At 36.2% G+C, this 412,681-nt stretch overlaps 24 protein-coding genes, 2 long non-coding RNA genes, 1 other non-coding gene and 2 pseudogenes across 50 annotated transcripts; 11 read left to right on the top strand and 18 right to left on the bottom strand.

Annotated features, from left to right (window-relative positions):
• The first annotated feature begins 4,362 nt into the window (after positions 1-4,362).
• LOC109073991 (carbohydrate sulfotransferase 8-like) lies at positions 4,363-54,852 on the top strand. 2 transcript variants are annotated; one of them, XM_042753098.1, is made up of 4 exons: positions 4,363-4,730; positions 23,941-24,149; positions 50,385-50,425; positions 53,508-54,852. In XM_042753098.1, exons 2-4 carry the CDS (start codon positions 23,975-23,977, stop codon positions 54,585-54,587), a joined length of 1,296 nt encoding a protein of 431 aa, XP_042609032.1. In that variant the 5' UTR covers positions 4,363-4,730; positions 23,941-23,974; the 3' UTR covers positions 54,588-54,852. The 2 variants fall into 2 exon arrangements, with proteins under 2 accessions (XP_042609032.1, XP_042609031.1); XM_042753097.1 differs by lacking the exon at positions 4,363-4,730 and adding an exon at positions 18,103-18,340.
• Positions 54,853-56,736: 1,884 nt separating this feature from the next.
• LOC109073990 (potassium channel tetramerization domain containing 15a) lies at positions 56,737-71,918 on the top strand. 6 transcript variants are annotated; one of them, XM_042752980.1, is made up of 5 exons: positions 56,737-56,855; positions 61,536-61,711; positions 62,746-62,890; positions 67,351-67,656; positions 71,683-71,918. In XM_042752980.1, the coding sequence occupies exons 2-5, from the start codon at positions 61,548-61,550 to the stop codon at positions 71,839-71,841; spliced, it is 774 nt and encodes a 257-aa protein (XP_042608914.1). In that variant the 5' UTR covers positions 56,737-56,855; positions 61,536-61,547; the 3' UTR covers positions 71,842-71,918. The 6 variants fall into 6 exon arrangements, with proteins under 6 accessions (XP_042608914.1, XP_042608915.1, XP_042608912.1 ...); XM_042752981.1 differs by lacking the exon at positions 56,737-56,855 and adding an exon at positions 57,896-57,917; XM_042752978.1 differs by lacking the exon at positions 56,737-56,855 and adding an exon at positions 58,473-59,252 and having other exon boundaries at positions 61,452-61,711.
• Positions 71,919-74,377: 2,459 nt separating this feature from the next.
• LOC109052256 (transcription initiation factor TFIID subunit 4-like) lies at positions 74,378-113,722 on the bottom strand. Of its 2 annotated transcripts, none has more exons than XM_042752556.1 (14): positions 112,528-113,722; positions 111,999-112,159; positions 111,072-111,248; positions 110,851-110,973; positions 109,626-109,715; positions 109,017-109,202; positions 108,668-108,734; positions 108,425-108,530; positions 107,624-107,793; positions 104,844-104,974; positions 103,320-103,445; positions 100,818-100,874; positions 95,262-95,381; positions 74,378-75,995 (listed from the first exon to the last, which is right to left on the bottom strand). In XM_042752556.1, the coding sequence occupies exons 1-14, from the start codon at positions 113,654-113,656 to the stop codon at positions 75,822-75,824; spliced, it is 2,817 nt and encodes a 938-aa protein (XP_042608490.1). In that variant the 5' UTR covers positions 113,657-113,722; the 3' UTR covers positions 74,378-75,821. The 2 variants fall into 2 exon arrangements, with proteins under 2 accessions (XP_042608490.1, XP_042608489.1); XM_042752555.1 differs by having other exon boundaries at positions 111,072-111,245; positions 112,528-113,712.
• An 898-nt stretch (positions 113,723-114,620) lies between these two features.
• Positions 114,621-118,633, top strand: LOC109052268 (dnaJ homolog subfamily B member 9). Its single transcript, XM_042753126.1, has 3 exons — positions 114,621-114,718; positions 115,322-115,546; positions 116,156-118,633. Exons 2-3 carry the CDS (start codon positions 115,330-115,332, stop codon positions 116,590-116,592), a joined length of 654 nt encoding a protein of 217 aa, XP_042609060.1. The 5' UTR covers positions 114,621-114,718; positions 115,322-115,329; the 3' UTR covers positions 116,593-118,633.
• A 570-nt stretch (positions 118,634-119,203) lies between these two features.
• On the top strand, positions 119,204-130,875 carry LOC109087298 (dynamin-1-like protein). Of its 4 annotated transcripts, XM_042752741.1 has the most exons (20): positions 119,204-119,446; positions 120,793-120,937; positions 121,320-121,355; positions 121,887-121,933; positions 123,591-123,662; positions 124,266-124,352; positions 124,442-124,604; positions 124,777-124,897; positions 125,127-125,258; positions 125,355-125,561; positions 125,915-126,035; positions 126,310-126,465; positions 126,974-127,063; positions 127,143-127,235; positions 127,327-127,380; positions 127,589-127,660; positions 128,029-128,187; positions 128,315-128,424; positions 128,499-128,658; positions 130,518-130,875. In XM_042752741.1, the coding sequence occupies exons 1-20, from the start codon at positions 119,345-119,347 to the stop codon at positions 130,572-130,574; spliced, it is 2,184 nt and encodes a 727-aa protein (XP_042608675.1). In that variant the 5' UTR covers positions 119,204-119,344; the 3' UTR covers positions 130,575-130,875. The 4 variants fall into 4 exon arrangements, with proteins under 4 accessions (XP_042608675.1, XP_042608676.1, XP_042608677.1 ...); XM_042752742.1 differs by lacking the exon at positions 121,320-121,355; XM_042752743.1 differs by lacking the exon at positions 127,589-127,660.
• A 2,170-nt stretch (positions 130,876-133,045) lies between these two features.
• LOC109087343 (troponin T, cardiac muscle isoforms-like) lies at positions 133,046-135,904 on the bottom strand. Its single transcript, XM_042753342.1, has 9 exons — positions 135,867-135,904; positions 135,314-135,452; positions 135,107-135,223; positions 134,798-134,875; positions 134,380-134,493; positions 134,176-134,288; positions 133,594-133,684; positions 133,354-133,391; positions 133,046-133,252 (listed from the first exon to the last, which is right to left on the bottom strand). The coding sequence occupies exons 1-9, from the start codon at positions 135,902-135,904 to the stop codon at positions 133,207-133,209; spliced, it is 774 nt and encodes a 257-aa protein (XP_042609276.1). The 3' UTR covers positions 133,046-133,206.
• A 2,152-nt stretch (positions 135,905-138,056) lies between these two features.
• Positions 138,057-163,029, bottom strand: cald1b (caldesmon 1b). Of its 4 annotated transcripts, none has more exons than XM_042752929.1 (17): positions 162,875-163,029; positions 152,666-152,773; positions 145,619-145,738; positions 144,406-144,841; positions 144,242-144,286; positions 143,611-144,159; positions 143,061-143,102; positions 142,880-142,953; positions 142,521-142,779; positions 142,240-142,371; positions 142,083-142,126; positions 141,924-141,999; positions 141,707-141,850; positions 141,469-141,591; positions 139,835-139,903; positions 139,312-139,345; positions 138,057-138,303 (listed from the first exon to the last, which is right to left on the bottom strand). In XM_042752929.1, the coding sequence occupies exons 2-17, from the start codon at positions 152,743-152,745 to the stop codon at positions 138,290-138,292; spliced, it is 2,241 nt and encodes a 746-aa protein (XP_042608863.1). In that variant the 5' UTR covers positions 152,746-152,773; positions 162,875-163,029; the 3' UTR covers positions 138,057-138,289. The 4 variants fall into 4 exon arrangements, with proteins under 4 accessions (XP_042608863.1, XP_042608864.1, XP_042608866.1 ...); XM_042752930.1 differs by having other exon boundaries at positions 141,707-141,847; XM_042752932.1 differs by lacking the exon at positions 143,611-144,159.
• Positions 163,030-165,434: 2,405 nt separating this feature from the next.
• Positions 165,435-169,068, bottom strand: LOC122142439 (bisphosphoglycerate mutase-like). The gene is made up of 3 exons (XM_042753140.1): positions 168,941-169,068; positions 167,768-168,390; positions 165,435-167,070 (listed from the first exon to the last, which is right to left on the bottom strand). The coding sequence occupies exons 2-3, from the start codon at positions 168,366-168,368 to the stop codon at positions 166,892-166,894; spliced, it is 780 nt and encodes a 259-aa protein (XP_042609074.1). The 5' UTR covers positions 168,369-168,390; positions 168,941-169,068; the 3' UTR covers positions 165,435-166,891.
• Positions 169,069-169,360: 292 nt separating this feature from the next.
• LOC109087346 (troponin I, slow skeletal muscle-like) lies at positions 169,361-171,899 on the bottom strand. Its single transcript, XM_019101557.2, has 8 exons — positions 171,869-171,899; positions 171,589-171,629; positions 171,469-171,472; positions 171,293-171,334; positions 170,999-171,130; positions 170,835-170,924; positions 170,595-170,768; positions 169,361-169,821 (listed from the first exon to the last, which is right to left on the bottom strand). The coding sequence occupies exons 2-8, from the start codon at positions 171,600-171,602 to the stop codon at positions 169,732-169,734; spliced, it is 546 nt and encodes a 181-aa protein (XP_018957102.1). The 5' UTR covers positions 171,603-171,629; positions 171,869-171,899; the 3' UTR covers positions 169,361-169,731.
• A 448-nt stretch (positions 171,900-172,347) lies between these two features.
• On the bottom strand, positions 172,348-177,496 carry LOC109087353 (troponin I, slow skeletal muscle-like). 2 transcript variants are annotated; one of them, XM_042753274.1, is made up of 9 exons: positions 177,348-177,496; positions 176,096-176,127; positions 175,937-175,991; positions 175,667-175,798; positions 174,369-174,458; positions 174,099-174,272; positions 173,887-173,976; positions 173,639-173,675; positions 172,348-172,450 (listed from the first exon to the last, which is right to left on the bottom strand). In XM_042753274.1, exons 2-7 carry the CDS (start codon positions 176,104-176,106, stop codon positions 173,890-173,892), a joined length of 549 nt encoding a protein of 182 aa, XP_042609208.1. In that variant the 5' UTR covers positions 176,107-176,127; positions 177,348-177,496; the 3' UTR covers positions 172,348-172,450; positions 173,639-173,675; positions 173,887-173,889. The 2 variants fall into 2 exon arrangements, with proteins under 2 accessions (XP_042609208.1, XP_042609207.1); XM_042753273.1 differs by lacking the exon at positions 172,348-172,450 and having other exon boundaries at positions 173,325-173,675.
• Positions 177,497-179,568: 2,072 nt separating this feature from the next.
• tnni4b.2 (troponin I4b, tandem duplicate 2) lies at positions 179,569-182,082 on the bottom strand. Its single transcript, XM_042753110.1, has 9 exons — positions 181,934-182,082; positions 181,461-181,530; positions 181,347-181,350; positions 181,211-181,255; positions 180,993-181,124; positions 180,393-180,482; positions 180,134-180,307; positions 179,914-180,024; positions 179,569-179,821 (listed from the first exon to the last, which is right to left on the bottom strand). The coding sequence occupies exons 2-8, from the start codon at positions 181,469-181,471 to the stop codon at positions 179,938-179,940; spliced, it is 543 nt and encodes a 180-aa protein (XP_042609044.1). The 5' UTR covers positions 181,472-181,530; positions 181,934-182,082; the 3' UTR covers positions 179,569-179,821; positions 179,914-179,937.
• A 465-nt stretch (positions 182,083-182,547) lies between these two features.
• Positions 182,548-186,878, bottom strand: tnni4b.1 (troponin I4b, tandem duplicate 1). The gene is made up of 8 exons (XM_019101558.2): positions 186,713-186,878; positions 185,352-185,383; positions 185,219-185,222; positions 185,092-185,133; positions 184,215-184,346; positions 184,032-184,121; positions 183,189-183,362; positions 182,548-183,081 (listed from the first exon to the last, which is right to left on the bottom strand). The coding sequence occupies exons 2-8, from the start codon at positions 185,360-185,362 to the stop codon at positions 182,995-182,997; spliced, it is 540 nt and encodes a 179-aa protein (XP_018957103.1). The 5' UTR covers positions 185,363-185,383; positions 186,713-186,878; the 3' UTR covers positions 182,548-182,994.
• A 2,672-nt stretch (positions 186,879-189,550) lies between these two features.
• LOC109087294 (interleukin-17 receptor A-like) lies at positions 189,551-194,045 on the top strand. The gene is made up of 10 exons (XM_042753341.1): positions 189,551-189,846; positions 189,937-189,961; positions 190,052-190,195; positions 190,357-190,481; positions 190,737-190,857; positions 190,999-191,181; positions 191,305-191,378; positions 191,500-191,569; positions 191,722-191,847; positions 192,643-194,045. Exons 1-10 carry the CDS (start codon positions 189,682-189,684, stop codon positions 193,671-193,673), a joined length of 2,064 nt encoding a protein of 687 aa, XP_042609275.1. The 5' UTR covers positions 189,551-189,681; the 3' UTR covers positions 193,674-194,045.
• Positions 194,046-194,318: 273 nt separating this feature from the next.
• LOC109087342 (pseudouridine-metabolizing bifunctional protein C1861.05-like) lies at positions 194,319-203,739 on the top strand. The gene is given in 19 exon segments (XM_042753066.1): positions 194,319-194,789; positions 195,233-195,347; positions 195,586-195,760; positions 195,842-195,953; positions 196,029-196,135; positions 196,672-196,737; positions 196,739-196,784; positions 196,979-197,099; positions 197,190-197,275; positions 197,431-197,573; positions 197,965-198,024; positions 198,108-198,171; positions 198,245-198,339; positions 198,419-198,547; positions 199,425-199,539; positions 199,639-199,776; positions 199,882-200,048; positions 202,947-203,029; positions 203,103-203,739. Coding segments are annotated over 19 exon segments (2,088 nt in total). The 5' UTR covers positions 194,319-194,722; the 3' UTR covers positions 203,302-203,739.
• A 606-nt stretch (positions 203,740-204,345) lies between these two features.
• Positions 204,346-214,836, top strand: LOC109087359 (CCR4-NOT transcription complex subunit 4-like). Its single transcript, XM_042752621.1, has 13 exons — positions 204,346-204,608; positions 205,862-206,084; positions 207,987-208,184; positions 209,180-209,266; positions 209,435-209,536; positions 209,684-209,809; positions 209,927-210,048; positions 210,724-210,933; positions 211,059-211,116; positions 211,199-211,454; positions 211,544-211,972; positions 213,121-213,354; positions 213,442-214,836. The coding sequence occupies exons 2-13, from the start codon at positions 205,911-205,913 to the stop codon at positions 213,759-213,761; spliced, it is 2,316 nt and encodes a 771-aa protein (XP_042608555.1). The 5' UTR covers positions 204,346-204,608; positions 205,862-205,910; the 3' UTR covers positions 213,762-214,836.
• On the bottom strand, positions 207,700-207,863 carry LOC122142523. Its single transcript, XR_006158654.1, has one exon. It is a non-coding gene; the product is annotated as a U1 spliceosomal RNA (small nuclear RNA).
• A 107-nt stretch (positions 214,837-214,943) lies between the features above and the next one.
• Positions 214,944-217,714, bottom strand: LOC109087358 (transmembrane protein 178B-like). The gene is made up of 4 exons (XM_019101568.2): positions 216,895-217,714; positions 216,113-216,229; positions 215,629-215,766; positions 214,944-215,539 (listed from the first exon to the last, which is right to left on the bottom strand). The coding sequence occupies exons 1-4, from the start codon at positions 217,274-217,276 to the stop codon at positions 215,316-215,318; spliced, it is 861 nt and encodes a 286-aa protein (XP_018957113.2). The 5' UTR covers positions 217,277-217,714; the 3' UTR covers positions 214,944-215,315.
• A 10,872-nt stretch (positions 217,715-228,586) lies between these two features.
• LOC109087286 (potassium voltage-gated channel subfamily A member 1-like) lies at positions 228,587-235,500 on the bottom strand. The gene is made up of 3 exons (XM_019101495.2): positions 235,296-235,500; positions 234,871-235,056; positions 228,587-234,548 (listed from the first exon to the last, which is right to left on the bottom strand). Exon 3 carries the CDS (start codon positions 234,321-234,323, stop codon positions 232,848-232,850), a length of 1,476 nt encoding a protein of 491 aa, XP_018957040.2. The 5' UTR covers positions 234,324-234,548; positions 234,871-235,056; positions 235,296-235,500; the 3' UTR covers positions 228,587-232,847.
• Positions 235,501-239,611: 4,111 nt separating this feature from the next.
• Positions 239,612-244,018, bottom strand: LOC122142436 (shaker-related potassium channel tsha2-like). Its single transcript, XM_042753118.1, has 2 exons — positions 242,181-244,018; positions 239,612-240,138 (listed from the first exon to the last, which is right to left on the bottom strand). Exon 1 carries the CDS (start codon positions 243,654-243,656, stop codon positions 242,226-242,228), a length of 1,431 nt encoding a protein of 476 aa, XP_042609052.1. The 5' UTR covers positions 243,657-244,018; the 3' UTR covers positions 239,612-240,138; positions 242,181-242,225.
• On the top strand, positions 243,621-246,204 carry LOC122142437. Its single transcript, XR_006158603.1, has 2 exons — positions 243,621-243,747; positions 244,214-246,204. It is a non-coding gene; the product is annotated as an uncharacterized LOC122142437 (long non-coding RNA).
• A 2,973-nt stretch (positions 246,205-249,177) lies between these two features.
• LOC109087362 (GRAM domain-containing protein 4-like) lies at positions 249,178-271,064 on the bottom strand. 7 transcript variants are annotated; one of them, XM_042752559.1, is made up of 20 exons: positions 270,769-271,064; positions 267,404-267,611; positions 265,645-265,762; positions 260,789-260,909; positions 260,602-260,660; positions 259,366-259,501; positions 258,647-258,672; positions 258,385-258,476; positions 257,672-257,762; positions 257,319-257,368; positions 257,156-257,227; positions 257,001-257,044; positions 256,649-256,758; positions 256,381-256,535; positions 255,874-255,891; positions 253,771-253,921; positions 253,588-253,681; positions 253,251-253,341; positions 253,096-253,164; positions 249,178-252,151 (listed from the first exon to the last, which is right to left on the bottom strand). In XM_042752559.1, exons 1-20 carry the CDS (start codon positions 270,795-270,797, stop codon positions 252,035-252,037), a joined length of 1,851 nt encoding a protein of 616 aa, XP_042608493.1. In that variant the 5' UTR covers positions 270,798-271,064; the 3' UTR covers positions 249,178-252,034. The 7 variants fall into 7 exon arrangements, with proteins under 7 accessions (XP_042608493.1, XP_042608496.1, XP_042608500.1 ...); XM_042752562.1 differs by having other exon boundaries at positions 253,771-253,918; XM_042752566.1 differs by having other exon boundaries at positions 271,032-271,051.
• A 1,337-nt stretch (positions 271,065-272,401) lies between these two features.
• Positions 272,402-322,946, bottom strand: LOC109087284 (cadherin EGF LAG seven-pass G-type receptor 1-like). Of its 2 annotated transcripts, none has more exons than XM_042752727.1 (35): positions 319,276-322,946; positions 306,296-306,934; positions 302,073-302,295; positions 300,677-300,792; positions 299,567-299,655; positions 294,819-294,976; positions 291,183-291,346; positions 290,781-290,906; positions 288,585-288,751; positions 288,294-288,479; positions 287,896-288,009; positions 287,636-287,810; positions 286,782-286,923; positions 285,383-285,503; positions 284,373-284,556; positions 283,918-284,019; positions 282,771-282,865; positions 282,421-282,630; positions 281,785-281,968; positions 281,562-281,693; positions 281,248-281,443; positions 279,988-280,155; positions 279,751-279,877; positions 279,456-279,656; positions 279,168-279,342; positions 277,657-277,769; positions 277,461-277,537; positions 277,246-277,372; positions 276,376-276,501; positions 276,115-276,251; positions 275,261-275,355; positions 275,020-275,163; positions 274,715-274,927; positions 273,630-273,900; positions 272,402-273,546 (listed from the first exon to the last, which is right to left on the bottom strand). In XM_042752727.1, exons 1-35 carry the CDS (start codon positions 322,742-322,744, stop codon positions 273,522-273,524), a joined length of 8,991 nt encoding a protein of 2,996 aa, XP_042608661.1. In that variant the 5' UTR covers positions 322,745-322,946; the 3' UTR covers positions 272,402-273,521. The 2 variants fall into 2 exon arrangements, with proteins under 2 accessions (XP_042608661.1, XP_042608660.1); XM_042752726.1 differs by having other exon boundaries at positions 281,248-281,458; positions 319,276-322,945.
• Positions 322,947-324,933: 1,987 nt separating this feature from the next.
• On the bottom strand, positions 324,934-329,562 carry LOC109051046 (E3 ubiquitin-protein ligase Hakai-like). 3 transcript variants are annotated; one of them, XM_042753219.1, is made up of 6 exons: positions 329,421-329,562; positions 328,589-328,747; positions 328,023-328,123; positions 327,798-327,881; positions 327,635-327,708; positions 324,934-326,188 (listed from the first exon to the last, which is right to left on the bottom strand). In XM_042753219.1, exons 1-6 carry the CDS (start codon positions 329,515-329,517, stop codon positions 325,219-325,221), a joined length of 1,485 nt encoding a protein of 494 aa, XP_042609153.1. In that variant the 5' UTR covers positions 329,518-329,562; the 3' UTR covers positions 324,934-325,218. The 3 variants fall into 3 exon arrangements, with proteins under 3 accessions (XP_042609153.1, XP_042609152.1, XP_042609151.1); XM_042753218.1 differs by having other exon boundaries at positions 324,934-326,173; positions 329,343-329,546; XM_042753217.1 differs by having other exon boundaries at positions 329,343-329,545.
• A 319-nt stretch (positions 329,563-329,881) lies between these two features.
• Positions 329,882-341,442, bottom strand: LOC109051226 (annotated as a pseudogene).
• Positions 335,642-337,170, top strand: LOC109051324 (ladderlectin-like). Its single transcript, XM_019068877.2, has 6 exons — positions 335,642-335,687; positions 335,801-335,868; positions 335,940-336,025; positions 336,198-336,320; positions 336,454-336,565; positions 336,719-337,170. The coding sequence occupies exons 2-6, from the start codon at positions 335,808-335,810 to the stop codon at positions 336,820-336,822; spliced, it is 486 nt and encodes a 161-aa protein (XP_018924422.1). The 5' UTR covers positions 335,642-335,687; positions 335,801-335,807; the 3' UTR covers positions 336,823-337,170.
• Positions 341,443-353,940: 12,498 nt separating the features above from the next.
• On the top strand, positions 353,941-355,947 carry LOC109077610 (galactose-specific lectin nattectin-like). The gene is made up of 6 exons (XM_042753122.1): positions 353,941-354,028; positions 354,154-354,222; positions 354,637-354,722; positions 355,107-355,229; positions 355,406-355,517; positions 355,714-355,947. Exons 2-6 carry the CDS (start codon positions 354,162-354,164, stop codon positions 355,779-355,781), a joined length of 450 nt encoding a protein of 149 aa, XP_042609056.1. The 5' UTR covers positions 353,941-354,028; positions 354,154-354,161; the 3' UTR covers positions 355,782-355,947.
• Positions 355,948-364,928: 8,981 nt separating this feature from the next.
• LOC122142481 lies at positions 364,929-366,278 on the top strand. The gene is made up of 3 exons (XR_006158632.1): positions 364,929-365,658; positions 365,779-365,938; positions 366,113-366,278. It is a non-coding gene; the product is annotated as an uncharacterized LOC122142481 (long non-coding RNA).
• Positions 366,279-367,288: 1,010 nt separating this feature from the next.
• LOC109104949 lies at positions 367,289-368,676 on the bottom strand (annotated as a pseudogene).
• Positions 368,677-386,994: 18,318 nt separating this feature from the next.
• LOC109045422 (interferon-induced GTP-binding protein Mx3-like) lies at positions 386,995-396,480 on the bottom strand. Its single transcript, XM_019063299.2, has 14 exons — positions 396,231-396,480; positions 392,954-393,150; positions 392,202-392,318; positions 391,983-392,093; positions 391,186-391,340; positions 390,961-391,099; positions 390,663-390,861; positions 390,150-390,228; positions 389,922-390,044; positions 389,089-389,221; positions 388,853-388,996; positions 388,638-388,714; positions 388,328-388,537; positions 386,995-388,249 (listed from the first exon to the last, which is right to left on the bottom strand). Exons 1-14 carry the CDS (start codon positions 396,329-396,331, stop codon positions 388,025-388,027), a joined length of 2,010 nt encoding a protein of 669 aa, XP_018918844.2. The 5' UTR covers positions 396,332-396,480; the 3' UTR covers positions 386,995-388,024.
• Positions 396,481-412,681: the final 16,201 nt, after the last annotated feature.

The raw sequence follows: 412,681 nt of genomic DNA, 5'->3' as shown, positions 1-412,681 counted from the left end.
GTATAGCATGGGAAGACATATATTTACATGCTCATTTGTGATGATATGAACAGTTTCTGAATCACACGATTTTGTATGTTGTTAAACAATAGTACAGTTAAACACACCATACTTCTATCCCTCACAGCATCATTTTAATTCCTGCCAGAAATTAAATATTGCACTGACCTGACTAAAGTAGGCTAACTAAATAGTTAGGATTTCAGACATGTTTGATATTTTGAGCCGATTTTAGAAGACAAATGTTTTCATTTGTCATGTATCTCCTAGCAAAAAGCCCTGTGTTTCTACTTGAGTATGTTGCCTTCAAAACAACTTCAAAGTCTGGAAGTGTGTGATCCTCAGCTATTTAGCCAGTTTTTCCTCTGTAACTATTTACAAAGTCGGCAAGGGTATGACTATGACACCTAGTGTTGTACAATCTGTTCAGAAGTCGTGTAGCGTATTCCAGCCTTTAGTGAAATGACACGCACTGGGTTGATGCACTGTGCCAGTGTTGTGCAGTGGTCCATTGAACCAGCAGAGAGCAGTCATGTGAGCTGAGACAAGGCTGACTGTACTGCCTCCACCCCAGTGTGCCTCAGAGAGCTGCCTCTGAAGCTGCTACCTCCGAGCCTGTGGGCCAGGTGCTCTCACACTGACTAAAATCCGGTGAGGTTACAGTTTCTTTTTCACTCTCCAATAAATCACCATTAATATTGGCTTTCTGTGGGCTGACTCACTTTCTTCATCTAAATTTAGAAGACAGAGGCAGCCATCTAAATCCAGTTAGAGGACAGAAAGTGCCATTCTTTAAGAAAGAACTATTCATTTTGGCTTTTGTGTTATAAATAAGTCTGTCTGAAGCACCTGGTGGACGTTTTATCTTGTTTTAGAAGTTTAGTTTTCTGACACGTCTCCTGAGAGGGTCGGATTTGTGTCTCGCCCTCTGAGATAAGCAGGTCACATGCGATAACAAAGTGTGATTTCCATAAATAGCCAATTCTCCTGAGTTTTATTAGTTTTGGTTCATCTGATGCAGTTATTGACTACTCACTTGAAAGGTATGTGCATGATGGTCACACTTGAACAGCATCAGTTACTTTATTGTTTGTTTGTGCACTGAATTTCAGGCTTGAGGTTTGGTCTTGCAATCATACCGGCGGGGCTGTATGACATCATCACCTCTTTTATCCGCAAACCTCATCATTGACCGAACTGCTATTTGATCTCCTGGTAAGAGCTCCATTAGTGAGCTAAAAGAAGCTTCTAGCACTACACATGAACTAATTATGTATTGGTTGGAGATCCATACATGGAAGAAGTGCAGCAAATGATTGAGTCCAGGAGCAGCTCAGTCATTGATAGATTTGCCACCCTAAAACTAGACAGAAAAATCTTATTAACAATGACATCATAAATCAGAGTAGATGTCAAAAGCTAATAATCTGAAACATCAATAAGGACTCTTCAGTAATTGCGTTAAATTCAGTATGAGCCAGCATTCCCATCTAGATGTACTGTACTGTCTAATGTATTTGCAAGTGAAAATGTAGGTTGTAAATTCCTATCAAACAAAAATATGATGGGATGAAAAATTATACATTCTTTTGCAAATCTTTTTTGTTACCCCCCCAAAAAAACTTTGTGTTTACTTACAAAACTTGAGAACTTCTTATATGAAAACATTTGAGAACTTTTGAGAAGTTTCTCGGGGTTTTGTGAGTGAACGCAACATTACTTGAGGGAGTGCAATACTTTTGCAAGAAAAAAACAGGAACACTTTAGTAATTTTAATAATAAAGCTAATTTTCCTTTTTGGGCGAACTAACCCTTTAAGGGCTCTTTACATACCAGAATGGAGCCGGTTGTGTTTTTAGCCAAATATGAAAGTCATTTTAAAGATGAAGTAAGTAGTAGTGAAGACAAACTTTTTCTTTTCATATAAATTGCATTGATGAATTGTGCACAATACGACAGGAACATGCATTGAAGTTATACTTCACCCAACAATGAAAATTATGTCATCAGTTACTCATCATCATGTCAATCCAAACCTGTATATTTTAATGAAACCTAAGGTGCCTGTCCCTCCACTGAAAGACCAAAGGCGTTGTAAAACGAATCCATATGAAACAAGTGGTTTAATTTAAGTCTTGTGAATAGATATGAATGATGAACAGATTTAATTTAGGCTTTTATTTACATCTAAACAATGATCGACAAACATACATAGAGCACATCATATATGGTAAACATGGATGCTCAGTAAATAAGTCTTATCTCCTCACAAGTCTTGGATTAAACAACTCAATTCATATGGATTCATTTTACGACATCTTTATGACTTTATTGGATCTGTTATAAAGATCTGTTATGACAACTCTCAGAGGGATTTGCATGGTGTTAATGTATTTGGTCTTGGCAGAATAGATCTGCTACTCTGCTGCTGCTGCTGCTTATGCAAGTACAGTGATTTGCTACTGCCAATTCATCCACAACATGCAGCTGTGAGCATGTAAGAAATACTGCTGCTGCACATATAACATATATGAATAACCCCCATAGCATACATGATTACCCCATAGCAGATCTATACCAGTGGAGCTGAGGAAGGTGGAGGGTTTCTGAAGTGCGCTGCTACTGCTAAAGCAAACACTAGCCAAGTATTTGAATATTGACGCAGCGAGCTCATTGGCTACCGATACAGGAGAGAACCAGTCAGCTGTGACAATATGATGATGTCATTATATCAGTTAGATCTAAGTAAGACACAATTAGACAGTCGAACCTGCTGAGACATCATCTTGGACAGCTACGTCAATGGTTACGCTCAAGTAATGGACCTTGAAGAAAATGTCCCATATTGGCTTACATTTTGGACTGGAGAAGAGATTTCAGGGCTGTGGGGATTGAGCAACAAGAAGACCTGAATCATATAGATCAATATTCTTTTGTCTATTTCTGCAGTGAATAAAAAACAATTGGTTATCTTGTGGGCAGCGAGGTGAAATGTATTGCTGTAAGGAAAAGCGAGCACTACCTCGTGGTGACAGTGAAGAAATGAAATGATGTAAACTGACAGTAATTTATTATAAAGCAATCAATATGTGCCTTCAGGATAGAGTAGCACAACAGCCTCCGGTACATCATTTAATCCATTTGGCGGTAGAAGTCTAGTGTTTTGGAGTTGCTCAAGTTGATAGACAAAATAATATCATAAGTAAAGTTTGACCAACAAGAGAATGGTTAATCAGCGCTGTGTTATAGACTTAAATTTTTCATGCAACCAGAAAAACACTGAATGGGCTTGCTATGTATTCTCTTACCTTGGTAAAATAGGGCAGTGCTGCACAATGAAATCATTCTCAGTTTTATAAATTCACAATGTTCCTTTAATCAGTCAGTCCCCAGAGTCTGAATTTATTTATGGACTGTATATTTATTTATAGACTCCTGTCCAGCATCATCCAGTAAATAAGCATAAAAGAGTGTAGTGTTATTTTAGTATAACTGAGATACTATTATAGTTTTTGTTAATATTTTGCCATGAAACATGCCCATATTTATTTATTTTTAAATAGTGTAGCTGGATACAAGATGGTTGAAATTGTAACTAATTTACAGGTAATACAAATACAGGTAATGATATTTATTACAGGTAATAAATAGCCTATATCATTCTTCACATATCATGCGTTCAAATAATTTTTTAATGAAACTGATGTTTATATTTGAATGTATTTAAGATGACGTGTTATACAGTACTTCACTGTATTGTATTGGTCATGCAGAACAGTTTTAGCTAAAAATGAAATAGAAAAATATAAATTAAATGCAAAATGATCAAACGCTCTGATCAAGCTTGGGCCTTTGAAATGTATTCATTTACTTGTAACATTAAATTATGAATTTCTAAAAATGTGAAATAACTTTAATAATGTGATCAATATGACTGGATTGATTAGGTTATATGATAACTGTATTAGGCTATGTATGGCAAGAAAATTAAGAAGATGGAAAGTAATATTCAATCAACGTTCAATATTTTGTAACATTGTGGCTCTTTTTTTCATTTTAGAAGGTGCATGGCAAAAACATTGACATGTTACAATTGTGAATGTGATAAAAGAAAACTAAAATGATTTCCATTCTTAAAAGTGTGAGTTTAATGTTGTTTCCAGTATATTAAAACATGCATAATGGGGACATGAAAGCATAAGCAATATCCCATTTAATGTCTGTTAATGATATTTATGAAAGTTACTAACATTGCACCAAATTGGGACATATGATGGCCTCACTAAATTAGAGCGATCCTGCCTATATGAAAGTGACAAAAAAAAAAATGCCAATGCATCCGATCCGAAATGAATTCTATCGGCTGTTACAAAACATGCCAAACTTGAGCTTCGTCAGACTTTGATGGGTTATTACAGAAGCTGTTGCTTGGCAATATCAGCAGCAGCATCGGTGTCCCTAGAGAGCGCGCGAGAATAGAAGCACAGGATGCGCACGCCCAAGACACACGAGCGCCGCGCGAGCGCTCACATCTCTCCAAACACCGCCGCCAGCCTCTTTAAAGTTACACTCCGACCGCACATAGGCGTTTTATCGCGGGCTACGTTTTATTTACGTGCCATGCTGCAATTACTAACTCGCTGCTGAAATCTGAACCGCTGAATTCAGCTACAGCCCAAACGAAGTGGAGCGCCTACAGCGGCACATTTGAGCCTATGAAGATTGTTGAGGTAAGTGGCGCGTGAGCTAACGGTTTTTTCCATCTTTATTCCTACAGGAATGAGTAGAAATAGATCCTCCAGGCCAGAGATGTGAGCTTCAAAGAGGTAAGAAAGTACAAATGTCCGAGTCTGGACTGCGGTGTTGAGGAGAAGTGAGTGAGGAGACAGAAATTGTGAGAAGAAGTGGAAACGCAGTCAGTATCGTTAGTTTGGGTGGCAGTTAACGTACTGTTGGAAATTATGTTTAAATATTGTTGCGTATTTATGTATTTAAGTAACGTTAATGTTGTTCTATTCGATGGGTTGTTCAAGTGGAAATGATAAATGTTACTTTAATGAGTTGAACAAGTCGGGTTTCTCAGCATCTGTTGGACTGAAGTCTGACTCGTTCTTCTAACCGTTAGACTGAGTGTCAGCAAGTCAGTGTTTTAAACGATGCTTTTGTATTTATTTTCAATTGGATTAAAGGGGTAGCGTTCCTAAATTATGTCTCTGTTTATTTTATTTACATTTATTTAACCAGGAATCTCATTGAGATTAAAATCTCTTTTACAAGAGAGACCTGGCCAAGGTAACGTTAGCAGCCATACAGTAAGACAACATTTTAAAATACAGCTAATATACATTAAAACTATATTTAAACATAATATCCTCTCAACAAAAACAATCACTGGCTTCAGTTACCAATCTCTTTATAACGCCTTTAAATTCACCAATAGACACAAATGTATAAAATTTTAGATCTTTTTGCAAATTATTCCATGCTCAGGGTGCATAATACGAAAATGCATTTTTTCCCAGTTCTGTACAAACTCGAGGTACGTTAAAAATCAAACACTTGGAATAGCGTAGCTGGTAACTGCCAGAACTAAGACAAAGGAAGATAAGGTGGAAGGTGGTCTGCATAAGAACTTAAAAAAAAAAGCATCAGTCATTCACCATTTAATCCCCCCCCCCCCAAACACTTGGAATAGCGTAGTGAATGGTGACTGCAAAGAAAATCTTTTAGAAAGACAGAGTTGTCATTTTTGTGTGGACTGTCCCTTTAAGAGAATTTAGTTCTTATTCTAGCATGCATTTAAATTCACTTTTGAATGTTCTTTTGGAAGAAGAGCTTCAATTTTTTATTGCCCGTCACAGTTGGAAACAAGCATGTGTGCTGTTCTGTCTGTCCAACAGATGCCACATCCATCACTGTGATGTTCATGATATAACTCACACCTTTTCAGAGGTGTGCTTCACTGTCTCATACAGATGGCTTTTGAGGCAGAAAGAGACATTCCCCTTTTTCATTCCGCGTAGGACTCTGAAAGGGAAGATTTAAGAGATCTTCACTCTGATTCCTTTGAATTATTTCTCGGCAGGCTATAAATAGGATGGTGACATGTCCCCACCAGCTTCTAGTTAAGAAATAGATGTGCTCAGAGGACAAGACCTTCTAGCACATGTTCTGTGTTTTCCACACGATAATGATAAATGAAGGAGTGGTTGATATTGAAACAATTTGACCAGCCACTGTCTCATGTGCATTGTCATAAATCATCCTGGAAATCTTTCAAAAAAAAAAAAATAATAATAATAATTTGATGGAATTAAATAAGTGCTTAGTTTTTTAAAATGCCTTCTGATTTTTATTTACTCTTTTCTTTCAAATAAATAAATAAAATATGTCACTATATATATGAATAGCTTGTCACTAAAACAAATAGTGCAAGCATACTTGGCAATAAAGCTCTTTCTGATTCTGAAAATATAAAATAAATAAATAAAGTATTAATTGAAAAATATTGAATGGGGCCCTTTTTGGAGGATATAAAAGCATAAATATGAAGCTTACTGTAAAAAAAAAGTTGAAGTTGTGAATTTGAAGTTTTTTGTAGTATGTTTTTTGGAGTATGTTTTATATTTAATTTTTTTTTCTTTATTTTGAATGTTTACTTAAATGTGTTACTTTTTTGCATTTATTTGTAAAATTTACTAGCAATTTCTGGGTGAAATTGGTTTAAAAGGAAATCCTACATCATTTATTTTACAGTGTCATTTTATAAAACACTTAAATACTTTAAAATGTTAATTCTGTTAAAACTTATGTAGTAGGCTATTTGAGCTGGAAATTTGTTTAAACTATTTTTATAGTCATTTTGGGGTTGCAGCATTACATTTTACAATTTAATATACAAATGACTTTAAACAAATGTTAGTAAACAGTTGTTTTTCATGTTAAAATATTGTCAGCACATATTTTGTTAAATCTAGTGACTAGTGGCTGTACTATTGAAACAGTGAGTATTTTACTATTATGCATAGGATCCATTCACTTTAATTGCTGACGATTAAGCTTAATTTGTACTGAACCCAAAATATTTCTTTAAAGTCACTTTATATGGCACATCTACCAAATGCATGTCTCTTTTAACAATTTAAAAAGACATTTAAGTTTAATCTTTAATCTGGGTTATCAACTATTCACCCAGTGAGTGAGTTATGAATGTCGGAGATCTTCTTTTCCCCCACAAGGGTATTGATTTGATTGGCTGCCCAACATTTGGTCATTATCGGATCACTTTGTCTATTGTATTTCACCCTGGTCTATACAGAGGGTTATTTTTACTTTCACTGCCATAGAAATTGCCTATATTATAGCCTCCTGAATTCTGTGGAAATAATACTTGTTGGACAACTCATGCATTTTTTAGCATTATACTAATGGATGTTTGCTGTTTGCGGAGGCCGCAAAGAGTCGTAACATTTTAAAACAACCACTTAAGAACAGAAATCACTTTGGTTTCTGTTTTGGCTGTACAGTCGGTGCGTTTAAGATGAAGGGATCCTAGTTGTTTTCCATCATACATTGTAAATATGTTTGTGATGCATACTTTTTGAGTTGCCATTATCTTTTGCTGCTTAGTGTTTATTTGTAGACCAAACACATTAACAACAGTAGTAGTCAACTTGCATATTATTTTAATCTGATGTTGACTTGGGTTCAGTTTGGTGTCATTGCCATTGTTTATTAAAACTAATGAGCTGCACAATTAACTGGAAGAAGGACAAAACTGGAAAAATTGTTTCAGTTTGTTGTCTTTGTAATAAATAATATAATAATAATTATTTTTATTTTTATTTTTATTTGTAGTATTATTATTTTATATCCATATTGATGTATAATCACAAGATTTTGGCCAAATTGTGCATCCCAAACACACCAAACCTACATTTTTTAAATGAGAAATGTAAAATTTAAACCTGAATTTTGTTTTTAGCAGAAAAATCACAATTACTTTTTTCCCCCAAATCAGGGAGCCCTTCTACAGAGCCCTTCTTAGTCTGTTATGTTGTGTTCATCTGTAACTATGAGGTTATAAATTGTTATTAAAACCTCAAAGGGCTCTATGGACTGGTGCAAGTTATTGACTTCTAGTGCTACAGTAATTGAATGACTTCACAGACATTTCTTTCTATGATGCATGTTGTATTCAAAAGTGGACTAGTAACTCAACAATATAATATCAGTTTATTTTCTCAGAGCCCTGCAGTAATTACTCAGACAGCAGTTCAGCCCTGCTTGACGGAGTATCACTTTAATGTTTTGTAATAGCTGCCAGAGAATCCAAACTGGAATTACACACACACATTCCCACACTAACACAAGTCTTCATCAGCTCTTCAGCCCCACACACCTCGCACCCACACAGTATTCCTCTGTGAGCCTCATGACAGACTCTGCTGTCTGAATGTCAAGGACAAAATCAGAAAGCTCCGAGAGAAGGTAAAAAGACAAGTTCTCACTCTTTATGATTAGTCAGGCCCTGAGAGGATGAGGGGTTTGACATTCAAAAGATCTGCTCGTCACACTGTCTGAATGGAATATAGGCTGGTGACATAGGCGATGCAGGGTAAAGCTATGAAGACTGCTATGTGTAGATCTTCCAATGCATATCTTATATTTTTATTCTTAAATAATTCATTTCAATATGCTCTCCATGAGCAGGGAATAAAATGGGCCTGGTGTGTTTGTGTGTGTGAGAGAATAGTTTAGCTTGATGAAGTTAATATTAAGTCAACACAACAATTTGTGTCCAAATTTCACTTTCACTTGTCATTCCGTAATGCTGTAGAAGGGTCAAGATGATGTTGCTTCTCAGATGTCACAAACGTAAGGAATATTACATTGGATTATGAATTATATAAAAATTATGCATTTGAACTGACCTATCGGTAAGCCCCGCCCCCTTAGTTACTATTGCTCTACTATTGAACAATGAACAAACAAATGCAGTTGCTTACTGTCTTACAATGACAGCTGTCACTGTGAAAACCTTGTCCCAAGAAGATCAATTTTGGACACAGAAGGACTTCCTCTCATCGAGGAGCATTCAGGTGGGACTTAAATATGCTATGGAGGGATATATAAAAGTTTTTACAGAAAAAATCTGTGTTTACAGATCACAATGCATGCGGGAGAATGTTAGGCTGATGATACATGGGGCAACTTTTTTGAGCAATGCTACTTGGGCATTTTTACATGGAGAATGGGTAACAAATTTTCTGGATACTTTAAATCAGTCGAGGGTCCTCCTGTGTCTCACCTGGTTGCCCGTTGACGGCAACATTGCTCAAAAACTTGCCCCGTGTGTCATCAGCCTTTTGGTCGTCATGATCACTGATGACAAGAGTTAGAGTAAATTCATTTACATTTAACTAGTTTAATATGGAGAGGCACTTAAATGTAGACCTTAAATGTATTTTGACCTACACTGTACATGATCTGAGAACAGTTGGCTATTTAGGTTTGTACATTAGCATGGACTCACCAATTTTAACGTTTGCTACTTTTAGCCAGATATAGCCTTGTTGAAGCACATGACATTGTTTCTGCTTGAGCAGATGAAAATTTCAACTTAAAGTATGACGATCAGAAAATGAAGTGAAAGTGAAAGTGAAAGTGACGTGACATACAGCCAAGTATGGTGACCCATACTCGGAATTCGTGCTATGCTTTAAACCCATCCAAAGTGCACACACACAGAAGTGAACACACACCGTGAACACACACCCGGAGCAGTGGGCAGCCATTTATGTTGCGGCACCCGGGGAGCAGTTGAGGGTTCGGTGCCTTGCTCAAGGGCACCTCAGTTGTGGTATTGAAGGTGGAAAGAGCGGTGTACATTCACTCCCCCCACCCACAATTCCTGCCGGCCCGAGACTCGAACTCACAACCCTTGGACTGTGAGTCCGACTCTCTAACCATTAGGCCACGACTTCCCCCGGCCTGCCTACGCCCAGCTCTATGGCGCCACTTGCTGGAGGCTGCTGCGGATATATTTTATTATAATGTTGAATAATAAAATAAATTCCAAATTCCATTGCATATCCTCTCAGGATACCTGTTTTACAGGTTCCCCAGGTACATCGTTTTGCCGATTTTGTAGCATAAACACCATCCAACCGATGAGAGCTTCAGATCTTCCAATGTTTCTCTATAACACGGAAACCTAAAGATGTCTGATTTCCAGTCCCCATGCAATTGATACTCAACTGCCACTGGTTTATCTGCCTTCAAGGGGAGGGGCAATTGCTCTGTGGTGGGACAGACCAAAATTCCCATTTTAGGTAGGAATGTTTTCTGTGTTAATGAAGTTTAGTCAATTTTATTTTTATTGCACTTTCCACAATACACATTGTTTTAAAACAGCTTGAAACAATTAGATGTTAAACTGGATACTTTTCATGCAAGCTTAATTTTATGTTAGATAACAGTCCTTTGTACAAAGAAATGTGGAATTTGTGTCTCTAATGCATTAATAAAGTCATAGGACACCAAAGTGTGCGTCATTAGTGGAATGCATCTAAAATAGATTTCCTGCCATTTAGAACCATACATTTAAATGGCTGCATATAGCAGTACTCACATTGCTTTTGCTAATTAATGAAGCAACTTAAGATCAAGCATAATGTAATGTGTTTTCCACTGTCATGGCAACCCACATAAAGGATAAATACAAAACCCTGTCCTACCTACCAAAGCAAAATGTGTTAATGCGTTAATCCGCAAATTGCACTCCTTTTGTTTATTTAAAATTTGCTTTCATTTGTAAAATTATTTCAGCTCAGTTTTTCCTTTCTCACTAGTTATTAGGGTTTAGATTAGAGGTGAGGAAACTGACGTAGACCAGCAGTTACAGCAATATTCATGGTCAGGGGACAGTAAGCTTTGACCAGCATTAAGGAAAGGGGAAGATGTGAAAGGTCTGGAGCTGTTTAAAGATCATCCCAAGTAAACATCTGTCTTTTGGAGAAGCGTGCCACTGCACAGTAATATTAGTGTGTAATTTATTTCCCTCCAGGGCCAGAGCACCTCATGTGAAAGGGAGGTCAACATATGGTGCTGAGCCGCGTGTGTGTGTGTGTGCATCTGCGTGTGTGAGAGGGAAAGAACTCGAGTTGTTAAAACACAGTCGGTATTACGTAGTGAGCAAGCAGAGTGTATTTCGTGTGTGTATCGGATGAGTGCACGAGCGTGTGTTCGCCCCAGTGCAGTGACTGATGTAATTTACACTGTCACAACATGAGGCCGGTCACAAGATGACAGGGGAGAGAGGGAGAGCAAGGCATAGTGATGACTGACCTGTCAGCACTGATCATTTTATGTGTCATGTGCAGCTTAGTAAGAGACGAGAACCTGTAGTGCTCGAACAGGACCTGGATGAAAGTTTCCGCTGGGTGATGGTCATATGTGTTGACCATGATTTGGCCAAGCAGGACATGTATTTGGATCAACATCAAACAAAAATGGTAAATATTAAAAGAATAGTTCACACATAAATGAAAATTTGCTGAAGATTTTCTCAGCCTCAGCCCATCTAACATGTAGATGTGTTTCTTCTTTGGAACAGATTTGTAGAAATTTAGCGTAATATCACTTACTCACCAATGGATTCTCTTGCAATGAATGGGTGCCGTCAGAATGAGTTGAAACAGCTAATAAAAACATCACAATAATCCACATACTCCAGTCCATCAATTAACATCTTGTGAGGTGAAAAGCTGCATGTTTGTAATGAACAAATCCATCAAGATGTTACTAACTACTGTATAAACTGTTTCTTGCACTTAAAATACAAGTCTTCTATCCATAATATTTGTCTCTAGTGAAAAAGTTGTATTTACTGAATCAGGAGAGAAATATGCACAGTAAGCACATTGTACAAGTGATAAAACCATCCAAAACTGTTGTAAACAAATAATGTTGGTGGATTTTTGGTATGAGCGGACAACAGGGGATGGATTTTTTTCACTGGAGGAAGCATTGTTATGAATTATGTGGACTTGTATGAATTATATTATACTGTGTATTTTAGCCAGAAGCAACATTTCAAAGTTGAGATGTTTTATATTTTATTTTTTATTTTGGATTTTATCAAGATTTCATATTTGATATTTTTTTGTTTTTGTTTTGTTTTTTGAATTTATTTATGTTTTCATTTTTTCACTACAGAGGATCTACTGGTGATCAAGTGATGTAATGCTAAATTTCTCTACATCTGTTCCAATGAAGAAACCATTTCTTTAACCACCCTTATATTTAGAGGAATATGATAACTAAAACCATGATTTTGTTCTAGGACCAACAAGAATGTGAAAATGTCTTGCCTGAAAAAAATCACGATAAGGTCAATGGGTAGTAGAAGGATAAAAGAACCTGAGTGAGAGCAGTGGCAGACAGTAGCATCTGGAGACTTGCATGGGGCCGGTTACTATGGCAGTGAATCTCTTAGGACATTAGGGAATATATACTCAGCAGGTTGCATCTTAGTCGAATTAGACGCCATACTTAATTTGATTCAAATGAAAAAAGGACTGTTAAAGATTCATGGTTTCAATAATTTTTTTTTAAGGATATGATATATGTAGCCTTCAAATGGAGAATTATCGTATTTGCAAGAAATCGTATATTTTTATTAAAATTGCAATTTCAGATGATGCTCAAATTGCCAGTGTCTGTGTTGAGCAGGGCAACAAACAAGTCTGTGGTAAATGTTAATGAATCATTTTGAATTTTTTTTTTCATTTTCGTATTTAAATAATGTTAATGCCTTATGTTCACATGGACAACAATTGTAAAATTTCCTTTATGCAAAAAAAAAAAAAAAGTTAAATACCATGCACAAATTATAGAAATGAAAATGATATAAAAGTAAACATAAAAAGTAAAAGAAATACTTTTTTTTTTTCAGAAATGCATGGCATTTTGTAATAATAAATTACTGAATAATGAATGCTAAAGGTTCCCACATAATGCATAATCTGTATTGGTGATTCACACCACACAACACTCTAATGACTGATGAAAGATCGTCTGTACCTCATGACAAGGTGTTTTGTAATAAACAGATAAACACCCTAAATCCCAGTTTAACAATCACGTGGTGCAAGTAATTACTGATGGGTGACAGCTATGGATTATAAGATATAGCCTACAATGAACTGTCTGCAAATACAGTGCCAATGTGTTTGATTTATGAAACCAAAATGGGTGGGCATAGATTTTAGAGACGAGATGAGATGAAAAAGAAATTGAGGAGATTTTTGAGATTCATGCCTTTTTTACGGATTATTCAGTATATCCATGCGGAAGGCAGCTGATGGATGAGGGTTCTGTGTACACATAGGACCAGTTTTAAACTCCCTCTCTGTCCTTCCTTTGATCCCCAAGTAATCACAGCCCTTCCGCCATCATGATCTAGCAGCAGTTTACTTAATGAAAAAATGCTGTGATCTGTAAATGAAAAGGCTTTGGTGCGTCTCTAATCATTAATCCACACAGGTTAATATCACACATGCCTGGGAATCAATATGGTTCTTCCCAAGCAGAGGAAGATTGGGCAAAACTTCTTATTCAGATTATTATTATTTTTTTTACTGAATATCCAGAATATAGTGCTTTCCAAGCTTTTTTTTTTATATATTACATAACCCCATAGGTCACTAGTGACACTCAGACCAAAAATGCGCTCCTTTTAATCTTGAACAGTATATCTATTATTATATAATTTATACTAATCAAATATTCTTAGTAGCTAATCAAACAGTAACTAATCAAATATTACTACATTACATATGTAAAACATTTCTACATTTTTAAAGTGTGGCTCAGGTGTCCATATACTGGTCATCCACACAAATAGGTATATTTTCTGCTTAAAAAGTGACTTAAATTGTTAATTAATCAATTAATTACAAAAAAGTAATTGTTATTGTTGTTAAAGATAATTTGTATAATTTGTTTATTTATTATATTTGATCAAATAATACAGTCACTACTACTACAACTACTAATAATAATAATAATTATTGTTTTGTAAATATGACACAAAGGTAAGCTTTTATGGTCTTCAAAATAGTAATATATTTTATTTTACATTAACAGATATATAAACATTAAATATATAGAAATATTATTAAGAACAGTAAAAACAGCAATAATTATTAACATTAATATTAATTATATATCTGTTTATTCGTTTTATATTAAAGTCGCTTTTTTCTTTTTTATAGGTTTAATGATACCCCCCTGGTGTACATATACTGCTGGTTGGGAATCACTATCCTAAAACCCTGTATGATTGGAAAGCATGAGCCGTGCATGCCGCAGTATCATTTTTATTCAGTGTGAGAGAATCACTATAATGAGACATCTTTCATTCACTCCAGTAATACCTAAGGAAGTGGGCTGGAGAATATTTCAAGGATAAGCTATTTTCTCCTTTGATGTAACGTATAGAAGATAAATCCACAAGTGGGCATGAAAGCAGATTTTTGATAATCAAGTTTATAATGCAAAGGAGTCCCATATCTCATTTATATGAAGATCAATTGATTTCTGTCTGTGTGGCGAGAATGATTTATTTCACCATTTCGATATGATTAGGGAGGAAAAGTTATTGTAAAATCAAGTCATTTGGGTAAGCGTACTGTGGAGATTCTTTTCATTTACATTCACATTATATTTCAGTAGAAAAGGTTAGGCTTTTTTGTTATGCTTTTTTTTGTTAAGATCCGGTTGTTGTAGAATTTTTTTTTTTTTTTTTTTTCAGATCTGCTATTGTTATGATTCAGACTGTACATTTAGCCACACTTGTTGATGTTCGAGTTCAAGTTAATAACCTAAATGCTCAGTAGATACCATAATCCACTAATCCAAAGGTTCTGACATGTGTTTGAAAGTACATTTTTTCGATTATTGGTGCTTCTATAGGCTCACTCTCGCGCACCTGTGTGGTTTAAAACACCAAATAGTTATGCTATGACAAGTACTGAGAGTCTCTCTCTTGCCCCACCCATGCACGATAATATCATGTATTGTCGATCTCATGGACTGACGATATGATGATTTGAAAAATGACCATATTGCCCAACACTACTGAGGACAGAGAATCATCAAATGATTTTACCTTGGAAAGGGAATTATTATTCAAAAAAGCTTGTGGAGATAAACGCTGCTTTTTTAATAAGATTACACTGAGATTATGTTGACAAATCAATGCAATATGGTTGCAGTGTTTGAATGTTGTAAACTGGATCAATGGTTTTAATCATTTCTAATTTCAGAGAACTGATTCAGCGGGGTAATAATTGCAAAAGTGAAGTATAATATTCAGAGCAATGATGAATGTGTGTTCGGCAAAGGAAGGACGTGGAGTGGGAGTGGGGGAGAGAGACGGTGGGGAGCTTACAGTGGTATTGATTTGCGAGTATGTCCTCCATCTGTCACTGTAATGAATGTTAATGTGACACTACACAGCGTACAGAAGCTTGGATACACCAGTAGTTTAAGAGTCAATGCTCTTTTTACCTTACCTTTACTAGGAACTAATCTTTTGCAGAACTCAATTTGCAGTCCATGTTACATCTACACAACCTTGCATCTTTTGTAATTAACAGCTGTCCAGACAAGTGAGACAAATTTGATGCTGTCTGTTTATGTAAATACACAGATTTAATTTATGATGGGTAATTGCACACATCTGGTCTTTGCGAGTCTGTGATATGGTTACAACTTCCAAATTTCCACCAAACTGCAATCAAACATGCTTGAAACCAGCCACTGTGCTGTACCTGAATTACTATACACAGTTATTAGCATTATCATATGACTTCAGACTTGACAGAAAAATCCAAATGGATCTTATTTACTTTCTTTATACATGCTCCTGGTCTAATTGCATCATAGGTGCATGTTAAGAGAAATGTTTGATTTGTGATCTTTCATCAGAATGTAATAACTTGCTCTGCTTCTGAAATGACTTTTCTTTTTGACTCACTTTAATTAGAAGATTTCAAACTTTTTGATGTGGTGAACACCCCCAAATGATCCCTCTATGATAAAAAAATATACTTGTGTATAAAATATAATTTGGAACAATATTTATATTATATTGAGGTTGTTTTTTTTCATTGCTACTTTAGATGTGAGCTCAAAATAATTGTGAATAATCTCTGATAGATTAACTAGTCTTTACAAGGCAAAAAATTAAAAGTATTTTATTTTATTATTTCTCTCTGAACTGAGCTTAAAATCCCTTGTTTTTTGGTCACATGGCAATTAGAATAAAATTTATTTAAAGTGACTTCTTTAAAGAATAACTTTAAAATGTAATTTCCATATTTCGCATGAAAATTAGAGTCTGACTAATGGGCAAATACAACAGTTGAATAAGAGATCTTGCTTAATAAAAGAAATAATTATAAAAACTGTCAAAGTGGAAAAAATGTAGCCCTTTTGACCTGGGTTTGAATTAGAAGTATAATCACAAGTGGATGTCAAATCTAAGAACTTAAAAGGCAGGGTAGCATCTGGTGAGAGAGCTGCTTTCATTAAAAGAAGATCCTCTGGCTCTAGTAAGGAGAGCAGCTCTAGATTACATCCAGGGGTTTCCTTGTGCTACTCAAGACCTTTTTAAATCCCGCTACCATACAGGTCAGGGATCAGCAGTATTCTGGAACTGGGGTAATGGGGGAAGTGGGGCAATCCAGGGAAAAGCAATCAAGCCCAGATAAAAGGAAAGGGGGATTCGATGAAGGAGCAGGTGCATGGGGTGTTTTTTTACTCAAAGCTGTTGTTAAAGAAATGTTAACCCCCATCACCTCAGCCATGATTGCCTGCAAAGATACGACTGTACACATCAAGCTGCAATTTTGGTGTTTTGATGTGGGAAGATGATAAGGCCGGTTTCCATCTGGCCAAGGCTTGATGTTCGGTTTTACAGTGGAAAACGTGGCACTTACATTTAAATGCTGAATGGAAAGTACTTTCAAGCAAATTAAAATGTCTTTGCAAAGCAAATGAAGCTACATTTACAATGCTTAAAATAATTTCTGTAATTGCTAGGCTTTGATTTATTCTGATGACATGGGACCAGTTAAAATTTTTGTCCAATTTCAGAGGTCCTCACTTACATATACACACACATATATATACATATATATATATATATATATATATATATATATATATATATATATGATCTATATATAGATATATATATATATATGTATATACACATACATCCATACATATATAACATATATATACATACATATATATACATATATATACATACACATATATACATATATATATATCATATACACATATACAACATATATACATATAATATACACATATATATACATATATATATATATATATATATACACATATATACATATATATATATATACACATATATACATATATACTTACACATATATACACATATATACATAGATACATACACATATATACACATATATACATATATAACAAACCTTATATTCATATAAAAAGAATGGAAAATAAAATACCTCATGTAAAATTTAGCTTGACCTCCTGCACTGATCTATAACAGAGTTAGATCTAGAACAGTGGTTCCCAACCCTGCCCTGCACCTTTTGTATGTCTCCCTAATCAGACACACCCAATTTTGTTCTTGCAGTCTCTACTAACGAGCTGATGAATGGAATCAGGTGTGTTAGATAAGGGAGACATACAAAAGGTGCATGGCAAGGGTGCCTAAAGGACAGGTTTAGGAAGCACTGCCATAGAAGAACCGGTTTGTCTAAATGTTTCATAAAGAACCTTTAGCATCTGAAGAAGCTTTCTGTTTCACAAAAGGTTCTTTGTGGCGAAAGAAGATTCTTCAGATAAGAAAAAGATGGTTCTTTAAAGAACCTTTGACTGAATGGTTCTTTGTGGAACCAAAAATGGTTCTTCTATGGCACTGGTTCTGAAAAAACCTCTCCATGAAGTACCCCCAGCATTGCACATTTTATATATCTCCCTATTTTTGGCACACCCACTTCATGTCTTGCATTCTCTACTAATGAACTGATGAGTTGAATCAGGTGTCATAGGCTGCATTTACACTTGGCATTAACATGTGATCACAGTGTTCTGATCAAGCAGATTGGCTCATCAGTCAATCAGAACACGTGCATTTACACTTGGTAACATCAACTGACTTTTCTATCTGGATAACCGATCGGATCTGTCTGTCTTTGCGCAATATTTAAATAATTCTGCAGAGAATGGCCTGGTGCAAAGTCAACCTGAAGAGGTGGGTTTTCTTTTGAAAAGCATTTTCAGTCGTGGGACATTTTACAAATCCAAGATAAGTGTAGGAGTTAGGGATGTGTGGGTCTAGTCGACTAAACGGTACAGTTCCTACTAGTCGCCACTGAAAACAATAGTCGATTACACGACAGAAAAAAAATACATGATTATCATTAAAATTACCATCATTTTATGTTACTAGCCAAAAGCCAGCTAATGTCAATTACTACAGGCCGCCGCCACTGCGATCCCGTCCGCTCCGTCTATTCCTCGAAGACCCACTTTGGTGGTGCTGCGTGATGTCCAGGCGCTTTCCGAAATTCTGTTGGCTTGCTTTTTGTTATCTCTACATTTTTTCAAGTGCAGGAATATGTTTTCATCACCCTTGTTTTAATGCACATTTTGAAGTATTGAATGAGAAACGAGTGATGGAAATGCCAAATTTTGAATAAAAATCCCTTAATTCGCAAAAGTTTTTACGCTCGCTTGAGGTGGTTTTTGACTTTTTGCGAAAAAGGATTAATGTGAATAATAGATGGAAATGCATTTTGAGAATAAATTCCTCTAAGTGCATATAAAAAAATTTTGACTTCGCGCTATGAGGCGGGATAACTTGACAAGCAGCGGACTGCATGATCTCGTTCCACAGCATCTGAAATGCCTGAGAAAAGTCTGTCATCTAAGTATTTCTGTATAATGTCTTACACGACTGCGTTCCCAAACAGCAGCATGCATCTGCCTCCGAAAGCAATGACATTATTTATTGTTTCGTCTGTTCACGAGGTGCAAGTAATTTATCATATGAAAATTATATTCAGTTCTCCTAATTTTCTTATTGATATTTGGTGCCAGTTTAACAGGAAGTGAAGATTTTGTCTTTGATGCGTTGGATGGAAACAGTGCTTGTTCGCAAATGTTTTATGTGATATCCCAATTTTGTGCATAAGTTAAATTCGCCACTTTGGATGGAAACCCTAATTGGCTCAGGTCCTGTCTTTCTTTTTGGTTGTTTTGTTTTTAGATAATATAGCCTACATGACGAAGTATGTTTTTAGAAGCCGTTTCCATGCAATTCCATGATAAAATTCCCTATTGTTTTTGTCTTGTGTTTTAATATGTTGGCTAACGTTATATGAAGAATTCTGTCAGGCTATTGATTTTTTTTTTTTTTTTTTTTTTTTTTTTTTCTCATTGTTTTGCATTTACCCAGCTGATTTTAATAAACATTGGCTGATGTTGAGTGTTCTTTTCAGATTTCTTTTTTTTTCTTTTTAACGACCGCCTAAAATTAGCGAAATGATGATAAAGCGAGGCAAGATTACGGCATAATTGTGACTTATTTTTAGCGGAATTCATTGAGGAATTTGTCAGTGTGATTCATAGATTAAGTATTTCAAATTTTTTACCATCTTTTGGGGGTTTCTTGCTTTTAGACTAGTCGGATACAAAACTTTCATTTAAACGACAGTCAAATTAGTCATCGAGCACACCCCTAGTAGGAGTCTCACTAGTCTCCACATGGGTGTTCTCTGTCTTTTTTTTTTTTTTTTTTCTAGTGGTGCACGATAAATATCAGCCAATAATTAATGCACATCTCGTTAGTAAAGCTGGTTCTCTAATCAGTGGTAAATTCCATCAGGTGCGTGATTTCACAGAGCAGCTGTTACTACACAGAGCCGTTGTTAACTGACAAGCTGCGCAAATCCACGTTCATTATCTGCGTGGATTTGTGCAGGTTGTCAGTTAACAATGGCTCTGTGAAATCACACACTGGCTTTACTGATGAGATGCGCATTAATTATCGGCCGATATTTATCATGCACCCCTATTTTTTTTTGGACTGTGCGAGAGAGGGGGCAGCGTTTTGCGTGATGTCGACCTGCAAATGCAGACACGATGGCTGGATTGAGTTTAAATTGCACAGATCTGGTCACAATGTATCCTCGACTACCTCTGGACCAGGACACGCTGATCGGATAACATTCCGATCAGAAGTGTGTTTACACTTGTCTTTTCAATGTGTATGTGGACAACATCCGGATACAGGTCGCATGTTAATGCCAAGTGTAAACGCAGCCATAGATGAGGGAGACACATAAAATGTGCAGGGCTGGGGGTACTCCAGGACAGGTTTGAGAAACACTGTTCTATGGCATCGCTGTGAAGAACAAAGTGCTCATTCTGAAATCTGAATAAAGATTTATGCTTTGTATACCTTCATTCACCTTGTAACTTTAGTTATTCATTGTTTATTTAACTTTGTTAGTGTTTTTATTTGCACAGTAGGCTAACTGCAAATGTTTCAACAATGATTTCGTTAACCGCATTTATTTTGAAGCAGGCAATGATTTCAATAGTGGTTAAATTATTAATTTAACACCTATATATAACATTTTACATGGAAACGGTAATGCTAGTAAAACACCATGTTTGCGCGAACTTGGAGAGTCTGAAATAGATGTTGCTCAATTAGAACATTAAAAATACAAAACTTATTCAGAGAAATAACTGACTACATATAGTACACACTTAAAAACAAGAAGCTTTATTTCCAAGATGATGCATGGTAAGCTTTTCATTTTGGTACAGAATAAAGCAATATAGCAACAGAGGCTTGTATTGTATATTCATATCAATTTCTGATACTAATACGTTCGTGTTTAATAATTCCTAAATAATTACGTACATAAAGAAATAGGCTTTATTTTGTGTTGAATCAGTTAATATTAACCTGTGTCGGCAGTGCGCAGCAGACACACCCACCTTAACGATTTGAATATAAAGCTTATCCTGCCCAAAAAGACCATAAACTTTGCAGATAACATCTGAAGTAAAAATGAATTTACATACTGTACACATGACAAAAAAACTAATCCTGTGTGACTGATTTGCTTCAAATCGGGTGATGTTAGGTCAGCGGTTTGGCTGTGATTCAATGGTGCTCTCTGCCGGTACGCAGAGGTGTAAAAAGTACTCAAAAATTTACTCAAGTGAAAGTACAAGTACTCAGTGAAAGTTTTACTCAATTAAAAGTACAAGTATCTGGTCAAAAACATACTTGAGTAAAAGTAAAGTACAACTTTAAATTGTACTCAAGTATTTAAAAAGTAGTACTTTTTTTTTTTTTTTTTTTTTTTTTTTTTTTTTTTTTTCTGACAGACATACAGAAGAATGGTTAAAGGAAGAGAACGAAAAAATGCAATGGCACAGGTCAAACATGTATATTTAGTTCAACATCAATTAAAATGAAACACAGTGGAACACCAAAAAGAAAAATACAGGGAAAGGGATTAAAAGGAAACTCCATCCTTTTCACCCTCATGCCATCCTATATGAATTTCATTTATCAGATGAACACAAACTAAGTTTTAGAAAAAAAAATCATTTCTCTTTATATAATTTAAGTCTATGGGACATCCAAAAATGATACTTCAAAAACTATACACAAAGTGAAAGTAACTCATGCAACCCCTGTTAATGAATTACTGTCTTAAGTGAAAGGATAGGCATATGTAAGAAATACAAATACCAATATTTTAATTTTGACCGTCAAGTTCACTTTATGTGGTTTCTGAAGTGGTCCTGTCCCTTTGCATTATATGGACTAAAAATCTTTGCTTGTGTTCATGTGAAGAAAGAAAGTCAAACATCTGGGATGACAGAGGTTCAGTAAAGGGTGAGAGAATTTTAATTTTTGGGTAAACTATCCCTTTGAAGAGCAAGATCTGATGGAGAGGCTAGAAATTCCAGATTGATACAAGAATGTGTTGAATTAATGAGAGTCATACAATTAAAACATACAACGTTTAACGTTTTTAAAGGCCACTTTATTTGTGTTGTCTATTCAACATCACTGTCTAAAAGGACAATTAATCTTTTAAATGTTTATTTGGGGCATTTAGAGTTTTTTTTTTTTTTTTTTTAGCAAATATTGATAAATAATTATTTGTGACTAATTAGATTAATTAATGAGAAAAGCATGTCATTTTTAAGATTCAAAAAATATTCACTGACAGTCCTAATTCCTACAGTACTTAATGTTTCATATAATGACATATTGTAAATACAACTTATCCACCACCTGGTAAGAACATCACTAAACATGAATTACAATTAATTTAGCATACAATGTTTATTTAAACACTTTTTTTTTTGGGGGGGGGGGGGGTTTAACATTTTAACAAACAAAAAAAAAATCCCCCAAAAATAATAATTGTATTTAAATTCTCATCACTGATTTTATTTGCACTCAATTTTGTGCATTCAGCTAATATATTGCATAGCTAATGGCTCTATCAAAACAGAACAAATAATGAATAAACTTTTTTTGGGGGGGACGCAACTTTGCTACCTCAATATGCTTCCTCAGATTTGATGGTGAACTTTGGAACCCAGACATTTACCTGATGAAAGTCATAATTGAAGTAGAAATGTGTGTGTTTGATGCATGAAAACAATGATCATTAGTTCTCACGTCAGGCACACACGTTTGAGCTTCTGTTTACCATATTTAATGTGAATGTAAAATGTAAAAGTACAAGTAGTCAGTTTAAATTGTTCTTGAGTAAAGTACAAATCCCCCAAAATATTACTTAAGTACAGTAATCAAGTAAAATTACTCAAGTATTTTACACCTCTGCCGGTAGGGAATAGTAAGATGGCGGCTCGAACACTTCCGGGGCAGTTTAGAAGGTTATGAGCGATCCAGTAATTATATATAGATCAGTGGTTTCTGGCCCTATTTTGCAGTCTATTTGCGAAAAATGCCATTTAATGTTGTTGTTATTATGCACAGTCCTATTAATAATGTTAATAGCAAATTAATTCACATCAGTCTATAATTTCTTCCTCAGTGGACCAGATTTGTTTGGTGTTAAGCTCCGCGAGGCACATTCTATGATAAATGTTTGTAATAAGAATTTATGTTTGTGTGGGTCGATTGAGTCAGGCAGTCTAATCTCACAGAGTGTAGAAGATATACATGTGAAACAGGCAGGGCAAGATGTTTTGTGTAGGTTTCAGGTCCCTATAGGCTCGGAGCACATGATTCTTTATGCTGTTCTCACCTGCTGAGAACAGCAAACCTGGCACACACTCGACACACAACTGTGCTTCCCTTTCTCTTTATTGTTCTCTGCCTGCATCCTCTCTTGTGGGAAATGGGACCTTGCAGTCAGCAGAATATTCATCAGATAAATCTGCGAAAACACAACACTCTATTTATATAAATGCATGCGCATTGTAATACGCGAGATACAAAAATAAAAATTCACAAATGCAGACAGCCCATTGTCCTTTTTAAATTTTTAAGTGACTGAAACTAAGTTTTCAACAGTTCCAAACAGCAGAATTAACTGGATTTTTTTCATTTTCTGAGAAAATGTGAGCCCTGCTTGCGCATAGAAAACTTAGCACTGTAGTTTTCTGGGTGTTGCAAGGTGTTCAAAAAGTACCCTAAAAATTCTAGTTGCTGACCCTAAGACCACCAGTTTGGTGTCTAGCTCATCTTGCAGAAGTAAAGTAGTAACGACTGCCTCTGTTGCTAAGGCACTGTGTTTTTTCCTTTTTTCTTTTTTTTCTGTGTGTGTGCGTGTGGATGTGTAGGTCCCACCGTCAGGGCCGTGCGTCACAGGCCGTGATGTGGGTAGAGTGTAAGGTGCTGGAGGCCGGCTGTGGAGGCAGAAGGAGGTCCCTGCGATCAACGGTCATGAGACTTCCCTGCTCCTTTTGGTTCCTGCTGCTGTTAGGCGCTGGAGGTCTTCTTCTGCTGCACCTACAGGACCTCACAGAGACACTCCAGCAACAAAACCAAGGTCTGTCTAACATCTGACTAATTTCTGAGGAAAGTGTTCACACTGTTAAAATGATCTGATCTTTATGACTGTCAAAATATGTTTCATGTGATAGCCTCAAAATTAAGTGCTTTTATTAATGTAAAAATAGAATTTAATGACTAAATACAACTTTCTGCTCACAAAGTTCAACAGAGATAAATCACAGGAATCCAATAATACAAACAATTTCCCTACAATAATTTTGATTTTCATTTTAATTTTGAATTCCAGTGACATGATTACGTACACTGTTTGACAACATTGTAGAATGTCACCACATGAATTAATAAACAACAGACAGGATGATCTCTTTTTGATATTATTTTTTTATTCTCTTTAAACACATCGTTCTGTTACATGTTCTTACAACATTTCAGTCGAATATTAATTAAAAATGTTAATTAGATGTGTTCATTTCCTGTCTAGCGATGCTCCCTAGTTTTTGAGGTGCATTGTGGGATTTTTCATGGAGCGAACGTTCCAGTGCACTAGAAGGATTTCGCAAATGAGACATCCCTTAAAATGGCTGACTCCCTGATCAGTGCCCTGACTACTGAACAAGGGAGCTGACTGAGATGTAAGTTATGGGGTTTCGTTGACAGTTTGAGGATCCAATGGTGTTACAAGCTTTAGTGACAAGCTCTTTTTAATGCTTTTCATTGGAAGAACAATGGTAGACCATAAGGAAGACCAATAGCACTTATTTAAAATAATAAGTAGTATGAAGTTTGGATAATTTTTCATGGCACATCTGACTGAACTAGAGTATGGCAACTGCCATCTGCCATATACGGAAACACCGCCCCTGCCCATACCGAATTTTTCGGTACGAATACGTGTACCGTTACACCCCTATTGATAAATTATCCTATATGTAAGACATGGTGAAATCCCAGTGTACACCTCTGCAAGAGCTAATGCTGTGTTTGATTACTGCCATTTTTCGGTTTATTTGAAGTACTAGCATGTGGTGAAGTGGGCTTTAAAACTCACTGTGTCTTCCCTGCAGAGCCATCAAAGCTGCTAATATTGTCTGTTTCCATCTTGTGACAGGGAACAATTGTTAGTTGAGTGCGGAAGCTCATGAGAATGATATTATACTGATTGCGAGAGACGCGGGGGAGATATTGTGATGTTGTCTCTCGGAAATGTGGGTCAATGAAAAACTCTACAGAAGGTCTTAAAAGAAATTTGCCTGTCAACCTCACTGCTGTTTGTTGATGCAGTATTTAACCTTTTCATTTTAAATCAAATGGATTTGCTGGGAAATGATTTTAAAATGCGTTTATGGCGACACATACATTTTCAAAAAAAATAATTTTAATACATATAAAACCGTCTTTTACAGTAAACTGTTCATGAGTTTTCATTCCTGACATAGCATTCCCTACGCATCCTGAGTAACTGAACATTTAAATGAACCTCGAGCTTAAATGCTTGACCAGACACAAACAATTTACGTAGAACTTCCCTAAATGCATTACATTTGAGACATATGTTGGCAAAAAATAGAACACTTTAGCGCATTATAATCTAATTAGGGAATGACTAACCTGAGATGATTGAATCTTACATTACTATTGACTGAGAGATTGTGTAAGCAGTCATTGGTGGGGAAGCTAAATAACAGTTCAATAGTGCCCTGGAAAGGGAGTCTCTTCAGTTTCATCTCTCCTGTGCTGATTGATCTGTCTCTCCATACCCTCTGATCTAACCCGCCCAGTCAATGACAGCTGTCTCTGTGGACCCTGAATCATTGGCAGTGAAACTGCGGCTCAAACTAAGTTCTGGCACAGAGGTGTTTCAATCTGTTGAGGGCTTGTGGGGTTTTTCCATTTTAGAAGAGGAGAATTTTTATTTTTTTTTTTATATATTTTTACTTGGCTATATTTGTTAAAAATTATATTGGGGACAAGCAGATACTTGACAGAATACATTGTAAAATACAATAAAATACATTACTGATTGCTGAACTCTTTCCCCCGGCAAACACATAATTTTCCAGGTTTCCACGTTCTCACTGTTATACATTAAAGTGCACTGTTAAGCATCTCCTGAATGAGTCCCGATTTAAAAAAAAAAAAAAAAAAAAAAAAAAACAGTCGAGGAAGATGCAGAAATGAGTGATCTCATTTGTAAGCTGATGCATATGAAAAATAATGCGATCATCAACAATAAACAGCATATAAATGAAACTGCCTAAAGTTCCTGAGTGAAGTGTCGATCCAGGAAGTGGCAAAGGACTGTGCAAGCTTTAGGGGGGCTGATGGAAGCAATCTACTGCATCTTTGCTTTTGATCATCGCACCAAAAATGATCCAGATGCAGTATTTGATAAACATTTTCTACGTTTTTTGCTCAGAATGTTGCTGTTTGGAATGAATCTTACCTACATTCAAGTGTTTAAAAAAAAAAGAATGCTTGAAGATAGAATAAAACTGTTTAAAAGTGGAGGCTCTGTTCTTTATTTTGATGTATTTCATGTTCAGATATGCATGCAACAAAATATTCTGGGGGTAGTGAAATTTTGGTGAAAATGATCAAAAATGCTGGCAGTGACTGGCATTTTTTAGATAATAGTGACTTTATATAAAAATAAAAAACTTTTTTTAACCATATTGAAATGTTTTTTTGGAGAAGAAATGAATACTTTTATTTAGCAAGGATGCATTGAATTGATCAAAAATACGTTTAGGATGTGATTATGATGTGACAAAATATTTATATTTCAAATAAATGCTGTTCTTTTGTATTTTCTATTCATTAGAGAATTCTGAAAAATAATTAATTGTATAAATACTCACTTGTTCACTTTCATTTGCCGTTGCTCTAAAGAAATAAATTAATTAAATATTATTTACAATTCTATTATAATAAATTAGTGTAACTTTTGCCAAAAATAAGCATTTTAAATTGAGATGTATTTGTGTACTTATTTGTTTTTCCCCAGAAAGTCATATTGCGTTTTTTTTTTTTTTTTTTTTTTTTTTTTTTTTTTTTTTTTTCTTTCTTCTGTTCAAATGCATTGACCCCCTAGCAGCCCTCTGGAGTTTGAAACCACTTGGTTCATGTTGTCTGTCCTCAGTGTAATCTGATTTTAACTTGCAGAAGTAGAATTTTGATGATTGGCTCTTTGTGAACATGACTTCCTTGTGGAAGGTTTTGGTGGGCAACTGGGCATCAGCATGACTCCATTAGTCCCCTCTGCTACTGTAGATACTCTCTAAATTATCTAGCCTTAAAAAGCATAATTCAACATTCACGGCTATTCAAAAGAAGCAGTAGATGGACTGTCTGTGGTTCTATTAGCTTTCATATGACTCTTCAGTCCTGCTGTATAATTCTAGCATTTATTTCAGAGCAGTTACAGTTAGCGGTTATTATACACTTGCCAGTACAATGATCAATTGTTTTCATTCAAACACATCAGCAGCGATGCATTAAACAACACTTTCAGCAATGAGACGGTTGGTGAAAAAAAAACTAGTGGAGAATTGTGAGTGTTGGAATATGGGCCAGCAGAAATCGAAAGAAATGTTACGGGCCCTGGAGAGGGCATATCGCTGTTCATTAAGACTGACTTCTTGTGCATGAAAGAGAATGAATCACATAAGACTTCGGTCTTATTTATCCAATTACAGCTGTGCCTCTTTCAACACTTGTCTAAGTGATGTCTTGCTAAAATGCACAGTTCTTACATTGTTTCCTTAGACTTTGTTGATGTTTAACGAGACATAGAGAAATTAAAATGCACCAGGGGTTTTCTAACATAGATGGGGACATGGTGTTTTATGTAGAGAAGCAATCTTTTTTTTTTTTTTTTTTTTTTTAATACTGTGCTTTAGGAAGTCCAGTCTGAACCTTTTAGCCCTCTTCACAATTATCAAGTCCGTGATAGAGTCCGTGATAGATTATGAGTTTTTTGGTTATTAGTTAAGGGTTTAAGATTGAAATTTGCATGGTGAATGGTTAAGTGTTCTACCAAATAAAAGGATGTGGTATGTGATAGGTCAATGGATTATATTGCTTTCAGACGGTCTATTGCAGTCAATGGGATTATAAAGAACTACATCATAGCACATGCATTTCCGACCGTTCTCCTCACCTAATTTGATTGCCGTTGAGCTCACTTTGCACACCACTTAAACAAGATCAATAGTCATTATAGCCCTGCTAGATTTACAAGGCAATTTGGAGCAATTATTCAAGTCAATTTTAACCCCACCTCTGCAGAACATTAATAAACTCCACTTCCCATTTAGGGTATCATTATTGTCAATAATTTTATGAGTGCTTAACTTTTGACCCATAAGCATCAGCCTGAAGTGTGTCATAAGTGAATACCTAATGTTACTGAGAAGAACGTTGAGAACATTGTATTATGTATTGCATATAGTTAACTACCATTTTCTATAAATATTTACATAATGTAAAGTGTTTTTTTTTTTTGGAAAGATTGAACACTTCTATTCAGCAAGGATGCATTAAATTGATTCAAAGATGAATCATCAAAATACCTTTTGTTTTTGAAAATACTTACAATTTGAAATACTTTTATTCAGCAAGGAATCAAGGATTGATCAAAACTGACTGTAAAGATGTTTTTTTTGTTTGCTATCACAGAAATAAATTATATTGGGAAATATATTAAAATAGAATACATTATTTAAAAATGGAAAAAAGTTATTTTAACTTGTAATTTTTCGCAATATTAGTGCTTTACTGAATTTTTGATCTAATAAGTACAGCTTTGCTATGCGTAAGAGTGCACACCAATATATTAATAAAGGTGATTTATTTATATTATTTATTTAATTTTTTTATATATTAAAAGATTGTTTATTTATAGAAAATGGTATTGTGTTGTTTGACTTGGCTCTTGTAGTTCCAAACCTTTGAATTTCTTTGTACAAAAGGAGATATAATGTTGTCTTAAAGTCCTTTAACTTATGAGTTTAGAAGCATAATGACATAATGTGAAGTTCTTGATACTTGCTAAACCAGCTAAATGAGTTTCACTATGTTTCTTTCAGCGTTCTTTAATTGATACGCCCCAGCAGTTCTGGATTGTAAGAAATGTTTCTCAGTGGAAAATCACTTGAAAGTCTTTTCATAAATGCTCTCATTCCAATGTGACTTGACAATATCTGAGGAGACAAACTTTTGTTTAAAGCTATACATGTTTGAAACAACACGTGTTATTAAATGATGACACAATTTTCATTTTTGGTTGAACCATCCCTTTCTGCCAATATGAAACTGTGAGACATATCATGTGACTTGATAGCATTTTCCTCCTTTCAGATGTGTGAGGCTGTAGATTACATTCTTTCCCCAAGGTTCAAAACTCAGAGGTGAGAGGTGTGTGAAAATCTCCAGCATCCCGGATCAACACACAAACATGTTTCTGCATGGGAAGGTCTCACCGGAGAGTCTTAGTTTAATTAGAGTTCATGCAGAGTGAACCACTCCACAGTCAGGTTTCAAAAGAGTCCCTGGCCTGAGAATATGAATATATACTTGCATTAGGCTCCTCCGGTGCTTTGAAGCAACTGTCTCTCAGATTTACCCATGGCTCACATCCTCACAATTCTGGTAACGTTACGAGATTATATCTAGATAAACCTTATTATGAGATTCCAAATCCAATTGTTTGTGTGTATATTTATTTATTTATTTATATATATATATATATATATATATATATATATATATATTTTATAATTCATGAGTTAATTCAGTGTGAGAGAGAAAATGTTTTAAGGTAAGTGCATGCTGCAATCTATTTATTTTCATTAAAATAATAATAATTTAAATAAAATAAATTTAGTTGACTAACATTCAACATTTGTTTTTTAATTTAGCTAAAATAAATTGTTTGCAAACATTTACCTTTTTAATTATACTTTTAAAGTCCGCCAAAACCTCGTACTTACCTCGTACTTCAGCTTCTCTTCAAATCTTCTGACCAATCAAATGCTCTCTAGAATCTGAAGCATCCGCCCCTACACTATAAATGGATGCTGAAGTGCTGGCTGAGATCGGTCACTTGTTCACAGTGTAGTATTTCCTGTACAGTGAATGGCACTTAGTGCACAATGTAGGCGATAGGGAACAATTCAGACAGTGTAAATATGCTTTCGATCTGGGTAAATGAGGTCTGGTTTCATGTGAACCCTGGCAGCGCGCACAGTCTGATCCGGACTTTGGCTCCGGTCCAGAGATGCGATCGCACAGAGTGGATCATATGTGCGAGTCGGCATATATTAAACACTTTCAAAACTACACAGCCTCAGCATGATTATGATCACTATTTTGTTTTACTGAGAGTTTCATATTGAATCTAGGGGGTAATCTACACTGTGGCTGTCAAATGTGGCTTTACTGAGTTCAATGGCTCTACGGCGTGCAGAGCTGCGTGTGGTTTTGATTTGTTGATTTAATTGGTTCTATGGCTTTAAGGGGTGCTGTTCTTATTTTTTTGGACGTAGTTCAGTTATGTATCTATTTTTTGGTTTATTTGAAGTTGTTAGTTGAGTGAGTTAGTGCTGTGTTTTTGATGGAAATATTAATCACCTGCATTAACTATATTTTTTTTAAAGCATTTTTTTTATAATAATATTAAATGATACACACATACGCAAACATTTGGACTCTGTTTGATGCATTTGTTAGCTCATTTGCCATGGGGATCTGTGGGTCTTTGAGGGCCGAATAGTCCAAGGCCAGCCTAGCTGCATCTGTCTCCAAAGTTTTTTTTTTTTTTTTTTTTTTTTTTGCATTTCACAAACTGCAACCAATGCTTTCATTATCTCCAGAGGTGAAGCATTTTTTTTTTTTCAAGGAGATCTCAAAATTGTACATGGCCTGTATTTATTTATTTCTCAACAAAATATCTGCAGTCTGGAATCTGAATAAAACCAGCTCAACGCAACTCTCCTACATACAATCACTGCCTCTCACATGTACTTTTAACCTCAAGAAAAGACTCAATGAAGAAATGAGGAAAAGCACAAACTGTGGAAAAGCAAGCAAAGATAGACTGTTTATGGTTTTGTGAAGCGTTCTATCAAACCCACTCAAAGCAGTGGGCAAGGAGGTCATCACATTTGAAAGATGTTTTTCAGTGTTGAGTATACACAGCTATTTAACATTCTGTCATACTGCTCGGTAAGTGTGTTTAGGCACATGACACGAAGGTCAATTAGTATCACATTCACTGTGCAATTACGGTTCTTGCAGGTTGGTAATTTTTAAAAGTGCACATACTGTGGCTCTTGTCCATTTTAACTACGTGACACCTATAACAATATAAGATAGGAGTGATATTCTCTTCATATAGCACTGAGTTAATGGAGGTGAATTACCAGACAGCTTTGATTAAGGCCACACGCTTTTACCCAGCCTCATTCTTCACCTTGCTTCATGCATAAATTGCACTCTTAAATCAAATGGGTTCGATACTCTACTTCATGCGGCAAAAATGCAATTTCAATCTCTTTATTTATAGAAATCCTGATATTCGACCCCCTCCCGTGGCCCAGTGAGGGTGCTGTGCTGTGTAGGTGCAGCGGTTTGTGGCCGGGGTATTTATAGATGAAAGATGACAGAAAGACTCTCACACTTTCTATTGGCCAGGCATGACTTGTGGTATCTGAGCACAAGGCTATTGCTTTCCTTTTTGGGAGGGTATGAATTTTGGTATCTGATAGTATTTGATCCCTGTTCAAACACACAGTAGCTGCTCCTTGCACCCGATGTAGAGTCCTGTGAAAGCAGAGAGTCTTGACACAATTAGGCCACTGGCTGCTGTCCATACAGCAGGTGTTTCCTTAATTAAGATGAGAAATGAGAGAATACACAGTTGTTATTTTTTGTTAGACTAGCCATAATGAAGTGGCTTCACAAACTATTTTGTCACAGTATGCTTAAGCTTGTGTTTATATAATGCGGGTATAAATATATATGTGTGTGTATGTATGTATATATTTGTGTGTGTGTAATATTGATCAAAAGTGACAGTATACATTGTTGCTACAAATATATTTCTTTCAAAGAAATACTGTTAATTCTTGGAAAACAATCATGGTCTTCACAAAAAATATTAAGCAGCACAACTGTTTTCATTGATAATTTAATTACATTTTCTTTGATGAAAAGAAAGCATATTATAATGATTTCTGCAGATCATGTACTGGAGTAATAATAGAAATGAATTACATTTTTAAATATGTTAAAATTTCAAATTGTAACAATATTTCACAATATTATTGTTTCTACTGCATTTTTAATCAATTAAATGCAGCTTTGGTGAGCATATTTTTGAGTAACTTGCATTTTAGACACAATATTGCTGGTAATTTGTCTGTTTCTTGAACACAGAAGTGACATTACCTTCCTAAATGAATCAGCATTCAAAACTAATTGGTTTGATAAACTATTTAATGACTCACAAAGACAGTCACTTCCTGAATGAATCAGTGTTTCTAAACAAATTGATTGTGTGAATGATTCCTTTACTTAGTTGTTACTATTGCAATATTAAAAAGACTGTTTCTGTGAGACTCACCAAATGAGAATATAAATGCTTGTGGGTATTTATCACTTTTAAGACATTTGTTTTGATAGAAATGACTGTCTCTGGCAGTGTAATTTTAAGCTTAGTGCTTTTTCATTTTTTGCCTAAATTAACTCGGGGCTATCCTTCAAGGCCTGAAATATGCTGATGCTGTACAAGTGAATCTCAGGCATGTGGATGAAGTATTTATTCATGTTAGGAGAAGCTTCAGGCTTCTATATTAGAAACTAGCTGCATTGCATGTAAATATCAGTGTCAGATAATGAACAAAACACCTTGTGTTGACAATATCTCCTCCCGCAATAACTTTCCCATAAGCCTTAACAGACAAAATAACAATCTCTGCAAGGTTGTGATTAAATCAAAGTGATAGGGTTGTCAAGCATATGCTGATTATGTGTTCATCTGAAATGCAGCATCAAAACAACAGGTTATGATGCCTAAATTAACACAAAGATGCATCAAAACAACAGGTTATGATGCCTAAAAATTCTGTCATCATTTATTCACACTTGTGTTATTCAGAATGAACGAGCTACATATTTTCAATGGAACACACAAGGTGGAATTTGCCAATTTACCAATAACAATAAAACAAAGCTTTCAAGCTTCAAACAGAATGCAAATGCACCATAAAAGTATCTTAAAAGTAATCCATACGAATCATACAGTAGATTTGCATAAGAAACAGACTTATATTTGTGTGAATAATCACACGTAAGTCTTTTTCTCACAATACACAAATCCTTCACTAAAGGAACGAGTATGGTTCAGCGGGTTTAGAGGGTCAGGGAGATCATAATGGACAGGAGGAAGGCGCTCAGCTGTAAGTCTTTTATCTGATCTGTCTTGGGGATTCTGCATCATCAGAACAGAAAGCATCGCTCAACACGTAGTTCAGGCAGAGTTCAGGGGCACGGGTGTTTTTCTCCCAGAGATTGCCTCTATGTGAACTCTAAATTGGCTCTTTGATCTTTGGAGGCAGCAGAACTCTGTACTAGCAAAGGATCAAACATGTATTAATTTTGTTGAACATATGTTTCAAGTTTTCTATAGGGGTACTTTTATAGACATCTTATGAACAAGCTGTCATATACAAATAATTGTTTTTTTTTTCTCCCACAGTTGTGCCAAAATTTGGGTGAAGCATTTCAGTACAAAAACCTGTATCTTATTGACTGATCCCACAATTCAGTTTGAACATTTTTAAATTAATTGATTGTTGCTTTTCTCAGAGTGCACCCAATTATTACTCTCTTGTCATTTTTTTTGAAATCTTAACTTAGAATTCCATTAATTTTTTTCTTTCTTTTTTTTTAAAAAAAAAAACTTAAATACTACATTAATTGAAAAATAGTATGTGTTTTTTAATTATTTAAAATATTTTATATAGAAAGAAATGTTTTTTAATTCATAATTTAGATATGAATATTGTTTAGTAACACGAATGCCCTCAAAATAACAAATATAAAAAATAAAAAAAAAACATTGAAATGAGAGATGCATTCATTTCATAAAAATATGTTTTATTAATATGTTTTCACTGAAAAGAAAGATAATGCTACTTTAGGGAATCTGTGCTAAAACTGGGCAGACAGCATGTGCAATAATGTGTGAAATTGGTAAATTTCCACTGGAAGTGCTGTCAGTGTATGATCTTTGGTTTTATGTCACTGGCAACTCTTTGAAAATTCAACATGTATTCTAAATGTGTGAAATCCTGTCATATTGTCCCCAACCGTTAATTAATTTGTTGCATGCAGCCTTGCTTAAGACTCAGCAGCCAGAAATAAATGTCAGCTAAATGTCATATTTTAAATTACTGTGGATAAATGGATCCAGCAGAAGAGTGTTGCAGTCAATGATTTCACTAATTAAATTGAAGAAGAAAAAAGATATGGATGCTCTCATTTGATGGTAAACACGTGACCAAATCATATTTTCCCCCCACATCATTATTGAGGCTTCTGACTCCCTAAAGACTGTAATCTTTCAAATAGGACAGTAAACTTTCATAAAAGTTGTGACAATTTGGTGTCATTTCTCAATAACTAATGGTCGATACTCTAATTAGATGAAAGCAGCATCCTTGCACATCACTTGTCTTGTCTCACTAAATAAAGGAAAATTATTTTAAGAAGTAAGCAAAGGACTCTGTCATATCTTCCTGAAAGAATTATGAAGATGCCTCTAAATGGCTGTCTTTGCCACTTTAAACTCTTAAAATAGCTCTGAAAGGTCATGATTTTTTTTATTTATGCCAGATTTGTTGGAGCTATAAAGCAATGGCCTGGTCTGAATCTCATTGTTAGCCCAGCTAGAATTTCAGTTCAGTGACAGTACAAAGACTCATAAATGTGATGTATCTCAACCTTTTAATCTGTAATCATGCCATTTTATAGATATGCATTACAGTAAAAAGATTCATAAAGCAGTCAGCTCTTTTTGTCTTCTTAACTGCATTACAACATAATGGCAATATCTCAGCCTTTTTTATTTAAAGAAAATAACCCCAATGCTGTAATTTTGTACTGCAAATAGAATTTTAATAATTAGTATTTTGATTTATGTTTTAGAAAAATGTCTAATTATGCTTAAAACAACAAATTTAGCTTGTCTATAACATTAAAGCTTGTTTTCAGAGAATACACACCCCCGTTCAAAATTTTGGGGTCAATCCTGAAAAAAATGTATCACGTTCTCCTCAAAAACATTAAGTAGCACAACCGTTTCCACATTTATAATAGTAAGAAATGTTTCTTGAACAGCAAATTAGCATTAGAACGATTTCTGAAAGATTATGTGAGACTGAGGACTGGAGTAATGATGCTGAAAATTCAGCTTTGCATCACAGAAATAAATAACATTTTAATATATTAAAGACAAGATTTCACAATATTACAGTTTTACTGTATTTTTGATAAAAGAAATGCATCCTTAAGAATAAGAGACTTACAAAAAATACACAAAAAATCTTGTTTTAAATTATATGTAATGAATAAACAAGGTTTCTGCTTAAAATAAGGAATTTTGCCACTGGAGTAACTTAAAGATCTATTCTTACCCTGTATATTTTTAATCTTAAAAATATTTGATTTAATATTTATACTTAAAAGAAGATATTTTGACATACTTGATGCAACTGAATACTCTGCAAACAAGAAAGTTTTGCTTCTCAAGTAAATATATCTTGTTTTAAGGTTTAGTTTTAACATGATGCTGGACAAAAATACAGATTTTTTTTTTTATACAGTGGGAAGGGAATAATGCGTCTTTTTGTCAGATGTGGAAACATATATTAAACAGAGGCTGCTGTGTTGCAGGTGTTCAGTTTCATACAGTGTATGTGTGATCATTTTATCTCTGTCTGTTCATGTGCATTGGTGCGTATATTTGTGTTTGTCCATGCGCAAGTGCAGTTGTGTTTGTGTCTCTGCGTGTCTGAGTCTATCCCCTTGTGTTCAGAGCTGCACAGTCCATCTCCCTATGAGAAGTTTGTGCACTGAAGCTGTTTACAGATTCCTAGCAGACGGTGGTGTGATGTACAGCAATGAGGCGTCGCCGGGTAAAATTGATAAATGGATATGGGTGGGTGACCATAATGGCAACAGTAAGAAATTGGATACTTGGCATTTCCAGATTTAATTTACTGTAGGCCCAGTGTTAGAGTGGTATGCCACAACCCACTTCCTCGTGACAAGCACTTAATTATTTTCACCCATCCAAGTGTAGACCCTGTTTCAGCCGTGGCTAGGAAAACAGCTGCCCCACAATGGAGCTGGAGATTGCTGGGATAGAGGAATATGTGAAAAGTAATCATGCTTCTGATGATGTCACTGCCAAAATCATTAAAGAACAAGTATTATTTTAAAAACTTTCCGTCTGTCTAAATTATATTTTATTTTTAAATGTAGATTTTTTTTTTTTTGGTTCTTTCTAAGATTACTGCATGATGTCTCAGACTCATGATTTCATAATATTGAATATGTAATAATGTGATGGAACAATCAAATTGTTCTCTGCTTGCACTGCGGCAATTTTATGCATGATTCGTCCTTTCGGTCCCCTTGAGTCCAGCAGGATGTGTTCAGCCTTCCTCTATTCTCTTTTCTCTCTATCCCCTTACTGGGAATTCATTGTCGTTCATTCCCTTAGGATTTCTAATCTTTGTGTGGGCAACATGTGCTCTGAATTTCAGCTTAGATCTGCGCAAGGCCTCGGGTTACAGAGGCGACAGTCAGAGGTCAAGCAATTTCTGAAATCGGTGGCATCCACATTTCATTTCCAATCAGAGTGACCAGTGCATCAGTTCAGCAAAAGTCAGGTGCAGATGACTTCATCCTGTCTTAACTGTAGCCTGAAATGTTTGAATGGGTGCCGTCAGAATGAGAATCCAAACAGCTGATAAAAACATCACAATAATCCACAAGTAATTCACAGGAATCCAGTCAATCAATTAACAAGTGATATTCTTCATGTTTTTTACACCAATAACTCCAGTGAAAAAGTCCATCTCCTGTTCATCAAAATCCATCAACATATTTGTGTAGGACTGTTTTCACTTGTAAACAGTGCTTGATATGTGCATATTTCTCTTCTGATTCAGACAAGATGACTTTTTCACTAGAGAAAGCAATATTATTGATAGACGACTTGTATTTTAGCTGGAAGCAACAGTTTGAAGTTAAAAACAAACATTTACATCTTGGCTGGCCTGAGCGTAAGCACATTATTAAGCAAAGTTTCATTTTTTGGCTGAACTATTCCTTTAAAAATGTCTCACGAATACTTCTAATGATGCAGAAAATAATCTGTCATAGCCCGTTCAGCTGATGTGGAAGAATAAGGACAAGTCTTACCATTAGAATGTAATTTTTTTTATTTATTTTTTTTTCATTTTTTTAAATCTCTTAAATTAGTAATTAAGTTAAGTTAATTAATTAGTTTTTTTTTTAGTTAGGTTTTTTTTTAATTGATTGAATGTGTGTGAATATAAATTTGTACGCAACAGTGTACCGAATTTATGCATTTGTGCACTTTTTTAACATCTTATGAGGTCAGGTATCTTTTTTTTGGTTGTTTGTGTGATTTATGTCGAATTTGTTATTGTGTTGATACAATCTTGTCTTAAAATAGCCACAAAATGTTGGTGCTTCTTTCATTGCTTTTCAGCTTTCAAAAAGTTCTCAATTATGCAAAAGGTGTGAATGGGGCACTGGGTGTTATATAACTTTCTTTAATAAATTAATGAAGGATGTGTCATGATGCATCACTTTTATGTATTTATAGGCTTTGTGTGAAGATCTGCCAACATTCAGTGTAAAAATAGCCAAAAGGACAAAAAAATCAGATGGATGAAAACACACTATTATCATTTTGATACCTTTTGGGTGATGATCTTCATGTTGTTCAGATATTTTCTATAACATATCAAATTGTCATAGCCTATACTGCACAACATCCAGCATAACATGTATTAAACTATGTATATGTGTGAAGTCAAATTATGTACAGTAGCCTATAGACTTGCGCTAAAAAAAGGATCTTTTAATGATCAGTTAAGTCTGTGATTTAAATCTGTTCTGTCAGTTGAATATGCTATTTACAGCTTGAACACACCCTGACATTGACATTACTGAATTCCCCTAAACTCTAAAAATGAGGTTAATTTATTCATTTATCAATGGGCTGCTACTCCTTAAAATACTCTCGTTTAACACATAAATCATTTTTACTAATATCATAAACTCACGAGCCGAAGGCCGAATTCACACACATGCACATGTACGGGGGTGTTTTATGAGACGGTGTCACAGGACTGATGTCTGATTTATGAAAAGTGTCTCTGTGAGGACAACAGTAGGCAGGTCATTAGTGTTGGGTTACGACTTCATCTCTCTCACTTTTGTACAATACTGAGATGTTTGACAACCAGCGTCTCTCTTTCTGTTTGAAATATCTGAAGACGCAGATTATTCCCAATTATTCTGGCTTTCTGGCTATTATTTCTTCTTAGATCACTTATTGTTTTTTTTTTGTTTTTTTACATGAATAAAAGGGGAGATCTTTTGGAACAGACATATATCCTGCAGCTGCACATTTTTATTATGTTTAGGAAGAAAGTTTAGGCAGGCATTTTCCATATTTCCAGATAATACACAACATGAGGGCTTCGAAATGATAAAGATACATAAAGTGTTTCCTAAAACCAAATTATATATGACCGGTCAGCAGTTGGTAGCAGTGTTGTCAGCAAAGTTCTGCTTAAATGCACAGACTGAATTGCACCCCGCTGAATAGGTCTGTTATAGCCAAAATAAAGGCTTCATTTACTGCATAAAGATTTCACTCTATTGCATCTCTTCCCAGTGACTATTCAGTTTTTTGTGCCATAATCTAATACCCCATTTGGATCAATCTTGCAAGGTCTTAATTAACTGTAAAAACCATAAATGAATAAGGACCCAAGTTGGATTGACCTTCCACTGAACCGGTTTTAAATGCTGAATCAGTCTTCTATTGAAAAACTGGAAAATGTAAAACTATTATTTTAGGTCTGTCAGCTGATTAAAAATGATATGCTGATTAGTTAATCAAATTAATCGCATATGTTAATATTTGCTGATTAAAAAACCCAGATGAAGATATTTTAAGACAATACATTATACAATAGATGAGTAAAGCATTGGGAAAAAATAACAAGAAAACAAGATACAAATGATCAATATTTTGTTTGATTTATTTCCATATTGTCCTGCAGTCCAAAGTAATACATTTTGCTGTGTATAATTTTAATGCTTATTTTTATTAACAATCCTAAATTGACGTTATATAATTCATAGTTAAAAAGACTGAATGTTGTTTTTTTTTTGTTTGTTTTTTTCAGCATTAAGGTTTCCCAGCAGTGTTCAGAGGACAGTAGCAGATGCTATTGTTTGTTTTTCAGACAAGTTTGCTTGACAGGAGATTTTTCAGGTCTATATTATTTTGGTCTTATGTTTTGGGAAAAACAAGAACTTTGGAGCCTTGATATTCAGCTCACTGTGATTTACAGCAAACATCCTCTGCAGACCTCGCTACACAATATTCCTTGTGTCTCTGCATGCAGCAATATCCTGTGCAATATCATTACAAGAGAGAGAAGGAAGTTGCTTAAGATTAAATTTTACTGCTGTGACATTTATTGGGAAGGCAAAGGATTTTGGCTTTAATATAGAATAGCTTTGCAATGCTGCAGCCCAGATTTCACTGTTTCCTTATGAAACGCCTCAAGGTCAGTAGAAACCAGCCCCTTTCTCAGCCATAGAAATGCAGTTCTCTCATCCTGGCCAAGAGTAGTCTTCTTTTTGGTATTTTTAAAGTCATGATGTGGATTTCACTCATGGAATAATCCATTTTCATTACTTATTAAAATTGATCCATGCAAACAAAAGGTGGTGCGGAGATGTCGTCCTCTGGGAACAATTGTAGCTCTCAAGACTCATAAAATCAAAAGCTAGGGGTTATATGTGGAGGTTGATGTGTATTGGGTTTTAAAGGACTCGGTTATGGTCGTACACACTGACCATCCAGTTTCCAAATGAGAAAATCGACCATTTGCCTAAATGTTAAAAAAAATAAATATTATTAATTATTTATTTTACTGGTTCCATGTTTCATTTTTGTGTTATTTGTTATTAACACCTTTTCTGTTGGAGATGTGGATTTATTTTGAACACATATCTTGGTCGGGGTCATGGTCTGTATGCTGGACTTGGAGGTCTCGACTCTAGCAGAATTCATGTTGTGTTTCAGAGTGCTGACTGGCTCCTCCTTCATGTGACTCCACTGTGAATTATACATGCTGTATTTGTGTTTGTTTGTGTTAAGATATAAATTGAAGTGGAAGTGAGAATGTGCAGTATAGTATTTGTAATGAGGGGAAAGCAGTTTTATATCTAGTGGCCACATTAGTGTAAATAAAAATGGGGCATTTTATGGAAAAAGTAACAAGAGTAAAGATATGGCCTATAACCCTACAGCTGTTGTTCGTAAACAAATTTGAGTGTAAATAATGCACAGCCTGGTAAATAAAATATTGCAGCGAGTGAGTTTTTCACTGTAGTCAACCTATGGGAAGAAACAAGAAGACAAAATGGTCAGGAGAGGTCATGGGGAGGGCTGAAGTTTGCCTGCCTGTTAAGGATTCGAAAACCACAGGTTTGTCAGAGGTTTTTTACTGGCATCCCTGTAGCTTCCTAAAAAGTAGTTCACCATGAAAACTGAATGTAACAAAGTTCTTAGACCGGGAAGGATGAGGCGGGAATAGGCAATCATTTAAACAAAAACTTTAATAATAAAATAAACACAAAAGAGTGCGACAGCCCCTCACGGACGACTGTCGTGCACAAACAGAACCAAAACACTTTATACACTTTAGTAATGTTAATATATGGTATTTAGCTGTCGTCACTCCTCCTTTTATCCTTCTGGAGCTCCTCCGTGGGACTTGAGACCGATGAGTGGCGCAGGTGTCAGGCATTAGCATTTACTCCACCGGCCTCGCTCCGTTCCCACGGCTCTCGGCCCCGCCCCTCTCGTCACACTGAAATTTTACTCCAGACTTGTATGAATTTCTTTTGTGGAGCACAAAAAGCAGTTTAGCAGAATGTCCAAGATTATTTTTTTTTGACACAATGGAGAGAAATTCTGTCAATCTTGTAAAAATGACATAAAACACCATAAAAGTGTCATTTGACAAAAATGTTACTTTTACTGTACTTGTATTCTAGCTTCCAACTGTTCTGAAGCCAAATGATACCTTAATGTGAGAACCAGATTGAAAATTTGTGAAATAATGGCAAAGAAACTCATCTTATTATTGAGCTGTCTCCATGGTATGCAGTAATATAGAGTGTGAACAAACAAACTCTTTTGAACCAGTTCTTTTTAGTGAATCAAAAACAGTATAGGTCAATTCACGAACAAATGACTCTTATGAGTCTTTTTTTTAATTAATTATTTTAAAATTTGAATCAGTATGATGGATCCTTTTACTAAATCAATATCAAGTTATCATTACTTTAAGTTATCAAATAAGTTATTTAAATACTTTTATAATTCTACAATACCTGTCAAAAGTTTGGAATAAATTTTTTTTTAAATGTTTTTAAAAATAAGTAATTGAAGTAAGTGAAATATTATTACAATTTAAAATAAGTTATTTTTTTAATATATATTAAAATATACATTAACAAGCTGAATTTTCATCCGCCATTACTCCAGTCTTCACATGATCCTTCAGAAATCATTCTAATGTGCTGATTTGATGCCCGAGAAACATTTCTTAATTTAATCAATGTTGAAAATGTTGAACTCTCTATATATAATGTGATACTTTCTTTTTTCAGGATTCTTTGATGAATAAAGTTAAAAAAAAACAGCTTTTATTTGAAATAGAAATCTTTTATAACATTATAGATGTCTTTACTGTCACTTTTGATCAACTGCATGCATCCTTGCTGAATATATTGAAGTATGTTTTAAATTCTTAAAAAAAAAATCCTTACTGACCCGAAACCTTTGAATGATAGTGCATATGTATCAAATTGAGAGTTTGAGATTCAAAATCAAATCAGGAAATTTGATACTCATCCCTTTATTATTGTAAATGTCCAGTAAATTTGTATTAAAGTACACATTAGCTTGAAGTGGGCAGAAAGACAGTACCAATGTCAAGATAAACTCCCAGCGCTCAGGTCTAGGGGGTGTGTAAGTTAGTTAAGAAGTCGGTGGCTGACAGCAAGAGGTGAAGGAAGGTGGGACATGAATGTTAATCAAGCTAATGAAGTTCTGGAGAGAGTGCAGGCTCATGCAGAGAGAGCCAGATATCACACACACATACACACAGCATAGCATCTAACAACAGACGGCTGTGCCACCAGGGGGCCTGCTGGTACACAACAGGAGTAAACAAGTAAACAGCTTACAATAAATGAGTCTCTTTACACATTTCCAAAATGTCCGGGTTAGTCAAGGACAACAGCTTCGATGAAAAGACTACATATATTAAAAAAAGAGGCTATTTGTAAATAAACGTGCAAGTGTGTGTGTGTGTGTCACTCTGGGACGATAATTGGATGTAGAGTCGGCAGAAGTCGGCAGAAGGACACTTGACTGGAAATGGGCCGGATTTGAGCAGGAAATGGGCAGACACAAATTGCAAACTACATTCTTAACAACCATATCCATCAGGTCACCCATCCTTATAGCCATCTAACCGTTCCTCTGTCCAATCAATCATGAAATCTATCACCCCATCACTCACTAAATCCCTCCATCTCACTGTGATTTGCTCATTTTCCCTCCCTCTCATGCAGTTCATTCATTCGCCCCCTTCTTGACGGTGGCAGCTAGAGGTGTTTACTCCTCCTGTGACTGCCAGGTATAAATATTGATGTGTGGATGGTCCGATTAAATGTCACAGTCCGTTCAGATAGTGAGAGAAAGAGAGAAAGACATTGTTGTGATCCTTTATGGACTTTAGAGTTCCATAAACAATCAACTTGAAGTGTCCGTTCCAGACACTCGCTTGAAGATTTTTCAGACAGACGTCCATGACACTTCATATTAACAAAGAAACTCATGGAAGTATTAAAGGGATAGTTCACCAAAAAAAGAAAATTCTGTCATTAATTACTCGCCCTCAAGTCGTTCCAAACCCGTAAGATCTTCCTTCGTCTTCGAAACACAAATAAAGGTATTTTTGATGAAATCCACGAGCTTTTTGACCCTGCATAGACAGCAATGAAACTGACACATTCAAGGCTCAGAAAAGTGGTTAAGAGATTGTTTAAATAGTCCATGCGACATCAGTTATTTACCTGTAATTTTATGAAGCTACAAGAATACGCAAAGATAAAAGAAAACTCTTGAAAACAAAGAAAACTCTTGCATTCATGAGAGTACCACAATGTATGCGTGAACGCACGTTGAAAACTGACATGGAAGAGAAGAAATTGTTGAATGGCTGAAAGACATTTTTGTTTCCTTTGTGCACAAAAAGTATTCTCGTATAAATTAAGGTTGAAGCACTGATGTCGCATGTCCTTACCACCTTTCTGGGTCTTGAACGTGGTAGTTGCATTGCTGTCTATGCAGGCCAGGGTCAGAAAGCTCTATGATTTTATCAATAATATCTTCATTTGTGTTTTGAAGATGAACGAAGGTTTTATGGGTTTTGAATGACATGAGGATGAGTAATTAATGACAGAATTTTCATTTTTGGGTAAACTATCCCTTTAAGTATCTTCTTTATTTTCCATTATAACTTTATTTATTTATTTAAATTCATTTAAAATGTATTTAAAATCTGTCTGGAAAGATATATACACTGCTGTATATTTTGGAGTCAGTAAATTTTTTTAAATTGATTAAATTGATTTTTTAAATTGATTAATTAAAATGTTTTAAATTGATCTTAAGTGACAGTAAAGACTTTTACATTGTTACAAAATAAATGTAAATAAAAGCTGTGCTTTTTAACATTCTATTCATTCAAGAATCCTTAAAAAAGAAAGGATAACATTTTCCACAAAAATATTAAGCAGAACAGCATTTGTATTATTGATAATAAGAAATATTTATTGAGCAACAAAACATCATACTAAAATGATTTCTGAAGGATCTTGTGAGAATTAAAACTGAAAACTTTCCATGAACACATTTAAAACGGTTATTTTAAATTAATAACATTTCACAGTATTACTGTTTCCCCCCCCCCTGCATTTTTAATCAAATAAATGCAGTATTGGTGAACATAAGACTTTATAAATCATAAAATAATTTCAAAAAGCATAAAAAAAATATATATATTGACCCCAAACTATTGAATGGGAGTACAAGTGCTTCACAAAAATAAAAGATTCACATTTATGCTTTGATTGACATTCTGGTTTAAATATATTAATGAAAACACATTTTTTGTGAGTCACAGGTCAAAATATTTTTCTTTGTTAAAATGCATAAATATTAAAATATAAAAGTATAGTTTTCAACCTGCAACATTAAAGAGAATACCTTTTTATCTATTATTTTATATATTATTATATATTTATATATTTATATATTATTACTAACTTTTCGATTCATTTTCCTGCAGCCAGGAAACAAACACTTCCAAAGCAAGGTGAAATTCTTCTACTCGGTTCTGAGTTTTATGAAGCTATTTGAAAAACACAGATACACACTTATACGCCCACTCTCTGTCTGGCAAATACATCTTAACATGCGTACGGACACATACCTGCAGCCTTTTTTCATTCTTATAAACACACCTTGCCTTGATTCCTGATATAAGCTGTTTTCTTGCTACACCTTTGCTGATATAGACAGTTGAAACTGAGCATCCCATATGGCCTCGACATGAGCTTGTATTTCAAGGTAAATTTAACTAACCTCTAATGCACCAATTGGCTTCCTTTCCATCATTTATGGCAATACACTAAAGTCTTCCTGATTTAGTTGTTGCTGGAGTCTAACAAGGTTAGACAGGCATACAAATCAATTGTGTGAAAATGATGGGTGATTTTCACAGTGCATTAAGTCTTATGAAGAGGACTAATATTAGGAAACCACATATATACACACATATATATATATATATATATATATATATATATATATATAGGTCACCACAGCTCTAACATACTGTACAGTGTGCAAGTGAAGAAGTTGACAGTTGCGTATTGTACCGCTAAATTTAGCCTCATTATTGGTCTCAGTGGTTGGACACATGATATCTCGCTGCCCTCCAACTGCTAAACAACAGTCCAGTGTATTAGTGTCTGGAAAGTAAGGTATATAATGATAAAGTATCAGTAGTGGTGACACTTTGTTTGCGATTTTATTTTGTGGACTGTTTACTTGCAGGGACTAACTGGACCATGCTAACCAGCCAAACCTTGATCCCCTTGGCTGCTATTTGAGTGTAAACCGTGCTTCTCTGTCTCTGTCAAATAAGTAACATCTCATCCTGCTGGTGACTGTCGCCATGTTTATGACATATTGATTTGATTTTGTGGAAAGCTGCACTGTTGTAAACAAAGAGCTCTTGCATTAGATGTGACAGGAACTCTGCTTGCTTTTGTTCTCTGGCACTTCAGATGTCTGTTGTATAACTTTATATGTATACAGCTGCACTCAAGCATCAGTGAAGGAGTATCTTAATGCATATCAATTGCATGTGGCATAAAAGAACACAACAAGAGGGTATTTTGTTTCATACAATGGTTAGCTGCTTCTAGTGTTGAATCATAAAGTAATCATAAAGAAATGTTATTTTATTGCACTTCTCATTATTTTACATTTTATGAAACGTTGGGGTTCTTATTGTTAATTCATTTTAAAAAAGTGTTTTCATTATTTGAAATAAAGGTGAAATAAGATACACAGTAGTCTAAATTTAAAGATTAAAAACTTTTAAATCAAAATTAGAAGTTGCAAATGACAAGTGAGTTTTAATTTTAGTTTAGTAACTAAAGTTACTGAAAAATAAACAAATAAAAAAGAATGAAAATTGCAAAAGCAACTAACAAAATCACTAAATCAAACTAAAATTAAAATAAAAACTTAATATATATAAATATAAATGAAAAAATAATACATGCTTTAGTATTATGCTAATACGAAACACTGGTTTTGCATTACATTTGCACTGAACATTTGTGAATACATTTTTCTAATATAGTTAACAACATGCTCTTTTGTAAGACTACATTATTACTTTGTCAGATTCCTATTTTTATGATGTGTTTTGTTCTTAAAAAAAAGCTAACTAAAATGTCATCTAATTTTAGTAATCAAAAACATTTTAACTGATGAGAGTGCAAAATGACACCAAATATTCAAACATTTGAAAAATTTCTAAATTTTTCTAGAAAGCACACCACTGTATACACTGTAAAAGAAATTTTGTAATTCTGTAAAATGTATGTTAAAAAAAACTTGCAGCTGTGGTTGCCAGAATTTTACCATAAAAAATATGGTAACAAACTTTTAGGTTTTACAGATTGAACCTAAATTTACATTTAAAACAGTGTTTAATTAACTGAGATAATGTTAATATACCAACTTATTGAAGTACTGAAATCTGCTTGTGATAACCACCAAAAGCAGGTGGTGATGAGAAAGTCACATGATGAACCATTTTCTACAAGCTGAGGAGAAAAAACACTAACATATATAGAAGATGCATATGTGTTATTCACACAAACAGTAAACACCATCATTGTAACACACATGAAACTGAAATAATGCAATAAACATTTAACAACATTAGATGTAATAACCCTAATGAACACAACTGATAAGAGAAAAACTAAAGTTATTTCAACGAGAAAAAAAAAGTGAAATGTAATGCAGGGAGTTCTGGGAATGTCAATTTACGTTTTTTCACTTTCAATAACTGTATATTACCATACAATTACATGTAATGTCCAATACAGGTTTTTCACCGTATATAGTAGGAGAACTTACTGTTAACTAAGTAATAGATTTTTACTGTAGCATTTTTACAGTCTTTTACTGTTAAAATCACAGTCTCCAAAGTGTAATTTGTTTACATTACAAGTGGCGTGTTACAATGGCCCTCAACGCACTTTTTTTCAGTTTCTTTTATCAAAATATAACTTTGGTAAGGACATGTGAGTACTAGAGTGTTCTAGAAGATCAGACGGTGGTGGGACCAGTAAGAGTCCCTCGTTCCGTGTTCCTGCTCTCTTCCCGGGATTTGAGTTATTCATAAGCTGTGAAGTCATCGGGAGCGAGGCTGTCTGCAGTGCTCCATTACTGCCAGCTCCCACCGTGCAGCAGCATCGCTCTCCTGCTTCGCCTCATGTCATTTAAGTCGGCCGTCTCTGACGAGACTCTGATCTAATAGACCTGAGTGATCTACCGGTAGCAGCAGGAGGGAGGTGCACAGCGGCAAAGACATTAGCTGTTTACAGGGATCGTCTATTATCTTTCACACAATCTCTCCTGCCTTTGCCTTTCCTCCCTGTCTCACCTCCTCCCACTCAAGTGAGAGATCTTGCAGACCCATAGAGCGTGAGAGAATTGCTTGCAGTTGGGTCAACGCGCAAGTCTGTGCATCCGTGCGAGTGCATATCTTTTCATCTTATCTTTCATTTCGTGCTGCTTGATATTCATTTTATAACTTTACAATAGAACTTTGAGACCTCTGAATTGTAGCAGATTCATTTGTAAGTGCTCAGAATTGAGGGATAATAAGCTATGCCACTTTTTACTTAAGTTAAATGAGATGTCTGCAATGTCTATTAAACAGGGCTTTAGAAATATGACTTCTCAGAGAATTAATCATTGGGGAGTCTTTATACAATTTACATTTAAAAAAAAAATAATTTAATTAATGCACAAACCTATTTTGATCACTTTTTGTTGCACATTATTTGCATTTTCATAAACCCCACCACTGGCACAACTTACCCCGACCCACATCATTTTGGGATAAATGGTTTATTTAATAATTCATGATGGATTTTTAGCCAAATAATTGACATGGTTGATTCACCATATTTTTAGACTTAAATAATATATTATTTTTATCTGCAGTGGGGAAAATGCATTTTGACATGCAAAAAATACAGCATATAAAAAATTCTTATGTGCATCTCTCAATTATAGGCATGAATAGGTTTGGTTACATGACATAAATTATGCACAGTTTGCTAGATTAAAGGGGCAACGGTATGTGGTGATCCTTATGCTAGGATACACTAACGTACCACAGCACACAGTATTGCCGCCAGATTAAGTATAATGCATTATGACACAAATTGTGCTGGATAAAACAGGCTCACCAGCAGGATTCTATGAATTTATGAATAAAAGAGAAGAAACACCATGAATATTTTGCAAATTCTCTTTGAAATTCATACTTTCAGTTATCTGTGGGAAACTACAACCTACAGTATACCGCGTCCTCATTACAGGGAACTTCCACATCAGATTAGCTGTAGGTTTATGCACCAGTGCAATGAACTGTATTGTTTTCCAGAACTTTGTGGAGACAAGTTTTTGTCTTGTTATAATTCAATACACTAAACAGATTATATTAGCATTCGTTATGCATTAAAATATAGGGAAATATATGATGGCTTTTGATGAATCAGTCAAAAACTTAGCAACCCACTTTACTTTTGTAAAATCATGAATTTCCAAGTTCAACAGAACATCAAACAGGAGAAATGCAGATCAGGGCTTGATTTTAGCCATGACGAGTTGATTGATTTTTAATTACGTTTTCAATATCAAAGTCAATAATTAAACTAATATATCTAACTATTAAGGGTTGCAAATCAGCAGCAAATCAGGGAAACACAGATGTGACCAAACTGCAAATGAACACACAAAAAAAGACTGCATGGATTTTACATTATTGCATTTGGAGAATGTTTATTTTTTTGGTCATGTGACCAATTTGAGACAGATTTGCATTGCAGGCTTTTAATTGCAGGCTGGAGCCCTGAAATGTCATGAATTGAAAAGTTTCAGGGAAAGAATAAGTTTTTTTTTTATTTTTACTGTTTTTCTGCGTAAACGTGCTAAATTATATATGTTTTTTCTTTGTGCACCAATGAATCATTCACAATAAGAAATGCTTTACAAAAGTAAATAAAGTTTTTTTTCTTTTCTTTTTTTTTAATTCCTACCAAAATCAGTATTGTATCTGTTCGGTATAAAAAAAAAAAAAACATTTCCATTGCACAACAGTTTTTTTTTTTTTTTTTTTTTTTTTTTTTTTTTATAGTGGGAAAAGGTTCTTCAAATTGTTAAAACATTCTTCCCGCTTAGAAAAAAATGGTTGTTTTCAGTTTTGATTTAATGTACGAACAGATTACAGTAGAAAAAGCCTCTCTCAGAAAAACGGCATCTCCCCAACCTCTTCTCTTGGCCTGTAAATAACGTCCTCTAGCTCTCAAACCCGTGTCAGAGCAGTGCCTGCAATGAATCCTTTAACCAAAAGTGTCATAGCTTTGGCATCTAATCGATGCTAGTCTCTGCCCTTCCATAGGTCAGTGTCAAAGCATTGAGACATCTCTGCCAGAGCTGCAGAGCCTCTGATTCAGTATGACTCAGGCCATCTTCCAGTTTCGTTCCCTATTAAGAAGACATAGACTTCGTACTTTAGATTTTTCCCACAGTGAATACTTAACGAATATGTTTCTGAATATCTTTGGACACACACTTCTGTTCATACACAATAACCTTTGATGTCAAGATGATGTTTGTCAGGCTGCTGGGAGACCATCTGGAGCTGCTGCAAGCAGTGGCACATAAACATTAGCAGTCGTCCACAGGAGTCAACCTCCCTCCGTCCACCCGCCCTTTCTCTTCACTCCGTCTATGTAAGAGGTGGAAAACACAAGCAAGGACAATACTTCACTGAGCCATATGCTTCTTTATTTCAGCACATTAGTGCAGACTGAGGTTTTCAGTACTTCTCGTTGGTTGCATTTTGAATGTAAGCAGCTCAGTGAAATTTCCTGAACCCAGAAGTTCACTTTCATGGTACACTGGCTGTAAAAATGTAAAAGACTGAAATGTCATCCTAACGTTCCCTCTTTTTCTTTCCCTTAGGTGCAAAGGTCATATTTTCCCAAGTACATGCCATAAGAAAGGTAAGCCTATTTGTCTGAATGACCACAAGGTTTTACATAAGTGCTTCACGGTGTGTGCTATGGCTGCTGGAATTACTGTGCACTGGCACCACTTGGTGGCTGCCATTGGAGAGACAAGACTTTATAAAAAAAAAAAAAAAACCTTATAGAGCCCATTAAATAGTTATTTTGTGTGTTGACATTTAAAAAAAAAAAAAAACATTTTAGCCCTGTGGACTTTTTAAGAAATTAAACTCTCTTAAAATACACTTTCAAACTCTCACTTAATTTAATTTAGAATGATTTGCTTATTTAATTTGTCTGCTAACAATATCCAGCAGATAATACTGAATCAGTCATTCAAATTCCCACCACATATCAAATTATGTTTTTTTTTTATTTGACAAAACGTTGTGTGGAAATGATATTCTTAACTTTGCAATAAAATATGTAATTGTTATTGTAACAGTAAATAGGTAATGCCTTACTAATTTCATCATCTAGTATTTATGTATCTCAAACACACACAAATTATTTATATTTTTATTATCCACACTTTTTGCAAACAACCCCGGGACAGTTGTAATTTTTACACAATAAATATTAAATGCTTCATCATTGTTTCTCACATTGTTTAGATTATCAGAATCAAAATAATATTAATATTTTTATGATGGCTTTTTATAGTTTAATAATGAATGTCTGGGTCTGGGACAAGGGAAAAACAAAAATCTATTTGAAAAGAGTGAATGAATGATTAAATCCAAGTTGCTTTGAATAAAAATCAGCCCATTACATAAATACCTCTGTGAAAAAATAGTAAACTTTAGCATATTTTTAAGAAGAGTACTTATTTCATGAGTAAATTAATACTTTAAAAAAATATATTTAGGTACAAACTTAATGTAATGTTTTTGAACACTTAACTATGTTAATTGCAATTAATATTGATAAATGAAAATACAGTTTACATTTGTATATGCGATAAGATAAATTTTAGAGTTGTTTTGAGCATTTATTTTTCTTTAAAGCATGTAAAAAGCTTATTAAACATTGATTTAAATTGTTAAAACTTTTAATTTGCCATTACAAAGTGTACTTTTTAAAAGTGCACTTAAGTGTGTTAAGAAACAAGTAAATTTAAGTGGCCTTTTATTTAATTAATTGTAGTTTTTTTTTTATACACTATAGGATTTGAAGTAAACTACACTCTAAAAAATGCTGGGTTATAAACAACCCAACTTGGGTTATTTGACAACCCAGCGCATGGTAAATATTGGACAAATATTGGGTTAAATGTTGTTACTCAGCATGCTGCAAACAATATTATATTGCTGACTTACAGTGGGCTGGAAATTAAAAATCACACACAGAATTACTAGAGGCAAAAGCAATTATCAAAAGATAAACATTTATTATTAAGCAAGAACACCCATGGAAAAAAATCTAAAACTAATTTAATTTGTTTGGGTAAATACAGCATAGTTTACGATATTACATTTAAACTCGTTTATCAAGCATTTTAGAAAAAAATTTAACATTTAAAGTAGCAGTTTAATTTAGATGTATTCAACTGTTCTCTGTAATCACTTTTCACTGAAATAGTGCTAATTCTCGTGCCGGTGGGTTGCTGAAATTTGAGCCGGTGAAGGGCTGCTGTTCTTGGGGAACTGTGAACTTCAGATACCGGCCTCGCGTTTCACTCATAGCTAAAAGATGCCATGACTGACTCCATAACCTGCCCATTAACAGATAGTACTGAGATTAGAAAACACATTTTAACATCAAATTAAATTAAAGGTTCTATTATGCTTTTTCACTTTTTCAACTTTAGTTAGTCTGTAATGTTGCTGTTTGAGCATAAAAAGATCAGCAAAGTTACAAAGCTCAAAGTCCACTTCCAAAGGAGATATTTTATTTAACAGAACTACAACAAATGACTCGTTTGGACTACAACGCATGTTTTCCGGGATTTGTGATAACACAAAGATCGACAAATGGGACGAGACCTGGTTGAGCTGCACTAGAGAAGACGAGGAGTGTTATCACTATGTCGGAGACACGATAGCTTTCTCAAGGCAGACGAACTTAGAGTGGCTACAATCATCCGGGTTTAAATTGCACTCAAATTGATTTGATTTTGATGCAATATTTACACTGAAGCTCGCAGGCGGCTATGATAAGAAGCAGGACATTTCCCAACCAGGCTCTGAGTGCTGCCAATCTCAACACACACTGGCCTAGTTAACCAATCACAACACAGACTGGCCCAGGTAACCAATCACAGCACATTTCGTTTTTCAGAAGGCGGACCTTCATTTGACACAGGAACTATTCGAGCCGTTCATGCCAGACTGAGGAGAGAGGTGCTGTAATAATGTAAAATATGTGAAAAATAATGTGTTTTTCGAACAACCTAGAATGAGAGCCTGTTCTAGTACACATCCAAAACAAAATCAAGACTTTGTAAAAGAGCATAATGGGACCCCTTTAAATTCAGTATGATATCGAATAAAATCAGTAAATGTTATGCAAGGCAAAAGGCATTTCCACCATGCGAAACGACCACTGCTGACACATCTGACTGACTGACTCTCGTCCTTATGTTGTGTAGCGTAATATGATATAATTTACAGCACAGTAAAGACTTCATAAATTAAATAAAATGTACACAAACCTTGATTTCGCTGAAGAAGTGCACCAAATCGGCAGTGGCGGTGCTGAGAACCGCTTTCTCCTGTAGTGGACACACAAAGCCTGCGATCTGACTGTTACTCAGCAGCTGGGTTGTTTTGTTGGAGACAGGGTCAGCCCAGTGTCTGGGTAGAAAAAATAACCCAGCATTTTTTAAAAATTTGCACCAGCTTAGTTACAGAAAAACTACCCAGTACCTGGGTAAAAAAATATATAAAAAATAACCCAATAAAATGACCCATCAAGTTGAACCCAGCATTTAGGTTAAATAAATAAATAAATAAACTCAGCATTTTTTACTAGTGCACATTTAATACAATTGAGGACACTTCTTTTTCACACGGGTGTGCCTGAAATTGAAGAAACACTATTATTGTTGCTGACAGTACTTTTGTTCTCTAAATTACAGGAACCGTGTCCTTATTGTCCTGACAATAACAGACAGACAGATCCAACAGAAGACAACTTTCCTAGATCTGCACAACCGGTGCAGCTTCCAGTCTTCCCATGGGTCCAGCGTTCCTCTCAAATCAACCCCAAAGACATCACTGCTGCCCATGTCACAAAGAGCCACCGTAAACTCCTCCTTAAAAGCGGCCTGCTTGTCCAGCAGCTCAACGCTGACCCTCCTGGCCAGATCAAGGAGAACCCAGAGCAACTGTCTCAAGTGCAGCTGTCCCGTCAGAGGCTGATGAGGGAGGTCTGTGCCAAATACACAAGCGGATCCACCAAACAGACTATAACCCGCATGCATGTGTCCCGTATCTTTGTGGAGGACAAGCACAAACTCCTCTACTGTGAGGTGCCCAAGGCAGGCTGCTCCAACTGGAAGAGGGTGCTCATGGTGCTTCAAGGTCTCGCTTCTTCCACTGGAGAGATCCAACATGACGAGGTGCATTATGGGAATCATCTCAAGCGACTTGACTCGTTCGATCAAAATGGCATCATTCATCGTCTGAAGACCTACACCAAAGTCCTCTTCCTGAGGGAACCTTTCGAAAGGCTAGTGTCTGCTTTTCGGGACAAGTTCGAAAGTCCAAACTCGTACTACCACCCCGTGTTCGGGAAGCCCATCATATCAAAATACCGCAGCAATGCGACGCAGTACGCCTTGCGCACGGGAGCCGGCGTGACCTTCAAGGAATTCATCCAGTATCTGTTAGATGTGCATCGGCCGGTTGGCATGGACATCCACTGGGAGCCCGTAGGACATCTTTGCAGCCCCTGCTTGCTGGACTATGATTTCATTGGGAAATTTGAGACTCTGGAGGAAGAAGCCAATTTCCTTTTGAGAAGTATCGGAGCTCCTAGCAATTTAACATTCCCTAGTTTTAAAGACAGGAACCCTAATGCAGAAAGGACATCTTTGGAAATCACAAGGAGATATTTTGCACAACTAAATGTGACGGAGAGACAAAGGGCGTATGACTTTTACTACATGGACTACCTGATGTTCAACTACACCAAACCGTTTAAAGATTTATACTGAGGCTTTTACAGTAGCCTAATGAACTTTCTGTTGGCTTGATGTTCACATTTTGTCCTAGTGAGGTTATTTTATTACTGTCAAATGTCGTTGTTTATTTGATAGCAAATTTCAATGTGAAATATTACTAACATTCTGTACTTATCTCTGCAGGCTGGTCCTTGCGTTTATCTTGTTATTTACAAAACATTCAATTCTATTCAGTAAGAAACCTCTTAATGGGATAATCTGCCCCAAAAAAATAAAAATTGGACATCATTTACTCACTCTTCATGTCATTTCAAACCTGTGTGAACAAATAACAGATTATTTTGAAGAATGTTTCAGCTGTTTTTGTAAAAACAAAGGTGGACAAAATATCAGAATTTTAATTTTTGGGCAAACTGTCCCTTTGTGTGTGATTTTGTTCAGACTGTCTCAGACTGCCTAGAATGAATAGACTGTACTAAGAGTGTACTAGAAGTTATAATGTTATTTATATTAGTGTTGAAGGAAAGTGTCCAGCTATGAGTATCACTGTTGGATATAACATTGCGAAACATTTTCAACAACGAGACTGGATTTAGTGTGGTACATCTGATAATGGTAAAATATTTTTTTTTTTTTTTTTTTTTTTTTTGTGAATGTATAAAAAACTGTTTGTCTACAGTGTGTCATGTATTAGAGCATGACCTGCTACACCTTTGCCTTTCACATTTCTCATATTATGACGTTTTCTGTATATTAATAAATGTAAGCACAATATTTTAATGTTAGTTAGATGACATCTCTGCGCGATTACCTTCTTTATTGTTATGATGACGTATCATAATTCCAGTCATTTCTAGGCCTGTCAGTAGTAGAGGTGTACAGTAAACTCATCACATCCTCACATCTTTCACCCTTTGTTGGAAGGTTAGTAACATTTTTAATTGTTATCCAACTTATTTTTCAATGCGGAAGTAAACTATTTCCTGTTAATCTGCAAGACTTTTGATTCATTAGCCGCTAATGATAAGTAACCAGAAGAATAACAAAGTGCATTAAACGGTAAAAGTATTTACGCAACAAACCAATGTATTTATAATTATGATAAATTAAAAATAATAAGAATTAGCTTACCAGCTTGTAAAATCAAGCAGCATAATGGACTTGTTTTTGCCGCTAAAATAACTGGAAGTTGATGTCACCAGAAGCCTCGCATATTCAAGTTAAGAATGACCGTTCCCGCTTATTTTAAAAATAAATAGGAAGTAATGTATCAAATTACTATAGGGCGCTCAGGAATGCTTACTTCTGATTGGTCAGTTGCGCCATTAGGCTACCTGCTAGACTGAAGCAAACTAGAATACTTTTTGTACATGAAGAAAACAAAAATAATGAATTTATTCAACAATTCCTCTCCTCTGTCTCTCCAAATCAGCATAGCACCATTTTCAGAATTTTAATTCTGAGCTGTACGCAGGCGGCGTACGCTCTTCTGTGTCAGCCGCGCTGCGGCGATGTGTTGTTTGCTTCCAAACCAAAGCGTAAATACACGTAAAAAATGTATCCTTGTGGCGCGGCTGATACAGAAGAGCGTACGCCATCTGCATAATGCTCAGATTTGGAGAGAAACAGAGGAGAGGAATTGTTGAATAAAATCGTTATTTTTGTTTTCTTTGTGTACCAAAAGTATTCTCATCGCTTCATAACATTACAGTTGAATCACTGATGGCAGATGGACTATTCTGACGATGCTTTCCCTGTCTTCTTCCAAAATATCTTAAATTGTGTTCCGAAGACAAACGAAGCTTTTACGGGTTTGGACATGGGGGTTGAATCACTGATGGCAGATGGACTTTTGTGTAGGTGATTAATGACAAAATTTTCATTTTGGGATGGAGTATCCCTTTAAGATTATACTTTTTTTTTTTCAAATCTGTATTACACACATATATATATATATATAGTGTTATTATTTTTCTGCTAATTCACCCCAGTTTTGGAAACAAAAACAGGTGTCTAATCCCCCCTTAAAGCGGTCAAAACTGGTGTTGATCTTTACATCTTGTCCTCCCACTCCAATAAGTCCTCTGCCGCCTGGAGCAACTGCGGCTTTTTTAGCTCCACCCCCTCGTTACCCCCTCCTTATCTCACAGGGCCTGGGGCTTTGACATCCTGTTCTCTCTCACAATCTACAGACTCAAAGGGCACATCAAATCAGCTACCATTTGTCACGTGGCTGACAGAACAAAGAAAATCCTCATTTTTCTTTCTTCAGCACCAAAATCATATTTAAAAAGGAGAAGGGTAAGAGAAAAATTATAGTCTTTCCGTATGATTGGGTTTTGGAATGGAAGGAGCTGGAGGCAAGAGAATAAGATCTGAAGTAACTTTTACATATTAAGTTATTACAAAAAGACTCTGGGAAATCTAATTACCAAAAGAAGTGTAGACAAAATGCAACAGCATCAAAAAAGTTGTTTCAGGTGAGAAGGTGAGATGTTTGACGTAGCCAGTCACGTCCAGCAGATGGCGCTGTGGTCTAATGAGGAACACAGGCATCATCTTAACGTATAATATATATGTTGTATGTGTAATTTTTTTTTTGTTTTTGTGTTTGTTGATGTTGTATTGGTGTTATTTCTCTTTTTGTATTGGAGTAGCTCATGCCTTCAAACGTGTAATAATTCATCATACTAGAAATGCATATACATAAAAAATGCATAATATCATTTAAATTTTAACACTATAATTTAAATACTACGAGTGATTATGAATTAACAAAGTTAATATTAATGTTAATAAAGTCCCACGGACCACTGAGACGAAATGAGTTCGTGTGAATTGTGAAAGTTTTAGCTTTAGCTGCTATATGATTACCAGGACGCTTTTGTTTTTCTGTCTTCAGGCTGTTTTATTTGCCTCGCTTGAATCTAAGCTCAACTGTAAGACCAGGGTTAGTAAGTGTTACTCAGATATATAGTTTTGTTGGCGTGATGCACATCATTTGGGATAACCATTACTCCCCTCATCTCTCTGTAAATTAAGGAAATGAAGTGCAGGCGCTCGAGGCAACATTCTAAGCTATTTAAATCTTTAAATTTACATCTTCCTCGCCAGCGTCAAGTAATTGAACTAACTCCGGGCTTGTTCCTTTAATTGAACAAAAATATCTTGTCTTCCTGCTGCTCGTCTGATGTGGGAAAACTAATTTCAGCCAAAGGCGAGAAAAATTCGGTTGTTAAGTCCAAATAGTTTGCAACATATTCCTGTATACAAACAGATTTGCTTTGCTGTGTTTTCACTCGAGAATGTGGGCTATTATGTCGAAGGTGATAACATTAGCTCTGTGCCAAAAGATTACTGAAGGTAATTGGAAAATAAATTTAAAAATTCAAATTTGTGACAAGAAAATGAAAGGGTTCTGTCTTTCCCCTTTGCATAACTAAAAACCGAGCTGACATGTGGCTTATTGCTTTATAGGCCTAATTATTTATTTATGGAAATCTTAATTCATAATGTGTTCTCTGTTCGTAGGTTGTTTGAAAAGCGTTTTAAGGAGAGGTCATAAGATGTGTTTTTGTAATGTTTCATTTAAATGTACAAATCACGTAATTTACCCAAAGCGTCGTTTTTACGTTTGGTATAAGCTGTTTATTTTCTTCATAAACATTCGTAGTATTGACGTCTGACTTTACAGCCTACTGGCGTTTGACAGCATATTTTCAGACTGTTACTAAACGTTCTATTTTAGCTACATTATTTTCAGCTGGCGTTCTCGTGCTAAGGAAACAGTTTGGAAATGTTGTAAATTCGTTTTTTATTCGCTTCGTTTAGTTTGGTCACTGGTTGGCGCCAGATGTCAAGGTACAGAACATTTTGAGGCGAATGGGAACATTATTGCAGTGGTCTAAAACGGTCAAGTATCTTTTTTGTAGAAATGTTTTCAGCACAATGAGACTGTCTTCCACCTGAAAGCTGTGTGCCATCAAGGCAGACATCTCTATCTAGCCGCGCGCAAAACATTGAAATGGCGCGTTTGGCTCGGGGCGGATGTGTGGGCGCCTTTTGCAGAGGCACAATGCATATCGATATATGTCATTTAGTTTTCATGGCCAGCAGAACATTATTAGAACGGTGAGAGAAACATATTAAACCAAATTAAGAAGATGCATACTTTTAAGCCTGTAAGAAATCTCTGGAAAAGACTGGGGAAAAAAAGAATTCTTAAATCATAATACAGTGTATGCAATGCCGTTTAAAACAAAAGATTGTTTCTCTTTTGCTCGCTGAAGGTTAATCAAAGACATGCACACAGGTAACCTAGTAAACCGTTATCCTGGCGCATGCACATATCTTTGTTCGGACGCATAAATGACGATAAATGCGATTAAAACACACATATATACGCATACTTCCAATTGTGAATAGCAAGATCAAATGTTGTTCTTGTAACTCGCCCCAGCTCAGGCAGGGTTGAGCTAATTGTAGCCTAATCCTGCCCCGGGGCGTTTGGAGAGCCTTGAGCAAGAATTCTTGTTCAGCTGTCCTCTGTTATTCGGGCTGGAACGCTGTGCCTTCAACGCACTCTCACGCTTCAACAAAAAAGGAGCAAGAAAGAAAAAAAGCGAGGCTAAGACACGCCACGATCGATCTCATGTTTTAAAGAGGGCTGAAGATACATTTACAGCTATGTCTTCCAAGGTAAGGACGCAGCCTTGACTGACTCCCCTGTGTAGCTTTTGTGGAAAGTGTCTATAGCAGTCTGTGTTTTAAGCGCGTTTTTAAAGCCACAGCGACCTATATAGCGCTTAGATTTCGCTGGATTCTGAACGGAATTGTCACCGGATTCTGTACGAGGAGCTCTTGGGAGTGCCGAGAAAATATTACCGAAAAGTTCTTTCTAAAGGACGAGCAACCTTCATCAGAGACAGTCTCCTAGAATCCTCCACAGATTGCGTCGGACATCCTAAAATGTTTGAAACGGTACGGTGGATTCTGTCAGATTCTCGTTATGTTTCTCAGGTGCATCTTTGCGTTCATTCTCAGTGTGTCGTGCTTTTGCAGTTTTTGATCAGGGAGGGCTGATTTGAGTATACAATGAGAGGTCAGAGCGCTACTGTATGCCCATTGCGTACAGGAAGTGCGGTACAGAGGGTTGTAGGGCTATTTTACGCACTCCAGGGACCTGGCGCAGTTTTTGACATCACAAACTATTATTTCTGACTTGGATGAGATCTAATTTTTCACTCACACTCTTAACATTTGCTTCCGACCTAGTGTGTGCAGGCTATATATGAAGAGTTCAGATGCAAAACACTCTTAAGTGCCGTCTGACATTTTTATCAGGCTCCTATATTCATGTTCAGTTATTTCACTTGAATTGCACAGGAAACGACATGCCATTAGAGTAAAATTACTGAAACTAAACATAGGAGCAATGCTCATTTTAGATGACAATTTCATATATATATATATATATATGAATATATGGGTAGGCTTTATATTTTACGGACGTTAAGTACAGGGCAATTTCGAGACGGACATCACTAAAACTAATGATAACTTGCACTTACTAATGTTGATTCATACCGCTTTGACGGATTCAGTGTTCATTCAGAGAAGAATCTGTCAGACTGATTCTAAGTTATGATTCTTTTTTAGTGATTCATTAAAAGAGTCATACGAGTCAATTGGTCGTTGTGGGACTATACTGGTGTAGTTGAATGTTTGCTTTTCGGATTTTACAAGAAATGTAGGCTATGATCCATTGACATTATTCACTGTTTTAAAATCATAAAACGAAATTTGCACACGAATTTATACTCTCAACTCCGGTAACACACACACACACACACACACACACATATATACACACATATATATTATATATATATATATATATATATATATATATATATATAGCCATGGATCTGTAGATTCACTGACTTATTTTTAATATTGTGAAAAGTGGGGCTCTTCTACCCAGGCCAGAAATCATGTGTGTGTATATATATATATATATATATATATATATATATATATATATATATATATATATATATATATATATATATATATACCCCTCATAATATTTCAGTTGTTTGTCTTTCGTAAAAAACATTGAAAACTTAACTATAGCAGACCAATTCCATTTTTTGAGATTTAATTTTAAATCTAAGGCTAAACACATGATACATCATTCTATACAGTACTATGTAAGTCTCTGATGTACACCATGGGCACACATTGCTCCAGGCGTAGTGCCTCTGGAAATGGGACTTTAACCATCTGTTTAGGCAGAATTGTTCGTTACTCCAAACAAAGGTTGATTCATACCACAGTAGCAGTCAAGCATCATGGTCCCTATGGTTTTAATTTAGAGCTGTGATTGCTCAGGAGAGGACAATGACTTCAAATATCTCAACGTTGCATGATTTAGAACCTTTTTCACTAACTGAAACTTTATTATGACGCAGCATCATTTCGATTTTTATATTTGACCTTGTGGGAGTTCAAGTCTTATTTACCCTCATTTTTGGCTTCAATTCAAAATGTTGATTCATTTGCTCTCAGAAACTTTTAAAGAACTGAAAAGCTGTTGGTGAAGAGGTGTTTTGCCTCTCACACATTCGCAGAAATATCTTTAATTAGGAGTTTACACTTTTTCCCTTTCTTTCCCTGGAGGTAGACACCTACAGTACTAGGATCCATCCCTCTCTCTCTCTCGCTCTCCTTCTCTCCCTTTCGTGCTCGCTAATAAGCATCACTCCATTTCTCCCCTCCGGTTCTATGAAAAAAGGAGGGGGAAAATAACGGCAGGCAAATTTTCTTAATTAGACTTGTGGTGCTAATTCTTAAGGTAAAAACGCAATGTAAAAGTGATCTCCCGTGTGCTTGCAGGCCAGAATCGCACCTTAGATCTCGGAGATTGAACGGGTGAGGGGAACCAGGAGCTGTTTATTTGATACTGTGCTGTTTGTACAGGAGGGAAGGAGCATGTCTCGGCTGTCTTTGACCCGGTCCCCAGTGTCTCCTCTGGCCACTCAGGGAATCCCACTGCCGGCTCAGCTGACTAAAGCAAACGCTCCAGTTCACATTGACGTAGGCGGGCACATGTACACCAGCAGTCTGGCCACCCTCACCAAATACCCAGACTCCAGGTAAGACCTGTTGTGATTTGATGCTAACCATTTTTTGGGGGGTTACTGGGACTGATGTTGACTTAAACTATGTGTCATTGTCATGTTGAGCTGTCGTGAGAAGTTATGTTGTAGTTCTGTGATCCAACTTTATTTTTGCCTTTGTAACAACCTAAATTTCCTTAATTTAGCAATGCATTTATCTATAGACAGAGTGATAGATTAAAGTGCTCTACTTTTAAATGACTTAAAAGCCACTTGTAGAGTCATGCAATTCCTACCTGCTGCATCCATCCCAACCGTAATCTATGGAGGTTTGCGAATAAAGTGAGGTAAAGGGACACCACCTGTTAGAGATGTTTGTGTGTGTGCAAGACGGGAAAAGTGTGAGAGCTTTGCCACATCTGTTCAGGTTAACAGAGAGCGTGGCTCGCTCTGATTTATTAATGGATATGGAGCGAGAGAGCAATGGGAAGGAGGGAGGAGAGGAAAATGGGGGGAGGGTGAAAAGCAGGCAGCATTTTAATTGCTTTTTGGAGAAAAAAAAAAAGAGAGGCTGAGATGAAAAACTAAGATTGCCTAAAGCTATATGGTGAAATTCTAACTGGGGGAACAGCAAGACCATATGAGAAAAGGACCACCCGAGGCACAAAAGGGGGAATTGGTTTTCTTATTAAGTGTTTTGCATCGGTTTCCAGAATGAGGGAGAGAAAGAAAGAACGGAAGAATGAAATAGGATGAGAGAATGAAATAAGAACATTTTGCAAAGATAAAGTCGATTCATCCGAAGAACAGAAATAGCGTACGACATAATTCCAAAAGCTTGACCCCATTTCAGCAATTAAATCAGGTTAAATAATCAGCTTGTACATTTGCCGTTAAACTTATTTCAAATGTAAAATGTGAAGTGAAAGCAGTTTTTTAGGGAATATATTTTACATTATTTCATGATAAGAGCAAAATCATTCTTAATGCAGTGTAGTGCTTGCATAAAACTTTAAAACAAAATACTTCTTTAAATTGAAAATCATTGATTTACATTTTTTCCCCTCCAGAATCAGTCGCCTGTTCAACGGCACAGAACCGATTGTTTTGGACAGTCTGAAGCAGCATTATTTTATCGACAGAGACGGAGAGATATTCCGCTATATTCTGAGCTACCTGAGAACCAGCAAACTGCTTCTTCCTGACGACTTCAAGGTAACGTTCAAAAACTTTTATTTAGTTCCTCTTTTAGCATCACATAAATAGCCTTGAGCAGAAAGAACCCAGACAGAACTGCATGGCAGTTTTATTCGATTTCCATGTGTTTGGAATTATCTTAAGCTTTGTGTCTCAGATATTCCTGGATCAATTTCCACCATTTTGAACATATTTATGTATCCTTGTTTTGGGACATTGCTTGCAAAGTTTCTGCAGTCTTCACTAAATCTACCTCAGATCGTCTTGAGATGAAGCTTCACAAACCTGAGCAATTGGATTTTTGTTGTATGACATTTTTCCTTAACCTTTTTGCTGGCAAAGATGGTAGGCAGGAAGTGAGACATCTTGGCATATTGATAAAAAAACTTTCCACATTGGGGAAGTACACATATAAATAAAATAAATGGCAATATAAATTTATCGCAAAATAAAATAAAAATAGAATAGAAAAAAGTCTAAGGAAATTCAGACTCAAAACAGTGTGAAGTACAATTTCTGATTTCAAACTTTCCAATTTGGCCTGCAAATGGCAAGCATATTTATAGCAAAAAAATAAAATTACATAAAAATAAAACCTAAATTCCAAGGTTTAAATTTGCAAACATTTATAGCAAAATGAATAAAATAAAAAACAGACAAGAAAAGAACCGTAAAGTCTAAGGTGAAGTTTAAAGCAGGATTCAAAATAGTGTGATATGCAATTTCTTTTCTTCAAGTCCAGCAGATAAATTGGTGAAGTATTATACCCGTCTCAGTCAAAAATCAGATGGGTAAAGGTATTTGTGTCAATGGGATTAATTAGGGTGAGACTAGTCATTTGCGCCTCAGGGCTCGTGGCTAGCTTTCCTCCACTGTGCGAGACCGTTTGATAACAGAACATAAAATATGTAGCTGCACAGAGGCACATCATTACATCCCATTATACTTAACTTTTCACACTTTTGGCCTATCAAACCTCACTGTGCCTTGCCCTGCGCAAGTGGGAAAACTCGACAACTATATGATCGCTGTTCAGCCACGGTTGAATTTGAGGCCTATAGGCCTTTCTTTTTCATCCAGAACCTAAAGACCCACTGAATAGTTTCAGATGAAGCTGTACATAAACGAATGATGCATGTTGTCAGATGAAGCAGCACCTCCTGTGAGAGGTGATGGGATACGTTTGGTCTCCTCCCAGATGTTTGTTACGTCTGTGAATTCATTAGACTCGACTTATTGGCTTAATTGACAACATTATGTTCTAGAAGAGTTTGCACTTGAAAACCGTGCAGCGCATCTAGCTTCATTTGTCCATATGGATATGGCCTAAAGACTAAATTCGCTCTTCTCTGGGCCTTTGCTTTTACATTCTCTTTCGCAAAAGTGAGTCACAGAAGGAGCCCTGTTAAAACGTACCCAGCCTTCGCTGCAGACCTGGGAAAGAAGCGCAGCTTGTTTTTCTTTGAATTAGCAAGAGCCCGAAGGCCTAAAGTCTCTGTATCCATGTTGTCAGCACCAGTATGGGCTAAAGAAAGGAACATAGGGAATAAAGAGGGAGAGAAAGAAGAGAGGCTGAGGGAGGGGTGTGGGTAAGAAAACAACTCCTTTTCTTGTGGTAATTGTAAAAGAGCGTTGTGTCTGAGATGGTCGGTGCTATTGTTCTCCGTGGCGTAGCCCGCAGTGGAATGAGTAGTCTTTCAGGGTGGGGATGAAGAGCCAGCGGGGTCGAGATCACAGCTATCTCTCACGGCCACCAGGCACCGAACCCAAGAGTTTGGAACAGAAATGGCTTTCAGGCTTCATGTTTGTGGTCTGAGAGACCCCAAGGCCCTTTTAACATCTCCAAAAACATTAACATTGAAGTATCAGGATAACGCTTCATGACTTTTCCTAATCTATTGCGAACTTGCAAAATTTGAGCTTGATAACATCCATCAAACATCCTGCACGAAAAAATGTACCTCACAAAATTACCTCACGTAATTTGAAACATTTTCAGATTTTTTTTTCCCCCTTGAAAATGTTTGCTTTAATAATATCAAACTATATGCTACTATTAATAAGCTTTCATTTTATTGGGCTTTAATTAGGTCAAAGGAACTTACTAAAAGAGTTTGTGTATTATTTGTATATATAATCTCATCATTTTCATCCCCACAAACTTATTTTTATTAAATAATGTATTATATATTATGATTTTTTTGTGTGTGTGTGTTTTGTCATATTTAATAGTTATATATGTTTTTATTCATTTTTAGTTTTGGTTATTTTAGTACCTCATAATGAGAAACATTGCCTTGTCAGCTAACTGTAATTGTTTATATTTTATTTTGTTTCAGTTAACACTTTTTTTCAAGTAACATAAATGTTTTTTATTGTTTTAGTTTTACTTTATTCAATAATATAGTTAGATTGAATTCAGGTAAAGTGGGACATTTTTTGGCATCGATATGACTGGGAAAACTGTCCAAGTTAATTGAATTAACCCTATATATAGGCTATAATTTTTATTTAAAAACAAAGCAAGTATCAACAGAACATGAGGGTTTTCTTTTTAGATGTTTTTCTTCAAATCAAACTTGTAATATTGGTAAAAATGAATATAAGAAAAGCTTGAATTGCTAAATAAAAACCGTGTTCATGCAGTATTACACAAGTGGTAACACCGCTAACTTTGGTTTATCATTAATTTTCCTCAGTATATGCCTATACCACCATGTTTACATGGAAAAATGGAAATATTTTCATTTTTGCAGTGTTAGTAATGGCAGGACTGAGGCATGTTGCCATCTGGCTTAGTGGTGAATGAAAGGCCAGTGTAAGTGGGGTAAATGTGCTGGAGGGTGAAGGACGCCTCAGGCAGAGGCAGCAATCTGTGCTGTCCGACCAGAGAGTCTGTGAGTGAGGGGAGAGCCAGGGGGCTTAAAGCCCCCCCACCCCTCGTCCTGTCCTGGCTAAAGACGGGTCAGATGGGCACAATTGCTCCATGTGTTGGTCTGGGTTTGTGCTCAATGCTAAACATGTGCTTTGAAACATGCAATATTCAATCATCATGTGGTAATTTTTGTTTGTTTCTATTTTTTCTCTTGGTGGTTTCTCGCTCGGTCATTCCTTTGGTTAATGGGTTGTTTGTGCATTTGTTTCTTTATTTGTAATGACATGGTTTGTTTGTTTGCTCATTCGTTCACTCACTTGATGGTTTGTTTATTTCCTTATTCATTTGCTCACTTAATGGTTTGTTTGTTTGGTCATTCGTTTGCTCACTTGATGGTTTGTTTGCTCATTTGTTTGCTCACTTAATGGTTTGTTTGTTTGGTCATTCGTTTGCTCACTTGGTTTGTTTGTATGCTCATTCATTCACTCACTTGATGGTTTGTTTGCTCATTCATTCGCTCACTTGATGGTTTGTTTGCTCACTTGATGGTTTGTTTGTTTGCTCATTCATTCACTCACTTGATGGTTTGTTTGCTCATTCATTCGCTCACTTGATGGTTTGTTTGCTCACTTGATTTTTTTTTTTTTTTCTTTTTTTTTCTCTCTTTATGGTTTGTTTGCTCATTCATTCGCTCACTTGATGGTTTGTTTGCTCATTCATTCGCTCACTTGATGGTTTGTTTGCTCACTTGGTGGTTTGTTTGTTTGCTCATTCATTCGCTCACTTAATGGTTTGTTTGTTCGTTTGCTCATTCGTTCTCTCACTTTGTGGTGTTGCTCACTTGTTTACTCACTTAGTGGTTTGTTTGCTCATTTGTTCACCCACTTGGTGGTTTGTTTTATTGCTCATCCATTCACTCACTTAGTAGTTTGTTTGTTTGCCCATTCATTCGCTATCTTGGTGGTGTTTGCACATTTGTTGGCTCACTTGGTTGTTTGTTTGCTCATTTGTTCACTCACTTTGTGGTTTGTTTGCTTGCTCATTCGTTCACTCACTTGGTGGTTTGTTTATTTGCTCACTTGGTTTGTTTGCTCATTCATTCTCTCACTTGGTTTGTTTGCTCATTCATTCTCTCACTTGGTGGTGTTTGCTCATTCGTTCACTCGGTGGTTTGTTTATTTGCTCACTTGGTTTGTTTGCTCATTCATCACTCACTTGGTGGTTTGTTTGCTCATTCATTCTCTCACTTGGTGGTTTGTCTGCTTATTCATTTGCTTACTTGGTGGTTTGTTTATATTCTTGGGACATTTGCTCAGTGGGTTGTTTTTCAGTCGTTTGTTTGTTTGAGCATTTTTGGTCTGCTTTTTCATTCATTCATTCAATAGCTGGTTCATTTCCCCTGTTTGTTCAGTCATTACTTTGTACATTTGTTTACCCATTTGTTTGTTCATTTGCTCAGTGAGTTCTCATATTGTTAGCTCATGCATTCATGTGTTTGTACATTTTGTTTCTCTGCTCATTCAATCATTTGCTGGTTGGATTATTTATTTGTTTGTTTCTTTCTTTCTGTGCATACATTCACTTCCATGTGTTGTTCCTGCAGGAGTTCCAGCTGCTGTATGAGGAGGCTCGGTATTACCAGCTGACGCCCATGGTGAAAGAGCTGGATCGCTGGAAACAGGACCGGGAGCAGCGGCGGGCGGCTCAGCCCTGTGAGTGCCTGGTGGTGCGGGTGACCCCTGACCTGGGCGAGAGGATTGCCATCAGTGGGGATAAGGCCCTCATAGAGGAAATTTTCCCAGAGACAGGGGACGTCATGTGCAATTCAGTCAACGCCGGCTGGAACCAGGATCCAACCCACGTTATTCGCTTTCCACTGAATGGCTACTGCAGGCTCAACTCTGTGCAGGTACAGCATTGTCATTGAGTAATACTTAAACAGTATTTGATGGTCATCACTGAGTAATACACTACCGTTCAAAAGTTGGGGGTCAGTAAGATTTGTTTAAATGTTTTTGAAAGAAGTCTCACCATGGCTGCATTTATTTGATCAAAAATACTCTAAAACACAGTCAAATATTATTACAATTTAAACTAACTTTTCTAGTTGATTAATTTTAAAAATGTAATGTACTCCTGTGATGGCAAAGCCTAATTTTCGGCATCATTGCTCCAGTCTTCAGTGTCACATGATACTTCAGAAATCATTCTAATATGCTGAATTGTTGCTCAAAAAACATTTCTTATTATCATATTTTGTAACAATGTCTTTACTGTCACTCATGATGAAGTTAATGTATCCTTGCTAAATATTAGTTCTTTCAAACCAAAAAAACTTAATGACCCAAACTTTTAAATGGCAGTGTATACTTATACTAAAAAAAAAATGTGATTAATTAATGTCACAATAAATTTTTTTTTAACTAAAAATATTTTTTCACTACAACACACGAGTTGGAAATGCTCGTTTGAACCTGGAATGCAACATCGCGATCCCCAAAATTTAATAATTAAATTTAAATAATGAAATTACATTTTTATATTAAATAATACTGTCAACCACTTCTTTTGCCATATTTGCTGGACTTGAAAGTTTTTACTTCTACTTTGGTTGATTGCTGGGATATTAAGCATGCTTTGCTGATGTGTCTTGGAGGCAGCTTCCTGTTGCTTGCCAACCAGAAGAGATGTGCGAGGGTGCAAGATGTAGCAGGCAGGTGTGGATGAAGGTGTGGCTCCACAGCTGCAGAGGTGCAGTTATGCCCCATGTTACCTTCTCACATACGCCACGATTTGGCTGTTTGAAAGGTGCTAAAACAAACACAGATCCCGGCGTGCACACAGACATATCCACATCCACATACATACGTTTTATAATGACCGGTACCTTGAATCCTGGAGGCGATGCTAATGTGGGGAATATGTAGTCATGAAACCGAGAGGAGAAGAGAGGGAAATGATATGCATAATTTATTTTTAACTCGTCCTTAAGACAAATCTCTCTGTTTGAAAAAGTGCTCTAACATTTCTGTGCCTGAAGCATTTTAAACACACATGCTACATTTTTAATACTGTACTTTGGTTTCTTTGAACAACCTTAACTGGTTTACACTACTTTTTTATACATGCCTGATTGACTTACTGTATAACTAATTAGTCTAAAACACTTATTTTTTGCACACTTAAATGATTGAATCATGCGGTGGATTTTTTTTAAAGTGCGTCTTTGTCACATCTCGGGTGTTCACGAAAACCCACCTATGAAATATGAGAAGACAGATCAGAGAGGAAAGACGGAGGACGAGAGATATGGAAAAAGACAGAGAGAGCCAGTTTGTTGCCAAGAAATTGTAGCCGTTTACTGTAAGAAAGTTAGTAAGTGATGCAACCATCAGCGCAGTGAGTGTAATGTCAAAATCATAAGCCTTCAGATATCGATGCCTGAATACTTGAGAGACTTGTGACACTCTATATATGTTCATTGCGTATTTAGTAAGAGCTCTAGATATGGATGTACTTTATTAAATGAATGGATAAAATACAAATTAAAGGTATATTTCATCCCGATTTCACTCAGCAAACACAGGCATTTTTCAAAATCATCTTTTTTTCATGAGGGTGAGTAAATCGTGATACAAATTAAATATTACGGTGGACTAGCCCTTTAAGACAAATTTTTTAAAATCCACTGGAAAAAGTTTGAAAATCGCACAAAAAGAAGGCACTTCAAAGTCAAACGTTTTGCTTCTGTAACACTGATGCAACCGAAACCTTACACGAGCCTTAATGTTGATATATGTTCTCGAAAAGATGCTTCAAAACGCAATCTTTCTTTATGCACGGTAGGCTGTTGAATCATCTGCTTATGTCTTTCATACCTCATCTGTGCATAAGTCGTAAGAAGCGTTCATTTCCTCTACAAGTTTCTCCGCAGCCTCAACTTCCAAAGTGAGGATAAGGGTGGACATTTTTTCTCAGGCCCTGTGCAGTTCAACTGATTCCTTCGTCTTCGTCTTCTTTTTTTTATTTTTTTTGCGGAGGGACTTTTATCTGGCTCTGTAGCCCCGAGCCAGAACTTTCATTTTCATGTGAAGCACACTTGAAAGAAGTGCAGGAGTAAGTGAATACTCAAGGCTGCATGTATTGAATTTCAAAAAAATCTACAAGCACTCCAACAGATAAAACATTTCGTTGGCTTTTTGCGGCGGCGGGAATGACAGCGACAGCCCAGAGACGGCTCTCAGTGAGGGATCTCTGACAGTAGCCGAGATTGTGTGTATTGGGTTTGTAATGAAAGAGCCGGGCGGCTTCAGTGTGGGCTGTCAGTGGGGGAGCCTATTCTCATTTGACTCCGCATCAAACCCCTGTAAACAGCCCAGGGGATGTCTGCTCGCTCCTTCTCATCCCGGGTGGATGGTCTGGAGTGAGAAACGTCTGAGGGTAATGCAAGCGTGAAGTTGTTGATAGCACTGTTACTGAGATTGCACATTTTAAATGCGTCTTGATGCAACTATGTGAAGTGCTGATAGAGTGGCATAAATAGGAGTTTACCTCCGAAAAACTCATACTAAGTTTCTCATATTCAACGGAGAACTTGAACTCAAAATACTGACAAAAATTTCTGTTAGGTCCTAGAGAAACTGTTGCAGGTGACGTCTAAATGCAATTATCTGAAGTGCTGATGGAGTAGCATGAATGGGAGTTTATTTTATGGAAATGAAAATCTCTGAATAAAACGCCACTGGTTTCTATTAGGTCCTGGAGAAATGGTGCCAGAATGGGTTGCCATCTTGATGCAATTATGTGAAGCATAAATTGTTTACTCCAAAAACTCAATACTGAGTTTCTCAAATTGAACAAAGAACTTCTCAAGATACTAACGGAGAAGCTCCGGAAAGTTTCAACATGGCATTTGTCTTGATGCAACTATATGAAGCACTGATAGAGAGGCATAAATAGAGTTTGATTTGAAAAACTTCATCTAAGAATATTGATAATTCTTCCTGGTTTCTTCCAGGTCCTGTAGAGACTGTTGCAGATGGGTTCAGTCTGGTGCCGTCTTAATACATTTATGCGAAGGGATGATACCTTTGCATGAATAGGAGATTACTTCGTTAAATTTATGGAAAACATCTCAAAACACTAAAAACGCCGCTGGTTTCTCTTAGGTCCTGGAGAGACTGAATCCAGAATTGGTTGCTATCTTGATGCAGTTATGCAAAGAGTAAATTATTTACTCCAAAACTCTAAAGTTTCTCAGATTTAACAAAGAACTTCTCTAAATAATAAAAATGCCCCTGGCTTCTTGTGAGTTCTGGAGCAAACCGTTCCAGAAAGTTTCAAAATGGAATTTGTTGTGATGCAACTATGAAAAAACTCATAGAGAATTTCCCATAATCAGTAAAGCTGAAAATACTGAGAATACTTGGTTTCTCTTAGGTCCTAGAGAGACTGTTGCAGAAGGTTTTGTCTTGCTGCAATTATTTGAAGCGCTGATACGAGGAGCACATGAGTTTATTTTATGGAAAGCATAATCTCAAAGTACTAAAAAAAAAAAAAAAAAAAAAAAGGGTTCATCTAGGTCCTGTAGAGACTATTTGCAAATGGTTTCAGTCTGGAGCCATCTTGATACATTTTTGTGAAGTGATGATACCATTCATTTATTTCACCCTTCACTTTTTTCAAAAAAAAAAAAAGTTACTGGTTTAGTTTAGACCCTGAAGAGACTTTTTCTAAAAGGGTTCAGCATTGCATCTATGATTTGTTTATTGAAGAGCAAACATTTTCAAAATTCACTGTCTCTGGTTTTTCCTGGGTGCTGTAGTGTTTGTTATGGTGGTGTATTGTCGCATTTAGGTGTAGTACTGATACAGAGGTTCTCATATTGTGTGGAAAACTCCTCAAAATACTCAAAAATGTCCTTGGTTTCTCCTAGGTCCTGGAGAGACTGTTCCAGAAAGGATTCAGCATGGTGGCATCATGCGGCGGGGGTGTGGACTCCTCCCAGTTCAGTGAATACATCCTGAGTCGGGAAGACAGACGGTGTCAGACCAGCCACACGCCCATCAGGATAAAACAGGAGCCTCTGGACTAGCCAGCTCTTGTGTCAACCATGAACACCTCAGTCTGCTTTCGAAAAAAAAACAAAAAAAAAATGCCAGCGGACAAATAGAAGACTTAATTTGCAAGAAGAGTTTGCTTCAACTCTTTGGATTTCAAGAGGACTGAAATCTTAGTAAATGTATTTCATCAACAACCCCAAATCTACTCCAAAAAATGCTTTACAAAGCCAAGCGAGCCACAGGATGGCTTTTCATCTGCTGACCTCCAGTTGAACTTTTTAGCCGTTTCTTTGGCTCGAATCATGAAAAATGCATTCATAGATCTATATTTCCACAGTACAGATCCATAAGTTTGCCGTTGTATGTGCATAAAAGAGTGAAAAGAGGAACTCTACAAGGAAGTTGTGTTCATGGCGAGCGCACCTTCTGGCTAGAACAATTTCAAATGATGCAGCAGTCTGATCTCAAAGCTCCCGGGCGAAATTAACCACAAAATACAAAGTCTGTCCTCTGATCCATTTTTAATCTAGATATCTAATGTTCTCATTTTCCAGTCTCATCTATGTAAATCAGTTCTTTTATGACCTACAGGTTTATTGCTGTTGTCTCACTACATGAAGGATACGAGAGCAGTTCTCAGAAGTCATTTGGTTGTAAGTGCGGTCTGGATTCGGCCGCACTGATGCTTTGACTTGAGGCTACGTGGCCGCTAAAGCAGACGGTCTGGTAATGCATTCAGCGCTGGGCAGAAAGGCTTTTTGTTTGAGCATGTCTAAAGGGAAACCTGGACTCATGTGGGAGAGCTTTTCTGATGGCATCGCTAAATCCTCTACTTTTTTTCCGGATTCCCATTTTCTTCAAAACTAGCCCTGAACTAGTCGCTAGTTAATTATACATAATTGCTTTGAGTAAACGGTTAAAAAGTAAATATCTTTTGTAGATACAGTGTCCAAAACATCATCTTGTTGAATGAAGGCACCTTTTGGATAAATGAGATTAGTCAGATTGTTAATGAATGCAGCACTTTCAGGGGGCGATACTAGGACCGTTTGAGAAGAGGGGAATTACTGTGCCCCTCAAGGCTTGGAGACGGAGGGGCTATGGGTCAGACTTCTCTCCAGGAGTTAAGGTCACTTTCCCACAATCCCTTTTACTCACTCTCCCTTAGCAAAACAGCGCAATCAGAGCCACTCGGAGAGAGACTGAGGGAGAATAAACTTAAAAGGTTAACTTGGTGGCTGGTAAACAGACTGAATTGCATAATGTGTTGTAAAAAGGCACATTTAATAAGAGTTCTTTGCCTCGCAATTTCAAACAGAAGGGTCACTGAAATGTCAGATATGTTGTTATGCTAAGTGTTGTCTTAACTGACCAGCTTTTCTTTCCAGATTTTCTTGATTTGTTGTACATAAAGGCTCACGAACGCTTTGTAGGCCCCCTGAATGCAACTTATCTCGCTGCATCGCAACTGCCATTTGGCTTTCAATTTTAAGGACGAGAACATTAAAAATATGATTATCGGAAAAGCTGCGTTGGACGTTACATAAATCTTAATTTAAATACTGCTCTAATGGATGTTGTGTCAAGATGTATATTGCAGTATGGTCCAAATGTATATTATTTAAATAAAACATTTTTTGTAATGGATTATTATTGATATGAATCCTAGTGGTATGTCAGGCATGTGTTTATTTGAAGTGTAACTTTTTTTTTTTGTAATCGGTGTTGAAAAAAAAAAAAACTTTTAATAAATTGTTGGAGTTCTTTCCCTATTTTAAACCACTGGCAGCATGCATGTGAATGTGTTGGAAAAACTTGAGATACAAATGAAATTGAACATAGTAAGGGGTAGTCAAAACCCTCGCTATGAAACAGAAGATCTTTTAGAATGTGAACTTGCAGTCTATTGTAAGAAAGGGGTGGAGTTTCAGCAGACTAAATGATTGGAGAAGTATGGCACATATCAGCAGAGAGAAGTCTGTTGATTAAAATTTTGTTCACCCAAAAATGTAAATTCTGTCATTAATTACTCAGCCTCATGTCGTTCCAAACCATAAGAGTTTCTGTTCATTTTCGGAACACAAATTAAGATATTTTTGATGAGTCAGAAAGCTCTCGGATTTCATCAAAAATATCTTATTTTGTGTTCCGAAGATAAACGACGGTCTTGCAGGTTTGGAACGACATGAGGATGAGTAATTAATGACAGAATTTTCATTTTGGGGTGAACCGTTTAAACAAGACTGACATTTTGATTAAAAATGCCAAATTTTTTAAGGACACATGGATGAACAGTTCCCAATAAGATCAATAACAGCATTAATTGTCTGAACAAAATATTCAAATACAAAAAAATGTAGGGAAGGACTTGACGTTTTTAATCAGAAATTGACAATCATGAAATGTGGGCAGTAAATACCAGAATAGAGCCTCGCCTGATCGAGTTTTCAGAAAAAAAAATGTCCCAGAAATCAGGCCACATTTATTTTATCCTTTACTTTCTGGTTATACTGCTGACATGTTTGACACATTAAATGTAAAACAACATTAAAGAAAGTCTTGGCAGAATTATAATTAGGAACTTTATTCTTTTACAAAAGTACAAATTTAATAGAGATGAGCACTTTTTTCCAAACCAACCAAACATTCAAAAATTGTTACATTTAGCAAAAATAGAAATTCTAATAGATATGTTTTTTAGACAAAAGACAATCCCTTGATCAACAATACTGTTTGTCTAAACGCCAGCACAAACAATACCAGTTAAAAGCAATCTGAGAGATGGAAAAAGATTTTGCCTCAGATCTCAAAGGAATCATTGCACACGACATGAACGCTGACTGTCTCCCAACATACATCTGTACAGCTCCAAAATGTCAATGTTGAACACGTCATTTCTTCTCCTACTCCATGGCATAAAGGGCAATATACAAATATTCAGTACTTGAGACATAAAATAATGCCCAATGACAGATACCAAATTTATAATGAACTTGATTTTAAACACAAAAGTACATGATCCAAAATGTGACATTAGTATTTTAAAATCATTACTGCGGTCAGTCAAATCCACCTCATTTTGAACGGATTTAAAAAAATGGTCAAATGAAAAATATGAACAACCTGCCATTTCTCCACAAATAAGTTACAAGAGATCCTGCTCTAGAATCGTTGGTGAAGCGATGCATATTAGTATTAGCATATTAGATAATTCCATGCCGTGGATCTGATTAAAAACAATGGTGCCCCAGGAGGGCCACGTAAGGCACCATTTCACAGTATACTTAATGCAGACACTAGTGAAACCGTACTCATCTATAACCCCACACTGAGTGTGCGAGACAAAACTGTCACTTAATTTCAAAAGACCATCCAATAGGATGAAAGACAGTGTTTTACAACACAGAGTTTCTTCATTTTGCATAAATCAGTAACAAAAAACCCCAAAAACATCCACGCGGATCTTCAGAGACTTAAAGATGCGCTACTTATAAGTTACTAAAAATACTCCAGACTCGTTAGACCTCTAAAACCAGGAACTTTGCATTCACGTTTCCAGTGTCTCTATTGCAAATGAGGCTTTAGGTTAAAAACAAGTCCAGCCGCTATTAATATAAAACAAATCTCAATCTCTATCCTGAAACGTAAAACCGGTCCGAGTCCAAGTTAATGAATAAAAAGGTCAGCACTGCTTAAAACCATGGCTCATTAATCCAAAACAAAGGGGAAATAAAACCATAAAAGGGTGACCCAAAAGGGGGGAAAAAATACATGGTGTCCACAGCCGCCGCCGGATTTTCCAGAACCTTCTCATCTCCAGAATGCCTACGTTTGGAAGATTTACAGCAACGTTGCTCGTTATGACACAAAGAGTACATGCCCCAGGTGAGTCTGAAGGCACAGACCGGAGATGAATGCGGAGAAGGAGAGGAAGACTTGAACATATTACTGAGAGTCAAGCAGGTGGAGTACCATTAGCGTGGATGATCTCATCCATCTCGCTGGATCACTGCTACTTCAGAAGGGCCTTGTAGAGTAGCATGGACCTGGCTGTGGTTCGCTCCTGCTCCAAGCAGAAGATCAAGTCCCTGAGGTTGACCCGGGTAATGCGCTGACGGGTCTGCCGGACTGAGGATGTGGAGGATGAGGTAGAACTGGTCGCTGATCCGGAGGAGCCCACAGGAAACTGAAAGGGAATAAGGAATGAACTGATTAGGTCATTGTCTCATTTTTTATATATGTGACCCTGGAGCACAAAAGCAGTCTTAAGTCACTGGGGTATATTTATAGCAATAGCCTAAAATATACATTGTATGGGTCAAAATTATAGATTTTTTTATGGCAAAAATCATTAGGATTTTAAGTAAAGATCATGTTCCATGAAGATATTAAGTAAATTTCCTACTGTAAATATATCAAAACTTAATTTTTGATTAGTAATATGCATTGCTAAGAACTTCATTTGGACAACTTTAAAGGCGATTTTCTCAGTATTTAGATTTTTTTGCACCCTCAGATTACAGATTTTCAAACAGTTGTATCTCGAGCAAATATTGTCCTATCCTAACAAACCATACATCAATGGAAAGCTTATTTCTTTAGATGATGTATAAATCTAATTTTTGAAAAATTGACACTTAAGACTGGTTTTGTGGTCCAGGGTCACATATATATACATACATATACATACATACATATACATATATATGTATATATATATATATATATACACATATACATACACACACACATATATATATATACATATATATACATATATCTCAAACATTGGATTAATTCACATTATTTTGTGCTTGTGTTTAAAGAAAGAAAGAAAGAAAGAAAGAAAAAGAAAGAAAGAAAGAAAGAAAAAAACTTATTTTCAAAGAACGTATTACGCCAGACTGTTTTTTTATTCAATTTAAAACAGTAGAAAATTATGGAAGCCCATCTCGCAAATCAGAATTTTTATCGAGTTAATCATTTATCTTTTTCCCCTCAGAACTGGACTTTTGCGAGTTTATGTAATGCAATTCTGAGAAAAAAAAGTCAGAATTACCAGTTTATCTCTCACAATTCTGAAAAAAATATATGTAACTTTAATTCTCAAAGATTCAATTAGGTGTTTTGTGTTAAATTTAAAATTGTAACGATTATCATCATTATTATTTTCTAACTTAGAATTAGGTCAGTTTTTTTTGTGTAAATTTACAATAGTAAAAGGCTAATTTTCAGACAAAAATTAGATTGGCTCACATGTTTTTAGCTTTATTTAAAAGTCAAAAATTCAAATCACCCAAAATTAAAGCAAGTCTTTGTGCTACTTAAATCTGAGAAAAACCAGCCCAGCCTTGCTTTGATTCCATAATGCGAGCATTTTTGCAATAAAGCCCTAGCAGTCATCAAAGATCCTCTGGTTTTTGTGCTTTTGTGTGTTTGTCAGCACACCTGCACAACATGTGATCATCTGTTCTCAGCTGGAGGCTAGAGAGCCACACCTCACGCCCCGGGCAGCAGACTTTTGATCTCAACTACAGTATCTCAAAGCACTTCATCTTCAGACTCCACACAACAAATGAGTGCGAAAGAGTGAGATCAAACCGAAAGCCTTATGAAAAACAATAAAGACCATTCAAATAAAATCTACGCTTAGTCAAGACATCGAAACGGAAGGCTTGAGACCAGCCGTCGCCACATTAAGATTATTTACACAGTCCACCTCGAGGAAAAAAAGCCCTTCCATCTAATTTCTAGGAGGAGGGAGGAAGATGGCATGTGTATTGTATTCATCAGTAGTACAGGGGGTCTATAACGTGACATCAGTCGGCAGGAATGAGGTTAGGGTCTCCAGCCTTCACTGAATACTAAGTACATGTGAGAAGGTGTAAGACGGCCTCCGGGCACAAAACACACACCACACCCTACAGAAACAACCTGCAGCATTGTGGGATCTATATCACCCTCATACATGCTCTTACACACCCTGAATGATTCCCACTCTCACACACACCCAGGGCTGGCAGAGCTCACGACATGTTTACGCGGGCAGGTCCGTGCGCGGTCTTGTACATTGTTAATGTTAGGTCATTATTTGAAAATTGTCAGGAGCACTTTTAGGGAAGAATGACATGCAAAACTGAAATTAGAGATTAATGCCAAAATTTTCACTCATAGCCACACCCAGAAGAGACTGTTCCAGGAAGTTTAGTACAAGCGATCAAGTGATAGTAAGTCTCTGGTTACATATTGCACACACTTAAATAAACCTGAAATCAATGCTGAGAAATGGATGCCGTATGTGTGTGCGGAGACAACAACATAAGCTAGTGATTTCACATCCGATGCAATGCCACGCAATAGTCAACAAACCAAATCAACAAACACTTCTTAAAAACAGACCCGCTATATTTAGCTATTTCAAATAAATGGGTCAATGACAAGATACACATATTTTGGATATTACAATTTCTTCAAAATGTAATTAATATACGCAATGACTCGAATACATCTCATCTACATTTTTTTTTTATTCTTAATTAAAATTCATTTGATATTTTTGGTCGTAAAACTACAAAAAAAAAAAAATTAAATTAATGTTAGTTGCCATGGAAACATTTCTCATTTTTGTTTTTAAGTACCAAACTGACTAAAACTGAAATAAAACCAAATACATAAACAAAAACTAAGAATTAAAAACACACTAAAGAAAATGTAAAAAAAATCTTTTAACTAAAATAAACTGAAAGTTTAAAAATAAAAGCTAATATTTGATAATTTTATGACAAGTATAAATCAGATTGTAAAATGTTGTGATGTGACTCCCCAAAAACCCAAAAAATTATATTTATAAATTGATAATTCATGACATTTACAATACATACTTTTTATCTTTAAAACACTTAAATGAAAAAATTAATAAGATAATTGTGTAAATCCACATGTACTTTTTACACGACGGTTACACCACATGACATTATGAATCATTAAACTGAAACTATAATGAATACAGAGCACATTTCTAAAAACTTGCAACCTGCTTTGAAAACTACAAGTTTATGAAGTTTTTATTTATGTATTTTTATATCATGGACACTTATTACTGACCCATAATAAAAAAACAATTAGCAAAACAGACATTATCAGGAAAATAATTCATTTTTTAAAATTAAAATCCAATATATAACCACCTAAACTCTAGCCTTTAATAAGAGACGGTTGTACTTGCTCAACTCGACATTGCAGTACAGGAAGACAGCGTTTCACAGTTAGCATGTGTGGGTGAACACGCTCAGGGCATTTTGCCACTATCCTAGTGGTGCGTTAGAGATGGAGCTTGTTAAGCCTGCATAAATGTGTAAAGATATGGATGAATATATTACAGATGTGAGCATTAACGTGCCCCAGGCACTGAGAGAAATGTATTTTTTTAAACCACATTAGCTTTGGAGTGGAATGTGTAGGGTGCACAAGCTATCTTTTCGAGTGTCATTAGGGTTAAAGTGTGTTGTAAACCCTTGAGTTGTGTTTGTGTGTGTTCACTGTGTGTAGGACAGCAAACACCTCCAGAGGAACTGACTCCAAACCCTGAAGAGATGAGGCAGCTTACACTTGTAGGTTTCTGAAAGCCATGAATTGAGCAGAACGGCATGAAACCTTCAACCAGACGTAAAGGTCTTAAAATCTTCAAAAAAAGCACAAGCAGCGTTGCTCCAAAGCTACCCTAGAATTGAGAAGCCCTTCAACTCAAAGTGACCAGACCTCCACAAAGAAAACCCTCTCCAGACAAAATGGAGAGGGAAAAAAACCTTATTACTCCACCTTATTCCTCCAAACGACTGTGAGCACTTCTGGCCTCTAAAGGTTAGAGAGTGCCTGAGGGTGCTGTGTGTCTCCAGCGTTTGGGGAAATGACTCGCCTTGCCTCTGCACGAACACAGCCCAGTCTCTGCAGAACTGCTGCCCGGGGCTACGCAACCCTGCTCTACTTCGAGTTAACCCTATACTAGCCAGCTTTTTGATGGCGGCCTTTTACTTTGATGCAGGACCATCTAACCTTGTGCAATTATAAAACTATGAAAGACATGGCTGGGTTTCGAAACAGGCCACTTCAACCACAACGTCTTCATGAGTTAGGGTCGCATATACTGTTAAAAATAAAATTCTTTATTGGCATCAATGGTTCCATGAAGAACCTTTAACATCCATGGAACTTTTCAATGGTTCTTTAGAGTGAATAAAGGTTCTTTAGATAATTAAAGTCCCCTTTACACAAAGAAAAAAAACAGTTCTTTTAAGAACTGTTCACTGAAAGTTTCTTTGGGGAAGCCAAAATAGTTCTAATATGCTTATTGCTGCAAAACGTATAAGATGGTGCTACGAAAGGTACTGTCTAAAAGGACAGCACAAGAGTATAAGGCTCTGGTCATTTTTCCAGCCCATTTAAGACACAATCCCAGTTTGTGGTTTGGTATGTATTAACCATGGATTAACTCCGTAAACTAGTTGACACTACACATAATTAAAAAGTCTTGCTTTGGGGAAGGGGATTTTCTAATTAGAGAAATGGTGGCAAAGCTGCAGTTCCTTTACCTCCAGTAGAGTTGAAGAGCTGAGGGGCAGAGCTGGGATAAAATCCAGGCCTGCGGCCCCAACCAAAACACAAGGCTTTGTGGTGTTCCATCATTACCTCACCACATAATTAACTACAGACACAACAAAATGTAGCATAATGTATACATGCTAGCCCAACTGGTGAAGATACTACCACAAACCCTTAATCAACCCTGAACCCAAAACGCTAACAAATACATTCAGATGGGTTGTTTTCTTCAACCTTCAGTAAAAGAATCAAACTGATATCTTCAAACAATGATGAATCTAAAAAGCAGATAAAACTAGATGCTGTGAAGACAACTGAAATTCTGGAACTTTCTTGGGTATTTTGAATGGTTTTACCATGTTGCCATGCAGTTTCTAGGTTGTTCTGGATCCAAATAACCATAGAAATACCTTAGAAATTACATAACTAAATGCTAAAATTACCCAGAATACTACTAACAACCATATAAAATGTGTAAGGCATTCTAGGTGTTTATTTGTTTGCTAGTTTTAATTTCTTGGTGTACTTGGTGGTAGCTTACCACATTTTCAGTTTAAAAAAAAAAATCTACTTCAAGTCTCCAGTACCCAAAATACAGCATGTTTTAGTCAATGGACCAAGCATCTATCATTGGCATTTATCAATGCAAGTTCTCAAACTTGCCATAATCATTGCTAATAACCATAGAATATATGACGAATGCCAATTCAGACTAAATCAGCCTCAGAAACCACTGGGAAAATCTTGAAAGCAATGCAAAAGTGTGGCATGTGTAGGGTCTTGGGTCAGAGGATGTCAGAAGATGCTACATACTGTGATTCATCTGTGCTGTAGGAGCTGACATCTCCTCCAGACCTCTCCAGCGGTTTTTTTTTTTTTCAGTTTTAAGCTTAATTTAAGTGTCTAATTTGACACCCTGCAACGTATGTCTTTCAAATTTGTGTGGTAAATATCCACGCTGCAGATTCACAACTATTCTGCACACATTTTAGAAACAGCATATCCCTTTCTTGCCCTCTTTCACTCTCTCAACACAAAGAACCGGGATGCTTCAGGCAGCACTTGCGGGAGAACCAACATTCTGCCTACATCTGCCTGCAATTCAAACAGCTCTCCCACATTGTGTTGCCTGTACAAAAAAAAAAAAAAAAAAAAAAAGCACTTGTCAACAGCTTACATGACTACAAGGTACACATTAAGCTCGAGGGCGATGCTATACAAACACATGAAGTAGCTCAACAAAGATTGCACCACAATAGTCTTTAAAATACTCTCTTAGTTTAGAGTACAAAAAATGTTCTATTTAAAGTAGACAGGGTGGTGAATGTCTGCACTAATGCAGTTTTTATGTCTTGCATAACCTTCAAAATAAGTTGATATGACATTTTGTTTATCATCGGAATGGATTTAATATACACAATCTTGCCATTACGTTACGAAAAGCAAAATCCATGCCTACTATGTTATAATAAACACAATGTATAAATGGCAATAGTATGAGCTGTAATGGTAGCTGAACAGCTTGAGGGAATCAGGAGGGTAAGCAGAGATGGTGCCAATACGCCTCTGGCTTCTACATACACATAGGGTCATTGCGGTAATATGAAGCAGATTATTTACACAACCAACCAGAGATCTCTGGGAGTGGGGGAAAAAGAAAAAAGAAAAAAAAAAAAAAAAAAAAAAAAACCCAGGAAATCCTAGACTACAATGTATATAACCATTAAGATCCACAGCTGTTTTTACTCTTTAAGCTATCAACAGATCTGCACTCTTTTTCCTTAAATGCAATTTAATACAAATATAAATAGCATATGAAGTAATTTACAACCATAATGTACAAAGAATAATAATCAGCACTTACAATTGTGCTACATAGTGTACAACCCTAACAAAAACAACTCTGGAAATTCCACAATTTACGAACGCTACTGAGTGATTTGCGACTGTGTTCTGGTTGATGAACTCCAGTAAGATTTACATTTTAGGTTTAGATGCTAATGCTTAAAACACAGATAGAGATCAGCCTGTGTGACTTATGTGAGGTTTTAACTTGTTCCAACTGATGAAATGGAGTGCGAATAAACTAAATGCAAGGAAGGACACGGAGAAATGGGAAGTAAAGCGATAGAAAGAGAACGAGAACGAGAGAGAGAGAGAGAGAGAGAGAGAGAGAGAAAGGAGAGAAGTGGTAGAGTACGACTTGAATTTAATATTTCATGATTGCCTGAAGGATTTTTCACAGATCAATGTGACTCTGTACCCAAGCCAGTGTCAGCCAGAGAGCGTCAGGAGAAAGCAAAATAGCGAGAGAGAGAGAAAGAGAAAACAGTTGAAAGTAAGAGATATATGGAGTGAAAGACAAAGAAAAGAGTTAAAGAAGAACAAGCAGAAAAAAATTGACAAAAAAAAAAACAAAAAAAAACAGAGAAAGAAATATTTGGCTCATCGGTCCAGGAGACTGTTAGTCTTCTAAACACCAGTGTGTGTTTGCTCCATGAGAGATACACCCTCCACTGCCTCCGTACCCACAGGCTTCGCCAGAGGCACACATTACCTCTGTTAATGGGTTTCCATTTGAGCAGCAGAAAGGAAGCCAATAACCTATCCACACTAATGGATTAGTCTACATGTAGGCAACCTCTGCAGCTAATCTTGGACCAACTGTTTCCTTTCTTCACAAAACAAACAGAAGAAACAAAGGATGTCACCATATGTGAGAAAAAAAGTGAAGTTATTGAGGTAGAAACAGCTATATCAGGCCAATGTATTCAAAAGAACCTTCTTGTTCTGTTTGGCGTCACTCAAGCCAACTTTCTTAAATCTCCTGCAGTTGGAGGGAACTTGGTGAGTGTTGTCCTTCCACGGCCATCATGAACCTATAAACTTACCATTTTAATTAGTGAAGATTAACAAGGGAGGTAATTAATTTCTGAGATGGGCATCTTAAAAGCGCCACAGGCTTGACTTTGTTGACGGAGACGAATGCTTTTTCATTGATGTGGGCAAAATAGAGGGGCATCATTATAAGCTAGCGAAAAGCATGCACTTGCATTCTAAAAGAGTCGATGGCTGGAAACGTTCCTCTTTGAGGGCTATTGTGATGTTATTATTGGAACTAAATGTAGAGCACCTTATTTGTCTCACCAAACACCCCACAGAATCTTCATTAGCTGTTAACAGGTACATAAAGACGAAAGGGTGCTATGTTAGGAGCATCTATGCAAACAAGACAACAACAACAAAAAACGGCATGTCTCAGGCAAGCTGAACATGAACAGGTCATGAAAACTGAAACATATGGTAGGGCTGCCATTCGGTAAGTGCAAAAGTGCAACAAAAGATACTTAAACTGGAGCAAGAACAACACAGAAACCCCAGAGCAATGGAGGAAAAAAAAATGTTCTGGCGAGCCGTGTTTCTTTTCTTCTACATCCAGACAGGTATACAGTAAGATGTTACGTTTGAAGCCAAGATAAGGTCAAATGCATTTATAGTCTGCCCAAGTTGGCAATCTGAGCATCACTGAACCATCATGTAAAGTTCTCAAACACACAGTAGGAATAGCAAATTCCATCTCCTTCATCCTTCAAGGCACTTTTCCTCATGGAGAATGATGCAATATTCCACTCCTCACACTACAAGAGTTTTCTAACAGTATTCCAAGAAGAACTGAAAATGTTCTGGAGGCTCTGCTCTTCATGTGATCATAGCTACATACTGCAAGGGATTTTCCATTTTGTCAACTCCCTGTACAATCTACAGTAAGTCCATCGCGTTTTCATTGACTTCAAAGCTTTCTATTATGTGTTGTAGGTCAAAACGGATTGATGATGTTTACAACAAAAGTTAGCATTACATTTATTTATCACAACGAAACATAATATTCAGATCTACAAAGAAATATTTAATGGTTTTAAAATCACTATAAAATCCATAATACAATAAGAATAACATTCCAATATCTGGCTCCAATAAAGGATAATATTTCTGACATATCTTCAGTCGAGTTTTACCTGAAAACAAGACTGTAAATAGCCCTCCAATTTAAAATACTTTTCAGTCTGACACTAGGATTTATCTGGGTTGAACAAATAAACCCAATTTAACCTCCCTTAATATATTGGATGAAAAAATGCCTGTCAAAGCAGGAGTTGATCAATATAAAATTAAGGAAAACAGAACACATCATCACTCTTACAAAGCCCTAACCACTAACAAAGACCTTCCTCTACTTGCAATGCTAGCCTGAGGTCAGAAAGAGGCAATTTTTGGCATTACGTTATTCCACGCAACCCTACAAACTGATAACAGACTCTTCATGCTCCTTCTTATCATGTCAAAACACATGCAGATAACCCACAGATAGCACACACAAGACTCATCACATCACCGCACATGAAAAAACACTGGAGCTCCAATCAACCGGCAAAATCTGCCACAGGAAACAAGAGAATCTGTGTGAATTTTATATTAATGATATAACTTTACACTTTAACGGTAGCAAACCACAAAGATAAAGCATGATGTGTACGCCAAGGTGAAGGCATGTAGAGACTGAAAAATGGGAGCCTACTAGGAACCTGCAGAACAGACATCTAAAGCAATAAGATATTTATTAGATTTATGTTAATAAAATTACATTCTGACAAATTACTTAACCGAATAGAACAAGGGTGCAAAAAAGATTTGAGAACAAAGACTTTCAGCACAACAATTTCAGTCTTTTCCCTGATAAAAAAAAAAAAAGCTATAGTATGGCTTAAGACTAATTAAAATAAGTTGAACAGTGCCATTCCGTTATGAAAAAGAGCTCTGGACATTGTACAAATAGGGATGCACTGATATTACAATTCTAGTACTATTTTAGAGAGAAAAAAAAATTGTTTTGAATACTACAAGTGAATTCAGGATTTTTTTTTTTTTTTTATTTGCACAAATTTTGCAACATACATCTGAGCAAAAGATTAGGGACACGGTTCTACCGAACAGTTGTTGAACTGGAGGAGGCTGATCTGAATGAGAGTTAGAAGAAGTTGATCATAAGAAAGGGCAGAGTTTAAGCAGACGAAAAGTCCGGCATTAGCCACCAAAGAGAATTTTATTCCCTAGTTTCACCAAAAGTTATATTATGATAAAAAAAAAAAAAAAAAAAACAAGATAAATAAAAATAGACCAGGTGAAACTTAATTTCACACCATGCACGTGCGTATTAGATGACAGCAAAGGTAACCTAAATGTAAAAATTAGGAAAATAAGCTGAAATAAGAAAAATTTCCAACAATATCAATTGATACCATTAATAAGTAAATAAAGTACTTGATCTACTGTGTGTCCCTATCTGCAATTTGTCTTTGAGGTTCAGAAAAGAAAGTCATACAGGTTTAGAACAACATGAAGGTAAGCAAATGATGACAGGATGTTCATTTTTGGGTGAACAGCCCCTTTAACGATACATACTTAACAAGAGCACACTCTAATTTCAATGACTGGTAATGTTTAAACGCCATGCCACTGCTGCAAAAACTGAGCTTTGGTAGTGCTCATTACTGGCTACACATTTCAATCTGCCTTTGGTATTCCATATCTGCCCCCACTTCCCCCTCCCTCCCCCCATTCAGTCTCTGCCCTCTGGCCGATCTGGCAGAGGGGGAGATTTTAATTGTGGCTATAGAACTCTGCACGGTTCTTTGCCTGTGAGCGAGCCCTCACTTCAGTGAATGAGAGCTTGCTTTAGTGATATTGGGTCCAGTCCATCCCTTCAGGCTGCTTTTAATGGCCCTCTCCTCTCTTTCATAGCCGGGGCTGAGATTGTTTTCCATGTGATGCCTGTTAATTCTGCTGCAGGGAAGGGCAACCGTATATCAGTCCTTTTTTTTGTACGAGAGATACATTTCTTCTTGCTTTCAGTCTCCATTTTTCCTTCTCACAATACTCACTTTTCTCGACTTGAGCTTAAAGTTAAGGCCAACATGTTATACTTATGGAATGTATGCAGACTGAGAAGGTCCTCGTGGTTTGGTTGGCGTCAAGAATCACTATAATTCTTCCTATTTTAGGAAGCATCCATACCAACACACACTAACATTGTTTATTATAAGCACATGGTTAAAGGGATAGTTCACCCCAAAATTATAATTACCCCTTGATTTACTACCCCTCAAGACATCCTAGGTGTAGGAAAACCATGTGAAGAAGTGAAATGTTTTCGATATACTCTACATTTTATTAGTCTTAAGATGACAGCATGACAATTATGGATGTTTTTTACACAAACGTATTGCTTCGCTTCAGGAGCACCCGGAGCCATGTGGAGTACTTTTTATGATGGATGGATACACTTTTTTTGGGCTTAAAAATCTTGATCCCCCATTCACTGCCATAATAAAGCTTGGAAGAGCCAGGACATTTTTTTAATATAACTTAATAAGAAAGTCATATACACCTAGGATGGCTTGAGGGTGAGTAATTCATGGGGTAATTTAAATTTTTGGGCAAAATATCCCTTTAAGTTTTGCCATCTGCCACTTTAAATGCTCTTTTCAAAGCAGGATGAGTTCTGATTGGCCGGGGATGGGGGGGGGGAGGGGGGGTTGTGTCCCCCTCAGTAGAAATCATGGTCCGGGGGCACATAGAGTGTGCAATTAAAGGGGCAGGGGCTCGAGCACCCCCCCCCCCCCCCCCACAACCACCAACCCAACCCTAACCCTAACCCTCATTGTTCATTGGCGCCAAGAATCATGGTGACCTTCAAGAACTATAACAGTAATAATACAAGAAGTGCACCAGACACAATACAAAAACATCTTCTCTTCCTCTTTTTCCACATGGATTGTTTCTCAATCCGTCGTCCTCTCCATCCCCCTGGCCTCAGGACTAGGATGAACATGTTAATATGGGCTGCCCATGTTAGGACAGCTCAACTCTGAACCCTCATGTGTGATCTGCCTGTAGGCTCAGTCTGGTATGCAGGCCCACAGGAACTCAGCTGCCTTTATTACAGTGTGCCCTTCAACTCGCCCTTCAGAAACGTCCTCATCACCTGCTCTTGTGACTAATCTACCCTTGAACAGGTCCTGCAGGGCTGCCCTCTGGCCTAAATGCTTCATCAACCCAAAGACAGACGGAATAGCCTTCAAACAACAAACCACCTCGAGGGCGTCGAGGCCAGACAAAGAGCAAGCAGAAAATGCCACCCTTTCCTCAACCACTGTAAACAAGAATTTGTGCATTTTATCCCAATGAAGATCCCTGCAGAATGACACCGCAGGAAGCTTTTATTTAGAAGTGAACGGGGAGCAAGGACGAGGTATTTTGCTGTCAGGACGTGGGGGTGGGTGAAGAATGAGTGGAGCCATTATGACATGGCTGCCTCCCCCTTCGGGCCATGCTGCCCTTCAGGCACATTGCTGTGGAGATGAAATCTCTGACTGGACCCTTCAGAGCAGGCCCAGCCACAGACCCCTGGGCGAGGACCGACCCCTTTAGAAAAGTCATATTCACTTTGCTGCACATTGAGGGGGTGTGTGTGAGCTTCTGCGCACGAGTTGGGAGGGGTCACCGCCGAGGGCAACGTTGAGTTGGATGTGAAAGACAGAAATGATGGGCTGAAAATGAAGAGGGAAGACGTCTCTTTGCCTACATTCTGGACGTGTGAGATGCAAATGTTCCTACCTGTGATACCAAAAATTCATCTGCGAAAGCATCAGGTTTGCTGATCTGTTTTGCTTATGTTTTGTGTGGGTGGATGAAGGTAATCCATAATGAAAGAGGTCGGCAGAGCATTCACAGAGCAGAAATAATGCTTTTATTTGGTTATTTATGCTCTCCATAAAGGGACATTTAGTGCCCTTCACAGCAGCAGATTGCTGCAATGCTAGTAAAGAGAAGATCTAAGCCATGTGGTGGGTCATTAGAACACAGCCCCTACTGTCATTGTTGATAATGGTACTGATCGTTTATGTGCAATATCATCTGACACGTCTCTTATTGATAATATCCCATGGGCAGCAGCATGTGAAGACAGTATTTACACAGACCTTAAATGACAATGGCTTGATTTACTAAATTAGCAAAAATAAGCTTTGCTCAAGCAAAAAATGTAGTGAGCATGTGACTGGTTGGGGCATTTGTTATGGCCATACATTTTCATCTTATTACCATGAGTTGAGAAGAAATAATGTAATAGACGGGAACACGATGCCAAATTCATTTTTGTGCATGTGTTTATATAAAAAATATTTATTTCATATTTATTAGCTGACTTCCAGATGAAAAACAAGACTAATCATACATCCTGACAAGAAAGATCCATCAATTAGGAACTTCAAGCAAACAAATCAGGGACAACTAGACAACAAAAATCAGGACCATTCCCATGAAGCACTTTAAATGATGTAATCAAATTCTTCTTCTTACACTGCTGTCAACCTTTTTATTAGGGATGTACTGATAGGATTTTTTTATGGCTGATACTGATTTTAACAAACAACTATTGGCCGATCCCGATACTGATAGGTCAATTGCATAAAGCAGGGCTTAAAAACGAGAGAAAAATAAAGAAAAAAGATTGATTCACCCCGAGCAGAATCGGTATTGGAACATTTCTGTTCCTGCAGTCCTCTGTGAAACCAGTTTGAGTAGAAAACATCCCTGTTAATAATGTTATTTTTTTTTACTTTTTCTTTATCAATAATAATAATAATAATAATAATAATAATAATAATAATAATAAAGTACAGCTTTAATTTACTCAAAAAGAAAAAAAAATCACGAAGACAGTCTTGAATAATCTCTCTTAGTCATAGGCAATACAGTATCATTTTTTCTAGATTTACCAAAGACTAAGTGTATAAAAAAAAAAAAAAGTCAATGCAATAAAAACATTTAAGAATGTTTCAGCATGGATAAAAAGAAAGAAAAAAAAAAAACGCTACTCCTATAAGCGTTTTGTGAGGGGGGAAAACAGCCTAAGTTAGTAGGCTGTACATTGCATTTTATTATTACATTCAGAAATAGGCTAAAATAATGGTAAATAAAAGCTAAATTACAAACATAATTGGGCTATTTTAGTTCCTTTCTCTCCACAACAAATCTTCTAAAGTTGTACTTAGGCTAAATATAAGCGTCAAGCCAAAGCAAATTAATTTAAAAACAAAACTGAATCCTCTCTCATTCCGCACAAATCCAAATGTTTTCATATTCATGAAGTATCTGGATGCTAACCTATTATTTATTATGTCAACTATAGGCTTTTGTTCTTCACTTGCATTATCAACGTAAAACATCATCCTTCACGTATAGGCTATATCAGCAGTGATGCGCTGGTCACGCAGAATGGCACAGACTGTACTATGGACTATTAAAATTGAGCAGTGCAACTTTTTATGTTTCTTTAACTGTATTTTACTTTGATAATGAACAGGCTGTGATGTCAAGTTAGCAAAAATTTGTTGCCCAGTGCCACCCACTAATATTGGCATCCTTGGTAAATATGAGCAAAGGCGGTTATGAAAATAAATCTGCATCATTTATCTTTTTTATCTTTCATTCAAAAAATTGACAAAATTGTAAACTTTCTGAAGTGAAACAATTGAAAGTGGGGGGGAAACTCACATTATGAAATAAATGTTTTTCTCCAATGCATGTTGGCAACCATTATTGGCAGCCCCAGAAATTCTTATGAGTAAAATATCTCTGAAATATATTCCTATTCATATTTAAAAAAAATTTAGCACACCAGGGTGATTATGAACATGAAATTGTCCAGCCATGACTTCCTGTTCAATATAATTATAAATGAGGAACACAAAGGCAAAATTCCCTTAATCATCCTTCACAAGGTGTAAAACCAAAGAATATAGTTCTGATGTACAGAACAAGATTGTTGAGCTACACAAAATAGAAAGTGGCTGTAAGAAAATAGCTAAAGCATTGAAAAACCTAATTTCCACCATTAGGGCAATAATTAAGAAGTTTCAATGAACTAAAGTTGTTACAACTCTGCCTGGAAGAGGACGTGTCTATATCATCCTAATGCACGGTGAGGAGGAGAGTTTGAGTGGCCAAAGACTTTTCAAGGATCACAGCTGGAGAATTGCAGAGATTAGTTGAGTCTTGGGGTCAGAAAGCCTAAAAAAAAAAAAAAATCAAACAGCCCCTACATCACCACATGTTGTTCAAATGGGTTCCAAGGAAAAAACTCCTGGCTCATCCAAAAACAAACTCCAGCTTATTCAGTTGTCAGACTGGAACTTCAAATGGCACCAGCTTTTATGGTCAGATGAAACATAAAAAAGAGCTTTTTGGCAGCAAAGCCACCAGATGGGTTTGGTGCAAACAGGGATAAAAGTACCCCATGTCCACGGTTAAATATATTGCTGGATCTTTAATGTTATGGGCCTATTTTTCTGCTGGAGGTCCTGAACATTTTGTTCAGAAACATGGCATCATGGATTCTATCAAATACCAACAGCTCCAACATGAAGCTGGTATTCTGAAGGATCTGGAGAGATTCTGGATGAAGGAATGGTCTCTGAACTCTTGTCAAGTGTTCTCCAAACTCATCAGGCATTATAGGAGAAAACTTAGAACTGTTATCTTGAGAATAGGACGTTGCAATATTTGGGTCCCAGTAACTGTGGACCCCAACGTGAACTAGAGAAAAACATTTATTTAATATTGTGAGTTTCCCCCATTTTCCATTGTTTTACTTCAATGAAAGGTTAGAATTTTGTAATTGTTTTGAATGAAAGATCAAAAGGATAAACAATGCAGATTTATTTTCACAGCCACCTTTGCTCATATTTACCAAGGATGCCAATATTAGTGGGCGGCACTGTATGTGCGTGTGAGGCATTGACACGATTACTGCATTGTTTTCTCAAATGTTACTCCATAATTTATGGTCATACCAATGCCGGTTTGTCATACAGATAGAAGCAAAACATCCTTCAAAACTGTAAAGCTTTTGTAAAATAAAGAAAACTGCTTTCTGCCATCTATGGAGCGCGTTACAATTACAAGAAACTCAGCACAATTTTTTTCTTTCGTTTTGTTCTGTTAATGATTTAAGCAAAATATATTTTGTGTATAGCCCTATGTATTACTTTTTATTTAGCCTATAGTTTTATTCTGTTTTCTCCGTTCACAGGAACACTGCAGGTGCGTGATGTGACCTTGTGTGAATCTGTGTTCTACACTGGTTTCAAACAAAAAGCTGCATATTACTTGCCATTTATTTTCACTTAAATGTAGGCATAATGCTTGGTGGTTCGTGACATATCCTTGAGCGCGGGCATTTCACTCGTTGGATGCATCAATGTCATGTTTGCATAGGCCGTACAATACTGTTTGACAAACTATATTTTGTACAAATTTTATTTTGTTTTGGCAAGTATTTAATTATTTTGCCCAGAGAAAAAGGTAGGATTATACAACAGACATGCAACTCCTTGTCTCCATGCAGTTAATTAATAAACCATCGTTATCGGTTCTTTTAATGCTATCAAAAGAAAAGGCAGATAAATATCGGCGGCTGATACATCGGTGCATCCCTTCTTTTTATATTTTATAAACTTATTATAGGGTCATAACATTTTGAAATTTTTTGGAACAAGTCTCTTGTGCACACCAAGGCAGCATTCATTTTTATGAAAACAGTAAAAACAGTAATATGGTGAAATAATATTAAAATTTTAAATATAACCTATAACATAAAATGCTGATTTAGTTGTCAAGAAAATGTTTTTATTGTCAATATCGTTGGTTATCATTTTGTGGAAATGATGATAGATTATTTTTAGGATTAATTAATGAATAGAAAATTCAAAAGAACAGCATTTATTTAAAACAGAAATCTTGTAACATTATAAATGTCTTCACTGTTATGTTACTTTTTTTGGTAACCCTTTAGGGACCAATTTTTACTATTAACTAGTTGTTTACTAGCATGCATATTAATAGCATATTGGCTGTTTATTAGTACTAATAAAGCACATATTAATTCTGCATAACCATATTTTAGATCACTTAATCCTACCCGATAACTGAACATAAGAACCTTACGAACTATTAATAACCAACAAATTGGATGTTTGAAGCAAACGTCGTAGCTAATAGTTAATAGTGAGACTTGGTCCCCAAATTGAAGTGTGACTCCATTTTTTGGTGAACTGTTACCCTTACTTTCCAAAAAATTAATGGATCCTTGTAGAATAAAAGTATTAATTTCTTAAAAAAAAAAAAGGAACTGACACCATTTATATTTTATTATACCAAAAGATTTACCATAGTTTTTGACAACATTTGAAATTCTTTGTAATTCATTCTCACACAAAAGTACAGTCTTTATTCCATTTCTTGTTTCTATTTTATGTTTACAATGTGAACCATCTTAGATTTTGCTATTTGGTTTATGGCTTTGAAGTCTTTGTCTTAAAGAATGACAGGGCTCCAGACTGCGACCAAATGGTCGCATTTTGCGACCAAAATTTGAGAGTGTGCGAATGAATTTTACATCCAGTCGCACATGTGTGACCAGTAAATTTGCCTCCCCCACCCTCCGTATTTTTTTTATACATTAAACGTGGAAGGGGCACGTCAATGATCAATGAAATGAGCAATGAAATAATCAATGAGACGCGAGCACACACTCTGTGAGGCGGCCAATGCGTGTGAGAAGGGAATGGCCACTGTAAGTGGCTAAAATGTGTGGAGGGGGAGGGGCCTAGAGATAATCGAGCGCGCGCTAAACATCGGTGGGAAGGAAACGAGAGGACAAATATCATCACAACCTGATATGTGCGTGCGTCTGAGCTATGAGCAAGCGTTCGTTCTTCCGACCTGCGGGTAGTGTACCAGTGTCAGAGTCTACAGTGTCACCGTCGGATGATGATGCAGAGTCAGAGGTTGGTGTGGCGAAAAAAGCCCGCACTCACCATTTTCGAGGATAGTGGCTGAAAAAAATCAGCTGGCTAAGGTACTATAAACAATCGAACTATATGAATTGCGAGTACTGCAGCAGCTACTCCAGACAGGGTCGCCCCCAAGAGATGGCCAGGGGTGGCCACGGCCACCACCGTATAAACTGTGGCCACCCCAGGATGATTTGCAGTGGGTACTATAAATTTAAATGAAGAATATAAATTCACAATAGTTGAAGTGGGGAAAGAAAAATAATTGGATATATAATTGCATATAGACTAGTTACTATAACACGAGGAGTGACGTTTTTCTCCAAAAGTCAGCATAATTACAAATGTGATATTGATTTTATACAACAGTTCAATAAACAAGAAGTTAATATCAAGAGACTTATGTTTTAGAAAACATATTCCCTGATTTTGCTCTATTTCTAAAAACAAAAATCATTCCAAAAACAGCCACAGTTTTGCGTCTCTGAGCAACATGATAGTGTTTCGTTCCTGAATGAATCAACCGTTTAAATGATTCGGTTCAATCGCAATGACTCACTTATTAACAATGACTCTCTGCCACCTACTGGCAGTTGCAATTTCACATTTAAGGTACCTTTTCATTTTTTTTATAATTTCAAACATCAGTTTTCAATGTTTTATGTTAAAATAACTAAACATTATTTATTAATTTGTAACTGCAGGTTAAAGTATTCCATGTCCCACAGAGCAGCATTAAACAGTGTGTAAAAACATCTAAATGCCACTTCAAATGCAGCTTCTATTTTCTCTGCATTGCAAAGATCAATTTTGTTGATACTGATTGCATTTGCTTGGTAACAGCCCAAATGCAAGTATTTGACCTAAAAGATGGTGCACACTTTTAGAAAAAACGGCGTAAAGGTTAAAAATAAAAAAAAATTAGGAGTCAGCTGTCAGCACAATTAGAAATAAGATATCAGCACAATAACACACTCAGCAAAATATTGTCTATTTATCGTTATCGATAAAATCCCAGAAATATAATTTTTTGTCAATATTGCAAACTCTTTTTTTCTTTTATTTTGGTGTGCCACCCCAAGATTTACTGTGGCCTCATCTGGCCACCCCTATTAAAAATTTTCTGGGGGCGCCACTGACCCCAGAACTGCGGGGAACATAAAGTTTGCCGCAGTTTAAACACAATTCACTGATTAAACACAATCTCAGTGTAAAGCATCGAGTATACTGTGACATGTTTATAAATCAAAAAGTAACGCCACTGCCAGTTGCTTTTATAAGACAAATGACTGTAAATCAGAGCGCAGATGAGGCAGAGATGATGTTGAAACTTTAACACGGCCTACTTCGTTGCCGAAGAGGAACTACCCTTCACCAAATACAAAAGCCAGCTCGACCTTCAAAGGAAGAATGGCTTAAAACTTGCAGAAAGTGCAGAATAAAATGTGACACTGAATTTGAAACAGCACATTGTAATTTCTGCATCTATTATTAAAGTATTTATTAGTTATACAGTGTAAATTAGTAGATTTGGTTAGCATGTTGATTTACGGTGTGCGCCCCTAAATTTTCTGGTTGTGCCCCTAAAATTTTCAGTTGGGGGCCACTGTGCTCCTAGTGAAAAAAGTTAGTCTGGAGCCCTGAATGATGAAGAAGAAAAAAATATAAAAGCACCTAAACTGGATAGTCACTGCTGTACTATTTTAAACTTATGAAGCAAATGCTTAAAATCTTGTAAATGATGACGACAATTTTCTATCCTTAAGATTTGCTTTTGTTGTCAATTTTGAATATTCGCTGGATTTGAAAAATCCCTTTCTTGAGACTTTGAGAGGGAAACATCTTACACTTCAGGAGCTGACATGCTTTAATCTACTTGGTGTTGGCTCACATGAACCTTAGTATGGAGGTCCATATAAATAAGGGCCTGAGGGTCTTACCTCTGCACCTGCCGAGGCCCCAGGAGAGTCAAGCTTGCGTTTCTTGCGGGGTCCGATGGCGGCAAGGGCTGTGAGGTTGGCATCCCGCTGTCTCATCTGGGCGAGTTCCTGCTGCTGCATCTGAATGGCAAGAACATTCAATCAATATTAACTGCATGAACGCTATATCAAAGCCATTCATGCGAAACAGACAATTTATACATTGTGTAGGTCTGTGAATAACAAGTTCCCAAATAAGCATTACTGTGTATCACATTCCCTTACTTGAATTATCATTTTCAAATATTTGTATGCTGTGTGTTTTACATTCATTCCAAACTGCCCCGAAGAGCTCTATAGAGCAAATGAAGCTCCGAACATCACGCACAGCTTCAATGCAGCAAATAACTCAGAGCTTTTGCCGTATCTGGGTGCTTAATTCAATTTCTTTCCATGAGGGAACGAGGGAGAAAGTGAGTGAGTGTTTGAGAATGAGAGAGTGAGCGATTTTCAAAAAGCACAGCCCGCAGGTAAAGTCATCTCACCCTAGCAGGCAGTGACAGAGCCAGCCACGCCGGGAGGGGTGGATGAGGAGGGGGCTGCGCGTCCTCTGTTCCTCCACTCGGAGTGAGCGCTGCCGGGCACAGAATGCAGAGAGTCCTCACCTCTCCTCACCCTGACACTTACACCACTGTGGCCATGAACTCACAAAAAAAACCCACTAGCAGCAAAAACGGCTTTGTGTGTCATCGAAGGCCCCATTAGAAAGTGCGTTTACCAAGCTACCAAGGAGTTATGAAGTGAAGTGGGGGAAATGTGGGACCAAAACATTAGAGGAGGCATCCAGGACAGATGATGTTCCAGAAAGAAATCCCTAGCCAGGAGGACCTGGAAATAGTTTAATTTTGCTTTCACAATCTAAAATATTAGGGCTGTCAAAAAAGCTAATTGTGATCAATCTTATGTTATTTTTTTATTTTTTATTTTGTTTTGTTTATATATATTATAACCACCGTCCACTACAGAGACACGCAGCTATATACACACACACACACACACACACACACACACACACACACACACACACACACACTATATGAACAAAAGTATAGGGACACCATCTTCTAATTAACAGGTTTGACTACTTTAGAAATTTCCATGAGTACAAATCTTAATGTTTGGGCATATAATAATATTCTAGGGAATTGTGTTTTTACTAAATTACTAAAGTAGTCAAACCTATTCATTAGAAGATGGTGTCCCTATACTTTTGTCCATATAGTATAGTGTAATAGTAATTACTGATATCTAGTATACTGTGATTTAATATGAACAAATTTCTGTTTTTGTGTCTACTGATAAAAGGGTCTTACAGATGGATCTATGGGGGAACACAAGTCAAAAACGATTTTAACACACTGTTCTCCTTTTGCAGGAATGATATAAATCGGTCGCAGAGTAAAACATTTCCACTGTGTATGTAGATTACTTTTAATTGACTGAATTTGTCACTTGTGCTGCTAGAAACAATTTGTCCAAATAATTGCGCCGCCTGCCCCTCCTTTTACAAATACAAACTAAATAACATAATGAAGAGGGGGAAATTGACAAACCGCTAATTCAAGGCAACGTTTACATGCTAATTAAGTCAGGGTTATGCTAATCGGAAGGGAAGTGGTGCACACGGCATGCACACGCATGGATGCCCCAGAGAGAGCGAGCCGACACGTAAACACGGCCAGCACCACCGCTGCATGTCAGTGATCTGGTGCACTGAACTTTCACCTGACCCTGACAGCTACGGTGAATTTGCCCATGGGCACATAAAAGAGACGACAGTGGGGTGTGCGTGAATCTGTTTGAAGTAATGCGAGGTAAGGAGGCGCTGTACGGACACAATGCAGCGACTCCCAGTGTTTAACGGAAGGTTCTAGGAGGACAGGGACTGTTTGGTGTCGCGGCTGATCTTCTCTCACCGCCTGCAGCTAGAGCGCTGACTTGCGATCATATTCGATTATTTGATGAGGAGTGAAAGGGGAACCTAGTTATGCCATCTGTAATCCAGAGCTCTGTAGTTCCACATAATCACTGTTTAATGACTGACCTCAATCACAAAACCTGCTGCTCAACTTTAACACGGTTGTTCACCACTGTGAATACTGATTGGAGAACCTCCACTCACTTCCTTAAAATCAGAAGCGTGCAACACTACGGCTGTGTTCAGAATGAAATAGTAGCATACTACTTGCTGCACATTACATACTGTAAACCAGTATGTATTCAATATAGTATGCAATAACAATGAATGCTTTACATTTATTTCAAACAGAGTCCAGTTATCACCTCAGAAATGAAAGCTAAAGTGTGTAATTTCTTTTCGATGTTATAAATATTATAATATAAAAAATAATGTTTCTTAACCAGTTGTGCTACTTTGGGGCAGGACTATTTGTTTGGATGACTAATGGTCGAACTGAACTATTTCAGTCATAAATTATACACTTGACCTTAAAATGCATTGTTCTTTAGGTTTTTTTTTAAAATCATAACTAGTATCAATTAAAATCATAATTATAATCATCTTGAGACTGCATATAGATTCCAAAGCAGCAACAAACGGTTAGTAGCAACTTCCCAGCATGCATCGCTCTCCCTTGAAGTTTCACTCCTTAAGATACGAGTGAAACTTCAAGTTGATAATCTATATGGAATCTATATGCAGTCATTATATTATATTAATAGATGATGAAAATCCTGTTTACACATTTTTAGAATATGAATATATATAGAGAGAGAAAGAGAGAGAGAGAGAGTTCACAATTTAAAGAGTTGATGTCTATTTTAATGTTTTAAAATATAATTTATTCCTGTGATGCCAAGCTGAATTCAGCATCATTACTCCAGTTTTCAGTGTCACATGATGCTTCAGAAATAATGATTTGCTGTTCAAGAAACATTATTAATAAAGTTGAAAATATTATATTATGCTTTTTTTAAATGCATATTTTAAAATGCATATTTTAAAAAAAATTAGGTCTATGTACAGAGCCCAAACATTTGAACAGAAATGTAATTATATATAAAATAAATTAAAAAAATATATATATTTTGTATATTGCTATATTACTTTGAGGTGATGCTGATGTGGACTTGCGCAAACGGCTGCGTTTAGAAACTACTAGTTTTGATGAAATGTCATTTTCTCTCAGTTGCCTACCTGTGTACTTGTGAGACAGAGAGACAGGAGGCGGTGAAGAAAGAAATGCTCGTAGTCTATAATCATTTAAAAAGGTCAGGCACAAGAGAGAAAGGCAGAAAGAGTGAGCCTGCCAGCACTGCTCTCCATCTCTCTTGATCCTTATCTGCAGTCCGGCCCACCAGAATTACTCGCCTGAGAGAAACACCTTAATAACCGCACAGGTTGATGCCGAGTGTAGCGGTTCAATTAGGGTGCTGGATGAAGTCAAGGACGTGAGAAAACACGAAACACTATTCCTGATCCTAATTCTAGCACAATTCTGGGAGTCTTTGATATGCTGAATATCAGCTGCTGAGCTCTCTCTGCGAGTGAGTGGCAGTTTTGAGCTCTGGGGTGTTCGGAGGATCTATCACCTTCCAGAACTCCTTATTAACAAGGTGAAGCACAAGGCGTAAACCCTTGATAATGAGCCAATGTAACAATCCAAGAAAACAAGACAGCAGACCAAGTTTCCAAAAACTCTTTTCACATCCCACTAGTATCAGAATATGTGTACAACACGTGCAGTTATGAAAATCTTGGGCGCTAAATGAAGATGTTGATTGGTTTGTTTTGTTGACTGAATCAACAAACAATCTGTACGGTTAAAATACAATAAAAAAATAACACCTCCACGGGTGTTTAACACTTTACAATTCGAAAATATACTATAGCTATATAAATAAAAGTGATTGTTGAAAACATTAAGCAAAAGCTTTTTTTTTATGACGTTCAAATTTATATATACTGTAAGTGTGTGTGTATGGGCTTACAGCTGTATAATTTAAAATTCAAATTAAGCAAACAAAATATATACACTTTTATATATTATAAAATTATAAATATTTGCATATGATGTCCAAGTATATTTAAATTTTTTGCATTTATATTTAATTTGTAGAATATTTAATGAAAAATCTAAATAAATATATAAGCAAAAAATATATATATTAAAATTATATAATTTTTTAGATTATATATAAAATTACACACACACATTGCTGCCTGGGTAAAATAAAAAACTACTGCCAGCTTATATTTTCTGAATCCCTAAAAATCTCCTATATAAAAAAGGACATGACCCTTTTAACATGTTCCACTCCAACTTCTTGTTTCAGTAAGAGCAAGGTAAGAAATCAGAGACAGAGATTCAGAGGCAGCTGTCTAGGCTTTAAGACAGGTTTTCAACAAAGAAGAGGAGCTGCCATTTTGCTTTGAGGTGAACCATGTAAATAAATACACAGAACTGTGTTGTTCAGCGTTTCTCTTTACTAGTCTAGTTAGCAATACTGTGATCTGAAAAAAGGAGATGCAGCAAGACCAAAGAAGCTTCAAGAAGTGCTTCTCTCTTTCTCCATAACGATATGCCCTCAGGTAAGAAAAACAACAGAGTGCTGAAACAAACAATATATCCACAGCAACAGAGAGACAATGGGCTCTGCGGCTCTAGATTTGAATAAAACATGCTTCAAATGATCGTTGGGGTTCAGAAAAGATCCTCTTTGACAGATGAGATCTAACAGTGGTTGTCAGTACAAACAGAGACATATGGTGACATAGCGACATATGGTGTGTAAACTGCTTATTTACAGAACGGAGGGGAAATGTGAGAAAACAAATGTGTTTTTTTCCTTTCTAAAAACTGGCCAATTTCTGTATCCAAAATTGTTAGTTCCTGTTTGGCATTCAATGAAAATTACAGCCTCAAAGCTGTTCACTGTGCTAATGAGGACTTTTTTTTGCCCAACTAATCCAAGTTCAAAGGTCACTTCAAAAAAAAAAAAAAAAAAGTATATGCAAAGTCACACAAGGAATTTTTTTTCTAGTTACACTTGATCACGCAAAAACAACGATTGTGGACTGGAGCTTTCAGGCTTCAGAAACACAAAGCTATAGCACATATATATGAATCATTTTTGGTACTTATAGTGCTTTGGTATCTTGTTTGAAAATTGACAGCACCAGTCCCCATTCATTCTTCCTGAATAGAAAACAGCAACTATTCTTCAAAATACCTGCTTTTTCTTCCACGAAATGAAGTCATTTTGCTTTCATTGCTATTAAACCTGATGAAAAATCTCTAGTGCTCAGACATGTCATGCCCCCCACAAGCCAAAGATTAGCCCATATTAGACTCATGATGACAGCAGGGCGGTGTGACATCTGAGCAAAATGATGACTTCCCCCCCATGCGGTAATAAACTTGTTAGGAAACGTATGAGACCATTTGTCTCAATGTCAGTCTAAATGATGTCAAAGTCATAGCAATGGCATAATCATGAAAAATGTATGTCGAGCACTTTTATTAGTACTATTAAATAGTCTTCCATAAAGCTCACCTCTTTAGCTTTCTGTTTAAGCCGAGCCTGTTCGGGATCTTCCTGCCTCGAGCGACTCTGCAAGCAAAGAGAAACATTGGAACTAAACTAGATACACAATTTAGATGAACAAAATTAGAGCAAAAAGTAACAAACATAAAGAAACAGTTCATCCAAAAATTAATATACTGTCATTATTTACTCATATGCTATGCCAAACTGATTTTATGTTTTTTTTTTGCTGTAAATATTCTTAAAATTTTTGTTTCACAGGAAAAATGTCAGCATACAAATATGAAGCAACACTATTACCAGAGAATAATGACAAAAAATACCACCCCTTTACCTAAAATTTTGCTGTACATTAAGAAAACATTAAGCGCGTGTGACAATAATTCTACCATGATGACAAACAAAATGTAAATGGGTCAAGTCTATTCCCAAACAGTATTTATGTGAGACCGGCAACAGAAAACAAGAACAATTATCTTCTGGTAGACATCTCAATTAGCCGACTGCATTAATTAGAATTGGGACGGTGGTGCACTGGGAGTCACTCTGGAGCGGGACATCGTCGGCGTCATCATCAGCTTTTGTCGTTTAAGTCAACTAATTACCTCTGCTTTCATGTTGCCATGTCCTATTCCTGTGGGGAACTGTCACATCCCCACCTTATCTTAAGGAGTGAAACTTCAAGGGAGAGCAATGCATGCTGGGAGGTTGCTACTAGCCGTTTGTTGCTGCTTTGGAATCTATATGCAGTCTCAAGTGCCATTGCACAAATGAAACAGTTAGGAACTGATATGTGAGTATTACGCAATTCCATTTCTGAACAGATTTATATAGAGAGAGAGATGGGATTTAATTGGTTTTGGTTAACTCAAATCACAGTAAAAGAAATAAATAAAATAATAATAATTTAAAAACCCTGAATGTTCTGGTTTCAATTCAAGTATCGTGCCACAAAATTGTGTACATTAAGTATCGGCCGATATTACAGATATTATTTGTAAAAAATTTGAGAAATGATTTGAATTGAGTGGTAGCGACCAATTTTGGATATTAATTATTTTGGACATTGTTTATTCTCAGTTCCTCCTTCATATTTTTACATTTAGATCTAGGTCTAGATCATCATCTTATACCCCCTGAAGTTAATGTAATAATTTCTAATTAACTAACATCACTGTAAAATGTAATATTAGCGTAAATCTTGAAATTAATATACATTTTTGATACTGTACAATATAATGTTGCAATGTCTCACCTTTAGCATGCAAAACAATGCATTTTTTATATATAATTTTAATATCTGACAATTATTGGTTATTTGCCGGAACATGAAAATAATTATTGGCTTATATAAACCAGAATTTTAATATCAAGTAATATGTACTTCCTGAACAGACTGAGAGAGATGGGATTTGTTCAGTACAAATTGTATTGGCAGTATCTGTGATATAGTTCATTACCACAGAAAATAACATTGATTATCCTCTCAAAAATTGACTTTACATTTATTATAAGCTGATATTACAATTTGTCCTTTATTCGTATTGGGTATTTAATTATTCATGCTAATTTTCTTTGTTATAACTTTTGAATCTTATCCTTTTATCCTCCAAGTTAATTTTTTTTCTCCCAATTCTCAAAACGAATATTGATTTTTTTCATAATGTACATTATAAGATTGACACCTAAATTCACTTGCAGTATCTAAAATGTCTAAGTTTAGTTTTTTGTATTTGTTTTATATATATATATATTATAAGTGAAGATTTTATTTCCAGCTTTTTTTTTTTTATAACTTATTTAACTAGTACAGAATTTTGGTATCATCCATTTATCAGTTATATAATTTTAAAATAATTACTGTCTTATCTGTATAAGCCAGAACTTTAATATTGGTGAATCCTTACATCTAAAATATACAAATTTAGTGTCAAAAACCACCTACCAGTCCATCCCTGCCAATATGGCTTAAAACCCAGAACTAAACCTCATGTCTACCTATATAGCAGTTTTTAAAAAAGCCATGTAGTCTTGATTAATTTATAAGCAGCGTTCACTTGATTGGTGCCAAAAAGGTAGTGATGCCTTAAGGTTCATCCATTACATATAACATTATATTTTTCCCCCAACAAATTCAGTGAGTGAGGTAGTGTCACTTCCTTAGAAAGAAAGCAACTTCAAGGCAAATTTAAAACATCCTCTCTCGCTCCCTAAAAGAAGACTCATTTCCTTTCCCCTGATGTACTCCAGTCCAGGCAACAGTACAATCAAATCAACTCGAGACTGGATAAATCCCTCTGGCTTTGCCATTACTGCAATTTGCTACAGTATGAAGCAGACCAAGTGCAATCTTGTGTCTTAATAACACTGCCTTTTCTCTCCGAGGCTTAAAAGCACAACCGGTTTCTTTTAAACAGTGGCCAAACACGTGCGGGAAAAGCCAGCGTTCACTGGCAAGGCGCTGATGGGCAGACTGGCGCCAACGGCCACTCCCGCATCACTCAAACCTACTTTTGCGGCTTTCATTAGCAGCTCCCGTTCTTCGTCATCTTTCCTCTGCTTCTCAATCTTCTCCAGCTGCTCAAAGAACTTCAGCTGGGTCCGCACATCCGACGTCTGCTCGCACAGCTCCTCATCCTGCGGAAAGAAAAAACAAAACTCCTCATCAACATGTTCATCACCTTTATGTTGTTGTAAGAGTGAACTAACTTTTTCTCAAGCTCGCCTAAAGTTTCACTCTTTTCCCTTTTGAGCGTAAATGAAAGTTAAGTTAGTAGGTCACCCAGAACTAATGTAATAATTGTGTGTTTCGCAGTGTTTCTGCGAGGCAACCCCAGACTCTTTTTCCTGCGATGGTTGTTCTAGCATTGCAGGTAAAAGAGCAGCATGAGGCGCAGCGGAGGACCAAAGCAGAGTGACGCACACACACACAAAGGAACCCACACATTTTAATGCACTTCTGAGGCTATAGCCTATTAGCAGCGGGAACGGCACTGCTCTTCTCATCTCTTCTCGCGCGCTTTCTTTTGCACTGAGGCTGTGCCTCACTCGCTGGGCCAACTTTTCCCGTCTCTATTCAAGTTTGGCTTGTTTTTCGCTGATGTCAACAGGCTGACTTCATAAACCCATGCCAGTTACTCATTTTGAACAGTTTGTTGCAAAATCAGAATGGAACAAATTGCAACATGACACCGTATTCTCTTTGCGTCATTTTTCTTCTTCTTAGTACAAAATAAAAGTCTAGATTTCCACAATTTTTTTTCCTCAAGCTCCATTCCTTTCAGTCTTCTATGATAAGAATTTTAGCAAAACCAGAATCATTTAAGATACGATAATTAAATAATGAATAATATAAAATCTGTCATTTTTACTTACCAATAAACACAGGAAGCTTTGGTGCTCTACATTAACAATTACAACCTATTACAATCAATACCAATTTGGTTTCTGAATTATTTTAGGATTGACGCATCTCTTATGGTTTCCACAAAAATATTAAACACAACTGTTTTGTTTCTTGACTGCCAAATTAGCATATTAGAAAGATTTCTGAAGGATCATGTGACACTGAAGTCCGGAATAATGGCTGCTGAAAATTTTACTTTATCATTACAGAAATAAATCACATTTTAAAATATATTCCATTATTTTTGAATTACTAATATTTCACAATTATTATATTTCAGTCCATAATTCTAAGTTATGTCATCAACACCAAAGTACATCTTTAATCATGTCAGAACAACTGATTAATTAAAAAAAACTAATTATGATTGATTTTTGCTTTGGAGTTATAATAGGAATTATAAGTAGTTCGTATGATGCTGTACAACAAAAGTCTTACCCTTTTACGTCTTACTAGTGTGGTCTACTCTTATTAGTGCATCTTCCACGATCAAGACTCAGGTTAGGGTTAACATTAACACTTGCATTTTCAGCATAAAGGATGTATAATGAGAAATGTTCGGCGGGAAAAGTCAGTTTGTGGTTTCTCTTTGAAGTTCTGGAGGGAGCGGCTCAAGTATTGGTTCTTACTTTGCAGGAGTCGACGCGGTGTTGCGCAACAGCCGAGACTTTCTCCAGCATGGAGCGCAGCCTGGACTGAGCGGCGTGAGAAATGAGAGTGACCGTCTCCATTGACACCTCAGTCACGCCGAACTTCTTGGCTGAAACGACACAAAGTTTGGTGTTAAAGGTGCTCGGGAAGGTAGAGGAAAAGTTAAGAAAAGTGATTCTTTGAGCCTGGAGCACCAAACCAATTAAAAGACAAGTATTATTGTTTTGCTTCTCAAACCTACCTCATGATATGACCTAATTTAACTGGTAAACACTTCACTGCCACACTTTGCATCTGTCACACCCACACACTCATTTCCCCATCACTCTCTCCACATCATATCCAGCAGGTGGCGCAACACACCTCCTCCCCGCACCCTCCTCCAGCCATCAAGCTGAAATCATCTCTCACACACACACACACACACACACACACACACACACACACACACACACACAGAACTCCCCCGGAGGAAGATTTACATTTTTAACACACTCTACCCCCCTGGCGACAGCATAACAACCACAGCCGGGCTCCATGTAATAGCACATATCCGCAGGCACTCATTGGTATGCACTGTGTGCTAAATCAAGCACACAGGGGGAGAAAGAGTTTGCTTAAATACAATAATGGAAGGCGCTTTTTTGGATGAGAGGGATCCAAAGACCTGCCTCACGTCTATACGACAGTCTCCTGATTCTTCGTGCTCTTTAAGACATCTTTAAAGTGATTTATGCAAAGGTTAACTAATCATTATTAATGAGATGCTGGTGCAGTAAGTTTGCAGATTGCATGTATAGAATTTGGGCGTCTGGTCTAGATCTCCGGACCCTATTTTGTGTTGTATACACCTTTTCCTATTTAGTAATGGAGAAAAGACAGCTGACTTCCACTAGTCTTTATTTCCAAGGAATTATGGGTAATATTTAGCTTGTATAGTAAGTACACATCAGTAATATTGTGAAATGTCACAAAAATATTAAAGGGATAGTTCACCCTAAAAATGAAATTTTGGTTATTAATTACTCACACTCATGTCGTTCCAAACCCCTAAGACCTTAATTCATTTTCATAACAGAAAATAATATATTTTTGATGAAATCTGAGAGCTTTCTGACCCTCCATTGACATAAATGCAACTGACACGTACAAGGCCCAGAAAGGTAGTAAGGAAATCGTTAAAATAGTCTGTGTGACATCAGTGGTTCAACTCGTGAAGGCGTGTCAAAGACTGACACGGAAGAGAAGAAATTGTTGAATAAAATCATTATTTTTGTTTCCTTTGTGCACAAAAAAGTATTCTCCTGGCTTCATAAAATTACAGTTGAACCACTGATGTCACATGGACTATTTTAACGATTTCCTTACCAACTTTCTGGGCCTTAAACATGTCAGTTGCGTTTCTGTCATTTAAGAGTCACAAAGCTCTTGGATTTCATCAAAAATATCTTAATTTCCATTCCGAAGATGAACGAAGGTCTTACAGGTTTGGAACGACATGAGGGCGAGCAATTAATGACAGAATTTTCATTTTTGGGTGAACTATCCCTTTAATTAAGCAGCACAACTGTTTTATCATTGATAATAAGAAACATTTCTTGCAAGCATACTCACATTTTCTCTGAAATGCAGAAATTCCTATTTGTTTACATGTAGCATCTATACGTATACAGATTCGAAGGCATCTAGTCCTTGAAATGTGCATTGTTTGTTTAGCCAGGGACATTCAGAGTGCATGCAAGTGACCTTGTCAGGGAAGATGCCCGAGGCAACCTCACATTTCAGCACACAGCAAACTAACAGAGAGCCATCAGAAGACGGCCTATAAACTATTCATACGCAGCCCGAGGAGGCCTCAAGCTCGGACACAGGACATTCATTAGCCTGACTTAGCAAGTGAGTGACCAGTGGAAGTGCACTAGAGGGTGCCCTAGTCTTAGGTGGAGATAAAGGAGAGAAGACTGGAACGTCACCAATCACTGAATCTCTGCTTTTTAAGTTGAGGGTGGGTCACTCTATATATACAAATATGAATAAATACTATAATAGTAAATACTATAAAATAATTACAAAAATAACAGTTAGCTAGGCATCTAAAAAAAACAATTAAATTACCCAGAATGCTTTGCCTACTTTGTTATTTTGTACATTTATAAATATATAGGAATTAACAGCAATAGCAATAATGCCAAGAGCAAAACTGCATATAGCATAAATATATATAATTTGATTTGGCAAAAAAGCTATTTACATTAATATTTCTTAATCTAGCCTAATTATACAGTGCTTCTTTATGACTGATAACTCTAAGTTTTTAGGCTACTGATTGGCTGGTTGATTTTAAATTCATGTAGTACAAAGTATTAGTGTTCCGATCCCTTGTATACTTTATTCATATGCCTGACTGTAAATCTGGCCAAAAATATCATCTGTACAGCTTTCTCTCTGTGTGGCATTTAAATCAAGCAGCCGAATCATAAAGCTTAGAAAAGAGTGACACATCTTTCCTGTCTCATCGGGCCAGCTTTCATCAGCTTTTTGTTTAAATCCATTCATAATCCCACACCCATTTAAAGATCCGCCCTCAAACAACGTCAGTCAACACTGATACAGTAATTAGACAGAATATTAACTGCCCACACAGTGGCGGTACAGCCTAAACCTCTTTCTGACTGTAAACCTGCCAGGAGAAACTGATCCTGACAAGCACATTGCCAGACTGCCGATGAGAGTATTGCAGTGGCGGGTTATTGCGTACCAGTCTCCAGGAGACGTTTGTGGAGCAGGCTGGGAGGAAGGAAGGCCTCGTCCTTACAGGAACGGATCTGGGTGCCCACCAGCTCCGAACCCGTGGCCAAGATACGGGCGTTCTCCTCATTTAGGTTCACACCAGCCATGGATGCCACGTCATTGATGTCGTCATCATCCCTGCAGACACAAACGGAGGAGATACAAGAAGAATTTCACCATGCATGAAACAGGTATATTATAATGTGTATATATATATACTTGCACATTCACAAGTATATAAAACAAATTACATATAACTTGTATATGTGTGTGTGTGCATGTGTGTAATCATAAAAAGAAAACAACCAGACACCCCCCACAAAGGTTTACTTAGATTTTCAGTTTAGTTGTGATGTTATTAATATATAATATTATGTAATAAATACTTAAATAATATTAGTATATATAATATTAAATAATTATTATATTATTATAATGATGTATTAATTTATTTATACAGGACTATAATTACTGTGAAATTACTGTAATTACTGTCAAAATAAATGCATGTAAAATACGCAGTACTATAAATACTGTAAGTATAGTTGCCAGTGTTTATTTACTAAAGAAAAGCTCACTGGAGAATGGGTTTGATACAAAACCTATTTTATATCTTTTAAAAATGATTTATTTTTTCTTCGCTGTATTAATAAATAGTCATGAACATTCCATCACACCCATTCTCAAATTCTGTCATGCCCCATTGCCATTAAAAGAACTAACAATTCTAGAGAAACGCTGCCTCCTACTGGACTCTTAGAAAACCAACCTGAAAGTCCCACCCCCAGGGTCATTCAGCTTCTGTTTCTGATTGGCTGACGCATGAACAGCCACACCCATGGGGCTCCTCACTTGCAAGGGTGTCCCAACAGCACCTGCAATAAAACTTGTAATTATACTGGGGAAGGGCCATTGGACTCTTGCATGAGAAAAGGAACACTTAAGCCTCAATAACTTTCCTTTAGTGGGTTTAAAATGGACTCTAAGCTCATTAAGTCTCTCAATAGCTTACCTTGAGCACGAACCGTCTGTGTAATCACCACCGGCATCCGTGTCGGAGTAGCCTGAACCCCAGGCCTTAACAGCCCGAGGAGAACAAAATCACAGAGGATATGAAAATTCAAACATTTTTTGCTACTGAAGTTTGAATTAGAGACACTAAAGTGTCTAACTGAGCCTAAGATCATAAAATTTATCTAATAACACCAGCTGAGTAAACTTAATGGCCAAATAAACAGATGCATTAAAATAATTCCAATTTTCATAATCATTTCAGTGGCAGAACACTGTATAGATTTTGTGAATATTCAAACATAATATATTGACCAAGCCTACAATAGACCGTAGGAAAGCAGGAGTACCATGGTGGTAGTGGGAGCCAGGGCAGCAGCCGGTCGGATGGTAGATACGGTGGTGGGCAGTGTGCTCGGCGCTGGAGCTTTAATGGTGTTCACCGTCAGTGGGGTGGATGTAGTAGAGGTCTGAGACAGCTGAGTTAAAGACTGCTGGGAGTTCAGAAGAGTCAGACGCAGAGCAGGCAGGCTTTTCTGTACAAAGAGAAGGAGAAAAAGATTTCAGGTTTAAAAAACACAAAAGAAAAATGCTGTCCCTTTAAAGGATAGTCTACCCAAAAATTATAATTCTGTCATCATTTGGTCACCCTCATTTTGTCCAAATCTGTATTATTCTATGACTTCTGCTGAACACAAAATAGATATTTTGAAGAATGTTGATAACCAAACAGTTTCGGTCTCCATTGTCTTTCATTGCATTTTTTGTCCATACAATGGAAGTCAATGGGAATTGAAACAATTAACTAACATTTTTAAAGTATCTTCTTTTGTGTCTCACAAAGTCATACAGTTTTGGGATCACATGAGGGTGAATAATAGAATTTTCATTTTTTGAAACTCTCTCTTTAAGCTTTTTTAATTAAGAACAATAAGCACAACTGCTTTTTTGAGTCCTACCTTCAAAAAAGGGATCAGGTACGGTTGAGGAGATGATTTCAACTCCGTCTGCAGGCGATTTGTAAACTCCTCAGGCTCGATTTTTGCATCCTTTGCAGATTTTAGAAGGAAAAAATACACATCAGTTATCTCAACTAAAATTACACATGCTTTATGAAAAGATGATTTAATGTTCTTATTAATTCTATTCTTTAAGATAAAAACTTGCCCTCTATTAATTTACTAACTGCTTGATTTCCTTAAAAAAGAAAAAAAAACTAATAATAGCTTCTCTATTCTTTTTGTATTCTATTGGTTTTCTTTTTATTTATTATACAATTAACAAAATACAAAAAAGGCCTCTAATACTAGCTTGCTCTATTCTTTTTGTATTCTATCTGTTTTCTTATTTATTATATAATTAAAAACCCTTGCTGTGTGTACTGTGTTAAGCTAGCTGAGACTTGTCTTAGCACTTGCATATCATTGCATCCATTGTCCTCATTTGTAAGTCGCTTTGGATAAAAGCATCTGCTAAATGACTAAATGTAAATGTTAAGTACTACAATTTTCAATAACCAGCTCAAGTTTAAAGAAAACAATTGAGGGCTCTGAAATAAAACTTAAATATTCATGATTGTATGATGTATTAAACATTGTTGTGAATTTGGCAGATGTAAAAATCAACAAATTTACAGAGCTGGAGGTTTTTCAAGAATTAATTTATCCTTTTTTTCCTACAAATAATTTTCTACAAAGCTATGAAGTCACACTTAACACATTGGAAATTAAGCGTGAATTCATATCTTTCTAGCCAATTATTTGAAGAAAACTTTTGTAACAAAAAAAAACAAAGTCGATTAAAAGATAAAAAATATATCTAAAAAGCCTGTAAAAATACTGGCAGGACAAATAAAAACTCAATCATGCCAAATTTCCACAGTAAAGGTGGCACAGAAGCGCTTCTGCAGTGGCATATAATGCATGTACACACTAATTATAACTATACTTTGAAAGGCAATTTTCTCTGGAATTTCAAAACTGGCAAAAATGTGTGTTTTTTTTTTTTGTTGTTTGTTTTTTTGAGTCCTGCAGTTGCTGACATCTACAGTTCAGCATGAGAATATCACTAGAGGAAATACTATCAATTTAACTGTCACAATGAACTACTATATTAAATCTTTTACTGACAATGAAGCAATTCTGAAGTGTCTCAATCATAACATACTAAACAGCTCAAACTTACCAGCAGATCCTGCACTAGTGCCTTCACATTCCGAGATGTTTCCGGCGAGGGGGAATTATGGGATGCCAGTTTGATGAGCGTTGCTAGGAAGTTCTTGCACTTCTTTACATTCTCTTGCATTTCCTATATGAAAAATTACAGTATTTGACAACAGATAATGAATTAGAATCCATGTCCACCAATAGTCATTTACATTATGAACGAACAGAGTGGAGCACTACCTGAGAGAGGACAGGGGCTCTGTTAGCTGGGGCAGCAGCAGAGGTGCTGATGGGACTCTGAGGGGTCACAGAGGGCTTAAGAACTGTCTGTGGCGCGGGCTGCACACGGGCCCCTGCTGTAATGACTGTGGTGGTGGGCTTCTGAGCCGAGGTAATCGTTACCACTGCTGTCTTCTGCTACAAAAATAAAAGCCAAATGTTTTGTGCACCACAACAAAAAAATGTTTTGCCCAAGCTGAAAGCTTGAAATAATATAATAAACACCACATGAAACACCCCAAAATGAATTTTACATCATTCCAAACCCACATGTTGTCATTTTTTTAAAGCAGAACAGACAAAACAATAATTTTTCAAGAATCTTCGCATAGACAAAGAATCTTTTTATTCAATGGAAGTTCTTCTAGACTTTAAAAAGGACAAAAAAAGCATTTTAAAAAGCAGAAAATACTTGATTTAAGTGCTAGTTACCAAATCTGAAGATTTGAAGATTTGATCTGAAGCAAATCAAATGAGATATTTGGTTACAAGCCACTCGAGAAATAATGATGTTTGTTGTTACTGTCATGCAACCTGCACCACATTTGATTTGACAGTAAAATCAGGATGAGATTGTCTGCAGATAAATCACTTACATTTCACCCTTTTCACCACACAAAGCTTTCATACGGTTTTAAGAACATTTCAAAAGTCATATGAACTACGTTAAAGGTGATTTATAACACAAGAGAACCACCTCCTTTCATTTGTGAAATATAAAAGTAGCAGTTATGCAGCGAGACCGTCTCAATCACCATTCAGTTTCACTGCGTGGAAAAGAGATGCACTGAAAGTGTCAACAGAGATGGGTTTCCTTCATATAATTATTATTCACTGCTGAAACAGAGTATTATCATGCAGCAAGAGTTTTAAATGCCTTGCTCATACCTGGGCAACAGGTGTGGTGACTCTGAAAGTGGTTCCAGCAGTGGGTGTAGCAGGTCTCGGTGACAGGGTGCCTTTATTTTGGTTCTGAGCTTTGGCCTGGGCCAGGACCTGCTGAGGAACCAATGCCAGCTGACCGGCCTCCGTGCGTACCAGCACCATACCTCAAGAAGAACACAGGAAAAAATTCATAAACAAATCAGAGGAGTAATTAAAACAGCTGGGAAAAGTAGTAACAATACTACACTCATGTTGTTCCAAACCTGTACGGCTTACTTTTTTTATCCACACAATGTAAGTCAATGGGGTCCAATATTATTTTGTTTTGGACCCCATTTACTTTCATGCTATGCACAAAAATATTACACAAAAATGTCGTCTTTATGTTTGGAAGAAGAAATAAAGTCATTCAGGTTCAGAACAACATTAAGGTTTGTAAATAAAGACAGAATTTCTATTTTTGTGGGTGAACCGTCCCATTAAACACCCTCTTTTTGGCAACTGGTCCCCTTGACGCTTCCTGAGCTTTTACCTGGAGGTATGGTGAATCCCGGCGGTAGCTGAATGGTAGTTTGTTGCTGCGGTCTGACGATCAGCTGGGTCGTAGGAGCCCCTGGACGCTGCGGGGGCGTCGCGGTCACCGTCCCCTGAACGGGCGCAGCGGGTCTCAACAGGGTCGTAGGCTGTCCTACGAGAGCAGTCGCTGCTGGCTTTGCAAGGGCAGAGGGCGTGCTTGCCACAGGAAGTGAGGTCACCACCGGGCTGGACGACACTATGATCTGAGCAGACGTGCTGGGGTGCAACCCTACTGGGGTCCCGGGGAGCTGGTTCGGGACGATGGCTTTAATCTGGTTTTGAGGGTCAGATTTGGGCTCTGTGTTTGTGAACGGCACAAGACCGGCACCCTGCACGGGCAATCCTGAGACTTTGGGGTCACCTCCGTTGTGTACCACACTTGTGATGGTGTTAGGAGGCCTGTGCAGTGCAATGGTGGGGTTTGCTGGACTATCTAGTGACACATTCGCATGTGGCAGTGTGCTGTTGGGCTGAGCGGACACAAAAGCAGTATTTGTACTAGCAGGAGCAGACATGTTGCTTTTACTATTACCTACACCTGAACCAATGTCAATACCGTTTACAGAAGCAGGAGCAGAAGCGATAACAGAAGCGTTTAACGTGCCACTGCTTCCGTTCACAGTCTGTATTCTGGCGGGAACCGACCGGACAGCAGACGCAATGTGATTTGTTTTGGGGTGAGAGTCTGTAGGTGCTGCGTCACTTGAACAAGTTGATGGATTTGATGAATGATATTGCACCCGGTTCGCGGCTGTAACCGAATTCGCAGAGGTGCTAGGCAGGTTCGCGGTGGACAGGACAGCACCAGACGCCGGTATCCTGTCCGGCCCGTTTTCTTGAGAGTTTCCCTCCTGGTTTCGCTCTGGCTGCCGCTGCTGCTCCAGTGTTGTTCCTACTTGGGCGGGCAGTAATTTCCCCAAGTGTGGATTTAGCGCGTTTGAGGGTCTCCTGATGTCGCCCTGAGGACCGACCGCCTTGTTTTGTCCACCCAACTGCGATTCCAACGAGCCTACGAGGTCACTGACGGCTTTTTCGTCCACTTCGGAGTAGAGCATATCTTCCAGTGGATCGGGGACACCCGCCATCTTTGAGAGACGCTTGAGAAACGCGCACGGCGCGTGCGTTGTTTTGCTGCTGAGGCATTGTGGGAAACGAATGACATCATGGGCAATATTTGCAGCTGTTTTCATAACACTGTCATATCTGGAATCAAATTTGGAAACTACCATATAAATATTTAATATGATTTGATAAAAAAAGAAATTAAGTTTTAAATATTTAAAACATAATTTAATAAGTATATATAAATAATTAAATATGTAAGTTATTGAAATGAAAAATAAATATATTCAAATGTTACAATTCGGGAATAATATTTGCAATATTTAACTAATGTGATATTTGTAATATTTAAATTAAATTTTTTTAACATTGTTTATCCTGATCCTAATCTTGGCTGTATTTATAAATCTTTAAACAACAAACAAACAAAAACAAAACATCAGCCTGATTCTTGGCTTTCCCTATTTAAAAAAACCAAAAAAAAAAAAAAAAAAAAAAAAAAAAAAACCCACTGAAATAGACTTGTTGTTGCAGTAAATGTTTTTATTATACAAAATAAGAAAATATTTTTTCTTTCCTTTATTTCGTATGGTATACATACTGTATATACTGTTTTTATAGGTAAAGCAGTATCTGCTAAAAGTTGATTTGTGGAGTTGTGTAGAATTTGTGGCAAATATTGATGAAGTAAGATATTGAATGTGATTTGTGTTTATTTGTAAAATAAGTCTTTATTTTTACCATTGTGTATACAAAATTTTGGGAGTCGATATGGAAGTTTATGCCTTGTAATATCTGAAAATTACGGATATTTAAACTGTTTATAGTGGCCTTAACAAAAAGCGACAGATTTGTCTTGATCCTGTGTAAACAATATCAGAAAATAGAGTTGATCATGTAATATGACTCTAAACAAATTAGACTCTGCGTAAATACAAAGCAACAGTGAGTTTTCTGCTGTCTGGGTCGTGTGCAGATCACGTGGTACGGAGCTGCACCAATAGAATTGCGAGTCGTGTTGTAGGCTGAACTATTAAAAACACCAGTGTCGGTTTTAGTCATTTTTAACGGTGCTGTCTACCAGGGTGAGTACCAGCGCAAAAATATGATGTCTCATTATTATTTGTTTGAAATAGTGTGGCGTGTTTTAATAACGCGAATATCTCTAAAGATCTGCTGTTGATAATATGACATCTTGTTAGCAAGCGGGCTAATGTTAATCGAGTTATCAGTTTTATGAAAGTTGGTTTCGAAAGGCGTATTGCTGGGGGTTTATAATGTCTCATTCTTAATAAATAAAATAATATAAAGAAAATACATTATATTGTCAAAGAAATCGCAAACATGTACAGAATAGTGTAGATACATTGGCAAACGCAATATACTAAACAATAATACCATAAAATATCACGTATGTTCTATTTAATGCAATGTTATTAAATAAATAAATAGTTGAAAAATCATTTTTAAATTTTTAATAATTTGTAATATTTTTATTTTATTATAATATTGTTTAAAACAGCAAAGGGGGCGTGGTGCATCATGAATTTGCAATGGTTTATTTTTTTCTGAAATATATACAGATTAATTCTATTAAGAGGTGTGGATCTTATCTCTGCATTAGTTTGGTGTTTAGACAAGCTGAAGTCATAAAATCCTGCTCTCTCTTCCATGCGCTTATCAAACAGGCAGAAGCATGGCCACTGCACAGTCAACGCTGATGTTCGCAGTCTGCATTCTGATGATAACAGAACTCATACTGGCCAGAAAGGACTACTATGACATCCTCGGTGTGCCAAAAGATGCTTCAGAACGTCAGATCAAAAAAGCTTTTCACAAGCTTGCCATGAAATATCACCCCGACAAGAACAAGAGCCCCGATGCAGAAACCAAATTTCGAGAGATTGCAGAAGGTGGGTTATATACAGTACCTGTATAGAAGTGTGTAGTAATTAAAAATAGTTCATGTTTTTGTAATTAGTCACTAATGCTCACCATGGCTGCATTTATTTGATAAAAAGCTGATTTTATTACAATGTAAAATAATTATTATCTATTTTAATATATATAGAAGTTTAATTTTTTCCTGAATTTTCAACATTATTCTTCAGAAATCATTCAGATATGTTCGTATGGTGTTCTGTTATTATCAATTATTGCTGATGCTCAAGTATAAATAATAGTTGTTATTATTATCGATGTTGAGAACAGTTTTTCTGCCTAATATTTTTGTGAAAACCATGCTGATTTTTTCAGGATTCTTTGAGGAATAGAAAGTTCAAAAGAACAGCACTTAGATAGAAATGCATTATAAATGTCTTTGCCATGAAATGAATAAATTACATTTTAAAATATATTAAAATTGAGAACAATTATTTAAAATTGTAACATGTAGGTAACTTTTTATTTTTGCTCAAATAAATGCAGCTTAAAAAAATAATGAATCCAAATTTTGTTCTTTAAAGCAAAAAATCCTCAAATTGTGCACTCTGTTATGCATACATTTTTAACTCTTTCTGCAGCATACGAAACGCTATCCGATGAGAAAAGAAGGCGGGAGTATGACCAAACAGGATACAATACATTCAGCAATGAAGACCTGAACAGAGGAGGAGAGCAGCGTTCTCATCATTCCTTTGATTTTAACTTCGACGACATGTTCAGAAACTTTGACATCTATAGCCAAAACAGGCAAGCTCGTTCAAAAAGGCACTTTGACGAGCACTTCAGGGCCCACCAGCAAGCGCACAACCGCCATAAGAGACACTCCCAGGCTACTTTTGGTACCGGAGTCTTTGAGGACATGTTTGAGGACATGGAGAAGATGTTTACATTTGACCGACACATAAAAAGAACAGAGAGCAGGTTTCAGGGCACAGCCAAACAGCACTGCAGAACGGTGACCCAGCGAAGAGGAAACATGGTCACCACGTACACAGATTGCACCTCATCCTCCTGAACATCAGAGTGGGCCACAGACTGGACCATCACACTTTGATTTTATGCCTGATTTAGATAGAGTTATTAATTTGCTGCTGTGATAAGTGGGGTTTGATTTTACATGTGACTGATCTGTTATTTATGATGAGTTTAGAGTACGTATAGAGTTTTTATTGGTTTGATTGAGATTTATAATTGACACTATGTTGAATAGTGGAGTCTTAAAGGAATAGTACACCCCAAAATTAAAATTTGCTCAAAGTGTACTCACCCCCGGTACATCTAAGATGTAGATGAGTTTGTTTCTTCATCAGAACAGATTTGGAGAAATTTAGCGTTAGATCACTGGCACACCAATGGATCCTCTGCAGTGAATGGGTGCCGTCAGAATGAGAGTCCAAACAGCTGATCAAAACATCACAATAATCCACACAACTCCAGTCCATCAATTAATGTCTTGTGAAGTGAAAAGTTACATGTTTGTAAGAAACAAATCCATCATTAAGGTGTTTTACCTTTCAACAATCGCTTCTGTCCAAAAGATATGAGTAAATAACACTAACTATAACTCATAATAAAACTTCATCCAGTGAAAAAAAGCCTGTGCCCTGTTGACCTCTCACATCATTTTTGTTTAGAACTGTATTGAGCTGTTTTCTCTAGTAAACAGTGCTTGAGCTGTGCATGTTCCTCCATTGATTTAGACAAGATGACTTTTTCACTGGAGAAAGCAATATTATAAACAAAGGAGTGGTATTTTAGCTGGAAGCAACAGTTTGAAGTTTAAAAACGTCGTCTTGATGGATTTGTTTCTTACAAATATGCAGCGTTTCACTTCACAAGACATTAATTGTTGGACTGGCATTGTGCTTTTCAACTTTCATTCTGACGGCACCCATTCACTGCAGAAATGTGTATTTTCAGCACATTTTCATTTTTGAGTGAACCATTCCTTTAATAGCCTGAGAGTCTAGTTTTAGGCATTTTATGAGTTTACTTTCATCCCTGCAGCACTAAATTAAAAAAAAAAATGAAATGGTCATTAATTTGTTAATAATAACAAACTATATTTGATGACCCTGTAATATTAGTGTGCATTTATGTTTAAATTGCACTTTCTTGATCATATGAAACAAGTTGTTATACACACAAAAAACAAATTCATGCCTAGTTAGCAACTAAAATCCATAACAAATGTGCTGAAATCCTGAATCATAATTTGATGAAAGCATCAGACAGATCATTTAGCTCTTCCATTATCTTCTCTTCTTATCCAAGGTTGTATAATTTATGTTGGTGTTGAACGCTCGTGGTATGAATCATCTTCATGAAATAGTCTCTTATTTTTATGTGAAGCTAAACAAATGTTTGCTGCATTGCTGTGAATAATTTAGTTCATTATACTGAAGTAGTTTCTTTCAAACTCGGACTTGTTAGATAGAGAGGTGCCTTTCCCACTCATTGTGGTAGACTGAGTTTAATGCAATCCGTTTGGAGCACTTTTATGACCTTATGTGTATTATAGTTTGCATGGCTGAGAGAAAGTAGGACTCAGTTTTTGTGATGGACATCGGTCACCCGGTTGGGTTTGCAAACAGCTTTTGTTTTAGGAAAGTACCACAAGTCTGACATTGTTCTCTGAGCCAAAGTGTATTTTGGCTGAACACTGTGTATGTTTGTAACAAAACATACGAGATGAGATTGGTTTCATATGGTAGTTATACCCCTAAAATAAAAAAAGGCAAGGGGAATATACCAACTTAGCATTTGCCTGACAATGTTTTTTTCTTTTTGTAAATACGATGTATAACTCAGCTGTGTTCCTGTATGACTTCACCTGTGACCTGTTTTGTTGAATAATCCTGTGTGCAATATTTAAAGGCAGCTCTCGTGTTGTTTTTACTGTTACCCGCTGACATAGTTGTTATGAAATGAGTCTCGGTAGACTCATCTTGCACTTTCTTTATTGTAATCCTATGGATGAAAAATAAATCTGAAATGGACGATTTGAACCCAGATGTATGTATACTTGGGTTAACAATAAATAGTGTTGAAAATCATGTGTTTGATGGACTTTTTCTTTAGGATTTTCATATAACACAAATATTTATTGATATGGGAGCATTTTTAGTACCCTCAGTAAACTTGAATTGACAACATTTTGTTTATAACACAATACATGTTTATAAAATACATGTTTTGTGTGTACAAATGTTAAATTAAAAGGCTCCTATCTATCTATCTATCTATCTATCTATCTATCTATATATATATATGTGTGTGTGTGTGTGTGTGTGTGTGTGTGTGTGTGTGTGAATTTAAATGTTAATCGACTTAAAGTTAGTAAAAACATTTATCTTTATCTTGATGTGAGTTATAGTTGTTCAGATAACCATATTAATAACACCATGTGTCATAATTTTTGTAATATTGCCACTTTAACTATGTTCAGCGCTACCTCACCCAAAACATGTTTTCCTAAAGCTCCAAAATATTTTTGTTGCACCCCATAGTTACGGTTGCCTTGGCACGTTCACTCAGAACAATGCTCGGAAATGTAGTTTATTTCCAGAAAATTCGAAAGTGGGTCAACGGCTGTTGTCTCGTCTAAAACTACAAGTCCTATAATGCACCGGGGCTCAGTCTTTCCGCGGCCGGGTTGGTTGGTTCATGGTGCCTCTGTGAGGGACATTGGATGACTTTGTGCCGTGTTTAGCCGGTGTATTCGCCTTAGCTCATTCATTTTGACAGGGGAAGAGATCGTCAACGCGATGGAGGCTCTTATTCCTGTCATTAACAAACTCCAGGATGTTTTTAACACAGTCGGGACGGATATTATCCAGTTGCCTCAGATTGCAGTGGTGGGAACGCAGGTAATATATTAGTTGCGGTTTCCATTCAGTTTGAAACAAGTCTATGGCAGTGTCTCAAAACCTAGTGAGGTAACTTACCTACCCAGACAGCATTTTTGGGCGCCAAAGTTCGGAATGGTATTTAAAGTTCGAGTGCGCCTGTGTAGCCCCCTAGCTAGGCAGTTCACTTGTTTTGAAACACAGCCTAGTATTAGCCACATTTATTTATTTATTGTTGCGACATTTTTTTTTAAGGACGTTACACATGGCAAGGTCAACGACAAATAAACCAATGTCGCATTAAATGTACCTGAAATTAATATGATACGATCCAAATCTGCAGCGAGCTTTCAAATAATGTTATCAGCGCTGTCCAGCTAACTAGCATGCTAACGCAAGTCATCGCTTGTTTCTTGATTCCTATTTGAATAATTGACTTCACAGGCATATTATGTGAAAATTTCTACTGTTAGGAATGTGTTTATGTTTTAACAGTATCAGCAATATCACAAAGTGAGTTTTAGGGTTGTGTTTATCTGGGTACAGTAGCTAACACATGAAGACATGCGCCACAGTCGGTCTGAACTTGACAGTTCTGGCAGCATGTTTGGACTGGACAGCTGCAGGACTAACTGTACATGAAGGACAAAATGGATAGAGCAGAACTAAGGTAAAAAAAAAAATATGGATGCATTTCCATCCTGACATCACACAAGATATCCGCTTAAGAGGATATGGCTGTCTGGGTGCCCAAGAAAGTGTCTGACATATGAAATAAAAATAAAGTTTGTATAAGTGTTTCATTTTATGGTATAATATCGGGCTCTTATGGCTCATATAGTGGGAAATTGAGCAAATATGCAATTTGATGCTGATCTTATTATTTATTTGGCTAAAAAATAGTGATGAGATTGAAATGAGATTATTTAAAACTATTAAAATGCATAACAAACAATATCAGTTGTCAAACTTTATCTCCTAATAATGTCTTAGTTAGATGATATTTAAATGCTTTGTTTAATAATTAAAGCTGTAGCATTTATTTTGGGGGAAAAACATAATGCAGTGCATGAAAAGGTTAATGTTTCTCAAAAATTACAGTTAGACTAAAAAGCTTTTTACTTTCTGAAAAGTATAAACTATCAGTCAGATGGCAGAAGGCATGTAGTAGATTGTGTAGAACAGGTTTTTCAACAGTTTTGATCTTGTTGATAATTTAGAGGCTTTAGAAATCCAAATATGATGCAGTAGTGAACGTTTAGTTGCTTCAGTCATATTTTTTTCTTAACAAGGCCTGAATGTTTAGAAATCCCGCCGTGTTTAGTCAGTACTGACTTGTTTGTTTTTGTGGTTTATCTCAATCACAGAGCAGCGGGAAGAGTTCAGTGCTGGAGAGTTTAGTTGGGAAAGACCTCCTGCCCCGTGGGACGGGCATCGTCACCCGCAGGCCTCTCATCCTCCAGCTGGTGCACGTAGACCCCGAGGACAGAAGAAAGACCAGCGAGGAGAACGGTATCTGCTTTTTTCTCATTGTATTTCAGGAAAGCAAGAATTAATGACCTGCAGTGTGTGTGTGTGTGTGGGGGATTTAGGAGGTTTCTCGGTGCTGCTTTGTTTCTAATTTGGTTGCTCAATCAATGGCAATGCAGTGGTGTCAGGTACTAAGTCAAAAGAGAAAGGAAAAGGTAGTGATCCGAGTCAGTTTATTCCTGTGTGCTGTTTGTTTACATTAATTTTGTGAACTTTCAAAAAACAAAGAATCTAGTTCATAAGAATCCATAGATGAAGCTTTTAGCACGGGCGTCACTGCATTCGTGTGGTTTTGGCTACTCTAGAGTCCTATAAGGATTGCATTGCTGCAGGCTAACCCTCTGTCATCTCTCTTTAAACACAGACCCCAATGTGTGGAAAAATGGGCGCCTTTACAAAGGTCTCGTTTTCCTTGTTACTTGCCCTTTTGCTTGTGTTGAGCAGCTTTGTGTTTTTCCTCATCCTGCTTCCATTATTTGATTATAAGCTTTGGTTAAGCTGCCAATGCAATGGCTTAGCTTAAACAACCCAAGTCTGAAGAATTTAGCATACAATCCAGTTTCAGTTTCAGATTTGAAGTGGTGAGTATAAAGGATTTGGGACTCTGAATGTCTGTTTACTTACTATTGACTCTCTAACAGTCATCAGTTGCTATTTAAATGTCACCATGTAGTGAAGATTCAAAGTCTTTATTAGGACAGTGTGTGTGTTAGAATAAGCTAGGTATGCTGGGCTACCCACAATGCACTGCGCTTGGCCTTTGTTTTGTAGCAGTTTTTGTTTAATTTGCTGTACTGGTGCTTTTGAAAAATGTTTTTGTGGAACAAAAAGCCTATCCTACTTAGCAGAGTAAACTCTCAGAAGCAAGTAAAAGCTATGTGACCTAGTATTGTGTCATTAATAATGTCATTGTCAATGTTGTTTCCCACAGGAGTGGATGGAGAAGAGTGGGGGAAATTTCTACACACCAAAAACAAGGTATGGAAAGCAGTACAACAGATATTTAGACAAAGTCAGCTTCATAACAAACGTGTGATCAGTAAACCGATTTTAAACTGATTATTGCTGCTTTTATTAGCCAGCTGTACATTTAAGATTAAGTATTTAAATAAAATTTAACATGTTTTTAAGGCCAGTAAGTATTTTGTGTTCAAATGGTTTCAGTTGTTACTTCTTGGTTAATTTTGTATTAAGCACCAATTTTAGTACCAAATTTTAGTAAGTTATTGATGATTTAAAATTGAGTGCATTTAAGATTGAATATTTAAGATTAAGTATCTGTATAACTGAGTGTTTGTGTGTGTGTGTGTGTGTATATATTTATTTATTTATTTATTTATTTATTTATTAGGGCTGCCCTCGACTTAGGAGTTTTTTTCTGGTCGACTAGTAGTCGTTCATTTTAAAGGGTCACGTATGATGAATCAAAAGTGACAAAGAAAAAAAAAAAGAAGTATGTTTTTTAAATGATAAAGATGATTTACTCATATATGATGTTGCTAAAAAGAACATTATTTTGTGTAATGAAATGTGTTCATGCGGTTTAAGGTTCAAAAAACACATTATTTTCCACATACTGTACATTATTGTTTCTCCTCTATGCCCTGCCTTTCTGAAATGCGTCGATTTTTACAAAGCTCACTGGTCTGAAAAGCGAGGTGTGCTCTGATTGGCCAGCTATCCAGTGCATTGTGATTGGCTACTTACCATACTGTGATGCCGTGTCCCGGTGCAACGACATAAAACCCATTACAAACGAAGCATTTGCTGCATCCAGTGGGGACATAATTACTGATTATAATAACTTATACTGTGTTTTTACGTGTTGCCTTGCGTATCACGCCACGTAAACATAAAACCATGTCTGCATTTGTGATCGGAGAAACGACAAACAACAAGCACTACTCTACACTACTAATAAAATTTCAAATGAATTTGTTGCATCCAGGTGGACATAATTACTGATTATAATAACTTATACGACCGTATCACCCACGTAAACATAAAACCTCATTTGTCTAGTTGACTAGACTTATATATATATATATATAAGGCCTTTTATATATATTTGTAAGGCCTCCAAGAGCATGTGATATTTTTGTGTACATTTGGTTTCAGTTGGTCCTATGTTTTTTGGTAATTTTGACATATTTTAACGTTATTGTTGAATTATCATGAAAATTTTAGATGCAAATATCACAAACAAATATGTGTATGCATAGTTAATGAATGAGACCCAGTGTCTCAAGATGAGTTTAAAATGGGATCATCCAAATCTCTATGTAGCTTACCTCACATTTGAGTAAAGGTGAAAAAGTCCTTACATCAAAGAGACACTGCATAGTGTTGTTTTATTAAGTCTTTCTGTCTGTCAGACACATTTATGTGCTACAAACAACAGTGCAGTGAGTTTGTTTGGTTTTATAGTTTGATGTTGAACAGATGAAGAAGAACAAGCCCTTTAATTGCTGTTGGTCTAAATGTGTGGTCTTGAGTTTAGATACATGCTTTGTGTTCACCTCATGTAACATTAATGCTATTCCTTTGCTGTGTTTTTCTCTTTAATTTTAATGGAAGTTTGAGTCTTTGTGAAGTCAGATATCATGATTGTTAATATTGTGTCTCTGCCTTTTAGATCTACACAGATTTTGATGAAATCAGGCAAGAAATTGAAAATGAAACTGAAAGAGTTTCTGGGAATAACAAGGTAAGGAAGAGTCCTTAATTGAACTAAATCAGATGATGGTTTATTTTTTAAACCTGTATGTGCGCTACCGTTTACAAGTATGGGGTCAGTAAGATATTTTTTTACAGTGATGCATTAGATTGATTAAACTATCAATTAAGTAAAGATATCTAATTTTACAAAAGATTTCTGTTTAAAATAAATGCTGTTCCTTTCAACTTTTTAGAAAACAAGAAAAAAAATGTATCACATTTTTAAAAGAAATAGTAAGTAGATATAAAGTTTTTAATTTTGATTATAATAAGAAATGTTTATTGAGCAACAAATCAGCATATTAGAATGATTTCTGAAGGATCATGTGACTGAAGACTGGAGTAATGATGCTGAAAATTAAGCGTTACTATTTTATTTTTAAAATGAATTTAAGTTATTTTAAATTTAATGATATTTTACAATATTTGTGTTTTTACTTTTTGATCCAACGAATGCAGCCTTAATGAACATAAGAGACTTGTTTCAAAAACGTGAAAAAATCTTACCTACCCCACACTTTTGAACTGTAGTGCAATTTCTATTGACATTTGCAGTTTAAGAAATACAGAATGTTGTGTCATTGTTTCACAGGGGATCAGTGATGAGCCAATTCAACTGAAAATCTTCTCACCACATGTTGTCAATCTCACGCTGGTGGATCTGCCTGGCATCACAAAGGTGTTTTATTCAGTAGCTTAGCCTGGCCTGTTTGAATATTCCTTTTGTGGATTATTTTTTGATGCTGACACTGATATATTCATGTTCAGGTCCCGGTGGGAGACCAGCCTAAAGATATCGAGCTGCAGATCCGCGAGCTGATCTTAAAATACATCAGCAATCCCAACTGCATCATTTTAGCTGTCACTGCAGCGAACACGGACATGGCCACCTCTGAAGCTCTGAAAGTTGCCCGTGATGTGGATCCAGACGGTCAGCATACTAAAGTTTATTTTGGTCTGCTTGTGCATTTTTTATTTTTTTTTGCACACAATGTCTGTACCTTTCAGTTTGTGTGATGTGGTGTTTTTCCACATAGATGTGTGATGCAGATTTTTTTTTTTTAGTGTCACAGCATTTACATTTTTTTCTTTTCTGCTTTCAGGTCGCAGAACACTGGCTGTAGTGACCAAACTAGATCTGATGGATGCTGGTACTGATGCAATGGATGTTCTCATGGGCAGAGTCATTCCTGTCAAACTAGGACTGATTGGAGTAGTCAACAGGTACAAAAAAAGATAAATGATTATTAATACAACTGTCAATCCATTTAAAATGTTAATTCATTTTTTTGTTAATTATTTTATCATATACAAATAATAACTATATATATATATATATATATATATATATATATATATATATATATATGCATGTATAATTACAGTAAAATGTTGATTGTTCAAACTGATATACAAAAAAAAAGAAAAAAAAGGACTAAATGTCTTAATACAGGAGTCAGCTAGATATCAATAATAAGAAAAGTGTGGTAGACTCCATCCGTGATGAGCATGCCTTCCTGCAGAAGAAATACCCCTCCCTCGCCAACAGAAATGGAACAAAGTATCTCGCCAGAACATTAAATAGGTCAGAGTTTAAGCTTGAAATATCAAATTGCATTAATTTTGCTGAGCATATCTGCTTTTTGAAGTATTAAAATCCTAATTTTTTCCCCCCCACCAGGTTATTGATGCATCACATTAGGGACTGTCTACCAGAGCTGAAGACACGCATCAATGTTTTAGCAGCTCAGTATCAGTCCCTGCTCGGCAGCTACGGCGAGCCGGTAGAGGACATGAGCGCCACCCTGCTGCAGATCATCACAAAGTTCGCCACTGAGTACTGCAACACTATTGAAGGAACGGCCAAATACATTGAAACTGCTGAACTGTTAGTTCCTCTTCTCTTCCAGTAATTTAAATAAAGCTGTTCGATTTGCTATATACTCTACCGTTCAAAAGTTTGGGCTTGGTACAATTTTTTTGGTACAAGTCTCTTATGCTCATCAAGGCTTTTATTTGATCAAAAATACATTAAAAACAGTATTATTATGATGTATTATTACAATTTAAAATAACTGTTTTCTTTTTTAATATATTTCAAAATGTAATTTTGATCAGTTGATCAATTTAATGCATCCTTGCTAAATAAAAGTATTGATTTCTTTCATCAATTTAATTCATTCTTGATAAATAATAGTTTTTGTTTGTTTTAAAAATAGCTGTTTGTTCTAATATTTTTAGGTGTGGTGGTGCAAGAATTTGTTATATTTTTCATGAGACGTTTGGTAGGACACTGGAGTCGGTCGATCCTCTTGGAGGACTTACAACCATAGATGTCCTCACAGCTATTAGGAACGCTACAGTAGGTTTTGCACTGAATATTTGACTCTTGCGTCCTTTTTATCATTTGAATTTAGTCTCGTCTGTACTTGTATGAATATATATAATAGAGACTGCAGCCAGCTGTGCTCAGCATTGAGCTGCCATGTATATATTAATGTCTTTAGCAAAACTCCTTTGAGGAAGCTTTCATTATTAGAGTGATTTAAAGAGGCTCTTGTATAACACTGTAGAGCTAGATAGTATGAGGTGTATATTTCTGTAGTTTGTAATGTAGATGTTGTGTGTTTCCTCAGGGTCCCCGTCCTGCTCTGTTCGTGCCTGAGGTGTCGTTTGAGCTGCTGGTGAAGAGGCAGGTGAAGCGTCTGGAGGAGCCCAGTCTGCGCTGTGTGGAGCTGGTGCATGAAGAGATGCAGAGGATCATTCAGCACTGCAGCAACTACAGCACTCAGGTAGACTGATCAGCTGTTGGTCTGCGTATACATGTTGTTCTTTGCCTGTTGCATCATGTCTCGCTTTTTTCCCCACACACAAAAAACAAAACAGTTTTTCCACTCTTATACAGTACATCAGTTAAGGCTTGTTCATGCTAAGAACAATAGCTGAAGCTTTAATAAACATGGATAGCAAAGTCAACATGTTTAATTTTTATATCATTCTGTATTATTAGTTTGAGCAGTATTGTTTGATTTGTGTGTCTAGTTTTATTAGTGTTATTATTATTTTATAATTATTATGTTCAAATATATATATTTTAGTAATTATTCTAAGCTGATTATGAAGCTAAAGAGTACAAAATTAAATGTTTATCGAACACATTTTACTTGAACCTTTTCTTATCCAACATTTTCTTCATCCAACAGTTAATTATAATTGCTGGTAGTTAAATGATTATATGGTTTTATCAGCATTGTTTGAATTTCTTTTTGCTATTTTATTTTATTGACTTTTCTTTCCTAGGAGTTGCTTAGGTTTCCAAAGCTCCACGATGCCATAGTAGAAGTAGTCACTTCTCTTCTCAGGAAGAGGCTACCTGTCACCAATGAGATGGTTTGTTTTTGTTTTTTTCCCTCATGCTTTTTATGTGCATGTGGATCTTCTCTAAATGAGTGTTTACGCTGTGCTCCAGGTCCACAATCTTGTGGCGATTGAGTTGGCTTATATCAACACCAAACACCCAGACTTCGCAGACGCCTGTGGGCTCATGAACAACAACATTGAGGTTCACACATATTTTAATGACGATTTAATTTAGATTTACGACCGAAGTGCATTGATTAGAACATATTTCAGTGTGAAGTCTGTTCTTACAGGAGCAGAGGCGTAACCGAATGAGAGAGCTTCCCTCAGCGGTGCCCCGTGATAAGGTATGATGTTAAATCATAAGGGGATATACTGTATATTTTTCACACAAAAACGTGACGGGCTGCTATTTGCAATGTTCTTTTTTTCTCTTTTCCTCTCTAGAAATTAGTTTATGTTTCATAAACCAAAGTCTCTAGAATTAGCTAGTTGAAAACCTGCTGTCTTCCTCTCTAGCTGACTAGACTCTTCTCTTCCTGTCTCTCTTTGTAGTCCTTAAAAGGTCCAGGTGGGCAGTCAGTGTCACCCACTGAGCAGCCGCCTGCTGAGGGCGATGGCCCTAAGGTGTGTTGCGCCCCCTGTGTGTAGGGGCAAAGCATGGAGTTGATTTTCAACCCAATCAAACTGCTCCCACTGACTGCATGCTCACCAACCTCTAAACTGACAGCAGATCATGTTTTTGCTGTGCTGTTGTGATTTTACTCGTCAGGATCTTCTCAAACTTCTGTTGTGTGTTTGCTGAGTTGATATTTAAAGGTTGATTTTGAAGACCCTGGACAACTTCTGCTGTTTTTGCAGTTGCATCTTTTCAGTTTAAGGCTGAAATTGGTGTTTTATTGCTGTTTGAAAACAGCAATGGACTGCACGTGAAGGTGCATGGATCACTAGTGGGCGTTCACTCCTGTGGTGGTGTTCTTGTTTGTGCGTGTCAGATGGCTGGAGGAGCTCAGGGGGAGCAGGAAGGAGGAACGGGGACCTGGAGAGGCATGTTGAAGAAAGGAGACGAAAGCCAGGGTGAAGACAGGACTAAACCACAAAGCTCCGTCCCCGCCAGCCCTCAGAAAGGACACGCAGTGAACCTGCTTGATGTGGTGAGTCAATGAAACACAAATACATTTGATTGTGCCACAGAAATGACTTCAAGCGGGTAAATAAAAGCGTTTGTTTGCTAACACGGTCACAGTGAATTAGTGCTGATTTGTTCTGATCTTTGGCCAGCCTGTGCCGGTCGCCCGGAAACTGTCTGCTCGTGAACAGAGGGACTGCGAAGTCATCGAGAGGCTCATCAAGTCGTATTTCCTCATTGTCCGTAAAAACATCCAGGACAGGTAGATGCCACGTGAAGCAGTTTCTGGTTTCATGTTTTAAGCAGATTGCTCATTCTGTTTCTCTGTCTCTGCAGTGTACCAAAGGCTGTGATGCACTTCCTGGTCAACCATGTGAAGGACAGCTTACAGAGCGAGTTGGTGGGGCAGCTGTATAAACCCGCCCTGCTGGACGACCTCCTCACAGAGTCAGAGGACATGGCCCAGCGCCGCAATGAAGCCGCAGATATGCTGAAGGTAACGGCAGTAATGACGTATAAAGTAAAAATTATTGTTATTATATTCATTTACAATGATAAATATATATTAATCTAACATGTTTAGTAATGTAGTTATTACATTAATATGAATAATACTACTAGTAATTTACTATTAAACAATATTAATGAAATAATAATTAACAATGTATAATTAGCAAAAATGTATATTAAGGAAAAATGTGTTGTAATGGAAAGTAGCCTTTACAATAACATTTAATTCATGTTTAATAATAATAATAATAATTGTGTATTTTAATTTAAAATGTGTTTTAATTGATGTTTAATAATAATAATAATAATTATATAAGATATATAATATATAGATATGCATCGTTATTTAAGATTAAAACTAGTGTTTAAATAATTATTTAATATATATTTTTAGTTATCTTGTATTAATTAAAATGTGTATTAAGGCAGTGTTAGCCTTTACATTACAATCATATGTTAATAATAATATTTATTATTATATGATTATTGTGTGTATAAATAACTTAATAATAATTAGGGGTGTGACGAGACACTTAACCACGAGACGAGACACGAGACTGGGTTCACAAGAACGAGGACGATAGGAGATTTTTAAACTTTTTTTAAAAGAAATCTTCAATGATGAAATATATAGGGAAAAACTGTCTTTTATTCAACTGAAAAACAAAATGCAAAAGAATGTAGATGCATTTTGAAATCAAACTGTACTTATGAAATTAAACATAATTTAATAAATTTGATGCAGGTATAAACAACATGTAAACACTGCAAAAGGGTTTGCCACAAACTCAACTGATAGGCAAGTAATTGCACAAAATTATATAGTATACATAAAAATAAATAATAAACAACACAATATCCTTTTGTGTATTTGAAATTTTTCTGGTTATCAAATGAAGGCATTAAACATTAATTTTATCATTTATCATTTAATTATTGAAAATTAAGCAAACTTTATTTTTTGGCAAAAAAAGGAGATTTACTATTAAAATTAAAACATGGAAGAAATGTTGTGTTATTATTCCTTTAAAATAATGTTTGTTTCATTTTAGTAGTAGTAATAGTAGTAGTAGTAGTAGTAGTAGTAGTAGGCTGTGTACAGCACATTCTATTGTCCTTATTTCAAACTGGACTTTTATTTTGACGGGTTGCAGTAAATACCTTTACAGTTCTGTGTATGTGATATGACGCTAGTTTTACTCAAATCAAACGGTTAAATGCTTAAATGACGTGTAGATGTTGTTCATGTGTTTACTTCCTCATTTAGTGAGACAGCAGACGCTGAAATCACCGCGAGGGTCACGTGCTTCAGTGTGTGTGTGTGTGTGTGTGTGTGTGTGTGTGTGTGTAAACCGCGCATCTGCACCATTCATTAACAGACGGGCAGAACATGCAGGATTCATATTTAAATTGACTTTTGCAGCTTTATATTTACAGATACTAGTCCATGTCGTGTTTTGATTTAAGTGTTATGACCTACTTTTGGTTAATTAATTAAAAATTTGAGAAATTCCGTGAGTTAAACTATATAATAGTGATTATGTATTCATGAAAAAATAGTTAGTAATGCAGAGTATCCTTTGATTTAATATTATTTGTTAATCATGAATATTACTTTTATTATTATTAATTATATAATATTAAATAATAGCATTACATTTTTAATTATTATTATCATTACTTATTATTTTTAATTAATTAAAACAATTAACATTAATGTAGAGGCTAATTTAACCTTTTTTTCAAATGTGATATTATTTGAAATTATTGTATTGTGTTTTATCATATTATATGATGAGCAATGTTCAGCTATTTTAAAACGTATATCTTCTTCTCTACCCCTAGGCCTTGCAGAAAGCCAGTCATGTGATCGCTGAGATCCGAGAAACACACCTGTGGTGAAGTCCAGCCCCTCTCCCTTGTCAGCCTCGTCTCTCTTCTGTCTGGAGTTCACAGACAGCCAACTTGAAAAATGCACTGGTGTCAGTTAGTGTGTATTGAATATAATTTAATGTACACAGCGGACTCTTCTTTAAATACACTGATGGCAGCACATATCACGTCACGCCTGCACACGTCCCATTCAGTGATCTCTCTCATGTATGTAAGCAGATACATAATGTACGCTGCAGATAATGTGTGGCCTGTTAAAGGACTGTGTGTTCCTGATCTAGCCTAAATTAAAGGTAATGATAGAAACAAATCAAAGGCTTTGTCATGATGTTGTGGCTTCATTTGCAACTTGTGGTATGATTGGACATTTGCAAAGGTGCACTCAGTAATATTTGTATGTATTTCTGTTCGATATAGCGGTCAATTTATATTGACAATGTTGCAGGATCACAGAAATTTATTCTGAATGTCTAATATCAAGATAAAGTGAGAAGCATTTGACTGGTCATGTGATCTCAACTTGGTGTCCCCTAAATAAGGGTGACATGCTCAATGTAAATAAATCCTCTTTTATTCGACTGTTGATAGCGAGTCTACATGATTTGAAACATAAGCAGCACTCATCTCTTTTGTGTGAATGTATAAAACTTTTTTTAATAAAACCAAAATTACTAGGTGCACCTTTAATTTCATAATGTTATTTGTTAAATTTTTGGTCATATAAAATTAACTAAAACTTTTGATTAATGTAGTTTAATTCAGTGTTGGTGTTTTTATCTGCACATATAATTTTAACACATTTTATGGTGTACTGCAACTGTATTTACTGTTACATATGAATAATAATACAATTAGAGCTCAAACAACTAATCGATTTAATCGATTAAAATCGATTATTAAAATAGTTGTCAACTAATTTAGTAATCGATTCGTTGCTAAATAATTTTTATTTGCCGTAAGCGGCTCATTTCGTGCATATTTTAAATCTGCGGTGACCAAAGTGTGGCAGTAATGAGCCACCGGAGGTTTTTACTCAGCCAGTACAGCAGGAGAAGTAGCGACTAGCCAATAGCTGGCCTCGTTTTTATGTCACGTGCTTCCCGCACAGCGTCTCTCTGTCTGCAGCATTCAGCGTGATGGGTGAGGCAGGCGGCAGTGAAGTAAGCTCGAGTAAGAAAAAGAAAAAAGCGGAAGATAAAACTAATCAGACGAAGTCATCCAAAGTGTGGGAGCAAAAAGAGAGCAAGCCTAACTGTTAAGCCCTGAACATTTGGACATGTTGACGTTTTTGCACTGCAATGCAATGTTTTTCTCAAATAATGAGTGAATAGTGTTCTGCCTCATTTCCCACAGGTAGTTGAATTACTGTCAGTTCAAGCATAAGCTGTTTTGTTAACATTTTTATCGCTTTATTACATTTTTGAATTTTGCACTGTTATAAGGACCACTACGTATTTAAATCCGATGAAAATCACAGTGTGCAAAGACTTTTATTTGTGCAGATTCTGCAGTACAATGTTGTTTGCAAATGTTTAGTCGTAAAAGCTGATAACATTGCTTTTTAACAATTAACATTTAAAGCTTTGTCGTTTACCAGTTCATAATTCAGTCTTGCAGCCTAATTATGACTGACTGAGAGAGGTTAATGTTTAAATGTATTTGAAATGCACTTTTTTCTAAGTATTCACTGCTCTTTTTCACACAGCAGGTTTTTTTGTGTGTTCAGTTTTTTTTCTGGACAACCTTCTGATGGATTTTACTTTAAATTTTACTTTAAAATGTGAGTTCCATTCAGGTTTCATGCCATTGGCACTTTATTGAAAGGATTGTTTACAATTTCACAGCATAAGCTATAAAGCTGTTTCCCTGGTATAAGCTGTGTGTTTACAATAATAATAGCTGTGTGTTTACAAAAAAAGAATAAAAGGCAATTTACTGCAATTTTAATTCTGTTTTATTCTTATTCGTCGTGATAATATGTTCTGAAAGATTCCTTAATAAGCTTTGTTCGGGATGTTAAAGCTACTTTAGGAGCCCTAAGGACTGCCATGGTGAAAACATTATTTGAAATCTCCTTGTGAAATTTGCTAGAGTATGTATGGGTCAGTGTTTTTGATTGCAAGAAGAGTTCGACAAAGGATAACTAACATAATAAAACACAACTCCAGGTATGTTTTTGATGAGGATATGACAATGCAAAATGGTTAAAATCTCTAAAAAGTCTATGTTGAATGATAAAGACCCTTTGTTAATAATTTACTTGGGAAAAAAAAAAAAAAATGGGCAAAACTAAAATATAAGTACATAAACCGATTCATCGATTAATCGTAAAAATAATCGACCAATTAATCGATTATCAAAATAATCGTTAGTTGCAGCCCTAATTATTTTAACACATTTTTTTGTTTTATTAATCTGTGTTTAATTTTTTTTATTTGGTTAAATAATATACACATGAATTGAGTCCACTGAAACTAACAGAAAGTGCTATTATTTATTCATGGCAAAAATGTGCAAGAGACTGCAAAGCAAAAATGTACAGCCAGACCATTTTTGTATGTTCCGAATAATGACTTTTAAATATCTTCAAACAAAACTAATGCAGAAGGACAGAAATTCCTCTCATATGTGCTGTCAACATCTATCTCAGCCTTCCTCCCATCTTGCCTTTGCCGCGTCCCTTGGCACTAAGAGAGAAAAGCAAGAGGTTAAAATTAGGTTTTGGCCTTACATCTGAACATGGTTCAACACTAAGTGGTTAGTGAGATTTCAAGCTTGTGATTTATACCTCTGGTGATCCTGGACGCGGGCAAGGAGCTGATTTATCTGTGAGAGACGGAAATGTGACAGCTAAGTGCTAACAGGATACAGTGATAACGAACGCAACCTAATTACCTCAGACCAAACTCCAGCTGTTCATCGTGAACTGGATTTTGTTAAACTGTCAATGACTCAAAAATTGGGTCTGGCAGAGCTCCGTAACGTCTCAAAAGCAACTTGAAAGTAAGTAAATGAAGTTATCACTTACATCGTACTTCTGGCGTTTCAGTTTCTCGTTTAGATCGTACTTTTCTGCTTCCAGCTGCATCAACCACTGCCACAATTCATTGGCTTTATCCCTGCAACCAGAGACACAAATGGTAAGGTTCACACAGAACGCGTTCTGGCTTTCCACTTGGTTGTTTTTAAATTCTTTTTCATCATCGCCTAGTTGCAGTTAAAGTTCGAAAAGCGCGTTTAGAGACGTTCTTTTCCCGTTCTTCTCGTTTTTGAACGCAAGGAGGCAATCAGTGCGAATGGCCACTATTACAACAAGTGTTTTATGTTTGTTTGTTTTTTCATTTGATGATATCCTACTAAGTTGTGTAGGTTCTATTGTAATAGTAACTATTTCGTAAAACGCGTTTCAAGACAATGTTATTTTCTATTAGTTAGCGTTTTTGAAGTGTGAATGACCCAAATTTTTAGAAATGATCTTAAGTGTTTATTTAACTTGTAGTTTTTACTCTAATAGTCACTAGGTCACTGATTGGTGGTAAAGGTCAACTATTAACCAGCGCCAATAATATGCATCTAAATAATATGTGCCAATATATAAAAGCTTTTGTACTTGAGTTTGTCGTCACTCAGATGATCAATGCTCAGTGGTTTTCGCCGATCAGCCAGGATCTTCTTCTTTTTCTCCCTTTCGGTCTGTTTCTTTGCACCTTTGCGTCCTTCACCCTTTAGTTCAGCAATAATTATAATATTAATGAAAGAAACTGCATAACATTATCATGTGACCTCAAATATTTAGACGTTTACAGTCACTGACCCTTTGCTGTATGCCACCATACTGATGGGTCATATTAGTAAGAGCTTTCTTCTTCTTGGCATCTTCATCCTGCTTCTTTCTCTGCTCTTCCTGCTCCTTCCTCTCTCTCTCTTCCTGTCAACAATTCAGATCGTAGGTTTCATCTCTGTTATAAGCCTCTAGTTCATCGTTTCACTTCAATGGCTGAGCGCAGAATAAGTTAAATTTAGATTGAAAGGTTTGTAGAAATTATCCAGTAGCATGTAAAATGCATTCGTTTGACTATACAAGGATAATTTTGTTAACATCCTCAACAAAGGTGATTTAAAGGTGTAAATTCAGGACTAGTTTGGTGTCATTGGTGGAAAGGTGTTCCAGTAGGCAGCTGGTGTAGCAGAAGATGGCAGGCGTTGACAGTCAGAATGTGACAGGAACTCACGGCGAGTCTGGCCTGACGCTCTTTCTCTCTCTCTGCTCTCACTCGCTGCTGGTCGGCTCTCTCTGCTCGCCTCTTCTCCTGTTCAAACACATATTCACATACTTCTGCTCGTAAGTTTATGTACCTCTTGCAGGTTCTGCAAGATGTTGATCTGGTTTAAAACAAAAATTAGAATACCTCTTTTCGACTTTCATATTTAAGAAATTAAAAAAAGGATGTAAATCTATAAGAATTACTGTCTACAAAGAGCTGTACAAACTCAAGACATTTACATCAGCAATAAACAACATTTATGAGGAAAGCACTCACAATTCTGTTGACCAGAGCAATGAGTTCCTCTTCATCTTTCTGTCTCTGGAGGAAGTGAGCCTCTATAAGAGACTGTAGTTCTGTTAAATCCTTCTCCTGACGCTTTTTTTGGATGTCCTGCCACACACACACACACAATTGATACAAGTTACAGGTGGGCTAAAAACGAGAGAGGTGTGTGTTTAAAGAGAAAAATCTCCTACTTACATCAAAATCTACTTTTTCTCCCTCTGGAATTTTTGGTGCTTGGATATTTGATAGATACTTGAGATAAAAGATTGAGCCTTTAAAAAAAGTTTTATCCGGCAATATAATTATACGCTCTGTACAAATGAACAATGGGACTTACTTTGGTTTGGACTTTGAGTCATCTACTGTAATTGGAGAAAGGTGTTTTTAATAGCAAGGGAATAGAATAGTAACAATAAATAGTATAAGAATTAGTATAGGCAGTATCAAATTGCCAAATGCACTTTTCACTAATTTTGCTCAATTAAGATTTATTCTGTTTGTTGGTAATACATGCCAATGTAAATGTATGCTAATAGCCACTGGCATTATAATAAATAACTAAATAAATTAATGTTCATTTATAATATTAAAATATACAATACCTTCCTCCCTTTTATAAAATGAGATAAAACACAAACAAAGAGACAAAAAATTTGTAAGTGAAAATACGATGCATTTTCATCATAATAAATCGTGCATAAAAATTATAAAGTTATTGCAAAATTTGGAGTAAAAGATTGTTACTCACTGAACTCCCTCATCCATCACATCTTCTGTGTCAGACATGACTATAAACTACGTCAAAGATTACATTACAAATATTGTTAAATGCAACACCAATAATATAAAATACCTCCTGTTCATTATTCCTAAAAGGCAGGGATTTGGTAGGAATAGATGACTCTTACCTGAGTTGTGTGTGGATCCCAGAGATCTCAGGAGCCGCTCTCTTTTAGAGCGCAGTTAGAGCAGCGGGCCTCAGTCTCAAGGCTAACATACTAACACACCACGTGATCACAACGCCTCACATTGGCGTGCACTGAAAGCCTTCGTCTATTGTTAGACTGTCAGATGCATTTCAGTAAAGTTCTAAAACCAAACATTCTCTTTGACCTGCCTTGTTTTACCACCCCATGAAACCCAATCCATTCAAAGTAAGAAGCAGACAGATTGTCACAAATGACAATGAGTGTAGTACAGGAAACACACAGAGGCAATGTGTGTACGTATCACTACTTTACTGTGAAAGCTTTTTTGACAATACAACAATTATACAGTTGCTGATAGTCTAAACTGTTATAGTAGGAAATACCTGATTGATATTTTGAGAGAGTTGAGCTATATTACTACCAAAATGATTTATAATGCTATACCAGTAAGACTGTTAAGATGAAGTGTTTGTAGCATGACTTTGAGACTCCAAGTGCAAAGCATATGGTTGAAAGTCATAAGGCAAAAGCAGTATTAGCAAAGCATGATCAAACACCTAAACCACAACATGTTATAAAGCATTACATCATGAGTGCAAAATCAACAGTTCATCTGAATCTCCATGCATATGAAACTTCAGTGGTTTTAATATTTTTTTTTTTTTTTATTTTTTTTTTTTTTTAATTTTTAATGTCATAATCAAGGCTATAGATGCAGTCTAAAGAAAGATGCAGTCAAATTTAGTGTTGTTTGGCAAATATTCATGAGCAAAATCCTGCCATTTCATTAGGATTCCATGCAATCTGGAAGTTCGCTTAAGAGCGAAACATTGACCCACACAGATTTCGCAACAGGTTCACATTGGTTGCAAAAGTTTACTTGGTTTGAGTGACTTCTGCATGAACCGTGCCTCATACATGTTTACACTTATTGACAGAAGACAGTTTTGTTAATGCAACCGCATCGGTTTTAATGGTTACTGGTAGCTGTAATTGTATTATAAATGTTTATTATAATTTTATATTCTGATGTAACAGAAAAGTAAATTGTTTATATAATTCAATAAGAAAATGAGATAAAAAAAAAAGTTTTCACCTTATAGGGTTCTGGACAGTAGGGACAAAAAAAATGCTAAATGCAAATAATAAAATTCAACTATATAATCATGCATAGTTATGAGAGCAAAATAAATAAGCGTATCAATGTGTAAAAGATAAGTGAAAAGACTTTCCACTTAAACACTTGCGTCCAATCAAACTCTACAGTGTGTTGGTGTAAATCCACCTGTCACTTTTTAATATTTGATATTAAAGGGATAGTTCACCCAAAAATTTAAATTAATTACTCACTCTCATGTCGTTCCAAACCCATAAGACCTTCGTTCATCTCCAGAACACAAATTAAAATATTTTTGATGAAATCCAAGAGCTTTCTCACACTGCATAGACAGCAACGCAACTGACAAGTTCAAGGCCCAGAAAGGTAGTAAGGACATTGTTAAAATAGTCCATGTGACATCAGTGGTTCAACCGTAAATTTATGAAGCTACGATAATACTTTTTGTGCACAAAGAAAACAAAAATAACAAATTTATTAAACAATTTCTTCCCTTCTGTGGCAGTCGAAAATACCATAAAGTTCATGTGCATTCTTCCCTTTGCAAACATGCCGCAGCGGATCTGGGTTCTACATCAGATTGTTGGCTCCTGTGTCAGTAGTGTCACATGCATGCGAAAAATCATTCTTTTTGTTTTCTTTGCACACATAAAGTTCTTTCGTAACTTCATTAAATTAAGGTTGAACCACTGATGTCGCATGGACTATTTTAACAATGTCCTTACCACATTTCTGGGCCTTGACGATGGTAGTTCCCTTGCTGTCTATGCAGGGTCAGAAAGATCTTGGATTTTATCAAAAATATTTCAATTTGTGTTCAGAAGATGAACAAATGTCTTTACGGGTTTGGAACAACAAGACGGTGAGTAATCAATGACAGAATTTTTATTGTTGGGTGAACTATCCCTTTAATACATTAATATGCATTATTTGGCTTGTGCATTCATGGTCATTTTAATACATATAAATGTTTTAGTTTAAAGGCTTTTCTTATCTTACAAAATGTTTATTTTGTACTGTACGTTGTCACTTGATTTATAAGATCTGTGTCCTGAAGTTGCAAAATCATGCACATTTAATGGATGCAGCTTCCACTTGGGCTAATCTGGGATCCGTCGGATGTCTTTATTTTCTTGTTCCTGTAAAACATCAGGGAATACGTTGTTAATGTGCTAATGAGTTATCAAAAGAGACAGTACGAGCAAGTTACATTTGCTCTACATATGTCATGTGTATAACTCAGCAGGCTTTTTCAACACTTCCTCAAATACACCAAAGCAAATACATCAGCCGTCCACACCTGTTCCCAGTTATAGAGTTAACACGCTGGTGCCGTGACCCAGACGAATACACACAACTGACATGGTCAGAGGTCTCAAGTTGTGCCACAAGTGCGACAAATACCTGGTACATTGTCATCTATGTCACTTTCAAGGACAAATTCAGCTGAACGACCAGTAGAGGTAGCCGACACTAGCTTCTTTGCTAGCTTTTTTGCTAGTACCTTTGAATTAATAGTAATAAATCATAAAAACAGATTCATGTCAGGGCTCATGTGCTAGATTTGGGTGTTAAGGAGGTTAATGTGACAATGTGATACTTTTATCCTTTCTGTAACTCTGAATATTAAACTGCTTTGCTGCGTGACATCATGCTAATCCAGTGATTTATGGCCATGCAGTGGCACAACAGAACAGCTGCGGCAGAGAATGCAACGCATCATGACACAATGCTACATGGGAGGCGCTGGGTGAAACAAACACATTGGAATTATGCATGACACGCCGACGGTCCAATGCAGGAGAACAGGATCGGGGCTTTAAATATAGTGTGGCATGATATGCGAACGAGAGATTTACAATCTTGCTGGCCAGTGAGGGTCATGACTTCAGACATTTGCTGTCGCCGCACCGTCAGTTTAAACACCTCCCACTGGCTGCTCCACCCTTTTTAGGGAGCAAAGCTACTCATTGGTGTGAAGATATTTTGAAAAATGTATTTTTTTGACCAATGAATGTCCATGAGGGCGAATGTTATTTTTGGACTCCATTTGATTTTCATTGCATGGACAAAAGCAGTTGAAACATTCTGCAAAATATCTTTTGTGTTCCACAGAAAAAAAGCAAAAACCCACAAAGGTCACTCACCATTTGTGACGAATTTACTCTTGGCTGCAAACACCTGAAAAAAAGCAACCCAATAAGTGTGTGATTTGAAAAAGTCCTGCAACTTCAACCCAATCTCACAGGACTATGTGACTATTTTACAAAATGGTGATTTTATATAAATTCATACATTGTGAACTATTGTTTTTTTTGTAGATCAAACCTTTGCCATCCAGTCATATACAGTATAAAATTAACCACTGATATAATACAGACCCTTCAAGATGAAAGGTCTTTTTGGAAACAGGGCCATTGCTTGAATTCATGAGGCCTGTGACCAGTCTTAGGTCTAAAGACATGCTGGCTAACTGTAAAGTTTGTAGATAATTTGAGTAAAGTGAATAACAAACCATAAAATCAACAGGTATCAAACACCACTTAAGTTTTTCCTGTTACACCTCGAGATCTGTCAGTCTTTTCTGGGTCGGTCAAAGGAAACAATCAATGAAATAACTGACTTTAATGGACTTAAACATCATATGATGTTTCCGTCCATTCAGCTTACCTTGGAAGGTGTGGAGCCCTTTGTTTCCCATGGGCCACGAGGTTTAGTGACCTCAGCTGGCTTTTGCTCCTTTCAGAACACAAAATTACACCACCCCAATTAAATTTGCATACAGTAGGTTAATGGATTTTATATGAATGTTTTATGTTAAAGTTTACCTTTCTAGAAGGGGATTGAATAGAAGAAGAGAAAAAAATAACAGACAGCAGCATGACGGGAAAGGGAAAAGGAAAATAAAAGGCCACAGCTAGAAAAGTGGGAAGGAGATGGAGATAAAATCACTTATGGAAAGATATATGATCCTTTCAGTAAAGAACTGAGACTGTTTCAGATGGCAATACCATTGTACAGAATGAATACTGTAAACATGTACCATGTTTTTTACATGGAATTCCAAGGTACTTCAAAGAATAACATAGTGTTACTATGGCACATGCCCAAAAATCAATGGTTCCCAAATTATTTATTAAAGGTAGAACTATAAACATACATATATTTTAAAAATAATATATTCTTAATATTATCTAACTATTAACTATGACTTTTTGAAATTTCTATATACTTTTTAAATCTAATCCATAAATGCAATACACTGAAGAATCACTGGAGGGCCACCTTGTACCATGCAAAATATAAAAGTGTGTATCTAAATTTACTTCAACTTGTGTGAAACCACACTTCACTGTTCATGTGAACGTTTTGAATTCTATAATAGAAAATGTAGATACATAAATAAAGACCATTCTCCCTAACGTTCTGTGGTCTGTGAGCATAAAACATATTAAAACGGATACATGTTCAAATGAAAAGTAAATCTAATTTATCTCAACTCTCATAAATAACACAGTCAGTTTTTAATTATCGTATTCATTGCAAATTGTAGACTCTAACCACATCTATCAAAGTATTTAAAATTTCCCCTTTGAGGTTTGTCTGGTGGTTTTTGTTTTTGTTATAGGTTGTTTTAATAGGTGTATTGTTATTATTGTGTTATTGTTGTCTCCAGTTCTCTTCTTAATGTATGTTTGTATGAGTGACTCTGATCTTGAAGGCTGGTAAAAGAAGCTTAAAATAAACATAGAGCCATGAGTGAAATATAGCTCAGGAGAGAAGGTTGGAGCTGTGCCACATCAATGCAGAGCGAGTTTCAACACTTGACCTTTCACTGATTTCTACAAAAACACTCTTTTTTTGTTTCATGTCAAAGTATAAATGGTTTTTAGGACTGACAAAAACACTACTCCATTTCAAATCCATTAATTTTCAGTTCACAAGATCTCTGGTCTCGCACCAGTTTTTCCACTTCATCAACAGGTGGCGTTAAACAACCATTAAGCTCCTCTCCATGTGAAGAGAATTTCCTATTGACTGCATTTCACTAAAAGCCTAGGTATATGGGAATTTTTTATTTATTTTTTAATAGACAATGAGAAAATGAAGCCTTGGCAAGTAACTGAAATAAGTTTAAACTTAAGCATTAGAATTACTAAAATAACGCTGGCAGATGGATAGACAGACAAAGATTTACAGGCAAAGATTGACAGACAGACAGACAGACAGATACTGTAGATAGATACTGTAGATAGATAGATAGATAGATAGATAGATAGATGTACAGAAAGTGACAGACTCACTGTTTTGGCAGGTGGTTTTTCTGGTTCAGGAGCTGGTTTGGGTTCAGCAGGCTTGGGCTCTGGAGTCTTGGTTTTCCAGCTGTTAATGCGACCAGCCACACCGATGTTCAGACCAGCTGTTTCCTGAGAGGACAGTTAGCAGGAATTCATACTTTTGTTTGTCAAATTAATACTGCTTCATCTGCTTATTTCAGTAATTTTGTACTAAAAATCTCTTCTCTAGTCTCTTCTCTTGTACCTTGGTGACTGGTGGGGGGCTTGCTGGACTCGGGGTGGGATTGACCACATTCCCTTTCTCCCACATACTCTTGATGCTCCGCAGGCTTTCAGCCACAGGTACATCCACGGGAGATTTGGGTGATTTGGTCACTTCTTTGGTCTGCTGAACAATAGATAAGTGTCTCAAACTGAGTTATAAATGACAGGTGGCTGCTCTAGTGTTTACAGTTCCTCACCTGAACAGCAGAAGTGTATTGCTCTAGTCTGTTTCCAATCTTGCAAACTAATGGAGTGTGTGACGTCTTAACTGGACTGGTGTAAATAAACAACAGTATGAACTCAGTGCATGCCAGACCCCAGTACTTGTTTGACTGTTGAGTAAACACACTTCTTACCTTTTTAGAGCAGATTTGTTCAGAAATTCAGCTTTCTCTCCAATCTGTCACAGAATAGTATCACATAAAACACATTATTATAGTACTATGTTCAGAAAATAAGGTAATACTACAGTGCTTTTTTGTAAGAGTCAGAATAGATCATAGAGCCATTAACCTTTGCGGAGGCACCCTTCGGAGCGATGAATGGTGCTTTGCTCCCTTCTTTCGACTCCTCCTTTTGTTTTTTTTTCTCGGCTGCCTCTGCTCTCCTTCGCTCAATCTCTTCCTTCATCTTCTTCCTCTCTTCCTGTTAATTTTAGTGATGACAATGAGACTAAATACTGGCATTCTGCATGTCTGTATACTTAAAAGTACATACTTTTCCAGCACAGTACATACTTAGTAAGCAGAATTAGTATGCAAATTAGCATAATTCGCACAACTTTCTTTTTCTACCTCCTCTTTGGCTTTCTTTTCTGCCAACTGCTGTTTCTTCTGCTTCTCTTCCTCCTCCAGAATCTTCCTCCTTTCCTCCCTCTTCTTCTTCAGCTCCTCGAGCTCGGCCTCGGCAGTTTGCTGCTTCTGCTTCATCTTCTCCAGCACCTCGCTGTCTGTCTCATTCCGCCTGCGCTTCAGCTCTTGAAGCTTGCGTTCTGCCTCCAGCTTGGCGATAGGATCTTGCTTTTCTGTGTCAGGAGAACGCAGGCTGGTTGGACTAAAACGCAAAGAAAAAATGTCTTTATATTAATTTTGGCTCTCCAAAAAATCTGGGAATGCAAATAAAGTAAATGATGAAATGACAAATGAGTCTTTGCCTTAGTGTCTTCTCTGGTTTCTTGGCTTTGGCTGGGCTGTCAGCTACATCTTGTGGCTTTGTTGGCACTTTCAGCTTTGAATGGAGAAACGATGAATATTATTTTATTCTCAGGTTGTGCTGTCATTCTTTCAGTCATAAATGTTTTGGTAGAACTGTGATGTATTAGGACATCAACTTACTTTGTCACGTAAAAAGGAAGGTTTTGGTTTTTCCTCTACAACCTAAAGAGATAAAAACCGGTCACCTTTATTTCTATTAGTGTTAGCAGGTAATTTTTCTAATATAGAAATCAGTGGGTATAGCATGGAGAACTGACCACACCTCATGCAAATTACACAGCAAAAACAGAGCAACACAAGGCAGTCTTGACAGAAATATTGTTTTCAAAACGGCAAAAGTTAATAAAGCAAGTGATAAAAGTAAGTGATGTGATCATAAATGGGTTAATCTCATGAAAACTTATCCATGTGATATTTAAGATTTTTTGGTGCATTTTGACATTCTTATTGCTGTAATAAGTAATAAAATCATGTTAAGTGTATTACAGTAAAATAATGTAAAACAAAAATAAACTGGCATAAATTAAATACAACACATCACAGGTTTCATGAGATTGACGCAAATACTGTGTCCATCCAGTCAAACCAAAAAACACATTTAAAGCTTGGGCTGTGCATAAAGTACATCTGTGATTTCATCTGTGCATCAGTCAAGCTAAGAAGTGAATACCTCCTCCTTTGATCTGACTTTTTCTTCTACGTTGACCTTCTTTTCTTCAGCTTCTTTCTTCCATTTAGGCTTTTCCTCAACCTCTTTCTTTGGAGCCACAGATTTCTCCTCAACCCTCTTCTTTGGGGTTGGTTTTTCTTCAACACTCCTCTTCAGCTGTGGTTTTTCCTCTTCTTTCTTTGGGGTTTTGGGCTTCACCTCAACTTCCCTAATTGATTTTTTTGGTGTTTCTTCAACAGGTACATGGGGTTTCTCTTGCTCCTTCATAAGTTTCTCATCCTCCTTCTTCACTGGAGCTTCATCTTGAATTTGAACCTTCACCACAACAGGTTTTTCTTCAGGTTTCTTTACCTGTTCTTCTTTCTCCACCAGCTTTTCCTCTTCACTCTGTGGTGTAGTTGGTTGTACTATGACTTCCACCTCTATTTGGTCCTCTTTTGTTGGTTCTTTTCCTGATATTTGACTTTCGTCTTCAACCTCTTTCTTTTCTAAATCTGCACAGGCTAAATCTGCATTTGTTTGTTCTTTAGTCTCTATATTAGTTTCTTCCTAAAAATATAACAAATAATTGAAAATATTTTCCGACTATAAATCAATTCAAAGGCATATTAAAATCCTTAGAATCTCATACCTCATTCAGTGCAGCTGGTTCTTTGGGTTTCTCCTCTGTGGATTTCTGTAACAAATGAAGTGTCAGAACAAACTAATATTGTAGAAGCCACATGAAATGCATTGCTAACATACTAAACTTTCATCATATGATGGAATGACAGCAAAAAATTTTGAGGAAATGACCTGTTCTCTGAGGTAGGACCTCTGTGATCTGTCTTCCTCTTCTGGTTCTTCAGTCTTCTCAGGAGATTCTTTGGGTTCCTCTGCCGCTGTGACTGGCACTGGATCCTCCTTTTTTGTGATTGCCTCCTCAACTTCAACGTTGCTTTCCTCTATCTTTTCTTCCTCATTTTTCTCTTCCCTTTCCTTCCAAGAGTTGGTTTCTGAAGAAACATCATTTTGGGAGGACTCTTGTTCACCATTTCTGCCATTTGGGTCGTCCTCTGTGGTGGTGGTGACAGTTTCATCCATGATGGTGGGATCAAGTTCCTTCTGTCTCTCCAAAGCTTCCTTCATTCTTTTCTGTCTCCGCTCTTCTCTTTTGGCGATCCTCTCTAAGAGAGCCTGTTCATCATCCTCAGCTGGTGCAGAACTAGTGATCAAGGAGGACGTCTCTGTGCTGAAAAGAACAAAATTATCAGTATAGTCAACATGTCTTTCCAAAACCGTTAGACCTTTGTTCATCTTCGGAAAACACAAATGAAAATATTTTTGATGAAATCCGTGAGCTATTTAGTAAACCGTTAGATCTTTGTTATAGTCCGTGTGACATCAGTGGTTCAACTGTAATCTTATGAAGCTACAAGAATAATTTTTGTGCGCAAAGAAAATAACAATAATGACTTTATTCAACAATTATTTTTTTGACACAGGACATAGAACCCAAATGTGCTGCAGTTCTGTTTTCTTTGTCCTCGTAGCTTCATAAAATTATGGTTGACCAACTGATGTCACATGGACTATTTTGACAATGTCCTTACTACATATCTGGGCCTTGAACGTGTCAGTTGCGTTGCTGTCTATGGAGAAAATGTCAGAAATCTCTCGGATTTCTTAGTTTGTGTTCTGAAGATGAACAAAGGTCTTATGGGTTTTGAAAGATATGAGGGTGAGTAATTAACAAGAACATTTTTAGGAGAACTATCCCTTTTAATTTCAGCATTTAAAAAAACAAACAATTATTTTAAATCAGAATTTTAGTAAAAAACCTTTTTGTTTGTACAGAAACCTTACAAACAAATTCTTGTAAAGTTTTGTAAATAAATTCATATGTAGGCAAAGTGTATATTTGTTGACAAATCTAATTTCAAGTATTTATACATAAACTTTTGATCAAATACTTTTGTGCTTTTTTTTGTGCAAAACGCATGAGAAAACAGTTTTTGGATGGATCTACCTGTTAGTTTCCGTTGGGGTGTTATTCGACTCCTCATTCTCCATATTGCGCAGGCGTTCCTGACGGGCTCGTCTCCGGCGCTCCCGGGCCGCTTCCTCATCATCATCGTGAGAGTTCATCCTGTAGACGCAGTGGGACACAGACATGTATGTAAAGACTCTCATTCTTCAGTATGAATGCAGACAGACAATACTGACAGATATATGAATGCTTCTTGGCTCAGTGCTGGACTAAGAGCGTGTGGGAAACACACTTCATAAACTTTACATCACCCCGAAGAGTCAATAATGATTATACGAGCAAATGTGAGCTTGAAAATTAATCTACACAGAGTCTACTAAAAAAATAAACAGATTTAAAAAAAAAAAAAAAAAGAGAAATTCCTCATATGTGATACATTTATGCACAAAATGTACATACATAGTCAACACTTATTTTTCTATTATTTATATTTAAATTCAATTATGAATACAATTGCAATTATAAATTATTTTATATATTTATTTAAATTAAAATTTGGTCATGGTGATGAAACAACCACTCGTTGTTTATTGTAATATACAAAAGATATTCTTATAAAAAATTACAGTGGTGCCAATAATGGTATTAAATGGAAATATAATTCTACTAAATGTTTTCTATAATATATAATATAATTTCAATGGTATAACCTTGGTATAAACATAGCAATACAATTCCAATACTAATACGTTTCTGTTGACTCAATTAGACCTTGAGATTCATATAAACAGTTTCTAGTGTTTATTTATGCTTGGCTTGCCAGCTTGCTTAAGATAATGGTCAGACCCAAAAACCTCAACTGTAATGAAATCTTTGAGGCATGGGAGTATACAGAGAGAGATCTGGACTGCAATCTGAGGGGAAAGCTTTGTTAGCATCCTAGCGTCATGGTAAATTAGCAAGATTGTAAACTTAGTTGCCAAATGTACTGGTTTCCCTCAGAGTTGCCTCATTGTTGGGCTCAGATGTTCTCAAATTCTCCGTCTTGCCGCTGTAGTTGAGCGAGTCCGGCCTGGTTTGAGTTTGCCATGGCATGTTGGTGTTTATAAGGCAGTGAGAGCTCTTGAAATGGCCAATTGATGGAGGATAGGTTTTAGTTTTTTCCCCTTCTCCTCTTCACTTCCCTTCACAATCATTTGCAGATGTTGTTGATGGTAGAGAGAAACCCATAACAGGGACCGCAATTCTGTTTCTCCATCCCGAGACCAACAGCGGAAATCCGAAACAATCTGTTCCTCTCAGGGAGTTCCATATGAAAAAGGTCATCCAAAAAGACAGTCAGATGGAGTATCTGCGATTTTCCTGGAAGAATTCAGTCTGTCTTCTGTAAGAAGTGTTGCTGGATGAATACAATAGCTTTCAGACCTCCAGTGTGGCAGATGAAATGCAAGGAGAGATGGAGGGAGAAAGCTCACACTCCTGACAGATACTGAAACATTATGGCTGAATCTTGGAATAAAAGCAGCAGTCAAAACATTCCATAGTCTGTGGAGTTTCCTTAACCTGCTGCAGAGAGATTCAGCACATGACAGGCCAGATTCCCATTGTATTGAAGACCAGGGCTGCCTTGCCTTTCTCAAAAGCTTTGTAAACCAGAGAGGATCGTAGAGACTGCTGGTGCCAATGGGTTCTACAATCTACTTAGGGTTACATTGCTATTGGGAAGCATTAGGTAGTCAAAAATACATAGCTGTGCTAGTTTCATGTATTTCATATCACTCTGTGGTCTCTTTCTTTGCACGTAATGAAATAATTTAAGCTTAAATTAATATTTCTTTTCTCTTTAGTTATAATGTACAGCCAGTCTGTCATGATAACTAAATAAACTACTTCACAGTGATAAGAGATCCCTACTTCTTGGTTATTTTGTTATAATAACAGGATATCACCCACTACATATATCTTTCTTTTTTTAGGTGAATAGATGGTTATGTATAATATAGTGGGAAAAAACAAACAAAACAAAACAAAATGTATTTTAAAGGTAAATTAATGTAAAAATAATGTAAAAAATTGAATTTTAATCTGCCATATTATTTATAACAATATATGTCAATATTTAACTTTTTTTTTTAAGTAAAATAGCAATGATATTTATGGTGAAAATCTATTACCTTTAACAAGACATTGCATGCACTTATACAATAAAGTATTTTTAATATTTAATGTCCATTTATTATAATATACAGTTACTCTGTCATGATAACAAAATAAACTTGTTCATAAAAGACTGCTGCTTCTTTGTTATTATGTTATAATAATAGGATAATAAAATAGGAAATAGGAAAAAATAGGAAATAAAAAAATTAATATATTAAAAATTTAATTTTAATGTGCCATAATATTTGTAATTTAAAATGTCAACATTTGTTTAAAATATGTTATTTTTTATATATAAATTGCAATAAAATTTGTGGTAAAAATCTATATTAACCTCAACTCAGAATCGTCAGAATAGTCCATCTGCCATCAGTGGTTCAACTGTAACATTATGAAGCATCGAGAATACTTTTTGTACGTGAAGAAAACAAAAATAATGACTTTATTCAACAATTTGACTCCTCTGCGTCTCTCCAAATTAGCATAGTACCATTTTGGAGAACATCTGCTGAATGCAAGCAGCTTATGCTCTTCTGTGTCAGCCACGCCACAAGGATGCGCTGTTTTCGTTCAAATCAAAGCATAAATACACATAGAAAACGTATATCCTTGTGGCGCGGCTAACACAGAAGAGCGTACACTGCCTGCGTTCAGCGGATGTTCTCCAAAAAAGCGCTACTGTGATGTGGAGAGACACAGAGGAGACAAATTGTTGAATAAAGTTGTTATTTTTGTTTTCTTCACATACAAAAAGTATTCTCGTCACTTCATAACATTACGCTTCAACCTCTGATGGCACATGGACTATTCTGACGATGTCTTTCATACTTTTCTGGACCTTGACAGTGTAAGTTACTTGGCAGTCTATGGGACAGTCACAAGCCTCCCGGTTTTCATCTAAAATATCTTAAATTGTGTTCTGAAGATGAACAAAGCTTTTATGGGTTTGGAACGACATGGGGGTAAATGAATAATGACAAAATTTTCATTTTGGGGTGGAGTAACCCTTTAAGTACAAAATACAAGTCATTTTGTAATGCACTATGAAAGAAAACACTACAAGAATGTTCCCAGTGGTCCTTGCATTGCTATAGAAAGGCCTTAAATTCATCATGTGACCTTCACTCTCTTACATCCTCTAAAATGCATCAGTTAAAGCCTAAATGATTGGTAAAGTGTTATGTCAATCAAAGAACTGATGTAATATTGAGAAATCCTTTTTGGGACCCTGAAAAGATGAATGAAGACTGAATCCCTATAATACACATATTGATTAAATAAATTAGAAGACATAATTTCTTTGACAATATAGTTGATACTTGAAAATTAAATTGGACAGAATTATGATGCCATCGTTTTGAAGTGGTAATATGCTGAAACTATTGAATAAGCAAATGCATTTATAAAATATGCTGATGCATCTGGTGAGCTGTTTAATCAAGCACAAGGGCTTTATGGGCGGTGCCATGTTCACTTCCAGGTTCTCTCCATTGCTGTTTTGAACTGGAAACCATGACAGGCAGCTGGGATTTGGGGGAGTCCAGATTCTTTAGCATCAATAATTTTTATAGAGAATATTTCTTTTCCAGATATGATTCCAATAAAGTTTGTTTTCTCCACTACAAAGCCAATGGATGTGGTAGAAATGCCTTGAGGTTTCTTTCTTGAGACTCATCCATCTCAATAAAGTTTCTCTCTCGGTCATTCCAGCACATATGCACTGAAGTTTCTGAGACCAGACTGAAATATGACATTGTGCAGCAGAAGTGAAGGATTGTGAAGAAGAGAAATATATTCCCCACAATCAGGGTTTAACATGCACACAATGGGAGAAAGTGTCAGAATACATCAGTTCTCCAGATAGAAGTTATTAAGTAAGGCGTGGTGGTTTTGGCTTGAGTATTTGCTGGACTTGAAATTGATTTCCTTTTCTGCTTTGATTGTTGCCACAATGAAGCTTAAAAGTAGCTTTAATTTTTGTGTGATTTTTTTTTATTTTATTTTTTGTCAGTCCACTTTCTTTTAGTTGAGCTAAGACCACCGGGTCAAAGATAAAAAAGAGTATCTATGAAAACTTTTTAAACCGTAGTGGCCAAGATTCTAAAAAATGTTCTCTTTATATTCTATGGTTTTATATAATTTTTACAAATGTTTTCAAATATATTTTTCTAGGTTAAAAGTATTTTTTAAAACATAAAAATATGAATTCATAAACATCATGAGGGAGGGTGTGGGGAGTTGACACCACATAACATTTTACAACCTAAACTAACATTGCCTTGTCATAATAATCAATCAAATTGTCATTAAAAAAATCAGTAAAAATATTCTGATGTTTTGAGTTTTTGACATTTTTAGTAGTTTTTGTTTTTTGAATTATGTCTATATAGTTTTTATTAAATTTTTATTTTTTAGGTTTAGTTTTTGTTGTTTTAGTACATGAAGTTAAACTAAATGAAAATGAAAAATGTGGCAACTAGCTGAATTAAAGTAAAGTTTTTATGTATGTATGTGTGTGTATATATATATATATAATTTCAGTTAAAATGTATAAAATAGATTTTTTGTAATATAAAATTAATCCAACCTAGTTATTAAGAATTGAATAATACTATATAATATGTTAATATAATTATTTTAATGAAAACAACAGCAAAAAATAATTTTAATGACTGCTGTATCACTTAGTCTTTATAACATTTGGTCTGGACCTGGACAAAATAAATACATCTAAGGTAAGAAATTAAAAACATGCTCATCAAGAAAAAGTGGCAGAATTTTTAATGAAGTGTATTTTATATATTTATATATATATATATATATATATATATATATATATATATATATATATATATATATATATATATATATATATATATATATATATATATATATAATATGTTATCCTTCTTTTCTGAAATTGTATAAAACTACAAATATCCCAGAGGATAAACACTGTAATCTTCTTTATGACTCTAAATATTGCAACTGCAAAGACAGAAAACCATGGAAAGTGTGAAACTGATAGAGTATGTTATCGTTGGAGTATCTAACCACCAAAAAAAAATGAAATGACGCAGATCTTACATTCGTAGCTTTTCCAAGTACACTATACTGTCCATTAACACCACCACCAGCTCCCACAAATACACAAACAATACAAAACTGATCATGTGCATTCCAGCCTACATGAAAATGTGATCATATGTGCTGACAGTCACCATTATGTGCATTCATCTGTTCTCAGTCCCTCACAAAGAGCAGTAAAGCATCTGTCATCTCCAGTGGTACATCTGCGGATCAGTCCTTAAATGGAGCGCTGGACAGTGGGAGAAACTGCAGCTCTCTGTCTATGAGTGGGCCAAGTCATCCTGAACTATAAACACTCTGAACAAACCTGACCTGCCAAACCCACACTCCACATTACCCATGATAATACACAGATTTTATGTACTTCAAGAATTAATATAAAGATAATAAAGTTTTGCAAGCCTTTTTACCATGACCATTTTAAATGTCCATATTTTTCATATTACACAAGAATGTTAATGTTCGCTGCTGGGTAGCACTTGAAGCAGTTCTTGAAATAAAGACGGATTTCCACAGAAGGCTTCCATCAAAACAGAAACACATGAATAAATCTAATCTGGTTTAAACAAACCCAGTGTAAACAGAATAATTGACATTTACTGTTTACAAAAGACCAATAATGCAATGGCATGCTATTTCTCTTTTCTCTATAATGACACTAAACATTTGTCCTTTAGTTAGCTCCATTGGGTCCACATACTACATTTTAAAAATTATATTATATAATAATATTTTCAATAAAATTGAGCCTGCATTGTATTTTCTTGTTTTTTTGCTTTTTGCATTTTTTTTTTTTTTTGCAAAAAAATTCTTAATGTTGATTTTCATTTGAAATTTTCTATAAAAAAATTAAATATATTTTTTATTGATATCAGCATAATTTAGACAGTACAACAAACAACCATGATTTAAAAATAATTTATTATTTAAATTATACATATTTTAATTATAGTAATATAATAAGGTAATAATAATAATTTTGCATTAAAATGATAATTACAGAAAGAATGCTTCATTTTCTTAAATATAATTTCAATTTTTTTTATTCAGGTTTTAAAGCAGTGTGATTGTAGTTGACTAAAACTAAATTAGAAAATTTATTAGAAAATATTGATTAAAAAAATAATTTACTTTGAAATAAACATTTACTGAAATAAAATTTAAAAACCTTTTTTTCATGTAGTTACCTACTTTTCTTACTTTCATTTTGTTTAACTGTATATACTAAAATAACTTAAACTGAAATAAACAATTATTAAAATAAAACAAATGAAAAACAGGACAAATAAAAACTGATTCAAAATATTAATTAACATTAAAAGAGTATTTAATTGATACTAAAATAACACCCTATTGCACTGAGATTTCAAGGTTTGAACATTAAACTAAACTAAACCTTAATTATGCACATCCCATTTTCCAGTCTAACTATTCCTTGTCTGAAAGAAACTCAAATATACATCCAATGTACATCTGTCTAAAATCAGATATGATCTGGATTTACTCTACCAATCCATGAACTATAACCAAGCACTGTAAATGTAGGAAGACATTTACAAGCGTGTCAACCTTTATAAGGAATAGAGAGGCGAGCAGAGGCACGGTTGTTTGGATGACGCAGACACAGGCCTCTCCAACTTGGCCAGACTATTACAGACAGCACGCCGGTGGCTTAAAATAGTATTAAACTCATCATTTGGGATGACAGTGATCTGAATGTTATTGCATCATCTAAAATGATGAATCCTATTTAATAATGGAAGCAACTGAGAGCAAATTAAACATTTTAAAAAAAGAGGCAAATAATGTGTGTAAACTGATGTGTTTGTGACTTACTTCTCTGCCTCCCGCTGCATCTCTTCTCGCTTTTGTCTCCGCAACTCTCTGCGACGCTCAAAATCAAAGTCCTCATCCATGATTCGCACAGAGCTCTCGGGGTACAAGCTGAAAGACAGTCAGACAGAGTGGGATTTATAAAGATTTGAACTGTCCTGAACACTTTAATTCAAAGTCAAGATGTTCCCTGTCAGCTGTTTGGCTTATAACTTACCAAGACCACAACATTCCAGTTTCTTTATCCATTTCCCTGGAACAACTACCAGGAAAGGCAAACTATGCCACACATTTAACTTCACCACTGATCGTCTCTATTCATGGACGTATTATTTTATGTTTCAGTATCCTCCTTAACTCTCAGCTCTTGCCAGCAATGTTTGTATAATGTATAATTTTTAGAATTTATATAATGTATAAGCTATCTTCATATGTATCGTTTAAATCTTGAAGTATAGCATTTCCTGGTCTTCTGTCACGTTTGAGAGAATATCACTCAAATAAGTCACGTTTTTGTGTTTTCCGATTGTATGCCTAACACCGAACAGAGTTAAGGAGGTGGCAAATTTCAATTAACCAGTGCATGTTTGCTTACATTCTCTGAAATTATGAATAATGAATGCTTGAAGGGTAAAGGATGTCATTAAAGAGGGTTACCTGAACAACAATCCGCCAAGACCCAAGTGCCCTCACCAATATAAAGAGGCAAAAATCATCTAATTCCTTGAATTAAATATACCATAACTGGATAATTTGGTGTTTTATCACTAATACAAAAAAATGATGGTTTCCCCAAATAGGTTGGAATCTTATGAAGCCATTGGTTGAACCGAAAAACATCTGTGTTTTAGGCGGGAATCACTAACCTACAAATTGGCAATCCTTACTTTAGTTAACTCTGTAATAATGAACTGAGATGGAAGAAAGTAGTTTAAAATATATAACAGAATATTTAACAAAGAATGTGTCCCTTAAATATTCGTCTTACTTATGTAGTCAATTCTGTGCTACATCATCATCATCTGTGGAGGTATGACGAATCCGTGACGAAGCAGTAATGATGACCTACCACTTTTCCTGAAAAAAATGGCTTTGTAATTTTGTAAATATGTCTGTCAAGCTGTAGATCACCATGGCTAATTCTGGCAGAGGCAAACAGCCATGTGTCAGCCAAGCAGGCGTCCTCATAAAGGTTTGTTTATGTGTGACCATTTGGTACTGCATTGCCACTCGAGTGCTTCTTATTTAATAAAACCTTTTTGGAATGCTATCTAGTGTTCCAAATCCAAACTGCGACTAAAATGATTATGAATGAAACAACAGTTAAAATTGTGCGACAGTTTTGTGACGTGTTAAGTGTCCTCTTGCGGTTCCATTGGATTTCATAACACTAAAAGTGCACTGAAATGCTTTAAAACTGTCTGAACGCGACAACAATGATCGCAAACATGACACTGATTCGTGAAAATGACTCTTTTGGACCGGTTCTTTTTTTAATGACTTCAAATTCACGAAAGACCCTAAAATGCCCACGCGATTGATTAGCGATTTGAATCGTTTTGATGAACTGTGATGAATGATTCCTGAGACAAACATGAAAATGAAACATTTACGAGCCAAACAACGTTTTTAGTTTTGCCTTGAATGTGTTCTGTAGTAGAACAATTAAGTTAAACGTTTATAATTCATGTTGGTTAAATAAAATAATACATTAAATCATTTAAATGTGCATTTTTGAGTGCGGAACAAAAAAACATTTGCAAGTTTATTTTCCTTGTCGTTTGGTCAAATACTTTTCTTTAGCTACCCAAAAATGAAAATGTTGTCATAATTTACTTGCCCTCAGTTGTAATATTTTTTTTCTATACAATGGCAGTCAATGGATAGAAGAAAGAAAGAAATGGGAACAATTTAAGGGTGAGTAAATGATGACAGAAATTTTTATTTTTGGTTGAACTTTACCTTCAAAAAGTGTTTTTGGACAGTTCAAAGTCGATTTAAGATGGACTGTTATATGTCCATTTATTTTTTAATTAGCCTAAAAATTATTTATTAATTAATTTAGTCATCATTTTATTGAACACATTTTAAAACATTGATTAAAATGTATAACTTCTTGCTTCATTTTATTTTTAAGCATCAGTCTGTAACGTGGGGTTTGTTGCCAAGTTCATGCCAAGTCAAGTCTCTGTTTGGGTTATGTTTGTATTTTGGATTACTTTTGGAATAAATCTGCACTTGGGTTCTTAAACTCGCCTTCAGAGGCTTGCTTGTTACATAGTCCTAGTCCTCCGCAGCACTGAAGCCTTTGAATTTTAATACAGTGGGGTTCTGAGAGCACTTTAACATCTGTGACAGAGAACTTGGTTGGATAATTCTGGTAAGGATTTTATAGTCCGTCTCTCTGCAAGACACCAGCCTCCATTTTATATTATAATACCTTTGCATCGATATGGGAACAATTAGGTTGGTGGTGTCACAAAGCCTGTTCTGTGTTCTTGTCTCCATATCACATGTGTGGAGTGCTGGGCCAGACAGAAAGCACCCAGCAGGCTAGAGGTGAGTGGACTCGTTGGACGGCTGCTTCCACTGGAGCTGCAGGCGTGTTTGGTTTGGCTCTCCTCCACAGGCAGAGGAACAAGGCTCTTGCACCAGTCTAAAGAGTCTCCATATGTGCATAAACTGAAAAAGTCCTGTAATGGTGACCTCATGTGAGGGCTTTCTGGGTGACAGACGCATAAGGCTTTCCTGAACCCTTTTAACCCCTGCCTACAACCTGTCACATCTGTCAGCAGAAGGCTGATGTGCTTTGACCACTGGGTTAATGTATTGCAACCACACATAAGACAATATGTATGCAATTTCCTACATTTGCATTAGGTTTGATGTGAGAAAGTGTTGGTGACCCCAGTGGAAAACTAGTGAGTTGATCAGATTTCAGTGGAGCACTTTTCACTGCATTCATCAAATCCGATTTTAACACTTTTGCCAGTTTTACAAATGAAATTTGTGCGATTGCCTGCACTTGTTTTGTATAGGAACCCGTGGACAAGCATCAGTCCGGTTTTACTAAATGTGGTAAAACAGGCATTTAGTTAAAAATTAAATGGTCAGAATGTTATGCATGAGTTCATTCCATAATCTTTTATTTATTAAAAAAATATATATTTTTTAATAGTAATTGTTCTTACTGAATACAAGAATTTTAAAAACAATTTAAATGACAAGCATAGCAATTCGAGAGATAATGATGAAGGCTATAAATGTACATAACTTTTTAATGTTAGATTTCTTTAAATACATTGCTGATAATGTTTTCTTAGCAAAACCATTTAATTTTATTTATATTTAATTATTGAAATGTTTTAAGATATTAAATGCACTTTTATTTGTTTTACATTCCTAAAACTCCTTTATTTAGACTACTTTTTTCAGTTTTAATCATGTAATTGCAGATTTTCATTATGGTCTGTAACTTTTAAACCCCATTGCATGTGTCTGTAGCACTTTAGCAGAATAATATATTTCTGTAATATATTTAGGACAAAACATGAGGACTTGATAAAAGAAATCAACAACTTCAGGAACAAACAGAGACAGTGAAGAATTCAGGAATTTCCTCAATGCAAAATAGCTGTTAAAATAGAGGATAATAAAACCAGACTTAGTGATCTGAAGAATTCAAAGTCATTTTCTTTTTCTGTTCCCATTTCTCTTGCTCATTACAGAACGCTTTTGGGTACAGTGGGCATGTTATACATTTCCCAGACTCCCTTTCGCTGTCCGGTCTACCTACCACGAGTTATCGTCGAGTCAACAAATCATTTCCACATGACGGAGACAAAGAACATATTCTAATTTATACATCTGTGACTGATTCCAGGTCCTGGGCAATTTGCCCTTTTCATGGTATTCAATTTTTACGCAGAGAGTTTGAATCCACTAGACTCCACTAGTATGACCAACATAATGCTTTTGCACTAAAGTACACAAATGGAAAAAAAAAGCTTGAAATGAATCTCATTAGAACTTTTACAGTACAGACTGACAGATCATGTCCAGATCTGTTAAAAAGATTTATATAGCGTATCTTAAGCGCGTAATGGAGTTCCTGTGTGCCAGGAAGTCAGCATTTTAGAGCTGTTGCTACCACCCAGGTAAGACTGGGTGAAGTCGTTTACAATGACATAACGAGGTGTCTAGTGGGTTTTCAATAAAGCTTTATTATGTGCGGACAGGACAAACGTGTGCAGCCAGAATACACATCAGGGCGGATCTACGTCCAAGCCAAAACCAACGAGAGCTGTGCAAGATGCTGAAACGATTTTCTAGTCACTGATAAAGTACCTGCTTTCCATTTGATTTATTCACTTACTCAGACCTTTAGACACCATGAGAAAGGAGTATTTCATTAGGTAGCGATGCTATAGTTTCATCTCTCTTGCATCACTCTGTGGTCTCTTCTTCGTGGTATAATGAAATAATTTCACGTTTAACATTTTATGGTCATTATTTTATTTATTTGCTCACAGTCACAAGATATAACAACTTAGAGGGTTAGTTCACGCAAAAATGAAAATTCAGTCATTAATTACTCACCCTCATGGTGTTCCAAAACCATAAGACCTTCATTCATCTGAACACCAAAAGGATATTTTTGATGAAATCCGAGAGGTTTCTGACTCTGCATAGACCACAAAGCAACTACCACGATCAAGGCCCAGAAAGGTGGTAAGGACGTCATTAAAATAGTCCATGTGACATCAGTGGTTCACCCATAATTTTATGAAGCTACTAGAATACCTTTTCGTACGAGAAAACAAAAATAACTTTATTCAACAATTTCTTTTCTTCCGTGTCAGTCTTTGATACACATTCATGAGAGTTTCATCTTTTATTATGTTAATTTGTTTTTTGTGTGTGAAAGGAGGTCTTGCGGGTTTGGAACGACATGAGGGTGAGTAATTAATGACAGAATTTTGACAGAAGTTTCAGAATTTTGGGTGAACTATCCATTTAACAAAAATTTTAAATACTTTTAGGGATGATCTTCCACCCTTGTTGCTGGTCAAAAATGACCAGCCTACAAAAAATTGCTTATAAATTTCTTGTTATGCTATATTATTACTAAGTATTGGATTGTTTTCTTTCGATTAGAACAGGTTTTGTATTTCTTTTTGAAACTGATAGGCCTCATTGATCTGAACTTATGCACCTCAAAAATGATTAAATTATTTAATATTCTATGGATTTTTTTCAATTAGGCTGACACATATTTATTAATCTTTATTTATTTTATTATTTTATTTTACTATGGGTGACATGGGTTCAAATCTGGAGTCATTTCCCGCTCCCCTCACTCACTCTTCCTGTCAATGCACAAGCTAAAAAACTCACTGAAGTTAAACAATAAACCAGAACAAAGATTTTTTGCTCCTCTACAGCTTATTTGGACAACTTCTGGATTTATGAGGACAAGATGAAAGATTTAACTTATGGCATGCCTGTCATTTTATTCATCAGAATCATCAAAGACCGAGGCAGCGACATGTTGTGTTTTTCCTCAACCCATCTTTTTGATGTGCAATTAGCGTTAGTGCTGGCAATTACACCAAAACCTCAAATCACAACATGCCCTTAGCAGTAGAAGCAGCTGTACATTGGCAGTGAATCAAGCCCTCTTGTGTCCCTTCACTCCCCTGCTTCCTCCGCACCAATCTCCAGATGCACAGGCAGGGGTTTCCCAACCAGAGATGCACTGAATCAATGGCTCGTAAAACTCTGACCTGATAAATATGTGAAGGCTTTTTGTGCCATGACGTGTGTAACAGGACAGAGTTGCTGCTCACTGGTGAGGCCTTGCATAACCAAACATGGATAAAGATGCTCACTCTATGAAACTAACATGGGCTTCAGTTTAGAGTGCAAGACTTGGATCTCTAAACAAGTACTGTATACTACTGGGGTTTCAATAGTTGCAGTAATGCACGATTGCTAATGTTATAGAGTAGGTTATGAAATGCATGATGCATCATGGTTTTAAATTAACATAAAGTAACAAAAACACTTGGATAAGAATACATCAGTGATTAGTCATGACTCTTGATGTTTTAAATAGGCCACATGCAGTAGTTTTGCCCTCTGTTACCCTTCTTTCTGTGTGTAATGCCTCTCATTTCTGTACACCAGCTGTGAAGCATTGAGAATTTGGGGAAATTGGATTATTTAGTGCAGCCCTGCAGGCACTGGAGCACAAACTGTCCAAACTGTAGAGTCTTGATCATCTAAATGAGTCATTTTCTCTTTCTTTCGCTGACCTGCCCATTTCCTCCTGAATTAAGGGTAGCTGCACCTGTGCCCCTTACAGAACAGAAAACCTTCTGTCTCAGAATAACCCCATCATATGTCTTTGTCTAATTTTATGCCAATGGCTACAACCTTTTAGCCACTAGAAATAGTCACAAATGTAATAGATTTCATATATTTTTATTATTACAGGATATAGACACACTGTTAAAAAAGTTCAAATTTTAAAGTCCCCATGAAATCAAAATGGAAGTTTTATGGCTTTTAGTATGAATATGTTATGTATAAGCTAAATAATGACAAAATTCACATTTACAAGACACAAGCATTCAAAACGTACAATCTCCAACTTCTGCTAATATGGATCAATGATTTTCATGACATCACCCTGCACTTCAGCTATTCATCAAACTTTCTGTCCAATCAGATGCTCTCTAGAATTCGAAGCGTCCCACCCCTTAACACAATAAATGTAAAAAGGGGGTCCCACCCTGTCTTGCAATTATTACCATAATTCTCACTTATTTTATAGAAAAAATTCCCTTTTTAGACGGCATTTAAGGCTGCATTTACAGAATCAAAAATCTTCAGTGTCAACTGATTCTTTTCTAATGTAAACTGTGCTGCTTAGTATTTTTGTGGAATCTTTCTGATGAATCTATATGATTTTTTTTACACACACATACAAAATGACCATAACTGTAAATTGCATTTAATTATAATGTGTGTAATCTATTGTCACATTCTAATATATTATTATCATTTATTATGATCTGTCATTTTACATAATTTTTACAGTGCAAACAGAAGCACCAGCTCCCTATTAAAACTCTTTGTCATGCACATACTTTTGACATATGGTGAAGAAGGTGAAGTAAACTTTGAATTACTGCATTGCTATACATTCTTTCAAAATACTACAGACATATGGTCTTCTTAAACCCTCACCAGCATTCAAAGAGGAAACATTTGCAGACTTCTGTCTATTTAATGCATTCCAGCAGACCCCTTCAAGCAGTGTGAGTCAAATAAAACTGGTTTGGATTATAATCAGATCTGTGCTTCCTACATATGACCACAAACAATCGTTTCCAATATGCCATATTCAAGGAAATATTAAAGGAGCTTCACTGTTTAAATACACCATTGGACAGGTGACCAACTGTGACCGAGAATGGTGAGCAATAATATTTATTCCATCTCTTTATTTAGCAAAACAACCCAAAAAGGTAAAAATGATCCCACTTTTAGCTATGTCGAAAATTTTCCAAGTAAAAAAATATTTCCTCTGAGTTTACAAATTGTTTCAAAGGTGCGAAGGAGGTGGACTACAGGACAAAAAGATGCTCAAAAAGGAACCTTAACTACAGTTAAACACATTCCAAATCTCCAGGGCAGCAAGACATTGATCATGGCCAGACAGATCCACATGCATCAAGAAGGAGATGGTCTCATGCCTAGTGGCTTATACCTTGTAAGGAAAAGGCCCATCTTGGCACGCACACGCTTCAGCACCGAAGCTTTTCCACAGCTAGACGCCTGGATAACGTATGATAAACAGTATGTTGTGATGGAACACGTTCAAGGAATAAACCTCAAAACGGAATTTGGGATTTTGGCCTCTCAGCTGCAGACTTCTCTGTACATGTTTGATGGACTTACCCAAAGACAGTTCAGTTTCATCTTACTGTGACCTCACGACTTGAGAATGCTACATGTGCCAATTGTCCATCATCTTTGGTTAAGTGGTACTCCAGTTCCAATATATATATAATTCCATCCCAAAAAATGTTTGCTGCATAATTCAAGGAAGCACTATGGAAACTCGGTCTTCAAATTACCTGCTTTTCAACATCTGGCAGCAGTGAAGTATGTATTAAATGAGCTGCCTAAGGGATTGTGTCTTGTTATATATTTAACTAAACGAATGGTGCTAAAGGTCCAAATCTTCTATCAGGCACAGTTGAAATAACTATAGATTACTTTGAGGACATAGTCTGGTTCATATCCAATTCGCTTAGAACCGATGTCAGGATTAAGCCAAATTAGAAATTTAATGAGTGATTGTGATTTTTAAATGTCTTTATATTAGTTTTGAATATCCAAACTGGAATTCTTGCCAACCAAAGCACCAGTTCAAATAACATTGTGTCTTTTTATGTTGTTGGATGATTCCTTTGAGCTAAATGAATCTATCTGATCCTTGACGGGCCCCTGCTGACCCAGCATCCCTCCCTCTCTGATTTCCCCCTGAGTCTGGGCACTAAGGGCCAGCAGCATTCCCAAGCTCGATCCCATCCCTCTCCGGAAGCACAGGGCAGTACTCCTAACATCCTGCCCGCAGCCTGTGCCAAGGCCCTGTTATCGCCGTGCACTGAATTGCCTCCAGATTCTGTTCAGCTGCACAAAACACACACACCACTCGCTGCTGCGGTGCATTCCACACACTCCTTCATCTGTCACCAGATCTGCACTATGGGATAAAATAATGAGACCTTTTTCAAAAAAAAAAAAAAAAAAAGACTTTGGGTGAAAAATGTGACGTTCTGTGATGATTAATGCTTTTGCAGTGAATTTTTTTATTTTTTTTTTTTATCAAAATGTATAATAATTTGTGTAATGTATAATAATAATAATAATACATGTTGTTAAAATAAATATTTTGGTCTAAAATCTATAATAATAATAATAATAATAATAGTAATAATTTGATTCATTTCTTATGAAAAGTTGTACTTTTTGGCTAAAGTTGTTATTGTTATGATAAATATGGTGTGTGTGTGTGTGATGCTAATTTTTTGAGAAGGACATGCTATATATATATATATATATATATATATATATATATATATATATATATATATATAGGAAGAAATTTTTTTTATTTTTTTATGTAATGTACTTTGGCTTATTGCTATCATTATTAAATATTTATTATAGATTTTTATATATAAAATCATTATTATTATTTTGGCTTATTATTATTATTATCATTATCATTTATAAATATTGTTTTGTTGAAGACATTTATTTTGGCCGTTATTATTAATAATATTTTTTAAATTATTTTATTGTTTTTCTTTAAATGAAATATATTTTACTATTTTTAAAAAATGTATCTCAAACTTTATTACCAATAACTTGCATTACTATTACTATTGGTAGTAGTAGTAAAATAATTGAAACCATTAATATACTTTACTTTATTTTTATTAAAGTTTAGTTGTGACAACTTACCCCATACAGCGTGACAACATGCCTCGCTATTGGCAAATGTATGAATAGATTCTATTCTTCTGGGAAATTACGGTGCATGGAAATGTTCAAATGCCTTATTTCAAGACTTTAACCTAATGTCTATACGATACCGCAACCTACTCCTGGAATATTCACTGTATGTTGTAAAAAATGTGACATCTAGCCCCGGGAGTTAGGATTATTGCCTTTTCTCTCTCTCTCTCTCTCTCTCTCTCTCTCTCTCTCTCTCTCTCTCTCTCTCTGCGGAGCAGGAACTATTTTGAAGTAGTGATGCAGGTGTACTGCTGGCCGTTACATGCGCACAGAAACTCACTGTAAAGATACAAAGGCTGCATGAGCTCATTCTAAAAACAACTAGTAGTTACTGAATTTGTGGGAAAACCTCCAATTAACTTGGACGGTAATTTAAAAGCTAAGGAAATACAAGGATGTTCTTGACAAGGGACCAAGTGGCAGCATTTTCAACATGCAATTAATTTGTCCACCGCAAGAGTCTTGCGCTGCCAACAAATTTAATTTCAGTAAATGATGTTGTCAGCATGACTTTATACGATGAATTTGTGAACAAGAATAATTTTAAATAGAAGCATGTCTATATCAGTTAAGAAAGAGTTTCAAAGGTTAATTTGAAGGACTTGTAACCCTTACCTGTAACGAACTGGAGCGGGTTTCGGCGCGCTGTCCAATTTAGTTTTGAAGTGTGATCGTGCTGCTGAAAGGGCAGCAATGCCTCTACATTTTATAAAATGTGCAGCGGTTCAGACTCCGCCTCTGCTGAGCTCCATCACTTCAAAGCATTTGGCAGCAGTCTTCCAGCGCTTTCCTCCATCCATATGTAGCCTAAAAGATAAATGTCATGTTCTACACTCCTATCTGATATCGCCCCAAACAAGGCAGCTTCGCAGCTTAGCTAAAAATAACATTAAACAAACAAGTTTTTAAAATCAAAATTACACTGACCCTTATGAGCAAGCTACAAAGAAAACAAGATGGTTTGCTAGTCTCTACAACTGCTTTACACTGATTTAAGTTTGTTTTGTTGTAGGCTTTTTTGGGTCAGTGTTAATTTGCTTTCTTTTGTTTGTTGTTTGTTTTGTTTTGGGTCAGTTATTATTTTATTTGGCGTTGTTTTGGGTCAGTGTAATTTTTTGTTTTGTTTGTTTTTGCTTGTTTTTTTGGCTTTGTTTTGGGTCAGTGTAGGCTAATTGTTTTGTTTGTTTTTGCTTTGGTTTTGGTCAGTGTAATTTTTGTTTTGTTTGTTTTATTTGTTTTTGCTTGTTTTGTTTTTGTGTTTTTGGCTTTGTTTTGGGTCAGCATATGCTAATGGTTTTGTTTGTTTTTTTGCTTTGTTTTGGGTCAGTGTAATTTTTTTATTTTTTATTTTTTTTTTTTTTTGCTTTGTTTTGGGTCAGTGTAGGCTAATTGTTTTGTTTGTTTTTGTCTTTGTTTTGGGTCAGTGTAGGCTAATTGTTTTGTTTGTTTTTTTGCTTTGTTTTGGGTCAGTGTAATTTTTTGTTTTGTTTTTGGTTTTTTGGCTTTGTTTTGGGTCAGTGTATTTTTTGTTTTGTTTTATTTGTTTTTGCTTGTTTTGTTTTTGTTTTGTTTTTTTGCTTTGTTTTTTAGGGTGTGTGTTTTTTTTTTTTTTTTTTTTTTTTTTTTGTTTTTTTTTTTTTTTTTTGGGTCAGTGTCATTTTTTGTTTGATTTGTTTTTGCTTGTGTTGTTTTGCTTTGTTTTGGGTCAGTGTAGGATAATTGTTTTGTTTGTTTTTGCTTTGTTTTGGGTCAGTGTCATTTTTTGTTTGATTTGTTTTTGCTTGTGTTGTTTTGCTTTGTTTTTGGGTCAGTCTAATTGTTTTGTTTTGGGTCAGTGTACTGTTATAAGTATAATTGCTTTGTTGTTTTTGCAGCTCCATGCAGTTTATTGTTTAAAAAAAAACTTTAGTGATTTTTGTTAACTAAACTGCAACAAATTGTCTGCTTTTTAGTTTGTTATTTTTGTTGTAAATGTGAATTTAATTTTATCAAACAGTTTTTTTTTTCACATTTAAGTACTGTTAGTTACACTGTCTTAAAATATTGCCATGGTAAAAAGCTTCTGCCATACCACCAATAACTTGAAAGTGACTTCTGTTCAAGTTGTACTTAATATATTAGATGCTTGTGATTTTTTTAACATGTCTGCACCTGTCCTACAATTCTAATTATATAAAAATAATATAATTTAATTTTTATTATAATAAAATCACAAAAATTGTAAAATAACTTACATAAGTTATGTAAGTCTGAGAAACTTTTTCTTAATTGTAATGAAGGTTTCATTAGTTAACATTAACAATAACTCTAGGAACTTTGATATTTTGTTTTGAAATATGGTATTTTGCAGCTTTGTGCTTGCATGGTATAAAGTTATTGTGTACATACTTAAGTTTGTCTTAGTTGAGCAACAGAGAACATGGATTAGGCTAATAAATTAATAGATGTTGCAGTAATGTCCCTTGAAGTACTGGCATGCTAACGTCCTAACCATAACCATTTTAAAAGAACCCAGTGTCAGACTGGCAGTGAAGATGAGGCTACATTGTGTCCAGGCCTTTCTGGTCTTCAGCCAAACTGAACAGTTCTCAAACTGGATCCTTGGCAGAGTTTCTACAGATTCCTGTGATGTTTTTCTACTGTTTCGAGACCATGTTTTAAAGTTAGGACTGTGAAATCCATGTTTCAGAACACAGTCCATGAAAAATATCAAGTGTAATCAGAAACTCCCTGTCTAGTCACGTCTTCATAGCATCAGCAAATAAACTCAGTGAAAATCACATTATTTTTTAATAAGCTTTGAGGGAGATGGATGTGGCACGTTTTCCCAAGAGCATATAATGTGTTAAAATGTAGATTCTTCTGAGAGGACATTAAAGATGATGAGAACATGTTTTAGTGCTTCTTTTCAAACATTCCAGCTCAACAAGACAAATGTGAGCTATTAGGTGTAGTGAATATGTACAGTCTGCCAAGTGCTACATCCTATTGAATAACCAAAATCAGTTTCTCTATGTCATTAGTGCTTTCTGTAATAATAAACTTACCATCCACCACTATTATATTAAGATCAACATCTGTTCCACCGGAGAAATGTCTTCTCAGAAAACACCGTAGCACCTCCTCCTGGTTAATAGGTGTTTTATACTTTTTCACACACATCATTTAATACACATTAACACTTTTATATCGGTAATCTTTATTTTTATATATTAATCTCTAAGGGAAATGCTTCAGGGATGTGCTAAACCCATCAGACCAGTGCTTCTGGGTGGTGGAAAAGATAGTAAAACCACATTAGGTCAGCGATAATGTGCCATAACAGGGGTCAAACATGTAGACATGTAACAGTGAAAGCCACTATGGCCATTATAACAAAAACAACACACATATAACATTTCTCTACAGATACAGTACAGTGTTGAGCAACATTAAATACACAAAAGGTATTACAGTGCACAGACATTCTAAACCACAAAAATGTCTAGATTTTACTCACCAGTAAGACTGGTTTGCCTTTGCATTTGAGTTGGTAAATGTTGGTGGAGAAAAGAATGAGATACAAAAGAGCTAGTGTGGGTTGCGTTTGGCAGTGCATGATGAACTCATAACTTATTCTTAACACATATTATCTTAATATCTCTGTTAATAAATATTTTCAATAAAAACAAAATGTCCCTTAAAAAAAAAAAAAACATTTTAAAATACGTATGCGTATACGTAAAGTATGCTAACATTGCTATGTAACACAAAATATTTTAAATAATTTATAATTATCCTTCAGACATCCAATGGAGTCTCTAGTTTGAATTTTAAATAGTAAGCTTAATAAACCTGATTTGTGGAATATAAATATGAATTCAATAAGATTAGATTTAATCTGGAAGTCCAGACAGTGGAGTGAATAATATGCTTGTTTTTATTATTATTATTTATTAATTAATTTTAAGAATGATTCCATTCTGCTTCCCATCCAACTGCTTTCAACATTGATAATAAATGTTCCTTAAGTTACTTAAGTTAAGTTCCTTAGAATGATTTCTGAATCATGACAATGAAATTACAGTTTAAGATATATTTAAAGATTGTTACTGTTTTTACTGTATTTTCGATCAAATAAATGCAGCCTCGGTTAGCTTAAGTGACTTTTTACTGACCCTAAACTCTTGTATGGTAGTTTTTAAATACAGTAATTGTTAAAAGCTTATGTTGACCTTTAATACGAAATTCTATTAGAACACAACTGATGGATCCTATTTTTTGCCCAAAGGAAGGCACCACTGGTTTTCCGTGGCAAGAGCTAACAAAAAATAACACCACATTATTAAATGATCATTTTAAATAATATTATTTCAATATATATTTCATTATTATTTGGTCTACAGACCTCTTCCTATAACAAAATATATGTACCAAGTGTGCATTTTAGATCAGTAACCAGTGCTTAAAATTCAAAATATTGACTTGTATAACTCTTCATGATTCCTAAAATGCCACTAAACCAGTCTACCTCAGACACACCCTACAGTATGTGCCCAAACTATCTTTACCAGGAGCTTCATGACTGAAGATACTAAGTGACTAATAATCTTTCTGTTTCAACAGTTCCTATCTGAATGACTCTGAAAATCCTTATTTATTTTGTGCATTAGCCTTCCCTTGATCCTCCACTTTTTTGATGGCTGCCTGAATTTTGGCCTGGTCGCCCAGAAGCTGACGGGGCTTGACCGGTCGAAGATCTTCATCAAGCTCCAGCAAGACTGGTATTCCCGTGGGCAGCGTTACATTCACAATGTCTGTTTCTGATATATCTGTTGAGGAAGACAGCAAAAGTGTGTAAATAAAATATTAAAATATTTAAAGTTTTAATACCAACTTCATTAGTATTACTATCCACTCTCTATGCTTCATTACTGATCATATTTAAAGGGAAATATTACAATTTAAAATAACTGTTTACTATTTTAATATATATTTTATTATTTTCAGCATCATACTCCCGTCTTCAATGTCACATGATCCTTTAGAAATCATTATAAAATGCCGATTTGTTGCTCAAGAAACATTTCTTATAATTATGAATGTTGAACCAAGCAGTTGTGCTCCTTAATATTTTTGTGGAAACATAATACTTGTTTAGAATGCTTTGAGGAATATAAGAACAGCATTAATCTTAAAATAGCAAACTTTTGCAACATTATACATGTCTTAACTGTCACTTTTGACCCCTTGTGATAACCTTCCAAGCGCTTTAAGGTCAAGGGGTGTAGTCAGTAGTCTCCATGTCATTTGAACTCAGAGGCCTTTAGAATCATTATATAACTTAGTATTAAAGAGTTTGAGAAGATATTTTAAAAGACGATTTTTGAAGAATGTTTCAACTGTTTCAGTTCATAAAATGAAAGTCAGTGGGGTTCAAACAACACTAAACCAAACTGACTTTCATTGCCAGCAAATTACATGATGATGAGTAAATGAAGACAGAATTTAAAAACAAATATGTTTCACCTTCCAAATGTTTAAGCAAAGCCCTGCAGCTGTTGCCATGTGCAGAGATGAGGACCATTTGGCCACTCTTGATCACTGGTACAATGACATCATTCCAGTAAGGAAGAAGTCTGTCCAACACTTCCTTTAGACTTTCCGTTTTGGGCAGTTCCTCCTTTGGAACGTCACACGTACTGTATCGGCGGTCATTGTAAATTTCAGCGTAATAGGGATGTGACTCATCAATGGGGGGCGGCATGATGTCATAGCTTCGCCTCCATAATTTAACCTGTTCCTCGCCATGGTTCAACGCCATCTCGGCCCGATTGAGGCCAATCAGGGCACCGTAGTGCCGCTCGTTTAGCCTCCAGGATTTGGTGACTGGGACCCACTCTAGTCCCATGGCCTCCAGCACCAACCAGGCCGTCTGGACGGAGCGGCTCAGTATGGAGGTAAAAACCTGGTCGAACTGGTACCCCTGCTCTTTCAGGAGCCTGCCGCACTCTTGGGCTTCCACCACCCCGTTCTCGCTCAGTTTCTGGTCCACCCAGCTGCAGAAGCGGTTCTCCTTGTTCCAGGCCCCCTCCCCATGTCGGAGAAGGAAGAGTTTGTATTTGGACATTCAGAAGAAACCGTACAGAAGCCTGAAAGAGATGCACATGCAGATATGTGCAATATAGCAAATCTTCAACTGATCGATTGTTATATAATCAAAAATTGTAAACTTTATTATTGCCTACCTCCTATTGCCTATCTGCAAAATGCAACTATAAGGCAAGAAGATATTAAGATAGAATAAACTATATATAACCAAACTGGAGATTAGAACTGAAAGGTTAAGGGTCATGAACTAAATGTCAATGCTAATTTAACAAATGGTCTGACCAGCTCTGACCAACTCTTCTTTTCAAACTCTAAAATAGGAAAAAAATGTCGCATTCACAGGCTTAAATGTATAAGTATCAAAATATTAAAGTGAAATGAAAAGAAGCGATGTATTAAACTACGTTACTGTATTATTGTCTCGCAACAGTTCAGTATATAACAAAACCGAACTAGCCTGTTAGCATGTCTTAATGACATCGCACAGTGTTCGCACAAAACATTCTTATCTGTATCGTTTAATTATAAATCTAAATGAAGATGAAATTAGACATGCCCATTGAAAATGACTATGAATTGTTATGTGCTCACCTTCAGATTAGAAAGCGCTCAGCTCAGAGTAGCTGCAGCTCTGCAACAGGAACTGTCAGAGCAGCATCAACAAACGCGAGAGCGCTTGCTTGAGTGACACTTCTTTCAGCCAATCAGCTACGTGTTCTCCATAAGTAGGCGTTTTTAAGAGTACAGTGGCGAATTGGAACTGCTGTTATTTTGAGATAGATAACGTCAGTTCCATTTCTTTTTAGGATAATAAACTGAGCCGTACTGTACTTCAATTAAATAAAGGAGTAGGATTATGATTATAGTGGATTACAACCGTGTTCATCTAATTTAACAGGTAAACCCAGTTACTTAAAGTAGGTTTAAAGGTTAAAGGACTCTTATCTTGTGGAAAAATGGTATTTGCACCCAAAAAAAACTCTTAACAGAGAGCAATGCCAGCAAGAAACCTTGGAATTACTGGTGAAAACAGTGATAGCTTTATTGTTCCTCAATATTCACACAACTGATCACATATAAATATTATTACAATATAAGCATTATTATATAATGACAAATGCAATTATATAATAATCAAATATTAACATAAATAAAAGTTTTATATGTGTCATAAATCAGGTTTCAATATTTGAACTGATAAATGTGATTATAACAATAGCACAGCTTTGTGAATTTCTCATACAATTGTTTTTCGTTCATCCAGCTGTTTATGCAATAAAACAAATACATAACCAGAATTAAACAGCTGTTAAATATGTGTATTTTTAAATAGCTTTCACATTGGATTTTCATTTTTGAAATAACAATTTTTAAAGAATTCATTAAGCATTTGGTCCCGCAAACATCTTCTTCCTGCCCTCCATGCCAGACATAGCATCCACATTTTTACGCCAGTCGGTCACTTCTTCTTTCTGTGCAGATTACGAGTAAATGCATATTTCAATAACTCTTATTATTTGTATTTATCTAGAGTCAAAGAGAGCATATTAAATGAATAGTTCACCCAAAAATGAAAGATTGCTGAAAATGAACTCATGCCATTCAAGAGTTTGTTTCTTCATTGGAACAGATGTAGAGCAATTTAGCATAACATCACTTGCTCACTAATGGATCCTCTGCAGTGAATGGGTGCCGTCAGAATGAGAGTCCAAACAGCTGATAAAAACATCAAAATAATTCACAAGTAATCCACATGACTCTGTTTGTAAGACACAAATCCATCGCTGAGGCATTTCAGCTTTAAATGGTCACTTCTGGACAGATTATGAGAATATGATGATTTGATTAGATCTGTTCTGGACTGTTTTTGCTTAAAAATGGTGTTTGATTTATGCATATTTCTTAAGACGAGATGACTTTTCCCTGGAGAAAGCAATAATATAGATAGAGGACTTATATTTCAGTTGGAAGAAATGGTTTGAAGTTAAAAACATCTTAATGTTGAATTTGTTTATTACAAACATGCTGCTTTTTGCTTCATGACAATAATAAAAATGGTAACTGATGGACTGGAGTCGTGTGGATTATTGTGATGTTTGGACTCTCATTCTGATGGCACCCATTCAACAACAAAACAAAACAAAAAAAATCTGCAAATAATTTAATACAGAAAAATTAAAGCACTGAATATGAGTATGTTGTATTGAGTCTGAGTATGATATTGATGTCAAAGTACTGAGATTACCTTTTCCTCCTCCTTCTTCACTGTCTTGAGGTTAGCTTTAAAGTCAATGGATTCTTTGTGTTTGGCACCTAGCAGAGCCCCCAGCATGGCATCAGCAGACACTCTCACTCTCTTCAGGGCAGGTCTCTTCATCTTTCCCTTCAGCTCAAAGATTTTGTAGTTTAAATCTGTAATCTATAGCAGAAGTATCAGTCAGGGCTATTAAATAAATAACGGCATTTTTAAAGCAACAAACTGTACCTCCTTTTCATTTTTGGAAACTTTAGATTCAATGTCATATCGTTCCTCATCGACAACATCAATTTTTTGATGGAGTTCTTTGCACAGATTCTGTAAACAGAGTAATGGCACGTAAGAAATAATAGTTTCAAAAGCATTCTGACAATAGGCCAAAGAATAACAACCTGTAAGTCCTGTACAGTCAGTCCAGACAGCTGGAGAGGAGGAACTCTCTCGCTGAGTGTTTGCTCTCTGTCACTCTTTTTCTGTTCCTTCTCCTCTGCCAGCAGGGTGCTGGCCTTCTTCAGTATTTTGGTCTGCAGTGTGTTATAATAACAGAAGTTGCATGGCCATGAAATATTCATATGTAGATCATGGTGAGTTGTTCATGACATACTGTATGGTTAAAAAAAAAAAAAAAATCATAATTCAGGATCTTTTCAGAAACACACACACACACAGAAAAAATAGAAACTAACCTTTAAGAATAACCGACGAGATGCGGAAATCTTGGGCTTTTTCTGAAGAAAAGAGCCAATATCAAACAAACAATTTTTTGACTATCACAAATTCTGCAGTGCTTTAAGTTTACTCAATTTATTTTCAGTATGTGTCAAATATTATTAAATAAAATGTTCAAATGTAAGTTACTCACCGGACTGACACAGATAGGGCCAGAAATGAAAACACATATATTTAATATATGAATAGATTTATAATACAGTAAATAATTTTTAATTTCAATAATATTTCTAAAGGTTTTGAAAATACTTACGCAGGTTCAGACATTTTTGTGCCTTTGCTTTTTCCTGGAGGCTTACAAATGACAAAATATTTCGTAAAAAAAAAAAAAATACTAGATTAGACACATAAGTGCTTAGTACAGCCATACAAGCATTTACAGTACAAATTTAAATGTAAGACATTTCATATTTTTTAATTCTTTTTATAATATCATTGAAGAGATGCAGGGTAAAAAGCAACACAAAAAAATCTATAACTATTATCTAATATGCATGAATTGCTAGAAGTCGTTATAACCCGAGGGTCCTTACCTCTCAGATGATGGAAGTATGACTGTTTTGGCCACAGGGAAGAAACTCTGCAGATTTATAGATTCTGAAGCACTGGTGAGAGGCTCACTAAAATAAACTAGTGTCCACACCATTATTACTGTCAAATGCTTCACATCCCAGGCTTCAGAGTGACGGAGCACCTGGTGCTCAAGTGTACCTTATGTCCTTTAGAGTCTAGACTAAGGGTGAGTCCAACAATGAAACTATATCTGAACACATTGCCTGATCTAATTTAATCTGAACTGGAATGTATTATTGTTCATTTTTTTGTGTTATTATTTTTATTGTATATACTGCATATCTTGGGGGAAAAAACAATATCTCATATCTCATTTCTTTACAAGAAAATATTAATAATATCATTATATTTAAATATTATATTGGAATATTGAACTATATTTCAATATTTTCATAAATGCTTAACTAATTCAGATCTGAAATCACAGATATTTTCACAACCATCGATAAGGGACATGAAGAAGTGATGAATGCTGAGTGGTTCTTCTTCTTCCTGATATGTTGTTGTAGGCTGCCATCGGGAGGGCAAAAGAAGAACTGCAGCTGTATTAAATATGACAAGATGTGAAGAAAGCGCTTTTACTTTGAAATACTACATTTTACCATGAAATAAAACATTTCATTTTGATTTACTGCTAAATCAGATTCTATTCCTAGCATTCAATATGTCAACATGATGTATGTACTTGGTAAGATGTTACAATAAAGTGTCATTTGTTAAAGGGATACTCCACCCCAAAATGAAAATTTTGTCATTAATCACTTACCCTCATGTCGTTCCAAATCTTTAAAATCTCCGTTCATCTTCGGAACACAATTTAAGATATTTTGGATGAAAACCGGGAGGCTTGTGACTGTCCCATAGACTGTCAAGTAAATAGCAGTTTCATACCTTTTCATAAAAGGTATGAAAGTCGTTGTCAGAATACTCCATCTGCCATCAGACGTGCAATCTGGGTTATATGAAGCTACGGGAACACTTTTTGTGAGCAAAGAAAACAAAAATAATGACTTTATTCAATAATTCCTTTATCAACAGTCTCCTCTGTCTCTCTCCATATCACTGTATGCTGTGTATGCTCTTCTGTGTCATCCGCGCCACAAGGATGCGCTGTTTCTATGTGTATTTAGCTTTGATTTGATATAAAACAGCTTGACTTTACTTGGCAGTCTGTGGAACAGTTTTCATCTCCAGGTTTTCCTCTGTGTTCCGAAAACGAACGGAGCTTTTACGGGTTTGGAACGACATGGGGGTAAGTGATTAATGACAAAATTTACATTTTGGGGTGGAGTAACCCTTTAACATTTGATGACCACATTAGTTAACACAATCTAAAAAAAAGACAAATCAGGCATTTATTAATCTTAGTTATTTTTTATTTGAACACTTACTAATACAGTATTAAAATCAACAGTTATAAAGTCAAAAGTAAAATCAATCATGAAATAATATTTAATGGAGCTGACATGCGAACTAACAGTTTTATTTTAATTAACTAAAGTTAACAACTGAGATGTATAAATACTGTTACAAATGTACTGCTCATTGTTAGTTAATGTAGTTAATGCATTAACTAATGGGATTTTATTGTAAAGTGTTACCCTGCATTCTGTGAAACTGATCAGTTAGCCTTAACTTACAGTAAGAAAACACGTTACAGTGAAACATTGTTAGTCAAAGCTCATTTTACTCTTTGAAAAAGTACTATCTGAAGTAAAAACAGTGATTACATCTTTGACGTCATCTTTGGTTTGGTACTGCTGCCATCTGCAAGACATTTGAAGAGATTTTGCTTAGACATGATGTTGTTTTTGCTAGTCTCTATCTACCCCTTACTTGTCATATGTTTAGAGAGATCTTTGTTCAATAAAATATTTATTAAAATGACTATATATATATATATATATATATATATATATATATATATATATATATATATATATATATATTTAGGGCCTCTTTTACTGCCAGTATTTACCTTTTACTGTCCAGCATCAAACAGCTTCTTCCTCCCTTCCATTCCAGACAATGCTCTACGTTTTTTACGCCAATCAGTCACCTCTTCTTTCTGTGGAAGGTAAATACAGATAATTGTTTTTTTTATATTAGCACTTCTTTGCATTTAAAGTATTTTTTTTTATATATATATATATAATATATATATATATATATATATATATATAGTCTTACCTTCTCCTCTTCTTTCTTCACTGTCTTCAGGTTAGCTTTGAAGTCAATGGACTGTGTGTGTTTGGAGCCTAGAAGGACACTTAGCAAGTGTTCTGCTGACAGTTTGACTCTCTTCAGGTTAGGCCTCTTTAGCTTGCTCTTCATCTCATAGATCTTCTGATTCATTTCCTGTATCTTTATCAACACAGACCACACATATTGTAATTTATCTTATTATTTGTTTAGTGTATTTTTTTCTAAATAGTGATGTTTTGTTGTATTTTTTCATACCTCTTTGTCATTTTTGGCCACCTTAATGCCAATGTCATAGCGTTCCTCATCAATCACGTCAATCTTGTGATTCAATTCCTTGCAAAGTTGCTACACAAAACAGAGCGTACACAAAATAGTTGATAAAAGAGCTAATAATTAATATATATATATATATTTTAATTATAGAATTAAGAAATTAGGTTACTTAAAACTATTAAATATTATAATATGAACTGTGGAAATGCACTTGTTATGAAATTAAATTAAAAGTGCAGCTTAGGCTGCTAAATAAATAGGCTTCTGTTAGCAGGGTTGCCAACTTTTAAGTTAAACTTGGAGTGAGATTTGTATTTAATTTTTTTTTTTTTTTTGGGGGGGGGGGGTGATTTCGATCTCGATTCAATATAAATTCATGTGTATACTGTAAATATAAGAGATAAAAATATTTTAGCACCATTTTAAACTTAAATTCAGTATCTGCTTGCATTCATTGTGTAATTATGCGAGTATCATTAAAAAAAAGTTCTCAACCTTTTTAAATTTCTCATTTAATGGTATTTACAAATAGTATTTAGTACCAAAATATCTCCTCAAAATATGAAATAAATATTATTGAACTAAAATATACAAAACTTATTTAACTGAAAAATAGTTAAGCTGTATGGTCGCATTATGAGCAATACCTGAGTTAAGAAAACCATATTAATGTTGCCTCTCCATCACTCTCCAGAATGCATATCATGCTGTAATGTTTACCAAAAATTGCTGCAAATACCTGTATAGTGAAGCTGTCGTCTATTCTACTTAAACCCATTCAACTGTATTGTCAACGCTGGTTTGTTTGGTGAGCTCCATGAACCACGTGACCGCGCGCGGCGAGATCAAAGCTTGTCGTATCTCTTCTTTTTCAATGTCTCTGGCTTTGACTGCAGCGCTACATTTAAGCTACATTAAGTGCACCAAAACGGTATTTATTGTCTGAATTTAGTATTAAAACGTACAAAATTTGAAAGCTGATACTTTGTTTCATGTTGCAAGCAGAGTTGCCAATTTGGCGTGAGATTTACTTGGGCAGAGTGAGAGCCTGGAGGCGTGTCTTACGCCAAATGCGTGAGAGTTGGCAACCCTGCTGTTAGGTAGGAAGAAAATTAGTGTTCTTTTTCCCTCCCATCTAATTTTTTTTCATCACCATGTCATCTACGTACGAAGGTCACGAGGGAGAGTAAATGATGACAGAGTTTTCTATTTTGGGTTAACGATTTTGTTTAAGTTTTATAAAAGGAGTTCAATGATCCATTTAAATCATTTAATTGTACCTGTAAATCCTGTACTGACAGACCGGAAAAATTGAGCGGAGGAACTCTCTCACTGAGCACTTGCTCCCTCTCCTTCTCTTTATCCTGCTTCTCTACTATCAGCATGTCCAGTGCTGTATTCAGCAGCCTTATTCAGGATGACAGGACCATTGTTGTCATATCAAAGCAAAGAGTTATTACTTTTGTTATCAATATAGAATCTCTACTTGAGCAGAGAAGAGTACCCAGTAAACTTTGTGTGTATAACTGTGGTCAGCAGGTGGCGCTCACCTTCAAGCCCAGCCGGCGAGCTGAAGTGATCCTGGGTTTTGGCTTTGGTTGGGGGCTTCGGGTGGAGCATAGACAAGAGAATATTGATAGAGACCTGTCACATTTGACAAATATCAGAATTCATAAACAGCTATTACTGATGGAGGTGGAGATACTCACGCGTCAGACATCCTTCTTTAGTTCTCAGTTATCTGTGAAATAAAATAACTGTTTTAAAGTCATCTCTACTCTGAAACACATATTAGGAAATTAACAAATCAGAATATTTAAGATAACAAGCATTTGACCCATATCCTGTGCAGTGCTATTTTAGTATTTAGATACTTTTATACTATTTATTAGTAGCCTATACTGAATTATATTTTTCTTTTTTATGTTTAATCAATATTTATTTCAGTTTTAGTTTTGGTAATTTTAGTAGCCTACATTAAATTGAACTTTCATTTTATTTCAGTTAGTTTCCAAGGCAATAATTCTTATATTAAATATTTATTTATTTCAGCTTTATTTTAATTAATGAACTCTGGTCCTGTGGTTGTCTAGTATGGTGTCATGACCTGACAAAGAAAATTAATGTTTTATTTTACATACAGAGTCACTTAAAGAGAATGTTGCAACCATCTGATGTGCTATTGCAAGTCACAGTTATCACTTAACAGATACATTAGACATTGTAAGTATATTTGCAATAGCACAATCAAAAATACTTCAGTATATCTGTAGTTGGACTTCAGTACTACTTCTGCACAATTAAAGTGCTTTAAGTACAAAATTAGTTTTGACTTTACCAGTTTAGTATACCAAAAGTACAATTTCAGGGTATTTTTATTAAGTATATAAAAATGTTGATGTATTTGTTGTATAGTTAGCATGAAATAAATGTATTTCGAATACTTTTAAGTATATTTATTTTTCACTAGGGTAATCATCATATTTAAATTTCAAGCTACTTTTGTAGTTACAATTCCAGAAAAAAAGTTTTATAGCACAGCAAAAATATATAAAAAATTAAAACTCAAAACAAAACCAAATTTCGCATGTTTCATATAATGTAGGATTTATGCAATCCTTAAAGGATCACGCATAACTTAATTCTAATTCATTAATGACATTGGTAATCGGACCCTTTAATCCATCCATTTGACCTATTAGTCCTCTACACAGCGGAAGGAGTTCTGTGCATAGCGTCCGTGAGTTTTAGCATAGGTGAAAATCTTCCAGGATTGTCACCAATTTGAGAGACATCTGAATGCAACTGTGCCCAATTTCATACCAGTTTAATATAAATGAAAAATAAATCCTTTACCATCACAGCTAATCTATAACCCCTTCTAACAATTAAATAATGATGCATTTGCAAATAACCAAACACATAGCTTTTAGCCTCTTATGACCACTGAAAGAGACATACCTGCTAGAAGAAGAAAAGACAGGAGTGCGAGTCAGCTGGCTGACCGAAGAAAATCCTTAGATTTATAGTTTCAGCGCGCATGGGAACATCTCACTAAAATAGACCCCTATCTGTGCCACTCTACTGACATTAACTGTTCACACAGTAAACAAGTGTAGTAGAAGTTTAATTTGGACAGAGACATGCAGCTATGCAGTGTGGACCAGTTTCAATGTCTCTTTTTGGTGGCCAAAACCATATTGATGACCAGTTCAAAGGTCTAAAATTTAATGCTGGTCATAACAGAAATAAACTGAGTGGAAATGACGGTCTGTAAGAGTAAATAAGGCAAGAAATTTGCACTTATTAAGGTACAACTAACAACTAAAGATGTCAAGGCATCAATAAAACAGTGAGGAAGTGGAAATAACATATTTTTTGAATCTACGTTTATTCCAGTTAATTGCAATATGATGTTATGCTATGACAGCTATCTCATGAACGTGATAATTTCCATGCACATTAAGCGACCAATAGCTGGCAGGAGAAGATGTGTTTAGAGGACAGCAAGCAGGTGGAAGCGCTGCCTTAATGTAATGTGAGCTGCCCTCGTCACACCTCATTCTTCCTGAGAGGTGACACTCCAAGAGATATGTAGTGTATTACCACCTGCCATTTGTCCTGGATTTATTTTTAGGCATTATGGCCAGATGATTGGATGCCAACTGCAAGAAGTCCTTGTCTTTAAATGGCTTTGTACACTCTCAGAAAAAGATACAAAAGCTGTCACTGGGGCGATAACTTTTAGGTATGAATATGTACACAGTATGGACTCTTTAGGTACAAAGGTGTATCTTTTGAAAAGTTACTGCCCCTGTGACAGCTTCTGTACCTGTTTTGTTTTTCTGATTTGGTTTTGTTTTGATATTTGAGTTGTAATGTTTTTTATTTTTATAATATTATGACAGTAATTATATTTTTTCTGGATGGAAATATCATTATAGCTGGCCATTAGAGATAAAAAAATACATTAAATATGTTTATATTTGCAATTATATTCCAGCTACAGCATTTTTATTTGTGTGTGTGTGTGTGTGTGTGTGTGTGTGTGTGTGTGTGTGTGTGTGTGTGTGTGTGAGTAGTCCAGTTACAGTCTTCATCTGTCTTCTCTGCTGTGACATTTATCCATGTGGAAAAAATGTAGGCTGGAACTTTTTTGGTCCATCAGGAATTGATTGGATCATTGTATCATAGTTGTTTGCTTATTGCTTCAGTTTTCCATTACAAAATAAAAAAGGTAATTGCGCAATTCTAATATTTTGGCTTTTTTCTCAGAATTGTAATACATAAACTCAGAACTTCAAGGTACAGACTCTTAGAATAAAAGAAAAAAAAGTAATATAACAGAAAATGTCATAGAAAAACAACTACAAAAAAAAAACTTTTAATTTCACAATTATTTCTCTTTTTTCTCCTTCAGAATTGTGAGATATAGACTCAAAATTCTTAGAAAAAAGTCGGAATTGTCAGATGCTATTTTTTTTTATTCCATGGTAAAAACAAACAAAACAGAATTGTGAGATGTAAATGCAGAATTCTCAGTAAAAGTCAAAATTGCTAAATGTAAATTCAGATTTCTGAGAAACAAGGTCAGATGTAAAATATGTAAACTCGCAATTACAATTGTATCACTTGGAACTCTGAGAAATAATCTCACAATTCTGACATAAAAAGTTGCAATTTTTTTTTATTCCATGGTGGAAACAAACAAAACAGAATCAACATGTAAACACATAATTCTCAGAAAAAAATGTCAAAGAAATAAACTCGCAATTACAAGTTTATAACTTGCAACAGTGAGAAATAATCTCGCAATTCTGAGAAAAAAAGTCTGAATTTTGACATTTAAACTCACAATTTTGAGAAAAATGGCAATTGTTGTCAGTTAGCATGTATCAAGGTCTGTTAGTCTGGCATTGCAGAAATTGCACTGGCACGATTTCAGTTGGTGTACTTAAGAGTTTTTGAGACATTTTAATAACAAAATTAAATTAGTGATTTAGTTTGAAAAGCTTTTAAAGTGCATGTATTTTTTTAAGTTCCACAAATTTACAAATATTGTTGATTGATGTTAGAACAACTGAAGGTATTCCTGGGAGACAGCAGTTGTGTTATGTCTGTTATGAAGTGAGGTCAAATAGATAAAAGTGCATGGCAAGGTCAAAGGGGCAAAATATTTAGGCTTTCTTTGATGTGTTTTTATTTTTAAGACAGAAAATGGGCTCAACATCACAGCAACCATCAAGTAGACATCAAATAAATTTCAGACACTGTTTTCTTGTCTAAATAACTTATATGCTATTTCTTTTTAACTAAAATAAAATTGTAAATCATAATCCTAAGATATTATTACAATAGGATATATGTGTTTTATGAACTTGCATTGATTTATGCATTCATTTTAAGAAGTTTATTAATTCTGGTGTAGTTGTCACCTGAAAGAAAACAAATAAAATTCAGTGCTTAAAGTGTAGGTGAAATATGTGAAGTAAGACATTCTCAGTCAAAAGATAATTGACAAACAAACCATTAAGTTTTTAAAATGTATCTTCTATTGTCCCGCATCAAACAGCTTCTTCCTGCCCTCCATCCCAGACATGGCCTCCACGTTCTTACGCCAGTCAGTCACTTCTTCTTTCTGTGAGAGGAACAGGTGTAACAACAGGTATGTGTTAAAATAGCTCAAAAATACATATGCATTACCACTCAGAATTGTATTTTTTCCCTTAAAATGTCACATGGCTTACCTTTTCCTCTTCTTTCTTGACTGTCTTGAGGTTGGCTTTGAAATCCACAGACTCTTTGACCCTGGAGCCCAAAAGAGCACCCAACATGGCATCGGCAGAGATCTTCACCCTCCTCAGTGCAGGTCTCTTCATTTTACCTCTAAGTTCGGTAATCTTGATAGTCAAATCTGCAATCTGAAGCAGACTCATTATAGTGGATCAGCATAAAGTGTATTTCCATTGAATCTACGTAATAAGATAAATGGTGGTGGTGTAGTACCTCCTTTTCATTTTTGGTCACCTTGACGGAGATGTCATACCTCTCTTCATCTACAACATCAATCTTTTGATGGAGGTCTTTACAGAGAGCCTGAAAACAAAGTATTGTACCAATAAAATGACATCGGGAAATGACTGATGCAGTTGTTAATGCTATTTTTAGATTTAGAAAATCACTGAAGCTACAATACTTGTGCAAGATTTTTTCAACATTTATGTTCAATACAGATGGCACCAATTCTTAAAAAATAACTTTTTAATCGATTTTTTTAATTAATAAAATATTTTTTTTAATTAATTAAAAATGTTTAATTAATTAATAAAAAAAGTTAGCACCATCATCTGAATTAATTATTTGAACCAAGTTTATAATTATAACCTTAAAAATTTAATAAATATGAAAACATAATAAAAAATTAATTAAAAAAAACAATTTTCATTAATTAAAATATTTAATTAATTAATTAATTAATTATAATATATATATATATATATATATATATATATATATATATATATATATATATATATATATATATATATATGTATGTATGTATGTATATTTAATTCATTAAAAGTATAATTTTTGAGTTAGGTTTACCTGAAGATCTTGAACAGACAGACCGGACAGTTGTAGAGGTGGCACTCTCTCACGCAAGGTGGTCTCTCTCTCCCTCTGCTTTTCTTCTTTTTCAGTCACAAGCATAGAGGTTGCCTTCTTCAGCAGCTTTGTCTGAAGCAAAACATGTCAGAAGGTATTGTTAAATGCATCATCTTCAAAAATTATATCTTCTCTGTAAAACGAACAGAACCAAATACCTTTAAGAACAACCTCCTGGATGCCGTAATCTTAGATTTGGGTCTCTGCAAGAATTAGGCACAATCAGATTTTGTTGGTGACCAAAAAAAATTATATTACCATATACAAAAAGTTAAAGTAATAAAACCCACTTACCTGTCTAAAATGGCAATTTTCAATTTATGAAAAGAAATAAAAGACGGCATGTTTAAAACATGTACATTTACAGCAAAATCTAGATATTAACAACTTAAAAGACTGAATACTTACGATTCAGACATTGTGAGCGTCTAAGTACTTCCTTTTTATGATTAATCTGGTGTAAACCACTAGTCAAAATCTGAAATATAAAGATTGGTGACTGATAAGCACAGTTCATAAGTAGTATTTTAGAAGCAGATGACACTTTAACAAACATTTTGTAGCACCCATTCTCAATATCACACACAAGTCAGTTTCTGATGGATAAACCAGATTTGGAAAGCCCTCAAGAAAAAAAGAAAATCTCAGTTGTTTCTCCCTGACAGCAGTGAGATTAAATGCAAACTGAGACTTTTAATATCCTTTGGCTTCAGAAGAGATCTCAGCAATCTAACCAGCCATGTCTCATCAAAGCTTTTAAAGATCAAACTATCTGAGCTATGCTATGCATTAATTTGATGTCAGCAGTTAAATTAATTTTTAGAGCAATTAAATGCATTGGTTTTACAGTTAACGGTGCCAAATAGTGCAGTAGTTCATACCCGTTCCTCCAAAGACCACTCCAAGGCAGTGAGAGGGTGACAATGTCAGTGCACAAGAAAACCCAGATGAATTTTATGGCCTCTTTGGCCTCCTCTGAGTGGCTCACTAAAATAGACTGAAGCCTTACACCCTGAGGCTCATTTTACTCAGCACCATCAAAACACAATTGCACACATTGTCCACTGCCAGTCACTCTTCATTTCCCTTTGTTTGACCCTACAAGGCATAAAAGGCTTTGCTGAAGTCAGCCATAGCTGTATGACCTCTGTACTGTAAATGAAAGTGATCACAGAGCCTAGTTAGCTTGAAAAAACATAACTTTTATTCAATAACTTCAGTCAGCAGTTTAATTTGGAACAACATGAAGATGAATCGGTGTATATGTTATCTCTTCATGTTTTATACTCATACAATCTTGGTTTGCAATGGATTTCCAAATAGTTTGAAATGCAAACAAATGATACCATCACTGCATTGAATTTGAGTAAATATACACAAAGCAATGTGGTAACTTAAAACCAGTTATGCACTTGCAAGGTACACAACCAAGTGTAGCAATGCATTTCAAGGACGGCGTTTGTTTTGCAAGGGAACTGCACAGTGACACAACGTGTTTCTTTGTGCATGGGGTCATTTAATTTTGGAATGCCATTACATTGTAGTTTTTACTTTCAGTAGCATAGAAAGTGTTACAATATCTGACATCTTTTATTCCTAAACAGCACTATTTCACAACATTGCATTTTAATTAATTTCCAGTTTGAGCAAAGGAAAACTGGTAAAGACGAACAAAGTGCTAAGATCACCTACAAAAACACTTAAAACTATGCACATTATAAACAGTTTCTGTGTGTTTCATTGATATTATTAGTCACAAGAATTCTAATTTGTACAGTTTGGATTTTCTTGCTTCCAACCATTTATGATAGAAACCTTCTTGTCTGGGTACACATTTCTTGTTACAGAGTCTGAGAAGTAAAAAACAATGGCAACCTTGAATTAACAAGCTTGGTAGGTAAATGTGCTGGATTTCAAGTCACTAGTTTACTTTGTAACGTTTTTATTGTCCAGCATTAAACAGCTTCTTCCTGCCCTCCATTCCAGACATAGCCTCCACATTCTTACGCCAGTCAGTCACCTCTTCTTTCTATAAATGGGACGAATATAAATATAGGTTTAGAATGAGCTTTGATTTATTTAAATGATGAATGAATTTATATGCCAAAAGACTAAAACATAGATCAAATGCATTACCTTCTCATCTTCTTTCTTTACTGTCTTCAGGTTGGCTTTGAAATCTGACTTTGATGACAATTTGGATTCAGTCAGTGCATCGAGCTTGGCATCGTGTGACTTCTTAACTCTCTTCAGTTTGGTTCGTTGCTTTGTACCCTTCATTTCCCAAATCTTCTGGGTCAACGACTGGATCTGAAATGGACCACAATGATGTTAACTTGTGAATTAGTTATTTTGATGTCAGTTTTGTATTTATTCATTTGAGAGGAGTGTTGTAAATGTAATAGGAAAAATTAATTATTGACAAAAACATGGGGGAAAAAATCAGTAATTGAAATAAAGCTTGAATAAAATAAATATAAATATTAGATGACAAAAACTTAAATGTAAATTAGAACGGTTGCCTCTGCAACCAACTGAAATAAATAAGTTAAAAGTATTAAAATGACTAAAACTGAAATCAAAATAAACTAAAGATTAAAACAACGATGGCTATAATTGGCAAAAGAACAAAAAATAACAAAACATTAACTAAAATAAAAAAAATAAAAATAAAAAAAATAAAAGCTAATTCAAAATATTGATCAATACTGTAAGAGTTTCTAAATAATACTAAAATATCTTTGCTTGATAGACATTGTGCAGGCACAATTTTCATATTCCCCGGGATTCAATCCATAATCTTATCGTTGTTGATGTTATTAACAACGGTAAGGTTATGGGTTTGAATCCCAATTCAAATATTTAATACTTTATTTAGTAGAATGGCGGGATCTTAACACTTATTAACATTTGTATTCATGAATAAACTACTATTTAATCATTTGTTTGTCTTTGTAAAAGTAGACACAAAACCATTACCTCTATTTCATTTTTAGCCACTTTCATTTCAAGATCGTATCGAGCCTCATCAACAACATCAATCTTGCGGTGAAGCTCTTTGCAAAGTTCCTGAAAAATAAAAATAAAAACCAGTGAAGACATTCATGAATAATATTTATTTCTGCATATTGCTTGTGCAGAAATGCTTATTTAAGAAAATACCTGGAGCTCCTGTGCAGACAAACCAGATAGTTTGAGAGGAGGAACCCTCTCATTAAGAGCCTCATCCCTCTCTCTTTTATTCTGCTCTTTTTCAGCTGCCAGCATAGACGTGGCCTTCTTCAATAATTTGCTCTGTAACGTAACAGCACTGATGTGAATATAAAGCTACAGAAGATTAGCACATAGCTTAGCGCATAGCTAACACAGCCAGCCATTTCGTCATGAATTCTACTCTCAACTTTCATTACATACATTACATTTAATATGTGCATATGTTCACTAACCATATCTATATTACTAAAATTATGACATACCGTTGAAAGTTTGCGGTCAGAAAGTTATACTCACCAAGGCTGCATTTATTAAATCCAAAATACAGTAAAAACAGTACAGTAAAAATTGAAAATAACTTATATATATATATATATTTATATATATATATATATATATATATATATATATATATATATATATATATATATATTTATATATATATATATATATATATATATATATATATATATATATTTTTTAAATGTAATTTATTCCTTTGATGCAAAACTGAATTTTCAGCATCATTACTCCAGTCTTCAGCATTTTCATGATCCTTCAGAAATCATTCTAATATGCTGATTTGCTGAAACATATCATATTATTGTTGAAAACAGTTGTGCTGCTTAATATTTGTGCAAAAAAAATTTAATATGAAATTTTGAAATTTGCTAATATTATAAATGTCTTTACTGTCACTTTTGATAAATTTAACGCATCCTTGCTGAATAAAAGTATTACGTTATTAATATTAATATGAATGCATTTCTTTAAAAAATAACTTATTAAACAGTCTATTTGATTGAAAAACAAACAGACAACTTACTTTTAAGTGCAGCCGCCTTGTGGCAGTATACTTAGTTTTTTTCTGAAAAACAATACAAGTCATATTTAATCTTCCCAAATTATTTTTTAATAACTTATGAATTATGGTATATCTTTCCAAAACTCACCGGTCTACAATGACAAAGCACAGAGCAGTGCGATAAAATAATAATAAAAAAAGAAACACCAAAATGCATTAACAAAAGAGATCAATAGATCCAATCTACAATTTTTATAATAAGGCTGTCAAAGTATACTTACCCTTCAGACATGTTTTTTTCTCTGTATAGTTGCTGAAAAGGAAAATATATATATATATATAATTCTTTGTAAAAAAAACACATATAAATTGTTTATAAAGACATCACATATGTGATCACATTATATCTCGCATTAAATGGAAAATGGCTGTCCATGTATGTGATCCTAAATCTCTTGGAGGTGATGATATCATTCAGTGTGTATGAAACTGTGCGTCAGATTTGCGTCGCTAGGAAACATTCTTACAGTCCACACATAGAACATAGTCTGGAAAGGTGACGAGTGCCAAGTATTTAAAAGGCAGAGGAGTCACAATGTAGAGGAAAATTTAATTTGGGGCCCTCGTATCCAAAGAAGACTGTTTATATAAAGCCCTGGTGCCAAGCACTCTATCCGTACCTATTCATTGCATTCGTACCTATTGTGCCTGATAAAGCACATGCTTGTTAGTGTTCCCAGCCTGGCTACATTTGAACATTGCTGCCATTCTTTCATATGGCCCAGTTTCAAGCTCTAGCCTTGAACTCACTATACTTGATACTAATGCTTTCATACGGATCCTGGCTAGAACTCAAGTTTTGGAAAAGATAGCTGTTATTTTGAACTAAATTGTCAGGATATTTTGAGTGTTTTGCTAAAAAGTAAACAAAAAAAATTAAATAAAGATTTGTTAAAATTTTTTATTAATTTTATTTAAAGATATGTTATTTTTTTTTATTCTTTGTATTTAGAAATCAATTATTTGATTAATTTTTGTTTGATTTTGAACTTAATTATCTGAGTACAATGAGGAAACATGTTCAGTGATGTTCAAAGTTGTATGCGTTTGATTTCCAACATGTGTATGGTTACCCTTTTACCTTTTTTTTTTTTTTTACTTTTGAGTGCTTAAGTGCAAGACAAATCATCTGAGAACAGGTTTCATGGTCTAATTGGTTCTGCGAGCCAAATCTCTGGCTAAGTCAAGAACGTTGGATCTTGTATCCACACTTCTCCATGTCTAAGCTAGCCGTGAAACAGCTACAGTACTTCCTAACATACATTCCTTAAAGTTGACACAAGCGGCTTGTTACGGAAATACATGGCGCTGTGTTTGCTAATCCCTGCGGGGAGCCACGGTCGTGACATGGGAGAATGTAGGCTGTACATATACATTCATCCATCCTCCAGCAGTGAAGGTGCGAGTATGATTATCTTTGAATGTCCAAATGTGTGCTGTAAATCTATGAGCGATAAACAGACCATACAGTACAAATCCCCTCAAATGTTTAGCAATAAACCCAATGTCCTTAAGTATTTATGACAACGTGTAGGTCCATTAAACTTGGTGTAAACATGCTGTGAATCCTTGCAGGACTTACCTTGAACTAGGAGGCAATCAGAGCAGGATGAGTTGTGTGGTGGCGTTGAAGAACAATAAACTTTATATGTTTTTCGTGATGGATATATGGGTTGAATCCTGCGTGTGAATGGCTCACTAAAATAGACCTCTGTTACGTCCCTTGTATTCACGTGTGCAAATATCTGGGCAATTTGTTCTCCAATCTCCACCTTCCTCAGTGGCATTTGCACAGAACGGGGTGTGTATGTCCTCCAGCACAGTGACATGCGTATTTCCAAATGACACACACAGGGGTCCTGCACTTCAATTCTTTCTCTGTTGCATTAGCAACTTGCAGTCAGACTTATTATGGTTAACTTAAACTAAAACGATTCAAAATACATTTTTTGTTCATTGAAATAAAGCTGAAATAAATATTAGATTTTTTTTTTTTAATGTTGCTTTGGCAACTAACTGAAATAAGTTTAAGTTAATAAACTTATTAACAAAAAAATAAAAATAAACTAGAAATAATTACAAATTAAAACTGAATTAAAACTGAAATAAAAACAAAATAAATGTTAATAGTTTTATTTAAAAAGAACTAAAACTAATAAAAATGGCAAAAGCACATATTTATTACAAAATTACTAAAACTTAAAATGATATTAAAATGAAAATTAAAAAAAATTATGAAAAATAAAAGCTAATCAAAATATTCATAAAACCTATAATAGTTTATAAATAATACCTGGGGTTACATTGGGGTAACTGAGATACAATTACAGTTGTATTTTTATTCAATAATGCCAACAAAGATTAATAAATACTGTAACAAATATATTGCTCATTGTTAAATAATACTTTAATTAATGTTATCTAATGGGACCTTATAGTAAAGTGTTTAATTTCATTGCATTTCATTTAATTGCACTGTAACTTAGCAAATTCGTAAAATAAGCAAATTTTGTTGACATATATGATTTGTTAACTCCGCAATTGTAATAAAATGTTCTCCTCGTAAATGCTAAAGTTAACTGGCCTTTTGATTAACCTGCATGCTTGTGTTTGAGGACCATAAAAGCAGAGTTCTTCAAGGCTATGGAGCCCGTGTGCGGTGTAAATGGGGTGAGGGCAGACAGTAACTCGTGTACTTGTTTAGAAGAGACTGACAGCACCGTCCTAAAAGAAAAGTCTGTCTTATAATTCAAACAAGGTCGTATAATTATAGTGCACTTGAAACGCAAAGCGCTCAATGACAAGGTGACATTGTAGTATTTTTATGAGATTTTATTAAAGTGATGTTGACCTTTGTGTGCTGATATGTCATGCAGGCCTAGCATGTGTTACAGCTTCCAATGATGATACTGTGCCATGAGTTTTTACTGTGTGACAGAATGAGACTTAAATCCTCTGCTGACTGCTGGCATGTAGTTTTAGTTATCAATGTCAGCAGACCTTGTGAAGTCATTTTAGTGGAAGATTGCTGTGTAATGAAAGTGTGACATGTAATAAAAACTAGCATGATTCTGTAGGGTGTGTTTAAAGTCTCTGGCTAGTGGTGTTACGATTTTGTATGAAAATAAAAATTTACTAGAATGTAAGACACAACTGCTGTTTGAAGAGATGTAGAAAGTAAATATATAGCTCATTTATTGATTCAAATTACCCTGTTAATTATTCTTTGAACTGACATGAGCCCTCTAGTGGTAATAAGGTGATTTTATTTTGCCAGTATTTTGCCTTTTAGATGTCTTGCTGGTCATTTTAAGCTGAATTTTCATCAGCTGTTACTATACTCTTAAAATTATTCAGGAGACCTGTTACCACAAGTTAAATAAATGCAGTGTTGCAAGTATAAAAAAAAAAAAAATAATTAAACCTTTTAAGTTGCATTAAATTATATTTTGTAGAGTTCAATTGACATAGTAATGTTGATCGTTAACTTAATATTGAGCGTAATTTAAACTCAAATTTCTACGTTAATTGAATTTCTTTGAAAAAAGAAGTGGTTTTGTTAACTTTGGAAATAGGGGATTTCTAGTTCCCAGCATGCTTTGCATCTGACTTGATAAGGAGAGTAAATGTTGAAATGGGAGAGTTAAGGGAAAAACATGCTGTTATGTTTGACATTTAAAAGAGTTTCTGTTGCGTTGAAGTCTTTGTGGTTAGAATTTTGCTGATGAGTAGACCACATGAAAGTAAACACAACTCTGTACTAACTGCCAGTGACAGGTAACATCTTATTCTTACTCTTGTTCATTAAATGTACATGCTAAAAAGGTTACATTTAGCATGTTATCATAGCTGTGGATTTGAACTGAAAAAAAGGAAACATAAACTGGTTCCAGGCCCACAAATCCCTTAGTTGGTGCAAAAAAAATTTTAATCAGTAATCAGCATAAAAATATGTGCTTATGTTACAAATGATTAAGTTCTTCTACCTCAATGTTTTTTGTTGGTTGAACATAATTTCATTAGAAGCTGTCAGAACTGCTGCGTACATTTTTTTAGTGAATATTTTTGTGGAATCTGTGACCATTTTTTATTTATTTGTATAATTTTTAGCAAGCTCAACAGAATAGAGTTTATTATATATACAGTATATATTATATTATATTATGAATGGATTTGTTTAAATGTCAAACTGTGCTTGTTAAAATTGCTTTCTGGTGAAGTATAACCTAAACTGATCTAGTCCTGTGTTTCAGTGGTAGAAAATGAAACAAGTAGGTCATCTTACATCTCAAAACCAAATGGCTATTAAAACTTTGAGTCTAACTTAGTATTAAAAATAAAAGCTTGACAAATGGCTGAGAATAGAAACTTTTTTAGCTGAATTCATTGCATGTGTAGTTAAAGGACTTGATTTTAAGATAGACTTGAATAAAAGACAGCGTTCGTGAGAAAGGCTTTATATCTTCGTGTGCGTCAGGCTCATCTCCGCCCCTTTATCAGATCTCCTGGTTTCCTCTAAATACAGATAGAATCTAAGAAAGCCATGAGAGGATGTTCGATGATCTGTCACATTACTTAAAAATCACAGTACCAGAGAAAACATTAAATACAATGAGAGTGATTTTTGTCTCTCTTTTCTTTCTGCTTTCATGTGTTATAATGAAAATCTCACCTCTGCATCTCATTGAACTCCCTCCGATGGAATGTTCTCAAGAGGTAAAGATACTGTTTGTTCCCTTTTATCCATTAACGTTAATGTTATTCATATAAAAAAAGTAACTTTTTTATTATGCTGCTTTCTGACAGGGAGTGAAATGCAAGGTTGAAGTAGGCAAGTAGGAGTTGATGTCTTCTTTAAAAATGAGTTTTTTAAAGACAAAATCAAAGACATGTTCATTAGATATTTCTTTGATGGTCTTAGGTAACTGTTCAGATGAGGGTTTGGTAGTGCCAAGATACAACGCCCCAAGGTTACCTAATGTAACTGCAAAGGTAGCAGCCAAGAAGGACGACAGTGGACAGTTTGCACCAGTCCTAAACATTACATGGAACCAGCTACCGGATGGTAAGACGAATATGATAACATATAGGACTATAATTTATTTAAAAATAACCAAATCATTTCAATCAAATTGCCTTTTTGACAGGAAATGTTCTTCTTATAACAGAACCTGTACAGATGGTAGGCATAATTATTTAAAGCATTTATTGAATTATTTTCCTCAGCGAATATATACACTCTCAAAGGGACTGAAGTACTTGTGGTTGAAATGTTGACAAATCACAGCATTTGTGTTCGTTACATTTTCCGTAACACACTATCGGATAAATTAAACCCAGGACGGGGCAGGGTAAGAGTTCTATAACTTATACAATCATATATCCACTGAAAAAGTGTACTTTGAAACTCAGTACATTTCACTAATGCAAAAAAATAGCAAGTAACGCATTGAAATAAACATGACATTTTGAAGTAGAAAGACCTAGTAGTAACATACTTCAATAATCTTTATTTACAGAGAGATTTTTTAATTTTTTTTATAATGTACTATGCAATGTTATTCACACCTTTGTTTCAGCTTTGCCTCTTTCCTTCACTTTTTTAGTGGACATTTTCTTTGGACAGAATTGTGCTCATCCCCGACTTTAAATACCAGGTTTTTGTAACTAATTTACCAAAGCCAGACAGAGGGAGCTATACAACAATAACCAACATCACAGTTCCAGGTAAGAATTAATCAATAACGCAATCAAACAGATTAGATATGAAGCAGACATTTAATCCGAAATGCTCTGGAAACATGGAAAATCTGCATTCTGTCCTATTGGTATTATTCGGAAGTGATGTAAATCTGTTTGTCATTTTAGATCGCATTTGGGATATGACGGTAAAAGAACCGTCAGTGCGAAAGGATGAAGAAAATGGTGACTTGGTGATAACAATAGAATTTAAACCAGAAGAGTTCTCTGACCAATACAAAGTCTCCTTCTGCAGTCCTGACCTTCAACCAGAACCGTTTCACATTGTCTTAAAGGTACTTTTAATGTTCAGTATCTAAAAGACTCCACAGTGCCACCTGTAGTGTGTTCCATCATAAATGTATTTTCATATATACCATTAATATAGGAAGCACAGACAATGAGCGTGAATGCTAAATGAATTCTGTTTTTAAGATAACGAGACATTTCTGAAGGTTAATTTCACGCTGGAAGCATTTCGTATATATCACTGCGATCTGGAATTGGTGGTGAGTTACAGTACCATTTATATGAGAGTATGGTTTGTAAATAATATTCAGTTGTATGAGGATGTTTTATTAATAATTTCTCTCATATCACTAAATGATTAAAAGATGCCCTGTTCAACAGATTCAGCCACTGTCTGTTCAAAGCATGAATAACTGTCTGGAATACAGAAGGAAATTTGATATCTGTCCCTGTATGTATTATACATTAACAATAAATGTCTTATCGCCTGTGTGTTTTTAACTAGCCAGCATTCAAATTAGGATACACAACAATTTAAATGTCTCAGTGTATGGTTCATTTGACCTCTAGTTTGTTTTATCTTTATTAACATTTTAATGTCAGTTCTTCCAGGTGCTCCTGTTGTTTTTATCACTTTGGTGACACTGGGGGTGTTGTTGGCTTCATTGGCGGCTACTGTTTGCATTTTTGGCTGTATTGTATTTTTGAAGTACAAGGATTTACATAAAGGTCAGTGCAAATAAAACAATCAAATGAATAAGCACAAAACTTAGGCCTGGTTTCACAGACAGGGCTTCCCTTACCAAAAAGTAGTATACTTCTTAAGTATACTTAAAAAGTTCAAGTATATTTAGACTTTTGTAAGTATAACAGTATACATTATTTTAAGTAAAACATAAAGTTAAAAAGTAAACAGTTGTTTTAAAAGAAGTATACTAATTAAACTTCTTTTTTCGTAAGGGTTTTGAAATCCATTAAACAGTTGAGTTTTCGATCTCCGGGTCTGGCGGTAGCACTTTTAGCTTAGCTTAGCATAGATCATTGAATCAGATTAGACTGTTAGCATCTCACTCAAAAATGACCAAAGAGTTTTGATATTTTCCCTATTTAAAACTTGACTCTTCTGTAGTTACATCGTGTACTAAAACTGACGGAAAATGAAAAGTTGCGATCTTCTAGGCCCATATGGCTAGGAACTATACTCTCAATCCGGCGTAATAATCAAGAAACTTTGCTACCATACATGGGTGCAGCAGGCCCCATGATATTGCGCAGCGCCTGAAATTTGCCGGCTGCAACTCTATTTTCACTATTTTCAGGCGCTGCGTAATATCATTGCGTTATAGTTATTGAAACGCGACTGACATCAAACAACTTCCCATCTCTTAAAAATACAAACTTGCCAGGAGTACCTGATCGCACCAAGTGTAATAAAAGTCAAATATAGGCTACATTATTCTGCATATATACATTTTGAAGGTTCCAAAGCTTTTGTATCTTAATAACAATCATGACTTTTGACAGAAACGCCCTCCTCAGACAACTCAACATGTGCAAAGGGTAAACTCGAGTGGAATCCCATTCACGAGCCTAAGAGGGTCATCATCATTTATTCTCTGGACCACCCCCTGTACAAAGAAATCATCTTGAAGTTATGTGCCTTCATGAGGGCTAAATGTGGCACAGATGTAACTCTAGATCTCCTGGACTCCGCCTGGCTTAGCACAATCGGCAGAATTCAGTGGCTGGATATGCAAAGGGAACGAATCTCCAAGTCCTCAGATAAAGTCCTGATCTTGTGCTCTCCAGGCGTACATGCCAAGTGGAAGGCCATGTGCGGTGAGCACAAAGTGAGACTGAAGGAGGATGAACGTTCACCCATAGGAGACATGCTCACACCGGCTCTGAGCCTCATTATACCGGATTTCGTTCATGCTTCATCTTTCCACAAGTACATGGTGGCTTATTTTGATGACGTGTGCAGTGAGGATGACGTTCCAGCACCTTTTAACGTTGTGGTGAAGTACAAACTGATGAAGCACTTTGAAGAACTTTACTTCCGAATAGTAGACATGGAAAAACATGAGCCGGGCCGGATTAAGTGCATTGAAGGCATCAGGGAGAACGATTACTTCAACTGTCCATCAGGACGAGGACTTCGGGATGCTATTGAAGCTTTTAAAAATTACCAGCTGAAGAATCCAAATTGGTTTGAAATGGAGCTTTTGGACACTGATGGTCAAGAAGAGGAAACCATCTTGGAGTCAACGTTTCCTACAGACATTAAATCTAGCTCTGAGATTGAATGTTATCGGCTGTTTGAAGAGCATAAAGCTCATACATTTGTCAATATGGTTAAGTTTCAGAATGACGAACATGTTTTAAAGTCTTCCATTGCAGAGACAGCCATAATACTGAGCGAGAATTCTTCAGTTCTTACTACAGATGTGCATTACAGTGGCTCAGTACAGAGTAGCATTACAGCTATTGATGTAAAGGGTTTACCAGCAACTAAACCTGTGGCACAACATGCTTTATGCTTACAGGCTCTGTGAAAATGTCTGATTTAAGCTTGACATCATCAGTCTACTGTTGCTATTATACTTCTATTCTGTTATATATTATAATTTCCTTTCTTTTTTTATATTTTTGTTAATCTCTGTTTTTTTTTCTATATAGTTTTTTTCTATTATAGTCTATATAATCATATTCATTTGTTTACTTGTACAATAAAAAATCAAATGACATCTTATAAACAAACACACACACACACACACACACACACACACAAAAACATGTTTATGTGAGATTATTCAATTTGCTGGCAACTTTATCAGATTATTTTGCTTTAGAAGGGCCAGCACATCAATAATATAATTATTTTGGGTGCTTTATCATTATTCTCAAATGTATAGGCAAGATTTATTTGTCTACAAAACTTATTTTAAGCAGTTCATTCAGTCAGCTGAGTCTATGAAAGTGGCCTATAGAGTTATGAAACCTCTTATAGAAAATAGAAGACAAAAATGTATTAAAACCAACCAAAAAAATCTCTATATTCGTAGATATTCCCATTGTAAACCTTTATTCATTAAAATGCCCTTGTATATCCCCCATCTGACAGACTTTCTGAGTAAAAGGCGATTCTCAACTAGTACAAACATACCCAATCAGATCAAAGTTCAACCTAGCGGAGTCGAGCCGAAAAGCAAACAGCTTAAACTGAGAGTTTAATAGCCAGAATACAAAACTGGCTTTATTTAAGCCGAGTCGTGACTGAAGTCACTTCTTAAAGCGAGTAGCGCGTGAGAAGTGTTTTAATGAGCGAACGCAGCCTCGTTTCTGTCAGTCTTCATTGAACGACTGAAGTCCTGAATTGTTTACTTGGACCCGTGTGTTGGTTTTATGTTTAGTGTATTTCTGTATTTCATCTTTTGAAACGTGGAGGATTGTGACTGTTGCTTATATCAGCACGTCACTTGTCTCAAACAAGTAGAGCATGACAAATTGTTCCTTTTGAAGTTTGTGGAAACTCTGCAGCACACGGTGGCTTGACTGTATTTTACGTTGCGAGTTTTGCTGACCTGAAGATCAAGTTCTGAAGATGTGGAGGTTGTCTGCGTTTCTTAGACGTTGCATTACAACTTCATCCAGCAGACATCGCAAAAAAGGTAAACTAGCACAAACCACAGGTCTAGATTCAGGTATTTGCATTCAGAGCAACCATGTCCCAATTTCATTTTCCTAAGCAATACATCTTACATCTGACTAATTGAATCCCTGCAGATTATACTGAGTATTTATCATCCATCATTTATCATTTCCTGTCAATGTTGTTGCAAACTGGTTTTCTTATCTTCAGTGGAACTAAGAAAAAATAAAGTGTTTAGCAAAATGTCAAAACTTTTACTTTCCATACAGTAAATGGGGACCTTGGCTGTCAGGCTCCAAAATGGCCAAAAAGCACCATAGAAGCAATCCATGTGCCAAAAAAAATTGAATTTGTCAAACACTAGACATATGAGAATCAATTAAAACTTGTCGAGCATGTCTTGTGGTTCAGTGGTTTGAATACAGTGTTGTTTGGGTCAGCTATTCTATATTTCTCTTACAGACAGCCTCTTTATCATTCATCCTGATGTGAAAGAGGCTTTAGCGGATCAAAGGCCAGTTGTGGCTTTGGAAAGCACTATTATCACACATGGAATGCCTTATCCTCACAATCTCAGGTAGAAAAATTTGATAAATCTCCTACAGTGCTGTCAAACACTTAATATGTTGAACTTTTCCCTCAGGCCATTCTAAAGTCAGGGTTGTCACGTGACTTTTTATCTTAAAAACAGTACAGAGTCAGACTAGTTCTTTTTTATTATTGCACGAGGTTTTTAAAAATAAAATGTGGAAACTTTTAATATGTCCACAAGGATTCAGTATTTACCAAACGACTGCATTCCCTCTGAATTTCAGTACAGCAAAGGAAGTGGAGGGAATTGTGAGGGCTGAGGGTGCAATCCCTGCAACCGTTGGGATTCTTGAGGGCAGCATTCATGTGGGCCTTTCGTCAGATGAACTGGACTTTCTGGCACAAAGCAAAATGGCACTAAAAGTGTCCAGAAGGGACTTACCTTATGTCATCAGCAAGGTCTGGAGCTGAAGTAATCTTTATTTGTAACTATGTGATTATATCTATTCATGTGAAATGTCTGTTTCATTTTAAATCTAGGGTTTGTCGGGTGGCACAACTGTCTCCAGCACAATGATTGCGGCTCACAGAGCTGGGATTCCTGTTTTTGTAACTGGAGGCATTGGAGGAGTACATAGAGATGGAGAAAACTGCATGTGTATTTTCAAAATTGTTCTTATATCCATGTGAAATGTATATTTAATGACCAGTGTATTATCTCTTGTAGCTCTGGATGTGAGCGCAGACCTCACTGAACTGGGTCGAACCCCTGTTGCTGTTGTGTCAGCTGGGGTGAAATCCATCCTAGATATCGGTCGCACTCTTGAGTTCTTGGTAAGACTTTAAAGGATTAGTTCACTTCCAGAATAAAAATTTCCCTTGTAATATACTCACCCCCATGTCATCCAAATGTTCATGTCTTTCTTTCTTCAGTCAAAAAGAAATTAAGGTTTTTAAGGAAAACATTCCAGGATTTTTCTCCATATATTTTTCCTTACGTCAATGGGAGCCAATGGGTTGAAAGTCCAAATTGCGGTTTCAATGCAGCTTCAAAGGGCTCTAAATGATCCCAGCCAAGGAATAAGGGTCTTATATAGTGAAACAATCAGCCATTTTCTAAGAAAAATGCAAATTTATATACTTTTTAACCACAAATGCTTGTCTTTCACCAGCTCTGCGATGTTAAAAAAGGTAGGGTAGGGCAAAAAACACAATATGATTTTCTACTCCAACTTCAAAATCATCTGACGTTGTTGTTTTACCCTTTTTTGTAAAGGGAGTTTATATATATATATAATATATAATTTGAGTTTTTTTTTTTAGATTTTTTTGTAAAGGGAGTTTATATATATATATAATATATACTTAAGTTCTATGGAGATTCAAAGAGCTTCCCGGCTTTCTTCTCTCGGCAAAGTGGATTTTGGTTATTGGATTTCTTCTCTCGGCAATGTGGATTCTCAAGAAGCAGCGGATCTTATTGGCAAGTCTTAGTGTTTAAGCTTTTACCGCACATACATTTGAGTAAATGTCAATATTTCACATTTACCGAATGCTGCAGTGATCCTAACTGAAAGAGCTAGTTGAAACAGAGATCATAGATAAAGTTCCTCAGACATAAACTCATCCTGCTTAGTCATTTGTGAAGGGATCTTTAACTCTCTCTTTCCTCAACAGCTAGCACACTATCTCTGGGGCTGCAAAGTGGTCTTCTGTTGGCCATTCCCATCCCTGAGGAACATGCAGCCACAGGACAACAGATAGAAGATGCCATACAAACAGCTGTGACGGAGGCCAGGTAGAGAAAAACAGTGATTGGCCATACCTTATGTACAGTGTACGAGTGACAAACACTTCTGATAAAAGCATTTTCTTTGTATATCTGAAGCTCAAAAGGTGTCACAGGAAGAGATGTCACCCCTTTTATCCTTCAGCGAGTCAGTGAGCTGACTAAAGGGAAGTCCTTGCAAGCCAGTATCCGTTTAAGACACAAAAGATAGTTTGTCATGATAAGGTTTACTGTATACACATTCTTATATATATATACTTATAATAACATTAACTTTTTATGTTCATTTTGGTTTCATGTGTCTTTTTGTGGTATTTTCCTGAAGTTCATTCATTTTCAGATATAGCACTCATTCAAAACAATGCCAAGGTGGGCGGTCAGATTGCATGTGCCCTTTCTAAACATAAAGAGAAAAGTGGAGGCAACTTCAGAGGTGACATTAAAACCCGAAAATCAAAGGACCAGAGAATAGACTCCAACACTGTAAGTGGTACAGTAAAAACAAACTAAAAAACTCTCAAATAGTTTTTGCAAAATATAATAAGCTCTTATGGAAAGACTAAATTTTATTTTAAGCGTTTTCTATTGTTAACTAAAACTAATTAAAAAATATTTTTTGTTAATTGAAATAAAGCTGAAATAAAATAAAGTATTAATATTGGATTAAACATTGAAACCAACTTTGCCTTGACAACCAACTGAAATATTTTAAGTACTAAAACTGCTACAACTATATTAAGAAATAATAAAAACCCAAAGCTTAATAAAAATGACAAAAGCACATAATATTACTAAAACTTAAAATGAAAAAATAAAAGCTAATACTGTAATATTATCTAAATACTGCTCAAATAACACTATTTATTTCCCTCAGATTGTTATTGGTGGAATAAACGTTGATTTCATCGCTAAAGGAGCAACAAAGAAATTGGTGGTGAGACTAATAAAACAAGCTAAAGGAGCTCAAGTAACTTTTTATGACATTATACAGGTAAATATTTTGTATTATACTTTCAGTTTGGTCAGACAAATCCAGGAAGTGTTTGTCAGTCTTTTGGAGGTGTAGGCAGGAATATTGCTGGTATGTAACGTGTCATTCATATTATTTTCATTGAATATATACAATTCTCATTTTTTACTTATATTTCATGTAGACTGTTTAAGCAGATTAGGGCACAAGCCTCTCTTCATCTCTGCCATTGGCAAAGACTCTCATAGCGACGCTGTGCTAAACTATTGTAAACACATGGTGAGTTATATTTAGCATTTTATTGCTCTTGTAGCCAAAATTTCATTGTAACTACAGTTTTTTGCTTTATGCTCATCAGGATACAAGCGCAGTTGCCAGATTACAGGACCAAAGGACTGCGACCTATTGTGCTGTTATAACTGAGTCTGGAGAGCTGAGCCTGGGATTGGGCGACATGGACATCCATCAGCAAATACAAGAGCAATATGTAGGTATATTCGAAAAGTATACTACTGTTCAAAAGGTTAGTCACACAGATTTTTTTAATATTTTTAAAAAGTATCCTATGATCACCAAGGCTGAATTCATTTGATCAAACATATAGTCAAAAAGTAATATTGTGGCATATTATTACAACTTTAAATAGCTGTAATGACATTACTTCAGTCTTCAGCATTACATAATTCTTCAGAAATCATTCTAATATGCTGATCTGGTGCAAAAGAAATGTTTCTTTTATTATCAGTGTTGAAAACAATTGTGCCACTGGACATTTTTTCAGGATTCTTTAAGAAATAAAACATATTAAAAACAACATTTCTTTGAAATATAAATATTTTGTAACTATTTACTGTCACTTTTGAACAATTTAATGCATCCTTGCTAAAAATGATTAATTTCCTAAAAAATATAAAATCATACTGACCACAAACTATTAAAGTAATCATGATGCATTGTGGATTTAAGTCCAGCTATGTTAGTTTGCATAGCATTTACATGCTAATTCACATCTAAACACTGACAAAAACCAGATAAACATATTTCTAAACGTTCAGTCTTTATATGTCAGGTAAACAGAGGAAATTATAATGATGACTCATCCTGTACTCACTCATTTTGTCCAATCAGATAGACCATGGAATTAGATTGCCCCGCCTCCTTTTAACACATGAAATTGACTAGGAAATAGTAAATCATGTTCATGGCTGTGATTAAAATTCAAATCATTGGCTATAAAAAGGACAAACTCTCTGATATATATTTCCCATGCAAACTTCCTGTTGCAATAGGAATATCTGCAAGGGTTTTAAATTAAATGTAACAACTAATTAACAGCATAAATCTTTTTTTATCTCTATGTTCAGGTATCTCAGTTTGAGGATCAGCTTGCATCAGCATCTCTTGTAGTTCTTGATGGCAACATTCCCCTTTCAACCATCGATTATGTGTGCTGTATTGCCAAGAAACATGCAGTCCCTGGTAAACCTCATTTATCTATACTGCTTCAGAGCGTCTATCGAGGTCATAGATTCAAGTAAGGTGTCATGTGCATATTGCATGTCTTTTTCTTTTGCTGAGTATGGTTTGAGCCCACGGATGCAGATAAGGCCTGTAAGCCCTTCCTGTCAGAGAGCTGGAGAGCCCTATCTTACACCTCCCCCAATCTGGCTGAGCTCTGCACAATGAATCATACACTAGGTCTGCCTACTCCTACAGGTACCAGAGTTAAAAAAAAAAAAAACCTAAAATAATCAAGTGCTTGATTGCTGGACAGGAAGTGGCGAGCTACTTGAATAGTAAACCAAGCATCATTTTGTTCAGAGTTGCCCAGATCACTTGAGGATGTCTTGGGCTGTGTACCGGCTCTCTCCCGCCCCCTGCTGGATCATCTGAATTGTGTGGTGGTCACTTTAGGTGCGCTGGGTGTGATGGTGTGTGGAGAACATGATGCTGGGACTGTGAATTTGCAGCCACGAAAGCAAAAGCTGGTATGATGGCCCTATTATCATTAATTAATATAATTAATCATAAAGGAGTAGTTCAGCCAAAAATGAAAATTTGCTGAAGATTTACTCAGCCTTGGGTGATGAAGATGAGATTCTTCATGGGAACAGATTTGGAGAAATTTAGCATTGCATCACTTGCTCATCAAAGGATTCCTCTGCAGGATAAATGTATCCTCTACAGTGAATGGGTGCCGTCAGAATGAGAGTCCAAACAGCTGATAAAAACAGCACAATAATCTACACGACTCCAGTATCATTTGATGTCTTGTAAAACGAAAAGCTGTGCATTTTTAATAAACAAATGAATCATTAAAGTGCCCCTATTATGGGTTATGAAAGATTCATATTTTGGTTTCGGGAGTCCCCAGTAATAGGTCGACATGCATGCAAGGTCAAAAAACACTTTCATTTTCTTATAAATGCATTTATTTTAACCTTACTTGCTCAACGACTCCCAAACAGTTCGCTTAAGGATTCATTTGCAATATGTAGGGATGGATTACTGACCGGGCCAATGGGGCCAGTGCCCAGGGGCCCTTGACTAACAAGAGCCCGAGGGGGCCCTGGGCTTTAATGTTGCGTGATACAGTTTGGTACGAAAAACCCATAAACAATGAAAACAAATGTTTATTTATGCTGGAATATATGTGTCCCTTTGCCATACAATGCCTCTTGAACAAGGCTCTTGGTCTATGAGGGCTCTCTGGCACTCCTGTTACTATTGGGCCCTGTAAATATGAAGGGCCTCCAAATCTTTTATAGAACCAGAGCTGTAACTGGGGTATCCAGGGCCCAATGCAGGTTGTTTCTGTGGGCCCCCTTGAAAACGTGTTCTGGAAGGAGGGATCCTTCAAGCCCGGGGCCCCTAGAAATGTCACCACCTTTTGCCCTGATAGCAATGGCCCTGTGTAGAACCATTGTCTGTCCCATCCTGTTTCAAATTAGATCACTCTTTGAGCTTCTTTCTTTGTGTAAAGGGTATAGGGAAAAGTAGGGTACAACGGGGCTAAGGGCGCCCCAGGGAAAAAGGCACCTTTGATATTATTTTCATCTAAACCACTAGATGGCACAAAAATGTGGCGTAGCACTTTCCAAAACATTTCCTTTTCACAGGAATAGGGTGCAGGTGTGTATTTTTGTTTTTCTTCTAACTTGATCAAATTTTTTAAAAATGTTGTAGATTTAAATAAGAATCAGTAAAATCAATGCGTATATTTTGAGACAAAGGTCTTCTTTATGATTTTCAGTTTTGTTTAAGATAATTAAAGCAACATTTTTAAATAACGAACGAATATGTAAAAGTATGGTATTTGGGGTAAAAAGCACCCCTGCTGTTGGGGCTAAAGGTGTACAGTAATTAACATGATAATTAATAGATGGCTGACTTTTCCATATGTTGACATGACATGGTTAGATTCAGATGGTAAATATCATATATTATGTTGGGTGTCCATATTAAATATAATCACCATGTTTAGAATGAAACCATATTATTAATATCATATAATAAAATATCATTTGTTTTTACTACTGTAAATATATATTAAATTATTATTGGATCTCCTTCAATACTTTCAGAATTTTTACTAATTAAAATTATTTTTGTTTCTGTATTTTAAAATATATTTTTTTATATTAACATATTTTAATGACAGTATATTTATTGAACAAAAAATAATTATTTTATTTTTCAAAATAAGCAGAAAATAGAACAAACTTTGCTAAAGTGATAGTTTTGAACAAGTATTAACTTAGACATTATTTAAAACAACAACAACAACAACATTATTTTAGCTGAAGTATTTGTATCAGTACTGTGTGTGGGGTAAAAGGCCCCTCTTGCCACCTCATCCATTTATAATATTTTTAAACAAAATAACCAACTTCAATTATTTATTTGTACACAAAATATTTTGAAAAGAAAAATATTAAAGATAAAGATATGAGAATAAAGGGGATAGAGAGAGCAAGTGAGTCTGTTTTAGAATAGTAAAGATTTATTATTTGACATTTACTATTTGACAGTTAATTCATTAAAGACATGTTTCATACGCCTCAATACGCACATTGTTGATTATTCATCGTAGCTAACGGGGGTGGGCGGGGGGGTGCTCAACATGAAACGGCTTGGGATTCATTTTAAAAATGACTTTTTTTAATGACTACTCTGAGTCTGCTCTTATGCTGTGCACTTTCAGATTTAAAACTTTGCAGGATTTTTTCATTCACTTAGAGCTGTGGTACACACTGCATGAAAGGTAATTTTCAAAAATCCATAATAAGGGCACTTTAAGACATTTTTAATGCCTTAATTACTTCAAAACTATATCTATAATATTGCTCTCCAGTGAATAAGTGTTCTCGTCTGAATCAGGAGAGAAATATGCACTGATCTAGCACCATTTACAAGTGAAAAAAGTTCTAAACAAATATTTTGAATTATTTTGATGTGAGATGACAACAGAGGATGGATGTTATGGATTATGGACTTTGGTATTTTGCAACGGATTATGGATTATGGTATTTTGCAACGGTCAAGTTAAAATGGCTTAATGATAGATTTGTTTCGTACAAACATGCAGCTTTTGCTTCACAAGACATAACTGATGAACTGGAGTGGTGTGGATTATTGTGATGTTTTTATCAGCTGTTTGGATTCTCATTCTGACGGCACCCATTCACTACAGAGGATCCATTTGTGAGCAAGTGATGTAATGCTAAATTTATCCAAATCTGTTCCCATGAAGAAACAAACTCATCTATACCTTGGATGGCCTGAGTGTAAATTTTCATTTTTGGGTAAATTATTACTTTGAGTAAATCTAAAGATCTTAGTTGTAACATTAAAATGCTGAAGATTATTTATGTCTTTTGTAACAGAAGGGACGGCTGTGTGCTGTTCATTATCCTGCGCTGGCTATGAGCTCTAAAGAAACAGTAAATGTGTCTGGAGCCGGTGACAGGTATGTTAACAAATGTATTTAACATCATACAAAACAAAAGCATGTCGCATTAGACTCTCTCTGTCTCATCTAGTTTTGCTGGAGCAATGATGGTGGGGATCTTACAAGGGTTGGACACAGACAGCTGTGTGCGCATGGGCCTCCTTGCCGCCCGCACATCCTTGCTGTCTCCTCATCCAATAGATCCATCTCTGACAGCGGATGCCATCCACCTGGAAAAGTCACACTCTCAACTGTGGTCAAAGCCTTCATTTGTGTGGATAGAGGACTGAAATACAATCAGAAAGAGATTGAAGTCTTGCCAGCAAACATCTACAGTCGTGGTGCATTAGGCTGTACATATAGGTGATACTTTTGTAGGGTTTTACTACAAACAAACTCAAATATGGGTGCATACCAAGGAGTGTCTGCAGACTTCACATGTAATGTAATTCATTGAATTTGAGTACATTGATTTATTTTTCAAATGAATGGGTCTAAGCTTCTGTCACACTGATCTTGTCTGTAGTGGAGGACACCTTCAGAAACATGAAAATCCTACCTCGTAACCGAAACAACTGTGTTTTTAGCATTTTAACATACTTCTGTTTATAAATGACGGAGTTAAGACTTTTTTTAATTACTAATTTTAATTATGCCAACTACAATGTTTTTACATTGCATTTTGAATGTTGGAAATGAAAATAAAATATTTTTATAATTTCAGAATATATATTTTCAATTTTCTTTATTGTTTTTTCTGTATAATAGTAAATTATTGTATAATTACTATGCATGCACTTTTTATTATCTCATATTAACAGAGAGTACATTAAACTGTACTTTAAAAAAAGTTACATATAACATTGCTATTTGAGTAAATGTCTAAAAAGAAGTGATGATATAAAATTTAAGTTAATGTTTAAACTGTAAAATACCATCTTTTTAAATTTTAAATATCTTTTAAAATGTAATTCTTTTTTTTTATAATATTAACTGAGAGAATACATTAAATTATACTATTTAAAAAAGTTACATTTAACATTACCATTTGGGTGAATTTCAAATAAGTAAAATGTGAATAAAATCTAAAAGAAATTGTCTTATAAAAGTATTTAGTTAAATATTTCATTTAAATTTTTATAACTGTTACAATAACAAAAGCAAATTTTAAACTTAAAGTAAATACTTTTAACTTTTTTTTTTCTAAGTGCACATAAATGTGACGTGATCGATTTGTATCGCCCCTCGTGGTGACTGTAGTACATTACTGATGTCAAAACTTATGATGACAAAATAAACTACATCTCCCACAATGCATTGTGCCCCGCATCTTACGCAAACTCAGTGAGCGCTGACTGGTTACTGTATTCCCTCCTCATTTCAGTGTAAGATGGTGGTAAAAATCTGCTACCTAAATAAACAGTAAAACTGAGTAGGAAAACATCTAATCAGTTTTGAACATCTGAGCTGTGGAGTAGTGCTCATTCCAAACTATCTGACAGGCACATCTGATGAGTTGAGAGGCAGAACCCCCGCCTAAACTAGAGTGAATATCCCTTGGAGTGGAATCCCTGCAATACAGGACCAGCTAGTAGAAGTGAGTACCCTACAAAACAACTGCTTTAATCGCGATCAGAGCACCCAATTATAACTACTACATCGGTATTAGGGTTGTATATGTGTGTTGAAGCAGACTAACCCCGTGGTTAAAAAATAAACCCCTTATTTTAAGTGAAGGATGAAGTAAAAGGTGGACAGGCGGCGGTTCCTCCTCTGGTCGCCGGGCCGTTCAGTAGGAGAGTCGCAGGCTTTATCTCTGTGTAGGCCGCAAAATAGAAACGTTCAGAAAACACTCGTTGTCGACTAAATATATATGGAGGGAAAGTCGTTTTATTAACTTTCAATCATTTAAAAATATCCGCGCTTTTAAGTTTGTGTGTTATTTGTTGTTGGAGGGTAAATTAAATGTTTTTAGGCGTTGTGGTTTGTGCCGTACGTCAGTTGAAGTCTGTCCCAGCTGCGGAGACACCTGACCGGCTTTCAGCGCGACTGACGCGCCGCTAGACATGTACGATGTGAGATGTCAATAATTGCGATTTCAATAATAATTCATAGACTTCGAAATAGGATTCAGTGTGTTGTTTATTTAATTAATGTCAATTTAAAGCCGAAACAGGCTCTACGGAGGTCTACGAATCTAAACTATTTCGATCAGAGATTGCGAATGTGTGAATGCTTAATACATGCTTTCGCTGATTTAATTTAATATATGCTTTTTAGAATGCGTATTTTCGTGAGGAAAATATTAGCTACTTCTTTTAAACATGCATTTGTTGTGATACAAATGTCAGGGTTGGACAAAAGAGATACTGAATCTTATGTTATTCGCAATTCATTTAGATAGAAAGCTTTAGTATTTTGTGCTAAATACAACATTGGCTGTAAAAATCCGCAAAAATCGTTTATTTTAAATGGAAATATTGTAAATTAGATATTCGAGTCTGTCTATAGACTGTGAATACCTGACTTTCAGTCATCTCTAATGTGACCCAGTGGTCCTATTCTGCAATCCTAATACATCAGCATGTTTGTAGACAACTGGGCCGACTGATTGTAATGAGAGAAACATGAAAGGGCTTAATGTGCTTTTTGTGGTAGCTTGATGTTTTGGACTGTTATGAGCCCATGACAGCTGACTGTATTAATTTGGCATGGCTATTCACTTTGTTTTGAGCTAACTGTGTGCCATTGTACAATATGAATAATTTAACAAGAGCATTTATGTACTGTATTGTCATCATACACAATGCCACATTTAAATCAAATCTACTTGCCTTGACTTTGCATCAGCCCTTCGGCCGACTTGCCAGAGACTCTCCCAAACTTGCTGTACGATAGGATGTCCCGCAGTCCCGAGCTGAAAGAAGACCCCATGGAGTGCCCACTGTGCATGGAACCACTGGAGATCGACGACGTCAACTTCTTCCCCTGCACCTGCGGCTACCAAATCTGCCGCTTTTGCTGGCACCGCATCCGCACAGACGAGAATGGCCTCTGCCCTGCTTGCAGAAAGGTACGATTCTGCTCGAAACTTATATACAACTTCTGATGGTTGTGATTGACTACTTGTTTGTCGAAATGTCAACGTTGCTGTTGGGACAACGTTACACTGTATATGAGAAGCTGTCCTTGATGTGCACTTTCTCAGGTAGTTGATGCCCATATGGCTGATAGCGATATCTAAAACAGTGGTTCTCATCTGTTGTTTCACGAACAGCAGGAGAAAACTATGTTAAATGCAAATAATGAAACCCAACTAACATCTAATATAAAAACCTGTTTAATCATGGATAGTTTGTATAGCAAAATAAAAGGGATGAGAAATTACTTTTTTTTTTTTTTTTTGTTCAGTGCATCTTCAGTCACAAATGTTAAAGAAAATACAGCATGGTTTGCGCTAAAATGTGTTTTGTTATGTGAATATTTGGCTGCCAAGAACAGAAATGCAAACACTCAAACTATAAAGACAATTTTATTTGTTTTTCTACTAATATTAAATTAATCAGTAATATTAAATGAATTTGATATTATTACCTATTAGATATAAATTTGTTTTTTTTTTTTTTAATATTCAGTAAGTATTAATAAGTTTGTTGTTTGTTTTTAGAGTTTGATGTTTGTTTTTAGTGTTGTTTTTTGTTTTAATGTTGATATGTGATTTGATTATTTTATGTGAACATGGATTTTTTTTCCCATTCACCCTCATGTTGTTCCAAACCCATACGACTTTCTTTCATTATGTATATATATATGTATATTTTTTAAATGGAGATTTCTTTTCAGTCTATTCCACTAATCCATATGAAACAAGTGGTTTCATCCAGGTCTTCTGAAAGCATGATCATTTTATATGATGAACAGATTTAATCTTTGATCTATGCAGATCTCTTTAGAAACTTTTTATAGCATCAAAGATTTAGTGGAATGGACTATCAGTGTAGAAACAGCTATCTCTCAGGTTTCATTAAAAATATCTTCATTTGTGTTTTAAAGATGAACAAAAGTTTTTTGTTTTTTTTTTTGTGTTGAACGAATTTTTTTTTTTTTGGGTGTTTTGTTTGTTAATTCTGCTACTGTGTTGGGTCGCCACTTAACGCCCAACAAACTATCTGGCTCCTGAGGCAAAATCAGTTCAAAATCACAGATCAAGAAATATAATATTTATTGTTAGTGTGAATGTATTGTTAAATATAAAAAGATATATTGTTATGCCTATATATTTTTAGGTGGTCAATACCATCTGATTAACCAGCCTTAAGGTTATCAAGCCTGATTATGCAATTGTGGCTAAAGTGTATTGCGCCACTTTCTTGGCAAACCACACTTCCCAAGTGTAAACGCAGTGTGGTTCATTTGGAAGGAAAGGAAAGGAGGTGACTTGTGGCCAAGTATGGTGACCCATGCTCGGAATTTACCCGGAGCAGTGGGCAGCCAATGCTGCGGCACCCAGGGAGCATTTGGGGGTTAGGTGCCTTGCTCAAGGGTCTCACTTCAGTCGTAGTATTGAGAGCGCTGGACATTCACTCACCCCAGCTACAATCCCTGCCGGACCTGAGACTCGAACCCGCAACCTTTGGGTTTCAAGCCAGACTCTCTAACCAATAGGCCACGACTGCCCCCTAATCTTTCAGGGCAGTGCGCGAATGCAGTCCCCCACTACAATAAATTATGCACTTGAGATTCCCACATTTGGGGAATTCGCAAGGGTCAGCACGGCCGGATTGCAATGACCGAGCCTCGCTCTGGGTGAACCACCTTCTTGATCATGGTGTCTCCCCTGCCAGGTAAGTATCATTTGAATCACTGTGATGGTGTCAGCCTGAAAACTTGACCTATTTGGAGATTTCTTTGAGATTGCCACCCCTCAGATGCAGGTTCAAATGAGGTAACTGTGCTCTCTCTGTGTGTTCTGTAGCCTTATCCGGAGGATCCGGCAGTATACAAACCGCTGTCACAAGAGGAGATCCAGAGGATAAAGAACGAGAAGAAGCAGAAGCAGAACGAAAAGAAGCAGAAGGTAACAGAGAACCGCAAGCACCTGGCCAGTGTCCGTGTGGTGCAGCGGAACCTCGTGTTCGTCGTGGGACTTTCTCAAAGACTCGCAGATGCGGAGGTGAATGCTCATGTTAGACAATGCCATTGTCTTTTTTTTATTTTTATAACTACTCTTTGGATGTACTGAATTATGAACTTACTTTTTTTTTTGTACAATTATTTATATGTAATAATTGAATGAGTCATTATAATTTATTTTATTGCATTTATTTTAATGCATTTTAATGAATCACTAGATAATAAATAACTAATAAATACATTTAAATATACACTACCATTCAAAAGTTCAGGGTAGGTTAGAAAAAATTGTAAAAATTGTGAATTGTTATCTTTTTAAAAAAAATTTAGGGTAATATATAAAATGTAACTTAATGCAATGCAAATGCAAAGCTGAATTTTCAGCAGCCTTAACTCCAGTTTTCAATGTCACATCATCCTTCAGAAATCATTCTAATATGTTGATTTGGTGCTCTAGAAACATTTCTAATTATCAATGTTGAAAACAGTTCAACGCAGAAACAAATTTTCACTGATAAACTGAAAGCTCAAAAGATGAACATTTATTTGAAATAGAAATATTTTGTAATATAAATGTCATTTTAAATAGATTTAATGCATTCTTGCTGAATAAATGTATTAATTTCTTTAAAAAAAAAATCATACTGTCCCCAACCTTTTAAATTGTAGTGTCCAATTAAATTGGTAATTAATTTTTTTAATTTGTACTGATTACAAACGTTTGAACAGTAATGTATTTAACCTCAGTGTATGTGTATTTAAATCTCTGATCATGTAAAATCCGCTCCACCCTTTGGCCATATCATATCAGTGAGAAATGTGTCACTTCCTGTTGGAGGTAAATGGGAATAGCTCAAAAATAGTGTTGTCATCAGCGAGTCATTTACATTTTGCTGAACAAAAGGAAGTTTCATCCCTCAGAGTCATTTCACAGTTTGATTGTATAATGAGTGGGCATAATTCAGTGAAGTGTCTGTTTTGTGTTTAATGCAATAATTCATTTGAAGAATCACTCTTACTTTAATTACTTCTCAGGTTTTAAAACGCCCAGAATATTTTGGAAAGTTCGGCAAAATCCATAAAGTGGTCATCAATAACAGCACATCATATGCAGGTTCACAGGTAAGAAAAGCCACATGTGATCTTAGTTATGAAACATGATGCTCACATGCTTCCTGTGCATTCAGCGCCTGTGAAAATGTCTCTGGCTTAAGGCTACAGCAAAAGAGTAGAATAAAGAAAACACACACTTATTATTATTTATATTTATTTTGATCTTTCACTCCACAGGGTCCTAGTGCCAGTGCCTATGTAACTTACATTCGTTCAGATGATGCCCTTAGAGCAATACAGTGTGTGAACAATGTCATAGTGGATGGTAGAACACTCAAGGTAAGTGCTAATCCATCACAATGTAAGCTATTTACAAAATTATCAAACGTTAAGCATATTATGTCTGTGTTAAATGTTTATTGTGTATTCTGTCACTTTGAAGTTGTTTGTTTTTAAAATACTTGTCTGTCACTGTTTTGTCTCAAGGCTTCTTTAGGTACAACAAAGTACTGCAGTTATTTTCTCAAAAGCATGCAGTGTCCTAAACCGGACTGCATGTATTTACACGAACTAGGGGATGAAGCGGCTAGTTTTACAAAAGAAGAAATGCAGGTGAGCAAATTTGTGTACAGATCAATCACTTCAGAAAAAAGCATTTAGAAAACGTTTTGCTGTCTGTTTTTTGTTATTCTGGATATTGTTTGACTGCTATGTTTAAATTGTTTTCAGGCTGGGAAACATCAAGAGTATGAACAAAAACTACTCCAAGACCTTTACAAAGCAAACCCCAACTTTTTACAAACCTCAGCAAGTGGGGAGAAGTCGAAGAGCAAACCCAACTCCACTCAGAGGTGTTGTTTTTCTCCTGAATTTCATTTTTGCATCTGCCCAATCATATGAACATATTCATATTTAGAATTGACAATGAATGTGGCTTATGGCTAAGTAGTAATGAATTTTCTTTATATTTATATATATATATATATATATATATATATATATATATATATATATATACACACACACTACCATTCAAACGTTTGTTGACGGTAAGATTTTCAGATGTTTTTGAAAAAAGTTTTTTATGCTTATCAAGGCAGCGTTTATTTGATCAAAAAATGCAATAAAAAACAATAATATTGTGAAATTACAATTAAAATGCTTTTTTAAATCTATTTGAAAATAATTTATTCCTTGTATTTTAAATATACTTATTCAGCAGCCATTACCGGTACTCCAGTCTTCAGTGTCACATGATCCTGATTTTTTTTTTTTTTAGGATTCTTTGATTTATAAAAAGTTTAAAAGAACATCATTTATTTGAAATATTTTTTTTTAAACATTCTCAATGTCTTTAATGCTAATTTTGATCAATTTAATGCATCCTTGCTAAATAAAAGCATTTATTTAATAAAAACCTACTGACTCCAAACTTTTGAATAATTTATACATTTAATTATTATATAAGTTTTTCTTTTCTATGAGAAATGTGATTTCCATTTTTAACTTTCACATTTTTCCCCCAGACCCAATAGTACCAATAAAGAAGGGTGGCCCTCATTACAGAACTATGGGAAAATGGTTAACGGTTTAACCACAGAGCATCGCAAGTCCCCTCCTCTTTTAGACTGCCTAACAGACTCAGACCACATGACTCCAGACGAACCAGACCCTGAACAGGGAACAGAACAGAACACAGGCCTTCCACCCTTCCCTTCAGCCTTAGAGCCTACCAGGTACTGTACTGCAGAAGCCTAGCCAGTAGTTGCTTTGATACACAACAACATACGTTTCATATCAAGTGATTTTTTTCTTCCTGTGTGTTTTGGTGCATGCTTATCACACTGTGCTTTTATTTCAGTCCAATTGGCAACCCATCAGAACCCATAAGTATAGGAAACGGGGAAAATATATCACAGGTGAGTGCTAAAAACTCTCTAAGAATTATTACTGTGTTTTTTTTTTTTTTTTTGATCCATCTGTCTGTATTTGGTTTGACAGACATCCAGTAGCGATTCCCCATCTCCTCCACCCGGCCTTACTAAACCCAGCCTCATTGTGCCAATCAGCATGGCCGAACTCACAGCGCGCTCACCCTTCGAGGGGGCGGCAGCAGAGTCTCAGTCTCTTTTCTCAGACAACAGCAATTTCAGACATCCCAACCCCATCCCCAGCGGTCTGCCCCCTTTCTCCAGTTTACCACAGGGAGCCTCTGACTGGCCCATGACTCCAGAACCACAGAGCCTTTTCACCTCAGGTAGGCCTGTACAGTGAATGCTGTGTAGTGGACCAATAAGATTGCAGTATGTGCGGAGCTAAACACACCAAACTCTCTTCCTTTTGCAGACACTATCCCAGTGTCGTCCTCCACTGATTGGCAGGCGGCCTTCGGTTTTGGCTCTTCGGCCAAGCAGCAGCAGCAGGACGATGACCTCGGCTTCGACCCATTTGACGTCACACGGAAGGCCCTGGCCGACCTCATAGAGAAAGAGTTGTCAGTCCAGGAGCATCCCCCCCTCTCTCCCAACCCCTCTTCCCACCAGACCAGCCTCCCCAACGGCCAACAGCGCCTTCCTCACCTCCAACACAGAGGCCTGTATAACTCCTTCAGCCTGCCCCAACACATGGCCGCACGCCACCCCTGGATGGGCCTTCCCACCCGCAATCACCACACACACTTGAACCACACGGCCTCAGCTGTGCACAGCCATTTCTTAGACCTGAGCATGCCGGCCCAGTACCACAGCACCGGCCTTGGGGGGATTCCTATATCAGGTTAGGGGATGCATCTGTCTTGTGCACTCCAGTTTTTTTTTAAAACACCTGTGTGTGTGTTAAAACACCTGGTCTAAGTAGGGCTACAGTTGTAGCCCACTGATCCAAATACAAACAAGTTGTTGAACTCATTCCCAGTATGTTTATTGTTTTTTTTGCACTGAGTTGCATTTTAATTGTAATTTTATTTTCCCTTAATGGCTAATTCAGCTTGTGCCCCTGAGCCCTTTATGAGAGTGAACTGTGGTCATCTTCAGTGTTGTTATTAACTAAAACTATTAAAAATTATTTTCGGTAATTGAAATCAAGTTTGAATAAAGTGAAATATAACCAATAAATAAAAAACATAAACTTAAGTAGTATTGCTTTGGCAACTGAAAGAAGTAAAAGTTACTTCCAGATTGCCTAAAACTGAAACAGAAATAAAGCTAAATAGAAATATTTTTAAAAAGCACAACAAAAATACTAAACTAAAATTAAAATTAAAATATTTTAAAAAGCTATTATTATAATTAATATAAATAGCATTTAATAAATACTTTAATTGTATAGAAATAACATTTAGATGAAACTGGTCATCTTTAAACTTTTTTTTTCTTGTTGATTATCCCATTTCACATGAAATTGTTTGCAAATCAGTTTCACATAGACTTTGAGTTGTTGATTATCCCATTTCACATGAAATTGTTTGCAAATCAGTTTCACATAGACTTTGAGATTATTCACCCTCATTTCGTTCCAAACCCATAAGAACAAAGGGTTCATCTTCGTAACACAAATTAAGATATTTTTGATTAAATCTGAGAGGTTTCTGACACATTCAAGACCCAGAAAGGTAGTGAAGATATCGTAAAAATGGTCCATGTGACATCCGTGGTTCAACGGTAATGTTAATAAACTACGAGAATACTTTCTGTGCGCAAAGAAAACAAAAATAACTTTATTCAACAATTTCTTCTCTTCCGTGTCAGTCTTCGACGCATGTTCAGGAGAGTACAATAGTGTATGCATATGGTGCTGCTGATGCAGGAGCCAGCGTTCTTCTGCTTGTAAACCAGGCAAATTTTCTTTTTTGGGTGAACTATCCCTTTAAGGACGCCACAGAGTTTCAATTCTCATGTTTTTTCATTAATTTCTTGCTCTTTCAGAAAACAATGGTTCTGTGGAAAGCTTAAATGTGAAAGAGTGGCAGGACGGGCTGCGAGCGCTCCTACCAAATATCAACATCAACTTCGGAGGCCTCCCGAACTCTACCTCTTCCTCCTCCTCTTCCTCCACTTCCAGTGTGAACCACATCGGGGTGCCGGTCGGCTCAACTGGAGTCTCGCATAGCCTCAGCTGGGACAGTACGGCCAGTTGGATGGACCCCGCCATCATCACAGGTGCGATTAGTGTTTTGTTAACCCTCTGGTTTTGGATAAAACCTTCATCGGTAATAGTACTCATTCATATCCTTTTGTGAACTCCAGGTATCCCAGCATCCACAGGCAACAGTTTGGACTGTCTCCAGGATGACAATCCGCCACACTGGCTCAAGTCACTTCAGGCGCTCACAGAGATGGACGGACCGCCCAGCTCCAGCGCACTCCCACAGCCCCCGCACACCAGCCTCCTGGACGCGGCCGCCCAACTGTCCTTACACAGAGCCGCCTGGGCCCCTTACCTCCCTCCTCCCACACTCAACCCAAATCAGTTCCACTCCCCACCTCCAGGTTTTCAAACAGCCTTCAGACCCCCAGCACAGACGGCCACAGACATCCTACAGAGTGCCGGTATTGACCGTCACTAAAGACAACCCTCTCTCAATTTAACTGCATCACAAATATGAAACTGCAAATATACCCCTTCCATTAATAACATAACATAAGCTCTTGTCTTTCTACTCTTTCCCTCTCCATCCCTTCCCCATCAGGATTTGTTTGTCTGTTATCAGTTTTTTTTGAAGGCACACATATGATGAGCACCATCAGTGCAGGGTAATGATTGAGACAGAAACTGAGGGTCCTAACACATATTTACACACACCTTCACATTAGATTCTGGGGGAAAATAAGTGTCTAATACTGAAATGTGCAGAGGAAACCGTGAGCACTGATGTGTACATGTGACTAACAATGGCTAAATGGAATGTGCTTAAACGAATAACGTGTCTGATTGGCGTCACTCCTTCGTCCAAGGTACAGACTGTAATTTAATACTGTGAATCTTTACACTTCCCGTACGTTAGGTCTCACCACCACTTGAAGGAAATGGATTATAATATGTTCTCGGCTTCTTACACATTTAATGTTTGTGAAGCCAAAGGTGAGATGTTTGAGTGCATTAGTAGAATCCAAACCCTGGTCCTCATTAGAAGGGACTCCATTAATCACAGAGTAGTACCTTCTCTAATCTTAGGCTAAGTCTACAGTAAGCAACTTCATTCCCATGAAGAGAAGCGAGAAAGACCACTTTAGAAGCATTTATTGGCTTGCCTATAGAATACGCCATTCATACAAGGTATGAATCATGAATCGAGTCTGGATCCTAGGGAAGGATGGTAACAAAGGAGACGTGTCAAGGCATGATTGCAGATAATATGAGTGTTGAAAGCGTGAAGATGGGCACACACTAACATGCCGCCATTCCAAGGCCTTCAAATGATTTCTACTCTTTCTTTTTTCATCTGTGTGGCCATACTAAACAGTATTTATCAAACGCAATCACTCATTCTTTCAGGAAAAAAATCAATGTAGTCCAACATTTGGGTTCAACATGCTGCTGAGATCATTTAATACAAAATAAAGCGCTAAAAGAAAATAATTGACCCATTTTCTGCTGGTCTGAAACCGTGAAATCTTAAATAAAATTGAGTATTCATTGTCTGTTTGATTCTCTCTTTTTTTCTGACGATGTGTAGTTTGAGTAGAAGCAGTAGGGTTTTTTACATGAGGCATTTTATTTTCCAATGAAGAAATTATTGACATTGAAAACAACTACAGCACATAATGACATTCATGGTAATTATACATCAGAAAGGTCTTGGAAAAGGTAAATTCATATTTAAAGTCAAACACGGTCTACTGAACACAAAGACAATCACCAAGAACCGCTTCACCAAAGACATGCTGAACTCATGTCGGGATGAAAGCTTTTATACAACTGTACAAATGTGCTTTTATAACAGATTCTTCTTTTGCACATCAATTGAGAGCCATGGCTTGCCACCTTCCAGCACAAAATGTCTTTCAACAGCCTCTGTGTTTTTAATACCCATGACGAAGTCTATGGACAGTTGTGTTTATGTCAGTGTTCAAAGTGTCATGTGAAGCTTTAGCACACTGTTCCGTTCTCCATGCGAGACTTAGCACAGGAGGTACGGGATGGTGGGGGAGGCTGAATCGATGGTGCCAGGGTGCAGAAGAACCCAGCTATGAGGCAGTCCTAGTCCTCCCCAGGCAGTGAACATGGACCAGCCGTAGCCATGGCTTATATCATCCGGAAGGCTGAAGAGATAACGTGGGTAGCGAGACAATTCGAAGTTGATGCCGGCCACACAGGTGCAAAGAGAGATGATGCAGAAGGTAGCTGAGGTGGGACATTAGTTGTTTAGAGAACAGGCACCAAGCTTTGGTCAATTCATTTTTAAGAGAATAAACATGGAGGAATTGACATACCTCCCATAAGGAAGAGTAGACCGGCGACGTAATGCATGAGGCCTTGCTCCCAGCAACAGCCCAAAATGCCAATGGTCCAGCCAAACAGAATGATGGATAGTGCCATGCCCATGAAGCCAGCCGTCATCCGACGCAAATCTGGAGAAACAAAGAAACAAATTACTGGGGGTGTCCAATCTTGCTCTAAGATGGCCACCTTCTTTCCGAGTTGAGCTCCAACCTGCTTCAGTATACCTGCTTGCGTTCTAAATCAAACTCTGCAGGAAGATGGGAATACTAGGAGACAGGTTTGATACTCTTGCTTTAAATTAGATACTATAGCAAATGCATTTATTGAGTTGCCTTCATGTGCCCAAAACAGAATTTGTTAAGGGTATGCAACCCTTATTGAGGTCCCAATAAGTACACTACACCATAGTAGGAGGACCCCTTTGTAAGAAAGCACAGGACATCACTGATGCAAACCGAAAAGAGTCTCACTTACGCAGGGCATGCCAATCATCTTGCTGGATAGTCTTAGTGATATTGTAGGAAAGATCCTTTCGCGTCACTGCAGGGGAGGAGTAATAGTACTTTATAAAGGAGCAACGCTCAATAGTTCCTGGAATAAACAAGAAAATCTTCATTAGATCCAGACCCAGTATGATATTTAGAACTTGTACACATGCCCAGTTTTAGTAAGGTGGGCCTGGAGAATTGGGGTGGTGGTTGTCAAGCTCATAATTAGGTGGACCAAGTCCCCTGTGGAGCTGAGCCTTCTTGTGCATATGGACAAGTGTCACGTTTAGATGAGTAAACTACCCAGATGGTCGAGTGAGTATTGCTCATACGGTCAAAATTAGTGGTTCTCAATCCAGGTCCTGGAGTACCACCATGTTCAGATCTTGAAGCCTCTACTAACGAGCAGATGAAATCTATCGTGTTAAATAAGGTAGACATCCAGAATGCACATTGCTCAGGTACTCCAGAACCAAGCTTGAGGACCACTAATCCAAACCACTACAATATATAGACAACTGAGTGTTTAACCACCAAGATGCTCATGATCTCCAATATTGAGAAAGCATCCAGGAGGTTTTTTTTTTTATTAAAATTAATTGGCACTTTACTCTGATGCATCGATTAGGCCATCTTATATACATTTAATAGAGATGTCAAGCTTCTAGCTTTAAATGGTAGTTTCCAGGCTCTCATTATGGCAGCAACAAAACGTTGCATCAGTTTAGCCAACACATATTCCTATAAGGCTCAAGTGGATGTTTTTACCTTTTTGTATGAGCTCTTCGATGTCTGGGTCAAATCCCACCCGATAGCATTTGCTCCACAGCCCCGTGTTGGTTGAATTGTAGCGTCTGCTGCACTCATCCGCCGCGCTCATCGCGAACAGCTGACGCCGGTTTCTATGCAGCAGCAGTCGGTCTTCCCATCGGTCCAGGCTCGCTCGGCTGGCTCGCAGTGGAAGGCTGTGGTTGGGGATGTAAATGAAACCCGGATCGCTCCTGCGGTTCGAGAAAGCTCGGCAACGTTCCTTGTATCTTCTCGCGTCCGTTTCGTACCAGTGATCCGATGAGATCGCGACTGACAGGAAACACAAGGCGACGAGAGACAGACAGAGACCCGTGTACAGAAGCCACTTCCCCGTCGCCATCGTTCTGCCAGGCCGCCGATCAGCACCTCATGGTGGACAGCTCCTTCGACCGAGGCAGCGGATCAGTCCAGCTTCAGCATCTTTTTTCGTGTCAAAAAGGCGAAATGTTGAGGTTGCTGTAAACATGCCCTTTTAAATGAACGAGATACGTCGATTATTACAAAAATCCTCTAGCCTACACGTAGGCTGTAATGGGGAGCGGGTTCCGCTCTTCCTCTCTGAGCTGCTGCAGGCAGAGACACATGACAAACACACACAGGAACTGAAAACCATTTAAAAATGGAGGGGGAAATTATTAGTTAGAAATAATCAAACTCGTAAAAATAAATAACTAAATATCGATTTCGATTTTTTTTTTTTTTTTGCCATTTTAAGCATATTAAGTGGTTGGTTTAACCACACTTCATATTCTGCTTCAGACTCTAAACACACTTTTATAGTGTTGTTACTGTTCTGTTTTATATTATTATTTTGTAGGGCCTGAGATTTTTTTTTTTTTTGATGAAGTGATTTTTAACCTTCAGACAGTGTTGATGGTCAAAATGTTTTCTATATGTAGTTTATCTAAAAACAGTTTACAACTGATTATCCCTGTTAAAAAAAAGACATTTATCCCTTTAACAACTCATTACCATTTGTTGTGCCTGTTAAAAACTTCTGTTATGCATAAAGTTATCAGTACACTGTGAAACCATTGTTTGTACAACTGTTAAACATTCCAACCAAAACAAGCCCCAAGACAGTCTGAAAGTCTTGTACAAGGTTAACGACGAGTAATAGTTTCTGAAGTTAAGAGCAATAAATTGAATGGAACACAATGTCAATATGGATTCAACATGTAAATGTCTTGTATTAGCAACATTTCCAAATTTGAAAATACAACTTCCAATAGATTGTGTGTGTGTATACATATATATACATTAGTCAACAAGTTGTCCTAAGACAAGAACAGGTATTGTTTTGGTTTTAGGACAACTTTGATGAAAGGTTTTGATCCACTTCATATGTTGACTATTGTATTTATAGAAGGTGATTTATTTTGTTTTTATGTAATATTTTTATATATATAGGAAATCTGTTGGAAGTTGTATTTTCAAATTTGGAAGTGTTGCCATGTGTTCACATCAGATGAAACTCTAAAAGTGCTGATCTTCTCTGTTGGTAAAACGTGTGTTGAAACATCCAACAATAAAATGTGGCATTCTGTAGTTTTGTTTCATTCATCTTTTAACAATCTGCAGATTTCTTGACTCTACAGCAAACAGAAATTTTGTCTTTGCTGTCCCAATACTTACGGACTTTCCAAAATAAATGTTCGATTTGTGCATAATGCATACACCGTACCTGAGAACTAAATTTGATGCTCCAGTCGTTCTCCAGAGATGCCGCACATTCTTGTACACATTTGTGGGTGCACATAATTTCAGTTGTGTGCTTTGAGGTTCACTAGATCTGTTTGAATTTACATAGCTGTCTGAGAAAACTTAGAAATCACTTAAGCCAACATTTAGTTAACTCTACAACTTAAATTTCTATAGTGCATGGAAACATACATTTAATAGCCACCTTATACAAAATTCAAAGTACAACAGACAAACGCTTCCAGTAGTTCTTAAATGGGTTTTATTAAGAGTTAAAGTTTGTAGCTCTCCAGAGTTTATTTAAAAAAAAAAGTTTTCACAGGCTATTGAAGACCAAACGGGGCGCCATCAGATGAACATGTTTAGGCAGTTTACCAGCCCCTTTCGGACAGGACGAGTTTTCTAAACAATGTTTTAGTTCCGATTATCACCTAACGTGCGATTTTTATGTCCCAGTTCAGATAGGACTAACATCTCAGTTTATTTCAGAGGTGAGAGGGTCCGTTTTGTACATTAGGACGTCACAGAGATCACGCGCTCTGTATGCGTGCACTGCGTAGTCGTTCTTATTGATTACCATTGTAATAAAGTCACACAAATACCATGGTGAAGCTAAATGGCTAGTATAGCAAAACCATGTTAATGTGTGGTTACTTTAGTTTAACCATTTTTTTTATTATTTGAAGTAAACCCATGTTTAGTTTTCATAAAGGTACAGATGAAATTAAAACATTATAATTGAGTGCAGAAATGAACGAATCATTTTACTTGAAGCTGATATTACAACAGCCAATCTAGACTAAAATAAAACCGCTCCAAGCATGATTCAATCATAGCACTTAACACAAGCTTGCTGCGTGCACAAATCAAACGCCATTCTCGGAGGAACCCAACCCTGGAGCAAGTGTCTGAGCTCAGGCTTATTTGCAGGATCAGTGGAGAGGTCCGCAAAAGTTAGCCATGCTCAATTTGCTGTGCTCGGCGTGCTGAACGCCCACAGAGCCGACGCACGTGCAGCAGAGCTGAACTCTTCGCGGCAGTCGGACTGTCCGCGCGCAAACACTCGAACCTGTGAGACCGAGCTTCAGAGTACTCTATAGCTTTTTTTATAGGCATCGGAACCGCGGAAAACTTCCCGTAATATACTGAAAGCTTAAGACGAAACAGTATAAATACCGTACAGGAAGCCACAGAACGTTAGGGTTAGAAGAAGTACTCTGTACGTTACCTCAAGCGGCAAGGCTTTATATAGTGTTGATGATGTCACGATGAGTGACTGTCCCGCTGGTCTCTGATTGGCTGGTTCGCCCGCCAAACCGCTGATCCAACCCAATTACATTTGATAGGCACTAATTGCATTAATCAAATCAAATTAGACATAAAAAACATACTGACCTTTCGGATATTGTCGTGGAAACCCCAAAATATTCATAATACAGATTAATTATTGAAGATATTACTAATATTATGCTCAGATTACTTAGTTTATCAGATAGAAAAAAAAAGTTTTCTGTATGTCTACAACATAAAGTCATAATTTGCAGCTAAATGCTAAAATGACAATTTGCATAAATTTTTATATAGAGTGATGCTGTGACAACATATTTTGTAGGCCTGACTGCATGACAAAAGCCCAGTAAGACGTTAAGACGTTTATTATTATTATTATTATTATTATTATTATTATAGCAGAAAAGTAGGCCTAAATTCTGTGACCATACGGTTATGATTTTTTTTTTGTATTGTACTAGAAAATAAGTTCTGTTTTTCAATATTCCAGAAAAAGTCCTGTGACCAGCATAAGGTTATGATTCTTACATATTTAGTTCATCATGCTAGTATTCACAAATGTACACACAACTTAATATTGAAGCCTAAATACAATCGTCAAAAGTAAAAAGGTAAACATATTCTATAAACAAACCACCCTTTTCAAGACAAGTAAAAGCTTTAAAAATAATAAGGGCCTTTTATGCATTTTATGATATAGAATAAAAAATAACAATATATTTTTAGCTTGTCTAACCTTATTTCAGACAATTAACCAAAAACTCAATTTTGAAAGTAGTGAGTTATGAAAATAACATGAGCCACAGTGCAAAGTCTATCCCTCACAGCCATAGAAAATTCATAGAAATTCAGTATGGCGTCTAACCTGAGAGGTTTAATACCCAGAGTGAGTAAACAGTAACTTTTCAATCTGAGCGAACGATTCCTTTAATCGTTCACACTAAATGGTTACCTGGCAGGAGTTTCTTATTTCCACTAGATGGCAGTAGCTGCATATTCTCGTCCAGCTATCCTTCGTGTGAGGTATCATTTACTGTTGCAGAATACATATCTGAGTGAAAGTGAGATGTCCGAATAATGCTGACATTTTTGCACAATAATTTTAAACAATAATTCTTTGCTCTGTTAATACGCATTCACAGCTTTTCCCAGCATAATGTGTCACTGTAATTACAAACACACATGCAGTAGAGTGCTGAAGTCTGAATATTAAGCTCAATATTTTGATATAATCTGATTTTAGCATATGATCTGCTCTTAGCTTTTATTCGGATGCTGAGGCGGCATTAATTGGTGGGAAGGTGAGCTGGGTATAATGCAGGCAGACAGCATATTCTGGGCCAGTGACAGTGAGTCAGCACCACAGTAGAGGGGGAGGCAGAAAGAGAGAGACAGAAGGGGGGAGTAAAGTTCTCCATCGCTTACCAAAAGCTGCAACCGACAAAACACAAAAAGAAACATGCTTGTAACACAATTCATTTTTAAAGAGCAAGCAATAGTTTTTTTTTTTTCCCTGTAGAAATAGTTGCAACTGCTGCAACTGATACACCTGGAGACATTGCACCACACTGCAGTGAATCTCCTTGATGCTCTTGAGCTGATATTGAAGAGGCTTATGCACCTTATCGCATTCGTTTTTGGTTATGCATATCTTTATGACTGTCGCATTCATACTCATTTGTATTTATTTGATGTTCTGATGCCAGGACTGGTTTCGGTGGCAGTGAGTGAGACATTCTTTGCAGCAGGCAGCTTTCCTGCAGGAGTTTTTACCCACACACACACACACTCACTCACTCATTCACGCAGGCGCCCTAAACTGCTGAATTCTCTGCTTCATGGAAGACTGCAGAAGCCTGCTGGGAACTGCTGAGCCTTTCTGACCTGACTGTCCTTGACTGCTCTTGAGAGAATGATGGAGAGAGAGAGTGGGAGAGGGAAAGAGAAGTCAGAAGCACTGGCACAAAACTCTCTGCTCTTCATGCTTCAAAAAAAAAAAAAAAAAAAAAAAAAGCACTTGGATCATTTGTCATTATCAAAGGAAACATATTCGACCAGTGTGTTTCTGTGTCAAAATACTAAATTAATGATGTAATAAAATAAAATTGTTAAAAATACAATTTTGAGAAAAGAAAAGAAGATACTTGAACTGCCGTCACATCTAAGTCAAGGACATTTGGAAAGCATAAACCCTCTCAAATGGGCTGAAAGCTACAGCTGATGATGTGATACCTAAGAAGAGTGACTTTCACGCTGCCAACAATGTCACAAACTGAGCGAGTCGATCATGTGATCTGGGAGGAGTCACACTGAACCTGAGAGGGAAGGAAATAAACTGACACGTTAATAGACAAAAGTCACAACAAATATATCATAAGTATTTTTACCGATCAAAATGTTAAAATATGTTAGTGTCAAAGAGCCAAATCTTAGATGTTCTTCTAAAATGATATTTGACATATGCATTTGGCAGATACTTTTATCCAATGCAATCTACATGGCATTCAAGACACACATTCACATTTATTCAGACGAAACGTTTTTTTGGAGAATATGGTCGAAATCCAATCTGTTTTTGATATAGTCAATTTTAAAAGAGGTCATAAATATTAATTTAAAATATAATTATATAATATATATATATATATATATATATATATATATATATATAGATATATATATATATATATATATATATATATATATATATATACATATAAGGGTTCAAGAGGCTTAAGACCTTTCATCTAAAAAATACAAGTAAAGATAACAACTACAATATTAATAATAATAATAATAATAAGAAGAAGAAGAAATATAGCTGCAAACAGCAATTATCAGGATTCTACACTCTGTATGTAAAAATAACAAAAGTAAATAATAATAACAATAAAAATAATAATAAATTGCTGGAAGGGGTTTAAGCGCTTTAAGACTTTGCATGTAAATAAATGAATAATTATAATAATAATGATAATTGCAGGCTACTATGCAAACATTAATTTGTCATATCATATCAGGTCCTAACTGTTAATGTTAAAGTTATGAATGAACTAACATTACCTAACAATGAGCAATACATTTGTTAGCATTCTTTGTTAACATTAATACAGTTTTCACTGTTAGTTATTGTCAGTTAAGGCCCATGAAATAATATTAACAGATACAACTTTTGATTTGAATAATGTATTAGTAAATGTTGAAATTTACATTCATAATAATAAATGCTTTTAAAAAGTATTCATTGTCAGTTCATGTTACTAATGTAGTTAACAAATGGAACCTTTTTGTAATGTGTTATTGATATTTTTGTAATAGAAAACAGAGCAATATGAGGCTAAATTGATAATTGGTTGATTATATTGTAATTATTCATACTATTTTCAATGTAAATTATATATATATATAAATTATATATATATATATATATGTTATATAGCCTACAACTGATATAAATTATATATATATATATATATGTTATTATGTATATATATATATATATATATATATATATATATATATTATATATATATATATATATATATATATTTAAAACAATATGGGTTTAAGAGTTCCTCTGTTAGAGAGTGGCACTTATGAACAAATACTTGAATATTTTCTTGCCAATAAAAAAATACACAAATTGCATTACTATAGAAACATCAATGCCAACATTAGTCAACTGCACAATATTTTGCTTTCCAAAAAGGTTAAATAGTATGAACACATGCATGTATCTCCAGCAGACATATAACAATGAATGAAGGACAGCAGAGCTCCTCTGTGCACTGACACTATCACATTACCAGCAAACAAACGATCCTCTCCAACGAGTCTGATGGAACTTAAATGACAGCGTGAGCTGTATATTGTGTATATATGGTGATGGATGATGACTCAAAGTCTCCTCTCATCCTCAGTGCCGCAGGCTGACACAGCTGTAAGGAGAGATCTGTATTCTGGGAACAGTGAGGTCAACCAATGCTCAGCCACTGCAACTTATTAAAAGGCTAGATGTACTGACTGATAGACCAACAGAAGCATCACATGCACTGTATAAGCACTTAATGTACATGCATGTGCTGATACAAGTATTGCATATGCATATGGACAGCATAAAAACATGCAAATTGACAAAAAGAAACACACACTGCAGGACTTTTCCCCCTTATCTTTTCAATTTCAATTCCCTAAAAACTATGAAACACACATATATGTTCAGAACTATTACTGTATCTTTCCTTACAGCGCATCAACTTTTTGCCTTGGTTTGACAAAAAGCACTGTGCATAGTTTACATAAGATGGACGAATTGATGGACATGCCTTTAATTATTAAACACAGCTGACGGCAGCATTTCAGAGATAATGCGAAGAGGAAGAAACCATAAAGTGAGCCAAAGGAAAGGCACATACTGAATGAATGGATGGGAGGATGTATAGATTGATGCACGCATTAATTTCTGCATTACGCAGTCCGATGCCACCATCTGATATCAGAGCAGCGCAGTCATTGAGAAGGGCAAAGTGCTTTATCAGGTAATCAGAACACATGCCACATGCAGGAACAACAATACCATCTGCGGCTCTGACTGATGCAGCGTGATGTGCTTCAGATGGTTAAGCTTATTTGAAAGACTTTGTCAAAATATTAATGCTGTATTCAGATACAGGAAAAGTCTTGCTTGATGACAGTGGGATATGCATGATTCATTTGTATTGAGCTGCGCTGGGTGAGTTTCCGTCTTTAAGTGAGTGACAGTGACTAGCAGCACTGAACGTGCCAGAGGCCTTACTAAGGGAAATACAAAGTCCCATTAGCCCTTACTTTCCATCTGATTTATGAGTATTTACATCTGTGTGTGTCTGTGTGTGGTGTGTGTTCCCTTCAGAATTAATTCAGAAGCAAATGCTAAATATATTTATTTAGTCTTTGGTATAGAGGAGACTGGGACTAGTTGTCACACTTTTTACTCCAGTGAATAGTTCTCAGGGTGTTTCTATTTGAAAGCCAGTTCCCATATAGGCACATACTTTAAAGTCATGGACACAAAAAGCAATTGAACATTTCTACCCAATACTGGCAGGAAAACCTGCCAATAAATCCATAAGTATTATCATGATTATAATAATATAATATAATATAATATAATATAATATAATATAATATAATATAATATAATATAATATAATATAATATAATATAAATATATTTATATTTATATTTATAAAAAATATATTTTATATATATGATATATATATATATATATATATATATATATATATATGCATATAGTATAAGTAAATATAAATATAAGTACATATCTATTTATAAGTATATATATATAACTAAAAATGAGTACATAAATAAAATGTACTTATATAGTTACACACATATATGATACAGAAAAGTGTGTGTGTGTGTGTAATTAATATATAGATAGATACAAAACAGTAATATTGCGAAATGTTATATTATAAATTAATAATTTCTAATTTAATATACTTAGAAATATAATTTATTCATGTAATGCAAAGCTGAATTTTCCATTACTCCAGCCATAACTCCAGTCTTAAGTGTCACATGATCCTAGTCTAAAATCCCAGTCTAAAATGCTGATTTATTATTAGAATGATCAATGTTGTCAACAGTTGTGCTAAAAAATTATTACATCCTTGTTGAAAAAAAGTATTAATTTCTTTCCAAAAAAAAAAAAAAAGATTTAAAATTTACTGACCCAAACGTTTGAATCGTAATACATATTGTTAGAAAATATTTCTATATTAAATAAATGCTGTCCTTTTTAACTTTTTATTCATCAGAGAATCCTAAAAAAAGTATCACAGGTTCCAAAAAAAATCCAGCACTGATATCAGCATAGAATGACTTCTAAAGGATCACTTGACACTGAAGACCAGAGTAATGATGCAGAAAATTCAGCTTTAATCACAGGAATCAATTAAATTTTAAAAGAATGTATTAAAATAGAAACATGTTATTTTACATTGTAATAATATTCACAATATTACATTTTGTCTATATTTTTGATCAAATAAACACAGCCTTGATGAGCATAAGAAATTTCTTTACATTTTTTTTTTAAATCTTACTGATCCCAAGCTTTTGAATGGCAGTGTGTGTGTTTGTGTGTGTGTGTTTTATATATATATATATATATATTATATATATTTATATATATATATATATATATATATATATATATATATATATATATATATATATATATATATATATATATATATATATATATATATGTATATATATATATATACTTTCTAATAATAATAATAATAATAAAAAAATTCAGTCTTTGAATGCCCTGCTTGGAAATTGCCCCAAAGTATTTTTTCTCTAAATGATCCAAGGACACTGACTTTGCACTCAAGCCAATAACTTTGTCTGACACCAGATAACACATAACTCGGGGCTTCTATTAGGGCGGTCTGTTTTTGTGACAGTGCAGCAGACGGCAGAGATTATGCCGACTGAGGCAGAGTTTTCAGCTCCATCAAGGCACAGCTGGAGGATTCATGTGAATGATTTTAACATCACAAGATAAAACTGTTTTATGACTCTCATCCTCAGCAGTAGGACGCATGTAGCCGGCCAGACCGAGCCAGTACAGGGCAGGACAGAGACACAGGAACCCAGAGCTCAGTGCTTGTGTGTGTCTGTGCCTGAGGAGCTGCACTGGGCCCGACGCCAGCTCACCCCACCCCAGCTCCAGCCTGCAGAGAACTGCTGTAGCTCCAGAGGGCAATGCAGAGGAGGAGAGAGCAAGGGTACTCCAAGCACAAGGCACTCCAGTATCATGTTTTGAGCTCTCAAGGGAAACCAAATGTGCCTGATGTGTGTGTATATAAAGGAAAGCGCGCGGTAGGTGGATTGAAAGCAGGAGATAAGACATCTTGTTGACGATGTACACTGCCCGTTCACGTCCTTTTGTTGTCATGTTTGTTCAGTGTGTGCTGGATGACTCTGGGCTTTTTTGTTACAATACACATAACCACACTGAAAGCCCCATAGACCATCCTTGTTACTACTTAATTAAATCACTTTTTTGTCACCTTGCTGCAGGAGGTTTTTGATAAGTTTGAATGAAGGACAAAGTGTCCAGTGTTCAGCTCTGCACTGCAGGATATTTAGAGTCCTCCAAAATGATTGTCACGTTCAACAAACTGTTCAAAACGGGGCCTGAAATCTTATATTAGTTTTTTTTTTTTTTTTTTTTTTTAACAATTAGACACTGCAATAAATGATTTTTCAAAGTTGTAAAGTTTTGAAGCTTATTTCCTTCTACTGAATTTTTAAATTCATGTGTTAAATGCTGTTTGTTTGCCACTAATTATGAAATTTACTAGCAATTTATGACTGAAAACTGTTTGTACACCAAATGTTTTCAGTGGGGTGAAACAATTGTGAACCCTGTTGCCAAAATGTCTAAATACATCTTAAACTATTATTTGTGTAATTTCATAATTATAGAAATAACATCAAAATTACTATTTTTCCATACAATAGCTTGTGTTACAATGCTAAACATTTGAAATATTTCTAACACAAATATTAGAAAAAAGAACAAAAAGTATGTTCTTGTCTTCCTGTCATGCTGTAAAAAGAATTTAAATGATGTCACTTCCTGCACAACACAGTTTTCTAATGTAACATTAATGCAGACAACAGGGTTGGTCATAAAATTTAGGACAGATAAACATTACGTTTAGCTCATTAAAATTAGTTCAATAATAAAATATGTAATTTAAACAGTTTTTACATTTCTAAACATGGAATATCATTTCAACAGATAGTTAAAATTGTAAAAAAAAATGATATAATTGTAATAGATATTTTAAGAAAATCACAATTCTATGGGTTAATACAGACATTTAATGTTTTAAACTAGCTACTTTTCATGCTTAGGATAACGGTTTGGCTTAGGGTTACTTGCATGCAATTATGCACAATTTATTATTATTATAATAGTAAGTGCATGCAATGTGTAACAAGGACACCTTAAAATAAAGTGTTACCGCAGTATCTTACCCCATATGTGACTTTGGATCACAAAACCAGTCATAAGGGTCATTTTAAACTGAGATTTATACATCAAAAATTAATAAATAAGCTTTCCATTGATGTATGGTTTCTAAGGATAAGACAATATTTGGCTGAGATACAACATATATTTGAAAATCTGGAATCTGAGGGTTGCAAAAAAATCAAAATATTGAGAAAATCACCTTTAAAGTTGTCTAAATTAAGTTCTTAGCAATGCATATTACTAATCAAAAATTATGTTTTGGTATATTTACGGTAGGAAATTTACAAAATTTCTTCATGGAACATGATCTTTAATTCATATCCTAATGATTTTTTGGCATAAAAGAAAAATAAATCGATAATTTGGACCCATACAATGTATTGTTGGCTATTGCTACAAATATACCTGTGCTACTTCTGACTGGTTTTGTGCTCCAGGGTCACATTTGGTTGATATTTATTTCTTTAAAAGTACATATTAGTATCTTTTAAAAGGGTTTTTTGAGAATGTAGATTAATCACAAGCATTCAAACCAAAACAATTAGAAAATATACCATAACCTCAGTCTTTATAAATCATTACCATACACCCGACAGCTGATACTTAAAAATTTATTGATTTGGATGTATGATCAAATCATATTTGACATAAGAAACAAAAGAACCCTTGCATAGATCACAGACCATGCCTTTGTCAATGTATGACAAAATTAAAACACAGTAACACAATTTAGCATAACAAAGACAGAAAATGTACAGAAACATGTTAAGACAACATAAACAGTTTGAGTAGATGTACATGGAACATTAACATGGAGTCATCATCTGTCTAACATAAGCATGTAGCTGAGATGGTCAGTACAGAATCACTGTATGGACTTTGTTTGGGTCTTTGTTAGTAGTTTGGGTCTCCGGCTTCCTTCTTTTTTTTCTTTTTTCTTTTTTTTGGCGGAATTAAATTATTAACTTCCATGACATTATAATCCATGACTTGTATCATTCAGCATCCTGAAAGCAAACAGCAAAATCTCAAATAAAGCCAAAATAAATAAACAAACTGAATAAAAATATCTGATCAGTGGAGTTTGACGGATTAAAGAATTTTTCCCAAACAAAAGGGAACAACGTTGGCGTATAAATAATGAAGATGGCTTTAGGAACAAATGACAGCAAGGGCTTAAAAAACGATGCAACCAGAATATAGTTGATCCTCATTTTTGAAAGGCTAAGCTCATGCAGTCTTCCATACACCATGCAGATTTTTGCAATTGCTAGGTTGCTGTTGAGTTTTGGTTTGGTATGGCAGTATGGAGTTAAGGTTATTACAAAAAAGTACAATGTACAGTACATTTTCGATGCTAATGTCTCTATTTTATTTATTTCATGATATCGATAATACAAGGTATAATCTTCCTATATATCTGTAATGGCTTGTCTTATGGACTCATTTGTGAGTCTACTGTAGTTTTATCAAGGGCATGGGTTCTTTAAAGCACAGTTAACTATAGTGTCACATGGACGCAACATGGTAATATAGCTAGACGAGGCCACGCAGGTGAAGAAAATAAATATGTCTGCAACATCCTCCAAAAGGCCACAACCTGGGAGCACAACTACATTTTCTAATTTTTTGACAGCACTCATATCGGGTTACTTAGTAATCGTTATGATGGCACGTCAGTCAGTTCTTTTTTATTTTTCCACTACAGTGTATTCTATCTTTCATCCTTTCTTGAAATAAAGTTTGCGATGCAAATATATAAATAGAAAAACAACCAAATAAGTATGCGTTATGTTATGGATTTACACCTCTACAGACTCAGCTGATAAAAAACCTACCTCTAAGCCATAACTGATGTAAAATGTTGCTCATAAATGGTCCTCACCTCAGATCAGAGGCAAAATAAACTTCAAAAGGGAAAGGAAGCAACATTTGTTAAGGGGGCATTTTTGTTCTGTTACAGTCTCTCAGCATAAAGTACATGAAATATACATTTTGTCAACTAACACACTATCATTGGTGGAAATCATTTCTCTCTTGCATTACAGTAGATTTAAATCTCTATTCTTATCAAAAGTTTGCCACAGCCCTTGGTGAATATTAAAATAAGCATTCTGGACATTCCTGTAACACACTTGATCCCTATTGCTATGATTTATGGTGTAGTTATGAAATATAGGATTATGCATAGCACCATAGGGGTTTGATCACTGCTCGCACGTCCAGTAGAAACAGTTCATCCTTATTTAACAATTGTTCCATATTAAGTTAAATTAAGTTGTATGATTTTTATGTGTGTTATTTCTTTAATTCCAGATAAAAAGTATTTGTTTTGCTTGTTTAGCTCTTTTTTTCTCTCTCTCTCTCTCTGAAGCAATGTTATGAATTATAAACAAAAAGTAGATTGATAAAACCCTGAATAGTTCTTCCTGACACAGAGCTGCGGCAGAGGTGACTAAACCCATGTTAGTGTTATAGGAAACGGCCCGAGGTAAAATACTGCTGTTTGCCTTTGATTACAATCACACCTCACGGATCAATAAAGATCACATGACCAGGCAACTTGTTTACGAGCTGCTCTGGCAGACTTGCTTGTGTTTGTTAAATGAAATTACCCCAAACAGGCTAATTCGATCGCAGCTATTTTAAAGTGTTTTTTAATTATCAAGGAAAATGGAAATGAAAGACGTAGCTCTATGCACTGAAATGGCCCACATTAGCATGAACACATTTCACATTAATGTTTAAGTCATCAGTACACTCAATAAATCAATTAGGTCTGCATTAAAATTTGTTCTTTACAGTACCTGCAGGCTTAATATAGCCTTAATGGGCTAAGCATGACTTTTAACATTAAGCGGACATGTTTTTTAGACGACATACTTCAAAATGACAGATTTTTAACAATGTAAATGGTTGTGTACCCTATGGTATATGAAAGCTTGTGCTGTTCTCTTCCCAGACAATAAACAGAACCAAAGCGAACGTTGATTGTGCTTAGCAAGGGAGCCTTTCAGATCCGAGGGGTCAGGGGTGGTCGCATTGTTGCGTTTGTTGTAAGTGCTTGAAAAAAAGGCAAATTCTGGGGTACTCTAAGTGTATTATTTTTGATGTAGCATCACACTTCACAGGCTGTTATGTACTCTCGTGTTCTGCTCTGCAGTGAGCTGTGCAGTGACCTCACTGAGGTAGACTCTTTATTATGGCACAACAACATAATCAAAACCACAATGAAAGGCAGATCGAAAACTCTAAAATGTCCCGTCGCGTGAAAGCCGTATGTCCAATTTCATATTCAAGCTCAGCTGTCATATGAAAACACAGGCTTGCGTTTGTGCCTGACAACCATGTCACGTTCAAAAGAACAACAATGAAAATGAAAAGCACTCTGTACACATGGTAATGACCAGCCTCAACATACATTATGACAGTTTTTAGAGCAGATATTGTTCCCTTGCCCTGCCTAAAACTCCAGTTACTCAGAGGCACTTTCACCTGTCTGGTTGCTGAGAGGGTCAAAGGCACTAGCAACTAATATGAGTAATTCGGCCATGATCTCTTTTGCATCCTGCTAAAATAAATTAAGTGATTTTTGATATTGTAAATCCTAAATTTGATCACAAAATGGAAGCATGAAGTATAATTGCCCATAGTTTTCTTTTTTTCTCGAGAGAGAGAGAATGCCCATGCACAGCACTATTTAAGTTATACTACTTTTTTATAACAGGTGTGCTTAGTATGAGTATATGCATTTGATAGTATCTTGATATCTTCTTTTTCTCTGTCTTTGACTACATTTTAGATTGAAAAGTTTGCATCCCAGCATTGGGGCTTGCATATATATTTTGTCACATTTCAGAAAATGTCAAGGAATCGATGTCCCTAGTTCCCTGATTGTAACAACGACACCCTTATGAGGTATCTCAATTGCAACAAGCTGTATAATACCGATGTCATGCATTAAATATACTAGGATACACAGTACCTTAGTTGATTAGGCCATAATGCAGGTTCTTTTGACATGCTATGATATCATTAAGATTCTGTTTCCCGTAAGGTTAAACATTCAGTCTTTAAATACACCTAAATGATAAGCATCTCAAATCATGACACACTAGTGCACTTTTCATGGTTACAAATGAGAGGAGGTCGATGGAGAGGGGAGCTGATGGAACCAAATGCAAAAGAAAAGCAAAACAGGAATGGATTTCCTATCGTCATGAGGTAATGTCTGACGCATGCCAATATCAAAATGAGGATAATCAAAACATGCTAACTATGAGGCTCCTCTTTCGGCATTGTGCTGTCTTACATCTAAAGGGCATGGCATTTAATCACTTGGTGATATCTAAATAACAGCATCTGCTGGAAAATAGCAGCAATGCGGATGTCCATGAGGCGATGACCTTGGCCTCCGTAGCATCCCAGCAGAAGATCAGTCTTGTTCATATAAGGTGCTTTGCTGGTCAGTTAAGGAAGACCACCTATGGACGATGCTTCCACTGAAGACTGCACTTGGTCTTTTATGCACGTTCCCGGATGCAGTGTGCAGCTTGCTGAAATGTAGTCTGCAGTCCATGCGTGATGTTTTAGTAATCCTGTCATCAAAAGTCCTTCAATGCCTGTCAACGTTGGCTAGGTGCTCTAGGTGGCTTTTTTCTCAATCATCCTCTTTGGAAATGCATTTACATTAAGTATATACCGAATCATCGGCCTCATTTGCTGCAGTTTTGTTCTATATGTTTTTGTGTAGTATTTTTCTTTCATCTGCATTGTAGAGATATTTGCAGTGCAAGGGCTCACAAGAGGAGGTAAAGTAAGCATTCATATGTACGTGACTGAATTTTCTACTGTGTCTCTAGACATCGGTTAGCAGCTTACTTTTGTTTACACAGTTCTGATTAGGGATAGTGCAGTTGCCAGTTCTGAGGTTGGCCTCTCTGAAGTTGTCGATGCTGTTGTTTATGTCTCCGTCTATCTCCATGTACTCAGACTTGCTGACGGTCGAGGAGCTGCGACGACTCGAGTTGGAATCAGAGGCAATGTTCGGGTTGCTCACGTTGAGGAGTTGGGCCTGCTCCTCTCCTTCGGTTTCTCTATGGTAGAAATAGTTGAAATTGGACACGATGACAGGCACCGGGAGGGCGATGGTCAGCACACCGGCAATGGCGCACAGGGAACCCACGATCTTGCCCCCTATAGTCACTGGCACCATGTCCCCGTAGCCTACGGTGGTCATCGACACAACCGCCCACCAGAACGCTTCTGGGATGCTGGTGAAGTAGGACTCTTTTTCCTCTGCCTCTGCGAAATACACAGCACTGGAGAACAATATGACACCAATGAAGAGGAAGAATATTAGCAATCCAAGCTCTCGCATACTGGCTTTGAGGGTCTGTCCCAAAATCTGAAGGCCTTTGGAGTGCCTGGACAGCTTAAAGATCCTGAACACCCTGACCAGACGGATCACCCTGAGGATGGCCAGTGATGTTGCCTGCTCGCCCTTTAATTCCTTTTCTCCATCCGCGTCCTCTGCTAACTCTGTACCCAGTGTGATGAAGTAGGGGATGATGGCCACAATGTCTATGGTGTTCATCATGTTCTTAAAGAAGGCTGCTTTGCTCGGGCAAGCAAAGAAGCGCACTATCAGTTCGAATGAGAACCAGATGATGCAGAGGGTCTCTACAATAAAGAAGGGATCAGTCAAGATGTTTGGTTTGGTGTAGAAGGTGCTGTTGCCTATAATCACCTCCTCAGGTTCCCCTTTCAGTTCAGGTAAAGTCTCCAAACAGAAAATAACAATGGAAATTAAAATTACCATAACGGACACAATAGCTATTCCTCTGGCCGCCCCCGAGCTTTCGGGATGCTCAAACAGAAGCCAGATTTGCCGTTGAAACTCACGCTCCGGTAAGGGCCGCTCTTCCTCACGAATGAAGCCCTCATCTTCACGAAACTTCTCCATCGCCTCGACCCCAAGTTCATAGAACTTAATTTCTTCTGAGAACATATCCAAAGGGACGTTTGCAGGCCTTCTCAGTCTCCCCCCAGACTGATAGTAGTAGAGGATGGCATCGAAGCTCGGACGATTTCTGTCGAAGAAGTACTCGTTTCTCAAGGGATCGAAATACCGCATTCGCTTTTTTGGGTTACCTAATAGAGTCTCTGGAAACTGGGCGAGAGTTTTGAGCTGGGTCTCGAACCTCAGCCCTGCTATGTTGATGACCACCCGTTCGCAACATTCGTGATCGTCATGGTCAGGGGGGTACGTGTCCTGCGGATGCCCCGGCACGGCAGAGGTCTCGTCCATGTTGTCCCCAGCCACGACTGTCATCCTGCAGGTCAAAGTTAGAGGTCCGCAGGAGTTAATTTAATTGAGTAGACATCCAACTGCCCTCCAAAAGGCGTCGCTTTCCTTCCTTTTCTCCGTTTCCAGACCCTCAAATCTATCTCGAACCCGGGGTATAGGGTATAACTTGATCTTTCCTCAGTGTGGCCCCACTGCGGTTGTCACCGATTCGACCATCGCTCCGTTCCGCTGCATCCACTACGGCTGCCTCTGTCACCGAGTCAGAGAAAAATGGATCGAACAGCGGCGATATTTGCTAGCTCAGCAAGTTCACACTACTTATTTATTTACTTGTGATTGTATATATAAATCAGAGAAGTGCATAGCCATAAGGGCGCAATTCTGAATTATAAAGCTCATTCAGGATATTGAAAAGACGTGACAGGACAGGGTCACTTTTACTCCATCACCACATACATACAGTCTTAATATATTTTTGAATTGCTTATAGCTAAGTTTGGGTAAGTAAATAGATAGGAAAACATAAGAAAGACTTTCACTTCAGGCTTATTCATACAGTTTTAGTGCTCACCTTGCTACTGAAGGAATGCGTCTTCTGCCAGCAGTCTCCTGTCAGTAATGCACCCTCGATTCCCTTTTGTTGGAGAAAATACGATTGTAAAAGGCTCTTCACATCTTCTCACTTTCAAACTGTTCGGTTGCGGTCCATAAATGTCACATCCAGAACGGAAATGATTCACGACATTCGCAAGCGATGCTATAATGGGGAAAAAAATGGCTTTGAGATGTATTACAAAGCTTCACATTCAATATAAACGTGTGCTAAAAGACAAGAGGCGGAAAAAAGGCTAAAAGAAAACATGAAGCAACGTCCTCCCTCCTCTCCTGCTCGTGCGGCGGCACCTTGGTGTAAATGGCTTATACTGCATAAGAAATTGTAATGCTGCAGCTCAGCTCAGGCGGGAGATACATTAAGGGGGCAAAAGCGAACCATACCATTTCCAGACATTACTGCATCAGCAAAATTTCCCTCTTACGAGCAGACAAGATGACGAGCGGTCTGTTTTATCTGGACACACTGATAGGGGGGTATGGATGCGAAAGGCTTCTTAAAGGAGGGATCAATAAGGGGAGAGGGAATAATTCCTTAATCATGCCCAACATATTGTTGCACTGTATTGCACATGGGAGAACGCGGAGCGGGAGAGGGGGGGTGGGACAGTATGGGGGAGGGGTTCGACGCAATGCAGACCGCGCGTGGCCACAAGTGCTTGTCCATGCAATGCGCGAGAGCATTTATGTGCCAACACTGGCGCAGTATCTGATTCGCCGAGCACTAATGTGCACAGATACTTTAACTGCCCACACTAACCAATAACCACAATAAAAAGACGACTTCTCTAAAGTGCTCTTTTTCGTGGAATACTGCGACTTTTTCCCACCCAAAAGAGTTCTAGAGCCGCGCAGCTCCATGCGTGGTGTTTGAGACTGGATAGTACGGGGGTTGGAATATTTATAGAATAACGTGGGTGTATGTACTCGGACGGACGGCGATTTTTGCAGCACACTCGGTTAGAGTGCTTTCCAGCACACGCTGATTATACATGCAATTTGTTTTGATAATTCTCACCTTCATTTTCCTGTAGAATTACCTAGATTTCCCCCCCAAACGTTTGGATTTCAGCATAATTTCTGTCATAGTGGAGAAATCACTCTGTATAATTCAGTTATGATACAATTATGATAATGATGTCCGACACGACAGAAAAGAGATGTTTTGAAGATGCTGACATGTGCCAATTTATAGGCCTAAATGTAATTAGGCTATTGCATTCACGTTCCACAAAAATATGATTTATTTTCCACAAAAATATGATTTAATGATTCTTAAATGGGGTGTAGCCATTAGGTGAACACTATTATTTTCCTTACATCTTGAAATATTGTTTTCACAGAGTTTTAAGCAATGAAAATTCATTAGATGTTGCTTTTGTAATGTCCTTTGATATTGCTTTTTCTAGGGTTAGCCTACTTCATTTACCCTTTACTGAACAAAACATAGATTATATATTAAAACATTAAAAAGTCTAAATGGGACGTTTTACTTTAGTAGACAATAATGTTTTAAGAAATAATATTTTTAATAATATTATTGATTAAAAAAAAAAAATTTCTATGATGTTCCTGTCAACATTTGAGAATTTTCGCAATTTATATATATATATATATATATATATATATATATATATATATATATATATATATATATATATATATATATATATAAAGTTTATTTTACAAAGCCATGATTTAGCCTACCTTAAGCCTCCAAAAATAGTAACTTATAACTTAAAATATGTTCAGCACAAAATAATAAAATATAATAAACTTTTAAGATGAATGGATTTAATAAACATCATTGACCTATATACATTTCAATATGAAACAATATAATTCCGATGATGATGTAATAATACTTTCCTTGATTATATGAACACATTTTTTTAAATGTTTGTGGACAGTGACGTTTCCTCCAATTCACCAGTAGGTGGCGCACAAACATCATCAAACCAATGCGAACACCACCAGAATGACTGATCTGTGCATCCCTCCATTAGTGTCAGGAACGTGAAATAGAACTTGCGACTTAATTCAGAGAGAAGAAGCTTGAGTAAAAAAATACCTAAGATAAATATGAGCTATTGTATAAGATGACTTATATGAACTTATATGAATTGTTAGCTAGTCTTCCTACAGTAAACATATCAAGTTGATTGGAGTACTAATTTGTTTTAGACAAATCCTAAATATGTCCATCAGCCAAACAGAGTAAAAGCATTGCAGTTTTCATTATGAGGCTCTGTTAGAACAGCAGCTGGAGTGAGCGAGCTCTTAACTGCTAAATATCATGAATAAGAAATGGGCAGCCCTTTCCTCCCTTCACCTTTTACCGTTCAGTGACTTCCCCTCACATGTATACTTTCACTGAGCAGTGATTCGTTCAATCAACATAAATGCATCAGCAGTCATTAATCAGAGCTGTCTGAAGTGTCATAGATCCCACCTGTTATACATTATTAATGGAGTAATTGTTCAGTTTTGTAAGTGTTTCATTGCCCTGTTTAAACTGACCATGACCATATTACTTTATCTTGATTTTTGGAGACATAACATAATTGCATGCCTCAATAAAAAAAAGAAAGTACATCCACTAAGCACAATTTAGTTAAATTTCAAGTGTCTGTTGGGCTTTTGCTATAGTAATGATGCAGGACATCCAATGAGCTTTCCCCAGAGATATGTCTAGTCAGCAATATTATTCCAGGTAACATGCTACAATGCCACAGTAGATCATGCATCATCAGCACGTTAGTATTTTTGTAATAAATAATAATAATAAAAAAAAAAAAAAACATCTTTCACAGGGAAAAGATATTCCACAAAAAACAAAAATTCACAGGATTATACTTTTGATCACTCAGTCATTTATTATTAGTCTGCAGTCCTCAATGCAAAGTTTACTTTAAAACCTTTAAAACTAAATTTATCAAGAGAAATGATGCAAACAACGTTTGATTATGAATGTGACAAAATATTTATTTATCAAAAATAAGTTAACAATTCATACCTCATTAACATGTATCAAAAATAGCTTGTCCACTTGGTCTGCAGCTGTCATGTGGGCAGGTTAACTGGCCAAGATGTTAAGGTAACAGGTCTACAGTGTCAGACCATATAATAACATTTTATCCTGAGAAAAGGCAACATATGCATAGAACATCTCTTGCATGTTTAAAGCACACAGATTACAAAAGGCAGAGATTGAGATATTTTAAAGAACTATAGGCTGTATCACAAGGCAAAGACATGAAAGTTTAAATAAAGCTTAAAACATTTTATAAATAATATGTAAATTATTTCTAGATTACAAATATATTACAATAGGCTATATAGTATTACAAAAATCAGTAGCGGCCTGTGAGGATTTTTTGAGAGGCTGATTTGTAAATTAATAGGCTACTAATCGATGAACCAATATATAGCCTATTTATATATTTACAGACAAATGTGCTTAGGCTGCGTACACAAATGATACATTCGATATAAAATTAGCATTGATAATAGAGTTATAATCGCAATAATAAATCTATGGAAAAACACCATACACAGCACATAATTTTACACGTCAAATATATAGGCCCTAGGCATTTAAAACTTTTTTTTTTTACATGAACCGAGAACGGAGAGCCGATTCTTTCAAACAATGTAGTGAGAACATATCTCACCTGTGTGAATTCAATCATTCACTTCTTCATTTTGGTAGGCTAAATGTGTAGCCAATATCATCCTTTCATTCTGTCTCACCTTTTTTGAAACTAGGTATTGCAGTCCAAAATATTGGAGAGGGTTTTTTCACCCGGCCCCTCCTCCTCAGACTTGAGGCACATGCAGGTTGCCAGATTGAGACACCAACAGGAACGAGCGCACTTGAAGATGAATAAAATTAAATACGCTGTGTTTTCCGCCAACTGGCAACCCGGGGTGCCGAAATACAATTAGGTAAACCGGCAGTGTGCGGGTTCCACAAACCAAAACAGAGACAGACATTCCGGCCTGAACGCACATTTTCAAAGGAGAATAACCGACTGTAGCATTGTTTTTTAGATAAACAAGTATGATAACTTAGCATGTTTCTTAAATATCTGCAAACATATCATGGTATTTTTATGCTTTAGCAGAGTCAAAAACTTACATACAGCGCCTTTAAATGCTTCACACAACTTTTCCCAGCACTTCAAATCTTTAAGTATTACTGAATTTGAAAGTTCTTTTTAATGTGATGATATTATTTGTTCATCTTCCATAGGTTGCCCCCATTCATAAAACCAACAGGTTCATAATGTAGGAAAGCAAACACTTATTTAAAAATAAAAAATACATTATATTATCACTAGTAGATGGCTGCAGAGAAGTACTTATAAGCTTATTAGCCATTTACATGCCCTAATATATATATATATATATATATATATATATATATATATATATATATATATATATATATATATATATATTTGTATTTATTATATTTAAACATCATGAATGACAGTAATAAAAGTTGATTTTATCTGCATCTCAACTACCCAGACAGCACAAGTACATCTGTAAGACGTCTGCTAAAGATCTGGAAAACTCAGAAGGAGTTTTACATGCATTCTAATAAATGTCTATTTGACATCTGACAGGAAATGTCTTTGAGACATATTGCAGATGAGCAAATACTCTAAAAAATACATCTTGTAAATGCAGACATTAAATAGACATCTCTGAGATGTACATGTGTGATTAGGTTGAGTGCTTTACTGTCACGTGCTGGTGCCATCTTCTGTAGAACTTAATGGCACTAGTGCTGGTGTCCTCAAATGTTAGTCTTGAGCCCTAGTGGTTCACAAATTCAGAAAAGTCATAACAATGTTAGAATTAGAAGAATATTGTCTGTGGTATATTTTCACTGCAAAACAATAAGAAATGCCGCAAATATCACTGCAAATTTTGAGAAAAGCAGCAGTAAAATCAGTCAATTTAGGCTGCAAAAATCTGAATAAAGTTCCGCGAAATCCTGGGGGGACAGCTTACGCATAATAAAATATTTACATCATATGCATTATACACATTAATGGGTAAATTTGAAAAAGTAAATTGTATCAGTTAGTCTCTTTATTCCTTTCACCTCTTTCTCTAACGGACCGCTACTGACAAAAATACACACGTTTATGCAGGCAATATGAACTTCTGTCTTCTTTATAGAGAAGAAATGCCTTCATACAGCTGCTGCTTCCTGCAATTAGAAGTAACATCAATATGGTGACAGATAATGAGACATGCAACTATCATTAAATGTGACATTTGTGTTCTCAAAAGAGTTTACTGCTAGGTTCAGGCGTGATGTAACATAGTATTCGCTAAAGAACCCTAAACCAAGGTTGGTTCTTCTGAGTGACAAGTGAATAAATAATTAGCTATTTACATAAACCTCTTCTCTATACCTTGTTCATGGTAACAATAAGCCTACTAACATATTTTACTATTCTTAGGCCATTAATAAAAACCCAATGAATTTCTGTTGAAAAGAAAATATTTAATTTTTTATTTAAATTTTACAGCTGCTAAAGTGTAGGCTTAGGTTCTGTCCCAAATTACATATTATGCACTTATATAATAGGGTGACCAAACGTGCCATATTGCATAAAATATCCACGTTTTGGCTTTGTTTGCGCTGCGCAGACCAATTGTTGTATGACAAAGTACTGTGAGAGCTCTAGAGAGCAGACGTCTTCTTGTGCTTTTGAATCGCTCTCACAGTACTTTGATGTCATACACCGATCGGTATGCTCAGTGCTGCTTCAAGTCCAACACTAATATGTACACGTATCTGCATCACTTTGACCATTCTCTGTAGATCCCACCTTCTCATGCACCACGATTGGTCGATTATGTACAATGTCTGCATGTTATTGGTCAAACGATCATTACCTTCATTAAGTATGAAAACAGGAAACCAAAGCCAAAAGCTGGATATTTTAGGCAATACAGAAATCCTGGCCAGGACGTGTCCTGGGAAAATGGCACGTTTGGTCACCCTATTATATAATGCACCATGTACTCAGAAGTCCAGTGTATTATTTGAATAAGGTTATAAGGTTATTTTGTCACCAACATTGGAGTCCAATAACCCTCTGATACAAAAGGAAAGCTGTGACAGCTGAGAGCACGAAGTGTCCAACACAGTCAAGGGGCAAACTCTCCTGGGAATCCTTTTTGTGAATGTAAACTGGAGAAGGCTTCTGCATAACATTTATCCTGTTAATTCATTAGATTTTGAATATTCTGATATTGATGAGACATGTTCATTTTGTGGTGTAGTAGAAGAAACAGCTAGGCCTACTTACTTATTTTTTAATTGTAACAAAATGAATAAATTCTGAGCTGATTAAGTTTTCATTTTTCATCCCTCAGACTAATAAGAATAATGCTAGATTTTTGAGGTTTATTTAAAGATGTTTTCAATTTACTGTTTTGCATTTCTTCATGTATGTTTTTATATTTTTTTGGTCCCTTTTCCCTATGAAATTCCTGTAATTCCCAATAAAGAGCCCAAAATCATATACACAAATATTCTGGACTGATAGAGAACATTTAATTAAGAAGCAACTGAGTTATGACTGAGAGGATTTGGCACAATTATAATCCTCAGTGGCCATGGATTTGGTAAATATAAAACATTTTTTATACAACTGTTTTATTAATGGGAAAATTTCACACCCACAAATAGTTTTACTGTAATACATGATTGTAAAAGTAAGCAAGTGATATTGTTGCATAAAGCACATGGCAATTCAATTCTTTTCGAACTGAATATGTCTCATTGTATAATTTTTTTATACGGCATTAATAATACAAATCTAAAACGTTCCAGTAAATCCAATACCAGGTACAAAAAAAATTAAGTGTCCAAACTTCCAATTCAGTGCATCCCTGGGTTATCTGAAGTGCAAGTATCTAAAGTGAATTTTTCAGTGTGGACACACTATTTATATACTACACAATGGAATAGAATAGTGCATAAGTTGGAATACTGGGGAAGGCCCGTTTATGTTAGTAAACATTCTGAGATGACGTAAGGCTCAACGTGCTTATTCGGGCGCTTTCAATGTACTGGCTGTTTATGGTTGCCAAGCAACGCAGAAGCTTGGCGCACTAATTTAGAATTCAGCTGTGACACATCTACAACAGCTCTGAATAAGGTTACTCCAGCCATAATCTTTTATAACTCTAGAAACAAGAAACCCAAAGTATTTAGACAGCAAAACTAATACTCACATAGATGCGCGCGCTTTGACAGGCCTACAGCTCTTTTTGGTGTTCTTATACGTCTGTGAGTTTGCCTGTATATTCCTCTGATGGATTGAAATTTAACACGCTTATTGAACTCCAGTCGTCGTCGTCTTCTGAACGCTCTGAGTTCACGAGAGAGGGTTTACTGTCACTTTTATTTTGGACACATACGACAGGCAACGGGCGACCGCAAGTTACGTGCGTATATTCCACTTGCTCCTCCTCGCTGTGCTCTCGGTGATAGAAGTAATTAAAGTTCGACACGATTACCGGTACCGGCAGGGCGATTGTAAGAACTCCTGCAATGGCACACATCGATCCAACAATTTTGCCTCCTATCGTCACTGGGTACATGTCACCATATCCAACAGTAGTCATGGTAACAACCGCCCACCAGAACGCGTCTGGGATACTGGTAAAAGACGATTCCGGGTCGTCCACTTCGGCGAAGTACACCGCACTGGAGAACAATATAATCCCGATGAGAAGGAAAAATATCAGCAGTCCAAGTTCTCGCATACTCGCTCGTAGGGTCTGACCGAGAATTTGGAGACCCTTGGAGTGCCGTGAGAGTTTGAAAATCCTGAAGACGCGCACCAAGCGGATAACTCTCAGTATGGCGAGAGACGTGGTCTGTTGCGAGCTTGATTCGACTTCGCTGAGGTCTAAACCCAAAGTAATGAAATATGGAAGAATAGCAACAATATCTATAATGTTCATGATGTCTTTGAAGAAGGCGGGCTTGCTCGGGCACGCAAGAAACCTTACAAACAGTTCGAAGGAAAACCAAACGACGCAGATGGTCTCCAGCAAGAAGAATGGATCCATGAACATACTAGATCTTTTTCCAGCAGTCGTTCCGTTCGGCGCTAGGTGGTTGTTGAACACACGATCATCCTCTCTAAATTCCGGCAAAGTTTCTAAACAGAAGATAACGATGGATATCAGGATGATCATCACAGATACTATAGCGATCATTCTGGCTGGACCGGAGCTGTCGGGATACTCAAACAGCAGCCAGATTTGACGCTTCAACTCACTGGGCGGAACGGGACGTTCGTCTTCTTTTAACAAACCCTCGTCCTCTCGGAACCGATTGATGACGTCATCGCCAATTTCGTAAAATTTAATTTCATCCAAAAAGATCTCAACCGGCACGTTGATGGGTCTTCGAAGCCTCCCGCCCGACTGATAGTAATACAAGATGGCATCAAAACTGGGTCGGTTTCTGTCGAAGAAGAACTCGTTCCTCAAAGGGTCGTAGAACCGCATCCTCTTCATTGGGTCTCCTAGTAACGTGTTCGGATATCTTGCGAGGGTTTTAAGCTGAGTTTCGAAACGCAGGCCTGAAATGTTGATGGTGACTAGCTTGCAGCACTCCTGATCAGGGGGCTCCGCTTCACAGACGTCCTGGAAGAGGGCAGCGTGGTCCACACTCTCATCGTGGTTCTCTCGGGACATCTTTGCCCCTCGAGATTGTTGTCTGTTGTGCCTCCACGACTTTCCGCCACTCCACCAGTTCTTTGGATCCGACAGCTCCAGCCTGACGGAGGTAGAGCCCTAAACTAACGTCTAAAAGCTACTAAGCTACCTTCTAAACGTACTAAAACTAGTTTATTGGTGTAATGAAATAGAAGTCATTCTGACAACATGCTCAGCCGAGAGCTCAAACAGATATAGTACCACACAGACTGCTTAAGACCGCAAAGGGTGGGCTGACTTTGATTGGCACACCGAAGCAATGCGCGTCGGGTGTTATGAACTTTAAGGGCTCAAAGTTAGAACCTCTAATTTGAAGATTTAAGAACTAGACGTTGTTTTGGTTTATTGTGTTTATCAAATGTTTTTATCATAAATATATAGCTTACATAAGATAAATAAAATAGAAGCCAACATTTAGGCTATATATTTGTGAAACAACTGATATTGTTGCCGCTCATTTGCTCATAGTTACGATAACTTTTCAAGTAGTTTGCGAATTCAGAAATGCTTCCAAACAGTTTATTTCCTACATCCAGAAACTCTCGCAGTGTTGCTCCAGCCTGGGCCTCTTGAACTTGAAAATGCTGGCATGAGGACTGACACCTGAGCACCCGCACAGTGCGACTCAAGAAGAGTCAGTAAGCAGCGGTTACGTTGGCCGACTTTACAGCTAACACCATGAGGCCCCACGCAGAAATGTGATGATGCTCAGGTTCATTGGTGCTGACTGAGATGCAGAAAGAGAGAGAGAGAGAGAATCACCACACCTCTGACACCTGTGTGCTAAAAGTTGTCTGGATCAACTGGCTTGGTAATGAGTCTCTTTTACTTGCTTGCTTGCTTGTTTGTTTATTTATTTATTTAGGCCTATTTTAGACCAGTGCTCTGATTTATTTATTTTATTTTCATCAGCCAGTCAAGGACCTTGACATAAGGGATTCTCATTAACATCAACAACTTGGCAATATAATGACAGTTCCCATTTTGACAAGTGTAAGGGCTTGTTTATACACCAAGGAATAATGATAACTAGGCTTTAAAGCTTTAATAATGGTTGCTATTCTATGAGAATAGATAACATTTATAACAATAACGACAAAGAGGAAAAATATCGTTTGAACGACAAAAACATTGACTGGCAATCAGAATCCACATGACTTTAAAGAGCTGGCATCGCATGCTTATAATAAACAGAACGTTATGCTGTGTTGGTAGCTAGTTATAGCAAAGACTATAAAATACCCTTAAAGGGACTTTGGTGATAGTCATCGTCATTGCTGAGTTTAATGCATTGCTAAATAATTACTATAATTTAATTGAAAACGTAAAGTAAGGGATTACTCTTAATTGGTCTGTAATTTAGTTACAGTCAGGCTACTTCTGATGTAATATACATATATGTAAACAATTCTCTATAAAACAATAGTGGATTTAATATCAAAATTTTACATGTAATGATAAAAAGTTACCTTATCATTTCAAATACTTTGGTCAGTTAAAGAATAATTAATTTAGTTTTATATTATTTATTTCAAAGAATCAAAAGAGCAGTTTCATGTCTATCATTGGTCAAGATTAGGATTTAGTAATAGGCAATGCAATACATTTTAGAGAAAGTAATTAGTACAGTAATCTAATTACACTTTTAAGGATGAAATTAGTAGCTAGTGATTGGTTCGAACAGAACTTAACTTATATGCAAGGCTGATACATGCTAATAATGACACCAAAAAAAGTTTGAATACCAAAACGTTTCATTAGACTTGCAACTTATGTCAGCAACAAAATATACAGAAAGTGTTTTTTCCTCCCTTAAGGGATTCTTAATTACAATTATATGGTTAGATGTATTTTATGATTTTATGTAGAATTATATTTTTCCATCTTTTAGCAATTCTGTGAGACATAGCCTATATTATTGGATACTAATTGTAACTTGCTTAGTAGCTCTGTCTTTTTCATTAATGATGTTTACAATACTATTACTTTCCAACATTAAAAATAACTGGATATAAACAGACGTGATAAATCACTAAGCCACTTCCTAGCAATCAGTAACAGCAGACTGAGTCTTGGAGATGGACCCGATAAACAGGCATATCCCTCGAGCCAGGGCAGAAAAGGCCAGGGATTCCCATGAGGGGAAAATGCTGACAGAAAGCAATATGCCACCTTAATAAATGGCACCGGTGCTGGCCATGTGACTGAAGGATGGCCCAATGGGATGAGATATCATTCATTCACACCCAAACGTCAGCATGGAATTCCTGTAATGTTCAGATGCCGTCAGGCTCCCAGAGGAATCTGGGCTCACGTTCCACCTCGTGTGTGACGGTGTAATGGTACATGCATGGAATTTAACATGTTTTCAGCTATGACAACCCTTAGGCCCTCTAATGTCAAAGATCTTAATATGGAGCTGTGGCGCTGATAATCTTCAATGAAAGTTTCTTTCTGCTTCTGTGCAGTTGTGTATATAATATTATAAGAGTCTTTCCCGTGGCTAAATAAAGCTCTGATGAGTTTACCCGCTTGCATCTCCGTTCAGTTTATCGGCTCATATTACAAACTCATGTCTAACCGGCAGCTTAATACTTTCACCATCCCCTGTGTGTGATAGTACCTTAAAAAACACTTGTGTGTGTAATAGTGGGACAAATTCGTACTCATTCACGTACTAAGTATGTTTTGGCACAGTTGATTTGCATGTGAGGTCACGTTCCTTCTTAAAGGGATAGTTCAGCCTAAAATTATATCGTTTACTCAACCTCATGTCATTGTGTGAATGTCCGGGCTGCCTTTTTTCCTTGACAGCAAAAGTGAATGAGAATTGAGCTATCAAGTCCCAAATATAACAAATAAGTAGTACTGGTATTTTTCTATGTCTTGTCTGATTTTTTTAATTTGTAGTTATAAGTGTGTGAACTGTGAACACATGCATATTTAAGAAATAAATATTCAATATATTTAATTTTATATTTTATAAAATATATGCATACTTTTTTTTTTAACGATATTAATTTATTTGAAGTACATAAAAGAAATATTTAAGAAAAAACTAATACAAATGACGAAATTATAGAAAATTACAAAAATGTAAACTAAAATTAAAATAAAACTTACAAATAATTTAAAATACTACTAAATGCTTTAACTTCACAGAAATACATTTGCATACACACACACATGTTAATTAACTGTATGTTAATTAACTGTATATATATATATATATATATAAAATTAATAATAATAGTAATATATAATAATAAAGTATAAATAAGCGCAATTGAAGTCAGTTATATGGCTAATGTGCTATAGCTAATATAGCAATGGCCTTTGAGCCAGAGGTGACACAGGCTGATATATGGGTGATGGGTGATGATAGCATTAGGTGACAGAAGACTGCTGAGGGATTTTCCTTTAAATAATCAGCCTCTTAAACATTTTTTGTATGTATTCTAGTGTGACCTAAATGGACCACAAGACTGTTTGCAGCAACTTCTAATAACTAAATTTAAGGTGAAAAATATTTTTGTCGAAACAGGCTAAGAAACACCTGCTACTGGAGCTCAGCAGGTTCGTAGTGTAAGACAGTGCTAAGTTGCTGCTGACTTCAACACCTTTAGCTGCCGCAGATCAAGGCTTCCTCCATAGAAAGTGAATACGACTGCAAGGCACTGCGCCAGTTCTCGGGGTTTGATGGTCACCGGTTTTAGCAGGGTGTCAGTTGAATTTGATGAGCATGTTTTTGCTGATAGGCGACCATGGCATGAAGCAAGGGGGTGAAACCTGAGAGCGGAGATCCGGAAGGTTGGAAGGTCTCTTCTGCAAGCTCTGTTCCTCTCCTGACCCTTTCTGGATTATGATTACAGGTCTTGATTAAGACTTGCCCTTTTTAGTCGCAGACACTGTCGAGCTGCGGTCAGATCTGCTGGAAGGAAGCCTTGAAGTGTGTCCTGCTCAACATGAGAGCATTGCTTTTGGGTGGGAATGAACATCAAAGCAAATCTTCTTGAAGGTCATTTTAATGGAGGCTTACCTTCCTATCAGTTCTGAACCAAAAGCTTAATTTTAAGGCTAAATTTGGATTTTAAAGCGTTTTTGTAAAAAAAGTTTTTTTTTCTTTTCTTTACCTTTACAAAAACATGATCCATTCAGTAAGGTACATTCAGTAATTTTTATTTTGCACTATGCTGTCATCTTGGGTTTATAGGGCCACCTAGTGGTGTGGATGAAGCATTATGCAAAAACGTTTAAAAATGGGTACATTTTAAATAAATGTCATTTATGTGTAAGCAGTAAAATTTAATGGAAAAAAGTGATACATATGAGTGATAAAATAAAATAAAAAATTAAGCTGTTTGATTAAATTATTAATTAAATCACTTATTTCTTTAGCAGCAAAACTACAAAGTGAAAGAAAAAAAAACAAAAAACAAATATTGACTAAGGTGTGAAATTAACCTGCTTTAAGTATGTGAATGCGCTGTGCAAAATTCTGTGAAATTGAACACAGGTAAATATCATTCCTTAACAATTCTTAAATTGGAACGCTCATAAATCATGTAGTATCTGTAATAAACTGATACTGTAGCTGGTATGTTGACGTAGGCAATACAAGTGAACATTGTGTGCATCATGTCTCAATCGTCTCAGTACACAGGATTGGGAGACACAGATGTTTTACCCACAGATGCAGCTGAAACTGTATCCAGCCCCACGAGTATCCCTCTGGACTGCCAGGAACTACAGCTAGTATTAATAGCCCTCCAGCACTTTCTGAAGAACTGTATGGAAAAAAAAAACATGTCCTGGTACATGCAATTTGTCATTAGTCTGCATTAAAATCAATCAATAGTAAGTTTTAACGAAGAGGTATAAAATATCAGTCTAAAAGCGGAGTGCTCCTTTGGCTGATTCATGTATTTATACCAGAAAAACAGGTGAGTGGTTTGAAAAGTTCTTTTAGACTTTGTTTAGATTGACAATCGATAGCAATCTTTCTTCTAAAATTGTGGTCACATTAGCAAAATTTTACATAATTCTTTGTTGCAACTGTTTTTGCCCACCTAAATTGAACTGTAGGCATTTAATGCAATGATACACATATAGGTGAACTTATTTTCTTGATTAATTTAAGGAAGTGAGTGGTTTAAATTATTAAATTTTGTTAAAAGTAGAGCACTCTTCAAACACTGTACTGTTATACTTCCTCTATACTACTACTACTACAATGTGATCAAAGTCGTTTTATATTATCTATCTGAATAATTTACTTAAATCTCTTAACTTCCTTATAAGCATTAGAAGCATATACAGTATTGAAGAGCCCTTACAAATCATGGTTACTCTTTTAAAAGCTACATGCGGTGACCTCTAGTGAAACATCACTCTATCTGTGTGCACTCTTGATACATTGGAACTGACATTTGTGTAAAGTTAATATGCATTTATTTTAGGTATGCCCACAGGGGGAAAAAAAGAAAACAAACAATAAAGGTTACAAAGAATCCAAGAGTTTATTTCTTCTCAAATGAAGACTATTCAGAGGAAAGCAGGAAAGAGTTTACCAGACATGTACATCCAGTGTAAATACAAATGTTCGATAAACAAACATCCAGTCACATTCAGCACATGAGATGCACTCGGAGTAATTGGACTCCAGTTTATGGTGGTTGTTCCTCTGCAAAGTTTATTAAACCTAGTCATTGGGTGGCCGTACCAAATGTGATCGAGACAACTGTGCGTTACAACCAACTAAACAGATAACTGACAAACGTAAAACGACTTGAATAGGGAAATACACTGAGTGAAATAATAATACAACAACACCCCTCCATGCTATAGCCAACAACTTCCAGGGAACAATGATCATATTCTTAAAGCTGGATGAAGAATGTGTTATAATGCAAAATAGAAGAATAAAATGTTTCAACAAGGCATTTAAAATCCATGATTTTTCAGCTTCTTCAACATTCACCACAGGCAAAAAAGGCTAATTTTCATGCCCCCATTGGTCCAGGGATCAAAATAGCCTTTTGTGGAACACAAATGTCTGTAAACAGAACTGTTCTGGGGCAGAAACAGAGCGCAAACAACAATACACAATCATTTGGCAAATGACAATCATTGGTGGTCAATTTTTCCACTTTAAGATTCAATAATTAATGGAATTTCTTTTAGAATTTAATGTTAAAAGTAGTGCTGTCAAACAATTAATCACATCCAAAATAAAAGTTTTTGTTTACAATATTTATATATTTTATATTATATATAAATATTAAATATACAAATAACATTTTTCTTAAATATATACATGCATGTGTGTCTATTTATATATACATAAATATACACAGTACACACACATATGTAAACAAAAACGTTTATTTGGGATGCGATTAGTCGCGATTAATTGTTCGACAGAACTAGTTAAAAGGTGAAATTAATAAACAAAGGTGCCCAATTTATGTTTCACAAATACATACTTCTGCACAGACAATATTAGCATGATATTTATTCTAACTAATTAGTCTTCCACTATTTAAGTGGCTATATATTTAGAAAGCCCAAAAGTGCTATTTCGTAAACTTGGTAAACAGCATCCAATCAGTCCAGAGTCTAACCCCATTAGACACATACTGACTCAAAATGATACTAAAAAAAAAAATGAAATTGTCATATTGCTCTAAAGAACAAAATAAAATAAGGCAGAATAAGGCAGGTGAGAAACAAGGCTTAAGACGGATAAACCAAATTAAAAAGCAACAGTGCGATTTAGCACAGCACATTCTGAAATGCATTAAAATTAGTAAACAAAGAAAAGTGCTAGGGACCAATAAGTCAAAAAAATCATGACGTACTACTCTATGACTCTCCTCTCTTAAGAAAGAAAAGCCCTGCTTTTATTCCAAAAGGAACTATTGAAGGCTGCATAGTCAGAAGTTACAAAATAAAAATGTTATGCATAAATGAGTAAAACCGTGTATTTGGAAGAAGAACTTTTGTGTAGCATGTTAATTTTGGAGTTCCCTACACACACTTTTAGAAAAATCATAACATACTACATCCATTACAGAAATTAGTCTGTGGTTCTTTTAAGTAATTACATCTTATTCTGGGGAACAATATAAGTAAACGAAAACTTTTCTCTAACCAGTGCCGACATATTCAAAAAGGCATTAAATACTTCAATAACCTCAGGGCTCAATGACGAGGAATGAGAATATATTACCAAAAGCAGCTAATTCCGGTTTAGTTTGAGCAGTCCTTTATTTGTACACATTTGTTGTATGGGTAAGACTGGTGATATTTTTGTGCTTTAAGTTAAAAAATTATTAAATGACAATTCTGTCATTATTTATGCACTCTGATGTTATTCCAAACCAGTATGAGTTTCTTAAATGAATATTCGGTATGACATTCCTCTGCAGAATACTTGAACCCCATTGACTTTCATTGAATGGACAAAAACAGTTAAAAATTCTTAAAAAAACATTTTCTGTTGCATCCCACAGAAGGAAAAAAAAAGTCATATTGGTTTGGAACAACATGAGGGGGAGTAAACGGTAACATTATTTTCATTTCTGGGTAAATTATCCCCTAAACAATTGACTTTCATTGTAAGGAAAAGAGCAGCTTGGACATCTGACTAAATATCTCCTTTTGTGTTTTACGAGTTTAAAACAACACGAGGGAGAATAAACGGCGAAATATGTATTTTTATGTGCACTACTCCTTTAAAATATGAGGTTGTTTCTAGTTAACACAAGTATCACAAATACTGAAGAGAAAATTGGCGCGCCCCAAGGAACAGTGTGGCCGGCAGTTACGAGCTGCTTTGCGAATATGGATTTCAGTTGACGGTTAAGTCTGTTCCTTTTCCCCCTAAATCACATCTAAAAGCTCTCAGCAACACTTAGTGCAGTGTTTCTTTGTGCAAGGCCAGCGGTGATGCAATTTAGTGAAAATGGCGGTAAGTTCAGAGATGGTTATATGGTCTGACTACACAAGGATGACACAAAGCCCTCCAAGAGACACAAAGGAGTACCAGCTCCTGTTCTGACACACAATGAACCCCTAACCTTATAAAACAAGACCCATCCTGTCAAACACTTGTGTAAGATTATAGTACTCTGTTTGAGAGAACATTTTATAAAATACTCCTCCTAATACTCATGTAGAATCTAGAAGACAATATGAAAAACAGTTTCTTTGCAGTTTCTCCATCGTTTTGGGTTGGAGATGGGCTGGACAACTTCTGGAAGCCATCATCTCCGTATAGGGGTTTAGGATAGTGCTATATTAAGGTTAGGGCTGTCTTATGGACTACCTTATGTCATATGTTGATCCAGATGAGACTATGTCTCTGGGTTTGTCACTGTCGTAGCTGCTGTGGAATTCAGGATCTTCATGTACTGAGTGTGAATGGCATCGAAGGCCTCGTCCCGATGAATCATGGCACCAAACACTAGAGGCTGTAGAAAAGACAAGTGACAAAATTCTTAGTGTGCTTTCACATTGGACAATGTCTGACATCAGTACTGGGTTCACCTGGTTAGCATAATAACTCAATTTGATGCCCGATTTGAAATCCATTTTAAATGTTACAATTAACATCTTTGATTATGTCTCATTTCGTATAATATAACCAGTGTTATAAATGTAGTTTCTCTTCAGTTATTTCAGTTAGTGTGCAAGCTAAACAATTAGCCTACTTGCTTCTTCTTTAGCTAAAGTGGTGAACAGCTGCTGCTAGCCCTCACTGACGGACTAGTGCTGATGACACAAATGTTCCTTGATGTGGAGCCAATAATAAAATGTGGAAAGGAACCTGGCAGGAAGAGGGGGTGGAACTGAACTCTGGTGTGAAAATGTGAAAATGGCCTTGAAACAACTTAATACCCTAATATTAAGAGCTAATTATATAATAAAAGTAAGAATTAAAAAAAAAGTGTTACATGGGGTAGCTTAATTATTATTAATTATTTTAATTAATTCATTTAATGAAACCTGTGTGCAAAGGATTGTGTAAAGGCTTTTTAATTGTTACAAAAAAAATCTGTTTCAAATAAACTCTGTATTCATCAAAGAATCCTAAAAGTAACAGTTTTCAACACTGAAAATAATACGTTTCTTGAGCAGCATATTAGAATGATTTCTGAAGGATCACGTGACACTAAAGACTGAAGTGATGATGCTGAAACTTCAGCTTTGCTATCAGAGGAAAAAAAAATACATTCTTAAACATTAAAATACAAGACTCATTGCTATCAGAGGGAAAAAAAACTTTTTTCCCTGTATTTTTGATGTGTATGTGTATGTATATATATATATATATATATATATGTATATATATATATATACACACACACACACACACACACACACACACACACACACACACAGAGATATGCAGTACCTTTAAAGTGGATGGCGCTGTAATTGAGATCCCCATCCCAGATCCAGGCAATACTGACAACACTTTGTACTGTTAACAAGAGTGGAGAAATACAGTAAGATACTAAGCATTCCATAAAAATAAGTCATTGAACATCAATAAAACATCTGGCAGACCTTCTGAATATCTGTGATGTCTTGGAGCTTGATGACTTTATTTTTCTTCGAAGATGTCGCCCGGGAGCTGGAACTCTCAAAACACAGGTAACTAAAAACAAAAAACACACACATTTATCATAAGGTACTATGCTGACCTAACAATGCCTATAGGTCTTATACCTCAAGTACAACTAAACATTTACACCTTTGTTTAGAGAAAATGTAATTCGTAAATATTGCTATTTAATGCAATGTTGCTGATTCTGAAAAACCCCCAAAACGATTAATTTGCAAAAAAGCAAAAAAAACAAAAACAAAAACAACAACTGCTATTTGAACATCTGAACATGCATACTTCTCTGTGACGTAGAGGACACCATTGCGGATGTAGTCGGTTGGCATTTTTCTGTCCCTGTTGATCAAGCAACATCGCCATCCGTTCTCACACACTGCGAATCAAATCACATATTGTTTTACAGTCAAACAACAGCAAACACATATGAAAATGTTCAAAGGATAGCATAGTTTCTCTTCCCACCTGGCAGGGGGCGCTCATTCTCTGACAAGTTGAAGACTTCATGAAAAGGCCCTCTTTTGGTGTTGTAGGCCCGCCCGCTTTCATCCTCACGGCCAATCCCGCATGACATCCCGGCAGACTGATTACCACGCGCCACCACCGGCTGGATCTGCTGTGAAGAACAAGCGAAACAATTCATTTAGGAGCAGGACGTGTAAGTACAGCCCCCAGAACTGCAAGGTTCCTGTGTACTGGTGAAGGATCAATGCTATCCTTTAATGCCTAACCAGATAAAGAACAGAATTGATCCTAGATCAGCACTTGAGGGCCCCAATAGCAGCACCCATGTGGTGGAAGCTTGTCAATCATCATTAAACCAGTGTATGTTATTGAGCCAAGCAGCAGTGGTGACCTAGCAGAGTGAATGATGGTCAGTGGCTCAGCTGCATGTGGACTCCTGAGATCAGCTGGTGCCAGATTCAGTTCTCTGGGTTGGATGCCAAACACTAGCGAGGGATGCCTGAAGGGTGCCTGAGGACCGGCGCAAAGCTCAAAGCCAGAGGTAAACAGCCACTTATCATAGGTATTACCATTCACCAACACATTACCAAGATATTAGTTTATTTATGTGTTAGAAGTTTGGGGCTGAAAAACACAGATGCCGTTTGAGTAAGATTTATGGGCATTTCTTCAACTATGGGCACTCTTAGGTCGATTTTCCTCTAAATAAACAGAAGAACTTTTTGTTATACACCATAAAATGATTTAAAATTTAAATGAATAAATAATTCAAATTGGATACACATTAAAATCTAGAAACTTTGCAATGCTATCATGATTTATTTTTGCTTTATTCTTATTTGTTTGTGAATAGATTTTATTGTTTTAAATTAAAAATATAACAGTATTTATTAATATATTAAACCGATAACAACAAAAACATTAACAAAAATAATTAAAACAAACTAAATCTTAGCATGACAATAAATAATAAAGATTAAAAATGATTGTTGTTGTTATTGTTGATGGAATACATTTAAATATTTTAAATACAATTTCAAATGAAATCCTTCATGCATTATTATTATTGATAAAAATATACAAAAAAACCTATTTGTCTTACTAATACTAATACTACTACTACTAATAATAATAATAATATAAAGAACAAAATAAAGCCATTTTATACACTGATTATGTAAAAATGTGATAAAATCTCCTGTTAATCAAGTATTTTTAATTTGTTTGTAGGAAAATTATGCTAAACATACAAGTCAAGTGGCCACAGTTAAAGAAACACCCTTATATTTGCAGAAAACTATTCTTCATCGTGCATAGAGAGAACCTCTGCAAATACAACATCTGTAAAAGAAATGCTGACTAACTCTGACACAACTTGACTAAAATGTAGCTTATTCAAAGCCAGCGCTCAAACGTGACAAAACCTGGATCCAACATCTCTTAAATGACCACACTTAAAGTAAATGTATTCATGTATCATTTGATTTCTAATATAATTCATCTGATCTCTACTTAAGCAACTGTAAAGTAGCTTAATTAAAAAAGACACCGTGGCCACACCAGAAGAGCCAAGCTTTTCAGAGTTTCCAGCCACCTACACAAGACATTTATATAATCATGTGGGGGAAAAAAAAAAATCTGAAAGTTGTATATGAATACAGAGATGATGTTTCCTTTAATTTCTCAACAAATGTTTCCATTAAAATTATGTAAAAGCTTGACTTCTCTGATGTAGTCACCGCTTTAAAATACTATTAGGCTTATTCTACCACGCTATACTATACAACAGAGAAACTCTCAGATATAAACCCTGTATGTCACACACACACACTCAGAATATCCACACTATCTGTCTGATGACATTGGATCAAAAACATCTTAAGAATGTTTCTTTACATTCCTGTTGACGTTCTGGACAAATCAGTGAGAAGATGCATTTTGAAATCAACAGTTTTTGATCCAATTGCCAACAGATGTTTTCATTGTCATATTGCATATTCCTGACAACACACACACACATATATAAACACACATATGCAGGACCAGCCATTGGTGGCAAACACAGGCACTGTTGTAAAACCAAAGGCCACACTAGATCCCTACCTTTTCAAACCCAGACAGCTGAGAGAGGAAAAATAACAGAATAAACATGTGACCATCACACAAACCAAAATCCTACCATTAATTAACTTTATGTATCCTCTGTTGCCTACAGACACCTTTATGTCTTGATCTGTCCTCTGTTTTGTTTATTTATTAATTTTTGTTAGATTATTTCTTTTAAAATCTCATTTGGCATTATATTTAACTGATTTGAGATGTGTGTTACTTGTACCAAGGTTAAAACTCTTATTCTATATAAACTCTAGTACTATATAATAATAGTAACATAATATGTTACTACATATTCTTATTGCCATCTTGGCCAAGTCACTCTTGTATAGGAGATGTTAAATGAAGGCTACTAACTACAAGAGGAAGTCAATGCTCATTTTCAGTCATAACTGACGAGTTCCTCCTCACAAAGAGACAAAGAGGAATCAGGATTAATATTTTACAAGCTTTTTGAATGGGAACAATGAGAGGGCAGATGCACACAGTTTCACTCACCCGTCTGCTCAGAGTGGCATTGTTACGCTCTTTGAGTTGTGGGTCTGTGGGTAAATTGGTCCAAACAATGTAGGGTGTGTCATACTTGTCCCTCAGTTTGGGGCAGCTTTTGAAGATGAAGTCGATGATGAAGAATTTAATGCCGGCATAGACACCTGCAAATTTTGCATATAACAACAAGTGGAAATTAGAGATTTGAGCGCCCCCTCCCAAAAAAAACCAAAAACAAAACTGAAGGTGTTGTCACGCGTCAAACTGAATTTCTTACCAATCATGAAGCCCAAGAGTTTATATGGCAGCAAACAGGAAGTGATGAAGGCCACCCACAAACCAACATACAGTTTCTGTGTGATTTCAGGCTGCACCCACATGAACAAGCTGCAATGAAAACACAATCATATATATATATATATATATATATATATATATATATATATATATATATATATATATATATATATATATATATATATATATATATATATATATATATATATATAACAATCATGTCATGAATCAGCTCAAAATTTTTTTAAAGCAGAACTGAATGACGTCTCAAGCATTACACAGTCATACCACCTGCTCCCACAACTCAATATCTCATAATATAACATACTCACTTTTTAATCTTTTCCAATACGTCTGCCATCTTTCCAAATAGATTCTGCGAATACACATCACTTGTGTGTCAACAGCTTTATGTGTGAAGCAAAGCAAAAGGTGTCTGTATTACACTATTATCATCACAGCCAGAACAAGGCTACAAATCCCTTACCTGGGCTTTCTGTGCGACATCCAACACTAACTGAAACTTCTCTGAGACTGTAAGATCTTCCTTTGGAGGTTCCTAATAAAAACAACAGAGCATTAAGGTTTTTTCCCCCCAAGAAAATTGTAACAAAATGAAGTTAATGATTCAAAACGAGGCTTATATTTACCACTGGTTCGGAGACCTCAGGCACAATGCTCCACTGTATCCTCCAACCTTAAAATACAGACCAGAACAGTTTTGGTATGTATAATTCACAAACAATAAAGCAAAAATAAATAAATAGTTTGAAGCCAATTTTTACATTAAAGTATTTAATTGTAACAGTTAAAAAAAACAAAAAAGCAATAAAAAAAATACATTTCAGTATCTCTTTTTATATTATTTGTTAACTGTATTTAATAAATCATTTTAGGTTAAATAATAATTAAAGGGATATCTAATTATAATGCCATTCAACCAGCACGTGGGTTTGTGAACTACTTCTGAATTGAACCAGTGACAGATAATGTTGGACGTACTTTGCTATGAGGTAATTCAAGGACAACCGCAGAATGGCTAAAAATAGAAACATGGGAATAACCCAGCCATGCCAGGCAGCATTCATATAGATCTGTGGAAAAGATGAGAGGGAAGAAGACATTAAAATGAAGGATGGCATGTCGAGGCCATGTTAAAACCATGTCAGCCACCACACAGAAAAAAAAGTGGTGTCACTAGTCATCAACACTTTTGTATTTTAAGATTAGCCAACTGTTATCACACTGACCTACTAAACATTAAACAGTGCAACTAGTCACGTTAACATGTTACTTTAACCTGAGGCAGGGCTTTTCTGTGTCTGGAGATGTACAGATAACAATGAGCTTGGCGACATGTTTTCATTACGGTAGTAAAACAGTGGCCTAATGCTTAGAGAGTTTGACTCCTAACCCTAAGGTTGAGGGTTTGAGTCTCGGGCCGGGAATACCACGACTGAGGTGCCCTTGAGCAAGGCACCGAACCCCCAACTGCTCCCCGGGCGACGCAGCATAAATGGCTGCCCACTGCTCCGGGTGTGTGTTCACGGTGTGTGTGTGTGCACTTTGGATGGGTTAAATGCAGAGCACCAATTATGAGTATGGGCTCACCATACTTGGCTGTATAACATGTCACTTAAAACAGACACTTTGGACCGGGTGGATACATGAACATGATAAACAGTGATGAATAGGGTTTGTGTGGGTTGTGCTCACAATAAAGGCGATGGCTGACGTGTAGACAGAGTGGCAGCTGGATAAGGCAGAAAGGTTCCTCATGAAGTTAGTTACAGGCTTAGCACCCCGTTCTGAAAACACACAGACCAGAACACACTCAGTTTCATGTCCGTGACACAGTAGAGGTGATGGGAATTAAAACAGAGGCTAATTGGGAATTAAAATGGGGCTGTAATCAGTTAAAATATCTAGTGCTATGGCTTGGAGGGGTTTTTCTGGGATGCGGAATGAAAACACTCACTGAGTCGTCTCATATTTTCAGTTAATCTGCAAAGAGGAGAAAAGAAAATTAATTATTTAATGAGATCCGTTGGGAGGGTGAAATTATAAAGCCAGAAATAGCACACATCTCAACATTACAACACTTCGCTAAAATACACAATATAAAAGTATAGAACATAAAAAATAAAGTCTGATTGAAAAATCACCCCAGCTTTAAAACTGCATCTGAGTCATTGCTATTATGCAGCACATTTTTATGGTTCCATCTGAATATATTAGACAAAATATGAAAGTCATTTTAGTTTTCTTTTCATAAACATCACAATTAACTGAATTATAAATCATTCAATTCTCAAATTTACTACTCCAATTTTTTTTTTATAAAAAGGTTCCAAACAAACTTTCTTTTCTTGGAAATGTAAAAAAAAAAAAATTCCCATCATGTTTTTCATTTTTAATGTAAAAACATAAAAAAATAGCAGAAATATTATACAAAAATTATATTATTTTATTTGACTATATTGTAAAATGAATGGAATGGGTTAATTTTTGTTTAAGTCTGGTGTACCTTTCTCATAGAAATACTTCCTTAAAATACTCATAAATTACAGAGCACTTCAGTATAGAACTGGAATGACCCATCCATGGCTTGAATGGTTCTTTGTTCAACCTCTCTTCAAAATCTGTAAATGATTAAAATCTAAACAAACCAAAGGAGGCTTTGTTTGGGCTGGTTACCTTTTAGCACTTAGTGGTTCCTCAGTCTCAACTGTATTTTCCTCGGGCTGAAAGCGGAAATCTTCGATATAAACACCAAAGCGCTCATAGAGCCATTTCCACAGCCGAGAGCTTAAGGTCACCTTCTGTTTGTCCCCTATCAGTTAAAAAAAAAGCAGAACTTCAGCTAAACAGATTCAAAACATGAGCATCTACTACCTAACATGACTATAATACTGTCAGAAATCAAACTGTGCATTACCACAAACAGTAATCAATGGAAGAATTGCACAAAAAAAAAAAAGACAGAGAGATATTTTAAGAATGGTGTCCAAAGGAAAAGGAAGCCTGGTTTGGCAATTTTTGGGGATGTTTAATTACAGGTCAAATTAAATATGAAAGCTGTACACAAAATAATAAAACTCAACAAAACATCTGAAGCATGAATGAAAGCGATTGTCAAAAGCTAGATCCTCTATCAATCAGCTGAAGTGATGGATAAATTATAATCATGCTCCTCTCCTCAAATGAACTACAGAATAAGGACACTGGTTCTCATTCACTAATAAAGTGTTCTTAACCACACAGTACAAAACTGCCACACAATTTCAGGCAGAACAGGTGCGCTTGCAATTCAATTGGTTCATCTTGTTCTAATGTTGATGAATCCGGATTATTCTAGATGAGGGACTGTGTGTCCGCAGCTAGTAATTACACGACACACATCCAAACCATCTCTATGTGAGAACACACACACACAGCAAGAGTAAAGCCAAATGTGTCATTCTCAAAACCAGATGAAACACAAATACATCTTATTTAGGTCTAGACATGCGTTCATGTTTTGGGCCACTCAATATTACTCAATTCATTCATCAAAAAAGCCTGGATTTTTATGAATATTACAATATAATGCATATTATTTTTATTACTCAGGTATAAGACTTACTGTAGGGTCACTTAGTTGTTCATTTTTTAATAATACGGTGTATATAAAAATCTATTCACCTTATGTAGCTTTCTTTTGCTAAATAGTCTATATGTATATTAGTATTCTGTTAAGAGAATAAGAGACAAATGTGTTGAAAAAACAACAACAACATGAATAATGAATAAGCCTGTAGGGGTTAAAACAACAACAACGGGCAAAAGTGAAAATGATAAAGTATTGATTTTACAGATTAAAATGTCCATATGAATGTGCAAGTGAGTCTCTTAACTATAGACCTATAAGGAGGAGGATGAACGGAACTTTACCTGTTCCATTGACAGAAGTGACTTGTGGTTTTGGAGGTGGAGGTGGTGAATCTTCTAGTCTGGACCAAGCACACATATTGCTTTACTTGCAGTATTAACAACAAATAAATACATGAGTAACTAAAACTAAATGTAGCCAAATGTAGCTGTGGGAAACTTTACTGTGGAAGAGCATCACCTCTCATACCTGGATCTGAGAATTTCATTCATTTTCTGCTCTAGATCAACTCTTTTGGATTTCTCTTTCTCCAGCTCCTGCTTCAGAGTCTCGACATTTGTCTCCTCTCTGAGCTTCCTCAACTCCTCCTCTGTGGGCAATACACAAAGAAAAACAGTTTGTTTTAATGCATGATTGAAAGACTGAAAAGATGGCTGTTGACTTCAGGAAACTCAGTGGAAGTCACACATAAATCAGCAGTGGCGTGGTTTCACTGGAAATGTTCAGCATGCTTGAGGTTATTTTTGTCACAGACATCAAATACACAAGTGAAAGAAAGATGAGTCAGCTGATTGTTGTTGCAAAATAAACCCTGCCAACATCATCAAGATCTTGTATCATCCTCTTTAGGTTTATTTTTCAGTGATGACAAAAATGTACTTTATATTGCTTATCATATGCCTAAACAAACAAACATGAAATATTGATTTTATATCTATGAAAAAAAGACTGTAGAGCACCATTATAAAATGTATCTGACATCACAATGGTGCATCTGCCCAATCAGATTCAAGTATTTCTGTAACAACAGCGCTGTAACAAAACAAGCCAAAAACAAAACAAAAAACACAAAATCAAAATCAAAATAAAATAAAAAATAAACAAACATCAAAACATAAAAAACAAAAGAAACAAAAACCAAACCAAAATAAAAATAAAAACATAAAAAACAAACAAACTAAAAATTATAAAAACAAAACATAACACCTACAACATTAACTAAAACAAAATCAAGAAACATTAAAAGAAATTCAGCAAAAACGTTTTAAAGTTTAAAGCTGCTGAAAGCATTTTTAAATAGTGTAAAAAGAATAAATCTCTGTACACAACAAATCTTAATCAGAGTGCAGCCAGAGCGCATTCGTCACTCAGAAAACAAGGAGATGGCCTCCTGCCAGTCCTGTAGCTGCAGGGCTACACAAGGCCTACACAAGAACAATGACATCACAAAGATGACACTAAATTAAGCGGTCTCACAGGAAAGGACGCTTAGCAGAACAGCCAGAAGAGGATCTGAAAGACAGCGCAGGACAGATTGTTCTTAATCTAACAAAAGGTAAAATATATTGTAACACTTCTAAAAACACCTTCACAGCATGTTTTCTGAAAACACCTTTCTGCCTCTCGACTCTCATACACAAACATAACAGTCCTGATCGAGTAGTTTTTCCACCTGCCCTCTATCGCATATAATACCTGCCTCAAGGTTGCCTGGAACACAAGCTCATCTTCATCTATAATTCAGCAGTTCCTGCGTCTCGCACAGAGGCGCTATAGTCATGATAAAGACCCCCTGCCACTAACTCAAGGGCAGGTGTGCCAAAGAGAAGACATCAGAATCCAGATGATCAGTGCAGACCCCAGGGGCTGTCGCTAAACCCGGAGCTAGCGGTCAACAAGCTGTTTCACAATATTAACACAATAGACTGAAATGAATATTTTTAGCCTAATCTAATCTCTCATATGCTGCTTCACTTGACAGCCTGTTCAGATAGTTAAGCAACTGGAAAGCATGCAAATTAATTTTTTTTCCAGTTGGATTATTAGTTTAATAATTTAAAAGACTATAATATATATCATGTGATAAGCTGTGTAATGAGAAAAAGATATGACTCTTCAGTTTATCTAAATGTAATGGAATAAGCTGAAAATAAAGACATTTATGACCATGCTTACATTTAACCTACTTTTTTTCTAGATTTTCTATGCCAATTGAGGGGGAAATTCACTAGAACAGATGTCATGATAAAATGTGTTAAACCACACACACACACACACGCACACGCACACGCACACACCTAACAACAAACAAACTCAAACAAAAACACAACAAAACAAAAAACTGAAGCAAAAAAATAAACTATTAAAATGTGTTTAACAAAACACTGCAGATGCAACAAAAAACAAACTCAAAAACAAAACACAAAACAAATTCAAACCAAAACAAACCAAACATAAATGAACCAAAAAAACAAAAAAAAACAAACAAAAACTAAAAAAAAATTCAAAACTACTGTAAACATTTTTTTTTTAACTATTGTACAAGGCTTAAAACATCACAGAAATAGATGTTATGAGAAAACACACATACATATACTTACTTTATAATATGTAAAATAATTAACCACAGAGCACTTACAGATATCCTAATCTCCTGTTACATGTTGTGCAATGTTTAGGAGCTTTACATGAATAATCCTTTTGGGAACATTTGCAAGATTTGTGGTATTGTGTGAGCTTTGTACGCTCTGGTACACGACTTCACTTTCTACAGTCAGTGAAATGTGGCAGAAATAATCATGTAAGCAGTTATTAATTCTTGCCATGCTTGAAGCACTAACATATTTTTGTTGCAAAGTACAGATCATGAGACACTGGACTCAAACAGCACTTACTGTAAACATAAGGGTAACTAACTGTAAACTAACAACCCACAAGTCAACAGGGAAATGTAATAAAACCTTAGTGCAACAAAATAGTGTTTAAACATTAAGGAGCTGCTTAGTCACACTGTACTTTGGCTACTTTTGCACTCAGGTTAGAGGTGAGGGTGTCATTTTCTGTGCCAATAGTAGCACCAAAGACAAAAAAATTATATAATTATACACATATATAACAAATGGAAAAAAAAATTGTTGATTATTTAAATAAACTCAGATTTTTTTATATGACAATGGAATTGCATAATTAACTCATAAGCAATCAGCACACTGTTCAGGCGGTAACTATAGGGAAGGAAAAAGAAATGTGAACAACATTTCTATGGCTTGATAAAGACATGTTCATTGCGTTTGCCAGATTCCTTTCTTCACTGAAGCTGTGTTCTGTCTGGCTGACACATGAAACTTGGGCCTCAGTTCACACTAACTTGGTAAACCGGAAAAGGCTTGAAAAAAAAAAAAAAAGATAACATCTAATGGCCCATCTAGATCAAAGCAATTAAGGATATGAAAGCCTTTCTGACTGACAGCATCCTTTGCATAATCAGCCTCTGCCAAAAAGACCCTGGACACAACAGTGGAAGCTACACCAAACCAAAGCTAGCTCATCATACAGTCATCTGATTAGCATTAGTGTGAGAAAATACTGCAATGAATGCCCTTCATAATTGACAATGTGTATATTTGTATTATATTCTGACTGAGGAAGGAGTCAACAGCTGTCAACACAACTCTATTGTAAAACAGAGACAGCTGCAGCTTCCAAAGCGGTCATGTCATATGATCCAAGAACAGTGACATGAAAATGAGAAGCATGAAGATATGTCTTATGATCTTATAACTGTTTGTTACTGGCCACTATACCAACATTCTCAAGATTCACTCTACTCAAGATCACTGCTTAATAGCTCCTTAGACTTAACTTTATGATCAGAACTGTTAATAAGCAAAACACTGTTTTCTTGAACACTTGATTGGCATTGAGCAGTGAAACATGGCCACTAAAATGTATTTATTTACAATTATTTTGCATCATGCACTGCTTTGAATCACCTCTACACTCTCTAGCTAACTCAAAGATAGTGATTCATCAGGTTTTGTCTTTTTCTAAATAGGGAGGCTTCAGTTGTATAACAAACTATTAATAAGTTCAGTCTGCTTTTATGGGCAGCAACAGTTTGGCAGTCCCGATCTGACCTTTTGCTGCTTTCCAGTACTGCAGTGCTTGAGGGCAATGAGCGCGCACACACACACACACATACACATACACATACACATACACATACACACATATACAAATACAAACACAGGCTCTAAAAATAGACCAAACACTCCCAACCCGGTAACACACATCTAATGTTCTGTTTAAGCCCATATAATGAAAAGGGGAATCGAATTATCATGTGGTGAACAAGATAATATCATACATCAACAATCTGGAAAAAAAAAAAAAAAAATCAAACAGACAAAGAAAAGGTGATACGTCACCAAAAAAAATGTATGCTACTGTAGATCTGTTATGTGTGTGTGTGTGTGTGTCCCGGTATTCCCTATGTTACAGTATGGGGACCAAATATCCCCACTAGCAAAGTAATACCAGTCAATTTCATCCTTGTGGGCACATTTTTTTGGTCCCCATAAGGAAAACAGCTTATAAATCATACAGAATGATCTAAAAATGCCGAAAGTTTTACGCTTTAGGGGTAGGGTTAGGGTTAGGGGATAGGAAATAAATACAGCTTGCACAGTATAAAAACCATTATGACTATGGAGAGTGCCAATAAAACATGAAAACCAGTGTGTGTGTGTGTGTGTGTGAACCCCAGTGGAGAGCTAATCTCTGCTTCTAAGAGTCTCACTAATTGAGAAGTGGTACAGGTCAGAGGATCAGCAGTAGACATGGTGGGTTTATCGCTGTAAGGTGCACGCAGCTCCAGCATTAATGAGAGTGATCTCACTGCACTGCTCAGGGAGATAAACCGACACACCGTGAGCGATCACCTATTTAGCTCGTGATATATTACAGATCTCCAGGCCTGAGAGGACAAATCGCTTTTTCCTGAAGAGCCGTTTCTTACAAATTCTGGATATGCAAGTTGAAAGTTCATTTTGAAAAATCTGAGAACGGGTTCATATAATATAATAGCTCGGATTCCAAAGCATTTCAAGATATTATAGGTGTGGTTTAAGGTAAGCAATTCCTAAAATAATACAAATTATCATTATAAAGACTATAATTTTATTAAAAGTAAATTTTAAAAAATTCACAGCCTGGCTAATGAACATTAATTAGGTAAAGCATTTCAAATGTTTATCTGAGGACCTGTGATAATAATTTAATAAGATGTAACCATGTTAAATAAGGATGCTGTGGAAATTACTCACGAAGAAAGTGCTTTTCCAGTAAGGCTATCTCCAGGTGACCTTTGACCTCATTGAGTCGGTCAGCATCACTCATCTTGTAGTCCTGGATGGGAGCAGCAGACATGGTCCCTGAACCAGCCTGGAAACAAAGAGTAAGAGAAAATATGAGAAGCTTAAGGTTCACAGCAATGACAACATTAAATAGCTGTTAAGGTTCAATTAAACATCGGAATGATCGTCTAATGGACACGAACAATACTGGATATGACCACGTTACAGTCTAATAAAAGAGAGTCCATTAGCATCTGTGGCTCCAGCCTGCCAGAGACATTACAGCATCGTCTTCACAGAGGTTCAGCATAACCAGGATTCGACAAATCACAGCTCTAGCCACCAACCGGACGCCAGTGCGGCAGCTGTAACCATAGTAACCAGCTCACGAACTCACAGAGACAGAACAGATCTCTTAGGTTAGCTTTCCTGTGCTTATCAAATTATGTGCAGCAAATGCAATTTCTTTGAAAATGTGCTTGGACGAGGCCATCCTATATAAAAGCCCGTAATAACATCATTTTGTCTGAACTTGGCTTCCAATCAGTGCTTTTCTTGTAAAATGTCAAACGAAACACTAAAGGTCAGTGCTAAACACAGGGTGGCATCAGAAACAAATGACCACAGGAAAAGATAGTGCAGCTTTACAAAGATTGCTTTTAAGACTAGGGTCTGTGAAGTCTGTGGATGTGAACGACGGAGGGCAATCTCAGCTGCAGCAACAGGAAGAGGTCATTTATTAGAAAGAAATACACTGGAGCAAATGGATGTTTAGGCTGAAACTCCGTTGGGATTTTGGCTGTCTGCCTCTTAATACAAGGCAAAGAACAGAAACTAAATGCAGGCTGGAAGAAAGTCACAGGAATACATGTTTTTTATTGCTACTATTATTAATAATATTACTCTGAGTATCTGTTCATAAAACTCAAAGGAATATTTGAATTATATTCACATTTCTATATAAACCCCAGTTATAAATAAATCAATATTAGTAATGCATTAGTGGAAGTCTATGGGAAACTATTTTATGGTAACCCACAGACTTCCACTGTAATTGCAGAACTATATATTTTATTTTTTTATTCCCATTGTAAGCAAATTGTCAACAAAAAAGCTGAAACCTCATTCACAACCAATTTCATTTCACATGATATTTCCATCAAAACAGGAGCTGCAAATGAAAATAAAAATAAAAATGGGACTTTTATTTTGATAAGTCATTCCATTTATTTGAGTAGAATAAATCAAATGTTAAATTTTGAATACCCACATTTTTCAAACATTTGCTTGTAATAACATTCCCGGGGGAAAAAAGAAATTCACAAATTTTTAAAAGGTAAGAAATAAATTAAAATAAGCCCACAAATGCAAGGTTTACTAACTGTAACAGTAAAAACAATAAAAGCTAACTACCCACATTTGAGAATTATGAACTAATTTCTGTATCCAATACAAAATAGATGGGCTGTCACGTCATCTGAAAAATGAACTAAAGAGATTCAGGCCAGGGAAGAAATTTGGAAATTAAGTAAATTATGATTTGAACTGAATGGATTTCTATGAGTCGTGTTACAAAATAGAGGTTAACAATTTTTCACAATCTTATCACATCTCTACACTTTTCTACAGAGACAAACACCACAACCACATTTTTAAAAACGAAATGCATTCAGCACTTTCTGACAGATTCTCCCTTGATATTTCCCACAGATGAAAAACCGTCACTCACAGGGTCTCGCTGCTCTTCTGTTTCTTTGATGGAGCTCCGGTGTTTTACTGGGACGTCGTCATTACATTCGCTGTCAGATGCGTTGGGGGACTCGGCAGGGTCCAAGAACTCATCTCGCTTCGGTCCTCTGAACCTTATCTTATCCAATCGCTTTAGCATGTTCAACACAGAGATCTGTGTCTTTATCTTTACATGGCGGGTGGCAACCCTGTAAGGACAAAAGCATCTTTTGAAACTGTGCAGCAATGAAGAAATAATACTTGTCTTGATATATATCATTATCATTTAGACTACTTTCTGGATTTTTTATTTCTTAATTGCACACATTGAAAAAGAAAAGTACCATTAAATTAATATTTACATACTGAACTGTAGAGGCAACAATGGGCCGTTTGAACTGGCTGTGAAAAAATTGCTACAATCTCAAAGAGATCAGCTGATGTCGGACTAGTGTGGCGCAGGACCCTGTTCTGTACAGTATGTGGGTCAGAGGCAGAGGCCCCATGATCCTCACGGTCATTTTGGCTCATAGCGAGACCCCTGTACACAGCTGATTGTGACAGTTTGATGCATGAGGAAAACCAGACATTGATTTCAAACTTCTCTGGTCTAAAAGTGATTATCTGTACAAATAAACCTACCATTTAAATTACAGCCTCTTGATTTCTTTGATTGTCGGCAAACTTACAAAATCAGCAGGGGATCAAAAAAATATTTTCCCCACTGTATGTGCTGATTGCTATGATAACTAATGAAAACAGCACATTCGGCTGTTAAACTCACAGAAAGATGCAGGTCATGAACTATTGTGCTCTTCCTCGGGCAACGTCTTAAATGTCTTTGTGCATCTAAAAAAATTCCCTGAGAATGCTGAGACTGAAGCACTAACACAGCTTTGCAACATGTGACTGGATTATATATCAAAAAAAAAAAAAAAAAACTCTCCAGGAACCAAAGGCCCATGGTGTTGTACAAAATAATGCTATTGGTGTTCCAAACTCTGCATTCCCTGCAGTTAGTTGACCTTACAGCAAACAAAGCAGGCCTGGGAACAAAGCGGCTGTATGCGTGCCTAGACACTCAAAACCTCCAGCCGAGTTTTAATTTCACTTCCAGAGCTCAGACAACATGCTGTACATGATAATGACAGGACTGAGGTTTAACGCCAGCCGTCTTGTTCTTAAGCAGCCTGAGTTTGGCATCCTGTGAATTAAAAAGGGACTTTTTTGACAATAAGCAGACGCTTCATGCAGCTCACACAAGGGAAAGGGAAATAGCTTGAGCGGTTGATATTTATCACCTGTGTCTAGATCTGTCAGACTTACAATGTTTTATCTCATTAGATTGCATTTTATGAGAAGTTATGACAGGGTGTTAAACATCAAAACTAATCATGTCCTTTCATACAAAAGTTTTGTTTGGGAAAAAGTACTATAGTAAATCAGGCCTACAGTACAATAAAAACATCCTTTCCTCTCTTATGTTCCATAGTGTAAGAAAATAACTTCTGTAAAGGAACAGTTCGCCCAAAAACGACATGATCTTAAGGGAACAGGGTTTGCATGCACACTTTTTAGAAGACTTGGAACATAGCATTCATGTCTGACGGACTATTTTATGGACTAAAAATAATGTATGTATGACTTTCTTTTGTTGAACATTAATATTTTGTGAATCGTCTCAAGTGTTTTTGTCCATGACATAGAACTCTTAGATTGATGTGTTTAGTGCTACTGCTCACGTCCATCAAATGGAGTATACGTTGGCCCTGTCCCAGATGGCACCCTAAACCCACACAAGTCCACACTTTCATTACATAGCGCCACCTTGTTAAGTAGAAATCTGCAGTGGAGTCACCTCATGTTGGGCTCGGCAGAAGAGGGCAGCTAGGTCGCATAGCGGCCACAAAGGGGGCACTCATGAGCATTCTTTTGAAAGCTAATTTTCTGTGTTTCGCTCTGTCTTGTGCGCAGCAATTTTCACACAGCTTTCAAAGTATACTCAACCACGGATAGACAAGTTTGACCCATGCGCAGTACCACCTAATGGACTCTTCTATCTCAGCAACATTCACCTTGCTCCAACTGTTGCGTGCATGGATGTCTTTGGACCATCCTGCTGAAAAAATTTACATCTACCAGACATTGCGTGAGGTATAAATGTTCCAAGTATAACTTGGGCTTACAAGTGCACAAGATGTGTGCGATTTAGGACAGGGCCATAGAAAGACTGTGTGTTCGGCTCTACGCATGCGCCAAGCGTTTGCACCAAATCTGAAGTATACTTTTGGCTTCAGACGAATTCTTGATGGAATATTCCATAAACAATGTAAAAAGGCTTTTGCTAACATTCCCAAAATGTTATTAAGGACCAGATAACTTTACATTAACTTTACCTTCACAGGAGGAAGTAACGTTGCAAGAACCTTTCTAGAATGTTAACCAAAGTTCCGTGAACGTTCCCTAACTGTGAATGTACACTATAATTAACAAGTCTGTTTTACAACAGAAAACAAAACAACATTCTATGACATGATTCTATGCTGTACTCTATTCAAAACGCCACTCTATTGTAACTCAGCACTTACTTATAAGCTACATTATTAACACCCATTACAATTACATCACAGGTAAACACCATGACTACCACAACTATGAGGCCACCGAGCGACTCCCCTTTCACTTTCTCCTTCCCCGACTCTGACAATGAGTTTAGCGGTCAGGCTGCTCGTCTGTACTCCCTTCGACATCTCCATTCCACCAGTCTCTCTAAACACCATCATCCGCCCCTATTGTCATACTTTCTGACAGCAATGCATATCCATTTTTCCTCGTGTACTACACTCTTTACAAGCGTCTAATTAGCACGTTTTATTTCCAAGCATTCTGCTCCAGGGTTTGGCATTTTCATCACCTCGCCGTGTAGTTCAAGTTGGATCTCATCAATAAAACATCGAGGGTTGACACAGTTGCACCATCAATAGATTGCCGATTAATGCCTTGACCTAAAAGCCTTTCGTCACTACGAAACCTCTTCTAGATCGATGCCGTGGAGAATGGCGGCTTTCGCGCGCGTGCAAAATATTGGAAATCGTTTCTTACCTCGTCTTGAGGCTAAAGGATGGTTGTCACATTAAGCCACAGAATATATTAAATAAACCCGTGAAATAAACATGTGTACAGAAAACGTGCTGCAGCTGTGCGACACTAAAAACAATGTGGCACCTTCGCGCTGTAAATGAGTTTGAGGATTCGAATTCGAACGCAACAATGTAACAAAAGCGTCTTCAGGCTGACACATTGTAACATGCGCCCCGCCCGCCGCGGGATTACACCCAGAAAGGCGAAGAAAGTTTTCTTACCCACCTTGCACGGAATTCGTAATTAAGTTTCATTAACAGGAAGGCATGAATGTTCGAGCTTCGCCCCGCTCCGTCACCACCTGCTACCCGCGCGATGATGAGAAACCCGGCGTAAAATACCCAAGCGGACACATTGATCTACCGATGCGATTCCCTGAGCTGTCAGATGTTATTTCCAGCGTTATTACGGATTAGGATCGCATGCAAACGGCAAACCATCATTTGAGGGTTCGTTTCAATCAGTTGTTGATATCCAGCGAGACTCACTTCACACCAGGAAATTTCGTCAATGACAGCAACCGACGCTCTTAAAGGGGCCGATAACTGACAGTCGTCTCATATCAGACAGAAACGCTCTCAAATCTTCCTTCTTCGTGAATGAAGTAAAATGCGCTCAAAATAGTCAATGTATTTTAAATATTAAACAACAATAAAGGGCCTGTTGTGTCTTAACAAGCGAGGTGGACATTAATCCCATAACTCTGTCAAATCCATGCTTAAAGTTTATGCGTCATATACGCACGCGAGGGTGTATGGTTTATCTTTAATTCTTCTGAAGTGGACTTACGCCTTCAGGTCTAGACGGCTATGTGACAGATCTGATTTGACTCGTTTTGGGGTGTTTGCACTGCAGTTAGCCTCGACCGCTGGATGCTTGTGTGTCCACTAGGTGGCGCGCAATGACAGATCATTGTTTTTACTTTTAAACAGCTGAATTGTCAGAGATGACATTCTGTCAATCACACATTATATTATCTAAATTTTTAAATGTTATATTTGACTTGTTTATTCTATACTTCATTGCAAAATACTAGCAAAACACTTTCAAATACTACAATGGGAATTACCAGTGTTCCATTGGTAAAGACATGTTTTTAACACTTCACCATAATTAAGTTTTTATCACATAAATAATCATGTAAATACTATGGTATTTGAGTCTGGTAATCATTCAGTACCATGGTAGATGGGGGAGCATGTTTAATAATTATTTTTTAAATTAATGAATTAATTTTTTTTTAATTTTGTTCACTTAAATTGACTTACTATCATTAAAAAGTTTGGGGTTGGTAAGACTTTTTATTTGATATTTTCTTTTTTTCTTTCATGTTTTTGTCACTTTGCTTACCAAGGCTGCATTTATATAGTTAAAAAATAAAAAAACAACAAAAAAATTACAACTCTATGCTATTTTAATATATTTTAAGATGCAGTTTATGCCTGTAATGCAAATCTGAATTTTCAGCTGTCATTACTCCAGTCTTCTTTGTCACATGATCCTTCAGAAATTGTTCTAATATGCTGATTTGCTGTGCAATAAATATTTTTCATTATTATCAATTAAAAAAAAAACCCATTGTTTTCTTTTCGAGGAAATGGATTTATTTTTATTTATTTTGAATTTTTAGTGATGAATAGAAAGTAAATCTCATAAATGTATTTACTGTCACATACAGTATGTGTCCTTGTTGAATAAAAGTATTAATTTTTAAAAAAAAATTTACATATCTCAAACTTTTGAACAGTAGTGTATGTTGAAGGAATTTCATTACAGCAAAATAATTAGAAATATTAGTCTTTTTTTTGTGAGAGGACAAAAGATACAAGATCATACAGATTTTTAATTAAATCTTTTAAATTCATTTATTTACAATGTTCAAATGTTTTATCAGTGTGAATAGTAAGAATATAAATACCTTATTTTACATGCTGGTATCTAATATCTACGAGCTTTGACAAGTAATGGAGGTATTTCATGGATACACATTTAATCTATCTCATATGATAATGTGTGTTCACTTAAGGACTACTGATCAATAAATGCTTCTGAACTATTACAGATTACATAGTTACTGACCTGACATCACTTTCACATAGACTGACCTTTAACATGAGTAAAAACAAAAGAACGGCTCCCTGAATGTCTCAGTCTGTACTATTTACACAAGAAGTTTGGCAGAGCTATAAAATAGTGGACAGGCACTTTAGGAATCTTTTGATTCTTTGTTGGTCATTTAGATGCAGAGCAAACAAAACACTGTTTTTCTATGTACAGCACTGGCAGAGACTTTAAGGCATGCTGAACATAAGCTGTAAAATACTGTAAGAGGTCATCACTCTAAAACACACCTGACCATTGAAGCCAATGCCAGACAGTGTTTATGATGGTCATCTTCATACTAATAATACGGGGGAAAGAAAATTCAGACATTTGGGGCAAAAAATAAAACAATGAATTAAGCTACATCTGCTTAAAAATGCACAGTATATATATATATAAAAAAACACAATATAAACATTCAAAACAGTGCTGTAAAAAATACCACATTAAACATAAATATTCAATATCGACATCACAATGAAATCCTAATTTACAATTTTACAAATAACCCTATTACACATCTAAAATACAAAATGTCACTATAAACATTACTTACACACCATAAGTCAACTGTTTATGAGTGATGAATTCTGGAATGAACTGTACAAATGGTAAATAATATCAAAGTCTTTTGCTGTAACTCCAGATCAGCTTTATCCATTTCAATGTCAGAAAACTTTTCTGCTCAACTTGGACAATGTAGCACTTTGGAATGCTGGGATAGCTAGCGCCCGGCTTCCTTTTGCATTAAATGAACCTTTTTAAATACTAAAAACAACTTCAGAGCAGGACAATGTTGTGCTTTAATACTAGTGGGGACGCAGAAACTGGTTCAAACCCGCTTCAGTTCATTCAGCGTCCTTCAAGTTGAAGACTCAGATTGATGTTTCATTGCTGCCACTAACAAGAGAAAGAAAGAGAGGGGTTACAATCAGAATGTGACTAAATAAATCCTAATGATCAGCATTTGACCTCCCACTCACTCCGAATCAAAGTCTTCGTCCGGCAGGGTGAGGGGGCTCGTGCCCAGCTCTACGGTCATCCCGTTCAGTGCAGACTGAGGAGGTAATGGAGGTGGTTTGATGATGATGCTGGTGGCCTCAGTTCCTGAGCGAACCCCCTCGTTTGACCCCAGCGATGGAGTCTTTCGGGGGATCTGGGCTGGGTTATAGTCACTGAGCTTCTCCCTCAAGCGGTTCTTCATCTTCTTGTCCGTCAGTGGGGGTGGATATGTGATCTTGTTCTTTAAAATGCCTAATAAAAGTGAATATATAATATTTTAATAGAATATATATATATATATATATATATATATATATATATATATATATATATCTATATATATATATATATATATATACACACACACACACACACACACAATTATTTTATTTAAAATATATAATATATTGTAATTAAATATATATTTTCATGAATAGGCACAAATTAATTTGATTTTTTATTATTGTTTTTTCTTTTATTATAATTGTATTATTTTATTTATTATTATTAAATATTATTTTAATATCAGTGATCTTGTTCTTTTAAATGCCTAATGAAAGTACTAATATAATACAATATAATATAATACAGAATATTTTAATAGAACTTATAATAAAAATAATTTTATTTTAATTTTTTTTTCTAGTTTTTTTTTTGTTTTAGTTTTTAATTTTTTTTTATAAACAAATAATAGTCTAATTAATTATTTTACGGTACTCTATTCTCTATTAAATTATTAAATATTATTTTAATATGGGTCATCTTGATCTTTCAAAAGCCTAATAAAGGTACTAATATAATATAATTCAGAATATATATATATATGTGTGTGTGTGTGTGTGTGCGTGGATAAATATTATGTAATATATTATTATATATTATTATACTATTATTAATTACTAACATATATTCAGTAAAATACATGTATTATGCATGCAGGAAGAAAAAGGATTTTTCAAGTACTAAAATGGTTTCCTCCACTTGTTTCATAATTGTTTTTCCCTCTAGTTTTTCTAGTTTTAGTTTTGAAGTAGTAATTTTGATTTAGTTTGTAGTTGTGGCTCACCTCTTCTGGGTAACTGGTTGCTGTTTGGCTGACTGGGTGAACTCTCACTTTGAGACACATCTCCATTGTGATTTAATTTAATCCCCTGATGGAGCTCCACATTCACTTTTGTTTCCACCCGCAGTTTCTCTGGACCACCCGGCTCCTCACTTTCACTGGCTGTGGGCGGCTCCTGCAGCCAGTACGGCTTCCTTTGACCGGACACAGCATCAGCTGCAGAACAACATTAGTAAGGTTATCAAAAAATCCAAGTTCAAATATAAATAAAATGAATAAAACACATAAAAGAGCAGGTCAAAGTTCACCTTTAGGAGTGCTATGGACGGGCGTTCTCTCGTTATTCCATTTGGTCCTGGAGTGTCTGGCCTCGTCCTCACTGTCCGAGGAGTGGGAGGAAGCACAGGAGCTGCTGTGTTCATCCACTGAGAGCTCACTGTCCGAATCAGAGTCTGAAAATAACAGAAAATTATTATTCAGAAGTTATGACACCAGCTGAGCCTTTAATGGTCTTAAAAATAGTTGCATAATGCTCCTAGAAGTCCTCACCTTCTGCCTTTTTACTCTTGTGGAAGAAGAGCGACGAGTCTCCTTCATCATGCCCCACATTTCCACCATTAGAAGATATGCTGCGTTTCTTCTCCCTGAGTGAAAACAACATCAAATCTATACATTATTACATAATTATTATTACATCAAGTGGAGTCACACTAATGTTATTCAGTGACAGTAAGCTGCATGTGAAATGTTCACAAATGCAGCTGCTGATATAGCAATATTACATATATGACAACCAGAATTTCTTCTTTGATTAGCTAAAAACATTTTCTCTGTAAATGTCATATGCTTTACTGCTACGCTTTGCAGTTAGAAGTGTGTCTGAGAGATCAAACATGTGAATCAATACACACTGGATCCAATATAAGATCCATGTTACAGATGACTCTGTGCTGTGAATCACAATACTGTAAAGACAGTGATTGGTGGTTATGGTAAAAAATATAAGTCATAAATATGGCTTAAGTGCATGAACTTAGTTTCAAGTAAAGATACTCAGTGGAGTGACCTAAAAACCGAATGCCCCTTTGAGACGTTTATGCACAATATAACAGGTCATAATTGGTGCAAATAGGTTAGTGAAACAGCTGCCAGCACAGCTGCAGGCAAATACTGCATGAGTTCATAATTCCAGATATATTTAGACCATTAATATATGAGAGAAAAACCAAGGTCTGGGGAAGTTCAAATGTGCACGATTCTCATTTTAAGAGGTTAAGGAGGAGGTATGGAGATATTTACATTAGCATTTCAAATGAAACAGTTTTTTTTATTACACAGATGTTTCAGAAATACTTGAGTCTGATTGGTCAGTTGTAGTATTCAGTATAATCCTGGTGCATTACCTGAGTGTAGAAACAAGGTAGCTGCTGCCGTGACTCTTGCCTGATCTAATAGAGCTCTCTAGAGAAACACTGTACTCTCCAATGGTGGTCCGGTACAGACCTCCATCCTCCGTGTAGACATCACCATTCAGAGAACGCTGGGATGACAGATGAAGAGACTCACTGTTAGTGATTAGTTAGTAAATACATTGGGCCTATACATGAATTTTTCATTTTTAATTAATTAATTTATTTTGTAAACTGAAAATGTGTCAGACTCACTGTGAGTAAGGTAGCCCGTGTTGTACTGGGATCTTCAACTGGTACTTTCTTCCCTGTAAACACACTTTTAAGGTTCCTCCTCACGTCTTTGTTGAGAATACAGTGGAAAAAGAAGATGCAAATGCCCTGAAATTAAAATATAATAATAATTAAATACATACAAATACATACATAAACATTTGTCATAATACACAAGCAAAACTGTTTGTTAAAGCGAGCATGTTTATATTTTTATTAATATCTTTACGTAATCTTTTTTTATTATTATTTTAACTTTCATTTCACAGATCTTTACTTCACTAGGCCTATTCTCTTTCTGTTTTGTTTGCTTATTAGCAACAACAACAATAATAATAATTATTATTTTTATTACTATATGCTGACAATTGTATTGATACTTGACTGGATTGTATTTAATTTTACATGTTTATATTTTTGTTATTTGTTTTTACGATTATTATTATTATTTTATTTTTAATGAAAACAACACAGAAAATAAACAGAAAATAAAAAGATAAAACGGAAGATAAAATAAGATGGGGTAAAAATACTAAGAAAAATATTAAATTAAATGCAATCATGTTCAAATCAACAATGCTTTACTTACACAATTGCAAATTGCGTACATTGTCAACACATGCATGTGTGCTATTGTTGCTAATAAAATAAACAATATAGAAAGAAAATAGTGACGTAAATAAAGAGATATGTTAAATGAAAGGTAAAATAACAAGTAAAAATTATATAAATAATGTATTTACTTACATTTTAAATATATGGAGTTTTAGAAATATAGGCAAGACATCTCAAATTTCTGTTCTGACAAACAGTGAACATTATTTACAAAGCACATGACCATACTGCATGTACCTGCAAGCAGCTGAGGATGGCAAAGAGGTAGTGGAAGGACAACACGTCACTGTTGACTGCCATTAGACCCAGCAGCCAGGTGGCACTGATGAGCAACAGGAGGAGGAATGCCACTCGAAGAGCAGAGCTGCACAAGAACAAATGAGAATTATGAAAAAGATTAGCTTTTACCTGCTTTTACCAGTTTGACCTTTAAGCTTTCTCGCTGAACTTACATTGCTCCTGACTTTTCTGTTCTCTGGCGCCGTCCACACGAGGCTTTGGCTGCGAGCACTATTAGGACTGTATTTATCTGTTAAACAAAGAGGTTTATTTTGCATTATTTACTCAAAACCAAATACATCAGTTGGGAGGTGGAAAGGAAAGCGGTGCTTCCACCATGTTAAATAAGATTAGAATACACAAACTGACCAGCACTACTATAGCGATTGGTCCTGTGATGCTCCAGATAAGAGTGTCATAAACAGAGAGCCAGCAGAAGTCAGCGTTTCCATAACCCTGAGGATCCAAACCCACAGCCAGACCTGAGAAGAGACAATCAATCAGCAACAATGCACGATTAAGATTTATAGGGGGTTTGGGTGGTTTTTAATTGTGTGTGTGTGTATATGTGTGTGTATATGTATACATATATAGAGAGAGAAATGCTAAAATATATTTTCACTGATGAGTATGCTAGTATATTTTCAAACAAGCTAATTTTTCAGTGAATTTTGATTAAATATTTTGAAAAAGAAAAAAAAACGTCATAAATTCAGTCAGTAATTTACTGTACTTTACCATTCAAAAGTTGGAGTTGCTAGGATGTTTTTATGTTTTAGAAAGAAGTCTCTTATGTTCACCAAGGCTACATGTAGTCACTAAAACAGCAATTTAATTACAATTTAATATAACTGTATAAATGTGAAATTGAGTATAACTGTTTTCTATTAATATATTCTAATATGTAATTTATTTCTGTGATGCAAAGCTGAATTTTCAGCATCATTACTCCAGGCTTCAATGTCACATGATGATTTTCTGCACATTTCTGTGAAAATGATTAATTTTTTCAGGATCCTTTGATCAACGCGAAGTTCAAAACTTCAGCATTTTAAATAAAAATCTTTCATAACATTATAAAAGTCTTTACTGTCACTTTTGAGTAATTTAATGCACCTCTGCTGTATAAAAAGTATTAATTTCTTAAATTAAATCTTACCGACCCCAAACTTTTAATTGGTAGTGTATAACACACAGTATATCTACATATTAGTGCTGTCAAATTGATTAATCATGATTAATCGCATCCAAAATAACAATTTGTGTTTACATAATATTTGTGTACTGTGTATATTATATGCATATATAAATACACACACATGCACAATATAATTAAGAAATATTTACATATATACATAAATATAAATTACAAATGAAGAGTTTATTTGTAAAAACAGATAACAGATAACGTTTTATTTTTAATCATGTTTTTATTATGTTATTATGTTTTTATTGTTTTATTGAGTTAGTTAGCTGTATATTTTAGTTATTTTTTAACCTAATCAAAATAACCCAACTGCAGTTTGACTGAGATTAATTGGAATGCACAATGAAAAAACCGTGACTTTTGCAAATTGCTAAAAACTGAGTTATCTGTTTTTGCAAATGAACTCTTCATATATTTCTTCAATATATACATGTATGTGTTTGTATTTATATATGCATATAAACACAAACGCACACATATATTATGTAAACAAACTTTTATTTTGGACTATTAATTGTGATTAATCTGTCTGACAGGACTACAACATATAATGTAAACCAAACAAGTTAACTATATATTTTACAAATAACAGCTTAAAAATATAGCCAGGTAACTGTGTCCTCTAGATCAAACGATGACCTGAGTTAGTGAGCGACTGAGTATTTTACAGTACCAGTGATAACAGCAGGAATTCCCCAGCCGATGGCGTAGTAGAAGCACATGTGGCCCTGGTTGATGTTACGCATCTCGGTCAGCATGCGATAGATGTGCAGCCCCTCCACAAACATCCAGGCAAATGCACACATGTACGAATAATGTAGCAGAATGGCCACAACAGTACATACAAACTACAAATCAGATTAGAAACAGTAAGGTTTAGTATCATATAGAATCGTCTAAGATAGATGAAATAAAACAATGTGGTTGTTATCATAATCTAAAAACTCTTCAGACTGCTCACCGGACTGTCAGTCTGATTGATGCCAGTGAGGAAGATGAGCTCAGAGAGAAAGATGGCGGCCACCAGGTTCTTGTGGATGCTGTGAAGGTTGGAGCGCAGCTTGCGAAGAATGGCCAGCAGGAGGAAGGTGATGAGGAGGGCCACCAGAGAGGCAGACACTGTCGTATAGGTCACCACTTTCAGAGGAAGTACATCACCATGCTATGGACAAGATGACAGAGTTTAAAATCTAGTTAGCTGGCTGTATACTATAGCAAAAAACACATATTATCCAAAATAGCTGGCTGTGCCTTACCTCTCGTTTGGAGATGTCCATGAGGACAGCAAAGCTGGTCATGTGGTTGCACTGGCAGCTGATATGAGTCGAGTTTCTGAAGACCAGCTCACAGCCTTTAGAAGACCAGGCGCCTCCACCAGAAACCCTATAAACAAGAGCAGGAACGGCACAAATACAATATATATATATAATAAATGATTACCTGATAATAACAGCACAAGCAGAGACTGGTTTATTCTTGCCAATCAGACTCACGGGATGGAGTGGTTCCAGTAGACGCACACAGGTTTGGTCCTCTCGTGGGTCTCCAGGAGCCTGAAGTTCAGGGTGATGGGTCTTTGGAGTGGGGTGGGGAGAGGCTCTCCGTCCCTGTGGACCACCACGCTCACTACAGGAGTGTTGATGACAGGACGAGTGGGCAGTCTGGGAATGTGTAGTGCACCAGATATGAAAAAAGCACCAGAATGAAAAAAGACATTGTCATATCGGTACCATATTGGTTATCTGCCTGTATTAGAGATATTTTTTAGTTATCTGTATTGGCTGATATTTACAGAAGAATGGGAAAAAAACATGCTTTGGTAAATCATAATTATGACACAAAAATCTATATTGTTAGATGCTAAGTCATGATTACGAGATAAAATTTTAACATTATAACATAAAAAGTCATAATATAACAAAATATTGTATTGACTTTAGTATTGACATTTTGACTTTTTATGCCATAATTGTGCCTTAATTTATCATTTCGAAATTTTATCTCATAATTTCAACTTATCTCATGTTTATGACTTAGTATGTCATAATTTTGACTTTTTATCTCATAATTATGACTTGGTATCTCATAATTTTTCCTCAATAAATTCATCCTAATTTTAACTTTTTATCTCATAATTTTTATCTCATAATCATGTCATTGTCAGTTTTGACTTTCTGTCACATAATTATGACTATGCCATACTTATGACTTCTTATCTCATAATTTTGACTTCTATATCTAATTCTTATCTAATTATGTCATAATTATGATTTACCAAAGCATGTTTCTTTCTTATGTGGTGAAAATGGGCTTCCAAAGTTATTAGATACTTAATTGTTCATGCTCACTTGCTCTATTCTAACATTTAGATTACCTTTGCTGTCATCCAACACTCACTTAAAGTTAATCTTTAAAACATTTTTAGCAAATCTCAAAATAAATATAAATTGTACTTTATAATGTCATTGTTTCACTTTTAGAATTTAAATTTATTGATTTTAGTATTTAGTGGTTTAATCTTAATCTATTTAGACAAAATGGTATAGAATTTTAATATCGACTATTTACCAGAATGAAAATAATTACTGTATCAGCTTGCCATATTGACCAGAATTTTAATATCGGTGCATCCCTAGTCATTTAATATTACTCATATTACTTGATATTGTTTTTTTAATAGTTTTGCATCTCATGAATCAGGAAATCTGTTGTTTGTACTGTATGTACTGTAAAATCCCAGGCTGAAGTGCTACCTAAGACTGCGGCGGTCCTGATCATAACTCTCTGGAAGCAGTCCACCCAGAGACCTGTAGATCATCACCATCACAACAGCAGGTGGATCGGGTTGTTCTGCATGGCGTCTTTTCTTAATGGATGGTGTTAAATCAACAGTATCTGATCCGTCCACACTGATGAAAGACTCAGTTGGCTCAATCTGGGCTGGAGGCTCTGTGGTAAAAGCATCTATAGTGTATAAGACATAATAAAGGTTAGAATAAAATTGTAGCATTGCACATTTCCATGAATATTACTGGTAACATAAAGAAACAAGTTTCAAAGTGACAACCTGTGCTCTTTTTCGGCAGGTTTGGGAACAGGACAGATGACTCCAGCTCTTCTGAGTACACCTCATTAACTTCCTGAAATCGAGGAATCTTGTCTTGGTTTGCAGTGGAGCCCAGAAAATCTAATGCAACAACTAGTTGTAAAGAAAAATGATTGTTTTTTTTATATCAAACACTCAAAATTGAACAGAGCAGATGCTACAGGATGGAGAACCCAATACTAACTCATGTTGTCAGTGACGATGGTGAAAGGTCTCAGGTAGGTCTTCCTCATGTTCTGTACCAGAGTGTTGGCGTACTCCTCAAAGTGGTGCAGCAGATGTGCCGTCCCGCCATCAGAGCGCTGTATCTTCTCCCAGTGCTCCTTGTTGACAGGGTCAAAGATGGCACTTCCAGCTTTAATGATGTTCTACCACAACAAAGAAGAGCAATGTTTATTAATATTGGACTATAACCATCCACTGTGGTTTCAAAATAAAATCAATGTAAATTAATGAATTTATAAAATAATTAATAAAATATGAAAAATTAATACATTATTTACATTTTTTTTTAAAACATTTGTATAATTTTTTTTTAATATTGTAAAATTAATACAATAAATCTAATAGACATATGATTACGTCTGAGAGTAAAACAAGTTATTTAAATTGCATACATACACTTGATATATTTAATCTTATGGTTTACATGATTTCAAACTGGTTAAAGCTGGTCAGTTACGGTCACTAGTTGAACCATCTTGGTTAAGAGAGCTAGTGCTGGCAGGTCATCTCGGATCCATCAGATTAAACTTGAATGTGAAGATACTAAAATCCTGTTTGATTCTGGAAGCGTGTGTGAAGGCTTTCAGGTCTATACCTTGTTGAAATCAGCATCATGAGTGGCGGTGAGCTCAAAGCCCTGCTGCAGACTCTCATGCTCTAAAACACTGGCCAGCAGATGGTAGGCAGTCCTCACGTCATTCCCAAAGAGGCGAGCCGTGTGGTCGGTGGCAGAGTGCAGCAGGCCCGCAAGGCTTTTTGATCTTTCTCCATCCATTCGAGAAGCATTAGCATGAAGATCCTCACTCTAAGTCACACATGAAGAAGGAAACATTGGTCACTTCTAGGATTGTGAAAGATGGAGTAGAATATTTAATAGTGTAAAGTGGACAATTTCATCCATGACTATAATTCCAACTTGGATCAACCAGCAAAAGAGTGACAAACCTCTTTCTTTAGCTTTGAAAAGCTGAGGGAAGTGCAGTTGAAGAGCTCAGGTGGAAGCCAACCTTTATCATCGCTGCAATGACGGATAGCTGTGCCTGTCAAACGACAAATGAGGATATTTATTGATAAATTATTCAACAATTATGTAATAAAAGATGAAAACTCCTACATACACTACCATTTAAAAAATTGGACACATCTACTTTGTTATTGTTAGTCATTTTAATTTTTTAATTAAAGTAAAATAAAAAATAGAAAAATAACGTAGTTTTAAAAATAAAATGAATGTAGTTTATTTGTGTGTGTGTGTGTGTGTGTGTATATATATATATAAGTGCTGTCAAACAATTAATCGTGATTAATAGCCTCCAAAATAACTCAATATATGTGTGTGTACTGTGTATATTTATTATGTATATATAAAGACACACATAGAGTATATATGCATGTGTTGTATTTATATATACATAATATATATACACAGTACACACACATATATTATGTAAACAAAATCTTTTATTTTAGATGCGATTAATTGCGATTATAATATATATATATATATATATATATATATTATAATCGATTATAATAATATATATATATATATATATATATACTATATATATATAACAATATCTTATATTATATGCGATTATAATATATATAATCGAATATATATATATATCTATATATATATATATATATATATATATATATATATAGTATATATAGTTTTTGGGTGAAATTCTCAATAGAGGTACAGTTATATATTAAAAATTATATGAATATAACTATATTTAAAATTATATAAATACAATTGTCTACAAAGGTTAAAATTTTCTTATTAATAAGGGCAGATTATATATACTAAATTATATAAATATAACTTTATATTTATAATTATAAACTGTAAACAAAAAATTAAATTAAAACAAATTTTTAAGATTTTTTTTTTGCAAGTAACTTCAAAATTTACGTCTACTTCAAAATTTCATGTTTAATTCAACTTGTTCCTTGCCAGTTTTTTTTATAATTATTTGTGAAATTTACCAGAAATTTTTATTAGAAAATAAATTTTTCAAATTCACTCAAGTATGTCCAACTTTTGATTGTTTTTGTAAATTCTTGATTTGATTAAAGAGAGTACCACTGGATCCTTTGGGGCAGTTTGTGGCTGCAGGGCCACCAAACATGGTGCGGGGCCACCAGATACCATCTTCAAAGGCTTTGGGACAACCATCATAAACCACTAGATAACAAAAAAATTGAGTGAGAGTGAGGGAGAAGAAAAATGCAAAACAGATGCCATTAAGTGCCTCTAACAAGGTTTGTTGCTATGTCTTAATGATAAGACCTTTTTAGGAACCCCAAATGTCCATTATTTCTAAACCTCACAGTCAGTACAGACACTCAATGCTGACATAAAAGCAGTCTGCTCATGACTGGAGTGTATTACACTTACATTTCATCATACTGCACTTGCAAATATTTTTGGTCTTATTTTTTCAGTTGTCCAAGATATTTTCAAGCATTCTGTGAGCAGTTTTGAAATGAAGTTAACAACAGTTAACTAATATCCTGGCCAGCTGACAGCACACATACCCACACATCCCCCGACTGTCACCTCTGCGAAGGGGTTGTCACAACGGTTGCACTGACGACCTACCACACCCATCTTACAGGGGCACTGGCCCGTTACAGGGTCACATGTCCGGGAATGCGCTCCAAGGGGAAAACAATCACATGGGTAACAAGTGTCTGCACCTAGAGGCCGAAAGTAATTGTCCTGAAAAAGGGAGGATGAGAAAATAAAGGAATTTTGTGAGCATGAACCTGAAATTAATATTTTTCTATTGCAATTGCAAGTTTTTATATCACCACTCCTACTTTTTTATATAATTGTGAGACATATATTAAATCTTATAATTCTTAGTTTACATCTTGCAATTCTGACTGTTTTTTTCCCAACTCAGAATAAAAAATTAAAAAGTTAATTGCAACCTTTTTTATCTCACAATTCAGATTTTCTTCTCAGAATTTATAATTAACATGTCGCAATTCTGAGAACTGTAGACTAAATTGTGAGATATAAACTCAGAACAGAGAGAAAAAATTGAATTGTGAGATCAAAAAAAAAATATATATATATTATTATTATGTGTAATATATATTATTATGTGGTGGAAACAGTTTTTTTAATTAATATTTTATTCAGCAAGAATGCACTCAATTTGATGCATTTAATTTGTTTAAAAGCAACAGTCAAATATTTGTTACAAAATATTTGCATTTCAAATAAATGCTTTTGAACTTTCTATTCATCAAAGAATCCTGAAAAAAAATGTATTACGGTTTTCACAAAAAACGGTTTTCAACACTATTAATAATAAGAAATAATTCTTAAGCAACAAATCAGCATATTAGAATGATTTCTAAAGGATCACGTGACACTGGAGCAATGATGCTGAAATTTTTTTTAAACAGTAGTGCGCTTAATGGAATAAAAGCTACTTGGTCCAATTTATGTGAAGTGTGACTGTTGGACAATAACTTGAAGTCTAGAAGTCCGGTTTCTTTCGAGAATCTGGAGCATGTGATCACTTGCAGCTTACCTTGCAGCTACACTCTCCTGTGGTTTTATTACAGTCCCTTTTGAAGCCTTTGCTGACATCACAGTTACAGGGCCCACAGGTCGGGTATCCCCACCAGCCATGAGCACAAGGTTGGTCCCCTCTGTGTGTGCGCACAGACGTCAAAGTAAGAGTGAAAAAGACATAGAAAAATACAACAGCACAATAGTGCCTAGCAAAAGACATTGTTTAAATTTCAAACTTCACAGAATGAGACTCAAAACAGCTTCTATTGGGGACTGAGACAGATTGGAAGTTTGAAAAGGGGGGCATTTGCTTTGAAATTGGACACGAAATTCTGCTGTAAAATCAAAGCAGTCGATTCTGACTGCGAGGCAAACACGAAATTGCTTGTGTGAAAGCAATACATCATTCTAAGCTTTGTGATCATTTAAAAGAGAATCTTTTTATGGTAAAAGAAAGGAACAGAAACTAAATCATTTCAAAAATAGACGTTTTTTGAAAAGTTATTTTAGTCTCGTTTTTCCACTCATGGAAATTCTTCTATCTGTGTTTTTTCCTCATTTTTGGAATAGTTTTTTTTTTTATTTTTTTTTTTTATTGTCATTATTATTTTATTTATGTAAAATGACAATAAAAAATCTGTTAAAAAATATTTTTTACGTTTAAAAGAAAATTCACTTTTAAAACTTTTATTCTGTTTTTTTTTTTTTTTTTTTTTTTTTTTTTTACTTTAGTTTATCTTTAATGGATGAAATACTGGATAATTCCAGCTGTCTGAGAATTATTTTACTTGTTTCATTATAAATAGAAGCCTTACAGTGTGGGCATCAAAGACATGTGGAATTACCAGAATTAAAGGATCATCACAACAATACCATCACAAACACCGCCAGCGTCTGCTATCACAGTTAATGCCACTTACAAAACCTTGGCAGTTCATGAAACAGACCATCAGACAATACAGCTGTTGTCAGTCAGCGTGTTTCAGCAAGTACCAAGATTTAACTAAAAGTCCAGTGATTTTCTTAATCCTAACCAAATCTAAACATTAAAGGGATAGTTCAACCAAAAATGAATGTTGTGAAATTATTTCCAAACCTCTAAGACTGTGTTTTTTGTATATGCAATGAAAGTCAATGGGGTCCAGTGTTGTTTTAAATCCCATTGACTTTAACTGTATGCACAAAAACATTTGAAACATTCTTAAAAATATCTTTTGTGTTCCAAAGAAGAAAAACTTTTTTTTTTTCACTCAAGGGAATGCAAAATGGTACATTTTACTACCAGCACATCTTTGTTCAATGAGCTGCAAGATTTGAGGCAGCATTCATGTATGAAAAACTATTTGAATTTATATCCCTAAACCTTAATGTGAGCCATATGAATGAATGAATCAAAGATACAGAGAGATACTCACTTGTGCTCACAGTATTGGCCGTAGTAATTGTGTCCACACTCACAGCTGTAGCCACGTTTGGTGCTGGGTTTACGAACACAGGAGGAAGTGTATTCACAAGGGTTCAAGAGACACGCATCCACACAGTCCCTGCCGAAATAACCTGGAGAACAGGAAAAGAGAGAAAAAGAGTGTGTGTCAGATTTAGAAAAATACACACTAATATCTAAAATCATATATGTAGGGCTCTAAATGTCTAATTATTAATGTTATAAATAAATCCTTTTTATTTTTTATGTATTCATTTATTTATTTTTTATTTTACTGAGTGAAAAGTAGAAATTAAAAATGGAAATAAAGAAAGAAAAGAAAATTTTCTTTTTTTATTAGGAAAATGAACTTGAAATTAATGTATAATATATGCAAAAAATATTGTTTTAAAGAATTTTTGAAAGAAATTAATATATTTATTCAGCAATGATGCATTAAATTGATCAAAAGTGACAGTAAAGGCATTTATAATGTTACAAAAAAAATTCTGTTTCTGTTCTGATTTGTTATTCATCTTAGAATCGCAATTCTTAAAAAAAAAGGCTGTTTTCAACACATGGTAATAATAATGTTTCATGAGCAGCAAATAAGCATATTAGAATGATTTCTGAAGGATCATGTGACACTGAAGACTGGATAAAGTGAAAAGTGAGACTATTGTTTTTTATTGCAAAATTTAATTTTATTGAGTAAAAAATGTGAAATTATAAGTGTACTTTTGCTTTAAAGTACATGTCATTTCAATTTAAAAGTGGTCTTAAGCTTTTGCATCCCACTATATAAATACTCTTAAAGTTTTTGTTCTGTAGCACTATTGGTGTTACCTGGCTCGCAGATACATGTGTGGGATGCCCAGTTGTCTGCGCAGCGGCTGTGAGATGGACACAGGTTGGACTGACACACATCGGGTACGTTACATCCGTCTTTCACACGGATTTGCGTCGCATGCCGTATGTTGATGTTGGCAGTGTTGGTGGAGGTCTCACCCATTCGCACACCCTGTGAGATGACCACATGACGTACCCATGTGAATAAGACAATACACACCTTTAAACAATGTAAATGTGTGTTTATGTGAGTATACCTGCATGCAGCCAGTAAATCCAGCCTGCACAGTGCCGTCTTTCTTAAGCAGTCCACCGATAAACAAGTTCCTCAGTTTAAGCCCAGGCAGCTCATTACCGATCTCCACTGTCCTCTAAATAACAAAACAATATAATAAATCAAAACAATATCATAAATATGAGTGTGAAATAAAAAAGTGTGAAAATATCACAGAATTGTGTGTATTTAGAGTATATAAAAAAGCTTCAGTAGCTATAATAAGTCTATAGTAAATTGTAAGTAAATTTGTATCTTGCTTTTTCATTTTAATTTTTGTTAAAGTTTTTGTTATTTTGTTGTGTGATTTTGTCATTATTGTTTCAGTTTTAGTTAATTTAGAAATGTTATATACTGTATATAAATACTGAAGTCATATACCTGAAACATGCCATAGTCCAAAGACACGAGAGCCATATATTTGATGTCTTTGCCATCTTTTCCACTCTTGAGCTCTACGAGCACATGGTGCCATTCACCGTTATCCACGCATACCTGAGGAAAATCTAAGAGCGCCACTCGTCGGACCCCCAGAAACACCTGGAACCGAAGGTGTCTGTTGTTCACCTGGAAATACAAAATAAGAGGCTGAGAAAACTAATACAAGTCTCATTTATCTGTTTCATTAAAGCAGGCCTATCATAGAAAACAGATTACTGAAACAAGACTCACCATAAGACTAATCTTGGAAAAATCTCCAGCACTGGCCTGCAGTAGAACGCCTGTGCTTTTTCGGGTGCGAAACATAAGACCCATGTACCAGGGAATGGCAATAGTGATGTCAGTCTCGCTCCATGACACCAATGCGTGGCCATCGAAATGCAGGGGAGCAGGCATAACTGCAGAAAGACGAGCATCAGACAATTTAGATGACATCCAGACTTTAGTCTCTTAAATTAAATAAATGCCACTTGATGCTTTGGCATCCCCTACTGTCCTGAGGCACAAATAATCACTATTATTCACACACAGAGGAATGTTTCCCAGTCAACCAGGAGATTTCTTAATCAGGAATGTGAAATGTTCTTCCACAGCACTGTCTTTAGGGCAAATATTTTACGTACTCTACATATACGAGGGCTGAACTTATGGAAATAACAGTAGTATATCTTAGACCCAGCTCTGGGAGTGTGACAGTGATAGCGGTGAAATTCATAGTTGGGCCTAGGCGTGGGCAATATGACCAAAATCTTTTTTCACCATATGAGTGATTTTATTTCATGGTATCGATATATATCACAATGTAGTTATTTTTGCTTTAAATATTGTCTTCATGATCAAAATTTTTGATATCATAGAAATGTCATAATTCTTGTCACATCTTGAGTCGATATCACAAAAAAAAAAAAAAAACAATACTAGCCAAAATTTAAAACTGAGGACAAGTAAACAGTCAGCGATTAAACAAGAATAAGAAACAAATGACAAGCAATATAAAAAAATAAAAAATCTACAGTAGAACAAATAAATAAAAATGCTACATACACTGCATAAAGTAATCAAATTAATAAAAGTCTGTATATTCTTCAATTTGTAAATTAAACATATATTTCTTCTTATCAAAGTTACAAAAGTGATTTAGTCAAGAACAGTGAGAGATTTTCTCTCTTTTGTTGTTTGTTTAACATGAATGACAGACAGCAGGAATATTAGACTGCTGTCACTTTAAGAGCTGCCCCGATCAAATATACTGTTACACGTTTTCTTTTTCAGCTGTTTGTTTTCACTTAAGACCTAAATGACTGTGTTTACAGTTTACAGGATACTTGAAAAGACATTTGACACATAACAGTGTATAGGCCTACAAAGCGGCAAAAATAACTCCATTCAATACTCCCGCACTCTATAAGCACCGTCTTTGCGAGCGTGCGCCCCTTTGACAGCACTCAGAAATGCAGCACACGCATATAGCAACATAAATTCTCTTTCTATGCTAATTGCTTTTCAATGGCTTAAAATCACTTGTTTTTAAACTGCAATGCTTAAAACGCATGCAAACGGTAAGTTTTCATGACCACAGCACCATCATGTGCGTGTGTAACTGCAATAGAGACAATAGTCTAACATCTTTATCGGTTGACAAATTTCTACCGGTTAATCATGTCTATTAGTATATAGCCCCCCCACCCCCCAGGTGGGCCTTCTCTTTAGTTTTCCTCAGTTAAGATTTTAGACCTTTGGCAGAGAGTAAGACCGTTCTTTTTGGAGTCCATGATCTCAGTATGCTGTAGATGTATGTTAAAGAGCAGCCTAAATGCTCTTCAAAACTTCTGCTTTTGTATTTCACTGAAGAAATTAATTTAGTTTCGGGGGAAACATGAGGGATTTAGATCTACTTGCATTGGCAGTATTATGACTTTTATGTTCTTTTGAAGTCTCATAACATGGCATGATTCCCCATCCAATTGATAAGCAAAATTAATTAGAAAATGTGGGTTCAACCGGGTTTCCCTACAGGAAATTAGGTCAAACTAAGCTCACTGAAAATGTTAAGCCAGTTGCAATCCCATTCGCGCTCTTAAATCTTAACTTACTGTTAAAAGATACTCTTTGTGATTATAATGCACTTACTCAAACAGGTTTAGAGTGGAAAAAGATTGTGACATATAACCTGTCATTTCCTGTAGATGGATAGAATGATAAAACAATAGAACGATAGAATGACAGAACAAAAGATAGATAGACAGACAGATAGATGATACTGAGTATGAGTCATTGGATTTGTGTACACACTGGTATTTCGTGGAGGCCAAGGGCAAATCCGGGCAAAAGATGGGAGGCGTGTCTATGTGTTTGTGTCCATTAAGCAAAATCAAGTCAAAGGAAGAATGATTTACAGAATAGAGTAGAAAGAGAGGATTATCTTACCATGTTCACAGTTCTTTCCTCCATAGCCTAATGGGCAGTTACAGGTGTGGGTGTTCCATCTATTCACACATACACCTCCATTCTGACAAACAACCTGGCTACAAAAGTCATGTTTTGCTGCACAACCTGAATAGAAAGGGATAGCACACTTAAAATATTAGGGTTGGAGTTTGACATCTTAATGGAGAGTTACAAAAAAAAAAAAAAAACAGTGCTGTAAAATATTCTAATTTTATAATTTCATATGGGTAATTTTTTCTTTTTTTTTTTTGTTTTTTTGATTTTTTGGGGAGGTTGAGAAGGAAGATATGAGTTTTAAAAATTAGAGTTTGTTTTTATAGTACTTCAAAATGAAGTCAATCAAGGAAGATTTGTCATGATGTGAACCCTACAGTTTCTAACCTGCTAAGGTGCCATTGTTGGAAATAAAACTGGCCATGTCTATGGGCTTGCTGTCAATTGTCAGGTTCCTAATGCAGCCAACAAAGTCTTGGTTCTGTACAGGAAAATCCTCAGGGAGGTTTGGGACGCCACCCAGGAGCAGAGGTCCTGTTAGATCCAAAGACCTGCAAACATATACACAGAAAGATCCCTGAAGCCACAAACAGTCCCAAACATTCTCCAGTTTTAATGGCTTAAGACATTCATAAGGTTCATGTGCGTGCAAAACTGAAATAATCAGACCTTGAGGCCCATTGGTCAGAAAATAGACGACAATGTGTTGCTCTTTTATTGTATGTATTTTGTCCTTTTAAAAGAGAACACAAAATCCCCATTCTCTCACCCCTCATTCATCTCCTTTTTTGTTTTAACAAAGACAAAGAACATACTAGTTTGGAAAAAAATAAAGGCCAAGATGATGACAAAACTTGCATTTTTTAGTGAATTAAAAAAATCTCTCTCTCTCTATATGTGTGTGTGTGTTTGTTTGTATATGTATAGTATACTATATTTATAGTATGGCTTTAGTAAATATTATTAGTATGTGTGTGTGTTTTTGTTTGTATAGTATACTATATTTATAGTATGGCTTTAGTAAATATTATTAGTATCAATAATACTACACAGGCTCCCGATAGGAGTGGGGGTGGGAGAGAGGAGGGGCGCTGGACGAGTCAGGGCTGGCGGCGTGTGATGGGGCACACCTGAAGGAAATGGAGCCTCATCACCGCCGCTGTTTAAAAGCCCAACGCGCCTCTCCTCGGGAGACCGGTCTCCTTCCCTGTGCATGCACACTGGTGTCCTCGTGTGGGTCCAGGAAGGGTGCGTTGAGGGGACTCCCGCGCCACCATAGCTGCCGGACCCGCGGTCCGGTCGAGAACCGCACCCGTCTACAACGCCGTCGGGCCAGGATGCCCGGGCCGTCCATCCCCTCAAGCGCCGCTGGCCAGCGAGGAGGATGAAGCCGCTAGAAGAAGCCGCCGCCCCTCGCGCCCCGTACCGAAGAGGGGAGCGCGTGCGGGCCGCCGGACTCCGCCCCTTACCTGGACCCTTCCTCCATGAACACTGCCAGACACTCACGAACCCCGCAGCACGACGAGGACACCAGATTCCCTGTTGTTTTGGACACTGTTCCCCTTTTGGACACTTTATTTCCCCTTGTTTTGGTTTTTTTTCTGTTAAATAAAAACCTCTCCGAGGCCCTGACGCCACGCCCACTGTGTCTGTCGTTGGCTCGTGTCCACAGTATCAATAATACTACAATATAGAATTATATTCAACAAGATAAAAACTATCATCATAAATAATGTTAACATTTTCTACATTATTCAAGTAAAACTGTTTCATGTTGACTTTAAGAAAACATTTCTTCTTTTGGCTTTTGGCATTCACTTCTTTTGGCTTGTTTGGGTACCACGAGTCAAAATTGTTTAAGAAATAAATAAAGAAATAAATACATAAATATATATAACACATTTTTATGCTGTCTGTCTTTCAATAAAAGAATAAAAAAGGTTCCAGGTTTTTGCATTATTTGACAGAAGCAAAATGCAGTTAATGCTCTTCATAGCCAAATTTCTTTTAAAATATTTTTTTTTTTTATCCAGCAACATCTGGCAGGAATGATCATATCCATCATATCTATTATGCATAGAAAGGCAGTCAGATTATTATATTTCAAGGGTCTTGAAAAAAAGAGAGAGCCATTAGAAAATAAAATATGCAGAGCTATTAAAAGGAGTGTGTTTATTTAAGTTTTATCTAGAACATCTTTTTGTTATTTCTGCATTATTGTAGCCAGATATGATGTGATTTTGTATTTCAGCATCTGGGCTTCACATTGTAGTGGACCACAGAGCATTTAATCTACAATTCATATCTTGATCCATAGATCCATGTAGATTTGTGAGTTTATGGGTCAGCACTTACTGCGAGCATATGGTCTGACCCCAGCAGTTGCATTTGAGAGGCTTTACAGACCATATCTCCACTTATCTGAGATAGAGCTCCACCATCTCATACCGCTCTGTTCTCCACACACACAGACAATTAGCCTACAATGACAAATCCCAGCTGCAGATAAGCCGGAGTGTGGTTCCATTGTAAAGCCCATAAAACTGGTTTGACATGTGACAGAGTGCAGATTGGAGGAGATTAGGAAAAAAAGATGGAACTGAGTGTAAGGGGAGTAGCAGAATGCTGTGTTAACTGCTGTAATGATCAGCTATTCAACACCTGACGGTAGTTAGCGTGCCTTCGTGTGCGCTCAAGTTCCCCGTCCTGTCACACTCTCCCTTTCAGTGAACAATATCATGCCCTGAGGACTTTAGACGGTGGAAACATGAATGAATGTGGGAGACAGAGAGAGTGTGAGAAGAAAGAAACAAATAGTACAACTTGTTAAGCAGGGATCACAACAAACATCTTAAGCCAACATGAAATCACAAATGAGACTATTTACTTCCTTAATCAAAATCAGTGTTTTGCAACCCATTTTACCAAAATAGCATGTAACGACACTGTAGGTACTGTCCCAACCAAACATTCTATGTCAAAAGTTTGGCAATCTAGTCGACATGAAATTTCATATCTTCAATAAATGGGGGGTTTAATGGGTTAAATGCAGAGTACAAATTCAGAGTATGGGACAACATACTTGGCCACTGTAAAGGCCACTTATTACTGATAATAAAATCTATTAATATTATTAATACAGTAATCATAAAAATCATCATAAGAATAATATTCATTCATTTGACAAATAGGATATTCAACACGAAAAAAATAAGCAATTAAGTAAATAAATAAATGTTTTTTATTATTATCAATAATAATGGTTTTAATTTATATTATAATATTTTTTATTTCTTGTTAAATATCATTTTTCACTTTTACGTATTACATACTATACAAGTAAAAGTTGTAAAAAAATGTTTCATGCTGATTTTAGGAAAATACAGTCTTTATTTTTATTTTTTAGTTATTTGATAAAACAAATAAATAAACAATTGGTATTATTATTATTATCATAAATAATATATTTTTATCAACAATATATATTTTCTAAATGTTGAATATACTGTTTCACTTTTAAAGGGATAGTTCACCCAAAAATAAATTAGACAAAAATGAATTAGTTCACCAAAATCATTAATTAGAGAAGAATTGTAGAATAAAGTCGGTTGTTATTTTTATACCTTCATAAAAAAAGAGAAGAGAAGAGTTTTTGAATGAAGTTTTTATTTTTGTTGTCTTTGTGCACAAAAAAAGTATTCTCTTAGCTTCATAAAATTAAGGTTTTAACCACTGATGTCACATGGACTATTTTTATGATGTCCTTACTAACTTTTTGGGTCTTGAACGTGTCAATTGCATTGCTGTCTATGGGAGGGTCAGAAAGCTCTCGTATTTCATCAAAAATTTTTAATTTATGTTCTGAAGATGAACAGAGGTCTTATGGTTTTTGAAGGACATGATGGTGACTAATTAAAGACAGAATTTCCATTTTTGAACAAACTATCCCTTTAAATATAAACCACTACAGAAGTAAAATAGATTGTAAAAGCAATTTTATGTTGACTGTAGGAAAACACTTACTTCTTTTGGCCTGTTTGGGTGCCACGGGCTGCACAGCTGTAATTCCCAATCTGTCCCCCGAAACGCAGAGCCATGGCCACATCACACTCATCGACGGCAACCACAGCAACCTTTTCCTCAGAGGGGCCATGAGGGATGCCAAGACGCCCTATATTGGGCTTGAATTGAAACAAGTGGAAATGATAAACAACTTTGATTCAATGATTTTCACTGCTGCTAAAATGTTATGGTAATAGAAACTTTTTTTTATCTGACAGAAAAAAAGTAAAATAAATATTTTATAGTAGGTCTAGTATAAAAAATGTTATTCAGAGTATCATTATTTTTATTTTTATATTGATATGTTTTTTTTTTTTTTTAAATCCTTAAGTAATGTAATGAAGATCACACATACAGTATGTCACCATTAAACCTTTGTTTTAAATCTTCTTAAATCCTGGCTAAGAGTTCCAAAGTTTGTGTATTTGAACAGCATTTCCATTCACACCTTTTGTGAGTTTGGAGATAATAGGTCTTGTTTGTCTGTAATCTTTAACACACAGCATGAGTTGACTGTTTACCACTCGGTGACATTCTGTAGCTTTCTAAACTCATCTAATTGGATTATGCCACAGAGATGCTGGCACAGAGGAGATACCAGACAAAGAGAGCTCATCATTTCATGTAAAACCTCCCCAGAGACCCAAACAGTTTCCACAACACAGCCAAAATTTGTATTATCATCTGGCAACACCCTTCCCCCACGCAAGAGGTTTTCAAATTTTCTCAGCTCATTAAAATTGATTTTGTGGTGTGTATGATGTGCTGAGTTGCTCTTTGATGTCTGCCCTGTGGTGTTAAAAAATGTCCAAGTGACAGTTTGGTATGATATGAACATCACTCGTTCCTAAAGACACCACTGCAGTCACTATTCAGATTCAGATGTCAACAGAACAGAATTATCTGTGTAGAGAGTGAAAGCAGAATAATATTTATAAAGTGTTTGTCAAATTATTACATAATAATAATAATAGCAACAATAATTTATTATTATTATTATTATTATTATTGAGTGTTGCTGTCTATAAATCAAATAGATAATTAAATAATAAATTAATGTTAATTTATAAACTTTGCATAATAATAATTATTATTATTATTATTATTATTGTTATTATTTTTAGTGCTGCTGTCAATAAAGCAAAAGGGATACTTAAAATATGTAAATAATAAATAAATGTTAATACTTCTATTCAACTTTACATATCAACAATCAACAATAATAAAGTAACTAAAACATTTAAAATTTAATTTTATATATTGAAACTATGAGGGTGCTCTGACTGTTTCTTTTCTCCTTTACTGACTTTTTACTAAAATTTCACAAATTCATAAATTAGATGGCAGTTTTAATATTCCTCTCAGTTTCTGTCAGACAGCAGAGATGAATAAGGGAATGTGAGTAGACTGCTAAACTGGTCAACAAGGAAAGCCATGAATGGGAGCATTCCTACACACTGACGCACGTGTCGTGGAAGAAATCCAACTGGTCAAGGCCTGAAGCCAACTGTTCTGTCAACATCAGTCATATAACTTTAAAAATGGTGTGAAAACCAGGTGAAAAAAATGTTTTGAGATGCCTTTTGACAGACCGAATACCATCCAGATATCAAGTTTCTACTGCTATTAAAGTGGTTGTACGTCTCTATTACAATTTTCATCAGGTGCACAACAATCTGTAAAGGAAAATTTTATGAAAAGAAAACTGATTCAGGATCAGAGTGCTGATGATCTTTAAGAGGTCACTGCAACTCAACCCTCTGCCACTCTTAATAAGGATCCACTTCCATCGTAACGCCATGATTATCCCACAGTCTCTCTTGTCTCGAGTCCACTGACAAAAATGAACTCAATGACAAGCTCAATGCCCTCAGGAACACACATGCACACAAATCCTGACAACAGCTATTAACCTCCAACCTTGTAACTCATCAGCCTTTTTGTTTCAAACTTCAAAACAATAGTTACTAGATCCTGGGGCCCACACATGAGTTTTTTTTCCCCTTTCCAAATGTATTATTATAAGACAGAAAATGTATGTTCTGTTTGGACTCAGTGAAACCCAAAAGACATAGTAATAGCTTAACATACTTGACAGTTCTTTAATGATTTTTCTTAATCTTACGAGAACTGACTATAAACAAATATTGCTATCACTCTTCGTACATGATAACTGAATCACCCTTAAATACAACACATGTATACTATAAATTCATTGACTTTTCACATGCTGTTACTGGTTTACAAAGTGTAGAAATAAACTGTTGCCAGTTGATTTAGTTTTCTTGTTTAATAATTTTTTTTTTTTACCATATGCATTTGCCAAGGTCAAATTTATCCCAAACAGAAGCAAATAAGCAAATCAGCATATGTAAATGATTTCTGAAGGATAATGTGACACTGAAGACTGCAGTAATGATGCTAAAAATTCAGCTTTGCCATCACAGGAATAAATTACATTGTATAATAATTTAAAATAGAAAACAGTCTTTTTAAATTGTAATAATATTTCACAATATTATTGATTTTAAAGGTATTTTTGATCACTTAAATGAAGTTGTGGTGAACAGAAGAGACAGATTAAAGATAAGGAAATAAGGTTTAAAAAACTATTATTATTTTTACACATACATCATTGAGGCCTCTGTGACTTCAAACATAAAAACAGTCAAGTCTCAACAAACTATTAGGTTTAAAACACCGACAAACTGGGAATCAATGCAATGTTTTTTATCATGAAAGGATTGTTTGTAAAATGTGCAGTAGGTCGCCACTAGCTGGGACACTTTAAAATGAGGAGACCTGACACTTCAAAGCATCACTGCATTACAGCTGCATCCCATTGTGTTTGCTTATTATTACTCAAGGTAAATATCTGAAAGTGTATTCAAAAATATTTGAGTCCATTGACAAAATAACACACAAATCAAAGATCAGTGGGGAAAGCAAAAGATCAATGGGGTCAAACAGAAGTGATTTACATAGCTTTTGAGACACTATTTCACAATTGCTTAGCAATTAAATCTTTTTTGAATGTCAAAATAGAGATAGATTTTGGTAGAAGATGAGAGAAGGGATTTCCGTACTTCACCACAACCTTACCATATGGATGAGGATCCAGATGGAGCAAAACTTCATGAAATAAAAAAGCATATTCTGGAGATTTACAATAATAGGCTGGAGCGTTTTTATGTTTAAGTGCAACAGAAAAAACGTGTGCCATCTGGCGCTTTTAGAAACTCAGAGCGTGTTATTGTAGTCCCGGATTAACTCAACAGGGGATCTGCTATTGTCTGCGTTCCCCATCGGACTATATTGAACTTGGACTCTTTAAGTGATGGGTTAAGGGGGAGCTACGGCCACAATAGAGCAAACACGACATACGCATGGGAAAAGTGGTGTTGAATCTCAATAGATGGCTTTAGGGTCTGATTTTTCATAAATGTTTACAAGTATAAACGGTGCTCAAATCCAATAATACACTCACTAACCTACATGCTACATTATATTAGATACATTCTGGTTGCAGAAAGAAAATATGGACCCTCAAAAATAGAAACCCACAGCATGCTGACTGTCATCCCTCAGGGACAAATGTTTCTTTCTCAAGAAACTTCAGTGAGATTTTCTAAAGCTGCACTATGATTCAATTCAGGAATGCTGTGACAGACTCAGCTATGTTCTTTATGAACAAATACTGTTTTAAAGTTAGGCAGCATGGAAATAAGGTTACTAAAAGGTCACTAAGGAACATAAGAAGGGTTGATGAGAGATTAATGTATTCAAGCAGAATTAATTGCTCATGCAACTACAGTATGGTGAGGTATTTGCAATTGAGCAACAACAAACAACAAAACACTCAAGAACTGTTTGTTTCAAAACAAGATGAACAAGAATTTAATACCGTATTGAATAATACTAACACTATGGGTTACAAAATACTCTTAAAAATTAGACACTGTGAAATAAGATGCCTGGGTAACAGAATAAACGCACCTAGCTTTTGGCCATGAAACATGAAACATGACACATGACGTATTACACATGCACCAAATTTCATAAATGCTGCATCTCAACAACTGAAATATGGGGGTCTGAAAACTGAACGGGATCAAAGAAGCAGAAATACAAGCTGTTTCTTTTGACTGCAGTTCTTAGAAGATGCTGTGAACTTTGATACAGCTAGAGATGCCGCTGATATCACATGTCTTCTTTCATGAAATATGGACACACTGATCTCATCAAGAAATGCAACTTGTGAGGCTCTGACTTTCTCTAGCATAGGACTAATAATTTGACTGTGCAAATAAAATGATAATGGACTTTAACTGGGGAAAAAATGAGTGGTGATTTTAGCATGCGTTTCTAATATTTCTAATATTCTACCTGATTTTACCTTAAATAATTATTTTGTTAACATATCCTAATGTGAATTATATTTCAATAACCTAAATAAAACCAGTTTTAAAACCAAATTAAGCAGTTTTACACACTTATTCATGAAGCACAGACAGACCAAATGAGTGTAAATTGTTTGTAAAACTATTCATACAGAATTTGCTGTCATATTCAAGTCAATAATGCATTTAAAAATGGATTCATGAAACATTAAATAAATTTCATGATTTCATGAATGAGCCCCATTGGTTTTCCTTCACTGACCTTCCAACCAGCCTCCATTCTTATTGTGTTCAGTACAAATGACTTACCTTGTTGTAGTAATGTAGATGTACTCTGTGCCATTGTCCGTCACTAACCCCACCAGCTACAAATGGAGTCACTGTGGTTTTAGTTTCTCCTAAAAAGAAATAACAAGAAAGAAGAAACCAATTAATCCCAAACTAATTAATTGGCTCAAAAGCACCTTGAGGATTTTAATTTGTGTGCCATTTTTCCAGTCTAGTGGACAAAATAAGTAAATCATTATCCAGGAGATAACAGTGTGTCCGGACCTCCCATGGCAGCACTTTCCCTCAGTGCATACAAAGTCAAATATCTTAGTTGTTTATATCTCTCTCCGACTCAATTATGTTGAGTGATGGCTAGTAAGCTGGGACAAACCTTTGACCTATGAGGGTTCATAATTTACCAGAATCGCTGTGTTGTTTGATGTTTTACATTCCAGGACAGTGGAGGAAATGCCTTTCACTGCCTTTATTCTCAGCTCATGTGGACGGGTGACCCTCAGTGTTGTAGTAAGACGTAACAAGCATCTGTTTATACTAAGACGCTCTAGGGATGAATTCCACTGTCGTATTTCCTTTGGAAACAATTCTGACCCATTAAAGAGATGGGACATGGTATGTCACGCTCACTCACTGGACAGTAACTCTTGTTGATGTGTGAGGTTTGACAAAACAAAGGAACAGGTAGACAGAGGAAGTGTGTTTTAATGCTCTTTGGCCAGCTGTTTCCTTTGGCACAGCTCTGGATACATCTATACGCACTTATGTTTGAGATATGACACTCAAAAAAGTGGCTTTTTTCAGAAATCTGACTACGTAAAACCCATTTAGTTGTTTACAGTTTGAGCAGACAAAAACAATACGAAACGAAAATAAAAAATAAAAAATTAAATGAGACAAAACAACAACACAAAATGAAATTTTTTTTTTACAAATTTTATTAAAAAATATGTCATTTGTCATTAATTTATATATATATATATGTGTGACTGCAATATCATTAAAAATATTTTAAAATGTATTTTTTTTTAATTAAACAAAAGCACTGGGTACTGTTTTTAAAATTTCAATTATTATTTAAAATTTTATATTTTTAAATTTTAAAATCAAACTTAAATGAATTGTCTTACTTACCAGCAGAGAAGGTCAGCTGGATTTGCTCTTCAATAATTTCAATCGCAATGAAATCATGCCTTTCATTAAACCTGCCATTATATAGGAGCAGGGCGTTTCTCTCCCTGGTAGCAAACCTATGAAAAAATAAATAAATAAATAAATAAAATAAAACCTTAATGATGACCATAATATGCTTGTTCAATTCAAACTTTAATGCATAATAATTAGCTTGTTCAATTCAAAGCGTAAATTAGGATCCACAGGCCATTTAAAAAAAGTTTCATAAATTAGTTTTAATCTTGTTTTACACCAGATTTATCATATTTTAATCAGACATTCGGTTTGAATGAATATTCATTTCTGATCCACAGATCAAGAGCAGGAATAAAAGCTCAGGAATGTCCTAAGATCACTCACAACACAAACATGCAGGCTTGACAGAAGAATAAAAAAAGATAGGGAGTGGAGGAAAAGGAAGTGATAAAACCTGCCAAGAGACACAGCTAGAGGTAATGGACAGGGGAAATTGATACTCTGATGTTTGCCAACCTCTGGTATCTCAGTTGGCCCTGTGGTGCAGGCACCTGGGATTTTTGCAGGGAGAGGTGTCAGATAGCACATGGCAAAGGGGCAGACTCACAGGAAGTTTGAACAAAGATGCCTCACCACACGCGGCATCCTGTTTTCATGTTTGCCATGAGAAGAACTTGTGTGGTTGATATGAAACAGTCTCTAATTTGCTAGATCAGTTACATGATAATTAATAAATGCCAAAATGGGAAAGTGAGGAGACGTTGAGAAGGTTAAACAGGTGTTTACCTTTAGAATTTTTTATTTCTTTTTTTGCAGGACATTTTTCCAGGACACAACTTGCATGAGAATTAGATGTAATTAACTAAACACGACATAAAAATATATAAAAATCAAATAAATTAAATAATTTTAAAATAAATAAAAATAATTGATAAAAAAACTAAACTAAAACTATCAAAACCTAAAAACAAAAACTGAATTTTAAAATAATATTAAATAGAAAAGCATTATTTTTATTCATACAATCAATCATTTTATTGATTATTCATTGAGATCTTTATTTTCAAATATTATTATATTCATACAATTTATTATTGTATTTATTATTTAGTATAAGAGCTTTTTATTTTAATAGATCTTTATTCTTATACAGTATACATATATAATTACAATTATTAAAACAGAAATACTATTCTATGAATAAAACATTATTGTAATATTTATTATTAAGATATTTTTATTGTAATACTTAAAATAATAAGATTTGAAAATGTTAAATTATAACCCTCAGAAAAGAAACACTGTTGACAGGAGTGCATGGATGGATGGGTGGGTGTGTGTATAAACTGATGAATGGAGTGACTCTAGATGGTTTACTTACGTAAAGGAGAGGGTGAAGTGAAATCTCTGCCTCAGGCCTCTGAAGGTGATGAAGGACTGGCCAGGGAAGCTGCGTGTGGTCATCTCGCAGTAGGGCTTCTCATACTCACTGTCAGAACATTGGCACAGGAAACCTCCCACCAGCAGGTCCACACACCTGCCACCGTTCTTACACACACCAGGAACACACCGACCTGAACGTGCATTCACCTCACAGCGCTCTCCTGAAAAGAATATACCCAAGATTTTACTAATCTGAAAAACCCTTTTCCATTATAAATTTCCTTATTGTGCAATGGAAATGTTTCATGGATGTTAAAGGTTCTTCATGGAACCATCAATGCCAGAACTTGTATTTTCTAGAATAGAAAAAACTCTCATTTCAGCCATGTAAAATGAGGTAATAAACCCACATTTCATGCATCCACTGACACATAATAAGTGCAATTCATCTGTGGAACTCAATTTCAGATAATAATTTGAAGCTTGTTCTCTTAACCCAACCTTCTAACCCAATCACTTCAGTGAGCTTAGTTTTAGTTCCAACAGGACAATGGCGAGAAGGTTTCAGAGAGACAGCATGCTTAGTGATTCACTGCTCACTGACCCAGACTAACCTTTGTTCATACTCTAAAGAAACAGGACCACTGCCAAGCAATGGAAGAACAATGAAAGAGCCCTGGTGGTCTGTAAGACACCTGCTATGCTCCGCTAGTCTCCTGCAACATGACATGAGATGTGGGGTGAACCAATGACGACTCGCTACTGGAAGATGCCGCTAGCAAAAGTGACATCATGCCTATTGTTACAGGCAGATGTTTGCCAGAGGACTCCTTTGATATTTATCACAATATACAACTCTGAGACTGAGTTTAGGGCAGTTGATGAAATTAAGATATATTTCATGAAAAACACAGTTGAAAGTAAGACTGCTTTCTGAATCTGATAATCTTGCTTGTACAAGGTCCAAAAATTTATTTTTGCCACACCTGTTGACAGCAGGTGAAATAAAAATATCAATAATAGCTAAAAATTATTAATAATAATACAGTTTTTGTAGATCGCTTTGGTACTATCTCAAGTATGTGGTAAAACCTCACAACTGTTAGTGCAAAACTCAAAGCAGATAATCAAAAAGGCTGTTTTTTCAAACATGTAACCACGTGTTCAATTGACTAAGTACAAGACACAAATTTACTTTTTCACCACACCTAATCAGTGTGTCATCAAAGAAATACCTTTCATATGAAGTACTTGTCTTTCACAATGCAATGCTCACAATTTTTTTGATATCCTTCTCTTCTGATTTGAGTAAATACATTAGACCAACACTTAATCCAACTGCTCTTAATGATTAATCACTGAACCGTTTGGTAAACCTATACATTTTAAATTGGTTTGTTAGCTATGCAGTATATGGATTTCAAGAACTACACAAATAAAATGTGTGTTTGTACAAACATCTAAATTACATGTAACCACACATGATGAATACTCATTATTGCTAATTGATTTTACATAGTGGTAATCACAACTGGTCACTATATATAAAAGGGTGGGGAGGTAAATGGGCAACAACTGGAAGTGAGCATTCTTTCAACATGGGAGCACAGAGATAGACAGCATGGGAATAGGAAGAAGCTTGTGGACAAGGGATCCATCAGAGAGGTGGGCAGAGAGGAGGGCATGGCACCAACAGAGAGGTCAGAGAGGAGGGCATGGGCACCAGAGACAGAGAGAGGTGGGCACCCAACAGAGAGAGTCAGAGTGGGGGGCATGGGAGAGGTCAGAGAGGAGGGGAGGGGGGCATGTGAATGAATATTTGGGTTTTTGTGGATGGGATGGGAATGAGTGGTTTTTTGAGGAGAGGTCGAGATGAGGGCAGCCAGGATCCCTTGATGGGCACCCAGAGAGGTCAGAGAAAAGGGCACCCTCCTTCAGGAGCATGGGAAGAGGCAGAGAAGGGATGCACAACTTCAGTGTATGGGACCAGATGTCAAGCACAGAGATTCGGCATGCCAAAGAGGGGAGGTCAGAGAGGTGAGCATTCCAAGGAGTGCATGGCACCAACAATGCATGGGACAGAGAGGTTCAGGTTGTGATGGGGACAGAGAGGTCAGATCTAGCATGGCCAAAGATCAAGACATGGGCTTTATCCAAATTAATGGTGCACCAACAGAATGTAGGAGGGCACTAAATGAATCTATGTTTTTTTTTTGGTCTATTTTTAGGCCCCGTTAGGCCATTTTGTTGATGACTTCAGTTTTACCATGTAAATGGTGTACAGGTTTTTTTATTTCATTGAAAGTAAACCTATGTTACAATTATATCTGAAAAAAAAAACAACAACATTTTTTTGCCCAAATGATTGGGGAGGATATCTTCATTGATCCTTCACTTGATTACACATAAGATAGATATCATGGAAATTATAGATTCTGTAAAAGTTGGGTAATGTAAGTGTATTGCCTAATGTGAAAACTGTGTAATCTGTCTTTTACAGTACTGTAGCATACTAATTTCAGCACTAAGGCCGATTTGAAACACGTATCTTGTATTGTTTGCTGTTAAATTAACTGATTGTTAAAAGTACTAAACTGAAAAAAAGATCATACTGTTGTGTTTCAGTGATTAAACCAAATGTTGTCATTATATATTACAATAATCTTGTGTTTGAAACAGTGATTATGTGGACTGAAAATATGTACGTTACATAAGGTTTTGAATAGTTTTGAAAAAGTACATCTTACTTGTGAAATTAGTACCAAAGCGTTCAACAAAAACTATAATAAAAATGCACATAATTGCAATTCAATTTGGAATTTAAAGTATAATTAAAAAGAATTACCATTTAAAAAATTCTATAATCATACCAAAATTACTGGAATAATTTTTACCAGAATAATTTTTAACAAAACAAGAAAAGTTTGTCAAGATAGACAGACAGATAGATAGATGCTAAATAAATATTGCTTTCTAACCTTAAACCATATTTAGCATGAAAATATATTGTTAATTAATTTTTTTTATTATTATAGTTATTTAAACATTTTTAGCACATTTGTGGAAAATTCTGCATGACTGTTTCATCTACAGCTTCAAACATACATATATATTCATTGACACATTGTGATTTTGTTCTACAGTATATTTTTAAATTTTAGTAGCTTACTGTATTTCATATGATTCACCACATTCAACTTCATAAAATAAACAGGATCCAGAAATAAACCTCTGAGGACAAATTTTACACTTTCGTAAAAGTTGTTAGAATTAGACAGTTTGTATGTCTTAGATCATATACCCATTTATAACGGTTTATTTTACTATCCACAGCCAATTTTTACTTATATTTGTCACTGTGTTAACATGTGTTATTTTGGACCCTGTGTGTATGTATCTAGATGTGTGCGGTTTGCTTTCACCTGAGATGGACATATCTGCACAGGACACAGAAACATACCGATCTCCCTTAAAATCCATTACCATGCTGACAAACGCAGGAGCCTCAGAACAAACATCTGAGGTTTGCTTGGAGGACTTTACCTTGTTGCACTTGTAATCCTGTATCTCTGATTCCTGGCCAGCTCGGTGTGCGCACCATTGTGTACCTGCCATTATCTTGACAAGATCTGGGCCCAGAGGAACTATGTCGACTGGGACACACAAAAGAGGTTCCAAAGAGGTAATAATCCAAATGTCGGACAGATAATCCCTCATTTCAGAGGAATTACAGGGATACATTACTCTGTATTGATAGAAACCCATGAGAGGAACTACAGAAGCCACTGTCAACACCTCTAGTTATGACCACATACTACCGGAGGGCCTAAGAGGGCAGAGGTCACTACTCTTTACTGTAGTCCAGAAACCTGAGCTGACAAACAGACAGAAGCTGTCAAAGTGAATGATCCAGTGCGCAGGAACTCTGAACCTTGGGACTGAGAGTCTGGATGCCATTCCTCCTGTCACTGGATAATTCCTCCCCCCAAGAGTGGCTCTCCATTCAAGTTATGACAGAAGCAAAGCAAACGATACTCTCACGAGTCTGAGCAACTTAGAAGGGGACAATTTGCAACCAATTTGCAATCAACTATCCATACAAAACACACAAAAAGGTGGTGTTATTGTGGTGTTTGCTGTGGCATACATCACTATTAGCTCACTATTGCTTGGAATTAGGTTAGGATGGATGGATGGATGGATGGATTACCAGATACTGACCTGTAAAATCTTGAGGGCACTCACAGGTGTATCCCCCCTCTCGACTGCTGCACTTCCCGTTGTTCTGACATGGGCCTGAGTAACAAAGGTCCACCTCTGTCTCACAGTAGTCTCCAGTGAAACCGTCAGGACATCGACAGCGTAACCCGTTTACGGGGTGTATGGGCCTGAAGAGAACTGTGTTGGACGCCACGAAAGGAGCCATACTGTCAAACTTCAGAACAGCTACGCACTTCATGTAGTTCTCACAGGGCTCCCGCAAACAGATATTATCATCAAACGGCAGGACGCGCTGGGTCGAGATCAACGTCAACAACGTACGGTTTAGATACAGCTGCTCCTGCAGCTCCTCTGACGGGAAATAACGTCCCTTAGCTCCACCCGGGAGCAGGGCAGAGAAAGTAACATTGAGAATGCTGCCGCTAACGTCCGTGTCATTTTGGACATTGAAGACGAAGACACCGTCAGGACTGGTGGACAAGACTGCGGCTACGCCTTCAGTAAAGAGAGACAGCAGAGGGGAGAGGAAACGCTCCTGAGACATGTTCTCCAGACGAACAGTGATGCTGTTCGTTAACATGTCGTCCGTTATGATGGTCACCCGTAGGGTGCAGAGGGCTGAGACCTGGTGGAGTCCATCTGTGAAGACACAAAGGCACATTGAGAGACTCAGTTAATGTTTAAACTGAATTGAATGGCATGGCAGGGGCTGGCAGGTGGTGAGTTTACATTCTTGTGTGCGGGATGTGCTTTGAGAACATGCTGGAACATGGAGCTTAATTCTGTGATTGTTCACCAAGCATTTCGACCTTCACAGTTTTATGATTTTTAAAAAAAAATTTTTTACTCAAACTGTTTGAACAGCAATACAACCAGCTTCCTGTCAAGCAATACATCAACTGTTAACAGAAAATGAAAAATATGTTTGAAACTTTTGGTGTGGAGAGGTCCTGAACATCTGTTGTCATTTTTTTTAACAGGGAAAATATGAATATATTATTTATATGCTTATTTGAATTAATTTAAAAATATATTTTTTATATATCTGATACCATAAAAATACTGCAAAAAATAGTTTATTACAATCAACATTATTATTATTAACATAGTGCAACAATGTTTAAATAAATTAATAAATGTTTACCATTAACATTGGTTTTATTATTACATTTTTTTTACGAGTAAAAATATGAATAGATATTTCTGATACTTATCTGAATACAAGTAGATTTTTTATATTCCTGAAACATATTGCAAAAAATAAAACTGTATTATTATTACTACTACTAATAATAATAATAATATAACATGATTATGGTGTATTATTATTATTTAAATAAAAGTGTATTATTACTACTACTAATAATAATATACAATTATGATGATAAATAAATAAACTGTTTATTTATTTATATATTATTTATAGAAACATATATGTTATTTGTATACAAGTATTTATTTATATGAGACCAAATTTAAAAAAAAAATTAATTTATTTTCTAATATTTTTTTTTTTTTTTGTTGTATTTTTTTATTTATTGGTAGCTAGGAAGATACAAATAAAATAAAGTATATAAATACTGTTGTTATTATTATAATAACTACTATTATTCTTTTTTTTTTTTGTTAGTTGGTGGTGGGCCCATTGGAAATGTTCGTAGAGCAAAATAAATAAGTAAAAATAAATTCATAAAATAAAATACACCTTCTATTTCATTCATCTCCACTTTATCATTACCAAATGATTAAGAGCAAAAGCAAGAGTCTGGCCGCTGTGTCACATTTGCTCTGTTCTTTAGTTTGACAGGTATTGTTCATGGTCCAGTGTATTCTCTTGTAGCAATTGTGGGTTCCTAGTGTAAAGGGCCCCTCTGTCATATGAATGGAGAGAGCTATAATTGCAGGACAATGAGGGCATGTTTCCACTCTGTTACACTGTCCTTTCACATACTGTCAGCTTAGCCAGACACGTAGTTGCAGACACAACAAGGAGTTTCTCTCTTGTACGCACACACATTAGCACATGCACACAAAATGTCATGCATACACATTCAATTAAATGTGTTGCACTTTGTGATGCAATTTGTTTGCAGTTAAACTTGGTGCATTAAACAATTCAGTTTAGCAAATATTACCCTTCTTATTCTCATTATAACGTATAATTGAGGAGATAAAATATATATTTTTTTAAATATAAAAAAATGCACAATATAACTGATCATAAAACATGATTCAAAAAGTACTTCCTATGCCAGACATTTTTTTTTAGTGTAGATTATTATAAATATTTTGACACCTTATTCAATTAATTAACCATATATCATGCAATTTATTACATTCATTTTTGTAATCGATTCACAGTCTAAAAATAATTTCCTAACTTTATGCTTTATTAAAAATGGTTATAATAGTATAATCACAATTTTCCCACAAGTAAATGTTTTCTGCAAGGGAAACGGCCTAATAACAGGCCACATCCGGTTCCATTGTGTTCATAATACTCAATAATCCCATAAACTACTAAACTATGTTTCTTTTATACATGCTTAATAAACTTGCTAAATCATGCCAGAAATCGGATCCTTATACTGTGAAGGAGAGAGTAATGTATATGTTAAGTGCTTTCTTGCTTTTTGTCGTTCCTTTAATGAGGTCTGGAATAAAATCCCAACTTTGTATATTACAGCAACTCTGAAATGCATTAAGTCTCTCTCTTACCACTAAGTGCTTCTAAAGCATAACACTCTGGCATATAAGAAAATATTACAGAGACACTTTACAATAAAGTACTGATGAAAACTGATCCAAGCACGTCTATAAAAAGAATCTGAAGAAAGCACTACTGCTGTAAATTTTTTCCAGACATATTAACTATTAAATTTCATTAACAAAATGTGTATCATACAAAAGTCATGAAAATGTCCTTTAAATCAAACAATAAAATGGCATAGACATGAAATATGCAAAACTGTTAACTGCCAAGCCTAGTTTTTCCCACCGGAAAAAGTGTTCAACAAACAGACCATTCTCAAAGTTGTCACACACATAATAAATCGGCTTACAGGTGTGATCTTGGATCCCCTCCAGGAAACAGCTTGTACAAAAGAATGATAAGACTCCAAGATCTGTCTATATGATCAAATAGGAATCGCTGTGTTAATACGAATATTATACACAAGTGTGGGTGGTCCAGAGGAGGAACTTTACCAACTGATTCCAGAGTTTGCTGAACTTTGATGAAAAGAGAAAAATTGGATGTTTATTGGGTGTTTAGTGGTAGATAGGACTGGGTAACAGTGAGCTAAGGTTAGTTGAGTTTCTTTGAATTGATGGAGGATGTTGTGGGACTAGTGAAGTAAACTAGGTTGAAATGTTCACAGTTTCACTTGCCAACACACTCCTTTGCAGGACCACTGAGCTGTGACAGTGTTTACAGCCTCTGCAAAGAGCAAGTGTCATGTTCAGTTTTCTTTTCGAACAATCTGAGAATGAAGGCAAACATACAGGGCAGCTTTTCGGGACGGTGTTTTCTGAGGTAAGAAGCCATACAATCTGTGCAAAGATAAAATGTTCAGTGTAGTTTACACACTCACAGGAGCTGGCCTGCAAACAAACACACAGTGGGAAATTTAGAGGTTATCATCTACGTGTTAAACTGTCCTATAGATAATGCCAATCTGGCAACTGGCAACCATGTAGATAGCATAAATCAAAGATTTGAGTCTTAAGGCGTCTTTTAACAAACTCTGCACAAAATCGTGAGATTGTATGATATCATGCCATCTCGTACAATTTACTGTGATTTTTCATGAAAACAAGTTGCCTATTTAAGGCAAGAGTGATGCGTCAAAGCATCGATTATTCATACCAAAGATATTTTTTAGTATATTGTAATAAACAATAATAATATTAATATTTTTTACTTTAATTGATGAGATGTGAGCAGCAAATAACAATAATTTTTTTTAGCAAATAACAATCAGTGTTGGGTTTAATGCATTACTAAGTAATTAGTAACTCTAATTTAATTAATTTTCCATTGAAAAAGTCATTCTTAATTTTTCTGTAATTTGATAACAATTACTTCTGATGTTATTGCATTAAATACTGTATAGACTATAGAACAATTCTTTATTAAAAACAATAGTGGATTTAACATCACAATTTTACATTTAATGTTAAAATGATTGTTTTTAATGTAACTTTCTCCCTTTAAATACTTTGGTCAGTTCAAGAATAATTTAGCATCGATTAATCGCGATTAATCGCATCTAAAATAAAGTTATTTTTGTGTGCATAATATATTTGTGTGTACTGTGTATATTTATTATGTATATATAAACACACACACATGCACGTATATTTTTAAGAAAAATTTTGTTTATGTATATATATAGGCCTATATATAATATTAATTATATGAATATAAATATATACATGTATATACATGTAAATATTTTCAAAATATATATTGTATGTGTGTGTCTTTATATACTGTATACATAATAAATATACACAGTACACACAAATATATTATATAATCAAAAACTTTTATTTTGGAAGTGATTAATCGCAATTAATCGTTGCCCAGCACTAATTTTATATTATTATTTGAAGGAATTAAAAGAGCAGTTTCATGTCTATCCTTGGTCAAGGCTGATATAGGATTTAGAAAGTATATTTAATAAACAATGCAATACATTTTAGAGACAGTAATTCATTCAACAATCTAATTAATCTGTTGAAGATTAATAAATAATCACAGGCAGTAATTAATTACATTTTAGAGTAATTTACCCAACACTGACAAAAATTCAGATTTAATAAAATAGAGTTAAAATATACAGACTACTGGACTACTTTTATAATTGATTTTATGGAAAACACAAATGAGAACATTTTGCTAAATCTCTTATTTTGTGTTCCATGGAAGAAAGAAAACCATGCGGGTTTGGATCAGCATGAGGGTGCATAAATAATGACAGAATTGTCATTTATGGATGATCTAATGCTTTAAATATGGAGTATCATGGGGTGAGAATACAAAGCCCAGAATAGAAACACACCAGATTTATTTTTCTCTTTTCAGTCATCTATCCTTAAACACTCCTCAAAAAGCTTGTGGGAACATATACTTGGACAGCTGATTGGCAGTTGGCTGGTGCAACAGTAGCAGAGACTCACAAAAACCTCCTGCCAAAGCATCAGTTAGCCAACGCCAAGACACATGTCCTGCTCCACCAGCAGTGGCCACAGCAACATCACGGCTGATGGCTGACCTAAATATGTGCGAAGCTGAGCCAACTGGTGCCCAGTGCACAATAGGCACAGCTGAGAGAGACGGGCTACTGAGTGCACAAGGCATTGAGGGCAGGGATGTGCCCCTCTGAAAGTTTTTGAGAGGACGCAAATACCATTTCTATCACATAAGAAAAGATACTAAATTATAATTGAGATAAAAAGACAAAATTATGACATATTAAGTATGAATTATAATATAAAAAGTTGACATTTATACAAAAAGTGGAAACTGATTATGACAAAAAGTTAAAATTGCTTAAAAAGTCTAATTATCAACAGTCACAACTGTAAATCATAATTATGAGATGAATTTAATGACATGTTAAGTCATAAGTATGAGATAAAAAGACAATTTTCTTATAGAAAAAGTTAAACATATGTCATAATGAGAAAAAAAGTCTACATTTGGATATTAAGTCAATATAATTAAACAAAAAGACTAAATTGCGATACTTAGTCAAAATGAGATTAAAATTTTGACAAAAAGTTATGACATACCAAGTCAGAGTTATAATATAAAAGTTTAAATTATGATATAAAAAGTTAAAATGAGATATTTAGTCATAATAATAATGAGATTAAAATGTCAAGATTATGACATACAGATTATGATTACATATTATACATTTTAATATAAAAGTTTAAATTGTGATATAAAATGTCTAAATTGGGATTAAGTCATGACAAGTCAAAATTATTGCAAAACATTAAAACTGTAAATCATAATTATGAGACAAAAAGTCAGAATTATGACATCAAATTAGTTTTATATGAATTATTTAAAAAGTTAATATTTTGTTATAAGTTTTTTGTATGTGTTAGATAATTCTTGGTGGGTGAGATAAAAGTGTTGAAATTATGAAATCATGAAATTATGAGATATGCAAAAGACAAAATTATTACTAAATCAGAATTATAATTTTAAAGTTGAAATTGAGTCATAATCAGAACAAAATTCAAAATTCCAACATCAGAAAGTCAAAACTATGACACAGTAAGTCATAATTCTGAGGCAAAAATCTCTAAAAACTTTTGATAATTAATATGGTGCAAATATATTGTGCATCCTTATTGTAAGCACAATGTTTGTTCATTTCTTAAAGATGCCACATTAAAATTCTGTTGCTGAAATAGTTTCATTTTTTTGTTTGTTTGCTTCTTGCTTGTTTCACACATCTATCCTCAATTCAAGTCCTACATTCCTTCTAAAGGCCTATTAAAAGCTTTCGCCCTGGCATGGCTTGTGTGGAATGTGGTAAGTTGCACTCTGAGAAGTTAATGAGCAAAGCTTCTTTCCACAGACTGCATGGACTAAGTGCCTGATAATGGGACCACACTTCGGCCGGCCTCCCTCATGAATCTGTTGTGATTCTTGTTAACATCATCGGTGGCAGGTCTGCTTTGATCCCTCCAAGCACATACATAAAACAGAGGGGAGAGCAGTGAAATGGAACCCAGCAAGGTGTGGATTTTATGGGCAGCACTGTTAATGTTGCCCAAGGCCAAGAGACATGTGAAGATGCCTTTTCTTGGTTATGCTGTAGTATCTACTAAAGGTCTTCAAGGTTTGAAGCACTTACATAAAATATTAATACATTATAGACTTTAAAAGCCTTTATTTAAAAATGCAGTAAAATGCAGATGCCACCAAATAACCTGGAAGTTTCCGCCTTCATTACTCTGCATTATATGAGGTCTTTCAAAACAAGATTGCTTGAGTTTGGCTTAAAATCTAAAATTTAAAGGAATAGTTCATCTAAAATATAAGTTTTCATCATTTAGTTACTTGCTTGTCATTTCAAACCCAAATTCATTGTTTTGTGGAACACAAAATGGCTCCTGAAGTTGTACCATATGTGTTGTGTGAGGAATAGAATAAAATAATATAGTCCAACAGGTTCTTAAATTTCTCATAAAGTTATCATGGCATGCCACCGAATTTGAAAATTTCAAAGTTGTATGAAAATTAAGAATTATAAAAGTTTGGGGCCAGTAAGATGTTTTAATGTTTTTAAAAGTAGTTTGTTATAGTCACAAGGCTGCATTCATTTGATCAAAATGCAGTAAAAATAATATTTATATTTCTGTGGAAACATTTTTTTTTTTTCAGGATTCTTTGAAAGCTCAAAAGATCAGCATTTATTTTGAAATATTTTTTTTTTTAGTCTTTACTGTCAATTTTAATCAATTTAATGTATCCTTGCTAAAAAGTGTTAAAAAAAAAAACTTATGGGCCTCAAACTTCTGAATGGTAGCACAAGTCATATAGACCACATTTATAATGTCTTTCAAACTTTTTTCTTTTTATGTAAAACAGCAGTGTGAACATTCTGCTAAACTTCTCCTTTTGTACTCCTCAATAGAAATAAAAGAAAATAGAAGTCATACAGTTTTGGAACAACATGAGCATGAGCAAATGATGACAGGCATTTTATTTTCGGGTCAGCAGCTTTGAAACACTGGATTGGCTGGGCTGTAATAATTGTATAATATTCTTAAGAAAGAATAAAGAATTGGCCTTGATTGCATCATCATTTCATTTCATTGTTAAGGAAGGAATTCAGTAGCAAAGCCTTAGCGCTAGAGAAGATAATGCCCAGTTTGCCCTTTGTACTCATGCCGTCCAATGAAAAACCTCCATACACCATTCCTGACTCTTTGTTAAATAGTCTTTGGTGTCCAATAGCAACCGGTTGCATCTAGAAAATAAGAACAGATACTGCTAAGCTCTATTTATGAGTAACTCAACTCTGCTATTATTATCACACGTTGTCTTTTGAAATAAAAATCTGCTTCAAGCAAGTGGTGTGATCGAGAATGCTGTTTTACTGTCACGCAGGAACACCAGTCACAACACACTGTGCATGTGTGACAAGTTTTGCAGTTGTTGTTCTGATCCACGTTTTATCTCTGCTTTTTCACCAGACAGACACAAAGTGAGTGCAAAAAACTGTCTTCTTTCAGCAGTGTCCTTCCTTTAAGGTCTCGACACACAAACAGCTTTGTCTTCACTGTAGAGCCCTGCACGGGCCTCAAATAATAGGCCCTAGCCCAGCCGAGCCGAGCCGTCTTTTTTCCCCCTTCTCCCAAAACAGCTTATACTACTGTTTCAGCTATTAAAATAGTTCAGTTTTGTATGTAATGGCAAAGTAATTATATTTTGTTTACTTTTTTAATTAAGTTATTTTAGAAAAACTTTTGGAGCATTTTTTGTGTGTTATAAGTTTTTGTTTTTTAAAGTAACGAAGCGACAGTGACAGTGAGCTGATAGCCTATGTTTGATCAATTTAGCCTTCTGAAATCCTCACGACTTGCATAAAATAAAATCTATAGATATAAAACAGTTCAAGCATATAACAATGTTTAACCGTTAAACCTAGATAAATGTGCGCTATATCCAATAGTTTGTGCGTTGAGAGTGGAAGCTGAAGCGTGCTTTGCAGGACATGGAGGCACCAGCGTGATCACTTGCATTTTTTTCAGTGGATACACTGTCATTTTTGCTCACAAAGGTAAGAGTAATACATCACTCACAGTATCAACAAACCATTGTGCTTTTATAAAATAAAGAAAACAAACATGATACGCTTTCCACCGTCTCGTCTTGAATGGAGTGCTTAACAAAAATGAACCGAAACTCAGCGAATACATGCTTCATAGACATGATACACTTCTCTCTAAGTCGCGTCTAATGAGGAGATGGTGAGTCAGGATCGGCAATTTCATCCTTGCAACACCGATTTAGAAAACACTAGTTTATTAGTGAATAAGTCAAATATTTCCTTACTATTTCCCTTGACACATTCATGGTAATTACTTTTGCTGGGGCTTTGCGGCAAGCTTATTCCTATTGCATGCATTTGAACGCAGAACTCTTCAGCTGCGCTGACAGCATGCATGCTGCCGCTGCTGCTGAGGGACACTAAACACCGTCGAGCCACTCTTGACAGTTGCGTTAGCATGGTCTCATGTTGTTTCCACCAGAGTGGCAATTTTTTTTCATTACTAATTGATGGATGTCTAAAATATAAAAATAAGGAGAGACCCGGTCCGGCCCGGCTCACGTCTGAACTATGATGTGAAAATTGGCCTGAAGACCGGCCCTAGGGGTGTAAAAAAAGTCGGGGCCAGTCAGGCCCGGGCTGAAATGCAGGGCTCTACTTCACTGAAAGAAATCTGCATGTGGACAATGGCTCCCTCCTCCTCGAATTTAAGAAGCACCCCACATTTCACCCCCTACCCTGCTTCTCACCCAACTTCACAAAAGGGCCCCGTGCTCCAACCCCCAGCTTGGCAGAACAACGCTTAAGAGCTCCACAATGCTCCCCCCTTCTCCATGGCAACAACAACGGAGAGCCAGAGCTTTTCAAAACTCTTTTTCCCAGACTTCCTTCAGAGGACATCCATGAGGAGACCCAATAGGATGTTTCGGTTCCATTACCTGAGGATTTAGAAGGCGGTCATCTTGCTTAATGCAAGTTAGCCAGTTGAAAGGGCCAGCATATGTTATGATTTGGCTGCTGGTCCCCACTAGACTTCTTAACTATCTTAACCAGCAAGATTTTCTTGGACCTTCTGGTCTAGCAATCACCAAAACAGGCACCTAACCAGCAAGGAAATTAATGCTGGTCTATGTAAGCATTAAATGTGACCTGATAGCTTGATCTCTGCTTTTCTCTGAAAGGTTCACAGATTCCCTGCATGGTTTAGATGCTTTGAAACGCTGATATGAGATAAAGATTCCATACATGATGATTTAGAACGTGCCGCAATAAGGATAAAGACATGTGTGCTGCCATTAACTGGAGAAATGTGTGCGCCACACGCTTTGCATCAGCTGCTGCATGATATTTCACTTAGACCAAGAGGGGATGGATGAAATACATCAAAAGATAAAGATGAAAAGATCAAAGATTATGAGAGGTGCCCTACCTTTAAAATAAAACTGTAGATCAAAAGTACAGCTGAAGAATTAACCACAGATGGTCTCTTCCTGGCAGCTCACTTTCTCAAATTAGATATCGATTTATCACTCAAAATCCAGAAGCGCTCTAGATAAGGCTGAAAAAGTTATCTTGACAAACTGTTATGGAATGCACCCCTGGGATTCAGTCAAGTTTACTGAGTGAACATAAAATGATGCAAAATAAGTAGCACTAGAGATGAGGCTTTGTGCTGCGAAAGAGAAGAACCACTGTGTCAACATGAATGTAGATGTTGCTTCATATACTGTAAGTGTAATACTTCAGATTTTAAAAACTTACAGTGTGCTTAAATAAAACTGCATTTATATTAATGCAGTGGAAAATGTGTGGACTAAAAGTTATGTCCTTCGATATGTCAAATAAGCACAATGCATCAACTCAAATTCCAAAACTTTTTGAAACTCAGGGAGCTTTTAAAAAACTTTTTGAAACTCAGGGAGCTTAACATTGTGATGTTGTTTTTTTGTTTATTTAATAATATTGGTTCATATTCAACTTTTGTTGTTGTTGTATGTAACTCTGCAAGTGGTCTTGCATTTAAAACTACTTTGAAGCATTTTTAAAAATAATTTTATTTCTAATAAAACATATGTAATTGATTTAATCTAAAAATGTTTATATTGAAAGTATTTATATTAAATAAATATTTCTTAAGTGCAAATGATCTTTAAAAATGTTTTAAAAATGGATACGCTAAAAAAGAAATATGTAAATTAAAAAAAGCTATTCATATATACCTTTGTAAAAAAGTAATACATTTAAAATACATTTATTTCATAGTAAGTATAGGTCAAATCTATTGACATATTTATTGACATGTCACTCGAGACTTACTGATATAAAATTATAATTAAACTTTATTCGGAGTACTGCTTGTGTGCAAGACACATTTCTTAAAATTAAGCCTAAAATGTGTTTTAATGTCACTATTGATGAGGATTTAAATGCAAGATATTTAAAGTGTACCTAAAGTATACTTGCAATAGCTCTACTTTAGCACAATCAAATATACTTCAGTATTTCTTTATTTGGACCTAATCACTATTTCCGCACAAAGGGATAGTTCACCCAAAAAATGTCTCTATTTACTCACCCTCATGTTGTTCCAAACCCAAATACATTTAAGTATATTTATTTTTCACTATGGTATATATAGAAATTGTATTAATCATAAGTTGCACTGAGAAATGTTTGTGTTCTCTTTCTATTGTCACTGTGTACTAGGAAGTTATTTGCCTGCCCACTAAGCAGCAACACATGGCATTTCTGAGAATCAAATTAAGTCAGAGTGTGTCACTGGAATCACATGATAAAGGGGCATCTTTGCTATCTGGCTGATCCTGATCCTCTGTAAGCTGTGACAACCATTAAACAAAAGTAATCAAAACAACACAAAACAAACTCTACTTGTACCCAGCCTACGTAGGAGTTTTAAAGGCTCTTCAATTAATCCCCTGCATTTTCTTGTCAAATGTGACATCTTATACAAGACAAACAAGTTTTATCACTGTGAATCTATGAAAAGCTATCACTCCATGGACATCAGTTCTTATTCTGATATCACGTGATATCTTGTTGTGACATGTAACATGGTTTTCAACTTATGGATGGATTTCAGTTATTTCAGGTTTTTTTCTTTTTTTTTCTTTTTTACTTAAATTAACCAAGGGACATGTTATAGCTTGGGAATGCCAAATGTGAATAAAAACTAACTTGAAATCATAAGTCAAGTCGAAACCTCCTTTGACACATGATCAGTCACTGTCTAATAGGCAGGACAGTCTGAAAGCTTTGGCTCCTGGGAAAACGTACATGAAACGAACAAACTGACAGGTAAGAATGACATTTGATTTCTCAGAGTTTGAAAGGAAGAAGGGCTGACTAACTTTTATTCATGTTTGTGCATGATAGTTGTTAGTGGGAATATGTTCTAGGATGTACGGATCTTAGGAATGTGGGGGAAGATCAACAACAGTTAATATGAAAATGGCTGGAGAGAAGCAATTTAGACAAAATTACATCTTACTATCAAACCACAGTCTAGGGTAGAAGAGACTATGAAAGAGTTTAAAAAGTCACATCAGTCATTGTGAGATTTAAAGTCAAATAGGTAGATATAAAATCACATTGGCTAAACAAGGTCACATTTTTTAATGAAAGTCACAACTGGAAGAATTAAAATTGTTATGAGATATTTTGGCAATTACTTTTTTGAGGTGTAAACAAGCTTTAAAAACATCTCATATTCACTGAATAATATATTGCAGACAAAGAATATATAAATTGATGGTAACTTCAGAATTGCTGCAAATAAATAAGCTTAAGCTTGATAATTGTTGTCATGGATATGCTCACTATGGAGTGGAAACAAATATTGTTGAGCACGAACAGAGACACAGTAAAGATATATAAAATAATTTAGGGATTCAGGGACTGAGAACCCGCCTGAAGAGAAGAGCATACCAGACAGCACACAGGGAGGCAGATCACTATCACTAAGAGCATCAAAGAAAACCAATTAACACAGTGTGAAAAGAATAAAGCTCGCATAAATCCACTTCTACTATAGCAAGGCAACCCGCAAAGGAGATTTTGGAAATCTCTCAACTACTGCACACAACCTTAGGCCAAATAATTGACTGCTTTTTAAAAGAGAAACTGTGGCCAAATAATGTGGTATCATGTGAGTCTCACCTGAAACCGTCACCCTCATTGTAGCCTCAAGCGGCCTGTTGTTATCCAAGTCCTTGCTTAGCTTTAGCTCCCCAGTGTCTTGATTGAGAATCAGAAGTTTGAGCTCATTTCCCTCAAGAAACGTGTAGAGGAGCTTGTCGGACACATCTGGATCACGAGCAGGCACCTTCCCAATAACTCCGGTGGGAAAGCTGCTGGACTTATTGGTGATGTAGTTGTTGAAAATGATCTCAAAATCCTGTAGAACTGGGACGTTGTCATTGACATCTACTAGGAGGACATGTACAGTGGCCCGGCTGACAAGCGGGGCTGAAGTGGCCTGGATCACTATTACATATTCCATCTTGGTCTCAAAGTCTAGGTCAGTAAGGGCGATTAGATCTCCGCTAAAGATGTCGAGCTGGAAGACTTCAGGAATATTGCCCTCTACAATCTGGTACAGGATCTGGGCGTTGGTACCTTCATCTGGGTCTGTGGCACTTACGCGGGCAAGAGTGGATCCTACTGCACTGTTTTCCTCCACATAAAAGTACAATTCGTCCTTCTCAAACACAGGGGCATTGTCATTTATGTCCAGCACGGACACATGAATGTCCACAGCTGCTTTGAGAGGGGGCACTCCTTTGTCCACCGCAAACGCCTTGAGGTTATACAGCGCAACGTTTTCCCTGTCCAGTTTGCGGGCCGTTCTAATGATCCCAGAGTAAGGCTCAATGAAAAAGTCCCCCTCACCATCATCCCCTCCCTGAAAGGTGTAGCTGAGTCGACCGTTAGATCCAGAGTCTCTGTCTGAAGCGGATACCTGGAGTACACTTGTGTATACCGGTGCATCCTCAAACACTGTTCCCTGGTAGATGTCCCGGAGGAACTGGGGTGCATTGTCGTTGGCATCAAGAACAATGATCTCTACATAGGTTGTGTCTGATTTCTGGGGGATGCCGTTGTCTCGGGCAATGATGGCTAGTGTGTAGGAGGCCTGATCTTCATAGTCGATCTCAATTAGAGTTGTGATTGCACCAGTGTCAGGATCAATTTTGAACTGTGGCACATTGTCCTCCATTACATAAGTTATGCGGGCGTTTTCACCAGTGTCTTCATCAGTGGCACTGATGACCACGACGGTGGAGCCTACGGGTCGGTCCTCGCTCACTAAAACCTGGTAGTTGGCACTTTGAAATACTGGTCGATGGGTGTTGGCATCAGTCACATTAATGAAGACTTGAGCTGTGTCGTGGCGCGTACCATCCGAGGCGGTGATTGTTAAGAGATACTGCCTTTCTTGTTTGTAGTCCAGAGGTAGCGCTAAAGTAATTAGTCCACCTCCGCTCTGGCTGGTAATAGCAAACCTGTTCCGAGTGTTCCCACTAGATATTTGGTATGTGACCATGCTGTTTACATCCCTGTCTACAGCAGTGACTGTAAGCACACTGGTGCCCACAACTGCATCCTCATTGACTTTTAGGTTATACAAGTGCTGTGTGAAGGTTGGGACATTGTCGTTTACATCTAGTATAGTGACACTTACACTAGCTGAAGATGACATTGTAGGAACCCCGTGGTCTCTGGCCTCAACACCAAAATTGTAAAACTCTGTAGTCTCCCTGTCGAGCTCAGCACTAACTGTAATCCATCCGGTGTTGTTATTGATAATGAATGGAAAACTAGGTGAAGTATCAGTCAGCATGTATTCCAAATGAGCATTGTAACCTGAATCAGCATCGATAGCTTGGATGTGTAACACAGAGTAACCTACAGGAACATTTTCTAACACTGAGGCTTGAAAAGGCGTGCTGACAAACATGGGTGCGTTATCGTTGATATCTAGCACTTGGATCACAACCATACCTGTGCCATTAATTAGAGGCGGCCGTCCTCCATCTTGAGCTTTCACTCTAAGTGTGTACTCTCTCATCATCTCATAATCTAGAGGCCTGATAACATCAATGACTCCCGTAGGGGAGTGTATGTAAAACTGTCCCTTTATATTTCCATTGATGATGCTGTAATGTACTTTTGCATTATTTCCAGCATCTTTATCCGTAGCCTTCACCACAGCCACTTGAGAGTTCACGGCTATGTTTTCAGGAACTTGAACTACATATCGCTTCTCGCTGAACTGAGGGTAGTTATCATTCTCGTCCTCTATTAAAATGTGCACCGTGGCTGTGGCAGTACGTGGCCCGGGCTCTCTGCCCTGGTCGTTAGCTTCAACAAAAAGCTTATACTGGGTTTTGACTTCTCTGTCTGGTCTGACTCTGGTTTTGACCAACCCATTCCTTGGATCAATTTCAAAGAAAGTGTTCACCTCATCACCATTCACAATCTTATAAATCATATTGGCATTAGAGGGCGCGTCTCCATCTGTAGCCCTAATAGTCATCACCTCAAAGCCTACTTCAACATTTTCTCGAATACTAACCCTATACTCATTCTGTTCAAAAACCGGCGCGTGGTCGTTAGTATCACTGACTGTAATAGTGAGGTACGCGATAGCTGATCGTTTAGGGGTTCCCCTATCAGTAGCAGTAACTTTAAACACATGAGTGTCTTTAACTTCCCTGTCTAGAGGCTGTAGAGTAGTTATACCTCCCGTCTCAGGGTTAATTTGAAATAAATTGTTAGAGCGGCTGTCAAAAAGAGCTTCCATATCGTATTCGATAACACCGGCGTCTCCGTCATCGGCGTCGAACGCTTTGAGGGTAATGACTCGCGTTCCCGAGGGCTCGTTCTCTGGCACTGATACCTGGTAGTTTGGGAGCTGAAACTGAGGAGCGGAGTTCACGTTTCTTTTTTGACGTTTAGCCCACGGGTCTAATTCCCTGCTTAAGTGCAACTTAACATCTACAAATAAAGAGCTATTTAGTGAGTTAGGCAATAAACAAAGCAAATTTGCCTCATCTCCCTGTTTATGAGGTAAACAGAGGTTCGCGCCTGTGAGGGAAATAACAAGCTGCTGGTCTTTCGCTACGCACCTACCGCGAAACATTTGGGAATTCCGCAAGGATACAGGCAAACGTTCGTAAATGTTTATTGGTAACGAGTCCAAAGAAAAACATGTCTCATACCCAGTCAACAGATACATGTAGGCATCTGGATTAAGATTTTTTCTTTTGTATTTGATGAAGCAGTTCTGACCATGCACGAATGTATTGAAATGAAGCAGTATGAAGTTTTCCGAAAGCAGCGATTTAATCCGCAAATACAGTGGCACGGGATTTCTCGGTAAACGAGTGCAGTCAACTTTGCGCGCGACTGATAGCAGCCCATCACTTCGCCCGATCTTCACGAAGTGTCGTAAAGACTTATCTGTGAGACTTCTGTCGATTCTGTACGTCCATTCTGGTCCGACTGATACATTTGCCAGTGTTGCACCAGGCTGGATGGATCCCGACAGATGCAAATCCACGCATCCAAACGGTGGGAGATGAATAAGTAATCCAAAACACATCCATATCACTGGCAATTCCATGGCTCACGCGCATCTCATTCGGAAAATTATTCCAAACGACCCAGAACGCCTGCAGACCGCAAAATTCCAACCATTCCTGTAACGTGAAAGTGCACATTGGGTCAAGGCATGTTTCTGTGTGCTGAGCAGCAGGGACCAGAGAGCTGCACTGATAAGTTTCAATGAGTAACACTGCTCTTCTCCCTCCCCTCACACAACCATTTGCATGGACCTGCTCATGCATTGTGATTTTGAAATAGGCTATCCAATGAGCTCAACCGAAAAGCTTTCATTCTTGGCTATCAAAGAGCAATGTTTTAAATTTAAATGTAAAACGAAACATGTTGTCAATCCACTTTTTCACGTTGTAAACTCTTCTTTAAAATTTATTTTAATGTAAAGGTTTGTAATGTATTTCTAAAGACTGCCTAAAGAAAAAAGTAAAAAACAACAACAAAAAATAAACAAAAAACAAAACAAACGACAACAGAAAAACAAAAACGAGTTGTGTAGTCTACACATAGGCTACACACTGTTGGTTTTTCAAATTTCATAATCATTTAGCCTAAATATTTTTAACCACGTTGTCAAAAGCCTACTTTATGTAGAACAATGTACACGATATTTTAAAATCATATTATTATTCTAACAGCCTACATTAAACATTAAATACAATACTCTTCTATTTTAGTAGCCTACTTATGCTTTTTTATTGATCTGTATTTCTAAATGATCTGATTTCCTGAAAACGTGTTGAAATACATTTTATTTATCCTGAGGAAATATACTTCATGTTCCATTCTTCTTTCTCATTCCACAATATAAAACGGCATGAAATGGAATTTAGTTTACATTTACCCACATAAGATAAAACAGGGTTTGATGATAGTAGCAGTGATCTAGTCTTGGGTGAGTACTGTACGCCCCCTTGTGCATACTTCTATTATTTAGTAACATTACTCTCACCACCTCTACATCTTTTGGTTTGCCTACAGCGCCCACATTAAGCATTTGCCACACCTAAAAATGTATGAATAAGATAACATATAAAACAAAGCGACAATTATTGTAAAGAGAAATAGCACAATAGTACACAGTAAGAAAATACTGCACAAAGATGTTTTCAGGTCTTAAATAAATAAATAAAAAAGATAGACTTACTGTCTTTAACACATTAAAAAGACAAACAGAACATTAGAAGATCTAATATGATGAATCACTCCTGTGGTTACTCTGCTAGTCAGTACTTGAGAGGAACTTACTTGATGCCAAATGACTTTTACCTATCTGGTCCCAAAGTAATTGGGGGAAAATGGCTAAATCAGTAAAATTAGTTCGGAGAAAAAGCTCTACAATAATTCATTTGATATACCTGTTGTGTCTAACATTCTGGAAACATTACTTATCAAATCATGGTTGATAAGAGGGAAGAAAAGTGAAAATTTGCAAAGTGGCCTGGAATACACATTGTCTGACCATTAAGAAAAAAAAAAAAACCTTTACAAATGTGATTTGATAACCAATGGTATGTGCTCTGATCACATATTTCTTTACATACTGCTTAATTTTGATAAATTGACTTAAGCCTGAAATACACTACACAATTTCTAAATAAACATTATATGCTTGTCAATCTTGCAATTGGCTATAAAGAGAACAATTGTACATCATACACTTAATGACTGATCACATGCTAACAGACTTTCAGATCATTCTGAACACAACAAACTCATGCAGAAACATGCGTCTCATTACCAGGAGATGCATGACTAATGAAAACAAAATGTGTTATGAAATCAGTTTAGAATAATGTTTGATATCTTCATAGATGGAATCAAAGTCTGAAACTAAAAATAAAAGATCAGTTTATGCCACCATCATACTCTACACGATTTTCTGTGAAATCTGTCAACTCAAATCTGTGGACTAGCTCTGACTTTCAGCAAACAGCATGTATTGGTCCAGACTGTAAAAGTTATGTAACTTATGTAAGCCTTTATAAACCCAAATTATAATTATTCAAGGGATAGTTCACCAAAAAATTTAAACTCTGCCCAAATACCTCCCAAATAACTTAATTGGTGTTTCATGGTTTGAAATGACATAAGGGTGAGTAAATGACAGAATTAATTTTTTTGGGGTGAATTATCCCTTTAACTAGCTTCAATCTTTGTGCCCAGAAGTAATGAATGTCAAACCATAAATCTGAACAGAATTCAAGTTTCATTTATTGCAGTTGTTGGATACAACATTATGTAAATGTTTCAAACAAAACTGTTAAATTCAAAAAAAGTCCCCCACCCCACTCAACTATTCATTATTCCATGGATCTCCCTGAATGAGGGACATTAGTACAAAAATGGCAGCAATGGGGATCATCATATTGTAAGTTATCAGTGAAGACAAACAGCCCAGGCAGCTTAGTGTTGTTTCTGACTAGATATGGTTATCCATCTATGGTCAAACTGTCTGATAGAGCCGACAAAGCCAGGATGCTACTGGTAATACGGTCTATATCGTGACTGGTCGGGGTGGTGAGGCCCTGGCATCTGTCCCTGTGTTGGCGGCCCCTGCATACAGGGCGGATGGGGGCCATGAGGATTGGGCCACATCCCCGGGCTCATGGCGCTTGGTTGGGTGAAAGGTGGGCTAAGAGTGCCTTGGTCCTGTGGCACTGAGTTTGGGTTGTAGTGGTGCGCACTGACTGGGGGAATGGGACCAGGTGGAGGGTGATTCATGTAGGGTGGCAACTGGCTGATGATGTGTCCGGGTGGAGGTGGTGTTGACATGGGTGGTGCTTGGTTGTAAACCATGTGAGGTGTAGCTGAGCCCTGCGGTGGGTGCTGCATGGGGATGCTGAGAGGGGGTGGTGGGGGTGGCGGAGGCCCGTAATGTGGTTGTTGTGGTGGAGGCATGATATGATGTGGGTGGGACACCACTGGTTGGCTGGCGTAATCGCCAGGGTGATGGTGTGGAGGCGGGCCGGGAGGAGTCTGTGGGTGTGGCTCACGGGGGGAGGGGCCTGAGCTCCCCGAGTCATCATGAATGGGCACTGTAATGAGGTTGCTATGCTTACGTGTAGTCACTGTGGCGATTCGGAAGGTCTCTGGGGGGAGGGGCCGTGGGGAGGGTCCAAGATCGGATGGCGAGGCTGGAAGTGGATGGTTGTAGGTATCGTGGCCTTGCACAGGGTGAGGAATGAGAGGGTGTGTTTTAGCCAGGTGAGGAGGCGGTGGAAACCGGAAGCGGTCTGGTGGGTTGGAGGCCAAAGTCGGGTGTGGCGGATCCAGGCGAGAGGATCCGGTCTTGCTGGCCCTCATGTGGCGATGGTTGATGTGGGCCTGCAGGTCTCGCTGTGAGAGGTAGGTGCGTTTGCAGCCTTGCACGATGCTGCACATGAAGAGGGAGCCGCGCAGGCACTGCTCGATGCGCTGGACTGGGTCTGAACAGCTATAGAGGGACAGACTGAACTTAAGATTTAGTATGGGAAGTGGACTTAGACACACACTACTTATAATATTACACATTATGATTTCCATTTAGATTTGGAGATATTTACATCAAGAATGAAGAAAAAAAAAAAAAACTGTAATTCACATTGCCCTCTAAAAGACTAGAAACACCCTAGACAAAGTTTTTGGACAGTAGCAGCATAAATTCACATAATTTACTGGCATACATATATCATAGTAACTTCTACCTAAGCAATTATCAACTAATTTAATTTTCTTTTAGATTATATAATAATGGAAGTATATACAGGTCATATTGAGACTGTGATGCCTGATTACTGGAGAAATTTAAGTACAGGTTTACTTGATGGACAGTTCAAATTAGTACACAATAGACTAATTAAACACAGCTAGCTATAACATTTTTATATTTTTTTTTGAATTCATCAATTATTGGTTTCCATAAGCATCTCCAGATTTACACTCAAATGTTTCCTCTTTGCAAAAAATCTATTACAGACAGTCATTTCTGACTTATTAATAATTTATAATAATTAATTCAAACTGACTGTTTGATGTCCAAATAGCAAACAAAACCACAACAACAGTTATGCACTGATATTAAAATTCTAGCTTATGTGATAGCCAATTTGTTTTTATTTAATGGCTAATAACTGACACATGACACATTTTTTTTTTTTTTTTTTTGCTAATAAAACAAAAAACAGCCATCACAAAAAAAAAGATTTATGCCGATATTGCTGAAAATCCCATTATGACCAAAAGTAATTTAATACTAAAATCATAGTCCAGAAAAATTTGAAAAATTGTATATCATGACATCCCTTCTGGAAAATCAACCTTAAAATGTTAAAAAATATAAGACTACACAATTTGCCTATTTTTGGTACTCTAGTGAGTTATTAAAAAAATTATTTAATTAAACAGTTTACATCTAATTATTTTTTGTGAAAATTCATGGTCACAAAACCAAAATAACATTAGACATAAACATAAAACTTAAAATTATGATTTATGATATAAATTATGATAATAAAGTTGTTCTAATTAAATAAAGCTTGCTGAATGAGTATTGTTTTCATATCAAAATCCATTCTATGGATTTTTTACTTTCATCTGTCCACTCTATGTATAGAAATAGGTACTCTTAATAGTACAACTCCCACAACAATCTCGGATATTTAAGACAAGCACGTTGCATCTGAACCACATCCTCTTATTCTAACACCTACAGACGTTAGCAAGGAAACGGAACATACTAAAATTTTCAGATTTGTTTGCATCCCACTGACAACATTTAGGGAAATTTACAAAACACTACCTTCACTCAAACTTTACAGTATATATCCGGAATAGACACTTTGTGTTTTTCACCTATAACTCAAATTTCAAAACAAGATAAAATCCACTTTAACAAACTGATGTTGGAGAAACTCACCCAGGGCACATCTTATCACATTTCTTCTCGTAGTGCACTGCACAGTCATAGCAGAAAACATGCTTACAGGGAATCTGAAGAAAAAAAAGAAAAAAAATTTTTTTTTAATGAAAGATCTCCAGCAGTATAAACAATGTTTTAGGGTCTTCAGCATCCTTCTTACCATTCGCCCATAGATCTTTATGGGCAGACCACACTTGTCACAAAAATGAATTGGAGTGTCATCTTTAACTCCTATCAAGTTGAGCTGAGAAAAATAAGCAGATCTCACTCATTTCAAATATGCTATTAATTATTAAAATATTGTATTAAATATTTGCATTATTAGAAAAATACTTTTCAAAACATAATCTAATTTGTTGTAATTAATTGATGATAAATGTGTAACCTTATAATCCCAGAAGATTGGCTGAGGGAATCTGCGCTGGTTTCCATAAGCATCTCCAGATTTACACTCAAATCTTTCCTCTTGGTTATAGCTGAACGGCTCTGGAGATCACAAAAAAGTTCATAAATAAAAGAAAGACAAATAATATATGGCAAAAAAATAATCAATAATAATTAATCACCACTACGGTTTTATCCAGACAGAGCAAAAATGTGATTTATTTGAATATGTGATTTATTTGCATTTATTTATTTATGGTCTGACAGAGCAATAATGTTATTTATTTGTGTTTTTGAATAAAGTGATGTTATAATATTAAAATTATGAATGTTGATATAAGATGCTAATTATTTTAATGTTTTATTTTAATAGCTACAATCTGACAGACAGTCTTGGGGTGCGTTTCCCAAAAGCATCGTAAGCCTAAGTAGACTGTCGCTCCATTGGTTTCAATGGGTCTGCGATGTACTTAAGCTTACGCTGCTTTTGGGAAACCAGCCCAGAAAACACATCAGATTTACGCGTAAGTGTGAACGAGATGAAAACACATTCTTCTGCACACCAACCTTCTTCGTTTTTTGAGGGCAGTCTGGTGTCGGGACGCTGGGGTCGGGTGGGCAGCTTGCCTCTTTCCGTCTGTTTCGACAGTAACTTGATTGGGATCTGTCTGCGAACATCAAGACCTCCAAGGGATCCCGAACCATCAGTTCCTTGAAGGTCATTGTCTGGAAAAGCAAACAGATAACATCATTAAAAAGTCATCTACATTAACAAGCACAATATTAAGTTACTGATACATTATAGATACACAATTCAGTACTACATTACACAATACTATCTGGGATATGAAAAATGAAATCCTTTATTTAAAACGGGCAATATAGTACTGCTACAGACATTAGGGATTAGTATAATGTAATTTATTAAACTAAGGAACACATAATAAAAGTGAGACCTGTGCTATTCAGCAGTGATAAAAATGTGCTTAATAAAAAGTGGAGAAGCTAAATTTACTAAACTAAGAGTAACTTAACGTAACTTACGTAGGATGTGCAGAGTTGTAGTCTTAACCAAAACGCATATACAATACCTTACACAGTAACCAACGACTATTACAGTGTTTAAATAGATTCTTGGGGTTCTAATTTGAATCTGGCACTTGCTGGACGCGCGCTCCTCGAACGTTAACTTACTTGGTCATGTCAGCGGCTAGCTGGATAACGTAACGTTACATCCAATAAAAAAAATGTGTTTACTGACAGCACACACAAACGGATAAATGACAGCAAGGGCTCGCGGCTTTACTGGACAGCCGGTTACCTTTCACTCGGAAACATTTTGGGATTTTAAACCGAAAGGCTGCAGTAAAATACTTCGTTACATTAGCTCGTAGCTCACCATTCTGGTCCATGACTTGACGCTGTGCATCCTGCGCTGAACTGATGGGAGTGGCTTCGTGTAGTTTGGAGTTCAACGTTGCGCACAATTTACGCATGTGATGTCTTCCGTCATGTCTGTTTTGTAATGTGTCAAGTTTTTATTGTTATGTCTGTTTTGTATTTTATTATTATAATTTTTTTTTTATTTTTTGTAATTTTTTTTTGTTTTAAATTTTTATTGTTTTTAATTGGTGAAAAAAGCAAAATTGTTTAAAGTATTTAATGAAAGGATTTGTAGTTGTTGAAGAAGCAAAATCACACAATATCAAAGTATAACTTTAATTTTATATATATATATATATATATATATATATATATATATATATATATATATATATATATATATATATATATATATATATTATATATTTATTTATTTATTTTTAAAAAACACCTTTTCAAAAAACACAACAAAAATAAACTTACTATATCAAAATTAAAATGATTTTTTATATTATATTATATTATATTATATTATGTTGTTATGTTATATTATATTATATAAGTCCAGGATAACCTCTGTTATAAGAGGTTTCAACACCAAAGTTCAGAAATATTAACAGAATCTTATGTCCACAAAAGTAGACAAATAGCCTATTAATAGGACAGTCTGAAATATCATGAAACACATCGGAAATGCATTGTGGCTCAGCTTGTTGAGATGCGAAAACATCATCTGAAGCCTGATTTAAAAGGCATTATTTGGCAGATCAAATTGTGCTGTAGGAAAAATCAGTCTATCCGAGGTATGCAACCTTCCATCTCAATCATTTCTGGCCAGCTTTCGTACTTATTGGTTTCCCTGTCATTCTTTATGTGCTGAAAAAGACAGAAAAGGGAGAGAAATTGATGGATCTGAAAAGTGTTTTCATGGATTTGGAAAGTGTTTTGGTTGATTTAGGAATCCTGAGCACATAAGTGGGTGAATTTTTGTGTTATAGTTTTCTTCCCTCCCACAAAGAGCCAATTATCTCTGAATTTTAACTGGGAAATATATGAACTTCCAAGCTCTGCAATAAGTGTCCTTGCTTCATCATTAAGTCTGTCATAAAGGAATCATATACATTATGACATGATGAGACAACACCATGATAAGATGCACATACATGATGAAAACAGAGATAGAAATTCTACTCTACTTTGTGGCTGGATCATCAAAAGTGGCGATCAACACAAGAGAACCATCCTCGATTGACTTCAGAAACTCTATCAGCTCCTCAACCTCTGTCATCAACAAAAAATTTATTACATACATGGCAACTGAGAATGCAAATCAGTATTTATAATGCAAAATTATTAATTAACAGCATGGTGTAGCTAAGCAAAGATACAACATACTTCCATTCCACATATTGAAGCTGCCAGTGCTGACGTGTTCACCTGTTTTTTCTGAATTTTTTTATGAAAAGTAAACAAGAAATGTTAAAAATTTGTATTTATACCTTTAAGAAATATTTCTATGAAAAAATATAAAATTTTTATATTAGACAAAAATAAATAACTTTAAAACAAATTATACTGAATTATGCAAAAAGAAAACATGTTTGAATGAATAAATAAAAACAAAATAAACTGAATTTAAAAATAATAATAATAAAAGTGAAGCTAAAGCAAAACATAGTACCTTTTTAATTCAGCTTTTTTAAAGCAAAATTACAAAGCTCAACATACTTACCATTGACAACAGCAATATTAATTCCTGGTCGGTTTCCTCGTGTGTCTTTCTCTATTATCCTAAAGCAAGATGGCAGAACTAGTTTCAATTCTGTTAAATAGCACTTATGGCATTCATTTTATTATTCACTAAAAGTACAGACTGTAAATTTGACAACTTTACATTTTCCCCTCAAAGCATATTTGTGGTCCAATGATGTTTGTTGCGCCACTGTAAATCTTAAATGTATAATCATTTCCAGGACACGGTTTTGCAAGGCCACATTTGCCTTTAGGACCTGATAAAACATACAGACACAGACATTAAAAGCATACCCGTTTTTTACACTGTACCAGACCAGATTGTTTGATAATTGCTTACCATCATCTTTGTGATTATCAGTTTTCAGTTGGAAAGAAGCTGCCCCGCCCACTGACCTTCCTGGGTTTTACAGACACATAAAACATGCATTGTATAGATTGTATAGAAGGAATTATAAAAAACAAATGCATACATAACATACATAAAAACAAACATACAGTACATACATACACATAAATGTAACTCACCTACTAAATTTGATAATGTTAATTCAGGATTCGTCTGCAGGAGTCTGAGGACTAGGCTTATGGATATTATGAGGGCAGCCACCATGAAAACGAATCTAAATTTTTCTGTGAAAGCAATTTATTTGTGATTATATATAATTATCTTATACAGTAGTATTCACCTTTGACTGTAGATTTAATGTCCACATATTACCTTGCTCCTAATAGGGTGAGTTCAGTAAAAAAAAATAAGACAATTCAAGATATATTACAGTTTTTCATGGTTTTAGATCATATTGGTCATTTATGGCCTGAGATCAACCTGGTGAACATGTTTGATTAAGCTGGTTAGATCTTTTAGACCACCTTAGACCAGTAACAAAACAGAAGCTACCATGTCACAAAACTAGTTTGACCAGTTTAAGCAGACATGTCATGGTTTTATCATCAGGAACTTGTAATGCAACAAAACTGAAATGATATTAGTCCACATAGAAGACAATTATATAAATTCTATTAAGGAGGACTGTGGCATCACGAACAACTTTAAAAGCTGAGCAGAACTTTTATCATCTGTCAACTATGCAAAGAAGACATTTACATTCAGAGTCACTTTTTCAGGGACTGGATTGTGATACAAGACAATGTAACCAGGAAAGTAAACATTGCACTGCGCTTCTGAATGAGACATCTATGTCTTCAAAAACATAACTTACTTTTGTCTCTCTGTCTCTTGTGTAGCACAAGGGGACCAACTAGAAATAAAAACGTCAACATAAACATAAAACAGAGAGGGAAAAGAGACAGACAGAAATAAGGAAGAGAAGGAAAACCAACCTCTTCGAATGTATATCATGACTGAATTATGCTCAGCTCTCCTCACAGCAACTGTACTTCCACTTGAAGTGAAGGTGAAGAAATTCAAGTTAACACCACGTTAGTAATTTAACATCGGATCAATTAAAAAAAAAAAAAAAGTTTTGTTGTCCTTGCTGATCCAATTGATTAAAACTGCTCTAGACTTTAGACTCTAGGCGTTAGAATGACTAATGGCAGTGCAAAGGTATTGCATTGTATTTAAACCATATTCTGTCATCTTGATTAACTCGTTCTTTAGGATTCCAGCTAAAGCACAGCTAGTTTGTCAGCTTGCATGCGAATAAGTATGTTTGCTCTCGTTTCTGACTATCTTTAAATACAAAATTTATGTAAAAAAAAACAAACAAAAAAAAAAAAATTTAGGCTAGCAATAAGACCCGAGCTGGTATAAAAAAAAGAGGTATAAAGCAGTCTATCCTACTCACTTAGAAGAACGATTCCCTTCGTATGTCCGCGTAGTCTTTACAAGGAATTACTATGATAAAGAAGACTATTGTCCATTTGTGGACTCCGTAGCCTCGTGGCTGTTTGCGTTTGTAGTTCTGTCGCTCAGCAGCCAAGCCGCTAGATGGCGGTGTCGACTACAGGAGCACAGCATAGGTAGACGTTTCTTTACTCGTTTATGCTGTCAAAGTTTTTAGTTGTAAATTTAGTTGATAAACATTTAGTGGAATTCTCTTTTAATCTATACTGTACTAAATTACCAATGTTATAATTATATGTATACACAGACAGGCTGATTCATTTATGATATATCAGGGTTAACAAAATTTTAAGTTCAGCTTGGAAGGTGGGTTAGCATGTCTCATTTAAAAATCTAGTGTTTAATCATGTCTAAATATTTATTCAAATGAAGAACTTAAAAATAAGTAAGCTGGTATGACCCTGGTATGACCTGCAATATTCTAGATATATTTAGTAAAGAGCCACACAGGGACCTAATGGGTTAACCATGGCATTACAAACAATTTTTTTATTTTTTTTTAATTTACCACAAAATGACTCTAATTTGCCTCTTTGCTTAGGAATTTAAAACCCTTTTCTCTATTTTAACCTGAAATACTACACTAATTGTAGTATAAGTAGTAGAAATATTAGGGGGAAAAACTTTTAAGTCATTATGGACCATAATAATAGTATTTAATACCAAAATATCTCCTCAAAATATTAAATAAATATGATTGAACTCAAATATACAACACTTATTTTACTGAAAAATAGTTAAGCTGTATGGTCACATTATAAGTAAGCACAGGCCTACCTGAGGGCTAAGAAAACCAGAATAAAGATGATACTGTAAATGTCAACGACATAATAATCAATGCATAATATGCTGTAATGTTTACCAAAAAATTGCTGCAAATACCTGTATAGTGAAGCTGTCGTCTATCCTACCCATTCAACTGTATTGTGCGCTGGTTTGTTTGGTGAGCTCCATGAACCACGTGCCCGTGATCTCTCCAGGTCACTGCTTTAGCCAAGTCATTTTTGATTGCCTGCCTCATAATTCAACAGACCATGTCCTTCACATCTACTCCACACAATGATCCAAATATAAGTACCAGAAATATTTTTTAAAGCATTTAAAATGTAATTATAACAGCAATTACAACCAGACCAGAGGGATAACAGTAGACTGGCCTCCTGACATTCTTTTGTCATTAGTTCCCTACCTTAATCATGAATTTGAACTCATTGTTTAAGATGGTAGCACATCCTGGTGGCCATATTGAGCTTGTCAGGCTGTGTTAACCCTCTATTAGAACAGCTTTATCAAGGCACAGAGTTCAAATGCAAATGTGGCATGCAGTAGCCTGAGTCTGGTTGCTCACTAAAGCTAAGCAGACCAGTGCATGGTCTCTATGTGGATGGTTGACCCTTTGAGAAAAGCTAGTCTGTTGCTGGATTTAGTTTTATTCTAGCCAGCAAGGGGCGCTCAGACTCGGCCTACTGCATGCAGCAGGTGCATTTTAACTCTGTGTCTTGATAAAGCTGTTCTGATAGAGGGGTAATACTGACAAGCTCAATACGGCTATCAGGATGCGCTACCATCTTAAACAATGAAGTCAAATTTATGATGGGGGGAACTAATGACAAAAGAATGTCAGGAGGCCAGTTTAATAGGGAATGAGCGCCCCCTGCTGGCCCTGCTGTGTGTAATTTGATTAATGTTTATATGTGAATAAATGCCTAAATTAAAATCTGTTTAACATAAAGCAGCTGATCGTGTCTTGTAGAAGACTTTTGTGTAACACTTAAGGTGACATTTTCCAAACCTTATTTTATACTTAGGAAAATGACAGTTAAGGGGCTTTATGCAACAGTTTATGGGTTTTAAGGGATATTTAAGAGAAATTGTAAGGGTTTATGATGTTTCACCTAAAGAAACCCTTAAGTAACATTTAAGGAATATTTTATGCAACGCACTTAGGTGTAAGGGAAACTTAAAGGCGATCTTAAGGGAAAATTACACTTAAGTTGCTTTATGCAACCGGGTACCTAACTTTATCAAGGCCTGTTACATATAATTTACAAACTATTGTTGTGCTGTCAGCAAGTTTCCATGAAGTGTCTATCATTCAAACTCTATATTTTCACTGTACAATTTTGAATTTTGGTAAAAACATACTCTTTCAAAATTGTCCTAAAGCATTCACTGAATCTTCACCAATTCTTCAGGTGATATGGGCCAACAATTGTCAAAAGCTTTTGGACTGATAGAAGGACAAAAACATACTTAATGCAAAATGTGTTGCGGCACACTCTTCATGTTAAAACATTGAAACTGAAATGTTGGCATTAACAAATAATATTATCTCCATTATCAGTGACTGTCACTTATGAATATTTGTATAGATAAAGCTTTGTTGGTCTTGCTGATTTTTCTGTCAACTCTTTATATTAGATCTGTTTATTTGTATTGAACAAACAGACCACATCTCCAAACAGCGAGTTGTTTACAGATGATATCTTCTCCTACTTTTTTTACATACTAGTTCTACAGTATCAGGTTTACAGTTTGTGTACAATATATGTATCATCCTCGTGACTTAAACACACTTGACATTAAGTATAAAAGCAGGGCTCTTTCTGGAGCTTCATGGAATCTTTACTGAAAGTCTAAGGCAACGATCCGAAAACCAAGGTGAGTTTTAGGCACATCAACCTGCTGAATAACAATTCATGCTTAAATTATCTTTGTGTTTTTTTTAAGATCACATTGAGAATCCACAGTGAGCAGTGCTTATTAATTTTCAGGTTCATTATGGCAGTGCTGAGACGTCTTTTGCTTCTTTTCACTATTTATTCCATGATTAATGCAGAAGGTAACCAATACATTTATTTACCATTGTAAAAAAACTTTTTTTTTATTCGCTAAAGTTTATGTATTGTTTAGATGAAAAATGCCCCAATGGATGGACACATTTTGGAGTCAAATGCTACAAGTACTTCCCTGAGGCATTTAACTGGATCACTGCAGAGGTAATGTGTTGTAAGACTGCAAGAAAATTCTATTTATTTATTTATTTAGTTAGTTACCTAAAACATAATTATCTGCAAATAAATATGACAAACCAAATAATCAACCACACCTTTGTTTTAAATGAATACATTAATTGATTGTGGATTGACAATGTAAAATCTGTCTCTTTAGAGATTTTGTCAAACTTATGATGCAAATCTGGCATCTGTGCATAATAAATTGGACAACGATCATCTGCTGAGTCTGGTGCCTTCTTACACAAATTTTTGGGTTGGCGCTCAGGATGGTGAAGAAGTAAGTTGCTTTTTTAAAAAGATGACATTTGTAGCATTGCCTAAAGGGATAAACATGAGGAAAAGGATTGTTTGACTTCTTAAAAGCTAAACTATAATAACCTTACTTTGTAATGACCCTCTTCACTTATTAGGAAGGACAGTGGATTTGGAGTGATGGAAGTCCCTTTAATTATACCAGTTGGTGCTCTGGAGAACCTAACAATTCAGGAGATACAGAGAACTGCCTGGAGCTGGCCTATAGCTGTAAGAATGCACTAGTTTTATTAATACTTTCAATAATTATTTATCCTGTAATGTCATATCATACTGTAACATAAAATGGTTTGAACATAACATTTTATTTTGACTCACACACTATTATAATAATCCGAATAAATAAATTTTTCCACCCTGCAGCTAACCATTGCTGGAACGATCTGACATGTTCGTCACAGGTTACCTTTGTTTGTGCAAAAAAGATTCAAGATCACATGAAGTCATCCTACTCCATAGTTACATGATTGTACATACATTTACATTTTCTGGTCTTATCCTTTACAAAAAATGTTAATTTAAAATTAAAGGGATAGTTCACCCAAAAGTAAATATTACTCCAAGATTTACTCATCCTCAAGCCAACCACTGTAAAAATAAATAAATAAATAAAAATGGCCAAATTCTGATAGTAATATACTGTTTTCTATTAAAACAGTAATGTAGTATAGAAAACAATGCATTCTGGGCCATAATTTTCATGGTAAGAATATATAAGAACTATTCCTTTAAAATTGTATCTTTTATTCAATCTTGAATTCTTTCTCATAACCTTCTCTAAAACATTAATTGAATCAATAAAAGTATTGATAAAACATCTTGTGTGTTGTGGAGTTTCCTCAAAATCATGTATGAAAATATAAGTACATTGCGCACAAAAAATTGTGAATATTAGAATACCGTTGAATGATGTCATCATCAGGCTTACTATACAAATATGCTGGTGCTGACAAAAATACATTATGAACAGTTGAAAAGTTAAAAAAATATATAAATATACAAAAGACTAAAGAAGTCGTTAGCTTTTAAAGCCTTATTCAAACTCTGAGAGATCACAAATGTTTCTCACATAAGTGTTTTCATTTATATAAGTTTTTTTTTTTTTTACGTATGTAGATACAACAGATCAATAAGTACAGTATCTCACAATTTTAATGAAATTATGAGGCACAGATAAAGGATGATTGGTTATATAGTATACAATGAATTACATTGGCAAAAAAGTAAGATCAGTGTTACAAACAAAACTGTGACAGCAAAGTGAATTAATACAGAGCCCCCCACATGACATGCAGGAAAAAAATAGTAGGCTAAATCGTGTGCACGATTTACTAATTCTTTCCCTCAATGTACTAAAACATGCACACAATTACTATTGCATTCCCTCGATTTACTATTGCGTTCATTCGATTTATAAATAGTGCGCATGATTTACTAATTCGTTCCCTCGTTTTGCTAAATCGTGTGCACGATTTAGCAAAGCGAGGGAACGCAATAGTAAATTGAGGGAATGCAATAGTAATCGTGTGCACGTTTTAGTACATTGAGGGAACGAATTAGTAAATCGTGTGCACAATTTATTTCTTTTTTCTTGCATGTCATATGTGGGACTCTGTAGAATTAAACACTACTGTATTCAATATTAGAACAACATGAATTAAATTATTTTTTAAGGTGAATACTAGATGTTGATTGTTAAGGTATTCTGTCCTTTTGCGCCTCCTTATTGTTTTCATTTGCACTTTTTGTTGTGTCTTTTGGTTGCCAGAGGGCGTGTTGTGTTGTGTTTTTCCTTTGTCTGTTTGCAGGGTGGAGACAAGTGGCATGTGCGGTGGGTTACCTATGATGAGTTGACTGATGCAAGGGTGTCAAACTCAGGTCCTGGAGGGCCAGAGTCCTGCAGACTTTTGTTCCAACCCTGCTCCAACACACATGCCATGTAGTTTTCAAATAAGCCTGAAGGACTTGCTGAATCAGGTGTGTTTAATTAGGCTTGGAGCTAAACTCTGCAGGGCTCTGGCCCTCCAGGAATTGAGTTTTACACCCCTAGATTAAAGGATCTCTGTCCTCGGTATGCCCAGTTTTAGCTTGAGTCCTCTCCCGCACCAGATTTTGAGCTTTTTTAAATACTTCATCTTTTGTTGTTTTCTTTTCTCTTCCTTTTTCGGGTTTATCTTTGGTATAAATTACTTCAGTAAATGGTTATTTTGAGTTGACTTGCTTTGTGCGTGGCCTCCCCATTTATGTTACGCTGCCCTGAGCCTGGTAGTTTGTAACATGATTAATTTGTATTAAATGACTGATCATCAGCCTATATCTACAATGGCAACACTCTTCACATAATGGATATTGTTTATTCAGAAACATGTTGTTTAATAAAAGTTTTGTTTGTTTAAGAGTGTTGGTGTTTCAACAATGCATTCCTAATATATCTCCACACCTGTGAACCTGTTATTAATCTAACAACATAAAAAAATCTGATTATTTTAAACAGTTTGGATTAGACAATTGACAAAAATTGATTTTTTTTTCTTTTTTTTTCCAGTTTAATTTTGTCCCAGAGCCATTGGGGTTTTGAGTCATTACTTTTATAAGTACTTATAAAAATATAAAAATATTTTATATAGAATTTTAAATATTTAATATATATACGTTTTGTATGTTGCACATTTGGTATTGGGTTTGGAAGTCTGATTTGCAGAGCACACTCTTGAACTGTTGCCATGTCCACTTATATTATAAGTGAAGATTATTAAGCATCTTTGAGGAGATATGGAGTTAATAAAGTAGGCAGGTACAGGTAGCATTGTTCTGCTATGTGATTTATTTCCAAGATAAAGTGTTTGGATATGAGTTTATCATTGGCCTGTTTTTTTTTTTTTTTTTTTTTCCTCAAGCAAGATCAGACAACACTAATGAGTCAAAATGTTGCCTGTAATTTCTTGCTCCGCACATACAGAAAAGACAACCCGAATACACATTTATATACATCATTAACAACTAGTTATTCATTTTAAATATTATATACACACACTGCATAGAATTACTGTAAATGTAGATGTTACTACCTGAGTTGTTCGGGAGTTAATTCACCTGTAGATTGTGGTTGCCACTCCTGTAAATTACTGAACTCTGTGTGTACAAAACACGGTAAGCACTAAAAGGTGAATTCACAACCAGATTTAGCTGCAGTGTGTACATGGCAATCATTGCAATTCGAGTGGCTGTTGTTACTCATAGCAGTTAACAAATCCAAATCATTTTTGTGAGTAAAGATTTTCACAGGGAAAATGTACTCCTCTCCTCTACAGGTGCATCTCAATAAATTAGAATGTCGTGGAAAAGTTCAATTATTTCAGTAATTCAACTCAAATTGTGAAACTCGAGTATTAAATAAATTCAATGCACACAGACTGAAGTAGTTTAAGTCTTTGGTTCTTTTAATTGTGATGATTTTGGCTCACATTTAACAAAAATCCACCAATTCACTATCTCAACAAATTAGAATACTTCATAAGAAAGTATGTTCATTTACTGTACATGTACTGAATACTTTGTAGGGGCTCTTTTTGCTTTAATTACTGCCTCAATTCGTCGTGGCATGGAGGTGATCAGTTTGTGGCACTGCTGAGGTGGTATGGAAGCCCAGGTTTCTTTGACAGTGGCCTTCAGCTCATCTGCATTTTTTTGGTCTCTTGTTTCTCATTTTCCTCTTGACAATACCTCATAGATTCTTTATGGGGTTCAGGTCTGGTTAGTTTGCTGGCCAGTCAACCACACCAACACCATGATCATTTAACCAACTTCTGGTGTTTTTGGCAGTGTAGGCAGATGCCAAATCCTGCTGGAAAATGAAATCAGCATCTTCAAAAAGCTGGTCAGCAGAAGGAAGCATGAAGTGCTCCATAATTTCTTGGTAAATGGGTGCAGTGACTTTGGTTTTCAAAAAACACAATGAACCAACACCAGCAGATGACATTGCACCCCAAATCATCACAGACAGTGGAAACTTAACACTGGACTTCAAGCAACTTGGGCTATGAGCTTCTAAACCCTTCCTCCAGACTCTAGGACCTTGGTTTCCACATGAAATACAAAACTTGCTCTCATCTGAAATGAGGACTTTGGACCACTGGCCAACAGTCCAGTTCTTCTTCTCCTTAGCCCAGGTAAGATGCCTCAGGAGTGGCTTAACAAGAGGAATACGACAACTGTAGCCAAATTCCTTGACACGTCTGTGTGTGGTGGCTCTTGATGCCTTGACCCCAGCCTCAGTCCATTCCATTCCTTGTGAAGTTCACTCAAATTCTTGAATCGATTTTGCTTGACAATCCTCATACGGCTGCGGTTCTCTCGGTTGGTTGTGCATCTTTCTCTTCCACACTTTTTCCTGCCACTAAACCTTCTGTTAACATGCTTGGATACAGCACTCTGTGAACAGCCAGCTTCTTTGGCAATGAATGTTTGTGGCTTACCCTCCTTGTGAAGGGTGTCAGTGATTATCTTCTGGACAACTGTCAGATCAGCAGTCTTCCCCATGATTGTGTAGCCTAGTGAACCAAACTGAGAGACTGTTTTGAAGGCTCAGGAAATCTTTGCAGGTGTTTTGAGTTGATTAGCTGATTGGCATGTCACCTTATTCTAATTTGTTGTGTGGGTTTTTGTTAAATGTGAGCCAAAATCATCACAATTAAAAGAACCAAAGACTTAAACTACTTCAGTCTGTGTGCACTGAATGTATTTAATACAAAAGTTTCACAATTTGAGTTGAATTACTGAAATAAATGAACTTTTCCACTTACATTCTAATTTATTGAGATGCACCTGTATATGTATATATGCATGTACTTATTAATTAATTAATATTAATAGTACAACCATTTGGTTAATTTTTGTAAGGGAAATTGTAAAGGTAAGTTAGCCAGCTTACATAACCCTTCACAGTTACAGTAACTGTGCATTTCGCCAGCTTATTTAGGCTAATAATAATAATAATAATAATAAGCTAAGAAATCATATGACCAGGATGTTAAAATAAACAAAAAGCTCACCTTTCAGAGCAAACATTGATAAACATGTCCCTGTCATGATCCTGGTTTCTTCTCCTCTTTCTCTGTCTCCCTCTTGTGGTCACACAATCACGCACACACATCCACTCCTCCGCTCATTATCTCTTTCAGCTGTTTCCCCTTTCGTTCCCTTCTCCTCACATGTCCCCTTTTTCCTCTTGATTGTCTCTGCTTCTTATTCCCTCTTCCTAGCCCCGTCTTGTTGTCGGATTATTCAATGACCTCTCGTGAGAAACGTCTGTTTTCTCTAGTCCTGTCCTGTCTTGTCCGTTGGAAAGTGAAATCATAATTTCTGTTGTGGTTGTTATACTGCCATTGGACTGTGTATTATCCAGCTGTGCCTGTTTGCAGAGTACCTGTTCAGCGCCCGCGCCCTTGGCTGTTCACCCCTGTCTGCTGTCGTCACTATTTCTGACTGGCTGAATGCATCTCGGGGTCCCTGCCTCTGTCCTCGTGGAAGTTTGTGCAGATTTTCTTAGATCTAGTCGTCTGGCAGTTTCTGTTCTGGCTCTGATTAATGCCTGTGATTTGTGTTCTAATTATTCAGTGAAGACAATTTACTTTATTCATTAAAGACTGTTAACTGCATCCCGCCCTGGTCTTCCATCGTTCCTACCCTAACAGTCCCAGCCATGTTCATCACTTTGCATTGCCCTTAAATATTTCTGAAGTGTTCTGTGCCTGTTTGTGTTTCTGTTTTAGCAGGGCATCTTTTTATTTGGTTGTGTTGTAAGTATTTGCAGTGTGTGTGTGTTGTCAAACTGATGATGTTTTCTTAATTTGCCATTGCTTTTTTTCATTTGCAGTGCATTGAGCTCTCACCGTACTAAAGAGGCTGATGTAGTGTGACTGGTTTTTAGTCTTTAAACATAAGGCAAAGGATTGTTTGACTTCGTAAAAGCTGAACTCAAATGACCTTCTTTTTATAGTCTGAGTACTTTGTGATGACTATCTTTACTCATTTGGAAGGACAGTGGATTTAGAGTGATGGAAGTCTCTTTGACTCTGGAGAACCTAACAATTCAGGAAATACAGAGAACTGCCTGGAGCTGGCCTATAGCTGTAAGAATGCAGTTTTATTAGTTTCAATAATTATTCACAGTACTATAATCAATCCTATAATGTCATATACAATAACATAAATTGGTTATTTGAAGGTCACAAAATGTCTTAAGTTGAATACTATTTTATTCTGACTCTGACACATGATTAGAATAGCTTTATTTTATTTATACATTTATTTTTTTTACAATTATTTTCCCTCCCTGCAGCTAACCGTTGCTGGAATGACATGTTCAGATCTAGTTGCCTTTGTTTGTGGTAAAAACCTGTCAGATCACATGCAGTCATCCTGCTCCACAGTTACGTGATTGTACATACATTTACATTTTCTGATCTTATACTTTATAAAACATGTTAATCTGAAATTAAACTTGTATCTCTTATCCAAACTTGAATCTTTTCTCAATACCTAACTTAAAACACTCCTCTAATCAATAAAAGCATTGACGAAGCATATCTTGTGTTGTTGAGTTTGAACAAAGTCTTGTACAAAAATATAAGTATGTGCAGCAAAAATTGAGAATAGGTTTATTAGAATGACACTGAATGATGTCATCATCAGGCTTAATATGCAAATATGCTGGTGCTCCAGTGACTCGCACAAAAATGTATTGTATGTATTATAAACAGGTGCAAAGTTGAAAATTATTATTTAAATAATATACCTAAAGAAGACTTCAGCAGCCTTATCTCTCCTTCTGAGAAAACACAAATATCTTTCTCACACAAGTGCTTTCATCTAAATACTATTCTATGTAGATAGAACAGTGTACACTACAGGTATTCTTGGTTATGAATTGCCTGCTGAATTGCTGCTGGTCTTTATATGTTAACATTAACAAATAATATTATCTCCATTATCAGTGACTATCACAGATGACTATTAGCATACACAAGCTGTGTTGGTCTTGCTGAGTTTTCCTGTGAACTCAGACTGGTTCCTTTGTATTGAAAAAACAGACCACATCTCCAAACAGAGAGTTGTTTTCAGATGATATCTTCTCATACTGTCTATCAAAATTCCAGTTTTGGTGTATACTATAATTAATGTATTACTGTGGAATACAATATAGGAATGTAATTTATTCGTGTTGACCATTACAGGAGGCAAAATTTGAAACATAAACAATAATACAATGAAACTGTGTGAGCTTTACATCTTAACTGAAAAAAATCTGTGGTATTTTTGCACAAACCATCAATGTTGTTCCCCTTCTCCACTGCAACATTTAATAACAGAGGTTTTTAATCAAGCAGTTTGTATAATGATAATAATCTGCCTTTAGCTTACAAGAAAATACTAACATTTTGGGGGATCTGGGTTTAAATCCCAATGTAACATTTATAATTAGCTGACGTAACCTAAAGGGATAGTTGGCCCAAAAAAATGAAAACTCAGGCATTATTTACTCACTCTGGTGTTGTTCAAAGATTGTATGATCCTTTTAAGGAGTTAACTATTCCTTTAACTTATAAACAAGGCAACAAAAGTACAACAGAAACACTGTACATACAGTATAATAATAATGTTTAATTTATATAGCACCTTTCCCAAGCTCAAAGACACTGTACAAAAGCAGTAACACAATAGACAGTCGATTCACATAATCATAAACAGTCATTTCACAATCAACTAATCAATTAATCAAATTAAGCGGACAGTAGACAAGGGCTTTTATATAATATAATAAATAAAAAGAAAAACAGATAGAATAGAAAAAGAATAGAGCAAGCTAGTGTTAGAGGTCTTTTTTTATAATTGTATAATAAATGAAAAGATAATAGATAGAATACAAAAAGATTAGAAAGGTAGTTAGATTTTTTTTTTTTTTTTTTAAATAGAATTAGAATAGTGAGTGGAAAAGTTAGAGGGTCAAATAAAGATGGAAGAGATGTGTTTTAAGCCGATTCTTGAAGATGGCTAAGGATTGTCAGCTGCTCGGATTGAGTTGGGCAGGTCATTCCACCAGGAGGGAACATTTAATTTGGGATGGCACAATCAAGCGACGTTCACTTGCAGAACGCAATCTTCTAGAGGGCACATAAGTCTGAAGTAATGAATTTAGGTAAAGGGGTGCAGAGCCAGTGGTGGTTTTGTATGCAAACATCAATGCCTTGAATTTTATGCGAGCAGCTATTGGTAGCCAGTGCAAATTGATAAACATAGGTGTGACGTGTATTCTTTTCGGCTCATTAAAAATGAATCTTGCTGCCGCGTTCTGGATTAATTGTAAAGGCTTGATAGAACTGGCTGGAAGACCTGCAAGAGAGCGTTGCAATAGTCTAGCCTGGACAGAACAAGAGCTTGAACAAGGAGTTGTGCAGCATGTTCCGAAAGAAAGGGCCTGATCTTCTTAATGTTGAATAAAGCAAATCTGCATGACCGGACAGTTTTAGCAATGTGGTCTGAGAAAGTTAGTTGATCATCAATCATAACTCCAAGGTTTCTGGCTGTTTTTAAAGGAGTTATGGTTGATGTGCCTAACTTGATGGTGAAATTGTGATGAAACGATGGGTTTGATGGAAGCACAAGCAGTTCTGTCTTGGCAAGGTTGAGTTGAAGGTGATGGTCCTTCATCCAGCAAGAAATGTCTGTTAGACAAGCTGAGATGCGAGCAGCTACCGATGGATCATCAGGATGGAATGAGAGGTAGAGTTGAGTGTCATCAGCATAGCAATGGTATGAAAAGCCATGTTTCTGAATGACAGAACCTAATGATGCCATGTAGACAGAGAAAAGAAGTGGTCCAAGAACTGAGCCCTGAGGCACCCCAGTAGTTAAATGTTGCGACTTGGACATCTCACCTCTCCAAGATACTTTGAAGGACCTATCTGATAGGTAAGACTCAAACCACTGGAGTGCGGTTCCTGAGATGCCCTTTGTCAGTAGGGTTGACAGGAGGATCTGGTGGTTAACTGTGTCAAAAGCAGCAGATAGATCAAGCAAGATAAGTATTGAAGATTTGGATTCCGCTCTTGCCAGTCTTAGGGCTTAAACAACTGAGAGCAAGGCAGTCTCAGTTGAATGTCCACTTCTGAAGCCAGATTGGTTGCTGTCAAGGAGGTTGTTCTGTGTGAGAAAGGTAGAGACTTGGTTGAATACAGCTCGTTCACGTGTTTTTGCAATGAAAGTAAGAAGGGAAACTGGTCTGTAGTTCTCTAAAAGAGATGGGTTGAGGGTGGGTTTCTAAAGTAGTGGAGTTATACGAGCCTGTTCTAAATGATGAGGGGAAAACACCAGTGTGGAGGGATATGTTAATGATGTGAGTGAGTGCAGGTACAACTGCAGGAGAAATGGCTTGAAGGAGATGAGATGGAATAGGATCAAGCGGACAAGTAGTAGGATGATACAATACACAGAATGAAAATACTCAGAGAGAATTACAGCTGGTAGTACAGGATGAGGAGCAGTACCGCCGCTCCCTATACGCAGAGTACGCAAATTGCATAGGGCACCAACTCCAAGGGGGGCAACGATGCTCAATATAAGAAGAGTAAGAAAATTGACGCGCCATTCAGCGCTCGCGACCACTCGCTCGCACCTCATGTTTGCGGCTGAATTTTCATAATTGATGGATGGATCTATGCCCGGTTAAAAGACATCACCAATCCGGCGCAGAGAAAAGAAAACAGAAGAAAGTCAAAATAAATTAATTAATAAACAGGCATAAAGTAGGTTTGACATTGGACGTTTGATATTCGCAAATTTAGGGACCGTCTCTAAAGTTACATGCGATATTGGTTTACACTTTTCTAACGTCAATAGCTATTGAGGAGAATAACTTACAGTCATAAAACAACTGTAATTTTTCATCTAGGTGTCAACTATAATGCACACCTTTAACATTTTTCATATTTATTAAAATAAACTGTAAATCATATGTAAATTATGCTACTTTTTCAAAACCGAATGGGCTCAAACGCAAATTTGAAGCTCAATAGTATTTGAGGAGAAAAACTTAGTCATAAAAACAACTGTAATGTGTTCATTTACTGTAGGTGTCAGCTACAGCTACAATGCACACCTTATACATTTTTAATATTTATTAAAATAAATTGTAAATCATTTAGGTAAAAACAAGGCCTGTGTATCACTTTCAGGCACAATCCTGTGAAAGTTTTTTTTTTTTTTTTTTTGGCTGTTGACGTTAACCCTTGTGCATTGTTCAAATTCACTACCCTTTCGTTATGTTCGGGATGAAAACATCCACTAAATTAAACTGCTGTAAAAATGTATCAGATAAATATTTTTTTTCCTTTTTTTTTTTTTTTTTGCATAAATCTATTAATCAATCTCCTGATCAAAACTACCAAATGTTAAAAAAAAAAATCCAAGATTTTAACTCTTTAATTGCCAAGTTCATAAATGATGTCACTGATTTGGGGGGAAAAAACATACAAAATGAGACCTTTGCGCTCACTTAATGAAAACTTATGAGTATACTTGCAGTATAAAACTACTAAACTAGTAGTTTTGCTGAGACTATACTTCAAAGTGTACAAAGTATTTAATTAGTAAACTGTCAGTATACCTATAAGTTTACTTTTAGTATAACTGCAGCACAAACTACAAACATAGAGGTAAACTAGCTGTGTACTCAATGTTTGGTACTGTTATACTTAAAGTGTCACGGTTAACAGGAAGGGACCCAAAAGAAGAGTGAGTGAAATGAGATTTATTGAGAACACACAAGTTCACAGCACAGGGGTGGACAATCTTGGGACAGCTCCAACCAGCAGGGAGAGATCAATGCCCTGAGAGGTAGACAGTCTGGGGTACAGTCTCAGTCGTTGGTCAAATCTGGGTAGAAGGATGGGGAGAAAACCAGAGCAGAGAACCGCAAAGCATGCAAGCAGAGTGAAGGAGCTCAAAGCAGGCAGTAACAGAGATTTGGTTCTCAGCACCAGGCTTGGTTGGCAGTACGCCTTGGGGAACCAACAGGCAGGGAGTCTCAGGCTGGTAGAGCAGGACTGGAGGGAACATACAGCACAAACGAATACACAACAAGGCACCACTCAAGACCACACAACAACATTACTCAGCGCAACGCACAGGAGAAATAGTTTTACAAAAAGGCAGACAAAATATAAATACAAATATTCAAGTTTAGACTGAAAAATATTTAAAGAATAAAATATAAACAGTTCAAGAGTAGAAACAAGACTGATAAGTAACTAAATATGATATTACAATTAAATATAAACAAGATTACTAAAGAACTAAACCAAAATCAGAAAGTAGACAATCAGAAGCAAAAACTCCAACAAGGATACACAGTAACAGGGCAAGACTGGAATATAGAGCAGCAAGTTAATAACTGTCTCTATGACACAAGACGAACCAGCAACCACAAGAGGAAAAACAGCACAATATAAATGGAGGAAAGTATACGAGCACCAGGTAAACACAATTACAGAAAGGAGGACAAGACAAGGCCTAAACAAGAGGGCGTGACCAAGGGAAACAAGGAGGTGGGACCACAGGAACACATGGCAGGCATAAACAAAGACAAAGCAATGTGTGAAAACACAAGACAAACAAAGAAACATTAAACAAAGACAACACAGACAAAGCTGCCAGGGCAGAGCCCTGACATAAAGTATTCTTAAAAAGTAATTAAAAGTAAAAGCAGAAGAATTTTGTAAGTAATGCGAGAAGATACAGGGAGACAATGGAGTTTAAATAAAATAGGGGTAATATGAGCAGATCGTTTAGTATGGGTTAACATTCTTGTAGCAGAATTTTGAATATATTGTAAAATGAGAGATAGAGTGCAATGGTAATCTGGCAAAAAGAGCATTACAGTAGTCGGGGCAATGAATTGACAGGTGCTGCATTTCAAAGTTCAAAAGGACAGTGATACTACATATTAATTTCTGAGTCATGTATACTTGTATATTACATTTTAATTTAGCTTAATACTGTATATTTTAATGCTAAAATGTAAATATAAACACCCAAGTATTTTAAAATCCTCCATTTAACAATCTTTTGATGATAATCACATTAAAGAACAGGGAATGAGAATATTTTAAAACCACACCTTATACAAATAGATCTGGGTAAATATGTTTTAACATAATCCTCATTTTAAATGGCAAGTATGTAAACTCTCTGATATGCAGACATGCAGTTTTTTAGCATTAAGTACCTCTCAGTCACAGACAGCTGCTGTATATGTAAATGGGCGTCTCCAGAATACATATTTAATAAAACTTGTTGTTCATCTTAATCAGTGATCCAATATTTGAATTTACACAGTCCTCCATAGAGCCAAGATAACAGAGCATCGGTAGGTGCTTGGTGACCGTTTTACTTGAACGATCACATTTCCGTGATAGAGACATCATATACACATGACACACATTATTATCAGAGAATCACATCCTGTATCATCCTCATGACTTAAACACACCTAATGTTAAAGGGGTAGTTCACCCAAAAATGAAAATTACCCCATGATTTACTCACCCTCAAGCAATCCTAAGTTTACACAACATTCTTCATTCAGACAAATACAATCGGAGTTGTATTAAATAATGTACTGGCTAATCCATGCTTTATAACGTGAGTGGATGGTAGGCCAAAATTTGAAGTAAAAAAATTGCACCCATCCATACGGCTCTGTGTGTGTGTGTGTTGGTGTTCTCTCGGTTGGTTGTGCATCTTTTTCTTCCACACTTTTTCCTTCCACTCAATGTTCTGTTAACATGCTTGGATACAGCACTCTGTGAACAGCCAGCTTCTTTGGCAATGAATGTTTGTGGCTTACCCTCCTTGTGAAGGGTGTCAATGATTGTCTTCTGGACAACTGTCAGATCAGCAGTCTTCCCCATGATTGTGTAGCCTAGTGAACCCAAACTGAGAGACCATTTTGAAGGCTCAGGAAACCTTTGCAGGTGTTTTGAGTTGATTAGCTGACTGGCATGTCACCATATTTGTTGAGATAGTGAATTGGTGGATTTTTGTTAAATGTGAGTCAAAATCATCACAATTAGAAGAACCAAAGACTTAAACTACTTCAGTCTGTGTGCACTGAATTTATTTAATACACGAGTTTCACAAATTGAGTTGAATTACTGAAATGACATTCTAATTTATTGAGCTGCACCTGTATATATATTGGATGGCATAAGGGTGGAAAGGATAGAGTTTCCTTTTAATCCCTTTCCCTGTATTTGTGTGTGTGTGTTTGTTCCACTGTGCTGCATTTTAAATGTTGTTGTTGTTGCACTAGATGTATGTGTTTAACCTGTGCATTTTTGTTTTTTTTTTTATTTTTTACATTTTTTATGTTTTTTTTTTATATGTTTAATTATTATTTTTTTTTTTTTTATTTTTGTTTAAAGTTTTAAATTTTTTTATTTTTTTACTTTTACTCAAGTATGTTTTTAGCCAGATACTTGTACTTTTAATTGAGTAAAATTTTCACTAAGTATCTGTACTTTCACTTGAGTACAATTTTTGAGTACTTTTTACACCTCTGGCCATACCACAATGAATCAATGTGAGATTTACATCTCAGTTTAACAGATTTATTATATGTTTTGATCTATCAAGTCTCTACCAGGCATTCTCCACTACCACAACCTTTATACATTTAACACAAATACATTTTTTTTTAATCTAATAGTTTATATACAACCCCAATTCCAGATAAGTTGGGACATTTTGGAAAATGCAATAAAATCAAACATCTGTGATTTTTTCATTCTCTTTAACTTTTATTTAATTGACAAAAGTACAAAGAAAAGATTTGCAAAGTTTTCACCGACCAACATAAATGTCCAACACACTCCAAAAAAAAATTTGGGAAAGAGGCATGTTTAACGCTGAGTCACATCAACCTTCCTTTTAATTACAATGTTTCATTGTTTGGGAATTGAGGATACTAATTGTTGAAGTTTTGCAAGCAAAATTTTTGTCCAGTTTCACTTGATACAAGACTTCAGAAGCTCAGGAGTCTGTGATTGTCATTGTCTGATTCCCCTTTTCATGACTGGTCATACATTTTCAATTGGAGACTGATCTGGACTGCAGGTAGCCTAACACATTCACTCTGTCTCTATGAAACCACGCTGTTAGCACATGCAGAATGAGAGCTGGCATTGTCTTGATCTAATAACCATGGACTTCCCATGAAAAACATAACTTTGATGGCAGTATATATCACTGTACAATCCCAATATATGCCTCCATGTCAATAGTACCTTCACACATATGCCAGTCACCCATGCTGTTTGCTCTGCTGCTCGCCCACACCGTGACAGACATTTGCTTTTGCTTCTGTTGTTAATGAAAGTCTGGATGGTCCCTTTGGTCTTTGGGACCGAGAACTTGAAATCCATATTCCCGGAAACTACTTGAAATGTGGACTCATCTGAGTACAGCCAAAGTCCCTTTAAGACAAGTCATGTCACTCGGGTGATTTATTTGTATTGCCTCTCAGGGTTCCTTTTGGGAATGTTATGTCTTAGAATGGGGAAACATCAAATTCTACAAAACTGTTCACTAGGCTTGCGATTAAATGTCATATTTGAAATCACCAAAGAAATCTGATAACAACTGTGCCATAAATGTTGTTTATTTTACTCAAATAGCATTATAAAATGTTTATTATTTAAGCTAGATCATGCAGTGCGCAAGCGCAGTCCTGAGCGCACGTCTCAGAACGCACGTCTCAGAACGCTGACTGTTTCTATAGCAACCGGGACGCTTCTAAGGGCAGCTGCAGTGATGCGCTGACTTTACCAATTAGAGATTGGCTCCTTCATTCAGAAGGCAGGGCTTCCTGCGATTGAGCAGCCATATTGATCGTTGCATTTTTCCTCATTCAAAACTATATGAGTGACATGTCTTGGGTATTCTATAGTCTTTGGTACAGCACACATTTTCACTGTCTTTTTGACTATCTGAGATGAGCTCTGGCCCAGAGAACCCAGCAGCATTGCTGCATAGAACCAATGTAAAGCTTTCTACTAGAGTAACAGATATTCAAGTTGCATTTCTTGATGCAGCAGCAGACTGTGGTAAATGACAGCGGTTTTCTGAATTTCTCCTGAGCCCATGTGGCTATATTTAACACCGCAGTCAGAAACGAACCCAGATGAAGTGGGGGCCCCGGGCAAAATTAAAAGATGAGGCCCTTCTAAAAGATTATTATGTTTATATATATATATATATATATATATACACACACACACACACAAATAAATAGTTAAAACATAATAGAGCATAAATTGTTTATTTTTTAAAACAATGTGCTTATTCTTTAACAAAATATCAATCTTCATCTTTATGCCAGAAGATACAATACTGTACAATACGATCTTGAAGATACAGTACAATCTTCATATTTACGGTAACAATTTATTCTGAAGCAATATTTTCATTAGTGTTCTATCAGCTTTTGCATACTCAAATCTGCATATTTTTATTTACCTTTACAAAGGCCTATTTTTACAAATGCATAAATAATGTTTTGATATATTAAACATAAAACGTTTATTACTGATATATGAAATTATTTAAATAATAAAAAATACTTTAAATGTAAAAATTAAAACCGCCAGTAGGCGGCAGCAAGTCACCGTTAATAACTGAGTCATTGCGATTGAATTGAATCATTTAAATGTTTGAATCATTCAGGAACAAAACACTATCACGTTGGTCAGAGATGCAAAATAGCCCTGTGGCCACTGATCTCTATTATAGATCAGTGGCTGTGGCTCTGTTTGGAATTACTTATGTTGTCGAAATAGTGCAAACACATGCAGTATGTGTCTCTTAATTAACTTCTAGTTATTGAACTGTTGTGAAAAAAAATCAACATTTGTAATCATTGTCATTTTTGGAGAAAAAAACGGACTCTTCATGTGAAATTGATAAACTATATGAAGTGGTATAAATATATAAATTTTCTGCCCCCGTGTCTTGAATTTGTGATCATTCTGGATGTATTTTAATAGACTGAATCATGCAGTGAAAGAAGCACTAGACTTCACTAATGCGTGCACTCATAACGTTAGGTGTTTTGAATGTTTTTTTGTTGTTGTTTGTTTGTTTATTTGTTTTTCTTTTTTTGCATCGTGATAATATTCAGCAAAATAGCTCACTTGTCATGGTTTGTTACTTAACTATATCATGTTAGGAATAAACTAAACATTTTGAATTTTTACCTCAGTGTGTTTCTTCCGAGTTTCTTTATGTTACGCTCATATGTTTTTAAGTCTCTCACAAAGAGACAAACGGTGAGCCTCAACAGCACAATACCAGTATACCAGAAATACACTATCCATTATCAGTCACCATTTACACTGAATGTAGGCTAATAAAATTAGAAGAATGATTCTCGCGTTTCGATGCCTCGCTTGTAATGTGTATATCTTTATTTGTATTTATTATAATTTATTTATTTTTTTAAATGTGATTTTTGATTTGTTTGACACTTCTCTCGTGAAATTTGGCCCAAAGTGGTGAGCCATGATCCAGCTTTGCTTGCAAAGAATGAGATCCTCCTTTTACAAATATTAAGAAACAAATATTCTTACTACATATTACGTCACGTCAATGAATTGACTGCTACTGTGTGTTAGAGGTCAAGAGGGGCACTGAGAGTCATATACTTGTTCAATTTTATTTTATTTGCGGCTCTTTATTTTAATGTTAGAGTGAAAATGAGCATTTTAGTTTCTTAACTTTAGCTTTGATTGAAGATGATTTAATATTTCTATTTAATGCATATTTTAATTTTCACAATAGATATTAATCGATCCCAATGAAGTGCCTCAATTAAAGGGGATTAATGTAAATATAAACACACAAATTTTACAAAATTGTGTAGATATTGTATAGATAAAAAGTACAGATATTCTGACGGCTGCGTTTGTGTAACAGAAAACAAGTCCCTTACAATAAAATCATCTGTTAGACATTGTGTAATACACATTTTTCATAATACAAATTATATAAAATACTGAAAGACATAACACAAAGAATTCACAGCATCATCCTAAAGATCTCTTAATAATAATCACAGTAAAGAACACGGAAGAAAGAGAACATTTTAAAATACACCTTATACACATTCATCCAAATAAATTTGCTTTGATCGTTTTGATTTTGCTTTACATAATTTTAAATCCAAGAAACTCTATGATATGCAGAAAGAAGACTTGCAATTTTCAGCATTAGAAGTACATCATGGTCACAGACAGCTACTGTAAATAGGCTCTTTCTGAATATATAATCAATAAAAGTTTTTTTTCAAATACCAACTCATATTACCCAATGATCCAATATTTGAATTTACACCATCCTCCAAAGATTCAAGATAACAGAGAATCAATAGGCGTTTGATGACTGTTTTACTTGAACGATCACCTTTCCGTGAAAGAAAACTATTATTTCCAAAGAATCACATCCTGTATCATCCTCGTGATCAAACTCACTTGACATTAGGTTACGTATAAAAGCAGGACTCTTTCTAGAGCTTCACAAAATCTTCACTGAAAGTCTGAAAGCAACAATCTGAAAACCAAGGTGAGTTTTTGGCACATCGACCTGCTGAATAATTATTATACTCAAAGTTTATTTATGATAAAACAAGAATCCACTGTTCAAAATATGACTGAAGACATTTAACTTTTCTGGCTTATTAATTTTAGGGTTCATCATGGCAGTGCTGAGAAGTCTTCTGCTTCTTTTCATTATGTATTCTGTGGTGAATGCAAATGGTAACTAAGGCATTTATTTACCATTGTGAAAACAGCTTTTTTTTATTCCAGATTAAAATCTTTAAAGTCATTGTCAAGTCTAGTTACCTTTATTTAAGTAAAGCTTTATACTGCATAATTATACAGTATAATTATATAAAAACAGATTGTTTCAAAGCAGCTTTACAGTAATAAACAGGAAAATAGGTATTCAGTGGTGTAAAGAAAATTCACTTCTGCTGTAAAGCAGCTCTAAAAAGACAATAAAAAGATTGTTTTCTGCCAAAACTTTGAGAGGCTTCATTACAAAGGGGTGGACAGGAAATGTACAGTATGATTGATCTGAATTTTGTAATGATTAATGAGGTTTATGCTGTGTGTGAAGACTATATACTGTGTTTATTACAAGAACCTTAAAGTTTATATATTGTTTAGATGAAAAATGCCCCAATGGATGGACAAATTTTGGAGTCAAATGCTACAAGTACTTCTCTCACACAGTTAACTGGATCACTGCAGAGGTAATGTGTTATAAAGCAGCAATAGTGTTTTTTAATTAATTAATTGATTGATTGCTCAATACTATGTATATTGAGTACAATAACTGAATGTTGCACATATGTATGGGAAAATGTAAATTTAAATACAGAAATACATTGCCATTTTACATATTACATTTCAAATTGAATTTTGCTACCCATGTGCTTCCATACAATACATTGTCATATTTATTATTTTCAGAAAATCATTTTAATTCATTAATATGTTTATTGAAAAAGTCAGCCTAATACTAGAGTTTCTGCAAATAATAAATAAGTATAAATAAGTATTAAGCAAACAATCAACCAGACATTTTTTGAAAAAAAAAAGATTGTGGATTGACAATGTAAAATCTGTCTCTTTAGAGAACCTGTCAAACCTATGATGCGAATCTCGCATCTGTGCATAATAAACTGGAAAATGATCTCCTGCTGAGCCTGATGCCTTCTAACATACGTTTTTGGGTTGGCGCTCAGGACGGTGAGCAAGTAAGTTGTTCTGCCTTTTATTTTATTTTTTAAAGATGACATGAGTATGGCCTAAAGAGACTGATATGGTTATATTCCTATTTAGCCTTGAAACAATGAGGTAAAGTATTAAACATTCAATAATTACGTTCTTTTTGTAGTCTGAGTACTTTGTAATGACTCTCTTTACTCATTAGGAAGGACAGTGGATTTGGAGTGATGGAAGTCCCTTTAATTACACCAGTTGGTGCTCTGGAGAACCTAACAATTCAGGAAATGTAGAGCACTGCCTGGAGCTGGCCTATAGCTGTAAGAATGCACTGGTTTTATTAATACTTTCAATAATTATTTACATCCTATAATCAATCCTTTAATGTCATATAAAGTAACATAAAATGGCTAATTTGGATATCACAAAATGCATTAAGTTGAACATTTAATTTTATTTTGACTCTCACACTACTATAATAATCAGAATAACTTTATTAATATTTCCACCCTACAGCTAACCGTTGTTGGAATGATCTGACGTGTTCAATACAACTTGCCTTTGTTTGTGCTAAAAACCTGTGAGATCACATGCAGTCATCCTGCTCAGTTACGTGATTGTGCTACATACAGTTACATTTTCTGATCTTATCCTTTATAAAAACATGTTCATCTGAAATTAAACTGGCATCTTTTCTCAGTATCTTTTCTAAAACACTACTCTAATCAATAAAAGCATTGATAAAGCATATATTGTGTGTTGTGGAGTTTCATTAAAATCATGCATGAAAATATAAGAATATTGTGCAGCAAAAATTGAGAATATGTTTATTAGAATGACACTGAATGGTGTCATCATCAGGCTTACAAATATGTTGGTGCTCCAGTGACTCGCAGACAAAAATATTTTTTATGGTTGTTTGTTTAAAATATATATATATATAAAAGAGTATATATGAGTTTTGAGAAATTTTTACAGATATGTTTCTCAGACAAGTACTTTCATTTATATACAGTATAAATGTTTTTTTTTAACAATGTTGATACAAGAAAAAAAGGCAAAAAACAAAACAAAAAAACATTGATTCATCTGTATTGAATTACTTATCATCAGCATACAACTACAATGCAATACTCTTCACATAATAAATATTGTTTGTATATTGTACACATTATTTAACAAAAATTTATATTGATTTGTTTGATTATAATAGAGTCGACGTTTTAACAGCGTGTTCCTAATTTGTCACCACACCTGTGAACCTGTCCTTAACATAACAACATATAAAGATCAAAATATTTCAATTAAAATCAGGCAAAAATGGGGTTAACGCAAAATCATATTTTCACGTTTTATTCTATGTCAGTGGTTCCCAATCCTGGTCGTGAAGAACTCCCAACACTGCATCTTTTTGATGTCTCTCTTATCTGACACACATTTCAGGTCTTGAAGTCTTTACTAATGTGCTGATGGCTTTAATCAAGTGTGTTTGATTATAAAATCATCTGAAATGTGCAGTGTTGGGGGTTCTCCAGGGGCAGGATTGGGAACCACTGTTTCCTCAAATGAGGAAACGAGACACTGCATCAGAGCTGACGCTATGGGGAAACTCTTACTTTGAAATTACTACTTAAGCCTCACTGAATCACAGTAAAGTCTGGCCAGTGGGATTTAAGCGAACACTATATTGGTGGGCTTCCCCGCCATACAAGGCAGTGCTAAATATAAGACATTCAAGAGACGTTCACTTTAGATTTGGTTCACTTGATATTGCATCATAGCTGATGCTATGAGGACCATATAAAATCACAGCATGTTAAAGTGGGGGTTGGGGGTTGGGGGTTGGGGGGAGGGGGTCGGAGTTACAGAAGCTTGACTAAGTTACACAAACGCACATATAATGTACCAAGCCATTTATGAGATGCCATCAACTCAGCACTACAAGAAACCATTGGCAGGTTTCCAGCTGAGCTTCACCTATGAAGAAAATTACAGTGGCCAATGGAAAAACTGCTCCATGGACAAAATCTGTCTCCTAGTGCTCCCTCTTATGATGTCACAGAGCATCTATACAAGTTGCAAGCTAGAGCCAAAGAATGCAGCAAGTAAGCCTTAATAAGACAGCTCTGTAGCTACAACAAAACCTGCAGAGATGCCACCTATAAAGAGAAAGATTGTGTATCGGTGAGGAATTTTCTACAGTCAAGGGCACTTCACCATTTTAGTGCTAAACTTGCCAACAAATGGAAAGGACCGTATTGAAAAAACAAACATTTAGGACCACTAAATTATTGTTTGGCATTAGAAACCACTGGTGAGGATATACGTACCATTCATGTGTGCAACCTGAAGCCATGCTTTCCAACCGCTGAGGAGTTAGACCACCTGGAAAACACAAAACTCCAGGAAATCTCCCAAGGGTCCTCTGACAAAGATGATGAGTTTCTTGGATTCTTAAAGTAGTACTCTTCTTAAACAACCTGTGGTAGTTCTCTCTAGGGGAGGAGTGTAGCAGAACAGAAAACTCTATATTCCACTTAAACTATTTTTCACTTTCTTTCAGACGTAAATGGAGGCGTGCATCAATTAATGGGAAAAGTGAATAAAAGGGCGACGAGGCTAATGCACCAGGAAGAAAGAGAGGAAAAAAACGTCACAAGTGAATGCAGTTCTCGTGAGAGGTTTGTCAGAGAGGAGTTAAACAATTGTGCTACCGTGAGGCGTGGGACTGGTGTTCCGACTCGGTCTGAAGCTTCCAGATGTGCTTCTGAGTCCATGAACTGGTGCGATGCACTTTCACGTACCCTCTTCATGCAGCTACCCAACTTAGAAAGCATGGCTGAGAAAAAGGGGCATCCTAGAGTCCCCCGACACTCTTCAGAAACCTTGCAATCTGCCAAATTTGGGTCAGTGATACAAAGCCATTCTTTCTCACGAACATTACAGCACATGCGCTCTAACACTCTTATGCACACACTTCCAAACGCACGCACTTCTAAAGTTACAAAGTCTGATATAGATTTTTCCATTTGTTTACTCATTCCTACTACTAACTGTTTATTACCGTTTTTTTTTTTTTTTTTACATGGACAAATTTGGAGTTAATATACTGATGTGGAAACCCAGTTACTACAAACAGTTCAACACCTATGTATTTCTAATTATTTTATATATTGGTATATAAGCCTTAATTCCCTACACTCTCCGAAACATGTTTTCATTGCTTTTTCAAACTTGTCCTGAAGCACTCACTGAATCTTCAACAATTCTTCAGATGATGCTTGCCAAAAATTGGCAAAAGTTTTTGAATTGATAGAAGGCCAAAAACACACTTAATGCAAGTACTCTTGTTTACACAAACACATTTAGCATATTTGAATTATCAAAATGACTTTAAATGTTGACATTAATATATATTATCATCTCCATTATCAGTAACTATCATGGATGACTAGTATTGAAATTGCATTGTTGGTCTTGCTGGTTTTTCTGTCAACTCATTTTCTCAGATCTTTTTATTTGTATTGAACAAACAGAAAGTTGTTTTCAGATGATATCTTCTCATACTTATCAAAACATTAATTTAATTATTATTTATCTTTTAAGTTTCCAGTTTCACCTGTATAATATATGTATCATCCTTGTGACTTAAACACCTTAATTATAAATAGGGCTCTTTCTAGAGCTCCACAAAATCTTCACTGAAATTCTGAAGGCAAAGACCTGAAAACCAAGGTGAGTTTTTGATACATCGACCTGCTGAATAAACTTGTTGTCGGACTCTGTCTTGTGTTCCCTCCCTCTTGTGACCATATTTGGATTTCCTGTTCCTGTCCTTGTTTAGTTATAATCATTAGGTTACTAGTCCCCAGCCATGTGTCTTTAATTATCTAGTTTACGCCTTGTTTACTTCTAGTACTTAAGCCCTATGTTTCCCTGTCTTTGGTGTCTTGTCTTGAATGTCATTCTGTGTTCCCTATGTGTTTGGAGCAAGAAAGTCTGTGTTATTTGAAGAATTCCATGTCTCCTCGGTCCCTGCTTGAGAGAGGTGTGACAGAAGACCGGACCAAACTGAAAGTGAGCGGTGCCTTTTCCCCCTGGTTTGTTTTTCACTTTTGAAAGTTTTGTTTTACTGTTTCTCCCCATGGCCATGGAGTTGGCCAATGCCCGAGCTCGCTCCAGTGTCTGCTCCAGCCCCAAAACTCACTCCAATGCCAGCTCCTTGAAAGTGCCGCAGTGCTTATGCATTTTCAGTTTCATCATGGCAGTGCTGAGAAGTCTTCTGCTTCTTACCATTATGTATTCTGTTGTAAATGCTTATGGTAACCAAGACTTATTTACCCTTGTAAATGTACAATATGATTAAACTGAATTTTGTCATGATTAATAAGGTTTCTGCTGTGTGAAGATTATATGCTTTATTTATTAAAATACAAGTTTATGTAATGTTTACAAAAAAAAATAAAAATGCCCCAATGGATGAACAAATTTTGAAGTATTTCCCTTAGTTAGATAACTGCAGAAGTAATGTGTAGCTGCAGGAATTTTATATCTATTTTTAGTTGCCAAAAACTCAATTTCCTGCAAATATGACAAAGTATTAAATGATCAACCAGAACTTTTAATGAATACATAAATAGATTGTGGATTGACAATGTAAAATCTGTTTTTTTTAGAGACACCTCAACATGCTGCAGCTGCAGAAAAATTATGCAAATAGAAAAAGCACCAGCAAATTAAGAAAACATCAGTTTGACAGACATGGATTATCTCAACAAAGGAGAAGTGCTCACTAACACAGATTTAGACAGATTTGTGAACAATATTTGAGAGAAATATAGGCCTTTTGTGTACACAGAAAAAGTCTTAGATCTTTGAGTTGAACAATGGGGGCAAAAACAAAAGTTGCGTTTATAATTTTGTTCAGTGTATATATAATGTATTTATTAATTAATGTATTAATTAATATTAATAGTAAAACCATATGGTTAATTTTTGTAAGGGAAATTGTAAAGGTAAGTTAGCCAGCTTACATAACCCTTCACAGTTACAGTAACTGTGTATTTTGTCAGCTTATTTAGGCTTATAATGTAAAAAAAAAAACTAAGGAATCATATGACCAGGATGTTAATATAAACAAAAAACTCACCTTTCAGAGCAAACATTGATAAACATGTCCTAGCCATGTTCATCACTTTGCATTTCCCTTAAATATTTCTGAAGTGTTCTGTGCCTATTTGTGTTTCTGTTTTTGCAGCGCATCTTTTTATTTGGTTGTGTTGTAAGCATTTGCAGTGTGTGTGTTGTCAAACTGATGAAGATGTTTTTTCTATTTGCATGTTTTTTTTGTTTGTTTGTTTGTTTTTTGCAGTGCATTGAGCTCTCACCGTACTAAAGAGGCTGATGTAGTGTGACTGGTTTTTAGTCTTTAAACATAAGGCAAAGGATTGTTTGACTTCATAAAAGCTGAACTCTAATGACCTTTTTATAGTCTGAGTACTTTGTGATGACTCTCTTTACTCATGAAGGACAGTGGATTTAGAGTGATGGAAGTCTCTTTGACTACACCAGCTGGTGCTCTGGAGAACCCAACAATTCAGGAAATACAGAGAACTGCCTGGAGCTGGCCTATAGCTTTAAGAATGCAGTTTTATTAGTTTCAATAATTATTCACAGTACTATAATCAATCCTATAATGTCATATCATACAATAACATAAAATGGGTTATTTGAATGTCACAAAATGCCTAAAGTTGAATGTTCCATTTTATTTTGACTCTAACATATGATTAGAATAGCTTTATTTAATTAATAAATTACATTTTTTACAAATATTTTCCCTCCCTGCAGCTAACCATTGCTGGAATGATCTGTCATGTTCAGATCGAGTTGCCTTTGTTTGTGCTAAAAACCTGTGAGATTACATGCAGTCATCCTGCTCCACAGTTACATGATTGTACATACATTTACATTTTCTGATCTTATACTTTATAAAACATGTTAATCTGAAATTAAACTTGTATCTCTTATCCAAACTTTAATCTTTTCTCAATACCTTCCTTAAAACACTCCTCTAATCAATAAAAGCATTGATGAAGCATACCTTGTGTGTCGTTGAGTTTCAACAAAATCGTGTACAAAAATATAAGTATGTGCAGCAAAAATTAAGAATATGTATATTTGAATTACACTGAATGATGTCATCATCAGGCTTACTGTACAAATATGCTGGTGCTCCAGTGACTCGCAGACAAAAAGACTTCAGCAGCCTTATCTCTCAGTCTGAGAAAACACAAATATGTTTCTCACACAAGTGCTTTCATCTAAATTTTTTTTTTTTTTTTTTTTATGTAGATGCAAAAAAAAAAAACAGTGTACACTACAGGTATTCTTGGTCATGAATTGCCTGCTGAATTGCTGCTGGTCTTTATATGTTAACATTAACAAATAATATCATCTCCATTATCAGTGACTATCACAGATGACTATTAGCATACACAAGCTGTGTTGGTCTTGCTGGGTTTTCCTGTGAACTCAGACTGGTTCCTTTGCATTGAAAAAACAGACCACATCTCCAAACAGAGAGTTGTTTTCAGATGATATCTTCTCATACTGTCTAACTTCTCATCTATCAAAATTCCAGTTTAGGTGTATATTGTTACAGTACAGAAGGGACGGAGACAGAAGATAACAGGTAAGGTGGTATTTGACAAAAGCGGAGTAAATATGGTAGCGAGTGTTCTTGAGGTGAGGGATGAGAGAGAGTAAACTGAATACTGTCCTTGAGATGATATATGATGAAGGTCCTAGAAGAATCCGAGTAGAAGAGACGTTGCGGGAAGGGGACGGACGGACAGACACAGACACAGACACAGACACAGACACAGACACAGACACAGACACAGACACAGACACAGTAACTTGAGAACGAGGAAGACAGGTAAGTATCCAATGGCAGTCCTTTAGGTCGGCAGGTAGGTAATCCTAAGTGCAAACGAGACCAGACGGTGACTGTGTGCGTGAGAGTGTCTTTTAAGTGCTGGTTGATTGGGTGCTGACGAGGGGCAGGTGTGTGTGATCAGTACTCAGGTGAGGGAGCGCGCTGTGATTGGACGGGGTTGGAGCCTGGCGTGTCTGTGACATATATAGGCAAATTTAATTTATATTAATTTATCGCCAGACGGAGACACTGAAGAGGGACTTCAGGAGCCAGATCGAGACGGTGCGAAGCACAACGCCCGTGGCTGTAATCATCGTGTCTGGACCGCTCCCCACGTATCGACGAGAACACGAAAGGTTCAGTAGAATTTTGCTATAAATTAATGGTTATTGTCATGGCGTAAATAACAGAAACTGCTCTTTGTTAATAATTGGAACCTTTTCTGGGAGCATAATAGGCTTTTACGGGCTGATGGCCTGCACCCCAGCAGAGCTGGAGCAGAATCAAGAATCTGTGATTTGTTCATTCTCTTTAACTTTTATTTAATTGTCAAAAGTACAAGGAAAAGATTTGCAAAGTTTTCACTGACTAACATAAATGTCCAACATACTCCAAAAAAGTTTGGAAAGAAGCATGTTTAACACTGTGTCACATCAAGCCTCCTTTTAATTATAACATTTTATTTTTTGGGAATTGAGGATACTAACTGTTAAAGTTTTAGAAAGCAAAATTTGGTTCCTTTTCGGTCTTTGGAACTGAGAACTCAAAAGCCATTTTTCCCGGAAACAACTTGAAATGTGGACTCATCTGAGTACAGCACACATTTTTTTTAGTCTTTTTGACTATCTGAGATGAGCTCTGGCCCAGAGAACCCAGCAGCATTGCTGCATAGAACCAATGTATAGATTTCTACTAGAGTAACAGATATTCAAGTTGCATTTCTTGATGCAGCAGCAGACTGTGGTAAATGACAGTGGTTTTCTGAATTACTCCTGAGCCCATGTGGATATATTTAACACCGCAGCATGAAAGTTTCTTATGCAATGCTATCTAAGGGCTCAAAGGTCAAGAACATTCAGTTGAGGTTTCCTGCCTTGCCCTACATGTACTGTGATTTCTCTGGATTCCCTGAATCTTTTCACAAATTTATGTATGGTACTTGGTGAAAGACCTAAATTCTTTGCAATTTTGCATTGCGAAATGTGATTTTTGGGTTTAAATCCTGTGATAAAATAATTTTTATGGCTAGCTGATGGCTAGCGTTATCTTTCTGACCATGAACCTCCAGCTCAGGTGAGCCTTCCTTTTCTTCCTGATCTCCATTCTGAGTTCAAGAGGGAATTGAACAGGCCAATTTTCTTATGTGTCTATCGGTCAGAATACGAGTTATGCCAACATCGAGGGGATGCATGAAATCAGCTATGAGAGGATGCCCCCTGTGGTAGTTACCTCTCTATGGGTGAGACATCCTCTCTTTAAACTCCCTCCTTGCCATTTTGTTTAAATTGCAGGCCATACGCAGCAGCAGCAGGTCAGGCTGTCTCTTCTTTGCACACGATGGCGGTGCTTCAGGCGTATCGGGCTGATCTGCTGAAAGACCTGGATAAAGGTGAGGGCCTTTCTCACAATGAGGTAGCTGAGTTGCACCACACCACAGATCCCGCTCTCCGTGCTACGAAGGTCCAGGTCTGAGCCAAAACAAACCCAGGGGTCCTGGCCCGTCTTGATCTGAGGATCAGAAATGGACACAGAAGGCTAGAATCGCAGCTTGCGCTTCTCCCCTGCCTGCGGGTAGGGGTAGGAGGAATCATGGGTCAAAAGGAGGTAGGCAAGATAAGAGATGTGATCCAGAGGAGGCGTCAGCGTTTTTGTCCAGATTAGAGTGATACTTGAGTATCTACTCATTTCCCTTAGGGGGTTTAACATCTGCCCTTATCTTCCCCTTCCTAATTCCCCTGTAACCACCATCTCTCCAACTGACCAAGGTTAGGTAGGAACTTCCTGCATTCTGTCAACACTGCAGAATGCAGTGCCCTTATCTGCCCTTATCTTCCTCTTCCTAATTCCCCTGTAACCACCATGTCTCCACCTGACCAAGGTTAGGTAGGAATTTCCTGCATTCTGTCAACACTGCCCTGCTTCCTATTAAATATTGTATAGATTTTAAAATCTTGCTTATTACTTATAAAGCCCTGAATGGTTTAGCACCTCAGTATTTGACCGAGCTCTTATTACATTATAGTCCTCCACGTCCACTGTGTTCTCAAAACTCTGGCAATTTGATAATACCTAGAATATCAAAATCAACTGCAGGCGGCAGATCCTTTTCCTATTTAGCGCCTAAACTCTATAATAACCTTCCATAACATTGTTCGGGAGGCAGACTGTCAGTTTAAATATAGATTAAAGACCCATCTCTTTAACCTGGCTTACAAATAACACACTAATACGCTTCTAATATTTAAATCCATTAAAGGATTTTTAGGCTGCATTAATTAGGTCAACCAGAACCGGGAACACCTTCCGTAACAAGAATGGCATCTACGCTAATATTAGGCCGTTTTCTCTCTTATTCTGAGGTCACCGTAGCCACCAGATCGAGTTTGTATCCAGATCAGAGGGCCACTGCAGTCATCACCCGGATCCGCACCTAGAAAGGACCTCTACAGCCCAGAAACACAGCGGAAACCAGGACAACTAGATGAGCCCCAGATACACATCCCTTGTAAAGACCTTGTCTCAGATGACCAGTGGGACAAGACCACAGGAACCAGTTGAGTCCTCTGCACAATGTGACTTTGCTGCAGCCTGGAATTGAACTGCTGGTTTCGTCTGGCCAGAGGAGAACTGATTCCCATCTGAGCCTGGTTTCTCCCAAGGTTTTTTCTCCATTCTGTCACCGATGGCGTTTTGGTTCTTTGCCGCTTTTCCCCCCGGGGGGTTGTTCCATAAAAGCCGCTTAGAAAAGCGGGGATTAAAGTCCAAAACCTGACTTGAATGAGCCGAGCTAAACATCCGCGCTTAAATTGGTTCCATAACAGTAAGTTGAGGATCATGTGATCTTACTAATTTGAGTCAGGTTTAAATAGTCTAGATAATTGCGCGTGCACGCCATTGTTTAAAAGTCCTGAAAAGTCGAACATGGGTCAATCGATTTACTGTGGGCTACCATGGCAACAAAAGGAAAAGATAGAGCAGCGATGTTCACGGCAACGGAATAGCGTTTGCTATTGGAAACATATGAAGAATTTAAAGATGTCATCACCAAAAAAGGCAATACAGCGGCAATAAATAAAGCAAGAGAGAAAGGTTGGCAGGAAATTGCTGATCGTCTCAATGCGTAAGGAGCAGTGTAAGCTATTTAAAATACTTTATCAACATTGAATGTGTGTCACAATATATTGCAAAGTTTGTGTGTGAATACCAGTAACGTTAATTGCTTTCACGCAGCAGCAACATAAGTGATGGAAAAAGAACCTGGCAGCAGGTGAAAATAAAATATAAAAATATAGTTCAGAATGGTAAGTAAATCTAATGGTATGTGTATATATGTAATCAATGGCAGTTTGAAGTTACAACTATTCAGGTTTTTTTTAATGTATATTTTTTTTTTTTTTTTTTTTTTTTTTTTTTAATTGCAGCGACCAAAAAGACTGAGGTTGCTGGCACTGGGGGAGGGCCACCACTAGCCAGCTTCACTCCTGCAGAGGAGCTGGCTTTGGAAATTAATAAAGGGAGGCCCGTCCTTGAGGGAATAGAGGGGGGGGACATCATCTAAAATTATATCACGTAGTATAAGGAGTGAGTATATAAAGTGTGTGTGTTTTATTATCATTATTCCTTCCTGACTAACTGATTTCCTCCTTCCTTAGGCATTGTAAGCCTAAGTACATCATAGCAGTAATGTCACGTAGAGGTACTTGTGCTACTGTAATGGTGCATTTTGGTAAAAAACAAAATATTTTTTCTATCAAGATTCTGTATGCTTTATGGATCCACCAGACATCATGTTGCCTGTGAGTATGAGACCTTTTAAATCAGTCATGTAAGCTAATGAGTTTAACTGAGTTTAATCAGTTGTCACAGGGAGAAGGCCCATCAGTTGAGGAGGATGAGGAGACTGTCTGTATGTTCAAGGAGGCCTGAGGTAGTCACAGGGTTCCATGTGATACTGTATTGAATATTAAAAAGTGTACTTGTGTGATAAAATGATCATAATGTGTTTTCAGGATGCTGACTGTTCTAGAGCCCCCTCAGTCTGGGACCACATGTGACAAAGTGAGTATTAAGAAATGAAAACAATGTGACAAGAGTATTCAATGAAATAACTTAAATCTATGTTGCTACAGAATCCAGAAAACATAAAAGGAGTGTATAAACGCTACCTCCTTAAACAAATGGAAGCGATTGATATCGACATCCAGTATAAAAAACTGAAGATGAGGAAGTTGGAGCTGGAAATTCAACAGCTACAGAAAAATGCAAGTAGAACTACCATTTTTAGAAAGGGGAAAAAAAATTACCTTTTTGATCACTTTCCACAACATTTATTTGTGTTTTCACCCCTAACAGGCAGATTCACTCTGAATAAAGACAAATCACATTAAATACTTTGACTTCTGTGTGTTTGTTCAACTACGGAGAAAGTTGAGGGGCCAGTGGAAAACGTTAAATGCTACACATGGTTTAGACCATATTAAGCAAAATAATTATTTGCATATGTGTCTCGTATAAGTCTGCCTGTTTCGTTTTCTTCCAATACTGCTTCATTGCCCCCAGTCTTCCTCTTCAACAATCCTTGGTTGCCTCTCTCTCCTCAGACAAGCAATGTTATGGAGCACTAGACAAGCAACTACAATGTCACATGCCCTAGGCGGAGTCACTCTGAGGTGCTTCAGGCACTGAAACCTTGACTTTATCAGCCCAAATGCCATCTCTATGCGACCCCTTCTGTGTGCATGGGCAATGTTGTAGTGGTGCTGTGCCTCTGTCTGGGGCTCCTGATAGGGACTCAAGAGGTAAGGTAGGCATGGGTATCCCTTGTGTATCAGTTGTATTCCGGGAACCAATTCTCCTCCATAGACAGAATGAATATATACAGATATATATATATATATATATATATATATATATATATATATATATATATATAATGTAGTTTTTTTTTTTTTTTTTTTTTAGAATTTTTGCAATTTAAGTGATTACTAGCATACCTCTTGCTAGTTGCTGGTAGAGAGATGAGGCTCTAAAGATTCTGGAGTCATGCACAGAGCCTGGCCATTTGGCTTCTACATTTGTGATGCAATCTGCATCACTAATCATCTAAAATAAATTAAACCTGTAGGTCACTACATTTTAATTGCAATGAACTAAACACTGGTGCCCAGCTTAGTACAGAACACTCAGTGCTAGAGCATAGCCTTCAATATCATCTCAGTGGGACCGTACCTGTACATTGATGCTGTGCACTGATTTCCTATTTACAAAGTCCGCTTCATGTGGACCAGACGGACACTTAATACGCACATGGGTGCAGTCCAATGCACCGATAACATTTGGGAAACCTAGGAAAATTATTTGTTTGTTTTAAATATGTCCCATGTAAAAATCAACAGTCAAGAAATATTTTCATGTTTTATAGTTATTTGAACTTACCAGCTATTCCATAAAAGGCATGTTTAATGGTACGAATAGCTTTGTGGCCAGGGAATGTGATGAACACATTGAGTAGTCTTTTTAAAGAAAGGTACACAGTTTGTACAGAGCGGCAAACTGATGCTTTGCTGATATTCTCTGCATCTCCAACTGTGTACAAAAATGTTCCACTGGCAAAAAAGCGAAGTGCAATGCACACAGTCTGTGGGACTGTGAGCGCTCTGTTGTGGCGTGTATTATTTGCAACGTATGGGTTTAGTAATCTACAAATATATGCAATCCCATGTCTTGAGAACCTATATCGCTCATACAGGTAGCTGTCATTAAAAGCCAATGGGTCTGACCTGTCTCTGAAAGTTTCTCTCTCTTTGAAATGCCCTCCGCAAGACTATAGCTCCCTCATCCACCACCTCATCTATGAAAGGACACGCCATGGTTAAGTTTGGAGACGAGTTCAGCTCCCTATTTATATACTTTTAATTAATTAATTACCAAACTCATTAACCAAACTCAATTAAACACAAGTTTTGAACATTTCTTAGTGTATTTATACCTTATAATTTCTTACATTTATTAGTAAAGTACATTTCCTTATTTATTTATTTATTTAAAAAAAAAATTATTAATAGTGGTTAAGTAAAATAAAATTACATCGAAATACTAGCAGGTGAGTATAAATGGTATGCTCGTTAAGCCTGAACTCAGACTTAGCCTCACAGTTAGCCTGCCCCGGACCAGGTTAATTTGCCAGCATAAGTTGCCGGGGTAACTGAGTTTGAACTTTTTTAAGTTTGATTTATGAAACCGAATCTACCAAAAATAAGCCTGACTAACCGAAATAAGCCTGGCTTATACTCTAATCTTGGTTTATGGAACAGCCCCCTGGCTTGCTTAGTTGGGGATGCTTCATTTCCAGCGACATCATTGACTTGATTGCAAATGATTGCAAAGATACTATTTAAACTGAACTGAGCTGGATGATGACATCACTGAATTCAATAATGAACTGCCTTTAACATAAAAATTAGCGTTTACTATTGTCATTTTGCATTATTGGCACACTATTTTCCTAATTAATATTGTTCAATTGCTTTGACACAATCTGTATTGTTAAAAGTGCTATATAAATAAAGGTGACTTGACTTGACATAAGTCTCCTATGCTGGACATATGATGTTTGGTTGGTTCTATGGTTTCATAGTAACCACCTTACTGATGGTCTGGACTAGAGGCTTCTTCAGGTTGCTTCTTAAATGGGGGTCCATTTTTAAATATTTATAAAAAATATATATGTGTGTATTTAGTACGCTGGTGGTTGTGTGTATTCTATCTGCGATCGTTCTTTGCAGTATTTTCTGGGATCTGTGTTGTTCTTTCTTTTTCTAGGGTAGGTCCTCTGTGAGCAACCCCCCCCACCCCCGCCCTGCTGGATTCAGAAACTGGGTGCTCGACTTGCAGTGTTTACCTCACTCGACGATACTGTATCCAGCCGGTATGATAGCCCTGGCTCCGGCTTCATGCTTCCTGGTTCTTGCTGCCAGATCAAAGGCTTCTGCGGGAGCCTTTTAGATCATCAGGCCCCAAGCACGGCACATGGATGTCCGGGCTGGGCTTATGCTTTCAGGCTGCCTGTCTGGTACGCCGTATCTACAGTAGGTCACCCTGACGGGCTTCCTGGTCACCAGGATATCCCCTCTTGCTGATGCATCGAGCGGGAAGTATCAGTGGCATTTGCGAGAACCTTCTTGTGTAATGCTGTCTCAGGCAGTACTCCCCTTGCCTTAGAGGGTTGTATTTGAGCTTGCCTCTCCCATTCAGTTCAGTACCTCTGGGTATCTGTGAACCGATGCTTGGGAAGCTTTAAGTACAGACTTTCTGTACTTTCTGAAATCCATGTAAGTGGTAAGTATGCACACAAGACTCTGCACACTTTCTGAAATCCGGTACGGTAAGGGTTACGCGTATTAGCTTCATTCCCTTTCTCTGAGTTGGTAAGAGCCTGGTACCTTGGGCTTCACTCAACAAGTGTGTCTCTATTAACACACTTTGAAGCATCGCTACCCTCAGTATTGAGGCTTATTGTGAGCATGGTGCATCCTTTTGGGCGCTTGAGTTCTCTCCCCTTCTGAGGAGTTAAATGCCTCGCTTCGTGGGCTGTTCTCATGGTAGTTTAGCAGCGCTCCCCTTTACCAAAAAGGGTTGCATATGAGCGCTACTCCTTTCTGAATTCTGAGTTCTCTTCTCACGTAAGAGTTGAGCTCTCTGTTTTTCCAGAGCACCTGTAACCAGCAGCATCAGGTGATCTAGGCCCTTCCTCCACCTCTCTGATGCGCTGAGTTTTTTGGCTAGCTTGCAGTACGCTTACCCTTCTGATTCTAACGATCATTCTGTAGGTCGAGCACCCTCTCTTGTTGAGAACTGGGTGTGTTGCTCCCTCAGCTAAGTAAATTACTGCTAGCTGTTCCAGCACTGGAACATCCGGTAGGGCAAGCCCCCCTCTCATTTGAGAGCTGGGTGTTTGCCCCTCCCCTCAGCAAGATATTTACTGCTAGCCACTCCAGCATGAGCTGCTCTTTCAGAGTGCCACGAGAGCCCATTAGAACGGTATCCTAAAATCCATGTTATGGTAAGAGTGCACGTGTCTTTGCGCACTTTCTAAAATCCACACTGCGGTAAGTTTGCATGCTTGTACTTTGCGTTCTTTTCTAAAATCCTATATAGCGAGGGATTTGCGCGGTTGCTTTGTGCCCTTTCTTGAGCTGGTAAAAGCCCCATTCATCTTGGGCGCCACTCCACTTTGTGTACTATATATATATATATATATATATATATATATATATATATATATATATATATATATATATATATATATATATATATATATAGAAAGGCTGAACTTATTATTGTTGACAGGCAAAATAATTTCGAAACATCATCCCTACCACAATGAAATCTCTTGTGATGTTTTGCTCTAACCATAAGTGTCTTTTCCCAGGCATCCTCCACTACCACTATCTTTACTAACAGAGTTTTTAATTAAGTAGTTTAAAATACTTTCCATGGCTAGCTGTTGTAACCTTAAAAGGGTAGTACACTCAAAAATGAAAATTCAGGCATTATTTTCTGACTCTATTGTTGTTCAAATACCACATGATCTTCTTTTTGGTTGATAAAATATCCATTTAACTCATAAACATTGCAACAGAAGCTAAAAAATATCGGAAACAAATATTCTTACTATATAGTATATGCCACGTCAAAGAATTGACTGGTACTGTGTGTAGGAGGTCAAGAGGACACTGATACCACAAATTAATTTCAAAGTCATGAATTTGTTCAATTTAATTTTATTTGCTGCTTTTTATTTTAATGTTAGAGTGACAATGAAAAATTTAGTTTCTTAACTTTAGTTTTGATTGAAGATGATGTCATCATTTTAAATGCCAAGTATAGAAACTCTATGATATGCAGAAAGAAGACTTGCAGTTTTCAGCATTAGACGTACATCTCGGGCACAGACAGCTACTGTAAATGGGCTCTTTCTAAATGTATAATAAATAAAAGATTTTTTCAAATACCAGCTCATCTTACCCAGTGATCCAATATTTGAATTTACGCTGTCCTCCACAGATTCAAGATAACAGAGCATCGATATAGGTGTTTGATTACCTATTTACTTGAGGTATCACATTTCTGTGGAAGAAAACTTTTATTGCCAAAGAATCACATCCTGTATCATCCTCGTGACTTAAACTCACTTGACATAAGTAATGTATAAAAGCAGGACTCTTTCAAGAGCTTCACAAAATCTTCACTGAAAGTCTGAAGGCAACGATCTGAAAACCAAGGTGAGTTTTTGGCACATCGACCTGCTGAATAACTATTATACTTAAAGTTTCTTTATGATAAATCAAGAATCCACTATTTAGAATATGACTGAAGACATTTAACTTTTCATTAATTTTAGGGTTCATCATGGCAGTGCTGAGAAGTCTTCTGCTTCTTTTCATTATGTATTCTGTTGTGAATGCAAATGGTAACTAAGACATTTATTTACTATTGCGAAAACACCTTTTTTTTTTATTTTTTTTATTCCAGATTAAAATCTTTAAAGTCATTGTCAAGTCTAGTCACCTTTAAGTAAAGCTTTATACTACATAAATATACAGTATAATTATATAAAAACAGTTTGTTTCAAAGCAGCTTTACAGTAATAAACAGGAAAATAGGTATTCAGTGGTGTAAAGAAAATTCACTTCTGCTGTAAAGCAGCTCTGAAAAGATAATAAAATGATTGTTTTCTGCCAAAACTTTGAGAGGCTTCATTACAAAGGGGTGGACAGGAAATGTGCAATATGATTGAACTGAATTTTGTCATGATTAATGAGGTTTCTGCAGTGTGTAAAGACTACAGTCGTGGCCAAAAGTTTTGAGAATTACAATAATATTGGAAATTGGAAAAGTTGCTGCTTAAAGGGATAGTTCACCCAAAAATGAAAATTATGTCATTAATGACTCACCCTCATGTCGTTCCAAACCCGTGAGACCTCCGTTTATCTTCGGATATTTTAGATTTAGTCCGAGAGCTTTCTGTTCCTCCATTGAGAATGTATGTACGGTATACTGTCCACGTCCAGAAAGGTAATAAAAACATCTTCAAAGTAGTCCATGTGACATCAGAGGGTCCGTTAGAATTTTTTGAAGCATCGAAAATACATTTTGGTCCAAAAATATCAAAAAAACTACGACTTTATTCAGCATTGACTTCTCTCCCGGGTCTGTTATGAGCGCGCCGTTCACAGCACATCCGGTTCGCGAACGAATCACTCGATGTAACCGGATCTTCTTGAACCAGTTCACCAAATCGAACTGAATCGTTTGAAACGGTTCGCGCGTCAACAATAAGCATTAATCCACAAATGACTTAAGCTGTTAACTTTTTTAACATGGCTGACACTCCCTCTGAGTTCAAATAAACCAATATCCCGGAGTAATTCATTTACTCAAACAGTACACTGACTGAACCGAGCCAGATAACGAACGAAACATTGACTCGTTCTCGAGTCAAGAACCGGTTGCATCGGTTTTCGGATCACCGGTAGTGATGGGAAGTTCTGTTCTTCTCCGCGAACCGGTTCTTTCGGACAGTTTGATTAAAAAAAAACCGGTTGCCGAAAACGGTTCACCAGTTATTTTGCACTCGACGTAATGACTTCATTGGCGATGATTGCCCTTGATTCAAGCCTTCGGTTTACCCGCGCTCATAACATTAGCACAGAATCGGTTCAGAATCAATCACCAAAAGAACCAGTTCGGTTCAGACGCGCTGTGTGTCAGTCTGAATCACGCATGCGCAGTTTCATCAGCTCCTCGGTTCTCGAATCGCACGCCGTCCGACAGAAACGGTTCTTGACTCGAGAACGGGTCAATGTTTCGTTCGTTATCTGGCTCGGTTCAGTCAGTGTACTGTTTGAGTAAATGAATTACTCCGGGATATTGGTTTATTTGAACTCAGAGGGAGTGTCAGCCATGTTAAAAAAGTTAACAGCTTAAGTCATTTGTGGATTAATGCTTATTGTTGACGCGAACCGTTTCAAACGATTCAGTTCGATTTGGTGAACTGGTTCAAGAAGATCCGGTTACAACGAGTGATTCGTTCACGAACCGGATGTGCTGTGAACGGCGCGCTCATAACAGACCCGGGAGAGAAGTCAATGCTGAATAAAGTCGTAGTTTTTGATATTTTTGGACCAAAATGTATTTTCGATGCTTCAAAAAATTCTAACGGACCCTCTGATGTCACATGGACTACTTTTGAAGATGTATTTATTACCTTTCTGGACGTGGACAGTATACCGTACATACATTCTCAATGGAGGGACAGAAAGCTCTTGGACTAAATCTAAAATATCTTATACTGTGTTCCGAAGATGAACGGAGGTCTCACGGGTTTGGAACGACATGAGGGTGAGTCATTAATGACATAATTTTCATTTTTGGGTGAACTATCCCTTTAAGTTTTTATGTTTGAAGTTTTTGTATAGTCATGAGTGTTATTAATTGTTGTCATATTTTTCATTTTTGCCTTCTTTGCCATGAAAATTAACTTAATCCCAAAAAAAACCTTTCCACTGCATTTCATTGCTGTCATTAAAGGACCTGCTGAGATCATTTCAGTAATCATCTTGTTAACTCAGGTGAGAATGTTGACGAGCACAAGGCTGGAGATCATTATGTCAGGCTGAGTTGGGTTAGAATGGCAGACTTGACATGTTAAAAGGAGGGAGATGCTTGAAATCATTGTTATTCCATTGTTAACCATGGTGACCTGCAAAGAAACGCGTGCAGCTATCATTGCGGTGCATAAAAATGGCTTCACAGGCAAGGATATTGTGGGCTACTAAGATTGCACCTAAATCAACAATTTATAGGTTCATCAAGAACTTCAAGGAAAGAGGTTCAATTCTTGTAAAGAAGGCTTCAGGGCGTCCAAGAAAGTCCAGCAAGCACCAGGATCGTCTCCTTAAGAGGATTCAGCTGCGGGATCGGAGTGCCACCAGTGCAGAGCTTGCTCAGGAATGGCAGCAGGCAGGTGTGAGCGCATCTGCATGCACAGTGAGGCGAGAGACTTTTGGAAGATGGCCTGGTGTCAAGAAGGGCAGCAAAGAAGCCACTTCTCTCCAAAAAAAAACATCAGGGACAGATTGATCTTCTGCAGAAAGTATAGTGAATGGACTGCTGAGGACCGGGGCAAAGTCATATTCTCCGATGAAGCCCCTTTCCGATTGTTTGGGGCATCTGGAAAAAGGCTTGTCCGGAGAAGAAAAGGTGAGCGCTACCATCAGTCCTGTGTCATGCCAACAGTAAAGCATCCTGACACCATTCATGTGTGGGGTTGCTTCTCATCCAAGGGAGTGGGCTCACTCACAATTCTTAAGCTGTTCTGATTACTTGAAGTGGAGTCCAGGATATCTCCAAACAGCGAGTCATTGGCAACCTTTGCTTGTCGGTACACATATTCCAGTAAATCAGGAAACCTGACTCTTTTTCTTGTTCTTTCTTGAATGTCATAAGCATAACTTCTCCATCTTTCTTTCAGTTTGAATGGAAGTTTGGATAAAATGGACTTCATGTTGGTAGGATTGTTCATTTCATCCATGTTATCCACATAATTTATTGTGTTACAACATCCAACCAAGAACAAAGCAAAAGCATTCAATACTTTTCTGTCTTCCGGCCTTATCTGAGGCCATTCCATAGCCTTCTTGATATAAGCTGTAGCGATGGTCATTTCATCTCCATAGTGATGATCAAGCAGTTCTCTGGCTTCTTTATAAGCTCTGTCAGGTTTCATGTGCTCACAGCTCCGAATGAGATCAAGTGGCTCTCCACTCGTGAACTGTTCGAGGTAGTACAGCCGGTCCTGATGACTGTCTGTTTTACTGTCGATAGCATGCTCGAATGCCCTTATGAAAGATCTGTAAGTCAGAGGATCTCCTGTAAACGTGGATATGTCTCTTTGAGGGAGTTGAGACAAATTCTGTTGTTTAATGAGCATCTCAGTGACTTCGTTTTGATGCTGTAACACTTCGTGCAGGCTATCTGTAGAAAAATCTGTGTGATCATGATGATTAAGATGTGGCGTGTTGCTGACAGCATCAAACCTTGATGATGACTTTCTTCTATCTGAAGCACCAACTTGAGTGGCTGGCTTTAGATTGAATGCAAGGGATGTCTTACCAGCTCCATGACGCACATAATCGTCTACCCTGTGTTTTTCTTGTCTACACATCAGGGGTTCAAATCTGGGTCTTGAAGGTAGCTTAGATAAATCACATTTAAATTCATGAACATCTTCAAATTCTTCGTACACCTTCAGTTTGCCATCTGAAGCAGCAAGCTCAGTTTCAAGCTCCAATTGCTCTTTTCTAATTCTCAAGCTAATTTCTTCCTGTTCTATTGTTTCTCTCTTTTTCATTGCTGCAGCTCTTGCCAACAGTGCTTCACGTTCAGCTTTAATTCTCAGCATTGCAGAAGTAGTACTTGAAGTCTGGTTTACCACGGAGTTAGCTTTGGATACACTATCATGTGGCCTAATATCATCTTCCTCATCTTTTAGGACATCTGCAATCCATTTGTTTGTGTCTTCTATAAACCGCTGAAATTCCGAAAATCTGTTCTCATAAGCATCTTGATCCGCTTTCTTATCATCTTCATCTATTAACTCACACAACTCTTCATTAATCCGTTCATACTGTCTTAAGCATCTTTTGAACCATAGCAATTCTTCATCTTAAATGAAATTAACATTGTGTTCATTTTCCTTCAATTTGGCTAAATCATTCTTCTATTTGGTTATTTGTGCCAACTTTCCCTTGCGTTCTCCTTTCAGCCTTTGTATTTTCTCCTCTACAGCCTTTTCTGTGGGCTTTGGCACCCTCTTTTGGTCAACACACGCAGCTGCGCTTTCATCTGCCATGTCATGTCATGTCACTTTAAAATCTTCACACAAAACTGTCACAATTCTTAATATTGTCCACAGCTTCTAATCTTCTTATAAACACTTGTTTAAAAGGGTCACTGATGTGGAGGATTTATTTTTGTCAAGCTCTATGACTTTCAGGATGAAATATCCAGTGAACACTTACTGTCACTTTTAGACGATGGCTAATAGAGTCATGAAGAAAATATCATACCTGTTTCAGGGAATGTCTCATTCAGCCAACGACTCACTCTCTAGGTAGGCTACCTCTGGCTTCCTTTCTGTATTATTTTGCTGCAACGTAGTTTTCGTCCGTATTGGTCTAATGTATTTGTTAGCAGCCGCTAGCAGGTTTCCCTCAGATCCGCCCGGTCGATTAGCTCGCCGTCATCAAGAGTGTCTTTTTTCTTTAGCGATCTTCTCACGCGGCTCGACTTTTGGCTTCGTCGAGCAATCTTCCGAATTTACTCAATATTTTGACTATGTCGAGCAGTCTTTTGACTTTGGATGTGAGCGCAACAAGCCGACTCATTAGCTTAGGACTTCAAAGTTCTTTTGTACTCAACACAAAACGTCAGTGAATAAAAGTCTTGAATCCAAAGTTCTTCATTTGACTGTTTAATTATAAATCTTAAAACATAAAAACTTAGGATATTTACTTTTCTTACAAATTAACTGTGCAGTTTTGCTTAGGTCAAAAGACTGTGTTGCTCCAAAGTCCAGTGGCTTCTGACTGTTTCGCAGGGTTCTATTTCTTTCATACTAAATCTAACAGCCAATCAAATTACGATATCATTTGCAACACAGTTTTTTTTCTCAGATTTTACCAAATAAACTCGAAATATTATTACTTCCATAGAAATGGCTTCAACAATACGTGCACACTTAATAGAGGAATTTAGGCCATTCACATTCAGTGATAATATATTTAGAACATGCATTGTGTGCTGGCAATGCCAAGGTTATGACAAAGTGAAGCAACAAAAAAGCAAGGCCATACTGCCAGTAACATGTAGACGTTAGTATATATCTTAGATACCAATCGACCTAGATGCATAATCCTTTTAAAAGAAAAACATTATAAATAAAAATATTGATGTCTGTTGAAGGGCATAGAAAAAAACAAGAAAAAGTAAAAACTAACAACTATGTACAAAATCCAAAGCAGGCCGCACATTATCGAGAGTGTAGGTCTGCATAAACAAAAGAAACACATGTTGATGCGTGACCAGTCCACTTCAACACAAGACATGTCCCTCCAAAAGTCCCACTGAGCCAAAAACGTAATGATTGAACCTGCTCTCCATTAGCCCTAAAAATAATAATAATAAATAAAAAATAAATAAAATCAGTCAATATTATTTACCAACCAGCGCACGAGCATACAGGACAAGGGCAAGATTTCAAGAAGAGATTAACAAGTACTTGGCCATCTTTTTATTGTCCTCTTCAGGGCACTTAGTATTACCACAGACCTCATCGCTGATTTCCCTTGTTAAACTGAAAGGATTGAGATGGCAGCCACTCCCTTTCCATTGCTTTGTAACACTGCAGCATACGTCTTCTGCAACAGTGAAGTAACAAAATCCTCTGCCTTCTGAGGAGAGTCGAACATCATCTTCTCACCTTTGTGCCGTAGTTTGATTACCGCCGAGGTAGAGACCGAGTGCTGTCATCTTCTTCAAGACTGGATTTAAGCTTTTTCTCTTGGTAGTTGTGGCTGGACTAAAGTCAGGAAAAAAATAGTATCATGACATTGACCTGCGTATATTTCACCGGATACGGTGCTTGAATGGAATCGACCCAGTCCTGTGTCTGTTTTGCTGCGTTGGTTAGCTTTTCAACTTCTGCTTTTAGTTCTTTTACAGAATCGTTTGTCGTTTGAATATCCAAATGTAGATATCAGAGTGCTTGGATCAGAAGAATTGCCAGTCAATGTTGGTATTCTGCTAGTTGCATTACAGGGCTGCCTACACCAAACCTACATGAGCCCAAAGGATACAAAAGTTGCTCTGGGCCTGAATGGTCTGGCCCACACTGGACCATCAAGGGATTAATGTGGACAGTCTGCTAGTGTGGCCTGCTCACAGAGAGCCTGCGGTGAGCCCAAAGCTGTGGGCCTTGCCTGGGCAAGCCCACACTGGGCCTGTTTAGGTTTAGTGTGGGTTGGCCGTAGCCCACTGTGCCCACAAAAAGCCAGCATGAGCCCAGTAAGGACATGTTTGCAGGGAAAGAAGACCCTGTCCAGGATTAACCCACGAAAGGCTATGGGCACTGACAGCATACCTGGCAGTGCCCCGAGACACTGTGCTGCACAGCTGACAGATGTCCTTACAGATTTTCTCAGCACCTTGCTGAGCCAGGCAGTCGTACCCACATATCTTATATCCACCAACATAATTCCAGTACCAAAGAATTCTAACGTGTCCTGCCTGAATGACTATCGTCCCATAGCACTGACCTGAATCATGATGAGCTTTGAGAAGTTAATCATTTATTACATCAAGTCCAGTCCTCAGTCAACCAAACCTCAGTCAGTCCGTGTCAGCCATAAAAAACCTCAAGCCCAACCACACTGAGCACAGATGCCCCACACGCCTGTGTGCGCAGCCCACTGCTCTTCACATTAAAGAGCAGGTCATATGGGCCCGCTCCACCAGACTGCTCAACAGCTTTTTCCCCCAGGTTGTGAGAGCTCTGAACTCAAATCACCCTGCCCTCCTCTGAAACCCCACACAAATCCCCTACCTCCTGAAACATGGACCATCTCACCTCCTCCACCCCCCAAACGCCCCCGACCTTACCACACCACACAAAAACTGTCTGAAACATCCTTTTTTTGTGCAATTCAAATCTATTTTGTGAAATTCTCCTCTATGTGCACTAGACACTTTTCACACACACTTCTGTGTGTACATAATCTTCTGTGTGTACATAATCCCACAAAAGACTCAGTAATATATCTTCCATTGCTACTCATTCTGGTCTCAGCCTCATGGCACTGACTGAGACCTGGATCAAACCTGAGGACACTGCCACTCCCGCAGCCCTCTCCACTCATTTCACTTGTTCCCACACCCCTCGTACGACTGGGAGGGGTGGAGGTACTGGCCTCCTTATATCGAAAGATTGGAAATTTGATCTTCAACCACCACCTACAGGTCACGGTTCATTTGAATCACATGCTGTTACTATAACCCACCCTGTTAAAATCCACTTTGTGGTCATTTATCGTCCCCCAGGTCAATTGGGAAACTTCTTGGAGGAGTTGGACGTGCTACTATCAAATTATCCTGAAGATGGTACTCCTCTGGTACTACTTGGTGACTTCAACATCCACATAGATAAACCCCAGGCTGCTGACTTCAACACTCTGCTCGCCTCATTTGATCTTAAGCGACTCTCTACTACAGCGACTCACAAATCGGGCAACCAACTGGACCTCATCTACACGCGCTGTTGCTCAGTGGACAACACTTTAGTTACTCCACTGCACACCTCAGACCACTTCCTCATTTACTGCTAACCTAGCACTTACTCCTGAAGCGGCACACGCTCCAACGCGGGTCACCTTTCGACGGAACCTACGCTCACTCTCTCCATCTCGCCTATCCTCTGTGGTTGCATCCTCACTTCCTTCACTCTCGCAGTTTTCAGCTCTGGACACGAACAGTGCTACGGACACTTTTTGTTCCACTCTGACCTCTTGCTTGGACAACTTTTGCCCACTGTCGTCTAGACCAGCACGCACCACCCCATCTGCCCCTTGGCTGTCCGATGTACTCCGTGAACATCGCTCTAAACTCAGGGCTGCAGAGAGGAAATGGCTTAAATCAAGAAACTCTACCGACCTCAGTGTGTATCAGTCTCTCCTCTCTTCCTTCTCTGCAAACGTCTTCACTGCTAAAACATCATACTACCACGACAAGATTAACAACTGTTGTGACGCTCGGACACTCTTCAAAACCTTCTCTTCTCTTCTTAATCCGCCTCCACCTCCTCCTCAATCGACTCTTACAGCTGATGACTTTGCAGTTTTCTTCACAAATAAGACAAGAAACATCAGTGACCAATTCTCCACACTGCAGACTGAGGATAACTTCACAACGACTAATGCTCACTCGTTCTCCTCCTTCTCTCCACTCTCAGAGACGGACGTTTCCAAACTTATCCTCTCCAGTCATCCTACTACTTGCCCACTGGATCCGATCCCCACTCACCTCCTTCAAGCGATTTCTTCTTGAGTCATACCTTCACTTACTCACATTATCAACTCCTCTCTTCACTCTGGAACATTTCCCTCAGCATTTAAGCAGGCTCGGGTAAGCCCACTGCTGAAGAAACCATCTCTAAATCCAGCATTTCTAGAAAACTACAGACCGGTATCCCTTCTTCCATTCATTGCAAAGACACTCGAACGAGCTGTGTTCAACCAGCTCTCTATGTTTCTTGTACAGAACAACCTCCTGGACCGCAACCAATCTGGCTTCAAATGTGGCCACTCAACTGAGACTGCCCTGCTCTCGGTTACTGAAGCCCTGCGACTGGCAAGAGCAGCTTCAAAATCCTCAGTGCTCATTTTGCTGGACCTGTCTGCTGCTTTTGACACTGTTAATCACCAGATTCTCCTATCCACCCTCAGAAAGATGGGCATCTCTGGAACTGCACTCCAGTGGCTTAACTCCTACCTGTCTGATAGATCCTTCATGGTGTCTTGGAGGGGTGAAGTTTCTAAGTCACAACAACTTGCTACTGGGGTTCCTCAAGGCTCAGTACTTGGACCGCTTCTCTTCTCCATCTACATGACGTCATTAGGATCTGTCATTCAGAAGCATGGCTTTTCCTATCACTGCTATGCTGATGACACTCAACTCTACTTCTCATTCCAACCAGATGACCCGACGGTAGTTGCTCGCATTTCAGCCTGTCTGAGTGACATTTCTAGCTGGATGAATGACCATCACCTTCAGCTCAACCTTACTAAGACTGAACTGCTGGTGTTTCCAGCTAACCCATCGTTTCATCACAACTACTCTATACAGCTGGGTTCGTCAACCATAACTCCTTCCAGGACAGCCAGAAACCTAGGAGTTGTGATGGATCATCAGTTAAGCTTCACAGACCATATTGCTACAATGACCCGGTCCTGTAGATTTGCCTTATTCAACCATTAGGAAGATTAGACCCTTCCTGTCAGAGCAATCCACCCAACTTCTTGTCCAAGCTCTTGTTCTCTCCAGACTGGACTATTGCAATGCTCTCCTGGCGGGCCTTCCTGCATGTACTATCAAGCCTCTGCAACTGATCCAGAATGCAGCAGCGAGGGTTGTCTTCAATGAGCCGAAAACAGCCCATGTTACTCTTCTCTCCTCATCAGGTTACACTGGCTACCAGTAGCCGCTCGCATCAAATTCAAGGTACTGATGCTTGCCTACAAAACGACCACTGGCACGGCGCCAACTTACCTAAACTCACTAGTTCAATCTTATGCACCCTCCAGAAGTTTGCGCTCTGCAAGTGAACGACGCCTTGTGTTGCCATCCCAAAGAGGTTCAAAATCACTCTCACGGACTTTTTCCTGGACTGCTCCCAGCTGGTGGAATGACCTTCCGATCTCAATTCGAACAGCTGAGTCTTTACTCATTTTCAAAAAAAACATCTAAAGACTCATCTTTTTCGCCTGCACTTAACTAACTAATATTAGTACTTACCTTTTTTTCTTTTTCTCTTCTATCATATGCAAAAAAAAAAAAAAAAAAAAAAAAAAAACCCTGGCTACATGTTATTTTGTAGGGTAGGTGGTACTTGTGGTAGGGTTTGTGTACCGTTGTTGTTTTCTCGTTGATCTGATTGTTTCTACTGTTCTCATTTGTAAGTCGCTTTGGATAAAAGCGTCTGCTAAATGATTAAATGTAAATGTAAATGTTTTCATGCTCATGCACTACAAATCATCTTGCACTATTCCCCAGCCAGCTGCTTGACTTACGATGTTACTCTTTGCACATGTACAGTTGTTGATGTGTAGCATTTGTATAGTTTGTATTTTTTTTTAGTTTATGTATAGGTAAACATTTATATATAGTATATTTATAGTAAAAATCTGTCAGTAGGTTAGTTGTGTATAGGTTTATACTGTTTTACTTCATTGTTGTATGTTTGTATTTACTGTATGTACTGTAGTACCGTGGTCCTGTGAGACACTACATTTCATTCCACTGTATGTCCACACATGTAGAGGATGCGAACTTGAACTTGAAAAAAATAAATGTCTGTATATCTTCTAGTTCAAATCCTAAATCATGTCAGTCAAAAAGGGTCCAAGAAAAGTCTCTCTATAAGTCAGTCATCATATACATATCATTACATCCGTAAGTTATTGAGTGCTCAACAAAAAATATTTTATAGTTTTCTTCAGCTTCAAGAAGTAGACAAATCTTGGTGACCGGTCTATCTAAGCAGTTTTAATCCTTACTTGGAGAATCAATCCCCTTTAATCTGGTGTAGTATGAATGATTTTACCCATAATCCATGAGTTTCGAGGGGAAGCATCATTGACAAGTAAACATCTCCCACTTGAAAATTTAGTCTCTTAACAAGCCATTTCTGTAACTGAGGTAAGTATTCTTTTAGCCATCTCCTCCAAAACTTGGCCATGTACTGTACTTGTCGCCATCTACAACGCACATATATGTCCTCCTTCTGAAATAAACCAGGGGGTAAAGATGGTTGGATTTTCAGGAGTAGCAGGTGGTTGGGTGTTAGAGCCTCTAGATCGTTGGGATCCATAGATGATCTGGTTATAGGATGGCCATTGATAATTGACTCCACTTCCCACAAAGGCGTATGAAGACCCTCTTCATCTACAGTATACTCTGCCCTCTCAAGATTGAATTCTTAATCTTCCTTAATGATCGAATCATCCTCTCCCAAACACCTCCAAGATGAGATGCTGTAAAAGGATTAAATATTCATTTGATACATTTCTGGATTAGAATATCACTGATGTTATCATGGTTCCAGTTTTTATGGCTTCTCTCAATTCTCATTCAGCTCCAACAAACTTGGTTCCATTATCTGAACATAACTCTGATACTTGACCACGTCGTGCAATGAACCATTGCAAAGCATGGATGAAAGTATCTGTATCTAATGATGCAACCACGTCGATGTGTATGGCTCTTATTGACAAACAGGAGAAAATGACTCTAAATCGCATCACAATACTTCGTCCACGTTTTATCTCAAATGGGCCGAAACAATCAACTCCAACTCAAGTAAATGGTGGTTCATCTGGTGAGACTCTACTTGAAGGTAAATTTGCCATCTGCTGGCATCCTGTTGTTCCTTGAAATTGCCTAGCCAACATGTAATTTCATCCACTGTGTCTGACCTCATTGTGAATATGCCTTAAGAGTAGCTCAGAAATATGCAGATTCTTTGACAGTATTTTTGAATGCTTTGATTCTTCAAGCATGACTGCATTATCCAGACATCTATACATTCTTATTACACCTGCCTCAAGTATTGGATTGAGACAATACAGAGGACTGCTCCTCTTGACTTCTTCACCTCTCTGTAAAGACATCAATTCCTCTGGGAACCTCATCCTTCACTTTCGTCCAGCTCACCCACTGAATGATAGCCTTTACCCATACTGGGTTGTAGTTTAAGCATGTTTTCGGCAATGATAACTTTCAGTGGTTGATTAGATTCAGTACAATCAAGAGTTCTCTTCAATTGTTTTCTCCTTTTACTTAGATCTAGAAGAATTCTCTTCAGCCTAAGGATCCAGGCCAGAGCCTTCCTCAGACGTGTCCATGATGAATAATGATTGATAAGCTGCGCTACAGCATCATCTATCTCCTCAGTTTGAACCAGTAGTGTGTTAACCACAACTTCTTGCTTGATTTCTGGGTCTTGTACCAAACTCTTTTCCAAATCAATTGGGTTATTTGGCCACTCTTCCTTTGATCTAATAAGGAAGGGAGGGCCAAACTTCCACATCTGCTCCTTAAGTAAAAGATCTACTTTTAGCCCCCTTGCAGCAAAGTCAGCAGGATTGTTGACAGAATCTATATATCTCCACTGAGCTGTGCTGGATGCTCTCAAGATCTCAGACACTCTGTTGGCAGCAAAACACTTAAATCTGGAGGAAATGTAGTCCAGGGTGATGTGTAACAGTCTGTGTGGTGTGAGAGTCAACAAATGGTAGGGCGACCTCTGGTGGCAAGCGGACGGTTCATGGACAGGATTCGTGACAGTGGCCTTTTCATGGCCACTAAGTTCCCTCGATGCACACTTCTGCTGAGTCCGCAAACTCCAGAGGAGACTCCTACCCAACAGTCATAGCGGCATTATGTAAGGAAAGTATGGATCATTTGGGACAGGACCCCACTCCCTCAAAGTCGAGGGGTCAAGTGGCTGTCCATTTAAACTTCCCTCGGACACCTGACAAAGTAGAAAACACTTCAAAATGGCAATAGGGATTCCCCCAAAGGTAAGTGCTTAAGGAAGTTCATCAGTGATTAGGCTCATTTGTGATGTGCCCCGCCTACGAGACACCTACGAGTTCAAAGATGGATATTGCAGGATTCATGCTCATGTACTTTGTTGCTAATAAATTACATGCAACTTAAATGCTCTTGCTTTTTTTTTTTTTCAATTTACACTGGAATCTGATATTGGCCACATTAAAACTTTTTTTTATGAAAATAAATATGTACAACAATATGATGTCCAGTTGTTTAATTTCTCCCAACGTTTTCTATCCATTTTTGAAGGATTATATGGTTTGCTAAAGACATATACATACAGAAATATGAAAATGATCACATATCCACACAGAGATATTGCTCTTTTGTCACTGCAACATCAGAAGATACTGATTCATCCAAGACCCTAAATGTTCAGCACATTTATTTCATCAGCCTGAACCAGTAGCGGTTTTTGGCACAGGCGAACGGGGCAGCTGCCTGGGGCGGCATTTTTTCATGGCGACACGAGCAGTTACAAAATAAATAAAAAATAATCCTCTGCGCTGCCGCGAAGCGGTTTTCTATTATCTATCATTTCACTCTGTGGGGAATTGGCAAATTGGAGCCCCTGCTTGCTGAGAAGGTGCCATGCACAGGAGCTGTGTGAAGGGGAAAGGGGAGTGGGGCGTGGCGCAGTGGACAGTTCACCTCTGGGTCTCTCCCAAATGGAAGGGAACATGGGGCTAATGTTAATTGGTAGGTATAACTCTTAAGTTTGTTAACCTTTCTGCTATGATGCTTGCTATGCTTATACAACAATAATTTGGTTTTAACTCAACAAACACAAGATCTAATTTCACCATAAAACTATTACAAGTTCAGTTATTATTTATTTCCATTAGTTGGGTTAACGTTAGGCCCTGTAATTAGCCAACAGAATTTTCAAATCTGTGTAATTATAATTTAAATCGGACTACTTTTAAAATTGTATTTCATAAACCAACATCTCAGATGTTATGTCAAAACATTATGGGGTTTCAAAACAAAAAATTACTTTCTGTTACAGAACAGAGCATCTTGCCCAGGGTGTAATTCAATGTAGAACCGACACTGGCCTGAACTTGGTGGGAATAAATAGTTTATTATTTAAAAATGTATTATACCTTATGTATTGTACTCTACGAACTACATAGAATTTTACAGTGATTAAATGGCATTCACTGCATCAGTGTACACAGTCTTTTATGTGGATTACCATAATTTCCACTGGCCTCAAAAGATTACATTTTTTGTTTTTAGCAAATTTTATATTAGCCAATAATAATAATAATAATAATAATAATAATGTCATTTTAAACATAGTCTGTCATCTAGCTAGTTAACACTGCTTTGCTGACACTAATAATAGGTCAAGGCAAACTTTGCAGCAGCTGTAGCAGTTCATTAGATACATTATTTTGTAAATGGCTTTACACCTTATATTATTATACTGAAGAAACACACACACACACACAGTTCAATTAATAAGGAAAAAAGTGATTTTAGTTTTCAACAGATCACAGGAAAATAGTGCACTGATTTAGAAAACAAAATGTAGGTGTGTGCCCTACTTTAGCCTATAGATGTGACTTGGATACTTGGTTAACAACTTGCAAACAATCAAATAGGTGCATAAAATGCAGGTTAAAGGGGTCATATAATGTCATTTAAATTTTTCCTTTCTCTTTGGAGTGTTACAAGCACTTGGTGCATAAACAAGATCTGTAAAGTTGCAAAGACTAAAGTCTCAAATCCAAAGAGATATTCTTTATAAAAGTTAAGAGTCAACCACGCTCCTTCTAACAGCCCCACATGTCTAAGGTGTAACTTTTATTCTTGCTGTTGTCGCTGCACCCATGTTGTGGAGTTGCTGTGTGTTTCGTTGTGAAAGTGAAAATACTATGTTTGGCCTTCCAAAAGAGGACTCAACTAGAAATCAGTGGTTAGGTTGTATTTACAACACTGTTCCAGAACAGTTCAACCCAAATATTCAGATGTGCGCTGCACATTTTATGGAGGATAGACTGTTTCCTGTGAGTAGCCTACAATGCGTCTGTGGCACAATGGCTGTTTCTATAAACTGGGGCATTTCCAACTTTGCAAGGACAGTCTGGTGCTTCTGACTCAAAGCCTGTAAGTACGTTTTGAGCAGTGTAGAGTAGGCTGGTTGTTTGTCAATTCTCTGATCACAAATGTAGACATGATTTTATGTTTGCGCAGTGCTATAGGCAACACAACGCGTAAAAAGACAGTATAAGTCATTATCATCAGTAATTATGTCCCCAATGGATGCAATAAATGCCTCGTTTGTAATGGGTTTTATTGGTTTTGCCTCATTTAGTGATGTCTGGATCGCAAACGAATCATTCTATTTAACCGGATCTTCTTAGTGAATGGTCGAACCAGTTCACCAAATCGAACTGAATCGTTTGAAATTCAGTATTCTAGAGTGAAGATCACGGTAACCCACTAGTAATGATTTATGTATTACCAAATCTAGCAAAATGAATTACTAACCAGAACCTTACCACAAAAGTTTACAATGATTTCAGTAATTACTATGGAGTTATCATGATCTTCACTTTAGAATACAGATCCAAAAAATTAGTAATACATTTTGAAAGATGTAGTAACACCTGAATAATTACTATCCAATACTTTAAAAAACCCTCAAAAGCTTACAATGATTTCAGTCATTAAAAGAGAATTAATCATGTCATTCACTTTAGAATTCTGATCCAAATAATTAGTAATTCCTTTTGAAGATTTTGGTAATATGTGAGTCATTACTAGTGGGTTACCATGGCCTTCACCTTAGAATTAATTATACATTATGCATTATTCATATTAACTATGAACCTGTAAATAGTAGTTATTGTTAGTTCTTAGAGAGGTAAGAAAATAATAGTAGTTACTGACTAGCAAATAGTGAACTTGACTAACTATTACTTACTAATTCATTCAGAGTTTCTTGTTAGATACTAGTAGTTACTAGACTGCTAATATTGTGTTACTCATGTCCTTTTGTAGTTATTCGGTAATGATGGAACAGTATTCTAAAGTGTTACCGAAAGGTTTTTGGTTTAAATTGTCAAATCCTGCAACACTTAAACAAGCGTGGAAAATGGATGGTTGGATAGAAGTTGTCAGATACATTACAAGATTAACATTAGATATATAAGTATTTTATATTAGTATTTTTGTATTGTTTTTTTTTTCAGATAGATCTTCTAGTCATTAATAAATTTTTTTAATTGCTTTTGTAGCAGAAGTCAAACGATTCAGACGAGCTCTTAGGTCGTTGCGCCTTTTGCTGACATCAGAGTCCTCAGACAGGAGATCATGCACATCTGGCTTTTCCACTAATTTCATTATGTCAGTAGTCACGAGCTGAGCAGTCTCCTGCAACATGTAAAAGTTGATCATCAAGGGCAGTTGGTCAGCCATTCGCTGCACCACAATCTGAAAGAAAACAATTAGATAAGTTACGTCCTCACACCACAAGCACAGTGCAATTTGTTATTGAAAACTAAGATGTACCTCATAATACGCCTCCAGCATTTGACTATACTTGCAATTTTTGTCAAAGACAGGTAACTCCTTTTCTGAAAAAGTCTCGTTTGTAATCTCACTCAAGAACTTCAGGAAAATAGGATCTTGAGTGTAGATCCTGTTTTCCATTTTAAACTGCTCTGAGATTCTCTTCTCCGCCTTTTCTAGTTGGGTAAACTGAATGTTGTTGATTTTGTCCTACAGAATCAAGTAAAGAAGAACAAAGGAAAGAAAACTTGATCAAACTGGACTATAATCTTTTCATTATTTGAGGGAGCAATTGAAAGGCATTATTTACCTTAGTGATGTTTTGAAGGACATGATACTTCTGGAAACACTCACTCACCACATCAGTGAATTGCTTAATGATGATGTCTTCAGAAGAAATACACAATGAACAACAAAGATGTGCTAAAACTAGTCATTCAGTTCTTGATCTAATATTTTGGTTTCATAATGGAGGCTCTCCACAATGACCAGAAAGTCTTTAAACACAAATATGTTTGATGGTACCTTTTATGGCATTGAGTAAATCCATGGCTGGATCCTTAAGTTTTGCCACATGGTCCTGCAGAATCTTCTGAAATATTCTGTAGTTCATGAAGCCAGGCAGTTCCATCCCTCTGTAATTCTCGCTCAACTGATTTGAATTGTTAACTTTTGGAAACAATATGGATTTCTTGTGAAATTAACTGACCTTTTAATTTTCATTAGAACTCTCTGCTTCTTAAATGTGAAAATATACTCACATGATGTCTTTGTACTGTTAAGATAATCATTCCACTTCTTGAATTCAGCACGAAGCTGGGCAAACATATTTTTCTCCAACTTAAGCTCTCCTGATGATAGAGACTTGATTTCCTCATTAAATCCATTTAATGTCTGTAAGAAAAAAATATATTTGTTTCATCATGCGCCTGTTAAATTAAGATTATACAGGACTTGTTGGGAAGGTAAAAGATGTTTTATCTGAAGGGCAAATTTTGAGATGACACTTTTCAATTCTGACCTTTTTTTTTCTTCTGAATTCTAAGTTTATCTATTAATTTTATTAACAAACAGATCTGTCTGTATTACAAAATGCATATTTTGTTTAAGAAATGTTTTGGTGCATTTGATCTTGAAGTATTCCAGCAGATTGGACCCTAATGATAATTTTCAGAAGCAAAAAGATTTGATGTCTTGAGGTTGTTGTTTTGGTGCATTTGATCTTGAAGTATTCCAGCAGATTGGACCCTAACTTTGCCTCACTCTTCACCCAATTCCCCTGTATCTCATCACCTCATTAGTCTCATACTATAAAAATCTGGTTTACTCACTCCTTGATTGTGAAGTCTTGTTTTGCTGTAGCTTACATTTCTGAGAGATTTCCCTAGTTTCCTTGTTTCCTGTGGTTTCAACTTTGGACTATGGCCTTGTTCCTTTTGGTCATTTGCTGCCTGTCCTGACCTTTACCTGTTTTTTGGATTACTCTTTTGTCTCGCCTTGGATGTTATTGTTTGCTGTTGATTTACCCTGCCTGTATGACTACGTTCTTTTAATTAATCTCTGCTGTCACCGCTCATTGTTACAGAGGTCCTACTTTAATAAGGAAATCCTTGGCTCCCTCGAGGTCTTCTGGTGGTCCATCCTCATAGTCCTTAAGTGCTTTCTTCACATTCCACAACTGCTTTTTTATCTGCTCATGGAGCTGTGGCAGTGATTTCTGACAAAGATAGGCAAGACACAATTTGATTATAGTATTTCAATCCATCCTACCACAAAGTGCAGTTCACTAAATTCATGATTTTTGAGGCATTTAGAAACTTACTTTGATATGATCAACAAGATCCTGTGTCAGTTTGACGGCAAGAGATTTAATAGATGCTTTACTCTCTTTTAAGAGGTATCTGTTGAAAAATAGAAGGCACTTTTTGCAAGGTGGCTTATTTTAGTTCATGTACTGTAAATTGATTAAAAAAAAAATTAAGAGGTATCTGTTGAAAAATAGAAGGCACTTTTTGCAAGGTGGCTTAAAAAAACATAATGGGCAAAGTGAACATCACATATTTTTAAGTTTATTAAGGTTAATACTTAATATAATTTTCTTAATGTAACCCCCCCCGCCCCAATGTTTTTTTTTTTTTTTTTTTTTTTACAAATTAATAATAAAAGATTATGCCTAACAACTTAAGGTTTTCTTTTCATTAATTTTGTTCTTTTAATATATTTTTCTTCATTATATTATTAGGACAGCTAAAATGATTAAAAATTATAATAAAAAAATTATATATGCAAAATAAATAAATTATTAATTTAAATTATATTCTTTTCAGTCTGTAACCTGAAATAATCATGGTTTTGGAAGAAATCTCTCTCCATTTGTGCTGCCTCCTCCAGAGGAATTTTATCATCAATTTGCAGCTGTCCTCTACACTTCACCATGATGTAACCTTTGCGGAGAGGAATCACTTTGTTGTGGACAACAGCCAGAATGCTCTCCTCTGTTCCCTTGTCTATGAGGTCTGGCTTGGTCAAAATGGCTATGAGAATAAAAAAAAAAAATATTTTATGAAAAAGTTCATTTGCTGACAAACGTGCTGCAAGATATTTGATGTTGTGCAGATCATCTGCTTCATTACCGAGAGTTCTTATGCCCTCAGGATCTACTTCTTGTGCCATTTTTAAGGCTTCTGTTGTTGCAATGTCAGTGTTACAAGGGACCACAACCAGGTTTATAGTCTCATGTTTCTTAATATATTTCATGATCAGACGTTTTATCTACAAGACAAAGACATAGTTTAAAAACTGTACTTATAATAATTTGATAATAAATGTGGTGTTCAAAATCAGATTATATGGCCCACCTGTTTTCCAATATCCTCTGGTTGTCCTTCTACTGGGACTCTGGCAATTCCAGGTAGATCAATCAGTGTGAGGTCACAAACATCTGGTGACATGACCTCTAAAGTGATGAGCTCATCACATATTCCTACCCCTTTTCCTGCCAGCTCATTCTGGGCTGTAAAACACAAACTGCAGAATTAACTGATAACAGCTAATTAACTAATGTTCATTGAAAAAAAGCAGTGAGAATAAAAACATATTCATCATAGTCAAGCTACTGTAAAGAGACTATATTGTACTTAAATATTGTGGGTGCATTTGCGGTGCTTTGGGATTAATAAATCAATATTTGTGTTTATATTCTATATGTAATTGTGTACCTTTTTTGCCTTCAAGTACACAATTTGTATAGAAACAGCAGGCTAAATGTTTGAGACCTTAATTAAATGTACATTTCATTCAGTACATAAAAGCATCAATAATTTGACTATTTTATCCAGTAACTGTGTACCGCTTAGTCATTGTTTGCTTAGCAGCATGCTAACAACAGGCTTAAGAGGGTAAAATTAATACAGAAGTGAAACAGTACCTCATATATTATGGCTATACAACAAAACTGATGTGCTATGGGTTCTGCACAGTGATAAGGTGAATTGTAATGCTGAACTGACAAATCAGCATCCACGACTATAAGACAAATCCATTTTACAAAATAAAGATGTACACAGTTACTGATGGTGAGGTCAGTTTGCGTTTTTTTTTTTTTTATAAACCTGTAACACTAAAAAGAAAAGAGATTTCCAGCAGTTTTACTAACCTGCTGCAACATGTTCTTCAACTAATGAAGGATCTGTAAATTCAATTTTCTCCTGATTTTGTGTTGACTGTGCTACCTTTCCAACCACCAGTTTGCTAGGTTTAATAGGACCTGCAACGAAACATGGTTTAAATACAGTTGTAAAAGCGATCATTTCAATGCAGCTGAAAGAAACCTTTCCAATTAAGGAAACAAAACACTGCAAGCAGTACTATTAACCTGCAATATGTGAGGAATTCACAGATTCATCTGTTTTCTTATAAGTTAAAACAGCCTTCCAGTTGACTCCTGGTACCTTCTTCAACCTCAACTCTAATGGACATCTGGTCACAATTCCTACAGCAAACACAGTCAACAATCAACAGAAAATTAAAGTGGAAAATTATGTGACAGGTGCTTTATCTATCCATCTATCTATGGGGGGTGGGGGGCGGTCACAACACCCCTTGACCTGCAAAATATTACGTTAGAGTGTTGTTTTTGTTATTATTATTAGTTTTGTTGTTTGTCTAGAAACCATAAAACCATCGTAATGAGGAGCATGACTTTTTCCTGAATCATAATCTTAACAAAATTACAGTTTACTCTGGATTCAAGAATTGCTGAATGTATTTGCAGTATATTCACAGCTATCTGTTATTGTTTGTTCCTGTCCTTTATTCAAATGCCCTAACCCCAGCAAAATTTGTTGCCATTTCTGGAAACCTGTTTGCTTTGGCCTCATATCTGGCATTAATGCATTTATGCTTTAAATCTGTTGTAGTCTATAATATTTAGTGAATTCATTCACAATACATCTTTGTGTATTTGAGTAAAAAAAAAAAAAAAACCTAATTATTCCTGTGATAGAAAACATAGTCCCAGGGCCCTGTGTGTTTTCAAGCCAATAGAGCAATATTGGATAGATGTACTTTTAAGTGATCACTGAGTGTGTATGAATATCCAGTAGCAAAGATTAAATTAGTCCTCACCTTTCCCTCTTGGTAATGCAACTCCAGACAGTGCTTCCAACACAGAGCTTTTTCCAGAACTCTGGTCTCCAATCACTACAATAGTCGGTAATGCCAAGTCCTTATGGATGCCAACTGACCGCAGAGTATCAATCAGATCAATGTATGGACGAATGCTCTCTTCTAAATGAGTGTGAACCTCTCCCCTCATTTTCTGACTGTAAAGATAGAAGTACACATGTAAAGAAAACAAAATCACAGATTGTACAGTAATTCTTTGAGTTTTTGGCCTTTCATACATAGTTTAACTTTTATTTGTTTAATGTATTTTATTTGTAATATTTGACTGATGCGATGTCTTGCTTGTGCTGCATCATGCTCTTCCTGCCTGTTTGAGAAGAGTTGTAATGCTCAGCAATGAAAGCAGCATAAAACTCTTGAACAGTAACCTGTGTCCTGTGGATCATTCACTGAGCAATGAAAGATAGCCTTTTTCATTACTCATTACATTAGATTGATATTTAAAATATGTGAAATTTGCAGTAAAAAAAAAAAAATGCAACTTTGTTTGTCAGAACCGTAAATTCATAGGTTTTATTTCCCGGTTTCAAGGATTTGTTTTTTTTTTTTATTTTTATTTTTTTTAAGCACACACCGTTTTACCTACTCATCGAGCTGAACAACTTTCATGGTGACTGTCAGTTCTCCACCCAACAGGAAGTCAGCTATTGTGGATTGTTTAAAAAGCAATGTGTATATACTCTGAAATTTGATGTACTCATCCCAGGTTTTTCTTCCATTCGCTACCAAACTTTGTCAGTGTGATCTCAAGACATTGAGATCATTATGGGTTATGTGTTATAGTGCCACTAACTAGCAGCAAGAAGTGTCATTTTCTAAATGCTTTGAAACCCAGTTTGATTCATAGTTGATCAGAATATTGGCAAAACACAGGTGATGTAAAACTGTGAATTGATTCATTATATCTTAAAGTAACAGCAAAAAAAGTAAACAGGAGTTGTCTTATAGCCTGTCTTTAAAGAACTTTGTTCAGACTCCTCAAAACTTTTTACATATGGAGAGCAGGTCATTCTGAGGGAAACATGCTTAGTTTCATGAATTTCTGATGCTCTAGGGCCTAACAACAAATTCTAAACTATCAAAGATTTGAACTGACAGATGAAGGCTGTATAGTGAGGTTGTCCACTTGTCATGCAATTAGAATTTAAACCTAATCTTTTTCGGTTTGTCTCTATCAGTTAGAATGACAAATAAATGCATAGTATCAGTTGATCAGGGCTTGAAAACGAGAAAAAAAAATCAGTCGGTTCACTCAGAGCAGAATCGATATTTTAATGTTTCTGTTCCTGGATTCCTCTGATATTATTATCGTTCCGAAACCGGTTCGGGTGGAAGAAATACCGGTTAATAACGTTATTTTTTAAAAACAATTTTTTTTGTCTATGATTTGCCTAATAATAATAATAATAATAATAAAGTACAGCGTTTTCTTTACTCAAAAAGAATAGGAAAAAAGAGAGATCTGATAAAGTTAGCCAATAACCCTCTGAAAAAAAAAACACTTATATAAGATTGCGTTTTGAGAGTGAAAAAAAAACATACGTTTGTTTCCAAATTCCCGATGTATCTGGATGCTAAAATATTATTTATTATATAATGTTTGTACTTTCATTGACATAAAACATCCTTCACATCGACTATATCAGCACAGTGAGGCACGGTCAAGCTTAATGCAACTAATTTTGTACAACGGAGCAGTGTAACTTTTTTTTGTTTGTTTGTTTCTTTAACTGTATTTTATTTTGATAATCTACAGGCTTCAATATATTATGTTGCGTCGTTGTTGCGTCGGCGCGATGGCCATGCCAACGCTGGTTATACAGAAGCAAGACATTATTCAAAGCTGCAAAGCTTTTGCAAAATAACAAAGCTGCAAAGCTTTTGCAAAATAAAGAAAACTACTCTTCTGTTTCGTTTTCCTTTCCGAAAACTTTGGAACATGTCACAATGAACCCTAATTTAGCACATTTTTTCTTTTGTTTCGTTAATCTGTCAATATGATTTAAGTGGAATATATTTAGTGTATATTCTTTTTTTATGTAAGCCTATAGTTTTTCTGTTTTCTCCATTCACAGAAGCACTGCAGGTGCATGTGATCTCTTGAATTCATCTTACACTATCCTCAGATAAACTCTAAGGGCAGTGCATTGCCATTGCGACTTGCCTATGATGAGTTCACAGCTGAGCGGACATTTCACTCGTTGGGTTCAGTGTGGCATTTGCATAGGTCTTACTACTGGAATTTGTGATTGGTTGACAGCAAATTTCAAATATTAAATGGAACGATAAAATAACGTTATTAACCGGTTAATGGCCATTTCAAAATTTCGATTCTGTTCGGAACTATAAAATTTGATTTCGTTTCTGTTTCTGGTTCTGTTCTTGTCAAAATTTTGTTCGTGTCTGGTTTTCGTTTTCATTCCTTGAACTGGTTCAGAGCCCTGCAGTTGATACATACTGTACTGTATTTCTCTTGTGGCCTGAAAATATTGAAAAAAATAAAAAATAAATAAGAAACATATTTTGTGTTAAACAGGTCATTTTTGAAATAAAGGTGGCAATAGTATAAAATTATTTCATCATTAGATCATTTAAGTTTTATATATCCTATTAATATTTAAAACTTTTTTGTCTAGTTTCCAGACATAATTAAATATATTTGGCATATATGGGGGTGGCACTGTAAAACTTGTTAAACTTGTTAGCCTTTGTATTTATAGCCATTGTCTTTCTTGTGTGCTTTGTCAAGTGTTGTTCGTGATGATTACCATTTTTGCACATCCCTAGCTAGAAAATATTCCACCAGCCGCCACTGAATTCACTCAAATTCACTCATAAAATAAAAATATATATTTATACATAACATATTTTGTGTTAAACAGGTCATTTTTTAAATAAAGCTGGCAATAGTATAAAATTATTTCATCATTAGATCATTTAAGTTTTATATATCCTATTAATATTTAAAACTTTTTTGTCTAGTTTCCAGACATAATTAAATAAATATATTTGGCATATATATGGGGGTGGCACTGTAAAACTTGTTAAACTTGTTAGCCTTTGTATTTATAGCCATTGTCTTTCTTGTGTGCTTTGTCAAGTGTTGTTCGTGATGATTATCATTTTTGCACATCCCTAGCTAGAAAATATTCCACCAGCCGCCACTGAATTCACTCAAATTCACTCATAAAATAAAAATATATATTTATATACTAACCTTTCATTTTGAGAACTATCACTATCTTCATCCCTTCTTTGATCTGGAAATGAGAAAAAACCTGAACTGGACATTTTGACGAATTTGCCAGTAGTGGACATTTTCTGGAAAATGAAAAGAGAAAGAAAAGATTAAAAAGTTCTAAGAATATGTCCTTGATAATGTCCTTGCTTTTGGATGCCTCTTATAAACTGTGTTATTTAGGTTTCACCCAAATAGAGTGTTTCTGGTGATGCTGAAAAGAAATAATAAAAAATAAAGTATGTCAGACTAAATTTATAGTGTCACACCCATTATGCAAATGCCAGTAAACATAAGAATGCAAATGCCAGTAGACACAGATTGAACCAGTCAGGGAGGTGGATCTACACTGCACTATTAAAAATAAAGGTTCTTCTGCCTGTCCCACTAGAGTTTTAAACCCTTTCTTCGTTTGTTTGATTTCAGAATTTTTGGATTTGGTGAAATCCCAAGTTTTTGAATTTTGTGTTGATGAGAATACCATATAGCTATGTATCTGTATCAATCCTACAAAATATTAATGATTGTATTGGAGTTGCAATAATGTTAGTGTAAGTTGGTTAATCACAGTACGGTAGCGTTCTTCAGCACTGTCCAATCACAGTCCGTGGCACATCTGTGCACGACACTGCAGTTAATTCACCAGAAACTGAAAACAATAACTGACTGTGCTATCAGCATCAGACGTTGCATTGACGGCACATATTCTCTGAGACGACGAGAGACGAATCATATACTGATAATGGAATATAATTGTTTTAATTTACTCCCTTATTATTTCTCTTGTGGCCTGAAAATATTGAAAAAAATAAAAAATAAATAAGAAACATATTTTGTGTTAAACAGGTCATTTTTGAAATAAAGCTGCTCTTATTTTTTTTTTTTTTTTTTTTGTATGATATTTTTTATGACTGCAGTGTTAATTTTATTAACCAAAATCTAAAGGTAAAGATATCTTTACTTCTTTTTGAGTTACAGGCAAATAAATAAATAAAAATGGCTTTTTCCTAGTTTAAACTGTCACCATTAACATAATGCAACAAAGACTGCTGAAGTCCACAGATTTTATTAATAGGCCTACTTATTTGTTAGAAAAAAGAAAAAAAAAAAAAGATGCTGCTGAAAGTCATTTTTACCCCCAGTAACTTGGCCTCAAATCTCAGGTGAAATTATAATTTTGACCCCCCTCTACAAAATATTGGATTACTCAGTATATATTCATCCATGACATCCATGCTACTTTGGTTGATTACTGTTGTTTTTTTACATGATACATTAATTGTAATAAGCTAAATTTGTTCAAGCTTGATGCCTTTATTTTCTAATATATATTTCTGAAATTCCCACAATGATTTCAACATCATATATGAAAAAAAAAAAACCTTGTGTTTACTTGTGTTTAAATTCAAACAACACACTGACTAAACCTGATTGGTTCCAGAGCCATTAAACGGCTCTGATTGGTTCGTATGATAATGAGCTCCCACCAGAGAGAGCTTCGTATATAAAATATGATGTGCATGCAAATGTCTCTTGAATGTGAAGTTAAATATAATGCTGCGTTCCAGGCAGGCCCACCAGATTGAGTTTTGTATGTAGGGTTTGATGTTGTTTTTTATGTGTCTTGAAAGCGTTCAGGCAGCTCAGAACTGGCCCCCTGAGTACATCGATCTAGTACGAGTTCACGGTAAATTTAGTGGTCGGGTTTGACTGCCATTCTGGTGCAATTTCACACGTATAAGGTTGCATAAAAAACAACGGGATTCGGGTTGCCTGGAACATAATGCCGCATGGCTGTGATGTCAGATATTGCCTGGGATACATCGTGTTTATGCAAGTGGTACACGTTGAAAAAATAGATTTTACTGCCAATATAAACGTTGTAATCAAAATTAATAATCTAGGACAATTCCTTGCGGCTTAGGAAGTTTGGCTGGACTAATGCCATGAACGCCCTATTGTGAAAAGGATGCAGTGTGCTTAATTGTATTAAACTTTTTTTTTTTTTGTATTAAACTTTCACTTTTTGTGTACTTCAAATCTTAAAAGTATATTTTTTAAAAGTGCATTTGCAGATAATATAATATAATTTAAATTAGAGGCCACTTAAGTGTACTTAAAGAGAGTACACTTTAATGACAATAGGTCTTAACATACTTAAAGGGAAATACCGAAAAATAAAAATGATGTCATTAATGACTCACCCACATGTTGTTCCGGACATGAGAAAATACATTTTGGTCCAAAAATAACAAAAATTATGACTTTATTCAGCATTGTCTTCTCTTCCGGGTCTGTTGTGAGTGTGTTCACAACACTGCAGTGACGCTGCTGATGTACTGGTCTGTTGTGAGTGCGTTCACAACACTGCAGTGACGCTGCCATGTTTTTTTTTTATTGGGTTCCCCGTAAAATTCACCAGGGGTTAAATATCATGCTATTGGGGTAGTTTCAAGCAGCGTCATATGTCAACAGCAGCGAATGTGCCCATTTGGCAACACTGCCCCCTGCCAGGGTTTCCAAGGTATGAAAGTGAAATTAAACGAAAAGAAAATGGCAGTTTAGCCGCGACACAAACTTGTTTGCTGATCCTAAATGCCCTTTTTGAGGGGCTCTTTTTAGACAAAAGAGGGGAAAAATCTGAGGAAAGGATCCACTACATACTCAAAAATACGCTAAGGTTTTTGCAAAGGTTTTGTGCCCATTTCAAAGATTGCAACTATAATGTTCTAACAGGGCCATGTTTACCTTTTTAATTATCAGGGCTATTGATGGGTACAGTTTCAAGTAAACAGGTGCGGCTTTATCATTTGACAAGTAAAATCATGCACCCGAGGTGTACGTGGTGCCTTGATAATAATGTGGATGTCCCAATTTGGCAACACTGCTCCCTGTGTTTAGATGGGAATTTCCAAGGACAACCCGTGATTGGTGAAATTAAACGATCCATGTAAGGAAATGGCTCTGTCGCCGGCCCATCTACTACCTGAGATGTTGTTCAGGGGTTGCCGATCTCGGTGGTTACTAAATGCCCTAAAGGATTTCCAAAAGCGCACTGGCTCTTTTGCAGACAAAAGAGGAACAACTGAGAAAGGATCAACAACTACTCATGGAACTGAACTATGGAAACGCTAAGGTTTTGCGCAAAGCTGTTTCTTTCTTGTGCGCCATTTCAAGTGCAGATTGCAACTAATTGATGACCGTGATTTTTTTCCATGTAATCTTTAATCCAGAATGGAATTATAAGTTTTTTTGTTTTACCTTTTAATTGGAGTATGTATTTTGATTAGGGATTATAGAAAATCCATGTGTGTGAGAGACGCACAGTAATTTATTTACAAGTGACACATTTGTCATAGTGTTTTTATAATTTTTGAGATAGTATTAAATGGCATAAAAGAAATAATCACATTGAATTATGGAGGTATTACGTGTGCCTTGATAATAGATATGTAGTGTATATATAGTGGATGTAAGCCAGCATATTACATATTGTAATATTGGCTGCTGTGGGTGTCATCGCCCATTGAAGGCTCGCTGACGTGAATAACCCTGGAACATAACCTGCTCCGGAGCAGGTTAAGTTCAGGAGTGATTGCTATTTACTGATACCCTGAAAGTTACCTCCATTTTTAACCTGAAAGTTGAGGTTATCCCACTTACTTACTCTTAAACCTACCCTGTATGTCACATAATGTTGAATACCCCTGATCAGCTGTCATTGTAGTTGAGAGCCTGTGTACGTCATAATATGTTAATTATATACATATGGCTGTGTTAGCTGTTACAGGGATGTGTAAGATAGATGTGTAAGGGTATGTAGTTTACAGTTGCTTACTAAAGGCCCTGACTGAAACCCCACAGTACGTTAATGCTTATAAGAGAGCATACAGTACATCTGAAACTGGTAAGGTTTTTGACTATAATACCAACCAGGTACATTGTACTGTCATTTTTAAAAAGAAAAATCATAATTATTTGTTTTTTTTTTGTGTGTTTTTGTGATTTGTTGATTTTTGTTGTTTTTTTGTATAGAAGACAAACTGAAATCTGAGTACAGAGACAAATAAAGGAGTAGTAAGTATATTTTAATGTTGTATCACCACTGATATAGAGATTTTTGAATCAGGCCTAATGGAGGGTGATTCGGTCAATCTTGGAAGAAAAACGCTGTGTCCATTCCAGCTGGCTACTTTGTGCTTGCTTTCAGTCATTCAGGTAAAAATTTATTTGATTTTGTTTTTTTCTTAAGCTGCAAGGCTCTTGTGCAAAATATTGGATGCCGGGAGTCAGGACAACTAGGCTATGCCCAGGTCTCCGGGACCTGCGATGACACTCAGCTCCATTGGCCCTCCGTCTGTGCCTTCGGATCCACCAGCTCTGTCTCCATTGGTCGGCCCCCAGATGTCGACAGCCACACCATCTACATTTTGGTTCCTCCCTGCCTCGATTCTGCCCTGTTTTGTCAGCACTGGGATGCTCTGGGTCTGTGCTATGTGCCAAACACCATCTAAGCCTCCAGGGCATCATCGTCATCCTCCGATCACCATCTGTTTGCCACATCTTGCCATCATCCCTGCACTTTTGCCTCTCCACAATCCCTACGCCATCTCCTCGTCCACCTCTAAAACCTCCTCCATCCCTCCCTATTCTGTTGCTTGATCTTCAGTCTTTGCAAACACACAGCTTTTCACTTCTGCACTGTGTTTCAGTAATTTTTTGAAAGTATTTTTTCTTCAGAAAATTGCATTGTAATTTTTATGTAAAATTCTGTACTTTAGTAAGACCAGTATAAGTGAAAAGTTCTACAAATTGATATCTCTGCCACAGCATTTCAGTCTTTTTTTCATTTATTATAATGTTTTCTGTATAATGTACTAAAATGTACTTGAGTATGTTTGAACTGCTTGTGGTTCCAGCTAACCCATCGTTTCATCACAACTACTCTATACAGCTGGGTTCGTCAACCATAACTCCAGGACAGCCAGAAACCTAGGAGTTGTGATCGATCATCAGTTACACTTCATAGACCATATTGCTACAACGACCCAGTCCTGCAGATTTGCCTTGTACAACATTAGGAAGATCAGACCCTTCCGGTCAGAGCAAGCCACACAACTTCCATTTTAACAATTAAAATATTTTAAATATTGCAAATAGATTAAAATCGAACTTAAACATCTTGAAATACACTTAATAAAGTTGTTTAAAAAATAATACGTTTAATATGCACTTAGTATAGTATAAATTAAGTGTCTGAAAAAGCATGATTTAAAAAAAAAATTCCACCTGGGTGTAGTTGTACTAACCTTTTTCAACATGTCCTTCAATTAATGATGAATCCACAAATTCAGTTATTTTCATATGATAAAAGCCTTCCAGTTGACTTCACTTGTTACCTTCTTTAGCCTTAACTCCTCCCTCTTACTAAACTCTCCCCTCATTTTCTGACTGTAAATATAAATGTTGATTTTTTTTTTCATACATTTGTCTCCCTCTTTATTATCCTCGTTAAAGCACTTTAAAATTATCACTATGTAAAAGTGACACACACACACAAAAAAAAAAAAAAAAACATTTCTAACGGTCCACCCGCTGTCACACTACAGAAGAGACCTTGAAGAGACAGACAGGTAAGTTTGCAATCTTTATTCAATAGCTTGAAGCTGAGAGTGGGAAGATTCAAAGCAACCGGTAAATAACACTTTCAACAACAGGTTGAGCCAACTTACCTGAGGCAGGTAACTGTATTATGTCTTTCTTACAGGTTCGGCAGAGGAGATCAAAAGGAGACAGCGGATGACAACGGGTGAGTTCAGTTAAGAGAGTCCAGGTAAGAAGTCATGAAGTGAATTCAAGACCAGACAGCGTCTAAGTAAGATTGGGCGGTGACAGGTGCAGTGGATTAGAACTCAGGTGATTGTGATTGTGCGTGATGGGTGATTGGGTCTGACGAGGCTGGTGTATCTGTGACACAACCCCAACCCCCCACAAACACACACTTTGCATTGACAAATTACTTTAAAATTTGTTTTGAAAAATAAAATGTATAGTAACCTTTCATGTTGACAACTGCTGCTTCTAGCTGAAAGAGAAAAGGATAATAAACAAACATGCTTTGCTTTGCACTAGACATTGCTGGAAAAACAAAAAGATTTTTCTAAGAATAGCTAATGTCATTCTTTTTGGATGATTCTTATACATTGATTGTATAATTTAGGTTTTAGTCAGACAAAGTATTTGTGGTTTTTGCTGAATAGAAATCCGAAGAGACTGAAATTCTGTGTCAGACAGCTTAAATAGTGTGTCACACCCATTGTATTAATGAAAGTGGACAGAGTGGACAAAAGTGTTTTTCATATATATATATATATTGAATAGAAATCCGAAGAGACTGAAATATATTATATATATATGCTTTCATCATGTTTTTAGCAATGCTGCTAGCAGTTTTAGATAGATTGTTGGCAGCATGTTAGTTGCTATAGGCTTCGTTATGAAAGAGTCGGAGTCTCATAGAAGCGAAAAGTGTTTTTCATATATATATATATATTAAATAAATGAGAAGCACCCTCTTGATGATAGACCTTGGATTTGATGCTTATTCTGTGACTTTGTATAATGTGATATACTGAATATTGAAAACAAGAGTGTAATATATTGAATACAAGTTATGTTTATGTGGTACATTTTTTTTTTAATCCATTTCATAAAAGTGTTATTTTTCTAATATTGCTAAATAGTGTTTAAATTCTTATTTGCGCTTGAAAGATGTTAGAGATGTGCATTTATTGATTTATTTTCGCTTGGCATACCTGCGTCATGACATCATTGCACGCTTCAGTAGGTGGCGCGCCCATGATGTGCTTCATTCAGAGTAAATATGACATCATTGAAGCCATCACCGCTCCTCTCTTTTTCATTTTTTTTTTTTTTTTGTTCATGTTTATTATACTTCTTGTCAGGTAATCGCAAAATAAGATGCACTAAACAGACTTCCGTTTAAACTAAACACTGTGTAATGCGACACTGATGATTTATGTGTGTTGAAAGCAGGTCGATTTACTATACTGATAGTTTAAGTAATGATTTTAGAAGGCCTGAGCACATGGTTAGCATGGGTGAGTTATGGCACATTTAGGTAATTTAACCCCTTTGTGCCTGAGTTATGCATTACGTTTATCTTAATGAATCTTTCATGTGTCTTTATTGTATGAAGTACATCAGATACGAATAATTGAACAGCATATAGAAATGAACATGTAGTTAATATCCCAGCTGTATTCTTGTATCATCAATTTAATTATTTCATTTCATTGTTAAGGGTAAATATTAATGAAGATGTTATATATCGTTTGGTGCTTATGTGTACATTCTGAATATCTTATCCTGTTTCTAGAAAAGCATTTGATTTGAGTGTCACCATGTCAGTTGTAAATGACACATGCCTTTTTATTTTTTGAGACTAGAGCATTTGAACCGTATAGAGAGTTTGTAAAATAACCTGTTGATTATATTTTCTTATTTCTTCCTTTGTAATGGAAAGAGTTTTTAGTCACTCATGTTTACAAGTCATCATTAATAGGAAAGAGTGCTACATGTGTTGATACTGTAATGTGCTGAGCATTTGTTATGTGCATATGCTTTTATTATTCATTCAGAGTAAATATGCCATTACTGAAGCCATCACTGCAGCACTCTCTTTTTTCATTTTTCTTTATTCATGTTTATTATACTTCTTTTCAGGAGTACTACAGTATAAGGGCTATTTGATTCTGTTCCTGGAGGACCATAATGCACAGTGTTTAGTTCCAACCTTGATTAAACAAAAAACGAGCAAATAAGGGTGTTCAAAATAGTTACTATTATGGGCAGGTGTATTTGCTTAGGGTTGGAGCTGAACTCTATGGGCTGCAGCCTTCCAGGAAATGGATTTGAATAGATTTGTTTGTTTTGAGACGATGACTCAACTTACTGTTGACCTTATAACATCCTTAGTCATTTCATTTTTAGTTAATAAATAAAAAAAAAGACAGCTATGCAGGGGCGGAGCCAGATGATGTAAACATTCGGGGCTTAGCCCAAACCTAGGGGGGTCCAGGGGCAAACTCCCCCGGGGAGATTTTTTTCCCATTTACGTCAGCTAAATGCACTATTTTTCAGGCTGTTTGAGATAATAGAATGCCTAAAAATCTATACACTATCTGGGAAAATGATGATAGTTACGTTACTCAGTAAAAAAAAAAAAAAAAAAAAATTTAACCCAGTATAGCCTACAACCTAAAATGTTAAGGATGACTAATTTTCACCCCTGGCAACTAAAAGAGGCAATTTTCTCTTAATAACAACTAACTTTAACTCGCTAGCTAGCCAACAATACAGTCACATAACTCAAGTGTTACAACAGCGGATTCACAAACCTGTAACACTTGTCCGTGGTTCATCTGACGCTATGTGAGTGTACCAGAAGTCTATACTGATGTGTTCTTGTGCCAGATGCATATTTTTTCTTTTACTTTCTTCTTTTCCATCCGGCGAGATTTTGCGTCAATTCCAGCCATACCTGTATCCCTTTTAGCCACGATAAGGTTGAGAGGACGTATGTGTTCTTACCACACACACACACACACACACACACACACACACACACACACACACACACACACACACACTCACACTATCTCAAAGCCAAATTAGATATCCACCATCAATATTATCATTACCACTGAAAGTATGTAAATAAGTTATTTTCGTTATGTTCAATAAATTAATCGGAAGAATTTGAAATTGACTACAAGACACGACATTGGATTATGTGTGTGTAAAGCATGTGTTGCATTTCCAAGTCATCAGTACTTAAATAGCGACAGTATTTTGAGAAATGGGAGCTTCAGTGCTACTAGGAAGACTTAATGCCACGTCACATTACAATTAGATCTAGCCAATCAGCACTTAACAAGAGGAATATAAAAGCCCTCTACTCACACTTCATTGTGTTTGCAGATACTGCCGTGAAATTTTTGCTCAAACTGTCGCTTGACTTATTGCCTGGCTTTTCCTGGTTTACTTGCGTATAGTTAAGTTTGTCTCCTGCAAACTATTGCGAGTTTGACATTCCTCTCAAGATGCACATTAGATAGTTGGCTTTGCTCTGGTGTCGGTGAATGTTTTTGGTTGTTTAGTAGTGTTGGATGACACACAGGCTTCGGAGTTTTCTCGGCAGAGGATGTGAAACATTGGCGGAGTTCCGAGTGCTTTCCAGTGTTGGCAGGTTTTTTCAAAACCGCCAATTGCTACTCAAAACTGGCCCAATCGCTTTTCGAGAAGGGTTCCCCAGAAAAATTTGCATTCCAGGCGCTAAATATCACATTATTGGGGTCGCTTCAACCCGTGGACATGTAAAGCAACCAGCAGCAACAGTGTTAAAATATCCCAATTCTGCGGAAAAATCGCGGACGTGGCAACGCCGGTGCTTTCCGACCTGTCGCGTCAGCGCTGCTTGGGTCTCAATCAACAAAATATTTCATCTGTACGCTCACGTGAACCTGGACGCATGAAGTCTCTCCGGGCCTGCAGTCGGAAACAAGGCTGACGGCCTCCTTCGGCATCTCGCCTTCATCACTTCATCAGCCTACACCTTTATAAGTATCACTTTTGTCTTATGCGCTTGGGCATAAATTTTATTCTCTGCAAGGTTATTTGCTCAAACGTTTAAGATAAAGCGCTTGGCGTTGCGTGATTGTTTATCTAGCAGACTAGCACTGCATGATCAATATGTTAATCAAACTAATGCATTCAATGTTTGGAACAACTCTTTTGTAATGAGGCATTACGAGGCTTGTTATTAAAGGCTTACAATCTTTATAGCCTACTGATAAAGATCGTTGCTCGCATTATTCCTTTCTGAAAAATATGCTATGTCTAGTACACCATAAAAGTATTTTTTGTCTTAATCGTGCTTTTGTTTTTGTTTATTCAGTCATTGTTTTATTTGCGTCTATCTACAATAATTAATGAATGCCTTGTACTGGAATGGGGTAAGTATTAAAACTTAAGTCTCTCCTGTTGCATAGACCATTTCTGCAAAGAGGTCCTCGCTGACTATTTCTGCACCAGCGTCCTATGAATAAAAGCATGAATGTAAATGGACACGTTTTTCTTGCATGCTCAAACACTAAAGTGTTCCCAATACACAATATATTGACTTACTAAGCATCTTTATCATACTTTCGTACAATCCGTGTTCTTTTACTATTCTCAGGACATATTTAAGGTGATTAGCTCTAGCTTAGCTATGTGCCATTAGATTGCTCTGATAAATAACTAGCCGGGGCACTTTCTGTGTGGAGAGCATTAAAGTATTCCATCTTGGAACTTACACTCGTTAAGGCCTTCTATAATCCGATGTTTTTATGTACTTCCTATCTATAGATGACTTCCTCTTCGGATTTCCTCCTAAAACTTCATCAAAGTTTGGACCTGGAGGTTATAATTACTACTATTGTGTTAATTTAGTTTGTGCTCCATGATCTTAATGTCCTGGACAGTGCATGCTCACTCAAAACATCTGCTTTAAAGTTATACAAAAATCTTTGTGTAAGGACTTTCTTTATGCTTTTACAGGATTCAGTAGCTACTGAAGTTTAATTGGCTAATAAGGCATCATTGTTAAATTTAATGCATTCTTATTCTTCTGCAAGGGTTCACTCGTCGGGTTCCCATGGTTAAATGGAGTATATCAAGCTTTGTGGGAATTCCTTAGCTGCAGATGCAGAGAACTTTGGCTCTCACCTCATCTTTACACAGGTCCTCTTTGACTGGGCGCTATTATGAACGCAGGCTCTATCAAGGTGATGTATATAGTCATCTTCCATTTGAGTTCTAGGTAAGATTCAGCTCATCTTTAAAGTCCACGTGAACCGGAAGTCGCTGCTGACTTTATTTCAGTGTGGTGACGTATTTCCAGCTGAAACTGAATATTGAATATAGGGCATGGTTTTTGTTTGCGCTCCTGGTCTCTGTCTTTCACTTATCACAAACTAATGGCTGGAGGGGTGTGTTTAAGGATATTCTGCCCATGCCGTCAAACTAACATCATTAGAAAAGGAATGCCATTCCAGAGCGGAAGTAAATGTTCTGATTTTAATTAAGGATTACAAAGACGATTATTTGTTCTTTTTCAGCGGATTAACTTGCTCAGATTGTTTACATCAATCCTAGCATGTGCGCTAGTAAAGTCAATTTTGATTTCACGCGGACTTTAAGTTATAATCGAGGCTTGTTTGGTCTTACCTGGCTGTTGCTGCCTTCACATTACACACACTGTTGAGGCACTTTGCATAACTCTGCTATGGTGGTCATCAGGTACGTTTGTCCATTACTGTTTATGAAGTTTGGCCTATCGTGGCCTTCACATGTCACAGCCTATCAGTGATTTCGCTTAACATTGAGTATCTCTTTTTATGAGATTTTTTTTTTTTTTTTTTTATGGCTCATTTTCTATTTTTGGGGGGAGGATAGGTTTCCTCTGCAGGTTCTGGCAGTTAGATAGAGTTTTATCAAACATGCACAGGAGTCTAGCCTAAACAATTGGATCTGTGTATATGCTCTTATGTCGCTACTAGAACCCTAATTCTACCTCTATCAATTAACCTAAACTAATGACCTTTCTTACTCAATGCGGTGGTTTAGAATTCCTGTAATCTGCCATCAGGCTGCTATGTACATGATCGTCATCATCGGATGTCCGTCAAGATCAGACTCTATTTCACGTAATGCTCAAGGTACAGTATAATACTCTTAGCAAACTACTGGTGGTGACTACTTCTCACATGCTCCCCATGTCCAGTTCATCATGGTTTTTCACATACAATGGCCTATCGTGGTCATCTTTTATACATAGGCAACGTACATATGTATAAACTATCAACGTAATGTAATGCTTGTGTTTAAGGTAAATTAAGCAAATACTGGTGGTGGTGTCACACCTATTCATTACATCTACTCTTTCACCACCTCTCGCAGGCTTCCATCATGGCCTTAGCAGCTATACTCTCTACGGCCTCTTGTAGCTGTTCTCTCAAGGCCTATCGGGGCCTTTGTCTCTGCGGCTGGTTCAGCTCCATGTAGTCCCCTTTAGAATCTGCGGTCTGTAACCGCTTCTATACACCGGCCACTACTGCTGTTGGAACTTGGAGTTGAAACATCAGATATCAAGCTACTGGGAAGATGGTCATCCTCCGCATTTGAATCCCACATTAGACCTGTACCACTAAACATCTTAAGGAATATCAAGCTGTCCTCAAGGTAATCTATATGCAATTAATGTTGGTGGTACAATACCTCTTCATATTACTCCCAACAACCTCTATGATTTACTGTGGCTTAACTTGGCCTTTCTTTTTGTGTGGCCTGTCCTTCATGACCTTCCCCTCTGTTACCCATCTCGTGGCGTTTCCCACCGTGGTCTAATTACATGGCCTTTCTCTCTGTGCATACTGAGGCATTTCATTCTACGGCCTCTTGGCTTTCTCACTATGGCCCATTTGGGCATCTCCATCTGTGGCCTAGCTAGGCCTTTTCTCTGTGGCCTACGTGGCTTTTCTTTAAGGCCTATCGGGGCCGTTCCCAATGTGGCACGCCGGGGCCTTTTCTGTGGCTTAGTCTCAGCCAGACGTCAGACCCATGGACCGTTGGCTAAACGTCTGATGCATATGGGACATAAAAGTGGAAACACTTCAGGAGTGTTGAAGTCGGCATCGGATTGGTTAAATTCTACAGGAGTTCTGCGAGACATGTCATGTTCTTTAATGTTCTGCTGGAAACAAAGATTTCCGTGGTGCCAAACCCCCTACAAAAGTAGGCCCCCGTGTTTAAAACTGTGAGGGCTTATCAGGATCAGCTAAACGCTGGATTTTTAAAAGTATGTGAAATTATTTAAGTTCATGGCATAAAATCTTTAATGTCAAAGAGTTTTACACACCAGTATGTTATTGTGGTGACATTTCCATGCCTCGAAACGTGATTATGAACAAAATGAACCGTGATTGGTTGTTTGGACATGGCGGTCAAACGTCCTCATGGGTGGGCCTTGGCCAATGAAAGCTGGCCATGAAATTCCAGACCTTCAGTCTGAAGGTCAGGCTACGTGAGACTAATCGTGGCTAACTCTCAGTATGGCCTGTCTGGCCTATTGTGGCCAGCCTTTCTTGGCCTCTATGACTACCTGGCCTATGGTGGCCTCTATCACTGTCTGGCATTCTTAAATGCTTTAATAATCACTTTTAATTATGACTGACTAAATCTTATTGTTTCTTTTGTCCATATGTTCTAGGATCTTGTAAGAAGTACATCATCCGGTGGGTATTTAATTTTCTTCTTTCTTTTGTGGTATGCTCCGCCCTGCCTTGGTCTTCGGCAGGAATAGGTGGAATCTACTGTACAATGTCTGATTCAAGCTACAGATGGGTGCTTTGGTATTATGAAGGTGTTCTTTTTGTATTGGTTTTGTAAATAAATACTTTGCATTTCATCTTCAACCTCCTGAGTCTTTCTGGTAGAACTATCACTATCCTCATCACTTCTTTGATTTGGAGATGAGAAAAAACTTGAACTGGACATTTTGCCAAATTTGCCTGAACTGGACATTTTCTGGAAAATGAAATTATTTAGTTTTTAGGTTTCACCCAAACAGAGTTTGTGGTGATGCTGAAAATAAATAAAAAAAATATATATATGTCAGACTGAATTTATAGTGTCACACCCAATATGCAAATGCCAGTAGACACGGATTGAACAAGACAGGCAGGTGGATCTACACTGCACTATTAAAAATAAAGGTTCTTCTGCCTGTCCCACTAGTGTGTTTTAAAATTTTTCTTTTTTTTTTTCTTCATTGTTTGATTTCAGAATTTTTGGATTTGATAGATCCTACCCTTTTTGAATTTTTGTTGATGAGAATAACCATATATCTATGTATCTGTCTCTGTCCTACAAAATGTTAATGATTGAATTGAAGTTGCAATAATGTTAGTGTAAGTTGGTTAATCACAGTTCAGTCAGGTTCTTCCTCATTTATCTCCCTGTTTATTCTTCAGGGGTCTCATTTATAAAACTCTCTGTAGATTTAATCCTAAAAGTGTATGTATGCACAAAAGCTAGATTTTGCTACGCACAAAAGTTTTCAGATTTATAAGACCATTTGTACGTCAGAACCGAGATCCAAGATGGTGTCGCGGTCAGACGCAGACGGCTACTCCGGGTCCCAGAAAACGGTGTTTTTATGTCTGTTAGTCTCGTTTCCTTGACCTTATCGCAAAACCATCAGATAAACACTCTGAAACACATCTATGATCGACAAACCTTTTGGAAATCGGCAGTGTCAACATCAAAACCAGCCTCCCCAACACACTTAAACCACTCCAGATTGCATACCGTCCAAACCGCTCTACAGACGATGCAATTTCCTCAACCCTCCACCTGGCTCTTACCCACCTAGAAAATAAAGACTCCTATATCAGAATGCTGTTCATCGACTCAGCATTCAACACAATAATCCCACAACAGCTCATTCACTAGCTAGGACCACGCCACAAACAAGCTATGAAACTCTTAGTTGAACAGAGAGTTGGGGAGAATAGATAGAGAATGAAGGGGTCGATGGAATGGGATGATGGTCAGGCTGATCAGGGCATCTAGAATTGATGGCTCAGCGAGACTCAGGGTGGGGGTACCGTCTCTAGCATATATTTCGGCCGGACAATTAGGACCCCCGATACAACCTGAAAGAAAGATAATGTGGGATAAGGTGGGCTGAATGGATGAGAAAGGGAGGGAAGGGTGGGTTTTCGAGAGAACGAGACTAGCAGTACGGTATAAGATGACCCCAATATATATGGATTTTCAGGAAGTCAGGTGGATTGTTTTGGGGCGTTTTGCCCCTGCTTCCGTGAACATCTGTTAACCAATTAACTCCATTTCACTAGCTAGGACCACGCCACAAACAAGCTATGAAACTGTTAGTTTGAACAGAGAGTTAGGGAAAAGTAGAAAGAGGATGAAGGAGTCGAGTGGAATGGGATGATGGTCAGGTTGATCAGGGCATCTAGAATTGAGGGCTCAGCGAGACTCAGGGTGGGGGTACCGTCTCCAGCATATATTTTTAGGCCAGACAATTAGGAACCCCAAAGTTTCGGAAGAGCTGAGTTAAGCGGGAGCTTAGAATGTAGATGGCCTGATCAACAGAGAGGATGCAGAGACTAAATAGGTCAGGCGTTCAATGGTTAACGCAGGTTCTTGTTTTCGTAAGCCTTTGTTAGTACGAATGTGTGACAATGAGAAAAAGCTGTGCAATCGTAGCCAGTGGTTATTCATAGAGTAGTTGATCCCTGACAAGTAGGTTTAGAAACGCACATGTGGATCTTAGGAAGGAATAAGTGTAAGATGTTAAGTTGTGAATGGACGCTGGGTCGGTTGAAAGGAAGCTTTGAGACCATTCTAGCTGGAGAGGTATTCTGGAGATCATACTTGGAGCAAGGCAATTAAGAATGGCATTCTTGGAGAGATGCATATTTATTCTCGAGCCAAGTCTAACTTCTGGAAATGAGATGAACAAGTCGGCTACGAGATTGAGGAGTCCTGGTATATGAGTTGCTCAGAGGAACTGTTGTTGAGTAGAGATTAAGTGGGCCTATGCATGAATTGCATAACTGCCAAACATAATCATCCCTTGTTTATAGTTTCGACTTCTGCTGCATAGTCTGAGCTGATGAGTAGATTCGGACCCCAAAGGATGGCTGTTATGACTATGGGATATATTTCATAATGCTGTGGAGACTGCTCTTGACTGTGAATTGTGGGGAACTGAATTCCGGAGGCTGTTTGGAATCAACCCAGCAGCCACCATATTAACTGCTATAGTCTATTTAGGGGTGATGCATCAGTGTGCAGTTGGATGCAGCCAGGATGAGAGATAGCGATATTATGTAACGAAATGTTGTTCCGTGATGAGAGGTGTGTTGCCGGAGGCACATTTCCATTGCGATGGTTGCTGCTTTGACAGAAAGTCTGACGCAAAAGATTACCCTTGAGGTATTATCTGGATGGCATTGTTAAGGTGGCCTAGAAGTCCTGGTAGCTGATGCTTAATACATCTTTCTCAGCCTCTTCTGCTAGTGGCCTGTCAACTATATCAGGTTCTTGATAGGAGTGTGGAGGTGCTTTGCAAGTCAGTCTGCTGGTGTTGTAGGGTTATGAGGGCAGGAGTTTCTTGCATGGGCTCTGTCACAGAATGCGCAGGTGTGAAGGAGCCTGCATTTAGACAAAGGGGCAGCCCAGGATGATTGAGGTGAGTTTGTGTGCCGTCCTGCCTCTCGGTTGCAGGATTGGCCGGCCTCTATGTCAATGATTTAAAGAAAGGTTAATGTTTACTG

Source organism: Cyprinus carpio, chromosome B25 (assembly GCF_018340385.1).
Source record: "Cyprinus carpio isolate SPL01 chromosome B25, ASM1834038v1, whole genome shotgun sequence".
Lineage (NCBI taxonomy): Eukaryota > Metazoa > Chordata > Actinopteri > Cypriniformes > Cyprinidae > Cyprinus > Cyprinus carpio.
The sequence above is the reverse complement of the archived record's forward strand: the minus strand, read 5'-3'. Positions and strand labels throughout refer to the sequence as shown.

What these genes read in the sequence shown, in the direction of transcription:
- LOC109073991 (XM_042753097.1), top strand. Translation starts at nt 18,312, where the DNA reads ATGGCCTGGTGCAAAGTCAACCTGAAGAG. An exon ending in ACTCCAGCAACAAAACCAAG is followed by an intron (nt 24,150 to 50,384) that starts GTCTGTCTAACA and finishes TCTTTCCCTTAG; the next exon opens with GTGCAAAGGTCATATTTTCC. An exon ending in AAGTACATGCCATAAGAAAG is followed by an intron (nt 50,426 to 53,507) that starts GTAAGCCTATTT and finishes TCTAAATTACAG; the next exon opens with GAACCGTGTCCTTATTGTCC.
- LOC109073990 (XM_042752976.1), top strand. An exon ending in ACCAAATACCCAGACTCCAG is followed by an intron (nt 61,712 to 62,745) that starts GTAAGACCTGTT and finishes TTTCCCCTCCAG; the next exon opens with AATCAGTCGCCTGTTCAACG. An exon ending in GCAGGCTCAACTCTGTGCAG is followed by an intron (nt 67,657 to 71,682) that starts GTACAGCATTGT and finishes GGTTTCTCCTAG; the next exon opens with GTCCTGGAGAGACTGTTCCA.
- LOC109052256 (XM_042752556.1), bottom strand. Translation starts at nt 113,656, where the DNA reads ATGGCGGGTGTCCCCGATCCACTGGAAGATATGCTCTACTCCGAAGTG. An exon ending in GGGATTCACCATACCTCCAG is followed by an intron (nt 112,160 to 112,527) that starts GTAAAAGCTCAG and finishes GTTCTTCTTGAG; the next exon opens with GTATGGTGCTGGTACGCACG. An exon ending in CAAACGTCTCCTGGAGACTG is followed by an intron (nt 104,975 to 107,623) that starts GTACGCAATAAC and finishes GTGTCGTTTCAG; the next exon opens with CCAAGAAGTTCGGCGTGACT.
- LOC109052268 (XM_042753126.1), top strand. Translation starts at nt 115,330, where the DNA reads ATGGCCACTGCACAGTCAACGCTGATGTTCGCAGTCTGCATTCTGATG. An exon ending in ATTTCGAGAGATTGCAGAAG is followed by an intron (nt 115,547 to 116,155) that starts GTGGGTTATATA and finishes CTCTTTCTGCAG; the next exon opens with CATACGAAACGCTATCCGAT.
- LOC109087298 (XM_042752741.1), top strand. Translation starts at nt 119,345, where the DNA reads ATGGAGGCTCTTATTCCTGTCATTAACAAACTCCAGGATGTTTTTAAC. An exon ending in TACCTGTCACCAATGAGATG is followed by an intron (nt 127,064 to 127,142) that starts GTTTGTTTTTGT and finishes GCTGTGCTCCAG; the next exon opens with GTCCACAATCTTGTGGCGAT. An exon ending in CGTAAAAACATCCAGGACAG is followed by an intron (nt 128,425 to 128,498) that starts GTAGATGCCACG and finishes CTGTCTCTGCAG; the next exon opens with TGTACCAAAGGCTGTGATGC.
- LOC109087343 (XM_042753342.1), bottom strand. Translation starts at nt 135,904, where the DNA reads ATGTCTGACACAGAAGATGTGATGGATGAGGGAGTTCA. An exon ending in GTGATGGATGAGGGAGTTCA is followed by an intron (nt 135,453 to 135,866) that starts GTGAGTAACAAT and finishes CAAACCAAAGTA; the next exon opens with AGTCCCATTGTTCATTTGTA. An exon ending in TGAAACGCCAGAAGTACGAT is followed by an intron (nt 133,392 to 133,593) that starts GTAAGTGATAAC and finishes CGTCTCTCACAG; the next exon opens with ATAAATCAGCTCCTTGCCCG.
- cald1b (XM_042752929.1), bottom strand. Translation starts at nt 152,745, where the DNA reads ATGGATGAGGACTTTGATTTTGAGCGTCGCAGAGAGTTGCGGAGACAA. An exon ending in ACCCCAACGGAAACTAACAG is followed by an intron (nt 144,842 to 145,618) that starts GTAGATCCATCC and finishes TGTTCTTTTCAG; the next exon opens with CACAGAGACGTCCTCCTTGA. An exon ending in CGAAGGGTGCCTCCGCAAAG is followed by an intron (nt 142,127 to 142,239) that starts GTTAATGGCTCT and finishes ATTCTGTGACAG; the next exon opens with ATTGGAGAGAAAGCTGAATT.
- LOC122142439 (XM_042753140.1), bottom strand. Translation starts at nt 168,368, where the DNA reads ATGTCCAAATACAAACTCTTCCTTCTCCGACATGGGGAGGGGGCCTGG. An exon ending in TTTGCTTAAACATTTGGAAG is followed by an intron (nt 167,071 to 167,767) that starts GTGAAACATATT and finishes CTTCCTCAACAG; the next exon opens with ATATATCAGAAACAGACATT.
- LOC109087346 (XM_019101557.2), bottom strand. An exon ending in TTTCCAAAAATGAAAAGGAG is followed by an intron (nt 170,769 to 170,834) that starts GTACAGTTTGTT and finishes CTTCTGCTATAG; the next exon opens with ATTACAGATTTAAACTACAA. An exon ending in TGAAGAAGGAGGAGGAAAAG is followed by an intron (nt 169,822 to 170,594) that starts GTAATCTCAGTA and finishes TAATCTGCACAG; the next exon opens with AAAGAAGAAGTGACCGACTG.
- LOC109087353 (XM_042753274.1), bottom strand. An exon ending in TGTCAGTACAGGATTTACAG is followed by an intron (nt 174,459 to 175,666) that starts GTACAATTAAAT and finishes TGTTTTGTGTAG; the next exon opens with CAACTTTGCAAGGAATTGAA. An exon ending in TGAAGAAAGAAGAGGAGAAG is followed by an intron (nt 173,977 to 174,098) that starts GTAAGACTATAT and finishes TACCTTCCACAG; the next exon opens with AAAGAAGAGGTGACTGATTG.
- tnni4b.2 (XM_042753110.1), bottom strand. An exon ending in TGACCAAAAATGAAAAGGAG is followed by an intron (nt 180,308 to 180,392) that starts GTACTACACCAC and finishes AGTCTGCTTCAG; the next exon opens with ATTGCAGATTTGACTATCAA. An exon ending in TCAAGAAAGAAGAGGAAAAG is followed by an intron (nt 180,025 to 180,133) that starts GTAAGCCATGTG and finishes TTCCTCTCACAG; the next exon opens with AAAGAAGAAGTGACTGACTG.
- tnni4b.1 (XM_019101558.2), bottom strand. An exon ending in TGGCTAAAAATGAAATAGAG is followed by an intron (nt 183,363 to 184,031) that starts GTAATGGTTTTG and finishes GGTCCATTTCAG; the next exon opens with ATCCAGTCGTTGACCCAGAA. An exon ending in TAAAGAAAGAAGATGAGAAG is followed by an intron (nt 183,082 to 183,188) that starts GTAATGCATTTG and finishes TCCCATTTATAG; the next exon opens with AAAGAAGAGGTGACTGACTG.
- LOC109087294 (XM_042753341.1), top strand. Translation starts at nt 189,682, where the DNA reads ATGTTCGATGATCTGTCACATTACTTAAAAATCACAGTACCAGAGAAA. An exon ending in ATGGAACCAGCTACCGGATG is followed by an intron (nt 190,196 to 190,356) that starts GTAAGACGAATA and finishes TATTTTCCTCAG; the next exon opens with CGAATATATACACTCTCAAA. An exon ending in AACCAACATCACAGTTCCAG is followed by an intron (nt 190,858 to 190,998) that starts GTAAGAATTAAT and finishes TTGTCATTTTAG; the next exon opens with ATCGCATTTGGGATATGACG.
- LOC109087359 (XM_042752621.1), top strand. Translation starts at nt 205,911, where the DNA reads ATGTCCCGCAGTCCCGAGCTGAAAGAAGACCCCATGGAGTGCCCACTG. An exon ending in TCTGCCCTGCTTGCAGAAAG is followed by an intron (nt 206,085 to 207,986) that starts GTACGATTCTGC and finishes TGTGTTCTGTAG; the next exon opens with CCTTATCCGGAGGATCCGGC. An exon ending in AAACCCAACTCCACTCAGAG is followed by an intron (nt 210,049 to 210,723) that starts GTGTTGTTTTTC and finishes TTTTTCCCCCAG; the next exon opens with ACCCAATAGTACCAATAAAG.
- LOC109087358 (XM_019101568.2), bottom strand. Translation starts at nt 217,276, where the DNA reads ATGGCGACGGGGAAGTGGCTTCTGTACACGGGTCTCTGTCTGTCTCTC. An exon ending in CGAAGAGCTCATACAAAAAG is followed by an intron (nt 216,230 to 216,894) that starts GTAAAAACATCC and finishes TGTTTATTCCAG; the next exon opens with GAACTATTGAGCGTTGCTCC. An exon ending in AGATGATTGGCATGCCCTGC is followed by an intron (nt 215,767 to 216,112) that starts GTAAGTGAGACT and finishes TTGTTTCTCCAG; the next exon opens with ATTTGCGTCGGATGACGGCT.
- LOC109087286 (XM_019101495.2), bottom strand. Translation starts at nt 234,323, where the DNA reads ATGACAGTCGTGGCTGGGGACAACATGGACGAGACCTCTGCCGTGCCG.
- LOC122142436 (XM_042753118.1), bottom strand. Translation starts at nt 243,656, where the DNA reads ATGTCCCGAGAGAACCACGATGAGAGTGTGGACCACGCTGCCCTCTTC.
- LOC109087362 (XM_042752559.1), bottom strand. Translation starts at nt 270,797, where the DNA reads ATGAAACTTAATTACGAATTCCGTGCAAG. An exon ending in CAGAAGAGCAGCGAGACCCT is followed by an intron (nt 265,763 to 267,403) that starts GTGAGTGACGGT and finishes CTTTGTTTCCAG; the next exon opens with GCTGGTTCAGGGACCATGTC. An exon ending in AATGAAATTCTCAGATCCAG is followed by an intron (nt 260,661 to 260,788) that starts GTATGAGAGGTG and finishes TGCTTGGTCCAG; the next exon opens with ACTAGAAGATTCACCACCTC.
- LOC109087284 (XM_042752726.1), bottom strand. Translation starts at nt 322,744, where the DNA reads ATGGAATTGCCAGTGATATGGATGTGTTTTGGATTACTTATTCATCTC. An exon ending in ATCTACATTACTACAACAAG is followed by an intron (nt 294,977 to 299,566) that starts GTAAGTCATTTG and finishes TTTCAATTCAAG; the next exon opens with CCCAATATAGGGCGTCTTGG. An exon ending in TTTCAAAGCTAAAGAAAGAG is followed by an intron (nt 282,631 to 282,770) that starts GTTTGTCACTCT and finishes TGTGTGACTTAG; the next exon opens with AGTGAGGATCTTCATGCTAA.
- LOC109051046 (XM_042753217.1), bottom strand. Translation starts at nt 329,517, where the DNA reads ATGCGTAAATTGTGCGCAACGTTGAACTCCAAACTACACGAAGCCACT. An exon ending in TAAAGATCTATGGGCGAATG is followed by an intron (nt 327,709 to 327,797) that starts GTAAGAAGGATG and finishes TTTTTTCTTCAG; the next exon opens with ATTCCCTGTAAGCATGTTTT. An exon ending in TGTGATAAGATGTGCCCTGG is followed by an intron (nt 326,189 to 327,634) that starts GTGAGTTTCTCC and finishes TCTTAAGTTCAG; the next exon opens with TCTGTCCCTCTATAGCTGTT.
- LOC109051324 (XM_019068877.2), top strand. Translation starts at nt 335,808, where the DNA reads ATGGCAGTGCTGAGACGTCTTTTGCTTCTTTTCACTATTTATTCCATG. An exon ending in TTCCATGATTAATGCAGAAG is followed by an intron (nt 335,869 to 335,939) that starts GTAACCAATACA and finishes TGTATTGTTTAG; the next exon opens with ATGAAAAATGCCCCAATGGA. An exon ending in GCGCTCAGGATGGTGAAGAA is followed by an intron (nt 336,321 to 336,453) that starts GTAAGTTGCTTT and finishes TTCACTTATTAG; the next exon opens with GAAGGACAGTGGATTTGGAG.
- LOC109077610 (XM_042753122.1), top strand. Translation starts at nt 354,162, where the DNA reads ATGGCAGTGCTGAGAAGTCTTCTGCTTCTTTTCATTATGTATTCTGTG. An exon ending in TTCTGTGGTGAATGCAAATG is followed by an intron (nt 354,223 to 354,636) that starts GTAACTAAGGCA and finishes TATATTGTTTAG; the next exon opens with ATGAAAAATGCCCCAATGGA. An exon ending in CCTGGAGCTGGCCTATAGCT is followed by an intron (nt 355,518 to 355,713) that starts GTAAGAATGCAC and finishes TCCACCCTACAG; the next exon opens with CTAACCGTTGTTGGAATGAT.
- LOC109045422 (XM_019063299.2), bottom strand. Translation starts at nt 396,331, where the DNA reads ATGTCCACTACTGGCAAATTCGTCAAAATGTCCAGTTCAGGTTTTTTC. An exon ending in TGCATTACCAAGAGGGAAAG is followed by an intron (nt 392,319 to 392,953) that starts GTGAGGACTAAT and finishes TGTTTGCTGTAG; the next exon opens with GAATTGTGACCAGATGTCCA. An exon ending in TGCTGGAGGCGTATTATGAG is followed by an intron (nt 388,250 to 388,327) that starts GTACATCTTAGT and finishes GTTTTCTTTCAG; the next exon opens with ATTGTGGTGCAGCGAATGGC.